The sequence below is a fragment of the Pinus tabuliformis genome, chromosome 8 (assembly GCF_031772625.1).
Source record: "Pinus tabuliformis cultivar Carrire ecotype Pingquan chromosome 8, CPIR1, whole genome shotgun sequence".
Classification (NCBI taxonomy): Eukaryota; Viridiplantae; Streptophyta; class Pinopsida; order Pinales; family Pinaceae; genus Pinus; species Pinus tabuliformis.
In genome coordinates, this window is record NC_142294.1 from 1,298,313,332 (window position 1) to 1,298,890,047 (window position 576,716).

Here is a 576,716-nt window from a genome sequence, read left to right on the forward strand (position 1 = left end):
TTTAAACCACCGCATTATTTATCCTCGGGCCCTGCCAACCACACCCCAACTCAGCCCTTGCAACTCCGTCGCGCGATAACCCTCCGATCTCCCACCTCTAGATCTGACGACCCATATCCATATCGCGCGCTCCCATCATCCGACAATTAAAATCCCAAAAGCACGCGAGATTCATGGTTTTGCCCGAGCGCCCTTTTTCTACGTGGCAGCCCCACGTTATATCACGTGCTCTCAAAAAATACCGCCCTCCACTCAAAAGCGGTGCGATATGCCACAAAACCACCTCTCATTCCACGGTAGCCCCCTTAGAAGACCGACCTCCAACTGTCTCCTCCTGCCTGAAAGCCTCCTCCGACTGCTTCACTGTGTATCCCCGGAAGCCCTATCATCCATTGTTGTGTGGTAAACCATCTAACCACACCTGCACAATGTGAAAAATCACAGAGTTTTTACAATATGAAATTTCACCATTCCCTTACCTCTGTTTAAAATGAATAAATGAAAAGCCTTTTCCAAATAGAATTGAGCCATCCACAGTCCGGACTCTGTCCACAGACATCTCAGTTCAATAAAGCCATTGATTGCCTTCCCCGCAGACCTATGCTTTATTAATGATTGTTTTATTTTGCATGTGATTAACAGAACGAGAGCTTGTTCAATAAAGCCATTGATTGCCTTCCCCGCAGACCTATGCTTTATTAATGATTGTTTTATTTTGCATGTGATTAACAGAACGAGAGCTTGGACAAACAGATTTGATACTAGTTCCAAAACCTGTTTACTCTGTTAGCGCTTGAGATTTCACCCTAGGCTGAGGAAGGTAAACCTTCAAGGCTACATCAAACCATTTCACCTCGTAGCTAGCCCTACGAGGTATGAGAAGGCTCTCTCGGGTCAGATTCGATAGATCTTTCAATATGATTAGGCTGACCAATTAATAATAAAGATTTTAGGCTAGTAAATTGATAAGGGGGTTGATTTAATGATTTTTGTGGTTTTTGGTGGCAATTGGTGGAAGTGCAATTCAAGGTGCGGGGATTGAGCACAGTTTTCACAGGGGGATCTAAGGGGCAAGGTAGGAATGAGTGCTGATGTCTTAATCTGAGATGGATGATCAGAGATGATAAAGGAGAAGCTAAAGAGGGCAAACACACAATTCGAATCCTCTCTAGACAGTAGAAAACATTAAAATTGAACAAACTAAAAAGCTGAGCATGTCAAAACATGAGTTCAAACTTTACCACTTCATCTGTCCAATTTAGAAGCATAAGATAGATGTGAAACACATAAACAAACTTACAAGAACATGTAGAGAACACACCATCAACAATCAGATCCACAAGAATCCTCAAAGATGTCTGTAAAACCCTGGCTTTCCTTGCCTTCAATTGCAGAAATAGATGCACAATATACAATAAAGCTTCCTTACACAAGAGTCCAACCATCAAAATGAGAAGGAGAGAGCATAATATAGACCATCTAGACCATCTAACTCCTTTCCCCACCTCTAGGGGTCGAGCTCAGCTTTCTAGGAGCAGTTTGAACAAATTCTAAACTAAGAACTAGAAAATAGGCAGCCAAACAACTTGCCTCTATTACTTAGCTAACTCATCCATGCATTAATTTTTCACTTTTTACATCATGGAAGCTTCTAGAAGAGTAAAGAAAGATAAAATCTACCAAAGTGCCATGAACATATTACATTTATCCATCATCTACAAGTAAAAATAGTCAACCATAGTCAAAACAGTGTTTTTTTGACCAAAAATGTGAATTCTGGCAAATCTGGAAGTTCTGGTCGCGCCCCTTCACAGCTGTTTTTGAGTGGGTTCCACTGGTCCAAATCAGGTGCAAGATGGCTCATTGGAAAGCTTGGCCTGTCTACTTTCCATCCCAAGTGGAATTTCTGAATTTGGTGTTGATTTGACCCCTAAAAAACCATTTCTCCCAAGGTCACTTTCTGCAACTCAAAAAGTGGGCAGAAAGTCATTTTTTTGATGTATTTTGAGCTTTTGGAGGCTCAAAACTCAAAACCAGGCTTCTCCCAAGCATTGGTAATTTTTCTTTTTGCATGCCCTTTCCAAAAATGCCAAGTTTTCAAAATTCCGAGCAGTCCTCCAAAATGGTCTCACCCGGGGTGAGACCAAACCGTGGGCAAAACCTGTAATTTTACCAAAAATTTGCAAAATGCTCCAAAATTCTCAAAATTTTCAGATTTTGATGCTAGATCAAGGCTAATGAGTACCATGATGAGTGAGGGATGCCTCAGCCAAGATGCGGAGTGGATTTGTCCTTTTCTTCTTCTTCGGGGCCTCTGACAGCTTCCTTTGGAGAATTTTCATTTTTGCCTTGCGAACATGTAACCACTATGATGACCACCTTTGCCACCCTTACGAGGCCTCTGCTGTGTCTCAACCTCCGTTGAAGAAGACCGGTCATCACCTTGCTCATTAGTCTCATTGGTTGACCTGATGTTATTGAGCAAGGTGGAATCAACAAGTCAAAATGACCGCTGCCCTGCCTGCAAAATGCTGTGAAGTATGTTGTTTTCAAGGGGAAACATCATGAGGGATATGTTAGGGGAGGGAATTTACATATAGGAAAGGGAAAAATATATATAAGCAGGGAATTTTGAAGGAAAACATCACATAATGCTAAACATGTCATTCCATCTCTCACCATTTGCAAATCAATACTTTATTTAGGGAAACTGTGTTATGATCACCAAGGGAAAGGACAATATAAATTTTCATGATGGAGGGAATGATGTCATGGGCATAGGGGAATAGGGAAGCATCATTTATATACAAGTAACAGGCAGCTCATTTCATTTTGCCTTTGCATGTCCTTGAGGAGCATACTCTGTTTTTCATAACCTTTGGAATGGCCATCTGATGCTAATAGAAAACAGGGGTTTAGGGTATTAGATTGCAAGAAAAAGGGAAGGAGATTGCTGTGATTATGTTACAATGGAAGGGAGAGGGAATTGGTAACTTGGGAATTAGGGAAAAGAGAGGATATTAGGAATTAGGTTTAGGGGGACAATGAAACCCTTTTAATAATCACTGCCAACTAATTTTCGTAACAGCAATTCATTTAGGACAGTGGCAGCTTCATCATGCTTTTACCATGGGGAATTAGGGTTTCACTGTGTGCTTTGATCATAGGGAGGGACATTCAATTTGCATAAGGAGTTTTACATGAAGGGAAATGCAATTGAATTAGGGTTTTAATATAGGGAATAGATAGGGAAAAACAGAGTTCTAGGAAAGGGAGATGATACCATGTCACTTTGCAAACCCTAGCACAGCAAAACTGCTCTTTTTGACAACATGTATAGCTGTATATTGTTAACTTTGTCATGACAGCCACCTAGTTACCTTGCCTCTGATTTTTACACAGCAATATGTCTCTTTTGCTCTTGTCTTGTCTAGGCTATGCATAGTGATATTACTCTGTTTTTTGTGATATTCATATGCATGCATTTGCCATCATATTCCTTTTTCTTTTCACAATGTTTCTTTTTCATTTTGCTGTGTTTTTTCTATACATAAATTTGCTGTGTGACAAAGTGTTAGGGTTTGAGTAGGATGCATGGGAGAAATTAGGATTTGAAATAGGGTTTAGGAGGGGTTAGGGTTTTTAGGAAATTGGGATGGGGTCTAGCATTAATTTGCAAATGAGATTAATGAAAATGACATGTTAACATATGTAATTTAACTTTGGGAAAATGAATGGAGGGACTAGGAAAAAGTTGCCTTGAAAAACAACAAACAGTCAAACATATGCATGCAAAACATCAAGTCAATTCAACCTATCTTCTATGGATTCTTGGCATAAAATCATCATCATAATCTTCTTTTGTAACCTCAACACCATCACACAACACGTGGAATAGGCATACCTTTAAAAATTTGAGTGAATTTGAGCGTTTGGGAGAGTTTCAAGGCGGGCAGACTTTTTGGTCGCGCACGCCCTCAGAATGGTCGCGCCCCTTCGTTTGGTCGCGCCCGTGTTATTTAACACTGCGCTTTGGCCTCCGTTTGGTCGCGCGCACCCAGGTGGTCGCGCACCTGTCCAGAATGGTCGCGCACCACTTCTAACCTTGAAACTTGCAGAAACTTGCCCGAATTGCCTCCTTTTGCCTCTAACACAAATTTTTTGACTTTCAAATGCACAATAAGAGTGAATTGAGAGGGAAATTAGCTTTTATAGGGTCACTTTAAAAAAAAATTAACTTTAGAACCCACTTTCTAATGTTTTCAACTTGCTTTGCTTTTTAACACTGTTTAGAGTCTTTTTGTCCTGAAATGAGCTCTCTTGATGCGTTTGACTCCGTTCTTTTTGCAGGTTGACCGCCTGAGGGACTGTAGTGAAGGAACCAGGGTTATTGCCGGCACTTTTACAAATTTTTGAGAATTTCTTTATTTTTTCAAATTCCACATGGCCTTGGACTTAAAAACAGGGTTTTTAAATCCAAGGCATAAAATGAACTGTAGCTGAAGAAAATGATAATGAAACATATGTACAAAACTCCTTCCGGCTTGCTGGGCACTTGCTGACCATGACTCATGACCTTGAAAAGATTTTGACTCAAAACCCTAGACCTAAGACCATGGGATCTCAAGACAAAAAATAAGAACAAGCATGACTCAATTACATTGTTGTATGACCTGATCCAGCAAAGCCAAGAAGGGAACAAAGACCAGCTCCTCCATTCAGTGTTATGGCATGCCTAATGAGATGCAAAATTGACACTGAATGAGACACCTAACTATGCATATGCAAAGAGCTATTGATCACTGATGGAGGGCTCAAGACCGACACTAACATACTCCAAGATTCACAAGGAAATGTATTCAAAGGCTTTATTAAGAAGGAAAAGACAATTATCACAAAGCAAGAAGAAATCATTTACATAGAGGCAGTAATGGTTAAAACAGAGATAAATCCCATAAAGTAAAAAAGAAATATATATATATATATATATATATATATATATATATATATTTATTTATTTATTTATTTATTTACATATTTATTTATTTATATATAATCCCTCTTTTTACCCCTTACTTCACCAAACCCTATTAATATAAAGTTTTGGACTTTATATTAATTTCTCCCCGCAAGCCTATACTACCTCTTCCCCTTGCAAAGTCAACCAATGGCCCACCCTGCATTGAGAATTAAACCCCCTTCATTTTTATTTGCCTCGAGATTAGTAAAAACAAATGAACGGTTAAAATTCCATATCGCGTGCTCAGCTCATCCAACACTTAACACTCAAAAAGCACACGAGATTAGTGGTTTTCCCAGCCCATGTTTTTACTACGTGGCAACCCCACGTTATATCACATCCTTTGAAAAAATACCACCTACCACTCAAAAGCGGTGTGATAAACCATTAAATGGTTTTACAGCAACGGAAATTTATCAGAGGAAATAAAAGGGAAAATTTCACATGAAATTAATGTACACGAGAGAAAAGATAGCATTCATGTAAATTCATTTCACGATAAAAGATTAAGGTGAAATCAATTTACAAGCATGGTGAAATCAATTTATAGGTGTAAAAACATGTTGCAAGTAAAAGTAAAAGAGTAAAGTGAGAATACTCTTCCAACCATACAAATCAACACATGGTTTTGCAAAACCATCCAGGTATTCTACAAGGGTAAAAGGATTTTACATACAGATATAATGAATTTACAGAGGAAGGAGTTATAAGAACAAAACTACACATGGTTTTGTGAATTCATGGAAAGAGAAAACAAAACCACAGATTGGAAGCAACACATGGTTTTGTAGAAATTTAATTATAAGTTTCATTTAGAATATTTTGCAAATATTATTCAAATATATATATTATTATTTATTTTCCAAAATATTTTATGACACTAATGGATGATAAAACAGTAGGGCAGTCATGGGATCAGCCATCAGTGAGCGAAGTCCCAGATTATCAAGTCACGGGATCAACCATCAATGAAGGAAAGTCTCAGATTATCAAGTCACAGGATCAACCATCACTGAGGGAAAATCTCAGATTATCAAGCCAGAGGATCAGCAAGCAGTTGAGTGAATTACTGAGAAAAAGAGAGATATATCTACATTTGCTAGTTCATCTGTTAGCACAACAACAAATTTGGGTCCACATCCTACCTACTCCCACTTCCACAGCAACATCATTTGCACAGAACATTCCACCAGAACTATTAATCTGTAACAGTTATAGCTTTTTAGTTCATCTATAGTCTAAAAATGTCCTGTCTGTAAGAGACAACATTTATTGTAAACAGTTTGTAAATTTTGTATAAATACTTCTCCTTTTGAAGTATTAAGGGGGATTTCTGAACATTTCTATAGGTGAACTCATCTACAACCTAAGGGTTTACTGTACTTTTTCAGTTAACAGACAGGGCAAATAATAGAAGCATTTCTTTGCAAGATTCATGTGTTGAGCCACTTTAGTGAAGTATATTTCAATTGTTCATGTTCTTTTCTAAAGTATTCCATAAACTTGAATGTTTTCTAAATTTGAATGGTATAACAGAAATGTTATTGCATAAATTGTTTAAGTACACTCTGCTCTTATTGTTATACATTTCTATGTTTTCTTCTGATATCCAGATCTGAGAATCCTTAATTGCTCTCTCATCCCGGTTGACCTCTTTCACTTCCTTCATTATCCGGTTTAAGGAATCCTTAATTGCTGCTTAATCTCAATTGAAAATCGTTTGAGATCTGATATTGCTCCGCTACCTTTCCCTATGACACTGCTTTTATAATTTGTTTCTATTCTGTTTTCTTGATATATTGACTCGATAGCCCAATGGAAAATAGACAGCCATCTATCCATCTAAATCAATAATTCCACCAACAAATCAAATCAAAACCAAATCAAGCTTACATAACTAGCCTAAAATAAATTAAAGCAACAAAGTTAAATCATTAAGAGAGAGCCCTATATGAACATTAGGAAGGCTAGATCCTAATCTCCAAAGTAGGTTTGTGGTTACCTCTATCATTTCTTTAAACACAACATGACAACCCTAGGGAAATTTTAGAGTGATAACATAACTTACAGATCCTTATTTTTTCCTTTAAACTTCTCAGTGTGTCTTCCAAATCAGAAGAGTTCCCAACACCACGCTTCTCATCTGATCCATAGGGAGAGTCTCGAGAGTTGTAGTCTACCATCTTTCTAGTCATCTTTGATATTCTCCCTGCAAGGTATATCATGTCGGCTAAACCAAGTCACGATAAACCAATGTACCTTAGCATAATTTAGGAGGATACCTCATCTGCAAGATCAACAAATCAACACAATACATGTATAACATAATCATGTCATCATATAGAAATATAACACATAAGCATATAAGCATATAACTATCATTATAGCTAGAGTCCAATCATCAATGCATGACCATATCAACTACACATACCATGACCTCATGCATGACAATAACCACCATATCATTGTACTCTTGACAACATTTAAGCACTGTCACGCATATTAATGCATAACCAATCATACACTCATGATGACGCTCTTCACAACAACAACATCCTCTTTCACATGGCGACATCACTACAACCATGACCGACACCATGCATATGCAACAAGCATATAGACCACAAGGATGATTAACTCACGTGCAACCGACATGAATGCATGACCAACACACATACGATCGAGTCTTAGGGGTGAACCATGCTCTGATGCCACTCTGTAACACCCTCCTCCCACATCTACCCAAGTAACAGGCCAACCGAGGTAAACATGTGACGAGAATTTACTATAATATGATTCAACTCCCTATGTGTCAGTTAAGGAAGTGGAATCAACAACACACTATACCATACCTTCTACACCTGCTACAAGACTCCCAAAATGCATCCCATTCATTCCCTTGACTAGCCCCTAGATCCTACTAATCTTTTAGACCACTAAACCCCCGTATGCTCCCTTGATATAGACAAGGGTGCGCCTGAAAACCTCCGGACACATGCACAACATGGGTATGCATGCGTTTGAGGATTTTTCTCCTTAGACATGTGCCCACGACTCCGATATTTATGCCACTTTTCAAGCCCAGAATCCAGGTCACTGCCCAAAAATCTATGTATCTTTCAGAATCCATAAATTACATGACAACAAGACTTACAAATAAAAAACAGGCTTCGAGACTAGGCTTGACCTTCCCCAACTGGGACTAACATTCTGTCAAACACTTGGCATTAATGCAATCTACAGGAAATGAATACAAGAAAGAGCATAAATGATTGATAACTCATATGAGACTTGACAAGAAGGATCATCACCCTCTTCCCTTAATTGTTTTGACATCAGTTATGTCTTGCATCCATTATCCTATGATATGATTCAACTCCATATGTGTTAGTTAAGGAAGTGGAATTGATGGAAACACACTATACCATACCTTCTGCACCTGCTACAGGACTCCCAAAATGCATCCCATTCATTCCCTTGACTAGCCTCTGGGTCCTATTGAGATTTTATACCACTAAACCCCCAGACGCTCCCTTGATATGGATAAGGGTGTGCCTGAAAACCTCTGGACGCATGCACAACATGGGTATGCATGTGTTTGATGACTTTTCTCCTTAGACTTGTGCTCGCGACTATGATATTTATGCCACTTTTCAAGCCCAGAATCCAGGTCACTTCCCAGAAATCCATGTATCTTTCGAAATCCATAAATTACATGACAACAAGACTTACAAATAAAAAACTGGCTCTGAGACTAGGCCTGACCTTCCCCAACTTTGACTGACATTCTGTCAAACACTTGGCATCAATGCAATCTACAGGAAATGAATATAAGACGGAGCATAAATGACTAATAACTCATATGAGACTTGACAAGAAGGATCATCACCCTCTTCCCTTAATTGTTTTGACATCAATTATGTCATGCATCCATTATCCTTCCAGTTACAAGTAAATACATGAAATAACCATGACTATAACCATCATTAAACCATGTAAATAACAATGAAATAACAACCATTAAAGCTACATATTAACAAGTACAAAAGCAAGAGAACTTAGCTTTTATTAAACATAGGCAAAACCAACCAGGTTCAAGACTTCCACGTACCACTCGACCGTAGACATGGCTGAACCAAATCTTTCTTTCATCCAATCACCCCCATTCCATATTCCAAGCATGAATGTGGGATCTCATGGATAAACCAATCCAAATAAAACCAAGGGAATCCAGAGGTTACACCACCTCCACCCTCACTAAACCGTGATCTCACCAAAAACGACACCAAGATCACAAAACCAAACAGAGTTTGGAATGCCTCTGGACTCCATCATTATCCTTGAGGACTTTTCTGTCTCCTTATCTCTCGGGCTTTACCGCAATCCATACTGGATCACTATGCCCTAAACTGAGACACTATTCTCTCAAAATTTACCACAATCCACACTAGATCACTAGGCCCTAAATCGATACTCCACCCTCAGGCTTTACCGTGTATCCTGCCAAAATTGGTCAAGGGATTCCTAGGCCTTTGGGAATTTTTGTGAGACCACCTCCACCTTGGATTCTGAAATGATCTAGCAATTCCAAAGCTCAAAACCGAGAAAACAATCCCATCAAACCATGGCTATCCAGAAAAAGGAAAGGCAAGGCTAAAAATCATTGTCATAACCCGACAAAACCATGCCTTCGACATCCAAAAAGCCATATGCCAACATACAAAGCCATGCATGTCAAAACCAGCTAGGAAATCACGCATGTAATATATTACTTGCAAGTATTCCTGCTGAAGTTTCTCAATCCTGCTTCTCCTTGCTTGATATTTGCTTTCCTTTCCTTTCCTTATCCTTCCTTTGCTTTCTTTTTCTTTTCTTGCTCCAAAGCTAGAAAGCTCCAAGAAAACTCTAAGTGTCCAAGAGTGTGTGTGAGATAGAGAGAGAATAATGAGAGAGCTCCAAAATTGAACTGACCAAAAGCCACGAACTAATCCTGAGAAACCTTTTTATTAATAAGGCCTTTATTTTCTTCATTTTCCATCATTTTCCTTCAATTTCCTCCTCACATGCAACCTGTGACCTTTCACCTTCCTTTTCTCCTATTTTCCTCTATTTTCATAAATAAATGTGCCAAAATACATTTTTACCTTTTTAATGCCTTTGTCAATTTCCCTTAGCCATAAACACATTCAATGATGCTCGTTAGGATATCTTTGCCCATCATTCAACTTGGAATAAATGTCCCTTAATTGTGGTCTTATTTTGCCTTTATTAACTTTTATTACATGAACTTTTAACCAGGGGCTGTTACATATAGTCTCACTTAGTCTTTAAAGCTTGAGAGGACTCACTAATTATAGTCCCACTAACTAACTAATTTTTAAACCTTAAGAAGACTCACTACTTATAGTCCCACTGACTAGTTTTTCAAATAGATAAATGTTTGGTTTATTCTAGCAAAAGCACATGAGTTATAAATGCATAATTCCTTTATTTATGTAATGATCACTGGTTTCATGCTCTTAGAAAGTCATGGTTTACACAAGTGAACTTTATAATGAATCGATGCACCCACTTCAAAGACCTGTAAACCCACTCAAATTCTTTTATAATGTTTGAGTGGGTTTACCAGTGTTTGAAGTGGGTGCATTGATTTAGTATAAAGTGCACTTGTGTAATCCATGACTTTCTAAGAGCACGAAACTAGTGATCATTACATAAATAAATGAATTATGCATTTATAACTCATGTGCTTTTGCTAGAATAAACTAAACATTTATCTATTTGAAAAACTAGTCAGTGGGACTATAAGTGGTGAGTCTTCTTAAGGTTTAAAAATAGTGGGACTATAATTAGTGAGTCCTCTCAAGCTTTAAAGACTAAGTGGGACTATATGTAACATCATCTAAGTGGATCACAACTTGGATGTTGCATAGATAATGATGAGCATGTTGATGTTTAATGGATAATTATTATTATTATTCTTTTAAGAGAGGCTCATCTTTTTTTCTTTCCAGTTTAACGATGCTACTTTTTGGTAGTTTGTTTTGTTGATTTTATAAGAAAATTGTAACTTTAATTTGAATTTAATTATTTAATTTGTTAAATATAAATGTACTTTTTGGTAGTTTGTTTTGTTGATTTTATAAGAAAATTGTAACTTTAATTTGAATTTAATTATTTAATTTGCTAAATATAAATGTCTTAAAAAATTTCGAGGATGTGAATCCAATTTTATATTTATAAATGCAATTTAAATAATAGAACATTGTCATTTCATTAAAAATCGTGTCATCGAGTGTATGGTTTGAGGAAGACTAAGAAAAAAAAAACCTAGTCGCGCGCGGCTCTGCTGAACGGATTGCAACAGCCACAGCCGCCATCGATCGACGCCATGAGCGGACCAGGGGGCGGGGAGGCCGCTCCCACCCCTCCAATCTCACCTGCAGAAGCCTTCAGCAGCTTATTAAAACAGCAAAGGAAGAAATGCAAAACATCAGAAGCGCCGAAGTTCATTAAGAAACTTGAAGAGATACCTGAGATTGCTCTCCCAGAGGAACAATCGATCAAAATCGCCCTAGCTCTGGCTGACAGAGGCCTAGTAGGGCAGTTTATGGGCCGCTGGCCATCCACAAAAATCACGGACGAATGGATTCAGAGGAACTGGAGACCTCAGCTAAAAAACAATGTGATCTGTTATGCAGTGGGACGAGGCTACTTCATTTTTGAATTCACAACCAAAGAAGATCGGGATTTGGTGTTCAGAAACGGGCCGTATTTTATGGGAAATCAAGGCCTGTACCTAAATAAATGGAGCCCCGACTTCGACCCCTCCGTAGATGTCCCCAAGGAGGCGCCGGTCTGGGTTCGCCTCCCGAATCTCCCGATACATTGCTGGAGCTATCAATCCCTGCAGAAGATCGGAAATGGGCTGGGTCGTTTCATTGATAAAGCTGATCACAAGGGCCAATATACCTGCGCCAGAATCTGTGTGGAAGTCGATCTGGAGGCCGGTCTACCCGAAGCGGTAGAGCTATCAGTTGGAGAATGGCAGCATTATCAGAAGCTGGATTACGAGCAGTTGCCATTCAAATGCCGAACCTGTCATGAGCACGGACATTTCCAGCGGGACTGCCCAAAAGCTTCAGCAGGGACCACGGCTGAAGAGGAAGGATGGAAAGAAATTAAAAAGGGAAAGGCTGTCCCAAAACCCCCGGGGCAGAATACCTCTGCATCGCTGGGGAAATCCCAATCTAATCCAAAGTCCAATGCTGAAATCAAAGATGGCTCCTCCTCAGGAGAACAGGTGGAACCCATGGAGACACAAGAGGAAACTGGAAATAAGTCGAAGCAAGTGAAAGATACTGAAGGAGAATCATCGGCTCCTCCGGTTGATGATGGTCAGCAGGGGAAAGAAGGTAATGAAGAGCACATCAGCCTTGCCTCCGAATCTGAGGAGGACTCGGAAGAGAGAGATTCTGAAACAGATAACTCGCAAGTCACTCCTATTAAATCGAAAAGGGGCCGGAAATCCAAGAAGAAACAGCGTGAGGAAAAAACTTACCTAGATGTTCTCCAAGGTTCTCAAAAAACCCTCAAAGGAATGATGAATACGAGATCTGGGCGCAAGAGTAACAGGGCTCCAAAAGGAGCCTCAATCCCCCAAACCAGTAAATAATGAAATACGTCTCCTGGAATTGTAGAGGATTAGGCAGCAGGTTGAAAGAGGAAGCCGTCAAAGACATAGTGAGAATATATTCGCCTGAAATCCTTCTCATCCAGGAGACTAAGCTGGAGGAACCCCTTCTCCTCCAATCCAGTAAAGTATTTTGGCAAAAAGGTCCAGGAAGAGCAATTAGCGCAAGAGGTGCTTCTGGTGGAATAGCCACCTTCTAGAACAGCTCCATTTATGATCTCATTCAAGAAAAAAGCAATCCCCATTGGCTTTTCACTCAGCTCCTTCACAAAGATTCTGGTCAACAGGTAAGTATGTTTAATGTATATGCTCCTGTTTTGCCAGGGGAAAAAAAATTTTGTTGGAACTCGATTCAATCTTTTCTTTCAGAACAAAATCCAGGGAATATTATCATTGCAGGGGATCTGAATGTCACCCTTGCTTCTGGTGAGAAAAAGGGAGGCTCCATTGTAAGGGACCCTGCTAGAGAATGGGTTGAAGATATTATGTTGGGCTGGGACCTGGAGGATATAAAACCTACTTCAGGCAAATTCACCTGGTCCAACAAAAGATTAGCCCCAAATCATATAGCTGCCCGTTTGGACAGATTCCTTGTCCATTCATCCTTCCTGACTTGCGGTCTAATGGCCACTTCTAAAATTCTTCTAAACCTCATTTCTGATCATAAGCCTATCCTACTTGAGCTTTCACTGGATGGTAATTTAGGCCCCATTCCATTCAGGTTCAGCCCTCTGTGGATTCAGCAAGAAGGATTTCAAGATGTAGTTTCGGATGCCTGGAATAGGCCTGTCCGTGGTTCCCCTTTCTTTGTGTGGGAAGAGAAAATTAGAGTTTTAAAAAGAAGTCTTAAGGAGTGGGCAAAAAGATTGGAAACACCCACTGCCAAAAGAAAAGAATCTCTCAACAAACTTGCAGCCCATCAAACAGCAATGGAGAACAGTCCTGTAACGCAAAATCTCCTTCAAAAAGAAGTCGAGCTGCAAAAAATGGTTCACAAATCTAGCAGGGAGGAGGAAGAATTTTGGAGACAGAAATCTAGAAACTTATGGTTAAAGTCCGGAGACAGGAACACCAGCTTCTTTCACAAGCAAGCCGAAGCCAGAAAGCACTTCAAAACAGTTTCTGAGATACAATACCAAAACACAGTTATAAAGGATTTTGATGGCATTAAGAGAGCTGCTTATTCTTTCTTCAAAGATCTTTATTCGGCTCCTGAAGAAAACCCTATAGACCCCCAGGCCTATCCGATGGATTTAATTCCCAATAGCGTTAAGGACTCGGACAACGCCATGCTAACTGCTCCGATCAGCTTGGATGAAATTAAGCATATTCTGGATTCTATGGAGCCTGATAAAGCCCCAGGACCTGATGGGTTCACTGTCAGGTTTTACTTGGCCTGCTGGTCGACAATCAACAAAGATTTACTAAGAATGGTCAGAAAATCCCAGAACTGTGCAAAGCTGGGCGGTGGCATCAATTCGGCATTTCTAGCACTGATTCCAAAGGAGAAAGGCGCCACTGACTTTAACAGATTTAGGCCCATATCATTGTGCAACTCTAGCTACAAGCTGGTCTCCAAAATAATTGCCAACAGGTTAAAGAATATTTTGCCAACCATCATCCCTGAAAATCAAGGCAGATTCATAAAAGGAAGAAAGATTTTGGACAACATTGTGCTGGTGCAAGAAGCTATCCATTCAAGTTGCCAAAGAAAAGAGAAAGGTATGGTTATTAAGCTCGATCTGTCTAATGCTTTTGATAGGGTAAGACATGATTTTTTGTTCAATGTAATGAAGAATCTAGGTTTCTCATCCGACTTTATAAGCTGGGTGAATGCCTGTATTGCCTCGCCATGGATCGCTCCGTTGGTCAATGGCCGCTCAACTGACTTCTTCCAAGCCTCTAGAGGCCTCAGACAAGGCTGTCCCCTATCTCCTCTCCTTTATGCTATTCAGGCCTCGGTCCTCAGTTTCCAGCTTGACCACAACCAGAAGATTCAAATTTTACCGGGCCTTAGAACGACTCAGAGAGTGAAGGATATCAACCATGCACAGTTTGCAGATGACACTTTGCTGCTTGGAGGAGCCAGCCTAATCTCTGCCAGATCTTTCAAGAAGGAGCTGGACATTTACAAATCGATTTCAGGAAGTAAAATTAACTATCGGAAATGTTCAATCTATGGCTGGAACTGCACGATCAAGGAGCTGTCTGACATTGCAAGGCTTTTAGAAATGGATGGAAATCGTAATTGGGAGTCTTTTAAATATCTCGGGATCCCCATATTCAAAATCAAACCCAAACTTGCCCATTGGATGCCGCTGCTCGATAAGTTAAAGAACAGAATTCAAGCTTGGGGTGCCTCATGGCTGAATAATGCAGGGAAAGTCATCCTGATGAAGTCAGTCCTTATAAGTATGCCGCTTTACCAAAACTTAATTCTCCTCGCCCCCAAATCCTTTCTCAGCAAAATGGACAGTTTGTTGAGAAGATTTCTTTTGCTCAGGTAGTTTGGAGGGGAGTACTGAGGTTAAACCATGCAGATTTTGTTCTTCCAGAAAGCATCTCTAATCTTTTCCGAACCTGGGTCATTCTATCTCCCTTTTGCCTTAAAAAAAAAAGTCTTCTCAAAATAAGCTGGATGTGGATCCCTAAATTTATATGCTGGAAGCTGTGGTTGGAGAGAAATAATAGGATCTTCAGAGGAGAAAGCTGCAATCCTACAAGAGTAATTTCTAAAATCAAAGCTCTGCTAAGCGAGGTTTTGGAAGTCAACTCTACTGCCAGGAATGAACTGAAGTTGCTCAAAGAAGAGGAGCAATGGCTCCAAGAACTGGCACCGAATCTGAACGAAAGACCCACACCTTCTGCTCCTATCCATGCCAACTGGGAGATCAGGCTGGAGGAACAGGAGTTTATAAAGTGGAGATCAGCCTTAGATGAATACTGTTTGTTCTTCGATGGGGCTTCTAAAGGAAACCCTGGGGCGGCAGGCAGTGGCGGGGTGCTCTTGAAACCAGGAGGATCAACAGAACTGCGATTCCATTGGGGCCTGGGCACCGAAACCAACAATAGAGCAGAGGCTCTAGCACTGTGGCAAGGACTGAACCTGGCGATTAATCGAAACATTCTCTCTCTCTGTGTATTTGGAGACTCTAGGCTCATTATCCAAGCAATGTCCTCTCATAAGGCTCCTCATCAGGTCCATTTAGCCACTGTTATCCAAAAAATTCACCTCTTACTGCCCAAGTTCAGGAAAATCTCCTTCTATCACATACTAAGGGGGCTCAATTCTCAAGCAGATTTGGAGGCCAATCTTGGCTCCCTCTGCAACCGAAGAGCTCTGGTGGTTAATTCGAGGGAATCCTTCTGTCCTATTCCATAAGGTTCATTCTGTTCGATCAGCTGCTCCTTTCTAAGCCTCTGGTTTTTTCGCTGCTCCGCCATACTCTGTTCCATGGGTCCTTCCCTCAAGGTAATTGCAAAGCTTATAGTCTTGATCTCAGGATGCTCTCAGACAATTCCTTTATTAACACCCTCTCTCCTGTCAAATCTCCTCTCGCGAACCCTATCTCCTCTAAAATCATCTCAGATCCTGTCCAGAATCTCCACTGTTCTCACATCCGAACAATGACTTCCATTCATATCTGAATACCATCAAAGCTTTTCATTCCCCAATGGAATCAATCGTTCTGCAGTTTCAAGAATGGCAACTTGTGCGTTGAAGATCCTTATGCCGCCTGTATATCCTCCAAAGAAATCGAGGTCTCATTCAAGCTCGACTCTCCATTGCGCGCTGCTTCAGGGTTTGTCCAAAGAAGGCCGTCGAACTCAGTCGTTATAGCGATCAAAGCTGGGCACATCCTTCACTAGGCGGATTCTCTGTTAGTCTGTTGAGAGATTTCCTGTTCTTGGCGTGAGTTGGACAGAACAGATTATGAATTCACTGAATTGTAAATGCTGAACAGTTTGGACAAACTGAAATGTAAACGCTAGCGGCAGGCAGTTTGCCGCCATAAATAAAAGCTATAACCGTTAATGTCAAAAAAAAAAAAATCGTGTCATCAAATTCCAACAAAAAAGAAAAAAGAAATAAAAAAATCACCTTGTTAAATATAATCTAGGATGGATTTTTTTGGCTTAAAATTCATTTAATGAAATGTCACTGGTTCCACTGGTGATGGCCGTGTGAGTGAGGACTTTGGTCCCTGAGGTTCCGAATTCAAGTCCTCCCTTGTTAAACAATGAAATCATATGTAAATGTTATATCAACCTACAAAAAAATGTCTTCGGCTCTATAAAAATCTAGATTGTGTTTGATGAAATATTTTAACTTGAAGTTATTTGATTAGAACTTTGATGACATATTTAAACTTGAAAATTAAGGAAAATAACATGAAAAGGGTGATAGAGGTTTGTAATTGAAACCTATTGTGGTTTTAAAATTATGTGTGACCTCACTTTCAATTAATGACACGTCATACTTTAAATTCTCAGTGTAACTTAGTTACCCACAAACATATTTGGTCTATATCATAGAGGAAACATTTTTGGCTCTAACTATCGCTTCCAACACCATGTCGGTGGATACTCTCTTATAATTATCGACTAAATAGCTTCATACATTAAAATGATAGACAAATGATATTATTACTTGAAATCATATCTCAATTAAAAAAAACCTAATAGGTAAAGAAATATCTATAACATTGATTTAAATTCTATCTATAGATATAAATTTAAATTAATATTTTATAAATTAATAAAAATTATCTATAAAAATTATACTAATATTTTAATTAAATTATGATAAATTATTTTACTTTAGAAAACATGAATCTATATAAATAAGAGTTCCTTTTAAATATAAGTTAAAATACAATTGTTTTTTTCCTCTGGAAAAATCCTTAATAATTTCATTAATATGCTCAAAGATTTACATGAGAGTATCAGTTTTACAAAATATAACAGTTTTTGCTGTTGTTGCATTACCACGCAGGGTATGCTGACTGTTCTATTACAGTAGCCCGTTTATACATTACAAAATATTTGCCAAAAATTTCAGAAGTATGTCTAAATATGTACTGCTGTCATGAATTGTTGTTCCTATTGTGTTATCTGTTGACCCGAGGTGGGATATCCCGGGTCTATATACGGACGGTGGAAAAAAATTTGTTCCTGCTGTTCTTTAGCCTCTGTAATCTCCCAAAAGCCTCTGTCCATCAGCGCTGCCTCCTTGGATAATTTATCGGCCCCTTTGTTGTGTTCCCTGTAGATGTGAGAGATAGTAATATTGTTAAATGCAAATTTGAGTGCAAGAGCTTCATGTAAAATAATACTGAGTGAATGCATGTGACAAGTAGCTGTGCCATTTATCCAATTTATGATGATCTGTGAATCCCCAAATATATTGATGCTAGTGCACTGGTGTCTCAAGGCAAAGTGTAGTAAATGGCGAAGGGTGATGAGTTCTGCGAAGTTGTTGGTACCAGCTCCCAAACCGGCCTTGATACGGAAATGATGATTTTCTGATAAATGAAGGATGATGCCACCTCCACAGCTTTGCAGGTTTGTTGCGCCATCGAAGAATGCCCAGGGCGTACTCGGGTCGATGGGAGGAGGCGGGGCAGGCTACTGAGTAGATGGAGGGGGTGGATCAGGCAGTTCCCTCATGGTAGCAACGATGCTAGCCTCGAGTAAAGGCCAGTGTATAGGCTTGTTTTCGAAAATCAAGCTGTTCCTGGCTTTCCAAATAGCCCAATTTGCGATGATGGGGAGGTTGATTGATTTTGTTCCTCTATTTTTCTTTTCCCATTCTGTCCATGCGTTAATGAGATCGGTGCCCACCCATTCTCCCGCGAAATTTATGTATGGCTTGAGGTTTGTCCACAGGTTCATAGTCGAGCGACATTTCAAGAATATATGTTCTGTGGATTCGGAGTCCTCTTTACATAGGACGCACCACGAGGGTCCGTGCTGGGCTCTTTTCATAAGGTGATCACCTGTGGGAATCTTATTTCGCAGAATGCACCAATTGAACAGCTTTGAACGAGGGGAAGCGGATAGTTTCCATATATTCTGCCACCAGTTTGCATTGACCTCGGGTTTTTTATGAGCGATGAGCTGTATGTATCCATCCTTGGGGGTGTATACTCCATGATCCGCCTGGATCCATACAAGTTCGTCCGGGCCTTCCGTAATACGAATATGCGATTCGATTAAGGCATCTCTAAATTCATTCCATGCTGTATGCCATCTTCTGGGGATGTTTAGTTGGAGTGCGGATTTCCATGCTTGGTGGAAAAGATCGGAATGATCCTGGTCCGCAATCTGAGAGATTACCTTAATGTTCCAAGCTGTGAGGTAAGTCACCAATTCTTGTGGAAGTGCATGTCTTCCCCCGCTTCCCGACCAAGGATCAACACCCACCCTTGCGTTGTTACCATCTCTGATGCGCCACACCAGGTTGTCCCTAATGAGAGGTAGAGAGTGTAATAGGGCTTTCCATATTGAAGATATACCAGTTCTATTCCATGCAGGGAGTCTAACCCAGTCACTGATGCTGAGTGGCCAGATGTATTTATGGAATGTAATGCTGGTCCATAAACTTTGGGTCGTCAGTAGGGCCCATCCCATTTTTCCTGCTAGCGCTTTAGCGAAGATGGGGAGCTCCTTCAACCCCCAACCTCCCCATTTCTTAGGTAAGGTGATCTTGTTCCAGCCAATCCAGGCGAAGGTACGCTTGTCTTGATTGCCCGCCCATAAGTATCTGTTGCAAAGCTGCTGAAGTTTTGCCAGAATGTTCCGAGGTATCCATGCCAGTGCCATCCAGAATACTGGAGTAGCTTCAAGGACAGATTTGATCAGGGTAAGTCTCCCAGCCCTTGAGAGATATCTGTGGCTCCAACAAGTTAGCCTTTTTTCAATTTTTGTTACTAGCCATACCCAGTCAACGATCTTTTGATTTGTTGGTTTCAGCCAGTATCCCAGATATTTTAGGCCCCTGTCCAGTGGCTGTGTGGTGTAAGGGAAAGCCTGTCTGGCTACATGCGCTTCATTGACCGAAGTACCAGTCAAGGTGATAGAGGACTTTGATCTGTTCACTTCCATGCCTGTAGCTTTGGAGAAGAGGTCAAGTATACGGATGAAGGAGGTTGAGTCCTGTACACTGCCATCCAGGAGAATCAGGACATCGTCTACAAATAGGAGGTGAGTGAGGAAGCATGCATCCGAGATTCTGAGGCCTCTGATAGTCCCCTCCCTTTTTGCAGAGATGAGAAGCCTGCTCAGCGCTTCGATAACCAAAAGAAAGAGTAGTGGCGAGAGGGGACAGCCCTGTCGCAGCCCTCTTTCAGAATGAAAGAAGTGAGAGGTTGATCCATTGATCAAGATGCTGAAAGTGGGAGAGGTGATGCAAGCGATGATCCAGTTAATTAAGGTAGGGGGGAAGCCAGTATGAATCAGGATCATCTTTATGTATAGCCAACTCACACGGTCAAATGCCTTGGATAGATCTATCTTCAGCAGAATACACTTGAGATGTTTGGTCCAGATGGAATGTATCGCCTCTTGTGCCGAGCCAATGGCTTCATGGATCTGCCTGTTTTCCAGGAATGCGAATTGTTGAGGGGATATATGTCTGGATAGAATGGGCTTGATCTGATTGGCTATGGTCTTAGAGATGATCTTATAGAGGACATTACAGAGGGATATGGGGCGAAAGTCATCAAAAGAGGATGGGTTGTCAGATTTAGGAATAAGGGCGATGAAAGTAGAGTTAATGGCATTGTAGAGACTGCTCGAGGTCCTGCTTTCCTCCACAACCTTTAGAATATCCTCACCCAGAAGTTCAAAGAAGGCAATGTAGAATTCTATAGTCCATCCATCCGGTCCTGGGCTCTTTTCCTTCTGGAACCATTTGATAGTACTCTCCAGTTCTGCCATAGTGACGGGGGCTTCAAGGTCCTCTGATTCCTCCGCCTCAACGAATCCGGGAAAGTGAGTGGCAACATTGATGATCTCCGCCAGATTTGTGCCTTCAAGGTTCTTGTATAGGCCCCTAAAGTGAGAGGTACCCAGATATGAGAGCTTGTTGAAGGAATTCGCTAGACCCCCCTCGGGGAGGGGAAGGTTCCATATGGTATTCGCCGCTTTCCTTCCTTTGGCAAAGTTGTGGAAGAATCTGGTGTTCTCATCTCCGGCTTTTAGCCAAGTGGCTCGGCTGCGAAGTCTGATAGATTCCTCCCTACCCTTGAGTATCAAATTCTTCTGGTTCTCCAGCTCCACGAGGCGAGCCTTGTCGGCCTGAGATATGAATCCTAAGTTTCTTTCGTCCAGTAGTACATTTAGGTCCTCTTCCACCTTGATGAGCTGCTCATCCTCTCTTTTCTTCTTCTCCTTTGCCTAGTTGATCGCTATATGCTTGAGCCCAATAAGGTTTTTAACGAATCCCCTTGCCATCGAGGATTCACGATCAATGGGGTGTGCTCTCCAGTATGCAGTGATCAGGTTTGAGAAGCAGGGGTCTTGAAGCCACGTATGATTGAACTTAAAAGGAGCTTTGGGTTTTTGATGTGGACCCAGGAATTCCATGGCAATAGGGGAGTGATCAGAGATACCTCCAGTGCTTACCCACTATTTGTATGAGTGCAGATGATGAACCAGGGGTCCCTTTAGCAAGAATCTATCCAATCTGCGGGCCAGAGCAGCCAAACCTATCCTTCTATTTCTCCACGTAGGTTGTGGCTTCTGCAAGGGAATGTCAATGAAGTCATGCTGCTCCAGTAACCTTCTCATGAAGTTTGTAATGGGGTCGATCTGGGCCGATGAGCCCCATGACTCACTGAATCCTAGGGAGAAATTCAAGTCCCCTCCAATGATGGTGTGGTCCAATGTTAGTAGGTTGCAGCTGAGAAGGTGACTCCAAAATTTTTCCCTCTGATGGCAAGGCCCGTAAATGTTGACAATACGAAGGGATAGGCCAAGTTCAATAGAGAATATATCAGCTCCTAGGTATCCATGACCGCCCCAAGATGTGTCCAGCCTGATAGTTCTGGGGTCGTATCCTAACGCCAGGCCACCCGATCTGCCCATGGCATCAGAAGCGATGAAGTTCCATCGGGCCCCTACTGAGGCTAGGGCTCGAGTAGCAGACTCTGCAGATCCCAGGGTTTCTTGTAGGAGAATGATATCGGGAAGTTCGACCTCGAAAAGTCGTTTGAGAGCTAGCTTTTTTGGGGAGCTAGCTAGACCCCTACAGTTGAAAGATAGGCACTTCATGGGGGGCCAATCTTAGGGGGTTTTGTTGCTCTAAGGACCTCGTCAATAGTGGCTTGACGCCCAGCTGCCACTTCCGCGCCAGCATGCCTAATGGCCTTGTTGAGATATGATTTGCAACCCCGGGTAGAGAGGAACCCAGGGCCAAGAGGGACAATACCCAGCCCAGAAAGGGATTCAGAAGTCTCCGGATGTGAAGGACGAGGGCGAAGGGAGTATGGATGGGATGGGCCCGATCTGGATGATGATGGCGAAGAGGGCGAGGATGAAAAGGGCAGTGAGGGTGGAGCGGTGGAATTAGGTGGAGGGGGAGGGGGGATATCACACTGAACCATCGAGCATGCCACAGAATTTTCAAGAACAAAAGAGATATCAGATGAGATTGTAAGAGGGATAGGAGAGCTTTCCGACAATTGCGCGGCCGCTGCTGCTGCTCGTGCCTTGGTCAGCGGAGGCGAAGGTGGGGCAATCTTTCGCTTATCCAATTTTGCAGGTTCACCGCGAGGTCCCGCGCTGCTCTGGGGCGAATGGGATGTGATGTGGGGGGCGCTGCCGGAGACAATTGGAGAAGGTTTTGGAGATCCTTCCTGAGAGTTGTTCAGAGGGCAGTCCTTATACAAATGATCGACTTGGTGGCAACGGTTGCATCTGAAGGGGACTCCTTCGTAATCCAATATCTGAGTTCTGCTAAATTTTCCCCATCGCAGAGTCATTTTTGCTTCTAATCCCTCCCTGGTGTCCAGATGAACCAGGATTCTAGCAAGGATTCGTTTGTTGGTCTCCTTATAGGATCGATCGTGATCCAAATACGTACCCAGCGCATTCCCAATCTTAACAAATGCTTCCTCATTCCAGTATTGCAGGGGTAAACCCGGCAATCTCACCCATAGGGGGCCAGCTCCAATCTGTTCACGCTCCGGATCAAATAGGGGGCTCCACCTCTTCAGAAGCACTGGTGCCATTTCTATGTGCCAGTACTGTGCCAGTACAGTATTCGTGTGGTCTTCTTTTGCGAAGTGGAGGGAGAACCATCCCCTTGGGAGTTCTTGTACGTCCGGCAATTCAGTGAATAGCGTGCCCCAAATTTCTTTCACCCAAAGTTTCAATCTGTCCGCCGAGAATGTGCGTCCCCGCACATGACCTACCAGAACCGTGCGAGCCAGAGCCATAGATTCTTCGAAATTTGAGGGATCTCCAAATGTTACAGAAATGTCTTTAACTGTTTCCCTTATGCACCTCGATTTCTTCTTCGAGCGCGGAGCCGTCGGATGATCTTCAAGTGGGTTTGTGACCCCGACCCCAAATGAGAATTTTGAGGGCTGTGCGCTGAGGGCCGGCGAGCTGAAGCTGCCCGAGGGCCTTAATCCTTCTTCATTCAAGGGTTTTTCTGCTACAGCCCTTGACGCGCCCGGTGCGGGAGGGTTTTCGGCGGATGCCCTATTCTCTGCAGGTGCGATGGGGATGTCCGCTGATGCCCTAATTTCAATAGGTGCAGAGAGAGGTTCGATTCGAGGCGGGGATAGCAGATCGAATGCTAAGGCGTCGGAGGATAGTGAGGATAGGAGGTGGGCAGTCCCTGGAGAAAGGGGCGGGGCTTCCAGAGCAGGGGATGAGGAAGGAGATGGCAGAGAAACCACAGGTAGGGTGTCCTGGGCGGCTGAATATTCAACAGCTGGATCGGGCGAGGCGGTAGGGTTTCCAAAGATGGCGATCCCCTCTAGTGGATCCGCGGAGTAATCCACAAGCTCCGTAGCTTCGCAGTCCTCCATACCGGTCAACTCTAGATAACCGCAGTCGCTGTCTGTCCGACGGGGAACCAACCCCGATCCCTGTTCTGCGCTAATCGTTCCGGCGAGTCTCCCGATTTCCTGCAGCTCCTGCGGCTAGGTTATCCTAGCCCCTTGCGAACGCGACGCGAGAAACCCATCAGAGCCCCCGCGTAGTATCGAGCAGTTAAAATACAATTGTATTTTAGTATCGTCTATAATATATAATATATGTATGTATGTCGGGTAATTTTAGTGATAATTGGATGAGATTTTTGGTATTTAGTAAATAGTTAAAATCTCATTTTAGTTTTAAATTGACTAAAATTTTATTTATTTTTTAAATATAATGAAATATATTAGATTAAAAAATAATAAAATTATATATATCGAGGATGAAAACCACTTCCTCTTAGAGTGTGCCGCATACAACCACATTAGACCTCAGTTTCATAATCTTTGTCGCAACACTGACCTTCCTAGCCTTTTACGATGTCAAAATTATAGTGAGCTCGGGAGGCTTCTTTCCAAGCTTTTTGAGCATAAGAATAAAATCTTAAATCAAACTAAATAATTTGTTTCTTTAGGTTCGATAGACCAAAGTTTAGTCTCAGTGAAACCATCATCATCATCATATATATATATTAAATGAGAAAATTTATTATAATTTTGTTGTGAAATTAATAACGGGACAATCATTACTCACTGATATTTATGAATATAAGTTAATTCATCACCATCATTCAAGGAAAATTATGCAACCTAAAATTAATTACTAGTAATTCATAAAGAATCGACTTTCACTCTTACCAAATATCTCCAGATCTTAAACCATTAACTTTCTTACTTTCAAAAAAAACTACTACTTAACCGAATGAAAACATCTTCTGGCACAATCTGTTACTATATATTAAAAATATTTTAGAAATAGCCATACCGAAAAGATACGGTCATAACTTTTCGTTAATGTACGTTATTAAGTTTTCATCTTCCCAATTCAAATCAGAATATATTTTATAGATGCTTGTTTGAATAGGATAATGTTTTTTTAATAGTACAAAAAGGTGAATTATAACTTTTTATCATAAATTTATTATCATAAATTTATTTTTGAAAATTGGTAACCTGAAAGGTGCTTTAAGTCAATATCATAATAACTTTACGAACAAAATTATGAATACAAGAATTAAATAATATAAAATTGACAAATAATTTATAGTGTTTTAAGTCAATATCATAATAACTTTCGAACAAAATTATGAATACAAAAATTAAATAATATAAAATTGACAAATAATTTATACACAATTACGATAAGAGTATTGTTATAAAATTAATATTAATATATTTTAATATATCTTTATGGAATAAAATAAAATAAAGATAATTAATCTCACCTAACATAATAAAATTTATTAAATTTTAAAGACTAATTGTCTTGTAAATATGGACAAATATACTGATTCGAAAATGTTGTCATAAGATTGTGACATGTAAAAGTTTAATCTTGTCATTATCATACCTTATTTATCTTTGTCATAACATTTTGCTTTATAACAATATTTATATTTGTGGATTTATGGTTGTCATTATCATACCTTAGTTATCTTTGTCATAATATTTTGTTTTATAACAATATTTATATTTATGGATTTATGGTTGGAACGGGTCACAAGGGAGAAAGGGTTAAGGAGTAGGGTGAGGTTACAACGATTCATGAGTTGAATAATGGGTTCTGCATTTCTGTAGGGCAACATTCAATCCTGCATCTTTTGGGGTTGTTGAATAGGCTAGAGTTTCCAAATAAATTATTTTAATTGATTTCTGGTCAAAGTAGATCGCGAGGTTTTGCTTTAAGAATGGTTTAGGCCTACAAGGATATGGAGGTACAAGATCCTTAGTAACGGTTTAGGCTTATAAGGAAAAACCAAGTTGAACCTACCTATGTTAATGCTCTAGAGTTTGTATACTAATTCAACCTCTTTAGATATAGTTGGCAAGCATGCTAAATTTTTCTGTGTTGATTCTACCCAGTAAAGCGGAGGTTCGACCTCATCTTCGGGCATGAGGATATTCTTGGAACTTTTTTCTTGCTCAATATTTGCATGAGAATTTGGGCAAATATTTAGCAAAGAAAGTAGCTACATGCCAGAGGTCAATGAAAAACACAACTAAAAAAAAACATATTAAAGGAACTTTTTTCTTGCTCAATATTTGCATGAGATTTGGGCAAATATTCAAATATTCAGCAACGAAAGTATTTGCATGAAGCATATTAAAGGAGGTATTCAAGGAAACAATGCTAAACTTAGCACATATGAGCGAGTTTCTTGCTCAATATTTGCATGAGAGTTTGGGCAAATATTTGGCAAGGAAAGTATCTGCATGTTAGAGGTCAACGAAAACACAATTCAAAAGAGCAGCATATTAGAGGAGGTATTCATGGAAACAATGCTAAACTTAGCACAGATCAACGAGTTCCTGTGGGGAGTATGTTAGAAAACTTGGCATGCTTGCCACACAAGAACAATTTTAATTAGTATTTCTTGACAAGTCCATTGGATGTTCAACAATTAAAAGGCGAACAACCCTAATGTTGACATCATTCGTGAGTTGAGCGGATTCCGACCCTTCCGAATGTGAATCCCTCTTGTCAAACAATACTCATAAGCACATATACATTGAATATTAAGCTAGTGCAAAATAAGAATAGTGCATGGTAATAAAGATGTAGTACAGATTGTAGAACATAATGGAGTGTTCTAATATTAAAATGTATTTAACTAATTCCATTTGAACAACTACTGGATTCAAATCTATGGATCAAAGGGTTTTCTTTAAGAATAAAATAGGGAGACATTGAAAGGTGTAAAGCCTTTAATAAGCATGAAAGGTGTGCCCTGATTTAGGTGCTAGATAATTAAAATAGTTTGAGCCATCAGATTAATTCGACCGGTATTAATTTAGTTACAAATTATAAGACTCACGACGTAGCAGGTCAACCTCACCCTTGCTCGGCACTAATTCCAGGTGTTTCCTTAACCATGGTAAACTAGTGGAGTGGAATTGATCATCTGCGCTTAGACAAATTCAATCTCATTCGTGTAAAGTTTGCATTGGGCACAACTCGAGTTTTAGAGTAAGTTGTATTTTAAATTGGAGTTCCCATAAAACATGGGTTCATTGAATTTGTCACAGTTGCATTTGACAGTAACCGTACTCGAAGCAACGTGACTGGTTTCTGTATAGACGTATTTGAGGCGGTTGTGAATAGACTGGATTATGCACTGCCTTATGATCTCATTCCCTACTGGGAGTACAACCATACACACTACTATGATGACCTTGTCTATCAAGTTCATCTCAAGGTACCTTCTATAGCCCGTTGAATTATTAGATTTCAAATTCTTCTGATTACCAAGAATTCAACTCATGTCGATATTGATTTCAAGATTGGTTGACAAAAATTTGATGCAGTTGTGGGTGATATCACAATTTTAGCTAACTGAAGTAACTATGCCAATTTCTCGCAACCATTCATCTAGTGATGGTAGTTCATGTTAAGGCAGATGAAGCAAATAATGCTTGGCCCTTCCTATTGCCTTTTACAATAGGTATGTGGTGCATAATAACAACATTTTTATATTCACAAGATGCGTAATATGGCTATTCTAGCATAGGGTAAATCCCGAGTTCAGAGGAAAACCCAGAGACCAAGTGGTGACTCTACTATGGTATTCTACCCACGATAATTTACTCTTAATACTCAATTCATCATTTGCGCATAGTTTTATTTATGTTTGTGGCGTTAGTCTCCAGTAAGCTGACTTTTCCTCTTTTCTGTTTGCCCTGTTGTTCCAAGTTTTCTTTCTCAATGTTGGTTTTCTCTCACAGTAAGAGAGATTTGCTTTGTTTTATTCTATTGTTTGAAATATATAAAAGCACAATGTCACTATTTAGATGGCTTTAGATGAAGTTTTTTGTCCCTGTTTATAAATTGTACTACAGGGGTGAAGTTAGTGAGCAGTTTGTCTCGATCGATGCTTGTAATCTGGCTATTCATAGTTCTGATTCTAACATCAAGCTATACGGCCAATTTGACATCTATTCTTACAGTACAAAAGTTGAATCCTGCTACTAAAGATGTTGAATCTCTTTGCGTCAGTGGAGCACTAATAAGGTATCAGGAAGGCACTTTTGTAGGTGAATACCTACAAGAGCAGTTGCACATAGCCAACGAAAATCTTAAAAAAATTTCAACAGTAGAGGAAGCTGGAGAGGCTCTCTCAAAAGGCACAATTGCTACCATTTTCGATGAGATTCCTTATATTTGCATTTTTCTAGCTTCACAATGCAACTATGCAATGGTTGGACCTATTTATAGGACTCGGGGTTTTGGCTTTGTAAGTTGCATTAGATATTCAATTATTTGTTTGAATTCCTATATATAAATGACTTCTTCCATATATGGTTAGTCTCTCATGAATCAACACTTTTGCATAAGTATTTCCCAAGGGTGATTCCCTCATCTCTTATATTTCTAGGGTCGTTCAGTCTCTTTCAAAGGACAAACAAATGCAACAGATTAAAAACAAATAGTTAAATAACACAACCTGCACGTATTCAGGAGCAAAAGTATGTTCCAATAGGTTGAGCATGGGCAGTTTCTGAGGTCTCTATCTTATCACTGGATCAGTGTCATTTGTAGCTCTGAATATATTACTTTCCATGTATTTTTTCAAAATATGTCAAATATTTGCTATTGAAACTTGAAAGCCCATCTTTGAAGATTAAGAGGCAATCTATTTTGGAAATGTTATAAAATCGATCAATTTGGCATAATGTAAGTGTTTTCTCTTTATCTTCTACTTTTGAAAGGCATTTTGTTTACTGATTTTTATCTTCAATGATTCTTTATATGTCACAATGCTTCTCAAATTTATGCCTTACAACGTTTAATTAAACTTAAAACCAAAATCACTTCTAAACAAATTACGTAAACTTTACTTTACTCTTTTATATGGAAATGTTTTTAATTCATCTATATAAAGTTATAGAATTAAACTCTATAATAATCAAATATACGCATTAATTTTAAATTATTTATATTTTAATTTATTATTCTAAATAAAAATTTTCATTTAAGAATATATTATTTTTATTATAATAATAACCATTTATAAACCATTAAGAATTTAAGAATCTATTAAGAAATAAAATAGTTTTATTGAATATATTATAAAATATAATAATAATCTATAAAATATTTTTATTGAATGTATTAGGTTTATAATAGTAATAATAATATATAAAATAGTTTTATTAAATGCATTATTTTTATAATAGTAATAATAATTTATAAAATAGATTTATGTTAATATTTAATTCTGGAAAAAATTATAATACTTTTAAATATATATTTTAAAATTATTTTAAATGGTTAAATGATAATAATTCAATTGGAATGGTAGGTAGTTAGTTTAATTTTTTCTTCATGTTAATTTGTCTGGCAAAACATTGAACAAGTTGAAAATTATGATTAACAAATCTTATAAAAATGAAATGGCAAGAAAAAATTGAGTATCTCGATATTGGAATAAATAATGATAATCACTATAATTTGGTCTTAGATTTTACCAAAAACAATTCTTCTATTAATTCAACAATTATTTTAAAAAATATATTTAAAATAAATATAATAATAATATATAAACAAATAATTTTAAAATTTTAAATTTTTTATATTTACATCATTATTATATATATAAATTAGAAACATATTTGAAAACATATTATTTTTTTTGAATAATCATCTCGACAAAGATTTCAAATTGACAAACAAACAACTTGTTTTCCAAAAATACCCACAATATAGATTACCTAAAATTACATATCACTTATGACAAATACAACTGGTTCCCTCTTCTTGTCCTACATCTCAATGAGGAAAGCTTTGACATTCAATTCCATTAGGCAGCTAAGTTAGTGGATTGTTTTCCTTTGGCATAAATTGGAGCATTCCCCTATTTTTAATGGCTAGTTTCCATATGCTACATTTCATGTAAAACTTTGCAGATCGTTACATTCAATTTTTCTGGGACGTGGTCTTTGCTTTTGCAAAGCAATATACTCACTAGGCTTGAATTTTGAGTAGTACAAGCTTGTTCGAGTTTTGAGATTTTTGAAGAGATTATTAACAAGACTTTATTAGTTTGAATAACTGGCTAATCATGATACATGAATTTTTAATGTAGTTTTGGGCATCAACATGTACAAACATCTTAATGGAGAGATAAGAAGATATGTATTCAATTACAACTTAGGTATTAAACCCAAACTAATGACATGTCAGATGATTTAAAAATTAAGTTAAAATTTAATATCCAAGTTTAAAGATGTTATAGATTATAAACTTGGGTCAAGAGAGAGAAAAATTAGCTGTAATTTAAAAATGATGATAATTAAGAAAATAATTACATGTGATTAACAATTGATCATTCTTCTGTTGGGTGGCAACAATTCATATTTACATATGGATTGTTGTATTAAAAGGTGTTTTATATAACTCATTATGATGGAGATATATAATTTATGGAGGAAGCGAAGGTTATACTTCTTGTACTCGATATTTCAATATAAATAGATGGATAGTCTGCCGCACACGGTGTTATGGGATAAACAAGTGGAAAACTATAAGCTCTTTGTTGGCCAAGAGGAAATGAAAGGATAATGAGTGACATCTGATATGACATAGACGACATGACAGTGTGCTTGAATAAAATAGAGCGCTACATCACCAGATACTCGGATACAAATTCCACTGCACCTTAGAATGGAGAAGCGGTTATCAACACTACCCCCATCAACATGGTCAATGCAGATTCCTCTCTAAAACAACTAATGATCATTCTAGATGAATGACTCTCTATTTGACTTACTGCTATGTGGAACTGCTCTCGTGTTGTCTTAATTCTTATGCCTCAATCTGTTATATCATCTTTGTTTTTTGTCTTTACTTTCATGGAGATCAACAATCTAGTGGTTATACAAACCTGTCAGAATTTGTTTTTTTGTAAGATTGGTCAGTTCTTGAGGCTACCTATTCACTCTAGCATAATTGTTTGTCATTTTTTTGCCAAATTAGTAGTCATTTTTGGGTTTGCGATGCTGGCAAGTCTTGGTATGGTGGACAAGGTCCACAAACTGTTTCAAAAAATATCAGTTGTAATCTGATTTTATATTGAATACCAATAGAAATTTTAGTTAGATTTTCTAAAAAAAAAGATTGAGATATATAATTCTTTTCAAGGTTAACCTAGAGTTGAGATTTGATATTTAAAAATATTATTAATAACAAAAAGAAAAATTCAATGTTACCTATGAATCAAATATTTCAATGTTCACTTTCATAAAATCATTTCATATTAGCTTTATATAGAGAGAAGGGTTAAGTACGTGAAAGTAAAAAAATATATTACTGAGTGCATATATTCTTTCTACTTTTCAACGGGAGGGACAAAGAAAGAAAGAGAGAAATTATTTTGAACGTCACAAGGCTAAAGATTCTTTCTACTTTTCAACGGGAGGGACAAAGAAAGAAAGAGAGAAATTATTTTGAACGTCACAAGGCTAAAGATAGCCTATGGGACATATTGCTTCTTCATCTGATTGATGTATTCGGCCCTTTTTCTGTGAAACTTCAAAATAAATGCTCCTAGCTTCTCGACAAACCCCTCGCTAAATAGATTATCCCAAGAGCTAGCTGCCAGCCTCTCAATCATTCTAATTATTGTCTTTAACATTTATTAGTATAATGATTAAAACTTATATACTACTTGATCTCATATTTATAACTAATATAAATAAATAAATGATAAACACATTTTTATGAAAAATAAAAATTACTGTATAAATAATTTTAATTGTAAGGAGTTACACACAATGATAAACAAATGAGCCTAGAGTATGGCTTAAAGCTGTTTTTGTTTGGCTAAAAGTTTGTCTTCCTAGGACATAAGGAAACATGTTAATGACCCAAGACTTATAAGAGTGAAAGCTTGACCCAAGACCTATAAGAGTGAAAATTTGTCTCCTTACTACTATTAGCAAGAAATTCCAAGTAGTGTGGTTTTCCTTGAATAACAATAATGAATCAACTTACATTTATAGATAACAGCTACTAATAAATACCCCACTACTAATTTAACCACTAAATCATGATAATTTTTTTTACGGTTTATATTTAAACTAATTTTACAAAAAAAGGTAAATATAAATTATTCACCTTTTAATTTGAAATTAAAAAAAAAAACAAACCAAAAAAACACACGAAACACCCAACTATCACCAGTCCGAATATCATAAGGATCATGTTACTTTTCCTACGCTGACATAAGGATCATGTCACTTTTCGGAATGTAAAGGGAATGGAAATCATGTTGATAGGGAGCCTTGAAAGAGAACCTCCGGTTATATACTAATTTTAAAGTCATAACAAGTATATTTGTACGGGCAGAGGCGGGCTCCAGTGGCTCCGCCAGTTATACTTGACTCATGGCACAGTACGGCCGATGAATGAGGCGGTTGCCTTCTGATGTGACAGCTGTGTACTATGTTCCAGAATCACAGAAGCTTATGGCTGATAGTGAGTGCCAGAGTGGGGAATGTTTTGATACGTATTTAGATAGCAGCCCGTTGTTCGTCATTCTGAGAGCGAACCCCTTCATCTCAATTCCTACGCAGGTGTTTTCCTGATTCCGTTTTCGTCATTTTCGTTCTTATATCCAAAAGATTCGTTAAATCACCGTGTTGGAACCAGATTTTCAGACTTCTCATCGTTTCATGCGGGACTGCCTTTTTGCAATTCAGAGCTGAATATCAATGGAAGCTGAGCACCTCGAGTCCTCCGCAAGTTCAAGATAAATAAGGATACCGTTGAGCTGAGAAGAATCCAGCTCGAGACTTACTGCAGAGCTTTGCTTCAAGAATGGGGACGGTTATTGACAGTGGATCATTTCAGTCGCTTCTGATTAGGGCGGGATTTTCGAACGACACCGATCATCTTCATGTGGTGGCCATTTCGTTATTCGTCACAATTCTGTGCTTGTGTATCATACTGGGACATTTGCTGGAGGAGAACAGATGGGTCAATGAATCCATTACGGCCCTTGCCATAGTAAGTATCGCTTATTCTTCAGCTCCTCCCCGTTTATTTCTCAGTAACGCCGCAATCTGCGGACTTGATTGAGCTACATCAAAGTTAAGTCCATTGATAATAAACAGCTCGCTGTTTGAATAATGTGAAGGTTAGTTTAAATTTAATTCCAGCATCTGGAACTCGAAACCTTAATCGGAATTGTAGAGTAAAATCTTTATCATCGGACATATTTGTGGTAAATGCCTGAAACTAGGTTAAGGCGAAACTCAGTACTAGCATGGAAAGTAGTTATAAGTAACAGCACAGCGATAGCAATAATGTGAAGGTTGGTTTAAATTTAATTTCAGCATCTCGAACTCTAAACCTTAATCGGAATTGTAGTTATCATCCGAAATATTTGTGGTGAATCTCTGAAGCTAGGTTGAGGCGAAACTCAGTACTAGCATGAAAATTAGTTATCAGTAACAGCATAGCGATAGCAAAAGGATGAGGAACAGTAAACTTGTAAGGCAGTTAGCTGCCTAATCTGCATATTAGGTTAACAGTAATATAATTGAGTAGTTTTTAGAGGACTGCCAATAATACTGCAGGGTACTTGTGAAATGATGAATGCAACTTTTAGCGGGTAGTCTTGTGTGCGATCAGCCACGAAACATTGCTGGATATGACTGGCAGTGATCCATTTTAACCCGGATCTATTAGGTACGGAAGAGATAAAAACGCACAAGTCCAAATATATCTCCTTAAAAGATCAGGATATCAGGGCTATAACAGGGCTTAAGATTTATATATGCTTTTTTATTTATTTATTATGCTAAATATTTATTTTTTATGTTAATTAATTAATTAATCTATTTATACTTCTTGTCATGTCTTTTTGACATTAAACTTCATTTTTTTAACCATTTTATTTTATCCGCATAAGAGTTGACGTGCCTTCAGCCTTGGCCTGTAAGAGCACTTCACTTCTTTTGGTGCAACAAGTTATTTTGTTTTGAGAAAATCCAACAAGTTATTTTGTTTTGAGAAAATCACTAACACTTTACTCTGGAGCATGCAGTTGTGTATTTGAAGGTGAATTTTTATTCAAGATTAACATAGTATAGCAGTGTTACATGTGGATACATTCCCGAGTGTTGGAGGCACACTGCCCTTGCTCCTTGCATGGATGGGACACCAAAACTTCAACTGAATGTTTCCCAGCGTCCTCATTTTTTAAAGCTTGACAAAATTCAAGGCGAAATGTTTCTGTGGATTTCAAGGACGTTTCACATTTGGGGAACGTGTGGGGGACATCAAGACGTCACCCCCTGCCCCCACCAAGAAATTTGACTTTCTGAAAAGTTTTTTTTTTTTGAAAACGTAAAACCTGAAGTGCCCAAATAAAATTGGCTTGCCTTATAAACCTCCCACCTAAAGTGCCTAAACAAAATGGGCTTACCTTATAAACGTCCCCCAAAAGTGACTTTTCATTTGCATGGGAGCATTTGAGCGATTATGAGCATTGGAGCCATGCGTTGCACGAGGACTGGATTTGGTAGAGATTATTTATTGGTCGTCGGAGCTCGAGGAGGATTGCCATTCATCTATTGGAGCTAGAAATTGTTCATTGTTTGCCAATCACATTCAAACCTTAAATCGTAAATGACATTGTTTTTCACAAAACATGTCAAATACGTTCTAGTTAAGTTTTAACTTTTAAGTAAATGTAAGAGTAAAGATCAGGGGTAATCCAACACATTTATTTGCGTTTTAACATGATTGCCACCAATGGGAATTCACCATAAAGAGACAAAACATTGATAGCTATAGGGGACTTTATAGATGGGAAAGATAGGTGACAAACATCTTTTTGTTTCAGCCGTTCGACTAAAAGATTAGCATGTACCACAGGTATCTTTGTCAAATTTTTTCCTTGACATGCTTCTAAAACCTTTGAAGTTCAGTTCATAAATTTTCTGTTATCACTTGAAACTAGGAGTCGAACGGGCATTGGTGAGAGTGCCAATGTCACTTCATACAGAATGTGTTGTTTTGATGTCTGGATTAGTTCTTGCTTAGTCTTGGGGCAAATTTCTAGTGATGTGAAGCCAAAAACCTTTCAGTGTACCTTGCAAAAGACTTCAGATCTGCAAAATGTACTCATTGGAGTTATTCAAGTTTGTGGCTTTAAGGTTTTAAATACTTGAGAACAGAGAGTAAACTTCAGATTTACCTGTTAAAATCTTAAATCAGCATTGACCCTTCGTAATCCTGGTATAATCTACTTCAGAACTGCGACAAAAACTTACATATCTGCAAGTAAAATAATCAAAACCAGTGAAGTAAATTGTTCTTTTGATTCTTACCTTTTATCCAATAGGCATGGAGAGAAAAGAGAAGAAATTTGATAGAGAAAAGTGTTACTTGAAGCTCATCAATTAAAAAAAATCCACATCAAACCATTAAATCCATTCATAACAAATGATTGGCCAGCAAAAGAGTGTCTTCCTCAATTCAGTGATATGAATAGAAGGCCCACAAATATCAAATTGACACTCAAAAGGGTGCAAGGGCACATGAAATCACTATTGAAGTGCATTACTCTAATACAGGGCTGTGGGGGAGCGGCCCCGCCTCTTGAATCTGCTCCCGAAGAGCGCTCTGAGCGAGGGCGCATTGGGAGCGACCAGGGATCGTGTACCCGCTAAAAAAAATTCATTCCTTGCTTTTCTTCATGAAAAAAATTGCACAGATGTTCTAAACACATTTTTTTTTTTCAAAGAAACAAGAATTTTGAGTGGGACAACCTAATATTCAAGCCTACGGCCCTAGTATTGATATGCAATTCATGGTAATGTTAAATTCATAAAGTAAAAGTCATAATTTTACTTAAATTTTTAACATTACCATGAAATGACTCAGGATGTTTGTGAGTGATTCCAACCTCATTGGATTTCATATGGAGAAAGTAGAATTTTGTATCTCACTCAAAATCCAACAGACTTATCAGTTTTTCAGGATTTTAGGATTGGGGGAATTGCAATGTTTCCATTGGATTTTGTCATGTACTAAGGTATGGAACTCGTATTGAATCAAGGGCACCAAGAAAAATCTTGACTTGACACGCTATGGTTTTTCTATATTATGTTAATGCTTAGAGGGTGATATTATTAACAAAGATCCCAATATAGGCAATGATTTTGATGATATGTAGGTATTTGTTGTAGCATGATTTTTTTGGATGCTAGAGGCCATCTGCCTATTTGTTGATGTATTTTCTGTTCAGAGATAGATTGCACTCGATGCTATTTTGGTTTTGTGCACCCTTACATGCTATATAAATGAAACTTGTAATTTGTGGACCTATGGTTGATGAAGATTATAACTACAAGATGAAAGATGCTATATGGTTTAAAACTTTAATCCATGTTTTTGTGTTTTTTATAACCAATTCATCATTCTACATGCTATTGTTGACATATATGCATCAAATATATAAAATATATATTATATAAAATTCGCTCCCAAAATCGCTCCCGACCCAAGAGCTTTTGAAAATGTTCCCCTCCGCTCCCACTCCCAAGCAACCATGATCTAACAATACTCAAGGACAATGTCACATGATTATTATTTAAGTAGCACCAACACTCAATCACAAACTAACTCAAATATTTGACATGAAAGCACTAAAAAAGTGAATTATGGGATTGGAAGAATGAGAAATGGAGGACTAGGAAATTATAGATCAATTCTCTATCTAAAATCCATCTCTTATACATGATATTGGATTCATATGAAGAAGTTATTCCAGAATATCTCAAGTCTTATATAGGGTATATGTAAGGTTACCTCAAAATCCTAACAACATGCTAAATTTGTTTGGAAGATGGAACCTAGCTTTAGGTAGTCTGATCCTCAACCAAGGACAAGGAGTCAATGCAAAGGAGGCACTCAACATATGCATGAAATTTGTCTCAAAGAAACACTAAGAAGCTCCAAGTGGTGTGCATCATGGTTTTGGGCCTTATATGACCTTTTAATTGCACCTCTCATCCATTTATTGTAACAAAAAACGCTTGTGTTAGCCCTCAGTGCCTCGCTAATAGATAGATGCGCTTCACCTCTTTTGTAGTAAATACCCCCTATGCTAGGTCCTTCTAAAGTTTATGAAATTAATTTCTACATAAAAATATCTTGCTTTTCTCTTTAATCTACATTTATTGAGTTGGGTTTTGTCTTACTTACATCTCTAGTTACCAACATGAGTCATAGCCTAGGATGGAATGGATGAAGAGTACAACGAATCTTTTAAAAAGACATTGGAAATTAATGTATGGAAGTCTAATAGGAGGGTGCATGAGTCAATTGAAAGATAAAGGATAAACTTGTCGAGATAACCACCAAAACTTGCCAATAATAATACCCGAGTGAGGTGTACAAGTTAGTTTGGAGTTAGAAACCAAAAACAATGATAAATATTTGTCGAAACAAACTCAAGTGATGTAGTGTACTTTTCCAACAATAGATTGCAAGAATCTTGGATAAGATATATCAAATTAACTCCAAAAATTGAGCAACCTCTTTGGCTAATAATAGAAACCAAACCTGCTTGAAATAAACCTCAAAAAAGTTATGATTGTATTCTCACATTTAACTCTTGAGTGGAATCTCCTTCAACAAGTCAACCTCCATATCTTGGATGATGAATGGTCCTCGAGCAAGATGGAACAAAATGCATAACTTCCAAGTGTGACCCACAACCTATCATTGCCATTGAATTGCAAGGATCTTTTGTTGTGTTGGCGATAGAGGAAAATCCATGAAAATGCAAAATGGCTCTAGTATTTTCAAGAGGTAACAATTGGCTTGATAAGCAGATTGCACTCCTTAGTGGGTTGCAGTAGAACTCTATAATCTCCATTGTAATTGTAAGGTGAATCGAAGAACTATATATGATGGGATGGATCCAAAACTTCACATCTTCACCACACAATACAAATGTTTTCAATACCAATATAGTACTAAAGGCTTGAGAATGCTTATCTAACTACTCATCTTCAAGGGCATCTATGAATAAAAATAGGGGCCTAAAATGCCAAAGAGAACATATAAATGAAGCCTATTGCATGTGACCATTGAGCTTATTCTTCCTACCCTACTCTGCAACAAGAAGATGCAATGCCAGGTAAATCAAAAAGTCAATGTAACCACCATATCATTGATCCAGGTGAATATTGGTGGCTATCCGCCTATTCCACTTGGACCCCCAACACTATTTCCTTTTAGTTTCCTAATTTCTAGCACAATTTACTATTTTTGGTAGTTTTTCGGGTTCTGAACTTCCAAAGCCGTTTTGATGCTAGCCTACTGCATAGGTTTGCATTCAAAAGTTGTTGTCCTTGATAGATATTTCTAACGAGGTATCGTACGTGTCAAATGGAGATCGTATGCCAAAGTTACGACCTTGGGAAGTTGATGTACCAACTAACTCTAATGGGGCCCACAAACTTTTTGGCGCTTCATCTCCTAGGGTTAGGTTTTTGGATGTTTAGGGTTTTCCATTATTTATCAATAATAAAAAGACCTCTGAGCCTCATTGTAACACAATTCAGAAGGTACGTAGCCATGACATCTCTTAGCAGAGATAAGCTACCATCGCCCGAGCTAGTTTGTTTCTATTTTGCATGTAAACAGTTTTCAGTATTTGTTATTAATTAATTGAAGTTCAGTTTTCGCTGTAGCTCTGTGTTTTGGTTTCAATTTGTATTTCATTTCATTCCTACATAAATCCATATTAGTGGTATCAGAGCGATCTGCTCTTTCTTTGTTTTTTTGTGCATGTCCCCAACGAGGTTGGGGTATAAGGAGTTAGGACTTGAACTTGTTGACCCTTACAAGAACGGCCTCGCTAATCCCGATAGCCTCCCATGGTAGAAGAAAAGAAAGATGAGGGAGCAAGAGATCCTTTCAAAATGTTGCTCGAAGAGGCCCTTGAGTGACAAAGGAACGAGATGATGGATAACTTTTCCCAGATCCTTCGGCGGGTATTAGCGGGCGAAGCATCTTCATCCAACAGTGACTTCAGAGGCGTTGCCCTCTTTAAGGTACAAGTTAACTTTGATATTCCTATATTTGAAGGCCATATAGACGCAGGTGTCATAGATAGATGGTTAAATCTGTTGGAAGGATATTTTTTGGTCCATAATATTTCCAATAGCGAAAATATTACTTTTGCACTCATCAAAGTTGTTCCCCACGTCAGGGATTGGTGGGAAACCTACTGTGAGTAGAGGGACGAGAAGGAACCCTCACTATTTTTAGCCGCACCCATTTGGAATTCTTTTCGAGACCCTGTCAAGGAAAAATATTACCCTGTCAAGAGCTATGAAGATAAGTACATAAAATGGACCACACTACAGCAGGAAAGGGAACAAGATGTGTTGGAGTTCACAAATATTTTTCATACTCTTCGCACAAATTTGGATATCAAGGATTCTGAGCAGTATCTGGTACTCAAGTACCGCGACTGTTTGCACAAATAAATTTAGGCAGAGCCTGGACATCTCCTCGCTTGGCGCCACATACCAATATGCTGTAAAGATCGAGCATAAAATTTAAATAGAAGAAGTGAGACTCCAGATCTGCTAATACGAAGTAGGGAAAAGGCACCCCCAAACTGCAAAACAAAGGATAAAGCCAAGGTGGGGTGACCCAAGACAACCCATCAAAACCACTAGCAAAGAATAACACCACGAAGATGAAGAAGGACACAAGAAAATGGTGTGAGTTTGACAAGAGCTCCACTCACAACACAAATGAGTGTCGCGCCAAGCAGTCATTGGTGGCCGAGCTGAAAGCCTCAAAGACAGGTGCATTTTCCGATTCTGAGTTTGAACCCGACAAGGGGAATTGATGTAGAGCCCAACGCCACCGTTGCCACCACCAAGGTCCAAAAGATTGAGCCTGAAAATCTCAAGGAGGGGGAGCATCTCTTCCAATGTTGTGAAAATCGTGATTGGGATAAAATCAGAAAGGGTCCAAAAAAGGAAAAAATCGAAAAATCAGGAAAAAATCAGTAAAAATCGGCAAAACATCGGCAACATTAAAAAAATATAAAAAAAATCATTTTTTTTCAATTTTTTTAAGTATCTAAAGCATCCATAATTTTTTGATGATTTTTTGGCAATTTTTACGATTTTATTGCGATTTTTATCGCGATTTTTTGGCGATTTTTATGATTTTATCTAAAAATTAAATCACCATGCTGAAAAAATCACGATTTTTGCAACATTGGTCTCTTCCACTCATAGATGTGGGTGAAGCATTCTCTGCTAGAGTTCATTGTCGACAGTGGGAGCCAAAAGAACCTCATCTCAAGGTCGTGAAGCGGTTAGGCCTACCGACGACACCACCCCTGCAGTCGTACACCATCGGATGGCTCCACTAAGGGCGGGATCTCCGCGTCAGCCAATAGTGTCGCCTGCCCTACAACATCAAGTCCTTCACGAATGCGGTATTGTGTGATGTTGCTCCCCTTGAAGTTTGTGATGTATTATTAGGCCAGCCATACTTGTGGAATCGTCATGTTGCGTATGAGTCCAGGCCTCGCACTTTTATTACTTTGGGTAGTAAGCTATATAGGATACTAGAGGTAGTTTTGCCTATCACCATTTCTTTGATCTCTGCTAAGAAATGCAGTAAGATCACCTCCCAGACCGAGAAATTTGTTTTCTTTTTGATTCACTCTCAAAGTAAGGGGAAGATCGTGGTCACATCCATGGCCCCTGGGAAGGGTTCGTCCACACAGTGTTGATTCATGGTAGTATCGGATGTGTTCTAAGCCTCAAAATTTGCAGGTAGGCTAGGGCACACGTATTCCACAAAACCTAGAAATCATTTTGGGAAATTCCACCCGAAGACAGTTTTATTAAAATAATTAATTATTTTTAATGTGTGCCTAAGTCTAAATTTAGGAAATTAATATAATTAAAGGCTATTAATTAAACTGTGGGTGAAACTTCTAGAAGAAGACAAATCAATTTGATCTGAGCCATTGATTAGAATCTAATTTGGGCCATTGATTACTGAACTGGAGGATTATAAGGACTTCGATGGGCATTTGGAAAACACACCAGGCAAGTACTCAGTTACCCAAGCAAGATCGATTTTCTCATTTGTCGAAGTTCGGCAAGAGGAAATCGGATCAAAGGAAGAGTTGCAGGTGAGAAGGAGAGAGGGTATCAACATCAGTCAGGAATGCAGGAGTAGAAGGAAGATGTAGAGCAGAGGAGGGACAATGCAGAGGCTGTGACGCTCAGACTACGCAGTCCCTACGCAGAAGCTGATGCAGTGACGCAGAGGGCTGACGCAGTGAGATGCAGAGGGGGCAACAGGTCCTCTCCAAAGTCAGAATCTCACTGAGAAGCGTGAGAATATTGGTTGTAAAATTTCTCATAGAAATTCCTCTTCTATTCTGCTAGTAGTATCTTTTACATGAGATTTTTGCTGGAGACCAATAAAGAAACCCTCATCTGCTGCTTCGGTTTTCCCACATTGGGTTTTTCTGGGGACAATGGTCCAAAAATAACTGTCATTGTGATTATACTTGTGCTAGTATTTTTCCTTGCATTTACTTTTCGCAGTATTTTAATTGTGAAGACTGCAATAGAATTGATTTCGATATTTGTTGTAGAAACACTGTGAATAACTTATTTATGAATTAATAAGTAGAAGACATAATATTAGTCACTGCAGTTGGATTTCTATTAAGAAATTTTCACATGGTATCGGAGTTGAGTGCAGACTAGAAGAGCTAGCATTGAAGAGGAGGGAATTCGAAATTGCTTCATAGGCAAAAAATCAAATTCCCAGAAGAATTGCGCAGTCTAGTCTAGGAGGGAAAAATTTTCATGGGAAAATCTCTCTTTGAGAGAGTTGACAGAGAGAGATTTCTAGATCGAAGTTTGCCAGTGACAAAGGGAGTAGCGTAGAAGCTTCAAAGGGAGTAGCGTAGAAGCTTCAGCAAAGAGGAGGTTTCTGGTGTGACGCAGTTTTTCTGCAGCAGTTGCTGGGGCAGAAAAGAGTCAAAAATCGATAGGAAAAATAGCACAAAGAAGGATGGAAAATCAAGATGTCTCTGAATTATCTTCCAAATTGGAAGAAGAATTCGCATGCTTGTCAAGTTCAACGTCAACAGATGTTTGGTATATTGATAGTAGGGCTTCAGCGCATATGACTGGAGTACAAGAATATTTCTCAAGCTATCAAGAAGAGCAAATGGACTTCCAGATTACTATGGGAAATAGAACGAAGTGTACTCTAGTAGGGAGAGGCACCATAGCATTTCATACGGAATCAGGAACCAACATCTGAGCCACTAATGTTTTTCATGTGCCCGGGTTAGGAATGAATCTGATTTCAGTGTCCCAGTTATAGGACAAGGGATACGATGGATACTTCATTGGAAGGAAAGTATACGTCAAACATCCAAGCTGGAAGAAGAAAAGACAAATTGGAGCTCGAAGCAACATACTATATAGATTGCAACTCAAGTCTCCAATGGCACTAATAGCCAGCAATCATAATGGTGAAAAGGAACTAAATGAATTGTGGCACAGGTGAATGGGACACTTGCACCATGGAGCATTGAGGATGCTCAGAGAGATTTTTATAGGAGTTCCAGTCCCAAGCACTAAGCATGATGATGTATGCAGAGGATGCGTACTAGAGAAGTACGCTAAAACAACTTTTTCCAGAAGTAACAATAGAGCAGAAGGCGTATTGGGATTGATACACTCAAATATTTGTGGTCCAATGTCCACAAGAGTTGTTAGTGGTGGCGAATACTTCATCACCTTTATTGATGGTCACTCTAGAAAAATTTGGATCTATTTCTTAAAGACCAAGGATGAGGTCTTTGATCGATTCAGAGAGTTTAAGGCTCTCGTAGAGAATATGACAGGGAAAAAGATAAAGGTGTTGCGTTCAAATAATGGTGGAGAGTACACGGAAAAAAACTTCATAGATTTCTGCATAAAGGAGGGCATCAAAAGACAATGGACAACTCCATATAATCTAGAGTAGAATGGAATAATAGAGTGAAAGAATAGAACTATCATTGGGGCAACAAAAGCTATGTTGTATGACCAGGAGTTGCCTAAATTCTTATGCACAGAGGCTTGCAACACAACAATGTATATCCAGAATAGAACTCCTCACAGAGCATTGGGGAAGAAAATGCTTGAAGTGTCTTCACCAGGAAGAAGCCGGAGGTGAGTCATCTCAAGATATTCGGAAGTGTGGCATATTGTTAATTCCAAACGAGAAGCGTAGTAAACTGGATCAGATTGCAAAAAAGGGGTACCTCGTAGGATATAGTGAGACCTCAAAGGCATACAAAATATACATTCCTAGCAGTAAGAAGATTGTAGTAAGACTGGGTGCAATGTTCATGGAGGATAGAGCTTTCAAGAAATCTCAAGAGATGCTAGCAAAAGGTTAGTCAATGGATGTTCCATTAGTCCAACAGCAACAGGGGCAGCAAGGAGGACAAGCAGGAGGAGAAACACCTGGATCTAGCACAGTGACCAGCACTAGTATTTCCTCAAAAATAGGAAACCCAGGTAGTTCTCAGTAGATGGAACAACATGAACAGGAGGGGGACTTGATTGAGCCTCCCACCACCAGTGTTAGAACCAGCTGGAAAGTACGACCAACGCTGAGGGATGCAGAGGAGTTTGTTGGAGCTCCTAGAACCGAGAAGAGGTAGCGTAGACAGGCTGACAGATACCAAGCCTTGGTTGCACAGGTTGAAGAACCCTCCAGTTTTCAAGAAGCCGTACAACACCAAGTTTGGGTGGATGCCATGGTAGAAGAATATGTTGGTTGTGGAGCTTGATTATCTTCTGTATTCAAAGGTATCGCCGCATTGGACCCTAGTTCGTAATGGGGTGGCAATGTCGCCCGTAAAATGTTCGCTGCAGGAGGGGTCCAGGGGGGGGCTGCAACCTTTGGGAGCCCTCCCTGGCGGGGGGATCGGGGGCAGACCCCGAAGCTAAGAAAAGATGTAAAATTGCCTTGTAAAATGTTGTAATTTCGTAGTCAATCTGGGCCGTTCATTAGGCAGAGATCTGACGATAGAAGTTATGTTTAATTTAGGGTTTTTTGCTCTAGAAGGCAAACCCTCGCTATATATGAGGGAATTGTATTGCGTTTATGTAGATCTGTATTCTGAGTGAGGAAGAGAGAGGAGATTGAGAGCGAAGAGGGAATTACAACGAATCTGCTGTAGGTTGTATCTCTTCAGTTTGCTGGATAATATAAAAGGAAGGACTGACTGTTTCTCTGTGGACGTAGCCCAAACTGGGTGAACCACGTATATCTGTGTCTCTTTTGTTTTATGCGTTTTCTATGTTTATATTTCTGCAATATTTTATGTGTTCCATTGCTCTGTAATATATAATTTTCTAACAGAGTATAAGTCTATCATGACGAATGATGTCTGGGAAGTGTTAACTAGACCAGAGTATAGATCAGTTGTAGGATCAAGGTGGATCTACAAGATCAAGTATGTTGTAGATGGCAGTATAGAGAAGTACAAGGCTAGGTTCGTGGCAAAGGGGTACGCACAAAAGGAAGGAATAGACTATGAGGAGACCTTCACCCCAGTAGCCAGATATACCTCTATTAGATCCGTTATATCCCTAGCAGCTCAAATGGGATGGGAGATTCACCAGATGGATGTCAAGACAACATTCTTGAACGGGGTGATAGAAGAAGAGGTGTATATAGAACAACCTGAAGGCTTCAAAACTCATGAAAAGAGAACTCATGTATGCAGGTTAAAGAAAGCCCTGTATGGGCTCAAGCAAGCACCCAGAGCATGGTATGGTCGGATTGATAGTTACTTGCAGCAGTTGGGATTCGTCAAGAGTGATGCTGATCCCAATCTCAACTATCTAATGATGGAGAATGAGCCACTTATTTTGGTATTCTATGTGGATGACTTATTTCTAACTAGGTCATCTAGGCTCATAAAGGACTGCGAGAAGAATCTTGAAGCAAAATTCGACATGAAGGATATGTGGTTGATGCATTATTTTCTAGGGTTGGAAGTTTGGCAGAAGAATGGGGAGATCTTCCTTGGGCAAGGAAGATATCCTACAGAGATTCTAAAGAGATTCAGAATGCAGGATTGCCAACCCATGGCTACGCCTATCATCACCAACTAGAAGAAAATAGATGCATTAGGAGGCAAGGAGGTGGACCCCACCTTGTACATACAACTCATCAGGTCGCTCATGCATCTGGTCAACACTAGGCCAGACATTTGCTTCGCTGTCAACACCCTTGGTCAGTTCATGGTGGAACGAAAAGGGTGCATTGGGCAGCAACTAGGCACATTCTTAGATATGTGTGTGGAACAATTGGATATGGGTTGAAATACACCCGGGGAGATGACTTTAGAGTGAATGGATTCATAGTTGCAAATTGGGCAGGTAGTTCAGTAGACTGGAAAAGTACCTCCAAGTATTGCTTTAGTGTTGGATCATGAATGATCTCTTGGTGCAGCAGGAAACAGAAGTCGGTAGCTCTGAGCTCAACAGAAGCAAAATATATGGCAGCCAGCACAACTATGTGCGAAGCTATATGGCTTAGAAAATTGCTTGTGAGTTTGTTCAAGGAGAGGATGGAAGCGACTAGTGTTTTCAACGATAATCAAAGTTGTATTAAACTTTCTGAGAATCCAATATTTCATGATCAGTTGAAAAACATTGATATTGTTGATTTGGGGTAGCATCGGATGTGCTCTAGCCACAAAAATTGGTGGAGAGGCTAAAGCACATAAGATCTCCAAGACCCATAAATGGTTTGGGCAGAATCTAACTAGTTTGGGAGATATTAAAATAATTAATATTTTTAATGGAGTTCCTAAGTCTAAACTTAGGAAAAATAAAATATTAATGGGTATTAATATAAAACTGGGTTAGAAGGGTCCAAAAGTCATGGATCAAGCCAAATCTAATCTTAGTCGTTGATTAGAGATTTAATCTCGGCCGTTGATGGACCAATGAGAAAAGTATAAGAGGAGGCTTGAGGGTCAGTTGAAGAACACACCGAGAGGGATCAAGAACTCGATTTTCTGGGGCAGGGTTTGCCGAGGAAATTGAGTGAATGATCAGAGTTGCAGCTGAGGGGCAGTGAATACATAGCAGAGAGGCAGAGTTAGTACTGGGAGGATCAGTGCGGAAGCCAGGAGAGGTTGACGCAGAGCCACCTAGAGGCCGCGCAGAGGCAGCCAGAGGCCACACAGAGGCAGCCAGAGGCCACGCAGAGCTAGAGAGGGCTAGCCTGTGAGACACAGATGCTCCAAAGGCTGACGCAGAGCCCAGAGAGACTAACGCTGGGCGAAAGAGGCTAATGCAAGGCCTAGAGGCAGTGCTGGGAGATTTTTCATGGGACAGACTGGAGCTGGAGAGCTGGATAGGGTGATGCAGTCTCTATCAGAGTGACGCAGAGCAACAGAAGCTACATTGTTGCTATGGGATCGTTCATCCGGTGATTTAGCCGGAATATCTGTCTCTGAATGAGAGGTACTATTGTTGAGGGCATTCTCTGTTGGGTAAGCCATTTCTGGCATTCAGGTTGTATTTTGAAATTGCATAATAATAAAACCCTTTGAACAACTGCACCGGTTTTCCCGCATTGGGTTTTTGGGGGACATTAGTCCAAAAACAATGGTGTCACTTGTGTGCTTGTTTACTTTCAGTTGATGATCTGTATGTGTTGATACTGTACTTGTATTTATTTTCAGTATTTACATGGTAAATAACTTGTTAAGTAATTGAACAAGTAGGAAGAAATAAATCAAATAGTACAGGAAGAATTTCTAATGAGTTAAACTTAGAAATTCCAACAGATATCAAATCTCACTTTATCAAACCCTGTGTTCAACGTGGGGCAGTACAGTTGTAGTATGTCTCCACAGGAAATCAGGTGGTAGACGTACTCACAAAAGCTATAGGAAGAGCTAAATTCATCCAGTTGAGGGAACATATGGGTATGGTAGAGAATCCGTTTCAGTAGCAGGAACAAGAGGTTTCTCAGTTGCAGTGGTAGGAAATGAGAGGGAGTTGTAGTACAAATGCAATGTTCGCATTAGCAGGGCTAGTAGCAGTACAGATGCAACATTTGCGCAATAGTTGGTTGGCAGCAATGTTCACGCAGAGGGAGATGTTACAAAGAAGGGTGATGCTTTAGCAGGTTGCATTACTAGAGCACGTCCCTCACTAAAAGGGAGTGTTGATTTATGGTAGCATTAGATGTGCTCTAAGCCTCAAAATTTGCAGGGAGGCTAGGACACATGTATTCCACAGTACCCAGAAATCGTTTCAGGAAATTCCACCCAGAGACAGTTTTATTAAAATAATTAATTATTTTTAATGGGTGCCTAAGTCTAAACTTAGGAAATTAAAATAATTAAAGGGTATTAATTAAAATGTGGGGTAAACTTCTAGAAGAAGACAACGATCAAGTCAATATGATCTGAACCATTGATTAGAATCTAATCTGGGCCGTTGATTAATCCTCTGGAGGATTATAAGAAGGACTTTGATGGACATTTGGAAAACACACCAGGCAGGTACTCAGTTACCAAAGTAAGATCGATTTTCTCATTGGTTGAAGTTTGGCAAGAGGAAATCAGATCAGAGGGAGAGTTGCAAGTGAGAAGGAGAGAGGGTATCAGTATCAGTTAGGAGTATAGGAGCAGAAGGAAGACATAGAGAAGAGGAGGGACAACGCAGAGGCTGTGATGCTGGGACTGCACAATCCCTACGCAGAAGCTTACGCAATGATGCAGAGGGCTGGCGCATTGAGACGTAGAGGGGGCAACAGGTCCTCTCTAGAGTTAGAATCTTGCTAAGAAGCGTGAGAATATTGGTTGTAAAATTTCTCATAGAAATTCCTCGTCTATTCTACTAGTTGTATCTTGTACATGAGGCTTTTGCTGAAGATCAATAAAGAAACCCTCATTTGATGCATTGATTTTCCCACATTGGGTTTTTCAAGGACAATTGTCCAAAAATAATTGTCATTGTGATTATACTTGTGCTAGTATTTTTCCTTGCATTTACTTTCCGCAGTGTTTTAATTGTGAAGGTTCCAATAGAAGTTATTTCGATATTTGTTGTAGAAACACTGTGAATAACTTATTTATGAATTAATAAGTAGAACTGTAGAAGAAATAATATCAGTCGCTGCAATTGGATTTCTATTAAGAAATTTTCACACGCAACAGAATCAGGTGGATAAGGTCGTGGAAGAATACAAGGACATCTTCTCCTCACCCACAGGGGTACCTTTGCATTGTCAGGTCAAACATTCGATCGATCTGACTCCCGGAGCACCTCTACCCAATGGGCCGTTATATTGTTGCTCTCTTTTGGAAAACGAAGAAATTAAGCAGCAAATCTAGTAGTTGCTACAAAAAGGGCACATTTGACCAAGTTCCTCACCTTGTGGGAGCCCAAATATACTCATACCGAATAAGGATGTGACCTGGAGACTTTGCATTGTTTATCGGGCACTAAATAAAATCACTGTCAGGAACAGGTATCCAATCCCACAAATTGATGACCTTCTTGACCAACTCAAGGGGGCCAAGTACTTCAGCAAGATTGATTTGAAGTTTGGCTATCACTAGGTTCCAATAGAACCCATAGATGTATGGAAGACTGCCTTCAAATCCAAGGAGGGCCTTTTTGAGTGGTTGGTCATGCCTTTCGAGTTGACAAATGCCCCTGCAACTTTTATGAGTCTGATGGATAACATCTTGGGGTATTTCACCAACTTGTTCGTGGTTGTATATCTAGACGAAATCCTCATATTCAGCGAGAGTTGGGAAGAACAATTGCAACATATTCGGTAGGTCCTTCAAGCCCTGCGACAACACAAACTATGTGCCCGTTGTCGCACAAAGTGTCTAGGCACCGCGACAATGCTCATAGTAAGGGCTATCACTCTAATCCTTACTGACTCTGTTTAGACTCTCTCCTAGACAAGTCAAGGGGGTAGTCCCTAAGGTGAATGAATGAGAATAGCTTGTGGAACACAGGCTCTAGGAGACTTAAAGATGGACAACCTGATGAATTTAGAACAAATCTTGGTCAACTGAGATGAATAGATTAAACACAAGACACAACCACATGATAGAAATGATTATAGACCAGTGCCTTAGTATTCGATTAACCATAGACTGAACAGAAACAAGATATCCCAAGTAATTTATATATGTGGCAAAGCGACGATCATGAACAAGTAAGTGTGAATGCTCAAAACTGCAATATATCTAGCAATTAAATCCCATGAAAACTTATGAAAATTAAATGCTAAATAATGATTCTAGATTAAAAATGATTTTTTTCAATAACCCAGATCTACAATTAATTATCTTTCTCCTATCGCCAATATAATTTTTAAGACATTTATCGCATTTGACAATAGGGAGATCCTACCACAAAATTTAAGATCTTACGATTAATGCAAAAGACAACAAGGAACTTGAGATTATAATTTTAATTGTTCTTTATGAAATTAATTTAATGCGGTGAATGAAGAGATTATGTTTTTAACGTGACCAAAAATAATAAAATCAAAAGGACTTTAATAAATTAAAATTTTTAATGGGCCATAGGCCACTTAAAAATTTTAGTTTTTAAAATGCAAAAGTGTAGGTCCTCTTATGATTTAATTCCTTAGTAATCTCATAGTCACAAAAATGATTTTTTTTTAAACTTCTTAGATTTTTAAATGTTTTTAAATTTTAACAATTTTTTTTTTTTTAACAAATTTCCAGTCTAACCAATGTTCCACCAAGTCTCCGGGATAGGGAGACGCGGGTGCGGGGAGATGCACAAAGGGGACGTGTGGGGGTACCCTCAAATTTTAGGGAAATTTAGGGGGGATGGGGGGACGTCGAGGTATATATAATGTAATTTTTAATTATATATATTATTTATATGTATATAATTTTGAAATTTTCATGTTCATATTCATTGTTCAATAATGAAAGCATATTAAATAGACTAATTAGTAATAGTAATACCAATACATTGAAATTTCAAATTTGATCCATACATAAAATTTAAATTCATAATTGAATCAAATAATGACATATTGTAATTGAATCTTGGTCCGTCCTCATCATTCATTTTGATACATACATCATTCATATGACATACTCATTATAATGTTCTAAATGATAATTCATCAAGATTCAATACCATAAGATTCAATATGAAATATTCAAATACAATGTACATTGATCCATATCATTCATCATTCATCATTCTAGATTCTAAATTGAACACTAAATTAAAATTTTCAATTTATATAACTCAAAGTTTCAAACTCAAAAATAGTTAAGAGTGAAGAGTCGGTCATCAATATCTAGTGTCACAACTCAAATGTTAAAACTTAAAAGTAAAACTGAAAAGTAGAAATGGAAAATGAACACTGAAAATAAAATCAACTTCAAGGACTCAATCTCAATGATTGGTCCTCTACATCCATCTGCTGCATGAAGTCATCAGGAACATCAATGGGAATGTCATTATCTGAGTCAGAGTCACTCTCTTGAGTAACCAATGGAACTCTAACCAAACCATGCTGCAATGCATCTGGTCCATCCTCATCATCTATCTGTGCACTATCCTCTGGATCCACATCCCATTGTGTTGCTGGTCCCCTCCAATACTCTGGTGTCTTCCTATGTGCAAGACATAGAGAACTGTGCACTGCAACTAGCTTCTCTGCTCTCCTAGAGGAAAGTCTATTCCTCTTGATAGAGTGGATGAAGCTATATGTGGACCAATTCCTCTCTGTTGCAGAGGAACTAGCAATCTGAGACAATAAGCGAATAGCAAGTTGTTGGATCTCTGGAGCCTCATCCCCATGCATGGTCCACCAACCAATGGGGTCAGTCTGGCCTAAATCATTGCGATCTTCCCTTGCATCAGGCTTGTTGAAGGGACCACTGAGACTTGCAAATTGCATCCACTGTCTCCTAATGGTTCTCCCTTCTTCTGAACTATACATCTTTGTAATGGCTGCTCGAAATCCCTTTTTGACCTCTGGATCTTCAATGGGAAGAATTCTACCAGTTCTTGCCACATACCATTTTGGGTTGAGTGCATATGCCGCCATGTGCAAAGGTGTATTCATTCGATCCCACCTACGCTGAATAATGGGTCGAATCTGAGTCGTATAGAACTCTAAGGAAGGATCTTTCTCACGAATGGCCACCCTTACTTGATCCAACATACTATCAAAAGTCTCATAGATTTCTCCAAGAGTAGGAGAATCTGTGTCAGTATAGCGAATGACCTTAAGAGTGACACCAAATAACCACAATCTGTCCACCAATCATTATCCAATATCTAAATCCTGATTTTCTTCGCTTCCTCTATAGCCAACCTCTTCTAGAGTCAACCTCCTCTATAGCATCACGAAGAAGCTCAATTGGAAAGCTGCATCTTTGCGCTTTCTATAACAATCAATAACTCTAAGAAAGAAAGGCCCCTCTCGGCAAGTAACTATGATGTTGATAAGTGGACGTTTGGCAATGTCTGTCCACCCATCCATAACAATAGAACAACCTTCCCTCACCCATGTTTGCCTCAAAGTTTCCTTTTGCACATTAATATTGGCCACTTGCCTTTCTAATATCACTGTCCTCAACTTATGTTCACCTGGGGGCACATATGAGGGTCCTGCTGCTGCAATTGCCTTGACCATCTCCTTGTAGTAAGGAGAACGACTAACATGGAAAGGAATTCCATTGGCAAAAAGAAATTTGCCAATGGCATCATCTGTATCATCACGGTTCAACTTACTATACATCCCTGCAAGAGTTGGTCCCACTGCACAAGAGCGGGAACCCTTAGTCCCAATAGGAGATGGTGGAGGCATATTTTTCTTTGATTTTCTTTTTGAGCTTGTGGCTTCATTAAAATTTTCTTGAGGTTGGGCCATGACATTTTTGCTTGAGAACATGCCCTTTGCATCTGCTGCCATTTGCATTCTCAAGAGCTCTGATTTTTGCAACATGGTTAAATGTGAACATATGCTAACCCCTTTGCCACCTACACCCAAAAGATGCATCCTGAGACGACTATAACTCCCAGCCCAAGAATGGGCACAAACGTTGCATTTCCAATGGTGTGTCCCACCTCTTGTGCTTCCTGATTTTGGTTGGGTTGAAGAGCCAGTGATTTTGGTAGCATATAGCAAAAGAGGTTTGCTTGGATTGAATGTCCCCTTTGACTTTGACTTTGATGGGGTTGGAGTCGTTGAAATGACATTAGCACTAGCTGTACTATTGACATGGGTTTCATTCCTTGTTGATGGCGTTTTAGTTTGAAGAGGACTTGTTGTTTCAGTTTAAGGATCATATTCACTTTCAGTTTGACTGTCATTGCCACTTTGGTCGTTGTCACTCATTTTGCAGATTTTGTATTATTTAATGCCTTGCAAGAAGGGTTTCAAAATCTAAAATTTAAAACTATTGATAATTTATAAAAGTTTAAAACTGAATCACTGATAATTTATAACACTGAGTAACCAATTTATAAAACTGATAATTTAATAAATTATAATTTTAAATTTATAAAACAGAATACTTCTAAGTTCACAGCAATTAAAATTCTTAATTTTTATTTTTTATTACTACTGATATTGCTTCAAAAAAATTTAAACGGTGAATTTGACAAACAATTTACAGTTCTGAGTTAAAAAAAATAAAATTAAACAGTGAATTTGACAAACAATTTACAGTTTTGAGTTTTTTAATGCCATGTAAATGATAAAACTTTAACAATGAAACATGAAAAAAATTAAAAAAATTGCAGCGAAACTTACTGTACAGTCTGGAGCAACTGCGTGGAGTCTGGACGGGTCCTGAGCAGCTGCGTGGAGTCTGGACGGGTCCTAAGCAGCTGCATGGAGTCTGGACGAGTCCTGAGCAGCTGCGTGGAGTTTGGAGACTGGAGCAACAACTGCCTAGAGCTTCGTGGAGCAATCTGCCGCGTCCGACGAGTTGTGCTGCAAGCCTGCAATCTGCTTCGTGGACGCCGGGGCGGGTAGTCGACTCCGTCGAGCTGCCAGCAGTATCACTCTGCAGATGCGTGAGCAGCAATGCTGCCGGCTGCGTGGAGCGCTAGTGGACGTCGGGACGGGTAGTCGAGCTGCTAGCGGCCCAACACTCTGCAAATGCGTGGAACAGCGTTACAACAAAGCTATCGGCTGCGTGGGGGGCTGGTATAGCAGCAATGCTGCCGACTGCGTGGAGGGTTTGGTGGAACCGTGGAGTTGCTGGCTGCGTGGACGGCTGGTGGAACCGTGGAGTAGCAATGTTTCCGGCTGTGTGGAGCAGCAAGGTAACGAGTAACCACTGCAACGTAACTACTAACAGCGAGCCGCTGCGTGGAGAAGAGGGAGGATAAGGCGTGCGCTGAAGCTTTGAGGCTCTCGTGGGAACAGTGGGAGCAGATTCACACTGAAACGATGGAAGAAAAAAATGCGCTCAGCTGATTTAACAGAGATAAGAGCATAATGAAATGGCGGCAGAATGAAAAGTAAAGTTAAACCTAACTTTTCATGTAATTTTTTATTTGTTAGTTTAGTTTTTTTTTAATAAATTAATTTTCAATTTTTTTTGTTTGTTTATGTATATATAAAGGGTAATTAGACAAAAATGAAGGGGGGACGCCCAGAAGAACCCCATTTTTGGGGGGACGCCCAAAAGAACCCCATTTTTGGGCGGGATGCCTAGAAGTACCCCTTTCAGGGAGTCGAGTCTCCCACACTGGGGAAACGCACCCCCTTGTGTCTCCTCGAGTCTCCCAAAAGGGGGACGTGGGGAAACGCACCCCCAAGAGTCTCCCTTAACCACCTCCATGCAAAACTTAACCACCTCCATGCAGATCAAACTAGGGAGTGCGTATTTCCCTAATGTGGGTGGCCCCCATGTGTAACTTAACCACAACAAAAATAACTTTTCCTAAGTCTAATCTTGTAATAAAATCAAATGGGACCCACTATCTCCAAAATTGGCCCCATTATATAATAATTAAGCTTGTTCCAAATTAATTTAGGAAGGGACATGACAATCCTCCCCTCCTAAATGTCGCTTGTCCCCAGGCAACTTCAATGCTGGATGCTCATGATGTTCTCCCCTTCCCAAGTGGCATCCTCATTTGGTAAACTCTTCCAACACACCAAATACTCTCTGATGACCTTGCTTTGGAGTTTCCTCTCCCTGGTCTCCAAGATGGCCTCTGGCTCTAAAATTAGATGCCCCTCATCATCAAGTGGAGGCAACTCCACAACTGCTGTAACCTGTTGCCCCAACATCCTCTTGAGGCACGACACATGAAAAATGTTATGGATCCTGTGCCCTGGTGGTAGCTCCAACTCATAAGCCACCTTTCCAACCCCCCTGATCACCCTGTAAGGCCCAAAGAATCTCGGCTGCAGCTTCTTGGCCCCCTTCTACTTCAACGTGGATTGACGGTAAGGCTGCAATTGAAGGTAGACCAAGTCCCCCTCCTCGAAATGCCTCTCTACACGATGCTGGTCAGCATACATCTTCTGCTGGTTCTGGGCTGTCTGTAAGTTATCCTTAAGAGCCTTGAGGATATCTTGGCTCTCTAGGATCCAATCCTTGGCCTTTGGGGCCCTGCTGTCTCCATAAACAATGTCAGCAAAAGACAAAGCATCATAACCAAATAAAGCACAGAAAGGAGTCATGCGAATAGACATGTGATGGGTGGTGTTGTAACAATACTCTCTCAGATGCAACCATCGAATCCAAGCCCTCTATTGCCCTGTCACATAGTTCCTGAGATATCCCTCTAACCACTGGTTCACCCTCTCTGTCTAGCCATTAGTCTGTGGATGATAGTTGGTGCTCGGGGTGAGCTCGATGCCGACTAGCCTGAAAAGCTCCTGTCAAAATCCTCCCATGAATCGACTGTCTCGATCACTGACTATAGTCTTAGGAAGTTCGTGCAGACGAAAGACCTCCCTGAAGAACAACTCTGCCACTTGTGAGGTTGAATATTGTGTCGGTAGGGCAAAGAAGTGTGCATACTTGGTTAGCCAGTTGACCACTACAAAAAGTCAATCCTTCCCTTACACCGAGGGAAGTCTGGTGATGAAATCCATAGAGATACTCTCCCATTTCCCCTCAGGGTTGGGAAGAGGCTGTAATAATCCTGCTGGATGGGTCAATTCTCCTTTGTTCCTATGGCAAGATTCGCACTCCTACCCATGCCTCAACACGTCTCCTTTGAGGCCCTTCCAAGTGAAGCGCTCTCTCACTGCCATATAAGTCTTCCTAAACCCTTGGTGCCCAGACAAAGGAGAATCATGAGCTGCTCGAAGGACGCACTCTCTCAACTGGGATCCCAAAACCAAAAATATGCGCCCTTTATAATAAATAACCTCATCCATCACCCTGTAGCGCTCATTTGCATAGCTTCCCTCCAAGATCTCGCACGCCCGATGATCCTTGGAGTACTCTACTAATAGCCGAGCCTTCCAATCATGACAAATGCTCATGAGTGAAAGCCCTGCAGGTCTCCTAGATAGTGCATCTGCCACCACGTTGTGCTTTCCCTGCACATACTCAATATGAAAATCGTAGGCCTGCACCTTGTTGACCTATCCCTGCGTTTTGTCTTTGAGGCTTTGTTGCCCCATGAAATGACGAAGACTGTTGTGATCCGTCTTCACCCAAAATCGGTTCCCCACCAAGTACTGTCTAAACATGGCCAATGCATGCATTCTAGCCAACATCTCCTTGTCATAAATGGAATACGACATCTCATGAGGTAGAAGCTTCCGGCTCTTGAAAACAATGGGGTGCTCTCCTTGGGACAAGACTGCCCGATCCCCACACTCGATGCATTGCACTCCAATGTGAAAGGCTGAGTAAAATCCGGAAGTTCCAATACCGGGCAACAACTCATCATCTCCTTGAGGCGGTCAAATGTTGCCTGAGCTCCCTTTGTCCACGCAAAAGCCCCCTTCTTAGTCATATCAGTAAGGGGTGCTGCCAACTATGAGAAGCCATTCACAAACTTCCGATAATAGGTACAGATGCCCAAAAATCCTCTCAACGGTGTCACACCTCAAGGCTTGGGTCAATCCTGAATGGCTTGAATCTTCTCCTCGTCCACCTTGACCCCATCTGCACCTATATGATGTGTCCCAAGTAAAGCATCTATGTCAACCCAAGCTCACACGTGGACATCTTGGCGTAGAGTTGCTGCTCCTCCAATATACGCAAGACTGTCTCTAAGTGCTGCAGGTGCTTCTCCCATGTCCTGCTGTAGATCAAGATGTCATCAAAGAATATTAGTACAAATCTCCTCAACTGGCCTCTAAACACATGGTTCATGCATGACTGAAAAGTAGCCGATGCATTGGTCAACTCAAAAGGCATGACCAAGAACTTGAAATGCCCATAATGACATCTGAAAGCTGTCTTCGGGATGTCCTGCTCCCTCACTAGAGTCTGATGATACCCTGACCGCAAATGTATCTTAGAGAAGTACTTGGCTCCTCTAACCTTGTCCATCAACTCATCAATGCGCAGAATGGGATACCTGTTCTTCAACGTCTTCTTGTTGAGGGCCCTGTAGTCAATACACATAGGGAGAGTCCCGTCCTTCTTCTTCACCAACACAATCGAAGAAGCAAACGGACTGGGACCTGGTCTGATGTGACCCAACTCCAACAACTCCTTGATGGCCCTCTCGATCTCGTCCTTATATGCCTTGGGATGCCTATAGGGTGTAGTAATGTCTGCCTGCACACTAGGCTCCAGCTCTATAGTGTGCTCGAACCCCTTGTTAGGTGGTTGTCCTGACGATATATCTCCAAAGACTATCGGATATCTATCCAATACTGCCTGTATGTCTGGATGTGGTGGCATGGTCTTTCCCTCGGCCTTTGAAATCCACAGCTCTACTGCCCACGCTATGTTTCCATGCCTCAGATCGGCCTCCATTCTGTGGGTCGAAACTGCCTAAGGGGGTACGAATGCATGCCGCAAAGAACCACCGGCTTGCCATCCCGTCTAGCAAACTCCATCAGAAGCTGCTTCCAATCGGTGGTAACCCGGCCAACCATTGGACACTCAACACAATATTGGTGTCCGGTACATCCACCAGGAAAAAGTGGTCTATCATCGAATATTTCCCATAGTCAATGTCAGAGTGGGAACATATCGAGTGCACTGCATAGTCCTGTCTCTTGGTATTAGGACTGAAAACCCCTCAAACTCTGCAGTGGTGATGCCCCTCCTCTAGACCATCTGAGCATCAATAAAATTGTGGGTGGCCCCACTGTCTATTAAAACTAAGACACGATGCCCTTGCACCGTACCTCTGATCCTCATGGTAAAAAATTTGGGAATCTCGCACAAAGAAGCTAGGACTCCCCCGGCTGGTGCGAAAGATGCTCCTCCATGTGGTGGTGGTGGTGGTCCCCTCCCTACTGGATCCTCACTATCTCCTCCACCAAAATCCAACTCCTCATCATCCTCCTGATCATTGTCTGAGAAGACCTCAATGTAATGGGATTTGTCCGTTGTGAATCGATGGCCTGGTGCCCAAGGCTCTCGACATGTAAAACAAAACTTCCTCCTCCTGAGGTCTCTCCTGGTCTCGTCATCCAACTGACCCTACCCTTGGGCTGCTCTTTGTGCTGTGGGCGCTCTAGTGTCATTTCCCTTTTGAGGGTAGGGAGTGTGTGAAGGAAATGGAGCTCGGGTCTTGGGAATACCCCCTTGCAAATCTCAAGTGCAAGATACTGCCTCCAGAAGAGTAGATGGTTTGCGAGACTTCACCAGTCCCTGCAATGGCTCTATCAGCCCCTCCAAAAATGTGTATACTCTCCTCGCATCTGACAAATCAGGTACCATGACTGAGACCCTCAAAAACTCTGAGATATAATGCTCTGGATGCCTTGTCTGTCTGAGCTGGGTCAACTTAGTGAAGTGAGCCTCTGGATCCCTCCGATCAAAGCGCTCCACAATGCTCCGCGTGAAGGCTGACATGCCTCAGAGTGGACAGACCATCAAACCACCAATTGTGTGCCTCCCCCTCAAGGTGCAATGTGGCCATCTTGATGGCCTCTACCTCTGTCATTCGGTTCAATTGGAAGTATGTGTCCAACATCTCTACCCAAGCACATACTGTGCACTTGGTAGTGCCATCATAGGTAGGAAAATACATTTTCCTAATAGAACGATGCAACTCATAGTTTTCTGTGCCATATCCCTTCCCCTTTTCATTTTGTTTGAGCTTGCAAAAGTCTCTGAAAGTTAGAGCCTCTCTGAAGTTTGCCCCCATGGACTGTCGCTCCTGGAAATGCTCCCCCATCAACGATAAATCCTCTCCTCCACCAATTTCACCCTGCGCCAAAGGTATGAAAGAGGGTAAGGTAGCTCGAGTTGGCTCACTCGAGGATGGCCGCTGCGCAGTAGATGAAACGTGATCGAACTGTTGAGAGGTCCCTGAAGTCTCTCCAAATACAAACTCCTGGTGAGTGCTTCGCTCCCGGTTCTGCATCTTGATCTCGTCTAGCATCTCCTTCTGCCCTTTTGCCAAATCACTCAAAGCCTTCAAGAGACTATGGAAGGCTTTCTCTTCCCTACTCTTTGGCTCACCCATGTCTTCTGCTACCATAGTCTTCCCATGATCCTCCGTGTCTAGAGTAATCTCCAACTCCCTTTCCCAGCTCCAGTACCTCTGCCTCCTGTAAGTAATATTCTGTCTGTCCTCCTCACTCATAGAAAAGTTTTCCCATGGCTGAGCCAAAATCTAAGCTCTAATACCACTGTAATGTTACAAAGTTATATAAACAGTGATATGCAAAGAAAAATAGATTTTTATCACAGAAAAATTAAACAATCAGTATCAACAAATACTCAATATACTCCAGAAATGAGAAACAACTGAGCCATTTTATTAATGAAATGGAGCAAGTACAGTAGTATGGAGAATGCAACTAGGCTTGCCTCAAGGGCAAGCTTGATAGAACCCAGGAGATAAACAATAATCTCAAAGCTGGAAAATGACTGCTCCTCTAATGCTTTGCGCTGTCTCCCAGAAACTAGATTGCTAACTGGAAAGGAACGGCAAGAAAGCTCGTCTTCGGTGCTAAGAAAATGTTGAAACTTTAGCCCCAAGCTCGTTGGCCAAAACTCTCAAAAACTCATAACGGGTTTGCCCTGAATCCAACCTCCCAAATTCGGCCTCCAATATGCCCTACGCCAAACTGCTTAAGAAATACAACCTGCAAGGAACAGTAATGAAAACCTCCTCCACTTCTCCAAAAATGAAGTAATCTCCTCTCCAAATGTTCCCCTTTGTTAGGTTCCTATACCAATAAGAATCATAATTTTGATTGACTGAGATTAAGCCTTGTAATATTGTACATACCTTTGCTTTCTACAAATGTTTTCCATATTAAAAAAATTAAAAAATGTAAAGAGGGTATGTCCTAAAAGAATAATCAAAGGACAAAAAGAATGAAAATAGGTCAAAAAAATGAAATATATGAACCCCAAAAGACAAAAGAGACCATGGAAAGTGTGCAAGTCAAAATGCCACTCCTATTTAATTTTATGCATAATAAATGATTGTGTGCAGCTTGTAATCCTTGCCACAATCCATGATAGTCAAAATGTTTAAACTTGGCTATTTCATGTTTTCAATTTTATGTTTATAGATAGAGAATAAAATCTGACCAAACAGTGTAATCTTGGCAGATAATTAGATAGGTAGAGTAAATAAAAGGAGCTCAACTGTTTAATCTGAGCCCTTGGATGATATAAGGTTTGATTTAGATAGTTTGCTATGCAAAGAAAAGAAAATATTGATAAGGGTTTGCTAGCTTAAATGCACCCTAATAAAGTGAAGAAAAAATGGTAGGATAAGTAGATGGGTAAGTAGAAGAAAGGTTGCAGAAGTATGATGATTGATTAGACAAAAAGCATATTTATCATCTTTCATCATATGTTCCAAATATGAATGGACAATCAAGCATGCAAATGGATTTCAAAGTCAACTAATTAATTTCCCCCATTCATTTCATCTCTGTACTTAACTAATTCCCCATAATAAAGTTCAAAGTACTTAAAACCTTTAAGTTAAAGAGGCTCAGAGCATTTCTCTGACTTTTGGAGGGACCGGACCCTCTGCTCAGTGACTTATGGTTATCAAGCACTAGGTTCCCCTCATAAAAGTTCGTCTCCCCTTCAGTTCATTCATTTTCCTAATAATACTCCTTTTCCTAAGGTTAAAACACTTTTTGCCTAGGAAAAAGCAATTTTCCCCCATATAAAACACTTTTCATACCAAAAATCGACAAAAATGCTTTACCCTAAGTATTAATGTAAATATGTGAAAAACTTGTCATTCACAAAAAAGCATTTTGCTTAGTGTTTTTCCCTTTTCCGCCCATTTTCCCTATTAATTACTAACTTTATTATATTAAATCCCAACAAACTCAATTTCTCGTATATATTTAACTCCTATGTATAAATTAACCCTACACACTAGTTTAATTATAAACTATGATTTTCACCTAAAACCCAACAAAAACCTTTAACTGGTTGATTTGCGATCAAGTTAATAAAGCCCCCTTTAATCCTATGTTAATTACCTCGATAGCCTAATCTCACTTTAAGCCATTATTAAACCCTGATACCGCCGTAATTAAGTGCCCGCCGGGCCCCCCACTAGCCTCCGCGCAGCTTCTCCACCCGATCACCGTGCGATCATCCCCCTCATCCGACGACCTTCATCCATATCGGGCCAACCCGAAGTCCGTCCTTTACCCACCTGATAAAGTGGGTTTCCCCCTGGCCCCCGATGCTACGTGTCATTCGATGAGTGGAATCGGGTGGCCCCTCCCAAATACCACCGAGCGCCCAAAAGCAGTGCGAAATGAACCGCTTACTGCCATCCTGCTACATGACAAATTAACCACTATTCACTCCATATCCACCAAAAAATAACTTTTTGTGTATAAAAGCCAAAAGCTCCAAAATTGTTTGTTTTCACTGAATTTTCATCTGCAAGCCTCTGTACGCATGCATGACACCTGCAAACGTCGAAGCCGTCAACCCACGTACAATTTCACTCCAAAGACGCCGCAGACAACCCAGTCGGCCTTGTAGCCTATACAAAGCCCATTCGACCACTTGCAGTCGCCAGCCACCCTGCTTAGAGCCAATTCACCTCAATTCCATGTGTTTAAACTAGAATTCACCAAATCCTTGTCAATTTCAAAGTAACCAGTTGTTGAGCGTTTTTAGTTAAGTTAAAAATTAATTAAAAATGCTCAAGAGCTCAATCCTACTCCTTGCAGAACACTGTTTCCCTAAAAAACTTGAAATTACCCCCCATACTCAAATCCACAAGAACTGAGTATGGTTGTCCCAATTGCTATGGATGTGAGACCCATCTCTACACCCCATTTAGACCTGGACCACCTTCCCCTAGCTGATAAAGATTTCCAGATAAAAGATACCACTGTCATAAAGCTCTTTCTCAAAATACATTGCCAAAGTAGGGACAAGTTCCTGAACTAGGCTGATGAAATTGGCCTTTGGGAGTCAAATTTTCCCAAGTACCAGTTCCCCCAAGTCCACATTTTTCTTGAAATTGTGCATATGTGCTATGCTTGTTATGTCCCAAGTCACAAAACCATCATGTCTCATGACCAGAAGGTCCTTTTCACCATCACTGCTGAGTCTATAAATGAAATGCTACAGCTCCAACCAGGGCCAAACCTAACTCCCCTCTCAATTGGAGATTTGTTGGACTTATATCCCAAACTCAGCTTTGCAAAATTGGCCCAATTGCTCCAAACCTTCATTAGAGAAGAGAAGCACATCCCTAAAGACCCCCCTCCATATGTAGCAACTATATTTTCCCCTTGGGGCCGAAATATTGTACCCATGATATCTTGTGTTTTGGGTTACTACACAAGTGAGTATATCGATGAAATTATCCCGGCTTTCATGTCCATCTATACCCCAGGATAGCCTCCTGCAACCATTTATGACTCTGTCACATTCATAGCTGACAGGATGCATGAGTAGTTCACAAGAATGGGGAATGAAAGGGTCTTCAAATACTCCTCAGTTTTATACCATATGTTCTTATATTATCAATCAGAGAAATTCCTATTCACCCTCCAAAAACTGGACACCAAGGGTCAAACCAGGTCAGTGATTTTTTGGACCCCATTAATCCACGAGTATCATTCTGCATACTCTTATTCATACTTCATTGACTTATTCGTACATCTAATTATGACAATGTTGACTGGAAACCCTCCTCCAAGAATCAGTGTAGAAATAAAGAGAGTCCTTCAATTGTCAAAGCAGACCAAAGTGGGTAACTGGTACCTTTACCAAAACCACACAGAAATCAGGATATATGGTTGCATGCTTGCACCATATAAATTGCCAAGATACCTCCCTATGAGGTTGTTTGCATTAGAATACTATAGGCAAATTATCAATGTAGATGAGGTAAACTTTGTCAATGCCAAGAAGAAGGCCAAATTCAAAATAAAAGACCAACTAGGCCCCTTCATATGTAACTCTAGGGAGGCTGGGAAAGAGGCAAATTTGATACTACAGAATATGAAGTTCCAGAGAAGTTTTGTTTGGAGATATGACCCTTTGGAATTCATTACCAAGAAGAGGCAAAAGGTCAAGCTAGGACTTTTTATTCACCATCCCATACCTGAGATTGAAGCCTATGCCAACCAAGCAAAATGGGTGGAAGGAACCCTAGTTGATCAAGACAACACCAAAATAGACATAGAGAATGCTCTAATTGATCTGGAAAACAACTCGAAGAGGTTATTTCCTGCAGGTGCCAGAACAATCAAGTAGGTCAGAACAATCAAGCAGGCTAGAATAGTCAGACAGGCCCGAACAGTCAAACAGGCCAGAACAGTCAGACAGGCCAACGCAGTAGAGTAGACCAGAGACAACCATGAGTACCCCCTCAGTTGTGCAGACTCCTCTAAATGAGGAAAAGAGCCTAAAAAGAAGTAGGGAGGAGGCCACCACATCAGCAAGGGCCACTTCACAGACTTATGCAGATACAAGCCAAGCAAAAAGACAGAGAGTGAATCTTGTCTCTGAACAGGAATACATAGAGGAAACAACAAAAGTCACTAGCATAGAAGGAAACAGGAGTAGGCCCATCACCCCATCGGAAGGCACACCCTCCACATCACAAACTCAGGTGTTGGAAAGGCAGCTCAGTCTTGAAGTATCTTCCTTCAGAATGCCTGCTGACAAAGACCAAGACATCAAGGAAAGGTACAGGGAAATAAAAGCAAGGAATGAGAAGCTTAAGGTCCAAACTTATGCCCAGTACCTGAAGATGACCCCTACCAATCAAACCAGGCTAATGTTGGCCTTTGATATCAAAGGGGGGGAAATGCAGATGACTTTTATCAAGCCTAGAACTCAACAACCAAAATCAACCTCAGATTTCAAGAAAGTATATTTTGAAGTACTAGCAAAGAGTATCCATCCCATAGACCAGATTGAGCTACACAAGCAAACAGGGGAGATGATATACTCCACCTTGACTGGAAAGGCCATAGCTGCTCACCAACTACAGAATTCCTTAAACAACATATCTACACAATTCCAGTTGGAGAAGGCCTCCTCACAGGTCAAGGATACAAGGATCAAATCCTTAGAGGACTTAGTAATTGAATTGGGACACGATCCCAACGATATAAAAGCCACAGAGCAGCTAATTAAGAAGAAAAATGATGATATCGCTGCACTCAAGAAGCAACTAAAGATACCCCAGCTGCATCATCCACAAACATTAGAGGTCCTAGAAGCCCAGCAAGGACATGAAGAGCTCATGGACTTGGTCCTGAAGCTGAATGATCAACTCAAGGAGACAGAGAAGGAGTTGGACACTTTAATTCAATCGAAGCAAAGTGACTTGGCCACAACTTCCAGAACTGTCATCCCCACGGTATCCACAATAGTTCCTTCTACACTAGCAGCATCACTGGCACCCACAGCTCCACCTGCAACAACATTGCCAGTAACAACAGAATCTACTACAACAGTAGGTGCATCAGGGGACAAAGTAGCTGAACTTGTGAAAGCCATGGAAGATATGTCTATCAAGGCTACATAGATGAAAAGATTGAAGGAAAAGGTGGCAAGTTTGGAAATTGACTTCAAACTTGCCCAACTCAAGTAGAAAGAAGAAACACAAAGGGCCCAAAGAATGGGTGAGAGGATCAAAATCCTAGAAAAGGATTTAACCTTGGAAAAGCCACTTGGACAAACCAAGGAAACGCTGTGGGCTAATATCATTGACTCTGTCAATGATATTTGGCCATCAATCCAAGTTATTTTTGAGCAAACAGAGCTAGTAAAGGTAGCTAATGAAGCTATCTAGAAAGTAAGGGAGGAGTTGGGAAATAAGCCAGAGGATGCAAATAGACTCATCCACTTCCTCAACAGCATGAATAGATATGAGCTCCAATAGCTAAATATAGAAGATAGGACTGCTTCCATTTTAGAAATAAGGAAGGTCCTTTCCAAAAGGAACCTTATGCTTAATTTGGAAGAAAAGTGCCACAATATGCAGATAGCCATTGATAGGTTCATGACCAAATTTCAGATTTTGAGGGAGAAAGGTTTGCCCAATCCTATGGTCATCCATGATAAACTAATGACAGTTGGACTATGGGGATAGACTTAGAAAATTGGCTAAGGAACAAGCCAGTGCTTCATCCATTAAAGCCTGCCAACAGGCAAAGTATTATATGACACATTTGAGAATTTGTTTTTTTCCTTCAGCATGAGGTAAAACATTTGTTCCTCCCCAAGCCAAATTTTGCTAAATATACCGAGGCTGATGAGATTTACAGGAGGATGATAAATGTGAAATTACCAGATGCAGAATGGTGGGAAACTATGATTGACTTATTGTGATGAATTGACAGTTAAAAGTTCCCACACAATAAATATGAAGTAAGCCTGGTAAACAGATGAAAACAAGGCAGTAGGGTCAAAGAGTAGCATGGTCAAAGAGTATCATATGAAAGATCAAAGTAAAGAAGACTCCAGTGTAAAAATGCCACAACTATCAACCAACTTAAAAGGTTCTAATTCAACTATAAAAGCCAGCACAACCACAATAAAGGGGACAACAAGAAACAGTTCATTAGCTGTCTCTATCTTCTTGCTAGAAGATATTTGTATTTCCTAGAATAAATCTCAAGTTGTTTTGAGATATTTTGTAATAATTTTTTGTATATATATTTCACAATTCAAAGTATGTGGGGTGGATTCCAAAACATTTCTGTAGACTTTTTCTCTCAAATTAGAAATTCTATTGTATCAATGACTGGATTGGCTTGCTGGATCAAGGAATAAAGATCAGATATTTTATAGGATTCTTGTGTAAAGCGAAATACAAATAAGTATTCTCTCATGTTCAATGTTGTTTTTCTTCAAGTTTTTTCCATAATCTTTTATGTATTTCTAAAATCTAAATGTTATAACATGGAATGATATTTCAGAAATTGCTTAAATGCACTTCGCCTTGATTGTTATGCATTATTATATGTTTTCTTCACAAATCTAAGTTAAGGAATTCTTGATTGCTCCTTAGTTTAGGTGACTTCTTGTGATCTATAGCAAAGGATTCTTAATTGCCCTTTGTTCATGATTATCCTCTGTTCTTCATTCTGATCCCAGTCTAAGGATTCTTGAGTGCCCTTTCACCCTGGTTAGAATTACTTCACCCATTAGGCCTAAAGATTTGCATTTTGCTCTGCTAGCCTGCCCTGTGAACATTCCCTTTAATGAATTGGTCTAGTCTTGCTATCCATTTTTTGACTCCATAGCCCAATGGCTTGAAGACCTAGCTCTATCCATCTGCTCTAAGAATTCCACCACCCAACCTTCAAATCAAAACCAAAACCCCAAGGAACACTAAGAACTAGCCTAAAATCCCATAAGAAACAAAGCTAAATTATATAGAGAGAGCCCTCTCTGAGTCATAGGTTGGCTAGAGCCTATACTTAAAAGATTGGTTTGTGGTTACCTCGGTTTCTTCCTTCTTCTGATAACTTCTAAGGAAAATTCTGAGTGATAACACCCTTAACCTCCCCAGTAAAGTTTAGCCTCAAAGACTGATACTCTACCCTCCACGTGAGCACCAAGTGTCGCCTTTGTGTTGGCCCAAGGAGTGCGAAAGTCACCCTGCAAAGTAGCACACTCCTCTAGCTCCCAAACTCTCCAAAATGACAACAATCCTCCTATGCCTCCTCTCCGGAAAATCTCTCACCCAAATTCCACTGCAAGACACCACAAGCAAATTTGACCTCCTCTTCACTGCTTCCTCTAGTAATACGCACCACCTGGAGATGAATGCAACTGGTGGAAATCACAATGAGATCCTCCTCCTGAAAAATGAAGAAAAACCTTCCTAGGGTGGCACTCGAAGTCCCCCGAAGAAAGGGTGAGCTCTTCACTTGAAGAACTCGTGTTGAACAAGAAGTGACTCGACTAAGGAGCTCGAGCAACCAAAGAGCAATCGATATGCCAAAAAGATGAATGCAATGAGGAGAGTTGCCTTCCTTATATAGCTTTCATGGAGCACTTTTCCCTCCAATACTACCTCCATCGTGGGCCCTCACTTAACTATCTCCATGCAAAACTTAACCACCTCCATGCAAATCGAACTAGGGAGTCCGTATTTCCCTAGTGTGGGTGGCCCCCATTTGTAACTTAACCATGTGTAACTTTTCCTAAGTCTAATCTCCTAATAAAATCGAATGGGACCCACTATCTCCAAAATTGGCCCCATAATATAATAATTAAGTTTGTTCCAAATTAATTTAGGAAGGGACATGACAAACCCATAGTTTTTGCTTACCAGCCATGGTTTTCAAAGGAGGAAAATATTATAAAATAGAGAAGGAAGCTCAAGGGGAGACATGCGAAGAATTATTTGTGACTTTGACAGAAGCTCGAGTAGCTTGCGAGAGGGAAACCTCAAGTATTCCCAGTTTTGGTGTTGAAATACACACCCTAGCTAGTGGCAGTTGGTTTCGATGGTTGTAACGCCACCCCAGCTGATCATTTGCGATCTTTGTAGGGAGACCAAATTGATCCATTAAAAAGACCGATTTATTCATCTAGTAAAAAGGTCAAATTGCACATTCCTTGGTGGACCAAATTATTATATTGCCCGGGCTAAAGTTGTATTCTCAAGCAAGCTGAGAATTATCATGTTCCTAGAGTGCTGAAGGGTAAAACTAAAGGGGCCGAATTCCAGTCTTGAAGGGGTGGAGTTGCATATTTGAAGCCAAGCCAAATGAATTGTGTTGTAGGGACGAATCACTCCTGAAGGAGGTTGAGCTATGGGTTGAAGGGCTTGATTTTAAAGAGGTCGATTATCCATAATCCAAAGGCCAATACCTATCCAGTGCATGCCAAATGAAGAATTGTTAATTGGGCAAAAATTCTGTGCATGTGTGACATTGGTTAACTTAATTTTCTTCCGCTGAATATTTTTTATGTTAAGATCGTAGTTGTGTTTTTATTCAGTAGATTAGAGATAATTTATTGGGTTAATAAATTGCCAGGGTTCAGAATTTAACAATGACCAATGCGTTGTTCACGAAATTTTGTTGTAAGATTCTTAGCCACATCTAGACTTACACATCTGAGAATCCTAGATTCCTCCATCTAAGAACCTGATCTATAAAACAATACTGAGGCTTTGAGCCTCAAAGTTCTCCTGTTGTGCTCTGGAAAGTGTATAGGACTAGTCATATGCTTAAGGTAATAAATGATGTCTATCTGCCAGTCTTCTTGTTCTAGCTGCTCTGTCACTGCATTAACCATGGTACCAAGTTGATCCTTAAGCCCCAAGGCTTCCTCATTACCTTCTGTAATGTCCCACATGAGAAAAATTTGGAACAAGCTCTAATTTTTAACACAAAAACTCCAGATACAAATTCGATTCATAAAGAGAAGATTGCCATGTAAAAATAAACAAATAGAGCACTGCAATCTCACAACACAATGAATAAGAAAATTCTCAGCTTTATTATATTAGATAACTGAGGCTTTACATGCACATACAACCCATACAACTGAGATAATCTGGCCTCAAACGAATCTACAACAATGTCACAAATCGATCTCTAAAAAACTGAAAAACAATACATTGCAACCTGTGAACCCTGAATGGATTCACCAAGGGAAGAGATGGGTGCTCGCCCACTCTCACTAAATCACTTGAGGGTTTCCGTCCGGGGGCTACTGCTGGAGTAGAGAACTAGGTTCTCAACCTCACATACAAGAAACAATGTCAAAACCAAGATTTCCTCCAATGACCTCCTCCTCCTCTTTTATAGATTTGATGGACCCCTCTAGAATCTTCTATTTTATTATTATTTTAATCATGGAGCACTTTTCCCTCTTTTATTTTAATTAAAATATTCTTTTTAATGCAGGAAAAGGGTAAATTGGCCACCATGTCTTCTCATGTCATTGAAACTTCCATCAAAAGGTCCCATCATGTAGATCTTCTCATTCCGGTTCCAACAAGCTATTACACTGAGGTGTTCCATCAATTAATCTCCCTGGAATGCCACCTCGAGCATAATTAATTAAGTTATGCCCAATAATAATGCTGATTTTTGAAATTTGTCGGAATGCAACGGAACGAAAGGCAAACTGTGCTGATGATGGAATATGCCAAGTGAATGCCATCAAATCCCATAAAAACTCTTCAAAACTCCATCGGGACCCCTAATGACATAAACCTGCTCCACTAACCTGGCCATCCCCTGTCCTGGAAATCCACCCTGGTTGTACTATGAAGAAGAATAAAAATGGGGACATGATAGTCCTCCTGCCCCAAGATTGCTTGCCCTCAAGTAATCCAAATATGTGGACCAATCTGGTGGCCCAACGCCACTGAGACCCAATGCCTGGATCCCATACGAACCATTGGTCCATGTCACGTCTCCAAGCTATCGAAACATGACTGGATCCTCCAATACCTGGATCCCATGTCCATCTCTGACTCAACCTGCTGCTTGTAGATCCTCCCGAATCCCAATGCCACCAAGAAGCAGCGTTAATGCTACATGGCTCCTATTATGTTGTAGCTCTGGCTGTGAATGCTGCCCTACCAACTGTGTACCAGCTCATCACCTCTCTCCAATCCAATCCTTGGCATACCCCAAGGTCAGTCTCACCATACTGATGTTGCACTGAGATACTGATGAGTGGCCAACCCACATTTTGTTGTCGACTAGAGCATGTAATTCCCCCCACCTCTAAGGGATCCTGCAGTACACTGCTCCTGACTAAGAATGATACTCCATCAATAGGATACCAACTCATGATCTCCCGCCAATCTAAGTCATGGACTCCTGTGTAAGGAACAAGTCTACTATGATGATGCTGGTCCATGCTCAACTCATGCTGCCCTATTTGGTTGGTCAACAATATCCATCGAGAAAGTCTTGTCTCTCTCCTTGTAATGGGTACAAGTAGCCAAACTGTGCTGCAAGCCCTGTCTATGTACTCCTGGAGTGGGTTGATGCCTAAAAATTTTGCAGCTTAGCTAGCTACCACTACACTTGTTGGCACCTCATCAGTGGGTAGACCCAAAGATGTATGCACTGCCATCTCCCTCGCCTGATAGGAAACTCCATGCACTTCCAGTCCACCAATCTCTTGCCAAATTGTCCTGTCATATTCAAGCATCCCCTGAGGACAAGTGTCAGCGAACATCGTCACCCTACCAACTGTCTGCACATCTATCTGCTCCTCATCAACGATTGACCCCAAGGGTGGCTGCTCATCCTCCATCATCACAGGTTCAATATGAACCTCCAACTAGTTCTCCCAAAAAGGCTCATCATGCATATTGTGCGCTCCATCCTCTTCAACTGACTCACACTCCATCATATGATGAATCATCATTGGTGACACACTATCCTGAATGTCTCTCCTAGGACCCACAGACTGCTCATCATATGAATTTGGCTTGATGTCAATGATCCGCCATCACTCATGCTCCTCTATGTGCTCTCTATGTTGAATCATCAGCCGCTCATCTACTCCCTGATCTCTTTCCCACATGGGAACAATCAACTGCTCCTCGTACCCCTCTACCACACATGGATACATATTTGGGCTACTGTCATCAACTCCATATGACTGCTTGCGCTCCTCTAAGGTGTCATTGTATGAACCCATGGACTCATCCAACGAAGAGTCCTCATCCTGACAGACATAAAGAATATCTCCCTGCTCTACTGCTGTCATCTCCTCAGTGTCACTCAAGCATGAGTGGTCAGGTCCCCATGGTCCCTTCCAGATGAAGCAAAGTCCCTTCCTCCTCATCTCACTCTTGCTGCATGAATCCCCAAACCTAAGCTGCTCCTCCTTGGTCAATTGTCTCCTGAACAACCCATGTTCTGCTCAACCAACCTCTCGACTAGACCATAAATAACAGGTGAGACCAACTGCTCTCTCCTCCAAATAGACAACAATAGAGACTGCAACACCTGACAGATGGCATCACAGCTTCTCATACACGATGATAAGATCGACTGCATGTGCGCTAGGACTATGTCAGAATGATGTTTCCTAATGCTGAAGAAGCATTGGAACATTTGCAGGATCAAACCATCGCACTCAAGATCAAACATGATTTCATAAGCCCTAGTCATGGCCATAACTCCTAAAATCTCAAGCTTCTTCCCAAAGGTAGGACCTGCACTAGGGAAAATTTTAAGGATGGACATTTATCTAAAAGTTTAGAAACCTTGGCGAATCTTATTAGTACCTAATATGAAAACTATAAAATGTTTAGCAATATTTTTGTGAAAATATTCAACTTTATAAGGATTTTATATAGTCTATATAAAATTTTGGCAATTTGTAAGGTAAAATAATTTTATACTATAAAATTTGGGTGAATCATTTGTAGAAAAAATGGAAATTAGCGAAACTTTTTTTTGGAGAAAACATGAAATATTAGCCCACCTGTGAATATTAGCCCCTAAAATTTTCCATGACCTGCACTGTTGTGTAAGTCCTGAAAAGTATCTGCTATCAACTTGAAAACTCTCCTCATAACATCATCATTGTGAGGAACTCTAGGGGCAGTTAGTATCATGATGTGACTGAGACAAGATGCAACTGGAAGTTTAACCCCTTCACAAGGCCCCCCCAAGAACTTGGGTTGTATGAGAGCAAGCATAGTTGGTTTTAGCGCCCAAATCAGTTTTCTCCCTTCTAACTGGTTCACTTCAGCAAGGAGTGCATCTATTTCATCCAGTTTGAAAAGAACTTTCCGTGTGACCCTCATGCACTTCAAATCTGTCCCAAGCGCAAGGATCTTGTGTCCAATCTTTGGCTCCTTCTGCAAATCTCTTGGCTGCTCATGGGTAAGAATGCCATGGATCTCTTTTGAGAAAGGCCTGTTAGTTAGATTTGTTTTTTGGTCTATCTTGCAGCCCATGGAGGTATTACTTTGCTGGTTCATGAGGTGTTTCAAAAACTCCATCATTTCACAACATATACAAGGCTATGGAATATAACAATTTTGCATATCAACTCTAATTAACACAGGGCAACATACATCACCCATACAACATCACACCCAGGTTTCTGCAACATATAAACTAGCAGCCACACTACAATGGACAATGCATCAAGCTACTCTCAATACCTTGACCAGTGTCAGAATGCACTCAACAATTGATAATGACGTTGACTTTAAAGGACTAAAAAACATGACAGAAGTGGATAACCCTTGAACCTCACTTCAAATCTGAGTTTAATGGAATTTTAAGTGATAAGTGTGGAGGGTTTTGTTGTAGCGGTAATTTTGATGTTTGAATATGTGCTTCAAGTTGACACTATAAATACTCTGAATATTACAAATCTCATGCCCAAAATTTACACAATATTGACACAAGTCTGCATAGCAAAGGACTTTAGACAAACACATATTTCATGAACTAGGTACAGAGGCAGAAGAACCTGGAACAAACCCATTATGCAGACTTCAACATCCAGACTTTGTAATGAGAGATCCCATAGTGTAATCTTCAGGCTTGAAGGCTGAAAGCTCACCCTCCTTTTATTTGGCACACAATCCTCGTTGGCTCTCAGCTTCTGATGAATATATCGATTGGACACTTATGAGTCCCGTCCTCTTGGGATGATAGCACTTTCCAGATGTAAATTAAATCTGAGAAATGGCTTTTGACTGTCGAAAATGGCTTTGCATTCAAGGTGTCGATGACCTATGAAATGTGACCACTTTGAGAAAGCATCCAAATGGAAATATATACTTCTTTAGAATTTGGCCCAGCTTCTTGTGTACTTTCTAGAATCAATTAATAGACTGAGCGAGTGCCTTCATGGAAAGACCCCAACTCGGCCCTTCTTTAAATTTGAATCAACAATGATGCAACTTCTGCTACAGGTGTATATAGCGTACATTGTCTTCCCCTTCATAAGTGGCCACTAATTCTTTATGTTGGCTGCTTCCTCCAGACAAATAGTCACGCGGTCACAAGCATATTAAATTTCTCCCAAAAAAAAATAGTATCTCTGTTACCAGGCTCGATACACTCAACTACTCCAGTCAATGAGTGTCAATGCTGCCACCCGAAGAAAGTCGACTCCAGTCAGTGATAACTCCACTGAAACTTGGAACACGACTTTTATGGCGTGGTGCAATTGCCCCAGAAGAACTACATCAGCCTCAATCTCTTCTCCAGAGTTCGATTCATTAGAGAGAACTCAACTTCGCTGGTGATATTAGGCTCACGACTTGTCTTCCTAGCGTATGGCAATTTCGTGCTGGTGTTGATTTGACCGAGACTTAAGATTGGTCTTGTCTGGAAGCTGGAGCTACTCGTTTACAATGTAAATTGAGCCACTAACACTTACAACTAGACACCATATGTGAGCAGATCCTTAAAACACAAATTCGAGCTGCTGAAATAATGTCGGCCTCTTGAATGAATGATGATTTTGGCCCTTGAGAAAAATCGTGGTGGTCTGGTAATCCACCCTCGGTCCTGCTGGAGCAAGATCACGTCCAAAAATTGGAGCGATTGGTTTCTGAGCTTACGGCTTTTTCCTGGGTAGGAAGACTTGGCCTCTATTTTCCCTGCAATCGATCCCTTTCTCTGGCTCGAAAATGAACTCCGGTCAAGATTTGTTATATTGCGCTGCTGCAACAAGAAATAATTTGGTATACATGAGAGCCCCCAAATAATCGATGAGGTTTGGCATAATGGAATTTGCCGTCAAATTACTTTGCATTATGCTTGGCTTTCACATAATAAAATTGTCTACCCTTCTATATATATATATATATATATATATCTATATATATATATATATTTTTTTTTATATATCTTCACAGCCCCCTCTCACGACCCCATTCAGAAATACGACCCACATGGAGAAATTAGACCAAGCTTAATTTGGCCCCACTTTCAATTTGATCCTCGGCCTCTTTTAAATAAATCAGAATGATTTGGTCCTTCAAACTTTGATGATATTTCATGGCGCACTTTCATTGAATTTTTATTCTGCATGCAACAATTTGTCAATTTGTCGCATATTCACAAATAAAATTGCCGAGCTCCTTTTAACAAATTCTCATTTTGTTGCAGAAGGTGGGTTTTCGATTTCTCTAGAAAACCCCTTCAATAGTAGCTGTAGTTGAAAAACTGAAAACCTGCAAGTTGAGCCAAGACCAAGGCTCTGATACCACTGTAATGTCCCACATGAGAAAAATTTGGAACAAGCTCGAATTTTTAACACAGAAAAACTCCAGATACAAATTCTATTCATAAACAGAAGATTGCCATGTAAAAATAAACAAATAGAGCACTGCAATCTCACAACACAATGAATAAGAAAACTCTCAGCTTTATTATATTAGATAACTGGGGTTTTACATGCACATACAACCCATACAGCTGAGATAATTTGGCCTCAAACAGATCTACAACAATGCCACAAATTGGCCTCCAAACAACTGAAAAACAATACACTGCAACCTGTGAACCCTAAATGGATTCACCAAGGGAAGAGATGGGTGCTCGCCCACTCTCACTGAATCACCCGAGGGTTTATGGGCTGGGGCTACTACTGGAGTAGAGAACTGGGTTCTCAACCTCACATACAAGAAACAATGTCAAAACCAAGATGTCCTCCAATGGCATCCTCCTCCTCTTTTATAGATCTGATGGACTCCTCTAGAATATTTTATTTTATTATTATTTTAATCCTGGAACACTTTTCCATCTTTTATTTTAATTAAAATATTCTTTTTAATGCAGGAAAAGGGTAAATTGTCCACCATGTCTCCTTAGGTCACTGATACTCCCATCAAAAGGTCCCATCATGTAGATCTTCTCGTTCTGGTTCCAACGAGCTATTAGACTGAGGTGTTCCATCAATAAATCTCACTGGAATGCCACTCGAGCACAATTAATTAAGTTATGCTCAATAATAATGCTGATTTCTGAAATTTGTTGGAATGCAACAGAATGGAAGGCAAACCGCGCTGATGATGGAATATGCCAAGCGAATGCCATCAAATCCCATAAAAACTCCTCAAAACTCCATCGAGACCCCTGATGGCATAAACCTGTTCCACTGACCTGGTCATCCACTATCCTGGAAATCCACCCTGGATGTACTATGAAGAAGAATAAAAATGGGGACATGACACCTTCTGCTAATAATTTAATTTTTTTTTCTTTTCTTGGCTGGTTTGATCTGTTTACATATCATGTTACGTGTAATTTATGGAGCTTGCCACATGGTCAGGTCCCTGGTAGTTTTTGTGTTGATGGCAAAAATTATCCACTTAGAGATCATGAGCTATAATTCATTTATTATGGGTTGCATGATTAAATAGAGCTGGTACTATTTATTTATTTTTTATTTAGTTTATAAAAAAATTGAAGTTCACAAGGCCCTGGGCTGAGAGCCATTTAACTTTGTATGATGGAGCTTTTGGGGGTAGCAGTTTGCTAGTCCTTGCCCACTTATTCAACTTGTTCTAGTCTTTGTGTTGTAAACAATAGTATGTATGTGCATTCAACAAATTGAGCTATCAAGCTCCATATTACTAATCAAAATGCATTTTAGATTACTGGTAATTAATAATTGTATGTCTTCTTCCGCAACAATTCAACAAAGTTAATTCTATAAGCTAAATGCACATGGATAGCTGGCAGTAGAGGCTGTTATTATACCGCAGCTATGAGTGAGTGTGCTTGTGTAAACCAGTACATCAAATACAAAAGGGCTTGAGAGTTCCACGGGGGTTGCCACTATCCAAATCTTCTACTCCTCTAATCTCCTCCTCCTTTTTGTTCATCCACTGCATGTATGGTTCCTACTTGATTTTAGTGGGTAAAGCACATCAAGCTAAGTAAGATTATGTTTCATAAATATATTAAAATAATAGAATAATAATAATCTAATTTTAAGGTTATGGCCAATCCAAACATCAAAATGGTGTATGAGACTCCCTTGTTTGTGGGATGAGGGACCCACCTCCGTGCATCGATTTGACTCCTAAAGTCTATGGAGGTGTACATACGACATACTCTACCTCCTCTGAATTTGAAACTGTAACCTCTTAGGAGGAAATACATTTTCTTAACCATTAGGCCCACTTGGTGTAAAATAATACTCACCTTAATCTCAGCGTCATCCCATGCAAACCCAATCTCTTGGAAAACACCTCTTCCTTTTCCTATGTTTCACCTAATTGCCAGGACAGAGAGATTGCATGTGAATGCATCTCAGAAATGCCCCCTGTTCTGCCTCAATTGTCTGTAAACAGTATCCCAGTATGCAGCTGTTGTACATGACAATTATAGGCTCTAGATTTTGTATATAAATTTGATCTTTGCGTGCTGAATCATGGTGTACTATTGTTTTCTCAGTGATAAACATAATTGTTTGACTAGAATCTTGTATGGTGGCCAGTAAGGTCCTTTCTGTATCCAACAAAGTGATCTATAAAAAACTGAAAAATCCATTTCATTGGCAAATGAATATAGATCTCCAGTAATTAAGGCCAGCAATTCATTTAAAGTTACTTGTCTTCATAGTTGCATTATGTACATCCTGTAGTCATGTACAAGATACATCCCTGAGAACTCTAACTGGCTTTCAACTGGGAAAGTGATTTTTCTGAAAATTTGAACCATTAGGGATGCCCACCAGAATTCTGATTGCATATTTTTTATAATTGTGTTTGAAGGCAATGCACGGTGTTTTTGCAAGTTTATGAAGAAACTAAATCTACATGTTTTATTTTCTCTTGGCCACTCATTTGTTTGTTCGTTTTGTATATTTAAGGATTCTATTGAAATATGTTGCAGAGACATTTACAAGTTTTATGTGCAAATACTTATTTTGACATTCAAGTGGTTACTTGTCTTGACAATTTTCTCCGCAATCCATTGAATTCATATGCAGTTTTGCTTTGTTTTCTTGTGTAGGGGTGTTGTGCGGGGTTTATAGTTCTTCTATTTAGTGGAGGCACGAGTTCTCATATTTTGCGTTTTAATGAAGAACTCTTTTTCATATATCTTCTTCCACCTATAATCTTCAATGCTGGGTAAGCTTGCTAATTCTCACACATATAAGTCCATACTTTTTGATGTTGTGGTCCAGTTAATAATATGTGTAAAGTGCTTTAATACTCACAAAATTGTCCTGAGCATTTTCCTACATTAGTGTTTTTGTTTAAAGATTGGGTATTGAAATTTGAGATCAAACAATCTAGGTAGACCATGTTACTTCTAATGAATAAGAATTACAATATTAGTTGGCATATTTTCTCTTTTCTATATTTAATAAGACGTTCTAATGATCTTTTGCACCATCTTAATAGGTTTCAAGTTAAAAAGAAACAGTTTTTTCACAACTTTGTCACTATTATGTTGTTTGGAGTGGTGGGAGTGTTTATCTCATTTGCTATTATCTCAGCTGGTAAGATTTTACTCTCTCTGATTTTTTCATCAATACACATGCTTGTATATTTGAATGAATCATCTTGTTGTCATATTTTGTCGTTAGAGAGACGCACTACCTCTTTATCAAGTAAAGGTTAATTCAGATCTAGTTTGACATCATGACGCGTTAAATTATAAAGGAAGAATGTCCATGATAAAAATGTTGTGGAAATACTTTTTTTTTCCTAAATTTGTGATAAATGGGAACCTGTCTTGTTACGGATGTAAACCTGGAATGAAGCTCGACCCTCCCCCATGCACTAGAGTATCAGTCATGTTCCTCTACCAAAATGCTGAAATGTGGCTGAAACACGCTTGAAACACTTGGGGGAACGTGTTTCAGTGTCCATAAAGCACATTTCCAAAAAAAAATGTTTGTTTTTTCTTTATTTGATTGTTGGGACCCAACTTTTTGGTTTAATACCTAATTAGCAGTTAACTATGAATTAATGAGACTTCGAGAAGCCTCTAAGACTTTTTTTTAAATTTAATTTTTTTTAATTTTAAATATGGTTTCACCATCAATTTGCACCATAGATGCTAGCAATTAATGGTAATGTTTCATCCTTTTACTTAAATTTTTGATATTACCTTTAATTGTTTGAGGATGTTTTGTAATATTCCAACTAGGAAATAATAGTGAAAATCAAAGTCATGTACAAGGGTACATAAACAAAATTTAAAACATGCAAGTAAAATCAGTAAACAATAAAATCTGGGCAAGAAATCTGAGCCATTTTTATTAATACTGCTGGGATTTGGGTACAATAGAGTAAGAACAATAAAACCTGGGTTTGCTTCTGCAAGCAATGCAAAATCCAGTTGAGAATGTGAAGACCGAAGTGCTAGAAATGACTCAAATAGGAAGCACACACTGTCCATAATATTATGCTACTGCTGCTGAAGAAGAACTGGAGTTTCTGCCCTCAAATCTGCTCAGAAAATTTTGAAAAATTAGCCTGGAGCTCCCACACCGAATCCACCAAAACCAAAAAAGATCTTGGCCTAATTCCAACTGCCCTGAAGAGCCCCAAAAGGTGCGAGTTGCCCAGACTGACTAGCTCTATATACTACTGAAGATGCTCTGCTCAAATCTGCCCCAAACCACTGCTGGAATGCCACCAAAACTCCACACAAAGTCTCCTTTGGACGCTGGCTTTCTGTCTAGCCAAAACTCTCTCGGAGCTAGTTGATCTTCTCTTCTGCGCAAGCTTCAGCCAGTGAGCCTTGCACACTGCAAAATGAGAGAAATTTGGCCCAGAAAATCTACCTACTCAATCTCAGCCCTATAAATCTCCCTAAAACTCTGGCCTCAACAATGACAAATGACTCCGCAAAATCCCATAACCTTACACCCTTTATAGCTGCTCCAAATGAGTGGTGCAAATTGCATTCTGTGCCCAACCAGCTTGCAGAACTAAGTGAATATGCCTGCAATAGTCCCTGTGGAAGCCCTGAAGTAGACTCCCCAATCTCCTCACTAGGGAGACATTCAAAGTTCTCTAAAATGAGGTTGAAGCTTTGCCTGAAATTTCTGTGCTATGTAGTGTTGTCACCCAAACTGTACAAGTAAGATGCGACAATGCTCAGGACGTGCGCTGTCACTCTGATCCCCGCTCTCTCCATTCTAGCTCTCTGCCTATAGCAAGCTATGGGCGGTGGTCCCTATGAAATGTGAAGATGGGAGACTTGTTGGCAACCAACAAGTCCGGGAGACACAATTGAATGGCCTAGCAACTCGGTTGAAATAACAAGTTAAATGATTTAATCAGATTATTGTGGAAGACCAGTGCCTTAAATGGAGTCAATTACTTGCTCAAGACAAATTATTTACCAAGTTACTGGATGGACAATGGTCACTTGACGATGCTTCACTATCCTAAATGAGATGCAAATCCTACAATCTAGATGAGATGCAAAATCTTGATTTATTTTAAGTTTTATGCCTATTCTAAACGTATCCTTCTTCTTAACTGTTTTGAAGCTAGTCTCTATAGTAGGTTGTGAGAGTGAAGCCAATTCAATAATGATCAATGTATCCAATTATCCAACAATGTTAATTAGAGCAATCAACCAATCTTATTAAACATTTATCAACTTGATTAGAGCACTTGTGTGTGTTGATGCAAGAATGCAAATAGATGCCAATGGTGCAGAGAAGAAAAATGGATCAGCAAATAAACATATGATTGCAGCAATAAAAAAATCACCCAATCACTCAATTAAACACTTATCCAAGATCTACTAGATGTAAGAAACAAGAGCTAAGTGAGATTAGATGACTTCCAACCACTTTTTATTGATTTGGGGTAGCATCGGATGTGCTCTAGGCCTCAAATTTTGTAGGGAAGCTTGAGCACATGTATTCCAAAGAATCCAAAAAGTGTTTTGGGAAATTCCACCTACAAACAATTTTATTAAAATAATTAATATTTTTTAATGGGACCGTAAGTCTAATTTTGGAAATTAAAAATATTAATGGGTATTAATCTAATTGTGAGTGTAACTTCTAGAAGAAGACGATGATCAAGCTAAAATGATCTTAGCCGTTGATTAGCTTTTAATCTGGGCTGTTGAATGTCAAGGAGAAGATTATTTAAGGAAGCTTGAGGGTCATTTGGAAAACACACCGAGAGATTAAGAGATCGAATTTCTGAAGTGAAGTTCTCAGGAGGAAATTCTAGTCGAGTAGATTTCTTGCAGTTGAGGGGCAGAGATAACATCTGGAGAGAGATTTTCTTAGCCGGATAATCATCAACGGAGAGAGGCAGAGAGTGATCCAATAGCTCTCATGCAAAGGCTGATGCAGGGCCACGCAGAGGTAGCACAGAGGGTGAGAGAGAGTCCGAAATTTTGCAGCAGAGTCAGTTTCAGAAGCCGGGAGCCGAGATGTGAGATCGGGAGGCTGAGAGTAGTGACTCCGGGCAACAAATCGATCAGTGGGATGGGTGATGCAGTGCCTATAGGGGCTGACGTAGGGATTGCGTGAGGACAGCGTAGGGTTGCCAAAGGCACCTCATCCAGTGAACGGATCGGCGAAGATTTTTCTCAAGTGATTGTGTGAGGTAATCTCACAAATATTTTTGCCAACATTTCGCTCTTTGTAACTGAATAACCCGTGAGGTATCTAGAATTTGCTACTGCTTAATAATAATAAACCCTCAGAATTGTTGCACCGGTTTTCCCGCATTGGATATTTTCCGGGCATTTGTCCAAAAATAATGGTGTCATTTGTGTTGTATTTTCTTTCTTGCTTAGTCTTCTTTTTTTTCCCATGGAAAAATCATAGTTTTCATTATAAAAAGGAAAATTACATGCTGAAGATGCTAGGTAGCATATGAGTTATAAGTGGTCTAGCCACTATCTGTGCTGTTGTCTCAAAAAATATGTCGATCCCATCGAAGGGAGACTGCTATGAATAATTACATATGAAAGTTCAGTAATATATAGACATAAATATGCTATAATTCAAATATATACATCAAAATTGTGTCATAAAATACTAAAAAATCAGGGCCCTTGGCCCCATCAAAATTGCCCATCCATGAATGGGTGATGATAGTAGCTGTATGATTCCATATCTTGTTGCTCTTGGATCAACTAGATGCCCCTTGGCAGGTGCGTGGCTTCCTTGGATAGGAAATCAGAAATATTGTTGCGTTCCCTGTAAATATGATGACAAGAAGATATGTCAAAATGTGTTCTCAGTCTCAAAGCATCATCTAGTATGTGTCGTAGTGTGTGTGTGTGACAAATAATTTGTTGATTAAACCATTTAATAATGATCTGCGAGTCACCAAAAATCTGCAAATTTCGACATCCTTTGACAAGTGCAAAATATAGTAAATGCCAGAGAGATATAAGTTCAGCAAAATTATTTGCCCCCCCCCCCCCCAATCCCATTTGAATCATGTAGGAGTGTGTATGATTGATATGAAGGAGTATGCCTCCCCCACATCCATGTTGTTGTGTCGATCCATCAAAATAAGCCCATGGCATATCATAATCAATGATTTCAGCTATGATGTTGCGTGCAGGAGGGTCACGGGTTTCCTCTAGTAAACTTAGATAATCAGTGGTGAGTGAAGCTATGATATTGGCCCAACATGGTACAGTATCAGTGAATATTATCTTGTTCCGTTGTAGCCAAATATACCAGCAAACCATTACAGGTAGGTTCCGACACTTGTGTGTATGAGCAGTTGTCCACCATCGGTGCCATGCCTCCCGAGTATCCAGTCCTGTCCAATTGTTCTGAATCTGTAATTGTGCAGTAACCTCGGACCAGATGGATGTAGTGGTTGTGCAATTTAGGAATAAATGATCACATGTTTCCATTTCCTTCTTGCACAATACGCACTAGGTCGGACCATGAAATGTGCGTTTAAGTAGGATGTCTGCTGTAGGAACCTTATTATGAAGGATGCACCACATGAACAGTTTTTCCCTAGGGGTCGTCTTCAACTTCCAAAGAACAACCCACCACCACTTTGATGCAATGGGTCTATGTTCAACATTTATAAGCAGGTATCCATGTTTGGGGGAGTATTTCCCATTTGGTGAGTGAGACCAATTTAGTTCATCCTCCCACTCTGTAATCTGGACATGCGCTTCCATCAATGTTGTTATATAATTTTGCCAATTAACCAGCCAGCATGGTGGGATATTCAGTGTGATAGTGTTTTTCCATGCCTGCCGGAACATATTAATGTGCTCTGGATCTGCAATTTGTGCCAAATTGGTGTGTCCCGAGTCCGATAGATGTTGTATCAGTCCCAGTGGGAGTAAATGAGCATTCCCACAACCAATCTAGGGGTCCATGCCAATCCGAACAGAGCGACCATTGCCAATTCTCCAAGTCAATCCATCCTGTACATGATTCAAAGTGTTGAGTACTGCTCGCCAGACCATAGATATGTTGTTCCTGTCCCATGTAGGTAGCCTAATCCAATGATGTAGATGTAATGGGGAAATGTACTTTTGATAGATAACCTCTGTCCAAAGGTTCTTGGATGATAGGACCTTCCAACCCATTTTTGCAGCCAGAGCACTTGCAAAATAATCTAGATTCTTTAAGCCCCATCCCCCAATTTCTTTGGAAGTGTGATTTTGTCCCATCGGACCTAGGCAGAGGTGTGATCCGCTTGTTTACCCCTCTAGAGAAATCTGCAGCATAAATGTTGTATTCTTTTAATGATGCCCTTTGGTATCCATGCTAAGGACATCCAGTAAATCGGGGTGGCCTCTAGGACAAATTTGATGAGAATCAGTCTCCCCGTTCTAGACAGCCACCTATGATGCTAGATATTTAGTCTTCTTTCAATTTTCACAACCAACCATACCCAATCAACAATCCGATAGTTTGATGGTTTTGAATGGATCTCATTTTGGTTGCACCGAAAGGCCGATAGGGTGGATTTATGATTGCATTGCATGCCTGTAGTGAAGCAGGATAATCGAAATGCGGCCGCAAATGCTCTAGAATCCCCTAATGATCCATTCAGAAATATGAGAATGTCGCCCACAAATTGGAGATGTGTGAGAATGCAATTGTTTGCGATCTTGATACCCCTCTGTCTACCCTGTGTTTGGTCCACCGAGATGAGTCTACTCATACCTTCCATGATCATTAGAAAAAGTAGAGGGGAAAGTGGGCATCCTTGTCTCAATCCTCTTTCTGCATGGAAGAAGGAGGATGATGATCCATTGATCAAAACACTATATGATACATTGGATATGTAGCACATAATCCATTGGATGAATGGTAGAGGAAATCCAAGATGGGTTAATAGCATTCGAATGTATAGCCAGTAGGTGCGATCAAATGCTTTTGCCAAATCAATCTTAAGTATCATGCCTTTGAGGTTCTTTGTTTTGATGGAGTGAAGGGCTTCTTGTGCTGTGCCCACTTCTTCGTGAATTTGTCGATGGTCAAGGAATGCAAATTGCTCCAAAGATATATGCTCAAATAATATGGGCTTGAGGCGATTTGCAATGATCTTGGCAATTATCTTGTATATGCAATTGCAAAGGGATATGGGCCTATATTCTTCAAAGCTCTGTGGGTCATCAGACTTGGGGATGAGAGCGATAAATGTAGAGTTGAAAGCATCATACATTCGCCCACTAGTTCGGCATTCTTCTATGATTTGAAGTAGCTCCTGTCCAATCATGTCAAAAAATGCAATGTAAAATTCGATCGACCATCCATCTGGTCTAGGGCTCTTATCCTTCTTAAACCACTTTATAGTAGCCTCTAATTCCCCCATGGATACTGGAGTAAGTAGTTCTTCACCTGTATCTTGGTCCACATATCTGGGGAAAAGACCAACTACCCTAATGATCTCTGCAAGATTTGCTTCTGGGGGAGCTTTGAATAATCGCCCAAAATGCAATATACCAAGATTGGCCAGTTCATGGAAGGTCTTTGTAGGGGTTCCTTCCTCATCCGCAAGTTGCCAGATGGTATTAATGGCCTGACACCCATTTGCAACACGATGATAGAACTTGGTGTTCTCATACCCCTCCTTTAACCAGATGGCCCTGCTTCGGAGTCGCCAAGTTTCCTCCCTATCTTTCAAGATCCTATTCCGCTCGATCTCAAGTCGGATCAAATTTTCTTTAGCATTAGCAGAGATGAACCCTCGACTCTCCGATCCACTCAATTGTTCAATTTCCAGTTCAATGTCTCTCAGGCTCTGCTCGTCTTTGATCCTCTTACTCTTTGCCCATTTAATAGATTTCTGTTTTAGGATTGCCATTTTATTTGCAAATATCTCGGAGGCTGATAGACCTTGCTGAGCAGCAATGGATTTCCAGTTCTGTGTGATCATCTGTATATAGCTATCATCTTTAAGCCAGGTTGAATTGAACTTGAAAGGTGCATTGGGTTTTCTTACACCGCCAGCAATCTCCAGATATATGGGATGGTGATTCGATAACCCCCTGATCCCACCCATTGTCAATAAAGGGGCAATTGATCCATTAAAGTCTCCTTAACCAGAAAACGATCCAATCTTCTGGCTAGTGTTGCATCCTCGGTCCTTTGATTTCTCCAGGTGGGCTTTAAGCAGGGCATGGGTATATCAATCAACTGGTGATCCTCCAGTAGGGGCAAGATCCCATCCGATAGCGAGTCCATTTGAGCATTCATGCCCTAGGATTCAACATGTCCCAGTGAGAAATTGAGATCCCCCCTATAATGATGTTCTCTGCTTGAAAATATTCAAAATCGAGTAACTGCTGCCAGAAAATGAGCCTGTTGTTACAAGGTCCGTAGACATTGATAATCCTCAGCTCCCTACCAAGCTCTGCTGAGTATACATCAGCTCCGATGAATCCCATCCCCCCCAGGAGTTTAATAGTCTAATGGATCTGGGGTCAATACCCAATAACAAACCACCAGATTGCCCACGGGCATCCAGTGCAGTGAAGTGCCATCCAGGTAAAATAGCCTCAAGAATGGGTGTAATTTGTGTTCCGAACGCAAGGGTCTCCTGTAAGAATATGATTTCCACCGTTTCCAATTCCATCAATCGACGGAAGGCTAATTTCTTTGCAAGGCTAGCCAACCCCCGATAGTTGTAGGAAAGCCACTTCATGGAGAACCAGGGGGGGGGAGGTCAATGCTCTAAGGACCTTATCAATGGGTTTTTGTCGCCCTTTTGCCACATCCAGTCCAGCTTGGAGGATGGCTTTAGAGATGTTGGATTGTCGACCACGGGCAGTCTTAGAGTGCGAAAGAAGGGGAGTAATGCCAATTCCACTACCGTCCCCCGGGGGTATACGAGATAATGACCGAAGGTTATAACAATGACCCATATTAGAGTCAATGGATGGCTTCGCATGGGAGAGAGAATCCGGTATCCTAGTGATGGTAGGAGTGGGGGAGAAAATAGGTGTAGATGGAAACAATGTACATACAACAAAGGGTGAATAATGCACAATACTAGCATTACAAAATGAAGTGCAAGGAGAGTAAGCAGATGACAACAATTGGAGGGATGGAGGGTTAGAGATGGTACTCGCTTCAGAGGCAGCCATCGCCACAGTCGCACACGATTTGGTGATACGTGGGGATGGGGGACAAAGCTGCTCCTTGCGAGTGCTAGTGCCACGAGCTACCTTAGTGTCCATCGGTTGTTCATCTTCATAACTAACAGGTGCCTTCCCACGACAATCAGGAACCGGGGTTGCAGTGGCATGTTTAGGCTGTGCAATCGAAGCAGAGCTAGATGCAAGTAGGGGACAATCTTTATAAAGATGTCCAATTTTGTGACATCTCCTACATCGATATGGAACTCCCTCATAGTCCAATATTTGTACCCTGCATGTATCCCTCCAATGCAACTGCATACTTTCCTCCAGACCTTCCCTGTTATCAAGAAAAGCTAAGATGCGATCCATGGACATATTCCCACTCAACATGTAAGATTTGTCGTAATCCATGTATCTGCCGAGAGCATTCCCAATCCACTTGAATATATCTTCCGACCAAAAATGTAGTGGGAGGCCAGGCAATCTGACCCAGATGGGTCCAGCCCCAAGGCGTTCACTCAGGATCAAAATGGGGGCTTCATCGTTTGAGGAGAACCGGAGCCAATTCAATGAAGCAGTGTTTTGATAATACCTAAGGAATAAACTCGAGCCTCTGAAATCGCAATGTGAACCATCCATGAGAGAGGGTAACCATTGACGACAGTTTGGTGAGGACCTGTACCCATATCTCCAGCACCCACTGCTTCAATCACGCAGCTGAGTATGCCCCACCCGAACACGACCAACCAAAACCTGGTCAGAGGTATCCAATACTTCCCCCATTTGAATGTTGATACCAAATGTGAGGGATATTCTAATTTCCCGCCTTTGCCCTTTGAAACGCTTTGCAGGACGCCCCGACCGATTTAGTGGTGTTCTATTCTCTTGTGAGTGAGATGGATTCACTTCGGCCTCCGAGTGAGGGTTCCTGGTCAAACTTTGAAGGGGAGGAGATGAGTCTGCAAAGCAGCCGAAGGTGGGAGGGTCGGGGATGGGGGGAGGGGGAAGGGGACCGCAGGGTCTAGTGGAGGGGGCAGATGAATATGCGGAGCCTGTGGAGGAGGGATGTGGGAATATTCTGGGGGAAAGGATGGTGGGGGGTTCAAAGGGTATGGGGGTGCAGGCAGGTTTAGACAGGAAGAGATAAACTATAAAGAGGTCGGGGATAGCGGGGGGAGGTCAGAGTCAGGTGGGAAGTCCATCGCTTCAGGGCATCCAGGAAATGACAAGGTAGATGATGACGACCCAGGTAATGGATGAGACTACTAAGCCGAGATGGTGAAAGCAGGGTATTCCAGCACCGAGTAAACCCCAGGTGCCCTGGCTAGGGTTGTGGGATGTCCAACGAGATGTTCGAGGAGGTGACTGGCAGATGCAGAGGAAAAACAGTCTAGTAGGGGTCCAGTGCGAATGGGTCCTCGGAATAATCCACAATGTCATCCTCCATGTTAACCGACAACAGATAAATAACCGTCCCAAGAAATACCCCAGCTGACAAATGCCGGGTCAGTGAGGTGTACAGAGCAGGTTGCCGCGAATGGACCGGATGGTCTATAAATGGAGGTGGCCAGCCAGAATGCGTGAGGGTAATAGTCCATGAAGGTAAAAACACGCGGTTAACGTAGCCAGTCCAGGCTGATGGGTAGGCCTCCATCGCTGAAGCTCTCAAACCCTAAGCCATGGTTCGAATTTCATCGCCCGTCGTGTTTTGCGCTCCCCCATCTACCATCTCAAATTTAAAGTTAATAAGGAATCTATCAGTAAAGTAATAGCTTTGCCTCTTTCCGGTGAATAGTTCTTCAAGAGAGGGTCAGTTGACTTATCAGACTGTGTGAAGTTCGTTAAACCTCATTCTTGCTTAGTCTCTTGTTTCCGCGTAATATTTAATTAAGTGAAGGCTACAGTGTATGTATTTCAGTATTTGCTGTAGGAAATTGCAAATAACTTGCTTATGTAAATCTAACAAGTAGGAGAAATATCATCAGTCGCTGCAGTAGGGATTCCGGTTTAGGAATTTTCACATGGTATTAGAGGTGCAGGTGAAGCAAGAAGAGCAGAGCCAATAGATCCAGTGCTGAGCAGAAGAGGGAGATCAAAAAGTTGTAGGAGGCAGCAGTTCGAAACCCCAGAGGGTTTGTGCAGTTCTTAGCTGGAGGGCCAAAATTTCAAGGTAGTCTCTCTCTGTGTGAGTCGACGGAGAGGACTCCCAGTTCAAATTTTTCCCAGGGCACAGGGAGTAGCACTGAGGCCTCAGCGTGAGGAGCGCTGATGGGATGCAAAATTTTCTCTAGGCAGTTTGTTGGGCAGAAAATTGTCAGAAGAGAGAGGAGAAGCACGATTGAGGGAATTTCTTCCTTAGAGAATTCCTAGCCAAGGAATTTGAATTATCTAGAGCTGAGCAACAGTAAGGGGCAGTAGTTTTACTAGCTCCAGCAGGGAGTGCGTAGCCTAGCCCAACAACAACACAAAGGAGAGAGGAGGTCATTCGACTTTCTATTTTTGGCAGAAATGGCAACCAGTGGGTTGAGGGATCAGGATAGGTTGGACGAAGCATCCTACTATGTCATTTGGAAGGCTAGAATGTCATTCCTTCTCAATGAGCATGCCCTCAAGACATATGTTGACAGCGTGGTGGTTGTGCCTACAAATGTAGATCCGTTGAAGAAGTACTGATCTGAAATGGCAGAGGCCAAGAGGATGATCCTTGATGCAGTAAAGGATCACGTAGTGTGTCATGTCACTAGCAGAGGCACTGCTAAGGAGATGTGGGTGCCTTGGCTACGTTATATCAGGGATCTTCCGATCAGCAGAAGATGTACTTGGAGCAGAAGCTGAGATTTGCTTAGATGCAGAAGGGGGAGTGTGTCAATCCATTCCTCACGAAGCTTAAGGAGACCTGTGATGAGTTGTCTGTTGTGGGGGCATACAACTCAGGATTCAGAGTTGGTTAGAATGGCCCTCAATTCTGTTTCAGATGAGTGGCAAGTATTTGTCTAGAGTATTTTGGGCAGAGCAACATTGCCGAATTGGGATGAAATGTGGGTAGCTCTAAAAGGAGAGGAGCTGAGGAGAGACTTAGTCAAGGTTAAACTTGACGGAAGCAGCAGCAGTGGGTCGAAGCCCAAGGAGGAGGAGGTTAATGCAGCCCTTGCATCGAAGGGACAACAGGCGTAGAGGAGATGTAAGAAGGATGCCTCAAAGATCAAGTGTTTCAGGTGTGGTGAGATGGGTCACTACGCTACTCAGTGTCCTATCAAGAAGAAGGACAAGGATGAGAAGCACGATCCAAAGGTTGTGCTCACAAATATTGAAGAGGAGGAGTTTGCCATGACAGTCGAGATACGTCCAGGGGGGAGGTGGGATGATCTGGAGCTATAGTTCGAAAGAGCTACAGATGGGTAGGATCCTTGAGGAGTCCACCTCTTGGATCAATACCTTGCTATGGGAGCCCAGATCAGAAGTAGCAAGATAGACTAGTGTCAGATGGTGCCGAGGAATGTCAGGGAGACAATTGCAGTGGCTAGGAGCGCCAAAGTCTGAGCAGCGCAAAGCAAAGTTGGCAGCAATGCAGATGGAACGGAGCAGAGGTCAGCAACAACGCAATAGACTCATAGGGTCAGTGCAGAGACTAGCAGCAGTCAGGGTTCAACATTCACGTGGTATCATACTGAACACAGTTAGTTCAGTAATTTTGGATGTTTTTCCGTTGCTAATGGAGTAGCAGCAACAATTTGCAGTGCAGTGGCAGTTGGCAGTGGCAGTGCCAACAATAGCATAGATGCAACATTTGAGAGGGAGCTATAGTACGGATGCAGTTTTGACAGTGGCAGTGTCAGCAACAGTAAGTACAGTTGCAGCAGCGGTGCAGTAGTTGGTGGACAACATGTCAGACATCAACAACGCAGAGGACGATGCTTCAGAGTCAGATTAGTATGTAACAACGTATATTGCTAGAGCACATTCCTCGCTAAGAGGGAGTGTTGATTTGGGGTAGCATTGGATGTGCTCTAGGCCTCACATTTTGCAGGGAGGCTTGGGCACATGTATTCCAAAGAACCCAGAAAGCGTTTTCGGAAATTCCACTCAGAAACAATTTTATTAAAATAATTTGTTGATCTAGATTGTCATTGATGTCAATATGGCAATAATCGGGATGGCAATATTCTAGGATACTAAATGACATGTTGTTAAAATTGGCAACTAGGGCCAAACTCCATATGAGTCATCTTATTTATGGCAGCTGATATTTTTCTTGGACTCCTCTCGTCGAGAGGTGTAGGATTGATCTAATGATCATCTGATTCTGACAAATATTTATGGAGATATGAATTTATTTGTCTTTACTTGACAAATTGTCAAGGTCGACCAGTAGCTAAATGTGTGGCACACATGCTCAACGTTTCATATAAATACAAGAGAGGATGAGGCATTGTTCACTCATCTCATCTCATCTTACATTCTTATCTCTCTCTCATAACTTGATTGGGTAAACAAGGAGCAACATCTCTCATGTGGGAGAAGGAGGACGCAACAAGGAAGATAGATGCAACTAGGAGGACGCAGGTCTGTTCCAGCGTTGACTATGGTTGACCTAGGTGCAGCAAGCAAGGGATGACTGCGTTGACCAACGAGGGAGATGTTTTGACTACGACCTAGTGTGGGGAGTCTCCTTCAAGCAAGCCGCAATTCTGATCTGCTGTTCGTTGACCTGATTTGACCATCAAATTGACCAGCACTGACTGGTTAGGGTTGACCGCAGGGCTGCCAATGCGTTGACTTGTTTTGACCATCTCTTTTGGGTTGACCTTCATTGCTGTTGAAGGCCAAGTTGACCAAGGTTGATTCAAGGTCATTTGTGGATTGTTTGACCAACATTACAAGTGTTGGTTAGGGTTTTTATTACTGCTGTCATAAATTACAGAACTGTACATTTGTACTATTTCTCTCTCTGCTGAACTATTGAAGATTATAGAAGAATTGATCAAAGGGTTTCCCCGCATTGGGGTTTGTCCTTGGCTAGTTGCCACATCTGGTGTCTCTTGTCTTGGCTTGTTTTCTGTCGATCTATTAATGTTCTATCCGCATTTTACTGAATGTTAATGTGATTTCTAAACAGTGGCTAATAAGAAGAAATTGAAGTAAACTGCTCTAAGCATAGAACATACCATAAATTAACATGGTATCGGAGCTGAGGTGAAGACAAAGCCCAAGCAAGAGCAATCACCGAAGGCTGTTGAAGCAATCTTAAAGACTTCATGGGGTCCTCGTCACACTTCGCCACTGAAGACAAGCTTCGTGAGAAGTCTGACTATCACAGATGGAAGATGTCTCTCGATTTGACATTGGAAGAGCAGGAAGTGTTGGACCATGTGAGCGGCAGAATCATTGAGCCTCCATCAAATGCATCTATTGTTGCTAGGAACAAGTGGACCAGGGGTGAAGTCAAAGCAAAGAAGATCATCCGGGACTCTATTGACAAGCGCCTGGTGGCCTACGTTTTCGAGCTCACCACCTTCAAGGAAATCTACGATAGATTGGTAAGCTTATTTAAAGTTAGTGATGCAAATCAAGTTTTGTTCCTTAAGAATCTGCTAAAGGAATTAAGAAGGGCAAAGATGAGAGTATGCAAGCCTACTTCTTAAGGATCACCAAGATCAAGAATGATCTCCTATCAATTGGGGAAATCATTCCTGATAGGGAACTAACCATCACAACTCTTGGAGGGCTCCCATTTGAATGGTATGTATTCAGAACCACTCTTCTCAACAATAATGTAATCCAGGATTTGAGGAATTGATGGTGAGATGCATTCAAGAAGATACAAGGATGGAAGAGTAGGAAATGCCTGCATTTAGAGGCAATCCTGCTGCTTTCTCCTCCCATGCTAAAAGAAGAAATAATTCTAGGGCAAAATCTAAGGGAAAGGCCGAATCGAAAGGTGGAAGGAAAGGAAGATGTTTCATTTGCAACAAAATTGGCCACTATGCGAGGGAGTGTCCTGATAGAAAGGACACATCTCATGGCGATGATCAAAATCACTCCAAGGACAATTCCAACAACAATCAAAGGAAGGGCAGGTTCAATGGCAAAGAAAAGAGGAATGCCGGAAATCAAGGAAGTGGTCAACCCTCCAAGAAGGCAAGAAACTCCAGGTATGAATCTAATGTTGTTAACAATAAGCAAGATGAATATTATCTGATATCGACCCTCTCTACTACTTCTCCTCCGAACTCGTTGGGTAATTGGATTATTGATAGTGGTGCCTCACTTCATTGGTTATAAAGAAGCTCTCTCTAATATGATAGAGAAAGAGACCAACATGGAAATTATTCTTGGGGACAACTCCAAATATCCCGTGAAAGGCGTAGGAAATGTTATTCTACAATTGAATCAGGGTAATACAATTCATTTGTAAGAAGTCCTATATGTACCTGATCTCAAAAAGAACCTGGTGTCCATTTCGACAATGGAAGACAAAGGCTACAAGGTGGCCTTCATCGATGGCAAGGTACGTGTATGGAAAAAGAATTTCAAAGATGCTTTCACTCTTGGGTTTCGGGTTGACTCTCTATATCAAGTCGGAGGAAGTTTGTTGGGTGTCATGTCTTGTGACACATCTCTTCCATCCGAACAATGGCACCGGAGGTTTGCCCACCTTCATTATAAAGCTATACCGATGTGAGACAAATGGTAACAGGGATGCCCGAGTTTAAAGTAGAGCAAGAAGGTGTATGTCTGGGATGTGCCGAAAGAAAGCTCAAAAGGGGACCATTCCCCTCAAGCCATAGCAAGACCTCTGGTATATTACAATTGGTTCACTCTGACATATCTGGTATGATGCCTGTGAACTCCTTGGGAGGGTATTTATATTACCTCACTTTTACAGATGATTATTCTCGCAAGACTTGGATATACTTCTTGAAAAAGAAGGATGAAGTGTTCTCCTGGTTCCATCACTTCAAAGCCTTGATCGAGAATCAAACTGAGAAGAAGATCAAGATCTTAAGGACTGATAATGGGACCGAGTATGAATCCAGTGAGTTCCATGACTTTTGTCAGGAAGCTGACATTAAGAGGGAGATCACAACACCATACACTCTTGAGTAGAATGGTGTGGTGGAAAGGAAGAATCGTATGATTATGGAAGTTGTTCGTTCCATGCTCCATGATCAAAGGCTTCCGAAGTTTCTATGGGCCGAAGCTGCAAATACCGCCATATATGTTCAAAAACGATACCCTCATCAAGCATTGGATTCCAAGACTCCCGAAGAGATGTTCCCTGGTAAGAAACCTGATGTATCTCATTTTAGGATTTTTGGAAGTCCTATTTATTTTCATGTGCCAAAAAGAAAAGGAATAAATTGGGTGCATCTAGAAAGAAGGGAATCTTCGTGGGCTATAGAGAAAATACTAAGGGCTATAGAATCTATGTGGCTGGTCAAAGGGGATTTGAGATTAGTCAAGATGTCACCTTTGACAAAGATATGGCTCTTAGCAAAGTTGACAATCTCCTTATACTACGGAAATTTGGAGAAGCTGACACTAGCAGATCGGAGGAAAAGCAAGATGAAACGATGCCGGAAGTGGAAGAACCCATGGACCCTATTGACCCCCCTCCACAAGAGCCTTCCTCTTCTAGGAAGAGGCCCTCATGGCTTACAGGGACACTTGATGACACTGAAGGACACTTTGCACCCAAAGGGACTTTTCGGGAAAGCAAGAAACCGACCAGGTATCATGGATACTTGACCATTATGAGCACGTTCATTCAAAATGAGCCCTCATTGTTCGTTGAAGCTGTGAAGCATCAAGTATGGATGGATGCTATGACTGAGGAAGATGAGTCCATCATGAAGAATGATGTTTGGGATGTGGTCCCCACACCCCAGGACAAAACTGTTGTCACTTCGAAATGGCTTTACAAGATAAAGCATGGCGTTGATGGAAGTGCTGAAAAGTATAAAGCTCGTTTTGTCGCTTGTGGCTTCTCTCAAAAGGAAGGTATAGACTCTGACAAGATATTTGCACTTGTTGCCCGATATACCACCATCCGCTCGATCATAGCCCTTGCCACTTCGCAAGGATGGAACCTACATCAGATGGATGTCAAGATTGCGTTCTTGCATGGTTCGATCAAAGAAGAAGTCTATGTGGAACAACACGAAGGATTTGAGATTCATGATCGAGAATCTCACGTATGTAGGTTGAAGAAAACCCTCTATGGACTGAAGCAAGCACCCCAAGCTTGGTATGAGAGAATCAATAGCTACTTGATGACGCTGGGATTCACTAGGAGTGAATCCGACCCTAACCTTTACTTTAAGGTTGAAGATGATAAAGCTCTCATACTGGTGATGTACGTTGACGACCTCTTTCTGACAGGTGCAGACTCTCTCATTCACAAATGTAAGAGGGAGTTGGCTTCCGAGTTTGAAATGAAGGACCTAGGACTGATGCACTATTTCCTAGCACTGGAAGTATGGCAGAAGCCAGGCGAGATTTTCCTATCTCAAGGAAAATATGTGGTGAAGATATTGGAGAGATTCGGTATGGTGGACTGCAAGCCTGTGACTACCCTGATGGATCTTGACTTCAAGAAGTTAAGCGGTAGTGGTGCCGGACCTGTTTTGCAAAATGTTATCGAGTATCGTCAACTCATCGAAGCGTTGATGTTCTTGGTGAACTCCCGTCCGGATATATGTTTTGCAGTCAACACGTTGAGTCAACATATGGTTGAGCCTCACCACTCACATAGGATTGGTGCCAAGAATCTGTTGAGATACCTTTGTGGCACAATCACTCATGGGTTGAGATACACTGTCGGAGATGTGAGACTGCATGGATATATCGATGCTGATTGGGCAGGTAGTGTGGTGGACTGAAAGAGCACTTCCAGGTGTTGTTTCTCTTTGGGATTTGCCTCAATATCTTGGATGAGCAGGAAGCAGAAGTTGTTGGCTTTGAGCACCGCTGAGGTAGAGTACGTTGTTGCGAGTATGGCCTCTTGTGAGGTTGTCTGGTTGCGGAAGCTCTGCAGTGAGCTGTTTGGATTTACATTGGATACTACCGTGATTCTGTGTGACAACCAGAGCGGGATTCCTTTATCAGAGAATCCTGTATTTCATGATCGCTCCAAGCATATCGATATCAGGTACCACTATATCCACGATATGGTACAACGGGGAGCAATAAGGCTCCAACATATCGGTGCAGATGAGCAGGTTGCCGACATTCTGACAAAGGCCCTAGGAAAGGTCAAATTCTTGACTTCTCGAGAACGACTTTGAGTCGTTGAGAGACCCTCTTATGAGGGTCCTGCATGATGGATGCATTGAGCTTTGGGAGCTCTACGGGGCGTGGGGTACTTCTTGGAGCGACATGTGACCACAGGGCGACTCACCCTCCCCTAGTGGTGCGCTATGTACAGGGTGAAAAGTTCAACCTTCCCCTGTGATACCCCATGGCGACTTAAGGACATGATGATTGGTTCTCCTGTCGAGGCATCCTACCCATGCAGTTTGGGACTCATGGGAAGTACCTCTCATCTAGCCAATGAGTAGGGAAATGGGGTTAGGGACCATAGTAGTACTATCAATGGATGCATCGTTGTATCTACCGTACTCCCTATGCTTGGATGACCTCCATTGATCTGGGATCAGTAACAATGTTATGACACACTCTCTGGGACTGACTTCGGGTCAGTGGAGGATGGTATGATACATTCTCGATCATTTCTTCTTCTTCATAGTTCAAAAAAGGAGAGTAGAGCCGAGCAGTGCATTTGATCAGAGATAGTACCGACGGTTTGATGGATTAGCAGATGGAGTTCTCCCTAGTTGAGAGGGAGTGTTAAAATTGGCAACTAGCAAACTCCATGTGGGTCATCTTATTTATGGTAGCTGATATTTTTCATGGATTCCTCTCGTCGAGAGGTGTAATATTGATCTAACGATCATCCGATTCCGACAAGTATTTATGAAGATATGAATTTATTTGTATTTACTTGACAAATTGTCAAGGTTGGCCAACATCTAAATGTGTGGCACACATGTTCAACGTTTCATATAAACACAAGAGAGGATGAGGCATTATTCACTTATCTCATCTCATCTTACATTCTTATCTCTCTCTCATAACTTGATTGGGTAAACAAGGAGCAACATCTCTCACGTGGGAGAAGGAGGACGCAACAAGGAAGATAGACGCAGCTAGGAGAAGGACGCAGGTCTGTTCCAACGTTGACTGTGGTTGACCTAGGTGCAGCAAGCAAGGGATGACTGCATTGACCAGCGAGGGAGATGTTTTGACTATGACCTAGTGTGGCGAGTCTCCTTCAAGCAAGCCACAATTTTGATTTGCTGTTTGTTGCCCTGATTTGACCACCGAATTGACCAGCGTTGACTGGTTAGGGTTGACTGCAGGGCTGCCAATGTGTTGACCTGTTTTGACCATCTCTTTTGGGTTGACCTTCATTGCTGTTGAAGACCAAGTTGACCAAGGTTGATTTAAGGTCATTTGTGGACTGTTTGACCAACATTACAAGTGTTGGTTAGGGTTTTTATTACTACTGTCCTAAATTACAGAACTGTGCATTTGTACTATTTCTCTCTTTGCTGAACTATTGAAGATTATAGAAGAATTGATCAAAGGGTTTCCCCGCATTGGGGTTTGTCCCTGGCTAGCCGCCACATCTGGTGTCTCTTGTCTTGGCTTGTTTTCTGTTGATCTATTAATGTTCTATCTGCATTTTACTGAATATTAATGTGATTGCTAAATAGTGGCTAATAAGAAGAAATTGAAGTAAACTGCTCTAAGCATAGAACATACCATAAATTAACATGGTATCAGAGCTTAGGTGAAGACAAAGCCCAAGTAAGAGAAAGAGCAAGAGCAATCATTGAAGGATGTTGAAGCAATCTTAAAGACTTCATGGGGTCCTCATCACACTTCCCCACTGAAGACAAACTCCATGAGAAGTCTGACTATCACGGATGGAAGATGTCTCTCGATTTGACAGTGGAAGAGTAGGAAGTGTTGGACCATGTGAGAGGTAGAATCATTGAGCCTCCATCAAATGCATCTTTTGCTGCTAGGAACAAGTGGACCAAGGGTGAAGTCAAAGCAAAGAAAATCATTCAGGACTCTATCGACAAGCGCCTGGTGGCCTACGTTTCCAAGCTAACCACCTCCAAGGAATTCTACTATTGACTGGTAAGCTTATTTAAAGTTAGTGATGCAAATCTAGTTTTGTTCCTTAAGAATAACTCGAAGGAAATTAAGAAGGGCAAAGATGAGAGTATGCAAGCCTACTTCTTAAGGATCACCGAGATCAAGAATGATCTCCTATCAACTGAGGAAGTCATTCCTGACAGGGAACTGACCATCACAACTCTTGGAGGGCTCCCATCCGAATGGTATGTATTCAGAACCACTCTTCTCGAGAATTGTACAATTATGGACGCTGTTCGTTCCATGCTCCATGATCAAAGGCTTTCGAAGTTTCTATGGGCCAAAGTTGCAAATACTGCCGTATATGTTCAAAACCGATGCCCTCATCAAGCATTGGATTCCAAGACTCCCAAAGAGATGTTCACTGGTAAGAAACCTGATGTATCTCATTTTATGTTAAGTTATGGTATGTTCTATGCTTATAACAATATACTTCTCTTTCTCATTATATTCCACAGATTAGTAATCACATGTACATAAAGTAAAGTGCAGATAGAGCATTAAATGATCGACAGAAAACAAGCCAAGACAAGAGACACAAGATGTGGCAGCTAGCCAGGGACAAACCCCACAATGTTTGGGGAAACCCTTTGATCAAATCTTCTTTTATCTTCAATAATTCAGCAGAGAGAAATAGTACAATAAATCTGATTTATATTAGTAGTAGCAAACCCTAGATCAACAACATCAGTGTTAGCGGCTTCATCATCAAACTAGGGTAGACGATATCTCACAAACCAACCGTCAGATCGGCTTGATTCCACCACCAAAAGTTGCGGCTTCCATAGGAGGTTTAGATGAACCTACAATGCAGTTCAGATGAGAAGATCTTCTGGTCCACGCAGGTCAAACTTCATTTCTGCAGTTGCAAGCTTCAGTTTCAGCAACTTCCTTCAAACTAGGGCAATTGATATCTTGTAAACCGTCTGTCGGATTGACTTGATTCCACCACCAAAAGTTGCGGCTTTTAGAGGAGGTTCAGCTGAACCTACAACACAGTGCAGATGAGGAGATCTTCTGGTCCACGCAGGTCAAACTTTACTTCTGTAGTTGCAGCTTCAGTTTCAACAGCGTCCTTCAAACTAGGGCAATCGATATCTTGCAAACCGTCCGTCGGATTGACTTGATTCCACCACCAAAAGTTGCGGCTTTCAAAGGAGATTCAGATGAACCTACAACGCAGTCCAGATGAGGAGATCTTTTGGTCCACGCAGGTCAAACTTTACTTTCCTACAGTTGCAGCTTCAGTTTCGGTAGCTTCCGGCTTCACATGTGTGAGGGAGAGACCCTTTTCTGTGCAGTAGAGAAGAGACTCTTTTCTGCGCAGTAGAGAGAGAGATGTGATGAGATGAGTGAGTGCAAATGAGGAAATGTCCTCCTTTATTTATACACAACTGGTGATGTTTGAATAGATGTGATTGTTGGGCTTCTCATCCTACATGAGTTGTAGGTCGGCTTGATAATAATTCCATAATCAAAATAAATTCATATCTCCATGAATACTTATCGGAATCGGATGATCTTTAGATCAATCCTACACCTCTCGACGAGAGGAATCTAATGAACATATTATCAGCCATGAATAAGATGACCCACATGAAGTTTGGCCCTAGTTGCCAATTTTAACACTCCCTCTCAACTAGGGAGAATTTCATCTACAATCTGTCTGTCGGTCACTACTATTCATCCATCAAATGCATTGCCCTATATAGCCTGACCCTTGGGCTGCTCTGCTCTATTCTGCCTGATCTGCTTTGTCTTGTTCTGCCCTATACTGATCTGTACGACTCTACACTGTTATGCTCTGCTCTGCTTTTGTCCGAATTATGAAGAAGAAGAAATGATCGAGGATGTATCATACTGACTCAAACTCAGTCTTAGAGTATGTACCACTGGTCCCAGACCAGTCTCAACCAACCCGAAGTCAGCGTCATAGTGAGTACAACTCCTACCACTGGTCCAAGACCAGTAACATCCTCCACTGACTCAAAATCAGTCTCAGAGTGCGTACCATTGGTCCCAGACCAGTAACAACCGACCCGAAGTCAGTGTCATAGAATGTACCACTCCTACCACTGGTCCTAGACCAATATCATTGATCCCAGATCAATGGAGGTCATCCTAGCGTAGGGAGTACAGTAGATATAACGATGCGTCCATCGGTACTACTATGGTCCCTAACTTCATTTCCCTGCTCATTGATTAGATGAGAGGTACTTCCCATGAGTCCCAGACTACATGGGTAGGATGTCTCGACACAAGAACTTAATCAATCCCGTCCTCATAGGAGAACACATCAATCCTGCTACAATCGCCATGGAGAACACATCAATCTAGGCCGCCATGGAGAACACATAAATCCAGGCCTCACAGGAGAACAAATCAATCCTGCTACAATCGACATCGAAACACATCAATCCAGGCCTCACAGGAGAACACATCAATCCTGCTACAATTGACATGGAGAACACATCAATCCAGGCCTCACAGGGGAACACATCAATCCTGCTACAATCGCCATGGAGAACACATCAATACAGTTCTCACAGGAGAACACATCAATCCTACTACAATCGCCATGGAGAACACATCAATCCAGGCCTCACAGGAGAACACATCAATCCTGCTACAATCGCCATGGAGAACACATCAATCCAAGCCTCACATGAGAACTAATCATCTTGCTACATAGGAGAGCGAATCATCCTGTTCCACAAGAGAGCGAATCATCTTGCCCCACAAGAGAGCGAATCATCTAGTTCCAGTGCGCACCACCAAGGGAGGGTGAGTCACCCTGTGATCGTATGTTGCTCCGGTAAGAACCGCAAGCCCTCAGAGCTCCCAGAGCTCAATGTATGCAAGATGCAGGACCCTTGTACAAGGGTTTCTTGATGACTCCAAGTCGTTTGGGAAAATCACAGATTAGATCTTTCCTTGGGGCTTTGACAAGGTGTATCGACCTGTACATCATCTTAATGCAATGGAGCCTCCTTGCTCATCGACTTACCATATCCCAGATGATATCTATTTGTTGGAGCAGTCGACGAATACGGGATTCCTCAATAATCGAATCCCACCTCTGGTTGTTACAGAGAATCACAGTGGTATGTGTTCAAACAACTCACTGAAGAGCTTCCCCAACTAGGCATCTTCATATGAGATTATACTCATAGATATGTATCTGGTCTCGGCGGTGCTTATGGCAACCGACTTCTGCTTCCTGCTCATCCATCATATCGAAGCAGAATCCAAAGAGAAACAACACTAAAAAGTGCTCTAGTGATCCTCCACACTACCTTCCTAATCAGCATTCGAATAATCATGCAATTTCATATTTCCGACAATGTATCTCAATCCATGAGAGATTGTGTCCTGAAGACATCTTAGAAGATTCTTGGCACCAATCTAGTGAGGCTCAACCAAATATGAGCTCACAATGCTAACTGCAAAACATATGTTCGGATGGAGGTTCACCAAGAACATCAACGCGAATGAGTTTTTGAAACTCAGAAGCATTTCCCAAATCCGGTATGACATCACTACCATATAACTTCTGAAAGTTAAGATTCTCGAGGTAGTCACAGGCTTGCAGTCCACCATACCAAATCTTTTCAGAATCTTCACCACATATTTTCCTTGAGATAGGAAAATTTCCCTTGGCTTCTGCCAAACTTCAAGTCCTTGGTTCTTCATTTCAAATTCAGAAGCCAACTCCCTCTTACATTTGTGAGTGAGAGGGTATGCACCTGTTAGAAAGAGGTCATACACATACAACACCAGTATGAGAGGGTTGTCATATTCAACCTTAAGTAAAGGTTAGGATCGGCTTCACTCCTAGTGAATCCTAGCTTCATCAAGTAGCTATTGATCCTCTCATACCATGCTTGGGGTGCTTGCTTCAGCCCATAGAGAGCCTTCTTCATCCTGCATACATGAGATTTTCAATCATAAATCTCAAATCCTTCGGGTTGTTCCACATAGACCTCTTCTTTGATCGAACCGTGTAAGAACGCGGTCTTGACATCCATCTGATGTAGGTTCCATCCTTGTGAAGCCACAAGGGCTATGATCAAACGGATGGTCATATATCTGGCAACAAGTGCAAATATCACATCATAGTCTATACCTTCCTTTTGGGAGAAACCATGAGCAACAAAACGAGCCTTATACTATTCCATTCTTCCATCTGCTGCAACTTTATCTTGTAAAGACATTTTGAAGTAACAATTGTCTTGTCCTGGGGTCTGGGAACTACTTCCCAAACATCATTCTCCATAATGGTCATAGCATCCTTCCATACTTGATGCTTGACGGCATCTGAGAATGATGAAGGCTTATTTTGTATGATTGTGCTCATACTGGTCAGGTATCCCTGATACCTGTTGGGTTTCTTACTTTCACGGAAGGTTCCTCGGGGTGCAACATGTCTTTCATTATCATCAAGTATCCCCCTAAGCCATGAAGGCCTCTTCTTGGAAGAGGAAGGCTCAGGTGGATAAATAGGATCCATCAGTTCTTCCACATCAGGCATTGTTACATCATCTACCCATAGAGACAACTTCCACAATCGTACGGTGCCACACCATTCTGCTCTGGAGTATGTGGTGTAGTAGTCTCCCTCTTAATGCCAACCTTAGGTATGCCTGAGTGAACCAACTGTAATATATCAGAGGTCTTGCTTAGGCTTGAGGGGAATGGTCCCCTTTTGAGCTTTCCTTCGACACATCCCGAACATACACCTTTTTTTTCTACTCGGAATTCGGGCATCCCTGTTACCATATGTCTTACATCGGGTAGATCTTTGTAATGAAGGTGGGCAAACCTCCAATGCCAAAGTTCGGACTGAAGAGATGTGTCATAAGACATGACAACTACTTGACTTTCATCGACCTGATATAATGAATCAGCACGAAACCCAAGAGTAAAGGCATCTTTAACATTATTTTTCGATACACGTACCTTGCCATTCCTGAAGGTTACCTTGTAGCCTTTGTCTTCCATTGCTGAGATGGACACCAGGTTCTTTCGAAGGTCAGGTGCATTTAATACATCCTGGAATTTCTAGCCTTCTTGAATGGTTGTCCTCTTCCTTGATTTCTAGCATTCCTTTTACCTTTGCTTATTGAATTTTCCATCCCTTTGATTACCATGAGAGGGATTTTGATCATTGTTACGGTGAGAGTCCTTTCTATAAGGGCATTCCCTTGCATAGTGACCTGCTTTATTGCAAATGTAACATCGTCCTTTTCTTCCACCCTTAGGTCCAGCCATTCTTTTCGATTTAGACCCGGAATTATTTCTTTTCTTAGCATGAGAAGAAAAAGCAGCAAGAGGACCTTTAGGCAAGGGCATTTCTTGCTCTTCTACCCTTGTTTCTTCTTGAATGCATCTAGCCATTAATTCCTCGAAACCAGGGATTACATTATTGTTGAGAAGAGTAAACCTGAACACGTACCATTCAGATGGTAATCCTCCAAGAGTCGTGAGTGCCATTTCTCTGTTAGTAATAGTGTCCCCAATAGATAGGAGATCGTTCTTGATCTCGGTGATTCTTAAGAAGTATGCTTGCATACTCTCATCTTTACCCTTCTTGATTTCCCTCAGCTTATTTCTAAGAAACAAAACTTGATTTGCATCATTAAATTTAAATAAACTCACCAGTCTATCGTAGATTTCCTTGGAGGTGTCCAGTTCAAAGATGTAGGCCACCAAGTGCTTGTCAATAGAGTCCCGGATGATCTTCTTTGTTTTGACTTCTTCGTTTTTCCATTTGTGCCAGGCAACAACAGATGCATTTGATGGAGGCTCAACAATATTGCCTCTTACATGGTCCAGCGCTCCTTGATCTTCTAGGGTTAGATCGATAGACATCTTCCATCCGTGATAGTCAGATTTCTCACGGAGCTTGTCTTTGGCAGGAAAGAGTGTTGAGGACCCCATAGTTCTTTTAGGATAGCCTTGCCAATCTTCTCTTCGGTGATTGCTCTTGCTCTTGCTCGGGCTTTGTCTTCACCTCAGGTTTGATACCATGTTAAGTTATCGTATGTTCTATGCTTATAACAGTATACTTCTTTTTCTCATTATATTCCACAGATTAGCAATCACATGTACATAAAGTAAAGTGCAGATAGAACATTAAACGATCGACAAAAAACAAGCCAAGACAAGAGACACAAGATGTGGCAGCTAGCCAGGGACAAACCCCACAATGTGTGGGGAAACCCTTTGAACAAATCTTCTTTTATCTTCAATAATTCAGCAGAGAGAAATAGTACAATAAATCTGATTTATATCAGTAGTAGCAAACCCTAGATCAGCAGCATTAGCATTAGCGACTTCATCATCAAATTAGGGCAGACGATATCTCACAAACCGACCATCGGATCGGCTTGATTCCACCACCAAAAGTTGCGGCTCCCAGAGGAGGTTCAGATGAACCTACAGCACAGTTCAGATGAGCAGATCTTCTGGTCCACGCAGGTCAAACTTCACTTTTGCAGTTGCAGCTTCAGTTTTAGCAGCTTCCTTCAAACTAGGGCAGTCGATATCTTGCAAACCGTCTATCGGATTGACTTGATTCCACCACCAAAAGTTGCGGCTTTCAGAGGAGGTTCAGATGAACCTACAACGCAGTTCAGATGAGGAGATCTTCTGGTCCACGCAGGTCAAAATTTACTTTTGCAGTTGTAGCGTCAGTTTCAACAGCTTCCTTTAAACTAGGGCAGTCGATATCTTGCAAACCGTTTGTCGGATTGACTTGATTCCACCACCAAAAGTTGCGGCTTTCAGAGGAGGTTCAGATGAACCTACAACACAGTTTAGATGAGAAGATCTTTTGGTCCATGCAGTTCAAACTTTACTTCTGCAGTGGCAACTTCAGTTTCGGTAGCTTCCGGCTTCACATGTGTGAGGGAGAGACCCTTTTCTGCGCAGTAGAGAAGAGACTCTTTTCTGCGCAGTAGAGAGAGAGAGATGTGATGAGATGAGTGAGTGAAAATGAGGAAAAGTCCTCCTGTATTTATACACAATTGTTGATGTTTGAATAGATGCCACTGTTGGGCTTCTGAGCTTACATGAGTTGTAGGTCGGCTTGATAATAATTCCATAATCAAAATAAATTCATATCTCCATGAATACTTATCGGAATCGAATGATCTTTAGATCAATCCTACACCTCTCGACGAGAGGAATCTAATGAACATATTATCAACCATGAATAAGATGACCCACATGAAGTTTGGCCCTAGTTGCCAATTTTAACATTTTAGAATTTTTGGAAGTCCTGTTTATTTTCATGTGCCAAAAGAGAAAAGGAATAAATTGGGTGCATCTGGAAAGAAGGGAATCTTCGTGGGCTATAGCGAAAATACTAAGGGCTATAGAATCTATGTGGCTGGTTAAAGGGAAGTTGAGATTAGCCATGAAGTCACCTTTGACGAAGATATGACTCTTAGCAAAGTTGACAATCTTCCTATACTATGGAAATCTGGAGAAGCTGACATCAGCAAACCAGAGGAAAAGCAAGATGAAACGATGCCCGAAGTGGAAGAACCCATGGACCCTATTGATCCCCATCCGCAAGAGCCTTCCTCTTCTAGGAAGAGGTCCTCATGGCTTACGGGGACACTTGATGATGTTGAAGGACACATTGCACCCAGAGGGACTTTCCAGGAAAGCAAGAAGCCGACCAGGTATCATGGATACTTGACCATTATGAGCATGATCATTCAAAATGAGCCCTCATCGTTCGCTGAAGCTGTGAAGCATCAAGTATGGAAGGATGCTATGATTGAGGAATACGAGTCCATCATGAAGAATGATGTATGGGATGTGGTCCCCAGACCCCAGACACTTTGAAATGGCTTTACAAGATAAAGCATGGAGCTGATGGAAGTGCTGAAAAGTATAAGGCTCGTTTTGTCGCTCGTGGCTTCTCTCAAAAGGAAGGTATAGACTTTGATGAGATATTTGCACCTATTTCCCAATATACCACCATCCGCTCGATCATACCCGTTGCCGCTTCACAAGGATGGAACCTACATCAAATGGATGTCAAGACCGCGTTCTTGCATGGTTCGATCACAGAAGAAGTCTATGTGGAACAACCGAAGGATTTGAGATTCATGATCGAGAATCTCACATATGCAGGTTGAAGAAAGCCCTATGTTGGCTGAAGCAAGCACCCCAAGCTTGGTATGAGAGACTCATAGCTACTTGATGAAGCTGAGATTCACTAGGAGTGAAGTCGACCCTAACCTTTACTTTAAGGTTGAAGATGATAAACCTCTCATACAGGTGCTGTACGTTGACGACCTCTTTCTGACAGGTGCAGACCCTCTCATTCACAAATGTAAGAGGGAGTTGGCTTCCGAGTTTGAAATGAAGGACCTAGCACTGATGCACTATTTCCTAGGATTGGAAGTATGGCAAAAGCCAGGGGAGATTTTCCTATCTCAAGGAAAATATGTGCTAAAGATATTGGAGAGATTCGGTATGGTGGACTGCAAGCCCGTGACTACCCCGTTGGAGCTTGACTTCAAGAAGTTAAGCGGTGGTGTTGCCGGAGATGTTTTGCAAAATGCTATCGAGTTTCGTCAACTCATCAGAGCATTGATGTTCTTGGTGAAATCCTGTCCAGATATATGTTTTGCATTGAACATGTTGAGTCAACATATGGTTGAGCCTCATCACTCACATTGGATTGGGGCCAAGAATCTGTTGAGATACTTTCGTGGCACAATCACTCATGGGTTGAGATACACTCCGGAGATGTGAGACTACTTGGATATATCGATGCTGATTGGGTAGGCAGTGTGGTGGACTGAAAGAGCACTTCCGGTGCTGTTTCTCTTTGGGATCTGCCTCGATATCATGGATGAGTAGGAAGCAAAAGTCTGTGGCTTTGAGCACCGCTGAGGCAAAGTACATTGCTGCGAGTATGGCCTCTTGTGAGACTGTCTGGTTGCAGAAGCTCTTCAGTGAGCAGTTTGGATTTACATTGGATACTACTGTGATCCTGTGTGACAACTAGAGCGTGATTCGTTTATCAGAGAATCCCGTATTTCATGATCGCTCCAAACATATCGATATCAGGAACCACTATATCCGGGATATGGTATAGCGAGGAGCAATAAGGCTCCAACATATTGGTACAGATGAACAGGTCACCGACATTTTAACGAAACCCCTAAGAAAGGTCAAATTCTTGACTTTCCGAGAACGACTTTGAGTCGTTGAGAGATCCTCTTATGAGGGTCCTTCATGATGGATGCATTGAGCTTTGGGAGCTCTGGGGGGCATGGGGTACTTCTTGGAGCGACATGCGACCACAGGGCGACTCACCCTCCCCTAGTGGTGCGCTATGTACAGGATGAAAGGTTCAGCCTTCCCCTATGATACCCCATGGCGACTTAGTGATAGGATGACTGGTTCTCCTGTCGAGGCATCCTACCCATGCAGTCTGGGACTCATGGGAAGTACCTTTCATCTGGGCAATGAGTAGGGAAATGCGGTTAGGGACCATAGTAGTATTATCGATGGACGCATCGTTGTATTTACCATACTCCCTATGCTAGGATGACCTCCATTGATCTGGGATCAATGAAACTGATCTGGGATCAGTAACAGTGTTATGACACTCTCTTTGGGATTGACTTCTGGTCAGTGGAGGATGGTATGATACATCCTCGATCATTTCTTCTTCTTCGTAGTTCAACAGAGTAGAGTAGAGCCGAGCAGTGCAGGGCAGCGCATTTGATGGCAGAGATAGTATCGACGGGCAGATGGATTAGCAGATGGAGTACTCCCTAGTTGAGAGGGAGTGTTAAAATTGGAAACTAGGGCCAAACTCCATGTCGGTCATCTTATTCATGGCAGCTGATATTTTTCTTGGATTCCTCTCGTCGAAAGGTCTAGGATTGATCTAACGATCATCTGATTCCAACAAGTAATTATGGAGATATGAATTTATTTGTATTTACTTGACAAATTGTTAAGGTCGGCCAGCAGCTAAATGTGTGGCACACATGCTTAACGTTTCATATAAATACAAGAGAGGATGAGGCATTATTCATTCATCTCATCTCATCTTACATTCTTACCTCTCTCTCATAACTTGATTGGGTAAACAAGGAGCAACATCTCTCACATGGGAGAAGGAGGACGTAGCAAGGAAGATAGACGCAACTAGGAGGACACAGGTTTGTTCCAGTGTTGACTGTGGTTGACCTAGGTGCAGCAAGCAAGGGATGACTGTGTTGACCAGTGAGGGAGATGTTTTGACTACGACCTAGTTTGGGGAGTCTCCTTCAACCAAGCCGAAATTCTGATCTACTATTCGTTGACCTGATTTGACCACCGAATTGACGAGTGTTAACTGGTTAGGGTTGACTGCAGGGCTGCCAATGCGTTGACCTATTTTGACCATCTCTTTTGGGTTGACCTTCATTACTGTTGAAGGCCAAGTTGACCAAGGTTGATTTAATCTCATTTGTGGACTGTTTGACCAACATTACAAGTGTTGGTTAGGGTTTTATTACTGCTGTCATAAATTACAGAACTGCACATTTGTACTATTTCTCTCTGCTGAACTATTGAAGATTATAGAAGAATTGATCAAAGGGTTTCCCCGCATTGGGGTTTGTCCCTGGCTAGCCGCCACATCTGGTGTCTCTTTTCTTGGCTTGTTTTCTATCGATCTATTAATGTTCTATCTGCATTTTACTGAATGTTAATGTGATTGCTAAACAGTGGCTAGTAAGAGGAAATTGAAGTAAACTGCTCTAAGCATAGAACATACCATAAATTACATGTCTTACACCCAGTGATTAAATGATGATGTGAAGCCAAGGAGAAGCAGAACCGTGAAGTAACATGAGCAAGAAGCCAAGGAGAAGTAGATTTGTGAAGTAACATGAGTGAGAGAAGCAGTTTATCCGAAGCCATCAAAGAAGAGCTATCGGAAGTCATAGGAGTGAAACCACAGGAGCGACAAACCAAGAAAAAGAAGACCTATCGCATATGCCCAAGAGTAAGAGCCGAAAGGAATAAAACAGTGTTGTTAGAGGAGCTAAGAACCCAATCAGAGTAATAAACCGTGGAAACCTTTAACAAAAGCTCACAACACATGTAATAAAACCAAATAGGAGAAATCATATCGACAATATACAATATCTGCGGTTTTATTATGTGTCACCGCTTGAAATCCCCGATTGCGATATGAGCATTACAAACTCGATGGTTCCGTTACAATACATCTTAATATAACATCACATCCGCCTTAATATAACATCGCATACGCTTTAATATAACAGCGATATTGGAGGAGCATTGCGGCCCTGATGGTTCCATTACAACGCCTTAATAGAATGTCGCATCCGTCGATGGTTAGTGCTTGATGTGGACCCGATTGAAAGTATCAAAAGGAGCTTATTGGAATATCACATCCGCTGCGTTGGAGGTTTCATATTGCAAGTCTTAAAGGGATGTCATGATAAAATCCCCGATTGCGATTTATGTATTACGGACCTGACTGCACCATTTAACATGACTAAATGTAATATCGCATCCGCAGTATCGCAAGTTTCAAAGGGATGTTAAAACCTTCGATTGCGATAGAGTTGTGGACCCGATTGACTTATCAAAAACAATTTATTAAATATCGCATCTGCTACGGGGTGATATGTGAATATTGATGATGTTGATATTGGAAGACAGAGCATGTGCACACTTGTAAAACCTCCAATTTTCATGAAAGTTGCGATTGCGGGATTAAGGAATGACGTGGCATGTGGGATCTCCAATATGGGTATAGCCTCTCATATGATGTGAGTTTCGTAAATAACAAGGCTATGTTATAATTGGTTGAATATTAACAAAAGGCCCTCCGATATATTTTAATGTGCCACATCATGCACAAGTCGGCCTCTCCACCAATGAATGTGTCTTTTCTTTTATTGGCAAAACTCATATATATACAAGTTAAAATGCTTCACTTCAAGAAGGCGAATTGGGCATCTATCACAGATAAGAAGAGACAGTTCACAACTCGTGAACTTGAAGGAACAAAGGAAAGGAAGCCGAAGGTCGAGCGGGAAAAGAAGGAAGCCGAAGGTCGAGCGGGAAAAGAAATTCTTTTGACTGGGTTAATCTTTGAAAGGCTCGGACCTGTAATGAATTTGTAGAAGTGCAGACCATGACCTGTTGCAAAGATTACATAGACAAGGTTCAATAGTGGCGAGAACTTCTGTTTGAACAACCATTATATACGAACTTGTGGTCAGACACAGAAATCAATATTCCAGATCAAAGCTTATACATTGGATAGGTTGTCATTGATGATGTAGCGTGGAGATTACAGTGAAGTTGAAGATTGACAGGGCTTAGTGAAGAAGAATTTGGGAGCCGTGAAATGCAACCAAACATACCTTAACAAAGTAAAGCTATAGGGTTGGAGCCCTTGGGGTTGGTGCCTTGTAAAGTCCAAGTTGGTGCTTGGCAAATATAGGATTGGTGTCCTTCGAGTTGGTGCTCCTAAACTCAAGGTTGGTGCTTTGATAAGATAGGGTCGAAGCCCTAGAGATCGGAGCCTCATCAAAGTCTAAGTTGGTGCTTGGCAAGGTTGATTAGTTATTGTATTCAATCATTTTCTATATTTGATAAAATCATTTCTTTGATTAAATTATGAAGAATCTAAATTGGTAATAATAACAATTGAAAAGAAATACTGATTCACTGTGAGGTTGAGACCAGTGGGGCAGCAAATTGATCAGTTGGTTGGGTGACACAGTGCCTAGAGGGGCTGATGCAGGGATAGGACTGTGCAAAGGCATTACAGGGCCTGCCAGAGGCACCTCATCCATTAATTGGATCAGCTAGGATTTTTCTTAGTGATTGTGTGAGGTAATCTCACAAATCTTTCTGCCAGTATTTTGCTCTATAACTGAATAACTTGTGAGGTATTTAGAGATGTATTCAGAATTTGCTACTGCTCAATAATAATAAACCCTCAGAACTGTTGCATCGATTTTCCCGCATTGTGTTTTTCCGAGGACCTTTGTCCAAAAATAACAGTGTCATTTGTGTTGTATTTTCTTTCTTTCTCAGTCTCTTGTTTCTGCATAATATTTAATTAAGTGAAGGTTGCAGTTTATGTATTTCAAGATTTGCTGTAGGACACTGCAAATAACTTGTTTATGTAAATCTAACAAGTAGGAGAAATATCATCAGTTGTTGTAGTAGGGATTCCGGTTTAGGAATTTTCACAATTTTATCACAACTGTAAATTTTATTTCAGACCTTATGTAGTAAATTTCAGACCTCAAAATATTATTACAACCCTAAAAAAATGACCAAATATGCATAAAGATGCAAGCCTAATGAGTGTTAGTGACAATGTAATGACAAAATATGATCACCAATGAGTTATTATGCCACTGCTATAAAATCTAATCACTGCTGCAAGTGTTTTAATGTGGTTGTAGCAAACACATCAGATCCGAAACTAATCAATCAGTCCACAAGAAGACCACTTATATACACTCAAATTGACTTAGGCCTACTTCTTAATGCATTAGGCAAATTTTTAATGAATTTAGGCTTATCAAAAATGTGTTAGGCCTTCAAATATACTGCTGTCATGTAATGCTTCAGAATTTAACTTAATGATAGTGATGGAATTAGAGGATTAGAGGCCTTGTGGCCTTGTAGGTGTGGCTAAGGAGGCTTCCAATGGTCTTTAGAACTGGCAAACACCAAATTAATTCAAATAAATGCTGCAAAACCAAATGTTGGAGATAAAAATCAAATCAATGACTGAATAATGGCTGAACGAGGGTTAGGAAGGGAAGCTAGGGCTAGGGAAAACCCTAAACCAGGGCTAGAGGAGGCAAACAAGGGCAGAAAAGTGGGAAAAGAGGCCTTAGAAGGCCATGGCAAGGGGGAGGAAGCTCCTTAAGGATGACGTCAAGCCTAGAAAGGTTGACGCTGGGGCTGAAAAGGCTCTAGAAGGGCAAGCAGCCAAGGGAACGACCTTTAAAGGGTTGCGGCTAGGGCTTAAAAGGGGGCCGATGGGTAGAAAAGGCTCCCCAAGCCCATGACAAGGGGAGGGAGGCTTTGGCCCTTGGAGGCCTGGGCTAGGCCAAGGAAGGGGGGGCGAGGGCCTCTAGAGGCCACGACTAGCCCTAAAAGGGCTACGACCAAAGGAAAGAGGACGGCTGAGGGCCCTAGGAGGCCACCAGGGGTCACAACCAAGCCAAAATGGAGGACGACTGTGCTCAAAGGCCTAAAAAAAATTCGAACTTCTGCAAACAAAATTTCTTCCACAAATTTACCGTAAAAACGCTGGATGACTTCTTCTTTGGGCTAGACGTTGAGTTTGAAGGCTAGATCTTGCCTTCCTTGTTGATTTTGGGTAGCAATGGATGTGCTCTAACCATGAAATTTGGTGGAGAGGCTAAGGCACATGAGATCTCCAAGACCCAGAATGGTTTGGAGAAATTCCACCCAGATGAGGAGTTATAAAAATATTAATGTGTATTAATACAATATGGGTGAGAAAGTTCTAAGTGACGAGGATCAAGCCAGTTCTTATATTAGCCGTTGATTAGGGACTTAATCTCGGTCGTTGAAGACTCAATAGGGAAAGTATAAGAGGAGGCTTGAGGGTCAGTTGGAGACACACCAAGAGATCATAGAAGTCGATTTTCTGGGGCGAGTTTTGTTGAGGAAATTGAGTTAGTGATTACAATTATAGTGAGGGGCAGTTCAACAAAGGATTTTCATTCAAAGTTGAAGAAAACATAACAGAGAGGCAGTGTAGTGCCGGGAGAGACAGCGCAGGCCCTATAAGGGCTGACGCAGAGACCGTAAAGCTAACGCAGTGAGACGTAGAAGCCGTACAGGCTGACACTGGGCCTCAGAGGCAGCGCCGGGGAGATTCTGTGGGGCAGACTGGGAGAAAATCAACAGAATTTGAACCTGGAGAGGGTGACGCAGCTCTTGGAGGAGTAAAGCAGTTCTTGGAGCAGCTTTCGTTGTCCAACATAGGGAACAACCGGAGTCGCTCTAGGGTTTGATCATTCGGTTGCTGATCTGTCGGAATATCTGTCTTCGGATAGAGGTACTATTGCCAAGGATATTCTCTGTTGGGTGAGCCATTTTTGGTACCCTAGTTGTATTCACAAATCTGCTTAATGATACAAACCCTCTATATGCTGCACTGGTTTTCTCGAATTGGGGTTTTTACGGGGACAATTATCCAAAAATAACGGTGTCCCTTGTGTTATTGTCTTTGTTTATTTTAGTGCATGATTTGTATATTTGTGAAGGTTGCAATAGTGTTTACTTCGATGTTTATGCAATTAAATAACTTGTTAAGAACAAGTAGGAGATTGTAAACCAGTAATTGCAGTAGGGATTTCTGATGTGTTAGATTCAGGAATTTTCACATGGTATCAGAGCGATTGCAGATCATAGACGACTGAAGACATCGACTGAGAAATTTGAGAATTTGCAGCAAAGAAGCAGCTGTCCCGAGAGACAACGCTATTCTAGAGCCGGAGAGGTAGAAGGAGGAGTGACGCAGTGCAGAAGAGGTGATGCAGAGGCTCACGAGGTGCTTGTGTCAACATTCTGAGCTAGGAGAGGAAGACCCAGTAGCTGGGAGGAGCCCACGCAGTAGCTGCGTCAGCCATCAGGGCCATCGCAGAGGCAGAGGAGGGTAGATCAGGCTTACTCAGAGCCACATCATCTTTCTAAGCCAGGAAGGATTGACGCAGTTGGCCAAGAGGAGCAGATTCAGCGCACGCAGAGATTGTGCAGAGCCTAAAGGGCTCAGATTCTTCGAGTTGCCGGGCTAAGGGAGCTGTGCAGATTGTGATTTGTGGAGCTGGTGGGATGCTATTTCTGTTGGTGTAGAACAGTGTCTAAGGAGACTGAACCAAGGTAGAGGGAAGCACTACCTAGACAGATTTCTAGCCAAGAAATCTAGATCCAGGTTGCAACGGCAAAGGAGGATTGGAGAGGAGTGGTTTGCGGTTGGTTGAAGGATTTCCGAGAGGGAAATCAGGACTCAGATGAAGTCTAGAGAAGAGGAGCAGAGATGACAATGAACGGATTGAGGGATCAAGACAGATTGGATAGGGCTTCCAATTTTGTCATTTGGAAGGCCAGGATCCTGACAATTTTGGATAAACATCGCATCAAGGACTATGCCTTGAAAGTAGTAGCTGTCCCAGTTGACGCTAATGCAGCTGAGAAGTATGAGGAGGCCCAGGCGAAGGCGAAATGCGTGATCCTAGACGGGGTCAAGGATCATGTCATACCACATATTGCTGAGAAACAGACAACAAGGGAGATGCGAGACACCTTGACCACCTTATAACAGGGCTCCTCCGTGCAACAAAAGATGTTATTGGAGAATCAACTGAGGTCATATCAGATGCATGAAGGAGAGGAGATGGATGCCTTCCTTCTCAGGTTGTAGGGGATTCGCGACCAGCTTACTTCCGTGGGGTGTACTCCAGATCCAAAGTTCTTAGACAGGACTGCCCTGAATGCAGCATCTGAGGAGTGGGAGATGTTTGTCCAAAGCATTTTGGGCAAAGCAACTCTCCCCAGTTGGGAGGAAAAGGGGGCAACTCTTCGATAGGAGCTCAGGAGATTGACCAAGGCGGGGAGTAGCGGTAAGGGAGTTCGAATCAAGGAGGAGGAGGAGGATGCAGCTCTCACATCAGCGGGACAATAGGGGCTACAGAAGAGGAAGAAGAAAGGCATCTCCAAGATCAAGTGCTTCAACTGTGGGGAGCTGGGACAGTATGCCTCTCAGTGCCCCAGGAAGAAAGGCAAGGGAGAAGCTTTCAACTCAAAGGCTGCTCTAGCAAAGGCGGAGAAGGATGTCGATATTGACGATTGTGCCATGAGTCCTCATGCGCCTCTAGAGAAGAGGTGGGGTGACATGGAGTTGTAGTCGAGAGGACTGCATGACAGGGGCAGGATCCTTGAGGTGCCCAAACTCTTCGATCACATATGGCTATGGGAGGCCTTAACGACAATAGCAAGATGATGGGTGTCGATTGGAGCGAGGTGTGATGGAACGATATTGGCATTGCTAGAGTGCTAAAGTCTGAGGCAACACAGTGGATGTTGTAGCAGTGTGAGAGGCACTTAGCAGTAGCAGCAGAGGGTTAGCACATTGGATGTTGTAGCAGTGCGAGAGGCACAAAGTAGTAGCAGCAGAGGGTCAGCACAATGGATGTTGTAGCAGTGTGAGAGGCACAGAGCAGTAGCAGCAGAGGGTCAGCACATATTAACAATAGAGGTTGCTTCAACATCACGAGGCATCCATATTGACCAACATGTCAGTGTTTGGTTGAGTTTTCAGTTACTTACTTCTCGGTAACTAAGTTACAGTGCAGCAATTAGCAGTCGCAGTGCTATGGGCAACATGATGCAACATGTTGAGAGGGAGTTGCAGTACAGATGTAGCAGTGGCAGTGTCATGGGCAACAGTATAGGAAGCAACAGTGTAGTGGATGTAGGGCAACAAGCCAAACATCAACATAAAGGACCGATGCAGAGGATCAATGCGATGCTTCTATGGTGAAGCATTGCTAGAAGACATTCCTCGCTAAGAGGGAGTGTTGATTTTGGGTAGCATCGGATGTGCTCTAGCCATGAAATTTGGTGGAGAGGCCAAGGCACATGAGGTCACTAAGACCTAGAAATCATTTGGAGAAATGCCACTCAGATGAAGAGTTATTAAAATAATTAATATTTTTAATGAGTTCCTTAGTCTAAACTTAGGAAAATAAAAATATTAATGTGTATTAATACAATATGGGTGAGAAAGTTCTAAGTGACAAGGATCAAGCAAATTCGAATCTTAGTTGTTGATTAGGGACTTAATCTCGGCCGTTGAAGATTCAACAGGAAAAGTATAAGAGGAGGCTTGAGGGTCAGTTGGAGACACACCAAGAGATTATAGAATTCGATTTTTTGGGGTGAGGTTTGCTGAGGCAATCGAGTTAGTGATCAGAGTTGCAGTGAGAGGCAGTTCAACAAGGGATTTTCATCCGAGGCTGAAGAATACATAGCAGAGAGGAAACACAATGTCGGGAGAGACAACGTAGGCCCTAGAAGGGCTGACGTAGAGGCCGTAAAGCTGACACAGAGTGTTGACACAGTGAGATGTAGAAGCCATAGAGGCTGACGCTGGGGAGGTTTTGTACGGCAGAGTGAGAGCAAATCAACAGATTCTGAGCTCGAAGAGGGTGACATAGCTCTTGGGGGAGTGATGTAGTTCCAGAGCAGTGCTTGGAGTAGTTTTCATTGTCCATCATAGGGAACAATCAAAGTCGTTGTGGGGTTTGATCATTCAGTTGCTGATTTGCCGGAATATGTCTTCGGATAGAGGTACTACTGCCAAGGATATTCTCTGTTGGGTGAGCCATTTTTGACACCCTAGTTGTATTCACGAATCTGATTAATAATACAAACCCTCTATATGCTGCATCGATTTTCCCGAATTGGGTTTTTTTGGGGACGATTGTCCAAAAATAACAGTGTCCCTTGTGTTATTGTCTCCGTTTATTTCAATGCATGATCTGTATATTTGTGAAGGCTACAATAGTGTTCACTTCGATGTTTATGCAATTAAATAACTTGTTAAGAACAAGTAGGAGATTGTAAACCAGTGATTGCAGTACGAGTTTCTGATGTGTTAGATTCAGGAATTTTCACATTCCTAGGCCTAGATCTGCCTCAAAGCTCCAACAAAAATTCTCTTGATCAACTTGAAGTCCACTAGCACAAATGAATCAAAGAATGCCAAACACCAAATATATATGAAACCCCAAAAAATATAAAACCCCAAGAGTTGCAAAACAAATGGGTTCGAAATAATTTACAAATCATGTGCAAATTATTTACAAATATACAATATTTACAAATTTAATTTTTTTTGGAGAAATAATTTTGGATAAATAACAATGGATGAATATATTTCGAAAAATAGATATTGACCAAAACCCTCCCGCAAAATCAAATACCATAAAGAAATCTTAGAGCCAAACATAGTCAGCTCTTCCCCATAGTCTGTGAACTTGGAGCCCAAGTGTTAGCGTACCTGTAAATCTCTATAATATTCTCAAAGAAAATTGTTAGATCATATGGTGAATCAAATCACCTAAGATAGCATGTACCAATAGAATGTTCTTATCACCGACAAATGAAATAACAATTATTTAGCAATATTCAACACAATATAGGATCACACATAGCTAACAAATACTACAGATCAATAGAAGAAGAACACTATGAACTGAACCCCAATGTTTTTCTATTATGATACAAAATGTTCCCAACAAAACAACAGCTCAATACCAGCGTTTAAGAATTATATCATCCAAAGATATTCAATAGAAGCAAAATTACTTCTTTATATAGAGAAACCCCTCCAAGTGGAAAATAACGGCTAGTTGGTTTGATTCCCATCAAAATAATCTTGGCTGTTGAAAATAGCTCGATCATCATTTAATCTCCATCATTGAATTTTTAATTTTGAGGAAAAATTCGATTTTTTTTCAAAACCCACTTTTAATTAGTCCAAAAATTAATATTTTGGATTAATTTTCTCAAAAGTTTGACTTTGACTTAACCACCAAGGTTCAAGGACCTCCAAAAATTGACTTTCCTTTGACCCACGAATTCTTTCATTATTTTCCACTTGGAGAGAAATTAATTTCTTTATAATTATTTTTTTGACTCAAAATTAATTAATTTTTTGGCTTGGGATTTTTATTTATTTTAGCTAGAAAAATTAATTAATTGACACTAAAGGGGATTAATAATTTTTCCACCCTCCACTAAAATATTTTTTACATCAAATTATTGCAATATCAATCCTTGAAAGGGGAAAACATATTTAGACTCATACCCTCAGTTATTTACCCAATTCTGCAGCGCAATATGATCTAATATAGACCAAGTGTGTTTGTAATAAAATAATTTAGCCAAATGTGCTTAAACCATTCCCAAACACACTTTTACAAAGACTCAATATAACACTGGGACTCACTTAAGACCTTGTCAATGAATTCCACCCTAGCTTTGGGGTTTACGATGGAAGAAAAACTCTGCCGATTATCCGTGTTTAGAAATACACATAATTCAGTGAGGTTAAAAAACTTCTTAGGATGAAATTTTTAGCCAAATTAAGAGGCTTACCTAGGTGTTGTTACATAATTAAATGGTCATACTAACATCATTTACAATACAACTTGTAGAAATTAGGTTTACAATGATACAATGTGTTGGTTAATGACTTTGAACTTTGAAAAAATCTCTCCATGTCTTTGGATTCTGCTTCCTTGGACTGTTGACAGAGTGTGGTCAACAAGTAACACCTCTTTGCTTGTGCTCAACAACTCCAAGAGAGTTCGATATGCATGTGATAGATAGACAAAAGATGCAAAAATGGAGCTCCCTTGTGATATTTGGAGATGTTGGTCCCTTCTCCCTTGGTGGGCTCCCAACTCTACTAGTTTGAACCTCCTTTCTGTCTCTCCTCTCTCTTCTAGTGCGAATTCTCCGTGTGGTTCGATTTCCCTTCCTTGTGGGCCCCACTTTCCACCAGAAAACTAATTTCACTTTTTCTCTAATGAGCATAGCCTTCTTTCCTCCAAACAATGAAGTGGGGTCTACACACCCACTTTTCCCAAGTCAACAAAACACCAAAATGTCAAAAATGCAAAATTGATAATTGCTCAGCAAAATTTATTTAGTGGGGATATGACATGTTTGAGAGTGGTTCCATCCTCGTCGGATTTCATACAGAGAAAGTAGAATTTCATATCCCATTTAAAATTCAATAGACTTAACAGTTTTCTGGATTTCAGGATTGGTATTAACTTTTATTGCATATGAGGGTATGGGATTGACAATTAATCAGGAGCACCAAGCCCTTTATGTACCTTGATATTGGCGATATTGATTGTTGGACTCCTCTATTGCGGACTTAGCAAAAATGTACTGTTCATTCAAGCCAAAATCATTGATTAGGCATGTTATGATTTTTCTACCACATTTTAAGTTTTAGATTAGGTAGTTTCATCAAAATTGGGTGGTGATTACTGATGTCCCTAGAGGATTGAGGTAGAGGCAAAGGTTGATACTAATAATGAGAATCCCAATATAAGTGATGGTGGAAAATTGGTTGACATTTATGCTTGTCAATTAAATGTTCTTGCTCTTTTTTTTTATAATGTTTCTTTCCAAGTTTCAATATAATGCACTATTTATAAAATACTACATTGTGTGTGTATGCGTGTGTATTGTGTTTCCTTGTTTCCAAATATTTCTCAGGGTCATGTTTCTAGTGCATTTCTGTCTTGGAAATGTGTGTCCGTTTCCCTGTATCATGCAAGTGAGCACTAGAGTGAAGAATAGGGTTTGCTGGTACCTGGCCAGTGCCATATGATAATCCGCCTGAATGCTACATCAGTAATATTCAATATAATCAATAGCCACATCTAGTAATCTCCACCCTGGGGAGGATCATGCCTGCCAGGATATGAACCTGGGTCATTGTCACAACAATTGCTCTAAGTTTCCATTAGACAGTAGCCCAATGGACTGGGAAATATGTTTATTTGTGGTGGGTTCTGTTAGTTTTTTATTACAGTGAAATTTCTGCAGTTTCAAAGGCAACCATATTGCCAAGCTTGTGGTCGAAATGGCTTTCCTAAATATGTTTTAAAATACAAATTTCATGGAGAAAATGTTAATTACTTGAAATGTATAGTGGAAGTTACTAGTACAGTCAATGTACTTGAGCTGTGTATATCTTTATTCAGAGGTAAATCACACATCACAATATGGATTGGATATGCAATCCTTACCATATAGAGGTGACGTTTGCCTAAAACTATTTGAAGCCAGAAATGTTAATAAGTTGTTGTATTAGTTTCCCATAATGAAGTTACTAGTACAGTCAATGTACTTGAGCTGTGTATATCTTTCTTTAGAGGTAAATCACACTTCACAATAGGGATTGGATATGCAAGTCTTAGCATATAGAGGTGACATTTTCCTAAAAATATTTAGAGTGAGAAATGTTAAAAAGTTGTTTTATGAGTTTCCCATAATGAAATATTTGGGTCTGCTAAACATGTTTGATATGCTAGGAAATTGGTAATGATAAATGAGTGAGGTTGTTATCTGCTTCTCTTGGTTGAAATTTGACAAGGGATAATTTATAGATACTTGTGAGTTGGAATAAGAGTTAAGGAAGGTTGATGAACATTAGGGTTTTATGGTTCTTAGCATTGGATTTACTGTTGTCCTTATTATCATTATTGGTTATACCGTATTCCTAATTGACCTTAGCTATCCTTGCTAACCTTGTTGACCTTGCCATAAGGTCTTTGGGTGCCTTCCATGGCTAACCTTGTGTCCAAACTCGAGTTTGTTGATTTGTTAACTACTAGAGGAATTAGTGAAATTGCAGTATTTGGTCATATAAAATAGTGTTTGTTGTATTGTTACCTCACAAACTAGCACCTTTCGATTAAATTCTAAAAGATTGGTACTAGCCTATGGGAAACTAAGAGGGAGGCTAATGTCACCTCATCAACCATCTTCATAGTTTAGGTTGGCTCTTCTCCAACTCAAGTGGGTTTTCCTTAAGGTAGGATTGCTAAAGCTTATGCAACTAAGGCTTAAGGTGAAATGAAGAATGTCTCTAACAAAACAAGTGTTGTAGAATAGGTTTAGATAAAGTGATGGGAGGATCAATACTAGTGTCAAGTACATTGGGTAATTGGAATCAAGAATTGTTTACCTAGGGCAATAGCTATGGGATTGAAAGTGAACATAGTCCTAACAAAATATCTACAAACCATTTATCTTGCTGCCCATGAATGTAGTGAATTACTTGTAGGAATTCCTGATGAGGAAGATAAACGACGAATGTATGAAGGTATGTATACAAATGAAGATTGTATATGTTAACCCACCAAAATGGGTAACCCCATAGGAGAAAAATTTTCTCCTACATTTGATAGGCAACTGGTCATCCAAATAGCGAGCAACCCCTCCCAGACACCATTAGATGATGATATGCCATGTGCCTTCGCCACTTTTGCATTAGCCATGTGCTTCTCACCCATCTAGCATTAACACTTGGATGAAGGTGGGTTGCCACTCAAAAGGTACTTTGATCATTTTGCAATTGGGTGCTTATATTTGTTTGTTTTTGGGTATTTAGTATGCATAATGGAGTGATTTGGAAGATTGACAAACCTTGAACATATTCTTGTTCTCTCGCCTTACTAGGGGGGTTAATCCATGACCCTAGTCCAGTGGGAACTCCCTTAAGGACCTTTGGGTTATGGGAGGGGCACTACCTAGAAAGCCATGATTGAGATAGCGTGTTCCATCTTCCCTTCATCATACTTAACACCTTTCATCCCACATTACAAGACCTATATCTCATCTCTATTCTTCGGCTACAACGTGTCATTGGTTCTTGGGGATTTGGCACTCACATGTTCACGTACCTCGAAAAGGGCTCAAGAACTTTGCCTTGGGAGGTTGATGCAGCTAAAAGAAAAGGAAAAATCACATCATGGCCACAATAAAACAAGGAAAGAAAAATCAAAATGAGAAAGATGGTCGGGACATAAGAATTAGCATGTGGGCAAAAGCCTAGCATGAGCTCTTCCTACCTTGTATGACCATCACCTAGTTCCTGAGTACATGTTGTTCAATTTCATCATAAAGGAACCCTTGCATGTCCCTGTTGTCGCACAAATTGCCACAACAACGCTCAGATCGGGGGCTGTCACCTTGATCCCCGATCCCTCCATTTAAGCCGTCTCTTGAGGCTAAGGGGGTAGACCCTATGGGATGAATGAAGACCAACTGTGAACCAGTTGGGTTGGGAGACACAACAAGGCAATTTAGCACCTGATTGATTTTAGAGATTAATGTACCAGTGCCTTATGAATTTAATGATTATTTATTAAATGTTGCAGAAATATGAACCTTGTAAAACAATCATTTATCATCGAATATCCCAAGCGATATAAGCTATTCAATAAACTCAACGCTTTAACAATGATCCAACAATTAAACTTCAAGAAAAATCAAATGCTTTAAATGATCATAAAATTTAAATGCTGACCAGTGATCACTTTCACATAGCTAACTTCAAATAAACATTTAAGTGCATTTAACTATAGAAAAGTGGAACATAGATACCACGAAAGACGCCGAAAAATGAATTTTCAAGCTTTTTCAAATTTTTTTTATATTTAAAAAAAACAAAATTAAACTAAACTAAACTAAATGAAACTGAAAATGATTAAAATTAAATCCTAAAGTCAAATAAATCTAAAAAATTAAAACAAAATATGAAAAACTTTTTATGATTTTTTTATTTTTATGATTTTAAAATTTTTAATTTAAAATGAAACAAAACTTAAAATCTAAATAAAGTCTAATCTAAAACTAACACATAATCTATATACAGAAAATGAAACAATATAAATTCTAAATTCTAAATAAAACTTAAATCTAAGACCTGAAAAAGAAACCTTTTATGCCCTTTATATATATATATATATTTTTAGGTTTTAATAAAATAAAAAAATAAGCAAAATCAAAATCAAACCCAAAAATAAAATGAAAACAAAAATGATTTTTGTTTTTTTAATTTATTATTATTATTTAAAGGATTTTTATTTTATTTCACGAGACAAAACTAAATCAAAATCTAAACGAAAATAGAAAAAATCGAAAATTCCTGTGTAACCTAACAAATCCTAAATAAAAGTTAAAAAGTGAACTAAACTAACGTATAGTATATAAAATAAAAATGAAATAAAAAAGAAGGAAAAAAAGAACTAACCGTAGCCCATGGATACACAAATAAATTTTATTATTTTACTGTGTGTATGTGTAGGTGATGGTCGACAGAGGAAGCAGGCTACGGAGGAGAGCCAATGCAACGATGCTTTTTAGGTATAATGGCGAGGAGGGAGGAAACACAGGAGAGATCTTTGCAGGTGCCGCGTGAAGGAACCTGGCGACAGCAACAAAGCCCGAAAAATGTTGAGCGATGGGTTAGCAAGCGTTAGAGGAGGCTGCGATGGCAGAGGAAAGAGAAAAAATTTGATGCGTACAGGTTCGATGGCAGAATGGAGGCAACGAAACTGCATTTGGATGGATACGGATTCGCTTGAAGGGAGCTGCGTGGATTTGGACAGCGTTTTGCACGCAGGGCTTGGTGAAGAATGCAGATGTGTGTTTTTTTTAGCTGGTGATCGATGAGAAAGGGAAGAGCAGCGAGTGTAATTTGAGGGAGCAGAAAAGCGTGGATACGCAGGTGAAGGAATGGTGAATGGATCAATGCGTGGAAATGGACGTGGATAGCTCAGGCTTGAAGGAGCTGCGTGAGGCTTGGGAGCTGCGTGGATGAGCAAGTAGCGTGTAAAGGCAGCTACAGATTGAGGCAGAGAGAGCGAATGGATTGCTTGTTGATGAGAAGAGTTGGGCAGATGGTTTGGCAGCGTGGGGAGATGAGATGAAGAAATAGCCAGAAGCTAGGGATAAATCGCAAGGCATTAAACGCTTAAAATAAACTCGAAAATAACTATGCCTGAACAGATCCCAGAAAGCAAACAAATATATATTTTTTTTTTAAATTTTCCAAAGAAATATAACACGTAGCCAGAAACTGGTAAACCCTTTAAAATTTCTCAGGAATTTGCAATTGAAGTGATACCCCTCTGCTTCAGAATTTCCAGTTAAAAATCCCACAAATTTTTTCCAGATTTGAAATAAGTATTCCTGCAATAGTCGATTCTAAGGCCAGATCTTACCCTCCAGGGCCTAGATCTGGCTTCAAAATCCAATTTCGACTTCAGATCTGCAACCTGCAACCTGTTCCTGAAAACAATGAAAACAAACAGCTAGAACCTGAAAATGCAAAAGATAAATGAAACCCTAAAAACCCTAAGAAGCAGCTAAATAATTATAGTATTTACAAACTGAAGGCTGTAGGTAACCAGATTTATTGTTATGCCACATAAATATTTTCAGAATTTTAAACTTAATGTGAGGTGCTTCAGAAAACCCTTCATGCATTTGCAACAAAAATTCTAATGATAAGTCTGGGATTAAAACCGGCTGGGCTCTTTCAAAAAACGCAATCCAGGAGTTGGCTGGTTCAGCCGAGAATTTCCTCTAACGCCCGGTTATCTAAAAAAAGGATTTCTTGCACAGCTTAAATCAACCATTAACATAGAAGGAGAAAACAACAGTGAAATTCAGATCAAATGGAGATACCTACCATTATATTTCAGAAATTAAACTATCATTCAAACCCCAGAGATCAGACAAGATACCTGTGCCTAGATCAATCTTCATCAAGCTATTATCAATGGCTGAAAATAAAATTATGCAGAAAAATAAAACATCTTACAGCATTTCCAGAAGAGTAACACCAGCAAGATTTTCAACCCCAAAGTCTTTCTTTATTGCACAAAAAATGACTACAAGAGAGCTTTCTTTAGCACCAGAATTTAAGATCGAATTTGATCTCAAATGACCCATGACACCCTATTTAAAGGAAAATTTCCCAACGGCTAGTTCGAGTGATCCATGTCAAAATTATCTCAACCATCGATGAGGATCAAAATCCCTTTTAATCTCATCTGTTGAAATTTTTAAATGCATTTTAATATATTAAAAAATTAAAACTTTGCATTTATTTTCTCAAAACTTTGACTTATTATTATTTTATTTTATTTCTTTAAATTTTTATGTATCTTTTTTAATTTTATTTTATTTTAAATTTTTATTTTTTAGTTATTTTTAATTATTTATATCTTTTATTTTTTATTGTCTTTATTATTATTATTATTATTATTATTTTTTCAATTTTTGAATCCTCGAACTTAGCCTTTGGAAAAATCACCTAGGACCTAGGATTTAGGACTTATGAGGGGATAAAACATTTTCTAACCCTCAAGACACTTTACATCATGACCTTTACAATTTTACATCTCAAGGGGGAAAACCCATTTGACATAGACCCTCATAGACCATCCAGTTCTGCGACACAAATATAATCTAGCAGATCAAGTAATTTTGTAATAACCTAACCAAATAATTAGGATTATTTCCAAATTACTTTTACATAGACTCAAAGCACACTAGGATTCCCCTAAGATTCTAATGACAAAATCCATTTCGGCTTTGGAGTTAGGTTGAAGGAAAACTTTGCCTATCATGGATCGGTGAGACAAAAAACCTTCCGGAACATAGATTATCACTAGAAAGTTAGGTTTGCCTAGGCAATTTATGTACATGACCCAGATCTGCTAAGCTTATTTACAATTTACACATGCAGACTGGGTTTACAACATGACATGATCGGGTTGATGATGACAGTTGAATGGCACGGACACGTCGATCAAGTGCTATCCCTTTTGTGAAAAAGGGGGTGTACTGCTATGGGTAGATGACACGTAGTGGTCAACATCTGGCTCTACTTGGGGACACGTTGCTGCATTGTAGGAATGTGAGAATCCAGAATCTGCATCCACGCAACACAACCAAAAATAAGTAGCGTCCATCCAAAAATCATCATATAACATTAAGTACATGATCGATATAAGCTCTTCATTTATTAACTAGTCTAACAACATGAAAAAGTAAATCTAATCCTAAAACAGAAAGGAAAATGCTGAAAAAACAAGTAGGGTTAGAAATACAGAAGATGACCCATGGCATCAGATGTGTTCAATATAGTGTATACTGAGCATTTGCCTGCTTTCAGGGAAATCTGTCGACCGCTTCTCGGATGTGCCATGTCCAATTTTGCATACGGTAGGACATTTTCCTATTCGAAAATCAAGCTGCTCGCGCCCGTTTGATGCATCAAATCTTTTTCTCATTTTCTTTTTCTTGCGCTTTTTCTTCGTGGCAGGCTGTATCACTGATGACGTGGAACTTTCTGCTTCAAAGCTCTCAGATGAAGTATGTAAGATATGCGTGACATGTCTTTCTTCATTCTGCATCTGCCCTGCCAAGGATGATGGATCAATCTCACAGGTGCCATGAGTTATAACTTGATCTTCTATGACTGGTGGATTAACTGTGTGAGCATCAACCTTATTATTAATTTCCCTTTTATCCAGGTCACCTTCAATTATCCACTTTTCAATGGAACAAAGGACCTCATAATAAGATGGAGCTTGTTGCAACAGATAAGGAGGCTCCTGATCTATTGACGTTTCTTGGTTTCCTTCATCCTCTGACCATTGTTGAAATTTCTGAACCTGTATTTTAATGGCATCTATTTGATTAGAGTGTTCAACCTTCATAGCAGTGATTTCCCTGGCATGGTCTTCTTCCATGGTCAATAACTTATTTTGAAGACATATTTGATTAGCTTCCATATCTTTTATTACTTTATCGTCCTTTTCCTTTATGGTCATCAAGCAATGCTGCATAGATTTTATCTCTTTCTTATGATTTGCTTGCATGGTAGCTAACTGATTATTATAATCGAATGTCATGATAGTAATTTCTTCATCCATAGTTAATAACTTGTTTTGCATAGAATTAATTTCCCTATCATGATTAGCTTTCATGGTCATCATATTTTCCTCTAAGCGCGATAACTTGCTTTGCATAAAACTAATTTCTGTGTCATGATTAGTTTTCATGGCCTCAATTTCCTTAGCATGTTGATTTTGCATGTCAGTTATGTAATCAGACTGTTTAATTTTCATGATCTCTATCTCCTTATTACGTTTTTCCAGGTGGGTGCATAAAGTTCTCACATCATTGGCATAATTAGTTTGATTGATCTCCATATTTTTTACCAGCCGCATTAGTTCTTGTATAATTTGATTCTGATCTTCCTTTTCATTGTCAACACTGTTTTTACAATTTGTCCCTACTTTTCCACTATCATGAATTTGATCTGCAATGGTCCAGGTGGATGGCACATTCTGATATGAAGAATTGTCTTGAAATCTTTCATCGACAGCTAGACCTTTTATAAGATTACTTTCATTCTATTGCACAATTTTAGGGGCACAAGGCGAGCTATCTGGATAACCATATCTATCTTTAAAAGCATTGAAAATGTCTTCTAAAGAAGTGAAAGAGTCTTCAGGACAATTATTAAACCAATTCAAAGCATCACCCTCTAAAGAAAGGACAAATAGATGCATTTTGACATCTTCATGATTATATTGAGGAAGTCTACAATACATGAACATTATACGATAAAAACTCCATAAATGCCTTCTAACAGCGACTGAACCACCACCCGAGAACAAAGGTAATTTAGAAATGGCCACTTCCGGAATATCATGGAGATACCCAGTAAGATGACATGGTTTAAACGAATAATCCATGATGAATAATGAAGGACCAAATGGATGATAGAAAGATATCTCTGCTCAAGAAAATTAAGAGATGAAAGAAGTGGAGTCACCACTTGAACAATGAATCTAATTCGAGGATCCAAAAAGCAAACAACAAGCAGGTATGAGGGAGGCTTCTTGTCTGGGAAAAAATAAATGAAAAGAAATGGAGTCTCCACCCAAACAAGAAACGAACTGAAGAGCAGTTGCTGATATGACGAAAGATAAGGCGATGAAAAGATCCAAATGATGCCAAAAAAAATGTTGACTTTGCCAGCTCAAATGAGAGATGAGAAAGAAGAAAGAATGATGAATGAGAAGATGAATGTCGTTGAAAAGCCGAGAATAAAATGTCCCTGGCAACGGCACCAAAAAATGTTGTCGCACAGATTGCCACGACAACGCTCAGACTGGGGGCTGTCACCTTGATCCCCGATCCCTCTGTTTAAGCTGTCTTCCGAGGCTAAGGGGGCTAGACCGTATGGGATGAATGAAGACCAACTGTGAACCAGTTGGGTTGGGAGACACAGCAAGGCAATTTAGCACTTAATTGATTTTAGAGATTAATGTACCAGTGCCTTATGAGTTTAATGATTAAATGATTATTTATTAAATGTTGCAGAAATATGAACCTCGTAAAACAATCATTTATCCTTGAATATCCCTAGCGATATAAGCTATTCAATAAACTCAACGCTTTAACAATGATCCAGCAATTAAACTTCAAGAAAAATCAAATGCTTTAAATGATCATAAAATTTAACTGCTGACCAGTGATCACTTTCACATAGCTAACTTCAAATAAACATTTAAGTGCATTTAACTATAAAAGTGGAACATCGATACCACGAAAGACGTCGAAAAAACGAATTTTCAAGCTTTTTAAATTTTTTTTTTTTTTTAAATATTTTTATATTTAAAAAAAACAAAAGTAAACTAAACTAAACTAAATGAAACTGAAAATTATTAAAATTAAATCCTAAAGTCAAATAAATCTAAAAAATTAAAACAAAATATGAAAAACTTTTTTTGATTTTTTGATTTTAAAATTTTTAATTTAAAATGAAACAAAACTTAAAATCTAAATATAAAGTCTAATCTAAAACTAACACATAATCTATATACATAAAATGAAACAATATAAAATCTAAATTCTAAATAAAACTTAAATCTAAGACCTGAGAAAGAAACCTTTTATGCCCTTTCTATATATATATATATATTTTATCTTTTATATTTTATATTTTATAGGTTTTAATAAAATAAAAAAGAAGCAAAATCAAAATCAAACCCAAAAATAAAATGAAAACAAAAATGATTTTTTTTTGTTTTTAAATTTATTATTATTATTATTATTTTTTAAAGGATTTTTATTTTATTTCATGAGACAAAACTAAATTAAAATCTAAACGAAAATAGACAAAATCGAAAATCCCTGCGTAACCTAACGAATCCTAAATAAAAGGCTAATATAAAAGTTAAAAAGTGAACTAAACTAACGTATAGTATATACAATAAAAATGAAATATAAAAAAAGAAAAAAAGAACTAACCGTAGCCCATGGATACACAAATAAATTTTATTATTTTACTGTGTGTATGTGCAGGTGATGGCCGACGGAGGAAGCAGGCTATGGAGGAGAGCCAATGCAACGATGCCTTTAAGGTATAATGGCGAGGAGGGAGGAAATGCAGGAGAGATCTTTGCAGGTGCTAAGTGAAGGAACTTGGCGACAGCGACAGAGCCCGAAAAATGCTGAGCGATGGGTTAGCAAGTGTTAGAGGAGGCTGCGATGGCAGAGGAAAGAGAAAAAATTCGACGTGTACAGGTTCGATGGCAGAATGGAGGCAACGAAACTGCGTTTGGACGGATACAGATTCGCTTGAACGGAGCTGCGTGGATTTGGACAATGTTTTGCACGTAGGGGCTGGTGAAGAATGCAGATGTGTGTGTTTTTTTTTGCTGGTGATCGATGAGAAAGGAAAGAGCAGCAAGTGTAATTTGAGGGAGCAGAAAAGCGTGGATATGTAGGTGAAGGAATGGTGAATGGATCAATGCGTGGAAATGGACGTGGATAGCTCAGGCTTGAAGGAGTTGCATGAGGCTTGGGAGCTGCGTGGATGAGCAGGTAGCGTGTAAAGGCAGCTACAAATTGAGGGAGAGAGAGCGTATGGACTGCTTGTTGATGAGGAGAGCTGGGCAAATGCTTTGGCAGCGTGGGGAGATGAGATGAAGAAATGGCCAGAAGCTAGGGATAAATCGCAAGGCATCAAACGCTTAAAATAAACTCGAAAATAACTATCCCTGAACAGATCCCAGAGAGCAAACAAATATATATTTTTTAAATTTTCCAGAGAAATATAACACGCAGCCAGAAACTGGTAAACCCTTTAAAATTTCTCAGGAATTTGCAATTGAAGTGATACCCCTCTGCTTTAGAATTTCCAGTTAAAAACCCCACAAAAATTTTCCAGATCTGAAATAAATATTCCTGCAATAGCCGATTCTAAGGCCAGATCTTACCCTCCAGGGCCTAGATCTGGCTTCAAAATCCAATTTTGACTTCAGATCTGCAACTTGCAACCTGTTCCTGAAAACAATGAAAACAAACAGCCAGAACCTGAAAATGCAAAAGATAAATGAAACCCTAAAAACCCTAAGAAGCAGCTAAATAATTACAGTATTTACAAACTGAAAGCTGCAGGTAGCCAGATTTATCGTTATGCCACATAAATATTTTCAGAATTTTAAACTTAATGTGAGGTGCTTTAGAAAACCCTTCATGCAGCTGCAACAAAAATTCTAATGATAAGCCCAGGATTAAAATTGACTGGGCTCTTTCAGAAAACGCAATCCGGGAGTTGGCTGGTTCAGCTGAGAACTTCCCCTAACACCCGGTAATCTAAAAAAAAGGATTTCCTGCACAGCTTAAATCAACCATTAACATAGAGGGAGAAAACAACAGTGAAGTTCAGATCAAATGGAGATCCCTGCCATTATATTTCAGAAATTAAACTATCATTCAAACCTCAGAGATCAGACAAGATACTGGTGCCTAGATCAATCTTCATCAAGCTATTATCAATGGCTGAAAATAAAATTGTGCAGAAAAATAAAACATCTTACAACATTTCCAGAAGAGTAACACCAGCAAGATTTTCAACCCCAAAGTCTTTCTTTATTGCACAAAAAATGACTACAAGAGAGCTTTCTTTAGCACTAGACTCTAAGATCGAATTTGATCTCAAATGACCCCTGACACCCTATTTAAAGGAAAATTTCCCAATGGCTAGTTCGAGTGATCCATGTCAAAATGATCTCGACCGTCGATGAGGATCAAAATCCCTTTTAATCTCATCTGTCGAAATTTTTAAATGCATTTTAATATATTAAAAAATTAAAACTTTGCATTTATTTTCTCAAAACTTTGACTTATTATTATTTTATTCTTTTAAAATTTTATTTATCTTTTTTAGTTTATTTTTTAAATTTTATTTTTTAGTTATTTTTAATTTTTTAATTTTAATTTTTATTATTTATATCTTTTATTGTTTTATTTTTTTTATTTTTAGATCCTCAAACTTAGCCTTTGGAAAAATCACCTAGGACCTAGGACTTAGGACTTATGAGGGGATAAAACATTTTCTAACCCTCAAGACACTTTACATCATGACCTTTACAATTTTACATCTCAAGGGGGAAAACCCATTTGACATAGACCCTCATAGACCACCCAGTGCTGCGACACAAATATAATCTAGCAGATCAAGTAATTTTGTAATAACCTAACCAAATAATTAAGATTATTTCCAAATTACTTTTACGTAGACTCGAAGCACACTAGGACTCCCTTAAGATTCTAATGACAAAATCCATTCCGGCTTTGGGGTTAGGCTGAAGGAAAACTCTGCTGATCATGGATCGGTGAGACAAAAAACCTTCTGGAACGTAGATTATCACTAGAAAATTAGGTTTGCTTAGGCAATTTACATACATGATTCAGATCTGCTAAGATTATTTACAATTTACACATGCAGATTGGGTTTACAACATAACATGATTAGGTCGACGATGACTGTCGAATGGCACGGACATGTCTATTAAGCGCTATCCCTTTTGCGAAAAAAAAGGGGGTGTACTGCTATGGGTAGTTGACACGTAGTGGTCAACAGTTCCAACCTCGATGAGCGATAAACTGATTGATCTTAAAGGGGTGATAAAATTGCTACATCATACAAAAGCAAGCTCTAACCCTTGAGCTATGAGTAGTAATACAGGGAATAATCATGAAGAAGTAAAAGGCACACAAGGGGGGTGGAAAAACCAAGGACGAACTATTAATGCTTGCATCCATGAATGTTCTCTCCTCACATCTATGCACTCAAGATGTGGACACCCCCATCAATTGGTCCCTTTGACCATGAAGCTTTCTCTCCTTCATTACCACATTACCGTTCACTAACACCTATCAATTGAAGGGTGGACCAGGGAACTGTTACTTCCCCTTAGTCATTGGAAGCAGCTAATATGGTTGAAGTTTAGCGACCCCTACCTAGGGAGGAAGCACCTTTCCGAGATCTTGGCCCTGATTTTGGAAAATGATCCTTGTATGAAGTATTAAATTGCCCTTAACATTCAAGCTTGGTTCACTTAGATGCATTATTGATCTTGGTCCATAATGATTGGTTGCTTTCACTAGAATCCATGTTGTTCTTGTTAGGTGGTTGAACAATCTAGGCTTAAGGCACCCACTCCGCAGGTACCTAGGCCCTTCAGAGGTGTATGTCGGCCAAAACAAGTGCAACAATGAGAGTTTCAATCCTCCTAACATCATTAGCAAATGACACATGTCCCATAGCATCTCCAGGACCCACGACATTGGTTAACTTTAATCTGGTTTTGAGGATTCATCATGATGGCACCACTTGACCCAACATGCCCCTAGACTTGCCTTGCACAACTTGATGGGTAGGAGCTGATTCAAAGCCCAGATGAGGATGGTGTCACACTTAGAGACTAGGGGGGCTTGTTGCACTAAGTGAAGCACTAACCCTGGAGAGAAGGAGGCCTCTTTTAGCAGTTGGAGACCCATCGAGACCACTTTGTGGCACCCCGGCTAGATTGCGAGACCTGTAGGAGATTTTGAGGAAAGTTTGAGACCAAACCTCAAATTTTGGATCTACCATGCTTATACATTCTTACCCACCATTTTGTGGGTGATATCCTTAGGAGAATTTTTTTCTCCGTGATTGTCCTCAGCCGACAGCCCCTTGCAGCTTCCAACTAGCTCATTGTGCCATTTCTCCCCCACCTGAGCAAGCCATGTGGTCCTTCACCCATCTATCATGATCATATGTTTTAAGGTGGACCTCCCAAACCTAAAGGTATGCCTTGTCATTTGGTGATTGAGTATTTTAGTTTACTTATCATGGAAACCCTTGGGCATGGATTAATGGGGAGATTTGGCGGAAAGAGTGGACTATGTTTGTGCTCTTGTCCCCTAGGTCTTTTTATATGCTAACCTTGGACCCTAGTACCGTGGGATCTCTTGTACTGACCTTTGGGCTTTAAGGATGGTACTACATGGGAAACCTTGATTTTGGTTGCGTGGTCCCTCTCCTCGATCCAAATATCACCCCCATTTCGCTCATTATAATCCCATTCATCACTCCTCCCACCTGGGTCCACATTCCACCACTAGGTAAATATTTACGAAATCCCTTCAGTAAATATTAAAATAAATTCTACTACAGACATCGCACCATTAAACATAAACAAATACATGCACAAGAATCAAACACATCAACACAGTTATTTTTGGACAATTGTCCCTGGAAAAACCCAATGTGGGAAAACTGGTGCAGCAGAGGAGGATTTTATTAATCAACTTTTCTCTAGTACAACTAGGGTGCCAAACTGGCTCACCCAACAGAGATAAATTCTCCGGCACCTCCCCTAGGCTCAGCGTCAATCCAACTAGCCTCTGCGTAGCTCCCAAACCCTCTGCGTCAACACTCTACCTCAATGTGTCAGCACTTGGCCTCTCTGCGTCACTCACGCAGGCCCTCCAGTGATTGCGTCTTCCTGAGTGGCTCTGTCTCTGCCTCTCTGATCTCTGCGCTGATCCTCCGACATTGTCCCAACCTCTTTGTTACGTACTCGCTACCTCTCGCTGCAATCTAGTCTAGTTCGAATTTCTCAGCAAACCCCACTCTAGAAATCGAACTGACTAGTCTCCCTCGGTGTATTTCCAACTAACGCTCAAGCCTTCTCTTATACTTTTCCCGTTGATGAATCAACGACTGAGATTAAGTCCCTAATCAATGGATAAGATTAAAATAGACTTGATCTTCATCTCTTAGAAGCTTCTCATCCTCATCTTTATTAATACCCATTAATATTTTTATTTTCCTAAGTTTAGACTTAGGAACTCATTAAAAATATTAATTATTTTAATAACTCTTCATCCAGATGGAATTTCCAAAACGATTTTTGGGTCTTGGAGATCTCATGTGCTTTAGCCTCTGCACCAATTTTCATGGCTAGAGCATATCTGATGCTACCCCAAATCAACACTTCCTCTTAGCGAGGAATGTGCTCTAGTAATACTCCACAACTGAGCATCACCCGGATCATCCGACACCGATACCTGTGTTGATGTTTGGCCTTCCTGCCCAACATCCTCTGCAATGCTGCATCATGTACTGCTGCCCATGGCTCTACTACTGCCATTGCTACATCTGTACTGTAGCTCCCTCTGCATCCATGCTGCTCTTGGTCCCTCTTCCCAACACTACATTTGCATTGCAACTTCCTCTGCATCTGTGCTGCTGTTGGTCCTTTCCTCCCAACACTGCATTTGCACTGCAATATCGTACCCATTTCTGCTACTGAAATGGATTCTTTATCATCCCCATCTTCTCCCTGAAATAAGCAAACTTTGTTTTCCCAAGGGCTTTAGTAAGGATGTTTGCCACCTGTTCTCCTGTAGGAGTGTATCTCAACTGTACAGCTCCTCGTTGGACACAGTCTATGACAAAGTGACACTGAATATCAATGTGCTTTGATTGATCATGAAATACTGGACTCTCAAAGAGCTTGATGCAACTCTGATTATCACACATGATCCTGGTCGCTTCCATCCTTCTTCTGAATAGGTTCACAAGCAGTTTTCTAAGCCATATGGCTTCGCATGAAGCTGTGCTAGCGGCCATATATTCTGCTTCAGCTGAGCTTAGAGCTACGGATTTTTGTTTCCTATTGCACCAGGAGGTCATTCCTGATCCAATGTTGAAGTAGTACCCAAAGGTACTTTTCCGATCCACTGAACTTCTAGCCCAATCTGCATCAGTAAATCCATTCAACCTGATATCCTTACTCCTAGTGTACAAGAGTCCATAATCGTCTTTTCCCTGTAAATTTCTGAGAACATGTTTGGCTGCTACCCAGTGCGCCCTCTTCAGTTCCACCATGAACTGACTGAGGGTGTTGATAGCGTAACAAATGTCTGGCCTGGTATTGACTAGATACATTAGGGACCCTACAAGCTATTTGTATAAGGTGGGATCAACATCCTTGTCTTCTGATGCATCAACTTTCTTCCAGTTGGTGATCATTGGAGTAGCCATAGGCTTATAGTCAAAATTCCAACCCTAGGAAATAATGCATCTGTCCCAAATCCTTCATTTCGAATTCTGTGGTTAGATTCTTCTTGCAGTCCTCGATGACCCTGGATGATCCTGTCAGGAAGAGATCATCCACATATAATACTAGGATTAGAGGCTCATTCTCTATAGCTAGATAGTAGAGATTTGGATCTGCGTCACTCTTGACAAACCCCATCTTCTGTAAGTAGCCATCAACTCGACCATACCACGCTCTAGGTGCTTGTTTGAGCCAATATAAGGCTTTCTTCCATTTGCATACATGAGACTTCTTCTCATGTGTCTCAAAGCCTTTTCGCTGTTCAATGTATACTTCCTCTTCTATTACCCCATTCAAGAATGCCATTTTGACCTCCATCTGATGAATCTCCCATCCCATCTGTGCTGCAAAAGCTATCACGGTTCTTATAGATGTATACTTGTCTACTAAGGCTAAGGTCTTTTCGTAGTCAATTCCTTCCTTTTGAGCATACCCCTTAGCCACAAACCTGGCTTTGTATTTTTCCACACTGCCGTCTGCAACGTATTTAATCTTTTAGATCCAACTCAAACCTACCACCGATTTGTCTTGAGGCTTAGGTACTACTTCCTAGACATCATTCACCATTATAGAGTTGTATTCCTCTACCATCACATCCATCCAAACTTGATGTTGAGCGGCCTCCTGAAAACTGGAAGGCTCCCCATCCTGAGCTACTAAGGCCTAATATCTATCTGGCTATTTTTGCTCCCTTTTATTGTTTCTCGGTGCATTGATGAGATCTTCTGCATCCTGCAAAATCTATTTAAGTTCCCGATTCATTCTTCCTCTGGTAGCAGGTGCATCTGTTATCTCTGCCTCTTCCTGTGATTCCTCCTGTTCTGAGGGAGAATTCTTGGCTTTCGCTGGTTGAAGTGGTTTGACCAACGACTCATCTTTTGACTGCTCCTTGGAAGGCATTTCTCGAGATTTTCTGAAGGCCCTATCTTCCATGAACTTCACATCTCGTCGAACTACTACCTTCCTGCTCCCTGGAAGATAGATTCTATATGCCTTAGCGTTCTTGCTATATCCCACTAGATATCCTTTCTCTGCAGTTTGATCTAACTTCTTCCTTTTCTCCTCGAGTATACGACAATATGCTAAACTCCCAAATATCCTGAAATGGCTGACTTCAGGTGTCTTCCTGGTGAAGACTTTCTCTAGAGTAATCTTGCCCAATGCCCTATGAGGAGTTCTATTCTGGACATAGACTATCATGTTGCATGCTTCTGCCCACAAGAATTTTGGCATATCCTGATCATACATCATGGCCCTAGCTGCTTCCATGATAGTCTCGTTCTTCCTTTCTGCTACTCCATTCTGCTCCGGATTGTAAGGAGCTGTCCACTCTCTTCTGATGTCTCCCGTAGCGCAAAAATTAGTGAAGTCCTTATCGACATATTCTCCACCATTGTCTGAGCACAAAAAAATTATTTTCTTCCCTATCATATTCTCCACTAGAGCCTTGAACTCTTTGAATCGACAGAAAACCTCGTCCTTGGTTTTCAGAAAATAAATCCAAGTTTTCCTGGAGTGGTCATCAATGAAGTTGACGAAGTATTCGACACCACTAAGAGCTTTAGTGGACATTGGTCCGCAGATATCTGAGTGTATTAATCCTAGCACACTCTTGGCCTTGTTTTTACTTCTAGGAAATGATGCTTTGGCATACTTGCCCAAAGAACATCCTCTGCATACATCATCTCGTTCTGTACTAAGGTCTGGAACTCCTGTTACAGTTTTCTTGAGAATTCTCAGAGCCCCATGGTGCAAATGTCCCATTCTTCTGTGCCATAGTTCATTCAAATCCTTGTCTCCATTACTGCCTATCGGTGCCATTAGTGATTCTAGTTGTAACTTGTACAGCCTGTTACTTCTGATTTCGATCTGCACTTTCTTCTTCCAACTCGAGTGTTTGACGTATACTTTCTCCTTAATGAAGAAAACGTCATTGCCCTTGCTTTGAAGTTGTGATACGGAAAATAAGTTCATCCCCAGTCCTGGCACATGCAACACATTGGTAGCACGGAACCACTCTCCCGTTTCTATTTGAAAAACTATGGTACCCTTCCCCACTGGAGTACACTTTGCCTTATTCCCCATGGTGATCTGAAAATTCATCCTTTCCTCTTGATAATCTGAGAAACATTTCCGGATCCTTGTCATATGCCAGGAGGCTTGACTGTCTATATACCATACCTCTGATGATGCAGAGCTTGTCACACAAGCAACTTCTTCTTCCAATCTGGAAGCCAGCGTAGAGAAATCGAAATTACTATCTCTTGTGCAATTGTCTGAAAATCTGCACGAGTCTCCCAACGTAGATGCCTTTGCATCATGATCTCGACAATTAATTGATTTTCCCTTCCTGTCTCTGATTCCTGGCTCTGATACCATGTGAAAATTATATTATTGCGACAACTGATTTATTTTACCTATTTATTCTTCAATAAGTTATTTACGAAATCCCTTCAGTAAATATTAAAATAAATTCTACTGCATACGTCACACCATTAAACAAAAACAAATACATGCACAACATGCAAAAACCCAATGTGGGAAAACCGGTGCAATAGAGGAGGATTTTATTAATCAACTTTTCTTCAGTACAACTAGGGTGCCAAATTGGCGCACCCAACAGAGATAAAGTCTCCGGCACCTCCCTTAGGCTCAATGTCAGTCCATGTAGCCTCTGCACAACTCCCAGACCCTCTGCCTCACTGCACCAGCACTTGGCCTCTTTGCATCACCCATGCGGGCCCTCCAGTGATTGCGTAGTCCTATTGCCTCTGCGTCTTCCTGAGTGGCTCTGTGTCTGCCTCTCTGATCTCTGTGCTGATCCTCCGGCATTGTCCTTGCCTCTCTATTACGTACTCACTACCTCTTGCTGCAATCCAGTCATCGAACTGACTAGTCTCCCTCAATGTATTTCCAACTGACCCTCAAGCCTTCCCTTATACTTTCCCTGTTGATGAATCAATGACCGAGATTAAGTCCCTTATCAACAGCTAAGATTAAAATAGACTTGATCTTCGTCTCTTAGAAGCTTCTTATCCTTATCTTTATTAATAGCCATTAATATTTTTATTTTCCTAAGTGTAGACTTAGGAACTCATTAAAAATATTAATTATTTTAATAACTCTTCATCCGGATGGAATTTTCCAAAAAGATTTCTGGGTCTTTGAGATCTCATGTGCTTTAGCCTCTGCGCCAATTTTCATGGCTAGAGCACATCTGATGCTACCCCAAATCAACAGTGCCCACCTGTTTTCCATGGTTTGTAAACTCTTTTACTTGTTTTATTTAATGACTTGGTTTACTGGAGGGTAAGGGGACACATTAGATCTTATGCAGGATTACAGATGGTCTCCATTTTGGGTTTGGTCTCCCTATATAGGGTCCTAACCCTTAAAAGGGCTACATTGGCACATGTAGGGTGTGTGTAGAGAGCCATGGGCCGCCACAACTCCAGATATCATTCCATGGATCCTGAGAGTCATCTAGAAATTGCTTGTGGTTCACCTATTGGACAAGGAAGATGCACCTGGTTCACCATGCCCAGCCGGCGCCACAATTGCACCATACACTTGGCAGATGGTCTAGGATCTATATGATGATGTGGCATCACTTATATCATCATCCTAGCTGTTGCAGTTGGTCTACAAGCGTCTTCGATCTGTTTGGAGACTCATGAGGACATTTGTATGCCCCCCGCATCCATTTGGGAGCACCACAGGTTTATTACTTGGGGAACAAGGGGCCAACCCCTTGTCCACTATTTTTGGAGTCTTATTTCACATTATGGCACCTATGGACTTCATTAGGCCCCTTCTAAGGCCCAACGACACATGTTATTGATCATTTTACCCTCTTGAGAGGCTTACTCCTTTATTATTGAGTTATTTGGTGGGCTTGTCACCAAAAGTACTTGTTATTTTGCACATTATATTATTCTAGGGGCTAAATTACGCCAAAATAAGCTAAATTGAATTCATTAGACATTGTATAAATAGATGAGTTGATTCATTCTCTCATCATCACTTGGATTGATCATTCTCTCTTAAAAGATTTTTGCTATTCCTTTTGGAGGATGGAATTGGATGGATGGATGAATTTTGATGTTTGGATCTCTTCATTTTTGTCTTGGAGCTTCTATATTGGCATATGATGATGATTGGATATACTTGTTTTCACATGTAAGTGCTCTTTTAATGCTACTTTATCATTTTCTTATGTCACATGCATGTTGCTGGGGAATTTAACTATACTAGGCTGAAATTCACTGCTTTTCTTGCGCGAAAGAGTGGAAATTTGTCTTTTATTAGCGTTGCATCATGTCATGGGTCATGTTGGAATAAGTAAATGTTCCTATAGATATTTTGTTGAAATTTTATCTTGATAAGTCATCGCATATTGTTCATCAAGTATAAAGACCTTGAAGCAATTGTCCCATGCCCTAATTGACATGCAAAATTATTCTAAAGAACTCCTTGATGAAGTGAACCCATCCCAAACATTTTAAATCATTTAGACTCCATTTCTTCCAAAGGATTAGGCACTAGTCCTCCATAGGTGATCATCTTAAAGCATATTATTCTCACCTTTCTCTCTTTCTTTCTAGGTCTAGCCTACATAGGTTACCCAGGCATCAATTATCTCATAATATAGCCCTCCAAAAACTTCGATTTTTGGTCCACAACTGCGCTGGAGTTTGCTTTAGAGGCCCTCCAAATTTGAAGCAAATTCGACAGTGGGATCTCGAGATATTGAAGGCCTAGCTCGAGGACCATTTCCTGCCCTAGGTTTCCCTTGTTTACTGACTTCATTTGGATCATTGCATTCTATTCCAAGAAGATTTGTCCATTGATCCTCCTAGCCCCTCCTTGAGTGACCAATCCCTCTTACTTGACCTAATTTTGGGTCCACTTGGTCCCGTGTGATCCTACAACTTTTGGAAGGTAATTCTACAAGGACCATTTGGAAACCAAGTCTTAATAAGGGTTTTTAGGGCTAGGTCCCTCAAGAAGTCTCATTTGTGAAAATTAGGATGCCCAAATTCTTACTGCAGCAACTGATTAATTTTCTCCTACTTGTTAATTTCTTAATCAAGTTACTTACTGTTTCTTACAATAAAAATCGAAACTAATACAGTGCAGCCCACACCATTTAAATTTATAATTGGAAACAAGAAATTGAACAGTAAATAGGTACAACACAATGACACTGTTATTTTTGGACGAAAGCCCCCAGGAAAACCTAATGCGGGAAAACCAGTGTAGCAACTCTGAGGGTTTTATTATTATGTAGTAGTAATTTCCGGATAGAACTTCTGGATGCCTTCCCGACAATCTAGTTACAGAGAATATCACTGATAGAGAGATCTGTGAGATTACCTCACACTATCACTGGAAATCCTAGTTGATCCAACCCTTAAATGAACAACCCCTCGTTGCCTCTGTGCTGCCTTTGTGTCAGCCAAACTTCACACAATCTAGGACTTCTGTCACTCTTCCTGGCTGATCGATTTGTCTTTTGAGATTCAAACTTCCGCTCTCCCGGTCTCAAACCCCGCTTCCAGCTACAAAAATTGAACCCTTTAGCAAATTTTCGGACTTCCTCTCGGCTTCCGCGTTGCCTTTGCGTGGCCCTGCGTCAACCCCTCTGGCTCTGTGTTGCCACTACTGGATCTCCCTTTGCCTTCTTTGCTATGTATTCTCCGACGGGGAAAGATTTCCCTTCAGATACTATCCCTGCCCCTCATTGCAAAAGATCACTTCGAATTTCTCACCGACAACTGATCTACAAATTCGATCTTTTGAACTCTTTCTGTGTGTTCTCCAAGTGCCCATCAAGCCTTCTCTTATAATCCTCTTGTTGATCAATCAACGACCCATATTATATTCTAATCAATGTCTAGGATCATATTGACTTGATCTTCGCCTTCTTCTAGAAGTGTCACCCACATTTTAGATTAATACTCTTTAATTATTTTAATTTCTTAGGTTTTGTTAAGTTATGGTATGGTCTATGCTTATAACAGTTTACTTCTTTTTCTTATTATATTCCACCGATTAGCAATCACATGTACATAAAGTAAAGTGCAGATAGAACATTAAACGATTGACAGAAAACAAGCCAAGACAAGAGACACAAGATGTGGCGGCTAGCCAGGGACAAACCCCACAATGTGTGGGGAAACCCTTTGATCAAATCTTCTTTTATCTTCAATAATTCAGCATAGAGAAATATTACAATAAATCTGATTCATATCAGCAGTAGCAAACTTTAGATCAGTAGCATCAACATTAGCGGCTTCATTATCAAACTAGGGTAGACGATATCTTGCAAACCGTTCGTCGGATTGACTTCATTCCACCACCAAAAGTTTCGGCTTCCAGAGGAGGTTCAGATGAACCTACAGCGCAGTTCAGATGAGGAGATCTTCTAGGCCACGTAAGTCAATCTTTACTTCTGCAGTTGCAGCTTCAGTTTTAGCAGTTTCCGGCTTCAAACTAGGGCAGTCGATATCTTGCAAACCGTTCGTCGGATTGACTTCATTCCACCACCAAAAGTTGCGGCTTTCAAAGGAGGTTCAGATGAACCTACAACGCAGTTCCAAAGAGGAGATCTTCTAGGCCACGCAAGTCAATCTTTACTTCTTCAGTTGCAGCTTCAGTTTCAGCAGTTTCCGGCTTCAAACTAGGGCAGTCAATATCTTGCAAACCGTTCGTCGGATTGAATTCATTCCACCACCAAAAGTTGCGGCTTTCAAAGGAGATTCAGATGAACCTACAACGCAGTTCCAAAGAGGAGATCTTCTAGGCCACGCAAGTCAATCTTTACTTCTGCAGTTGCAGCTTCAAATTCAACAGCTTCCGGCTTCACATGTGTGAGAGAGAGAGACCCATTTCAGCGCAGTAGAGAAGAGACTCATATCTGCGCAGTAGAGAGAGAGAGATGTGATGAGATGAGTGAGTCCAAATGAGGAAAAGTCCTCTTATATTTATACACAACGTTGGTGGGTGAATAGATGCGATTGTTGGGCTTCTGAGCCTACATGAGTTGTAGGTCGGCTTGATAATAATTCCATAATCAAAATAAATTCATATCTCCATGAATACTTATCGGAATTGGATGATCTTTATATCAATCCTACACCTCTCGACGAGAGGAATCTAATAAAAATATTATTAGCCATGAATAAGATGACCCACATGAAGTTTTGCCCTGGTTGCCAATTTTAACACTCCCTCTCAACCATGGAGAACTTCATCTGCAATTTGTCTATCGGTCGTTACTATTCATCCATCAAATGCACTGCCTTGTACAGCCTGACCCTTGCCCTGCTCTGCTCTATTTTGCCTATTCTGCTTTGTCTTGTTCTGCCCTGCACTGATCTGTACTGTTTTGTTCTGTTCTGCTCTGCTCTTGCATTGTTCCGTTCTACTCTGCTTTTGTCCGAATTATGAAGAAGAAGAAATGATCGAGGATGTATCATACTGACTCAAAGTCAGTATCAGAGTATGTACCACTGGTCCCAGACCAGTCTCAACCAACCCAAAGTCAGCGTCATAGTGAGTACAACTCCAATGGTCCCAGACCAATATCATCCTCCACTGACTCAAAGTCAGTCTCAGAGTATGTACCACTGATCGCAGACCAGTCTCAACCGACTCGAAGTCAGCATCATAGTATGGTACAACTCCTACCACTGGTCCCAGACTAGTATCATTGATCCCAGATCAATGGAGGTCATCCTAGCGTAGGGAGTACGGTAGTTACAACGATGCGTCCATCGGTACTACTATGGTCCCTAACTTCATTTCCCTGCTCATTGATCAGATGAGAGGTACTTCCCATGAGTCCCAGACTGCATGGGTAGGATGCCTCGACAGGAGAACTAATCAATCCTGTCCTCACAGGAGAACACATCAATCCTGCTACAATCGCCATGGAGAACACATCAATCCAGGCCGCCATGGAGAACACATCAATCCAGGCCTCACAGGCGAACACATCAATCCTGCTACAATCGCCATGGAGAACACATCAATCCAGGCCTCACAGGAGAACTAATCATCCTGCTACACAGGAGAGCGAATCATCCTGTTCCACAAGAGAGCGAATCATCTTGTCCCACAAGAGAGCGAATCATCTTGTTCCAGTGCGCACCACCAGGGGAGGGTGAGTCACCTTGTGGTCGTATGTTGCTCCAGTAAGAACCACAAGTCCTCTGAGCTCCTAGAGCTCAATGTATGCAACATGCAGGACCCTTGTACAAGGGTTTCTTGATGACTCCAAGTCGTTTGGGAAAATCACAAATTAGATCTTTCCTCAGGGCTTTGACAAGGTGTATCAACCTGTACATCATCTTAATGCGATGGAGCCTCCTTGCTCATCAACTTACCATATCCCAGATGATGTCTATCTGCTGGAGCAATCGACGAATACGGGATTCCTCAATAATCGAATCCCACCTCTGGTTGTTATAGAGAATCACAATGGTATCCAATGTAAATCCAAACAACTCACTGAAGAGCTTTCGCAACCAGACTGCCTCACACGAGGTCATGCTAGCAATAGTATATCCTGCTTCAGCGGTGCTCAAAGTCACTGACTTCTGCTTCCTGCTCATCCAGGATATCGAAGCAGATCCCAAGGTGAAACAACACTCGGAAGTGCTCTTACGGTCCACCACACTGCCTGCCCAATCAGCATCAGTATATCCAAGTAGTCTCACATCTTCGACAGTGTATCTTAACCCATTGTGCCACGAAGATATCTCAGAAGATTCTTGGCATCAATCCAGTGAGGCTCAACCAAATATGAGCTCACAATGCTAACTGCAAAACATATGTTCGGATGGAGGTTCACCAAGAACATCAATGCGAATGAGTTTATGAAACTCAGAGGCATTTCCCAAATCTGGTCCGACATCACTACCATATAACTTTTAAAAGTTAAGATCCTCGAGGTAGTCACAGGCTTGCAGTCCATCATACCAAATCTTTCCAATATCTTTACCACATATTTTCCTTGAGATAGGAAAATTTCCCTTGGCTTTTGCCACACTTCAAGTCCTTGGTCCTTCATTTCAAATTCAGAAGCCATCTCCCTCTTACATTTGTGAATGAGAGGGTTTGCACCTGTAGAAAGAGGTCATCCACATGCAACACCAGTATGATAGGCTTTTCATCTTCAACCTTAAAGTAAAGGCTAGGATCGGCTTCACTCCTAGTGAATCCCAACTTCATCAAGTAGCTATCGATCCTCTCATACCATGCTCGGGGTGCTTGCTTCAGCCCATAGAGAGCCTTCTTCAACCTGCATACATGAGATTTTCAATCATAAATCTCAAATCCTTCGGGTTGCTCCACGTAGACCTCTTCTTTGATCAAACCGTGCAAGAACGCAGTCTTGACATCCATCTGATGTAGGTTCCATTCTTGTGAAGTCACAAGGGCTATGATCAAGCAGATGGTCGTATATCTGGCAACAGGTGCAAATATCATAGTCTATACCTTCCTTCTGGGATAAACCACGAGCAACAAGATGAACCTTATACTTTTCCATACTTCCATTTGCTGCATGCTTTATCTTGTAAAGCCATTTTGAAGTAACAATTGTCTTGTCCCCAAGGTCTAGGAACTACTTCCCAGACATCATTCTCCATAATAGACTCATATTCTATGGTCATAGCACCCTTCCATAGTTAATGCTTGACGACATCTGAGAATGATGAAGGCTCATTTTGTATGATCGTGCTCATGATGGTCAGGTATCCCTGATACTTGTTAAGTTTCTTAATTTGACGGAAGGTTCCTCAGGGTGCAGCATGTCCTTCAGAATCATCAAGTATCCCCCTAAGCCATGAAGGCCTCTTCCTAGAAGAGGAAGGCTCATGTGGATGAGAATCAATCAGATGCATGGGTTCTTCTACATCAGGCATTGATTCATCATCTTTTCTTTCAGTTCCCTGGAGTCGGCTTCTTGAGAGCTCCTCAAAGTCAGAAGATTGTTCACCTTGCGGTGAACTTTTCTTCAAGAGTCTTGGAACCCAATGCTTGATGAGGGCATTGATTTTGTACATATACGGCAGTGATTGTAGTTTCAGCCCATAGAAACTTCAGAAGTCTTTGATCATGTAGCATGGCCCGGACAACTTCCATCATCGTGCAGTTCTTCCTTCCCACCACACCATTCTGCTTAGGAGGATGTGGTGTAGTAGTCTCCCTCTTAATGCCAACCTCAGGTATGCCTGAGTGAACCAACTGTAGTATATCGGAGGTCTTGCTTTGGCTTGAGGGGAATGGTCCCCTTTTGAGCTTTCCTTCGGCACATCCCGGACATACACCTTCTTTCTCTACTTGGAATTCGGGCATCCCTGTTACCATCTGTCTTACATCGGGTAGAGCTTTGTAATGAAGGTGGGAAAACCTTCGATGCCAAAGTTCAGACTAAAGAGTTGTGTCACAAGACATGACACCTAGCGGACTTCCATCGACCTGATATAATGAATCAACACTAAACCCAAGAGTAAAGGAATCTTTATCATTATTTTTCCATATACATACCTTGCCATTGCTGAAGGTTACCTTGTAGCCTTTGACTTCCATTGCCAAGATGCACACTAGGTTCCTTTTGAGGTCAGGTGCATTTAATACATCCTGGACTTTCTAGCCTTCCTAAATGGTTGTCCTCTTCCTCGATCTCCAGCGCTCCTCTTACCTTTGCTGTTGAATTTGTCATTCCTTTGATTTTCCATCAGAGGGATTTTGATCATCGTCCCGGTGTGAGTCCTTTCTTCTCTTTGCATGAGAAGAAAAGGCAGCAGGAGGACCTTTAGGCATGGGCATTTCTTGCACTTCTACCCTTGTTTGTTCTTGAATGCATCTAGCCATTAATTCCTCGAAACTAGGAATTACATTATTGTTCAAAAGAGTAGTCCTGAACACATACCATTCAGATGGTAATCCTCCGAGAGTTGTGAGTGCCATTTCTCTGTCAGTAATGGTTTCCCCAATAGATAGGAGATCGTTCTTGATCTCGGTGATTCTTAAGAAGTATGCTTGCATACTTTCATCTTTACCCTTCTTGATTTCCCTCAACTTATTTCTAAGAAACAAAACTTGATTTGCATAATTAACTTTAAATAAACTCACCAGTTTGTCGTAGATTCCCTTGGAGGTGTCTAGATCAGAGATGTAGGCCACCAAGCGCTTGTCGATAGAGTCCCGGATGATCTTCTTTGTTTTGACTTCTCCATTTTTCCATTTGTTCCAGGCAACAACAGATGCATTTGATGAAGGCTCAACAATATTGCCTCTTACATGGTCCAGCACTCCTTGATCTTCAAGGGTTAGATCGATAGACATCTTCCAGCCGTGATAGTCAGCTTTCTCACGGAGCTTGTCTTCGGCAGGAAAGAGTGTTGAGGACCCCATAGTTCTTTTAGGATAGCCTTGCCAATCTTCTCTTTAATGATTGCTCTTGCTCTTGTTTGGGCTTTGTCTTCACCTCAGCTCTGATACCATGTTAAGTTATGGTATGTTCTATGCTTATAACAGTTTACTTCTTTTTCTTATTATATTCCACCGATTAGCAATCACATGCACATAAAGTAAAGTGCAGATAGAACATTAAACGATCGACAGAAAACAAGCCAAGATAAGAGACACAAGATGTGGCGGCTAGCCAGGGACAAACCCCACAATGTGTGGGGAAACCCTTTGATCAAATCTTCTTTTATCTTCAATAATTCAGCAGAGAGAAATAGTACAATAAATCTGATTCATATCAGCAGTAGCAAACCCTAGATCAGTAGCATCAGCGTTAGCGGCTTCATTACCAAACTAGGGCAGACGATATCTTGCAAACTGTTCGTCGGATTGACTTCATTCCACCACCAAAAGTTTCGGCTTCCAGAGGAGGTTCAGATGAACCTACAACGCAGTTCAGATGAGGAGATCTTCTAGGCCACGCAAGTCAATCTTTACTTCTGCAGTTGCAGCTTCAGTTTTAGCAGTTTCCGGCTTCAAACTAGCGCAGTCGATATCTTGCAAACCGTTCGTCGGATTGACTTCATTCCACCACCAAAAGTTGCGGCTTTCAAAGGAGGTTCAGATGAACCTACAACGCAGTTCCAAAGAGGAGATCTTCTAGGCCACACAAGTCAATCTTTACTTCTTCAGTTGCAACTTCAGTTTCAGCAGTTTCCGGCTTCAAACTAGGGTAGTCGATATCTTGCAAACCGTTCTTCGGATTGACTTCATTCCACCACCAAAAGTTGCGGCTTTCAAAGGAGGTTCAGATGAACGTACAACGCAGTTCCAAAGAGGAGATCTTCTAGGCCACACAAGTCAATCTTTACTTCTGCAGTTGCAGCTTCAAATTCAACAGCTTCCGGCTTCACATGTGTGAGAGAGAGAGACCCATTTCAGCGCAGTAGAGAAGAGACTCATATCTGCGCAGTAGAGAGAGAGAGAGATGTGATGAGATGAGTGAGTCCAGATGAGGAAAAGTCCTCTTATATTTATACACAACGTTGGTGGGTGAATAGATGCGACTGTTGGGCTTCTGAGCCTACATGAGTTGTAGGTCGGCTTGATAATAATTCCATAATCAAAATAAATTGATATCTCCATGAATACTTATCGGAATTGGATGATCTTTATATCAATCCTACACCTATCGACGAGAGGAATCTAATAAAAATATTATTAGCCATGAATAAGATGACCCACATGAAGTTTTGCCCTGGTTGCCAATTTTAACAGGTTTAGACTTAGGGAACCATTAAAAATAATTAATTATTTTAATAAAATTGTCTGCAGGTGGAATTTTCCAAAACGATTTCTGAGTATTGGAGAATACATGTGTCTAAGCCTCCCTGCAAAATTTGAGACTTAGAGCACATCTGATGCTACCAGAAATCAACACTCCCTCTTAGCGAGAAATGTGCTCTATCAATGCAACCTGCTGAAGTGTCACTCTATTTTGTAACATCTCCCCATGCGTTGGTGATGTCTGACATTCTATCCACCAACTATTGCACAAACGCTGCATTTGTACTTCTGCTGATCGTGCCACTGTCAACACAGCATCCGTACTGCAACTACCTTTGAAATTCTGCATCCGTGCTACTACTGGTACTGCCACTACCAACTGCATCTACACTGCAATCTCCTCAAATTACTGCTACTATTGCGTCAACAACGAAAAAACATCCAAAATCATTGAACTATTGTTCAACACAATACATTTGCTGTTGAAATTCTAACTGCTGCTAGTATCTGCACTGGCCCTCTGAAGCTTCTGCGTTGTTGTTGACCTCTGCTCTGTGCCAACTGCACTACTGCCAATTCTACTCTGCGCTGCTCAGTGTTTGGTGCTCCTAGCCACTGCAATTGTCACTTCAACCTCCTCTGCATCATTTGAAACTTAGTCCATCCTGCTACTATTGATCTGGGCTCTCATAGCAAGGTATTGATCCGAGAGGTGGACTCCTCAAGGATCCTGCCCATCTGTAGTTCTTTTCAAACTACAGCTCTAAATCAGCCCACCTTCGTCCTGGAGGTATCTCGACTGTCCTGGAAAACTCCTCCACCTCGATCTTCGCGGATGCATCTTTCAGATCATGCTTCTCATCTTTGTCCTTCTTCCTGAGAGGACACTGTGTTGAGTAGTGAGCCATTTCACCACACCTGAAGCATTTAATCTTTGAAACGTCCTTCTTCTGCTTCGACTGCTACTGCTGCCCCTTGGATGCAAGGGCTGCATTCTTATCCTTCTCCTTGGGCTTCGACCCACTGCTATTGCTTCTATCAAGTTGACACTTGACTAAGTCTCTCCTCAACTCCTCTTGCTTAAGAGCCGCTTATTGATTTTGGGCAGCATCTGATGTGCTCTAGCTCCGAAATTTTGTGGAGGGGCTAGAATAAATGAGATCTCCAAAACCCAGAAATCGTTTGGAGAAATTCCACCTGGATGAGGAGTTATTAAAATAATTAATATTTTTAATGGGGTTCCTAAGTCTAAACTTAGGAAAATAAAAATATTAATGGGTATTAATAAAAATATGGGTGAAAAGCTTTTAAGAGGCGAGGATCAAGTTTGTTTTAATCTTAGTCGTTGATTAGGGACTTAATCTTGGCAGTTGATTCATCAATAGGAAAAGTATAGAAGGAGGCTTGAGGGTCAGTTGGAGATACACTTGAGAGATCAGTCAGTTCAATTTTTTCTGGGGCGAGGTTTGCTGAGAAAATTGAACAAGTGATCTGTTGCAGTGAGAGGCGCAATTTGGTAGAGGGACTTCAGTCCAAGGCGAAGAATACATAGCTGAGAGGTAGAGAAGCACCAGGAGAGCTCTGACACAGTAACGTAGAGGGAGAGCTCTGACGCAGAGGGAGAGCTTTGGCGCAGTGATGCATTGTTGCAGACGTCGCAGAGGGAGAGATTTGACGCAGTGACTCAGAGGGAGAGCTCTGATGCAGTGACGCAGTGTCGCATATGTCACTGAGGGAGAGCTCTGACGCAATGACGCAGCTCCTAGAGGTGACGCAGTTCCAACACAAAGCTTGGAGCAGCGATCACTGCCCAACACTAGGAACAATGCAGTCACCTATGGGGTCTGTTCATTTGTCTCTGGATATGTACTTTTGCTAGGTTTATTCTCTGTTGGGTGAGCTGGATTTGGCACCCTAGTTGTATTCAGAAATCTACTTAATAATACAAACCCTATATATGTTGCACTGATTTTCCTGAATTGGGTTTTTTCGAGGATGATTGTCTAAAAATAATGGTGTCCCTTGTGTAGCTATCTCATTTTATATTAGTTCATGATCTGTATGTATGTGTAGTTTTCAATAGTGTTTTCATCGCTTTTTAAATAATTAAATAACTTGTTGAATGTGAAAAACAAGTAGGAGATGGTAAACTAGTGATTGCATTAAGATTTTTGATGTGTAGATTCAGAAATTCTCACATGGTATCAGAGCATTGCAGATTATAGGAGACTGAAGACACCAGCCGAGAGATCCACAAAATTTGCTGTAGAAAGGCAGCTGTCCCGAGTGACAACATTGTTCCAGAGCTAGAGACGCAGAGGGAGAGTGACGCAGTGCATAAGTGGTGACGCAGAGGCTCACGTAGTGCCTGCATCAGCATTCTGAGCCAGGTGAGGATGACGTAGTTGGGAGTCCACGTAGTAACTGCGTCAGCTGTCTAGGCCAACACAGAAGGAGAGGGGCAGATTAGACTCAGAGCCACGTCATATTTTTGAATCAGGAAGGAGGGACGCAATGGCTAGGAGTAGCTGTTCTAGCTCACACAGTGATTGCGTAGAGCCAGAGGAGCTCAGATTCTTCAGTTGTTGGGGTTGGGGGAGTAGAGAAGATTCGATCTAAGGAGCTGGTGGGACGTTGTTGTTGTTGGTGATAGAGCCGAGGTAGAGGGAGTCAATGCCTTGACATATTTCTAGCCAAAGGAATCTAGATCCGGGTTGCAGTAGCAAAGGAGGATTGGAGAGGAGTGATTCGACATTTGGTTGGAGGATTTCTGTGAAGGAAATCAGGACTCAGAGGGAGTCTAGAGGAGCTTGTTCCTTAGAGGATTTCTGGCGCCAAAGAAATCCAAATCCGAGTCTTGCTAGATTAACAACAGGAGAGGGAGAAGAGAACCAGTCCTATTTTTTGAGCAGAGATGGCGGTCAATGGATTGAGGGATCAAGACAGATTGGATGGAGCAACCTATTTTGTCATTTGGAAAGCCAGGATCTTGGTAATACTAGACAAATATCGCATCAAGGACTACGCCTTGAAAGTAGTTGCTGTTCCGGTCGACGCTGATCCATTGAAGAAGTACGAGGAGGCCCAGGCGAAGGCCAAGTGCATGATACTAGACAGGGTCAAAGATCATGTAGTACCACACATTGCCGAGAAGGACACAACAAAGGAGATGTGGGAGACTCTGAACACCTTGTACCAGGGCATTTCCATCCAACAGAAGATGCTATTAGAAAATCAACTGAGATAGTACCAGATGCATAAGGGAGAAGGGATCGATCCATTCCTCCTTAGGTTGCAAGGGATTAGAGACCAATTGACTTCCGTGGGGTCTACACCAGATCCCGAGTTCATGGTCAGGACTACCCTGAATGCAATCACTGAGGACTGGGAGACATTTTTTCAAAGTATCTTGGGCAGAGCGACTCTTCCCAATTGGGCGGAGATGTGGGCATCTCTTCGACAAGAAGAAATCAAGAGGTTGACCAAGGTGGGGGGTAGCTGCAAAGGAGCCTGGGTCAAGAAGGAGGAGGAGGATGATGCAACTCCCTTATCATTGGGACAACAAGGGTAGTAAAAGTGGAAGAAGAAGGATATTTCCAAGGTCAGATGCTTCAAGTGTGGGGAACTTGGACATTATGCCACTCAATGCCCCTGGAAGAAGGGCAAGGAGGAAGCTTCTGAATCGAAGTCTGCTCCAGCGAAAGCTGACAGGGAAGGCGAGGATGACGATTGTGCCATGAGTGCTCACGCGCCTCTAGAGAAGAGGTGGGGCGACATGGAGTTGTAGTCGAGAGGAATGCATGACATAGGCAAGATCCTTGAGGTGCCCAAACTCTTGGATCACATACGACTACGAGAGCCCTTAACGATAGTAGCAAAATGCCAAAATGACGGGTGTCAGTTGGAGCGAGGTGTGATGGAGCGACAGTGGCAGAGCTAGAGTGCCAAAGTCTGAGGTTGCGCAGTGGATGTTGTAGCAGTGCGAGAGGCACAAGCAGTTTGCAGCAGCGCAGTAGCAGCAGAGGGTTAGGATAGATTAGCAGCAGAGGTAGCTTCAGCATCACGAGGCATCCATATTGACCAACATGTCAGTTTTTGGGTGAAGTTTCAGTTGCTTACTTCTCAGCAACTGAGTTGTAGTGCAACAATTAGCAGTGGCAGTGCTATGGGCATCATGAGACAACATTTTGGGAGGGAGCTGTAGTACAAATGTAGCAGTGGCAGTGGCAGAGTCATGGGCAGTAGTACTGGAAGCAGCGGTGCAATAGACGAAGGGCATCAGGCCAAGCATCAACAGCACAAAGGACCGATGCAGTGGATCAGTGTAGTACTTCTGTTGAGAAGTGTTACTAGAGCACATTCCTCGCTAAGAGGTAGTGTTGATTTTGGGTAGCATCAGATGTGCTCTAGCTCCAAAATTTTGTAGAGGGGCTAGAATACATGAGATCTCCAGAACCAGAAATCGTTTGGAGAAATTCCACTCGGATGAGGAGTTATTAAAATAATTAATATTTTTAATGGGGTTCCTAAGTCTAAACTTAGGAAAATAAAAATATTAATGTGTATTAATAAAAATATGGGTGAGAAGCTTCTAAGAGGCGAGGATCAAGTCTGTTTTAATTTTAGCCGTTGTTTAGGGACTTAATCTCGGCCGTTGATTCATCGACAGGAAAAGTATAAGAGGAGGCTTGAGGGTCAGTTGGAGATACACTTGAGAGGTCAGTTAGTTCAATTTTTTTGGGGCGAGGTTTGCTGAGAAAATCGAACAAGTGATCTATTGCAGTGAGGAGAAGTTCAGCAAAGGGACTTCAGTCCAAGGTCAAGAATACATCGCAGAGAGGCAGAGAAGCACTAGGAGAGTTCTAAGGCAGTGACGCAGTTTCACAGACATCATAGAGTGAGAGCTCTGAAGCAGTGACACAGAGGGAGAGCTTTGATGCAGTGATGCAGTGTCGCAGTGACGCAGCTCCGAGAGGAGGTGACGCAGTTTCGACACAGAGCTTGGAGCAGCCATCGCTGCGCGGCACTGGAAACAACATAGTCACCTGTGGGGTTTGTTCATTTGTCTCTGGATAGAGGTACTTCTGCCGGGTTTATTCTCTGTTGGGTGAGCCAGATTTGGAACCCTAGTTGTATTCATAAATCTGCTTAATAATACAAACCCTCTATACGCTGCAATGGTTTTCCCGAATTGGGGGTTTTCGGGGACGATTGTCCAAAAATAATGGTGTCCCTTGTGTATTTATCTCATTTTATTTCAATTCATGATTTGTATGTATGTGTAGTTTGCAATAGTGTTTTCATCGCTATTTAAATAATTAAATAACTTGTTGAATGTAAAAAACAATTAGGAGATGGTAAACCAGTGGTTGCAGTAGGATTTCTGATGTGTAGATTCAAAAATTCTCACATCGCCCACATTTCATCCCAATTTAGCAAAGTTGCTCTGCGTAGGATACTCTGGACAAAGACTTGCCAATCTTCTGAAACAAAATTTAGGGCTAGTCTTACCATCTCGAACCCTTGAGGTGGAGACCCCACAACTGCTAACTCATCTCTGGTCTCCTGAAGCTTTGTGAGGAACGGATCAATGCGTTCCCCCTTCTGCATCTGTATGGATCTCATCTTCTGCTCTAGGTACATCTTCCGCTGCTCGAAAGATCCCTGATACAACGTAGACAACGCATCCCACATCTCCTTAGTAGTCCCTCTGCTAACGATGTGACAGACTACATGATCCTTCACTCTGTCGAGGATCATTCTCTTTGTCTTTGCCAGTGTTGCGGGGGAGCGCCCCCCCCCCCCCCTCGCTCCCGCTCCCGATCCGCGCTCCGGGCGGGAGCGCGCTCCCTAAAAAAAATTTCGCTCCCTGCCTTTTCGGGAGCGTTTTCGGGAGCGTTTTGCCTTTTTTGCATTTTTTTTTTTGTAGTAATGTTCGAAATGCAATTTTTTTTAAAGAAACAAATAGTTTTTGAGTGGGGCAACTTAATGATCAAGTCTAGGCCCTAGTATTGATATGCTATTCATGGTAATGTTAAATTCTTAAAGTAAAAGTGACATTTTCTTTAATTTTCATTTTCATCCTTTTACTTAAATTTTTAACATTACCATGAAATGACTCAGGATGTTTGAGAGTGGTTTCGTCCTCATTGGATTTCATATGGAGAAAGTAGAATTTTAGATTTCATTCAAAATCCAGCAGACTTATCAGTTTTTTAGGATTTCAGGATTGGGGGATTGCAATGTTTCCATTGAATTTTGTCATGTATTAGGGTATGGAACTCATATTTAATCAAGAGTACCAATCCCTCTATGTACCTTGATGTTAGTGACATTGGTTGTCGAACTCCTCTATCATGACCCTTCTAAAAATGTACGCATCACTCAAACAAAATCTTGACTTGACATGCTATGGTTTTTCTATCTTATGTTAATGCTTAGAGGGTGATATTAATGACAAAGATCCCTATACAGATACAAAGGTAATGACAAAGATACCTCTGGATATTAATGCTTGGAGGGTGATATTAATGACAAAGATCCTGATTTTGCAACAAGACTAAAAAATTAGACATTTCTCGTGGTGCAAGAGGCCCAAGCATAAGAAATAGATAATAGATTTACTTCTCTTCTCTAGTTTCTAGTAGCTTTTATAACTATTGACTCTTTCATATTTATTATGATATTTTTTTAAACAATATATGACAATTTAAGTTTGAAGTTGGCAATTATAACTCATTAGTAATGAATTATGAATATGATGCTTCATGAAAGTTGAAAGTTGTTTCATTTCGTTTCATTTTATAACATTTCATTTCATGTTAGATATTATTTGTTGTAATGGTTACACTTAGCTTACAAGTACAACTTTGGTGATCAATGATGATAAATGTTATATATTGAATTTTGAAAGCTTGAAACTTTAAGATTGATGAATCATGAGACTCAATATGTTGTATGTTACTATGTTACTAACTTGCGGACGTGGTTGATGAAGATTATAACTTCTAGATGATTGTTGTTATATGGTTCAATCTATGCTTTTTTATGTTTTTTATATCTAATTCATCATTCTACATGTTTTTGTTGACATATATGTATCAAAAATTAAAAAATATAAAAAATATACATATTTTTAAAAAATCGCTCCGGGATTCGCTCCCAAACTGGGAGCTTCTGAAAATGGTCGCTCCCGCTCCCGCTTCCGCTCCCGCTCCCCGCTTCCGCTCCCGCTCCCAAGTAACATTGGTCTTTGCCATTTCTCCTCTGTACTTCTTGAGTGGATCTGGATCTGCGGGCACAACCACCATGTTGTCGACGTAGGCTTTGAGAAAATGCTCATCCAGAAGTCACGACATCCTTGCCTTCCAGATTACATAGTTGGATGCCCCGTACAACTTGTCCTGATCTCTCAGTCCACTGGCTACCATCTCTGCCAAATAGAAAGTTGAATGACCTCTCTCCTTTGCGCAACACTAGATTGGCCTACACACTCCCTTCTGGAGCTTGCAGCTCTGCCCCTCTGCTACTGCTTAGCTAGTGAGAATTCAGATTCCTTGGTTGGAAGTCCTCTGAGGAAGAATTCCCTCAACCATGTCTCTCTCTTCCCTCTGACATCTTTTTACCCAGCAATTGCATGCAAAAAACTGCGTCATACCAGAAAAACCCCTCTTCGCTGAAGCTTCTGCTGCACTACTCCCTTTGCCGTTGACAGATTTTGATCTGGAAATCTTACCTCTTTGTTGATTCACTTCAAGAGAGATTTACCACGAAAATCTAGCCCTCCTGGCCTGAACTGCGCAAACCCTTTGGGGATTCAAATTGCTGCCTTTTCAGGAATATCAAGGTAAAGGTGCACAAACCAACCTCGAGGAATGTTCGTTCTTCTTGTCAGATGAATAACATATGCAATGTATCAAGATTACAAGTGTTTTATGAATTCACATTAATTTAGGGCACAAGTAAAATCATGACATAACCATTCCATACATTAGACATGTATCAATAAGAAATTTGCATGAAAGAGCACTTACATGACAAAAGAGTATCCATGCATCACATTTGCAAAAGCGAAGCTCCAAGATAAGATAGCAATAATCCAAACATCAAAATGCATCAAGAAAGTTCCAATTCATCCATCAATAGCAGGTCCTAATTTTTTACAAGAGAAGAAATCCAATCCAAGTGATGATGAATGATACAATGAGGCTCTCTTGTATTTATATGAGCCTTAGGAGTTCGAATTACATCTAATTAGCCTAATGATGCCCCTAGAATAAAATAATGTGCAAAATAACACTACTTTGGTGACAAGCCCACCAAATAGCTCCAAAAGTAAATGACAAGCCTCTCAAGAGGGCCGAAATGATAGAGCAATAGTCAATAGGGTTGTTGGAAGGCCAAATTGAGTCCCTCATGCGCCATAATGAATAGGAGGGCTCCAACAACCATGATAAAGGAGGTGGCCCCTTAATCTCCAAGGCCAAATTGAGTCCCTCATGCGCCATAATGAATAGGAGGGCTCCAACAACCATGATAAAGGAGGTGGCCCCTTAATCTCCAAGCAAATAACCTCTGATGCTCCCAAGTGGTTGTGGGGGCACAAAGAATGGCCTCATGGGTCTCCAAATAGATCAAGCAAGTTTGTGCTCCATTATAAGGGTTGGAACGATGATACACGCCCTTCCTTGTCTCCCTAGGTGAGACAAATCCCCATCTGGGCCTTGGATCCACTTCCAAGTGTGATGTGAAAGTGCGTAGCTAGTTGGTCAATGTGGTCCAAGTGCATCATCATCATCGAATAACTAGGACACAAGCAAACAATCGCTGGTGCTGAAGCATCCCATGGTGTGGCTATCTGCTCTCTATTGTGGTGGAGGCCCATGGCTCTCAACGCTCACCCTACAAATGCCATCATGACCCTCTGGAGGGCATGGATCTCGTATGGGGAGGCGCAGCCCAAGATGAAGACCCACCCGCATATGAAAATTCCTTAAACCCTGAATCCCTGTTGCAGCAACTGATGATATTTCCCCTACTTGTTAATTTACATGAACAAGTTATTTGCAATTTTCTACGACAAACATTGAAATACATACACTGCAGCCTACACCATTTAAAATAATATGGCAAAACGAGAAACTGAATAATAGAAGGATACAACACAAATGACAGTTATTTTTGGACAAATCCGAAAAAACCCAATGCGGAAAACTAGTGCAACAAATCTGAGGGTTTTCATTATTACGCAGAAGTTATTTCTGAATACAACCTCTGGATGCCTTGCTGGTAATCCAGTACAGAGAATATCACTCTGCAGAAGAAATTAGTGAGATTACCTCACTCTACACTGCAAGTCTTGGTTGATCTGGCAGCTAAACCAACGAGTCCTCGACGACTTCTGCGCTGCCCCTACGTAATCACTACGTGGGCCTGCATCATAGCTTCTATGGCACTACGTCACCTCTTTGCTGAATCAATTTTCTCTCAAGAGCTGACTCCAGCTCTCCCGGCTCAGAATGTCAAACCCTCCAGCAAATTTCGGACCTCTGTGTGAGCCCTTCTTGGCTCTGCGTCATCTTCTTTGGGCACTGCACTGCCTCCTTTGTGTGTCTCTCTGCCTCTCTGCTGAGTATTCTTGGCTCCAGAGAAGATACTCCAGCCAAAACTCTCTTTACCCCTCTTTGCGTGATCACTACGAAATCACTGTGCTGCTTTAGCTTCAACAATTCGATTTACTTGATCAACTCTTCGTGTGTTTTCCAAATGACCCTCAAGCCTCCTTAAATAATCTTCTCGTTGACATTCAACAACCCAGATTAGAAGCTAATAAATGACTAAGATCATTTATGCTTGATCCACGTCTTCTTCTAGAAGTCACACCCACAGTTAGATTAATACCCATTAATTATTTTAATTTCCTAAGTTTAGACTTAGGGTCCCAGTGAACATAATTAATTATTTTAATAAAGCTGTCATTGGGTGGAATTTCCCAATACGCTTTTTGGGTTCTTTGGAATACATGTGCCTAAGCCTCCTTGCAAAATTTGAGACTTAGAGCACATCTGATGCTACTAGAAATCAACACTCCCTCTTAGTGAGGAATGTGCTCTAGCAATGCCTCCCATTGGAGCATCACCTTGACTTCATAACATCGTCCTCTACGCTGCTAATGTTTGACATGTTTTCCACCAACTACTGCGCTGTTGCTGCAACTGTATTGCTGCTGACACTATCACTGTCAACATTGCAATTGTACTACAACTCCCTCTCAAGTGATGCATTTGTGTTGCTGCTAGCACTGCCACTGCTAACTACCTCTGCACTACAAATTGTTGCTGCTATTGCATCAGCAACGAAAAAACATCCCAAATTTCTGAACAAGTGTTCAGCATAAATGCATCTCAATGTTGAAGATTTGATTGCTGCTAGTCCCATGCTATCCCTCTAAAGCCATTGCACTACTGCTGCTACTGCATTGTGCCTCCCTGTACTGCTGCAACTCTGCACTATGCTGTTCAGACTTGGCGTTCTAGCCATTGCATTTGTCGCTCCAACACTCCTCTGCATCCACTGATACTCGTCCATGCTGCTACTTCTGATTTGGGCTCTCGTAGCAAGGAATTGATCCGAGAGGTGGGCTCCTCAAGCATCCTGCCCATCTGTAGCTCTTTCGAACTACAATTCTAAACAACCCACCTCCCTCTTGGAGGTATCTCGGCTGTCATGGCAAACTCCTCCTCGATCTTCGCGGGTGTAGCCTTCAGATCGTGCTTCTCATCTTTGTCCTTCTTCTTGAGAGGACACTGTGTTGCGCTGTGACCCATTTCACCACACTTGAAGCATTTGATCTTCGAGACGTCTTTCTTTTGCCTCCACTGCTCCTGCTACGCCTTGGATGCAAGGGTTGCATTCTCTTCTTCCTCCTTGGGCTTCGACCCACTACTGCTGCTTCCGACAAGCTTACACTTGACTAGATCTCTCCTCAGCTCTTCTTGCTTGAAAGCTGCCTACATACTATCCCAGTCTAGCAAAGATGCCCTCCCCAGGATGCTCTGGACAAAGATTTTCCATGCTTCTGAGACTGATGCTAGGGCCAGTCTCACCATCTCGGAACCTTGAGGTGTAGGCCCCACAGCTGCCAACTCGTCCTGGGTCTCCTGAAGCTTCGTGAGGAACAGATCTATGCACTCCCCCTTCTACATCTGTGCAGATCTCAGTTTCTTCTCTAAGTACATCTTCTGTTGCTCGGAAGATCCTTGATACAATGTCGCCAAGGCATCCCACATCTCCTTAGCAGTCCCTCTGCTAGCGATGTGACAGACTATATGATCCTTTACTCCAGCAAGGATCATCATCTTGGCCTTCGCTATTTTTCCCTTGGTACTTCTTTCGCTGATCTGGATCCGCATGCTCAACCACCACGCTGTCGACATAGACCTTGACAAAATGCTCATCTAGAAGGCACAACATCCTTGTGTTCCAGATCACATTGTAACAACCCATCTAAACTAATTAACTAATATAAAGTTTAAACTTTATAGTAAAACTGATAACATTAAACTTCATATTAAAAATAAATATGAGTTAAACTTTAAAAATAAATATGAATTAAACTTTATAATAAATATAAATTTAAAACTTTATAAATATATAAAATTAAACTTCATAAAATTAAAGTTTATAATCAAAAAATAAAATTTGAAATCTTATGTAAAAGGTAACGCATCAGCCAAACGTGGAATATAAACAAAGTACATAGATCAGATGGATAAATATCTGAGAGTGAAATGCATGCGGAGGCGAGCTTCTGCGAGAAGCTCACTAGATTGAGCAGCTAGGCTCTGCTCAGTCTGGCTGGGTGGAATTGGTTTAACGGTAATTGGATCAAAGTAACCACAACGCCATCAACTACACTAGAGCAACACCAGAGCAGGCATCAGTTCAAGTAGGTGTTCAAAATTCCTTACGGTTATTGCATTTCAGTTTTGGTTCTTACTGTATTTCAGTTCTGATTCTTACCGTATTTCAGTTCTTGGTCTTTACATATGGTATCAGAGGGCGTGTTCAAACCCTTTCAACCTCATAGGCCCTTATAGTTTTCAAACCTTGGTAATTTTCCTGCTTTTCTGTCAATCTTTTGCCGTGTGTCTGCATTTATTCTGTTGCATAGGTTCGACAGAGCAAAATATAATACCGAGTACCGACCCGTCTGAACGCGGCATGAAATCCCCTTAGTTGATACGGAATCGTCATTCGGTCATTCCTGAATTGGTAAATAATTAACTCCGAATATGTAAACAATTCACGATTTTGATGACTCTGGAAGCGATTAAGACTTTTTGCCTTTTCGATTTCTGACTGAGCGAATCATCTAGACGCACATTTTGTTCATCTCTTTCATCCTCTGTTTAGATAATCCCTGCGGTTTGTTTTGTTGCAATATGTTCCATGATTTTGGAATTCCTGTGAGAAGGGCGTTTATTTTTTTTTTTGTTGTATGACTATTCGGATGATTCTTAAAGTGATAAATATGTACAGAATGGTTGTCGTGTGGTCGATAATGATTATTCATAGAGCCCTAGGAGCCGTTTTATGATGTTATTGCAACTTCATGGAGAGCCCTAAAACTTGGTAGTGTTTTAACTTATTGAAAGAAATTTCGGCAGAAGAAGAATTAGATAACAGGAGAAGACTCACGAATTCAGGTTCGTTCTGAGTTATTCGAGAGTTGTTCTTTTTTTTGTTTTTTGTTTTGTTCCGCTCACAAATGTGTGTAGTCTCCCTCTCACGAATGGTGTGCAGGGAACGGACGAAGAATGTGTTGACTACTCTTTTAAACAACCCGCTAACACAGACACCATAGAAAATGGGGTGAACCCGGTAAATTATCTTTTACTAATTGGGCATAAAAATACTGCTTCGGAATATGTGTTCATCAAAATTCACTAAAGTGATTAAGCCTGGTGTAAGATGCCTTATTTCGTGTCGGACGGTTAACTTTTAGTTTCTAGTTATCCTTTTTGCAACAAAGCAGACTCATCCAAGGGCGGCTTGACACTCGTCTCGTTGATACCACCTCGTCTCGTTGATGCAAACTCGTCATTCTGTCGTTTTTTATTTAACTGAACCTGTCTCACTAATTTCTGAGCTATGTTGAAGTCTTTGAGAGTTGACCTGTTCGATGATAAAGGAAGTTAGATGCTGGAGCCTTCGAATGATGGTCCTATAGTCTAACTTGGCCAGTTGAAACCTCAGGAATTAATTCCTGGGTTCTTACAATCTTGGTTTGATGAAGATTATACAAGATCATACAAGACCCTGTTTCAAATATCATTTAGAAGAGCGTAGTTCTGGGCACATAATATGAGGTCTGAGATTACCAAATCCACTAATCTACCTCAGAATTCGATGTACTTGAATGGGTAATCAAACTCTTGACAAAGTCAACAAAGGGTCCCATCATTTAAGGAGTTTTTCAAGCAATCTGAATTCTGTACCACCTATGGGATCCAAGCACCGTATACGTCTGTGGGTGACTGAACTTATGATCTCACAGGAGTAGCCCTTCTGATAAAGAATTCGAATTGATTTAAAGCCCTTCTAAGACCTTGTTGGGTGCCTCATAGTGAAGTTACAAAAGGAGCCGAGACCCCTCAAGCTCATGGCTTTAGTATATTTCAAAGGCTTGACTTAATGCTTATGCATCCAAGAAAAGAATCCGAGATTCCTACTTCAGGTATATCCTTGACCGAGTCAATCAAAGGTACAAAATCTAGCTGGAAAGAGTTGGACTTGTTGCCTATCATCTTGCCCTGCCACCTCACCTGCATAGAATTCATAATGTATTTCATGTTTCTGTATTAAGGCATTATATAGCTGATCTATCTCATAACCTTCAATGGAAGGAATTGCAGGTATCAGACAAGGGAGTCGTAATGGTTGAACCGTTACGTATACTGTAACGTAGGGTTCGACAGCTGAGGAACTGCCTAGTGGACCAAGTTAAGGTCCAATGGGACAAGTATAGTCTTGGATCAGCAACTTGGGAAAATGCAGAGGACATATGCCAAAGATACCCTAATCTATGTCAATTTTGAAGAACTTTAAACTATGTTTAGTATATATTTACTTCACTGCAATCAGAGACTCAGAAACATTTTGAATGATTATAGATATACGTGAGATTTTGTGACATAATATATGTTTAATTTTTGCTGGTACATGGATACCAAAACGATATATGTGGTTCATTTTTATAGTTGTCAAGGTAAAGTTAAAGACCGTAAATGATTTTATTTCTGATAGAAATTAAGATATTATAAATCTGTTTTATTTGTGCATGTCAACATGAACAATGGAATAGAAGGCAGGAAGTGAATATATACTAAACATAGTTTAAAGTTCTTCAAAATTGACATAGATTAGGGTATCTTTGGCATATGTCCTCTGCATTTTCCCAAGTTGCTAATCCAGGACTATACTTGTCCCATTGGACCTTAACTTGGTCCACCAGGCGGTTCCTCAGCTGTCGAACCCTACGTTCCAGTATACGTAACGGTTCGACCATTAACCGTTACGACTCCCTCGTCCGATACCTGCAATTCTGGCATGTAGCCGCTAGTTCAGCGGAACCAAATAATTTTGAGCCCAGAAGATCGAAAGAAGACATTTCTAGGGAGCTTCAGAAAATTAGACTCCCAGAATTCTCAGGAGGTCGAGCAGGTGAACGCGCTGAAGCATGGTTAGAAGGAATGAACAGATGCTTTAGGTTAAGAGAATATTCTTTTTCGGCAAAAACAAAAATTGCCATGTTTCAATTAAAGGAAAGTGCCTTGATTTGGTGGGGAAATCTGGAGAAGCAGCTGCACCTTACATCGGATAATGTCCCTTGGGAACTATTTGAGGAAAGGTTCCGCGCAAAGTATTTACCTCCATACTTTCAACAACAGCAAGCCAGAGCCTTTCATACATTAATTCAGGGAAATAAAACGGTGGAAGAGTACGAGATAAGGTTTATGGAGCTTGTAAAATACATTCACTACTTAGACTCTGATGAACGTCAAGCTGAACGCTTCATATTTGGGTTAAATCCTCGCATCGGAGCCTTGGTAAGCATGTGGAAACCATCATCAGTAGCCGAGGCAGTTGAATGTGGTCGTTATGCAGAAGAGCACCTTGGAATCAAAAAAGATATGGGGCCAACAGGGCCTATCCAATCAGGATTTCCAAGAAAGACTCCTTGAAACTTCTTCAGAGGAGGTAGCTCGAGGCCACCTTAGGGTAATAGGTTTACCCCAAGAAATGTGGGGACAAGAGCTCCCATGGCAGTAAACACTATAGTCGCGGAATCATCAAACACCAGTCCATGGACATCTCGAGGGACTGCTAGTAGAGGAAGAAATTTGAGAGGAATCAACATGAGAGGATGAAACTCGTTCTCTAGAAATTCACCTCCTGATTCAAGAGGATCAACGCAGCTTAATTGTTGGGGATGTGGGGGACCACATTTTCAACGTGACTGCCCAGAAGCTTCGTCGAATATATTGCATAGGACTGGAAAGGAACCGATATCAAACAATCGAGGTAATCATAGAATTCACGCAGTAGTCAGCAACGACCAAGCAGCACATCAATCCACTGTAGTGGAATCTTCAGGTATTATCAATGGTATAAAACTCAAAATCTTATTTGACACTGGTGCCACAGATAGTTTCATTTCGTCATATGCATTAAACAAATGTGGGTTGGCAGCTCGTAGACAAAATGATTTCCATCAAGTGGAAATGGCCTCAGGAGAACTCCAAACCGTGGGCTTGAGTGTGGATCAATGCAAAATTGACCTAGGGGTCTGTTCGACTAAACTGAAAGTTTATGTCACAGCCTTAGGAACGTATGATCTTATCATAGGTATGGATTGGCTAGAAGCTCACCAAGCTTGGGTAGACTGTTACGGTAAAAGGATTCTAGGCATAAATGATGAAGGAGAAGTAATCCAAATTCAAGGAATCAAGAGGGAAGTTTCTTTACGCTACATTTCAGCAATGCAGATGAAGCGTTGTTTAAGGAAAGGTTGTCAGGCTTATGTAATTCAAGAAGTAAGCCAAGGAAAAGGGCCATCCTTAGAACAATATCCGGTGTTAGCCGAATTCCCGGATGTATTTCCAAAAGAACTACCTGGATTACCCCCGGTAAGAGAATTGGATCTCACTATTGAATTAAAACCAGGTACCCAACCGATCTCTAAAACGCCTTATAGAATGACAGCTCCAGAACTTCAGGAATTGCAAATTCAATTAAAGGAACTACTGAATATACGGCATATTCGGCCCAGTACATCACCTTGGGGCACTCCTATAGTTTTTGTGAAGAAGAAAGATGGATCTTTAAGATTATGCATAGATTATCGAGACTTGAATCAAGCTACAGTAAAGAATCAATACCCTATGCTTCGAATCGATTATCTTTTCGATCAAATGAAAGGAGCTGCTGTCTTTTCAAAAATTGATCTTCGATCAGGATATCATCAGCTAAGGATTTCTAAAAATTATATTTCTAAGACTGCATTCCGGACATGTTTTGGACATTATGAATTTACTGTGGTACCATTTGGATTAACAAATGCGCCAGCGGTATTTATGAATCTTATGAACAGTGTTTTCCGTGAATATCTTGATCAATTTGTGCAAGTCTTTTTAGATGATATTCTCATCTATTCCAAGAATGAGAAAGAGCATGAAGATCATTTGCGGATAGTATTGTCCTGCCTTAGAGAACATCAGTTGTATGGAAAACTATCCAAGTGTTCATTCTTTCAGGAAAAGATTCATTATTTGGGTCACATCATATCAGGTGAAGGGATTTCAGTAGATCCTGAGAAGGTAAAAGCGATCATGGATTGGCCAATACCGAAAAATGCACATGAGATACGAAGCTTTATGGGTTTAGCCGATTATTACCGAAGATTTGTGGAGGGATTCTCCAAAATTGCAAAGCCAATTACCACCCTTCAGCGTAAAGGTGTTAAGTATGAATGGACCGAGGAATGTAATAAAGCATTCTCTAAACTCAAAAGACTACTCACTAGTGCACCAATCCTAAGAGTCCCAGACATGGACAAAGATTTTACTGTATGTACTGATGCATCCAAACAAGGGCTGGGTGCAGTGTTGATGCAGGATAGAGGAGTGATAGCATATGCTTCCAGAAAGTTAAAACCTCATGAAGAACTCTATGCTACTCACGATTTAGAATTAGCTGCTGTAGTGCTAGCTTTAAAGATTTGGAGACACTATCTAGTGGGACGAAGTTTTACACTTAAAAGCGACCATCAAAGTCTACAATATTTGTTCACCCAAAGAGACTTAAATGCCAGGCAAAGGCACTGGAGTGAATTCCTAAGTGAATATGACTTCGAAATATCATACATTAAGGGAAAAGAAAATGTAGTAGCAGATGCTTTAAGCAGAAGACCTCGGATATTTTCTCTCATACCCATTAAAGTAGACTTAAGACAACGAGTACTGGATCATCTTATAAAAGACAGTTGGTATTTAAAGGTAAGACCAAGTCTTGAAGGTAATAGGGGAAAATAATCTAAATTTGAGGGATATGAATTAGAAATGGGATCTTACGATTCCATGGAAGGATGTATATTCCTGATGATAAAGATCTTCGAGATACCATCCTTGGCGAAGCCCACAGAGCAGTGTATTGTGCTCATCCCGGAGTAGGGAAAATGTATGCGGATACCAAGAAACTCTTCTTTTGGGCAGGCATGAAGCGTGATATCACTCAATTTGTTGCAAAATGTTTGGAATGTCAGCAAGTAAATGCAGATCATTGTCACCCAGCGGGCCTCTTACAACCTCACGACATTCCTATGTCTAAATGGGAGACCATTTCGATGGATTTTATCACTGGACTACCTCTTACTTCCCAAAGACACAATGCCATTTTGGTAGTGGTGGATAAGTTAACAAAAAGCGCCCATTTCATTCCCGTAAGAGATACTTACGATGTTGCTGACGTAGCTCGAGTATTCATAAATGAAGTTATTAGATTTCATGGAGTACCTAAGAAGATTATATCCGATAGAGATTCGCGATTCACTTCTAGATTCTGGACTTGCATGCAAACAGCCTTAGGTACTCAGCTAAATTTAAGCACTGCTTACCATCCTGAGACTGATGGGCAAACTGAAAGAGTAAATCAAGTACTTGAAGACATGTTGCGAATGTATGTGATGGATCAACAATCACATTGGGAAAAGTACTTACGCTTAGTCGAATTTGCATACAACAACAGTTACCACAGTTCGATTGGGATGCCTCCATTTGAAGCTTTATATGGCAGACCTTGCAGAACACCGTTAAGTTGGGACAGGGTAGAAGATCGAGTGATAATAGGACCAGAATTAATCCATGAGATGGAAGCGTAGGTAAGACAAATTAGACAATGATTAAAGGAAGCACAGGATAGACAAAAGAGTTATGCTGATGCTCACCAAATTGATAGGAGGTATGAAGTAGGGGATCAGGTCTTCATCCACATCAAACCAAATAAAAGTACTATTCGATTCGGAAAAGGGACAAAGTTGTCACCCCGATTTATTGGACCGTTTAAAGTCATGGAAAGAGTTGGACTTGTTGCCTATCGTCTTGCCCTGCCACCTCACCTACATAGAATTCATAATGTATTTCATGTTTCTGTATTAAGGCATTATATAGCTGATCTATCTCATAACCTTAAATGGAAGGAATTGCAGGTATCGGACGAGGGAGTCGTAACGGTCGAACCGTTACGTATACTGGAACGTAGGGTTCGACAGCTTAGGAACCGCCTGGTGGACCAAGTTAAGGTCCAATGGGACAAGTATAGTCCTGGATTAGCAACTTGGGAAAATGCAGAGGACATATGCCAAAGATACCCTAATCTATGTCAATTTTGAAGAACTTTAAACTATGTTTAGTATATATTTACTTCACTGCAATCAGAGACTCAGAAACATTTTGAATGATTATAGATATACGTGAAATTTTGTGACATAATATATGTTTAATTTCTGCTGGTACATGGATACCAAAACGATATATGTGGTTCATTTTTAACCGTAAATGATTTTATTTCTGATAGAAATTAAGATATTATAAATCTCTTTTATTTGTGCATGTCAACATGAACAATGGAATAGAAGGCAGGAAGTGAATACATTCTAGATGAAAGTCAAAAGACATGCATGGAATATGGCAAAATATGTTATACTGTAATGTCATATGTGAATAATACATGAAGTTATTTTGAATATGCTAAATGCACATTTTACAAATGTATGGGTAAGTGTATGATTGCAGATAATGAACAGTTACCGGGATAACCACGTGATGACAGAACCTCAGAACCATTAAAGCTCAAAGTGATTCTATGATAAAGTATTAGCCCTAATTCTACTGGGAGGGGTGGAGGTGTTACCCACCGTTTATCCTCCGAACCCTGGAGTCATGGGAGGACTGTGTGAATCACGCTCCCCTAGACGTGTGATGATGACTGCCGGATGCCTACTGGGAATCAGGTCGGTATAACCAACGCTGTCACCTTAGAGTTTATGAATGGTTAGGTCAGTAAAACTGACGCCATGGCATACTCCAGTAGAGGACGGATAGGATGGGAGCGGAAGAGATTAGGAAGGATAGGATGATTTTAGAATAGCTTGGGAACCTGGGTAGGGTAAGAATTATCCATTTAAAATCATAAACCTAAAACTCTAATTTTATAGTCTCTTGATATTAAAACAAAAATTTTGAAATCTAAGAAGGAGGTACCAATTACTATCGTAAGTAATCAGATAAGATAAAAAACTCTAACTTCGGGACGAAGTTTTTTGAAGGGGGAGTGTATGTAACGACCCATCTAAACTAATTAACTAATATAAAGTTTAAACTTTATATTAAAACTGATATGATAAACTTCATATTAAAAATAAATATGAGTTAAACTTTAAAAATAAATATGAATTAAACTTTATAATAAATATAAATTTAAAACTTTATAAATATATAAAATTAAACTTCATAAAATTAAAGTTTATAATAAAAAAATAAAATTTGAAACCTTATGTAAAAGGTAACGCATAAGCCAAACGTGGAATATAAACAAAGTACATAGATCAGATGGATAAATATCTGAGAGTGAAATGCATGCGGAGGCGTGTCGGGAGGAGGAAGAGCGGTGGCCGTAGGCGGGAGGGCGGCCACCGCCAAGCCTGCAATTATAAAACCACTGATCTGAGCCGATCACGGGGGAGGAACGCAGAAAAGGAGGAGGAGAAAATCAGAAGAGAAGGGAGGGCAAACCAGAGGAAGACAATTGACCAAGGGAAGAGCTTTAGGCATTCTGAGGTTCTGGGCACGGGGGACAGTGAGCTTCTGCGAGAAGCTTACTGGATTGAGCAGCCAGGCTCTGCTCAGTCTGGCTGGGTGGAATTGGTTTCCCGGTAATTGGATCAGAGTAACCACAACGCCATCAACTACACCAGAGCAACACCAGAGCAGGCAGCAGTTCAGGTAGGTGTTCAAAATTCCTTACGGTTACTGCATTTCAGTTTTGGTTCTTACTGTATTTCAGTTTTGATTCTTACTGTATTTCAGTTCTTGGTCTTTACACACATAGTTGGATGCCCCATCCAACCTGTCCTAATCTCTCAGTCCACTGGCTACCATCTCTGCCACGAAAATGTCGAATTGCTCCTCTCTGTTTCTTACTGCTGCTCCTCAGCCAATAAGAAAACAAACTTCTTGGCAGGAAGTCTACTGAGGAAAAATTCCCTCACTGTGCTTCTCTCTCTTTTGAGGATGCTGAGGCTGCTGCGCTACTCTCTTTGCCACGACAAGATTTCGATCTGGGAGCCCTTCCTCTTTGTCGAGTCACTCAGAGAGAGACTTTCGTCGAAAATTCAACCGTCTTGGCCTAGACTGCGCAATCCCTTAGAGATTCAAACTGCTGCCTCTTGCAACTATTCGATCTCCTTCTCTGCTCAGCACTGGGTTCTCTAGCACTGCGCTTCTTGTTTCACCTGCATTGCTCTGATACCATGTGAAAATTCCTTAAACCCGGAATCCCTGCTGCAGAAATTGATGATATTTCTCCTACTTGTTAATTTATATGAACAAGTTATTTACAGTTTCTACAACAAACATTGAAATACATACACTGCAACCTACACCATTTAAAATAATATGCCAAAACAAGAAACCGAACAATAGAAGGATACAACACAAATGGCACAATTATTTTTGGAGAAATGTCCCCAGTAAAACCCAATGCGAGAAAACCGGTGCAACAAATCTGAGGGTTTTTATTACTAAGCAGAAGTTATTTGTGAATACAACCTTTGGATGCCTTGTTGGCAATCCAGTACAAAGAATATCAGAGGTAGAACAAATTAGTGAGATTACCTCACTCGACACTGCAAGTCTCGGCTGATCTGGCAGCTGAACTAGCGAGTCCCCAACTGATTTTGCGCTGCCCCTACGCAGTCACCGCGTGGGCTTATGTCACAACCTCTATGGCATTGCATCACCTCTTTGCTGAATAGATTTTCTCTCAGGCGCTGACTCCAACCCTCCTGGTTCAGAACGTCAAACCCTCCAGCAAATTTCAAACCTCTGCGTGGAAGGTTCTGCGTGAGCCCTTCCTGGCTTTGCATCACCCTCTTTGGGCACTGCACTGCCTCCTCTGTGTGTCTCTTTGCTAAGTATTCTTGGCTCCGAAGAAGATACTTCGGCCAAAACTCTCTCTTCCCCTCTCTATGTGATCACTACGAAATCACTGTGCTGCACTAGCTTCAGCAATTCAATCTATCTGATCAACTCTCTATGTGTTTTCCAAATGACACTCAAGCCTCCTTAAATAATCTTCTCGTTGACATTCAACGGCCCAGATTAGAAGCTAATCAATGGCTAAGATCCTTTTTTCTTGATCCACATCTTTTTCTAGAAGTTAGACCCACAATTAGATTAATACCCATTAATTATTTTAATTTCTTAAGTTTAGACTTAGGGTCCCATTACAAATAATTAATTATTTTAATAAAACTGTCTCTGGGTGGAATTTCCCAAAACGCTTTCTGGGTTCTTTGGAATATATGTGCCCAAGCCTCCCTGCAAAATTTGAGACTTAGAGCACATCCGATGCTACTAGAAATCAACACTGCAATCTTGTATAAGATCTAATGCATCTCCTCACCTTCCAGTACAACAATTCATTAGTGCAATTGAGTAAATGAGCTTGCAAATTAGGGAATCAAGTGGACACTTCATAGTGGCATGCCCTATTAGTTTTCATAGCATCAGATATGTTCTAGCCATAAAATTTGGTGGAGAGGCTAGAATACATGAGATCTCCAAAACCTAGAAATTGTTTCTGGAAATTCCACTTAGAGGTGGCCTAATTAGATTATTAACCAGTTTTTAAATATTTCCTAAGTCTAAACGTAGGGAATATAGTTAATTAATCAAAATTAATTGTCAATGTGCGAATCATCTAGAAACTCACATGGATCAACTCCAAGATGATCATAGTCATTGATTAAGTTTTAATCTTGGTCGTTGGTGCTCCAACAGTGGATTATAAAAGGAAGTCGATGGGCATTGGTGAAGATACACCAGAAAACCAGATGTTCAATTTTCTTGGTAGATCGATTTCCAGAGAGTAGTGGTAGTTGCCGGAGAGCCAGAGATCGAAAGAGTGAGGGGCAGGGATAGTGAGGATGGAGGAAGTTTTCTAGATCCAGCGAGTGCATTTGCAGAGAGACAAAAGTACCACAGTGAGGCTGATGTAGGGGCTGCGCAGAAGCCTCTAGAGGGCAGTTCGATTTTGTTGGAGAGAAGTCGAGTTTCAGTTCCAGATGCCAGGAAAGGGTTTTAGAAGGCCGGAGAGACAATTTCTCAGCCAGTGGCAAATAGGACGGCTACAAGAGGAGCTAATTCAGGATGTGCGTGGGAAGGGACTACGTTAAGGTGATGCAGGCTTGCGCAAAGGTAGTTTGGACGACTCACTTGGAGCTGCAGTCAGAGCCCGGATTTGCCTGTGGGGTGAGGAAAATTCCTCATTAGAATTTTGCCAGTGTTTTTTTCTGTAGGATTGCCAGATTCGACATCTAGATCACTGTACTCAGAATTTCTCATTGCTGCATAATAATAAAACCCTCAACTGTTGCACTGGTTTTCCCAAGTTGGGTTTTTCCGGGGACATTCGTCCAAAAATAACAATGTCATCTTTATTATGTGTGTGTTAGAATTTTCTTAGTTTCTAGCACTATTATTTCTACAGTATTTTATTTGTGAAGTTTGCAATGTGATAAATGTGGTATTTTCTGTAGCAAATAAATTGTTAAATTAATGAACAATTAGAGGAATTAATTCCAATTGCTACAATAAGGTTTCAGTTTTGCGATTTTCACATGCCCTTCCATAATGGGCTTTAGAAAGTACAGGCGTACCCAGGCTCAAGAAGGAAGTTAGTAAAGGACCCTATTAAGTGGTTTCAACCTCTAAGGGAATGATAGGTCCATGGTACATCCGTCAAATGGTAGGTGTCATGTGAAATAATGGGGAGAGGGAGTGGGGCAACAAGGAAGGTTCCAAACCATATTCCACGGTACAAGGGTAGCTATAATGAGGGAAGCCCACACATGGGTGTATAGATGTAGGAGGGAGCAATCGCGGTACATGAGTTACCCTGGCCTTTGTATTTTCACACTTCTTTATATGCCTTTTGCCTTTTATTGATTTTTCTTCTTATAATTGCTTGGGGCTTCAGGGAATGAGAGCATGATGTGAACGATGTAGCGGTGAATACTCACTTAAGGTTGGGCAGTTCATCGCCCACCGGGGGTTGGGACAATCATGGGTTCCATAATGATGCTGGAGCTCATAAAAGGGCCCTAGGAATCAAGGTGATGGACATGATAAGGGGTGGAGCTCATGTTTGGCTTTTGCCAATGTACTAAATTTTCATGTGCCAACCATTTTCTATATTTTATGCTACATTTCTTGTTGTATGTGGCCAAATTATGTTTTTAACTTTCTTTTCTTTTTAGCTGCATCAACCTCCGGGGCATCGCTCCAGGCTCGACCCAAAGTGTGAACAAGGGGAGGGGGAGAATAACTCCTTGCGGACCCAATGGAAAAATGTGGACCTGGATGGGAAATATGAGAAAAGGGGTTATAATGAGCAGAGGGAAAAGATGAATGTGATGTTGGGAAGCGGGACCCCGCAACCAAAATCAGGGTCTCCCATGTAGTCTCACTCCTAAAGCTAGTAGCCAATAAAGGAGATCCCATGGGACTAGGATACAAGACTAACCACCAAATTGGACAAGGGGAGAAGAGTATAGACCAAGTTCATTCTTTTTGCTGAATGCCCCCACTAATTCATGCCTAGATTTGTCCATGATAAGTAAGCAGAAATAGCCAATTACATAATGAAAAGACATACTTTCGGGGTTGGAAGGCACACCTTCAAACATGCGATCATAACACATGGGCGAGGGCGCATAATGGCTGGCTCAGGGGGCGAATAATGGTGGCACATCAAGCTATCTGGTGTTGGTAGTAATGCTTCCATTTGTTGTTATGAGTTATCGTTGTGAGTTCCCAAGCATCAATCTAGAAGTTGTTGTTTCGTATGTATGAGTTGTAGTCGTGATCTAAATGTGTCGAAGTCAGTGTTTTATGTCCTATATATGTGTAGCTGTTGTGATCAATAAAGATATAACAATGTGTTTGGTGTTGTGTGTAATCACTCTCTAATCTATTTATTTTCTAACTGTGAAAATTCCTAGACCGAAATCCCTACTGCAGCAAACTGATGTTACTTCTATTTGTTAATCCATTCAAGTTATTTATGGTGTTCTACTGTAAATATCGAAGTAAATACATTGCAACCTTCACTCTTTAATTATTATGTGCGAAAACAAGAAATAGAACAAGAAAGAAATACACAACACATCTTACACAATTATTTTTGGACAAATGTCCCCGGAAAAACCCAATGTGGGAAAACCAGTGCAGCTGCTGAGGGTTTTATTATTATGCAGTAGTAATTTCTGAATACAATCTCTGGCTGCCTTCCTGGCTATCCAGTTTAGAGAATATCACTGACAGAGAGATGTTTGAGATTACCTCACACTATCACTGGAGATCTGACTGATCCACCCATTGAATGGCCAGCCCTTGGTTGCCGCTACGCAGTCTCTACGCACTCACTGCGTAGGCCTTGCGTCACAGCTACTGGGGTCTACGTTACACAGTTATTTTTGGACAAATGTCCCTAGAAAAACCCAATGTGGGAAAACCGGCGCAACAGCTGAGGGTTTTATTATATGCAGTAGTAATTTTTGAATACAATCTCTGATTGCCTTCTTGGCTATCCAGTTTAGAGAATATCACTGACAAAGAGATGTTTGAGATTACCTCACACTATCACTGGAGATTTGACTGATCCAACCACTGAATGGCTAGCCCCTAGCTGCCGTTACGCAGTCTCTACGCACTCACTGCATAGGCCCTGCATCATAGCTACTGGGGTCTATGTCACTCCTCCTGGCTGATCGATTTGCCTCTGAGATTCTGACTTCTGCTCTCCTGGTCTCACACCCCGACTTCCAGCTACAAAAATAGATCCCTCTAGCAAATTTCGGATCTCCTCAAGGCTATGTGCTGCATCTATGTCAGCCTATGCTACCTCTACGTGGCCCTGTGTTAGCCTCTTCTAGCTCTGCATTGCCTCTTCCAGATTTGTCTCTACCTCCTCTATTGAGTATTCTCGGATCAGGAGAAATCTCCAACCGAAATTATCCTTGCGCCTCACTGTAAAATATCACTTCGAAATTCTTTCTGGTAGTTGCTCTGCTTCAAAAAATCAATCCTCTGATCTTCACTCAATGTGTCCTCCAAGTGCCCATTGATGTCCTTCTTATAATCCTCTAGTTGAGAACCAATGACCCAGATTAGATTCTAATCAATGGCTCAAATCATTTGGACTCAATCTCCGTCTTCTTCTAGAAGTTTCACCCACAGTTTAGATTAATACCCATTAATTATTTTAATTTCCTAAGTTTAGAGTCTTAGACCGAGTGACCCATTAAAAATAAATAATTATTTTAATAAAACTGTCTTGGGTGGAATTTCCCAAAATGATTTCTGGTATCGGAGAATGCATGTGTCTAAGCCTCCTTGCAAAATTTGAGACTTAGAGCAGATTTGATGCTACCAGAAATCAACACTCCCTCTTAGCCAGGAATGTGCTCTAGCAATGCAACCTGCTAAAGCATCACTTTGTTCTGTAACATCTCCTTCTGCGACGTTGATGTCTGACATCATTGCCCACCAACTATAGCGCAAATGCTACATCTGTACTACCGCTGACCTTGCCACTGTCAACATTGAATCCGTACTGCAACTCCCTCTGAAATTCTGCATCTATGCTGCGTCTGGCCATGCCAATGCCAACACTGCAACCTCTTCCAACTGTCGCTGCTATTGCATCTGTGCATCAGCAACGGGAAAGCATCCTAAATTATGAACAAGTGTTCACTATGTTGCATTTGATTGCTGGAGTTCTGACTACTACTAGTCTGTGCGCTGACCCACTAAAGCCTTTGCACTGCTACTGACCTCTGCTCTATGCCAATTGCACTGTTGCCAACACTGCTCTGTGCTACTCAGTCTCTAGCCCTCCTAGCCACTGCAACTGTCTCTCCTAGCACTCCTCTGCATCCATTGGTATTGGTCCATCCTGCTACTTCTGATATGGGCTCTCGTAGCAAGCAATTGATACAAGAGGTGGCTTGCTCAAAGATCCTGCCGATGTGCAGTTCTTTCGAACTACAACTCTAAATCAACCCACCTCCCTCTTGGAGGTATCTCAGCTGTCATGACAAACTCCTCCTTGATCTTCGCGAGTGCAACCTTCAGATCATGCTTCTCATCTTTGTCCTTCTTTTTGAGAGGACACTGTGTTGCATAGTGACTGAGTTCACCACACCTGAAGCATTTAATCTTCGAGACATCCTTCTTTTGCCTCCGCTGCTCCTGCTGCCGCTTGGATGCGAGGGATGCATTCTCTTCCTCTTCCTTGGGCTTCGACCCATTGCTGCTGCTTCCGTGAAGTTTACACTTGAATAAGTCTCTCCTCAGCTCCTATTGCTTAAGAGCTGCCCACATACCTTCCCAGTCCGGCAAGTTCTCCCTGCCTAGGATGCTCTAGACAAATACTTGCCACTCCTCTGAAACTGAGTTGAGGGCCAGTCTTACCATCTCAGAAGACTGAGGTGTAGACCCCACAACTGCTAGCTCATCTCGGGTCTCCTGAAGCTTTGCAAGGAATGAATCAATGCGTTCCCCCTTCTACATCTGTGTGGATCTCATCTTCTGCTCCAAGTACATCTTCTGCTGCTCGGAAGATCCTTGATACAACGTCGACAATGCATCCCACATCTCCTTGGCAGTCCCTTTGCCAACAATGTGACAGACCACATGATCCTTCACTCCGTCGAGGATCATTCTCTTTGTCTTTGCCATCTCTCCCTTGTACTTTTTGAGCGGATCTAGATCCGCGGGCACAACTACCACACTGTCGACGTAGGTCTTGAGAAAATGTTCATCTAGAAGGCATGACATCCTTGCCTTCCAGATCACATAGTTGGATGTGCCGTCTGTTAAAATCGGCAACTAGGGCCAAACTCCATGTGGGTCATCTTATTTATGGCACTTGATATTTTTCTTGGATCCCTCTCATTGAGAGGTGTAAGATTGATCTAAAGATCATCCGATTCCGATAAGTATTCATGGAGTTATGAATCTATTTGTGTTATAAGACAATTCGTAAAGGTCGGCCAACAACCAAATAAACCCCACACATGCTCAACATTTTAGTATAAAAGGAGATGACTTGAGAGTCATTTCACACACACACTTCTATCTTGATTTCTCTCCACTTGTCTTGGGTTTTAGTGGAAGAGAAATCTAGGAGTGGAAGCCCTAGACGTTGAAGGAAAGAAGACTAAGGGAGATGCCCTAGAGGAGATGTCGTAGCCCTAGACGCTGTCATAGAAGAAGTAAAAAATGCTATCTAGGAAGCATGCCCTAGCCGCAGTCTTGGAAGAATCTTATCACCTCAAAGAGAGGCCCTAACGCTATCCAAAAGGAAGCCCTAAACGCAGTCTAAGAGCAGCCCTAAGCACTGTCAAAAGGTAGCCCTAGATGCAGTCTAAGAGAGGCCCTAAATGTTGTCAAGAGGCAGCCCTAAACGCAGTCTAAAGAGCAGCCCTAAACGCTGTCTAAAGGCAGCCCTAACACTAACCTACGGTGCCCTAGTGCAGGCCTTATACGGCTGAAAAGGTGGGCTGTAGGTGACCCTCAAAATAGGGAAAACATGAAAGTTTGAGGACTCAAACATGCCTAGGACAACAATGCTAATAAATGGGAAAACTGGGCTACATAGTGCTGCTAAGACACATGGGACAACAACAGGTATGGCACGGCTAAGGGGACAACAACAAGGGGTCATCAACAAGGTATAGCATGATTGTTAGAGACAACAACTACAACTATATATCTAGGTAGCAGTGGCAAGGGACAACTGTATAGTAAACGGGAGAACAAAGGAATGCTAACGCAAGCAGGCTACATAGTGTTGCAAAGTCACATAGGACAGCAGCAAGGTATAACAACTATGTTGGGACAACCCTATGACATAAGACAACAGACATTGTGTAACAACAACAAAGTGGGACAACAGCTGTGACATGACAACAACAAGCATGGACAACAGCCAACATGGTGCAGCATGGCAAGTGTGGACAACATGGATAGCAGTGGCAAGCATGGTGCTACAAACACATGAGACACGTAGTATGACAACATGATTCAACCATGGCACATGGGACTGCAGTACAATATTAGGTGCAACAGTCCTGAGGTCCAGCATTGTGATGGTGGGTGTAGCATGGTGCAGCACAGTGAGGTGCAGCATGATGATGAGATGCAATACGATGATGGGTGAAGGAGTTACCTTGGAGAATTAGTTGAAGCAGCATGTCTTCAACTGATCTCATCTTCTTAGATATGTTCTTATTTAGATAAGTCAAAGTGTTGACTTTTGTTGTAAATGTACTATCTCTCTCTCTCTCTCTCTCTCTTCGCTGAACTATTGAAGAACATATAAGAAGAATTGGTCAAGGGTTTCCCCACATTGGGTTTTGTCCCTGGCTAGCACCACATCTCGTGTCCTCTTGTCTTCTGCGATTTATGTTTATGTTCTGTTTGTAGTTTACTTTAATGCTGATGTGATTGTTAATCTGGAAAAGATATTGAGCTAACTATGAAAATTGAAATAAATTGCTCTAAGCATAGAACATACCCAAAATTAACATCGTATCAAAGCTGAGGTGAAGACAAATCCCAAGCAAGAGTGAAAGAACAATCACCGAAGACAGTTGGGACAGGACAAAATGATCAATGGATTCCTCATCCCTCTTCAAATTCACCAAGGGTGAAGTCGATGCAGAGAATATTATCATAATAAGTTTGGCCATTATGCGAAGGAGTGTCCGAATGGCAGGGACACATCTCTTGATGAAGATAACAATCATTCCAGGGACATCTTCAATGATCGAAGGAATGACAGGTAATGTAGGTCATCAAGGAAATGACCGACTCTTCAAAGAAAGCAAGAAACCCTAGGTATGAAGAATCAAATGTTGTTTCTGATAAGATAAAGAAGAGTTATTTTATATTGGCCCTCTCCTTTAGATTCTGTTTGGCTTGTTGATTGTAGTGCTTCAAGGCACTTCATCGAATAGAAGGGTGATCTCTATAATTTAGTAGAGATGGAAACAATCGTGGGATTATACTTGGAGCCGATGTCACCTATTCCGGAGAGGGTGTAGGGAATGTTACCCCTCAATTGAATGAGGGTAACTCAATTCATTTACGAGAATCTCTTTATGTACCTGATCGTAAGAAGAACCTGGTGTCCATTTCGGCAATGGAAGTCAAAGGTTTCAGGGTGGCATTCATCAATGGAAAGGTACATGTTTGAAAATAGAATTTTCAAAGATTCTTTTTGTCATGGGTTCAGGGTTGGCAATTTGTATCAAGTTGCAGGATGGTCCATTGGGGATCATGCCAATTGACATATCTCATCTATAACACCGGAGGTACATGTCTGAGATGTACCGAAGGAAAATCTTACAAGGGGACCATTCTCCTCATGTAGCAGCTCCACAGGTTTGGAACAACCCGAGGAGTTTGAGATTCATTATCGGGAATCTCATGTATACAGGTGGAAGAAAGCCTTATATGGCTTGAAGCAAAACACCCCAGGCATAGTATGAGAGGATTGATAGCTGTTTGATGAAGCTGAGATTCACTAGGATTGAAACCAATCCAAACCTGTTAAGTTATGGTATGTTCTATGCTTAGAGCAGTTTCTTTTTATTATAATTTTCCACAGATCAACAATCACATGTACATTAAGTAAAGTGCAGATAGAACATTAAACGATCAACAGAAAACAGGCCAAGACAAGAGACACAAGATGTGGTGGCTATTCAGGGACAAACCCCAATATAGGGAAACCCTTTGGTCAAATCTTCCTTTATCTTCAATACTTCAGCAGAGAGAAATAGTACATAAATAAGATTTACATCAGCAGCAACAAACCCTAGATCAGCCCTAAACTAGGGTAGACAATATCTCGCAAACCGACTGTCGGATTGGCTAGATTTCTTCACCAAAAAATGTGGTCTTCCACAAAAATTTAGATTCTCCTACAGCGCAGTTCTGAGAGGGAGATTGATGGTCAACGCTGGTCAAACTTTGGATATGCTGTTGCAGCCCTAAATCTATGTCTTCCTTCCACACGTGTGAGAGAAGTCTCTTTTTGCGCAGTAGGAGAAGAGCCTTTTTTTGCGTAGGAGAGGGAGAGATGTGATGGGATGAGTGAGTCCAAATGAGGAAAAGACCTCCTGTATTGATACACAATTGTTGATGATTGAATAGATGCGACTGTTGGGCTTCTGAGCCTACATGAGTTGCTAGTCGGCTTGACAATTATTCCATAATCAAAATAAATTCATATCTCCATAAATACTTATCGGAATTGGATAATCTTTATATCAATGCTACACCTCTCGACGAGAGGAATCTAATACAAATATTATCAGCCATGAATAAGATGACCCACATGGAGTTTGACCCTAGTTGCCAATTTTAACACTCCCTCTCAACTAGGGAGAACTCCATCTGCAATTCGTCTGTCGGTCGCTACTATTCATCGATCAAATGCACTGCCCTGTACAGTTTGACCCCTGCTCTGCTCTGCTCTATTCTGCCTGCTCTGCTCTGTTCTGTTCTGCCCTGTTCTGATCTACTTTGTTCTGCTCTGTTTTGCTCTGCTCTGTTTTATTCGAATTATGAAGGGGAAGAAATGATCGAGGATGTATCATACCATCCTCCACTGACTCAAAGTCAGTCTCAGAGTGTGTACCACTGTTCCCGGACCAGTGCTCAACCAAACCGAAGTCAGTGTCATAGTGGGTACAACTCCTACCATTGGTCCCTGACCAGTATCATCCTTCACTGACTCAAAGTCAGTTTCAGAGTGTGTACCACTAGTCCCAGACCAGTCCTTAACTGACCCGAAGTCAGTGTCATAGTGGGTACAACTCCTACCACTGGTCCCAGACCAGCATCATTGATCCCAGATCAATGAAGATCATCCTAGCATAGGGAGTACGTTAGATACAACGATGTGTCCATCGATACTGCTATGGTCCCTGTCCTCATTTCCCTGCTCATTGATCAGATGAGAGGTACTTACCATGAGTCCTAGACTACATGGGTAGGATGCCTCGACAGGAGAACTAATCAATCATGTCCACCAGAGAGTGAATCATCCTGTCCCACAAGAGAGTGAATCATCTTGTCCCACAAGAGAGCAAATCATCTTGTCCATAGGAGAGCGAATCATCCTGTACACAAGAGAGCGAATCACCCTGTCCACAATCGCCATGGAGAACACATCATCCAGGCCTCACAGGAGAACTAATCATCCTGCTACACAATCGTCATGGAAAACACATCATCCAGACCTCACAGGAGAACGAATCATCCTGCTACACAATCGTCATGGAGAACACATCATCCAGACCTCACAGGAGAACTAATCATCCTGCTACATAGTTGCCACGGGGTGTCACGTACACCACCAGGGGATGGTGAGTCACCCTGTGGTCATATGTCGCTCCAAGAAGTACCACGCGCCCCCCCGGAGCTCCCATAGCTCAATACATCATATAGGACCCTCATTAGAGGTCCTTTGAACGACACCAAGTCGTTCTCAGAAAGTCAGGAATTTGACCTTTGCTAGGGGCTTTGTCAAAATGTTGGCGACCTGTTCATCTGTACTGATATGTTGGAGCCTTATTGGTCCTCGTTGCACCATATCTCGAATACAGTGGTACTTGATATCAATATGCTTGGAGCGATTATGAAATACGGGATTCTCTGACAAACGAATCCCACTCTAGTTGTCACATAGGATCACGGTGGTATCCAATGTAAATCCAAACAGCTCACTGAAGAGCTTTGGCAACCAGACTGCCTCACAAGAGGCCATGCTAGCAGCAATATACTCTGCTTTGGCGGTGCTCAAAGCCACCGACTTCTGCTTCCTGCTCATCTAGAATATCGAAGCAGATCCTAAGGAGAAACAACACCCGGAAGTGCTCTTACGATCCACCACACTACTTGTCCAATCAACATCAGTGTATCCAAGTAGTCTCACATCTCCGGCAGTGTATCTTAACCCATGTGTAATTGTGCCACGAAGATATCTTAACAGATTCTTGGCACCAATCTAATGTGTGTGGTGAGGTTCAACCATATGTTGACTTAATGTGTTGACTGCAAAACATATGTTAGGACAGGAGTTCACTAAGAACATTAATGCTCTGACGAGTTGCCGATACTCAGTGGCATTTCGTAAAACAGGACCAGCAGCACTACCGCTTAACTTCTTGAAGTCAAGCTCCATCGGGGTAGTAATAGGCTTGCAGTCCACCATACCGAATCTTTCCAATATCTTCACCACATATTTTCCTTGAGATAGGAAAATTTCCCCTGGCTTCTGCCACACTTCAAGTTCAAGGAAATAGTGCATTAGTCCTAGGTCCTTCATTTCAAATTCAGAAGCCAACTCCCTCTTACATTTGTGAATGAGAGGGTTTGCACCAAGGTTGCACGAAACGGGGAAACAGTACGAGTTTCCGAAACAGGCACGGGTACGAAACGTGACCCCCCCAAATTTTGGAAACGGGGAAACAAGAATATATATCTATATCTATATATATATATATATATATATATATATATATATATATATATATTAGGACATTTAAGAAATATGTGCAATCATAAAGCATATATGATACATTCTAATTTATTACATTATGATAAAATTGTCAATTGTCAATCCATAAACTATAAGTCTTTAAATTTACATCACATTTACTCATGAATGATCACATAATGAAAATAGAAATATCCAAAATCAGCTATGAGAAATTTCTAATTTCTTGTCTCGTGCTTGATTGGGAGTCTCTTCCTACATAGTCAAACGATCTTAGTGCTATTGATTGAATACAAGTTTCATACCCTAGTACCCTACATGCTCTTGATTATTGGGAGTCTCCCCTGCATAGAGGGCGTGGTTCTCTTGATTAAATACAATTTCCATACCCTAGTACATGATAAAATCCAATGGAAACATTGCAATCCCCCCAATCCTGAATTCTTGAAAAACAGATAAGTCTGTTGGATTTTGAGTGAGATCTAAAATTCTACTTTCTCCATATGAAATCCAATGAAGGCAAAACCACTCTCAAACATCCTGAGTCATTTCATGGTAATGTTAAAAATTTAAGTAAAATGATGAAAATGAAAAAAAATGAGAATATCACTTTTACTTTAAGAATTTAACATTACCATGAACTGCATATGCCTCAAACTTCCTGATGAACTGCATATCAACACTAGGGCAAAAGTTCACTTTTATAACTTTAGACAGGGATATAGAAGCAACTAGAAGGCATTAGAAAAACCTAATTAAAAATTAGAAGACAAATTAATCAAAACAAATTTAAAAATTAGTCAAGTTGCATGTGGAAATGGCGTCGTACGGCCCAGAAACGCGTTTCCCGCCGTACTGGCCACGTTTCCACCTCGAGAAACGTGCCAGTATGACCTTAAATGCGTTTCTGGGCCATACCGTATGCGTTATCGTGTTTCGTTTCCATTTCCGTACGGAAACTCCTCCCCTGCCAGCGTTTCCTGCAACTTAGGTTTGCACCTCTTAGAAAGAGGTCATCCACATACAGCACCAGTGTGAGAGGTTTGTCATCTTCAACCTTAAAGTAAAGGTTGGGATCGGCTTCACTCCTAGTGAATCCCAGCTTCATCAAGTAACTATCGATCCTATCATACCATGCTCGGGGTGCTTGCTTCAGCCCATAGAGAGCCTTCTTCAACCTGCATGCATGAGATTTTCGATCATATATCTCAAATCCTTCGGGTTGCTTCACGTAGACCTCTTCTTTGATCGAACCATGCAAGAACGCTGTCTTGACATCCATCTGATGTAGATTCCATCCTTGTGAAGCCGCAAGGGCTATGATCGAGCGGATGGTGGTATATCTGACAATAGGTGCAAATATCTCGACATAGTCTATACCTTCCTTTTGGGAGAAGCCACAAGCGACAAAACGAGCTTTATACTTTTTCGTACTTCCATCTGCTGCATGCTTTATCTTGTAAAGCGATTTGGAAGTGAGAACTGTCTTGTCCTGGGGTCTAGGAACTACTTCCCAGACATCATTCTTCATAATAGACTCATATTCTTCGGTCATAGCATCCTTCCATACTTGATGCTTGACGACATCTGAGAATGATGAAGGCTCATTTTGTATGATCGTGCTCATGATGGTCAGATATCCCTGATACCTGTTAGATTTCTTACTTTCACGGAAGGTTCCTCGGGGTGTAGTGTGTCCATTAGCATCATCGAGTAGCCCCCTAAGCGAAGAGGGCCTCTTCCTAGAAGAGGAAGGCTCAAGTGGATCAATAGGATCCATGGGTTCATTGGGCATTGTTACATCATCTTTTTCTTTCGGTTCCCTGGTGTCAGCTTCTTGAGAGCTCCTTAAAGTAGGAAGATTGTTCACCTTGCTGAGAGCCATATCTTCGTCAAACGTAACATCATGAATAATCACAACTTCCCTTTGACCGGCTACATAGATTCTATAGCCCTTAGTATTTTCACCATAGCCCACGAAGATTTCTTTCTTTCCAGGTGCACCCAATTTAGTCCTTTTCTCTTTTGGCACATGAAAATATATAGGGCTTCCAAAAATTCTAAAATGAGATACGTCAGATTTCTTACTGGTGAACATTTCTTCAGGACTCTTGGAACCCAATGCTTGATGAGGGCATCGATTTTGTACATATATGACAGTGCTTGTAGCTTCGACCCATAGAAACTTTGGAAGTTTTTGATCATGGAGCATGGCACGGACGGCTTCCACAATCGTATGGTTCTTCCTTTCCGCCACACCATTCTGTTCAGGAGTATATGGTGTAGTAGTCTCCCTCTTAATACCAGCCTCTTTACAGAAGTCATGAAACTCGTTAGATTCATATTCAGTCCCATTATCAGTCCTTAAGATCTTGATCTTCTTTTCTGATTTCACGATCAAGGCTTGAGATGTGTCACAAGACATGACACCTAGTGGACTTCCTCCGACCTGATATAATGAATCAACTCGAAACCCAAGAGTGAAGGCATCTTTAACATTGTTTTTCCATACACGTACCTTGCCATCGCTGAAGGTCACCTTGTAGCCTTTATCTTCCATTGCCGAGATGGACACTAAGTTCTTTTTGAGGTCAGGTACATATAATACATCTTGTAAGTGGATCGTATTACCTTGATTCAATTTAAGAGAGACATTGCCTTCACCTTTCACGGGATATTTCATATTATCTCCAAGGACAATTTCCAAGTTAGTTTCTTTCTCTATCAGATTATGAAGAGCCTCTTTGTAACCAGTGAAGTGCCTTGAGGCACCACTATCAATAAGCCAAATTCCCAGCGAGTCCGAGGGAGCAGAGGTAGATAGAACAGTTGGTAGATAATATTTATCCTTCTTATTGTCAACAGTGTTAGATTCATACCTGGAATTTCTAGCCTTCTTGAATGATTGTTCTCTTCGTTGATTTCCAACACTCCTTTTACCTCTGCTATTAAATTTGCCATTCCTTTGATTGCCATGAGAGGGATTTTGATCATCGTCCCGGTGTGAGTCCCTTCTATCAGGGCACTCCCTTACATAGTGACCTGCTTTATCGCAAATTTAACATCGTCCTTTTCCTCCACCCTTAGGTCCAACGTTTGATTTAGCCTCGGAATTATTTCTTTTCTTAGCATGAGAAGAAAAGGCAGCAGGAGGACCTTTAGGCATGGGCATTTCTTGCTCTTCTATCCTTGTCTCTTCTTGAATGCGTCTTGCCATTAATTCCTCGAAACCAGGAATTACATTATTGTTGAAACGAGTAGTCTTGAACTCGTACCATTTGGATGGTAATCCTCTAAGAGTCGTGAGTGCCATTTCCCTAACAGTAATGATTTCCCCAATAGATAGGAGATCGTTCTTGATCTCGGTGATTCTTAAGAAGTATGCTTGCATGCTCTCATCTTTGCCCTTCTTAATTTCCTTCAGCTTATTTCTAAGAAACAAGACTTGATTTGCATCATTAACTTTAAATAAACTCACCAGTCTATCATGGATTTCCTTGGAGGTGTTCAGGTCGGAGATGTAGGCCACCAAGCGCTTGTCGATAAAGTCCCGAATGATCTTCTTTGTTTTGACTTCGCTGGTTTTCCATTTGTTCCTAGCAGTAGTGGGTGCATTTGATGGAGGCTCAATAATATTGCCTCTCACATGGTCCAACACTCCTTGATCTTCTAAGGTTAGATCGAGAGACATCTTCCATCCATGATAGTCAGCGTTCTCACGGAGCTTGTCTTCGGCAGGGAAGAGTGTTGAGGACCCCATAGTTCTTTTAGGATAGCCTTGCCAATCTTCTCTTCGGTGATTGCTCTTGCTCTTGCTCGGGCTTTGTCTTCACCTCAGCTTTGATACCATGTTAAGTTATGGTATGTTCTATGCTTAGAGCAGTTTACTTCTTTTTATTATTATTATCCAAGATTAGGAATCACAGGTACATTGAGTAAAGTGCAGATAGAACATTAAACGATCGATAGAAAACAAGCCAAGAAAGGAGACACAAGATGTGGTGGCTAGCCAGGGACAAACCCTAATATGGGGAAACCCTTTGATCAAATCTTCCTTTATCTTCAATAATTCAGCAGAGAGAAATAGTACATAAATCAGATTTACATCAGCAGCAGCAAACCCTAGATCAACCCTAAACTAGGGCAGACAATATCTCGCAAACCGACCGTCGGATTGGCTTGATTCCTTCACCAAAAAATGCGGCCTTCCACAGAGATTCAGATTCTTCTACATCGCAGTTCTGATAGGGAGAATGATGGTCAATGCTGATCAAACTTTGGATTTGAAGTTGCAGAACTAAATCTGCGTCTTCCTTCCACACGTGTGAGAGAAGAGTCTCTTTCGGCGCAGTAGGAGAAGAGCCGCTTTTCTGCACAGGAGAGAGAAAGAGATGTGATGAGATGAGTGAGTCCAAATGAGGAAAAGACCTCCTGTATGTATACACAACTGTTGATGATTGAATAGATGCGACTGTTGGGCTTTTGGGCCTACATGAGTTGCTAGTCGGCTTGATAATTATTCCATAATCAAAATAAATTCATATCTCCATAAATACTTGTCGGAATTGGATGATCTTTAGATCAATCCTACACCTCTCGACGAGAGGAATCTAATAAAAATATTATCAGCCATGAATAAGATGACCTAGATGGAGTTTGGCCCTAGTTGCCAATTTTAAAAAAACCATTGCTCGAAGGTTGTGGATGATAGACCTCTCATATCGGCACCTTCTAAGGACAACCTATTTCTGACAGGTGCAGACCCTCTCATTTGTAGAAGTAAGAGGGAGTTGGATTTCGGATGTGGAACGATAAACTGTAAGCCCGGGACTACCTCGAGGATCTTAACTTTCAGAAGTTATATGGTAGTGATGCTAGACCAGATTTGGGAAATGCCTCTGAGTTTCATAAACTCATTCGCGTTGATGTTCTTGGTGAACTTCCGTCTGGACATATGTTTTGTAGTTAGCATGATGAGCTCATATATGGTTGAGTGTCACTGGATTGGTGGCAAGAATCTTCTGAGATATCTTGGGGGCACATTCTCTCGTGAATTGAGATACACTGTTGGAAATGTGAAGCTGCATGATTATTCGAATGTTGACTAGGCAGGTAGTGTGGAGGATCACAAGAGCACTTTTAAGTGTTGGTTCTCTTTGGATTCTGCTTCGATATCATGGATGAGACTGAATACATAGGTACGAGTATGATCTCGTATGAAGCTGCCTGGTTGTGGAAGCTCTTCAGTGCGCTGTTTGTACACATGATGGATACCACCGTGATCTTTTGTGTTAACCAGGGGGGATTCGATTATTGAGGAAACCTGTATTCTATGATTGCTCCAGGAGATAGACATCAGATACTACCTTATCAGGGATATGGTACGTCTGTTATAGCTCTGATACCACTTGTTATAGATCTGATCCAAAAATATAAGATAATGCAAATATACCCAGAAACAATAAGAGAGAAATAGATAGAAATGATTCTTTATTGATATCAAACCCTTAAGGTAGGGCAACACCATACATTCACTCCTTAAGGAAGGAGAACACTCCACAAGCCATATGCTTGTTCATACAATAATCCTTCACTCATTTCCTTGACATGGAGTCTTTAGCCTCTATATATGTCTCATACATACAATACCATGGGTCATTACCATGGTTCCCTCATACCATCAACTAATACCATGGGCCCATTACATTATTATTAACTACTTGTGGTTCCTTACATGATATGGGTTAACTACCTTATTTATTACTATGGCCCATCCTATTATTACATTATTACCTTGGGTACCTCCCTTGGTACCCCATATTATCCCCCCTAGGTATATAACATTCCACCCCCTAAGCATGTTTCATCCCCGAAACTTGGGAAGAACACAAATAATAAGATATACTCAAAAGAGTAGTCCATTGGTACCATGAACGTGCATCTAGCTATCCAAGAGAAAGGTGAACCCTCGATCTCGCTAGTGCCTCGCTCGCTTGATATGGAAGTTGACCGTGGCAGCTCTTCTGTGTGTAGTAGGTGGATCGTCGCTCCTCGCTATCCGTCATACGAGGGTTGTTGTCCTTGTGGCTAATTGGTTGCCATCTTGTTGGTTGTTGTCTTGCGGGGTGATGTGGGTGATGATATGTTGAAGTTTTAACCCACGGTGTCTTTTTCTTTAATTCACCCTGCTGTGGTGCCCGTTGTGGTGTCTTCTTTTCCAATATGACTTCAACCACTGAACCCTCATCAAATGTGTCAGCACCTGTTACCTTTTCGGCTTCAGCCTCTGTTTGTGTTTGATTGTCGACCATCAGTTGCTCATCATCTGATATGTCAGTCCCTGGAACATCTTCTGCGTCAACCTCTGTGGACTCTACCTGTTTATTGATGGAAATATCCTGTAATGTAATTTTCTTCTTTTTATACCAGAGCTTCATGAATTTCTTCTGGACATTAATATTGATAGTACCCACAGATTCCATCCAAGGATATCCCAAAACAACATCCATATTATCTGTCTCTGAAGCATAAAAATCACCATGCAACACATACTTATCCATAGAAATCTTCAAATCCTTATACACTTGAACATCCTCATTATCAATCTGTGCAGTTTCAATGTGTTTTGCTGGAACTTGCAATCTTTTTGCCAAATTAATACTTATAAGATTTTGCTTGCAACTAGGATTTATAGACACAACGATTTTCTCTTTCTGAATCAATCCATGAACCTGCAGTAAGGAGACACCCATAGCAATTAACCTCTTATGTGTCTCATTCTCCTTTTTTCTAGCCCGAGACCATTTGTCCAAAAAGACTTTTTCAAATTCTGCATCTGAAAGTTTGAGCAACTGCTTTAAGTCAAGTGATAAATTCCACTTTCGAGCCTCATCTCTCATATTAAGCATCATTGGAATCTTCCAATATGTCCCATGTGTGGACTTGTATCTTTGTATGAATTCTACAATAGTAGGACCATCATCTTTGCCTGTAAAATATAGAACCTTGCTAGAAGCCATGAAAAGAGTTTTGAAAAAATTCACTTACTTGGCGAAAATTTGAAATTGTCATAGTTTAGTCAATATTGCTCAGAATCCCTATTATGACATATTTTTGGAAATGGAACAACCATTTTGCATCTGCCCATGTGATAGAAATTTTGATATCGGCTATTTTTCACAAAGAATACAGATCTACAATTAGATTTTGCAGATCTTGCACCAAAACATACATATCTGATCTGCAAACTCGCCGCTCCCGAAATCCTGCAAAAAATTAAAAAAAATTTCTCCCCTTGTGCCCAAGAAAGTGCTCTGATACCACTTGTTATAGCTCTGATCCCAAAATATAAGATAATGCAAATATACCCAGAAACAATAAGAGAGAAATAGATAGAAATGATTCTTTATTGATATCAAACCCTTAAGGTAGGGCAACACCATACGTTCACTCCTTAAGGAAGGAGAACACTCCACAAGCCATATGCTTGTTCATACAATAATCCTTCACTCATTTCCTTGACATGGAGTCTCTAGCCTCTATATATGCCTCATTCATACAATACCATGGGTCATTACCATGGTTCCCTCATACCATCAACTAATACCATGGGCCCATTACATTATTATTAACTACTTGTGGTCCCTTACATGATATGGGTTAACTACCTTATTTATTACTATGGCCTATCCCATTATTACATTATTACCTTGGGTACCTCCCTTGGTACCCCATATTATCCCCCCTAGGTATATAACAACGTCGATGAGCGAGGAGTCTCCATTGCATTGAGACTAATGTACAGGTCACAGACATTTTTTCAAAGCCCCGGGGAAAGGTCAAATTTGTGACTTTCCCGAACGACTTGGAGTCGTTGAGAGACCCTCTTATGAGGGTCCTGCATGTTGCATGCACTGAGCTCTGGGAGCTCCGGGGGGCTTGGGGTACTTACTGAAGCAACATGCGACCATAGGACGACTGACCCTCCCCTAATGGTGCGCTGTGTACAACGTGAATGGCTCAGTCTTCCCTTGTGATACCCCGAGGCAACTTAGGGACAGGATGAATTGTTCTTCTATCGAGGCATCCTACCCATGCAGTCTGGGATTCATGGGAAGTACCTTTCATCTGGCCAATGAACAGGGAAATGGGGTTAGGACCATAGTAGTACTATCGATGGACGCATTGTTGTATCTACCATACTCCCTATGCTAGGATGACCTCCATTGATGTAACTGATATGGGATTAGTGTGAGTGGTTTGAGACACTCTCTTGTGATATTATTCTGGGATCAATAAAACTTATTTCAGGTCAATAGAGAATGCTATGAGACATTCTCGATCAATTCTTCTTCTTCATGGTTCAGCAGAATAGAGTAGAGCAGTGCAGGGCACTAATGCTAGAGATAGTACAGGCAGACTTATGGATCAACGGATGGAGTTCTCCCTAGTTGAGAGGGAGTGTTAAAATTGGCAACTAGGGCCAAACTCCATGTGGGTCATCTTATTTATGGCAGCGGATATTTTTCTTGGATCCCTCTCATCGAGAAGTGTAGGATTGATCTAAAGATCATCCTATTCCGATAAGTATTCATGGAGCTATGAATTTATTTGTGTTATAAGACAATTTGTCAAAGTTGGCCAACAACCAAATAAACCCCACATGTGCTCAACGTTTTAGTATAAAAGGAGATGACTTGAGAGTCATTTCACACACACACTTCTATCTTGATTTCACTCCACTTGTCTTGGGTTTTAGTGGAAGAGAAATCTAGGAGTAGAAGCTCTAGACGTTGGAGGAAAGAAGACTAAGCGAACTGCCCTAGAGGAGATGTCGTAGCCCTAGACGCTGTCATAGAAGAAGTCAAAAACGTTGTCTAGGAAGCATGCCCTAGCTGCAATCTTGGAGGAATCTTTTCACCTCAAAGAGAGGCCCTAACACTGTCCAAAAGGCAACCCTAAATGCAGTCTAAGAGCAGCCCTAAACACTGTCAAAATGCAGCCCTAGACGCAATCTAAGAGAGGCCCTAAACGTTGTCAAGAGGCAGCCCTAAACGCAGTCTAAAGGGCAGCCCTAAATGCTATCTAAAGGCAGCCCTAATACTAAGCTATGGTGCCCTAGATGCAGGCCTTATACGGCTGAAAAGGTGGGCTGTAGGTGACCCTCAAAACAGGGATAGCATGAGAGTTTGAGTACTCAAACGTGCCAAGGACAGTAATGCTAATAAATGGGACCACTGGGCTACATGGTGCTGCTAAGACACATGGGACAGCAACATGTATTGAAAAGCTAAGGGGACAACATCAAGGGGAGAACAGCTACACCTATATATCTAGGCAACAATCACTGTTAGGGACATTAACTACACGTATAGATCTAGGCAGCAATGGCATGGGACCACTGTATAGTAAATGGGACATCAAAGGAATGCTAAGGCAAGCAAGCTACATAGTGCTGCAAAGTCACATAGGTCAGCAACAAGGTATAGCAACTGTGTTGGGGCAACCCTATGACAAGGACAACATACATTGTGCAACAGCAGCAAAGTGGGACAACAGCTATGACATGACAACAACAAGCATGGACAACAGCCAGCATGGTGCAGCATGGCAAGTGTGGACAACATGGATAGCAGTGGTAAGCATGGTGCTACAAGCACATGAGACATGCAGTATGACAACATGATTCAACCATACACAGGGGACCACAGTACATCAATAGGTGCAACAGTCATGAGGTCCAACATTGCAGCACGATGAAGAGATGCAGCACGATGATGGGTGAAGGAGTCACCTCGGAGAATCAGTTGAAGCAACATGTCTTCAACTGATCTCATCTTCTTAGAGATGATCTATGTTCTTATCTAGATAAGTCAAAGTGTTGACTTCTGTTGTAAATGTACTATCTCTCTCTCTCTTTGCTGAACTATTGAAGAACATATAAGAAGAATTCATCAAGGGTTTCCCCACATTGAAGTTTATCCCTGGTTAGCGCCACATCTTGTGTCCTCTTGTTTTCTGCGATTTATGTTTATGTTCTATCTGTAGTTTACTTTAATGCTGATGTGATTGCTACTCTGGAAAAGATATTGAGCTAACTATGAAAATTTAAATAAATTGCTCTAAGCATAGAACATACCTAAAATTAACGCCATCCAACCGATCCTAATCTCTCAACCCACTGCATGCCACTTCTGCCACTCGAAAAAGTCAAATGACCTCCTCTCTCCTGCTGCTGCTCAACAAATGAGAATTCAAATTCCTTGGCTAGGAATTCTCTAAGGAAGAAATTCCTTCATGTGTCTCTTCTTTCTTGTGATGTCTTTCTGCCTAAGAATTCCCTACAGAAAACTGCGTCACACTGGGAACCCCTCTTCGCTAAAGCTTTTGCTGCGCTGCTCCGTTTGTGGCTGAAATATCTCAATCTGGAAATCCTACCTCTTTGTCGACATACTTAGAGAGAGATTTACCACGAAAATCTTGCTCTCCTGGCTTGAATTGCGCAGTCCCTCTTGGGATTTGGTTTGCTGCCTATGCAACACTTAGACTTCCCTTCGTCCTTCAACACTGGGTTCTTTCGACACTGCTCTCTTGTTTCCCCTGCAACTCTGATACCATGTGAAAATTCCTAGACTGGAATCCCTAATGCAATAAATTGATGTTACTTCTCCTACTTGTTTATCCATTCAAGTTATTTACGATGTTCTACAGTAAATATCGAAGTAAATACACTGCAACCTTCACTCTTTAATTATTATATGCGAAAACAAGAAACTGAACAATAAAGAAATACACAACGCATCTACACAGTTATTTTTGGACAAATGTCTCCGGAAAAACCCAATGTGGGAAAATTGGTGCAACAACTGAGGGTTTTATTATAATCCAGTAGTAATTTTTGAATACAAGCTTTGGATGCCTTTCTGGTTATCCAATACAAAGAATATCATTGATAGAGAGATGTGTAAGATTACCTCATACTATCACTGGAGATTTCACTGATCCAACCACTGAATGGCTAGCCCTTGGCTGCCTCTCCGCAGTCTCTACACACTCACTGCGTTGGCCCTGTGTCACAGCTAATGGGGCCTGCGTCACTCCTCCCAGCTGATTGATTTGCCTCTGAGATTCTGACTTCTGCTCTCTTGGTCTCACACCTCTGCTTCTAGCTACAGAAATCGATCCCTCCAGCAAATTTCAGATGTCCTCAAGGCTCTGCGCTGTCTATGCGTGGCCCTGTGTCAGCCTCTTCTGGCTCTGCATTGCCTCTCCTGGATCTCTCTTTGCCTCCTTTGCTGAGTATTCCGGGATCAGGAGAAATGTCCAACCAGAACTATCCCTGCCCCTCATTGTAAAAGATCACTTTGAAATTCTTTCCATCAGCTGCTCTGTGTCAAAAAACCGCTTCTTATCTTCACTCAATGTGTCCTCCAATTGCCCATCGATGTCCTTCTTATAATCCTCCAGTAGAGAACCAACGACCCAGATTAGATTCTAATCAATGGCTCAAATCATTTGGACTTAATCTCCATCTTCTTCTAGAAGTTTCACCCACAATTTAGATTAATACCCATTAATTATTTTAATTTCCTAAGTTTAGACTTAGGGACCGATTAAAAACAATTAATTATTTTAATAAAACTCTCTGGGTGGAATTTCTCAAAACGATTTTTGGGTATTGGAGAATGCATGTTTTTAAGTCTCTTTGCAAATTTTAAGACTTAGAGCATGTTGACCACTACCGGTCAACTACCCATAGCAGTACCCCCCCTTTTTCTTTGCAAAAAGGGTAGCGCTTGATCGACATGTCTGTGCCATTCTACAGTCATCGACAGCTTGATCAATTTATGTTGTGAACCCAGTCTGCATGTATAAATTGTAAATAATCTTAGCAGATATGAGTCATGTCTGTAAGTTGCCTAGGTGGACCTAATTTTCTAAGTGATAATCTACGTCCCGGAAGGTTTTTCGTCTCACCGATCTATGATCGACAGAGTTTTCCTTCAGCCTAACCCCAAAGCCGGGATGGATTTTGTCATTAGAATTTTAGGAGAATCCTCGTGTGTTAATCTGCTAGATTATAGTTGTGTCACAGAACTGGGTGGTTTATGAGGGTCTATGTCAAAAGGGGTTTTCCCTCTTAAGATGTAAAGTTGTAAAAGTCTTGATGTAAAGTGTCTTGAGGGTTAGAAAATGTTTTAATCCCCTCATAAGTCCTACGTCCTAGGTCCTAGGTGTTTTTTCCAAAAGCTAAATTCAAGGATCCATTTAAAAATAAATTAAAAATTAAAAAAAAAAAAAAAAAAAAAAAAAAAAAAATAATAAAAAGCAAAAACCCTAAAAATAATAAAATAATAATATTTTTGAGTAAATAAATGCAAATTTTCATTTTTTTGAATTAACTAATTCGACGGATGAGATTAAGAGATATCTTGATTCTCATCGACGGTCGAGATCATTTCAACATGGATCACTCGAACTAGCCGTTGGGTTTTTTTTTTTTTTTCCTTTAAATATGGTCCTAGGGGGTCATTTGAGAAGATAAGATCTGTGAGTCTTGTGCTGAAGAAGCTCTCTTGTAGTTCATTTTTTTTGTGCAATAAAGAAGACTTTGGGGTTAAAAATCTTGCTGGTGTTACTCTTCTGAAAATGCTGTAAGATTGTTCTATTTTTCTGCATAATTTTATTTTCAGCCATTAATGATAGCTTAATGAAGATTGATCTAGGCACAGGTATCTTGTCTGATCTTTGGGGTTTGAATGATAGTTTAGATTCTGAAATATATTGGCAGGTATCTCCATTTGATCAGGTTTTCACTATAGTTTTCTCCTTCTATGTTGATGGTTGAGTTTAAGCTGTGTAGGAAATCCTTTTTTTCAGATTACCGGGCGTTAGGGGAAGTTCTCCGCTGAACCAGCCAACTCCCGGGTTGTGTTTTCTGAAAGAGCCCAGCCAGTTCTTGATCCCGGGCCTATCATTCGAAATATTTTTTTTATAAATGCATGCAGGGTTTTCTGTTATTGCTAAGTCTGGCTGTTCAAGAGTCAAAAGCTGTAAACTACTTAATTGATCTAGGGTTTCATTTTTGTTTTATGCATATATTAGGTTTTTTTTCTTTTTTCTTGCAGGTTACAGGTGCATTTTGTTTGAGAAATATTTCAGGGTTTCTTCAGCAGTTGATTCAAAATCTTAAAATTTCTGGCTGCCAAAACCGCTGATCTCTTCCTTCCTCTCTAAAACGCATTTTTGTTGGTCTTTGCTGCCGTCAAGCATTGTGGGTAACAATTTCAAGTTCTGAGCATTGGTTAAAAAAATTTTAGACCCACGCTGCTGCACTGTAGCCACCATCAGGCTGCTGAAGAACTCCATGTATCTGCAAGCCTGGCCCGAAAGGAGATATCAAAGAAGTTTTTTCACACACCACAGCGCAGTCACATTCTTTTTTTGTTTTCTCCTACCGCCGTCAGGCTAACAAGCATAAAAAAAGAGAGCAGTAAATCGCAGGCGTGGGTGATTTGGCCTCCTCCGCCTGCAACTCTTCAGCAATCCAAGCGGTCAAGGGTGCCACGAGCCTGCTGTGTGAGGGTCCTCGTGACTGTGCGTGCGGGTTTCAGGTGGCTTTCTCCCACGCTGTTGGCATTGAAAACACCTGCAAATCGATTTATCTTGACGGGCCAGTCATATCCCACCCCAAAACGTTGCATAGCTGCCTGTATACCTGTTTTCGCTGCCGTCAAAGCCTGCTGCGACCATCCGTGGATTCCTCTGCCCATCAATCACGCCACATCTGCGTACAAACAAGGGTGAATGCTGTAGAATGAAACATTAAACGCAGCTGCTACTCATCGCTTTGAAGCTGCGCAGAAATCCGCTGTCACCTGTAACGCATTGCAGGAAATCGTGTTTTGTTTTTATGAGCCAGGTAAATTACGGGTCAGGTAAGTGGGTCTTGTTTCACTTTGATTTTTTTTTTTTTTTAATTTTTTTATTTATTTAGATTATAGTATATGGTATGCGTGAGTTGATTTTCTTTTAGTTTGTTTTGTTTAGGTTTTATATAAAAAGAAAAAATTTTAAATCGATTTCCATTCTTTTTTAATTTGTTTTGTTTAGGTTTTATATAAAAAGAAAAATTTTAAATCGATTTCCATTCTTTTTTTTAGTTTAGATTTGGTATAGTGTTTAGATTATTTAAATGTTCTTTTAAATAAAAAATATATTAAAAAAGAAAGGGGTATCATTTTTATTTTCAATAGATTTCTTTTTAGGTTTAGATTTAGTTTAAGTTCTTAGCTTTATTTTTATATTTTTTAATTCTGAATCTTTAAAAAATATCAAAATCGACTTTCGTTTTAAATTAGATTTTAATTAGATGGTAAGTGTTTTTGGTTTCATTTTAAATTTAATTTTTTTTTTTTTAAAGGGAGAAACAGAAACTTTAAAATTAAAAAAAAAAAAAAAAATCATAAAAATAAAAAAATCATAAAATATATATATATATATATATATATATATATATATATATATAAAGACATAAATTTTTTTTTTTTTTTTTTTTTTATTACATTTTAGATTTAATTTTATTTTAGGATTAGATAGGATTTTATTTTTAGGTTTTAAGTTTTAAGTTTTAAAAAATCAAATAAAAAATTATAAAAATTATAAAAAAAAAGGATTTTCTTTTAAGGTATAGATTTGGATTTAAGCTTTAAATTTTTGCCATAATTCGAAAAGCATAAAAAGGCATTTTTTGAATTTTTTTTGTCAGTTTTAGTCTCAGCTCGTCGCATTTTATTTTTCCTGCTGAGATTCAAATTTATTGATGTGGAATAAATGTTCATCATTTTAGACAAATCTGCACCTGAATGATCATCTTAAAGATTAGCTGCATATGATATCTGGTTAATGATTCTTGCATGGTTGTTTAAAGCATTTGATCTTTTTTTCGAAATTTTTAATAGCTGGATATCGTTATTGAGATTTGAATATTACAAGAATTGTGTGGTTTTAACAGATATCTTACGCCGTTCTAGTCGTTTGATGATAAATGATTGCTGTTCATGGTTTGTATTTCTATATCATCTAGCAAGTAATCGTATAAACATAAATCTTATAAGGCACTGGTCCGCTAAATTAATAAAATCATTTTAGTGCTTCGTGTCTCCCAAAACCAACTGATCAACAGTTGGTCTCCTTCACCTCATAGGGTCTACCCCCCTTAGCCGCGGGAGACAGGCTTAAACGGAGAGATCGGGGATCAGAGTGACAGCCCCCGGTCTGAGCGTTGTCGTGTCAATCTGCGCGACAACAGAGCACATCTGATGTTACCAAAAATCAACACTAACATGGTATCAGAGTTGGTTCAACCTTGACACTCTCACGAGAGGGGCTGAGATCATGCAATTTCAGCCATGACAATCTTTTGTACATAGATTCGTTTAATAAAGTGTTTGATCTATTGTTTGTATGAATATTTGATATGTGTGTGGATTGTGGATAGTTGCATGTAAAGGAGAATTGCGAAGATCCAGTGTTGCTGATGTTGTGTGAAGTTCCATTGTGGGAAAATCTTTGTAAAAGAAGAAGAGATCTGCTTGAGAAGAAGTTGGATCAACATAGATTTGGTTTGATCTAGTGTGTATCTACAATTGAGAGCAATGTCTACATGTTTTATATGGTGGTTCTCGAGATTATCAGATGGTTCAAGATGTACAATTGTGGCATGCAGGTGTTGGCATTTCTCATTCTAGATCTAAACTAATAAAATATTGTGGTATTGTTTATCCAAAGATCGAGATCCAAATGCTGCAGATCTGATGGCAAATACCAATATGCAAAGTTATTATTATATTTGATTGGATCTACACAGATTGATAAAGAGCAGTCATTGATTTTGTCTGCATACATTTTGGTGGTTGATGTTTGTGTTTTTATTGGTTATAAAAAGGGTTGGTTGTTCTTAAACTGGAAGCCCCGGTGTCTGAAACAAGGTTACTTGAGAGCGAGAGCGACATTTTCAGAAGCTCCTGGTTCGGGAGCGAATTTCTATATATATATATATATATATATTGATGCATATATGTCAACAAAAGCATGTAGAATGATGAATTAGATATAAAAAACATAAACGCATAGATTGAACCATATACCATCAATCATCTAGAAGTTATAATCTTCATCAACCACGTCCACAAGTTAGTAACATACAACATATTGAGTCTCATGATTCATCAATCTTAAAGTTTCAAGTCTTCAAACTTCAATATATAACATTCATCATCATTGATCACCAAAGTCGTACTTGTAAGCTAAGTGTAATAATTACAACAAATAATATCTAACATGAAATGAAATGTTATCTAGCATGTCAAGTCAAGAATTTGTTTGAGTGATGGGAACATTTTTAGTAGGGTCATGATAGAGGAGTTCGACAACAAATGTTAGTAACATCAAGGTACATAAAGGGATTGGTGCTCTTGATTAAATACGAGTTCCATACCCTAATACATGACAAAATCCAATGGAAACATTGCAATTCCCCCAATCGTGAAAAATTGACAAGTCTGCTGGATTTTGAATGAGATCTAAAATTCTACTTTCTCCATATGAAATCCAATGAGGTCGGAATTACTCTCAAACATCTTGAGTCATTTCATGGTAATGTTAAAAATTTAAGTAAAATGATGAAAATGAAGATTAAGGATAATATAACATTACCATGAATCACATATCAATACTAGGGCCATATTCTTGATCATTAGACTGCCCCACTCAACAATTATTTGTTTATTTGAAAAAAAATTGCATTTGGAATGTTACTGCAAAATTTTTTTACAAAAAAGGCTAGGGAGCGAAAATTCTGCTCCCGAGGTGACTCTTGAAGGGAGCGTGCTCCGGGAGCGGGTTCGAGGGGTTGGGGGGAGCCACTCCCCCGCAACCCTGGTCCGAAACATCAATTATTGTGTGTTTTTATTGGTTATAAAAGGGTTGGTGGTTCTTATGGCTGCAGATTTGATGGCAAATACGAATATGCAAAGTTATTATTATTATATTTGATCTGATCTGCACAGATCAATAAAGAGCAGTAATTGATTTTGTCTTTGTATGTTTTGGTGGTTGATTTTTGTGTGTTTATTGGTTATAAAAAGGGTTGGTGGTTCTTAAACTGGAAGCCCCAGTGTTCGAAACATCAATTCTTGTGTGTTTTTATTGGTTATAAAAAGGGTTGGTGGTTCTTAAACTGGAAGCCTTGTTGTCTGAAACATCAATTCTTGTGGTCAAGTTGTTTGATCAACTTTTGAACACATCCAGTATCTAGACCTCCATCCTAGCAACTGACGGATAGCCGAAAGCGAAATATTTGACAAATGGTGGTTGGTCCATAGGATGGTTCATTACTTGACGACTCTTATCATGGAAGCCCCAATGAGCTGAGGTGTCAATATTGTTGATCTTGCAAAGTTCATCAACGATGGTTAGAGGCAGTTACATTTTAAATTGAGGTCAAGTGAAAGCTCGAAGGTGGTGGTGAAAGAGCGGTGTTTGAGAGATTCTAGAGTGGATGTGAGTGCCGATGAAGACCAGTCAGACATAAATTATCCTTGTTGTTGTAATATGTGTTTTCAATGCTTTTCATGTAAGCATTTAGGGGGGGGGTGTTGGAAGTAATGCTTCCATGTGTTGTTAGGAGTTATCATTGTGAGTTCCCAAGTGTCAATTTATAAGTTGTTGTTTCCTATGTATGAGTTGTAGTCGTGATCTAAATGTGTCGAAGTCAATGTTTTATGTCCTATATGTGTGTAACTGTTGTGATCAATAAAGATATAACAGCGTGTTTGGTGTTGTGTGTAATCACTCTCTAATCTCTCTATTTTCTAACATCTGGTGGTTGCAAGGGGCTGCTTGCTGCCGGTTGAAGACAAATCTATGAGAAAATTTCTCCTATAGGTGTCACCCAAGGGTGGTGGGTAACAAGTACCATTCCACATTACACGATCTATCCTTATGGCATCAAACCCTCGAGCTCATCAATATTCTTGAAAACAAGAGCATGCCCCAACTGTCCAAAACTAAAAAATACAAGGGCTAGTGAAGATATTCACTAGGGTTACCCTTTGCCAAAATCAGGGGTTGCAAGGTCCAATAAGAAAGAAATGCATCTAGTGTTGAAAAATAAAGTTCAATTTCCTTGCAAATGCTAAGGGAGATAAAACAATTTTAAGTGGCTATTACAAAAAAAATGTAAATCTGTAGGTGTCAAGGATGAAGAAGCTTGTAGCAATAAATTGAAAATAGCTCTAAAAATCTTCCAGAGGTGTGGAAGTTTTACAATGGAGACGAAAACTACAAAGCAATTTTAAGTGGATATTACAACAAAAATCTAAACCTGTACTTTTCAAGGATGAAGAAGCTAATTGCAATAAATTGGAAATAGCTCTACAAAAACTTGAGGAAGTGTGGAAGTTTTACGATGGAGATGGCAGCCACATATATGAAGATCCTTTTACTTGTGCAAGTGATAAAAAGAGTGGAATAATCGAATCTTTTGGGTCATTTTCCATTTTTAAAGGGGGAATCATGAAAACTGCAACTTCTTCAATCAGTGAGAAGCTGCATGGAAACAAATATAGATCTCTTGGATTTTTTGAAAAGTCAGGATCTGGATATGGGGGAATGACATATGCAAGAAAAACTATAAAATATATATAAAAGACCATGAACCACAAACAGAAAATTCAGACCCCTAATTATATTCACTCCAAATTGCTCTAAAAAAATAAGAGATGCAGATTGCTACAAGAAACATAGATTTGTGTGTTCAAGGATGGGTGAGGGGCTATTTTCTAGGCAAAAGTTATGATTTTAGTGCCCTGCATTTTGATTAATTTTTTTGTTCTATGTTTTCTAATGTTTTTTTAACAAAATGTTTTTTGTTGGAAGATCTGCTAGCTTGATGTTTCTGGTAATGCCAAAAACAGATGTTGAGCAGATCTTTCAGCACTTCCAAATTGGAAACACATCCTAAGCTGATCCGGATCTGTGAAAGTGCAGATCCTAGGTCCTCCCTGGGTGGATCCAGTTAGATAGGTGAGCAGGAACGTTCTTTATATTAGTGAAATAAGAAGTTAGAATCCATGTATCATTGGTCCCATGTGCACATACTGTGTAATGAGACTGATATGTGACATATATATGATGATATCACTTACTAATTTCTTACATATCTCAGCACCTTCCTTTACTGAGAATATTATGAAGGCTGCAACTTACTGAAGTTCTTTTGGTCAGGTTGCTGGTTGTTATTTCCAAGATTGGATGTTTCAGGACTCAAAATCAGGGACTATCTTGGTATGTTAGCAATGCATAGCTATTCAACTGAATATGTCATGTTATGTCTTGTATTTACCTCTGTCATATGTTTTTTCTTGATTAAGCATGCTAATGATTTTGTTATTGATCCATGATTGCTTATAGCACTTGGAACAATATTTTCATCCACTGATACAGTTTGTACATTACAGGTTAGCAAAAAGTATCTTGTGTGTTAACTTCATTTGTTCTGTTCTGCTTTTGTAATATTAACTGGAAGAACACATTTATCAGTACTTTCATTCGATCTAAAAAATCCCTTTGAGAAATGTCCATCTTGATGTTTTTTTTCTTTTCCATACAGGTTTTGCATCAGGATGAAACTCCCTTACTTTACAGTTTGGTCTTTGGAGAGGGAGTTGTGAACGATGCAACATCTGTAGTGCTTTTCAGAGCTGTCCAGAAGTTCGATTTTTCAAGACTTGATGGCGTGACAGTGATATACATAATAGCTGATTTTCTATACCTTTTTTTCACAAGTACAGTACTTGGAGTTGCGGTACATCTGATCTCTTATAGAATCTTTTACTTGAATTAGAGCCAGAGAAATATCTTACTTTTCTTAGGTTCTCTTATTCAATATCTCTGTGTACATATCTTCAGCTTTATTGTGTCTATCTGGTTAATAAATATGGAGGGCTGTTTATATCATGTCTGATACTGATTGTTTTTAGAGATGTGGTATAATGTTTGGTTTGTTAGATAATGGACATAAAAAATAACAGAAAATTGCAGATAAATGTGAGAGAGAACCGAACGGAAATCATTAACTTCATCTTAAAAAGTATAATAAGTGGGAATACATGATAATAGTGATATCACTAATTTTATTGCAGATATCTCTTATGCAAAATTTTTATTTGTATTAGAGACACAAATATCTGTTGAAATTTGGTACCTTGGAAAGTGTGCGAGCCCACTTTAAAGTAAGGCCTGGCATTTGTAATATCCCATTTGGATATTTTCATGAAATACTTGGAAATAATCTTAAGAAAATTATGCCATTAATTTTATTCAACAATACCATGAAAATTCTCGAATTCGCACTATTGCCCACGAAAAGCAGGTACCCCTAGGAGAACTTTTCTCCTATTCATCTTCTTCCAGCTGACAGCTGACAACCGCTGATAGCCACTTCGTAGCCAATGTGATGTGCCACTTTATCTCTGCCACCTGTGCCAGTGGTATTTTTCTCACCCATTGTCAAGAGCATATGTTAGAAGGTGGGCAATCCAACAAAAGATGTATGCTTTTCATTGTGCAATCAGGTGCTTATGCTTGCTTTTCATTTGGGCATTTTGGGCATGAATTATTGGGTGACTTGTAAGAAGGAAGGGTTTAACCGTGGTTTTGTTCCCTCACCTTAAATGGGGGATTAATTCTCAATCCTAGTTACGTGGGATCTCCCCTATTGGCCTATGGATTTAGGAAGGGCATTATTTGGAAAACCTTGATTTTGGTAGCGTGGCCTTGTTTTCCTTTTCCATATTTGTCACTCCCCTCTATACGCATTATTACAAGCCCTATTTCACTTTTTTCCCTTATGTTGGTCCACATGACCATTGGGTCCACAAGGCACTGACACACCTTGTTGAAATTTCCAAGTATTACCCGTTAGAAATTTTATCTCTATTCTTTGGTTTATTTCTCCTACTTGTTAATTACGAACAAGTTATTTAACCATATAAATACTGAAATAAACACAATACAGTCTCAAAGATCTACAGATCAATAGTTGAAAGAAATAACAAACACATAAGTGACATCGTTATTTTTGGACAACTCGTCCTTGGAAAAACCCAATTTGGGAAAACCGGTGCAACAATTATGAGGGTTATTTTATTATGCCGTCTTTCAGAGTACTATTGGGTGCCAAACTGGCTCACCTGACAGAGTAAATAATCTGGCAGTAATACCTCTCTATTCGGAAGCAAATATTCAGAAAGTCTGCCCCATGAGACCCTCTCCAGCACAATCTGAAGCTCAACATCAGCCCTCTTGGCCTCTGCGTCAGCCTGAAATCCTCTGCGTCAACCCTCTGAGGCATTGCGCAACCTCTATGGCCCTTTGCGTCACTCCTGCAACCTCTGCGTGGATGACGCAGGCCCTTCTGGCCTTTGTGTAGTCTCTTTTGCCTCTGCGTGCCTCCCTCTGGCTCAGCGTCTGCCTCTCTCTGCTTCTGCGCTGGTCTCTCGACACTATCTATGCCTCTCCCTCTCGTACTCACTACCTCTTGTTGCAACTGATCACTGATTCGATTTCTCTTAGCAAACCCCGCTCTAGAAAATCGAATCACTGATCACTCTGGTGTGTTCTTCAACTGACCCTCAAGCCTCCTCTTATACTTTTCCTGTTGGTCCTTCAACGACTGAGGTTACATCTCTAATCAATGACCAAGATTAGATTTGGCTTGATCCATGTCATTTAAAACCTTCTAACCCAGTTTTATTTTAATACTCATTAATATTTTATTTTTCCTAAGTTTAGACTTAGGAACTCCATTAAAAATATTAATTATTTTAATATCTCCTTAACTGGGTAGAATTTGCCCAAACCATTTCTGGGTCTTGGAGATGTCATGTGCTTTAGCCTCTTCACCAATTTTCATGGTTAGAGCAAATACGATGCTACCCCAAATCAACACACCCCCTCCCTTTGTCCATATATCTGGTTTAGGCTTGGAAATGATGCCCCAAAGGTTGATGTAGCTAAAAGAAAGTTAAAAGTATATCTTGGCCACAAGCAAGAAATAAAAGAAAAAGAAAATCATAAAATGCAAAAGATGGCTAGAACATTAAATAATAGCACATGGGATCAAGCTTAAGCATGAGCTCTAGCCCTTATCATTATGGCCATCACCCTGGTTCGTGGGGCCTATGATTGCCATATCACATCATGAAAGGAACCCATGCACGTCCCAACCCCTGGTGGGCAATGAACTTCTCCATCTTTAAGGGGTAATAATTGCTATACATCATTCACAACATGTTGTCATGTCCTAGAGCTTCAAGCAGTAATACAAAAAATTCAAGAAAAAATAAAAGACAAATAATGAGGGGTGGAAAAGAAAAGCTTGGTGTAACTCATGTAAACACGATTGGTCCCTCCCCACATTTGTACACACAATATGTGAACTTCCTCATTATTTCTATCCTCGTACCCATGTCATTTGACCCTGAGACCCCTTCATTCCCATCCATTTCATCATTATTCACATGCCACCTATTGACAAAAGGATGTATCGATGACATGTCTTTCCCCTTAGGGGTTTGGAACACCTAATATGATCGTTTATTAGCCATTCCTACATAGGGAAATGTTGCACCCATTTTGTCACAGTGCCAAGGAAGCAGTTGTGCCAAATTTTTTAAAGTTCATAATCATCACCCAGCCAGTTCCTATGACATTGTAAACCCAATTTTTGCAAATTGTAATGTAAATGATGCTAGTATGACCATTTAATTATGTAACAACCTAGTTAATCCTATGATTTTGGCGACGAATTTCATCCTAGGAGGTTTTCGTCTCACCCCATTATGCGTGTTTCTAAACACGGATAATTGGCAAAGTTTTTCCCTGTAGCTTAAGCCCCAAATCTAGCGTGGAATTTATTGTCAAGATCTTAGATGAGTCCTAGTGTTCTTAGTCGAGTCTATTGTAAAAGTGATTTGGAAATAATTTAAGCTATTTGGCTAAATTATTTTATTACAGATCACTTGGTTTACTAGATCGTATTGTGTCGCAGAAATGGGTAAAAAATTAAAATTATGAGGGTCTATAACGAATGGGTATCTGCTCTTTGAGGGTTGAAATTGTAATTATCTGATGTAAACATATTTTAGTGCATTGTCCTTCGCTATTAGACACCATGGCTAAAGTGTTTGAGGGTGGAAAATTAATTAATCCCCCCTTGTGTCAATTCTGGCAAAAATAAAATTAAATCTTAAGCCAAAAAATTAATTAATTTAGAGTCAAAAAATAATTTCTAGAGAAATTAATTTCTCCAAGTGGAAAATGACCAAAAAATCAGGGGTCAAAAATAAACTAACTTTTAGAGGTCCCCTACCAAGTCAAAAATGGATATTTTAAGAAAAATTGAGCCCTTGGACCTTGGTGGTTAAGTGATAGTCAAATTTTTGAGGAAATTAATCCAAAATAATTATTTTTGGATTAATAAAAAATGGTTTTTTAGGAGAAATTCCAAAATTCTTAAAAAATAAATATTCTCGATGATAGAGATTAAAAGATGATCAATTATTTATCAACGGTCAAGATTACTTTTGATGGGGATCAAACCAATTAGCCATTATTTTCCACTTGGAGGGATTTCTCTATAAATAGAAGGCATTTTGCTTCTATTCGATATCTTTCGCTGATATAATTTTGTAAACGCTGGTGTGAAGCCACTGTTCTACTGGGAACGTTTGAAATTCATAATAAAAGACTTTGGGGTTTAGTTCATGTTGTCTTTGTCCCATTGATCTGTGGTATGTGCTGGGTATGTGTTTCCCTATATTGTGCTTGTTGTCGCACAGACTGTCTAGGCAGGGCGACAACGCTCAGATCGGGGGTTGTCACCCTGATCCCCGATCCCTCCGTTTAAGCTGTCTCCCGAGGCTAAGGGGGGTAGACCCTATGGGATAAAGGAGGACCAACTGTGGACCAGTTGGGTTGGGAGACATAGCAAGAAAGATTAGCACCTAATTGATTTTAGAAGTTAATGTATCAGTGCCTTATGGAGTTATTGATTAAATGATTATTTATTATATGTTGCAGAAATATGAACCTTGTAAAACAATCATTTATCATCGAATATCCCAAGCGATACAAGCTATTCAATAAACGCAACGCTTTAATAACAATCCAGCAATTAAATTTCTAAAGATTGAATGTTTTAAACAACCATCCAATTTAAATGCTAACCAATTACCACTTTCATATAGTTAACTTTAGATAAACACTTAAGCACATTTAACTATAGAGAAGTGGAACAAAAGACACCAAAAATGAATTTTTCATTAGTCCTTTTCAATTTTTTTTTTAATTTTAATAAAATTTTGTTTAAAAATAAAACAAAGCTAAAATCTAATCTAAACTTAAATCTAAATTAAAAATAACCTAAAGACTAACCCTTTTAAACTTTTTAAATTTTTATGATATTTTTTTATTTTTCATGAATGAAATAAAAAATAAAACAAAACTATTCTAAGAAGAAACTAAACTAAACTAAATCCTAAAAGAACTTTTCTACTTTTTATGATTTAAAAAAAAGAAACAAAAACCAAATTTTTAATTTTTAATTTATTTTTAATTTTTAATTTTATTTCTTGATTTATTTTAAAACCAAGAATAAAACAAAACAAAACTAAATTAAAAATAAAGATTAAACTAAACTAAACTAAAAGCTAAACCAAAAATAAAACTACTCTAAAAATCAAATATTTAAACTAATCTAAATCTAAATAAGAAAAATTCAAAACTAAAATAAACTAAAGATTAAATCCTAATTAAATGAAAGTGAAATTCAACAAAACTAATAAAATTTTAGAATCTAAACTATATATATATATATATATATATAAACATAAAATAAAATCTAAATCTAAAACTAAAATCTAACCTAATAAAATCAAAGTCTAATTAATTTATGAAAATTGATTTTTTTTTGAAGTTTCATATATTAACCCACTTCATAAAAAAAAGAAAATGAATGCTAACCTAAGTCACAGATATACAAAAAGATAACTAATATCTAACCTAATGTATATACTTGCATAAAATCAAAAGTTTGAAACCTACGTATAGAAAATTTCTTTTCTTGTTTTATTGTGGGCGTGTGTACAGGTGAGGCCGATGGAGGAACGCAGGTATGGCAGGGGCAGCACGTCGGTTGGACGCAGAGAAGATTGATGAGAATGAAGCTTGCAGCAGCGTGAGGTGAAATGAAAGGCAGAGGAAGGAAATGGTCAGTTTGCAGCAGCGTGAAGGAGAGCGATTGAGGAAGAAGTGCGGGTTTCTTTGCAGGTTTGCGTGAAGGATGAGAGGACGAACGCAGGTCATGAGGGATGGCAGAAATACGTTGAGGCTGACAACGTATAAGATGGAGTGACAAATGTAAGCAGAGAGCTGCGTGAAGATGGCTGGAGTTTGCAGGTTTGATGGAGGCTGCGTGGGGATGCTTTTGCTGCAGGAATACGTGGAAAGGGGCAGCGTATGGAGCAACAGAGATGCAGCCTGGAGAATGGATTAAATGGCTGTGGGATGGCAGACGATGAAGAAGCTGGAGTAGGAATGAGAATGCTGGCTACGAAATGGAAGAGCGAGGGTGAGGAGTAAGGAGTGTATAGCTGGAATGACGCAGAGAAAAAAAATGATGCCAGTGTGTTGCAAATGGGAGAAAACTACTTGGAGGTGAAGCAGCAAACCCACAACTTGTTCTAAAAAAATTTCGAAAATTTTCTATGAAATGAAAACCCCAGGTAGCAGAACTGTACACTTGTGAAAAACTGAACTGGTTTTGAGGCCAGATCTTATCCTCCAGGGCCTAGATATGGCTTCAAGATTGAAGCTCACCTTCATATCTGCAACCTGTAACCAACAACCTGAAAACAATGAAAACCAACAGCCAGAACCTGGAAATGCAAAAAATAAATGAAACCCTAAAAGCCCTAAGAACCAGTTAAATAATTACAATATTTACAAACTGAAGGCTCTAGGTAGCCAGATTTATCAATATGCCACGGAAATATTTTCAGAATTTTAAATTTAATGTGGGATGCTTCAGAAAACCCTTCATGCATTTGAAACAAAAATTCTAATGATAAGCCTGGGATTAAAATTGGTTGGGCTCTTTCAGGAAACGCAATTCGGGAGTTGGCTGGTTCAGCTGAGAACTTCCCCGAATGCCTGGTAATCTAAAAAAAAGGATTTCCTGCACAGCTTAAAATCAACCATTAACATAGAGGGAGAAAACAACAGTGAAATTCAGATCAAATGGAGATACCTGCCATTATATTTCAGAAATTAAACTATCATTCAAACCCCAGAGATCAGACAAGATACCTGTGCCTAAATCAATCTTCATCAAGCTATCATCAATGGCTGAAAATAAAATTATGCAGAAAAATAAAACATCTTATAGCATTTCCAGAAGAGTAACACCAGCAAGATTTTCAACCCCAAAGTCTTTCTTTATTGCACAAAAAATGACTACAAGAGAGCTTTCTTTAGCACAAGACTCACAAATCGAATGATCCCTGTTGACCCCTACTAGTCAACTACCCATGCAGTGCACCCCGTTTTTCTTGACAGAAGGAACAGCACCTGATCAGCATGTCCGTGCCACGCCATCATCAGCAGTTTGATATTTCAATTGTAAACCCAGTCTGCATATATGAATTGTAAATAATCTAAGCAGACATGAGTCAATGTATGTAATTTGCCTAGGTGGACCTGACTTTCTGTTGATAATCTACGTCCCGGAAGGTTTTTTGTCTCACCGATCCACGGATCGGCAGAGTTTTCCTTCAAACCTGACCCCAAAGCCGGGATGGATTTCGTCATCAGAAAGTTTGGGAGAGTCTTATATGTTAGTCTGCTAGATTATAGTTGTGTCGCAGAGCTGGGTGTTCTATGAGGGTCTGTGTTAAGTGGGTTCATCCCTTTAAGATGTAATTTTGTAAAAGTCATGATGTAATGTGTCCTGAGGGTTGAGAAATGTTTTAAATCCCCTCGTGAGTCCTAAGTCCTAGGTCCTAGGTGATGTTTCCAATGGCTTAGTTCGATGATCCATTTAAAAAATGAAATAAAATAATAAACATTTAAAAATTTAATAAAGAATAATAATAAAAGATTAAAAATTTAAAAATTTAAAATGAAATAAATAAAAAATAATAAAAATTCAAAAATTCAAAAAATAATAATAAAAAACAATTTTTAAATTTTTAAAAATAATAATAAAAAATTAATTGAATAAATCGACGGATGAGATCAAGAGATGTCTTGATCCTCATCAACGGTCGAGATCATTTTTACATGGATCAATCGAACTAGCCGTTGGAGCATTTCCTTTAAATAGGGTGCTAGGAGTCATTTTCAGATCATTGGATCTGTGAGTCTAAGGCTAAAGAAGCTCTCTTGTAAATCTGTTTCTGGTTAATAAAGGAAGACTTTGGGGTCCATATCTTGCTGGTGTTACTCTCTTGGAATGCTGTGAGATCATTTCATTTTCTGCATATGTTATTTTCAGCTGTTAATAATAGCTTTTCTAGAGTATTGTGGGTACAGGTATCTTGCTCACTTGCTAGGGTTTGGGTGCTGCTAGGGTTTCAGGAGTAATGGCAGGTATCTCCATTACTGTTTGAGATCTAGCAGCATTTTGCCCTCTTTATTGACGATTGTTTTGAGCTGTGCAGAATAACATTTTCTGAAGGAATTTGTGGGCGTTCGGGGAAGTTCTCGGCTGAACCAGCCAACTCCCGCAAGCATTTTCTGCTGAGCCCAGTGGATTTGATCCTGGGTTTATCATTCGGTTTTATCTTTCTGATCTGCATGAGAAAATTTCTGAAGCTTTTTCACAGTGACAATCTGAAATTTCTGATATATTGAAAAATATTTCTGCTCTTATTGTTAAATCTGGCTGTGTAGGGGCCAAAATCTGTACATTAATTAGCTGATCTAGGGTTTCAAATTTTTTACAGTTTTTTATTAGGGTTTCATTTTTTTCTTAAACTGCAGGTACAGGGTTCTGAGAATTTCTTCAGGGTTTTCGGAGCAAGAAAGATTGACAATTTCGTGGTCAAGCTGCTGGATTTCAGACACTATCATTCTATTCTGCAGCCACATAAGCGGTCCTATCTATCCAAGCAGCCATACGCTGATCTCTATGTTTTCTTTTGCTCCCATACGCCCCCAACGCAAACCCTTTCAAAGTTTGATCAGCAACTGCATAATTTTACTCGATTGTCATTGGTCCATTAGCCCTGCCGTTGAAGTTTCCTGGAACTACGTCTAAATTCGTGGCTTTGTCAGCACAAATATGCCCTTCTTCACCTGCATTTCCACTTCGTGTCTTTCCATTCTTTGTCAACGGAGCAAACTGCTGAGCAAATTGGCATTATGGCTAAGGCATTTTCCCGTGGGCTGGCACACAGCGTTTCGTGTTGCCTCTGGTCACGTCTGCGAAGTTTTCCTTTTGCAATCGATCCACTGTTGCCGCCTTTCTCTACCTGCAACTCGGGCTGAAAGGAATTATCAGAGAAATAAAACCGCAGGCGTGGGTGAGTCAGAGCTTTCTCTGTCCGCCGTCGAAGTTTTCAGCCGGCTCGTTGTCACGTAGCCCAGTTCCCTTCATCACGCCGGCAGCAGAGGCAATCTCGTGGTCATATAACGCAGGTAACAACGTACATCACTTTCGTTTCTGTTGAGAGAGGATCGATTGCCAGGTAAAACCCTAAAGCATTACCGAGAACGATTTGATTTGCTGAGGGATAGGCGTAGATCGATTTTGATACGCAGAGGTAACGTAGGTATAGCTTAGATTTTTATTTAGTTTTTTTTTACGATTTGAATTTTAGTTTTATTTACATAAAAAATTTGAAAAATCATGTTTTGACTTTCAGCTTTGGTTTATCCGTCGGTTCTTAAATTTTGTATAGTTTTGTTTTAAAATAGATTCTAATTTTAGTCCTTAGTTTTATAATCTTTAGAGTTTTATAATTTTTAGATTGTTTTTATTTGTATAATATAAAAAATAAATAAAAAATAAAAAAAGATTCATTTTATAATAGGGTTTGGTCTAGCTTTTATTTAGATTTAATTTTTTTTATTTTTTTTTTAGTTAGATTTAAATGTTATGTTAGAATTTATGTTTTAGATATTAGTTAGATCTTTTAGTTTAGATTTAGGATTTTCTTTTTTGTATAAAAAAAAAAAAAAAAAAAAAAAAATTTGAAAAATATAAAAACTTTGTGGAAATTTTTTTCCGTCAGATCCAGTGATTTTTGGGATTTATCATCTTTCATGCTGAGATCTAAAATTTTCAAGTCGAGATGCGAAATTGATATCTGGTTAATGGTTTATGATTCGTGGTGGTTTAAAGCATTCATCTCTTTAAAATTCTCGGTTGCTGGATATCGTTTTGATCGTTCTATGAGCATTGTGATGATAGATGATTGCTGTTCATGGTCCATATTTTTTATATCATTTAACAAGTAATTGTCTTGACCACAATATCTTAAGGCACTGGTCTGTTAAATTAATCAAATCATTTTAGTGCTTATCTTAATCGTATCTCGTGTCTCCTAGCCAACTGGTCGACAGTTGGCCTCATCATCTTACAGGGACTACCCCCCTTAGCCGCGGGAGACAGGCTCAAACGGAGAGACCGGGGATCAGAGTGACAGCCCCCGGTCTGAGCGTTGTCGTGTCAATCTGCGCGACAACAATCCCAAATGACCCCTTGACACCCTATTTAAAGGAAAAATTCCCAACGGCTAGTTCGAGTGGTCCATGTCAAACTAATCTCGACCGTCGATGAGGATCAAAATTCCTTTCAATCTCTTTCGTCGAAATTTTAAATGCATTTTAATATATTAAAAAATTAAAACTTTGCCTTTATTTTCTCAAAACTTTGACTTATTATTATTTTATTTTATTTTTCAATTTTTTATTATTTGTTAATTTATTTTTCAATTTAATTTAATTTAATTTATTATTATTATTATTATTATTATTATTTTTAGTTATTTTTTAATTTTATTATTTTTTATTATTTTTTTATTTCTGAATCCTCGAACTTAGCCTTTGGAAAACCACTTAGGACTTATGAGGGGATAAAACATTTTCTAACCCTCAAGACACTTTACATAATGACTTTTACAATTTTACATGTCAAGGGGGAAAACCCATTTGACATAGACCCTCATAGACCACCTAGTGTTGCGACACAAATATAATCTAGCAGATCAAGCAATTTGTAATAACCTAACCAAATAGTTAGAATTATTTCCAAATTATTTTTACATAAACTCAACCTAGCACACTAGGATTCCCCTAAGATTCTAATGACAAAATCCATTCTGGCTTTGGGGTTAGGCTGAAGGAAAACTCTGCCGATCATGGATTAGTGAGACAAAAAACCTCCCGGAACGTAGATTATCACTAGAAAATTAGGTTTGCCTAGGCAATTTACGTACATGACCCAGATCTGCTAAGCTTATTTACAATTTACACATGCAGACTGGGTTTACAACATGACATGATCGGGTTGATGATGACAGTCGAATGGCACGGACACGTCGATCAAGTGCTATCCCTTTTGTGAAGAAGGGGGTGTACTGCTATGGGTAGTTGACACGTAGTGGTCAACATCTGGCTCTACTTGGGGACACGTTGCTGCACTGCAGGAAGGTGAGAATCCAGAATCTGCATCCACGAAACACACATTAAAACATAAGTAGCATCCATCCCAAAATCATCATATAACATTAAGCATAGGAAAGATATAAGCTCTTCATTTATTAACTATCTAGTAAAAAGTAAATCTAATCCTAAAACAGAAATGTAAATGCTGAAAAAACAAAGAGTAGGGTTAGAAATACAGAGGATGCCCCATGGCATCAGATGTGTTCAATATAGTGTATACTGAGCATTTGCCTGCTTTCAGGTAAATTTGTCGGCTGCTTATCGGATGTGCCATGTCCAATTTTGCATACGGTAGGACTTTTCCCTATCCGAAAATCAAGTTGCTCGCGACCGTCTGATGCATCAAATCTTTTTCTCATTTTCTTTTTCTTGCGCTTTTTCTTCATGGCACGCTGTATCACTGATGACGTGGAATTTTCTGCTTCAAAGCTCTCGGATGAAGTATGTAAGATATGCGTGACATGTCTTTCGTCATTCTTCATCTGCCATGCCAAGGATGATGGATCAATCTCACAGGTGCCATGAGTTATAACTTGATCTTCTATCACTGGTGGATTAACCGTGTGAGCATCAACCTGACTATTAATTTCTCTTTTATCTAGGTCACCTGCAATTATCCACTTTTCAATGGAACAAAGGACCTCATAATAAGATGGAGCTTGTTGCAACAGATAAGGAGGCTTCTAATCTATTGACGTTCCCTGGTTTCTTTCATCCTCTGACTGCTGTTGAAATTTCTGAACCTGTATTTTAATGGCATCCATCTGATTAGAGTGTTCAACCTTCATAGCAGTGATTTCCCGAGCATGGTCTTCTTCCATGGTCAGTAACTTACTCTAAAGACATATTTGACTGGCTTCCATATCTTTTATTACTTTATCGTTCTTTTCCTTTATGGTCATCAAGCAATGCTGCATATAGTTTATCTCTTTCTTATGATTTTCTTGCATGGTAGCCAACTGATTATTATGATCAAATGTCATGATAGTCATTTCTTCATCCATAGTTAATAACTTGTTTTGCATAGAATTAATTTCCCTATCATGATTAGCTTTCATGGTCTCAATTTCCTTAGCATGCTGACTTTGCATGTCGGTTACGTGATCAAAGTGTTTAATTTTCATGATTTCCATCTCCTTATCACGTTTTTCCAGGTGGGTGCATAAAGTTCTCATATCATTGGCGTAACTGGTTTGATTGATCTCCATATTTTTTACCAACCGCATTAGTTCTTCTATAATATGCTTCTGATTTTCCCTTTCATTGTCGACGCTGATTTTACAATGTCCCTGCTTTTCCATTATCATGGATTTGATCTGCAACGGTACAGGTGGATGGCACATTTTGATATGAAGAATTGTCTTGAAAACTTTCATCGACAACTGTACCCTTCATAAGATTACTTTCATTCTATTGCACAATTTTAGGGGCACAAGGCGAGCTATCTGGATAACCATATCTATCTTTAAAAGCATTGACAATGTCTTGTAAAGAAGTGAAAGAGTCTTCAGGACAATTATTAAACCAATTCAAGGCATCACCCTCTAAAGAAAAGACAAATAGATGCATTTTGACATCTTCATGATCATACTGAGGAGATCTACATTATATGAACATTATACGAGTAAAACTTGCATAAATGCTTTCTAACAACAATTGAATCACCACCCAAGAACAAAGGTAATTTAGAAATGGCCACTTCCAGAACATCATGGAGAACATCAGTAAAATGACAGGGGGTAAACGAATAATCCATGATGAATAATGGGGACCAAATGGATGATAGAAAGAGATCTCTGCTCAAGAAAATCAAGAGATGAAAGGAGTGGAGTCGCCACTTGAATAATGAAATTTCTAATTCTAGGATCCAAAAAGCAACAAACAAGCAGATATGAGGGAGGCTTATTGTCTTGGAAAAATAAAAGGAATGGAGTCGCCACCCAAACAAGAAACGAACTGAAGGGTAGTTGCTGATATGATGAAAGATAAGGTGATAAAAAGATCAAATGACACTAAAGAATGTTGGCCATTTGATAGGCTAATGAATGGCAGAAAAGATGAGATGATGCCAAAAAATGTTGACCCCGCCAGCTCAAATGAAAAGATTCCAGATTCTAGATGAGAGAGAAGAATGAGGATGAAATGTTGTTGAAGCACTAGGGACAAAAAATCTTTATCCTCGGCAATGATGCCAAAAAATGTTGTCGCACAGACGCTTTGGGCAGCGCGACAACGCTCAGACCGGGGGCTGTCACCCTAATCCCTGATCCCTCTGTTTAAGCCATCTCCCGAGGCTAAGGGGGTAGACCCTAGGGGGTAAAGGAAGACCAACTGTGGACCAGTTGGGTTGGGAGACACAACAAGGAAGATTAGCACCTGATTGATTTTAGAAGTTAATGTACCAGTGCCTTATGGAGTTATTGATTAAATGATTATTTATTATATGTTGCAGAAATATGAACCTTGTAAAACAATCATTTATCATCGAATATCCCAAGTAATACAAGCTATTCAATAAACGCAACGCTTTAATAATGATCCAGCAATTAAATTTCTAAAGATTGAATGCTTTAAACAACCATACAATTTAAATGCTAACCAATTACCACTTTCATATAGTTAACTTTAGATAAACATTTAAGCACATTTAACTATAGAGAAGTGGAACAAAAGACACCAAAAATGAATTTTTCATTAGTCTTTTTGAATTTTTTTTATTTTTATATATATTTTTTTTATAAAATTTTAAGTCTAAAAATAAAACAAAGCTAAAATCTAATCTAAACTTAAATCTAAATTAAAAATAACTTAAAGACTAACCCTTTTAAACTTTTTTAAATTTTATGAAATTTTTTATTTTTCATGAATGAAATGAAAAATAAAACAAAACTATTCTACGCAGAAACTAAACAAAACTTAAAGACTAAGCCTTTTAAACTTTTTTAAATTTTATGAAATTTTTTATTTTTCATGAATGAAATGAAAAATAAAACAAAACTATTCTACGCAGAAACTAAACTAAACTAAATCCTAAAAGAACTTTTTTACTTTTTATGATTTAAAAAAAAAGAAACAAAAACCAAATCGAAATTTTTTAATTAATTAATTTATTTTTGATTTTTTGATTTATTTTAAAACCAAGAATAAAACTAAACTAAACTAAATTAAAAATAAAGATTAAACTAAACTAAACTAAAAGCTGAACCAAAAATAAAACTTAACTCTAAAAATCAAATATTTAAACTAATCTAAATCTAAACAAGAAAAAATCAAAACTAAAATAAACTAAAAGTTAAATCCTAATTAAATGAAAGTGAAATTTAACAAAACTAATAAAATTTTAGAATCTAAACTATATTAAAAAAAAAAAAAACATAAAATAAGATCTAAATCTAAAACTAAAATCTAATTTAATAAAATCAAAGTCTAATCTAATTTATGAAAATTGAAGTTTTTGAATTTTTTTTTTTGTTTTTTGTTTTTTGTTTTTTTTTTTAATTTTATTTATTTTTTATTTAAAGTTTCATATATTAACCCACTTCATAAAAAAAAAGAAAATGAATGCTAACCTAAGTCACGGATATACAAAAAGATAACAAAAAAAAATAAAAACCTAACCTAATGTATATACTTGCATAAAATTAAAAGTTTGAAACCTATGTATAAAAAATTTCTTTCCTTGTTTTGTTGTGGGTGTGTGTACATGTGAGGCCGACGGAGGAACGCAGGTATGGCAGGGGCAACATGCCGGTTGGACGCAGAGAAGATTGATGAGAATGAAGCTTGCAGCAGCGTGAGGTGAAATGAAAGGCATAGGAAGGAAATGGTCAGTTTGCAGCAGCGTGAGGTGAAATGAAAGGCATAGGAAGGAAATGGTCAGTTTGCAGCAACGTGAAGGAGAGCGATTTAGGAAGAAGTGTGGGTTTCTTTGCAGGTTTGCGTGAAGGATGAGAGGACGAACGCAGATCATGAAGGATGGCAGAAATACGTTGAGGTTGACAATGTATAAGATGGAGTGACAAATGTAAGCAGAGAGTTGCGTGAAGATGGCTGGAGTTTGCAGGTTCGATGGAGGCTGCGTGGGGATGATTTTGCTGCAGGAATACGTGGAAAGGCACAGCGTACGGAGAAGCAGAGATGCGGCATGCAGAATGGATTAAATGGCTGCGGGATGGCAGGCGATGAAGAAGCTGGAGCAGGAATTAGAATGTTGGCTGCGAAATGGAAGAGCGAGGGTGAGGAGTTAGGAGCGTATAGCTAGAATGACGCAGAGAAAAAAATGCTGCCAGTGTGCTGCTGTTAAATTGGCAACTAGGGCCAAACTCCATGTGGGTCAGCTTATTTATGGCAGCTGATATTTTTATTGGATCCCTCTCGTCGAGAGGTATAGGATTGATCCAAAGATCATCCGATTCCGATAAGTATTTATGGAGATATGAATTTATTTTGTTTATGTAATTATTATCAAGCCGACCAGCACTTATGTAGGCTCTAGAAGCCCAACCGACGTGTCTATTCAACCTCTACATTTTTAGTATAAATTGGTGAGGATTCGAAGTCATTTTGGACATGTATTCTTGAGGTGATCTCCTCTCCACGTCTGGGTTTTTGGAAGGAGAGAACCAAAAGATACACTTGCCCAAGGTTGATGCCCTAACCGCAGGAAGCCGTAGGCATATGAGGATGAGCAACAGACAGAGTTGGATAGGAGGCACACATGCCCTAATCTATAATGAATCCGACAACACAACTCTTATACCCACAGCGATGAATGTTGAACGTTGGCATGGAAGCAATCCGCATGGCTCTTTTTCGGTTATGAGATTTGGGTAATTGTTTGCAAGGGTTAAGGTACGAGACATCAAGATTATGTTTCGTATGGGTTAGGGTGTCTCATATCTAAATGGATTTCTCACGGACTCTCTCGAAGGACTACTATGCTCTATGTACAGGACTTTTACTCCACAAGACTCGCTTGCTCAATCCACGGGACTCCTCTCGCATACCTGATCTGAACATGATCTCGAATAGGTATAATTGGCACTTGGATAATCATTATAATGCTATGATCTCATATAACATAACGTCATGATCTCATATGACATCTTTATATTATCCCTGGTCTCGACTTTGTGATATATAGTCTCTGCAATGTATGGTGTTAATCCTTCTGCATCTATATATTGTCTATTAATGATCTCGCTTTGTATGCTCTCCCTCTTATGTTCCAAGGTGGAACTGAGACTTTTCGGAAGGTTCCTCTCTGTATTCCACAAAAGTTAAGTCTCAGATTGATCTTATACGTCTGTAACAACTACAGTCTCAGATTACATAGATCTCTGGGCATCAGGTCATTGCATTAAGGGCATCGCACCGACACTACATCCATGGCACATTACTATGTGTTGATTAATAATAAGTACACACATTATAAATGGCGTTCGATTTATGGCTTAATGATTTGATCTCCTTTGCTCTTCAGTAACATCACTCATGTAGTATTGAATCTTGAAGACATTCATTCACCGTCAGTGTGATGCCCTAATTTGTTTCGTTGTCATAAAAGAGCCGCAGACATAACAACAGTCAAGCATGGAAGAAGCTGCAGTCGTTATAATGTCAAGGAGATCTGGCCACAGTTAAAAGGAGACCTGTATCTGCCAAACGCAGTGTGAAGGTGTCACCATTACGCAACCCTAAACTACAGCTACGTGGCCCTAAACATTGTAATCATACGCAGCCATGGTTGCCTTTATACTTTGTTCATAAAGACATTTATACACAGAATACAGAGATATTTATATGCAGTCATAACTGCACTCAAGCATAGCCGCAGACTCAGCATACCTGTGTAGCAGAGAAGAATGTATGTGATCTGGGCACATCTATCTTCACGTTGGTAGTCTACATGACCCTCGGCCTACTTGTAGCAGTCTCGATGTGCTATGATCACAATAGATTTTGGTTTTGGTTGGATAAAGAAGATCTCGGTGACATACATCTTGTACAACGGTAACTTGAAGTATTAGATGATGTTCCTATATGCAGTGATAGTGATCACTTTGCAAAGAGTGTCAGTCTCATCGAAGGTAAGAGACAGGATCATAATCTTACCTCTCATCAAATCAGTGATGAATGATGATCTCAGTATATCTATGAGCAGCATCTATGATATGGACAATAACGTTGTATGATCTGGGCACATATATATAATGCAGTCTTGGGCAGCAACATGATATACTGTAGATGGGCTGTGCAACGAATACATGAAGCATGGGCAACAGCATGATGGGCAGCACTATGAAATCATGTGCATGGGCAGCAACATGATAATGATGCACATTAGTCTGAGAAAGATCATGGACCTGGACAACAGCATGGGGCAATATGCAGTAGTGCAACTAGAGGATGAGATGTGTTAAAATTGGCAACCAGGGCAAAACTTCATGTGGGTCATCTTATTCATGGCCAATAATATTTTTATTAGATTCCTCTCGTCGAGAGGTGTAGGATTGATATAAAGATCATCCAATTCCGATAAGTATTCATGGAGATATGAATTTATTTTGATTATGGAATTATTATCAAGCCGACCTACAACTCATGTAGGCTCAGAAGCCCAACAGTCGCATCTATTCACCCACCAACGTTGTGTATAAATATAAGAGGACTTTTCCTCATTTGGACTCACTCATCTCATCACATCTCTCTCTCTCTACTGCGTAGATGTGAGTCTCTTCTCTACTGCGCTGAAATGGGTCTCTCTCTCTCACGCATGTGAAGCCGGAAGCTGTTGAATTTGAAGCTGCAACTGCAGAAGTAAAGATTGACTTGCGTGGCCTAGAAGATCTCCTCTTTGGAACTGCGCTGTAGGTTCATCTGAACCTCCTCTGGAAGCCGAAACTTTTGGTGGTGGAATGAAGTCAATCCGACTATCGGTTTGTGAGATATGGTCTGCCCTAGTTTGATAATGAAGCCGCTAATGCTGATGCTACTGATCTAGGGTTTGCTACCGCTGATATGAATTAGATTTATTGTACTATTTCTCTCTGCTGAATTATTGAAGATGAAAGAAGATTTGATCAAAGGGTTTCCCCACACATTGTGGGGTTTGTCCATGGCTAGCCGTCACATTTTATGTCTCTTGTCTTGGCTTGTTTTCTGTCGATCGTTTAATGTTCTATCTGCACTTTACTTTATGTACATGTGATTGCTAATCGGTGGAATATAATAAGAAAAAGAAGTAAATTGTTATAAGCATAGAACATACCATAACTTAACATGGTATCAGAGCTGAGGTGAAGACAAAGCCCGAGTAAGAGTAAGAGCAAGAGCAATCATCGAAGAGAAGATTGGCAAGGCTATCCTAAAAGAACTATGGGGTCCTCAACACTCTTTCCTGCCGAAGACAAGCTCCATGAGAAAGCTGACTATCACGGATGGAAGATGTCTATCGATCTAACCCTTGAAGATCAAGGAGTGCTGGACCATGTAAGAGGCAATATTGTTGAGCCTTCATCAAATGCATCTGCTATTGCCTGGAACAAATGGAAAAATGGAGAAGTCAAAACAAAGAAGATCATCCGGGACTCTATCAACAAGCGCTTGGTGGCCTACATCTCTGATCTAGACACCTCCAAGGGAATCTACGACAAACTGGTGAGTTTATTTAAAGTTAATGATGCAAATCAAGTTTTGTTTCTTAGAAATAAGTTGAGGGAAATCAAGAAGGGTAAAGATGAAAGTATGCAAGCATACTTCTTAAGAATCACCGAGATCAAGAACGATCTCCTATCTATTGGGGAAACCATTACTGACAGAGAAATGGCACTCACAACTCTCGGAGGATTACCATCTGAATGGTATGTGTTCAGGACTACTCTTCTGAACAATAATGTAATTCCTAGTTTCGAGGAATTAATGGCTAGATGCATTCAAGAACAAACAAGGGTGGAAGAGCAGGAAATGCCCATGCCTAAAGGTCCTCCTGCTGCCTTTTCTTCTCATGCAAAGAAAAGAAATAATTCCGGGACTAAATCAAAAGGAAAGGTTGGACCTAAGGCCAGAAGAAAATGACGATGTTACATTTGCGATAAAGCAAGTCACTATGCAAGGGAGTGCCCTGATAGAAAGGACTCAGTCTAGGACGATGATCAAAATCCCTCTGATGGCAATCAAAGGAATGACAAATTCAACAACAAAGGTAAGAGGAGAGCTGGGAATCAAGGAAGAGGACAAGCATTCAAGAAGGCCAGAAATTCCAGGATGTATTAAATGCACCTGACCTCAAAAAGAACCTAGTGTCCATCTCAGGAACGAAAGACAAAGGCTACAAGGTAACCTTCAGCGATGGCAAGGTATGTATATGGAAAAATAATGTTAAAGATGCCTTTACTCTTGGGTTTAGTGTTGATTCATTATATCAGGTCGATGGAAGTCTGCTAGGTGTCATGTCTTATGACACATCTCTTCAGTCTGAACTGTGGCATTAGAGGTTTTCCCCCCTTCATTATAAAGCTATACTCGGTGTAAGACAAATGGTGATAGGGATGCCCGAATTCTAAATAGAGAATGAAGGTGTATGTCCAGGATGTGCTAAAGGAAAGCTCAAAAGGGGACCATTCCCCTCAAGCCAAAGCAAGACCTCTGATATATTACAATTGGTTCACTCAGGCATACCTGAGGTTGGCATCAAGAGGGAGACTACTACACCATATACTCCTGAACAAAATGGTGTGGCAGAAAGGAAGAACCGCACAATTATGGAAGCTGTCCAAGCCATGCTACATGATCAAAGTCTTCCTAAGTTTCTATGGGCTGAAGCTGCAAATACTGCTGTATATGTACAAAATCGATGCCCTCATCAAGCATTGGGTTCCAAGACTCCTGAAGAAAAATTCACCGGTAAGAAACCTGATGTTTCTCATTTTAAAATTTTTGGAAGCCCTGTATACTTTCATGTGCCGAAAGAGAAAAGAAATAAATTGGGAGCATCTGGAAAGAAGGGAATTTTCGTGGGCTATGGTGAAAATACTAAAGGCTATAGAATCTATGTAGCCGGTCAAAGGGAAGTCATAATTAGTCATGATGTCACCTTTGACGAAGATATGGCTCTCAGCAAGGTGATCAATCTTCCGACTTTGAGGAGCTCTCAAGAAGCCGACACCAGGGAACCAAAAGAAAAGGATGATGATTCAATGCCTGATGTAGAAGAACCCATGGATCCGATTGATCCTCCTCCAAATGAGCCTTCCTCTTCTAGGAAGAGGCCTTCACGGCTTAAGGGGTTACTTGATGATGCTGAAGGACACACTGCACCCCGAGGAACCTTTCGTGAAAGTAAGAAACCTAATAGGTATCAAGGATACCTGACCATCATGAGCACGATCATACAAAATAAGCCTTCGTCATTCTCAGATGTCGTCAAGCATCAAGTATGGAAGGATGCTATGACCGAAGAATATGAGTCTATCATAAAGAATGATGTTTGGGAAGTAGTTCCTAGACCACAGGACAAGACTGTTGTTACTTCCAAATGGCTTTACAAGATAAAGCATGGAGCAGATGGAAGCACGGAAAAGTATAAGGCTCGTTTTGTTGCTCGAGGTTTCTCCCAAAAGGAAGGTATAGACTATGATGAGATATTTGCACCTGTTGCCAGATATACGACCATCTGCTCGATCATAGCCCTTGCCGCTTCACAAGGATGGAACCTACATCAGATGGATGTCAAGACTGCGTTCTTGCATGGCTCGATCAAAGAAGAGGTCTACGTGGAGCAACTCGAAGGATTTGACATTTATGATCGAAAATCTCATGTATGCAGGTTGAAGAAAGCTCTCTATGTGCTGAAGCAAGCACCCCGAGCATGGTATGAGAGGATCGATAGCTACTTGATGAAGCTGGGATTCACTAGGAATGAAGCCGATCCTAAACTTTACTTTAAGGTTGAAGATGACAAGCCTCTCATATTGGTGTTGTATGTGGATGACCTCTTTCTAACAGGTGCAGACCCTCTCATTCACAAATGTAAGAGGGAGCTGGCCTCTGAATTTGAAATGAAAGACCTAGGACTGATGCACTACTTCCTAGGACTTGAAGTGTGGCAAAAGCCAGGAGAAATTTTCCTATCTCAAGGAAAATATGTGGTGAAGATATTGGAAAGATTCGGTATGATGGACTGCAAGCCTGTGACTACCTTGAGGATCTTAACTTTTAGAAGTTATATGGTAGTGATTTCGGACCAGACTTGGGAAATGCCTTTGAGTTTCAAAAACTCATTCGCATTGATGTTCTTGGTGAACCTCCGTCCGAACATATGTTTTGCAGTTAGCATTGTGAGCTCATATTTGGTTGAGCCTCATTGGATTGATGCCAGGAATCTTCTGAGATGTCTTCAGGACACAATCTCTCATGGATTAAGATACACTGCCGGAGATGCGAGACTACTTGGATATACTGATATTGATTGGGCAGGCAGTGTGGTGGACCGTAAGAGCACTTCCAGGTACTGTTTCACCTTGGGATCTGCTTCGATATCCTGGATGAGCAGGAAGCAGAATTCGGTGGCTTTGAGCACCGCCGAAGCAGGATATATTGTTGCTAGCATAACCTCGTGTGAGGCAGTCTGGTTGCGAAAGCTCTTCAGTGAGCTGTTTGGATTTACATTGGATACCACTGTGATTCTCTGTAACAACCAGAGGTGGGATTCGATTATTGAGGAATCCCGTATTCATCAATTGCTCCAGCAGATAGACATCATCTGGGATATGGTAAGTTGATGAGCAAGGAAGCTCCATCACATTAAGATGATGTACAGGTTGATACACCTTGTCAAAGCCCCGAGGAAAGATCTAATCTGTGATTTTCCCATACGACTTGGAGTCGGCAAGAAACCCTTGTATAAGGGTCCTGCATGTTGCATACATTGAGCTCTGGGAGCTCTGAGGGCTTGCGGTTCCTACTGGAGCATCATATGACCACAGGGTGACTCACCCTCCCCTGGTGGTGCACGCTGGAACAAGATGATTCGCTCTCTTGTGGGACAAGATGATTCACTCTCTTGTGGAACAGGATGATTCGCTCTCCTATGTAGCAGGATGATTAGTTCTCTTGTGAGGCCTGGATTGACGAGTTCTCCATGGCAGCCTGGATTGATGTGTTCTCCATGGCAATTGTAGCAGGATTGATGTGTTCTCCTGTGAGGCCTGGATTGATGTGTTCTCCTGTCCAGGCATCCTACCCATGCAGTCTGGGACTCATGGTAAGTACCTCTCATCTGATCAATGAGCAGGGAAATGAAGTTAGGGACCATAGTAGTACCGATGGACGCATCGTTGTAACTACCGTACTCCCTACGCTAGGATGACCTACATTGATCTGGGATCAATGATACTGGTTTGGGACCAGTGGTAGGAGTTGTAGGATACTATGACGCTGACTTCGGGTCGATTGAGACTGGTCTGGGATCAGTGGTACATACTCTGAGACTGACTTTGAGTCAGTGGAGGATGATATTGGTCTGGGACCATTGGAGTTGTACTCACTATGACGCTGACTTTGGGTTGGTTGAGACTGGTCTGGGACCAGTGGTACATACTCTGAGACTGACTTTGAGTTGGTATGATACATCCTCGATCATTTCTTCTTCTTCATAATTCAGACAAAAGCAGAGTAGAATAGAACAATGCAAGAGCAGAGCAGAACAGAACAAAACAGTACAGATCAGTGCAGGGCAGAACAAGACAAAGTAGAACAGGCAAAATAGAGCAGAGCAGGGCAAGGGTCAGGCTGTACAAGGCAATGCATTTGATGGATGAATAGTAACGACCGATAGACAGATTGCAGATGAAGTTCTCCATGGTTGAGAGGGAGTGTTAAAATTGGCAACCAGGGCAAAACTTCATGTGGGTCATCTTATTCATGGCTAATAATATTTTTATTAGATTCCTCTCGTTGAGACGTGTAGGATTGATATAAAGATCATCCAATTCCGATAAGTATTCATGGAGATATGAATTTATTTTGATTATGGAATTATTATCAAGCCGACCTACAACTCATGTAGGCTCAGAAGCCCAACAGTCGCATCTATTCACCCACCAACATTGTGTATAAATATAAGAGGACTTTTCCTCATTTGGACTCACTCATCTCATCACATCTCCCTCTCTCTACTGCGCAGATATGAGTCTCTTCTCTACTGCGCTGAAATCAATGTTTTTAAAACCGGAACCGGTGACCGGACCGGTTCACCTAATGAACCGGTTTACCGACCGGAACCGGTCTAACCGGGACTGGTTTGGTCTAAACGAACCGGTTTTAGAAAAATACATTAAATAATTATTTTTTAATGAAAAAAACTATTTTTAAGATTTAAAAGCATGATTCCAAGCCAATAGAGACAAAATATGCAAAGATTGCTCATTTATATACCATGTAAAGGTGAATATATCAAAATGGCACCGAGTGCAATACATATCATCGACAAAATACATAAGCAATGAGGCTCTAAACCACTAAGAAGATACTAATATCACAAGTAAATTTCATCTAAGGAAAATGTTAGGTTTAATATGTTGCCCTAACCATTTTCCAACATGGTATCAAAGCTATGGTTTGTATCCTTGGTAGCTGGAAATATCACTATTTCATCTGTAGCTTGATCATTTGGAGATCAAGTATAACAAGACTAGCAAGAAGCTTATACAAAAGAAGAGAACCAAATGACAGACAAAAAGTCTGCCCCTAAATTAAAATAGGTCTGCATAGAGGTCCAAAGTCTGAGGTGTTTCAGAGACACGAGAATCATAGAGGTTCAAAGTCTGGTGTATTTCAGAGACCCAAGAATCACAAAGATCCAAAGTCCGGAGTATTACAGAAACCCAAGAATCACAGTAACTTCGTATAGAAGTCCGAAGATTGTAGGCCTAATAACATTGCAGAGGTACAAAATCTTCCTTGGTTAATAGAGGTCCGAAACTATAATGATACTAAAGAAGGTCTGAAGATTTCAGTGGATTACAAAGCTCTGAATTACAATGGTATTTCAATTTTCCCGAATTGCAGTGATATTTTAAGAACTTAGAAAATTGTAGTAAGGATTGAGAGATGAAGTATCTAGAACATGTATCATTCCTATTGATAAAGTCATGAAAATCATAACCCCTAAACCCCTAAACCACTAAACAACTGCGTTTTTTGTCATGTTTCAGTGGGCTGTCCATAAACCGGCCGGTTTAGGACGGAACCGGCCGGTTTGATACAAACCGGCCGGTTCCGTCCTAAACCGGCCGGTTTTGACCGGTTAGGGCCATATTTTGGGCACAGGACAGAGCTGACCGAGTTTATTAGGCCGGTTCGGACCGGCCAGCTATCTAACCGGCCGGTTTGACCGGTAACCGGTTTTTGTGGCCGGTTTTTAAAACTATGGCTGAAATGGGTCTCTCTCTCTCACACATGTGAAGCCGGAAGCTGTTGAATTTGAAGCTGCAACTGCAGAAGTAAAGATTGACTTGCGTGGCCTAGAAGATCTCCTCTTTGGAACTGCGCTGTAGGTTCATCTGAACCTCCTCTGGAAGCCGAAACTTTTGGTGGTGGAATGAAGTCAATCCGACTATCGGTTTGTGAGATATGGTCTGCCCTAGTTTGATAATGAAGCCGCTAATGCTGATGCCACTGATCTAGGGTTTGCTACTGCTGATATGAATCAGATTTATTGTACTATTTCTCTCTGCTGAATTATTGAAAATAAAAGAAGATTTGATCAAAGGGTTTCCCCACACATTGTGGGGTTTGTCCCTGGCTAGCCGCCACATCTTGTGTCTCTTGTCTTGGCTTGTTTTCTGTCGATCGTTTAATGTTCTATCTGCACTTTACTTTATGTACATGTGATTGCTAATCGGTGGAATATAATAAGAAAAAGAAGTAAACTGTTATAAGCATAGAACATACCATAACTTAACAAGATGCAGCGCGATGATAGGTATCAGTTGAAGCAGAATGTCTTCAACTGATCTCGTCGTTATAGGAGATGATCTATGCTTAGATCTAGACAAGTCAAAGTGTTGACTTCTGTTGTAATTGTACTATCTCTCTCTCTCTCTTTCTCTGCTGAACTTTGAAAATAAAAGAAGATTTGATCAAAGGGTTTCCCCACACATTGTGGGGTTTGTCCCTGGCTCGCGCCATATCTTGTGTCCTCTTGCCTTGGTTTGTCTTCTGCGTTTTATATTTATGTTCTATCTGCAGTTTATCGTAATGCTGATGTGATTGCTAACTGTGAAAATTTAAATAAATTGCTCTAGCATAGAACATACCAAAAATTAACATGGTATCAGAGCTGAGGTGAAGACAATGCCCAAGAAAGAGTGAAAGAGCAATCACCGAAGACAGTTGGGACAAGACAAAAGGATCAATGGGTTCCTCATAATTCACTTAGGTTGAAGTCAAAGCAGAGAATGTTATCAGAATGGTGTAGCGGAAGATTATGATGGTCCATCTTAAGATCACTTCATCGGGAAGTTCGGATCTAAGGGTGGAAGGAAAGGCGGATGCCTTGTTGAAATAAGTTCGGCCGTTATGCGAAGGAGTGTTCGAATGGCAGAGACACATCTCTTGATGAAGATAACAATCATTCTTGGGACATCTTCAATGATCAAAAGAATGACTGGTAATGCAGGTCATCAAGGAAATGGTCGACTCTTCCAGGAAAGCAAGGAACCCCAAAATCTCTTTTATGTACCTAATCGAACCTGATGTCCATCTCGGAAATGGGAGTCAAAGGTTACAGGGTGGCACTTATCGATGGAAATGTACGTAGATCTTTTAAAGATACTTTTGAGTTCAGGGTTGTATCAAGTTGCAGGAAGTCCACTGGGGACCATGTCCATTGACTCAGCACCGAAGGTCTGTGAGTCAGATGGGGACTAGGATGCCTGAATTCAAAAGAAGCATGAAGGTACATGTCTGAAATGTACCGAAGGAAAATATTATAAGGGGACCATTCCCCTCATGCAGCTGGTTCACAGGTTTGGAACAACCCGAGGAGTTTGAGAATCATGATCAAGGAATCTCATGTATACAGGTGGAAGAAAGCCCTCTATGGCTTGAAGAAAAACACCTCGGGCATAGTATGAGAGGATTGATAGCTGTCCAATGCAGCTGAGATTCACTAGGAGTGAAATCGATCCAAACCATTACTCGAAGGTTGTGGATGATGAACCTCTCGTACCGGCACCTATGTCTGATAGGTGCAGACCCTCTCATTTATAGGAGACAGAGGGAGTTGGATTCTGAATGCGAGAAGATAAGCTGCAAGCTTGTGACTGCCTCGAGGATCCTAACTTTCAGAAGTTATATGGTAATGATGTCGGACCAGATTTGGGAAATGCCTCTGAGTTTCATAAACTCATTCGCATTGATGTTCTTGGAGAACCTCCGTTCGGACATCTGTGTTGTAGTTAGCATGGTGAGCTCATATTTGGTTGAGCCTCACTAGATTGGTGCCAAGAATCTTCTAAGATATCTTCAGGGCACAATCTCTCATGAATTGAGATACACTGCTGGAAATATGAAACCACATGATTATTCGAATGATGAGTGGGCAGGCAGTATGGAGGATCACTAGAGCACTTCTCAGTGCTGTCTGCCTCGATATCCTGGAAGAGCAGAGGAAGCAGAAGTTGGTGACTCTGAGCACCACCAAGGCAGAATACATTGCTGATAGTATGGCCTTCTGTGAGGCAGTCTGGTTGCTGAAGCTCTTCAGTGAGCTGTTTGTACACATGATGAATACCACTGTGAATCTCTGTGACAACCAGAGATGGGATTCGATTATTGAGGAATCCCGTATTTGACAATTGCTCCCGCAGATAGACATCGATTACTGCCTTATCTGGGATATGGTAAGTCGATGATCAAGGAGGCTCCATCACACTGAGATGATGTACAGGACAGAGCCCTGAGGAAAGATCAAATTTGTGATTTTCCCGACCGACTTGGAGTTGTCGAGAGACCTTTGTAAAAGGGTCTTGCATGCTGCATACATTGAGCTCTAGGAGCTTTGGGGGGCTTGCTGTTCTATTGGAGCAACATACGACCACAGGGTGACTCACCCTCCTCTGGTGGTGCGCACTGAAACAAGATGATTCGCTCTCTTGTGGGACAAGATGATTCGCTCTCTTGTGTAGCAGGATGATTAGTTCTCTTGTGAGGCCTGGATTGATGTGTTCTCCATGGCGATTGTAGCAGGATTGATGTGTTCTCCTGTGAGGCCTGGATTGATGTGTTCTCCATGGCGGCCTAGATTGATGTGTTCTCCATGGCGATTGTAGCAGGATTGATGTGTTCTCCTGTGAGGACAGCATTGATTAAGTTCTCCTGTCGAGGCATCCTACCCATGCAGTCTGGGACTCATGGGAAGTACCTCTCATCTGATCAATGAGCAGGGAAATGAAGTTAGGGACCATAGTAGTACCGATGGACGCATCGTTGTATCTACCATACTCCCTACGCTAGGATGTCCTCCATTGATCTGGGATCAATGATACTGGTCTGGGACCAGTGGTAGGAGTTGTACATACTATGACGCTGACTTCGGGTCGGCTGAGACTGGTCTGGGACCAGTGGTACATACCCCGAGACTGACTTTGTGTCAGTGCAGGACTGGTCTGGGACCAGTGAGAGTCATACATACTATGACGTTGACTTCGGGTCGGTTGAGACTGGTCTGGGACCAGTGTTACGCACTCTGAGTCTGACTTCGGGTCAGTGGAGAATGGTATGAGACATTCTCGATCAATTCTTCTTCTTCATAGTTCAGTAGAGCTGAGCAGAGCAGAGCTAGCAGAGCCAGTAGAGCTGAGCAGAGTAGAGCTAGCAGAGCGAGAAGAGCTAGCAAAGCCAGCAGAGCTGAGCAGAGCAGAGCAAGCAAATCCAGCAAAGCTGAGCAGAGTAGAGCAGAGCCAGCAGAACTGAGCAAAGATGGGCAAAGCAGTGCAGGGCATTGATGGCAGAGATAGTACAGTCGGACATATGGATCAACAGATGGAGTTCCCCCTAGTTGAGAGGGAGTGTTAAATTTGCAACTAGGGCCAAACTCCATGTGGGTCATCTTATTTATGGTAGCTGGCATTTTTATTGGATCTCTCTCGTCGAGAGGTGTAGGATTGATCCAAAGATCATCCGATTCCGATAAGTATTTATGGACATATGAATTTATTTTGTTTATGTAATTATTATCAAGCCGACAAGCACTTATGTAGGCTCTAGAAGCCCAACCGACGTGTCTATTCAACCTCTACATTTTTAGTATAAATTGGTGAGGATTCGAAGTCATTTTGGACATGTATTCTTGAGGTGATCTCCTCTCCACGTCTGGGTTTTTGGAAGGAGAGAACCAAAAGATACACTTGCCCAAGGTTGATGCCCTAACCGCAGGAAGCCGCAGGCATATGAGGATGAGCAGCAGACAGAGTTGGATACGAGGCACGCAGGCCCTAATCTATAATGAATCTGACAACACAACTCTTATACGCACAGCGATGAATGTTGAACGTTGGCATGGAAGCAATCCGCATGGCTCTTTTTCGGTTCTGAGATTTGGGTAATTGTTTGCAAGGGTTAAGGTACGAGACATCAAGATTATGTTTCGTATGGGTTAGGGTGTCTCATATCTAAATGGATTTCTCACGGACTCTCTCGAAGGACTACTATGCTCTGTCTATAGGACTTTTACTCCACAAGACTCGCTTGCTCAATCCACGGGACTCCTCTCGCATACCTGATCTGAACATGATCTCGAATAGGTATAATTGGCACTTGGATAATCATTATAATGCTATGATCTCATATAACATAACGTCATGATCTCATATGACATCTTTATATTATCCCTGGTCTCGACTTTGTGATATATAGTCTCTGCAATGTATGGTGTTAATCCTTCTGCATCTATATATTGTCTATTAATGATCTCGCTTTGTATGCTCTCCCTCTTATGTTCCAAGGTGGAACTGAGACTTTTCGGAAGGTTCCTCTCTGTATTCCACAAAAGTTAAGTCTCAGATTGATCTTATACATCTATAACAACTACAGTCTCAAATTACATAGATCTCTGGGCATCATGTCATTGCATTAAGGGCATCGCACCGACACTACATCCATGGCACATTACTATGTGTTGATTAATAATAAGTATACACATTATAAATGGCGTTCGATTTATGGCTCAATGATTTGATCTCCTTTGCTCTTCAGTAACATCACTCATGTAGTATTGAATCTTGAAGACATTCATTCACCGTTAGTGTGATGCCCTAATCTGCTCCGTTGTCATAAAAGAGCCGCAGACATAACAACAGTCAAGCATGGAAGAAGCTGCAGTCATTATAATGTCAAGGAGATCTGGCCACAGTTAAAAGGAGACCTGTAGCTGCCAAACGCAGTGTGAAGGTGTCACCATTACGCAACCCTAAACTACAGCTACGTGGCCCTAAACACTGTAATCATACGCAGTCATGGTTGCCTTTATACTTTGTTCATAAAGACATTTATACACAGAATACAGAGATATTTATATGCAGTCATAACTGCACTCAAGCATAGCCGCAGACTCAACATACCTGTGTAGCAGAGAAGAATGTATGTGATCTGGGCACATCTATCTTCACGTTGGTAGTCTACATGACCCTCGGCCTACTTGTAGCAGTCTCGATGTGCTATGATCACAACAGATTTTGGTTTTGGTTGGATAAAGAAGATCTCGGTGACATACATCTTGTACAGCGGTAACTTGAAGTATTAGATGATGTTCCTATATGCAGTGATAGTGATCACTCTGCAAAGAGTGTCAGTCTCATCGAAGGTAAGAGACAGGATCATAATCTTACCTCTCATCAAAGCAGTGATGAATGATGATCTCAGTATATCTATGAGCAGCATCTATGATCTGGACAATAACGTTGTATGATCTGGGCACATATATATAATGCAGTCTTGGGCAGCAACATGATATACTGTAGATGGGCTGTGCAACGAATACATGAAGCATGGGCAGCAGCATGATGGGCAGCACTATGAAATCATGTGCATGGGCAGCCCAATGATACATTAGCAGGGGCAGCAGCATGATAATGATGCACATTAGTCTGAGAAAGATCATGGACCTGGACAGCAGCATGGGGCAATATGCAGTAGTGCAACTAGAGGACGAGATGCAGCGCGATGATAGGTATCAGTTGAAGCAGAATGTCTTCAACTGATCTCGTCGTTATAGGAGATGATCTATGCTTAGATCTAGACAAGTCAAAGTGTTGACTTCTGTTGTAATTGTACTATCTCTCTCTCTCTTTCTCTGCTGAACTTTGAAGATAAAAGAAGATTTGATCAAAGGGTTTCCCCACACATTGTGGGGTTTGTCCCTGGCTCGCGCCATATCTTGTGTCCTCTTGCCTTGGCTTGTCTTCTGCGTTTTATATTTATGTTCTATCTGCAGTTTATCGTAATGCTGATGTGATTGCTAACTGTGAAAATTTAAATAAATTGCTCTAGCATAGAACATACCAAAAATTAACAGCTGCAAGTTGGAGAAAACTGCTTGGAGGTGAAGCAGCAAACCCACAACTTGTTCTAAAAAAAAATTCGAAAATTTTCTATGAAATGAAAACCCCAAGCAGCAGAACTGTACACTTGTAAAAAACTGAACTGGTTCCGAGGCCAGATCTTACCCTCTAGGGCCTAGATCTAGCTTCAAGATTGAAGCTCACTTTCAAAACTGCAACCTGTAACGAGCAACCTGTAAACAATGAAAAAAACAGGCAGAACCTGAAAATGCAAAAAATAAATGAAACCCTAAAAACCCTAAGAACCAGTTAAATAATTACTGTATTTACAAACTGAAGGCTCTAGGTAGCCAGATTTATCAATATCACGAAATATTTTCAGAATTTTAAATATAATGTGAGATGCTTCAGAAAACCCTTTATGCATTTGGAACAAAAATTCTAATGATAAGCCCAAGATTAAAACTAGTTGGGCTCTTTCAGGAAACGCAATCCGGGAGTTGGCTGATTCAGCCGAGAACTTCCTCGAACGCCCGGTAATCTAAAAAAAAGGATTTCCTGCACAGCTTAAAATCAACCATTAACATAGAGGGAGAAAGAAACAGTGAAATTCAGATCAAATGGAGATACCTACCAATATATTTCAGAAATTAAACTATCATTCAAACCCCAAAGATCATACAAGATACTTGTGCCTAAATCAATCTTCATCAAGCTATCATCAATGGCTGCAAATAAAATTAGGCAGAAAAATAAAACATCTTACAGCATTTCCAAAAGAGTAACACCAGCAAGATTTTGAACCCCAAAGTCTTTCTTTATTGCACAAAAAATGACTACAAGAGAGCTTTCTTTAGCACAAGACTCACAGATCGAATGATCTCAAATGACCCCTTAACACCCTATTTAAAGGAAAAATTCCCAACAGCTAGTTCAAGTGATCCATGTCAAACTAATGTCGACCGTCGATGAGGATCAAAATCCCTTTTAATCTCTTCCGTCGAAATTTTAAATGCATTTTAATATATTAAAAAAATGAAAACTTTGCATTTATTTTTTGAAAACTTTGACTTATTATTATTTTATTTTATTTTTCAAATATTTATTTATTTTTTAAAATTTATTTTATTTTATTTATTATTATTATTATTATTTTAGTTATTTTTTAATTTTATTATGTTTTATTATTCTTATTTTATTATTTTTTATTTTTGGATCCTCGAACTTAGCCTTTGGAAAAATCACCTAGGACCTAAGACTTAGGACTTATGAGGGGATAAAACATTTTCTAACCCTCAAGACACTTTACATCATGACTTTTACAATTTTACATGTCAAGGGGGAAAACCCATTTGACATAGACCCTCATAGACCACCCTGTCTTGCGACACAAATATAATCTAGCAAATCAAGCAATTTGTAATAACCTAACCAAAATGTTAGAATTATCTCCAAATTACTTTTACATAAACTCAACCTAGCACAGTAGGATTCCCCTAAGATTCTAATGACAAAATCCATTCCGGCTTTGGGGTTAGGCTGAAGGAAAACTCTGCCGATCATGGATTGGTGAGACAAAAAATCTTCTGGAACGTAGATTATCACTAGAAAATTAGGTTTGCCTTGGCAATTTACATACATGACTCAGATCTGCTAAGATTATTTACAATTTACACATGTAGACTGGGTTTACAACATGACATGATTGGGCTGATGATGACAGTCGAATGGCACGGACACGTCGATCAAGTGCTATCCCTTTTGTGAAAAAGGGGGTGTACTGCTATGGGTAGTTGACACGTAGTGGTCAACAGTGCTTAAAATTTTATAGACTTGTTTATTCATTAGATGGTGATAAGAGCATTCTATTGGTAGATTTGAGCATATCTTAGGTGATCTGATTTTCCATATGTCTAACAAGTTTTCTTGAAGAAAATATATAGAGTTTGCGGGTTCCTCGACCCTTAGGCTCCAAGTTCATAGACTGTGGGCACAAGCTGAACTTGTTTGGGCTTCGGGTAATTTATGTGATTTTCTTACTTTGCTAAGACTGTGGTTAATAGCTATCTTTTGAAATACATCAAGCCATTGTCATTGTTATAAAAAATTATTCTTCAAAAAATCTTTCAAGCATTGTGTATTTGTATATATTTTATAAATTAGTTTTGTAAAATAACTTTGTGTAGAATAATTTTTTTTTAACCCTTGTTTTGCAGCGATTTGGTGTTTGTTTGAATTTTTTGTATATATTGGTGTTTTGGGTATTTTTTTTTTCATTTGTGCAGGGGAGACAAGCTATTTCAAGATGATTTGCTGGGGGTTTGAGCTAGATCTAGGCCCTTGAGGGTAAGGTCTAGTCTACAAATTTTTGCAAAGCCAACATCAAGGAATTTTGCAGTGATTTGGTTGATTATTGAAGATCTAAAGCAAGTTCACAATTCTGGCAAGGGTTTCAAAATTTTTTAGGGCCTCCAAGCCCAATGTCCACCTTAAGCCTAGACGCAACCCTAAAAGGGCTGCGACCTCCTTATTGAGCCCTGTCGTGAGCCAAGAGAGGCCTCAACTTCCCTTAGGGCTAGACGACAACCCTTTAGGTCTTGTTGCAAGCCTTTTTAGGCTTGTTAGGCTTGGCTGCAGGCTTTCATAGCCCTTTGTTCCTCCCATCTCTCCTCATCCTCCCTCCTCCAGCTCTCCGTCCTCTTCCTAGCCCTCAGCCTGCCTTCCCTTGCCTCCGCTCAACCTTCCTCCCTCTAGGCAGCCCTTATGCCTCCTCCCTCACCTTGCCGCAGTCCCCAAGGGACTGCCCTCTCTAGGCCATAGCCCTCTTGGAGTTGGTACCAGGCCTTTAAGGCCTCCTTTACCTTTGCCGAATGCCTACAAAGTCTTCTTCCCCTAGCAGCTATCCTCATTAGGCTAGGCGTTGCCTTGCCTTGCCTTGGCTTCTAACCCTCTTCCTTGGCCCTAACCTTGCCTCATTTGCCCTCATTTGGTGATCACTTGATTTTTGAAGCTAATTTGTGGTGTGTTTTGCCGAGAAATTAGGTAAAAGTTTGTGGTTTCAGGCGACATAGCTATTAGAGAAAATTTAGGCTATAAGACTAGCCCTCTCCTAGGCGTAGAGGCCTAAGGGTTTGATCTAAACCCTCTTCTTCTGACTGTTTACCTACAGCAAGATAATCAATTCATGAAAGTCGTTAAAAATCCATAGAAGTGTCAAATAACTCATCCATAAGTCATCTAAACAAATCTGCAAAACATTGCATGAGTTGGGCATTCATCATTTGGCATGAGTTTACAAATTTTAGTGACTGTTATCTCTGCATCATAAGTCTGATATAACAGTGGCAATTGCATCATCAAAGGGGTTAATTCATTTAAAATCTTATGTTAGCAAAGTTGGTTTGACATTTGGCAAGCATATCCGTCTTGCACTCTGCATCTAAATTGCTCTAAAATGATCTAATTCTCTGTTGTCATAACACTCTCACTGCTGTCGTAAGTTCATTTATTGCTCATTTGGATGATATTGGGGCATAAGTAATATAAGGTTTCTATTGCTCATGCTCTAATAAATCATTGTGGAAAAGACTTGTTTCATCATTTAAAGTGCTATTATTGTCTAGTATTTGTGGCATTGGATAAGAACACTAACATTTGTTGTCTTGAGAAAGTTCCATAATCTTAATTGTGCACATAAGATCACTCTCTAAAAGCACTTGACATTGATATCTTGGGTTACATTGTCTCTATTAGCTTAATTGGCATTGAAGTAACTTGTTCTAATTGTGTTTGAAAGAGCATTAAATCATCTAAAATCCAAGTGTTCTTAACTTGAGGACTTGTGGAATATCTCTTGAATCATTGACATTGAGGAATCTAATTGGCATTTTCTTGAAGGTATTCTAATGGTCTAAAGAGCATTGCTAATCTTATTTGTGTAATTGTTCTAAGTGGATAAGTGCTCCAATTATCTTTCTTGCCATTAATGTCATTATTGTTTCATGATTAGTATCTTTCATGGATGATATCTTCATCTTGAGCATATTGGTGATCTATATTTTTGAGCAATTGTATTGTGGATGTCTCTTGTATCTTGTTGGCACTTGTTAAATTTGGCACATACTCTCGTGGTTAAGATTGTCTCTTATTTTCCATTGATAAGTACTCGTTGATATAATTTAAGATTAATCATAACGAAAGTACTTGAACAATCTCAACTCAAGAAGCACCCAATAATCTTGCATTAAGCATCCTAAGAATATTCTTGCATTATTAACTTACCTCAAAGCGTAAGCTTGGTTGATAGAAAAATAGGAACACCTTTCTCACCTAGCTTGAGGATTTGAGCACCTCTTTAGTGGTTAACATGGTGACCTTGCAGTGGTCAGAGCTATAGTCTCCACAAAGCTAGAGGCACTGGGTGGTTAGTACCTAGGGGGAGGTATTGTTAATCAAGCCTCTGCTTGGTTCCCCACCTACTCTAGAGACTAGCTTCAAAATAGTTAAGAGGAAGGATACACCTAGAATATGCATCTAATTAAAAGCAATCAAGATCCTTGCATTGCACCTAAGTCATAGGATTTGCATAGCATATAAGGTAGATAAGCATTCAAGCAACGGTTGTTCATCCAGTCACCTGGTTCATAATTTTTCTAAAGCAAGTTGACTCCATTGTTAGTTTTTGTAGCATCAGATGTGTTCTAGCTTTGAAATTTCGTAGAGAGGCTAGAATGCATGAGATCTCCAAAACCTAGAAATTGTTTTTGGAAACTCCACCTAGAAATGACTTAATTAGATTATTAGTCAATTTTTAAATATTTCCTAAGTCTAAACTTAGGGAATACGATTAACTAATCAAAACTAATTAAGTTGAGGTGTGAATGTTCTAGAAACTCACACGGATCGACTTCAAGTTAATCCTAGCCATTGATTAAGATCTAATCTTGGCCGTTGAAGTCTAAATAGAGGATTATAAGAAGAAGTCAATGGGGCTTGGAGAAATCATTTGAGAAGTTCGATTTCATGAGCAGATCGATTTCCAGAGTAGCAATAGTCAGTTACCAGAGAGAGAGCCAGTGAGATCGATGCAGTGAGTGAGGGGCAGAGACAGTGATCCAGAGGAAAGATTTTCCAGATTCGGGGAGATAACAACAAGTGAGTCGAATTATTACAGAGAGGCAATGTTGAGGGGCAGCGCAGTTGCTTCAGTCAGACAGAATGATTTGGAGAGAAGGAAATTCTTTCTTAGTTCCAGAGGCTAGGAAGGAGTCCCAGAGGTCTAGAGAGATGATTTTCTCAGTTTCCAGAGGCACAACGACTTCATTTGAGCCCATTCAGGAGCAAGTCGTCGAACCAGCTACGCAGAGGTTGATGCAATGCTCCAGGAGGCCGAGTTTTTTGATAGGGAAAGTCCAGCCAGAGATTGCATGTGGGAGAAGGGTAATTCACTTTAGTATTTAGCTCAGACTTTCTTGCTGTTTGGATTGCCAGTTGGGCATCCATAGATGTACTCAGATTTCACTGCTGCATAATAAATAAAATTCTCATTGCTACACCAGTTTTCCCAAGTTGGGTTTTTCTAGGGACATTGGTCCAAAAATAACTGTGTCATTTTATGTGTGTGTTAGTATTTCTTCCAACATTTATTCTTCCGCAATTTATTTGTGTAGATTGCAGTGTGAGTTATTCAATATTTTCTATAGGAAACAGTAAATAAATTGTTAAAATTAATTAACAATTAGGAGAATAATTTCCAGTTGCTGCTATAGGATTTGGGTTTCTGAATTTTCACATGGTATTAGAGCGCAGATTATCAACTGGAGAGCTCAGTAGCGAAAAAAGAGGGAGTTTCGTTGTTCAGTGTGGGCAACAGATTGAAACCCCAGAGGCAGTGTAGTCACCTTGGCCAAGAGGTCAAATTTCATGAGGAGAATCGCTTTTTTCCGAGGGAGGGACAAAATGTTTGATCTCTCTAGATCAAGGGATTCCAGGGGCAGAGGGAGTAGCCAATATTTTTTTTGCAGAATAGATCTCTAGTTGGACGCAGTAGTTTTGTAGTAGTTTGCTAGAGCATAACTAGCGTCGGGTGGAAGAAGAGCACACACTAAGGGAAAGTTTCCCTCAGGGAACTTCTAATTTCAAGAAGTTCGATTTCCCTTGCAGATCAATAGTAGTTGTGAGCAAATTTTCTCACTCCAGAAGGGAGTGCGAATAACCTATCAGCAACTAAGCAGAAGGGAAGAGGAGATTTTCGACATTGTTTGAGATGGCCACTATTGGACATCGAGATTAGGACAGGTTGGATGGTGCTTCCAACGATGTCATTTGGAAGGCAAGGATGTTCTTCCTTCTAGATGAATACAACCTGAAGACATATATAGATGTAGTGGTAGCTATCCACACGGATGCAGATCAATTGAAGGAGTATAGAAAGAAAATGGCCTGGGTGAAGAGGTTGATCCTTGATGGTGTTCGGGATCACATTGTTTCACACATAGCTAGCAAAGGGTCTGCTAGAGAAATATGGGAGACTCTCACCATGCTATACCAGGGCATTTCCGAGTAGCGGAAGATGTACTTAGAGGAGAAGTTGAGATGCACCAGGATGCAGAAGGGGGAAGGCATAGACCCCTTCCTCACATGGATTCAGGAGATCAGGGACCAACTTGCAGTTGTTGGGGTAGCGCCTCAACCCACAAAGCTAGTGCGATTGGCACTAAACAGTGTCTTCGAGGAGTGGCAGGCATTTGTCCAAAGTATTTTAGGTAGAGATACCTTGCCAAGGTGGGACAGGATGTGGGCCGATTTGCAGTAGGAGGAGTTGCGACGGGAGCTAGTGAAGAGCTCCATCAGTGGCAACAATAGCAAATCAAAGTAGGTGAAGGAGGAGGAGAATGTGGCCCTCGCATCGAAGGGTCCTAATCATGGACAGGGGGAGCAACGAAAGGACCTGTCAAAGGTCAAGTGCTTTAGATGTGGTGATCTTGGTCATTACAACACTCAGTGTCCTCTCAGGAAGAAGGAAAAAGAGGAGAAGCAGGACCAACATGCAACATCAACAGATATCGAGAGGCTGTCCTCTAGGCTAGAGGAAGACTTTGCCATGTTTGCTGACATACCCCCAGGATAAAGTGGGGTGGCTTGGTGTTGTACCCCCAGAGTGCTACAGATGGGCAAGATTCTTGAGGAGGTCCACCTCTTGAATTAGTTCCTTGCTATGGGAGCTCGCAGTATTTAGTAGCGGGGTGGATTAGTGACAACGGATGCAGTCAGATGCCAGAGTGACAGATGCAAAGTTTAGTTGCAGTTAGATACTGGGGAGCACAGTGTAGAGTTGGCAGCAGTGCAGAGTCGGCAGCAATGTAGATTCTTTAGTGACAACGCAGATACTAGCAACAGTTAGAGACCCAGGAGATAGATGCATCATACTGATAACAGTTGATTCAATATTTAGGATGCTTTTCAGCTGTAGATGTTGCAGCAACAACAGATGTAGAGGGAGTTGTAGTGCAGATGTAGTGTTGGCAGTAGTTCAGCAGAGTCAACCGCCGCACAGATGCAACACATATCAGAGTTGCACAATGGTTGGTGGGCAGCAACAGCTAGACATCAACAACGTGACAGGGGATGATGCAGAGACAGGGTGTTGCTAGAGGGGGAAGCAACACTAAAACACATTCCTCGCTAAGAGGGAGCATTAGTTTTTGTAGCATCGGATGTGTTCTAGCCTTGAAATTTTGTGGAGAGGCTAGAATGCATGAGATCTCCAAAACCCATAAATCATTTTTGGAAATTTCGTCTAGAAATGACTTAATTAGATTATTAGTCAATTTTTAAATGTTTCCCAAGTCTAAAATTAGGGAATATGACTAATTAATTAACTTAAGGTGTGAATGTTCTAGAAACTCACACGGATCGACTTCAAGTTAATGCTAGCCATCGATTAAGATCTAATCTTGGTTGTTGAAGTCTCAACAGAGGATTATAAGAAGTCGATGGGGCTTGGATAAATCACTTGAGAAGTTCTATTTCATGAGCAGATCGATTTCCAGAGTAGCAGCAGTCAGTTTTGGCAGAGAGAGCCAGTGAGATCGAAGCAGTGAGTGAGGGGCAGAGGCAGTGATCTGGAGGAAAGATTTTCTAGATTCAAGGAGGCAACAGTAAGTGAGCTGGATTATGCCTGAGAGGCAACGTTGAGGGGCAATGCAGTTGCTTCACTCAAGAAGATCGATTTGGAGAGTAGGAAATTCGTTCTCAGTTCCAGAGGCTGGGAAGGAGTCCCATAGTGTCGGAGAGACGATTTGGTCAGTTCCCAGAGGCAGAATGACTTCATCTAAGTCCAGTCTGAAGCAAGCTGTCCAGCCAGCTATGCAGAGCAACGCAAAGGCTGACGCAGTGTTGTAGGAGGCTGAGTTTTTTGATAGGGAAAGTCCAGCCAGAGATTGCATGTGGGAGAAGGGTAATTCCCTTCAGTGTTTTGCTCAAATTTTCTTGCTGTTTGGATTGCCAGTTGGGCATCAATAGATGTTCTCAGATTTCATTGCTGCATAATAAATAAAACCGGTCTCACTGCTGCACCGGTTTTCCCAAGTTGGATTTTTCTGGGGACATGGGTCCAAAAATAACCATGTCATTTTATGTGTGTGTGCTAGTATTTCTTCCAACATTTATTCTTTCACGGTTTATTTGTGTAGATTGCAGTGTGAGTTATTGAGTATTTGTTGTAGGAAACAGTAAATAAATTGTTAAAATTGATTAACAATTGGGAGAATAATTGTTAAGTTTTGGTATGTTCTATGCTAGAGCAATTTATTTAAATTTTCACAGTTAGCAATCACATCAGCATTACGATAAACTGCAGATAGAACATAAATATAATATGCAGAAGACAAGCCAAGACAAGAGGACACAAGATATGGCGCAAGCCAGGGACAAACCCCACAATGTGTGGGGAAACCCTTTGATCAATTCTTCTTTTATCTTCAAAGTTCAGCAGAGAAAGAGAGAGAGAGAGATAGTACAATTACAACAGAAGTCAACACTTTGACTTGTCTAGATCTAAGCATAGATCATCTCCTATAACGACGAGATCAGTTGAAGACATTCTGCTTCAACTGATACCTATCATCATGCTGCATCTCGTCCTCTAGTTGCACTACTGCATATTGCACCATGCTGCACTAATCATGATAATCATCATGCTGCCCATGTCCATGATCTTATCATGCTGCCCTTCATGTTCATGATCTTATCATGCTGCCCATACTAATGTGCATCATCATCATCATGATGCTGTCCATGCTCCATGTCATCATCCATCATTATACATCATTCAGGTCATTCATACATCATGCTGCCAACAGACCTAATTTGTCATGCTGTTACCTACAGCAATCCTTCCTCTGCCTGCGTATAAGGTGTTACTATTTACAGCGGAATAGGTGACTATATATATCAGCGTATATGTCTCCATTTACAGCTACATATATCTGCGTGTCTGTCTCTATTTATATTGGAATATCCTTATGATGAACAGCATATATGTGTCTTCAAGAACAGCGTGTAAGATAGCTTCATGACTGCGTATGGACCCTTTATTAACTGCGTGTTATGACTTTATGACTGTGGCTGTTCCAGGCATCATGTTGACTGTCCATGAACTGCGTGTAATGATTCCATATGACAATGGATCCAAATTAGGGCATTACGTTGAATGATCTGCGTGTTATGACTTTATGACTGCGGCTGTTCCAGGCATCATGTTGACTGTCCATGAACTGCGTGTAATGATTCCATATGACAATGGATCCAAATTAGGGCATTACGTTGAATGATCTGCGTGTTATGACTTTATGACTGCGGCTGTTCCAGGGATCACATTGACTGCATTTTACTTCTGGACAGCGTAGTGTATAAGGCTTCTTGACAGCGTGTTAGGGCCTGTTCTTCTCAGCAATAATTCTTTTCTTAGCTGCGTTATAGAGGCTTCCTAGACAGCGTAGATTAGGCCTCACTTTAACCACATAGGAGCTCCCTTGACTGCGGCTAGGGCATGACTAGGAGTCTCTGTTTGCTGCGTAGATCAACCTGCGGCTAGGGCATCACCATAAGGCCAGCGTATTCTTTTGGTTCTCTCCTTCTCCAAAAACCCAGACGTGGAGAGGAGATCACCTCAAGAATACGTGTGTGCAAATGATATCAAATCCTCATCTATTTATACCAAAATGAGGATGATGAATAGACACGTCGGTTGGGCTTCTAGAGCCTACATAAGAGCTGGTCGGCTTGACTATAATTACATAAACAAAATAAATTCATATCTCCATAAATACTTATCGGAATCGGATGATCTTTGGATCAATCCTACACCTCTCGACGAGAGGGATCCAATAAAAATATCAGCTGCCAGAAATAAGATAACCCACATGGAGTTTGGCCCTAGTTGCCAATTTAACAATAATTTCCAGTTGCTGCGATAGCATTCGGGTTTCCGAATTTTCACATCCTTAAGGCACTGGTTTCATTAATAATTAAATCTAATCCTTTAACTTGCTAAAATTAACCAAGTGGCTAGGCATTCAACCATGTCTCCCGAACTTGTTGGTTTCCATCAATCTTGCATTTCTATCTTCCATAGGGACTACCCCCAATAGGTTGCTATTGGGAGACAACTAGAACGGAGAGGTCGGGGATCAAAGTGACAGCCCCCAACCTGAGTTGTTGTCGTATCGTGCTTGTACAATTCGAGCGACATCAGGAGGTAACACTATTATGTGATCAAAGCCTTAAATTTAGAAGAAAATCCCCATATGAAGTCTCAATTTTCCCTTGACTAACAAACTTGGTTCACTTATATGCACTAATGATTAATTGCACCTAATGGTGAAGATGTAGCACTGAACATTGTGTGTGATTGGCAGGTGATTTTCACCATGGGCTGGGCAACTTAACCGGGGCCGAAGTCCACTAGAGGAGCATATGACACCCTATAGGTGAACCGTTGAGAGCCATGGGACTCCTATTACTTGTAGAGCATCGTATCACTCCATGGGCACGTACATCACCCCTAGTAGTTTGCACTTTGCCCTACATTAGTCATGAGATGATGCACTTGGACCATTGTGCCCCAATTGGCCTGGTAGTGATCACATGGTTTGGCAGCTGATTCGAGGCCCAGATGAGGTTTGTTTCACCCCTTGAGACATGGGAGCGCTAGCGCACCATTCTCTGAGCCCTCAATGTTGGAGCAGATCTAGGCTATTCTACCACCAGGAGACCCATGAGACCCATTTTTTTCCCCAAACACAGAACTGGGGTCCACATGACGATTTGCATAGAGATCTAGGGGCCAACACCTAGAGGATGATGTTTGGAGCCCTCTTCACTCAACTTGGCACCAAGAGAACTCAACACGTGCCTCCAAGAGGCTCACGCATGGATAGTGTCATCATTTCGACCCTCCTATGGGTGTTTTCTTATGTTATTACATTGACTATGAGGTTGGCTTGTAACCTCAATTAGCTTTTGTCCATCATTTGGCAACTAAGAGGGCTTTAGGTTAAAACTAAACTTGATTGGACCTATATAAATAGAAGAGACATTATTTGAGCCTCTCACCATCATCTCTTGAACAATTCGACCTTACTAGAGAAACTCGCATTGGTTCCTTCTTGGCTACTAGAGATCTATTGGATGTATTTTGAATTTTTGATATTTGGAAGCTATTTTTGATTGTCTTTGGAGCTACTTCTTTGGATAATGGATTGATATACTACACGCTGTCTTGTAAGTGCTTATTGTTGAAGATCTTCTGTCTTGAAATTGTCTAATGTATGGAATTGCTGTTTCTAGTTGTACTATTCAGTCCCATTGACCTACTTTTGTGGTAACTCCTTGGAAATTAATTAAATTATCCTATCTTCTCGTGAATTTTTCAGACTGGGCTTTTGACTGCATACGTCATAAAGAGCTTGTACTTTGGAAGGTGAGTTAGCTGTCTCTGGAATCCTTTTTTGTGGTTCATTTTGTTTTCTGCATTTCCTTTTTTTCATGTGAAACTGTGCACCAATAATATGGTTAATTTGATCATATTCTTCAGATTTATCAATTCTGAAACTTTATACTAATCAATCATTTTTGTATAGGCATTCAACAGATCGTGAAATTGCGCTCATGGCACTAATGGCTTATTTGTCATATATGTTAGCCGAGGTGAGATTAGCTGAAGTGTTAACAACTTTTGCACGATCCGAATTTGTGTACTTTTCTACTCAGAGTTGGATCTAAATTCTAATATTTTTCTCTTCCGAACTATCTTTGTCTGCAGCTTTTTTACCTAAGTGGGATTCTTACAGTTTTCTTCTGTGGAATTGTCATGTCGCATTATACATGGCACAATGTGACAGAGAAATCACGAATCACTACTAAGTAAGCTACAGGTTTTAAATTTTCAACACATGCATTTGGACCACATACTATGTAGATTGTTTGAAATTTACGTTCTCTGTTCGGCATATTTGGAAGTATTTTCATGTGTTCATGCATTGTATTATGTATATTAACTTGTGTGTTTGCACTTGAATTATTGATATTCATGTTTTTTTGTTTTAAACATTTATTTCTAAGTTTATTTTGGCATTCGTTTATGTTGAATCTACACATATATATGCATGATGAGACAAATAAACACAATCTTCTTTTCCCTGGATACAATATATTCTACAATGATAATACACTTACTAATATGCACTTAATCTTGCTTCTGCAACTTAGTTGTAGCTGTATATTATCATGTCTCTTTTTAAGAGGCTTCAATTAGAAAACCTCTCTAGCTCTAGGTTATATATAAATAACTTTTTTTCATTGTGGTCCATTCAGTTGACCTTTTTAAATGTTCTTAACAGGCAATATTTATATGTTTCCACTATGATGCTCAACTGGATCTTCTCAATAGTTTTCTCTTTCCCTTAGGAACATTCTTTTTTTATGGGGATGGCATTGTAGAGATGACTTGAATCAATAGACTTAGTCTTATGAAAAGATCATTGGAACTGTAAAGGATGAACTAAATGTAATTGGGGCACTATAGATAAATACATATTACATATCATAAAATGGTATTTGCCTCAGATAAAATACCAAGGTTTCTGGTTGTTATACCATGATGATTGTCATGTATAAGCAACAACTTGCAGTGTGCATGGAAGTCTGAATGCAAAAGTTTATTTTACATAATAATTGGAGTCAGAGAGGGAATCTTTCTCTGGTCTATTTATTAGAAACAATAATAGAAGTCAAGCAGAAAGAACATATACATGAAATTCACCCATTAAATGGAAAATGCCAAGTTGTAGGAAGTTGTTCGTCATAGAAATGGATGGTATCCTTGAGCACATAAAGAAATTGCCACTAAAAAACAACTGTATTGGTATCCTTTCTTGTGGATGCACAGAATATAAATGATAGGAGTCCAGCACAGAGGAGGTTATCATAGAACATGCCACCCCTCATTTTACATGAAGCTTCACTTTTAATTTTCATCAAACACACACTTATGCTTTTTATCACAAAGCAAGTTAGCAGGATGATAGAGCTTTCGGTGGCCTAGGGGCATCTATATGTGCTTGCTTGGACATGTGTATTTGATAATGTTGATGCATTGGTGCTTCCTTCGTAATGATGTAGGTGGATAGTTGATGAGATGATATTTGATGCTACAGTCTATCATTGATGATGTGACATACTCCTAATCATTATGTTGTTTACATTCATCACTTGACATGGTTTGCCCCAGCAGCTTTGAGCTTGTTTGGATTTTCTTTGGCATTGATCGTTGGAGCCTTGGTGTGAGAACACCTTGGCATGGATGAAGATATTTGGCATTGTTCTGTAGATGGATGTTATCCCCACAAGGGAGGCTTCCCCGATAGATCTCAGAGATTAAGTAACCCAAGAATTCTCAGGCTAAATACTCTCCAAGGATTTTGCTAAATAAACAAGCATGGAAATATTAAATAAGATAGGGCTCTCTCAAGCATGGATAATATAATATATTAAATAAGGTAAGGCTCTGGATGACATGGGGTAATGAGTACAAAGAATCTATGGCTAAGTCTAGAGGGCTAAGATAAGTCCTACAGATGCTCAAATAGATTCCAAAAACATGCCATGTTAAATTTAATGATTTCTTTTATAGATTAGGGTTTAAAATAAGAAGAATTTACAACATGCAAAATTTATCAATGTTCCACCAAGTCTCTGGGACAGGGAGATGCGGGTGCAGGGAGACACACAAAGGGGACGTGTGGGAGTACCCTCAAATTCTAGGGAAATTTAGGGGGGACGGGGGGGCGTCGGGGTATATAATTTTTTTCCTTTTTAATATATCTATATATCTATATATATATATATATATTTCAAATTCATATTCAATAATGAAAGCATAAATAGAATGATACATACATAATTGAATTAAATAATGAAATACATTGATCCATACTCATCATCCTTACTAATACATACATGATTCATCCATAAACCATGAGATTCAAAAATGAAATACTCTGATCCATATTCAGTATTCATTATTCACCATTCTCGAATCTACATTGATTTAAAAATTAAATTCATCATTCTAGATTCTAAATTGATTTAAAATAAAAATTCGTCATTTATCATTCTAGAATCTAATTAGTACTAAGCAAAATAGACTATAATAGATACTGAAATCTAAAGACTGGAATAGTAAATTGATATAACTAAAACTCAAAAACAATGGAGTGATGAGTCTAAAAGTCACTCTAAAGTACACAGAGGGCTTGGTGCTCTTGATTAAATGCTAATTCCATACCCTTGTACATGACAAAATGCAATGGAAACATTGCACTCCATCAAATCCTGAATTCTTGAGAAATTGATCTAAAGACTAGAATAGTAAATTGATATAATTAAAACTCAAAAACAATGGAGTGATGAGTCTAAAATTCACTCTAAAGTACACAGAGGGCTTGGTGCTCTTGATTAAATACCAATTCCATACCCTTGTACATGACAAAATGCAATGGAAACATTGCACTCCATTGAATCCTGAATTCCTGAAAAACTATTAAGTCTGCTGGATTTTGAGTGAGATCTAAAATTTTACTTTCTCCATATGAAATCCATTGAGGTCAGAACCACTCTCAAACATCCTGAGTCATTTCATGGTAATGTTAAAAATTTAAGTAAAAGGATAAAAATGAAAGATAAAGGAGAATGTCACTTCTACTTTAAGAATTTAACATTACCATGAATAGCATAGCATTAGTAGGGAAATATGGTCAAATACTACGTTTTCCCTATCATAAATCATTGTTTACAAGCAAATTTAAGGGGGGACGCTTAACCCATTTTGAGGGGGGATGCCTGGGAAGTTGCGTCCCCCACACTGGGGAAACGTCCCCCCTTGCGTCTCCCTACGTCTCCCCAAAAGGGGGACGTGGGGAAACGTTTCCCCGTACGTGCCCCCGTCCCGGGTGCGTGGGGTGCGAGGGGTGCGCGCACCCGACCTTGGGGGACGCGTCCCCATGGAACACTAAAATTTATGACAACAATAGAAAAAACAGCCCACAGTTAATGATAATAAATAAGTAATCAAAGGCTATTTAATGGGAAAACAAGGGAAAATATTACAAATTTTTAGTGGATGAAAATGCAAGAAACAAATACTAAACCCTAGATATCAGCCCCAGAAATATGACTGAAAATGCATAAAATGATATTTTTCTTTTTCAATTTAAGAGATGCAAAGCCTCACACTAGGACCATGATGTTTAGGATATTTTATGCTATTAAATGCAGATTTTTCCATAACCTAACCCTAATTTATCAATGAAAGAGGAAAAGGATTAATTTTTTTAAAGGATTGACACGCAAGGACTAGTTCTTTATCAACCTTGGTATATGGAGTCAAAAAGGAGTGAGGTCAAAGGCAAAAGACCTTGATTGGACTGAGTAAGAGAGAGGAAAGCTTCTCAATCAAACCCTAGCAATTGTCAATCAATTGGAAATTTAAGGTCAAGGAATGCTATTCTAAGTTTCATTGATGGATAATTGGTGACAAATCTTGTAAAGCATATTTAAGAGCCGTGAAATATTCAATATATCATAAGAACTTCATAGAAATGCTAATTCTACAACATTGGAAAATGGAAGAAGATATTCACAATAAAATAACACAATTTACCATAGCATCACTTCATCAATTCAAGAGAGAATCCCTCCAAGCAATTTTATCCTCCCGAAGGAAATTCACTATCTTTAGTAATCCATTGCATCCATGGGACAAGAGCAACTAGTGCACACTCTCACAAGAGAAATAATGAGTGCGTGTGATAGTGATCCTCCTAAATTGACTTCGCTTGATTTATGTGAGGGCAGCCAAGTTGATTTAGGGAAAAATTAGACTAAAATCCCTAAGAATAATATTTTAAGCGTTTACAAGTTAACTCACAAGCTGACCTAAAATATTACTTTCTCAATGAAAAAACATAACAAAATGCCTCCTTTTAGCCCAAATGTTGAGCAAAAGGTTCTCCAAGGTTGACGTCATTCTCAAGTGGTGAAGATCTCCATGAAAAGGGTGTTGAGAATGGGTCAAAAAAGTGCTTCTCACTCCAAGCCTTTTCCTCATCAACAAACCTGCATCATCAAGAAAAACCCTCCTCCATTGTCATGTCATCATCAATCAATCCTACCCCATAACTCTGTTGATTTTTGGGTAGCATCAGATGTGCTTTAGCACCGAAATTTTGTGGAGGGGCTAGAACACATGAGATCTCCAAGACCTAGAAATCATTTGGAGAAATTCCACTCGGATTGTATTTTATTAAAATAATTAATATTTTTAATGGGATTCCTAAGTCTAAACTTAGGAAAATTAAAATATTAATGGGTATTAATGAAGATATGGGTGAGAAGCTTCTAAGAGACGAGGATTAAGTCTAATTTAATCTTAGCCATTGATTAGAGATTAGATCACGATCGTGGATATATCAATAGGAAAAGTATAAATGAAGACTTGAGAGTCATTTGGAGACACACAAGGCAAATACCCAGTAACCTGAGGGAAATCGATTCTCAAGAAGTAAGAGTTCGATTTAAGAGGGAGAGTTACAGGGTTGAGGAAGAGGAGGGTATCAACATCAGTCGAACACTGAGGAGGGAACACAGTGCATCAGAGGGACAGCGCAGAAGGACAACTCAGAGAGGCAGCGCAGCAAGGGACACAATTCTCACACAGAGATGACGCAAAGGTGACGCAGTGGAGGTTGGAGGGTCTCTTGGGTGTCAGAATTTCTACAAAGGGTGGTGGAAAATTATCTCAAGTGTTTTCACAAAGGTTTCTCTATGTTCTGCAAATCATTCCTTGTAAAGAGATTGTTGCTGAAGAATAATAAATAAACCCTCATCTGTTGCACCGGTTTTCCCGCATTGGGTTTTTCCGGGGACTATTGTCCAAAAACAACTGCATTGTTGTGATTGATTCTTGTGCTTGTATTTTACTGTTCTTTTCTCTATGCTATTATGTGACAATTGCAGTAGAATTTACTTTGATGTTTACTGAAGGGTTTAATAAATAACTTATTGTGGAAAATAAGTAGGAGAAATAAATCAGTTACTGCTGTAGAATTTCATGTTAGAATTTTTCACACTCTAGGCCTTGTGAGGATGATGACATACGGATAGGTTATGACATCATCACCCAGAAAGGTGTACCATCCCTTCTAGAGGCATGCCAAATCATCATCATCATCAAATTGGTCTAGCAATAGGGTAGTGTCCATCAAAAAGGTGTAATGTTAGCCTAGTGGTGTCTGATGGTATCTGGGGTACATCGTCTTTCTAAGAAATTTCCTAGCTTCAATGAATCGCGTGTCAAGTTCTGGAGGGATAAGAGGAGACCATCATTAGTGTTGGATCCATCCCAAGGTCAACCCTCTTCTCTAGGTGGTCAATGTCTTGGTTATGGTGCCTTGAAGGGTATTTCAGTGGGGGTTGGAAGTCCTTTCTGATGTGCTAGAGAAGTATCAATCAATATCTCAAGGGATAACAACTGTACCTACAAGAAGACCTCTGAAACATACCCTCAAAATGAAGTGAGATCATCATCATAGTTTAAGTATGTGAAAATTCCAAAATCGGAATCCTATTGTAGCAACTGGAAATTGTCTTCTAATTGTTAATTTTAATTTAACAATTTATCTATTGTTTGTTACAACAAAGACTGAATAAATCACACTAAGACCTACACAAATAAAACTGTGGAAGAATAAAGGCTGGAAGGAATGCTAGCACACACATAAAATAACACAGTTATTTTTGGATCAATGTCCTCGGAAAAGACCAACGTGGGAAAATTGGTGCAACAACTGAGGGTTTTATTATTAAGCAGCAGTGAAATAATCCGAGAACAACTGGATGCCGAAACTGGCAATCCTACAGAGAAATACTGGCAAAAATCTGGAGAGGAATTTTCCTCACCCCACAGGCAATTTCCCGGAACCACTTGCCTTCAAAACTTCAGCCTTCTAAGGCACTGCGTCAGCCTCTGCGCTGCTTTGCATAGCTGGCTAGATAACATGCCTTCTGCTGGATTCTGATGAAGTCGTTCTGCCTTCTGCTGACTAGAAAGACACTTCTCCGACACTCTAGGACTCCTTACCGGCCTCTGGAACTAAAAATGTCAATCTTCCTCAGCAAATTGACTTTGCCTCTAGAGGCTACTGTGGAGCTCTGCGTCAGCCTTTCTGTGGCCCCTCTGCCTCTCTGCAAATGCACTCATCGGATCTGGAATCCTTCCTCCGGCTTCATTGTCTTTGCCCCTCTCTTACTGCTTTGATCTCACTGGCTCTCTCTCCAGTAACTAACTGATGCTACTCTGGAAATCGATTTGCTCATTAAATCGAACTGCTGAAGTGTCTTCTCCAAGTGCCCAATGACTTCTTCTTAATAATCCTCTGTTGGGACTCCAACGACGAAGATTAAATCTTAATCGATGGCTAGGATTAACTTAATGTCGATCTATGCGAGTTCTTAGAACATTCACGCCTTGAATTAATTAATTATGATTCATTAACCATATTTCCTAAGTTTGGACTTAGGAAATATTTTAAAACTAGCTAATAATCTAATTAAGTCATTTCTAGGTGGAATTTCTAGAAACAATTTCTGGGTTTTGGAGATCTCTTGTATTCTAGTCTCTCCACAAAATTTCAAGGCTAGAGCACATCCCATGCTACAAAACTAACGCTCCCTCTTAGCGAGGAATGTGTTCTAATGCTCTACTACACATCCTATGTCAGCACCTTGTCTCTGCATCATCTCCTGTCATGCTGCTAATGTCTGGCTAAACTGCCCACCAACCAATGCACAACTCTGATATACGTTGCATCTGTTCTGCTGCTGAGCCTGCTGCTAACACTGCATTTGCACTGCAACTCCCTCTCATCTGTTGTTGTTGCAACTGCAACTGAGAAGCATCCTAAATACTGAATCAATTGTGATCAACATGATGCATCTGTCTTTCAAGTCCTGACTGCTGCTAGTTTCTGCACTTTCACTGAAGAATTTGCAATGCTGTTGGCCCTACACTATGCCAACCGCATTGCTACCAACTTTGCACTGCGCTCCTCTGCATCTGGCTACCACTAGTCTCTGCATCTGTTACTCTGGCATTTGACTGCACCAACTGTCACTGATCCATCCTGCTACAAAATACTACGGGCCCCCGTAGCAAGGTGTTGATCCATGTGGTGGAGTCCTCAAGGATCCTGCCCATCTGTAGCACTTTGGGGCTACAACATCAAATCTCCCCACCTCACTCCTAGAGGTATGTTAGCAAACATGGCGAAGTCTTTGTCCAGCCTGGAGGAAAGCTTATTGATCTCTGCTGATTCTCCTTGTTGGTCTTGCTTCTCCTCCTTGCCCTTCTTCCTAAGAGGACACTGGGTACTATAGTGACCGATCTCACCACACCTGAAGCACTTGACCTTCTATTCCCCATGTCCCTGACTGGACCCTCCAATGTAAGGGCCACAATCTCCTCCTCCTTCACCTACTTCAATCCGCTGCTGCCACTAATGGAGCTCTTCAATAGAGCTCATCTCAACTCCTGCTGCTGCAAATCAACCTACATCCTATCCCACCTTGGCAAGGTATCTCTGCCTAAGATACTTTGGACGAATACCTGCCACTCCTCGGAGACATTGTTTAGGCCAATTGCAGTAGCTCTGTGGGTTGAGGCACTGCCCCAACAACTGACAACTGGTCTCAAACTTCCTGAATCCTAGTGAGGAAAGAGTCTCTGCCTTCCCCCTTCTACATCCGGATGAACCTTAACTTCTCCTCTACGTACATCTTCTGCTGCTCGGAAGTTCCCTGGTACAACGTGGAAAGTGTATCCCACCTCTTTGGTCCTTCCCTTGGCCGCTATGTGTGATACAACATGATCCCAGACACCATCTAGGATCAATCTCTTCGCCCGTGCCATCTCCCTTCTGTACTCCTTTAGCTGATCTGCATCCTGGGGTACTACTACCACTGCATCTCGATACATCTTTAGGCCAAATTCATCCATGAGGAAGGATATGCTTGCCTTCCAGATGACATAGTTGGAAGCTCCATCCAACTTGTCGTGATCACGAAGCCCAATAGTGGCCATCTCAATAAATGTCGAAAATCTCCTCTTCCCTTCTGCTCAACTGCTGCTCAACTATTCACACTCCCTTTTGGAGTGAGAAACTTTGCTCACAATGACTGTTGATCTACAAGGAAAAATGGACATCTTGAGACTAGAAGTTCCCTGAGGAAAATTTTTCCTCAGTGTGTGCTATTCTTCCTTCTACTCGACGCTAGATCTGCTTTAGCAAATTGCTGCAAAACCACTACATCTAGCGAGAGATTTTCTCTGCGAAAAGACTGGGCTGCTCCCTTTGCCTCTGGAATCACTTGATCTGGAGAGATCGAATTTTTCCATCCCTCTCTCAGAAAAATTGAATCTCCTCAAGTAACTCGACCTTCTGGCAAGGTGTCTGCGCTACCTCTAGGAATTTCGATCTGCTGCTCACACTGAACAATGAAACTCCTTCTATCTTCGCCTTTGAGCTCTCCGACTTATCAATTGCGCTTTGATACCATGTGAAAATTCCAAAACCGAAATCCTATTGCAGCAACTGGAAATTATTCTTCTAATTGTTAATTTTAGTTTAACAATTTATCTACTGTTTGCTACAACAAATACAGAATAACTGATGCTGCAACTTACACAAATAAAATTGCAGAAGAATAAATGCTGGAAGAAATGCTAGCACACACATATAAAATAATACAGTTATTTTGGACCAATGTCCCTTGAAAAACCCAACTTGGGAGAACCGGTGCAACAACTGAGGGTTTATTATTAAGCAGCAGTGAAATAATCTGAGAACAACTGGATGCCGAACTTGGCAATCCTACTGAGAAATAATGGCAAAAATCTGGAGAGGAATTTTCCTCACCCCACAGGGAATTTCCCTGCACCACTTGCCTTTAGAATTTCAACCTTTCGAGGCACTGTGTTAGCCTCTACACTGCTCTGTGTAGCTGGCTGGATGACCTGCCTTCTGCTGGATTTTGATGAAGTCGTTCTGCCTTTTGCTGACTAGAAAGACGCTTCTATGGCACTCTCATACTCCTTCCCGGTCTCTGGAACGGAAAACGTCAATCTTCCTCAGAAAATTGCTTTGCCTCTAGAGGCTACTGCGCAACTCTACGTTAGCCTCTCTGTGGCTCCTCTGCCTCTTTGCAAATGCACTCACCAGATTTGGAATCCTTCCACCAGTTTCACTGCCTCTGCCCCTCTCTTACTGCTTCAATCTCACTAGCTCTCTCTCCGGCACTGATTGCTGCTACTCTGGAAATCGATCTGCTTATGAAATTGAATTGCTGAAGTGTCTTCTCTAAGTGCCCATTGACTTCTTCTTATAATCCTCTGTTGGGACTCCAATGACCAAGATTAAATCTTCATCTATGGTTAGGATTAACTTGAAGTCGATCTGTGTGAGTTTCTAGAACATTCACGCCTTGACTTAATTATTTGTGATTAATTAACCATATTCGCTAAGTTTGGACTTAGGAAATTTTTAAAAATTGGCTAAAATCTAATTAAGTCATTTCTAGGCGGAACTTCCAGAAATGATTTATGGGTTCTGGAGATCTCCTCTATTTTAGCCTCTCCACAAACTTTCAAGGCTAGAACACATCTGATGCTACAGAAACTAGCAAAGTAACCTTAAGAGTATCATAGTGGAACTTTTTTTGGTTTTCCTTATGGCATGGACATGATGGATTTCCAGGGTTAGAGGCAACTAGCTCACAGGAGCAGGTTTACTCCATCCGTGGGCCTAAGGTCTTCTGGAGGCATTTCATGGTGTTTTGAGGAGTTTCTATGGGATTTGATGGAATTCGCTTGGCATATTCCATCATCCGCACAATTTTCCTTTTGTTCCGTTGCATTCCGACAACTTTCAGAAAATAGGGTTATTATTGGGCCTAACTCAATTAATTACACTTAAGGTGACATTTTGGGAGGATTATTTGACATAACACCTTAGTGTAATAGTTCGTTGGAATCAGAATGAGAAGATATATATGATGAGATGGTGGGAAGTGACTTTCAGTGGCCTGAGGGGGGATGGTGGCTGATTTACCATTTTCCTAAATTTAAAGGGTATTTTAATTAAAATTAAAAGAGGGAAAAAGCACCAAGTGAGTAAAATATTAATAAAATAAGGCTTCTAGAGGGGTCCATTAGATCTATAAAAGAGGAGGAGGAGAGCATTTGGGGACATCTTGGATTTATGTATGTTGTCTTTGGTGAGGTCTAGAGGACCTAGTTCCCAACGTCTATAGCCCCAAGAAGGACACCCTTGGGTTTGCTATTGTGTGTTGGACCTAAACCCAACTCTCTTGAGGAGGTTTCGCCCAAGAATCTCACATTACAGAATTCTTTCTCCGCATGTGTGAACAAAAGATAAAATTTGCTTGAGAGAAGTCGAGTTGATGAAGCCAAATGGGGAGGTCTCTTTGTCAATTTATATGTGTCTTATTGAGTGGGTTTTGTCCATGGGGTCATTCCCCTTCTCTTAGTGGGGCCAACCTGTCCTGTTTGAAGGCTACATGAAGAATAAAATATCGATTTAATTCCTTTTGATTTTGTTGACTTAAATACCAACCGCAACTACAATATTTCAAAATTCCCTCTTATTAGCTAGGGAGGTATTTCTCCTTGACTTCCATAGATGTACATATGATGAATAAAATTTATCCATTCTAAGAAAAGATCTGAAAGCATCCCTGCATCAACATCAATAAAGGAACTAGTCACCCACTAGTCGTAGGGTCTCCAATCTACTAAGTGACTTGGAGTCTTGTTAGGAACCCCCCTAACCCATGGTGAAACTCGGGGCCCATTTACAATTGAATGGTAAAAATACTTGCCTGATGCCATATGGCACCAGCGCAACCCACTAGCGAAACCCCATGGAAATATGGTTAGAACCCCATTGAGTGGGGAGCAATCCAGGCCTTCGTAATAGTATTCTTGTGCCTTTTGCATTAAATATGGTTCAGTGTGATACTGTTATGGTTTATTTAACTGTGATGATGATCTCACTTGATTTTGAGGGTATGTTTCAAATGTTTTGTCCTAGGTACTGTTGTTGTCCTTTGAGGGATTGATTTAGACCTCTCCACACATTAGAGAGGAAGTCCAACCCTAGTTAACGACACTTTAGGGCACTGTAGCTAGGATGTTGACCACTTAGAGAAGAGCATTGACCTTGGGATTTATCCAACATTGATCATAATCAATGAATGAATTGAATTGATTTACATGAGCAAATGAAGCTCAATAAGTAATACAGAGATATTTACAGAAATAGAAACATCAAGTTTCTATTAGGAAATAGAAACAACCAGTTTCTTCTAAGAAATTGCTAAAAAGATAAAAACAGAAACAGCTAATAAGAATGAGCATTAATCACTAAATAACATTATTCTAATACCCTCCCTTAATGCTCAATCTATTTACAACACCGATAGACCCTCTGAATTTTACAAACTTATTAGGACCAAGAGGCTTAGTGAAGATGTCGGAGGGCTGCTCCGTTGTGGGAACATATTGCAACTGAACGAATCCGTCTTCAACAAGCTGGTGAATGTAGTGACAATGGGTTTCTACATGCTTTGTTCTAACAGAAAATTTAGACTACGGCGAAGAAAAAAATAAACAATATTTGATGCGTAGCGTCCACAAGCATGCTTTTATGGGCATTCACAAACACGCTTTTATGGTCACTGTCAGACAGCAGCTACGCACTCACCATGGACGTTTAAATAATAAACATGCACGACATTTTTCTTACTGGCCACTCGCAGTCCGCAGCATTTGGGGTTTAATAAATATTGATACGACCTTTAGTCTGTAGCTCGAGTATTAAAAAAAAAAAAATCCAGACAGGTTCGTTACCAAGTCGACGCAAGGGAGAAATCCACATTCAATACTCCTCGACGACAAACAGGATCGGCCCTTAATATGAGAACTTTGACTGCGATGACATCTGCAGATAGCTCGGAAGTCGACCGACAGAAAGACCCCGCGGAAGCAGTTAGCAACGAAGGCTACTCGGAAATCTGCCCCAGCGACGACTTTGCTTCGTATTCCCTGCGCAAAATTTCGGTGGTTCTTTAAACCCAAAGCCTGATTCCACACAACTCAGAATTGCTACGCAGCCTCGATAGAGCTTCGAACTGCTTCTTGAACGTCGCGTTGCCAACGCCGGGACAATAAGGACAGTTACGGGAATTCAAAAGACTTTTCTTGTTGATTTGCGACAGGCTCACTGCCCCTCTTTGACCTGTTTGTTTTCTTAGATCATCTACCTGAATGTCAATTACCCTTTGAGCACTAACTTCTGCTTCCACAATCAAGGTATCATCCACCAGATATCCTTTTGTCAGGGCATGAACATTACGTAGAGATATGAATGATGGGAAGCCCCAACGACTCTCTTGAGTATTAAACAGATGACTTGAGAAATGTTGAACTGTGCAATATCGAAGTCGCTCGAAATTGCACGGTCCGCATTGAATTTTTTCTCTGCACAATATGACAGATCTATTTTCTCTCTCCACAAAAAAAAGAATGAGGAACTCTGTGAATTGATGGAGAAACCCTCTAGAAACGCCCGGCAACAGTGGATTCTCTGTTGCTATGTCAGTAGAGAGCAATTTCGAAATGAAGGACAAAATTTTTCAAACAATGAAAAATTATTTCGAAAAAGTACCCGTGCTCTGATACCATAATCAATGAATGAATTGAATTGATTTACATGAGCAAATGAAGCTCAATAGGTAATACGTAGATATTTATAGAAATAGAAACATCAAGTTTCTATTAGGAAATAGAAACAACCAGTTTCTTCTAAGAAACTGCTAAAAAGATAAAAACAGAAACAGTTAATAAGAATGAGCATAATCACTAAATAGCATTATTCTAATAGATCATGACCACCTCCTGTCCCTCTAGAGCTTGGAACGCTGATCATTCATCCTAGAGTGTTTCCAAGGAAGATGATGCGCCCCAAAGACCAAAGGATGTTAGATTTTGGTAGCATCGATCATGTGTTCTAGTCTCAATTTGTGTCTAAGAGACTAAGGAACACGAGATCTCCAAAGCCTAGAAAAAAGTTTCACAAGATAAGCTTGTGAAACACCTTAATTAAATTAACTGATCAATAATTAAAAAAACGCCTAGCTTGGAAAATTGATTAATTAATGGGAATTAATTAAGGATGATTGAGAATGCTCTAGAGGCTCACACATATCGAGTCTAAGTTGTTGATGAGGATCATGTTGATTTGGGATAGCATCGGATGTGCTCTAGCCATGAAAATTGGCATAGAGACTAAAGAGCATGAGATCTCCAAGACCCAGAAATCGTTTTGGAAAATTCCATCCGGATGAAAAATTATTAAAATAATTAATATTTTTAATGAGGTCCTAAGTCTAAACTTAGGAAAATAAAAATATTAATGGATATTAATAAAGATAAGGATGAGAAGCTTCTAAGAGACGAAGATCAAGTCTACTTTAATCTTAGCCATTGATTAGGGACTTAATCTCGGCCGTTGATTCATCAACAGGAAAAGTATAAGAGAAGACTTGAGGGTCAGTTGGAAATACATTGAGGGAGACCAGTCAGTTCGATTTTTGGAGCGGGGTTTGCTGAGAAATTCGAACTAGAGGTCTGGAGTGCAACATGAGGTAGTGAGTACGGAACAGAGAGGCAGGAACAGTACTAGAAGATCAGCGCAAGGATCATAGAGGCAGACGCAAAGCCTCCCACGCAGATGCAGAGGTAGCAGGACTGCGCAGTCAATGGAAGGCCTGCATGGGTGACGCAAAGAGGCCCAATGTTGACGCAGAGAGGGTTTGGGAGTTGCGTAGAGGCCAACAAGTCTGACGCTCAGTCTAGAAGAGGCGCTGGAGAATTTATCTTTGTTGGGTAAGCCAGTTTGGCACGCAGTTGTACTCAATAATAGCTGATTAATAAATCCTCCTCTGGTGCACCGATTTTCCCGCATTGGGTTTTATCGGGGACATTTGTCCAAAAATAACTGTGTTGATGTGTTTGGTTTTTGTGCATGTATTTGTTTCTATTCTATGGTGTGATATCTGTAGTAGAGTTTATTTTAATATTTACTAAAGTGATTTCGTAAATAGCTTATTGAAGAATAAGTAGGAAAAATAAATCAGTTGTCGCAGTAATAAATTTTTCACATGGTATCAGAGCGAGGTTTCAGAGACATGAAGGGAAAATCATTATGGGTCAAGATCATGATGCAGAGACATCAACATCAGGAGACTCATGCAGATTTTTGGAAAATTGCACAAGGGATAGAAATCTTGATTTCTTTATGTTGGCTTCCAGATTGGAAGAAGTTGCTGGTGTAACAAGCTTGGCATCATCTGAGGTATGGTATATAGACAATGGAGCCTCCTGGCATATGACAGGAATCCGGGAATGTTTTTCTGAGTATCAGGAGGAGAGGATGAATTTTCAGATCACCATGGGAAATAAGGCAAAGTGTAATCTAGTAGGAAAGGGGACCATAGTGTTTCAAACAGAAATGGGAGAGCAATTCTGGGCCACCAATGTGCTGCATGTGCCAGGACTGGGGATGAACTTACTATCCATATCACAACTTCAAAGCAAGGGCTACGATGTTTTCTTCATCAAGGAGAATGTGTATGTCAAACACCCAAGATGGAAAAAGAAAGTGCAAATCGGAATCAGGAGTAACAGGTTGTACATGTTACAGCTAGAATCACTAGTGGCACTGATAGGCAGTCATGGGGACAAGGATCTGAATGAACTATGGCATAGACGAATGGGACATTTGCACCATGGGGCTCTGAGAATCCTTAGGAAAATTGTAACAGGGGTTCCAGATCTTAGTACAGAGAGAGATGATGTATGCAGAGGATGTGCTGTGGGCAAGTATGCCAAAGCAACATTTCCTATAAGTAAAAACAAGGACAAGAGTTTACTAGGATTGATACACTCAGATATTTGCAGACCAATGTCCACTAAATCTCTTAGTGGTGCCGAATACTTCATCACCTTCATCGATGACCACTCCAGGAAAACTTGGATTTATTTTCTGAAAACCAAGGATAAGGTCTTCTGTCGATTCAAAGAGTTCAAGGCTCTGGTGGACAGTTTGACTAAAAAGAAAATAAAAGTTTTGCGCTCAGATAATGGTGGAGAATACGTTGACAAGGACTTCACAAACTTTTGCGTCAGGGAGGGGATTAGAAGAGAGTGGACAACGCCGTACAATCCCGAGCAGAATGGAGTAGCAAAAAGGAAGAACCAGACTATCGTGGAAGCAACCAGGGCCATGATGTATGATTAGGATATGCCAAAATCCCTGTGGGTAGAAGCATGCAACGCGAAAATCTATGTTCAGAATAGGACTCCTCATCAGGCATTGGGCAAGATTACTCCAGAGAAAGTCTTCATAGGGAAGACTCCTGAAGTTAATCGTTTTAGGATATTTGGGAGCATAGCATATTGTCGCATACTCGAGGAAAAGTGGAAGAAGCTGGATCAAATTGCAGAGAAAGGATATCTAGTGGGAAATAATGAGAACGCTAAGGCATACAGAATCTATCTTCCAGGGAGCAGGAAGGTAGTAGTTCGACGAGATGTGAAGTTCATGGAGGATAGGGCCTTCAGAATATCTCAAGAAATTCCTTTTGAGGAGCAGTCAAAAGATGAGCCATTGGTCAAACCACTTCAACCAACAGAAGACAAGAATTCTTCCTCGGATCAGGAAGAATCACAAGAGGAGGAGGAGCTAACAGAAGCACCTCTTACCAGATAGAAAGATATCAAAGCATTAGTAGCTCAGGATGGGGAGCCTGCCAGTTTTCAGGAGGTTGCTCAACATCAGGTTTGGTTGGATGCAATGGTGGAGGAATACAACTCTATAATGGTGAACAATGTATGGGAGGTAGTGCTGAGGCCTCAAGAGAGATTGGTGGTAGGTTCGAGATGGATCTACGAGATTAAATATGCTGCAGACAACAGTGTGGAAAAATACAAAGCCAGGTTTGTGGCTAAGGGGTATGCTCAGAAGGAAGGAATTGACTACGAAGAGAGCTTCGCCCCAGTAGCTAGGTATACATCTATTAGAACCTAATATCTCTTGCAGCACAGATGGAATGGGAGATTTATCAGATGGATGTCAAAACAACATTCCTGAACGGGGTGATAGAAGAGGAGGTATACATTGAACAACTAGAAGGCTTTGAGACACATGAGAAGAAGTCTCATGTATGTAGATTGAAGAAAGCCTTGTATGGGCTGAAACATGCACTTAGAGCATGGTATGGTCGAATGGATGGCTAGTTGCAGAAGATGGGGTTTGTCACGAGTGACGCAGATCCAAATCTCTACTATCTAGTTGTAGAGAATGAGCCTCTAATCCTAGTATTATATGTGGATGATCTCTTCTTGATATGATCATCCAAGCTCATTGGGGACTGCAAGAAGAATCTAGCCATAGAATTTGACATGAAGGATTTGGGACAGATGCATTATTTCCTGGGGTTGGAAGTTTGGCAACAAAAGAGGGAGATCTTCCTTGGACAAGGGAAATATGCTACAGAAATTTTGAAGAGATTCAGGATGCAGGATTGTAGACCCATGACCACTCCAATGATCACCAAATGGAAGAAAATTGATGCATCAGAATACAACGATGTTTATCCCACCTTATACAGGGAACTCATAGGGTCCCTAATGTATCTAGTCAATATCAGGCCAAACATTTGTTACGCTGTCAATACCCTCAGTCAGTGCATGGTGGAACCAATGAGGGCACATTGGGCAGTGCTAAATAGGGAACAATTGATTATGGGCTCTTGTACACTAGGAGTAAGGATATCAAATTAGTGGATTTATGGATGTAGATTGGGCTGGAAGTTCAATGGATCAGAAAAGTACCTCTGGGTACTGTTTCAACATTGGATCGGGAATGACCTCCGGTGCAGTAGGAAGTAGAAGTCCGTAGCTCTGAGCTTTAGTTGAAGCATAATATATGGCTGCAAGCACAACTTTGTGCGAAGCCATATGGCTTAGAAAATTGCTTGTTAACCTATTAAGAAGAAAGATGGAGGCGACGAGGGTCATGTGTGATATTCAGAGTTGCATCAAGCTCTCTGAGAATTCAGTATTTCACGATCAGTCAAAGCACATTGATATTCGGTGTCACTTTGTCAGACATTGTGTCCAACGAGGAGCTGTACAATTGAGCTACACTCCTACAGGGGAACAGGTGGCAGACATCCTTACCAAGGCCCTTGGAAGAACCAAGTTTGATTATTTCAGGGAGAAGATGGGGATGATAAAGAATCCATTTCAGTCGCAGAAATGGGTATGTTGTTGCAATGCAGTAGCAGTTAGTAGTAGCACGATGCAACGTGATGAGAAGGGGTTGCAGTGCAGATGCAGTGTTGGGAAGGACCAGCAGTAGCAACAGATGCTGAGGGAGTTGCAGTGCAGATGCAGTGTTAGGAAGGAGGACCAGCAGTAGCATAGATGCAGAGGGAGCTGCAGTACATAAGTAGTAGTGGTAGTGATAGAGCCATTGGCAGTAGTGCAGAGAATGATGGGTGGGGAGGCCTAACATCAGCACAGGTATTGGTGCCGTATAATCAGAGTGATGCTCAGTGTGGAGTATTACTATGTTAAAATCGGCAACGAGGGCCAAACTCCATGTGGGTCATCTTATATATGGTAGCTGATATTTTTCTTGGATCCCTTTCATCGAAAGGTGTAGGATTGATCTAAAGATCATCTAATTCCGATAAGTATTTATGAAGATATGAATTTATTTTGATTATGGACAAATTGTCAAGTCGGCCAGCAACTTATGTAGGTTCAGAAGCCCAACAGTCATGTCTATTCAACCTCTATGTTTTAGTATAAATAGAAGAGGACTTGAAGTCATTTGTCACACACACACTCACTTTTGTGATCTCACTTCATCCTGTTTTGGGTTTGATGAAGATGAGAGCTAGAGGGAGTGCCCTAGGGTATACGCTGCCCTAGATAACATGCCCTAGATCTAAATGCAGTCATGGGAGAATAAGATCTACGTTGCTCGAAAAGCCAAAAAAGCCGGAACTGTTGGAAAAGTCGGAAAAGTCGGAAGCATCGGAAAAGCCGGAAGTGCCGGAAAAGTCGGAAAAGCCGGAAACGCTGGAATAGCCGAGAAATCCAGGAAAGGCGGAACTGTCAGAAAAGCCGGACCTGTCGAAAAACCCAGACCTGTCGAAAACGCCGGAACTCCCTTAAAAGCTGGAAAAGTCGAAAAAGCCTAGAAAGCCAGAAAAGCTGGAACTGTCAGAAAAGCTGGAACTGCAGGAAAAGCCAGAAAAGCGAGAATTACCGAAAGTCAGAACTGCTGGAAAAGCCGGAACTGCCAGAAAGTCGGAACTGTCAGAAAAGCTGGAACTGCCTGAAAAGCCGGAAAAGCTAGAACTGCCGGAAAAAGTCGAAACTACTTGAAAAGCCGGAAAAGCCAGAACTGCCGGAAAAGTTGGAACTGTCGGAAAAGCCGGAACTACCGGGATTTCCAGAACTGCCGAGAACTGCCGGAACAGCTGGAGCATCTGTCTCCGAAGGAGGGCAGCATGCAAGGGATAGCTAACTAACATCGGGACAGTTGTATGATTCTTAGTAGCAAATACACCAAGCATGCAATGTTACAGCGAGCATGCAAGGGATAGCTAGCATGCAACAACAAGCATGCTAAGGACAACAAGCAAGCTAGGGACAACAAGCAAGCAAGGTGCAGCCAACACATAGGTCAGGATGGCAACATGGTGCAGCAATGGCACATAATGCAGTACAGTGATAGGTACAGTCATGATTAATGAAGCATGATGAAATGCAGCATAACAGTCATTGAGTGCAGATCAGCGATGAGTACAACATTGGGTGCAGATCCGTGATAAGAGCAGCTCAATGATTGAAGCAGCACAGTAACAGGAGCAGCAACATGAAGTGCATAGCATGGTCATTAAGGTCTAGCACTATGATGATAAGTACAACATGGTGCAGCACGGTGAGGTGCAACAAGTGGACGAGATGCAACACTGTGATGGGTGAAGGAGTCACCTTGGAGAATCAGTTGAAGCAACATGTCTTCAACTGATCTCATGTAGATATAGAAAGTCAAAATGTTGACTTCTGTTGTAAATGTACTATCTCTCTCTCTCTCTGCTAAACTATTGAAGAACATAGAAGAAGAATTTATCAAGGGTTTCCCCACATTGGGGTTTGTCCCTGGCTAGCACCACATATTGTGTCCTCTTGTCTTGGCTTTTCTTCTGTGATTTATATTTATGTTCTATCTGTAGTTTACTTTAATGCTGATGTGATTGCTAATCTGGAAAAAATATTGAGCTAACTATGAAAATTGAAATAAATTGCTCTAGCATAGAACATACCTAAAATTAACTTGGTATCAAAACTGAGGTGAAGACAATGCCCAAGCAAGAGTGAAAGAGCAATCACTAAAGACAGTTGGGAAAGGACAAAAGGATCAGTGGATTCCTCATCCCTCTTCAAATTCACCGAGGGTGAAGTCGAAGCAGAGAATATTATCAGAATGGTGCAGCAGAAGTTTCTGATGGCCTACCTAAAGATCACTTCATTGGGACGTTTGGATCTAAGGCTGGAAGGAAAGGCGGATGCCTTGATTGCAATAAGTTCAGCCGTTATGTGAAGGAGTGTCCGAATGGTAGAGACACATCTCTTCATGAAGATAACAATCATTCCAGGGACATGTTCAATGATCAAAAGAATGACAGGTAATGCAGGTCATCAAGGAAATGGTCAACTCTTCAAAGAAAGCAAGGAACCCCAAGTATGAAGAATCAAATGTTGTTTATGATAAGATAAAGAAGCGTTATCTTGTATTGGCCCTCTCCTTCAGATTCTTTGGGAATCTGGCTTTTTGATTGTAGTGCTTCAAGGCAGTTCATCAGATAGATGGGTGCACTCTCTAATTTGGTAGAGATGGAAACAATCGTGGGATTATACTTGGAGCCGATGCCACCTATCCCGAAAGGGTGTAGGGATTGTTATCCTTCAAATGAATGAGGGTAATTCAATTCATTTACAGAATCTCTTTTATGTACCTGATCGCAAGAAGAACCAAGTGTCCATTTCAGCAATGGAAGTCAAAGGTTTTAGGGTGGCACTCATCGATGGAAAGGTATGTGTTTGAAATTAGAATTTTTTGAGTTAAGGGTTGTATCAAGTTGTAGGAAGTCCACTGGGGACCATGTCCATTGACACATAGCACCGAAGGTCTGTGAGTCAGATGGTGACAGGGATGCCTGAATTCAAAAAGAGCATGAAAATACATGTCTGAGATGTACCAAAGGAAAATATTACAAGGGGACCATTCCCCTCATGTAGCAGGTCCACAGGTTTTGAACAACCCGAGGAGTTTGAGATTCATGATCGGGATTCTCATGTATATAGGTGGAACAAAGCCCTCTATGGTTTGAAGCAAAACTCCCCTGGCATAGTACGAGAGGATTGATAGCTGTCAGATGAAGGTGAGAATCACTAGGAGTGAAACAAATCCAAACCATTAACCGAAGATTGTGGATGATAGACCTCTCATATTGACACCTTATGAGGACGACCTATTTCTGACAGGTGCAGACCCTCTCATTTGCAAAAGTAAGAGGGATTTGGATTCCGAATGTGGAATGATAAACTGCAAGCCAGTGACTACCTCGAGGATATTAACTTTCAGAAGTTATATGGTAGTGATGTTGGACCAAATTTGGGAAATGCCTTTGAGTTTCATAAACTCATTCGCGTTGATGTTGTTGGTGAACTTCCGTCCGGACGTATGTTTTGCAGTTAGAATGGTGAGCTTATATTTGGTTGAGCCTCACTGGATTGGTTCCAAGAATCTTCTGAGATATCTTTGGGGCACAATCTCTCATGGATTGAGTTACACTGCTGGAAATATGAAACTGCATGATTATTCGAATGTTGTGTGGGCAGGCAGTGTGGAGGATCACTAGAGCACTTCTCAGTGCTGGTTCTCTTTGGATTCTGCTTTGATATCATGGATAAGCAGGAAACATAAATCGGTTGCTATAAGCACCGCTGAGACCGAATACACATCTACGAGTATGATCTCATGTGAAGTTGCATGGTTGTAGGAGCTCTTAAGTGAGTTGTTTGTACACATGATGAATACCACTGTGATTCTCTGTGACAACCAGAGGTGGGATTCGATTATTGAGGAATCCCGTATTTGATGATTGCTCCAACAGATAGACATCAAATAATGCCTTATCTGTGATATGGTAAGTCGATGAGCGAGGAGGCTCCATCACATTGACACTGATGTAGAGGTCGCAAACATTTTGTCAAAGCCCTGGGGAAAGGTCAAATCTGTGACTTTCTCGAACGACTTGGAGTCTTTGATAGACCTTCTTATAAGGGTCCTGCATGTTGCATGCATTGAGCTCTGGGAGCTTTGGGGGGCTTGGGGTACTTACTGGAGCAACATACGACCACAGGGCGACTTACCCTCCCCTGGTGGTGCACTATGAACAGGGTGATTAGTTCTCCTGTGGGCTAGGATGATTTGTTCTCCATGGTGACTGTGGAACAAGATGATTCTTTCTCTTGTGGGCCAGGATGATTTGTTCTCCGTGGTGACTGTGGAACAAGATGATTCGTTCTCCGTGGTGACTGTGGAACATGATGATTCGTTCTCTGTGGCGACTGTGGAACAGGATGATTCGTTCTCCTGTGGGCCAAGATGATTCGTTCTTTGTGGCGACTGTGGAATAGGATGATTCATTCTCTTGTGGGCTAGGATGATTCGTTCTCTGTGGCGACTGTGGAACAAGATGATTCGTTCTCCTGTGGGCCAGGATGATTCGTTCTCTGTGGCGACTGTGGAACAAGATGATTCGTTCTCCTGTGGGCCAGGATGATTCGTTCTCCATGGCGACTGTGGAACAAGATGATTCGTTCTCTTGTGGGCCAGGATGATTCGTTCTCCGTGGCATCCACTAACAGGATGATTCGTTCTCCTATGGACAAGATGATTCGTTCTCCTGTCGAGGCATCCTACCCATGTAGTCTGGGACTCATGGGAAGTACCTCTCATTTGATCAATGAGCAGGGAAATGAGGATAGGGACCATAGTAGTTCTATCGATGGACGCATCATTGTATCTACCGTACTCCCTATGCTAGGATGACCTCCATTGATTTGGGATCAATGAAACTGATTTGGGATCAGTATGAGTGGTTTGAGACACTCTCTTGTGATATTGATCTGGGATCAGTATGAGTGGTTTGAGACACTCTCTTGTGATATTGATCTGGGATCAATGAAACTAATCTCGGATCAGTATGAGTGGTTTGACCCACTCTCTTGTGATATTGATCTACGATCAATGAAACTGATCTGTGATCAGTATGAGTGGTTTGAGACACTCTCTTGTGATATTGATTTGGGATCATGAAACTGATCTGGGATCAGTATGGGTGGTTTGAGACACTCTCTTGTGATATTGATCTGGGATCAATAAAATTGAGTCTAGGTCAGTAAGAGTGATGTGACACACTGTCTTCAGATGAAACTGACTTCGGGTTAGTAGAGAATGGTATGAGACATTCTCGATCAATTCTTCTTCTTCATGGTTCAGCAGAGCAGAACAAATCAGAGCAGAGCAGAGCAAAGCAGTGCTCAACAGAGCAGAGCAGTGCAGGGCACTGATGGCAGAGATAGTACAGTCAGACACATGGATCAGCGGATGGAGTTCTCCCTAGTTGAGAGGGAGTGTTAAAATTGGCAACTAGGGCCAAACTCCATGTGGGTCATCTTATTTATGGCAGCTGATATTTTTCTTGGATCCCTCTCATTGAGAGGTGTAGGATTGATCTAAAGATCATCCAATTCCGATAAGTATTTATGAAGATATGAATTTATTTTGATTATGGACAAATTGTTAAGTCGGCCAGCAACTTATGTAGGCTCAGAAGCCCAACAGTCATGTCTATTCAACCTCTACGTTTTAGTATAAATAGAAGAGGACTTGAAGTCATTTGTCACACACACACTCACTCTTGTGATCTCACTTCATCCTGTTTTGGGTTTGATGAAGATGAGAGCTAGAGGGAGTGCCCTAGGGTGTACGCTGCCCTAGATAACATGCCCTAGATCTAAATGAAGTCATGGGCGAATAAGATCTACGTTGCTCGAAAAGCTGGAAAAGCCGGAACTGTTGGAAAAGTTAGAACTGTCAGAAAAGCTAGAAAAGCCGGAACTGTTGGAAAAGCCGGAAAAGCCGGGAAAGCTAGGAAAGCCGAAATTGTCGAAAAAGCTAGAATTGCCGAAAAAGCCGGAACTACTTGAAAAGCCGGAAAAGCTGGAATTGCCGAAAAAATCGGGAAAGCTAGGAAAGCTGGAGCTGTCGGAAAGGCCGAAACTGCCGGAAAAGCTTGAAAAGCCAGAACTGTCGAAAAAAGCCGGAACTCTCAGAAAATATGGAAAAGCCGGAACTGCCGGAACAGCTAGAACAACTGTCTCCAAAGGAGGGTAGCATGTAAGGGATAGCTAAATAACATTGGGACAGTTGTATGGTACTTAGTAGCAAATACACCAGGCATGCAATGTCACAGCTAGAATGCAAGGGACAACTAGCATGCAACAACAAGCATGCTAAGGACAACAAGCAAGCTAGGGACAACAAACAAGCAAGGTGCAGCGAACACATAGGTCAGGATGGCAACATGGTGCAACAATGGCACATAATGCAATATAGTGATAGGTACAGTCATGATTAATGAAGCATGATGAAATGCAGCATAGCAGTCATTGAGTGCAAATCAGCGATGAGTACAACATTGGGTGCAGATCCGTGATAAGAGCAGCTCAATGATTGAAGCAACATAGTAACAGGAGCAGCAACATGAAGTGCATAGCATGGTCATTAAGGTCCAGCACTGTGATGATAAGTACAACATGGTGCAGCGCGGTGAGGTGCAGCAAGTGGACGAGATGCAGCACTGTGATGGGTGAAGGAGTCACCTTGGAGAATCAGTTGAAGCAACATGTCTTCAACTGATCTCATGTAGATATAGAAAGTCAAAATGTTGACTTCTATTGTAAATGTACTATCTCTCTCTCTCTCTGCTAAACTATTGAAGAACATAGAAGAAGAATTTATCAAGGGTTTCCCCACATTGGGGTTTGTCCCTTGCTAGCACCACATCTTGTGTCCTCTTGTCTTGGCTTGTTTTCTGCGATTTATATTTATGTTCTATCTGTAGTTTACTTTAATGTTGATGTGATTGCTAATCTAGAAAAGGTATTGAGCTAACTGTGAAAATTGAAATAAATTGCTCTAGCATAGAACATACCTAAAATTAACATACTAGAGCACATTCCTCACTAAGAGGGTGTGTTCATTTGGGGTAGCATTGGATGTGCTCTAGCCATGAAAATTGGTGGAGATACTAAAGAGCATGAGATCTCCAAGACCCAAAAATAATTTTGGAAAATTCCATCGGGATGAAAAGCTATTAAAAATAATTAATATTTTTAACGAGGTCCTAAGTTTAAACATAGGAAAATAAAAATATTAATGGGTATTAATAAAGATAAGGATGAAAAGCTTCTAAGAGACGAAGATCAAGTCTATTTTAATCTTAGCCGTTGATTAGGGACTTAATCTCGGTCGTGGATTCATCAACAGGAAATGTATAAGAGAAGACTTGAGGGTCAGTTTGAAATACACTGAGGGAGACTAGTCAGTTCGATTTCAAGAGTGGGGTTCGTTGAGAAATTCGAACTAGAGGTCTGGAGTGCAGCATGAGGTAGCAAGTACAGAACAGAGAGGCAGGAACAGTACCAGAAGATCAATGCAGGGATCAGAGAGGCAGACGAAGAGCCTCTCAGGCAGACGCAGAGGTAGCAAGACTGCGCAGGCACTGGAGGGCCTGCGTGGGTGACGCATAGAGGTTTAGTGTTGACACAGAGAGGCAGGAGTTGACGTAGAGGGTCTGGGAGCTGCGCAGAGGCCAACAAGTTTGACGCTGAGTCTGGAAGAGGTGCTGGAGAATTTATCTCTGTTGGGTAAGCTAGTTTGGCACCCAGTTGTACTCAAGAATAGCTGATTAATAAAATCCTCCTCTGTTGCACTGGTTTTCCCGCATTGGGTTTTTCCGGGGACATTTGTCCAAAAATAACTGTGTTGATGTGTTTGGTTTTTGTGCATGTATTTGTTTCTGTTCTATGGTGTGATATTTGCAGTAGAGTTTATTTTAATATTTACTGAAGCGATTTCATAAATAACTTATTGAAGAATAAGTAGGAAAATTAAATCAGTTGCTGTAGTGATAGAATTTTCACAGATCTAATCATGGTTGTTAAAGCTCCAACAAGAGATAATAAGAGCAACTTGATGGGATGGAGATAGACACAGTGGTGAGAGCCAGAGCAAGGTTGATCGAGCTACCCAGTGCATAGAGATTTAGTGAGGGGAGACTTCAAGCCAAAGGGAGAGTATCAGAGAAAGGGAGCAACAGAGAAAATTTCAGAGGAGTTTCCAAGTATTTTTCCTGTGTCGGAGAGGCAGGAAAAGGGAAGCCAGAATCTTCTGCAGAGAAAGTCGTCCGGGATGTGCGAGTTAGCCAGTCTAGTTGAGGGAATTGTCGGGAAGGGATTTTTTCAGTGGTTGAAGGCCGAAAAGAACACCCCGAAGGCAAAGCGAATTTTTCCAGAAGCGCGAGGAGGCTAGACAACCCAGTTTAAGGTTGATTCAAGGGTCGTATTACTTGCCCACGCCAATAGTGTGAGCAACCAGATAGGCAGTGTGAGCAAGCCAGAGGGAGGCCGAGTTATTTTGTAGAGGGAGAATTTTTCTCCAAATTATTTTGGCCAGATTATTTGTCGAAGGATTGCTAGTTGGGCATCGAAATATTGTACTCAGATTTTTATTGTTGCATAATAATAAAATAAACCGTCGTCTACTGCACTAGTTTTCCTTTAAGGGTTTTTTAGGGACATTAGTCCAAAAATATTGGTGTCATTTTTATTGTGTGCGCATATTTTCTCAGGTTCCAGTTTATTTTTCCCCAGCGTATTTTTTGTTTTTGTTTTGAAGATTGCAATTGTGAGTTTATCAATATTTGTCGTAATAACAAATAAACTGCTAAATAGTTAGGAGATAAATTTCTAGTAATTACAATCGAGGAATTTTCAAATGGTGTCAGTGCATGGAAGATTAGATTGGAGGCTTAGAATCGAAAGATCAGGAGATTGTGCAGTTTCAGAGGTAGATTTGAAGCACAAATTTCTAATCTGCACAGGCTAGCGAAGCAATGTGAATTGTTGGGTAGGAAAATCGATTTCTAGAGTAGTGCAAGAAAAGTTCGATTTTCCTAGATCAAAATTCCAGTAGATAGTGGATTGCCAGATAGAGGGTTGTTGTGAGTCGATCAGATAACTCGTTGAGCCAATTTGGGCGCAAAAGTTTTAGAGCAAGGATTACAGCTTCAGATCTGTGCAGGGCAAGAAGAGAAAAGCACACCGAGGAATTTCGAGAATTTCTCAGAGGCTTTCCGGTATCTAGGAGGAGATCTGAGATTTCGAGTTGCATCAAGCTATGCAAGTTTGCTAGAATAGCTAGTTCGAGTTGCGGAGATTGCAATTTGTGTGCCAATTGTCGGAGAAGGACATACGGAAGGTAGAACAAATAGTCTCTCTGAGCAGTTGAATGCAGTGTATTAGTCGGAGAAGGACATCCGGAGGCAGATCTGTGCATTCCTGAAGGAGTGCAAGTAGTAGAAGTAGGGCCGCACGAAAGTGGAGATTTCAGTTTATTTACTAGTTTTGAGTTTGCGCTGTGATGGCCACAACAGGTCTTATAGATCAGGATAGACTTGATGGAGCTTCAAATTTTGGCATCTGGAAGGCCAAGATGTAGTGTCTATTAGATGAGCATGGTTTGAAGGAGTTCGTGAAAAATTTCATGGAAGAGCCAACATATGTGCAGTAGTTGGCTAACTTCAAGAAAGAGATGGCCAAGATGAAGAGGATGGTTTTGGATGGGGTCTGAGATCATATCATTCCACATATTGTAGAGAAGGCAACAACAAAGGACATGTCAGATGTCGTAGTAAAACTATACCAGGATCCATCAGAGAATTGTAAAATGATTCTCAAAGAGAAGCTGATGACCACAAAGATGCAGGAGGGTAAAGGCATGAGTCCCTATGTCACCAAAATTCAGAATGTTCGTGATGAGCTAGCAGCTATGGGAGAGAAGCCTGATGACAAAGAACTTGTGCAGGTTGCTATAAATGGATTTTCCAAAAAATGGAGGACCTTTGTTCATGGGATCCTTGGATGAGATCAACTACCAGATTGGGAACGCGTTTGGAGTGATTTCACACAAGAGGAGCTAAGGCTTAGTCTAGTCGAAGGTACTATCAATAGTAACAACAAAGGACCGAAAGCTGAGAAGGAGGACGAGGAGAATGTATCCCTTACGAGTAAAGGGAGATTGAAGAAGGGTCTCGCTCAGGGACAAAGCTCAAAGGGAGGTGAAAAGTGTGAATAATCGGTGACCCGATTCCTACTTCAGCAAATTGATGATATTTCTCCTATTTTTTAAATTCCTTTAAACAAATTACTTGCAGTTTTCTACAACAAATATCGAAATACATACACTACAACCTACACAAAATAAATACTGTGGAAACTAAATACTGCACTGGAGAGAAATAAACACACACATTTACACAATTGTTTTTGGACAATGTCCCCGGAAAAACCCAACTTGGGAAAACCGGTGCAACAGTTGAGGGTTTTATTATTATGCAGTAGTTTCTAAGTACAAATTGTTAGATGCCCAAACTGGCAATCTGATACAGAGAATAAACTGGCAAAGAGTTAGTGAGAAAAATCTCACACTGTTTCTGGAGATCCGACATTGGTCAGGCTCTAGAAGGCTAGCAGTTGTGGGAGAGAAGCCTGATGACAACGAACTTGTGCAGGTTGCTATAAATGGATTTTCCAAAGAATGGAGTACCTTTGTTCAGGGGATCATTGGATGAGATTAGCTACTAGACGAGGAACGTGGTTGGAGTCATTTCACACAAGAGGAGCTAAGGTTTAGTCTAGTCGAAGGTACTATTAGCAGCAACAACAGAGGACCGAAAGCTGAGAGGGAGGAAGAGGAGAATGTATCCCTTGCGAGTAAAGGGAGATTGAAGAAGGGTCCCACTCAGGGACAAAGCTCAAAGGGAGGTGAAAAGTGTGAAAAATTGGTGACCTGATTCCTACTGCAACAAACTGATGATATTTATCCTATTTGTTTAATTCCTTTAAACAAATTACTCACAGTTTTCTACAACAAATATTGAAATACATACACTGCAACCTACACAAAATAAATACCGCTGAAACTAAATACTACACTGGAGAGAAATAAACACACACATTTACACAGTTGTTTTTGGACAATGTCCCCAGAAAAACCCAACTTGGGAAAACCGGTGCAGCATGTGAGGGAAAATTGACAATCTGATACAAAGAATAAATTGGCAAAGAGTTAGTGAGAAAAATCTCACAATGTTTCTGAAGTCCCGACACTGATCAGGCTTTGGAAGGCTAGCCCCATGTTGCCTCTACGTCAACCTACACAGATCTGCGTCACAATCTTTGGGCTTTGCGTCACCTCCTCCTTTGATCTCCTGCTGTCTGGAAATTCGACCCTCTGGCCCTTTGGTCTCACACCCCGGTTTCTGGCATTTGATCTCAACTCTCCCAATTGAATTTTGAACTCACTCTGAAGCTTTGCACTGCCTCTGCGTGGCACTGTGCTGCCTCTCTGAACCTTTCTATGCCTTCTCTGCCTTGCACTCTCCAGATCTGGAAAATTCTCCTCCAGACTACTATCCCTGCCCCTCACTGCAAGAAGATCACTCGATCTCACTCCAAAAAATCAACGCTGCTACTCTTGAGAAATTCAATCTCTTAATCTCTCTCACTTGATATGTTTTCCAAAGTGCCCATAAAGATCCTTCTTATAATCTCTCATTGAAGCACCGACGACCAGTATTAAATCATAATCAAAGGCTAAGATTAACTGAGAGTTGAACCTCATCTTCTTCCAGAAGATTCACACCAAATTTAATTAATACCCTTTAATTAACTAGATTTTCTAAGTTTAGACTTAGGGAACTATTTATAAAAAAGCTAATTATTTTAATTAAATCATCTCTGGGCGGAATTTTCCTAATCATTTTCTGGGTATTGGAGAATGCATGTGTCTTAGCCTCTCTGTAAAATCTCGAGGCTAGAGCACATCCGATTCTACAAAAATCAACTAGGGCCAAACTTCATGTGGGCCATCTTATTCATGGCTGATAATATTTTTATTAGATTCGTCTCGTTGAGAGGTGTAGGATTGATCTAAAGATCATCCGATTCCGATAAGTATTTATGGAGATATGAATTTATTTTGATTATGGAATAATTATTAAGCCGACCTACAACTCATGTAGGTTTAGAAGCCCAACAGTCGCATCTATTCAAACATCAACGGTTGTGTATAAATACAAGATGACTTTTCCTTATTTGCACTCACTCATCTCATCACATCTCTCTCTCTCTCTCTTGTGCAGAAAAGAGGCTCTTCTCTACTGCGCAAAAAAGAGACTCTCTCACACGTGGAAGGAAGCTGCTGAACCTGAAGCTGCAACTGCAGATCGAAACTTTGACCATCGTTGACCATCAAACCTCCTCCTCTGAACTACGCTGTAGGTCCATCTGGACCTCCTCTGAAGGCCGCATTTTTTGGTGGTGGAATCAAGCCGATCCGACGGTCGGTTTGCAGGATATCGTCTGCCATAGTTTTGATGATGAAGCTGCTAATGCTGATATTGCTGATCTAGGGTTTGCTACTGCTAATAAATCAGATTTATTGTACTATTTCTCTTTGCTAAATTATTGAAGGTAAAAGAAGATTTGATCAAAGGGTTTCCTCACACATTGTGGGGTTTGTCCTTAGCTAACCGCCATATCTTGTGTCTCTTGTCTTGGCTTGTTTTCTGTTGATCGTTTAATGTTCTATCTGCACTTTACTTATGCACATGTGTTTGCTAATCTATGAATAAGAATAAGAAAGAAAAGTAAATTGCTCTAAGCATAGAACATACCATAACTTAACATGGTATCGGAGCTGAGGTGAAGGCAAAGCCCGAGCAAGAGCAAGAGCAATCACCGAAGAGAAGATTGGCAAGGCTATCCTAAAAGAACTATGGGGTCCTCATCACTGTTTCCTGCCGAGGACAAGCTCCATGAGAAAGTTGACTATCACAAATGAAAGATGTCTATTGATCTAACCCTGGAAGAACAAGGAGTGTTGGACCATGTGAGAGGCAATATTGTTGAGCCTCTGTCAAATGCATCCGCTGCTGCCAGGAACAAATGGAAAACCGGAGAAGTCAAAACAAAGAAGATCATCCGGGACTCTATGGACAGGTGCTTGGTGGCCTACATCTCCGATTGGCACACCTCCAAGGAAATCTACGATAGACTGGTAAGTTTAATTAAAGTTAATGATGCATATCAAGTTTTGTTTCTGAAAAATAAGCAGGATGAATATTATCTACCAGCTGCTCTATCTACCTCTGCTCCTTCAGACTCAATGGGAATTTGGCTCATTGATAGTGGTGCCTCAAGGCACTTCACTGGTTACAAAGAAGTTCTCCATAATCTAATAGAGAAAGAAACTAACTTGGAAATTGTCCTCGGAGATAATATGAAATATCTTGTGAAAGGTGTAGGCAATTTCTTTCTCAAATTGAATCAACGTAATACGATCCACTTACAGGATGTATTATATGTACCTGACCTCAAAAAGAACTTGGTGTCTATCTTGGCAATGGAAGACAAAGGTTACAAGGTAACCTTCAGCAATGGCAAGTTACGTATATGGAAAAACCTTCACTCTTGGGTTTCGAGTTGATTCATTATATCAGGTCGGTGGAAGTCCGTTGGGTGTCATGTCTTGTGACACATCTCTTCAGTCCGAACTTTGGCAACGGAGGTTTGCTCACCTTCATTACAAAGCTCTACCCGATGTAAGACAAATGGTAACAAGGATGCCCAAATTCCGAGTAGAGAAAGAAGGTGTATGTCCGGGATGTGGCGAAGGAAAGCTTAAAAAGGGACCATTCCCTTCAAGCCAAAGCAAGACCTCTGATATATGCCTGTGAACTCCTTGGGAGGATATTCATATTACCTTACTTTTACAGATGACTATTCTTGAAAGACGTGGATATACTTCTTGAAAAAGAAGGACGAAGTGTTCTCTTGGTTTCGACACTTCAAAGCCTTGATCAAGAATCAAACCGAAAAGAAGATCAAAATCTTAAGGATTGATAATGGGATTGAATATGAATCTAACGAGTTCCATGATTTTTGTAAGGAGGCTGGCATCAAGAGGGAGACTACTACACCATATACTCCTGAGCAAAATGGTGTGGCGGAAAGGAAGAACCATACGATTGTGGAAGCGGTCTGGGCCATGCTCCATGATCAAAGACTTCCAAAGTTTCTATGGGCCGAAGTTGAAAATTCCACCGTATATGTACAAACCGATGCCCTCATCAAGCATTGGGTTCCAAGACTCCTGAAGAAATGTTCACTGGTAAGAAACTTGATGTATCTCATTTTAGAATTTTTGGAAGCCCTATATATTTTCATGCGCCGAAAGAGAAAAGGAATAAATTGGGTGCATCTGGAAAGAAAGGAATCTTTGTGGGCTATGGAGAAAATACTTAGGGCTATAGAATCTATGTAGCCGGTCAAAGGGAAGTCGTGATTAGTCATGATGTCACCTTTGACGAAGATATTGCTCTCAGGAAGGTGGACAATCTTCTGACTTTGAGGAGCTCTCAAGAAGCCGACACCAGGGAAGTGAAAGAAAAGGATGATGAAACAATGCTTGATGTGGAAGAACCCATGGATCCAATTGATCGTCCTCCACACGAGCCTTCCTCGTCTAGGAAGAGGCCTTCATGGCTTAGGGGGCTAATTGATGATGCTGAAGGACATGCTGCACCCCGAGGAACCTTCCGTGAAAGTAAGAAACCTAACAGGTATCAGGGATACCTGACCATCATGAGCACGATCATACAAAATGAGCCTTCATCATTCTCAGATGCCGTCAAGCATCAAATATGGAAGGATGCTATGACCGAAGAATATGAGTCTATTATGAATAATGATGTCTGGGAAGTAGTTCCCAGACCCCAGGACAAGATAGTTGTCACTTTTAAATGGCTTTACAAGATAAAGCGTGCAGCAGATGGAAGTACGAAAAAGTGTAAGGCTCGTTTTGTTGCTCGTGGCTTCTCCCAGAAGGAAGGTATAGACTATGATGAGATATTTGCACCTATTGCCAGATATACGACCATCCACTCGATCATAGCCCTTGCGGCTTCACAAGGATGGAACCTACATCAGATGGATGCCAAGACTGCGTTCTTGCATGGTTCGATCAAAGAAGAGGTCTACATGGAGCAACTTGAAGGGTTTGAGATTTATGATCAAAAATCTCATGTATGCAGGTTGAAGAAGGCTCTCTATGGGCTGAAGCAAGCACCCCGAGCATGGTATGAGAGGAACGATAGCTACTTGATGAAGCTGGGATTCACTAGGAGTGAAGCCGATCCTAACCTTTATTTTAAGGTTGAAGATGACAAACCTCTCATACTGGTGTTGTATGTGGATGACCTCTTTCTAACAGGTGCAGACCCTCTCATTCACAAATGTAAGAGGGAGTTGGCTTCTGAATTTGAAATGAAGGACCTAGGACCGATGCACTATTTCCTAGGACTTGAAGTGTGGCAGAAGCCAGGGGAAATTTTCCTATCTCAAGGAAAATATGTGGTGAAGATATTGGAAAGATTTGGTATGGTGGACTGCAAGCCTGTAACTACCCCGATGGGGCTTGACTTCAAGAAGTTAAGCGATAGTGCTGCTGGACCTGTTTTACGAAATGCTATTGAGTATCAGCAACTCTTTAGAGCATTAAGGTTCTTAGTGAACTCCCGTCCAGATATATGCTTCGTAGTCAACACGGTAAGTCAACATATGGTTGAACCTCACCACATACATTGGATTGGTGCCAAGAATCTGTTGAGATATCTTCGTGGCACAATTACTTATAGGTTAAGATACACTGTCGGAGATGTGAGACTACTTGGATACACTGATGCTGATTGGGTAGGCAATGTGGAGGATCATAAGAGCACTTTTGGGTGTTGTTTCTCCTTTGGATTTGCTTCGATATCTTGGATGAGCAGGAAGAAGAAGTCAGTGGCTTTGAGTACCGTCGAAGCAGAGTATATTGCTGCTAGCATGGCCTCCTGTGAGGCAGTCTGGTTGCGAAAGCTCTTCAGTGAGTTGTTTGGATTTACATTGGATACCACCGTGATCCTATGTGACAACCAGAGTGGGATTCATTTGTCAAAGAATCCTATATTTCATGATCGCTCCAAGCATATCGATACTAGGTATCACTATATTCGAGATATGGTGCAACGGGGAGCTATCAGGCTCCAACATATCGGTACAGATGAAGAGGTCACCGACATTCTGACAAAGGCCCTAGGGAAAGTCAAATTCCTGACTTTCCGAGAACAACTTGGTGTTGTTCAAAGACCCTCTGATGAGGGACCTGTATGATGCATTGAGCTTTGGGAGCTCTTGGGGGGTGCGGGGTACTTCTTAGAGCGACATATGACCACAGGGTGATTCACTATCCCCTGGTGGTGTACATGTACACCCTGTGGCAACTATGTAGCAGGATGATTGGTTCTCCTGTGAGGTCTGGATGATGTTTTCTCCATGACGACTATGTAGCAGGATGATTGGTTCTCCTGTGAGGTCTGGATAATGTGTTCTCCATGACGATTATGTAGCAGGATGATTAGTTCTCCTGTGAGGCCTGGATGATGTATTCTCCATGGAAATTTTGTAGCAAGATGATTAGTTCTCCTGTAAGGACGGGATTGATTATGTTCTCCTGTCAAGGCATCCTACCCATGCAGTGAGGGACTCATCGAAAGTTCCTCTCATCTGATCAATGAGCAGGGAAATGAAGTTAGGGACCATAGTAGTACCGATGGACGCATCACTGTATCTAATGTACTCCCTACGCTAGGATGACCTTCATTGATCTGGGATGAATGATACTGGTCTGGGACCAGTGGTAGAAGTTGTACCCACTATGACGCTGACTTCGGGTCGGTTGACACTGGTCTGGGACCAATGGTACATACTCTGAGACTGACTTCGGGTTAGTGCAGTACTGGTCTGGGACCAGTGAGAGTGGTACATACTATGACACTGAGTTTTGGTTGGTTGAGACTGGTTTGGGACCAGTGGTACATTCTCTGAAACTGCGATACTGGTCTGGGAACAGTGGTAGGAGTGGTACCTACTATGACGCTGACTTTGGGTTGGTTGACACTGGTCTGAGACCAGTGGTAGGCACTCTGAGATTGACTTTGGGTCAATGGAGGATGATACTAGTCTAGGACCAGTGGTAGGAGTTGTACTCACTATGACGCTGACTTCGGGTTGGTTGAGACTAGTGGTACATACTCTGGGACTGACTTTGAGTTAGTATGATACATCCTCGATCATTTCTTCTTCTTCATAATTCGGACAAAAGCAGAGCAGTGCAAAACAAAGTAGAGCAGAGCAGAACAGAGCAGAGCAGTACAGATCAGTACAGGGCAGAACAAGACAGAGCACAACAGGCAGAATAGAGCAGAGCAGTGCAAGGGTCAGGCTGTATAGGGCAGTGCATTTGATGGATGAATAGTAGCAACCGACAAACAGATTGCAGATGAAGTTCTCCCTAGTTGAGAGGGAGTGTTAAAATTGGCAATTAGGCAAACTTCATGTGGGTCATCTTTTTCATGGATGATAATATTTTTATTAGATTCTTCTCATCGAGAGGTGTAGGATTGATCTAAAGATCATCCGATTTTGATAAGTATTTATGGAGATATGAATTTATTTTGATTATGGAATAATTATCAAGCCGACCTACAACTCATGTAGGCTCGGAAGCCCAATAGTTGCATCTATTCAAACATCAACAATTGTGTATAAATACAGGAGGACTTTTCCTCATTTGCACTCACTCATCTCATCACATCTCTCTCTCTTTCTCTTGCCCAGAAAAGAGGCTTTTCTCTATTGTAGAAAAGAGACTCTCTCTTACACTTTTGGAAGGAAGCTGTTGAACCTGAAGCTGCAACTGCAGATCCAAACTTTGACCAGCATTGACCATCAAACCTCCTCTTCTGAACTGCGCTATAGGTCCATCTAGACCTTCTCTGAAGGCCGCATTTTTTGGTGGTGGAATCAAGCCGATCCGACGGTCGGTTTGCGAGATATCGTTTTCCCTAGTTTTGATGATGAAGTCGCTAACGCTGATATTGCTGATCTAGGGTTTGCTATTGCTGATATAAATCAGATTTATAGTACTATTTCTCTCTGCTGAATTATTGAAGATAAAAGAAGATTTGATCAAAGGTTTTACCCACACATTGTGGGGTTTGTCGCTGGCCAGCCGCCACATCTTGCGTCTCTTGTCTTGGCTTGTCTTCTGTTGATTGTTTAATGCTCTATCTGCACTTTACTTATGCACATGTGATTGCTAATCTATGAATAATAATAAGAAAGAAAAGTAAATTGCTCTAAGCATAAAACATACCATAACTTAACACTTCTCTGCCTTGCACTCTCCAGATCTGGAAAACTCTCCTCTAGACTACTATCATTGCCCCTCACTGCAAGAGGATCACTCAATCTCACTCCAAAAAATCAATGCTGCTACTCTTGAGAAATTCGATCTCTTGATCTCTCTCACTCGATATGTTCTCCAAGTGCCCATAAGGATCCTTCTTATAATCTCTCATTGGAGCATCGATGACCAATATTAAATCATAATCAAAGGCTCAGATTAACTGAGAGGTGAACCTCATCTTCTTCCAGAAGATTCACACCAAATTTAATTAATACCTTTTAATTAACCAGATTTCCTAAGTTTAGACTTAGGGAACCATTTAAGAAAAAGTTAATTATTTTAATTAAATCATCTCTAGGCAGAATTTTCCCAAACGTTTTCTGGGTATTGGAGAATGCATGTGTCTTAGCCTCTCAGCAAAATCTCAAGGCTAGAGCACATCCGATTCTACAAAAATCAACAAAAAGGAGGAGTTGTTGAAGGTCAAATGCTTCTCATGTGGTGAGTTTGGTCACTACATCACCTAATGTTCATAAAGGAAGAAGGACAAGAAAGGACAACAACAGACAACAACTTCAACAAAGATAGATGAGTTGACCTCCAGGTTGGAGGACTTTGCATTGATAGCGGCTATCCCTCCAGATGGAGGAGTGTGCGGCTTCAGAGTTGCAAAATCAAGCAGGATCCATGGAAGAGTAGCAGTTGTTGTAGTTTGGTGGACAACGACAGGTTGTTATAGATGTTAGACACCAACAACGTGGTCCAACTACATAGGGGAAATGTTTATGAGAGAACACCTTCCTCGCTAAGAGGGAGTGTTAGATTTTGGTAGCATCGTACAATTGTTCTAGTCTCAAATTTGTGTCTAAGAGACTAAGGAACATTATATCTCTGAAACTCAGAAAGGGTTTCGTGAGATAAGCTTGTGAAACACCTTAATTACATTAATTGATCAATAATTAAAAAAATATTTTACTTAGGAAAATTGATAAATTAATGGGAATTAATTAAGGATGATTGAGAATGCTCTAGAGACTCACATGGATAGAGTCTAAGATGATCTTAGATATTGATGAGGATCTAATAATGGTTATTGAAGCTCCAGTGGGAGATTATAAGAGCAAGTCGATGGGATGGAGATAGACACAATAGTGAGAGCCAGAGCAAGGCAGATTGAGCTACCGAGTGCACAAAGTTTTAGCGAGGGAAGAGTTCAAGCCAGAGGGAGAGCATTAGAGAGAGGGAGCAACAAAGAAAATTTCAAAGGAGTTTCCCAACAGTTTTCCAGTGTTGAAGAGGCAGGAAAAGGAAGGCCGAAATATTCTGTAGAGAAAGTCGTTCAGGTTGTGCGAGTTAGCTAGTCCAATTAATCGAATTGTCGGGAAGGATTTGTTTAAGTTTTTGGAGGCCAAAAATATCATCTGGAAGACAGGTCAAATTTTTCTAGAGGCAGGAGGAGTCTAGATGACCTAGTTTGAGGTTGATTAAGGGATTGTACGATTTGCCCAGGGCAGCAGTGCGAGCAGGCTAGAGGGATGTTGTGTTATTTTGTAGAGGGAGAATTTTTCTCCAAATTATCTTTGGCTAGTTTATTTGTCGGAGGATTGCTAGTTCGACATCCAAATATTTTACATAGATTTTTGTTGCTGCATAATAATAAAATAAACCCTCATCTGCTGCACCGGTTTTCCCTTCAGGGTTTTTCTGGGGACTATAGTCCAAAAATATTGGTTGTTATTTTTACTTTGTGCGCATATTTTTTAGCTTCTAGTTTATATTTCCACAACGTATTTTATTTTTGGTGAAGATTGCAATTGTGAGTTTATCGATATTTGCTGTAATAACAATTAAAATGCTAAACAGTTAGGAGATAAATTTCCAGTAATTGCAATCGGGGAATTTTTACAAATGTTAAAATTGGCAACTAGGGCCAAACTCCACATGGGTCGTCTTATTTATGACAACTGATATTTTTCTTGGATTCCTCTCTTTGAGAGGTGTAGGATTGATCTAAAGATCATCCGATTCTGACATTTACAAATGAAGTTATGAATTTATTTTGATTATGGTCAAATTGTCAAGGTTGGCCAACAAACTTATGTAGGCTCAAATGCCCAACAATTACGTCTATTCATCCTCAACTTTGCATATAAATAGAAGGTGACTTAGCCTCATTCGATACAATCATCTTCACACTTCTCTCTCTCTCCTCATTGATTGGGTATGGATTTTTAGGCCTCTCTCTTTCCACACGTCTGAAATTTCAGGAGAGTGAAATTTCAAGAGGTCGAACTTTCAATAGACCGAATTTTTGGACAGTTTGAACAAGCATTGACCAGCATGCATTGACCTCCTTTGATTGCGTTTTTGGGTGAGGTATTCTGTTTGGGCAAGCTACATTTCTGGGCACAGAAATCGAGGTCAAATGTTGACTTTGACCAGTGTTGACTGCAGCTAGGTCTGGCCGCAGGTTGGCTGTTTGACTAGATTTGACTGGGCTGTTTTTGGGCTATTTTGAGTGCTAATTCATCTTGCTGTTTGGAGGCTGAAGTTGACTGAAGTTGACCAATTTGTTGAATGTCAAATTTGCCTTGTTGACCAACGTTGTCTTTTCTGGTTAGGGCTCTTTTGCTGCTGTTATAAATTATCAGATTTGTAAATTGTACTGTCTCTCTCTGCTGAACTATTGAAGACTATAAGAAGAATTGATCAAGGGTTTCCCCACATTGGGGTTTGTCCTTGGTTGGTGCCACATCTTGTATCCTCTTGTCTTCGCTTGCCTTCTACTGTTTATGTTTATGTTCTATCTACATTTTACTATCATGTTGATGTGATTGCTGAAGTGGATGTTGATATTGGGCTAATTAAGAAATTGAAGTAAAATTGCTCTAAAGCATAGAACATACCATTGTTGAGGTGAAGACAAAGTCCAAGTAAGAGTGAAAGAGCAATCACCAAAAACAGTTGGATAAGGACAAAAGGTTCAATGGGTTCCTCATCCTACTTCTCGGTTGAAGACAAGCTCCATGATAAATCTGACTATCATGGATGGAAGATGTCTCTTGATTTGACCTTGGAAGAAAAAGAAGTGATGGATTATGTGCATGGTAAAATCCCTGAACCCCCTTCAAATGCACTGGTTGCTGCGAAGACCAAGTACAATAGGGCTGAAGTTAAAGCGAAGAAGATTATCAGGGATTCCATTTGACAAGCACCTGGTAGCCTATATCTCCGAATTGAAGACCTCTTAGGAAATCTACGATAGATTAATGCTGATCAAATTTTATTTCTCAAGAATAAGTTGAAGGATATTAAGAAGGGCAAGGACAAGAACATTCAATCCTATTTCTTGAGGATTATTGAGATCAAGAATGATCTACTCTCGATTGGAGAAGTCATTCCTGATTGGGAACTTACTCTCACCACCCTTGGAGGATGCCCACTTGAGTGGTATGTATTTAGAACTACTGTCCTTAACAATGATCGAATTCCAGGGTTTGAAGAAGAAACAAGAATGGTGGAGCAAGAATTGCCTTCTAATAGAAGCAACCCCACTGCATTCTCTGCTTGTGCCAAAAGGAGAAATAATGCAGGGTCTAATGGTCTTTTCCATGGAATGCTTGGATCTAAGGGAGGAAGGAAGGGTAGGTGCTTTGTTTGCAATAAGTTTGGCCACTATGCAAGGGAGTGTCAAAATAGAAGGGACACATCACATGATGATGATCACAATCATTCCAGGGGCATCTTCATCAACAACGATTAAAGGAATGGTATGCCCAATGGAAAAAGAAAAAGGAATGTGGGACATCAAGGAAATGGTCGACACTCCAAGAAATCAAGGAACTCCAGGTATGAAGAATCAAATGTTGTTAACAGTAAGCAAAAAGAGTACTATCTTATATCGATCCTCTCCACTGCCTCTCCTCTGGACACTTTGGGAAATTGGCTGATTGATAGTGGTGCCTCAAGGCACTTCATCAGATACAAGGAAGCCCTCTCTAATCTAATAGAAAAGGAGACAAACTTGGAGATCATCCTTGGAGACGATGCCACCTATCCCATGAAGGGAGTGGGGAGTGTTACCCTTCAATTCAATCAAGGTAACACTATTCATTTACAAGAAGTACTATATGTACCTGATCTCAAGAAGAACCTAGTGTCCACTTCAACCATGGAGGACAAAGGATTCAAGCTGGCATTCATTGATGGAAAGGCGTGTGTTTGGAAAAGAAATTTTAAAGATGCTTTTACTCTTGGGTTCATGGTTGACACTTTATATCAAGTTGGAGGAAGTCATTGGGAGCCATGTCTTGCGACACATCTCTACAATTTGAACTATGGCACCGAAGGTTTTCCCATCTTCATTATAAAGCCCTACTCGATGTGAGACAGATGGTGACAGGTATGCTCGAGGTCAAAGTAGAGCATGAAAGTGTATGTATGTGCCGAAGGAAAACTTACAAGGGGACCATTCCCCTCGAGCAATAGCAAGACCACAAACATATTGCAATTGATCCACTCCGACATATCTGGTACGATGCCCATAAACTCACTGGGAGGATACTTGTGAAGATTCTTGAATGTAACACATTAGAAACCCCTACTGCAATTACTGGTTTACAATCTCCTACTTGTTCTTTACATTAATAAGTTATTTAATTGCATAAACATTGAAGTAAATACTATTGTATCCTTCACAGATATACAGATGATGCACTGAAGTAGACAAAAACAATAACACAAGGGACACTGTTATTTTTGGACAATCATCCCTGGAGAAGCCCAATTCGAGAAAACCGTTGCAACATATAGAGGGTTTGTATTATTAAGCAGATTCGTGAATACAACTAGGGTGCCAGAAATGGCTCACCCAACAGAGAATATCCTCGGCAGTAGTACCTCTATGCAAAGAAAGATATTCCATCAAATCAACAACCGAATGATCAACCCCCACAATGACTTCGACTGTTCCTTGTGCTGGACAGTGAAAGTTGCTCCAAGCACTGCTTTGGAACTGTGTCACTCCTTTAGGATCTGCGCCTTCCTCTCCTGGCTCAAGATCTGCTGATTAGCTCTCAGTCTGCCCGACATAATCTCCCAGCGCTGCCTCTGAGGCCCTCTGCGTCCTCCGTGTCAGCCTCTACGGCTTCTGCATCAGCCTCTACGGCTTCTGCGTCAGTGTCTACGACCCTTTGTGTCCTCTGTGTCAGCTCCTATGGCCTCTACGTCAGCCCTTCTAGGTCCTGCATGGTCTCTCTCGACACTTCACTACCTCTTTGCTATGTATTCTTCAGCCTTAGACGGAAATCCCTTGCTAAACTTCCCCTCACTGCAACTGATCACTAACTTGATTTCCTCAGCAAACCTTGCCCCAGAAAATCGAATTCTTGATCTCTCTTGGTGTATCTCCAACTGGCCCTCAAGCCTTCCATTATACTTTTCCAGTTGACGATTCAATGACTGAGATTAAGTCCCTACTCAATGGCTAAGATTAGAAGTGGCTTGATCCTCGTCACTTAGAATCTTCTCACCCATATTATATAAATACACATTAATATTTTTATTTTCCTAAGTTTAGGCTTACGCACTCATTAAAATTATTAATTATTTTAATATCTCTTCATCCGGGTGGAATTTCTCCAAACGATTTCTGGGTCATGGAGATCTCATGTACCTTAGCCTCTCCACCAAATTTCAAGGCTAGATCACATCTGATGCTACTCAAAATCTACACGCCCTCTTAGTGAGGAATGTGCTCTAGCAATGCTTCACCATAGAAGCATCACACTGATTCTGCACATCGGTACTACAACTCCCTCTCAACATGCTGCATCATGTTGCCCATAGCACTGCCACTGCTAACTACTGCACTGCAACTCAGTTACCGAGAAGTAAGTAACTGACTTCACCCTAACATTGACGTCCTGGTCAGTCTGGAAGCCTCGTGATGCTAAAGCTACCTCTGCTGCTATCTTAAGCTCCCTCTGCTGCCATTGTGCTGCTACAACCTCTTCTATGCCTCTCACATTACTGCAACCTCCATTACGCTGCTACAGGCTTTTGCATTCTAGCACTGCCTTGCTGCTCCATCACACCTTGCTCCACTCGACACCTGTCATCATGCTACTATCTTTAAGGGCTCCTGTAGCCGGATGTGATCCAAGAGTTTGGGCACCTCAAGGATCCCGTGCCACATCTGTAGTCCTCTTGACTACAGTCTATGTCTCCTCACCTCTTCTCTAAAGGTGCATGAGCACTCATGGCACAATCGTCATCATTCTCAACATCCTTCTCCGCCTTTACTGGAGCAACCTTTGAGTCGGAAGCTTCTCCCTTGCCTTTCTTCCTGGGGCACTAAGATGCATAATGTCCCATCTCTCCACAGTTGAAGTAATTGACCTTGGAGATGTCTTTCTTCTTCCTCTTTTGAACCCCTTGTTGTCCTGCTGATGCTAGAGCTGCATCCTCCTCCTCCTCTTTCTTGATTCGAACTCCCTTACTGCTACTCCTCGCCTTGGTCAATCTCCTGAGCTCTTCCTGTCGAAGAGCTGGCCACATCTCCTCCCATTTGGGGAGAGTTGCTCTGCCCAAAATGCTTTGGACAAACGTCTCCCAGTCCTTGGTGACTGCATTCAGAGCAGTCCTAACCATGAACTCTGGATCCGGTGTAGACCTCACGTAAGTAAGTTGGCTGCGAATTCCTTGCAACCTAAGGAGGAACGGATCTATCTCTTCTCCTTTTTGCATCTGATATGACCTCAGCTGATTTTCTAATAACATCTTCTGCTACACGGAAGAGCCCTGGTACAAGGTGGTCAACATCTGCCACATCTCCCTTGATGTGTTCTTCTCAACAATATGTGGTATGACATGATCTTTGACCCCGTCTAGGATCATGCATTTTGCCTTCGCCTCGGCCTCCTCATACTTCTCATTTGCATTAGGGTCAACTGGGACAAATATAGTTTTCAGGGCATAGTCCTTGATGCGATGTTTATCTAGGATTGCCATGATCCTGGCCTTCTTGATGACAAAATTGGAAGCCCCGTCCAATCTGTCTTGATCCCACAATTCGTTCACTGCCATCTCTGCTCCTCTTCTCTAGACTCCTCTAAGTCCTGATTTCCCTCTCGGAAATCCTCTGGCCAACTGTTGAATCACTCCTCTTCCAATCCTCCTTTGCCGCTGCAACTCAAATCTAGATTTCTTGGCTAGAAATCTGTTGAGGTAGTGCTTCCCTCTACCTTGGTTCAGTCACCTTAGACACTGTTTTGCACCGACAGAAACAACGTCTCACCAGCTCCTCAAATCAAAATCTGCACAACTCCCTTAGCCCAGGCAACTCGAAGAATCTGAGCCCTTCTGGCTTTGACTAATCACAGTGAGAGTTGGATCAGCTATGCTTCGCCACTGCGTTAATCCTTCCTAGCTAAGAAAGATGACTTGGCGCTATGTAGGCGTGATCTTCCCCCCTCTGCCTTTGCGTTGGCCTGGATAGCTGATGCAGCTACTGCGTGGGCTCTTCCCAACTATTGCGTCACCTTCACCTGGCTCAGAGTGCTGACACAGGCATTGCAAGAGCCTTTGCGTCACCTTCTCTGAACTGCGTCACTCCTCCTTCTGCGTCTCTAGCTCTGGAACAATGTTGTTTCTCAGGATAACTACTTCTCTGCTGCAAACTCTTAGATTTCTTGGCTAGTGTCTTTAGTCCCCTATGATCTGCAATTGCTCTGATGCCATGTAAAAATTCCTGAAATTAACAAATTAGAAACCCCTACTACAATTACTGGTTTACAATCTCCTACTTGTTCTTTACATTAACAAGTTATTTAATTGCATAAACATCGAAGTGAACAATATTCCAACCTTCACAGATATACAGATCATGCACTGAAGTAAACAGAAACTATAACAGAAGGGACATCGTTATTTTTGGACAATCGTCCCTGGAAAAACCCAATTCGGGAAAACCGGTGCAGCATATAGAGGGTTTGTATTATTACGCAGATTCATGAATACAACTAGGGTTCCCGAAATGGCTCACCCAAAAGAGAATATCCTCGGCAGTAGTACCTTTATCTAGAGACAGATATTCCAGCAAATCCACAACCAGATGATCAAACCCCATAGCGACTCCGGTTGTTCCTTGCGTTGGACAACGAAAGCTACTCCAAGCACTGCTTTGGAACTGCGTCACTCCTTTAGGATCTGCGTCTTCCTCTTTCGCTCAGGATCTGCCAATCAGTTCCCAGGCTGCCCATAGAATCTCCCAGCACTGCCTCTGAGGTCCTCTGCATCAGCCTCTACGGCTTCTGTGTCAGCCTCTATGACCCTCTGCATCTTCTGCGTCAGCTCCTACGACGTCTGCATCACCCCTTCGAGGCCTTGTGCTGTCTCTCCCGACACTTCACTCCCTCTCTGCTATGTATTCTTCAAACTTGGATGGAAATCCCTTACTGAACTGCCCCTCACTGCAACTGATCACTAACTCGATTTCCTCAGCAAACCTCGCCCCATAAAATCGAATTCTTGATCTCTCCTGGTGTATCTCCAATTGACCCTCAAGCCTTCTCTTATACTTTTTCTATTGACGATTCAACAGTCGAGATTAAATCCCTAATCAATGGCTAAGATTAGAATTGGCTTGACCCTCATCACTTTTTGTGACAACAAAAGCTATCCCATCAAAGGAATTGGATCAACATCAATTGCGTTGGAAGGTGGAGGTAACATTCATCTCAACAACATATTATATGTTCTAGGTTTGTACAAAAATCTAATTTCTGTTGCTTTTATTGATGGTAAAGTAGTAGTTTGGGCCAAAGATTCAAGCATTGAAAAAGCTAGAGTCATTGGAGTTAGAGAAGGCAGACTATACAAACCCTCATCCCCTCAAAATCAAGCACTTGTCCACATTGAAATAAGCCCATGTGAATTATGTCAGAGAAGACTGGGCCATCTCCATTACAAAATTCTACCAACCCTAATATCCATTTTTAATGGTATTCCAAATCTTAAAGAAGAGCATGAAGGAGTCTGCAAAGGCTGTGCCCTAGGAAAGAGTACAAAGAAACCTTTTGCAAACAACACATCTAGAGCTCAAGAGATATTGGATCTCATTCACTCTGATGTATGTGGACCTATGTCCAAATCTCTTGGAGGTCATCTATACTATGTTACATTCATTGATGACCATTCAAGAAAAACTTGGTTGTATCTACTTAAAACAAAGGATGAAGTATTTGTAAAATTCTAAGAATTCAAGACAGAGGTAGAAAAGCTTACAGAAAGAAAGATAAAGATCCTAAGATATGATAATGGAGGTGAATACACTTCCAAAGAACTTATTGCTTTCTGTAAAGAGTTTGGGATTAAGAGGGAGCTCATTGTTCCCTATAATCCTGAATAAAATGGAGTAGCTGAACGAAAGAATAGAGCTATAGAGGAAAGTGTCAAGGCTATGCTCCATGATCAAGACCTACCAAAATTCTTGTGGGGAGAAGCAACAAAAACTCAGTATATATTCAAAATAGAAGTCCCCACAGGTCTCTTGGCAATATAACTCCTGAAGAAGTCTTTACTGGAAAGAAGCCTAATATTGATCATCTCTGGATATTTGGATGTCCAATATATATCCACATTCCCAAGGACAAAAGGAAGAAGCTAGATCCCACAAGCAAGAAGGGAATCTTTGTTGGATATATCAACTCTTCCAAAGCCTACAGAATCTACATAAAGGAAGGACACCAAATAGAAGTAAGTAGAGATGCAATCTTTGATGAAAGCATTGCCTTCAAGAAATCCAAGGATCTCCCATCTGATTCTGATGAAGAGGATCTTCCTATGTTTGAAGAGGAAGCTTCTAATGAAGAAGAAATCTCTCACCATGAAGAAGAAGGTCCCAGTGAACCTATCACCATCCCTGAAGGAAGGAAAATACCTTATTGGTTAACATCCACTCTTCAAGAAGCAGAAGGTCACATGGCAAACCAAACTTTCAGGGAAAGCAAGAAACCAAAAAGATACTCAGGATATGCAACATACATATCAAAGCTCATTGAAGAAGAACCTTCTACCTTTGAAGAAGCAACCAAACATCAAGAATGGAAAGATGCAATGAATGAGGAATACCAATCTATCATGAAGAATGGAGTTTGGGAAATTGTCCCAAGACCAGATGACAAGTCAGTGGTAACCTCTAAATGGTTATATAAAATCAAGCACGCTGTCGATGGAAGCATTGACAAACTCAAGGCAAGATTCGTGGCTCGAGGCTTCTCTCAGGAAGAAGGCATTGACTATGAAGAAACCTTTGCTCCCACAACAAGGTACACCACAATCCGATCTCTGATATCTCTGGCAGCATCCATGAAATGGAAGGTACATCAAATGGATGTCAAAACAACATTTTTGAATGGCACCATAGATGAAGAAGTCTACATCGAACAACCATTAGGATATGAAGTAAAGGAAAGGGAAACTCATGTTTGCAGATTAAAGAAAGCACTCTATGGCCTCAAGCAAGCTCCTAGGGCATGGTATGCCAGAATGGATGCTTACTTGCAAAGGTTGGGTTTCAAGAAAAGTACAGTTGATCCAAACCTTTACATTAAAATAGAAAATGATGAACTTTTCATCATACTTCTATATGTAGACTATCTTCTAATCACTGGGATCGAAGAAAGAATTCAAGAATGTAAGAAATTGCTAACAACAGAATTTGACATGAAGGATTTAGGACTCATGCACTACTATTTGGGTCTAGAAGTTTGGCAAGAGCCAAATGAAATCTACTTGGGACAAGGAAAGTATGTGATCAAATTACTAAAGAAATTTGATATGATGGAATGCAAACCCATGACTACTCCGATGGTCATAAACTTGGAGATGCTAAGAGACTCTGAATCCAGTCTAGTAAATCCTACCAAGTATAGACAACTAGTAGGATCTTCGATGTATCTTGTAAATACTCGGGTAGATATATGATTTACAGTAAACATTCTCAGTCAATTTCAAATAAAACCGAGACATGATCATTGGATAGATGCAAAACACATATTAAGATATCTACAAGGAACCATCCATTATTGCCTGAAATATGAAAAAGGAAGAAGTGTAAATCTAGAAGGATTCACTGATTCCGACTAGAGAGGAAGCGAAAAGGATGGAAGAAGCACTACAGGAGGATGTTTTAACCTAGGATCCTCTATGGTCTCTTGGATGAGAAAAAAGCAAGAGACAGTGGCCTTAAGTAGTGCTGAAGCCGAGTACGTTGCAGCTTGTGAAGTAAGAAGGGAAGCATTTTGGTTGAGAAAGATGCTATCTGATTTGTTTGCAGGACCATTGGACCCTACCGTCATACATTGTGCTAATACTAGTTGCATAAGACTATCTGAGGACCCAATATTCCATGGGAAAACAAAGCACATAAACAACAAATACCACTACATTTGAAAGTTGGTACAGGATGGTGTGCTGAAGCTAGAGTATATCCCCATAGATGATCAATCTGTAGACATTCTGACGAAGTCTTTACCCAATAAAAAGCTTATGTATTTCAGAAATAAGCTTGGCTTGGTTGACATAGACACATCATCCTTGTCTTCATTTTGGAAGAAAGGATGGAGGATTGAGTAATCATCTGGCATCTGATGCTCTTTGAGGATGTGTAGGGAATCCAAGATAAGAGTAGGCAAGAGGACCGATATTCTTTGAGGGCTGGGGACCCAAGATAAGAATAGCCCTAGAAGGTCATACTCGGTGAACACCTGGGTGGGTATGTACCTTGAGAGACAATGATGAAGGTGTCTATCATCACTAGTCTCGCCAACATTGTGCTCTGATTTATTAAGAAATAGAGCTGTTAGTCAAGGCCTTGCTATGTGACAATGTTGGTTATCATGATGCTATACAGATGGATTACTAGTCTGACTCTTTTTATGAGATCTCTTTAGTGATGAATAGCCTTGTACCATTTAATGAATACCTCCCTAGTTAAGAGGGAGTGTTGAAGAAAATGTAACTAGGTTCGGTTTTCATTATGACTTGTAAATATAATATTATGAAAAGAAACATTTATTATTCCTTGCATCATGGGTTTCATGAGGAAGATGTGTGTACCATAGGTCAAGGACATCTTCTTGATGTCTTTAGGATTTTGTGTCTTAACATAAATATTATGGAAGTCATGTCAAAAAGATCTACACTTCAAATGAATAAGTGTCACTATCCCTTGCAAGTCGGCCTAAATGAAAAAGAGTGATCTTCTTAAGTCGGCCCAACTCATGGCTCACATGTCGGCCTAATATATGTCAACGTTGACCCATATACATAACACATGATGTGTCATTACAAGCTCAAAACTTCGGATCATCTCTGAAGAAGAAACAACGAAGAAGACACAAAACTACAGTAACTCGGAGAAGCTCGGATAACAAGTTTCTCTCTCAGTGAAGGCCATCTCTCGGTGAAGTGCAAAACATGATCTATCCAACGAAGAAATCATCACAATAAGGACTGTCTCTTGGTGAAGTCTGTCTCACAAACATTGATGATCAATACTCTCTAGGTGTAAGACTGTTGTATCACTCCTAGCATATTGAATATCTCAACATACTGTCAAGTGAAGAATTGTGGTAGCCGAGAAGCAAAGAACTGGGTTAAGGAGACGAATGTATAAGGAGGCCGAAATTTGAAGGAATGCAATAAAAGCTAAAGACTGTGAAACAAAGGTCAGACGGTGCAAGGGATAGTGAAAACTATATTGAAGGTAATCTTTAGTCAAAGATTTGTCAAGGGTCTTGGTATTCATACACTAAACACCTATAAGAAGAGATTCAAGGGTTTTAATCTCAAGAGGAGAGGTTTCGCCTTGGCTTGGAGCCAACATACTGTGTACATGTTCTACTGTTGATCTTCTAGTTTGAAGAACACACTAACATAACGAAGATAAGCATATAGAAGAGAAAAACAACACAACGGTTATCAATAAGTTAGAAGAAGAATCACTAAGCCATTATTTGCCCTAGATTCTTCAACACTTTAGACATCATGAATGATCCTTTGTTCTTGTTGTTGATTTTGGGTAGCATTGGATGTGCTCTAGCTCCGAAATTTTGTGGAGGGGCTAGAACACATGAAATACCCAAGACCCATAAATCATTTGGAGAAATTCCACTTGGATGAAGAGTTATTAAAATAATTAATATTTTTAATGGGTTCCTAAGTCTAAACTTAGGAAAATAAAAATATTAATGGGTATTAATAAAGATATGGTTGAGAAGCTTTTAAGAGATGAGGATCAAGTTTGTTTTAATCTTAGTTGTTGATTAGAGACTTAATCTCGGCTGTTGATTCATCCACTAGAAAAGTATAAGACAAGACTTGAGAGTCATTTGAAGACACATCGGACAAATACTCAGTAACTCGAGGGAAATCGATTCTCAAGGAGTACGATTTTAGAGAGAGAATTGCAGGGTGAAGGAAGAGGAGGGTTTCAGCATCAGTCAGAGACTGAGGATGAAGTGACGCAGTGCCTCAAAGAGACATCGTAGAGGGAGAGCTTTGAGAGACAACGCAGGCAGGGACGAGATCTCACGTAGTCCTCACACAGATGATGCAGGGGTGACGTAGTGAAGGATAAAGGGTCTTTGTGGTGTCAAAATTTCTCCTAGTTGAGGAGGAAAATTATCTCAGGTGTTTTCTTGAAGGTTTCTCTATGTACTGCAAAATTATTCCTTGTAAAGAGATTGTTGCCGAAGAATAATAAATAAACCCTCATCTGCTGCATCGGTTTTCCCACATTGGGTTTTTCTGGGGGGAATTGTCTAAAAATAACTGTGTTGATGGGATTGATTCTTGTGCTTGTATATGACTGTTATTTTTTTCTCTATGCTATTATGTGATAACTGCAATATAATTTATTTTAATGTTTGCTGAAGGGTTTTGTAAACAACTTATTGTGAGAAATAAGTAGGAGAAATAAATCAGTTACTGCAGTAGAATTTCGTGTCAGAAATTTTCACATGGTATCATAGCAGAGATCAGGCAACAGGAGTAAAGAATCTGCTATGAGTCAGGAGCATGATGTCGGGGCATCAACTCAGAAGGACCCACGCAGATCTCCAGAGGGAGAAGAGAGCACGAGGAACATGGATCATGATTATTCTATGTTAGCTTCCAGACTAGAAGAAGAAGTCGCTTGCTTAGTGAGTTCTGCCTCCTCTGAGGTTTGGTATATAGATAGTGGAGCTTCCTGGCACATGACAGGAATACGATAATGTTTTTTGAATTATCAGGAAGAAAGGATGAACTTCTAGATCACCATGGGAAATAAGTGAAAATGTACTCCCATAGGAAGAGGTACTGTAGTATTTCAAACAGAAGTAGGGGATCGGCTTCGAGCAACCAATGTGCTACATGTGCCTGGATTGGGGATGAACTTACTATCTGTATATCAGCTTCAAAACAAGGGCTATGATGTTTTCTTAATTGAGGAGAGAAAGTATATGTCAAACACCCGAGTTGGAAAAAGAAGGCTCAGGTTGGAGTCAGAAGTAACAGGTTGTATAGATTACAGCTAGAATCTCCAATGGCACTGATAGGCAGTAGTTGGGTAAAATATTTGAATGAACTATGGCACAAGAGGATGGGACACTTACACCATTGGGCTCTAAGAATTCTCGGGAGAACAATATCAAGAGTTCTAGAGTTCAGTGCTGAATGAAATGATGTATGGAAAGGATGTGCACTAAGCAAGTACGCCAAAGTTGCATTTTCCAAAAGCAACAATAGGGCTAAGAGTGTTCTGGAATTAATACACTCAGATATCTGCGGACCCATGTCTACAAGAGCTCTTAGTGGTGCTGAGTACTTTGTCACCTTCATTGACGACCATTCGAGAAAGACTTGGATCTACTTTCTAAAAACCAAGGATGAGGGTTTTGGTCGATTCAAAGAGTTCAAGGCTCTAGTTGAGAATCTGACAGGAAAGAATATAAAGATATTGCGCTTAGACAATGGTGGAAAATACATCGACAAGGACTTCACTGATTTTTGCCAAGGGAAGGTGTTAGAAAAGAGTGGGCAACCCCCTATAATCCGGAGCAGAATGGAGTAGTAAAAAGGAAGAATAGGACTATTGTTGAAGCAGCCAGGGCGATGCTGTATGATGAGGATATGCCCAAGTTTCTATGGGCAGAAGTATGAAACATGACAGTGTATGTCCAGAACATGACTCCTCATAGGGCATTAGGTAAGATTACTTCGGAGAGTGTCTTCACTGGTAAGAAGCCTGAGGTGAGTCATTTCAGGATATTTGGGAGTTTGGCATATTGCCATGTACCCAAATAAAAGAGGAATAAATTGGATCAGAGTGTGGAGAAAGGATATCTGCGAGAATGCTAAGGCATATAGAGTCTATCTTCCGGGGGAATACGAAGATCGTTATTCGATGGGATGTAAATTTCATGGAGGATAGAGCTTTCAGGAAATTCTGAGAAATGCCTTCCGAAGAGAAGACAAAGAATGATCCGTTGGTCTAGCCATTTCGTCCAACAGAAACTAGCACCAATATTTCTCCTAAAGGCAAAACTCCAGAGGCATCACAACAGGTGGAGTCTTAGGAAGAGGAGTAGATAGATATACCCACTACCAGTGGTAGAACGAGCCGAGAACTTCGACAGATACTATGAGATGCAGAGAATTTCGTCGGTGCACCCAAGAATGAGAAAAGGGAGCGTAGACAGCCAGACATATACTAAACCTTGGTGGCTCAGGTTGGAGAACCCTCAAGTTTTCAGGAGGCCGTTTAGCATCAAGTATGGGTTGATGCTATGGTGGAGGAATACAATTCCATAATGGTCAATGATGTCTGGGAAGTGGTACCTAGGCCTCAAGACAAGTCAGTGGTAGGTTCAAGATGGCTCTACAAAGTCAAATACATTGTACATGGTAGTGTGGAAAAATACAAAGCTAGGTTTGTGGCTAAAGGGTATGCTTCTATTAGATCCTTGGTATCCCTTGCAACACAGATGGGGTGGAAGATTCACTAGATGGATGTTAAGAGTCAAGGCGACATTCTTGAACGGGGTGGTAGAAGAAGTATACATTGAACAACCAGAGGCTTTTGAGAAAGCCTTGTATGGTCTTAAACAGACACCTAGAGCATGGTTTGATCGAATGGAGGTTTACTTGTAGAAGATGGGATTCATCAAGAGTGACGCAGATCCTAATCTCTACTATCTTATTGTAGAGAATGAGCCTCTAATTGTGGTGTTATATGTGGATGATCTTTTCCTGACAGGCTCGTCCAGGGTCATCAAAGATTGCAACGAGAACCTAGCCCCAAAATTCGACATGAAGGATTTGGGATGGATGGATTATTTCCTGGGGTTGGAAGTTTGGCAGCAGAATGGTGAAATTTTGCTTTGACAAGGGGGATACGCTACAAAGATTTTGAAAAGATTCAGAATGTAGGACTATAGACCTATGGCTACTTCAATTATCACCCACTGGAAGAAGATTGATGCATCTGAAGATAAAGAAGTCGATCCCACCTTGTACAGGTAGCTCACAGGGTCCCTGATGTATCTGGTCAATACCAAGCCAAACATTTGTTACGCTGTCAACACCCTCAGTTAGTTCATGGTGGAACCAAAGAGGGCGCACTAGGCAATAGCCAAGCACTTTCTCAGATATATTCGAGGAACAGTCGAGCATGGACTAATGTTCACCCAGGGTAATGACGTCAGGCTGAGTGGGTTCACTGATGCAGATTGGGCTGGAAGTTCAGTAGATTGGAAAAGTACCACTGGGTATTGTTTCAACATTGGATCAGGAATGACCTCCTGGTGTAGTAGGAAACAGAAATCCGTGGCTCTGAGCTCAGCTAAAGCTGAATATATGGCAGCTAGCACAGCTTCGTGTGAAGCCATATGGCTTAGGAAATTGCTTGTGAATCTATTCAGGAGAAATATGGAAGCGACCAGTATTTTGTGTGATAATCAGAGTTGCATCAAGCTCTCTGAGAATCCAATCTTTCATGATTAGTCGAAGCACATTGATATCAGGTGTCACTTCGTTAGTGACTGTGTCCAACGAGGGGCAGTACAGTTAAGGTACACCCCAATAGGAGAACAGGTGGTAGACATCCTCATCAAGGCTCTAGGAGAAACAAAGTTTGTTTATATAAGGGAGAAGATGGGGATGGTGAAGAATCCGTTTCAGTAGCAGAAGTGGATAGTATAAGGAGTTGCAGTGCAACAGTTAGCAGTGGCAGTGCTATGGGCAGCATGATGCAACACATTCAGAGGGAGCTACAGAATAGATGTAGCAGTGACAATGTAGTGTCATGGGAAGCAATACAGGTTGCAACAGCGCCGTAGATGAGGGGTAGTAGGCTGAGCGTCAACAACGTAGAGGACCGATACTAGCGATCAGTGTGATGCTTCTATTAGGAAGTATTGCTAGAGCACATTTCTTGCTAAGAGAGAGTGTTTATTTCGGGTAGCATCAGATGTGCTCTAGCTCTGAAATTTTGTGGAGGGGCTTGAACACATGAGATATCCAAGACCCAGAAATCGTTTGGAGAAATTCCACCCGGATGAGGACTTATTAAAATAATTAATATTGAGAGGTGTTTAGGTGAAAATCACATCATCATACATTTGTCGATGCGTTTCGAACCAACAAGTGTGGTTCATCGTGAGGACAAGTTGAAGAACCAGATCATGGCTGCATGTTAAATAGAGAGAGCAGATCATCCAACGGCTATATTTGACTGGGAAACTAGACTGGACCAAGGGATAGGGATAGGGACAGGGACAGGGAAAAATCAATTAACTAATTTATAAGTTAGTTAAATTTATTACCATATATGAGTAAAAGTAATTTTTTGTTTTTAACTGCCAAGAGTATGAATCAATAATCAATTAAAATTATATAGATAAATAAAAACTTATAATCTTAATAGTATATGAAATAATAAAAATTAATAAAATTTTATTAAAAGTATATGTTATCTAGTTAGTTAAATAATTGAATATGCAACAATTTTTTTAATTAAAACCATTAGGAAAATAGACTCAAGTCCATGCAAAAATATTGAGAAAGAATATAGTTGTTACAAATTAGTTCGTTAATTCATTGTTTTAACTTTATTTAATTATATTTAAAGGTGCAAGGGGATAAATTAGTTCCAAACTTTGAAAATCCTACATCAATGTTTTGGTAAAAAGATTTATATTTATTAATACATTATGTTATTTAAAAAGATCTTTATTACACAGAACCATTACGTTCTTATTTTCAACCTAGAAGAGAACCAGTGAAATTAAAATAAAATACCAAAAATTGGATAAAAACAAAGAGCAAAAAAGGAGAACAAACGATCCAAAAGACGACGGGGGGAAACAGAGAAGATCACACTGAAAATAACAACACAAGGGGCGGGGGCGGGTGGCTAGGATGAAAGGCAAGGATCCAACGACTGCTAATTTTCTAGCTGTCATCCCTATGGAGATTTCTCAGCCTTTTTTCAATTTCTATGGCCTCCCTAAACTTTCGGTGATGAAAAGGCGCAATCTTGGCAATAACACGGGCCTCTTCAATACATATGTGATGCTTAGTCTTTTCTACGGTGGAAGACCGGGTCCTCCCATGTTTTACGTCAGCTAAGTGCTCATGAATCCTTTGATTAATAGAGCACCCTATCTCACCAACATAGGGGGTCCCACAGGAACAAGGAATAACATAGACACCTTTCATGTCCTTTGGGTCAATAGGGTCTTTAACTGATCTAAGGGAGCTACGAATGGTGTTAAGGGGTATAAAGGTAGAGGGAACATTATGCCTTCTGAGGATCCTCGCAATCTTATCAGTGGTCCCCTAGATGAAAGGGAGATGAACCTGACACTCGATCCTTAGTGTCTTTCTTAACCCTAGGACCTTTGCTGGCTTTAAGGAAAGCTTTCAGACCTTGGTGCCTACTATAACCATCATTAACAAAAACGTCAAGGAGATGGGCTTTCTCTTTATCAAGGTTCTTTTCCGTGATCCCAACGGTTCATGTCTGTGCGACCTCAGCCCGTCTTCTATGCAGGATAACAGTGTCGCTGTCAGCGTCAGTACCTCGTTTAGATCTCCAGGCCATCGTCCGTTCCCTATTATTTTCCTACATTCCTTTGAGTCGGGTTCTTGTAATATTATTGATGGTAATATGCATTTAGGTAGGTTTAATAATAATAGTTGACGTGATTATTATTTCAATAAAATTGTTGATAATAATAACAATAATAACAATAATGAGAATAATAATAATAATAACAATAACAGTAACAATAATAATTTGGGTGAGTGCAATATAAATGTTAGTTATAATAATAATAATAATAATAATAGTAATAGGTTAATTAGTAAGAATAATAATAGTGAGTTATCCTATAATAATAGTAGTATTAGTAGCGGAAAGTATCATATTGATGAGATTTCGAAAGAAATAATAATAATAACAACGATGATGAGGGTTATGACGATGATAATAATAATAATAATAATAATAATAATAATAAGCTTCCTCTTCTTTCCTCTTTTTCTTTTCCCCCTTCCGTCTTTAGCCTCCTTGAGAAAGGTTTAAATTTTTCCCTCGCCCCTAAGAAGATCCACTAGAAGACATTATGTGTGACGTAGAGTTTGGGATTAGGAGCTTGCCTGATAATATTAAGGACACTATAAGGCAAGACTACATTATTGTCCTTAGGAAGGCAAAGCCCCCTAGAAGCAATATTAGCAAGGCTGAGTTTGAGGCCCTCAAATCCTTGAACCACAACAAGGACATCGTGGTTCTTAAAGCCGACAAAGGAGGGGCTGCTGTCATCCTTGATAAGGAGGATTATCGCTAGAAGATGTTGGATCATCTTTGTAACAGTGGCAGCTATAAAAAGCTTAGCAAGAATCCCTTGAAAAAATTCTCCAGAGTTGTCGCTCTTGCTATTAAATCCAGTAATTCTGTGGGTTCCTTTTGCCATAAACTTATTGAGAGTAGCCCCATCACTCCACGAATCTATGGGCTTCCAAAGATTCACAAAGAAGGGGCTCCCCTAAGACCCATTGTCAACACCATAGGTGGTCCAACCTACCTCCTAGCTAAATACCTTGCCTTGAAGCTTAGACCCCTTGTTGGCCTCACAAAGTCGTTCGTCAAAGACTCTTCGTCATTTTTCAATGAGCTTAAAGGCATAAAGTTCGACCCTGGGGACATTCTTGTGAGTTTCGATGTGGTCTCCCTTTACACTTGCATTCCTATAAAGGAGGCCATTGAGGTCATCAACCGCCTAACCGATCCTGATACCGCTCATTTAGTTGAAATTTGTCTCACGTCTACTTTTTTCAGCTTCGAAGGTGAATTCTATGAATATACCCACGGGGTTGCTATGGGCTCCCCCCTGTCCCCGGTTGTTGCTAATCTTTTTATGGAAGACTTTGAATCTAGAGCTTTGGCCTCAACCCGTCTCTTGCCCAAGCTGTGGAAGAGATTTGTTGACGACACTGGTGTCATCTGGTCTCATGGCCAGAAAGAGTTGGATCTATTTTTCTAGCATCTCAACAATCAATCCCCATCCATAAAGTTCACTATGGAGCAAGAAGTTGATGGGTGTTTGCCTTTCCTTGATGTTCTCATTTCAAAGAATGATGACGGTTCTTTCTCCCACCAAGTGTTTAGGAAGAAAACTCATACTGAGCAGTATCTTCATGCCAGCTCCCATCATTTCCTTGCTCAAAAGTTGGGTGTTCTCAACACGCTTGTGACTCGTGCGCTAAGAATCTCTGATGAAAAGAACCTTGATAAAGAGAAAGCCCATCTCCTTAACGTTTTTGTTAATAATGGTTATAGTAGGCACCAAGGTCTGAAAGCTTTCCTTAAAGCCAACAAAGGTCCCAGGGTTAAGAAAGACCCTAAGGATCGAGTGTCAAGGGTTCATCTCCCTTTCATCAAGGGGCCACTGATAAGATTGCGAGGATCCTCAGGAGGCATAATGTTCCCTCTACCTTTAGACCCCTTAACACCATCCATAGCTCCCTTAGATCGGTAAAAGACCCTATTGACCCCAAGGACATGAAAGGTGTCTATGTTATTCCTTGTTCCTGTGGGACCCCCTATGTTGGTGAGACAGGGCACTCTATTAATCAAAGGATTCATGAGCACTCAGCCGACATAAAACATGGGAGGACCCGGTCTTCTGCCTTGGCAGAACACGCGGAAAAGACTAAGTATCACATATGTATTGAAGAGGCTCGTGTTATTGCGAAGATTGCGCATTTTCATCACTGGAAGAAAAGGGAGGCCATAGAAATTGAAAAAAGGTCGAGAAATCTCCATAGGGATGACGACTGGAAAATTAGTGTATATGTGTGTACTTCAACAAACTGCTACCAAAAATAACAAGAACACAAAGTTTGGCTCTCTACTAGGGACAAAACCTCTCCACTCTTGAGAGGAAAACCCTTGGTAAGTTTTCTGTTATTGAAGCTTCTTATTTGAACAACTGCCAAACCCTAGACCCTTGACTAGGATATCCTCCAAGCACAAGTCAAATCCTTCCTCTTTCTGCTCTATAACTTCTGGCACATGGACCTCTGTCCTCCGACACTTTTCTCCTTAGCACTTCGTACTTCTTCTGCTGCTTGTCTAAGTTAGGAAACCCTAGAACATTAGGGCTTCTTTACTTTGTTATAGAGAGAGTCTTCTTCATTTTCCTTTGGATACCTTGTAGACCTAGATACACATCGAATGTTGCCGCCTTCTTCTGCTGTCAAATTTGCAAGGGTTTACTTGTTGCATGTGTGGACAGAAACCCTAAAATAGTCTCCTTCTCGCTGTCTTTTCCTTCTTCTTTGTTGGTTGGGGAGGCCTTATGGTCCTTGTTTCTTAACCCAAAACTAAAACACTTGTGACTGAGATTTACCGCTGTAATGACTGCAAGAAGCCTCCTCTATCTTCGGACGTGTGGCTGCGGAAACCCTAGAAAACATCTTCTTACCTTTGTTGTCTGTCTCCTTACCACGCTGCCCTTGTAACTCTTTTCCTTGGCTTTTCTTTGTTCTTCTTCGTGCTCTCTTGCTTGCGGATTTTAGTGTGAAGAAGATGTGTTGTATGAGGAGTGGACAACCTCTATAGATAGAGGTCTGTCCCTCCTTTTTAGGCCGACTTGACTGTCCATTAGGCTGACATGATAATTTCATCATTTATTCGTTATGCAGCTGCTTGGAGACTTCGTTGATGCTAGGAGAGGATTTGACTTGCTTTGGAGGTGTTCCCATGACCTTGTATGTTGACATACATGATATAACATGCCCTCAAAGGCTCTCATCATAGTTACATTTTGAATTTGATTCTGTAGAAGCACTTCAAAATGTGCTTGACCTATTTTCAATGAGCAAGAAACTCATTGACAAATAATACCAAAATAATTTCTTTTTTTTCTTGAATAAATACAAATATCAAAAGTACATTTATGAAGATCGAACCTAGTTACATTTCCTTCAATGCTTAAGACTTTCTATTTGACCAAGATTCATGATAGTGAATAATTTGGATAATGCCTCATAAATTTCTTGAGCAGAGTGTATGTTGGATATATAGGGATGAGGTTATCATTTATTCCATCCACCATTAGAGTCATGGCCAATATTTCTATTTCCATGAAATTTTCCTTTTCGGCATCACTTAACTCATTAGAAGGCTTTTTTAGCTTTCCTTTGACTAGACCCAAAACATTATTCTTTTCGAGGATGAGGTCTATCCTCTTCTTCCAAGCCCTGTAGTTAGATGCTCCTTCTACTTTGTTTTCTCCCTTCATTGAGTTATACATTGTCCTTGAAGATGATAGATTTGACTTCTTATATGATCCTTTTCATGACCCTTTTTCAAAGCTTCTTAGAACTCCTTATTCTCCTTTCAATAGATCTTTGAGCTGCCTTTTTCCCTTCTTCACCTTAGCTCTGATACCATGTTAGAAAATCAGAAAGGCAGAAAGATTTTCTTTATGTTGATAATTACTTGTGATAATCTTATGTTTTCTTATGTTCTTCTTTTATCTTTAGTTCATCAAGCAATTACCAAGACAATAACACAAAGATCACAAACACCAGATGTAGGCGGACAACCAAGGCAAAACCCCTATCTAGGGGAAAACCTAGTCAACAACTCTTCCTTAATAACTTCACGAGATAATCCAAGACTCTTGACCTAGACACAGACTTCCTCCACACCAAGTCAACCTTTTCTTCCTTCTGTAGATGATAACCCTTTCAACAATAACTTTGACCTAGCAGCAATAGAACTTCGATCCAGCAACAACTTCGACCCAATAGTCAACCCAACAACGACTTTGACCCAACAGTTAGCCCAACAACAACTTCGGCCCAATAGTTAGCCCAAAAACAACTTCGACATAATAGTTAAATTTCGACACAGCAGCAACACTTCGACCCTCCAGTAGTAGACCAGAAAATCCACACGTGTCAGAGAGAGATGACCCAAAAACTTCGAACTTGATCTTTCCATCACTTCTCCTTCTCTTCTTGGAATTTCGCACTTTTTCTGCCTCCTCCTTGAATATCAAACTTTTGTGTGTGAGTATATTCCAAATGAATTCGAACTGGTTCAATATATAGGCTTCTGGTGAGGTTGAATTACTCTCTTTAAGGCCGACTTTGTGTGGAGGTGACAAATGACTTATTTGACTCAATAATAAATCTTTTTACTTGATTGAAAAGCCCAAGAAGGGTCTCTTTAAATGGAAAATGATTCTAATGACAAAATAAATCCTAGAAGTCCTCAATGGGGACTTTGACCTAAAACATGATGAACCAAGCATGAAACCCATGCTTTAATAAGTCATATTAATAATAATAAAAATTTCTTTTTCATTCTTTTGATAAATACATTTCAGTGTGACTCAAATACAATCTATGAAGACCGAACCTAGTTACATTCTTCAACAATATGTGTGTTAAAACCACCTAAATAAGCTAGGGCATTCACATAAGGAAACTACAACCATATCAATACCATATCAATTACACCAATAAACCATGTTGAAACAATGTAAAAAAGGGGATCTATGTGCTAGGCACTCTCCAAGTAAGTGTGCAGTGCTCATTTAGAATAGACCTCCAAAGTGATAGGGTAATCCCAACATATAAACCATTTCTAACCACCTAGCCTAGTTGAACATAAGAAAGGAACCACGTGGAACACCCCCTCATAGTGATATCAATAATATAACATGCTCAATCACTAGGACACTTGAAAAGTCTTGTCACTACATCACATCATCATTATGCAACATCATTTAGCAACCACCCAAGCACCAATAAAACCAAAGAATATGATCATCTATAAGCCAAAGCACACATGCACCACTAGTCCAAATGTTCCAAGAACATCATCTTGCAAGTTCATTCCTTGTTATAAAAGCCACTAGTGTTGTGATGGAAATCGCAAGTGCAAACATCATCCGATATGAGGGGTAACAATACCAAATGCTATTTATTACAAGCTTGAATGAATATTTTCGCAATTTTGTACTAGAATATTGAGTAATAAATGATTAATATAAATTTATGATTATAGTGAGCATCATGATAGTGTATAAATATACACAAATTAGTCACGAGGTGAACTAGTTTTATTATTATCTTTTTCACACATTTATGAATAGTATTTTTGACACAAGTAATCATTAGCACTATGTCTAATACAAATTCAAGGTAAACATAGGAATACAAGTGTGCTTATTCATAGGTGTTGACTTTCTTTGTTTTCCCTTTTGCCATAGATTGATACTTATGTTGAAATGCATTTTTGTGAACTCTAACTATTTTCTTGAAAAATATAACTTAAGTTGATACTTGCCTTGCCTCCATACTAATGTGAAAATAATACATCATGTGAATCTCATTGTATAAGTGTTAATGCGTTGAGGTGAATGTGGGACATATGCATAGAAAGGGGATGGTATGAATATCAACATGCCTAGCGAAACAACTCACAAATAAGAACAAGACTAAATGATTGTTGAAGCGCTACACGATGAAACTAGCATTATATAAATATTGTTATACAAGTATTGATGTGTTGAGTTGTATGAGTTCCAGATCGCTCTCGACTTTTCACTTAAAACGGGAATGAGCAATGATAAACTTTCAAGTTGGTGGGAACTAGATTATTGATAACTGACCATGTGTAATGTTTGTTGCAATGGATAATGATGATGAATGCAAACTAGTGCTAGTTATGTTGGTTTATGCTAGAATCAAAGGTTTAGTGTTCGACATACCTTGGTGTCTAACAGTTAACTCACGATACCCATTATGAAACATGTGTTGCCAATTTGTCTTAGGAGTCTCATTAGGTGCATTGCATGCTAACTTGCTTTGTCTTTAACACACATATGAAGCCATGGTTGGAGGTAATACAACATGGGAGAAGTTTATTCCATGCACAAGTGTAATTCATTTAACTTTTATTCTATACTTTTAGCTTAAGAAAACTATAATATTAGATGTCTTGTATAATATTTCCTCATGTTGTGACTTTTACATTACATATCCAAAGTCAATTTTTTTTTGCATTGAATTTGTTGGTAAGTATTTATTCTCGTCTTCTTGTGCAGGCATTCCTTTGCCACCATGTCTTTCATTGCAGAAACATTCATATTTCTCTATGTGGGGATGGATGCATTGGATATGCAAAAATGGAGAATGACAAAGTCAAGGTGTGCACTACTTTAATGCAATAACTTAATCCTCATGTTGTTATGTTTCTAAAAATGCTAGATTCCATCGTTAAAAATTCAATTTACATGACCAAACTGGTCCATGATGAATGAGAATCCTTGATTGGGTTTCACTTACCTTGATTTTATTTTGAAGATGCACTTAAATGCTATAGTATGGTTACTTTCGTTAGCTTCAAATTGATATGAATTGGATCATTATATTGTTTGTCATCCATCTTGATGCTTGAAGGGTTGAAGAATCAAAGAAATCAACTTATAGGAGTAGTTTTAGTGGCGAGACCTAGTTTGGAGAAATGTGGTTTGAAAGCTTTTAGGGCTAGCTTGAAGCCTTAAATGACATTTTTTGATGGTAAAACTTTGCCACTCAAGTGCCACACCTAGTAACATTATTGCACACTCAAATACCTTTCAATTGTACAACAATCACATCAATACGAGATTGAATGTAAAAGTTATGCCTCCCAAAACTTGACTAATTATGATTCACCTGTTGGACACAGATTGTCATTGATGTCAATATGGAAATATTCAAGGAGTAGACAGAGCCAAGAGGAGGAGACAGAGCCACCAGAGGAGAAAATAGCGCAAAGAGCAGATAGAGCCAATGGAGGCATGCAAATAAGTAATCAGAGAGCTTATATGCATGCAGGTAACAACTATAAACAACCATTGGAGCAACAAAGGTGTAGACAAAGCAAATAGACGACGTAGAGAGCCATCGTAGCAACAGAGGAACAAGTAGAGCCATCAGAGCAACAGAGGACGCAAACAACCATCGGAGGAAGCAGACAGAGCCATTAGAGGAGCAATATATATATATATATACATAGGGTTAAAGGAAACAGCGGAGCAATATTTATATTTAGGGTTAAAGGAGTGGAGAATATATATGAATAGGCAAATGCACTATCGGAGGAGAAAACCATATATATATGCGTAACCTTATATATATGCGTTTAACGCAAACAGAGGCCATAGCATACATATTACAAATACACTATCATAGGCAGAGCAGTATATTATATCGGCGGGTTCATTAAGTGTCACACCCGAAACCTCCGATTGCGATAAGGTATGTGGACCCGATGGTCCTATTATATCACACCCTATTGTTATGTTGCATCCGCGGTAATCGCAATGAATAAAGAGTGGTCACCCCCGAACATGCGATTGCGATTATAACACGGACCCGATGGTCCGACTGTAACACAACTTAATGCTAGATCGCATCTGCTGGAGGATTGGCCCATCGGCCATCGACGATGTCATGGGGTCGATGTATAAAGGATCCCCAGAAGTCTTGAACGCTGATTGCGATTGCAAGTGCGGACCCGCTGCGGAATTGTATTATGGTTGAATCGCATCTGCCCATCGCAACAATACACAAAGGAATTACACTCTCCCGAGCACTGATTGCGATGTAAGTCATGGACTTGTTGGTCCAATTGCAACATGGTCCAATGTAATATCGCATCCGCTGTGTCGCTAGTCTTGAAGGGATGTTAAATCCGTCGATTGCAATGGAGCTATGGACCCGATACAAGAATAGAAGCGGGTAAACTAAATTTGAAATCCGCCATTAGTGTTTCTCGCCTGTTTTTTCATATATTTTCCTGTGTAACCATGTTTTTGCTTGCGGGGTGGTTTTAAGCCGAAAGGCTTACGATGGCTGTGTCCGATGGTTTTTAGAAGGTTGAACGTCAGGTAAATGGGGTGATTCATGGCGAAATTGATTGCGATTGGACGTGGCTATCCGTTAAATGAAGTTGAACTCTGTGCATGCCCACAATCATTGTTAAAGGAGCGCTGTTATAGTCGTAACCAGTGAGATGTGTTCTCCGTGGATTATTTGGCACTCTCTTATGAATTAACGTGTCCTGTGAGCACGATGAGACAAAGGAAGCTACAACGACAGACAAGCCAGTGGTGAGGAAGCTGAAGTAGGCGAGGAGGAAGCCAAAGAGCCAGCGAGTAAGCGGAAACGAATGGACAAAGGCATGAGAATGTATAAAACAGTAAAAACAGAGAACTGTTGGTGCTGTTGTTGTGGTGAAGGACCAGAGTGTGAGGTAGTAGAAGCAGCAGAGGCAAAAGAGGCTGCAGAAGCAGCGGAGGCTGTAGTTGCACCAGAAGCAGCAGAGGCAGGAGAGTAGGAGTGAGAGAACCTCAGCTGAATAGAGTGTAGCAGCATACCAGTTTATACCAAGGTTGGGTTGGAGCCCAAGAGGTTGGAGCCTCAGAATTGAACAGGACTAAAGTCATTAGGGGTAGGTGCTCCTAAGTGCAGATCCATTGCAAAACAGAGTTGGTGCTCTGGAGGTTGGAGCCTCATTGAAGTCCAAGTTGGAGATGGGCAACTATTCACAATCAGATATATACTTATATTGTATTTATTTTATTACACTATCTTGAGTTTTTAATAAAAGCATTAATTCCAGTTGTTGATTTCTGTGTTCTGTGTATACATATACATATCTATATATGCTTATGGCAATCACTAGGAAAATTTAAAAAAGAAGAAGGAAGAAACACTGATTCACCCCCCTCTCAGTATTTCCAACATCACCACCATAATTCGAGAGGATGCCATGCTAGCCCCCATTACATATGGAAAAGGGGCTATCCACGTGGACATTATTGCCTCAAACAAGAACTAGAGTAAGTGCCAACACTTGAGGTGGGGCCCACTATCATAACAACCACTACCTCCTGCTCTTTATTGGACTCCACCACAAGGGAGGCTTCTCTATATTAGGTCACCTAAAGGATATATGAAGTCCAAGTGGTAACGGTGACAAAATTGGCAAAGGAGGGATCCTCTTCTTAGAAGCAAAGCTCAACTAGCATAATCAGGGCAATGCGGATTCTCTAAGAGGCCAAATTAGGGCAAAAAGACCTAGCTTCAAGGATAAGCAAGGTCAAAAAGCTTATCTAGGACCATAAGGCCAAGAAAAGACTTGTAATACAATCAATTTATGGTACAACAAGCCTTCAACAAGCCCCAAGTTGAAGCTTGCGACAAAACTAGGGTTTCGTTACGGAACAATTTATCCAGGGCAAAGGATATCGGCCCAAAAAGGGAGAAATTAGCCATGAGAAGAGGTTGATTTTGAGGAAAATACTCACAACCAAGTGTTGAATCCCTCCACTTGGAAACATAGGCAACCCTAGTTGAAATAAATGCCCTAACCCTAGCTAGTGGCTTTCCTTAAGAGGTCAAAGTTTAGGTTTGGGGAAGAAAAGTATAAATTCAAGAATGTTTTTGGTGTGATCAACAATGTGAACAAGGCCAGTGCCTTGACCTTGGGTGATGGAGTCTATGGAATACCTACTTAGGAGAAAATACTAAACCCTAACAAGAAGTAAGGGAATATGAAATCCTAGGCTTCAAACCCTAGGAACCATTTTTGTGAGGGAGCAAAGTCAATGAGGAGAGCTAGTTTAAAGACTCACTCATGGGATTTTCATACAAATTCTAAGATGAGTAAGGCATACACTACCATTTCCAAGATTCTGTAGAAAGCTTTTCAATAATTAGTAGCACATAGAAATTCTAGACAGTAACCATTCCATGCAATAGTCATAAAATAAAATCCAACATGAAAGAACTTACAAGATAGATGCACATATCAACCCTTTATTGCACAAATTTCCGCTAGGCCGAAATCTCTAAGAGGGCTGAATTGATCCACAAGTGATGATTCAAATGAAATGAAGGTAACCTCTACTTATGAGGTTTACCTCAACTATTTTAGCCTAATGAAGCCTAATGAAGTTTCTTTTCTATCTTCTACGGCGATGCTTGAATTGCTAGCAATGGAGATTCTTGCAACACTGGTCATTCATATTCAAGGTGTGATGCTTTCAACTCTTTTGTAGGATGGAAAATTTTTGGAGCAATACATACCTTTGATATTTTGAATGGGACAAATGGGGAGAGTTTCTTAGGAATCCTAGATGTTGGTAGTGGAACTAAATTACCAAACAAGAAAGCTCCAAGTGTTCCTATATGGGCATAGACAACTTTATCTGCTTCTAAGCTAGGCAAAGCGGCCCTACATACATATTTGACCATCATCAGCAAAGAATTCACTGATGATAAAGATGCTCTAGTATCCTTGAAGGCTTCATGGATTGTAGCTGTCGGTGTTTCATTGAGTGTAAAACAAGTAGGGGATGGAATTTCCTTTGGGGAACACAAGTTTGATGTAGATCCTATTGTCGCTCAGATTGTACAGGCACTGTGACAACGACTCAGGGTGGGGGTTGTCACTCTGATCCTTGCCCACTCCGTTCTAGCTATCTCCCAACAATAGGCTATGGGGAGTAGTTCCTATGGAAGTGAGATGATGGAAAGCAAGTTGGGAACCAATTTTCCCGAGAGACACAGTTGAGTGGCCTAGCTACTTGATAAAAAATATCAAGACTCAAGGATCTAATTAGATTTGAAGTTGAGACCAATGCCTTGTGGAGTCAAAATTCTTTCTTATTATAAATTATTACCAAGTAACCGGATGGACAATTGTTGCTGAAATGAATAACTAACCTATATGAAGTGCTAGTCCTAAAATTTAAGTGTGATGCAAGGATCTTGGTTAGTTTTAGATTATATGCCTAGTTTAAATGGAACCTTTCCGCTCACTGTTTTGAGAACAATCTTTAGAGTAGGTTGTGGGATGGAAGCCAACGAGAAGCAAACAAAGGTTTGATTAACGATACCTGCTCCTGTGTTCCAACCACCCAGTGCTTCAGGTGCTGCAGAGACTGTGGCTATGAGGACTACAAGGTCACTGTGTTAACCATTAAGAAGGGATGAATCCCTCAAGCTAAATGAGAAAGGGTTGTCTTAAGAGTCTATCAACCAAGCTTATGCTTGGAGGTAAAGTTTTAATGCAAACTAAGCCTATAATGCTTATGATTGATGATAATGAATGAAATTCTTAGTTTTGAGATTAGCTTAATGTTTTAAGTACTTTAAGTTATGATGTATCCTTAACAACAAGAGTACTTATCAATGAGTTATGTGCAATCTCACAACCAAGAAAGTGCCAATTTGCTTTGTGCCAAAAATAGATCAATCCACAAGATATTTAACCAATGACAAAAATGAAAGGAACTTAGAACACTTATCCACTTATCAATTAGCCAATGGTTATCAACACAAGATGCCAATCACAATAGCTCAAGATATTCCAATAATGATTCTATAACAAGATTACCATTGATCTTATGTCAATGTTATAATGCCAATTGGATGTCCAAAACACATATAAGAGAGAGATACTTCAATTTAGATTTCAAATGCCCAAAGTAACTCAAACCATTAACAAGATTAGAACTTAGATGTGTGAGTGATTTTAGTGCCAAGTTAACAAATTCTCAAAATCAATCACAAGACAAGCAATTGTTAGAGCCTAACACATAAACCATTATAAACCAAGTAAATGATGAAGAGCTACTTATGATGCAATACGGGACAACAATAAATATCTCACTTTAAATCAAGGAAATTGCCAAACATATGAATCATAAGATGACCAATGAGTAATCTAATGACTTTCCAATATAACTTAGTGAATTTTAAACCACCTATGATTAATTACTCACTGTTATATAAGATCTGAAACACTTATTACAGTAGTAAGTAAATGTGTAAACAATTAGTTATTTGTGCTACAAGTACCAAAATATGCTCAAAACTTAGAGTGAACTTGCGAAACTAAAAATATAGATTTTTAGGACTTTTAAGATGTGATATTCAGAAAATATTAGATCTGATTTCACAATTATGTAGAGATATTCTAGCAAGCTAAGAACTAGATCTAGGCTATATATGTAATGCTCAAGTGGCCAAAATTTAGGAAAATTGTACCATATAAATTTTGAAGTAGTTTGACCAATTATATGTGTTTTTAGGGCATTTAGTTCACTGTTATATATCAAAATTTAAAGCATGAGGGTTTAGAGAACAAACCCTAGGCCCAAGGCCTTGTAGATAAACTTGCCCAAGTTTGTCAAAATTTTGCAATGAAGTTGCCACCTGAAGCACAAGCTTCTGAGCAAAATTTTCTGCAAAATACACCAAGCTTCAGTCCCAAATAAATTTCAGAAATAGATAAATGTCAAATTAGGGGCAAGATGGCAACGCTAGGCCCAGTAGGGCTAGCGTTGGGCAAGAGAAGGCTTAGGAGGTGAAGGAAGAGGCAAAGGAGGCACAAGAAGGCCAAGAAGGCTTGACACTGGAGGGAGAAGGCCTTCTAAGGGCTAGCGGCTAGGGCTTAGGGCTGAATGAGGGCCAAAAAGGGTTAAAGGAAGCAAAGAAGGGAGAGCGAAGGTTGGAGAAGAGGACACAGAGGATGGAGGAGGAAGAGGGGAGGAAAGGGTCGGAAAAGCTCACGGCTAGCCCTAAGGGCAACTGTCTAAGGTCAAGGAGGGAGGCCGAGGAATCTTAAGGCCATGGCTAGGCCAAAAATGGCGTGAAACCCTCAACGCAGGGCCAAGGAGGGAGAACCGAGAGGCCTAAGGGCTGAGGCAGGGCTCTAGGAGGCCAGAAAGGATGACGCATAGGCTTCTAGGGATGATGCAGGGCCTTAGGAGGCTAACGCTAGCCGTGGAGGGGCTAGATCCGGGTTTGATATTGATTTCTGGTAGCATCGGATGTGCTCTAAGCCTCAAAATTTGCAGGGAGGCTAGGACACATATATTCCACAATACCCAGAAATCGTTTTGGGAAATTCCACCTGGAGAGAGTTTTATTAAAATAATTAATTATTTTTAATGGGTGCCTAAGTCTAAAATTAGGAAATTAAAATAATTAAAGGGTATTAATCAAACTGAGGGTGAAACTTCTAGGAGAAGACGAAGATCGAGTCTAGATGATCTAAGCCATTGATTTGAATCTAATATTGGCCATTGATTACTCAATTGGAGGATTATAAGGAGTTTGATGGGCATTTGGAAACACATCGGAGAGAGATCAAGAGATCGAATTTCTCAGAGAGGGCAGCGCAACAGTTGCTAGAGAATCGATCAAGGTGATTTCTTGTAGTGAGGGGTAGGGATAGTAGACCGGTGGAAGCTTTCCAGATTCGGGGAGTGCAAGGCAATGAAGGCAGAGAGCAGTTCAATGAGGTAACGCAGAGCTTCAGAGAGAGTTCGAATTCCAGGTAGGAGAGACGAGATTCAATGCAGGAAGCCGGGGTGTGAGACCGGAAGGCTTGGAGATCGAATTTCCAGTCAGTAGGAGGTCAGCAGAGGGATTGACACAGAGCCCAACAATAGTGACACAGTTCTGCGTAGGGTTGACGCAGAAGCTGCATAGAGGCAACATGGGGCCAGTGTGCAAGCCTCTGATTAGAATCGAATCTCCCAGAAAAGTGTGAGATTTCTCTCACTAACTGCTTTTCCAGTTCCTCTCTATATCGGAGAGCCAGTTGGGCATCCAATGAATTGTACTCGGATTTACTACTGCATAATAATTAAAATCCTTAGTTGCTGCACCAGTTTTCCCACATTGGATTTTTCTGGGGACATTTGTCCAAAAATAATGGTGTCATGTGTTGTGTATTTCTTTCTTTCTCAGTTTCTTGTTTCCGCATTTAATTTAATTGGTGAAGGCTACAGTGTATTAGTTTCGGTATTTGCTGTAGGATGCAGTAAATAATTTGTTCAATAATTTAACAAATAGAAGAAGCTTAATCAGTTGTTGTAATAGAAATTTGGGTCTTCCAAATTTTCACATGGTATCAGAGCACCGGTGAAGCAAGAGAGCAAAACTGGAAGAGGCCAACGCTGAAGAGAGGGAGGGAAGTCGAAGTGTTGCGTAGGCAGCAAATCAAATCCTAGAGGGATTGCGTAGTCCAGGCCAAGAGGGCAAAATTTTTAAGGAAAGTCTCTCTGAGTGAGTTGAAAGAGAGAAAGATTTCCAGATCAAAGTTTGTCAGTGTTAGAGGGAGCAGCTTAGAAGCATCACATCAACGCAAAGTAGTTTTCTGATGAGACGCAGTTTTCTACAGCAGTTGCTGGGGTAGAAAAACGTCAGAAGAGGGAAGGAGACACTATTGAGGGAATTCGATTTCTTCAGTGCTGAGAAGAAGCAAATCTACTAATTCCAGCAGGGAGTGCATAGGCTAGCCTAGTGCCACGCAAAGGAGAGAGAAGGCAGTTCGACATTTCATTGGTAGAGATGGCAGCTAGTGGGTTACGAGATCAGGATCGGTTGGATGGTGCATCCAACTATGTGATCTGGAAGGCAAGGATCTCATGCCTTCTGGATGAGCACGATCTCAAAACCTATGTCGACATTGTGGTAGTTGTACCTGTGGATCCAGATTCGCTCAAGAAGTACAACGGTGAGATGGCAAAGGCCTATTGATTTTTGGTAGCATCAGATGTGCTCTAGCCATGAAAATTTGTGGAGAGGTTAAGGCACATGAGATCTCCAAGACCCAGAAATCGTTTGGGGAAATTCCACCCGGATGGAGAGATATTAAAATAATTAATATTTTTAATGAGACCCTAAGTCTAAATTTAGGAAAATTAAAATATTAATGTGTATTAATAAAGATAAGGATGAGAAGCTTCTAAGAGACGAAAGCTAAGCCAGATCAAACCAGATCTAATCTGAGGCATTGATTAGGGACTTAATCTCTGCCGTTGAATCGTCAACAGGAAAAGTATAAGAGGAGGCTTGAGGGTCAGTTGGAGATACACCAAGAAACATGAGAGTTCAGTCAGTTCGATTTTCTGGAGCATGGTTTGTTGAGGAAATCGAACAAGTGATCAGTTGCAGTGAGGGGCAACTTGGCAGGAGGCCAAGGAATACATATCAGGGAGGCAACAGAGTGTCGGAAGAGGCAGCGCAGACCCTAGGAAGGCTGACACAGAGGCAGCAAGGGCTGACGTAGAAGCTGAGGGGTCCAACACAAAGGACACAGGAGGGCCAAGAGGCTGACGCAGAGGACTTCAGAAGCTGCATTGAAGTGATCCAGTGGGACAGATTCAAAGCTGATTGGCTGACGTTGAGCCAGAGTGGGTAACGTAGTCCCTAAGAGGGTGACGCAGTTCCAGAGAGTGTGTGGAGCAGCTTTCGCTGTCCAACACAAGGAACAATAGGAGCTGTTGTGGGATCGTTCATTCGATTGCTAATCAACTGGAATATCTGTCTCCGGATAGAGGTATTGCTGCCAAGGCAATTCTTTGAAGGGTGAGCCATTTCTAGCACCCTAGTTGTATTCAGAATCTGTTTAATAATAAAACCCTCTATGCTGCACCGGTTTTCCTGCATTGGAGTTTTTTGCGGAGACGATTGTCCAAAAATAACGGTGTCCCTTGTGTTGTCTCAGTTTATTTCAGTTGTTGATCTGTATGTTTGTGAAGGCTGCAATTCAGTTTATTTCAAAGTTTATATTATTAAATAACTTGTTAATGTAAGTAACAAGTATGAGATAATAAACCAGATATTGTAGTAGGGGTTTTTGATGTATTAGATTCAGAAATTTTCACATGGTATCAGAGCGATTGCAGATCACAGGAGGACTGAAGACGCCAGTAGAAGAAATCTGAAAAATTTGCAGCAGAAGCAATTGTCCCAAGAGACAACGCTGTTCTAGAGTTGAAGCAGCAAGAGAAGAGGTGACACAGTTCTTAGAGGGTGATGCAGAGGCTCACACAGAGCCTATGTCAGCGTTTCGAGCCAAGGGAAGGGCCAACGTAGAGTTAGAAGATGTTCACGTAGAGCGACGTCATCCTTCTCATCCAGGTGGGATTGACGCAATTGGCCGAAGGAGCAGATTCAACCTTCGCTATGATTACCCAGAGCTTGAAGTGCTCAGATTCTTTAGTTGCCGAGGCTAAGGGAGCTGTGCAGATTGTTATTTGAGGAGTTGGTGGGACGTTGTTTCTGTCGGTGCAAAATAGTGTCTAAGGAGACGGAACCAAGGTAGAGGGAAGAACTACCTCGATGAATTTCTAGCCAAGAAATTCAGATCCGAGTTGCAGCAACAAAGGGGGATTGGAGATGAATGATTCGACAGTTGGCCGATTTCCAGGAGGGAAGTCAAGACTCAAAGGGAGTCTAGAAGGGGAGCAGAGATGGCAGTTAATTCGATTTCAGCGGCATGGTTTGCCGAGGAAATCAAACAAGTGATTAGTTGCAGTGAGGGGCAGCTCGGCGGAAGGCCAAGGAATACATATTAGAGAGGCAGTGGAGTGCTGGAAGAGGCAGCGTAGAGCCCAGGAAGGCTGACTCAGAGGCAACAAGTTTTGACGCAGAAGCTGAGGGTGCCAGCGCAGAGGATGTAGGAGGGCCATGAGGTTGACTCATAAGTCGTAGAGGATGACGTAGTTGACGCAGAGGACTTTAGAAGTTGCGTTGAGGTGATCCAGTGGGACAGACTGAGAGTTGATTGGTTGACGCTGAGCCAAAGAGGGTGACACAGTTCCAGAGAGTGCGTGGAGCAGCTTTCGCTGTCTAGCACAAGGAACAACAAGAGTTACTGTGGGATCGTTCATCTGGTTGCTAATCAACCGAAATATCTGTCTCTGGATAGAGGTATTGCTGCCAAGGAAATTCTCTGAAGGGTGAGCCATTTCTGGCACCCTAGTTGTATTCAGAATCTGCTTAATAATAAAACCCTCTATATGTTGCACCGGTTTTCCCGCATTGGGTTTTTTTCCGGGGACGATTGTCCAAAAATAACGGTGTCCCTTGTGTTGTCTCAGTTTATTTCAGTTGTTGATCTGTATGTTTGTGAAGGTTGCAATTGTGTTTATTTCGATGTTTATATTATTAAATAACTTGTTAATGTAAATAACAAGTAGGAAATAATAAACCAGATATTGCAATACGGGTTTCTGATGTATTAGATTCAGAATTTTTCACAAGGCCAAACGATTGATCCTCAACGCAGTGAGAGATCACGTAGTGTGTCACATTGCGGGCAAGGATACTACCCGACAGATGTGGGAAGCATTGGCTACACTATGTGAAGGATCTTCAGAGCAATGAAAGATGTACTTGGAGCAGAAGATGAGATCCACGCAAATGCAGAAGGGGAACGCATTGATTTGTTCCTAACGAAGCTTTAGGAAATCCGAGACTTGTTGGCAGTTGTGGGGTCAACACCTCAACCTACCGAAATGGTGAGGCTGGCCCTAAATTCAGTCTTTGAAGAATGGAAAGTGTTTGTCCAGAGTATCTTGGGCAGAGAGAGATTGCCAGATTGGGAAGGGATGTGGGCTGCTCTTCAACAGGAAGAGATGAGGAGAGACTTAGTCAAGTGTAAACCTGATGGCAGCAACAACAGTGGGACGAAGCCCAAGGAGGAGGAAGAGAATGCAGCCCTTGCATCTATAAGGGGCAACAAGAACAGTGGAGAAAGAAGAAGGATGTCTCAAAGATCAAATGTTTCCGGTCTCGTGAACTTGGTCACTATGCTTTGTAGTGTCCTCTCAAGAAGAAGGACAAGGATGTGAAAGATGATTTGCAGGTTGCATCGGTAAACATCGAGGAGGATTAGTTTGCCATGGTTGCACATATACCTGCAGAGGAGAGGTGGGGTGATCTAGTACTGTACTTCGAAAGAACTGCAGATGGGCAGGATCCTTGAGGAGTCCACCTCTTGGATCAATACCTTGCTACGGGAGCCCATATCAAAAGTAGCAGGATGGATCGGGTCAATCGATGCAAAGGAGTGTCAGAGTGATAGCCGCAGTGACTAGGAGTGCCAAAGACTGAGCAACGCGTAGTAGAGTTGGTAGCAGTGCAGTTGGCATAGTGCAGAGTCAACAGCGATGTTGTAGATCTAACCCAGAAATATTATGATAATAGAAATAACCCGAGAATAACAAGATAGAACTAGATAGTAAATCTTCTTTATTGATCAAACCCTTACGGTAGGGCAACACCATACATTCACTCCTTAAGGAAGGATAACACTCCACAAGCCATATGCTTGTTCATACAATAATCCTTCACTTCATCTTCATATGGAGTCTCTAGCCTCTATATAGGCCTCATACATACAATACCATGCATCATTACCATGGTTTCCTCATACCATCAACTAATACCATGGGCCCATTACATTATTATTAACTACTTGTGGTCCCTTACATGACATGGGTTAACCACCTTATTTATTACTATGGCCCATCCCATTATTACATTATTACCTTGGGTACCTCCCTTGGTACCCCATATTATCCCCCCTAGGTATATAACATTCCACCCCCCTAAGCATGTTTCGTCCCCGAAACATGGGAAGAACACAAATGATAAGATCTACTCAAAAGAGTAGTCCACTGATACCATGCACGTGCATCTAGCCATCCAAGAGAAAGGTGAACCCTCGATCTCGCTGGTGCCTCGCTCGCTTGAGATGGAAGTTGACCGTGGTAGCTCTTCTGTGTGTAGTAGGTGGATCGTCGCTCCTCGCTATCCGTCATACGGGGGTTGTTGTCCTTGTGGCTAATTGGTTGCCATCTTGTTGGTTGTTGTCTGGCGGGGTGATGTGGGTGATGATATGTTGAAGTTTTAACCCACGATGGCTTTTGCTTGACTTCACCCTGCTGTGGTGCCTGTTGTGGTGTCTTCTTTTTCAATATGACTTCAACCACTGAGCCCTCCTCTGATGTATCATCACCTGTAACCTTTTCTTCTGCAGCCTCTGTTTGTGTTTGAGTGTCGATCATCAAAGGCTCATCATCTGATATGTCAGTCCCTTGAACATCTACTGCTTCAGCCTCCATGTGCTCTACCTGTTTATGGATGGAAATATCCTGTAATGTAATTTTCTTCTTTTTATACCATAGCTTCAGGAATTTCTTCTGCACATTAATATTGATAGTACCCACGGATTCCATCCAAGGATATCCCAAAACAACATCGATATTATCCATCTCTGAAGCATAAAAATCACCATGAAACACATACTTATCCATAGAAAGCTTCAAATCCTTATAGATTTGAACATCCTTATCATCATCCTGTGTATGTGCAATTTGTTTTGCTGGGACTTGCAATTTTTTTGCCAAATTGACATTTATGAGATTTTGCTTGCAACTTGGATTTATAGACACAATGATTTTCTCCTTCTGAATCAATCCATGAACCTGCAATAAGAAAGCATCAGTAGAAAATAACCCCTTACGTGTCTCATTCTCCTTTTTTCTAGCCCGAGACCATTTGTCCAGAAAGACTTTTTCATATTCTGCATCTGAAAGTTTGGTCATCTGCTGGTGGTCAAGTGATAACCACCAATTTTTAGCCTCATCTCTCATACTACATATTATTGGAAGCCTCCAATATTTCCCATGTGAGGACTTGTATCTTTGTATAAATTCTTCAATAGTAGGACCATCATCTGTTCCTGTAAAATATAGAACCTTGCTAGAAGCCATGAAGAGGGTTTTGAAAAAACTTGGCGAAAATTTGAAATGGCCACAAATCCGTCAATATTGCTCAGAATCTCTATTATAACCTATTTTTGGAAATGGAACAATCATTCTGCATCTGCCCATGTGATAGAAATTTTGATCCAGGCACTAGAATTCCAGATCTGCGCTGCAACTTTCCCGCCGTCACCCAAAATTTCTGAAAAAAGAGCTGATTTTAAATCAGCGATATCTTCCTCATCCGGACTCCGATTCGCCTGATTTTTTTTTTGAAATCAGGTGTTTTGTCACAAGGATTCCAGATCTACAGTTAGATCTTACAGATCTGGCACCAGGACGTCCAGATCTGCGCCGCAAATTCGCTGGCCCTAAAAATTCTCTGCAACCCCACTGATTTTTAGATCAGCGATATCTCCTTCATCCGGACTCCGATTCGACCGATTTTTTTTTGAAATCGGGTATTTTTTCACATAGAATCCAGATCTGCAATTAGAATTTACAGATCTTGCACCAAAACTTACAGATCTGATCTGCAAACTCGCCGCCCAAAAAATCCTTGCAAAAATAATAATAAAAAAAATTCCACGGTTTGCCCAAGAAAGTGCTCTGATACCAATTGTTGTAGATCTGATACCAAAATATAAATATACCCAAGAATATTATAGATCAGATATGAAAATATAAGATAATGCAAATAAACCCAGAAATAATATGAAATGATTCCAGGCACTAGAATTCCAGATCTGCGCTGCAACTTTCCCGCCGTCACCCAAAATTTCTGAAAAAAGCGCTGATTTTAAATCAGCGATATCTTCCTCATCCCGACTCCGATTCGCCTGATTTTTTTTTGAAATCAGGTGTTTTGTCACAAGGATTCCAGATCTACAGTTAGATCTTACAGATCTGGCACCAGGACGTCCAGATCTGCGCCGCAAATTCGCTGGCCCTAAAAATTCTCTGCAACCCCACTGATTTTTAGATCAGCGATATCTCCTTCATCTGGACTCCGATTCGACCAATTTTTTTTTTTGAAATCGGGTATTTTTTCACATAGAATCCAGATCTGCAATTAGAATTTAGAGATCTTGCATCGAAACTTACAGATCTGATCTGCAAACTCGCCGCCCAAAATATCCCTGCAAAAATAATAAAAAAAAAATTCCACGGTTTGCCCAAGAAAGTGCTCCGATACCAATTGTTGTAGATCTAACCCAGAAATATTATGATAATAGAAATAACCCGAGAATAACAAGATAGAACTAGATAGTAAATCTTCTTTATTGATCAAACCCTTACGGTAGGGCAACACCATACATTCACTCCTTAAGGAAGGAGAACACTCCACAAGCTATATGCCTGTTCATACAATAATCGTTCACTTCATCTTCATATGGAGTCTCTAGCCTCTATATAGGCCTCATACATACAATACCATGCATCATTACCATGGTTTCCTCATACCATCAACTAATACCATGGGCCCATTACATTATTATTAACTACTTGTGGTCCCTTACATGACATGGGTTAACCACCTTATTTATTACTATGGCCCATCCCATTATTACATTATTACCTTGGGTACCTCCCTTGGTACCCCATATTATCCCCCCTAGGTATATAACAAGCGATGCAGAGGCTTTAGAGGGTCAGCGCAGAGACTAGCAACAGTCATAACTTCAGCAACAGATCCATCATATTGAACACCTGTTCAGTAATTTTGGATGCTTTTCCGTTGCTAAAGCAGTAGCAACAACAGTTGGAGAAAGTTGCAGTGCAGATGCAGTGTTGGCAATGGCAGTGCCAACAACGACACAGATGTAGAACTTATGAGGGTTGCAGTAGAGATTCAGTGTTCACAGTGGCATGGTCAACAACAGTACAGATGCAACATTTGCATAGTGGTTGATGGGCAGTGATGTTAGACATCAACAACGCAGAGTGAGATGTTATAGAGAAGGGTGATGTTTCACAAGTTACATTACTAGAGCACATTCCTCTCTAAGAGGGAGTGTTGATTTATGGTAGCATCAGATGTGCTCTAAGCCTCAAAATTTGCAGGGAGGCTAGGACACATGTATTCCATAATATCTAGAAATCATTTTGGGAAATTCCACTTGGAGACAACTTTATTAAAATAATTCATTATTTTTTATGGGTACTTAAGTCTAAACTTAGGAAATTAAAATAATTAAAGGGTATTGATCAAATTGAGGGTGAAACTTATAGAAGAAGACGAAGATCGAGTCCAGATGATATGAGCCATTGATTAGAATCTAATCTGCGCTGTTGATTATTGAACTGTAGGATTGTAAGGACTTCGATGGGCATTTGGAAACACATCGGAGAGAGATCAAGAGATTGAATTTCTCAGAGGGTAGCACAGCAGAAAAACGGATCTCCTCAAGGCTCTGCGCTGCCTCTGCCTCAGCCTACGTTGCCTAGCGTAGCCTCTGCGCTGCCTCTCCCGGATCTCTCTCTGCCTCCTCTGCTGAGTATTCCCGGATTAGGAGAAACCTCCAACCGAAACTATCCTTGCCCCTCATTGCAAGAAATCACTTCGAACTTCTCTCTAGCAACTGTTGCACTGCTCTCTTCAGAAATTCGATCTCTGATCTCCCATTCAATGTGTTTTCCAAATGCTCATCTCGCCTCTTATAGTCCTCTAGTTGAGAACCAACGGCCCATATTAGATTCTAATCAATGGCTCCGATCATTTTGGCTTGATCCTTGTCTTCTTCTAGAAGTTTCACCCACAGTTAGATTAATACCCTTTAATTATTTTAATTCCCTAAGTTTAGGCTTAAGCCTCCATTCAAAATAATTAATTATTTTAATAAAGCTGTCTTCTGGTGAAATTTCCCAAAACGATTTCTCGTTATTGTGGAATACATGTGTCCAAGCCTCCTGACAAATTTCGAGGCTTAGAGCACATCCGATGCTACCAAAAATCAACAACGATAACAGCAACAATCCTCTGGGACCGAAGCTTGTTATGTGCACATCATAGACAAGAAAACTGTGATATTCGCACTTAACAACATTGCTAAGGGGAAATATCAAATTTTCCCAATCTTGGATAAATTTGCACTTGCACTGAGGGAATGTGGGTTTAGAGGTCCCACATGCATTTTTGAGTAAAGTGAAGCCCAAACATTAGAGGACAGAGGAGGAAAATCGAGCCACTAGTGGTACGTGGGGCCCACCCATAGAGAAATGCGTCCCACAAGGGAAACCTGCACTCATTCGAACAAGTTTAGTGGGGGAAAGGCGAGTTGGGCCCACATGGGAATTTTGGAGGCTCTTTGATAAAAATAGGAAGAGGCACTCATTTTGGTCATTCATGATTATCTGAGAATTGTCTTAGACTAGCACGCTTTCGCTGAAGCCAAGCCTACAAGTGTTGTTTAGCACAAGAGTGATTCCGAGCAGAAATCTCAACCCTTGCTTCGATGGACTTCAAGTGCCAGCCCAAGGAGGGAGTCTCATCCATTCCAGTTTGATCCAGGAGCAGTGAAATGCGAGTTTGAGGGAGGTTCCAGGAGCAGCAGAGCAGACACTGCATAGTGCTTGGAGGACTCACACTTGGGGGTTGAGGAGAGAAGGGGGTTTGGGGCTAAAAGTTGAGGAGGAGTCCTGTGAGGAGTTTTTTTGGTGCTTGCAACCATTTTGGGGGCTTTTAGCAATAGGATTGTCAGGTGGGTCGAATTTCCTAGCCGTAGTGCCATTGAGGGAAATTGGGCTGAAATTCCTAGGTCAACAATCGAAAAATTCCTTTCTTGGGTTATTCTAGGTATTTGGTGGAGAGCCCGGGGTTAATTTCCTAGAATTTTCTAAGCACTAGAGGATGCCCTAACAACTATTCTACACAACCAACAACTAATTTTTTGGGCATTTCAGCGTAGAGCCAAAGGAAGATCAACTAGTACGCTTGGGGGGCTTCATATTTATCACTTGGGCTTGGGCTTAGCTCGCTTGACTTGGGCAAGCCCAGGTGCATACTTTCCAAGCACCCACTGTAACTTCATGCTTTATCAATAAAATGGCTCAACAACGCAGTTTTTCGCTTTATTTGGTGTTCTGATGTTTGAGTAAATTTTCTATGTTTATGTCTATGCATGCTTTGTTTATTATTGTAAATTTTCCTTAAGGATATTACAATGGTATCATAGCTCATAGTCTTGACTTAGCCTGTGGGGAGCAACATCAGTTTATGACACCAAAAGACCAACAAAATGTAACTTACAGGAGGCACAGGTACAAAAGAAGAGAGAGGCAACTACAAATCACCCCAGAACCAGAGGTTGTTGAACTAGGGGTCGAAAGGCCAAACATGAGGGATAACTTGGGTGGCACAGGGAGTAAAGAGGAGGAGTTTGCCCTAACTTTTGTCAAGGCCGTGCAGGATTTGTCTGAAGGTATTAAGGAGCCGAGGCAAAAAAATTGCAGTAACAACAAGGGCAAAGCGATTCAAGGAGAATTCCAAATTGGTGAGGGCTCCAGTATTTTGCATCACCAAGGGGGTCATGGCCCGAACGCACCCCTCATTACCAGCACATCAACTTGGTCCACGATTCCTACATTTATAGCATCTGACACTAGAGGGCCGCAAGGGCAAGAGGAGATGCCCATGGGGACTATTTTGTAGAGTATCAATCATATGGGCTTGAATTTAAAGAGGCCATTAACTTCAAGGACTTTTGTCAGCTGAAAGGTAATAACAGGGGAAAGGGACAAGGTGGAGGAAGCGACACTCATGGCACCAATTTACAGTGCATTGTCAAAATTTCGAAAGCTGGAATCCTATTGCAGCAATTGGAAATTATTTTGCTAATTGTTAATTGAATTTAACAATTTATTTACTGTTTCCTACAGCGAATACTGAACGACTCACATTGCAATCTACACAAATAAAACCGCGGAAGAATAAACGCTGGAAGAAATGCTAGCACACATAAATTTACACAACTATTATTGGACAAATGTCCCCAGAAAAAGCCAACTTGGGAAAGTTGGTGCAGCAATGAGGGTTTTATTTTATTATGCATTAGTGAAATCTAAGTACAGCTATGGATGCCCAACTAACAATCTGTTAAATTATGGTATGTTCTATGATTAGAGCAATTTACTTCAATTCTTCTTATTAGACCAATGTCAATTCTCACATTAACATATAAGTAAAACGTTGATAGAACATAATGTTGGAAATAATACTGAGAGAGGGGGGGGGGGGTGAATCAGTATTTACAAATCAATAACTTTTTCATTTCCATAATCAGATTTATATATGCTACTTCAGTGAAGGGAACTTGCGTGTGCATGCAATTGTTTTTAAGGTAACCAACATATATCCAGTGAACTTATGATTCAGTTAATTCATCATATTTTGATCTTTAATCAGTGGATTAATACTTTATTAAACATTAAATAGTAACCATGCACAGTAATAACAGAATAAACCATCACACATAAGTGATACACATGAACACCAAGATTTAAGGTGGAAACCCAATGTGGGTGAAAACCACCTGCTGCTGTCGTCTCTGTCTTCTTCTAATAATAAGAAAATCTGTTTACAATCTTGTACTAGTGCAGACTCATACTAGTACGCAGACACCCACCTGCAGAAGGCTGCAACCTTCTCTCATTCTCCAACTTTTTTTGGAAGGGAGATGCAACCCCCTAGTTCTTGTACTAGCCGATATATTTACTAGTACGTAGGTTTCAACTTACAGAAGGCTACAACCTTCACTCGTTCTCCAGCTGCTACTGGAAGGGAGCTACAACCCCTTACTTCTTGCACTAGCTGATATATTTACTAGTACGTAGGCTTCAACCTACAAAAGGCTACAACCTTCACTCGTTCTCCAAGTGCTACTGGAAGGGAGCTCCAACCCCCTGATCAAATCACCAGCCACTATTGGCAGGAAGCCTCGACTTCCTCACTGAAGGCTCCAACCCTTAGTATCCTCCAGGGACCATGTTTCATAAATTTTCACGTTGGATGCTCCTAGTACACAACAACACTATATGTAGGCCACATTTCATCAAATGTTCACACTGGACCCATTAGTAACATTGAAGCTCGAATTCAATCACCACTGCAATACATCCATCAAATACATCTGCATCAACCAATCGCTGAAACTCAATCATCAATCTCTGATATAACTGAAATCCAATCATCAATCTTTGAATCAATCAATCGCTGAAACCTCTGACATAAAACAATCATTGAACAACTAAATCAAACAATCACTGAACCTCTGACACAATTGAATCAACCATTCATTCAAACATAATCAAATTAAACCAATCAACTGGAACAAACAGATTACTGTAACTCGTACACAGATCTGAATCCAGAACACGGCATCATCATTCAGAACCAACAGTAACCTCAAAAACCATGCATCAGAATGTATACGCTACTTGGCTGAACCCAAAATGTGTGTATACGCTACTTCCATTAATAAAACCTGCATATATCTTCGAAACTTTTGCAAATATAAACTTTTGAATCAAGTCTGTACCAACCAGCAATATACTGAACATCGACTGTCAACTTACAGAGCTTTACACAGGCAACAACAGAGATCACTTCTTCTCACTTATAAAATCAATCAATCAAATACCAGCCTCCTTATGCATTTAGTTTTATGCTCAGATCTAAGAAAACTTCATTGACAGACAATAGTAAAACAACATCACTGATTTGATAGATCAGTCATCCTTGAACATCAAGCTTTTCTTTTGCATACGCTACTTGGAAGAGCCGAACCAGCATGTATACGCATCTTCACCAAAGCGAACCAGCGTATAGATCTGCAAATACTTACTTATAACTTCGCTGCAATTCCCGACTTCAGACATACCCAGATCATCACATATAAAGGATAAAACATGTGTTAGCAATCAGATCTAGCCCATCCATTATCAGATCACATAATGATAAGTCATTATGATCTTGATCCATCATTAGATCTCATCCATCATCAAATGCTCAGGTGCATATTTAGTCTAGATCAAGCAAAGCATCAGAAACCCATAACATGCATATTTGATTTTGATATAACACTTCATAAGATATTCATTACTTGTGCACTTATCCCTTTGATCTTCTCCTCCTTATATACTTAGATCTTTTGTCAATACCTCAGACCAAAACCACTTAGGACCAATACCTTGGACCAAATACTTAGGGTCAATACCTCAGACCAAATACCTTGGACTAAATACCTCAGACCAAAACCTTGGTTTTCCAACATGTATGCGCTTTTCCTCCTGAGAGAGTGTGTGTATACGTATACGCTCTTTTTGTTTTGTGGACCAGCGTGTATACACTGTTTTGACTAAGTGGACCTGCGTATACTTCTTAAACTGTTTTACATCAACCTTTTCATTTACATTTTTTATTCTGATTAGTAGACCTAAGTTCTATCTTCCTGTTCTTCTGTACCAATGTCCTGTTACTCTTGAATAGACCTGTTACACTGTAATTTGCCATATTACTTCTGAAATGATTCCTTTGAACTACCATGCATTTTGTCACATCTGATGTCTCTCCTATAGATTCATCTAGTTACGTAGATTCATCTAGTTACTCTATACAAGTGAGTTGTTCTACTACAAGTGGGTTGCCATCAAGTACAACGCGTATCATAATGCCAACAATCTTCCCTTTGGACTTGATTTCAACCATGTTGGTGTTGATTATTGCACGTTGTAGAAACTGTTAGAGATAACAAGCAACACCAAAATACTTTCCCCCTTTGACATCAAGGGCAAAGGGTGGACCAAGATATTCTCCCCCTTTGATATGAAGATTGTCATATTTGAATTGCTGAATATAAACATTGATCATGCTCCCGCTAGGCACATGTTGAATTCTCTGATTAAACTCTTCCTTTGTACATGATGCAATGCACTAAATCGTCCATGCTCCCTTTGAGCACATGCAGAGTCTACAAAAACATTTTCCAAAAGAATAACATGACTCTATAACTCAACTATGTGAGTTTGACCTTCCTATCACCAATGACTCATACATACATAAATCTCCCAACCAAGTGGGGATATACCAAATTTGACTCATCCACCCAACCAAGTGGGGATATGCCAATTGTTTATACATGACTGAAATATAACAATTATTACATCATCCTTCTCATGCATAGTGGGGGTACAAATTACATCCTATGACCAAAAAGGACTCATTAAAAAGACTACGACAGACATAGACATATTATTACATCATGGGCCTTTATATGACCTTTTCATCGAGTGATATACATGACATTTATAACAAAGACCAAAGATCTAAACAAGACCATGATAGTCATCAGCAACTATCATACACCATATATGATCTGCACCATAAGCATCTGTCAACAACATCCAGACCCGCAACCTGTATATGTCCATCATCAGTTTCGAAGATATGACAAAGTAAATATCATCAAACTGTGACAAAGTATGTCGTATATAGATATTAACTCATCCTCTTGATCTCATCAAGATCAACTTGCTTCTTTTCCTTTGTAGAAAGAGCCTTATCATAACCTTCCATGAATCAACTAAGCATATGTCATATCTCCAAGCAGTAACACAAAAACATTCACATCGTATCAAATGTATGTGAAAACACCATAGTCATAATCTATGATCATAACATCATCATCAAAAACTACATGATATTTCCACAAGAACCCTCAATATATCAACCATGTATCATCACTAGGAAACATCCCATATCTGATAAGCATCAACCATGATAATCAACATATTTGAGTATCAAACCTGTGATCATAAAGTAAGAAGTAATCATCATTATATGACTAAGTAAGCCATGTCACCAAATAGATATGTCTTCAGGGAACCTGTAACAACACCATTCTCTTGGCCAACCAGCAATATTTATCAATATGCAACTTAAGTAATCATCCATGTATCTAGGATAATGTGTATCCATCAAAGGGATAGCAATATGTAGCTAGCAAACCATTACCTCATAGTTATTTGTCAAGATTTCTTGATACTAACAACAACAACAATCCTCAACCTCGTGAGAGCCAAGAACTATAGGAATCTTGCATCATAACTGCACCATATGAACTTTATGCATCTTTGAAGGCATGATGACAACAACATAAAAGAAATGAGTGACTCATCGTCAAATAATGAAGTTGTGTACTCAAGCTTTGTACTTCTCCTTGTCCTTATGAAGATCACCATGTAAGCAACATATATGTAGTGTATGCATTATCAAAAAGGTTATCCACAATCATCCATAAATCTGATCTGAATAACAATTATGTGGCTCAAGCAATATAAGTATCATCTGAGATTTCATCATAGGAAACTCATGACTGCAGCGTAGCATGATGTATCATTTAAATTCTTCAATAACATAAGTACCAAAGACTTCTAATCATAATGCCAACAATGCATTATTAGAAGCATAGCATATTCTCCCCTTGAACCTGTGCCAACTGTTCACTATCAGATCTAATCATTGCATATATCGATAAGGATCATCAAGGCATCATCATCAACAACTTATGAGGGTCAAAATCACTTCTACATATTATCAACAGACTGTAATCATCATCAATCAGAACAGAAAAGATAATTGATAATTGACTGAACCATATCAGACCCCTTTTCCTGAGTTTGTCCCACTGCTTCTTCATCAAACCAACATATACGTGACTATGTAGCTTCTAACTCGCATATATACGCAACTTGTCTTCATTATAACTGCGTATGAAAATTAGAGCACTGAAATTTTATACTGCTAGTTCCTTCTAAGTTTGATCTATATGTATACTGAGCTATGCCACATATTTATCACTGTACTTCCTTCTTCTTCCATACCTTGGAGTGTGATGTTGTTTGTTCCTTTTGGTATGTTGGCCGAAATTTGCTCCTGCATTTTTTTGCTATATGCCCAAACTTGTTACAAGCATAACATCTTATATGTTTCATATTTCGTGTAAAGCAGTCAATGGCTTTGTGACCAAACATATTGCAAGAAAAACAATATCCCTTAAAGTACCTGGAAGCTGATGATCTTTTTGTGTGATGGTTATTAGCTTGAACCATTCTACTTCTGCATCTTGCTGCAACATGTCCAAAATTATGACATACAAAACATTCAACATTATTCATCAGAGGAAAGAACTGATTATCACTTCCATAGTTAGGAGTAAATGATTTTCTTTGAAATCTTTCTTTCCTTGGTTGTTGATGGGGTTGACCTCTTATCTCTTTGTTGAGCATTTCAAATTTTGCATTGGAGTTCCCTGCCTCATCTTGTAAACTGGATTCACCTTCAACAGTTTCATGAAAACCAAGACCAGATTTGATGATAGGAGACCTTTGACTACTAAGAATATTATCCAAAATCTTAGTACTATTTTGAAATCGTAAAAGTTTATCCTTTTTTTCTAATCTACCTTTTAGGATATTTACCTCAACCTGATATTTCTCTTCCTTTTCAAGATAATGCTTCTTCATGATTTCTTCAACTTTTCTTCCTTCATCCACTTGTTGCCTTAATTCGAGAACTTCATTTTCTTGTTCTTCAGATGCTCGGAGTAGTTCTTCACTCTGCTTATTTGAATTTTTGAGATCTTCTTTTTGAGATTTTTGAGAAACGACCATAGCTTCAAGACCTTTACAGTAGTTGGTTCTTTCTATAAGTTCCTTGGTTGTTGTGTCCTTTTCATTCACCTCATTTCTCAAAGATGTCACTTCATCTTGCAGCCTTTGACTTTGATCTTCCTTTTCTTTGTACTGCTTCTTTATTTTGTTTCCTTCCTCCAATTGGGCTTTTAACTTGGTAACTTCTTCTTTGTAGGCACATTCCCTTTTATCAATTAGATCTTTTTGATCTCTAATTGTGTTTGTGAGCTTTTTAAATTCTGACTCTATTTGATTTCTTTCTCTTTCACCCATAAGAGCAAATTCAGTTGTTTCACTCACTTTCATTATCTTCAAATGAACAGAGAAATGTATCACCGGAGGACAACAAATTCGTACCTGATTGTTCTTTTGCTTGTTCATCATCATTCTGAGGTGATTCTGAATCTGAAGAGTTGCTTCCACATAAAGGCCAATCGTCTCTCCCACTGTCATAGTTTCTTTAAGATGTCTTCTTCTTTTGAGGTTCTTTCTTCTTTAGCTTCTTTCCCATTGTTACTACGGATCTCCTTCAAGCGACCAAGCTTTTGTCAAAGGACCTACTCTAATACCAATTGTTGGAAATAATACTGAGAGGGGGGGTGAATCAGTGTTTACAAATCAATAACTTTTTCATTTCCATAATCAAATTTATATACGCTACTTTAGTGAAGGGAACTTGCGTGTGCACACAATTGTTCTTAAGGTAACTAGCGTATATCCATTGAACTTATGATTCAGTTAATTCATCATATGTTGATCTTTAATTAGTGCATCAATACTTTATTAAACATTAAACATTAACCATGCACAGTAATAATAGAATAAACCATCACACATAAGCGACACATGAACACCAAGATTTAAGGTGGAAACATAATGTGGGTGAAAACCATTTGCTGCTGTCGTCTCTGTCTTCTTTTAATAATAAGAAATTATGTTTACAATCTTGTACTGGTGCAGACTCATACCAGTACGCAGGCACCCACCTGTAGAAGGCTACAACCTTCTCTCGTTCTCCAGCTTCTTCTGGAAGGGAGCTACCGGAAGGGAGCTCCAACCCCCTGATCAAATCACCGGCGACTATTGGCAGGAAGCTTCGACTTCCTCACTGAAGGCTCCAACCCTCAGTGTCGTCCAGGGACCACGTTTCATAAATTTTCACACTGGATGCTCTTGGTACATAACAACACTATATGTAGGCCACATTTCATCAAATTTTCACATTGGACCCATTAGTAACATTGAAGCTCAAATTCAATCACCACTGCAATACATCCATCAAATACATCTGCATCAACCAATCACTGAAACTCAATCATCAATCTCTGATATAACTGAAACCCAATCATCAATATCTGAATCAATCAATCACTGAAACCTCTGACATAAAACAATCACTGAACAACTAAATCAAACAATCACTGAACCTCTGACACAACTGAATCAACCATTCATTCAAACTTAATCAAATTCAACCAATCAACTGGAACAGACAGATCACTGTAACCAGTACATAGATCTGAACCTAGAACACTGCATCATCATTCAGAACCAGCTGTAACCTCAAAAACCATGCATCAGAATGTATACGCTACTTGGTTGAACCCAAACTGCGTGTATACGCTACTTCCATTAATAAAACCTGCGTATACCTTCAAAACTACTGCAAATATAAACTTTTGAATCAAGTCTGTACCAACCAGCAATACACTGAACATCTACTGTCAACTTACAGAGCTTTACACAGGGAACAACAGAGATCACTTCTTCTCATTTATAAAATCAATCAATCAAATACCAGTGTTCTTATGCATTCAGTTTTACGTTCGGATTTAAGAAGACTTCATTGACAGACAACAATAAAACAACATCACTGATCTGATAGATCAGTCATACTTGAACATCAAGCTTTTCTTTTGCTTATGCTACTTGGAAGAGCCGAACCAACGTGTATACGCATCTTCACCAAAGCGATCAGCGGATAGATCTGCAAATACTTACTTATAACTTCGCTGCAATTCCCGACTTCAGACATATCCAGATCATCACATATAAAGGATAAAACATGTGTTAGCAATCGGATCTAGCCCATCCATTATCAAATCACATAATGATAAGTCATTATGATCTTGATCCATCATTAGATCTCATCCATCATCAAATTCTCAGGTGCATATTTAGTCTAGATCAAGCAAAGCATCAGAAACCCATAACATGCATATTTGCTTTTGATATATCACTTCATAAGATATTCATTACTTTTGCACTTAGCACTTTGATCTTCTCCTCCTTATATACTTAGATCCTTTGTCAATACCTCAGATCAAAACCACTTACGACCAATACCTTGGACCAAATACTTAGGGTCAATACCACAGACCAAAACCTTGGTTTTCCAACATGTACGCGCTTTTCCTCCTGAGAGAGTGCGTGTATACGTATACGCTCTTTTGTTCTGTGGACCAACGTGTATATGCTGTTTTGACTAAGTGGACATGCGTATACTTCTTAAATTGCTTTACATCAAACTTTTCCTTTACATTCTTTATTCTGATCAGTAGGCTGTAGACCTAAGTTCCATCTTCCTGTTCTTTTGTACTAATGTCCTGTTACTTCTGAATAGCCCTGTTACATTGTAATTTTCCATATTACTTCTGAAGTGATTCCTTTGAACTGCCATGCATTCTGTCACATCTGATATTTCTCTTGTAGATTCATCTAGTTACGTAGATTCATCTAGTTACCATATACAAGTTAGTTGTTCTGCTACAAGTGGGTCGCCATAAAGTACAACACATGTATCATAATGTCAACTCATAAATAAAATCGATAGAAGACAAGCCAGGACAAGAGACACAAGATGTGGCAGCTAGCCAGGACAAACCCCAATGTGGGGAAACCCTTTGATAAATTCTTCTATATTCTTCAATAATTCAGCAGAGAGAGAGAGATAGTACAATATCACAAATCTGTGATTTATAACAACAACAACATAAATCAAATCAGCAAGGTCAAAGCTGGTAAAACAGCTCACCAATGACCTTAAGATATCCTAGGAGAACCCGACCTCCAACGACAAGTATGTGCAGCCCAAAATAGTTAAAGAAAGATGGTCAAATCAGCAATGAATGCTACAACAAACTGCAGCCAGCCCTAACCAGTCAATGTTGTCCCAAATCAGCTCTCCAAAAGTCAACGCAACACTTCGTCTAGCCTAGGAGAGGCTGCCCATGCAAAGTCATAGTCAAAGAAGGTAAGACACTGGTCAAAGCAGGCCTAAAGCACCCCAAGCAAGATTTCTGTACCTTTCTGCGTCCTCATTGCCCTAATTGCATCCTCTCACAATGATGGCCTAGCTGCGTCCTCTTTCCCACTTGAGAGCTACGTCCTCTTTTCTTCGTATACCCAAGAGACAAGGAGAGAGAAAATATGTGAGGATGAGATGCGTGATCTAATGCCTCAAGGTCTCCTCTATTTATATCCCATGTTGACGTTTCGCTGGGGGTGTGCAACACTATTTTACATGTTGGCCGACCTTGACAAATTGTCAAGAAATACAAATAAATTGATATCTCCATGAATACATGTCGGAGTCGGATGATCGTTAGATCAATCCTACACCTCTCAACAAGAGAAATCCAAGAAAAATATCAGCTACCATAAATAAGATGACCCACATGGAGTTTGGCCCTAGTTTCCGATCTTAACACTCCCTCTCAACTAGGGAGAACTCCATCTGCTAATCCATCTATCTGTCGGTACTATCTCAGCCATCAAATGCACTGCCCCACACTACTTGGCAATAATTGTTTGTAGAAAGTTGTCAAAAAGAAAATTTTGAAATTTGTTGAAGAAAATCGGCACAAATTAGCTTGGTATATTACAACACCCATGGAGATGACGTAGTGTCCCTTCTTAAAATTGATGGTTGATCATGATGATTAGAGACTCATTTAGCCATTCTAGTGCACCTTTGGAGCATTTTCATGCCCTAAAAGGCATGACTTCATGCTTACTAGGAGCTTGCAACTCACACGTGTGGGCATTGGCTTTATTTTATTTTTGAGCTATTACATTGGCCTAACCCATTTTACTTTGTGTCTACTGAAAATTAAACTTGCTTTAGGGGATTGTAGTTGATTGTTAGAGGTTTAGACCTCATATAGAAGAAGATCACCTCTTTTCATTTGTCATCATCACGCTTGTGGATTTCGGTCTCACTAGAAGAGCTCAATTTAACCTATTATACTTTGTTGCTTGGGGAGATGTGATATTATGTGGATTTTTTCTATTAGAGACTAGTTTTTGTGTTGGAGACATCTTTCTGGGATTAATGAAGGCATATTCTTGGATAATATGTGGGTATTTTATTGCATATCTTTTATGAACTTATATGTGATGAAATATTGCTAGGGTTTCTATTTTGTTCCTTGTCTAAATGCAAATGTTCGTTGGAAATTCTTGGTAAGATGTTGCATGTTTAATCTGTAATCCTTGAACTCCCTAGAAAACATCCTAGTGAGCATTTTTCTAGTTAATTTCTACACTTATAGAAAGATAGGTTGGTTTAAAAAGTGAAAACTAGTGTTTTCCCCCTTACTCCATGCAAACATTTCATAAGACTCCTTCACCCAAGTAGGGAAAAGGCATTGGGATCCTTTTTGATGATCAAATATCTTGAAAACTCTTATCTTTTCCTCTTCCTTACTTTTTTCGGCCCTTCAAGGAAAACCGCTAGTGCAACGTTAAGCTAATGTGGCACCTTTTCACCTTGTTTGACCTTACCATCTCAAAATCTAGCATCTACCTTGGTGATAATTGCCTCATTAGGGCTGATGTCACCAACCCTAGGCAATTTAGGGCCTCGTAAAACCATAGTTTTGCAAAATGGCTTCTACTTACGACTTGTTGAAGGTTTGTCATTCCATATTGTTGATTACACCCTTAAAGTAAACCCTAGGTCTGAAGTATTCTTTTCAAGGCCTATTTCATGGTACATTGTTCCTAAGCATAAAGAATTGTGCCCTAATCCAAGTGAGAAGTACCTTAACTAAGCCTTTTCTCATAGATCACCTTCAACCAAGGTTGCACGAAACGGGGAAACGGGTACGAGTTTCCGAAACGGGAAGCGATACGAAACGCGACCTCCCCAAATTTTGGAAACGGGGAAACGCAAATATATATATATATATATATTAGGACATTTAAGAAATATGTGCAATCATAAAGCATATATGATACATTTTAATTTATTACATTATGATAAAATTGTCAATTGTCAATGCATAAACTATAAGTATCTAAATTTACATCACATTTACTCATGAATAATCACATAATGAAAATAGAAATATCCAAAATCAGCCACGAGAAATTTCTAATTTTTTGTCTCGTGCTTGATTGGGAGTCTCCTCCTACATAGTCGAATGACCTTAGTGTTCTTGATTAAATACAAGTTTCAGACCCTAGTACCCTACATTCTCTTGATTATTGGGAGTCTCCCCTGCATAGAGGGCTTTGTTCTCTCGATTAAATACAAGTTCCATACCCTAGTACATGATAAAATCCAATGGAAACATTGCAATCCCCCCAATCCTAAAATCCTGAAAAACAGATAAGTCTGCTGGATTTTGAGTGAGATCTAAAATTCTACTTTCTCCATATGAAATCCAATGAGGGCGAAACCACTCTCAAACATCCCGAGTCATTTCATGGTAATGTTAAAAATTTAAGTAAAAGGATGAAAATGAAAAATAAAGGAGAATATCACTTTTACTTTAATAATTTAACATTACCATGAACTGCATATCAACACTAGGGCAAAAGTTCACTTTTATAACTTTAGACAGGCATCTGGAAACAACTAGAAGTCACTAGGCTAACGTAAGAATAGATTGGTACTGGCCACGTTTCAGTTTTGTGAAATGTGGCAGTACGGCCTGAAACGCGTTTCAGGGCCATACCAAGCACGTTTCAGCTTTTCATACTCGTTTCCGTACGGAAACGCCCTCCTACCCCATGTTTCCTGCAACATAGCCTTCAACCTATTGATTTATAATACCCTTTAGGTGATATATGCTGGGAAGGCTCCCGTGTGGAGAAATTTCACTAAAAGGCAGGAGATGGAGAACTAAGATGACAACGATAGCCACATGTTGTTATATGTTAGTCTAGTTCTTGCCTTGTGACGCATCTGACAAAGCATGCTAGATTTTGAGGCAACAATGCCTTTTACTTCATTTTGATAATGCTTTGATATTGGGCATAGCTTAGGTGTCTAAGCGTGCATTTCATAATATATAATTTATTTACCCCTTAAAGATGAGTCAGTTTCAGGCTCATCGGGTTTGCGACATGCAAGCTTTCCTCATCATGTGATGGAGCATCCAGTGCTCAAGAATCAAGCGATGGCTAATCATGTGATGAAGTAGGCCCATTTCATGGTACATTGTTCCTAAGCATAAAGAATTGTGCCCTAATCCAAGTGAGAAATCCAAATGAGAAGTACCTTAACTAAGCCTTTTCTCATACATCACCTTCAACCTATTGATTTAGAATACCCTTTAGGTGATATACACTGGGAAGGCTCCCATGTGGTGAAATTTCACTAAAAAGCAAGAGATGGAGTGCTAAGGTGGCAATGGCAGCCACCTGTTGTTGTATCTTAGTCAAGTTCTTGCCTTGTGAGGCGTCTCATAGAGCATGCTAGATTTTGAGGCAACAATGCCTTTTACTTCTTTTTGATAATGCTTTGATATGTGGCATAGCTTAGGTGTCTAAGCTTGCATTTTACGATATAGAATTTATTTACCCCTTAAAGATGAGTCAGTTTCATGCTCATCGGGTTTGCGACATTGTAATATTCCTAATTAGACATGGCTAATTGGAATATTCGATTTTGCCCAATTTTTGCCTTCTATGGTTATTTATAAATAAAAAGTGAGGACGGGGGACATAACTCACTTTAAGAATAAAAAGTCACTTCCTAGTAGCACAACGTTGTGACTTAAGGAGGAGCCAAGGGGGCCAAAGGGGGACACAGAAATGGGGCCCACGCAAACACATGGAGGGACTGCACAGGAGGGAAGAACACATGGCAAGAGGGGAATCACGCAGGAGGAGGTGAGCCTAGGGATTGTGAAGGGCAGAGGCTATAAAATAGAGAGGAGCCCCCTCATTTTGGATCATTCAGTTATGTGCATTTGGAGCTAGTCGTTTAGACTTCTGAGCACGCTCGCTGTTTAGCTAGTCTGCAAACTGTTTAGTGCATTGAGTGTCTCTGTTCGGAGATATCACCCTTAGCCCTAGGGGACTTTGAGTGCCTGCTCCGGCAAGGTATTTCCTTTGGCATTTCAGTAGTAGTTTTATCAGCATTCCAGCAGCAGTTTCAGCAGCATTTTGGAGGACTACGCAGCACTGGGAGAGGGACACATTTCTTTCTGGTAGCAGTGTTGGATTGGGGTTTTTGCAAGAGGATTCATGCTGGGTGATTGAGCAGGGGACCAACCTTTGCCTATTGGAGGATTTTTGGCAGAGTTTCAGGCAGAGTTTAGAGGGGTTTCCTCCAGTGGTAGCGCAGAGCACTGAGGAACTGCGTAGAACCCCAAGGGGGTGATTTTCGGGGGTCGGCTATTCCAGGAGAGCTTTTTGGGTTTTTCTGGGTTTTTGGAGTAGAGCCCGATTCCAGAGTTTCAGCATTTTCCGAGGAGGGGAGCAACCCCAAATCATTATTTGTTTTCTAGCAGCAACAACATACACGTAGAGAGGCCATTCCTTGTTATTCTGAGAGTATTTCTTCACTTGCCTTGTGCAAGTCGAGGTTCCATCTGTCTGATCACCTCTTGTACTCATTTTATTGCTCAGTATAATAAAATGGCTTAGCATTTCCCACTGCATTTTTTGAGTTTCTGCTTATAATTCCTATTTACATTATTATATGTTGTGCCATTGTTATTTTGTCATTTCTGAGTTATTATATCATTTGCACATATTTGTTGGAGTTTTCTGGGGTTTGAGGATTATTCTGGGTTAGGGATATTACAGTGGTATCAGAGCATAGATCTGTCTTAGCCTATGGAACTAGCAATCTATGACACCAGGGGAAAAAGCCTACATTTGTTACAGAGGTAGGAGGTACAGAGGCACTGGACGTAGGTTGGAGAATACCTACGGGGAGGGAGACTGTGTTCCTGTGGTGGACGCAGAACAGGAGGAGCCTGTGGTAGACGCAGAACAGAGAGAGCCAGTAGTGGATGCAGAACAGATGACCAACGAGGACGGGAAGAAATTTGCGGATATGCTCCTCAAATTAGTACAGGATCTGTCGAGGCAGATTGAGGCTATGGGGCAGAGATTCACGGCAGTAGAGGCCAGCCACCAGACAGTGTGAGAGGCCAGACAGCGTGAGAGCCCATGAGTTTTTCAGATTGGTGAGGGATCAGGTGCATCCCATCACTTGCCAGAGTAGCGTGATACTGCGCAGCAGGTGGCCTCACATGCCCCTACACGCTCTACCATGTCCACTTTCTTAGGAGCAGACACGGGGGTCGTAGCCCAGCAGGAGGTAAAGCCTGGACATATGGGCGATTATTTTGCAGAGTACCAGGCCTATGGGCAGGAGTTCAGGGAAGCCCTCTTAGTCAGGGATTTTGTTCAGCTCCAGCGAGATAGCAAACCTCGCGACCATCACAGAGGGTACCGGCATTACCATGATGGCGACACTCACCGTGCAGCGAGTAGATTCCACTTGCCTACGTTTGATGGTTCATCAAACAGTTTGGCAAAGTCTTGGGTGGAAAAGATGGACATTTATTTCCAGCTTAACTAGATGTTGGAGACATAGGCCATCAAGGTGGCAACATTGCATTTGGATGGTGAGGCCAAGGATTGGTGGTTTCATGGGATGGTTACACTGGGGCACTCCACAGTGACGACATATGCCGAGTTTACCAGGAGACTGATGAAGCAATTTGATCAGAGGGATCCACAGCATCATTTTGTTGAGCTGACGAGGCTCAATCAGACAGGGAGCCCAGAGACCTACATTGCAGATTTCTTGAGGATCTCCGTGATGGTGCCAGACCTATCCACGACACAGAGGGTCTATATGTATGTTGAGGGGTTAGCAGAGTCACTTCAGGGTTTAGTCCGATCCACTAAACCAGCCACACTCCAGGACGCTATTAGCAGGACCCGGGACTTACAGGATGTCTTACCCATGACCCGGACACCTTACCCCCAGAGACAGACTTTTTAGTCTAAGGGGAAGGATGTGAGGTTTCCTCCTCCAAAGGGGAATCCAGGACGAGTACAGCTTGATGACGATGCCAGGAGGGAGCTGAAGAAGAAGCGGTTGTGCTTCATCTGTCAGGAGCCATGTGCACCAGGACATAGATGTGCAGCTGGCAAAGCACATTTTATTGAGGTCTTCTCCAAGAGCAGTGGAGAAGAGGATGACGAGGAGGATGTGGAGGCAGGAGATAGCCATGCCATAGAGGGACCTTTGCCACCTCCACCACTAGCGGCAGGTGGTGCATCTTTTTCACCCACCGGAGGGGCCCTTGCAACATTGCGAGGAGTTCCCAAGTATCTGACGCTACGCATATGAGGGACAGTACATGGCCAGCACGTATCGGTTTTGGTTGACAGTGGGGCAACCAACAACTTCATCAATGCACAGATGGTTGAGCGGAAAGGTATTCAGATAGAGAGCTTCGATGGGTTTTCAGTATTGGTCCCGGGAGATCAGACCATGACGTGTGCTCGTTATGTTCCAGAGCTCTCAATGATGATGGGCACCTACACATTGACTGACCACTTTTTCGTGGTCGATATTGTAACAACCCATCTAATTGACCCATTAATAAAAATGTTAAACTTTATAATATATGAAGATATCCATATATATACATTAAACTTTATGACATATAGTTAGACTTTACAATTATAATTTAAAAAGATATATATATATATATATATATATATATATCATTAAATGATTATAACATATTTTGAAATGTTATAAGTATATATATAACATTAAATATTTATAACATATATTTGATAAAATGATCATTTAATATTTATAAAATATATTAAATAAAGGTTATAAGAAATATCAGTAAAGTCATACCATGTATTAAAGGAAGGTCACGAATATATATAAGAAAGTTATGAACTTATGCAAAATAGCGTGCCAGCATGGATATCGATCAACTATATATATATATCACATATAATATCTAAACTCATAAAGACTACCCATCTACTGAAAATTTATTGCAAGAAATATCGCAGAGAGACTTCAATGCTGAGAGGCGGTGGCTGCAAGTGGGAGGGCGGCCACCGCCAGGCGAGGGGGATATATAGCAGAAGCCTGACCCGGGAGGAAGGGGGGAGAAAGCAGAGAAGGAAAGACTCATTAGCAGGAAACCCGGAGAAGAGATTTTACAGTAGAAGAGCTTTGAGTGATCTGAGTTCTGGGCACGGAGGGATAGAGAGCCTCGGTGGAGAGCTTCTCTGGACTGAGCAACCAGTTGCTCTGTCTGGTCGGGTGGAATTGGCCGTCTCAAAATTGAATCAAATCAGCCAGCAGTTCAGGATTACCAGTTCAGCAGCGGAATCGGGAGTCAGCCAGCAGCTCAGGTAGGTACAGCTTACAGTTTTATGTATTACTGTTTTCAAATTTCATATGAGTGTTATCTGGTTACTGTAAATTCGAATGTAGGGCACTACACATGGTATCAGAGCTAGTTTTAAACTCTGCGGCACCTTATTGGCCTACACCTGTAAAAACACGCTCCTGAAATCTCAAATTCTTACAATTTCTCATCACGGCCCTTACAAATCTGTATCTGGCATCGATTCTGTAATTAACTCAATTATATCAAACTGGGTTTATCAAATTTTAAAGGTCTCAGGTTCGAACTTCACAAATAGTTCCTGAAAATATCAGTCAGTTTCGACCCCAAGAGCCGTAGTTTATTATCGGGAGAATAGTTCCGTGAAAGCAATATCCATTGCCGGATGATTGTTTCGATTCACAGCATAAATGATCGTTTTCAAGTAAATTTGGTGAATTTTGCGACCGAGACCTGTGCATCATTTAAATTGCCTGTGCGTCAGGTTTTGAATTCCACAGAGATCGATTTTCAATACGATAATCTCTCAATTTAATTGCTTTACGTGGTAAATACACGAACTAGGGCTCTGGTCCAAAGAGGCCTGTGTTCAAATCCCTCAGCTGTCACTCTGAATTAACGCAGTAATCGCACGCACTGCGGTTTGATTTCCACGGCCATCGTTTGCATTTCTCACAATAGATGGCCACGACATTCTCGCAGATTGCATTTGGTCTGCCGCGAATTTCCGCGGGGAGTTTTCTGTCATGAATTCTGTCGATAATGGCGGAAATCCGGTCAAAAAAAAAAGTGGTTTCCTTTTCTTGGTATTTGGCTCCTCTTTCTCGAGAAATTTAGGTTCAGCGAACGAAGAGTAGAACACGAATCGAGCTGGGCAACTCCAAGCCCTGGACGAGGCAAGGAATTGTTCGAATCCAAATGAATTCGACTCATAGTCTCTGCACGGGACTTCAATATCTTTCAAATCCAGTCAAAGCTTTTGTTACTTTTACGGTGGAGTCGTGTAGTGCGATCCTAATCTTCATGAAATTTTACGTTAACGAAGGCTCTACGAATCACAACACACCAGTCTATTCGCGCGGAGAGCATTGCTGGGTCAACAGGATTAGGGTTACGAATTAAAAATTTATAATACTCAGGGTTTGAATCTAAATTAACTTGGACTTGAATCGAATATAAAAGCGTCTCAATCTTTGACTAATTGACTCAATAATGTGCGTTCAAGGATCGATCTCTCCAGTCTCAACCGAGGGACATCTAGACTGAGGTGCTGGTGGCCTTTGTTAGTCGCTACACATCCAAAAGATAAGCTTGGAAATGTCAACGAAGGGTAAGTTGCCTGTGAATTTTAATAAAGCACCAACGGTATAGAAATGTTGAGAATATCCAAACTGGATTCTACAATGAACGAATAAATTCATCCCCCTTATATAAGGATATACACTACTGTTTCTTTGATTTCGTAAAAACGTGGATATACAAAGCCCATTATATATAAACATTGTTTCTTTTCTACCATTGCATTTTCATTTCTATAAAAGTTCTCAATAACTTCTGCTGCTGTATCACTAGCTTGAGCTATGCCTGTCTCTTCATAATTTTCTTTCAAACACTGAAAATGAATCATGTGATATAGACATGCCCAGTCATGATAATTATGATTTAAACTCAATATTTCAATAGGCAATATTATTTTAGTTACTAAGTTAGGAGTTAGTAGTGCAAAAACTCTGTTCATTGTTGGAAAATCATAGTCAATAGCCTGCAAAACAATTAACAAACAATAAGAGTTGACTCAAGCCAGAAATATTACTTCCATGTAACTAGAAATATTACTTCCAGCAAGAATGTCCAGCTTTGTCAAAATATATAACTTTGCGATAGCTACTAGCATGGCAAACGTAAAATTTGGTAAACAACTATATGAAATGTCTGGAAAATGTCAAGTAGTCAAAACTATCCACGAGAAGAGATGTAATAAATATAATCTGCCATTGATTTGGTTGTGTTCTGCAGAACATGTTAGTAAGGCTTCTTGAGATTGCCATGCTTAGTGTAAAATTTCAAAGCAACAGAAAAGGGTTCTGGTAGGTCCAAAATTTCCATGTTAATTCCCTCCTTTGAACCAAATTCGGAATGTATAGGGCATGTGTGTGCACTGCAGAGACAAATGCAATATCTGAAGGGGAAATACAATTACACTGCACTAATATCAGGGTAGCATCATGTTATAAACACTAGAAATACAATTTACAGAATAATGTATAATGTATAGGTCTGTTAACACCCAAAACCTATCAGTTCGGAAAATTGCACATTAAAACAACCAACCTCATCAATAAACAAAGACTTGTCATGAACAGACTTGTCAAGATCTTGACTGTGTCTAGAATGCCAAAATGTATAACGGTGAGGTCACAATCATGCCGAGATTGTGACTGTGTAATGCTAAGAATGTCATATACTTAAATAAATTAAGTTCAGCAATTAAATTGAGTATGCATAATGGTAGCCATTAAAAAAATTATATGTTATAATAGTGGTTCATGTTTTAATCCATGGCCAGCTCATATCACTCATTAGGCGTTTAATATTAAAATAGCAAACTGTTGGGAAATAATATATATTGTAAATGTGCAGGCATTAAAATCAGTGCTCACCTGTATAAGGGTGTGACATTCTGCCCTTAGGTTTTGTCATGGCAGGAACCCATAATTTAGCACACTTCCATCACCCGAAGGAAGAACTACTTCTGAGTTGATTACTTCTGACTTTTAGAAATTCAATTAGCTAATTCATGCGCCAATCAGTGGAGGCACCAACATGTTAGAACCAATAGCAAACTGCTTGCAATTTATTGCCAAAGTTGTCAATGCTGGTAATCATTCAAAGCTAAAGATTTAATCCATACCCTTGTAATTTATTCGGGGTATGGATACGGATGACCCCCTTAAATGTTATAGTCAGGTCGAGGTATGACAGTTATGTTACCAATGTACATTGTAAACGAAAAGCTAACGTTTTCGTTCTGGGGATGTTATTAGGTAAATAAACTTTGGATGTCTTACCTTAGGGGCTAATAACCATACACTTCTGCATTATTCATTTTTAGAAAACCCTGCATTAGGACAAGGAGGTCGCGTGACCACCCTCCTTGACCTCGGTACCAGTAAGATCCGCCTAGCGGGTAAAAATAGCAAAACTATACCCGTTTTTAAATGTGAAGTTGCAAAGAAATTGGTGTGTTAAAATTCGGTTATCTGCCTCAAAATTATTTTTTTATATATATACATTTTATTTGTGTTCAGGGACCATTACTATGGTAAAGACGTATGAGCGACGACGGCGTGACCAGGCAGCATCATCGCCATTAATGCCGCCACCGTCGCCATCGCCATCCCCCTCACCCTCGTCACCACCAAGGCAGCCGTCAACATCAAACGCTCAAGCGCCAGAGTTGGCTGTGATAATGAACTCTTTGGAGGCCTTGTTGGAAACATTAAAGGAATCAACTAGGGCTAAAAACAGAGAGGAATCTCAGCATGTAGCCACCAGTTCAGCGGAACCACATAATTTGGAGCCCAGAGGATCGAGAGAAGACATCTCTAGAGAGCTTCAGAAAATTAGACTCCCAGAATTTTCGGGAGGTCGAGCTGGTGAACGCGCTGAGGCATGGCTGGAAGGGATGAACCGGTGCTTTAGGTTAAGAGAATATTCGCCTTCAGCAAAGACAAAAATTGCCGTGTTTCAACTAAAGGAAAGTGCCCTGATTTGGTGGGGAAACCTGGAAAAGCAGCTACACCTTACATCAGACAACGTTCCTTGGGATCTGTTCGAGGAAAGGTTCCGCGCAAAGTATTTACCTCCATATTTTCAACAGCAGCAAGCCAGAGCCTTTCATACACTAATTCAGGGAAGTAAAACGGTGGAAGAGTATGAAATAAGGTTTATGGAGCTGGTAAAATACATTCCCTACTTAGACTCTGATGAACGGCAAGCTGAACGCTTCATATTTGGGTTAAACCCTCGCATCAGAGCCTTGGTAAGTATGTGGAAACCATCATCGGTAGCCGAGGCAGTCGAATGTAGCCGTTATGCAGAAGAACACCTTGGAATCAAAAAGGATATAGGGCCAGCAGGGCCTTTACAATCAGGACTCCCAGGGAAGGCTCCCCGGAACTTTTTCAGAGGAGGTAGCTCGAGGCCACCTTACGGTAACAGGTATACCCCAGGTATGGGGACAAGAGTTCCCATGGCGGTAAACACTATAGCTGCAGAATCGTCCAGCACCAGACCATGGGCATCGCGAGGGACTACCGGTAGAGGAAGGGGTGTGAGAGGAACCAGCATGGGAGGACGCGGCTCGTTCTCTAGAAACTCACACCTTAATTCAAGAGGACCAGCGCAGCTAAATTGTTGGGGATGTGGGGGGCCGCATTTCCAGCGTAACTGCCCAGAAGCGTCATCGGACATATTGCAAAGCACCGGGAGGGAGCCGATATCAGCCAAGCGAAGTAATCATAGAATTCATGCAGTAGTCAACCACGACCAAGCAGCCCATCAATCCACTGTAGTGGAATCATCAAGTATTATCAATGGTGTAAAACTCAAAATCTTATTTGATACTGGTGCCACAGATAGTTTCATTTCGTCATATGCATTAAACAAATGTGGGCTGGCAGCTCGTAGACAAAATGATTTCCACCAAGTGGAAATGGCCTCAGGAGAACTCCAAACCATGGGCTTGAGTGTGGATCAATGCAAAATTGACCTAGGGGTCTGTTCGACTAAACTAAAAGTGTACGTTACCGCCCTAGGGACGTATGATCTTATCATAGGTATGGATTGGCTGGAAGCTCACCAAGCGTGGGTAGATTGTTATGGAGAAAGGATTTTGGGCTTAAATGATGAGGGAGAAGTAATCCAAATTCAAGGAATTAAGAGAGAAATTACTTTGCGCTACATTTCGGCAATGCAGGTGAAGCGTTGTTTAAGGAAGGGTTGTCAGGCTTATGCAATTCACGAAGTAAGCCAGGAAAAGGGACCATCCTTAGAACAATATCTGGTGTTAGCCGAGTTCCCGGATGTATTTCCAAAAGAACTACCTGGACTACCCCCGGTCAGAGAATTGGATCTCACTATTGAATTAAAGCCAGGTACCCAACCGATCTCTAAAACACCTTATAGAATGACAGCTCCAGAACTTCAGGAATTGCAAATCCAGTTGAAGGAACTACTCGATATAGGGCTTATTCGAGCCAGTACCTCACCTTGGGGCGCTCCTGTAATTTTTGTGAAGAAGAAAGATGGATCTTTAAGATTATGCATAGACTATCGGGACTTGAATCGAGCTACAGTAAAGAATCAATACCCTATGCCGCGAATCGATGATCTTTTCGATCAAATGAAAGGAGCTTCTGTCTTTTCAAAAATTGATCTTCGATCAGGGTATCATCAGCTAAGGATTTCTGAAAATGATATCTCTAAGACAGCATTCCGAACACGTTTTGGGCACTATGAATTTACTGTGGTACCATTTGGGTTAACAAATGCGCCAGCCGTATTCATGAATCTTATGAACAGTGTTTTCCGTCAGTATCTTGATAAATTTGTACAAGTCTTTTTAGATGATATTCTCATCTATTCCAAGAATGAAGAAGAGCATAAGGAGCATTTGCGGTTAGTATTGTCCTGCCTTAGGGAACGTCAGTTATATGGAAAACTGTCCAAGTGTTCCTTCTTTCAGGAAAAGATTCATTATTTGGGTCACATCATATCAGGTGAAGGAATCTCAGTAGATCCTGAGAAGGTAAAAGCGATCATGGATTGGCCAATACCGAGAAATGCACATGAGATACGAAGCTTTATGGGCTTAGCAGGTTATTACCGGAGATTTGTGGAAGGGTTCTCCAAAATCGCGAAGCCAATCACAACCCTCCAGCGTAAAGGTGTTAAGTATGAGTGGACCGAGGAATGTAATAATGCATTCTCTGAACTCAAAAGACTACTCACCAGCGCACCAATCCTAAGAGTCCCTGATATGGGCAAAGACTTTACAGTATGTACTGATGCATCCAAGCAAGGGCTGGGTGCAGTATTGATGCAGGATAGGGGAGTGATAGCTTATGCTTCCAGAAAGCTAAAACCTCATGAAGAACTCTATGCTACTCACGATCTAGAATTGGCCGCTGTAATGCTAGCTTTAAAGATCTGGAGACACTATTTGGTAGGACGAAAGTTTACACTTAAAAGCGACCATCAAAGTCTACAATATTTGTTCACCCAAAGAGACTTAAATGCCAGGCAAAGGCGATGGAGTGAATTCCTAAGTGAGTATGACTTCGGAATATCATATATTAAGGGAAAGGAAAATGTGGTAGCCGATGCCTTAAGCAGGAGACCCCGGATATTTTCTCTCATACCCATTAAGGTGGACTTAAGACAGCGAGTGCTGGATCGCCTTATAAAAGACAGCTGGTATTTAAAAGTGAGGGCAAGTCTTGAGGGGATTAAGGCGAAAGAATCTAAGTTCGAGGGTTATGAATTAGAAAGCGATGGGATTTTGCGATTCCATGGAAGGATGTACATTCCTGATGATAAAGATCTTCGAAAGACCATCCTCAGGGAAGCTCACAAAGCCGTATATTGTGCTCATCCTGGAGTAGGGAAAATGTATGCGGATACCAAGAAACTCTTCTTTTGGGCAGGCATGAAGCGGGATATCACTCAATTTGTTGCAAAATGTTTGGAATGTCAGCAGGTAAAGGCAGATCATTGTCACCCAGCGGGTCTCTTACAACCCCACGACATACCTATGTCCAAATGGGAGACCATTTCTATGGATTTTATCACTGGACTACCTCTTACTTCTCAAAGACACAATGCCATTCTGGTAGTGGTGGATAAATTAACAAAAAGCGCCCATTTTATTCCGGTAAGAGATACTTATGATGTTGCTGACGTGGCTCGAGTATTCATAAACGAGATTATCAGATATCATGGAGTACTTAAGAAGATTATATCCGATAGAGATTCGCGATTCACTTCCAGATTCTGGACGTGCATGCAGACAGCCTTAGGTACTCAGCTAAATTTAAGCACGGCTTACCATCCTGAAACTGATGGCCAGACTGAAAGAGTAAATCAAGTACTTGAAGACATGTTGCGGATGTATGTAATGGATCAGCAATCCCACTGGGAAAAGTATTTACCCTTGGTTGAATTCGCATACAACAACAGTTACCACAGTTCGATTGGGATGCCTCCATTTGAAGCTCTATATGGCAGACCGTGCAGAACACCGTTAAGTTGGGACAGGTTAGAAGATCGAGTGATAATAGGACCAGAATTAATCCATGAAATGGAAGCACAGGTCAGACAGATTAGACAGCAATTAAAGGAAGCACAGGATAGACAAAAGAGTTATGCTGATGCTCACCGATCTGATAGGAGGTATGAAGTAGGGGACCAGGTCTTCGTCCGCATCAAACCAAACAAAAGTACTATTCGATTCGGGAAAGGGACAAAGTTATCACCCCGATTTATAGGACCGTTTAAAATCGTGGAAAGAGTTGGACCTGTTGCCTATCGTCTTGCCCTGCCATCCCACCTGCATAGAATTCATAATGTATTTCATGTTTCTGTATTAAGACATTATGTAGCTGATCTATCTCATAACATCCAGTGGAAAGAATTGCAGGTTTCGGACGAGGGAGTCATAACGGTCGAACCGTTACGTATACTGGAACGTAGAGTTCGACAGCTGAGGAACCGCCTGGTGGACCAAGTTAAGGTCCAGTGGGACAAGTATAGTCCTGGATCAGCGACTTGGGAGGATACAGAGGACATATGTCAGAGATACCCTAGTTTATGTCCATTTTGAAGAACTTTACACTATGTTTAGTATATATATTTACTTCACCTCTGTTAGAGAACCAAAAACATTTGAATGATTAGTGATAAACATGAAACTTTGCGGCATAATATATGTTTAAATTCCTGCTGGTACATGGATACCAAAATAATATGTGTTCAATTCCTGCTGGTACGTGGATACCAAAATAATATGTGTTCAATTCCTGCTGGTACATGGACACCAAAGCAATATATGTGATTATATTACTAAATTATAAATGTTGAAGTAAAGTTAAGACCGTCAAATGATTTTACTTCCGGTAGAAATTGAAACAATATAAATCTGTTTTATTTTATGCATGTCAAGAAATGAACAACTGAAATAAAAGATAGGAAGTGAATACATCCTATAGAAAAGTCAGAAAACATGCATAGAAAATAACAAAATTCTGTTATGCTATAGTATCATATGCAGATAATACACGAGTTATTTCGAATACGCTGATGCACATTTTACAAATGCTGGGTAAGTGTAAGATTGCAGATAAACTTGCAGATAAACTATGATTGCAGATAATTGATCCAATTTTCGAGATGACCACGTGATGATAGAACTCAGATCAGTTAAAGCTCAAAGTGATTCTATGAAAGGGTAGTAGCCCTGATACTACTGGAGGGGTGGAGGTGTTACCCACCGTTTATCCTCCGAAACCTGGAGTCATGGGAGGACTGTGCAAGTCACGCTCCCCTAGACGTGTGATGATGACTGCCGGATGCCTACTGGTAATCAGGTCGGTATAGTCGACGCTGTTACCTTTGTGTTATGAATGGTTAGGTCAGTAAATTGACGCCATGGCATACTCTAGTAGAGGACGGATAGGATGGGAGCAGAAGAGATTAGGAAGGATAGGATGAGTTTGAATAGCTTGAGAACCTGGATAGGAAAGGGCATGTCCGTTAAAACCTTGAACCTGAGGCTCTAACTTCGGGACGAAGTTTTCAGAAGGGGGAATGTATGTAACAACCCATCTAATTGACCCATTAATAAAAATGTTAAACTTTATAATATATGAAGATATCTATATATATACATTAAACTTTATGACAAATAGTTAGACTTTACAATTATAATTTAAAAAGATATATATATATATATATATCATTAAATGATTATAACATATTTTGAAATGTTATAAGTATATATATATAACATTAAATATTTATAACATATATTTGATAAAATGATCATTTAATATTTATAAAATATATTAAATAAAGGTTATAAGAAATATCAGTAAAGTCATACCATGTATTAAAGGAAGGTCACGAATATATATAAGAAAGTTATGAACTTATGCAAAATAGCGTGCCAGCATGGATATCGATCAACTATATATATATCACATATAATATCTAAACTCATAAAGACTACCCATCTACTGAAAATTTATTGCAAGAAATATCGCAGAGAGACTTCAATGCTGAGAGGCGGTGGCTGCAAGTGGGAGGGCGGCCACCGCCAGGCGAGGGGGATATATAGCAGAAGCCTGACCCGGGAGGAAGGGGGGAGAAAGCAGAGAAGGAAAGACTCATTAGCAGGAAACCCGGGGAAGAGATTTTACAGTAGAAGAGCTTTGAGTGATCTGAGTTCTGGGCACGGAGGGACAGAGAGCCTCGGTGGAGAGCTTCTCTGGACTGAGCAACCAGTTGCTCTGTCTGGTCGGGTGGAATTGGCCGTCTCGAAATTGAATCAAATCAGCCAGCAGTTCAGGATTACCAGTTCAGCAGCGGAATCGGGAGTCAGCCAGCAGCTCAGGTAGGTACAGCTTACAGTTTTATGTATTACTGTTTTCAAATTTCATATGAGTGTTATCTGGTTACTGTAAATTCGAATGTAGGGCACTACAGATATCCCGAACACCAACATGATACTGGGTGTTCAGTGGCTTATTACTCTAGGGAAGGTCACGACAGATTGGAAGACCCTATAGATAGAGTGGGATGATGAGAAGACAGGTAGGCATGAGAAGATACAGGGACAACACACATATCCGCCTCAAACTGTGTCGGCTCATCGGATGGAGGCAGTCTTCTGGAAGGGAGACATAGAGTGGGCAGTGGAGCTGCGTGCATCAGAGGCAGGGACTACAGGGCAAACGGTACATCCAAAGATCCAGTCCATCCTTTATCGGTATGCCATAGTGTTTGGAGAGATTCCACCAGGATAGCCACCAGATCGGGGGTTTGAGCACACTATCGAGCTTGAGCAGGGCATCCAGGCAGTGATCACCACCCCCTATAGGCACCCCAAGGCCTATCGGGACGAGATTGAGCGAGCTATCCAGGAGTTGTTGGCTCTTGGGCACATTCGACCAAGCACGAGTCCTTTTGCTTCTTCTGTGGTGTTGGTGAAGAAGAAGGACGGTACATTGAGGATGTGCATTGACTACAGGGCTCTGAATAAGAAGACCCTGAAGAACAGGTACCCCATACGCAGGATCGATGAGTTGATGGACGAGTTGAGGGGAGCACGATTCTTCTCAAAGATTGATTTCAGATCTGGGCACCATCAGTTTCGCGTGAGGGAGCAGGACATTCCCAAGACCGCCTTCAGGTGTCACTATGGGCACTTTGAGTTCTTGGTGATGCCTTTTGGGCTAACCAACGCCCCCACTACATTTCAGTCTTGCATGAATCACATCTTCCGTAGTCACCTGAGGAAGTTTGTGTTGGTATTCTTTGATGGCATTCTCATTTACAGCAGGACTTGGGAGGAGCATCTCCAACACATTGAGACGGTATTGCATATCTTACAGGAGCAGCAGTTCTATGCCAAACTCTCCAAGTATGAGTTTGGGTTGATGGAGATGTTGTATCTGGGACACATCATAGGAGTGGACGGAGTGAGAGTCCACGGGGAGAAGATCAGGGCCATCAGAGAATGGCCGGAGTCGAGAAATGTGACAGAACTTCGAGGATTCATTGGCATTTGTACTTACTATCGGAAATTCGTCAAAGGTTTCTCACAGCTTGCTGCACCCCTGACAGATTTGATGAGGAAGGGGGCATTCAGTTGGTCAGATACAGCACAGCGAGCCTTTGACAGGCTCAAGGAGGTTATGAGTAGCTGCCCAGTGCTTGCGTTGCCAGATTTTATGCAGCCTTTTGTTTTGGAGTGTGATGCGTCAGGAGGGGATCGACACAGTGTTGATGCAGGGAGGTCACCCTATAGCCTTTGAGAGCCGGAAGCTCCTTCTGCACAAGAGGTTGTATTTTATATACGACAAGGAGATGCTGGCCATCATGCATGCACTAGCTAAGTACCGGCAGTATCTGGTGGGTAACAGGTTCAGGGTAAGGATTGATCACAACAGCCTCAAGTTCTTTTTGGAGCAAAAGCAGCTACAGGAGAGGCAGCAAAAGTGGATCAGCAAGATCCAAACATATGACTTTGACATTGAGTATGTCAAGGGTAAGAACAACGTGGTAGTAGATGCCCTTTCACGTAGACCAGCCACGTTGTCTCTTATGAGCTTGGATACAGACTGGAGGGCTCGACTCTTAGTAGAGTACTCCAAGGGCAGGTTTGCATGCGAGGTTCTGGATGGGCAGGTGGCAGATGACAAGTACAAGGTGGTCGATGAGATCATCTATTACAGGGATCAGATCTTCTTGACTGAGGGGTCTCAGCTCAAGAAGAAGATACTCCAGGTATCACATGATTCACCGTTGGCAGGACATCAGGGGTTTACCAAAACCTACAGGGCCATTATGGAGAGGTTCTCATGGAAGGGCCTCAAGGAGGACGTACTCCAGCACATCTGGGAGTGCGATGTTTTCCAGAGAAACAAGGGATAGATGAGCCATCTCGCCGGATTATTGCAGCCTCTTCCCATTCCGGAGGTGAAATGGGGAGTATTTCGATGGAGTTCATCACAGGGTTGCCCATGGTACAGGGCAAGGATTGCATCTTTGTCGTCGTTGACCAACTGACGAAGTACGCACACTTTTTTGCCATATCCGCACACTATATAGCAGCACAAGTGGCCGAGCTGTTCTTTAGAGAGATCTTCAGGCTACATGGTCTTCCTAAGACCATTGTTAGTGATAGGGACAGTCGTTTCATGGGCGGGTTTTGGCAGGAGATTTTTCGGTTGGTGGGGACGGAGTTGACACCTAGTACCAGTTATCACTCATAGACGAATGGGCAGACTAAGATAGTTAACAAGTGGCTAGAGGGCTACTTGCGTAACTATGTTAGTGGGCAGCAGCGAGCATGGTTGAGGTGGCTGCATCTAGGGGAGTACTGCTACAATACTTCACATCACATGTCCATTGGTATGTCACCATTCTATGCCTTATATGGGTATCATCCTTTATCTTTTGCTGACGTGATGTTTGGTGATAGCAAGGCTCCCAGAGCCAAGATATGAATCCAAGAGAGTCAGGATATTCTCCGAGCTCTCAAGGATAACATGACTACAACACAGAACCAGCAGACGCTGTACGCCGACAGGGGTCAGGTGGAGAGACAGTTCGAGGTAGGGGACATGGTATACCTACGGTTACAGCCATAACGACAGTCGTCACTAAAGCAGAAGGGGGTTGAGAAGCTCAAGCCCCGCTTTTATGGGCCGTACAGGGTGATACGTAGGGTTGGACTGGTTGCATATGAGTTGGCGTTGCCCCAAGGCAGCAAGATTCATAACGTTTTCCATGTATCATGCTTGAAAAAGGCATTGGGGCAGCAGGTGACAATGACAGATGAGCTACCACCCATGGATGACGAGGGGCATTTGGTATTGCAGCCGGAGGCTATCATTGATACCAGGGAGAGGCAGCTGCGGAGTAGAACGGTCTGGGAATTTTTGGTGAGGTGGAAGAATTTGCCGGATGAGGATGCCACTTGGGAGAGTGAAAAGATCTTGCAGCATCCATCACTTCAGTTGCTTGAGCACAAGCAACATTTTGTCGGGGGAGACTGTAATATTCCTAATTAGCCATGGATAATTGGAATATTCGATTTTGCCCAATTTTTGCCTTCTATAGTTATTTATAAATAAAAAGCGAGGACGGGGGACATAACTCACTTTAAGAATAAAAAGTCACTTCCTAGTAGCACAACGTTGTGACTTAAGGAGGAGCCAAGGGGGCCAAAGGGGGACGCAGAAATGGGACCCACACAGACACATGGAGGGACTGCGCAGGAGGGAAGAACACATGGCAAGAGGGGAATCACGAAGGAGGAGGTGAGCCTAGGATTGTGAGAGGCAGAGGTTATAAAATAGAGAGGAGCCCCCTCATTTTGGATCATTCAGTTATGTGCATTTGGAGCTAGTCGTTTAGACTTCTGAGCATGCTGGTTGTTTAGCTAGTCTGCAACACTGTTTAGTGCATTGAGTGTCTCCGTTCGGAGATCTCACCCTTAGCCCTGGGGGACTTCGAGTGCCTGCTCAGGCAAGGTATTTCCTTTGGAATTTCAACAGTAGTTTTATTAGCATTCCATCAACAGTTTCAACAGCGTTTTGGAGGACTGCGCAACACTGGGAGAGGGACATAGTTCTTTCTTGCAGCAGTGTTGGATTGGGGTTTTTGCTGGAGGATTCATGCTGGGTGATTGAGCAGGGGACCAGTCTTTGCCTATTGGAGGATTTTTGGCAGAGTTTCAGGTAGAGGTTAGAGGGGTTTCCTCCATTGGCAACACAGAGCACTGAGGAACTGCGCAGAACCCCAAGGGGGTGATTTTCGGGGGCCAACTATTCCAGGAGATCTTTTTGGGTTTTTGGAATAGAGACCGATTCCAGAGTTTCAACATTTTTCGAGGAGGGGAGCAGCCCCAAATCATTATTTGTTTTTTAGTAGCAACAACAGCACGACAGTTCTCCAGTAGCATACATGCAGAGAGGCCATTCCTTGTTATTCTGAGAGTATTTCTTCACTTGCCTTGTGCAAGTCGAGGTGCCATTTGTCTGATCACCTCTTGTACTCATTTTATTGCTCAGTATAATAAAATGGCTTAGCATTTCCCGCTGCATTTCTTGAGTTTCTACTTATAATTCCTGTTTACATTATTATATGTTGTGCCACTGTTATTTTGTCATTTCTGGGTTATTATATCATTTGCACATATTTGTTGGAGTTTTGCTGGGGTTTGAGGATTATTCCGAGTTAGGGATATTACAGACATGCAAGCTTTCCTCATCATGTGATGGAGCATCTAGTGCTCAAGAATCAAGCAATGGCTAATCATGTGATGGAGCATCCAATACTCAAGAATCAAATGATGGCTAATGAGGGGTGTAGAGATCAAGCTAGGATTTTTCCCACGTGCCAATTATGATCCAGCCATCTTTTTCATTTTAATTTTTGTTGTCGCCATCTTATGATTTTAACTTTTTCGTAGTTACATCAACCTCTAGGGAAAGGTTTTCCGGTCCTAACTCAAGGATGTGGATATATGAGTGCCAAATCCCAATGAACAAATGTCAACAAACTGGAAGAATGGATGTGAGATCAAGGGAATTATGAAAGGTGTTAAGCGTGGAATGGTTATGGACACTCTACTTCAATCTAAGTTTTCCTAGTGCTCCTCATATAACCCTAAGGCCTTAGAGGAGGTCCACTATACTAGGGTTAAAGATTAACCCCCCTAGTAAGGTGAGAGAACATGTTTACAGTGAAAATTGGTCAATCATTCAGATCATCCCTGTATCCATGTTAGAATGCCTGAAACATGTAAAAGCACTTGATTGCAAAACAAATGATCGTGGTGATTGTGGGTGGTTCTCTTTTGCTGCCCTTGACCTAGGTTTCGCAGTGAGGTCTTTCACAATGCCTGTTAGATTTAGAGGAAACAGTCCCAAGGAAGTCTTTCCCAAAATCTTTTTAATTGCATATTTATGACTTTAGTTATACTGATTAACATAATAAAAGAGACAGTGTAAAAAATATTTTGTCCAACACAAGTTCATCCCTCACTTAATGGAGACTATAGTCTCAACAATTGATATCCTATTTTACAAAATTGTGATATTCCCCCCAAAATGCTTTTATCATGTCATTTGTTTATTAACGTTATGATATGTGTTGTAATATTAAAATGCGGTGTTATAATATTTTTACAAGATAGTTCAGGTGTTGTGTGTTTTGGGTCTGGGCAAGCTCATTATAAACATCTTGTTAAATGTTGGAAGTAAGATTACATTAGTCCAGGTTGGCCATCCTATTCATGGCTCAAGTTTCTTCAAATGTGGACTATTGTTGTTTCTTTCTGAATTCTGCATCCCATTTATGTGAGTAATGAATTTTATTATTGCACTTTCTTAAGTCAGTGCTTGCAAGGATAATTGACCAGATTCAGATTTTTATTCGTTTGAACTTTGATCTGTGTTAATGTATAATGTTTTTTATGAATTTATAAAATTTCTTACTATTAATTACCTTTTGGTTGCAGCCCTAGGACAATCATTGGGATCTTTTCTTCAGTTATGTCATTGATTCTACTTGGACGAGCTGCTTTTGTGTTCCCTCTTTCTGCTTTATCAAATTATATGCGAAGGGATTCTGAGATCAGACGGATTTCATTTAGGAATCAGGTATTTATCCTTGAAATGTTCTGTTTCTTTTCATGTTTAAAGCAGAAGATGTACTCAGTACAAGATAATATCTTCTGAATTTAATTTGAATGCCATTCACTATGCTGTCTGAACTGCCATGCCTTCTGCTAATAATCGTTTCTTACTTTAAAAGGCAAGTTTTTATGCATTTAGACATTCCAAAATGAAATTCAATGCCAGACCATTTATTAGTGATGAAGCAAACATGAGTGTGACATGGATGGACATCTCAATAAACAATTACATGTGGAAGCTCAAGAGCCATAATACATTGCTGCCTTGTTCCCCTTTCTCTCTTCGTCTTATCAATAACGGTACTTAGTGTATTTTAAATATGAACAAAGGGGCTATCGAGTGATTTTTATTCCTTTCAGCGATATTATTAATACCCATTCATAGATAAACAAATAGATAGATAGTTTTATTGTAAAGATCCATGCTATTCATATCATACTATACAAACTTATTCTTTTAATGAAATTTCGAAGTTAAAAAAGGTGTTGTCCAATTTATTGCATCGATGTGTATGGATGTTTTGTGATTTCATTTATGTTCCTATATGGCCACCATCATTTAATTTCTAGCCATAATCAGACCACTTTATGCAAGCTAAATTTATCATTGTTGTTCTAATTTCTCTAGGTTCAAGTTTGGAACCACTTGATATTAGAGAATCATTTTGCACATAGATGTTGAGTTCCTACATAGTTTATTGTAGTGACTTCGTTCTCAAACAAAGAAGGCAATGGAGGATGAATAAGAGAGTCATGTTGAACTACTCAAAGCCAAATTCAAGGACAAGTCTATACATAGATAGTTGATGAATTTTCCACATTTGCTACAGCTCATGACATATTTTGTTGCAACCTTGTAGGCTATTAACCAAAAGAAGGCCCTAGGAAGTAGTTCCAACACAGAAATTAGGAGTACTAGAGAATAATTGCAAATCTAGGTTCCTCTCTTAAAGTGGAAATCAAGGTGGCAATTTTACCTTGTGATGTTTAGATGGATGCCTTCCAAATTCCAACTAGATCATTGGTTGAGGTAGCTAGATTCCTTTTATGAAGAACAAAAGCTCACAAATGAAGACAAAGTTAGAATCTTCTTAATTGTGGGAGTATTTATATGAGTGCAACGAGATCCTTGGTTCAAGTTATCGCCCAATTTTTTCATTTTGATAAGGTCCTTTAAGGCACTATGGTTATGTTACCATTCTTTTTAGCAGATTGTTGAAGATTCTTGTACAACGCGCTATGGTCGGGACACATAGGATAGGGGCCCACTGTCACCTTGGCCTAAGTCCCCACTCTTTAAGCCCACCCCTTATGAAAAGGGCTTTTGGAGGCTTCCTATGATTTAACTCCAACCAAGTTACGCCATGACCAGTGCCTGGTAATGGAGTCAAGTGATTGAATGGAGGAGTTCTTCATGGTGATCTGTTAGCTTGATATAAAATCCTGCAAATGAAAGAGAATTAAACCAGCACACAAATACTGAATATGAACAAGAGGCAATATAAGTAGTCTAATTTAATGTACTCAAAATATGCTAACCAGAAATACAATTATACCTATGATTCATCACTTGGTTAGATGAGTTACTATAGAAAGTTGCTTGTTGTCCTATTTAACAGGTCTGAAAATATGTAAATAAATTACTAACAACAAGCCAAGACACTCAAAATTTCATTAAATATAGTATGTAAATAGTCAATTTTGGTGTATTAAAAATATCCTAATATCTAAGTGTTTCTATGATTAGACACTTGGCTAGGGGGGTTGTTGTGTAACATTGCTTGCTGCCCTGATTTTACATGTCTGTAGTTTTTGCGGAAAATGCATAAATAAAAAAAGTCAACCCCTTGAAGAGCCACCCAAATGTGCAGGAACATAACTAGATCTTGGATCTAGGGTGGGGTGGCTAAAATATCAATATTGGTCAATTTCGACCACCTTTAAGCTTCAATCTTGCAATAAAATGAATTTTCAGCATGCTAGACATCCAAATTATGAGGGCTTTGGGGTCAAAACCCACTAGTTACACAATGCAAAAAATTATTTAAGCTTGTAATAAAAATTTAGAGGTCTAGACTCTAAAATAAACAATTATAATCTATAGATTTGAAGTAGAAGCTATAAAAATGAATTTGAGCTAAAAGAAGACAAGAAGAATGTACTTGTAATATAGTGTCTTGTTGAGTGCTTGATGTTAAAATTGGCAACTAGGGCCAAACTTCATGTGGATCATCTTATTCATGGCTGATAATATTTTTATTAGATTCCTCTCGTCGAGAGGTGTAGGATTGATATAAAGATCAACCGATTCCGATAAGTATTCATGGAGATATGAATTTATTTTGATTATGGAATTATTATCAAGCCGACCTACAACTCATGTAGGATCAGAAGCCCAACAGTGGCATCTATTCAAACACCAACGTTGTGTCTAAATACAGGAGGACTTTTCTTCATTTGGACTTACTCATCTCATCACATCTCTCTCTCTCTACTGCGCAGAAAAGAGTCTCTTCTCTACTGCGCAGAAAAGGGTCTCTCCCTCACACATGTGAAGTCGGAAGCTGCAACTGCAGAAGTAAAGTTTGACTTGCGTGGAGCAGAATATCTCCTCATCTGAATTTTGTTGTAGGTTCATCTGAACTTCTTTTGAAAGCTGCAACTTTTGGTGGTGGAATCAAGTCAATCTGACAGACAGTTTGCAAGATATTGACTGCCCTAGTTTGAAGGAAGTCGCTGAAACTGAAGTTGCAACTGCAGAAGTGAAGTTTGATCTGCGTGGACCAGAAGATCTCCTCATCTGAACTGCGCTGTAGGTTCATCTAAACCTCCTCTGAAAGCCGAAACTTTTGGTGGTGGAATCAAGTCAATCCGACGGACGGTTTGCAAGATATCGACTGACCTAGTTTGAAGGAAGCTGCTGAAACTGAAGCTGCAACTGTAGAAGTGAAGTTTGACCTGCGTGGACCAGAAGATCTCCTCATTTGAACTGCGCTATAGGTTCATCTGAACCTCCTCTAGAAGCCACAACTTTTGGTGGTGGAATCAAGCCGATCTGACGGTCAGTTCGTGAGATATCGTCTACCCTAGTTTTGATGATGAAGCTGTTAATGCTGATGCTGCTGATCTAGGGTTTGCTACTGCTAATATAAATAAGATTTATTGTACTATTTCTCTCTGCTGAATTATTGAAGATAAAAGAAGATTTGATCAAAGAGTTTCCCCACACATTGTGGGGTTTGTCCCTGGCTAGCCACCACATCTTGTGCCTCTTGTCTTGGCTTGTTTTCTGTCGATCGTTTAATGTTCTATTTGCACTTTACTTTATGTACATGTGATTGCTAATCTATGGAATATAATAAGAAAAAGAAGTAAACTGTTATAAGCATAGAACATACCATGACTTAACATGGTATCATGGTTGAGGTGAAGACAAAGCCCGAGCAAGAGCAAGAGAAATCACCGAAGAGAAGATTGGCAAGGCTATTCTAAAAGAACTATGGGGTCCTCAACACTCTTTCCTATCGAAAACAAGCTCCGTGAGAAAGCTGACTATCACGGATGGAAGATGTCTGTCAATCTAACCCTAGAAGATCAAGGAGTGCTGGACCATGTAAGAGACAATATTGTTGAGCCTCCATCAAATGCATCCGCTACTGCCAGGTACAAATGGAAAACCTGAGAAGTCAAAACAAAGAAGATTATCCAGGACTCTATCGACAAGCACTTGGTGGCCTACATCTCTGACTTGAACACCTCCAAGGAAATCTACGATAACTGGTGAGTTTATTTAAAGTTAATGATGAAAATCAAGTTTTGTTTCTTAGAAATAAGCTGAGGGAAATCAAGAAGGGTAAAGATGAAAATATGCAAGCATACTTCTTAAGAATCACCGAGATCAAGAATGATCTCCTATCTATTCGGGAAACTATTACTGATAGGGAAATGGCACTCACTACTCTTGGAGGATTACCATCCGAATGGTACGTGTTCAGGACTACTCTTTTGAAAAATAATGTAATTCCTGGTTTCAAGGAATTAATGGCTAGATGCATTCAAGAAGAAACAAGGGTAGAAGAGAAAGAAATGCCCATGCCTAAAGGTCCTCCTGTTCCCTTTTCTTCTCATGCTAAGAAAAAAAATAATTCTGGGACTAAATCAAAAGAAAAGGCTAGGCCTAAGAGTGGAAGAAAAGGATGATGTTACATCAATGATAAAGCAGGTCACTATGCATGGGAGTGCCCTCATAGAAAGGACTCACACCGGGACGATGATCAAAATCCCTCTGATGGAAATCAAAGGAATGACAAATTCATTAGCAAAAGTAAGAGGAGAGCTAGGAATCAAGGAAGAGGACAACCATTCAAGAAGGGTAGAAATTCCAGGATGTATTAAATGCACCTGACCTCCGAAAGAACCTGGTGTCCATCTTGGCAATGGAAGACAAAGGCTACAAGGTAACCTTCAGCAGACAAGGTACGTGTATCGAAAAATAATGTTAAAGATGCCTTTACTCTTGGGTTTCGTGTTGATTCATTATATCAGGTTGATGAAAGTCAAGTAGGTGTCATGTCTTATGACACATCTCTTCAGTCTGAACTTTGGCATTGGAGGTTTGCCCACCTTCATTACAAAGATCTACCCGATGTAAAACATATGGTAACAGGGATGCCCGAATTCCGAGTAGAAAAAGAAGGTGCATGTTCGAGATGTGCCGAAGGAAAGCTCAAAAGAGGACCATTCCTCTCAAGTCTAAGCAAGACCTTCGATATATTACAGTTGGTTCACTCAGGCATTCCTGAGGTTGGCATTAAGAGGGAGACTACTACACCACATACTCCAGACCAGAATGGTGTGGCACCGTACGATTGTGGAAGTTGTCTCTTTGGGTAGATGATGTAACAATGCCTGATGTGGAAGTACCGATGGATCATATTTATCCACCTGAACCTTCCTCTTCCAGGAAGAGGCCTTCATGGCTTAGGGGGATACTTGATGATGCTGAAAGACATGCTGAAAGTAAGAAACCCAATAGGTATCAGGGATACTTGACCAGTATGAGCACAATCATACAAAATGAGCCTTCATCATTCTCAGATGCCGTCAACGGTCAATCATAAAGTATTGAAGGATGCTATGACCATTATGGAGAATGATGTCTGGGAAGTAGTTCCCAGACCCCAGGACAAGACAATTGTTACTTCAAAATGGCTTTACAAGATAAAGCTGCAGCAGATGGAAGTACAGAATAGTATAAGGCTCGTTTTGTTGCTCGTGGTTTCTCCCAGAAGGAAGGTATAGACTATGATGTGATATTTGCACTTGTTGCCAGATATACGACCATCCGCTTGATCATAGCCCTTGTGGCTTCACAAGGATGGAACCTACATCAGATGGATGTCAAGACCACGTTCTTGCACGGTTCGATCAAAGAAGAGGTCTATGTGGAGCAACCCGAAGGATTTGAGATTTATGATTGAAAATCTCATGTATGCAGGTTGAAGAAGGCTCTCTATGGGCTAAAGCAAGCACCCCGAGCATGGTATGGGAGGATCTATAGCTACTTGATGAAGCTGGGATTCACTAGGAGTGAAGCCGATCCCAACCTTTACTATAAGGTTGAAGATGACAAGCCTCTCATATTGGTGTTGTATGTGGATGACCTCTTTCTAATAGGTGCATACCCTCTCATTCACAAATGTAAGAGGGAGTTGGCTTCTGAATTTAAAATAAAGAACCAAGGACTTGAAGTGTGGCAGAAGCCAAGGGAAATTTGAAATGAAGAACCAAGGAATTGAAGTGTGGCAGAAGCCAAGGGAAATTTTCCTATCTCAAGGAAAATATGTGGTAAAGATTCTGAAAAGATTTGGTATGATGGACTGCAAGCCTGTGACTACCTCGAGGATCTTAACTTTTAGAAGTTATATGGTATTGATGTTGGACCAGATTTGGGAAATGCCTTTGAGTTTCAAAAACTCATTCGCGTTGATGTTCTTGGTGAACCTCCATCAAAACATATGTTTTGCAGTTAGCATTGTGAGCTCATATTTGGTTGAGTCTCACTAGATTGGTGCCAAGAATGTTTTGAGATGTCTTCAGCACACAATCTCTCATGGATTGAGATACACTGCGGAAAATATGAAACTGCATGATTATTCGAATGCTAATTAGGCAGGTAGTGTGGAGGATCACTGGAGCACTTTTAGTGATGTTTCTCTTTGGATTCTGCTTCAATATAATGGATGAGCAGGAAGCATAAGTCGGTTGCCATAAGCACCGCCGAGACTAGGTACATATCTACGAGTATGATCTCATATGAAGCTGCCTGGTTGGGGAAGCTCTTCAGTGAGCTGTTTGAACACATATCACTGTGATTCTCTGTAACAACTAGAGGTGGGATTCGATTATTGAGGAATCCCGTATTCGTCGATTGCTCCAGCAGATAGACATCATCTGGGATATGGTAAGTCGATGAGCAAGGAGGCTCCATCGCATTAAGATGATGTACAGGTCAATACACCTTGTCAAAGCCCCGAGGAAAGATCTAATCTATGATTTTCCCAAACGACTTGGAGTCGTCAAGAAACCCTTATACAAGGGTCCTGCATGTTGCGTACATTGAGCTCTGGGAGCTCTGAGGGCTTGCAGTTCTTACTGGAGCAACATACGACCACAGGGTGACTCACCCTCCCTTGGTGGTGCACATTGGAACATGATGATTCGCTCTGGGACAAGATGATTCGCTCTCTTATGGAACAGGATGATTTGCTTTCCTGTGTAGCAGGATGATTAGTTCTCCTGTGAGGCCTGGATTGATGTGTTCTCCATGGCGATTGTAGCAGGATTGATGTGTTCTCCTATGAGGCCTGGATTGATGTGTTCTCCATGTCGATTGTAGCAGGATTGATGTGTTCTCCTGTGAGGCCTGGATTGATGTGTTCTCCATGGCGATTGTAGCAGGATTGATGTGTTCTCCTGTGAGGCCTGGATTGATGTGTTCTCCATGGCAATTGTAGCAGGATTGATGTGTTCTCCTGTGAGGCCTGGATTGATGTGTTCTCCATGGCGATTGTAGTAGGATTGATGTGTTCTCCTGTGAGGCCTGGATTGATGTGTTCTCCATGGCGATTGTAGCAGGATTGATGTGTTCTCCTGTGAGGACGGGATTGACTAAGTTCTCCTGTTGAGACATCCTACCCATGCAGTCTGGGACTCATGGGAAGTACCTCTCATCTGATCAAAGAGCAAGGAAATGAAGTTAGGGACCATAGTAGTACCGATGGACGCATCGTTGTATCTACCGTACTCCCTATGCTAGGATGACCTCCATTGATCTGGGATCAATGATACTAGTCTGGGACCAGTGGTAGGAGTGGTACATTCTATGACACTGACTTCGGGTCGGTTGTTACTGGTCTGGGACCAGTGGTATGCACTCTGTGACTGACTTTGAGTTAGTGGAGGATGTTACTTGTCTGGGACTAGTGGTAGGAGTTGTACATACTATGACGTTGACTTCGGGTCGGTTGAGACTGGTTTGGGACCAGTGGCACATACTCTGAGGCTGAATTTAAGTCAATATGATACATCCTCGATCATTTCTTCTTCTTCATAATTCAGACAAAAGCAGAGCAGAGCAGTACAAATCAGTATAGGGCAGAACAAGACAAAGCAGAACAGACAGAATAGAGCAGAGCAGGACAAGGGTCAGGCTATACAGGGCAGTGCATTCGATGGATGTATAGTAACGACCGATAGACAATTGCAGATGAAGTTCTCCCTAGTTGAGAGGGAGTGTTAAAATTGGCAACTAGGGCCAAACTTCATGTGGGTCATCTTATTCATGGCTGATAATATTTTTATTATATTCCTCTCGTCAAGAGGTGTAGAATTGATATAAAGATCATCTGATTCTGATAAGTATTCATGGAGATATGAATTTATTTTGATTATGGAATTATTATCAAGCCGACCTACAACTCATGTAGGCTCAAAAGCCCAATAATTGCATCTATTCAAACACCAACGTTGTGTATAAATACAGGAGGACTTTTCCTCATTTAGACTCACTCATCTCATCACATCTCTCTCTCTCTACTGCGCAGAAAAGTGTCTCTTCTCTACTACGCAGAAAAGTGTCTCTCCCTCACACATGTGAAGCTGGAAGCTGCTGAAACTGAAGCTGCAACTGCAGAAGTAATGTTTGACCTGCGTGGACCAGAAGATCTCCTCATCTGAACTGCGTTGTAGGTTCATCTAAACCTCCTCTGAAAGCCACAACTTTTGGTGGTGGAATCAAGTCAATCCAACAGATGGTTTGCAAGATATCGACTGCCCTAGTTTGAAGGAAGCTGTTGAAACTGAAGCTGCAACTGCAGAAGTGAAGTTTGACCTGCGTGGACCAGAAGATCTCCTCATCTAAACTGTGCTATAGGTTCATCTAAACCTCCTTTGAAAGCCGCAACTTTTGGTGGTGGAATCAAGTCAATCCGACGGACGGTTTGCAAGATATCGACTGCCCTAGTTTGAAGCTGCTGAAATTGAAGCTGCAACTGTAGAAGTGAAGTTTGACCTACGTGGACCAGAAGATCTCCTCATCTGAACTGCGATGTAGGTTCATCTGAACCTCCTCTGGAAGCTGCAACTTTTGATGGTGGAATCAAGCCGATTCAACGGTCGGTTTGTGAGATATCGTCTGCCCTAGTTTTGATGATGAAGCCGCTAATGCTGATGCTGCTGATCTAGGGTTTGCTACTGCTGATATAAATCAGATTTATTGTACTATTTCTCTCTACTGAATTATTGAAGATAAAAGAAGATTTGATCAAAGGGTTTCCCCACACATTGTGGGGTTTGTCCCTGGCTAGCCGCCACATCTTGTGCCTCTTGTCTTGGCTTGTTTTCTGTCGATCGTTTAATGTTCTATCTGCACTTTACTTTATGTACATGTGATTGCTAATCTGTGGAATATAATAAGAAAAAGAAGTAAATTGTTATAAGCATAGAACATACCATGACTTAACACTTGATGATGAAATTTTGCAATCTGAAAGTTTCCTACAACAAAGTTTTTTTGCAGATTTGTATACACAAACTAGATTTACCTGTGTAAAATATGCAAATACAACTCAAAAAACTAGATATATCTATTCCATGGTTAAAATAAAAATTAGAAGCTCTTTTCTTCAAAGGTTTTTAGTATTTACTAGCTAGAATTATATGAAATTTTCAGCAAACCAGTAAATAAATAAAAAGGATTTTTTTTTTGGAATTTTTAACTAAATAGATAGTTGAGATGGGGGGCTTTACCTTTGCCTTTTAAAAATTTTTACCTTTCAAAATTTTAGAGTTTCTATCACAAGCCTTCCATTGTCATTTTTCCGTTTAGAGGCAAGAAAGGAGTGAAGAGTTGGGGTCAAAAAATCCCACACTCTTTGCCTTGAATTGCCCGCATCAAAATTCTACTCACTAGGAGGATCTTCTCATTTGAGATGCCCCAAACAAGGTAGAAACAACATCATTAATAAGTAATAACCCACAATTTTGGATGGAGATTCCCCCCTAGAGGGTTTGTCCAGCACTTGGAAGAGTGTATTCTTAGTGACTAGCAAAGGGAAAGATAAAAATATTCCCTCAATGTGATCATTTGTCTCTCTATGGATCACTACCTTGATTTTGTGATGAAGGACATGTTACCACACAGACTAGCAGGCCCTAAGGAGGGAAACCGTATAGGACAAAGAACTAGACCAAGTGATAACAATGGGACAAAGGTCCATTGTCACCACAGCCAATACCCCCTACTCTTTATGGAATTTCCCTGATTGGAGGAGTCTTGATAAATATGCAATCACCTTTGATCAATGCTCTAGGGTTTATGGTACTAGGTGATGAGGTAGGAGCTCTCAAGGGAGACACTATGTGGTGATAAGAGGCTTTAAAAGGTATTTCCCTCCCTCTAAGAGACCTAGAAGAAACTTGCACAAGACCTAGGGTTTTATGAATAATGGTGTGAAGAAGTACTTCTAAGGTCAAGGCAAGGAGGAGAAAGGGTTTCTTAAGATTTATTCCAATGAATATTGTTACCACACATTCTAGCAAGGTTCCTAGGAGGGAGGGGTACCTAAGGGACGACTACTAGACCAAATCGCAAAAGCAGGACAATGATCCATTGTCACCTCAGTTGATGTCCCCTACTGTTTATGGACTTTCACTGATGGGAGGAGTCCAGGTATGAAGGAAATCACTATAATGATAGGATCAATTTGGAGGAGTGGAGTGATTTCCAAAGCCTATTCAAAGGAGAGGCTCAAATAATAGCACAATTGCTTCAAAGAGAAACGAATGGCTCTCCAAGAAGGGCTTATGTAGAGACCTAGAGCTAGGAGGCAAGGTTACTCAATGCCAGGAGGTACTCCTAGATCCAAAGAAGCTAGGTCTTTCTAGGGTTTTGTTGGAATATGACCATATATAATGTGTTTGGGACCACACGAGTGACCTAGTGTTAATTTGGTAGCTTAGTGACAAATTCTAACCATGGGACTAGATTCCTCTTTTTGAGAGGACCAATTTTGACTTTTGAAGCGATCAATTTGGATAAAGGAAAGTATATTTTTGAAGAAAAGCCCACATGTGCACAAAAGGACAGGTCGGCCCTAAAAGGAAATTGGACACCCTTGGAAGCCTATAAATACAAGTGACCCCAAGCTCATTTGGACATCACCAAGCATCTTCTTCTTCTCGTCTTCATTGATTGGTTCGCACAAGTTTGAGGCCGGGTCAAGGAGATTGGTTTTTACAGGTCCGAGAGTGTAGGGTCCGAACCTCGTACATGTTAGGGTTTTGGTTTCCAGCCATAGGCTTGACACATGCAATTTCTGGCTATAACCGCAAGCATAGAGGCTCCTCCGTGCGGTTGGAAGCTCTCAACCGCACACATACTTCTTCCTCCTTGTGGTTGCGACCTAGGGTTACAATTCGACATTTGACTGCAGTTGACTGCAAACAAGAAAAGTTGTCTCAGATCTCGATTAGATGCTGGGAACATATTTTTGAATATTGTTGGGTTAATTTTACTGGATGATTTTTGTATTGGCACATTGTACTCTTTGTTGAACATTTTATGACAATCTAATAGAAGAAGAATTTCAAAGGGTTTTCCCCATAGAGGATTTTTCCTTAGTCATTTACTGAAAATTTGGTGTCTCTTGTTGATGTGTTGATTATCTCCTGTGTCATTGCACTTACTGTTCTATCGTCAATTATTGTTGATGATTGGAATATTAAATATTGATGAAAGATTGCTAATTGAAGAATTGAATTGGGCTTAAGGTAATTGAAACAACGTAGAGCACTCTCAAATTTAACATGGTACCAGAGCTACGGTGAAGGACAAGTCCAAAAGGAGACAAGAATTGAAGCAATCATCTTTGGAAAGTTGAAGGAGCCTATCTAATAAAATCAAGATGTCTTCCTCTTTCTTCAAGGAACATGAGAAGTTGGGTGACTCATCTAACTTTGCCGCTTGGAATATTAGTTTGAGATCATAACTGATAACAATGATGTTTTGGAATTTATTCAAGGAAATGTACCTGAGCCTTCGGAGAATGCTTTCGCTACTACCAAGAATAAGCACAAGAAAGGTGAGTTAAAAGGAAAGCAAGTTATAGTTGATGGTCTACAAGATAATTTACTTGCAAATGTTGGAACTTTGAAGAAGTCTAAGGGTATGTATGATAAGATAGATGGCATGTATGAAGTCAACAATTTGAATGAAATCCTCTCCTTGAAAGATCAACTCAAAGATATGAAGATGAATAAAGGAGAGTTCGTGCAATTCTACATAATGAGGATATCAGGTCTTAAAGATCAATTGCAAAGAGTTGGGGAAACTGTGCCTGACAAGGAATTGGTGATTGTAACTCTTAGAGGTCTCCCTCCCATTTGGGAAACCTTTGTTATTGATATAAGCAACTGTTGGAAATAACACTGAGAGGGGGGGTGAATCAGTATTTACAAATCAATAACTTTTTCATTTCCATAATCAGATTTATATATGCTACTTCAGTGAAGGGAACTTGCATGTGCACGCAATTGTTCTTAAGGTAACCAACGTATATCCAATGAACTTATGATTCAGTTAATTCATCATATGCTGATCTTTAATCAATGCATCAGTACATTATTAAACATTAAACAGTAACCATGCGCAGTAATAATAGAATAAACCATCACACATAAGCGACACACATGAACACCAAGATTTAAGGTGGAAACACATTGTGGGTGAAAACCACTTGCTGTTGTCATCTCTGTTTTCTTTTAATAATAAGAAAATCTGTTTACAATCTTGTACTAGTGCAGACTCATATCAATACGCAGGCACCCACCTGCAGAAGGCTACAACCTTCTCTCGTTCTCTAGCTTCTTCTGGAAGGGAGCTACAACCCCTAGTTCTTGTACTAGCCTATATATTTACTAGTACATAGGCTTCAACCTACAGAAGGCTACAACCTTCACTCGTTCTCTAGCTGCTACTGGAAGGGAGCTCCAACCCCTTGATCAAATCACCAGTCACTATTGGCAGGAAACTTCGACTTCCTCACTGAAGGCTCCAACCCTCAGTATCCTCCAAGGACCACATTTCATAAATTTTCACACTGGATGCTCCTGGTACACAACAACACTATATGTAGGCCACATTTCATCAAATTTTCACACTGGACCCATTAGTAACATTGAAGCTCAAATTCAATCACCACTGCAATACGTCCATCAAATACATCTCCATCAGCGAATCACTGAAACTCAATCATCAATCTCTAATATAACTAAAACCCAATCATCAATCTCTGAATCAATTTATCACTGAAACCTTTGACATAAAAAATCACTGAACAACTGAATCAAACAATCACCAAACCTCTGACACAACTGAATCAACCATTCATTCAAACTTAATTAAATTCAACCAATCAACTGGAATAGACAGATCACTATAACCAGTACACAGATCTGAACCCAGAACACTGCATCATCATTCAGAACTAGTTGTAACCTAAAAAACCATGCATTAAAATGTATATGCTACTTGGCTAAACCCAAATTGCGTGTATATGCTACTTCCATTAATAAAACCTGCATATACCTTCAAAACTACTGCAAATATAAACTTTTGAATCAAGTCTGTGCCAACCAGCGATATACTAAACATCTATTGTCCACTTACAGAGCTTCACACAGGCAACAACAGAGATCACTTCTTCTCACTTATAAAATCAATCAATCAAATACGAGCCTCCTTATGCATTTAGTTTTACGTTCATATCTAAGAAGACTTCATTGACAGACAATAGTAAAACAACATCACTGATTTGATAGATCAGTGATCCTTGAACATCAAGCTTTTCTTTTGCATATGCTACTTGGAAGAGCCGAACCAGCATGTATACGCATCTTCACCAAAGCGAACCAGTGTATAGATCTGCAAATACTTACTTATAACTTCGCTGCAATTCCCGACTTCAGACATACCCAGATCGTCACATATAAAGGATAAAACATGTGTTACCAATCAGATCTAGCCTATCCATTATCAGATCACATAATGATAAGTCATTATGATCTTGATCTATCGTTTGATCTCATCCATCATCAAATGCTAAGGTGCATATTTAGTCTAGATCAAGCAAAGCATTAGAAACCCATAACATGCATATTTGCTTTTGATATAACACTTCATAAGATATTCATTACTTGTGCACTTAGCCCTTTGATCTTCTCCTCCTTGTATACTTAGATTTTTTGTCAATACCTCAGACCAAAACCACTTAGGACCAAATACTTAGGGTCAATACCTTGGACCAAAACCTTGGTTTTCCAACATGTACGCGCTTTTCCTCTTGAGAGAGTCCGTGTATACATATACGCTCTTTTTGTTTTGTGGACCAGCGTGTATACGATGTTTTGACTAAGTAGATCTGCGTATACTTCTTAAACTGCTTTACATCAACCTTTTCCTTTAAATTCTTTATTCTGATCAGTAGACCTAAGTTCCATGTTCCCGTTCTTTTGTACCAATGTTTTGTTACTTCTAAATAGACCTATTACACTATAATTTGCCATATTACTTCTAAAATGATTCCTTTGAACTGCCATGCATTCTGTCACATTTGATATCTCTCCTGTAGATTCATCTAGTTACGTAGATTCATCTAGTCACCATCTACAAGTAAGTTGCTCTGCTACAAGTGGGTTGCCATCAAGTATAACACATGTATCATAATGCCAACAACAACAACAATACCTTCCTACCATCTGATAAGATTGTTGGAAATCTCACTAAAAAAGAATCAAGGATGATATTAAGGGGCAGGATTCAAAAGCATGAAGAAGGAGAGCCCGCTGCATTCGTCACTTAAAACAAGTAAAAGAAAGGAAAATGAGGTCCTTCCAATTCAAGGAAGCTCCTTGAAACTCAAATAGAAGGAATGATAGAGAATCATCACACATTGAATGTTTCAATTGTCACAAGAAAGGTCATTATGCTTGAGATTTCCCCAAGAAGAACAATGGTCCATGCCACAACACTAGAAGAAACAATTACATTTTTAATGATCGATGAAGAAGAGATGACCGAAGGAATGATCGTAATGGAAGAGATGAAAGAAGAAGAAGAGATGCTCCAGGTGATCATGAAGAAGATTCTCGTCCTCAAAAGAAGTCAAGATTCTCTAGGTATGAAAGTAATGTTGCCATTCAATCTGAATATATTCTTGTTTTTCTCTCACTAGTTCCTCTTCTCTGGATTCATGGGATAGTTGGTTGGTTGATAGTGAGGCCACTCATTGTTTCTTTGGGTATAAGGAAGTTCTCTCTAATTTGGAAGAGAGGGAGTCGAATTTGAAAATTATTCTTGGAGATGACTCCACTCATCTCGTTAAAGGCTTTGAGTCCGTCAAATTTCATTTGGATTATGGGGAATCTGTTTTGCTCCATGATCTGATGTATGTGCTGGGATTGAAGAAGAATTTGGTATCAATATCTGCTTTGGAAGACAAAGGGATGAGAGTTTCCTTCATCAAGAGAAAGGTTTTTACTTGGCAGGTTGGAACTCCTATGAGAGATGCATTTACATTAGGATCGAGATTTGAAGGACTCTATAGAGTCACTGGTAGACCTCTTCTAGCATTGGTCGATGATACTAAATTGCACCGAAGATTGGCCCATCTACATTATGATGCTCTTCCGAAATTGAAGAAATTGATCTCTGGAATTCCCGAAGTTCAAGCCCAACATGGATTATGTCCAAGTTGTGCTAGTGGAAAGAAGACAAGGGGATCATTCCCCTCTAGCGAGAACAAGACAAAAGACATCCTCGAATTCATTCATTCTGACATATGTGGTATTGCTACCGCTAAAAATAGTGTTAGTTTCTGTAGCGTTGGATGTGTTCTAACCACGAAATTTGGTGGAGAGGCTAGAATACATGAGATCTCCAAAACCCAGAAATCATTTTTGGAAATTCCACCTAGAGATGATTATTAACCTATTTTTTTAATGTTTCCTAAGTCTAAAATTAGGAAAATTGGTTAGTTAATAACTTAATTAGAATTAATTAAGGTGAGAATTCTCTAGAAACTCACACGGATTGATCCAAAAATGATCTAAGCCATCAATTAAGATTTAATCTTGGTTGTTGGAATCCCAACAAGGAAGATATAAGAAGGGATTGATTTGGTGATGGAGAATACGCCAGTCACATGGAGAATTCGATTTTATAAAGTAGAAGCAGTGAGTTTCTGGACAGTTCGAGCTTCAGTGAGGAAGCAGAGTCAGTGAGGGGCAGCGACAGTGAAGCTGGAGGAATATTTCAAGATCCAGTGAGTGCATTTACAAAGAGGTAGAAGAGCCACAGTGAGACTGATGTATGGACTATTCAGTAGCCCCTAAAGGAAGTTCAATTTGCAGATTCGGGAAGTTGTTTTAGTGTTCCAATGGCAGAAGAATTTTGCAGAGTTCGGGAGAAGCATTTCCAGAGTCAATGGAAATTAGAAGAAGCAACTCAGATTGAGATCTAGGTCGTATGAATCAGAGCTTGCGCAGTGGGTGATGCAAGGCAATTCATAGAGGGTTTCAGAGGTCAGTCTTCAGAGACAGATTTGCTTGTGGGGTGAGGAAAATTCCTCCCTAGATTTTTGCCTATATTTTTCGTTGTAGGTTTGTCAGATTCAGCATCCAGATTATTGTACTTAGATTTCACTGCTGCTTAATAATATAAAACCCTCAGCTGCTGCACCGGTTTTCCCAAGTTGGGTTTTTTCGGGGACATTTGTCCAAAAATAACGGTGTCATATTTTTATGCGTGTGCTAGATTTTCTCAGTTTCTAGCACTATGTTTCTTCCGCAGTTTATTTGTGAAAATTGCAGTAGTGAATTATTCGTTGTTTGTGGGAGCAAATAAATTGTTAAATTAAATTAACAATTAGAAGAATAATTTCCAGTTGCTACAATAGTTTAAATTTTCACAACTAGCAGGGGTCCTAGGAGGGGATCCTATAGAGAAACTACTAGGTCAAGGGGCGACAATGAAGCGATAGCCCATTGTCACCTCAGCTAAGGCTCCTTGCTCGTTATGGACTTTGACCAATGGGAGGAGATTCAATATAAGAGGAATCACAATGATGAATAGGTCAATGATCAGATAAGGAGTGATTCCTAAAACCTATTCATGAGAGAGACTCAAATAAATGGCTTGCTTGAGAAGGAAGCTGTTGGGCTCTCTAGGAAGGGCTAAGAGGACATTTGAGCCTAGGTTTGAGTGATATCTCTTGATAATAAGTTTCCTAGACCTAAGAATCCTTGTGGAGGAATAGCTTCTATGTGATCCTTGTGAAATTTGAGTTATAAAGTTGCGGGACCACAAAGAACCCAAGTGGACCCAAGCTAGGTGAAGGGTATGGAGTTGATCACCAATTGAGGGGCTTGACCTGACTAGGGAGGAGAATAGAATCAAAGGACTAATTTTCTTTGAAATACCAATGCAATGACCCAATTGAGGACACTAACCCAAAATCAACCTAGGGAAAGAAATGGTCTTGCTGATAGGGCTTTCTATATGTTGGGATTCCACTGGCGAATTTGCCTCAAATTTGGAGAACCTCTTGAGAAAACCCCAGCGCAGTAGTGGACCAAAATTCAAGGGTTTTGAATGGCTAGAATGAATTTCACTTGATGCCCTAGGTGACCCTCTAGGGTTAGGCCTAGAATTTGGAAAAGTGAAGAAAAGAGAGGTAAATTTGACCACCAAAGGGATATGAGGATCAATGCCTTATTGCTTGGGCTTAATGGAGTCAAGATACACATAGATCGAGAATTTTCGTGAGCTAAGGAGCCCTAATTGATCTTCGCTAGCCTCTCCAAGGGAAACAACTAGGTCAATAGGGATTTATACTTCAAATTTGCGAAGGAGACAAAGTTTCGAGGTCTTCAACCTAAGAGGTGCCTCTAGGAACATTCACCCAATCCCTCAAAGATCAATGCATGCATTTAATCACTTATTCAAGGTCCCAGAAGAATTTCGCATTACATTAACCCATACAAGAATAATGATAACAAGATACATGCATTTGACAAGTAAGATAACAAGAATAACATAAAAAATTTGACTTACATGAGAAAGAGAGTATATCCATTTACCATTTCACATTAGAAAGAAGTTCCAAAGACAAAATAGAAAATCCAAACATCATAGTGCATCAAGAAATCTCCAAGAAGTTCATCCCAACAAAAAGTGTGAAAATCTATCAAGAGATACTAATCCAATCCAAGTGATGATGAGAGGTTAGAATGAGCCTCTCTCATATTTATACAACTCTAAAGGGGATTCGATTTTCCTAATTGGCCTAATTTAGCCCCAAATAATAAAATAATACATAATAATGACATGACTTGGTGACAATCCCACCAAGATAGCTCAATAATATAAAGAATAGCCTCTCAAGTGGGCAACATAATGAATATGATGAGTCGTTGGGCCATTGAGGAGGCCTGATGGAGTCCAAACGTGCCAAGTTGAGTGAAAAGGCTCTAAACATAGTGGACAAGGGGTTGGCCCCTTATTTTCCAAACAAGTCACATGTGGTGCTCTCAAGTGGGTGTGGGGGCACAATGACATCCTCATGGGTCTCCAAGTGGATTGATAATGCCTGTAAACCATTTGCAAGGGCTAGGATGATGACATAAGACCTCCCTTTGTCTCCTGCAGTGAGAATCGAGATACATCCTCATCTGGACCCTGGAACATTTGTTAAGTGTATGGTGCAAGTGTGGAGTTGTTTGGGCACAGTGAACTAGGTGCATCATCCTCATCGAAAAGGTGGAACACGAGTAATCACTAAATGGTATTGGGGATCCATGAAGTGTTGTCTGCTATGGTGGAGGCCCATGGCTCTCTACACTCACCCTACAAGTGCCACTGTGACCCTCTGGAGGGCTTGGACCCCGTATAGGGAGACCAAACCCCAAATGGAGACCCACCTACAATCTTGCATAAGATCCAATGCGTCCCCTTGCCCTCCAATACAACAAATCATTAGAGTAATCAAGTAAAAGAGCTTACAAATCATGGAATCAATTGGGCACTTCATGGTGGCATGCCCTTCCATAGTGGGCTTTGGCATGTACAGGTATCTCCAAGCTCAATAAGGAGATTAACCAAAGACCCTATTAGGTGGTTTCAACCTTTAAAGGGGGTGACATGTCCATGGTACATCCATCAATGGGTAAGTGGCATGTGATATAGTGATGGAATAGAGTGGGGATCAGGGGAAGGCTCCAGGCCACATGTCATGGTACAAGGGTAGCTTATCATTAGAGAAGCCCACACTTGGGTATATGAGTGTAGGAGGGAGAAAATCGTGGTACATGAGTTACCCCAGCTTTGTTTCTGCACCCTTATTCATATGCCTTTGATTGATTTCTTTTTGTAACTGCTTGGGGCTCCAGGGGATGAGAGCATGAAGTGTAGGATATAGTAGTAGATACCCCCTTTTAAGGTGGGGCAGCTCATTGCCCACCAGGGGTTGGGACAATCATGGGTTCCTTAGTGTGAAGGTGGCTCATCTAGGACCCATAGGAACCAGGGTGATGGCCATGAATCAGGGGTAGAGCTCATGTTTGGCTTTTTTCCCACATGCTAAATTTGTATGTCCCAACCATCTTTTGCATTTTGTGGTACATTTCCTATTGTAAGTGACCAAATTATGCTTTCTCTTTTATTTTTAGCTGCATCAACCTCCAGGGATCGTTCTAGGCCCGACCTAAAGTGTGGACAAGGGGGGGGGGAGGCTAACCCTATGTGGACCCAGTGGACACATGTGGACCCAAATGGGAAAAGTGATGAATGGGGTTAAAATGAGTGGAAAAGGGAGTAATATATATGGTGCCAACCCTAAAGTTAATGGCCATTAAAGGAGATCCCACGGGACTAGGATACAATGCTAACCACCAAATCAGGCATAGGAGACAAGTGTACAAACCTAACCCTCTCTTTCCGCCAAATTCCCCCACCAATCCATGCCCAAAAGTATCCATGGTAAATAAACAAAGTTACTCCACTAAACTAATGAAAAGTGATACCGTTGGGGTCGGGAGTGTTAGTTTTTGTATCATCGGATGTGTTCTAGCCACGAGATTTGGTGGAGAAGCTAGAATACATGTATTCTCCAATACCCAGAAATCATTTCTGGAAATTTCACCTAGAGACGACTTAATTAGATTTATTAGTCAGTTTTTAATATTTCCTAAGTCTAAACTTAGGTAATATGATTAATTAATCAGAATTAATTAAGTCATGGTGAAAATGTTCTAGAAAGGTACATGGCTCGATTTCTAGTTAATTCTAGCCATCGATTAAAATTTAATTGTGGTCGTTGAAGTCTCAACGGAGGATTATAAGAAGAAGTCGATGGGGCTTGGAGAAGATACACCAAATCAGTTGAGCATTCGATTTGGCTAGGAAATCGATCTCCAGAATAGCAACATTTAGTTGCTGGAGGTGATTCACTAAGATCGAAGTAGTGAGAGGGGCAGAGATATTGAGGCCGAAGGAAGCTTTTCCAATTCTGGCGAGTACATTGCAAAGAGGTAGTGATTGCCATAGAGGCAGCGTAGAGGCAACTCAGAGCCCTCTAGAGGAGATTTTGTTTTGCTGGGGAGAAGTCGACACCCAGTGCCAGAAGTGTGAAAATTTTGCTGCAGTGATTGATTTATTTCTCCTACTTATTTACAATAATAAGTTATTTACCAATGCTTCAGTAAATATCAAAATAAATTCAGTTGTAGACTTCACAAATTATGAACTGAAAATAAAAGGCAAGAGAAACACCAACATATGAACAAACACATTGACACACTTGTTTTTGGACAATAATCCTTAGAAAAACCCAATGTGGGAAAACCGGTGCAACGGAACTGAGGGTTTCTATTATTGGCAGTAAATTTCTAAATACAATCTGGATGCCCCAGAGAAATGGCAATCCACTCAGAGAAGATAAGTGATGGAAAAATAGTGAGAATTTTCTCACACTGAATCGAAAGATTTTGCATTGGCCCTAGCTCTTGGATGACCCACTACGCAATTTTTGCGTGAGCCTACATAGTCACTGCGTGGCTTCTGCTTGGAGACTCCCTCTGACTGCGTCACCCTAACTGATGCTGCTTCTGTTGCTGAGAAATTGAGATCTCCTGCCAATCACCTAGAGTGGTTCCTGGCATTGATCTCTGCTATCCCCCAGCAATTATGTGTCATCCTCCTCCAGTTGTTGCATTGTCCCTCCTTGGCACTGTGTTGGCTCTTTGATCCTTCACTGTCTTCTTTGAAGTATATATATTCACTAGAACTGGAAATCACTTCCTTCCAGTACTGCCTTTGATCCTCACTACTTGATCACTTGTTCAAATTCCTTAGCCAACCCTGCCCTAGGAATATCGAACTGACTGATCAACTCTCTATGTGTCTTCAAATGAACCCCAAGCCTCCTTATACTTTTCTCGTTGAGACTTCAACGGACGAGATTAAAACTCTAATCAACGACTAAGATTAAATCTTCACTGGATCCGCTTTCTAGAACATTCTCACCCATATTTTGATTAATACCCATTAATACTTTAATTTTACTAAGTTTTGACTTAGGAACCCCATTAATAATATTAATTATTTTAATAGAATACAATCCGGGTGGAATTTCACCAAATGGTTTCTGGGTTCTTTAGAACTCATATGCCTTATCCTCTCCACCAATTTTCATGACTAGAGCACATCTGATGCTACCAAAAACTAACAAGAAGCTAGATAGAGGTTCTAGAGGCCAAGAGAATTAGTTTCCCAGACAACAGCTGACGAGACAGTAAGAGGTGATGCAGTTCTGAGCTAGAGGGACACAGTGACTACCTAGGCTAACGTAGAGACTATGCAGAGGTAGCAAGGGACGACTCAATTTCGAGCTGAGTTCAGTGTCGGATCGCTTGTGGAATGAGAAATTTTTCTCACTAGTTATTATTGCCAGTTATTTCTCTATTTGGATTGCTAGTTTAAGCATCCATAGATTGTACTCATATTTTCACTACTACATAATATTAAAACCCTCACCTGTTGCACTGGTTTTCCCGAGTTGGGTTTTTCCGGGGACTTAGTCCAAAAATAACAGTGTAATATTGTGTGTGTGCGCATCTATTTCTTCCAACGTTTTTATTTCTTCCGCAATATTTGTTTTGTGAAGGTTGCAGTGTATTTGTTTCGATATTTTCCATAGCACACAACAAATAATTTGTTCAGTTTATTTAACAAATAGAAGAAACTTAATCAGTTGTTGTAGTAGGATTCCGGGTTTCCGAATTTTCACATGGTATCAGAGCGTAGTTGATCAGCTGGAGAGCTCAGTAGAAAAGATAGAAGGAGATTCGTTGCTCAGTGTGGGCTGCAAATCGAAACCCTAGAGGCAGTGCAATCACTTTGCCGAGAGGCCGAGTTTCTTGAGGATATTCAATTTTTTTTGAGTGAGGGACAGAAAAATCGATCTCTCCAGATTGAGTGATTCTAGAGGCAGAGGGAGAAACCCAGTACTTTCACAGTGAAGATCTCTAGCTGAACACAATAGTTTTGCAGCAGTTTGCTAGTGAAGAGCTATCATCGGGTGGAAGAAGAGTACACACAGAGGAAAATTTTCTTTTAGGGGATCTCGAGCTTTATAGATCTTATTTTTCTAGGAAGATTGGTGTTTAAGAAAAGTGTAACTAGGTTCAGTGTTTGTCAATGTAATTTTGATATTTGTACTTGTCAAGAAAAAGAAATATTATTTTTATATAATTATATGAATGACAATCGCAATCGGCGCTTCTAGTCGGACAGGCGATGGGCGGATGCGATATGGTATTACACCATAACATAATTCCGCATCGGGTTCGCGTTCATTATCGTAATCAGTCAAAAAAACACGTGAAGTTAATCCTGCCATCTGATCATTCAACAGGCGATCTGACGACGTTCGCTCCTCCTGATGCCGTAACTAAACTGCATGTTAACGCGCGATAAAGCGGTTTTTCGCCACATCCCGTCATCCACGTGTCGTATAATGAATGGTATCGCACGCCATGGTACATTTACCACCCACCTTCGAAAGCGATGCGGGGAATATCGCTTACCGCCCATCCGCTCGTCCCTGCCGGTTAACCTCCACACATCTTTATCGCTCGGTAGCCGTTGGATCTTTTTGCTGGAAATCTGACGGCTCATGTTTGTTTGTTGTTGATGGTGTATTTGCATATATCCAAGTATTCCGCCTCTGTTTACGTTAATGCATATTTATATGGTTTCTGCTCCGATAATGTATTAAACGCATATATGGGTTTTACAGGCTTGATAAGCTTCTGATAGTGTAATCGCTAGCATATAACGCTTTTGTGGCCTATATGGCTCCCAATGGCTCCCGATAGCATTATCTGTGGCATATTTGCTCCTGTCGTCTCCATCTGCTCCGATGGCTCTGTGTGCTCCTCTTCTTTGGCTCTGTCTGCTCCTCTCATCTCCATCTGCTCCTCTGGTGGCTCTGTTCTGTTGTTCCTCTTGGCTTCGTCTGCTCCTCTTGGCTCCGTTCCGTCTGCTCCTCAAATATTGCCATATTAACATCATTGACAATCTATGTCCAACAGAGCAAGGACTGTAATCTGCATTATAGGAGAATAGTCTCTCGGACCTTTGAAATCTCAGACAAGGTATACAGGAGCAGACATCTCGGATAAATTGCAGTGGGAAGGTATTTCGGATAAATGAAGTGGCTTAGAATCTTAGATGAGGACAGAAGTCCTATGTTTCTCGGATGGACATCATTATCTCTGTCTCGGCATACCTAACACAGTCATGTGTGATGTGGAGTATCCATGTGATCACACAGTTACATAGTTAGTCTCATGAGGAGGATCTCGATGTGGCGTACATCCTAAACATAGTCATAACCTCGGCATAGTTGCAGTCATGATGAAAAACTCAGTTCAGCTATCATATATATACCTCGGAATGGAGATCTCATTGTTATAACAAAGACCTTGGTGAAGATGTAGCATTGGTGCAGTAGTGATGAAGATCTCAATGAAGGTGCAGTCATGGTGCAGCAGTAATGAAGATCTTTGTGGTGTAGTAGTGATGACCTCAATGGTGGAGCAATGATGATGATCTCAATAGTGACAAATAAGAGGATTGGTGTCTTGGTCTTGGAGTGGCATAATAGGTCAAGGGTCAAGGTCTTGGTGTTCGTCAATTAGAATCTCTATAAGAAGAATTTTGTGTGGGTTTTCCTCTCCAAGAGGGAGAGGTTTTGGCCCTGGCAGAAAGCCAAACATCTTGTGTTCTTGTCTCTTTGTTTTGGTAGCAGTTTGATTAAGCAAACACACACACTAATAATAAGAAGAAGATCAAGCTAAGATAAATTGTAAAAGCACTTCATAAATTGTTATCAAGTCTAGAAGGATCACATTAATCCCACTTTTCCCTAGATTCTTCAACATGGTATCAGAGCTAAGGTGTAGAAGTCAAAGGAAGGGTAGCAAAAGAGACATACAATGATCGGTCCTCAAGAAGGGCATCAAAGTAAGGTTAAGGGTTTTATCAAGAGTAAAGGATCAAGTCTACAACAAGCAGTCTACATCAGCAAAGAACCTTTTCTCCACAGTCATCATCAAAAAGGTCACCAAGAACCTTATCAATATGACCACAAAGCATGATAACTCAAAGCCAAAGATTATCATCTCGGAGAAGGTTGAAAATCTGAGAAGTAGTCCTAATCTACACTAAAACAAAAGGAAAACACAGTACCTTTCACAGTCTTGGTGCTAGCCTCAAAATTTGGGTGTCATTACAACCCATGTCATACCACAACAATCTTAATGACAGTGCTCTCAAAATTCTTGATTTTGATTCCATACCCTCACAGTCAAGGAATCAAATAACCTCAACATATCATAAAAGGCAGTAGTGCTTGGTGTTGAACAATGCAAGGAAGTCTCAAGAAAGGTTTTGGAACTCTAGTGTACCAGGTAGCTCAAGCAAGAATCTCATTGAAGGAGATCATTCAAGAAAGCATCAAGGTGAAGATTTCATCTTCACATGACAAGTATCTTTTCATTCTATATTCAAGTTTGGTTAAATGACTTCATGATTGCAAGGACATATATGAATTGGATGAGTTATCAAGATTCCTTGCATGAAAAAGGAGAATAGACATAGTCCTCTAAGTAGTTGAAGTCATCAAAAGGTCTCCTTTGAATTTATGAAAAGGGATATTTATTGAAGATTCCCTCACATAGCAAATTGGAGACATCAAAGTGATGTAGATGATAAACGCATTCTCTTAAGGTGCATTAAAGAAGGTCAAATGAAATTTGATCTATGAATGAAGACAACCATCATTGATGCATTGGCAAGGTAACAAATATCAATGAACAAGAAGGTTACCTCATTGAGCAACTTGTAGTCTCTAGTGTGGGTTGCAAAGGAAGGGCCCCAACCAAGTTCTAGGCTCAAAAGGAGATAGTTGGGCACTAGATCCAGGAGGTGGAGGAGTATGAGACTTCAATGTGCCAGATGGGCGAGATCCTTGATGAGTCCACCTCATGGATCAACACCTTACTACGGGGCCCCACAATTTTTAGTAGCGGGATGGATTAGTGGCAGTAGATGCAGTTAGAGGATGAGTGACAGTTGCAGACTAGCAGTAGTCAGATGCTGGGGAGCGCAGTGAAGAGTTGGCAGCAGTGCAGTTGGCACTGTGCAGAGTCAGTAGCAACGCAAAGTCTTCAGTAGACAAAGAAATTCTAGTAGCAGTCAGTTCTCAAGAGACAGATGCATCATACTGATCATAGTTGATTCAATATTTAGGATGCTTCTCAATTGCAGTTGCAACAACAACATATGAGAGGGAGTTGCAGTGTCAGCAACAACACAGATGCAACATATATCGGAGTTCCACAATGATTAGTGGGCAATATGGCCAGACATCAGTAGCATGACAAGAGATGACACAGAGACAGGATGTTGTTTCAGTGGTTTGCAACACTAGAACACATTCCTCGCTAAGAGGGAGTGTCAGTTTTTGTAGCGTCGGATGTGTTCTAGCCACAAGATTTTGTGGAGAGACTAGAATACATGTATTCCTCAATGCCCAGAAATTGTTTCTGGAAATTCCACCTAGAGATGACTTAATTAGATTTATTAGTCAGTTTTTAATATTTCCCAAGTCCAAACTTAGGAAATATGATTAATTAATCATAATTAATTAAGTCATGGTGAGAATGTTCTAGAAAATTACATGGATTGATTTCTAGTTAATCCTAGCCATCGATTAAGATTTAATCGTGGCCGTTGAAGTCTCAACGGAGGATTATAAGAAAAAGTTGATGGGGCTTGGAGAAGAAACACCAAATCAGTTGAGCATTCGATTTTGCTGGGAAATCGATCTCTAGAGTAGCAACATTCAGTTGCGAGAGGTGATTGATTGAGATCAAAATAGTGAGGGGCATAGATAAATAGGCCAAGGAAGCTTTTCTAGTTCTGGCGAGTACATTGCAGAGAGGCAGTGATTTCCATAGAGAGGCAATGCAAAGCCCTCTAGAGGAGATTTCGTTTTGCAGGGGAGAAGTCGAGACAAGGTGCCAAAAGTTGGATAGAGTTTCCAGAGGTCGCGAGAATCAGTGTCCCAGACAACAACTGGCGAGATAGTAAGAGGTGACACAGTTCAGAGCTAGAGGGATGCAATGACTACGTAGGCTAACGCAGAGACTGCACATAGGTAGTAAGGGATGACTCAATTTCGAGCTAAGGTCAGTGTCAGATTGCCTGTGGAGTGAGAAATTTTTCTCACTTATTATTATTGCTAGTTATTTCTCTGTTTGGATTGCTAGTTTAAGCATCCATAGATTGTACTAAGATTTTCACTACTGTATAATATTAAAACCCTCAGCTGTTGCATCGGTTTTCCCGAGTTGGGTTTTTCTAGGGACTTAGTCCAAAAATAACGGTGTCATATTGTGTGTGCGCATCTATTTCTTCCAGCGTTTTTATTTCTTCCGCAGTATTTGTTTTGTGAAGGTTGCAGTGTATTTGTTTCGATATTTGCCATAGCACAAAACAAATAATTTGTTTAGTTAAATTAACAAATAGAAGAAATAACATCAGTTGTTGCAATAAGATTCGGGGTTAGCCGAATTTTCACAGGGAGGCCCACCTTCAAACATACGTTCATAACAAATGGGCGAGGGACCACATGGCTGGCTCAGGTGGCGGAGAAAGTGGCACATCGAGCAATCTGGTGGCTGCAAGGGGCTATTGATTGTTGACTGAGGACCACCTAGGAGAAATTTGTTCTCCTAGGAATATCACACACAAATTGGTGGGTAACAGGTTTGATGTCTGTACATTCTATTAGTGGCCATCTCTACTACATCACCTTCATTGATGACTTTTCAAGAAAGACGTGGATATATTATTTGAAGCACAAGGATGAAGCCTTCGAAATATTCAAGGAGTTCAAAGCTTTGGTCAAAAATAAAATATGGAAGAAAATTAAGATCTTCAGGTTCGACAATGGTGGAGAGTACATTTCGAATGAGTTCATTGATTTTTGCAAGAAGGAAGGTATCAAGAAAGAGACAATTGTGCCCTATAATCCTGAACAAAATGGAGTAGCTGAAAGAAATAACATGTCTATTGTAGAAGTCGCTCGTGCCATGCTCCATGATCAAAAGTTGCAGAAGTTCATTTGGTGAGAAGTAACGAATGTTTCCATATATTTTCAAAACAGGGTGCCTCATCAAGCATTGGACAACATGACCCCCGAAGATGTCAAGCCTGATGTTGGCCATCTCTGTATCTTTAGTTGCCTTGCATATTTTCATGTGCCAAAGGACAAAAGAAACAAGCTCGAAGCCACGAGAAGAAAATGTGCGTTTGTTGGATATTGTGAAAATTCTAAAGCATTTAGAATATATATTCCTGGTCAAAGTAAGGTTGAAATTAGTAGGGATGTAATGTTCGATGAAGACGCTGCCCTTGGGAAAGTAAGGGACCTTCCTCCACCTACTAAGAAGATGAATGATGATATGGATATTTTAGATGGTCCTTCCATGCCTGGATCCGAGAGAGACATTGTTGATGATCCCATGGAGCCCATGGATCCATGTGATCCTCCTGCCAAGAAGAGGCAACTTTAGCTTCGTGACACATTACAGGATGATGAGAGACGTCTTCCTGTTCGAAGATCATTGAGAGAATGCAAGAAGCCATGCAAGTACCAGGGATATGTTGCAGCTATGAGCACTATGATTCAAGTCAAACCTCCCACCTTTGAAGAAGTCGTGAAAGAACAAGTTTGGAAGGATGCTATGGCCGAAGAATATGAATCAATTATGAAGAATGGCGTATGGAATGTTGTGCTGAGACCAAAGGGGGAATCTGTGGTGACATCAAAGTTCCTATTCAAGATCAAGCATGGAGACGATGGAAGCATTGAGAAATATAAGGCAAGGTTCGTGGCTCGAGGTTCTCCCAGAAAGAGGGAGAAGATTATGACGATATATTTGCACCTATGGCTCAATATACAACCATTCGTTCAATATTTTCTCGATGGACCCTTCATCAGATGGACGTGAAGACAACATTCCTTCATGGCATGTTACAAGAAGTTTACGTTGAGCATCCACAGAGATTTGAAGTAGAAGATCGAAAGACACATGTTTGCAGGTTGAAGAAGGCATTGTATGGTTTGAAGCAAGGCCCCAAAGCATGGTACGCTCGCATAGACAGTTATTTGGTGAAGCTGGGATTCACAAGAATCAATTTTATCCCAACCTCTACTTCAAGGTAGTCCACGGTATGTCGCTGATTTTGGTTTTATATGTTGACGATCTATTCTTAACAGGTAGTGAGCCCCTGATGATCGAGTGTAAGAGGGAGTTAGCCTTTGAATTTGAGATGGACCTTAGACTCATGCACTACTTTCCAGGCCTTGAGATGTAGTAAAGGCTCGGTGAGATTTTCCGTTCACAAGGAAAATATGTCGTGAAGTTGTTGGAGGGATTTGGAATGGCAAGATGCAAGTCCTTGCCCACACCAATGGAAATGAATTTCAAAAAGTTATGCGGAGAAGCTGCAAGACCTAATTTGGCGAATTCAACCGAGTATAGACAATTGATTGGGGTTCTAATATTCTTAGTGAACACCCGTCTGGACATATGCTATGTAGTGAACACGTTGAGTCAATTCATGACTGAGCCTCTCCATTCCCATTGGATTACTGCCAAATACATTTTGAGATATTTGCTTGGGACGATCACCCTTGTTTTGAGATATTCTACGGGAGATGGTCGACTTCATGGATATACTAATGTTTACTGGGAAGGAAATGTTGTCGACATGCAGAGTATGTCTGGATGTTGTTTTAGCCTTGTATTTTCCATCATATCTTGGATGAGCAAGAAGCAGAAGTCCATAGCACTGAGTACCGCCGAGGTAGAGTACATTGTCGCTAGCATGGCTAGCTGCGAAGTAGTTTGGTTGAGGAAGCTCTTTGGAGAGCTATTTGAGCAGGTCCTAGACACTACAGTGATATATTGCGACAACAAGATTGGGATCCGTCTGGCAGAGAATCTCGTATTCCATTACAAGTCCAAACACATAGAGATCCGATATCATTATATTCGAGACATGGTGCAGAGAGTCATTAGACTCCATCATATATCAACAGATGAGCAGATTGCAGATATTCTCACCAAGGCTTTGCCGAAAGGGAAGTTCTTGGTCTTCAGAGAGCGGCTTGGATTGATGGATGTGAACCCTCCTGACAAGGGGCATCATTGATCAAGAACATGTTGACAGTGTTGGACTCACCAACATTCAGGGGATCTCCCCGGTATGAAGTCCCAGCTAGACCTCACACCATTTGGTGTAGGAGTCCCATCCGGTATGATGGCCCAGTTGCCATTATCTTAAAGATTTGCCTTAGCTCTTGCTTGTCAGCACATGAGAGTGGTTTGCTTTGTCTTTGAATAGTGAGGTTCACGTGCCTGATGAGTGCTTTGTCTTTGTCTTTCACTGCAGAGGGGGAGGATGAGAGTGAGTCTAAAGTCGAAAGAGAATAGTCCCAACTCTGTTAGAGACACACAACACAATAGGACATGCGTAGCTTCCGGCAGAGTAGTCCACACAGATGCGGCAGTCGCAAACACACAGTGAACAGATAACACGTACAACACCCAGCGGAATAGTCCACACGAGTGCGATGGTCGTTATAACAAGTTTATGAGAATGAATTTGTCGAGTGTCCGGCGGAATAGTCCACACAGGCGAGACAACGTTAACAACTGATACAACACATTTCCAATAGCATATGTACTAAAACAACCGAAATAGTTCAACTGTCTTAATACAGGTTAAAGCAACATGCATTATAGGCGTCCAAAGAATAGTCTTACAAACGAATACAATACATGTGTGAAAATGTGTTGGCCTATTATCAGGCTTCTAAATTAAGCGAAAGTTCCAAGACACATCATTACACCATATATCACTTACCCCGATAGTGGAGCGTTGGAGCTACTACTCATTCCTCAAAGAAAAGACTATAGACTCTTAGGGCTATGTGGGAGGAGCCAAGGCGAAAAGTCGTTTGTGTGTACAAATGAGGGTTATATATAGCCAAGCGTGAAACTGACCCTTGTGACTGTTCAACTTCCCTCATGACTGTTTCACTTACATGACTCTTGAACTTTACATGTGGGTCTCTTGGACTTCCACGTTACATTACATTGATTACAACAGTATGGCCCACAGTAGTGATGTGGCTGAGATGACTTATGACATGACTCGACACGACAGTGCTGGTATGCTCATGCTGATGGTGGTGTCCATGTCGAGCCACAGCGTTGTTGAGTGATGAGTGTGCTCTTGGTGTATCATAGCTTCACCTCCGCATGGCAAGGTGTGCGGAGTTTCCAATGGTCTTGGTGTTCGCTTGATGTCGCGCGTGCATGTATCTCCTTCGCTGGTGCTTGGCATGCTTCATGTGTTCATTCGTTCGCGAACAAGTCTCCTAGCATGCGCTCCTTGTTCATCCCGTTCGTCGTCGTGCCATGTCTCATCCATGTACCTGTATCTGCAATCACTCATGACGAGACGACATCAAATCCAAAAATCTCCTAGTCTACCATGATGCATCATCTTTTATTTTCGAGTGTAGGTGACCAGGAGAGAGGACAAGGCTTTGAAACTGCGCAGAGCACATTTCAGGTTGGGATGCGAGCTCCAGGGCACTGTCAAGGAAAATTGCGTAGAGGTCACTGGGAGGCTAGGATGAGCAGTTCCAAACAACATTGACCATTTGCGGGATTTGGCTTGTCTAAAGGGTAGAACTACACAAATTTTCCAGGGAGGCAGTGCAGGCAACAGGGAGGACACTGGTAGTGAAAACTGTGCAGATTCTCCGAGGAGGCTGGATGCGGGAGCTTGCTGGCCAAAACTGCACAGAAATGGGAGCCTGGCCTGCAAGGCATCCTGCACAGTCTCTGGGCTGAGTGGGGTGTCGGGTAGCTAGAGGACAACCCAAGAAAACTGCGCAGTTTTCAGGAGGAGCAGCAGGCCGACTGACTGACAGAACTGCACGAATTTCGGGGACAATGCATTGACACGCATCGGGTGCTTGCCCTTCATGTCTGTGCAATTTCTTTAGTCGGCGGATGTGGGCAAGCTGGCAACTTCTGCGCATTTACTGTAGTGGAGCCTGGGGTCACTGCTCAGTCAAACTCTCTGGTTGACCAACGGGAAGCTTGATAGATTTGCTTGCGGGAAGCGCAGATTGAGATGGCTTGCTGAGCAACTTTTGCATTGTTCTGGGTGACAGTCAATCGGGTTGATTCTAGGATTGTGCAGTGCAGACTGCCTGGGAGGAAGCCTCAAGCTCTGCACAATTTTGGGTAGCAGTACATGATCATTGAGGGATTGAGACTGCGCGGTGCAGCTCAGTGGATGTCCGACTGGTGGAGGGTGGTCTGGTCGATAGTACTTCAGCAAAATGACTAAGTGTGTGAACGAGTGAACGAGTGCATGTATGACCTTGTGAACCACACACTCAACACGACTCGATGACAAGATACCTCCAACCAATAAGACAACTTGCTCAGTGTGACTAACCAATGGGTGCGAGCAACAAGTGCAGCACTTGAGATAGATCGTTGAACGACCACGACAACACTCGCGCGACGTTGCATACAACTTCGTGTGTGAGTGCGACAAATGCTTACATAGCGAACACAACTTGTACACACGAAGACAGACCTTCAACATAGCCAGAACATGATTGCAAGCATGACATTGTGATCAACATACTAAAAGATGTCTGGTGAACAGTCAAGCGAGGAGGGTGCAAAGACTCGACATGAGCTCATGGGATGAGCCTGAGTGTATGCAAAAATCAAGGAAAAAACCAAGGAAGGCTCCGAAATCGGATGCAGACCAAAATTTTGGAGGGTGTTGCAGCCCCTACAACACTTGGCAACACACTGGTTGAATAGCAGCTTCTCTGTTTTGTTCCATTGACAGTACAGGACCTTGGTCTATAAAGGAGTATTGAATCGCTGTGCGGGTTACTTCGGCTTCCCCATTCACCCCATGGACAAACATGGTTCACCTTTTTCCAACTCAATTAAACACAACAACAAGTTTCAACTTGATCACAGTGATTCGAAATCAGGAAGTGTAGTTTGGCTCGCGAGTCAAAAATTTTCAGAGTAAGTTTTCATCTCCGGTGTTGCTCCGCTGCCAGCAGGCCTGGATAGTACCTCGGTGGAGTCACGCAGGAACAAACACATTGCTCCATTGCCAGCTAGCCTAATCAGTGCCTCGATGGAGTTGCATGGTTCACCTCTCTGCGCAAGAAGCCTTTCTCTTCTTTTTCCTTTGTATTTTTTAAAAGAGGACTGTGCATAGGCACTTATTTATTTTTGGGCAGAAGAGGGATTCCGACTTATTGAGAGCAGGAGAGGTTGTTCCTTCAGAGAAGCATGTAAGACCTCTGACATAAGTTTGCTCGTTTAGATTTTCCACTTCTCCGTTTCTACTAGTTGGATGAGCTTGAACACATAGAGCAGAAGACTGAGTACAGGCGTGGGGCTTCCCAATGTGGACACAAGTTCATGGTTGGACCCAATATTTGCTTACAGATGGCTCGTATTTTCCATCAGGACTTCATCGGCCGAAGGTTATAACCAAGCATAAAGAAGATGGACACAGGATTGGCCAAGTGTTGCAGTGTTACAAGACTCTTTGGATCTCAGCCACATACTCATTCAAAAGCCAGAGGTCAGTAGAGGGCAACACTTATTTACAAAACCAAAAATAACATGATATTAAGCAAACCAAACAAAACAAAACAAAAATAGTAAGGAAAAACCAAAAGACAAGAAACAGTAAACAGACTATGTACATGGCGCGGGGCGCAGCCCCGGCTTACTGAAAATAGTGTTTGAGATCTTGGCCATTGAAAGGAAGGTTGTCAATCCAACCGTCAGTGATTGTAGGCAGTATGTGTGTGGGCCAAGCTTCTCTTGGACAGTATACAAACCAATCCACAAGGACTGGAACTTCATATGTTTGCCTTTGTCTTCATGGGGTTTGTCCCACTTCAAGACTAAGTCACCCACATTGAAGTTAGCGTTCCCTGCAGACTTCTTGTTGAACCATCTCTTGATATGGTTTTGGTGGAGTGTGAATTTTTCTTTTGCTTTCATCCTTTCTTCTTGCAACTTGTGAAGTGTATCCATCCTACGCTGAACTAGCAGACAAGGCTTGCCTTGGGATTCTTGGGACAATTGGAGTGCAAGCAAGTAGATGTTTGGCGGAAGGATGGCTTCTTTCCCATAAACTAGGAAGTATGGCGAAGTGTTCAGAGAGGGTTTGGGTGTTACGTGGTCAACCCATAAGGCATTCGTCAAAGCAGAGTGCCAGTTATGTTGTTTAGAGTAAATGGTCTTCTTGATAATGCAGATAAGATTTTTATTTGTGGATTCTGCGAGACCATTTCCCTGCAGGTAGTAGTTAGATGTGTTTAAGCACAATACCATACTGCAATGCAAAATCATAAAGCTTTAAAGACGAAAAGTAAGTTGCATTGTCAAACACAAGTGATACTGGAAAACCAAAGTGTGAGGTGATGTTCTGTTGGAGGAAGCTGATGACTTCTTGGTCATTCACTTGCTTAAGAGGAATTGCTTCTGTCCACCACATGAAGTAATCTGTAGCTGTCAAGATGTAGAGGTGTTGTTTTGACGAATGTGGGAAAATTTCCCCAATGATGTCGAGGCCCCATTGTTGGAACGGTTCAGTTACTGCAACAGAGTGCAGTGGGGCTGTTGACCTTCGTGTTCTGCCGACGCATCATTGACAGATCAAGCACTTGCAGGCGTAGGTGTGTGCATCCTTGAACAATGTGGGCCAGTAGAAACCGGCTCGCATAACTTTGTGCGCAGTGGTATTTCCCGCGAAGTGGCCCCCGACTGGTCTGCCATGCAGATCATGCAAGACCTTCTCTAAATCATGTGCCTCCAGTCACTTCAGCAAAATCTCATTACTGTGCTTTCTATAAAGCACTTTGTACACCCACTGATACGATAAGGCTTTGAGGCGCAATGCCCTCTTTTGTCTCACAAAGAAGTGAGAGGGTATGGTGCCATGCTCGAGGTACTGGCGCACATCTTCATACCAAGAGTTTCCGCATGAAGTGGGTGGTGCTCTCTCTACATCATACATCTCTATTTCTTGCTCCCAACCAGCAAGCTCTTCTTCTTCCTTCTGTTGAAATTTCTAAGTCTAACCCGTTAGAAATTTTCCTGCACTATCTGGTTTATTTCACCTACTTGTTTATTTTCTTAACAAGTTATTTAACCATATAAATACTGAAACTAAACACAAGTACAGTCTCAACCATCTACAAATCATCAACTAAAAGAATAGACAAACACACAAGGTACACCGTTATTTTTGGACAATCGTCCCTGGAAAAACCCAACTTGGGAAAATAGGTGCAATAGTTCTGAGGGTTTTATTATTAAACAACTTTTCTTGAGTACAACTAGGTGCCAAACTGGCTCACCCAATGGAGAAATCAATCTAGAAATAATACCTCTTCTCAGAAGCAAATATTCAGAAAGTCTACTCCACGAAAATCTTTCCAACGCCTCTTTGAGGCTCTGCATCAACCCTCCTGGCCTCTGCGTCGGCCTACTGATGCTTTGCGTTGGCTCTCTGGCCCTCTTCTTCACCCATGTAGGTCCTCTGGCCCTCTGCGCAGTCACTTTGGTCCTCTGCGTGGCTCCTGTTGGCTCTGCGTAGCCTTCTTTGCCTCTATACTAGTCTTCCGGCACTATCTCTGCCTCTCTGCTATGCACTCACTGCCCCTCGCTGTAACTCTGATCACTGGTTCAATTTCTCTTAGCAAACCTCACTCCAGAAAGTCGAACTGATCAATTAATCTTGGTGTATCTCCAATTGACCCTCAAGCCTCCCCTTATACTTTTTCTGTTGAGTCTTCAACATGGTATCAGAGCGTTAAAAATCACAGGAAAGGACTGCGTTAGTTGCGAGTCTGCAGAGACCATGACCCTTGATAGTGTGAACTGGCTTGATGTCAAGATCATACTCTTGCAAGCCGGTCATCCAGTTCACACATCTTTCACCTAGCTCTTGATGTACAAGCAATGATCACATTGCTCGGTTAGGCACATAGACTGTGCAATGGTTCTTCAACAAGTAGGGTCTGAAGTGTTTCACTGCCTTGCATACTGCATATGCTTGTTTGTCAAAGGCGGGGTAGTTCAGTTCGAGTCTCTGCATGCTTGCGCTCATGAAGGAGATGGGACGTTCATCGTTCAACTCATTCTTCTGAGTGAGTACTACAACAAGCGAGTTGTCGGAGGTGAAGGTGTATAACAAGAAATCTTTGTTAAAATCTGGGCTATAAAGTGCAGGCCCATCTGCTATAGCGTACTTGATACGGGGAATGCATTCTTTTCCCTCTTACCCCAGTTATAGACTGCATCCTTTTTTTATCATGTCTTGCATCAGTTTCACTATTTGCGCATAATCTAAGATGAACTTCTGGAGGAAGTTTATCTTTCCCAAGAAGGATTGCATTGCTTTCTTGTTGGCTGGGTGAGGAATCTGTGTAATGATCTGAACTCGGTCTGGATCAACCTTGATCCCACTTCTGGCAATGATGTGCCCAAGGAGGTTCCCCTCAAACACTGCAAATACGCTCTTTTGGGATTCAAGGAAATCTCGTATTTCTGGCATTGCTCGAATATCTTCTTCAGATGGCATATGTGGTCTGACCATTTTCTGGAAAATACAGTCACGTCATCAAGGTACAACACTATGCTTTGTCCAATGAGTCCACAAAAGGCAATGTTCATGGCGCACTGAAAGGTTACGCCTACATTCACGAGCCCAAATGGCATTCTCTTGTATGCAAACGTACCCCACTTGGTACAGAAAGTAGTTTTTAGTCTATCAGGTTCTGCTACCAGAACCTGGTTATATCCTGAAAAATCGTCGAGTAAGGAAAACATCTCTGCCCCAAATATTGTCTGTAAAATATGCTCCATCGACGGCACGAGGTAGTTATCTTTGTCTGAGGCGCTGTTAAAGTTTCGGAAATCAACGCAAAAGTGAATCTCCCCAGACTTCTTTCGTACAGGAACTAGGTTAGAAAGCCACGTGGAATGACGAACTTTGTAAATGATTCATGCATCCAACAACTTAGTCAAGTCTTTCTGTATGAGGGGTTCAATTGACGAATGTACTTTCCTCAGCTTTTAATAAAATGGCTTGACCCCTTGATTGGAATCACATGTTGGATTATTCGTGTGTAGTATGTTTTCTGATCATAATATGTCCACTGTGAAAATTCCTAGACTCGAAGGAACCCTTACGACAACAAATTTGAATCTAATTCACCTACTTGATTTTTTAAATTACGTTCATCAAGTTATTCTTCTGAATACTGAAGTAGATTACTTCTACAGCCTACACTTAATTAAATATTTGATCTCATGAAACAGAAAACAAATCAAAGACAAGATACATAGGACACACTTAGTTTTGGACACAATAGTCCCCGGAAAAACCCAATGCGGGAAAACTGGTGCAATAGTTCTGAGGGTTTATAATTATGCATGAGAAATATCTTACTACAAATCTAGGGTGGTCATCTAGCAATCCTTTACAGAAAAAACACTGGCAGAAAATCTGAGTGAGTTTTACCTCACTTCACCTGACAGAATTACAGTGGATCTGGCACAAAATTGGCTAATCTCGACTGTTTCTGTGTTGGCTCTGCGTCAGCCCTGCGTCACCTTCTCTACCCTCTGCGTCAGCGCTCTCGGCGGTTCTGGTAGTTTCGACAGTTCCCGACAGTTTTGGCTGTTCTTGCAGTTTTGGAATCTATGTGACAGACAACTTTTCTGCGTTAGTTCTCCTGGCTACTGTGTTGCCTCTGCGTTAGCTCTCCCAGTTGTTTCGACAATTCTAGATTCTACATGACAAGCAACTTTTCAGTGTCAGCTCTGGTGGCTACCGCGCTGCCTCTCTGCAGTGCTCTCTGCCTCTTTGTTCTGTATTTTCCGAAAAGCACTTCTTCCAGATTCTCTCTGCTCCTCAGTTGCAAGATCTCCCCAATAGATTTTCCTCCTGAAAACTTCTCATCTTAGAAAATCGATTTCCTCAATCTCTCTGTGTTTCTTTCCAAATGAACGCCAAGCCTCCATTTTATACTTTTCCTATTGAGTCTAAAATGGTCGAGATAAAGTCTCTAATGAATGACTAAGATTAAAATATGACTTGATCCGCCTTTTAGATCATTCTCACCCATATTTTGATTAATACCCATTAATATTTTAGTTTCCCTAAGTTTAGACTTAGGACCCCGATTAAAAATATTAATTATTTTAATAAAATACAATCTGGGTGGAATTTCACCAAATGGTTTTTGGGTTCTTTAGAACGCATGTGTCTTAGCCTCTCCACCAATTTTCAAGGCTAGAGCATTTTTGATGCTACCAAAAACTAACACTCCCTCTTAGCGAGGAAAGTGCTCTAGCAACAATGTCCATCTACATGCTGCTCTGTTTCGAAAGCACCTCCTTTCTGCACTATTGTTGCCACCAACACTTTGCTACTGCTTCTACTGTACTACTGCCCATGACACTACCACTGCCACTGCTGCATCTAAACTATAGCTCCCTCTCAAACGCTGCATTTGCTATGTTGCTAGCACTGCCACAACTAACACTGCATCCATACTACAACTCAATTGTTGAGAGAAGCAACTGAAAAACATGCAAAATTAGCTGAACTTAATTGTGTTCAGCATAATACAATGAATGTTGGAATCTGACTGCTACTAGTCTCTGACCCTCTGAATCTTCTGCGATGCTGCTAACTTCTTCACTGTGCCAACTGCACTGTTGCCAACGTTGCTATGCGTTGATCAGTCTCTGGTCTCAAGCTACTGCATCTGTCCTCCAAACACTCCACTGCATTATCTGACACTAAGAACATCTCGCTACTGCTAAATCTTGGGCTCCCGTAGCAAGGAATTGATCCAAGGGGTGGACTCCTCAAGGATCCTGCCCATCTGTAGCTCTTTTGAACTACAACTCTAAATCTCCCCATCTCCATCCTGGAGATGCTGCCGCCATCTTTGCGAAATGTCGAATGACCTCCTCTCTCCTCTGCAAAGCACTAGAACGGCCTACGCACTCCTTGCTGGAGCTTGTAGATCTGCCCCTCTGCTGCTGTTCAACAAGTGAAGATTCAGACTCCTTGGTTGGAAGTCCTTTGAGGAGAAAATTCCCCTTCTATGTGTCTTCACTCTTTTTCGACGAATTTCTGCCACGACAGAAACTGCGCCCTTCAAGCACTGCGCTGAGGCTTTGCGTGACTCCCTCTGCCTCTGCAAGCTCATGATTCTGAAATCATACCTCTCTGTCGACTCTCTTAGAGAGAGATTTCCTCAGAACCTCTCCTTCTAGGGAAGGACTACGTAATCCCTTCAAGGGGATTCGAATTGCTGCCAAATGCAGCTATTGGCCTCTCTGCTCAGTGTTGGATCTTCTTTTTCTGTTTCAAAATCAATGCTTAGATACCATGTGAAAATTCATAGACTCGAAGGAACCCCTACTGCATCAAATCTAAATCACTTCACCTACTTGATTTTTTAAATTACATCATCAAGTTATTCTTTTGAATACTGAAGCAAATTACTTCTGCAGCCTACACTTAATTAAATATTTGATCTCATGAAACATAAAACAGAGCAAAGAACAAGATACATAGGACACACTTATTTTTGGACATAATAGTCCCCAGAAAAACCCAATGCGGGAAAACCGGTGCAACAACTCTGAGGGTTTTATTATTATGCAGGAGAAATATCTGAATACAAATCTAGGATGCTCATCTAGCAATCCTTTATAGAGAAAATACTGGTGGAAAATCTAAGTGAGTTTTACCTCACTTCACCCGGTAGAATTCCGGCTGATCCGGTACAACACTGGCTAAACCCAACGATTTCTGCGTCACCTCTTCTGCCCTCTGCATCATCTTTCCTGGTTGTTCTGGCTTCTTCCCTCTGTGTTTGCTTTTCCGACAGTTCCTGGCCGTTCTGGCTTTTGCGTGACAAGCAATTTTTCTACTCTGTTGGCTCTCTCCGCCTCTCTATCTATATTCTCTGGAAATTCCTCCCGAATTCTCACTGCCCCTCTATGGCAAAATGATCACTTAATTTGAAATCCTTAGCAAACCCTACCCTAGGAATCGAATTCTTGATCAATTTGTTTTCTCCGTGTGTGTTTCCAAATGAACCCCAAGCCTCCATTTTATACTTTTCCCGTTGAGTCTTCAACGACCGAGATTAAGTCTCTAATCAATGGTTAAGATTAAAACACAACTTGAACCACCTTCTAGATCATTCTCACCCATATTTTGATTAATACCCATTAATATTTTAATTTCCCTAAGTTTAGACATAGGAACCTATTAAAAATATTAATTATTTTAATAAAATACAATCTAGGTGGAATTTAACCAAACGGTTTCTGGGTTCTTTAGAACTCATGTGCCTTAGCCTGTCCACCAATTTTCAAGGCTAGAGCACTTCCGATGCTACCAAAAACTAACACTCCCTCCTGGCGAGGAAAGTGCTCTAGCAAAAACGTTCACCTGCATGCTACTCTGTTTCTAAAGCACCTCCTTTCTTCACTATTGCTGCCACCAACACTGTGTTGTTGCTGCTATTGTACTACTGCCCATGACACTGCCACTGCCACTGCTGCATCTGTACTACAACTCCCTCTCAAAGGTTGCATATGCTATGCTGCTAGCACTGCCACTGCTAACACTGCAACTCAGTGGTTGAGAGAAGCAACTGAAAACATCCAAAATTAGCTAAACTTAATTGTGTTCAGCGTAATACAATGAATGCTGGAATCTCACTGCTACTAGTCTCTGACCCTCTGAATCTTCTGTGCTGTCGCTGACTTCTACACTGTGCCAACTGCACTGTTGCCAACCTTGCTTTGCGCTGATCAGTCTCTGGTCTCAAGCTACTGCTCTTTCCTCCAAACACTCCATTGCATTATCTGACACTAAGTCCATCTCACTACTGCTGAATCTTGGGCCCTCGTAGCAAGGAATTGATCCAAGAGGTGGACTACTGAAGGATCCTGCCCACATGTAGTTCTCCCGACTACAGCTCAATATCGCCCCATCTCCCTCCGAGAGATGCGTGGACATTCATGGCAAACTCATCCTTGTTAATCTTTGTTGAAGCAGCATTAGGATCATGTTTCTCATCCTTATTCTTTTTCTTCAAAGGACGCTGGGATGCATAGTGGCCCAACTCGCCACAACTAAAACATTTCACCTTCGAAATGTCCTCCTTTCGCTTCGGCTTTTGCTGTCCCTTCGATGCAGGAGCTATACTCTCCTCCTCCCCCCCTTCGTCTTTGTGTCACTCCCACTGCTGCCATTGAGGTTGACCTTTTCTAGGTCCCTCCTTAAGTCCTCCTATTGAAGAGCTGCCCACATCTGCTCTCATGAAGGTAGTTTCTCTCTGCCCAATATGCTTTGGACGAAAACTTGTCATTCATCTGAGACTCCATTCAAGGCTATCCTCACCATCGCGGTTGCCTGAGGAGTGGACCCCATTGCAGCAAGCTAGTCTCTAGTGTCCTGAAGACGTTGAAGATTGAGGTTAACCCTTTCTCCTTTCTGCATCAAAGTCTGTTGCAACTTCTGCTCCAAATACATCTTCCGCTGTTCAGAAGAGCCTTCATAGAGAGAAGACAAGGCTTCCCACATCTCTTGCGTTGTATCCTTATCCTACAAGTGTGAGACCTCATGATCTCGAACTCCATTGAGAATGAACCTCTTTTCCTTCCCCTGCTCGGCCTCGTATTTCTTCTTTTGATCGTTGTCAGCAGGAACATCTATAACACTATTGACGTAGGTCTCGAGATCATGTTCCTCCATAACAGCTAAGATCTGGTCTTCCATATGACATAGTTGGAAGCACCTTCCAGCATGTCCTAATCTCTGAGCCCATGTGATGCCATCTCACCCAATTGTTGAACTGACTCCTCTAGTCACTGCTTAGCACTGCTCAGTTGCTCAGCGAGTGAGAAATTCGAACATTCTGGCGGAAAGTTCTTTGAGGAGAAAATTCCCCTTCTACGTGCCTTTGTTCTTTTCCAACGGATTTCTGCGCTAGCAGAAACTACGCCCTTCAAGAACTGCGTTGAGGCTCTGCAAACTCACGAACTGGAAATTGTACCACTTTGTCGTCTCACTCAGAGAGAGATTTCCTTGGATCTGCTTCCCGACAAGGATTGCACAATCCCTTCAAAGGGATTCAAATTGCTGCGAAGTGCAACTTTCAGCCTCACTGCTCAATATTGGATCTGCTCTTTCTATTTCAAAATCAATGCTCTGATACCATGTGAAAATTCCTAGACTCGAAGGAACCCCTACTGCAGCAAATCTGAATCTACTTCACCTACTTGGTTTTTAATTTATATTCATCAAGTTGTTCTTCTGAATACTGAAGCAAATTACTTTTGCAGCCTACACTAATTAAATATTTGATCCCATGAAACAAAAACAGAGCAAAGAACAAGATACATAGGACACACTTATTTTTGGACACAAAAGTCCCCGGAAAAACCCAATGCAGGAAAACCAGGGAAACAGTTCTGAGGGTTGATTATTATGCAGGGGAAATATTTGAATACAATTATAGGATGCTCATCTAGCAATCCTTTACAGAGAAAATACTGGCGAAAAATCTGAGTGAGTTTTACCTCACTTCACCCGGAAAAAATTTGACTAATCCGGCACAAGACTGGCTAACCCCAACTATTTTTGCGTTGGCTCTGTGTCTGCCTTGCATCACCTTCTCTGTCCTCTGTGTCAGATCTCCCGGTTGTTTCAGTAGTTTCCGTTAGTTTCACCTGTTCCGACAGTTCTGGATTTTGCGTGACAGGTAACTTTTCTGTGTCAGCTCTCCCGGCTACTGCACTGCCTCTGTGTCATCTCTCCCCACTGTTCCGGTAGTTCTCGGCGATTCTGGCAGTGCCCAACAGTTTCAGTTGTTCCGACAATTCTGGATTTTGTGTGACAGACAACTTTTCTTTGTCAGCTCTCCTGGCTACTGAGTTACCTCTCTGCAAGCTCTCTCCGCCTCTCTGTTAGTATTCTCCAGAAAGTCCTTCTCCCGGATTCTCATTGCCCCTCTACTGCAAGATCTGCCCAATCAATTTTTCTCCTGAGAACTTCTCACCTCAGAAAATCGATTTCCTTAATCTCTCTATGTGTATTTCCAAATGAACCCCAAGTCTCCATTTTATACTTTTCCTTTTGAGTCTTCAACGACCAAGATTAAGCCTCTAACCAATGGATAAAATATGACTTGATCTGCCTTCTAGATCATTCTCACACATATTTTGATTAATACCCATTAATATTTTAATTTCCCTAAGTTTAGACTTACGAACCCCATTAAAAATATTAATTATTTTAATAAAATACAATCCGGGCGGAATTTCACCAAACGGTTTCTGGGTTTTTTAGAACTCATGTGCCTTAGCCTCTCCACCAATTTTCAAGGCTAGAGCACTTCTAATGCTACCAAAAACTAACATGTTGCACCCATTTTTTCACAATTCCAAGGAAACAGTTGTGCCAATTTTTTCAAAAATCAAAATCATCAGCCAACACTCTGTCATGTCATTGTAAACCCATTCTGCAAATTTTGTAATGTAAATGATGTTAGTACAACCGTTAATTTTGTAACAACCTAGGTAAGCCTATGATTTTAGCGATGAATTTCATCCTGGGAGGTTCTTCATCTCACTAATTACTTGTGTTTCTAAACACGGATGATCGATAGAGTTTTTCCCTCCAATCTCACCCCAAAGCTAAGGTGGAATTTATTGTCGAAGTGTTAGGTGAGTTCTAGCGTCTTAATCAAGTCTATTGTCAAAGTGATTTGGGAATAATTTAAGCTATTTGGCTAAATTGTTTTATTACAAATTGTTGCAATTTTTAAGTATTACTTGTTAGAAATTTTATCTATATTCTCTGGTGTATTTCGCCTACTTGTTTAATTACTAACAAGTTATTTAACCATATAAACACTGAAATAAACACAATATAGTCTTCAACAATCTATAGATCAATCGCTGAAAGAAATAGACAAACACACAAGGGACACCGTTATTTTTGGACAATCATCCCCGGAAAAACCCAACTTGGGAAAACCGATGCAATAGTTCTGAGGGTTTTATTATTATGCAGTTTTTCTAAGTACAATTGGGTGCCAAACTGGCTCACCCGACAGAGATAAAAATTCTGGCAATAATACTTCTCTTCGGAAGCAAATATTTTGTAAGTTTGCCCCACAAAACCCTCTCCAGCACACTCTGAAGCACTGAGTCAGCGCTCTTGGCCTCTGCGTCAGCCCTATGAGGCTCTACGTAGCCTCTCTGGACCTCTCTGGACATCTGCGTCACTTTTGCAGCCTTTGTGTGGATGACGCAGGCCCTTCTGGCCTCTGCACAGTCACTGTTGGCCTCTGTATGGCTCCCTTTGGCTCTGCGTCTGCTTTTGCGTTGGTCTTCCGGCACTATCTTTGCCTCTCTACGTCGCAGTCACTGCCCCTCGGTGCAACTTTGATCACTGATTCGATTTCTCTTAGCAAACCTCGCTCTAGAAAATCGAATCATTGATCACTCTGGTGTATCTCCAACTGACTCTCAAACCTCCTATTATACTTTTTCTGTTGAGTCTTCAACGATCTAGATTACATCTCTAATCAATGGCTAAGATTAGATTGTGCTTGATCCATGTCTTTTAGAACCTTCTAACACAGTTTTATATTAATACCCATTAATATTTTATTTTTCCTAAGTTTAGACGTAGCAACTCCATTAAAAATATTAATTATTTTAATATCTCTTTAACCAAGTAGAATCTGCCCAAACCATTTATGGGTCTTGGAGATCTCATGTGCTTTAGCCTCTCCACCAATTTTCATGGCTAGAGCACATCCGATGATACCCCAAATCAACACTCCCTCTTAGCAAAGAATGTGCTCTAGTAATACACCACCACTGACAATGACCCTGATTATACGGCACCGGTACCTATGCTAATGCTAGGCCTCCCCGCCCAACATCCTTTGCAATGCTGCATCCCATACTGCTGCCCATGGCCCTACAACTGCCACTGCTACATATGTATGGCAACTCCCTCTGCATCTGCGCTGTTGCTGGTCCTTTCTCCCAACACACTGCATCTGAACTGTAGTTCTTTCTCATCATGCTACATCGTGCTACTACACTGCAACTCAGTTATTGAGAAGTAAGTAACTGATCCACCCAACTACTGACATCCTTGTCAGGCTAGATGCCCTCCTGATGTTGAAGCTCTCTCTGTCGTTATCCTATGCTCCCTTTGCTGTCTCTGCACTGTTGCAACAACTCTGTCCCTCTCGCATCACTGCAAACCTCTCTGTGCCATCTTGCACTTCTGCAACCTCCTCTGTGCCTCTCGCATTGCTACAACCCTCTCTGCGCTTCCTGGGACTACTGCACTCTAGCACTTTCTGCCGCTTCATCCGCATCCACTTCTACCGACATCTGCCATCCTGCTACTGTAACTTCGGGGCTCTCGTAGCTAGGTATGATCCAAGAGTTTGGGTACCTCAAGGATCCCGCCCCTCATTGCCTCTAGTCTTCCTGACTACAACTCGATGTCTCCCCACCTCTTCTTTAGAGGTACATGAGCACTCATGGTACAATCGTCATCATCCTCTACCTCCTTTTCCGCCTTCGCTGGCGCTCGATGCAAGAAGAAAATCACAGTCTTGGTATAATGAGAAGGGGAAGTGACCATCACAGTCTCGGCATAATACGCAGTGACTATTACAGTGTCGGCATAATAAGAAGGAAGGATCATGACAATGATAATGAAAGAATCTCATAGTGACACTCTTACATTCTAGATACAGTCATGATCTCAACATAGATGCAATCATGGTTTCAATAGTGTTCCAATAAAGATATCAGTGATATAACAGTGATGTAATAGTGACTTCAGTACAGCTCTTTTTCATGCCTAAGGAGAGCTCGTTGCTATGTTGAAGACCTAGGTGAAGGTGCAGCAATAGTGTTGCAGCAGTAATGAAAGTCTTGGTGGTGCAATAGTGATGATCTCAGAGGTGTAGCAAAGATGATGATCTCGGCAGTGACGAAGAAGAGGATTAGTGTCTTGGTCTTGGAGTGGCGTAGCAGGTCAAGGGTCATGGTCTTGGTATTTGTCAATTGGAATCTCTATAAGAAGAATTTTGTGCGGGTTCTCCTCTCCAAGAGGGAGAGATTTTGGCTCTGGCAGAAAGCCAAATATCTTGTGTTCTTGTCTCTTTGTTTCTTGGTAGCAGTTTGATGAAGTAAACACACACACCAATAATAAAAAGAAGATCAAGCTAAGATAAATTGTAAAATCACTTCTCAAATTGTTATCATGTTAAGAAGAATCTCTTTAATTATGTTTGCCCTACATTCTTCAACAAGATATTGGTTCAATATAACAATCTAAGAATTATATGCTTTGGACTTAATGCCGATGTTTATTTCCATTGGCTTTAGTGTTTTCTGTTCCCTTGGAAACACAATGCACGTTTACCAATCGCAAACTGAAGTTGACTTTCCTATTTAAAGAAAAATCATCCAATCTTTCTCATAATAGGGATTTAATTATGTTTTATTCATTTGTTGTGTTTTTAGGTGGTTATCTGGTGGGCTGGTTTGATGCGAGGAGCTGTTTCAATTGCCTTGGCATTCAATCAGGTTAGTAAAAGCAAAATCTCAAGCCTTATGCACATAGATTTGTATGTTTTCCAAACATATTGTATACCTTTTGGTGTTTCTATCTGGAATTTTCTTTCTGATATAGTTTAATCAAGAGTTTCTCATATCTTTTCACACATGCATGTATTCTGGCTTTCTCTTGCAGTTCACAGTTTCTGGAATTACCTGGAATCCCGTGGAAGCCACTATGATCACAAATACCATAATTTTGGTCCTCTTTAGTACAACGGTAATGTAAAATCATTTATTTACATTAATATAGTGAAATATTTTACCGTTAATGTAAGTTTTTGGTCTTATATTAATGGGGTTACCAAGAATATAGTGGCAGAATTTGGTCACAGCTTATGAGTATTACAGTAGTGTATGCTTTATTAAATTATTTCTAATTTTTTGAGTTTTACTGCTTTCAAAGTTTAAATCTGAGATTCTGGTGTACTGTGGGCTCATCAGTAAGTTTTTGGTCTTATATTGATGGGGTTACCAAGAATATAGTGGCAGAATTTGGTCACAGCTTATGAGTATTACAGTAGTGTATGCTTTATTAAATTATTTCTATTTTTTTGAGTTTTACTTCTTTCAGAGTTTAAATCTGAGATTCTGGTGTACTGTGGGCTCATCAATCTTTCAGGTTTTTGGTATTTTGACCAAACCATTGATAAAGTGGATCATTCCTCATCATATGAGGCGCAGTGATGTATCGGATCCATCTTCTCCCAAGGAGAGAGCTTTTGAAGCGGAGTGGGGACTTCCACTTCTTTCACAAAATGAACCTAATCAGGGTAATGTGCTTAGACGAAGAAGCAGTCTATCAATGCTCCTACATAGACCGACTTACACCATTCATTATTTTTGGCGGAAATTCGATGATTCATACATGCGACCAATCTTTGGTGGACGAGGATTTGTTCCATGTGTTTCCGGATCAGTGAAAGAAGGTGACTCCTCTGATTGTAACAATCATTGAAAATTTACACGTCTAAAACTGTTTAACCCTTAATGTAGTCAAACTGGCAGCTGTGTCAATGTTATATAAAGTATGGTCAAGAAAATACTTTGATCAACCCTGTAGTTGTGACTTGTGGCTGTCTTGCTTTCCACTATGGATTGGCTACTACAGTGAGAAATGAGATCATGCCATATGCTTTTTGTCCTTTACTTCCGATGCTTCGTTTGTAGAAGCATTATGAATAAGCTTTATAGGTTGGTCGGTCAAATTGATTAGAGTGTCCTGTTTCCCATTCTTTGATCTTTTACCCAGTCCAGTATTAAGATAGCTGCCAACTGACGGAATGTTAGTTTTGTGCACCGGCATTGTAAGTGGGTTGTATTATAGGTTGTTTGAGATATAATCATTATGACCTCTTCAAGTACATTATAATGCTCAAGTTTTGAATTACAAAACCTATGTGGAAAATTGGCTCTTGTACAGGACATACATGTTGATGTTCTTTTATCATCTCAATTTGTAGTGTCCTCATACAGAGTGGATGCATGATCTACTTGTTTTGTATTTTGGTACGTGGATAAAGCCACGAGGCAAATACCATTGAACTTCGAAATGGTTAGCAGGTGACATAAGTGTCACTTGAGCCCTAATTTAACATAAAAATATTGATTTCAAGATTGTGGCATTATATGAACAATTTAATATTTCTCATTTTTCTTTGATACACACTATCATTGTAAATTCCCGTTTATTCCTTTCTCACATGCTTATGTTAGATGCTTTTGCGTGCAACTTGTGTGGCTTGTGGGTTGTTATACTTCTAACTTATGTGGGTAGTTTCTGTTGGGCATGCAAGGTCTTACCAATGTTTATCTTTCACTTTGCATCAACCAAACCTTGATGTATAATTTTACATATTGCTGGTTCTTCGATCTTTAGATTCTCAGAGCTTGTTACTTTAATGTTGTTGAAAGACCATGTATAATTTAGAAGAATATTCTCAAGGATCAAGGATCTGGTAACTGTATTAATACCTAGTAACATGGCGGATATTCCAAAAAATTATGGAAGGGTTTTTCTTATGTAAAAAGAATACATCCAAAGAAAAATGGTACAAGGCTAGGCAAAAGCTTTAAACATGTGAAATTTTTGCAATGGACATTCAATCTCAGGAAATGTTTATGGTACTTAGAAAAATTTAGCTTATATGTATATATTCACATCATACATATATATAATCTCCTCTACAGTTATATTAAAAGACCGTCTCGTTTTGACTGTTGCTTTGTATAACTTGCAATCATCACAGTCCATGAAACAGAGTCTGCTTCAGCATCTCGTCCATCACACTGCATTCAACCTTCTACTCTCCAGATTGGCAATTGCAGGCTCTACGAGGTGCGTTATTTTCCTCCAGGCTAACTGTGGCCTGCTACAGTCCGATTCCAGTCTACCATTTCACTGGGTTTTCGTTTTTGCTGTGGGCCGTGGCCAACCGAGTGCCTTCGCACTGTGCAAATGGGCCCTGGTTACGTTGTAGGATTACCCATTCTTCTTGGCACAGATGCCCGATCATGGTGGGCCACACGTTCGCGAAGTTGTATGCTATTGTTCTACATAGGAATCTCTCCTGTGATCTTGAGCAGAGACAATGATCATGGTGGGCCACACGTTCACAAGGTTGTATGCTATTGTTCTACATAGGAATCTCTCTTGTGATCTTGAGCAGAGACAACTCAGAGCAAGGGGACAAACAGGTTTTCAACCAACTCATGAGACCATTGACCACATCTTCACCCTTTGCGCCATGCTTGACAAGGCACGACACTGTTCTTCGAAAGTCTATTGTTGTTTCGTAGATTTTCAGAAAGCTTTTGACTCTGTTCCGAAGGAGACCTTGCTCCAGAGACACAAAGATATTGGCATCTCTGCAACCCTATTGACTGCTATTATGTGCCTAGCCCTATATGAGTCTGTTCTTGGTCATCTTCACGTGGCTCATGGGATGTCTGGTTTCATCCGAAGCACTATTGGGGTTAAATAGGGTTGTCCACTGCCCCCTACACTGTTTGGGATCTATATTGATGAGTTGGAGGCATTTCTATAGGAACATATCCAAGACACTGGTGGTTGCCTTCTTCATCAGGTTATGATATCTATTCTACTCTTTGCTGACGACATTGTCCTCCTCTCCTCATCTCCAAAAGGATTACAGAGGCAATTGGATGCCTTAGCTCTATTTTGTGATCATTGACAATTTATGATAAACCTGGGTAAAACCAAGGTTATGATCTTCAACGGGGTGAAGAAAACCTCAGACCTTCACTTCTATTGAAATGTTCTTCAAATTGGTTTCATTCTTGCATCGTGTCCAAGGCTTTGCAGACTCGATAAAGAGTAGGGACTAATTTCCTTACTTGGCATATTGTTGTTCTGAGACTATTCCCTACTCTACTCCCTCAGGCCGAGCCAGATGTTGATTTGCAGGAGTTTTAGATCTCTTAGATTCAGTGGGAATTCAGTTGGATCGTCTCCTTCCTTTCTGATATTTCTTAGATGCTCCTAGTCACCTTTTACCTACTAGACAAAAGCTAAATTAGGGAGGACATCTACAGGAAGTTCGTCCAGGTCACCTGGGTCAATCCTCTGAGAGGGTTGCGCCCAAAGATGGCCTTCTACGCTGAGCACTTCTTGGAGTTGAGAGACGAGCTCATTGTTTCGACCCCAGGATATGTTTCACCATTGGATGCATGGTCTTCGTATTCCTCTGGGTCAGTTCAGAGTAGGTTCTCATAGACTTCGGGTAGAGACAGACCACCAGGTGGATAGACCAGACAAAATCTGCCAGGTATGTCATTTACAGGAAGTGGAGACCGAGGTGCACTTCATGCTTGGATGCCATGTCTACTACGAGGTGCACTTCATTGCTTGTTCAAAGATTCTCGGACCATCGCCGACTTTTTCAGGTATCCCAATTAGGGATGTTTGGCCCTATATATGCAGGAGGCTCTCAGGTTCCGAGTGCATATTCTTCAACCTCCCATCAAACCAGACCCCACACAGAGGATCACAACATTTTTCAGGGTACTAACTTCAAAAAGGGGCACCAAGAGACCGGTTGAAACCAGTACATATTCAAAGTCTAGATCAGTGAGGATCTGTGGGACCTCACCCCGCTACATGAGATCTCAACAACAAATCTATCTCAGATCCGTTCCTTGGAGACAGACAAGGTACTCCAAACCTCAGCGACGCGCGAACCCCCCCAGGGAATGATTTAGTGGACAGTCCGCACTTTCCACCGGCTCTTCATTAGGCCAGCGGACTTTGTTGAGTTTCTTTAGTGTTCTTCATTTAGTCTCGGATGTTAGGAGAGATGGGTTTGATCCTCAGACCTATTAGCTCCTGGGTCTTTTCCACTAGAGCCAGATGTTGATTTACTTCATGCATTGTCTCTTTTATAGGAGACCATTTGGTTCTCCCGCTTTGTATGGACATCATTGTATTCAATAGCCCCTTTGACCTACTTTGTGGTCATTAGTTGGACATAAATATAATTATCTTATCTTATCATATCTACATGCATCTGATTTGCGGTGTTTATCCATATATAAATTCATCTCAACCCCAGATTTATTAAGCAGCAAGCTGGATCAGACGAGAAGAAACCCAAGTGCAATCTTTTGGTACTTGGAACAATTTCTTTTCATTGTAAAAACATATCAAATTGTTTTTTATTTTATTTTATTAATGTTAACGACCTATGCATGTTCACAGGTCTCTCCCGTTTCAAACTATAAGAACACCTCACTGTCCATGCAAACATATTTTTAGTAAAGACAAAATAAGTCTTCACATTAAATGAACCATTCATCACATACCATCTCTGCTCTTGTTGAAGCATAAGTTTCCTGCTATTGTGCGGCTTGTAGGCTGTTGCACGTAGCCTAGGTTTATAGTGGCAGCCACTTAGATTTGATCCTGGGTCTGTTCAGGATAACTCTCACCAGTTACTGATTATCCTAGATTTAAAAATAAAAAAAATAAAAGAAAAAAGAAGAACACCTCACTGTCCATGCAAACATATTTTTAGTAAGACAAAATAAGTCTTCACATTAAATGAACCATTCATCACATACCATATTTTCTTACATTTATAAATGTCCTTCCTTTGTGTAGCTTATGCTATTTCTCCCGCTTACATCATAATCTTTTGCATAATCTCTCTGATTTTCCATACTTAAAAGGCTGAACTTGGTGACCATTCAATTAACGACTGGATTCCCCTTGAAGCCTAAGCTGGGCCAGAATCTTCGTGAAGTTTATTTGTTCGCTGCGTGCATCGTTTATCTTGCATCATGTCTTGCATGCTCCCGTTTGCACCGCTTGCCAAATCTTCATTTTTCTACAACACACCCACGTCGAAGAATTGTGTCAAGCATCTTGTGACTTCTGGATTTATCTGCACGTGAAGATGTAAGCAAAGTCACTGCTGAAGTTTTCACTGAAACCAAGAATGGTGTGTAGACTACCCAAATTCTCAAATTCTCATTATCACTGCTTGCTACAATCGGTATGTGGGAAATCTTTCATCGGCATGGTGTTGCTCCTTGTGTCTGGGAAACTGATAAGATGGCAAATGCTCACCATTTAAGAAATTAACCATAAGGGAAACATACAAACCTAAGTTGTGCAGTACGATGGCCAGGAGGGCTGATTTGCATTCTTGTTTATGGTCCGATCCATCTTCGTGTATGATAAATTTATACGAATAAGTGTTTCGTAATATTACAAAATTATGCATGATTTTAGCAAATTTTGCCGTTTAGCTTGGTACATAAAACTAGTGCCAAAGCATGATGCGAGTAACAAAATGGAAACTTGATGTTCAACCTATTCTAATTTAAAATCTCTCTTTATTCCTAGAGCCTGGGCTACTAAAGTCTACAGATAAAAAACAAACTTAAAAAAAAAGAGATTTGTAATGGATTCGGAGAAATGTTTGTGGGAATAGGGGCAGATATTAGGGAAAAGATCAGTCGGTGGATGATGAATTCATTTGTTTTCAGTTTTAGTGCGAGGATCTACATGAAAAACAGTTCCAAGGAGGATCTAACATATATACTTCATAGGAGGTTTATTGCATGTAGGAATGTACTGTGCTAAATTTGGAGGGAGGCATGTTTGTGGGATGGGGACATAAATTTGGAGGGAGGTATGTTTGTGGGATGGGGGCAGATATTAAGGAATACATAGGTCAATAAATGGATCCATTTGTCTTTGCTTTTAGTATGAAAATCTACATGAAAAAACAGCTCAATAAATCATCGCAAGTAGGAATCCCATGAGAGGCTTCATTCTAGTATCCTATACGGTAGAAGCTTATTTCTTGAACAATACATAGTGAGGCTGACAAACCTTATGATCAAAACTCAAACCTAGATTCGAACATATAATGAAGCTAGAATAATAATAAAATGATATCTTCAACAAAGGGAAAAAATTATATTTGTCTCCACCAACAAAAAAAGCACGAGGAACAAAGAACATTGTTGTTGAAAACCTTCTCTCTCAAAAATTAGAATAACCCAGTAATTTCAAAACAAAGTCAAAAGGTAATAAGATCACTTATGAAACAAAGGCATGAACAAAGACTATTGTCTTTGAAAATCTTTTGTCCCCGTAAGGAGGGAAAGGGTAATGTAGTCACTTTCAAAATGAAGAAAAAAGTATTCTATAAGCGTCCCAAACCATAGTCATTTTTTAGCATGTCATGGTTTCAAAACCCAAGAATAAACTTATGTTGAGATATGCAATTTTTGCCTTTTTTTATGATACTTGTGTGATGAACTTATGTTTTCCTTAGGTTGTTTAGTTTTATGATACTTGTGTGATGAACTTATGTTTTCCTTAGGTTGCCTAAACATGTCATAGGGCAAAACAATAAGTTTCTTACTAAGCTAATGAACTAGATTTTTCAAAAGGGGTTGGATCCATTGGTGAGGAGCAAGGAGTTTTTCACCAACAAACAATGTTTAATTATTGCGAGGGCTTTCCCTAGAGCCATGCAATCATCTTGAGGTAGTGGTTGAATGTGTAGTTATAACCAAAGAGATTATATTAAATGGTGTTGATCCAAAGGAGTTGTATTAAAAGCCATTCAAATTTTAAAGTCCAAAGGAGTTGGATCCATTGTTGAGAAGCTTTTCACCAGCAGATAAGGTTAATACCCCAAAGGACTTTCCCTAGATCCATGGGCTCCTCTTGAAGTAGTGGTCAATTATATGGCTGTTCCTTCAAAAATTATCCTTAATGGTCTTGTGTCGTGCATACGTAAGTGGATCAAAGCCCATCATAGTCTTCTTCAATATTAAAAATCCTTAAGGGTTAGCTTAATTAGTGAGAACAATTATCGAAGCTTCGTTGTCAATGGGGAAACTAGAGGTATGGGGAGACTAGAGGTCACAAAGTTAATTCTAGTTGAGTTCCTTGAGGCTACTTGCTACTCTTGTAGTTGGCATTTAACATTGTCTTTCATCGAGATATTTGAGAGAAGGGAAATCTCAGAAAGTGTTCTTTGAAAAAATAATGAATTGGAACCTTGTTTGTTGAAACATATATTTGTCTTCCTAATATAAAGAGGTTCAATTATTATTCTATAATTTTTTCCCAAATTTTTTCCCTGGTGAAAAAAGTCTCCTCATTATATTTATAGTACTCATATACAACATAATGTTTATAAACATGATGTTTCAAATATAAAATAATTGAGTTTTAGAGCACAACTTTTATAAAAAAGCTAGAAGATGTCATACAATAACTAGTGAGGACAATGTATAGAAAAGTATACACTTCTTTTGAGGGTCAACAATATATTACTTTCGGTCCTCATAAGAAGAGGAGGGTCACTTTGTCAAAGGACATATGTTTTAGCTGCTTCAGTTCTTCGTGATGATACCAGCTAGAAAAAATAAACCCTAGCACCAAATTTCCCATAATCAAGAGTCGCCAAGCTTACCAAAACTTAAGGAGCCCACAACCTTGGGGTGCATACTACTAGGTTTTGAGGTAATTTCTACTCAATCTACAAATACCATCAAATGTACCTCCCCACTTTGAGTAGCCACCTAAATGAAGCATTGAATGGGGTTGCCACCAAACAAGATACCTTCTTCATTGTGTAGAAACAACACTATCAAACAAAGCCCACCCACACTGAGCAAAATTATAAGTGTTGAATGTTGCTTTCTGGTAGCATTGGATGTGCTCTAAGTCTCAAATTTTGCAGGGAGGCTTGGGCACATTTATTCCAAAGAACCCAAAAAGCGTTTTGGGAAATTCCACTCGAAGGTAGTTTTATTAAAATAATTAATTATTTTTAATGGGTCCCTAAGTCTAAACTTAAGAAATCAAAATAATTAATGGGTATTAATCTAACTGTGGGTGTAACTTCTAGAAGAAGACGAGGATCAAGCATAAATGATCTTAGCCATTGATTAGCTTCTAATATGGGTCGTTCAATGTCAACGAGAAGATTATTTAAGGAAGCTTGAGGGTCATTTGGAAAACACATATAGAGTTGATTAGTCAGATCGAATTGTTGAACGTAGAGGCAACGCAGTGATTAGTAGTGATCATGTAGTGAGGGGCAGAGGGAATTTTCGCTGGAGGATCTTCTTCGGAGCAAGGATACTCTGTAGAGAGGCAGAGAGACACACAAAGGAGGCAGCGCAAAGGCCAGAGAGGGTGACGTAGAGCCAGGAAGGGCTCACACAAGCCCCACGCAAAGAAGCGCAAAGCCTCTTATGCAGAAGTTCGAATTTTGTTGGGGAGTTGGATATTTTGAGCCAGTAGGGTTGGAATCAGCTCTAGAGGGAAAATCGATTCCCAATAGAGGTGACGTAGTGCCTTAGAGGCTAACGTAGGGCCCACGCAGGGGCAATGCAAAGTAGTCGGGGACTTTTTGGTTCAACTACCAGATCGGCACAGACTTGCAGTGTAGAGTGAGATAATCTCACTAATTTTTTTTGCCGAGTGATATTCTCTGTAACTGGATTGCCAGGAAGGAATCCAGTAGTTGTATTCATAAACACTTCAGCTTAATAATAAAAGCCTTTAGATCTATTGCACCAGTGTTCCCACATTGGGTTTTTCTGGGGATGTTTGTCTAAAAAACAACTGTGTCATTTGTGTGTATCTTTCTCTATTGTTCAGTTTCTTGTTTCGGCATATTATTTAATTGGTGTAGGTTGCAATGTATGTATTTCGATGTTTGCTGTAGAAAATTGAAAATAACTTGTCCATGTAAATCTAACAAGTAGAAGAAATATCATCACTTGTTGCAATAGGGATTCCAGTTTAAGGAATTTTCACATGGTATCAGAGTAATGCAGGTGAAGCAAGAAGAACAATGCCAAAGATCCCAGCACTAAGTAGAAAAGGAGATCGAAATAGTTGTAGGAGGTCGCAGTTCAAATCCTTAGAGGGGTTTGCGCATTCCAAGTTAGGAGCATTGCATTTCGAGGTAGTCTCTCTCTGAGTGAGTCAACAGATAGAAGGGCTTCCAGATCAAAATCTTTCCATGGTAGAGGGAGCAGCGCTGAAACCTCAGTGTGAGGAAGAGCTGGTGGGACGCAGTTTTTCTGCAGGTCGATGTTGTTGGGAAGAAAGATGTCAGAAGCGAGAAGAGAAGCACAGTGAGGGAATTTTTCCTCATTAGACTTTCCGCTGAGAAGTTCGTCTTCTTATTGGTTGAGCAACAGTAGTAAGAGCAGAGATGAGCAGTTTGACATTTTCGTGACAGAGATGGCAACCAGTGGGATGAGGGATTAGGACAGGTTGGATGGGGCATCTAACTACGTCATCTAGAAGGCAAGGATGTCATTCCTTCTAGATGAACATTCTCTCAAGACCTATGTCAACAGTGTGGTCGCTGAGCCAGCAGATCTGGATCCACGAAAGAAGTATCGAGCAAAAATGGCAAAGGCAAAGAGAATGATCCTTGACGGAGTGAAGGATCATGTAGTCGGCCACATCGCTATCAGAGGCACTGCTAAGGAGATGTGGGATGTGTTGTCTACGCTGTATCAAGGATCTTCCGAGCAGCAAAAGATGTTCTTAGAGAAGAAATTGAGATATGCACAGATGCAGAAGGGGGATCACGTAGATTTGTTCCTCGCGATGCTTTAGGAGACTCGAGACGAGTTAGAAATTGTGGGCTCTACACCTCAAGGGTCCAATTTGGTAAGACTGGCCCTAAATTTTGTTTCTAAAGATTGGCAAGTCTTTGTACAGAGTATCCTGGGCAAGGCGACTTTGCCGAATTGGGATGAGATGTGGGCAACTCTCAAGCAAGAGGAGCTAAGGAGAAACTTCGTCAAGTGTAAACTTGACGGAAGTAGCAGCAGTGGGTTGAAACCCAAGGAGGAGGATGATAATGCAACCCTTGCATCGAAGGGGCAGCAGGAGGAGCAGAGGTAGAAGGACTTCTCGAAGATCAAATCCTTTAGGTGTGATGAAATGGGTCCCTACATAGCACAATGTCCTCTCAGGAAGAAGGACAAAGATGAGAAGCACGATCTGAAGGCTCTACCCGCGAAGATCGAGGAGGACTTCGCCGTGACAGACAAGATACCTGCAGGCGGGAGGTGGGTTGATTTAGAGTTGTAGTTCGAAAGAGCTACAAATGGGCAGGATCTTTGAGTAGCCCACCTCTAGGATCAATACCTTGCTACGGAAGCCCAGATTAGTAGTAGCATGATGGACTAAGTATCATATGGTGCAGAAGAGTGTTGGAGCAACAGATGCAATGGCTAGAACGCCAAGTCTGAGTAGCATAGTGTAGAGTTCCAGCGGTGTAGGGAGGAACAATGAAGTAGCAGCAACAATGTAGTGGCTTTAGAGGGATGGCGTGGGACTAGTACTAGTTATATCTTCAGCACTGAGATGCATCTATACTTAACACTTGTTCAGTAATTTGGGATGTTTTTTCGTTCCTGATGCAGTAGCAGCAGCAATTTGCAATGTAGAGGCAGTTGGCAATGCCAGTGCCAGTGCCAACAATAGCACGAATGTAATAATTCAAAGGGAGTTGTAGTTCGGATGCAGTGTTGACAGTGGAAGGGTCAACAATAGTATAGTTACAACAGCAACACAATAGTTCGCTAACAGCATGTCAAACATCAACAACGCAGAGAATGATGTTATGAAGTCAGGGTGATGCTTCAGTGGGAGACATTGTTAGAGCAAATTCCTCGCTAAGGGGGAGTGTTGATTTCTGGTAACATTAGATGTGCTTTAAGTCTCAAATTTTGTAGGGAAGCTTGGGCACATGTATTCAAAAGAACCCAGAAAGTTTTTTGGGAAATTCCACCCGGAGACAGTTTTATTAAAATAATTAATTATTTTTAATGGTTCCCTAAGTCTAAACTTAGGAAATTAAAATAATTAATGGGTATTAATCTAACTATGGGTGTAACTTCTAAAAGAAGACGAGGATCAAGCATAAATGATCTTAGCCATTGATTAGCTTCTAATCTGGGTTGTTGAATGTCAACAAAAAGATTATTTAAGGAAGCTTGAGGGTCATTTGGAAAACACATAGAGAGTTGGTCAGTCAGATTGAATTGTTGAAGCTAGACGCAATGCAGTGATTTGTAGTGATGATGCAGTGAGGGGCAGAGGGAGTTTTGGCTAGAGGATCTTCTCTGGAGCCAAGGATACTCAACAGAGAGGCAGAGAACAGGGAAGGCAGCGCAAAGGCTAGAGAGAGTGACGCAGAGCCAAGAAGGGATCACGCAGGCCCCATGCAGAGCGGCATAGAGTCTCCTATGTAGAAGTTCGAAATTTGTTGGGGAGTTGGATATTCTGAGTCGGGAGGCCTGGAATCAGCTCTAGAGGGAAAATTGATTCCCAGCAGAGGTGACGTAGTGCCTTAGAGGCTGACACAAGGCCCACGCAGGGGCAGGGTAGAAGTAACCGTGGACTCGTTGGTTCAGTCGCAGGATTAGTCAGGACTTGCAGTGTAGAGTGATGTAATCTCACTAATTTCTTTTGCCGAGTGATATTCTCTGTAATTGAATTGTTGGGAAGGCATCCAATACTTGTATTCAGAAATATTAAGCTTAATAATAAAAACCCTTAGATCTATTGCATCGGTTTTCCCACATTAGTTTTTTCTGGGGATGTTTGTCTAAAAACAATTGTTATTTATGTGTATATTTCTCTATTGTTCAGTTTCTTGTTTCGACATATTATGTAATTGGTGTAGGCTGCAGTGTATGTATTTCGATGTTTGTCATAGGAAACTGCAAATAACGTGTCCATGTAAATCTAACAAGTAGAAGAAATATCATTAGTTGTTGCAGTAGGGATTCTGGTTTAAGGAATTTTCACACTAAATAATGACTTAATTATCAAAAAGTCCCCATGGTTGTAAAGTAGAAGCATCAAACCTTAACATCAAAACTCCACTTTGCATCACCACCATGGGGATATGTTGGATCTCATGCAATATAAACTATGCATCCTCTACCCTCTTGTGAAAACACCATCATCTTCCTTTCTTAAAATTTAAACTACACCACTCTCCAAAACTACCATTACACTGCTAAAGCTATTTTCGAAAAAAATTACTTATCGTTATTCTATAAGCACAATGAATATATTACTTTCTATAAATTGATCCTCCCATTACTAATGATATATAATGGGGTTCAAACATTATTCTGTAACTACAATAAATATATTTTATACTTCTTTTCACACACATATATACACCCCTTTTTTAAATTAATACTTGTATATTTTCAATAGAATTCTTTTGTGTTGATTTTGGAAATTCATTTCAAATATTTTTATAAATGGGACAAAGACTCACAAAACAAGCACATAAAAAAAACATTCAACCAATGTCAAAAATAAAAACATGCACATTTACAATTTTATATTTTTTAGAATCTCTCGCAGTGTATATACAGAGAGATTGGCATCTCTTACTTTTTCCTTTTCATATATGAAACAATGATAATGCTAAAATTAACTAATATTTCTAGGATTATGGGATATTTTTTTGTTATTCAAAGTTAAAAGAGGGAAAGAGAATACTTATTTATTTTATATCTGATAATATTAGATTTATGTATTATTTTATGTGATTATTTTAGTGACTAATGCTTTTTTACTAAAAACTTATGCTAGAAAGAGAAAATAAACAAAAGATGGATTGAGAAAATAAACAAAAGATGGATTTTATTGCAAAGATGATTGGATCATGTGCATCCTCTCCTTAATTTTATTACATTATGTGATCTCTTACCATTTGAATGGTGTCCTAATAACCTCATTGAATATTTTAGCTTGTATAGGGAAAATTTTTCCATTGAATACAAAGCATATAAGAAATTTAGATTCATGTCTATTATTTTGAAAGTGTATCTATTATGTGTGTTTTTAATACTAACATGTTTTAATACCATCACGTATGAAGGGACTTATAATCAAAATTAATCTTCCTACTCTTTATATGATTATATAATTGTCTTTTTATTAGTACCACCTCTACAACAAATTTAATGTTGATGGCCACATATTACATGGATGATCATGAAGGAATTTCATGCACCCAACTCTATCAGATCAAGAATTGGTTACCTTTCACCATTATGGATAATAGTAGCCAAAAGAAACTAGTATCCTGCTAGTGTTTTACTTTATCCTTCTCTCTTTTGAGTCACTTGGTCTAAGTTCATCACTCACCCACTTTATCATCTTTTATTAGACGATGAAACTTGATTTCTTATATATATATATATATATATATATATATATATATATATATATATATATATATATATATATATATATATAAGAAATCAAGTTTCATTGTCTAATATATATATATATATATATATATAGGTCGAACATCCTCTTAATATATATATATATATATATAGGTTGAAAATCCTCTTATCATATTTACATACTTGGTTCCTTATTAATTCTTATGTGTAAGTATCTTCTTGCATTGTTGATATCATGATCATATCAAAGCTTCAAATAAATTGCACACATGCACACCCTGGCCTCTGTAGGGGATGAAGGTGCTTGTACCCTACATGCGTTGACCTTACTTGGTTGACCCTTCAATAGTGATTAGAACCCAAAAATATCTACCAAATCTAGTGGTTGGATGGAGGCTCGCAACACTTGGAAGATGACATTGTGTGGGCCTATTGAATTGAACCTTGAGTGGTTAGGCATTATTGAAACCCAAAAGCATTTATCAAATTCGATGGTTATATAGAGGCTCACTACTCTTGGGGGCAGAGGTTGATGACCATGTTGGCATTATCCAAGAGGCACATTTGAAATCTCCAATAGTTCTTACTCTTTCACTTTTGCATCATTTATGGGTTGTCCTTATGTTGTTAATTGTCATGTATGCTGGTGTTTTGTTCCTCTGGCATTTTACATCACCTAAGGCTCTATCTTTATTGTGCTAATTGATTTCTATGCTAATTTATTTGGATTCTGATGAGGTGGGGAAGGGATTCAAGTGGAAGATGGAGATAGAGTGATAGGATGCTTGGTAAATCGATATTGATTAGCCCCTTATCAATCAAAACCTAGATCAATTAGGGGTAGATTATGATAGATTATGCAAAGGTATATTTGGTCTTGTTGATGTTGTGTATCTTGTAATGGGAGCCCTCAATAGGCCCTCATCTTAGAAACAATTGTAGGTTCCAATAATGCTAATTGGAACTGTCCCTTCTCTATATCAAGTGCGGACAACAACCTGTGCTAAGTAGTAGAAGTTTGCTTCCAAAATTATGTATATGTAGTAGCCTTCGATGTTTCATTCTTCTTCTTAATCTCCCTGTATCTGGCAAAAATGTTGTGTTGTGTTGCAATTTGAGATGTAGAAGACACATGTGACATTATTGTCTCCTCAACATATGGGAATGAAGTGGTGGGAATACTTGTTAAAACAACTGTGGCTTTCTCATGTGAGTCCTTTTCTTCTAACGATTCTTGAATATTTATTGTCAGATCAAGAACTGGTTACCTTTCACAATTATGGATAATAGTAGCCAAAAGAAACTAGTATCCTGCTGGTGTTTTACTTTATCCTTCTCTCTTTTGATTCACTTGGTCTAAGTTCATCACTCACCCACTTTATCATCTTTTATTAGACAGTGAAACTTGATTGCTTATATATATATATATATATATATATATATATATATATATATATATATATATATATATATATATATATAGGTCGAAAATCCTCTTCATATTTACATACATGGTTCCTTATTAATTCTTATGTGTGAGTATCTTCTTACATTGTTGATATTGTGCTCATATCAAAGCTTCAAATAAATTGCAAACATGCACACCCTGACCTCTATAGGGGATGAAGGTGCTTGTACCCTACATGCGTCGACCTTACTTGGTTGACCCTTCCCGTCCATCCCTCAATATATTTATTGTATTACTCATATAATTGGGATCTCACTCTGATGACTGAGATCCCAATTATATATGTCATTTCAGGCAATGAAAGAAAATGCTTTCAATCGAGAAATGGAAGAAGCCATACAAGGGTTTGCCTGTTCTGAACACCCAAATAAATCACTACCAGAATCATTTGCAGATCCAGACCCATTAGTTGTTTCCCGATAGCATCTCCCCCAGCAGCTATTTCTCTCTCTTTAAATGTTAAAGCATAGCGAAGGGTTATCCCTTTCCCGTAGCGAAAGGTTCTCCTTATCTTTCGTAAGGCCGGCGACAAAATAAGGCCGGCGCAGGACCGGCGCAGGACCAAACCAACCAAATAAGGCCGGCGCAGGCCATTTCTTCCCCTAGGGCCGCCATCATCGGCAGGGTGCGTAAGCACACTCGACTGTCAAGGCCGCCATCGACAGAGTCACTCACTCATTCCGATGGGTGAGGGGCTCGACTGATAAGGAGAGGAAGGTCCTGATCTGATAATATTAACACCTACATGTACCTCTAGTATCTTGCAAGAGGATTTAAAAAACTTTGTGGATAGAGCATCCATAATCTCCGATTGCAACGTCACTCATTCATATATGATGAGGGGGCCCTTTTAACTCAGCGGTAGAGTAACGCCAACCCAAAAATATCTATCAAATCTAATGGTTGGATGGAGGCTCACAACACTTGGAAGATGACATTGTGTGGGCTTATTGAATTGACCCTTCAGTGATTAGGTATTATTGAAGCCCAAAAGCATTTATCAAATTTGATGGTTATATAGAGGCTCACTACTCTTGGCGCAGAGGTTGATGATGACGTTGGTGTTATCCAAGAGGCACATTTAAGATCTCTAATAATTCTTACTCTTTCACTTTTGCATCATTTATGGGTTGTCCTTATGTTGTTAATTGTCATGTATGTTGGTGTTTTGTTTCTCTAGCATTTTACATCACCTAAGGGTCTATGTTTTATTGTGCTAATTGATTTCTATGCTAATTTCTTTGGATTCTAATGAGGTGGGGAAGGGATTCAAGTGGAAGATCAAGATAGAGTGGTAGGATGCTTGGTAAATCGATATTGATTAGCCCCTTATTAATCAAAACCTAGATCAATTAGGGGTTTAGGGTTTTGTGAGATGAAAAACTCTTTTAATTTCTGGTGAAATCCTTTGTATAATTTTGTTGCTAAAAAGACACAAGGATGTATGCAAAAACTGATCTATAAAATTGCTAAATGAATATTCTTCTGAGCTCTCTCTGACTAAGGAAGTCTAGTGAATAACTGATAATGGTCTTCCCTGTTCATTCATCTTCTACAACTGAAATTTAAACCTGTCTGTGTGATAGAACAACATCAAATATATGAGGACTAACTAGTGTTTGAATGCACATTTAGCTTTAAAATTAAGAAATTGATCATGAATAACACTTGATAGGTATTGAATGTAATTAAAAATAATTGATGGCTTCTGAACAATTGAAAACACTGACGAAAATCCTAACACTACTTCATCTACCCATTGATCTGTGTAAAACCTAATAGGCAGGTAACCATAGAAATAACTTGCCTTGACATTTTAGGAAAATAGAAGTAGAAGATGGGGGATTATGTCGGGGCAATTCAAAATTCTCAGACAGAAAAGACACGAAGATATGGGATCGTTGAGAGAAGGTAAGTTTCTAGTATATTTCCATGAGTGAATCAGTGGAAAATGAATGTAAGGAAGCTTAGGGATTAACTTGAAGAGCTCAATAGATGGCTTCTGTGTAATTGAGAATAGAATTTGATTACTTTGGGATATTAAAACTTGTTGTCTAGGGAGATACCTAAGATGACAACATGTAACGAATTCCTGGAAAACATGAGTCTGGGGAAAAATAAACTGAGGCAAGAATGATTCCCAGATACTCAATTCATCACTATTATCTAAATAGTTTTGATTTTCCCAGTTATGAAGTTCATATAAATTGAACTCACATTGGGTTTTTGTTATGTACTATGTGTTGACCAAAGGGAATTCATTTAAATTATGAACAAGAGGCAAAATGGGACTCTCGAAAACCATTTTTCCTTTCCTTTATGAGAATACATCTTGAACTGTAATGGAGGCTCGGGAAAACAATATTACTAGGCTGCAATTGACCGGTTACAGGAGAAGAAATGCTACTGCATAGAGCACTCGTAGACTTGGAAACCTTCAAGTCTTAACCTGCATTAATCAAACAAATGGTGAAAGGAAATAATGCAGGGTGATACAGGATTTTTAAAGCGAGAAATGGGGGTGATTAACGGAAATATTACCGTTTTGGAGCGTGGCAATAAAGGAATTATATGTTGGCAGGAGAATTTAATGGCCAACGTCCATATGATTGTTGGCGCGAGAATTTAATGGCCAAGGGTAGGGTGATGTGGATGGCTAGGAGGATGACGAGTGGCGTGTCGTGGATGGTGTGGGAGCAGGGGGACACGGGAGGTAGCAAACGGTGGTTTTCAGGGGGGTTAGAGACGGTAAGTGGTAAAGGGGGGAAGGCCCTTGAAATTACTGCGGAGCTTCCACGCCGCTTTCGGCGTTTTTTAATAATCCAATTTTCTAATCGGGCCACCCCCTCCCCCCCATTAAGTCTCGAAAGCTCGGTGGGGGGCCCGAACATCGTCCCCCACCATTGGTCCGAGCGGGGATGATCTCAACCTTTCAATGGTGCTAATGCTTTATGGAAAGCGATAAAACATCACATCGTGTCTTATTTTTAACTTTAAATATAGTCCATTGATAATTAATCAATCTTAAACATAATCAAAACTTATGGCGGCGTTTAAATTGGCACATCCCTTTGGGAATTTTATTTTTATTCATTTATTTTTATATATTTTCTTTTAAAAAAATCCCCTGGAAAAATCCGTAATTTTTCATTAATATAGAAAAATTACATATTGTAGATGTTGTTGCATATGCTGTAAACTGAGTCAACCATGGACTAACATGAGGGACTCTGAGCTGTCCAGATACACCACGCAAGGCGATCTGCCCAAAAAAAACACAGTTGTATAAAACTATTATATGTCTGTATAAGCCTGTACATAGGCCACGCAGGGCCCTTTCAGTATAATATCTCAAAAATATATGTCAAAAAGATTTCAAAAATTTGAGTTTTAACAGTACTTAACAAAATACATTTGTAGTTCAAGGACCGAGGTCCCCCTGATAGTGCTGGTCTATATAAGGCTGATGATAATAGCGGAATTCATTAATCCCCCTCTGCTCTTGTATCACCCATTCTCCTCTGGGTAATGACGCGGCCTCCTTGGATAGTTGGTCAGCACTGCAGTTATGCTCCCTGTAAATATGATTGCAAGAGATATTGTTAAATTCTGCCTTGAAAATATTTACTTTGTTTAATATGTTGCTGAGTGTGTGTATGTGACAAACAGATATGCTATTGAACCAGTTAATAATAATCTTTGAGTCCCCAAAAATATTTAGGTTGAAGCACTGATGTCCCAAGGAGAAATGCAATAAGTGATGGAGGGTAATGAGTTCCGCAAAATTATTGGTGCCAGCTCCTAATCCCATCTTGACTTTGTAGAAATGATGTTCATTTATGTATAAAATGAAGCCACCTCCACAGCCCTGTTGATTTGCAGCCCCATCAAAGAAAGCCTAGGGAGTAGTTTTGTCAATGCTGGGAGGTGGGTGTGTGCGGCGTTCTCTAGGAGGTATAGGTTCTGGCAATTCATTATATGCAGAGATTATGCCAGCCTCTATGTGCGGCCAACACACAGCTTTGTTATCAAATATGAATCGGTTTCGAGCCTGCCAGATATACCAGCTAACAAGCAAGGGGAGGCTCTGAAGTTTAGATCCCTTGTGTCTGCCAGACCAGTCATCCCAAGCGCTGCTTAGATCATTGCCAGCCCATAACCCAGCGAAACAGATAGATGAGGATAAGCTCCGCCAAAGAGATTGCAATGCGGTGCAGAGTAGAAAAAGGTGTTCCGTTGATTCTGATTCACATTTGCACAAAATACACCAGGTAGGCCCGTAAAAAGCTCTGTGAGCTAGATGCTCCCCCGTGGGCACTATGTCTCTAAGAATGCACCAGAAGAATAGTCTGGTGCGCGGAGGTGCAGTAAGCTTCCAAATGTATCTCCACCAATTCAATGTCTGTTCTAGTCTTTTGTGCTGTATCAGGGAATTGTAACCTGACTTTGGGGAATATATACCATTTTCTGCCAGGCACCAAACTAATTCATCAGGTCCCTCTTTTATCCTTATGTGAGATTCAGATAATGCTGTGATATATTCATGCCATTCCTGGTGCCATCGAGGGGGAAGGTCGAGTTGTCGAGCAGATTTCCATGCTTGTGAAAAAATATCCGTATTTTTTTGATCTGCAATGTGCGAGAAAACCCTAATCTCATGTGCATGAAGATACATGATGAGGTCTCTAGAAAGTAAGTGTCTTCCTCCACTACCAATCCACGGATCCAGCCCGATCCGACCCAGGGAACCATCATTGATTCTCCACACCAGATTGTCTCTTATATGGGGAAGGGAGTGTAGCAATGCCTTCCATATGGATGAGCTGCCAGTCGACGGCCAAGTAGGTAGTCGAACCCAATCCAACATGTTCTGTGGCCAGATATATTTATGATATGAGATATGAGTCCATAGATTCTGACCAGTCAACAAGGTCCAGCCCATTTTTGCAGCTAGGGCTTGTGCGAAAAGGGGAAGGTCTTTCAGTCCCCATCCTCCCCATTTCTTTGGCATTGCAATCTTTTGCCAGCTGATCCAGGCAAATAATTTTTTATCCTGATTCCCGTTCCAGAGATATCTATTGCATAATTGTTTCAGACGAGATAGGATATTCCTGGGGATCCATGCAAGAGCCATCCAAAAAACTGGAGTAGCTTCCAGGACCATTTGATAAGCACCAACCTGCCCGCCCTCGATAAATATCTATAACTCCAGATGGACAGTCTCTTCTCCAATTTTGTAACAAGCTAGACCCAATCTGCAATCCTCTGACAGTAGGTTTGAGCCAAAAACCCAGATATTTGAGACCTCTGTCCAAAGGGTGGATACTGTAGGGAAAGACCTGATGAGCAAATTGGGATTCATGAACAGAGGTGTGGGTAAAGGTGATGGTGGATTTGGATTGGTTAGCAAGAATCCCAGTTGCAGACAAGAAGAGGAGGAGTATCTTGGAAAAATATCTGGAATCTCGAATGCTGCCATCTAGCAGAATAAGCACGTCATCCACAAATAGGAGGTGGGTGAGAAAGCAGTCCTCCGTAATCTTGAGGCCACAAATATCTCCATCCCTCTTAGCCGATGCAATTAAGCGACTTAGACCTTCCATGACAATAAGAAAGAGGAGGGGAGATAGAGGGCAGCCCTGCCTTAGCCCCCTTTCAGAGTGAAAGAAGTGGGATGCCGAGACATTTATGAGCACACTAAAGGTGGGTGTGGTAATGCAGGCCATAATCCATGTAATGTAATTGTGAGGAAAACCCAAGTGGATAAGAAGCATCTTGATATAAAGCCAGCTAACCCGATCGAAAGCTTTGGACAGGTCAGTCTTGAGAATAATGCTTTTTAGATGTTTGGTCTAGATAGAGTGGATGGCTTCCTGAGCCGATCCAATGGCTTCGTGGATCTGTCTAGATTCGAGGAAGGAAAATTGTTGAGGGGCTATATGCCGAGAGAGAATCGGCCTAAGATGGTTGGAAATAATCTTAGATATAATCTTATATAGATAATTGCACAAGGATATAGGTCTATAATCATCAAAAGAGGATGGAGAATCGGACTTTGGGATGAGGGCAATGAAGGTCGAATTGATGGCATGGTATAGGGATCCTGTAGTTCTGCTCTCCTCCACCACTTTCAATAGGTCCTACCCCAGGATCTCATAAAAAGCCAGATAGAATTCGATGGTCCAGCCATCTAGGCCTGGACTCTTGTCCTTTTTGAACCATTTTAACGTGCCTTCAAGTTCACCAGAAGTGACCGGTGCGAAGAGCTCTTCTGCATCGTCCTCATTGACAAATCTTGGAAAATGTCCGGCCACATTTAGAATATCAGCAAGATTTGTATCATGAGGGCATTTGTAGAGGTTCCTGAAGTGAGTAGTGCCAAGGTGGGATAGCTTGTTGAAAGTGTCAGCAAAGCCTCCCTCAGGCAAAGGAAGATTCCAAATGGTATTAGATACCTTTCGTCCCTTGGCATAGTTTTGAAAGAACCTAGTGTTATCGTCCCCAGCTTTTAACCACATGGCTCTACTCCTCAGCCTCAGGGATTCCTCGCGCTCCTTTAGAATGTGGGCCTTCTAATTTTCCAGCTCAATCAAGTGGGTCTTATCTTCCGCAGAGATGAATCCCAAACTTTGATCATCAAGTAAAGAGCTCAGCTCAGATTCAATATGAGTAAGCTGTGAGGTTTCCCGAGAGCGTTTCTCCCTGGCCCAATTAATAGAGAGATGTTTAAGCTTAGAGAGGTTATTGCAAAAACCCTTTGCAAAGGACTCTGCTCGATGAATGGGATTTGCAATCCAAAAATTAGAGACCATCTTGATGTAAGCAGGGTCTCTCAGCCAGACGTGGTTGAATTTGAAAGGGGCTTTCGGCTTTTTGAATGGCCCCTGGATTTCCAGATATATGGGAGAATGATCCGATATGCCCCCCGTACCCACCCATTGCTTGTAGTGATGCAGCTGCTGTAAGAGCGGACCTTTCATTAAAAATCTGTCGAGCCTACGAGCCAGTGCTGCATCGCCCACCCTTCTGTTTCTCCAGGTGGGTAGAGGTTTGTGCATGGGAACATCAATAAAATTGGTCTGTTCCAGCAGATTTGTCATATGATCAGTGATAGCATCTATCTGAGCCGCAGACCCCCATGATTCTCTGAACCCCAAAGAAAAGTTTAGATCCCCTCCAATAATAGTATGATCAGAAGCCAGAAGTGAGAGGTTTAATAAATGTTGCCAAAATTGTACCCTCTATTGACAGGGTCCATATACATTCACAATCCAAAAATTCTTGCCGAGATCAATAGAGAAAATATCTAATCCCGAACCCCCCATGATGCATCAACCCTGATGGATCAAGGGTTATATCCTATAGCCAGTCCCCCCGATCTCCCTGCAGCATCTAAAGCGACAAATGTCCAGCTCAGGACCATAGATTGTAGGGAGTGGGAGATATGATCAGCCATACCATGAGTTTCTTGAAGCAGGATAATGTCAATTGGTTCAACCTCAATAAGTCTCCTCAGGGCTAGCTTCTTGGAGGCACTAGCCAAGCCCCTGCTATTGAAAGACAAACACTTCATGGAGGAACTCCACGCTGGGTATTTCTTGCTCTAAGGACCCCAATAATAGTGGATTGACGACCAGAGGCGACTTCCGCCCCAGCTCGCTTAATAGCCTTGGAGAGATCTGACTTCCTACCCCTGGATGACAGGGGAATAGCACTAGGCAGAGTGAGACCAAGACCAGTATGACGGACCGGGATATCCTTGGAGTGGGATCTAGAGCGAAGGAAGTATTGATGAGTGAGTGAAGCCCCGGAGGATGACGACGAGACAGATGATGTAGAAGGTGAGAGCAGAGAGGGGGCAGTAGTGACAATAAGGGGTGGGGTAGACATGATGCATTGAGCCATGGAGGTCTGAACCGATGAGACAACCACAGATGAGGTAAAATCAAAAGATGAGAGAGGAGGGTTCAGAGAAATACCCGAAGCTATCACGGCTTCAGCAGCAGAACGAGCCCTGGTCAGCGGCGACGAAGATTGTCTGTGCCCTGCATCCACTGTCTTGGAGATAGGAGAGATTGCCGCTAGTGAAGGACCCGAGGGAGAGGGGCGCAAGCCAACCGGAGAATTTACCCTGGATGGTGCAGGCGTAATCTTTGGGGAGTCCTCTGATTTCCAGTTGAGAGGGCAGTCTTTGAAGAGATGTCCCACCTTGTGACATCGTCTACAGTGAAACGGAACCCCTTCGTAGTCCAAGATCTGGACCCTGATGTACTTCCCCCACTGAAGAGTAATCTTTTCCTCCAGGCCCTCACGAGTATCCAAGTGGACCAAAATGTGTGCAAGGGTTCTATTTTTCGATTCCACAAAAGTACGGTCATGGTCTAAATATGTGCCCAGAGCATTTCCAATCCTGATAAAAACTTCCTCACACCAGAACTGTAATGGGAGCCCTGGCAAGCGCACCCAAAGTGGTCCAGCCCCAATTTGTTCACGTTCAGGGTCGAATAATGGGCTCCACCGCTTGAGAAGGACCGGAGCCATCTCGATGTGCCAGTACCTGGCCAGTACCAAATCCGTGTAGTTTTCCTTTGCAAAATGTAGGGAGAACCATCCTCTAGGTAAGACATGTACTTCAGGTAGTTCTTTCAGTAACCCACCCCAAATCTCCTTAACCCATTGAGTCAGCCTGTTAGCTGAATATGCCCGACCACGCACATGTCCAACCAGCATAGTGCATGCCATGATAGCAAATTCACCAATAGCCGAGGTCTCGCCGAATCTGATGGTGATATCCTTTGAGGTCGCCTTGATGCACTTAGTCTTCCTTTTGCTGGTGCGAGGAGCCGATGGGTGGTCCACCAAAGGGTTTGGGACGCCTTCCAGTGGGTTTTGTTTTGCAGGTCTAACCTTAATCGTCGGGGTCTCGAAGCAACCAGACGATCGGGTACCCGAGGGAGGGGGATGTGCCACAGTGGAAACCGGGATGTCCACAGGGGGAATAGAGAAAAATGATGAATGGGGATCAAAGGAGGGCGAACGAAGGGTATTCGAAGATAAAATTTGAAGGGGACAGGTGAAAGAGGAGGAACTTAGAAACTCGGTGAATCAACAGAAAGCGACCCGGAGAGAGGGGGTACAGAGCAACGTCGGGGTAAAGAGACGACAGGCGAGGAAATGGGCGGATCTGGATCAGACAACGGATAAGAGGTATCAACCAACAAAGTGAAGCGAGGGTTCCCAAAAATAACACGGTCCAGGAAGGGCTCCTCAGAGTAATCCACCTCTTCTACCTCCATATTGTCCCCCATATTCCAGCCAGAAGTCGGTAGTCGAAAGTGACGCGTGTGAGAACAAAAATGGCAGGGAACAGTGAGCAGCGACGGCACAGGAAGGGCAGTCTGCAGTAAATTTGTAGAAACCTAGGGTTTTACCCTAGACCCACACGGACGACCTCCATCCTGCCGATAGATCTCCCTATATATTTTCTTTTATTCCCCCTTATTTTTTTATTTTTATTTTTCTTTCTTTTTGTATTTTCATAATTTCTTTCTTTTTTCTACTTTTTATTCTTTTTATTTTTCTATTTTTCTTATTTTTTATTTTCTTTTCTTTTAAAAAACTAAAACAACTTAAAATGAAAAAATAATTTACAACATCCTATTGAAATAAATAGCTAGATAATCATACCTTGATCATTATATTTATAGGACCTTAACAAACAATCTCTCAAATGGTAGCAAATAATAAAATAAGAATTACTATTGCTAGTTGGTGCACACTTTGATGATGACATGCTACCTCAACCAAGACTAATTACATTATAAAAACAATGCTAACTTGAAACAACATTGAGGAAAATTATATTGATATGAAACTATTCTCAACATTATGGCACTTAAACTATTCTTTGTCATTGATGTTTCACTGAACACTATATGGGTATATTAAGTGTTAGAATCTTAGTGAAGCTATAAAATTACAACATCATGCTAATTAACACTATATGGGTGTATCAAGTGTTGGAATCTTTGTTATAGGCCATTTTGTCACATTTGGTCAACAGGCCTTCAAATGGGACCAATTCACATCCTTTCACATATTGTCATTATCCCTACACAGAGCCCTAAGCATGACTTTGTTGAATCCTTGAGTTTCTGCTCTTGACTACTAAGCTTCCAAGATTTTAGGGACCAGCGTTGACTACCAGGTGGACCCTCTCTGCACCTGCACTGATCACCAACAGGTTGCCCAGTCTTGGGGGTGAGTTGATTCTAGAAATTCAGGAAAAATAAAAAGAATCTTGAAGCTTCATCTTCCAGAAGCTTCCTGATATTGTTTCAACTATTTAGCTTGGATAATAGTCTCAAATCCTATTTGATCCTACCTTGAAGTTTTCACCTCTTATCCCTTGATTTCATCCTCCCATCTCAAGTGGATCTCAAGCCTATATTGGTAAATGTATAAAAATTCATGAACTACCACCTTCATCTATATATTTACAGTTGTCGTCCTCTAAGATGATTCTAGGTTAGTTAATCATGCCAGAGCATCTAAAATGTTTTGTTTGTTCTTAAATTTTTTGGATGACCAATGTTATGAACAGTTTGAAAACAGGTGCTTAAACCTTAACACTTACCAAATAAAATGAAAGGGATGTTTGTTTGTCTAAAATAGTTAATTGATTTAAATTGAGTGAATAGCAGAGTCTTAAGGAATTACAATTTACTAAATATTCAAATAGAATATTTAATTGATTATAAGAAAGAAAGCAGGTAAACAATGTTTGCATGTTCAACAAAATATATTTAATCTAATGTAGATGGGTGTGACAATTTATTGATATAGAGGAGTTTATAATAATAGATAGTTTTATAAACTATTCTCTAGTTATTGTTTATAACTTCACCGGGGATTTAAGACTGACTGAAAATCGGTTTCATATTACCTATATTTCTACATAAAGGCTTAAATACATGAAGAAAATCATAATGAAATGAACACATAAGAAAAACTTACAAGAAGACAAACTCTAGGAGGCAAATTCAGAATCCTTTCATTAATTTGAAGAAAATCTTTAGCACGATTACAATTCTGCTTTTAAAGCTCATCCAAGGGTTCAACCCTTAATAACTCGAAGGAGGAGTTATTTATACAAAAATAAAAGAAATCTTCTAAAGACATTTTAATAAAAAATATAAAAATAGTACAAAACTATAGGAATCTTAAAATTGCTAAGTGCTGGCACCATCTTTCAGGAATTTGTTGATGATCTGGTCCCCAAAAAGTGCTTCCCAGTTGTCTATAAGTTGGTGATGAAAGTTACTCGATAGTTTCACATAAGTGATCCCACCTGTCTTGACTTGGTATAGAAAGATTAACCAATTTCCTGTAAACTTCATCAACCTCGGTATACTTTTCAAAAGTGGGCTTATTAACAAAAATGTGTTTAATTTCATGCTTGATTGTTAAATCAAAATCTAAAGCCTCTAACATTTGTTTCCCTATAAGATGACCCTTTATACCTGCAAAACTAGCTTTATTAGTTGCAATTGAATAAAGCTTTTGACAATATTCCTCCAAACTGATCAACTTGTCATTTGGTGCCACTAATCCTGGTATTCCTCTCTGGTTGAGTAAGTTGAACTTGAAATGAAACCTTTGGAAAACAATTTTCAAGGCTTGGCACTTGGTCTCCAATTGAGTCATGAGATTCTTTTTCTACAAAACCTTCTTAATCTCCAAAATAGTTTCAGTCCTATCCACAATCTGTATCTACTGCAACTCGGCCCTGGTTTTTTAATTTAGAACTTTGATCATGTTTGTGGCTTCACTTGGTTTATCCTTAAGAAGTTCTCTAACTTATTCTATAGTTGTTTGGCACCTATCTATCAGCTCTTCTTGTTCAAAAATAATTTGTATGGAAGGCCAAACTTCAGTTATAGCTTAACTGATATATGCCTAAATACTTTCCTTAGCTTGGGCCAAGTACTGAGCCATTAATGACTCACTTTCCAACTCTTCTATCCTTCTGGTCAATATATGGGTCTTCTACATCTCTTCAACATAAAGAGTGTCATTTTTAATCTTTTGAGTCTCCAGATTCTTAAATTTCTTGTGAAGCCTTTCATTCTCTTGTTTCTGGTGAGTCAGCTCTTGTATGACTTTGTTCAAATCTCTTGTTGTTGATGTAGACTCTGTTGTTGCTAATGTCGATTCCCCTACTGTCCTTGACACTGTAATAGGTATAGCTTTAATTGGAGCTATGGCTCGTTGAGTAGATTACTCTTTTTCTTTAAGAAATTTCTCAATTTTCTCTTCCATTGTCCTTATCTATACATTTTGTTGAATGATCAGCTTGAGCATCTCTTATTTGTGTTTCTCACTTTCTGTTATCTCCTTGGTTTGAGGATCCTTTGTAGAAGGTAGGTTAAGTTGCTTCCTTAATGTTGAAATGTTTATATTCTTCTTTCTAATAATGTCCTCTGTAGCTTTAACATCAATGGGATCATACCCAATTTTAATCACTAAATCTTCGATTGATTTTACCTTGTTATCCTTTGCCAAAGAGGATATATTTTCTATCTTCGATTGTGACTGTACATTTGAAACTGTTGTCTTAAGTTTTGATAATGCCATAGCAGTGTTGGTCATGGTAGAGAAATCATCTCACCAAACTGCCTATGCATATCCATCTGATCGATTGGATGTATCTGGTTGGCATCAAAAGAAAATACAGTCTTCTTATAATCTAAAGAAGCCTTTGGAAAAGGCACTTGGGCTCGTAGGAATGCCATTTGCATCCTACCTTTTTCACTGTCAAAAGTTGTCAATAACCTGAGTTGTTGTTATGAAACCAGCTCAAGAAAAGATAGAAAAGATAGATCAACGCCTTAGAATTCAGCCTCTTCGAGGGGGAAACCTCCTTTACATTACAGAAATGAACAATTCTTGGATGATACAAATGACAAAACCTCCTTTCTATATATAGGAGTCTAAGGAGTCACAATATAATCCATCCGACCTAACAATAATAATATAAAGCCACAAAAATAACAATAGAGGGATTATATGGGCACATTAATAACAATATGGGGGCAATGGGGGCACAACAATATAAATAAGGGGTATAACTACAATAGTAATGGGGTAATCACTAGTATTATAGGGACCCAACATGCCCCTCTCCTTCAAAAAAGTGTTGTCCTCAACGCTTGAGTAGTTTTGGATACTTCTGCATAAAATTCTCATCCTCCCATGTGGAATCTTCAGCGGATAAGTTCTTCCACTTGATAAGATACTCTAAAATTGATCGATTTCGTAGCTGTCGAGTTCTTGTTTCTATAGCTGCTTCCGGTTCCAATATAATTTTTCCTTCCTCGTCAAGTTCTAGCAATATTGTTTGAACTGGGAGCTTGTCGCCTATAACCTTCTTTAAGCATGAAACATGGAAAACTGGGTGCAATCGAGAAGCTGCAGGAAGCTCCAATTTGTATGCCATAGTACCAATCTTTTGCAACACCTTGTACGGACCATAATACTTTGGTGATAATTTATTATCCTTCTTAGCTTGCTTGAGGGACATTTGCTTATATGGTTGTAGCCGTAGGAATACCCAATCACCTACATCAAAACTTCTTTCACTGCGATGTTGATCTGCCTGTTGTTTCATTCTATTCTGTGCCAACACGAGGTTATCCTTTAAGAGTTGGAGGACTTGTTGTTGATGTTCGATGTGATGTTCCACTGCCTGAACCTTAAAATTTTCTCTTAAATATGATGTGATGGATGGTGGTTGATACCCATAAAGTGCCATAAATGGGGTCATTTTTGTTGCTGTATGAAAGGAAGTGTTATACCACCATTCAGCCAGAGGCAACCATTTGACCCATTGTGTCTGTTTATCAGATACAAAGCAACGAAGATATCCTTCCAAACATTTGTTTACTATCTCAGTTTTCCCATCAGATTGAGGATGATAAGATGAGCTATGAGCTAACTGAGTACCAAGACAAAAAAATAATTATGTCCAAAAATTTCCAGTGAAAATGGGATCTCTGTCACTTACAATAATCTTTGGGTTTCCATGTAGCTTTTGAATTGTTTCCATAAATGCAGTAGAAACTGTACTGGCTTTAAATGGATGTGATAATGCACAAAAGTGTGCATACTTGGTAAGTCTGTCAACTACCACCATGATGACACTCTTTCCCTCAGACTTGGGTAAACCTGTGATAAAATCCATTGAAACCTCCTCCCAACGTTGGCTTGGAATGGATAAAGGTTGTAATAGACCCGGTGTCTTAATTGTTTCAACTTTATTTTGTTGGCAAACCAAACATTCTGCCACAAACTTTTGAATATCTGATTTAAGGCCATCCCAAAAAAATTCCTTCTTAACCCTGTGGTAAGTTTTTAAAAATCCTGAGTGCCCTCCTAAGGGAGAAGTGTGCAATTCCATAAGAATCTTTTGTTTTAGCTGGGAATTCTTACAGAGGTATAAGCGATCTTTGTACCATAACGAATCATTTTCCAGCTAAATGTATCAGATGTACTGGAATCTTGTTGTAGCTTTCGAATAAGTGCCCACACTTCTTCGTCATTCTTCCATTCCTCCCTTGCTTCATTTATCCAATCTGGTTGGATAATAGAAATAGCGCACAACAATGCTTCCACATCCTCATCCTTCTTGAGAGTGCATCTGCCACCACATTTTGCTTCCCTTTTTTGTAGATGATTTCAAAGTCATAACCCAACATCTTTGTGACCCACTTTTGTTGCTCTTCAGAGGATAATCTTTGTTCTAAAAAGTATTTAAGGCTATCATGATCCGTTTTTACCTTGAAGTGTCTTCCCATTAGGTAGGGTCGCCATTTCTTAAGTGCATGGAGTATTGCCAACATTTCCTTCTCATAAATAGCTTTGCTTAAAAACTTTCCCTTGATTGGACGACTTTCAAAAGCAATGGGTCTTCATCTTGCATTAGAACAGCACCAATTCCATTTCCTGAAGCATCACATTCCACAATAAAGGTTTTTGTGAAGTCCGGTGTAGCTAAGACCGGTGCTTGGCACATTGCCTCTTTAAGATGTTCAAAGGCCTTTGTTGCTTCCGAAGTCCATGAAAATGCATCTTTCTTCAATAATGTTGTTAGAGGTGCTGCTATTCTCCCATAATTCTTAACAAACTTGCGATAATACCCTGTCAACCCAAGAAATCCGTGCAAATGCTTTATGGATGTGGGGATTTTCCATTCCTTAATGGCTTTAATTTTGCTAGGGTCTACCTTAACTCCTTCATGAGATACAATATGACCCAAATATTCCACCTCCTGGACTCCAAAGAAACATTTGGATCTTTTGGCATATAATTGTTTCTCCTCCAATAGTTGTAGCACCCTGTCAACATGTTCAACATGATCCTTCCAAGACTTGCTGTAGATAGTATATCATCAAAAAATACTAACACAAATTTTCTAAGGAATGGTTTGAAAATTGAATTCATCAAACCTTGAAATGTTGAAGGTGCATTGGTAAGGCCAAAAGGCATGACCAAAAATTCATAATGACCCTCATGAGTTCTAAATGCCATTTTTGGAATGTCTTCAATCTTCATTCTGATTTGATGATATCCTGAACGAAGATCCAACTTGGTGAAGTAAATTGATCCATGCAATTCATCCAGTAATTCATCAATGACAGGAATGGGGAACTTATCTTTAATAGTGAGCTTGTTGAGCTCCCTATAATCCGGACACATGCGCCATGATCCATCCTTCTTGTGCACCAATACTACTGGAGCAGAGAAAGAACTTTGACTTGGTTGAATTATACCAGCCTCTAGCATTTCTGCAACCATACGTTCAATTTCACTTTTTTGGACATAGGGATATCTGTACGGCCTGATGTTTGGAGGAACACTTCCTGGAATCAGATGAATAGCATGATCATGATCACGCATAGGTGGGAGACCTTTGGGAGTCTCAAATACCTTGGAATGATTGTCCAGGACTTTTTGGAGATCTGGAGAAATAGATGATTCTAATGTGGAAACATCTAGCGAACATAATTGTGCAATTACACCTCTTTGCTCCTTTTTTAGAAGCTTTGTCATACCATTAGAGCTGATTATCTTTCCTGGTTTCCCTGCAATACCCCTTAATTCAACTTCCTTTCCTTCCATAGAAAATTTAATGAAAAGTTCTTGAAAATTAAAAGCTATTGTACCCAAGGATTGTAGCCATTGGACTCCTAGTACAACATCAGCACCTCCCATTGGAATGGAAAGCATTGGGCTAGTCAATACATATTCTCCCATGGATAGCTTGATATTATGGCACTTTCCAGAGCAATTTATTGTTCCTCCATTTGCAATCATCACTTGACACTCTGGTGCTGGATATAGGAAGCAATTCAATTCTTTTGCTACCCTACAATGAATAAAATTGTGGGTGCTTCCTGAATCAATCAACACTATTACCTTTTTCTTCTTGATTTGTCCTTCTATCTTGATGGTTTGAGGAGTGGTAATTCCTGCCAATGCATTACAAGATATGGTCGGATTTATTTGTTCTTCATCTAGGCTTTGTTCCTGGAGTATATCCTCTTCTTTTGACCTTTCTTGCTCCTTTTCTTCTTCCTCTTCACAATCTATGTAGAATAATTTCTTCTCAGCACACTTATGACCTTTAGTGTATTTGCTATCACAACTGTAACAAAGCCCTTTTGCTCTTTTTTCTTCCAATTTTTGTGGTGTCAACCTTATAGGTTGTGGAAGACTAGGGGCAACAACACTTCCGTCTTTATAGTTGTGAGTGGTATGCTTCCTGGTTGCCATAATTTTGCTTTCCATTTTTCTTGCTAACCTGAATGCCTTCTCTAATGAATCAGGTTCCAAAAGTCGAACATCATGTTGGATATTATCCTTTAAAGACCCTATGAACACATCAATCCTATGCTCCTCTGGAATATCTTTTACCCTTATGTTCAATTTTTGGAACTCCTCAATGTGCTCCATTATTGAACCCTTTTGTTTGAGACTTATCAATTGGCTAAAAAAAGTGTTGCTTTTTGTATCCTCATAATGTGCTATCAATTCTTCCGTAAAAATTGCCCAAGTGATAAATTGTTTACGAGAGCAAAGCCATTGATACCATACAAACTGATTTGGTTCCAAATATAAAGTTGCCATACGTACCTTTTGTGTGTTTTGCACATTATTGAGATCGAAGAACTGCTCCATCTGTAATATCCATGTGGCGGGATCCTTGCCATCAAACTTCCTCATATCGATTTTTGGAATATGGTGGGTCTTCGATCCAACATTAGAGTCTATGGAATCATGATTAACATTTCTTTTGTTCACATCATGAGTTTCCTTTACAACCTTTTCACCATTAGTAAGTATTTCTTGTAGAAAATTTGTCAAATCTATCTTCAAATCTGCCATGTCTGTCTTCAAATCTGTCCTCAATTTTGTCTTCAGATCATCCATCTTAGCTTCCATGCCCTTTATCTTAGATTCCACGCCATTTATCTTAGCATCTGTTAGCTTTTGTGAGCGTGACATTTGTTGCACTTGTTCTTGTAATTTTGATATATCATGTAGCATTTCTTCCTCTTCTTCATGAGTCATGCTAGAGCTTTCAGGTTCCTTACTAGGTGTTTGCATTTTCTTTCCTCGGGGCATCAGTTACCGATAATAATGCTTTACTATGCCCTTTGAATTCCTTCAAACCAAGCTTATGCAAAAATTAAAAAAAAAAAACTACACACCTTTTTCTACTTTGTAGAAGCCTGATATTGAATCTGATGTATTTCTGTAATTTCGAATCATCCAGTTCTGAAATTGTGACCTGTAGTATCCTTCTATGTCCTCTTTCAAATGCCACTAGTCTGATCCAAATTGGATTCTCCAAGAAAGAGTTATGAACAATCTCCCGCAGTGACCTGATTATAGACTAGTTCAGTAGAGCGAACTTGTATGAAGTGCCACGTGTCACGGTTTCAACCTTTGACTCTGAAAAATATATAAAAGAAAACTACAGTCCGTCCTCTTTCTGTACCTTCTTACGAAATTTCAATCTGATGCTCAGAAAGAAAGTTATGGCGATTTTCCCCAGGTCACCTGTTTTGAGTGTAATTCAGGAGTCTGCAAAAAGACCAACTTCCTCAGATCATATCTCCGAAACTATCACGCGAAAAGCTCTGAAATTCGGACCCAAGGTTCAGCGCGATTTCTTCTCAAATGGGTTTGTTTTGCGACTTCTGAAACGTCACAGAAAAAAAAGTTATAGCGAAAATGCCACGATGACCTGTTTGGAGCAGCGAAACCCTAGAATCCAAAGCTCCGATACCAAATGTTATGAAACCAGCTCAAGAAAAGATAGAAAAGATAGATCAACGCCTTAGAATTCAGCCTCTTCGAGGGAGAAACCTCCTTTACATTACATAAATGAACAATTCTTGTATGATACAAATGACAAAACCTCCTTTCTATATATAGGAGTCTAAGGAGTCACAATATAATCCAGCCGACCTAACAATAATAATATAAAGCCACACAATTAACAATAGAGGGATTCTATGGGCACATTAATAACAATATGGGGGCAATGGGGGCACAACAATATAAATAAGGGGTATAACTACAATAGTAATGGGGTAATCACTAGTATTGTAGGGACCCAACAGTTGTGAAGTTGATGTTTGTTTCCAAAACTGAGCATATACATTTGCGTTCAAAGATTCATTCTTCTGTTTAATTTCAAGGAAATTAGTGAAGATGTTTGGCTCCTCTTGCTCACTTACTCCTACAAACTGGGTGATCTCCAACAAATTTTGTGAAACTGAAGAGAAAGATGGAGGAGTGATTACAGTTTCTTCTATCCTTGTAGAAACCTGTGAATCATCCAAATTGATGATTATAGGCTCTTTCTGACCTAGAGTAGTAATGCCTTTGGAGTCATTCCTTGATTTCTTCTGGTAATGAATAATATTTTTTCACCTTTTGTTGATGATGAATATTCTTCTCTGGATCTCTTGTCCTAACTACTTTGAGAAGTGGGAGTCTGGAGCGTAGGAGGTAAAAAAAATTCTTCTTCTTCTTGAAGTGTATTTTCCTCCCACTGTTCTTGATTTTCGTACTTCTCAATCTTTTGTCTTGGAGTATGATTGTAAGGTGTGGTTTTGAGTTCCACCCTTAAGTTGGAGATTATACTGAATGGGTCATAAGACCAGGTGAAACTTGGTTGAAATCCCATTTGTTTGAGGATTGAATCTACTTCAATACCTGTTGATCTGGCATTGCAAATAAATGATCCTACGTGTGACTTGATTTTGAACTGAGACTTTATTTTCCCTAAAATGAAATGTATTTCATCCATATTAATCATTTTCCTGATACATTCCAGAGAGAAAATTCTCATTGGAACATATTTGGGCAATCTGTATGGATCTAGTTCATAGCCATACACTCTAATCTCTGTATAATTCTAGTAAAGATACCAGTCTCTTGTCTTGGCTTGGTCACTCAGGGGCAGGATCCTTTTGATTTCTGGACTGATCCTAGGCTCACTGTGGCTGCTGAGAAGTTGTGCAACTGGATGAATAAAACAGTCAATGAAGTCTGAAAACTTGAACTCAGTTGAGTTCCTCCTGATCAATGAAGTCCATTGTGTGACTGCTTGAATCACTTGCTGATCATCCTGCTTGTGTAAAACAATAGGTAACATGTCTCCCTATTGAAAAATAATCATATGCACTAACACAGAGGAATATTTAAACACTCCTTTAGTAGTAATTTTCATCAGTTGTTCATGCATACTTTCAGCAAAAAATTGACTATAATTATACATGAAAGCAGGTTTGTTTTCTTTAGAGAAAATGGATAGATAACCTAGGATATATTCATCTACCCATTGATCTGTTTGGTAGCCTAACAAGCAAGAAACTAGGGAAATGATGTGTTTAGCTCTCTCAGGGAACATGGATGCTAGATAGGGAGGGTTCTTTTTAGGAAGTTCAACATCTTCTGGGAGGAAGATCTCAAAAATTTGAGCTCTTTGGGGGAAAGTGAGCTTATGGTATAGGTCCATTAAAACAACAGTGGAGAAAAAGCTAAGGGAATTGTTTTCAGGGATCAGAAGCATATTGTTGATAGTTTCAGGGGTGATAGATATCAAAATGTCTCCATTCTGAGCTACCACAGTTCTCTGTAAGGGATTATACTTAGCTTGACACCACATGACTAAGTCAGGAAAAATATGGGTATGAGGAAACATATACATGGGCAATAGGGATTCCCATAAGTTGATTTCATCTTCAGAGTCCTGATAAGTCTGCTTTAGCCAATGGTGCAATTCGAACATGTCAAATTTGCATTTTGTATCTGAAATTTTGAAGAACTGTCCAGCCAATGGAATGTGATCAAGTTCTAAGGCATCAGAGGCTTTGGGGTTTTCCTGTGATGAAGATTGACTAGCAGAGGGATGATCTTTTCTTTTAGGAGTCATAATTCACAAAATTAGGATGAAGAGATAACAGAGGATCAAGATGAAGATACCTAAAGGTCTGTCGCTCCGATGTTAAGTTCAGTTGTGAAGAAAAACATAAACAAGAAATAATGGAACTTAGAAAACCAGTGAATTGAGATATAAGACGAGTTAGGGAAAATCATGTAACAGGGGTGATGGGATTATTTATAACCAGGAATGGATCACTGTTATGGGAAACGTGTTGCTGAACGAAAAGATTTTCATTAATGGAAGAAGAAAGAACAGTGATGGAAGGAAAAATGGATTGCGGATCAGCGACAACGGATAGGGACACACGACATGTAATGATTGGGAATGGAAGGCATGGGAAGGGAGTTACTATTGGCACGATAACAGAACGCACAGGAAAGAATAATTGGATTTCAGAGGGGAGGGGATGGTGGTAATGAGCGGGGGGGTGCGAAGTGCAGAGGAGTTTCCAGGTTGCAAGGGGCCCGCGTAGGATGAAACCACTTTTCGAACCACCTCCTTATTGTTATCATGCAACGATGGGAGGGGGTGTGAAATGGATTCCTCGCCATTGATCTGGGCGAGGAAGCGGATCACCGTACAATTTTGTTTGACACTTAGCGCTCCACGACAAAATCCTTTTGTCTTTTGTGACTTTGACTTAAAACTTTACAACATTTATTTGTACAAAAATTAATCACCCATAAAAGGTAATTAAGTCCTAATCTAATCTTAATCTAACTTTTGGCGCATTTGGACTAGCAACCATTATTTTTCCTAATTTATTTTTAACCCTAATCTAATACATCTTTGGCCAAATTTTGAGCATATTAGGCCATCATTTATTCTATTCTATCCTATCTAATAATGTTCTGCCAAGATTAAACAGTTTGGTGAACTTATTCACTAATCTAAACCATAAATTTAAATGATTTGATCATAATTAAACAATATGATTTAAATCAACAAAAGCATTTAAACACGTTGCACACAAAACCTTAATTTATTACAATGCAATTTATTTATTTGAAGTGGCATTTAAAAAGGCTCACTTATACAAATTTTTATTTTCTTTTGATGGGGTTTTATTTCATCTCTTTTTTTTTTTTTTTTTTTCAAATTTTCATTTTTATTCTTTATTTTTTCATACCCTCTTTTATAAATAAAAACTAACATATCAAAAATAAAGCATGTTACAACAACAACCATCCATGGGCAAGGGGTTAGCTTTTGGAGATTGATTCTACCGTCATGTTGTTGCTTTTAGAATCATTATTCCATGCATTAAGGTGACATAGAGGCATACTTTGTGGCAAGGAAGGACAACTTGGGGAGCTCTTCTACAAGATTAACCCCTATTTTTCGTTGTAACTCTCTCCAATTCTATTAATACAAAGAGTAGATTGTTTTCCAATATATGATGTTATGATTTCATTTATTTCAATACCATGTTGATCTATTGCATGAAGTGATTGGATTATGCTACATAGATGTCGTAGAGATTTGGATTGTCTTGTTTGATTGTGCAGGTTTTAATTGTAGCAATCGGAGCTAGGATTGGAGCGTACAAGTCGAGGAAGGAGCAAATCTTACGATAGATTCGAGGTAGGTCTCATCCCATCATTCAATTACTTTAAGGAAGACATTGTGTCCTTTGCTTTTTGTTGTTCTAGGTCATTCCACCAGGCCTAGGGAAGACATTTCTGTCTGCAATAGTAGATTATGTATAACAAATTGGCGACCATACTGGGGATCGATTCAATCCCTTGGTGGTTTTTTCTTGCCCTTAGTGTCTATTTTTCCTCTTGTTTTGATCTTTATAGTTTCACTCAGTCCTGATTAGACATAGGAAGACCTGTCATTGAGATTCCATTGCATTTTTTGTGTCGAAACTTGAGATTCCTTGATTAGTGCACCCTCTAGTTTGGAGATAGTGCACCCTAGCCTTCCTTGTACCTACATTGTACTGCACCCCAACCCTCTTTGTGCCTATGTTGTAGAGCACTGGTGCCCCTTAAGCATCTACACTGAGCCCTGTTTCATGCCAAAATTTGCCTTGTTTTGGTTTTCTCTCTATCCAACCTTCTTCCAGCTGCTCTTCCTTGTGTCCCTTAATGTCTTAGTGTTTCTCAAAAGCCTCCATATGGTTTTCTTGTGGTTTTGATTGCCTTTGATGAGAATTTTTTTAGATTTTCCTTTGTTCTTGTCATTAGGTCATTAGAAAACTAATTTGTTTAGTCATTGAGTACTTGAAAGAATTGGTGTTCTAGTCATTGTTCTGAAAAGTTTTCTTTTATCAGTGATTAGACGTGCATCTTAGTTTTCTCTCATTTTGAAAATTAAGAGAAAATTGAAAATAAAAATCTCCTTGCATTAGCATCTAGTGTTTTGTGAGTAAAATTTGAATTGGAATAGTTACTTTTTAGGGAATTGCACTTACTTATTGTTTGTTGCATATTCTTTGTCTCTTCCCTCCTTTATATAGATTCTCATTGAAAGTGAAAGTTTCCATTTCTTCATGTTAGCTCGCGTTTTAGGATATTTAGGTGAAATTTGCGGTGAGCCATGAAATTGAAACTTAATCAAAGATAAACTTTAAAATCTTTTGAATCAACCTAAGGAGCATTTGTCATATTAACGCAAAAATCTAGAGGTCTAGGCTAGAGATGTGTTCTGGCATCGTTAAACGTAGGAGTTGTCATTGCTTGCCAACGTTGTATCCCGGGGGTGATATCTCATTCCATGTACGTAAGTGTATCAGATTGTACTTCATGTACCTTTGGTTATATTGGATGGCGCTCCATGCATGAAAATTACATGGTAACGCTTTCATCGAACGATTATGCCTTAGATAACACTACAACGGACTGCACTTCCTTGTACCATCGACTATATTTTGGAAATTCCACCATGGGTTGATATCCTCACCATAGGTAACAGAGTCGGTCGCCTTGTATACCATGATACACTGAACACAACATTCAGGGAGATTTCCTGCACTTAAGTCCTTGGTTCGCCTAGGTGTATATTGCAGTTCATTGTTGTTTGGTAAACCTTTATGCCTAGTATTACCCTCTTTTTTATTTTTATTTTGTTAATTATTAAAAATTATTAATCCAGCGTGGAAGAACACACCCCTCCTCTCCGTCGTTCTCGTAGAATGAAAAATAAGCCTCCTCTTCCACCAAAGGCTACTCCTGGCCATCGTTAGAAGCATAAGAAGACATAAAATACTGAATTAGGAACTTCAGGAACTACTTCTGGTCCTCATGAATCTTATCTACAAAAATCATATTTCCTTTTAGTACTAAGCCTAACATCACTTCATCACTTGCTAGTGAATCTGACACAGTTGAAACTGAAACATGTGAGACTTTGTTTCTTGAGGTCATCTTGAAAGGCCCAAAAATTGGGTCTACAACAAGGGGGATAACTGCCCGGTCTAGACCTTGAAAGCAGCTCCTTTTCTGTTTGGAATAGTGGCTTCGACTGGGGATGATGGGGCTATTTTCCCAATCTATTTATGATGATGAACTAACGGGAATGATGTTTTTCTTTTTTAAGGTTTTATGAGGTGAATGCTTATTCTAAATCTAATCTATCTTTAACTAGCACATGCAATTTATTCTAATGAAAGAAACATCTAATTTTAAACTATCCCGGGAGTAACACTTCACTTACGCGATCTAAAATAATTTCCACCAGCAATTGATAATAAAGATAATTCAATTACTATGAGAAAGGAATCCATTAAAAATGATTGTTTCGTATAAGAAATTAGCTAAAACAATTATGATAAACATATCGCATAAGAGTTATTTATATACTTAGCATAAAAAGAATAGTTATCACCGTACAAAAGTGCAATAATGACAACTGAACATTCAGACTTTCATATATCAATAACTGAAAATAATTTATCACTTGGCACATAAGTAAAAAGTATTAGGAGATAAAAGTGCCATTGGTAATAGGTTCTACTCATGAGCTTCAACAATATAGATTTATTTTCACATAATTCAGTATCCACTAAGAGTACAGAAGTGCATTTCAGTAGTAGACATCAAACTCAGATATAAATAAATCATGTTCCATTCATTTATCAAAACCTCCTCAATTGGGAGCAAACTACACATTTTGAAGAATTGTTTTTGATAAAATTATGGACCCTTCTCCAATGCAATGAGAAGGGTTAAAATACTACTATCTAAAACCTAAAAATAGTTATTACAAAAATAGATGAGGAAGTTCAAACGACTATCCTCATTTTAAGAAAAAATTAACTAAAATCAAACTAAAACTGTATCGATACTAAATCATGCATCTGTTCTTTTAAGTTGCAAATATCCAGCATGGGCTTCAAGAGCGTCGGTTGGCCGACCTTAAATTTTAATTGACCTGCGAATACGGAATTGGCAAGAGCTAGCACTATCTTCTCGGCGGACGTTATGAGGCATTTCAGAATCATGCATTGGCTATGTGGCTTTACCAGGTATTGCCAGTAAATGTCCCAGTTTAACTTGCTTAGTTGTTTAATTGACTCTACTTTTTTCTCTATCGTTTGATTCCATCTTGCTTGGAGCTACTCTGCCTTTGGGAGGAATCATGGAGTAGTCTCTGATATTAAATTTACTTTATGCATATTTTCATTGATGTAGTCAATGATATTGTTTGTTTTTGTTGCTGCTTCCTCCATCGCCTGCTCTACTTCCTTGAGTTGTGCATCCTGTTAGAGCCTAGATTTGTCTCAGGCTGAAAAGACAAGGTTCTAGGTCCACATCAAACCACGCTCAGCCTCGTAGCTAGCCCTATGAGGACAGGAGAGGGCTCTCTCCAGGTCAATCTCGACAAAAGGTGATCAATGAGGCTCGAGATGACTAAATTGGCAATTGATCTTAGGCTAGGTATGAAGTACAAGGAGTTTGAGGTTGATTTTTGAGGTTTTTGTTGAATCAAAGGAAAAGGCAATTTTGGGTGCGGGGATGAGACACAGTTTTTGCAGAGGTCTACTTGGGGCGAGGTAGGCGATTGTCTTGATGCTTTAAAGATAATGAATGGCTAGATCTGACTGGTGAGAAGCTAAGGAGAGCAAGAAACTTTCAAGGATTCTCCTTAAACAGACGAAAACATGGAAAATCAAACAAACTTAAAGGCAGAGCATAACAATCTATGGATTCTACCTTAACACTTCATTTGTTCAATTGCAGAAGATGAAAGAAGGAAAATGATACACATTAACAACTTACAATTACAGAAATAAGCACACCATCAACACACAAAGCCACAAGGATCCCAAACAGTGCTGCAAAACCCTGGTCTTTCCTTTGCCAAAAATGCAGAAGTGAATGTACAATAGAGTGTTAAGCTTTTCCCAAGAGTCCAACCTGTGCTACTGACTGAAAATTTACATATATAGATCAAGCCAACTCATTCCCTAACCTCTAGGGGTCGAGCTCCTCCTTCTAGGAGCAGTTTGAACAAATTCTAAACATGGAGCAAGAATCTAAGTGACCAAAACAACCTGCCTCTAAAAAGGAGGAAATTGATTCATTACATTAATTTTTTGCTATTTTGTGAATGAATCATCTAGAATAAGGTAAATAGGTGCCAAGCTACCTCATACACATCAAATTACATCATTATAGTTCAAAAATCACATCAAGGAGTGAAACTGGTAAAAACTGGCCGAATTCCTGAGCTGGAGGGTGAAAACTGGACCAAAAACCTCTATGCGTAGCGCCCTGATATCTATGCGTAGCGCACCTTTTAGCCTGTTTTTGGGGCACTTCCAGACATTAAAATCAAGCTCACAATAGTTGGTTGGAAAGCTCTGGATGTCTACTATCCAGCCTAAGTGGAATTTCCCAATTTGGAGCTCATTTGCCCCCTCAAAATTGCATTATCCCATAAGTACTTCCTGCTGTTGCAAAAGGTGGCAGCAAGGTGGTTTTCATGGTGTTTTTAGGCCTTTTGATCATCTAGAACTTGATGAAATGCTTCGGCAATAACTGAGCATGCAAAAATTACCATGAAAAACCCAAAAATACAAAGTTTTCCTCCAGCAAGTGTCCCAATCAAAAGCGAGCGTGCCGACGCGCTACTCATAGAGCGGAAAAAACTGTTTTTGGGATTAAAAATTTCAAAATGACAAACATTTCTCTGAATTTGCTCAAATTCGGAGCGAAGACCCTCCATCATGTGTCATTCTTAGCCAATGAAGCCTCGACCAAAACTCGAAGTGGATCTAGCCTCTTTCGCCGTTTTAGTGCTTTGCTCAACCTCCTTTTCAAAATCTTCATTTTTGCTTTGTCGACATGCATGCGAGCCCAATAATGACTTTTCATGTGATGAAGCATGTCCTTGTCTCTATTGGCCTTTTCCAACAACTCCTCTAGATGTCGATTGACTTTCTCAAGCCAAAATTGCCGCTCAACAGGTGTCAAATCACCAGGTCTTTTTCGGGCTAGCCTTCGGTCTTCACGGATTTGTCGCAGCTCTATAAGTGTATGCTCATCCTCTAGCTGTTTATTGTGCTACTCCAAGTATTTGATCAGACATTCTGCCTTCAGTAGCTTCTCCTTCAAGCTGTCAATCTCGACCTTCTGCTCTTGGATGATCTCTTCCAGCTTCGAGCTAGGAGAGCTCCTATCCACATCACTCAATGCAACATCAACATCATGACCACCTGAATGGCCCTCCTCATAAATTGATCTCTTGCCTCTGTCCTGAACCTGTACCTGTACTGAAGAAGAAGGCGAGACCCCTTCCACACCATGTGGAGATAGTACTCATCGTGTAGCTGCAAATAAGGCCGTGTGGCCTCGCTGATATGTCACATATGCTGGAGCATTGACATGCTCGGTCTCAAGAATGTCAAACTGATGTGAAGGCTCTCCCTCATCATGAACTATCTCTGGAGGTGGCTGTGGCGTTGTGAAAAAGTCACGAGAAATAAAATCCTCCCAAGTAATGCCCTGTTGTGCCAACTGATGAACCACTATGATCTTGATCAGCACGTAATGATAAATACTTCTATGTTGTTGTGCTGGGGTCTTCTTTTGTACTAAGACAACCATCCTCTCTATGTTGCGAAACATGAAGTATGGAATGTTCATCAAACGTAGCCTTGTGAAATGCATCAACAAACGGACATGGTACGTATAAAGACGCGAGAATCTGCCCTCACAACTGAAATACCAAATGATGAGTTTCATCAAAGGTGCAAACTGATCACTCAGGTATTGGAAAGGAAATACCCTGCTCAAATGCCTCATATACCTGGGTTTGATGTATGGCTCATAGTAAAATTTCTCTAACTGCTAACGCTTATTCCACTGCTCTTCAATATTTGGTATCCCAGTGGCCTCTGCAATAGTCTCTGGTGACAAAATGAAATCAACTCCGGCGAGGTTTACATGGCCATCATGTAAATGTAGAACAAACAAGCGAGCTAGTTCACGATGATGCTGGATTTGTGAAATTAGCTCACAATAGTGATAGCATGACTAATAGCGAAAACAATCCATTGCAAGCGGGCAAGCCTGCAATTGAACCAAAGAAGTGGGCTCTTCTCTGAGATGCTTACCACCTTTGCCACCTCTGCGAGGCCTCCGTGGCACATTACCCTCTGTTGTGGAATCACTGTCATTCTCCTGCTCATAAACTGAATCTGTGTCTGACATGGCTTTGAAAACACAATGTCTGCAATATGTATGTTGATATAGGGGTGGTGAAATCAGAATTTCAATGCATACTCAAAACCCAAATATGTTTACCGAAGCATCATAAGAATTAAGCCATAATGGTAATAACTCTGTTTCAGTGTATTGGCATGAAACAGTCACTGTTTTGATCACAAGGACAATTTTGACAAATGAACAAAAGTGTGAAGTGCACCCTTTGTGATGTTGGCTAAAACTTGACAAATGAGTTATTTCACCAATGGAGAATGGGAAAATCTTCACAAAGCCACCCACATGTCTTTTTAAAAACCCTAAGGAATGATTTTGGTATGAGCATAGGGTTTCATTTTTCTACACCCAATACATCAAATTTCCCACCTCAAACATACTACGAACAATTTAAAATTGACTGAGCAGCCATGAAACACCTACTTGCAAGTTTTGGAGTCGATTTGGCAAGATCTGGACGCATTAACAAAATTTTTTTGGTGTTGTGACTGAGTGCGTAGCGCCCAAACCAACGTGTAGCGCACACCTGTGTGCGTAGCGCCTGTGTATTTTTACACTGGCCAGTGAGGCCTGTGTGCGTAGCGCGCAGATCCAACACGTAGCGCACACCTCCAAACGTTGTCCACAAGTATGCAAACAGGGTTTCGGACTTCACAAATTCAAACATGATTTTGCCTTGGAAATTTTTGAACAAATGGACTTGTTTCCCCTTTTATATGTGAACAAAATATCTTACCAAATCAGATTTGATTTAAATTGATTCAATAACCCACTTTATAATGTTTGGTACTTTGACATCTTTGGTATTTTAATACAATGTTGCTTTTTGACTTTCTCTTTCTTTTTCTGAGGTTTGGACTGATAATATTTTGTTGATTTTTGCAGGGATCCGACATTTTGGCTTTGGAGAAGATCAGAGGCTTGCTCTGAAGCTTTTTGAAATGAAACAAGTACAATTATTTACAATAACAATTTTTAGTTCCAAAACAGAGTTTTGGACTAAAAATGTTTTAAATGCTTTCTGAGAAAAATATTAAATGAGTTGAAACCAACCTCATGGCCTGCGGGCTTTTATTATGTGTATGCAAAGGACTGACAACCCTAGACTCTAGGACTAAAGACTTTTTAACGAAACTAATCTTTTATGACGATGAATGAAATGATCATGTACTTTGGTGATTTTTGAGAAATTTTTGACTAACCCTGCAAGGACAAGCATGAGGAAACACAAGACAACCAGACCCCCTTGTCAGTCAATGGCATGCCCCTAGCAAAATGCAACGAAGTGGAACGAGCGAGACACCTAAAAATGATATGCAAAAGCGAAAAGATCTCTTAAGGAGGATTGTAAGGACCGAATCTAACATTGGCTCCAATGGGGATGGTGGCTCCTTGGAGATGCCAAGAACGGCAGATCTTTGGGAGAGTAGACCAGTGCCTTCATGCATTGGGCGATGGAATCATTATTTTGAACGGATAACACAAACATTTGACACATTTATTGAATGAAAACTTGACTGAAAACTGACTGAAACTTGACTCAAACCGACTCGATGGCAAACTAAAATAACTTGAAAAAACTGACTCAACAGACCAAACACAAATGACTCATGACTGACTTAAAACAAGACTTTACAAAGCTTTTTGGAAAAATGGCAGCAATCCATCAATACTTGGAATCATGATGACAACCACCTGCATACTAATGAAATATGTACAATCATGTATAATTGGCTTTCCAATGTAACCAATCAAGCAGATGGCTTCTTGACTGATTTCCCAGATCAGATCTGCTGGTCAACAATACAAACTGATAACTTGGCATCCAAAAACATAGCTGACCATGATCTCCTTCATCACTGAACACTGCAATAATCACTTTCACTGCTGACTGTAACAAATCTGCCATTGGATCCTGAAAAACATGAAGATTTACCTCCTGTTGAAGAAACAAGTCTTTCTCTTCTGATTCTGATCTGTCTTTATCATGTACTTCAGTAAAAGTATGCTCCTGGGCTTCCAAAAACTCTGAACAAGTAGATGAGCAGATCTCCTCTTGTAAAAACATTTCAACACATGAAACATATGAAGAATCTGAAAGGTAATCATGTATGCTCTGATCTTCTGTAGTCTGAAAATATGGTAGGTCATCTTCATATGATATCACAACCAAATTATCAAGTTCCTTATTACATTCTTCAATCATAAGGAAAGAAACTTCAGCTGATTCTTGAAGTGCAAAAATGACATTTCTATCATCTACCATAAATTCATCCAAAGGAACTGTTTCACTTACTTGAATGAAGATCTCATCTTGCTTTTCATGAACTGACTGAATTACCTCCTCATGCAGGCTCTGTTCTGATGGCATGAGAACATTTGGATCAAAAACTCTGTCTATGATCTCAACAACAAAACCCTCCTTTTCAGGATTCAGCACAAGGTATGCTTGGTCATCACAATCTGAATCTAGAACTGAAGTAGCTGTCCTAACATTATCACATTTTGCAATCTGCATGTTGTCTTCTTCTGTGGGCAGATCTGAAACAAGCTCTTCTCTTTCATCAATTTCAGCCATATAGAAAATTTCAACCTGCTGATCTATAAAGATGCTTGCAGGACTGTCATCCTTTTCAGAAGAGTAAGAAGGTCCACCATCACCTTCTTGACCATGTGCACACTGTAGATCTGCGTTAACTTGAGCTGGAACAAGACCTCTCAAAAGTAGATCTATCTCATCTTCAGATAGAGGAGATAATACCTTTTGTTTTCTTTTGTTCAAATAGTGATTGTCTTCATTGATTTCAAGTGAAGGAGTATACAGATTTTCCTCATACTGCTGATCCATTTCATGCAATTCCTATTGACTGTCAAGATGCGAAATCGTTTCATTTTCCACCGTACTAAGATCTTGGTCCTGCTGCAAATTTTCATGATCGTCTCTATGGGAATCCTCTATGTTCTCTTCATGTTGCTGAAATGGATTCTCGTACAGAGCCTCCATGATTTCTCCGTCCATCAATTCATTATCCCCATAAAAATTCTCAATATTTTCAATAAAACTAAGAACATGGCTACAACAGTTCTGAACTAATATCAAGGATGGATAAGATTCTTTATACTTTTCAAAGAACATGATATGAAAATCCTTTAAACAGTAAATAGAAGCAGATGGAAAACTTTCATACCAAGATCGGGCTTCATCTTCCAGAGTAGCCATAAACATTTTCATCAAACAGTCCTCAGGAAAATTGATCTTTAATCGATGCACATGAATGTGAAATTTCACCAGATGAAGAGCAGCGTCATTACCTTCCACATTTCTGAACACAGGCAAATTCTTTGACCAATCTACCTTGGGCATTTTATTTGGAAAGCCTGGAATGTGATCCCGGCTCATGGGAGCGTATCTTCTTGCAACCCGATCCATCTTGAAAAGCTCAAAGCAATTGATCTCTCTGCAGTGAAATCACCATGAAGCACTGATTGCTGGATTCTTCAGTGAATGGAGTCGCCAGGTGAATGATTTCAGCCTTTTGATGCATGATCGTTGTTCACCATCAACAATCAGATCTGAACTTGATTACACGTACTGGGGTAATTAACAAGTTAAATGTCACGTTTACAAGCTAGACCGGAGATTGACTGAAGCAACGTTTATCTACTTCCGCTAATGCAAAGCAAAAGCGTTTCGAAGGCTACCTGGCATAAATTCAGGCTCCGTCTGTAGCTTATAAAACAAATGACATCAACAAGAAAACCATTTGCTTTTCCCAGTATGGTCGCCACTATGTTAGAGCCTAGATTTGTCTCAGGCTGAAAAGACAAGGTTCTAGGTCCACATCAAACCACGCTCAGCCTCGTAGCTAGCCCTACGAGGATAGGAGAGGGCTCTCTCCGGGTCAATCTCGGCAAAAGGTGATCAATGAGGCTCGAGATGACTAAATTGGCAATTGATCTTAGGCTAGGTATGAAGTACAAGGAGTTTGAGGTTGATTTTTGAGGTTTTTGTTGAATCAAAGGAAAAGGCAATTTTGGGTGCGGGGATGAGACACAGTTTTTGCAGAGGTCTACTTGGGGCGAGGTAGGCGATTGTCTTGATGCTTTAAAGATAATGAATGGCTAGATCTGACTGATGAGAAGCTAAGGAGAGCAAGAAACTTTCAAGGATTCTCCTTAAACAAACAAAAACATGGAAAATCAAACAAACTTAAAGGCAGAGCATAACAATCTATGGATTCTACCTTAACACTTCATTTGTTCAATTGCAGAAGATGAAAGAAGGAAAATGATACACATTAACAACTTAAAATTATAGAAATAAGCACACCATCAACACACAAAGCCACAAGGATCCCAAACACTTGTTATCGGGAAAAGTGTCTATTTAGAACTGCTCTATCCCACTAAGGTGTGACAGCTACCTTAGAAACAAACAGAGAAAACTACTTTTGTATTCTTCTTTATGAACTATAAACAAAGAGGAATAGGATGAACCAACCTGTGTCTTGTGCTAGTCTTTCGATCCAGTCTCTCTCCTCTTTGACAGCTTCCAGCGACCTGCTCCCTTACTTGCCCAACTTCACCAAGTACCTGTAAGATCACAGAAGAAGGAAACTATACAAAGACATGGGTTTATATTCATAAATAACTTAGGATCAGATTTAAGTTAACCATACAAATGTAACAAGCATCAATGAAACACAAGCATGGAGAAGAAACTCAAATAGTTTTATTGATATACAAGAAGATCCAGGAGGAGTTACAACCGATGATTCCTGACCCAGCATCAACCTCCCAGCAAAGAAGTCCCTTCTTCACCCCCAACAAAGCATAGATCACCCAATTCTCTGATATGTATCTCAAAACCAACAACAATTCCTTACAATGTGCAAAATTCCAGCCTCTGGATCTCTGGGATGAGGGATCCATATATAGATGTATGCAAGGAGGATGAGTCAGCTCATGATTTGATTAGTGGCTTCTCTCTGTCAGTTCTTGCTTCCACTTGGAGACTGAAAGCCTCTTACTCATCCTTGGTCGAATTCAGTGAGGCAAGTGTCATTGGAGAAGATTCTGGGAGCTTCCATTGTCTCTCCACCTCGCGAAATGACACTGCCATTTGTCATTTCCCGCTCAACGCACCCTGGTAGTGCATTTAGGTGCGTTGCAACGCACCTAGCTAGTGGACTTAGGTGCTATGCAACGCACTTGGCTAGTGGAGCAGCTGAAATGATCCTGATTTGACTTATTCTGAGCAGTTTCTGGTGGAGAAATTCTGGGAGAAGCTGTAATTTGTTGACCTTGTTCCTTTAGGGGTTGGAACAACACTTTTAGGGACTTAGGAGCCCTTGGTTTATGGACATTTCATTCTTAGAGCTGTAAGGCACAAAAATGTCTATAACAGTTGCCCCCTAAAGTATGAGGCCGTTTATCGGGTGAAATGCTTTATTAGGAGGATCCGAAGTTCTTTCAATGCTGGGAGGAGACCTGTAATAAGATACAATACAATACATTATCTTCATACTGTTTTCATGATCTAGCTGAGGCGGGCATTCCCATGCTCAGCTTTATAAATTCATTTTTATGTACATAGGACAGACAATTGTCTGATGATAGACTGATGATTCTGATAGAGCCATCATCCTTTTGGTAGGATGATTATCTGTGCTGCAATGTTGTACATTTCAATGTCTTTATTTTCCTGAATATATATCGCAGCCCGGATGGATGAAACTAGATCCGGGGTCTTCAATATCGTCCGATCTTCACTCGAAGTACAAGTCGATCCATGTGAGAAATGTTTTGAAGTCAAACATGGAAAGACATCGCTTGATTACCAGTCAATGATGTAAACTGTTAACAAGCGCGAGAGGAATCACCAATAATGATAATGACCCTCAAGGTACTGCAGTACAATTCACGTGGTGTGAATAAAGGACTTGGCATCGAACACCACGCAAAATCTTTCGGTCGAAGGTCATTGATGTAAACCTGTCGCCGGAAGTGAGAAACTTGCCATTGAGGCATGCAAGCTTCAAAGTACTGAATGGGGTGTTCCTAGATCAACTTCTTGGATAATGAGCTGATGTCGACAAGAAGTGATCCGTCATAGGAGGGCCTTAATGAATCCCACATCAATGACACGGAACGGAGCAAATGATTTTGATGGAGGTGAAAACGATCTGATGATATATGGTTCAGGGTGGCGGTTATGAAAGAGTGGAGTATAATGTATGGTAGTGGGCGGGACACATGTGGCCTTTCTGGATGACTTCTCTTGAACATGTCAGCGACACTTATGTGATGGATTGGTAGCATTAACCCCAAATGTGAATGGTATGGCGAGACCATGGCGATGTGACCGGTGAATGAAACAACCCAACCCGACTCGGGCACGGAGTGGAAGTGTCATGTTCAAGAGCGACTTGCTACCAATAAAGATTCTTTGAGTTTTCTTCCCAATTTTTCCCCAGTCATTGCTGACCAGTACCTCTTTATTTTTGTCAAGCTTGAGGAGGATAACATATGCTTGTTCTATAATTTTCCCTTCGGGCAAACCCATCGCTATGTTTTAACGAGCCTGGCGATAGTGAAACTCGTTCTCGTCTAAAGACAAGTTTGTCGCTATTAATCTTTTTAACGAGTCTAATGACAAAGATAACTCGGTCCTTTTCATTTTTAAAGAGTCTGAAAAGGTACATAAAGGTAACTCCAAAATTCCTTTTTCGTCATCTAATCCCTTAAGTCCGAAAAAGTATAAAACAATACAGAAGGGATGAATTTTCGATCGCTTTAACGAGCCGAACAAAACAAGCACTCGATCTTTTTGTGCAATAATCCCTCAGGTCCAAAAAGATTAAAATTTAGAGGAGGGATAGCACTTCATGTTGCTTTAACGAGCTAAAAGGCCAGAACTCGGCAATATTTTCATATTTTACGAGTCAGAAAAGAGCTTAAAGAAGACTCGTCTTTTGAGGAACGAGTGATAAAACGGGTAGCAGCTGATTCCAGGTAAGGTTTGGAATTTTCCAATCACGGCAGTGTCACGAGGATGGCTAGTGAAATCACTCTTCGCAGCTATTCCTCAAAATGGGTAAACAATCAAATGGAGGTGAATGATCGACCAATGGAAAAGTGGAGGTGACGGTGCAAACACGACCAAGGCTTTAATGGCTGAAATGCTACATTCACGATGGTTATTTACCAGGGGATAGTTCATTTTTTAACGAGCTTAAACGCGGGTGGAAACATTTGCTCGGTGCAGGTTTATTTTTTAACGAGCTTGAACCTTGCGGTAACACTGCTCGATTAATCCAGTCATATAATAAGAATGTCTCATATAAAAATGGCAACTTTTTGAGTGTTGCCCCACATCCTTTCTTTATGCAAGTTAGGAAACGACTAATCCAAAAAACAGATAAATAATCGCTCTTTGCTTACACTCCAAAAGGTTTGCATGCCCCCAGGTATAAAACAGAGTTTCAAGGTTACCTCTACTTCTTTCCGCCAAAACATTTGTTTTACCGAGAGAGGTCTACCTGTTACAGGTTACCCAAAGATTGTTCTATTTACGGCGTAAACAAAACACTTCTTCGGCAATGTTTCTCGAAATAAACAAAGGTGAGTGACGATGCCCGCCAACTCACATAACTTTGACAAGAGAATCTTATTCCAGAATAACCCCTCTTCCAATCACGGATGGGGTACAGACTAGTCATATTCTCCCGCGGAAACCTACCCTATACCCGAAGTTTTCCTGCCGGAGCAGACCAGGATGCATGCCCCCTGGGTTTCAGTCATATCCCTCCGAATTACTCGCTCTCATTGGGAGGACGGACTGGGGGTTGAGACATTTCTTGCGTGAAAAGACCATTTAGGGACGGTATATGACTATTTGCTATGTGTGATCCGGGAAATGAAAGCTGGTCCACGAGCTTGACCACTCTTCCTTCGTGCGGAAAACACATTACTCTAAAGAGTGAGGAGACAATCGCTCCCATGCAATAAATATAGTCTCGTCCAAGGAGTAGATTGTACTCCAAGGGTCCTTGAACTACCATTACGTTCATGCGAACTGTCTTCCTTCTCAATGTTATGGGCACATCAGGAAGGATCCCTAAAGGTCGACTGGTTCCTTTATCAAAGCTTGTCAGATTTCTCATTTCAGGCAAAAGCGATGGCGAACCAAGCGCTTTCCAAGCAGTTGAGGAAAGGATACTCACAGAAGCCCCCTCATCTATGATGGTACCAGCCATAACCATTCTATATATTTGAATGATAATTTGGAATGGTACACTTGCTGGTAAACAGGGTCTAACACGCTTTGACACAAAGATGACTCTAGTCTCCTTCGATTTTTAATGAGCCTGAAGTGACAAGTGCTCAGATGGACCTTTTCCGTTAAAGAGTCTGAAAAGGAACGAAAGGGACTGCTCTGGAGGTCTAGGTCGAGGGAGTACCAAACCAATAACAAAACTGCAGAATACTTTTTACGGTACGGCAGTCAATCTTCCCGAATGTTGTGTTCGGTGCATTGCGATCAGTAGGGCGGCCGACATGGCTTCCTATGGATAAAGGTTTTAAGCCTATAGGGGTCTCCCAATATATACTCGACGGTATGTGGGAGCACAAGTCCGTACTGGCACTTATCGTCTCAAAGTGGAGGAATCACCCAACCATCAATGAGGACAACAGTTACCAGGCTTTACGACGCCAGAATATGTCTCTAGCCTAGACCTCTAAATGTTGTGCGTTAAGTTCCAAAGCGTTGTTAGGTTCATTGAATTTATTTTAAGTTGATCTTTCTTATGAAGTTTGCCTTTTGGGATCACCACGAGATGTAGATGTAATTCCTAAAATGCAATCTAAAGATGATAAACAAACTTTTATCTCTTTTCAACAATGAAAATCCTAGCTACTAGGGGAAAAGAAAAACACAATCTTTTCGCAAAGAGCAAAGAGCACACTGTAAATGCACTTTCCTAAATCAAGCCAAACAGACTATCAATATGCAAATACACATGCATGTATTTGTTTTTCACTTTCTTAATATTGATGCCTAAAAAGAAAGTTGATGTACAAATCTGAATTTGCTTTCAAGTGACAAACACAAACAAGATTCTTTTCGAAATCAAAAGGTAGAGATGATTACGACAATTTATGATTTTGAAATAAATACTCGTTTCGACACTAGAAAGTCACAAATTCAAACCAAAGGCAAAAGTAAAAGCATAATCAACCATCAACAGCAAATAAACTTTATCCTATGATCAAAATCGACACTTGCGACAGATCTAAATCAAAGGATGACAGTACGACTATTATACTTTTGCAATGGAAAACTGTAAACGACTCAACAAACACATAAAAACATCTACAGTTCTTTTGTACAACTGAGGCGGAATATCAGTAAGGAAAAGGGGTCTGAAACAGTTAAGTACTGATCACAGGCTGCAAAAATCAGAGACAAAACTGAAAAAATGAAGCAAAGAACCTCAGCTGCACAGGGCTAGGCTGATCAGCGCACCTGTTACACAGAGAAACTGCATTGCAGCGCAGGTAACCCTCTCGGGAAGTGCGTTGAAATGCAGAACCTCTTCACAGAGCCTGCGCTAGGGCAGAAACGAGAATTCTATCCGGGTTTTGGGTCACGGTTTGCAGTTTAATCTATGGTTTTTTGGCCGAATAAAAACAATCAGTAATGCACAATCAGAGGTGGATCTAAGGGGGTTCTAAGAGCTATCACAAGGGCAATCAGTTGGTCTATGAATCAGCTGTTCAGATCATAAACAGATCCACTGAATGGATTGAAGCAGCAGATGTCTACTTTGCATTTGTTAATGGCAAATGCAGTTCGATTGCTACTTCTAAGTTTATGAAATAAACAACAAGAGAAACACAAACAAACTAACTAGACACGATCCCCAGTGGAGTCGCCATTTTGTTATCGGGAAAAGTGTCTATTTAGAACTGCTCTATCCCACTAAGGTGTGACAGCTACCTTAGAAACAAACAGAGAAAACTAATTTTGTATTATTCTTTATGAACTATAAACAAAGAGGAATAGGATGAACCAACCTGTGTCTTGCACTAGTCTTTCGATCCAATCTCTCTCCTCTTTGACAGCTTCCAGCTACCTGCTCCCTTACTTGCCCAGCTTCACCAAGTACCTGTAAGATCACAGAAGAAGGAAACTATACAAAGACATGGGTTTATATTCATAAATAACTTAGGATCAGATTTAAGTTAACCATACAAATGTAACAAGCATCAATGAAACACAAGCATGGAGAAGAAACTCAAATAATTTTATTGATATACAAGAAGATCCAGGAGGAGTTACAACCAATGATTCCTGACCCAGCATCAACCTCCCAGCAAAGAAGTCCCTTCTTCACCCCCAACAAAGCATAGATCACCCAATTCTCTGATATGTATCTCAAAACCAACAACAATTCCTTACAATGTGCAAAATTCCAGCCTCTGGATCTCTGGGATGAGGGATCCATATATAGATGTATGCAAGGAGGATGAGTCAGCTCATGATTTGATTAGTGGCTTCTCTCTATCAGTTCTTGCTTCCACTAGAGACTGAAAGCCTCTTACTCATCCTTGGTCGAATTCAATGAGGCAAGTGTCATTGGAGAAGATTCTGGGAGCTTCCATTGTCTCTCCACCTCGCGGAATGACACTGCCATTTGTCATTTCCCGCTCAACGCACCCTGGTAGTGCATTTAGGTGCGTTGCAACGCACCTAGCTAGTGGACTTAGGTGCTATGCAACGCACTTGGCTAGTGGAGCAGCTGAAATGATCCTGATTTGACTTATTCTGAGCAGTTTCTGGTGGAGAACTTCTGGGAGAAGCTGTAATTTGTTGACCTTGTTCCTTTAGGGGTTGGAACAACACTTTTAGGGACTTAGGAGCCCTTGGTTTATGGACATTTCATGCTTAGAGCTGTAAGGCACAAAAATGTCTATAACACCAGCGCTGCAAAACCTTGGTCTTTCCTTTGCCAAAAATGCAGAAGTGAATGTACAATAGAGTGTTAAGCTTTTCCCAAGAGTCCAACCTGTGATACTGACTGAAAATTTACATATATAGATCAAGCCAACTCATTCCCTAACCTCTAGGGGTTGAGCTCCTCATTCTAGGAGCAATTTGAACAAATTCTAAACATGGAGAAAGAATCTAGGTGACCAAAACAACCTGCCTCTAAAAAGAAGGAAACTGATTCATTACATTAATTTTTTGCTATTTTGTGAATGAATCATCTAGAATAAGGTAAATAGGTGCCAATTTACCGCATACACATCAAATTACATCATGCTAGGTCAAAAATCACATCAAGGAGTGAAACTGGTAAAAACTGGCCGAATTCCTGAGCTAGAGGATGAAAATTGGACCAAAAACCTCTATGCGTAGCGCCTTGATCTCTATGCGTAGTACACCTTTCAGCCTGTTTTTGGGGCACTTCCCAACATCGAAATAAATCTCACAATAGCTGGTTGGAAAGCTCTAGATTTCTACTATCTAGTCCAAGTGGAATTTCCCAATTTGGAGCTCATTTTCCCCCTCAGAATTGCATTCTCCCAGAAGTACTTCCTGCTGTTGCAAAAGGTGGCAACAAGGTGGTTTTCATGGTGTTTTTAGGCCTTTTGATCATCCAGAACTTGATGAAATGCTTCGGCAATAACTAAGTATGCATAACTTACCATGACAAATCCAAAAATACAAAGTTTTCCTCCAGCACGTGTCCCAATCAAAAGTGAGCACGCCGACGCGCTACTCATAGAGCGGAAAAAACTGTTTTTGGGACCAAAAATTTCAAAATGACAAGAATTTCTCCGAATTTGCTTAAATTCGGAGCGAAGACCCTCCATCATGTGTCATGCTCAGCCAGCAAAGCCTCAGCGAAAACTCGAAGTGGATCTAGCCTCTTTCGCCGTTTTAGTGCTTTGCTCAACCTCCTTTTCAAAATCTTCATTTTTGCTTTGCCGACATGCATGCGAGCCCAATAATGATTTTTCATGTGACGAAGCATGTCTTTGTCTCTATTGGCCTTTGCCAACAACTCCTCCAGATGTCGATTGACTTTCTCAAGCCAAAATTGCCGCTCAACAGGTGTCAAATCACCAGGTCTTTTTCGGGCTAGCCTTCGGTCTTCACGGATTTGTCGCAGCTCTATAAGTGTATGCTCATCCTCTAGCTGTTTATTGCGCTGCTCCAAGTATTTGATCAGACATTCTACCTTCAGTAGCTTCTCATTCAAGCTGTCAATCTCGACCTTCTGCTCTTGGATGATCTCTTTCAGCTTCGAGCTAGGAGAGCTCCTATCCACATCACTCAATGCAACATCAACATCATGACCACCTGAATGGCCCTCCTCATAAATTGACCTCTTGCCTCTGTCTTGAACCTGTACCTGTACTGAAGAAGAAGGAGAGACCCCTTCCACACCATGTGGAGATAGTACTCGTCGTGTAGCTGCAAATAAGGCCCTGTGGCCTTGCTGATATGTCACATATGCTGGAGCATTGACATGCTCAGTCTCAAGAATGTCAAATTGATGTGAAGGATCTCCCTCATCATGAACTATATCTGGAGGTGGTTGTGGCACTGTGAAAAAGTCACGAGAAATAAAATCCTCCCAAGTAATGCCCTGTTGTGCCAACTGATGAACCACTATGATCTTGATCAGCGTGTAATGATAAATACTTCTATGTTGCTATGCTGGGGTCTTCTTTTGTACTAAGACAACCATCCTCTCTATGTTGCGAAACATGAAGTATGGAATGTTCATCAAATGTACCCTTGTGAAATGCATCAACAAACGGACATGGTATGCATAAAGACGCGAGAATCTGCCCTCACAACTGAAATACCGAATGATGAGTTTCATCAAAGGTGCAAACTGATCACTCAGGTATTGGAAAGGAAATACCCTGCTCAAATGCCTCATATACCCGGGTTTGATGTATGGCTCATAGTAGGATTTCTCTAACTGCTGACGCTTATTCCACTGCTCTCCAATATTTGGTATCCCAGTGGCCTCTGCAATAGTCTCTGGTGACAAAATGAAATCAACTCTGGCGAGGTTTACATGGCCATCATGTAAATGTAGAACAAACAAGCGAGCTAGTTCACGATGATGTTGGATTTGTGAAATTAGCTCACAATAGTGATAGCATGACTGATAGTGAAAACAATCCATTGCAAGCGGGCAAGCTTGCAATTGAACCAAAGAAGTGGGCTCTTCTCTGAGATGCTTACCACCTTTACCACCTCTGCGAGGCCTCCGTGGCACATTACCCTCTGTTGTGGAATCACTGTCATTCTCCTGCTCATAAACTGAATCTGTGTCTGACATGGCTTTCAAAACACAATGTCTGCAATATGTATTTTGATATAGGGGTGGTGAAATAAGAATTTCAATGCATACCCAAAACCCAAATATGTTTACCGAAGCATCATAAGAATTAAGCCATAATGGTAATAACTCTGTTTCAGTATATTGGCACGAAACAATCACTGTTTTGATCACAAGGAAAATTTTGACAAATGAACAAAAGTGTGAAGTGCACCCTTTGTGATGTTGGCTAAAACTTGACAAATGAGTTATTTCACCAATGGAGAATGGGAAAATATTCACAAAGCCACTCACATGTCTTTTTAAAAACCCTAAGGAATGATTTTGGTATGAGCATAGGGTTTCATTTTTCTACACGCAATACATCAAATTTCCCACCTCAAACATACTAAGAACAATTTAAAATTGACTGAGCAGCCATGAAACACCTACTTGCAAGTTTTGGAGTCGATTTGGCAAGATCTGGACGCATTAAAAAATTTTTTTTGGTGCTGTGACTGAGTGCGTAGCGCACACCTGTGTGCGTAGCGCCTGTGTATTTTTACACTGGCTAGTAAGGCCCAGTGCGTAGTGCACGCTTGTGTGCGTAGCACACAGATCCAACGCGTAGCGCACACCGCCAAACTCTGTCCACAAGTATGCAAACACGGTTTCGGCTTTCACAAATTCAAACACGATTTTGCCTTGGGAATTTTTGAACAAATGGACTTGTTTCCCCTTTTATATGTGAACAAAATATCTTACCAAATCAGATTTGATTTAAATTGATTCAATAACCCACTTTATAATGTTTGGCACTTTGACATCTTTGGTCTTTTAATACAATGCTGCTTTTTGACTTTCTCTTGCTTTTTCTGAGGTTTGGACTGATAATATTTTGTTGATTTTTGCAAGGATCCGGCATTTTGGCTTTGGATAAGATCAGAGGCTTGCTCTGAAGCTTTTTGAAATGAAACAAGTACAATTATTTACAATAACAATTTTTAGTTCCAAAACCTAGTTTTGAACTAAAAATGTTTTAAATGCTTTCTAAGAAAAATATTAAATGAGTTGAAACCAACCTCATGGCCTGCGGGATTTTATTATGTGTATGCAAAGGACTGACAACCCTAGACTCTAGGACTAAAGACTTTTTAACGAAACTAATCTTTTATGACGATGAATGCAATGATCATGTACTTTGGTGATTTTTGAGAAATTTTTGACTAACCCTGCAGGGACAGGCATGAGGAAACACAAGACAACCAGACCCCCTCGTCAGTCAATGGCATGCCCCTAGCAAAATGCAACGAAGTGGAACGAGCAAGACACCTAAAAATGATATGCAAAAGCGAAAATATCTCTGACGGAGGGCTATAAGGATCGGCTCTAACACATCCCATTTCGCAAATAACATTTCCTTATGAGATTCATCGATCTTGGGAAATTCCGTTCTTCTTCCTTCCTCTGATTTATGCCAATTCAAAAAGTCAAAAACTTTCTTAAAAACTGAATCATAATCAAGTCGTAAATCTACAACTTTTTTAGGTCCCTACAATACTAGTGATTACCCCATTACTATCGTAGATGTATCCCTTATTAATATTGTTGTGCCCCTATTGTCCCCATATTGTTATTACCGTGCCCTATAGAATCCCTCTATTTTTATTTTTGTGCCTTTATATTATTATTGTTAGGTCAGTTGGGTTATATTGTGACTCCTTAGACGCCTATATATAGAAAGGAGGTTTTTTCATTTGAATCATCAAAGAATCATTCATTTGTGTAATATAAAGGAGGTTTCCCCCTCAAAGAGGCTAAATTCTAAGGCGTTGATCTATCTTTTCTATCTTTTTGTGAGCTGGTTTCATAACATTTGGTATCAGAGCTTTGGATTCTAAGGTTTCACTGCTCCAAATAGGTCATTGTGGAATTTTCGCTATAACGTTTTTTTTTTTTTTTTTTCTGCGACATTTTAGAAGTGAAAAAAAAAACCCATTTGAGATGAAATCGCACTGAACCTTGGATCCAAATTTCAAAGCTTTTCACACTATATTTGCGGAGATATGATATGAGGAAGTTGGTCTTTTTGCAGACTCCTGAATTAAATTCCAAACAAGTGACCTGGGGAAAATCGTCATAACTTCCTCTCTAAGGATCGGATTGAAATTTTGTAAGAAGGTATATAAAGAGGACAGACTGTAGTTTCTTGTTTATATTTTTTAGAGCCAAAGTTAGAAACAACGATACGTGGCATGTCATACAAGTTCGCTCTACTGAACTAGTATATAATTAGGTCATTGTGGGAGATTTGGCATAACTCTTCCTTGGAGAATCCAATTTGGATCAGACTAGTGGAATTGGAAAGAGGACATAGAGGGCTACTGCAGTTCACAATTTTAGAACTGGACGATTCGAAATTACAGAGATACATTAGAGGCAATATCGATCTCCTACAAAGTGAAAAAAGATGTGTAGATTTTTTAAAATTTTTGCTTAAGCTTGGTTTGAAAAATTATTTTGAAGGAATTCAAAGGGCATAGTAGAGAATTATTATCGGTAACTGATGCCCCGAGGAAAGAAAATGAAAACACCTAGTAAGCAACCTGAAAGCTCTAGCATGACTCATGAAGAAGAGGAAGAAATTCTACATGATATATCAAAATTACAAGACCAAGTGCAACAAATGTCACTCTCACAAAAGCTAATAGAAGCTAAGATAAATGGCGTGAAATCTAAGATAAAGGGTGTGGAAGCTAAGATTAATGACGTGGAAGCTAAAATGGATGATTTGAAGAGAGTTTTGAAGACAGACATGGCAGATTTGAAGATAGATTTGACAAATTTTCTACAAGAAATAATTACTAATGGTGAAAGGGTAGTAAAGGAACCATGATGTGAACAAAAGAAATGTTAATCATGATTTCATAGACTCTAATGTTGGATCGAAGATCCACCATATTCCAAAAATCGATATGAGGAAGTTTGATGGCAAGGATCCCGCAAGATGGATATTACAGATGGAGCAATTTTTTGATCTCAATAATGTGCAAAACACACAAAAGGTATGTATTGCAACTTTATATTTGGAACCAAATTAGTTTTTATGGTATCAATGGCTTTTATCTCGTAAAAAATTATCACTTGGGCAATTTTTACGTAAGAATTGACAACACATTATGAGGATACAAAAAGCAACACTTTTTTTAGCCAATTGATAAGTCTCAAACAAAAGGGTTCAATAATGGAGCACATTGAGGAGTTCCAAAAATTGAACATAAGGGTAAAATATATTCCAGAGTAGCATAGGATTGATGTGTTCATAGGGACTTTAAAAGATAATATCCAACATGATGTTCGCCTTTGAGAACCTGATTCATTAGAGAAGGAATTCAGGTTAGCAAGAAAAATGGAAAGCAAAATTATGGCAACCAGGAAGCATACCACTCACAACTATAAAGATGGAAGTGTTTTTGCCCCTAGTCTTACACAACCTATAAGGTTGATACCACAACAATTGGAAGAAAAAAGAGCAAAAGGGCTTCGTTACAATTGTGCTAGCAAATACACTAAAGGTCATAAGTGTGCTGAGAAGAAATTTTTCTACATAGATTGTGAAGAGGAAGAAGAAAAGGAGCAAGAAAGGTCAAAATAAGAGGATATACTCCAGGAACAAAGGCTAGATAAAGAAAAAATGAATCCAACCATATCTTGTAATGCATTGGTGGGAATTACCACTCCTCAAACCATCAAGATAGAAGGACAAATCAAGAAGAAAAAGGTAATAGTGTTGATTGATTCAGGAAGTACCCACAATTTTATTCATTGTAAGGTAGCAAAAGAATTGAATTGCTTCCTATATCTAGCACCAGAGTGTCAAGTGATGGTTGCAAATGGAGGAACAATAAATTGCTCTGAAAAGTGCCATAATATCAAGCTATCCATGGGAGAATATGTATTGACTAGCCCAATGCTTTCCATTCCAATGGGAGGTGCTGATGTTGTACTAGGAGTCCAATGGCTACAATCCTTGGGTACAATAGCTTTTAATTTTCAAGAAATTTTCATGAAATTTTCTGCGGAAGGAAAGGAAGTTGAATTAAGGGGTATTACAGGGAAACCGGGAAAGATAATCATCTCTAACGGTATGAAAAAGCTTCTAAAAAAGGAACAAAGAGGTGTAATTGCACAATTATGTTCGCTAGATGTTTCCACATCAAAATCATCTATTTCTCCAGATCTCCAACTTGAAAAATCATTCCAAGGTATTTGAGACTCCCAAAGGTCTCCCACCTATTCGTGATCATGATCATGATATTCATCTAATTCCAGGAAGTGTTCCTCCAAACATTAGGCCGTACAGATATCCCTATGCCCAAAAGAGTGAAATTGAACGTATGGTTGCAGAAATGATAGAGGCTGGTATAATTCAACCTAGTCAAAGTTCTTTCTCTGTTCCAGTAGTATTGGTGCACAAGAAGGATGGATCATGGCGCATGTGTCCGGATTATAGGGAGCTCAACAAGCTCACTATTAAAGATAAGTTTCCCATTCCTGTCATTGATGAATTACTGGATGAATTGCATGGATCAATTTACTTCACCAAGTTGGATCTTCGTTAAGGGTATCATCAAATCAGAATGAAGGCTAAAGAAATTCTGAAAATAGCATTTAGAACTCGTGAGGGTCATTATGAATTTTTGGTCATGCCTTTTGGCCTTACCAATGCACCTTCTACATTTCAAGGTTTGATGAATTCCATTTTCAAACCCTTCCTTAGAAAATTTGTGTTAGTATTTTTTGATGATATACTAATCTATAGCAAGTCTTGGAAGGATCATGTTGAATATGTTGACAAGGTGCTACAACTATTGGAGGAGAAACAACTATATGAAAAAAGATCCAAATGTTTCTCTGGAGTACAAGAGGTGGAATATCTGGGTCATATTGTATCTCATGAAGGAGTTAAGGTAGACCCTAGCAAAATTAAAGCCATTAAGGAATGGAAAATCCCCAAATCCAGAAAGAATCTACGAGGATTTCTCGGGTTGACAAGGTATTATCGCAAGTTTGTTAAGAATTATGGGAGAATAGCAGCACCTCTAACAACATTATTGAAGAAAGATGCATTTTCATGGACTCCAAAAGCAACAAAGGCCTTCGAACATCTTAAAGAGGCAATGTGCCAAGCACCGATCTTAGCTACACCTGACTTCACAAAAACCTTTATTGTGGAATGTGATGCTTCAAGAAATGGAATTGGTGCTATTTTAATGCAAGAAGAAAGACCCATTTCTTTTGAAAGTTGTCCAATCAAGGGAAAGTTTTTACACAAAGCTATTTATGAGAATAGAATGAAACAACAGGCAGATCGATTGGGCATTCCTACGGCTACAACCATATAAACAAATGTCCCTCAAGCAAGCTAAGAAGGATAATAAATTATCACCAAAGTATTATGGTTCGTACAAGGTGTTGCAAAAGATTGGTACTATGGCATACAAATTGGAGCTTCCTACAGCTTCTCGAGTGCACCTAGTTTTCCATGTTTCATGTTTAAAGAAGGTTATAGGCGACAAGATCCCAGTTCAAACAATATTCCCAAAACTTGATGAGGAAGGAAAAATTATATTGGAACCGGAAGTAGTCACAGAAACAAGAACTCGACAGCTACGAAATCGATCAATTTCGGAGTATCTCATCAAGTGGAAGAACTTATCCGCTGAATATTCCACATGGGAGGATGAAAATTTTATATAGAAGCATCCAAAACTACTCAAGCATTGACGACAACACTTTTTTGAAGGAGAGGGGCATGTTAGGTCCCTACAATACTAGTGATTACCCCATTACTATTGTAGTTGTATCCCGTATTAATATTGTTGTGCCCCTATTGTCCCCATATTGTTATTATTGTGCCCCATAGAATCCCTCTATTGTTATTTTTGTGTCTTTATATTATTATTGTTAGGTCGGTTGGGTTATATTGTGACTCCTTAAACTCCTATACATAGAAAGGTGGTTTTGTCATTTGAATCATCAAAGAATCATTCATTTGTGTAATGTAAAGGAGGTTGCCCCCTCGAAGAGGCTGAATTCTAAGGCGTTGATCTATCTTTTCTATCTTTTTGTGAGCTGGTTTCATAACAGACTTGATTTGTAATGTTATCGTTTTTTTTTGCAATGGGAATTCCATTGCGAGATCCTTTGGCAGAGTGTTTCTTCCTGTTGCAAGAGTTGGTCATTGAGGGCAAGGGCTTCTATGACAAATTCCTCAATTTTAGGGTCTTCCTTATGTAGTCCTATTAAGGTCTGTAACTGCTCTTTTTTATTTGCTAGGCTACTTTGATAATCTAACTGCATCCACTAGACGTCCTGCTGGAGCTTTGCCAATTGTTCCTTTGCTTCTTGGCTAACACTAGCCTATTGTAGTTGCTATTTCAAAAACAAAATTTTAACCTCCCTTTCTTTCAATAGTATTTGAACTTCAGTCGCTTTATCAATTGTGGTAGAATCATATGCCCATGCGATCTAAGAGAGCCTAGCTAGGTTTTCCATTGGATCGGTATCCGGGTCTTGCCAAAGAACATCCAAAGGTTCAGCTTCTAGAGAGAGTACAATATCTATTTCTCATTTCTTCCTTTGTCTCCTGACAACAGCCTTATGTTGTGGGCTATACAATACATCCAATGGAGGATCTCCTCTATTTTCAATACAATTTCGGATGACGGAGCAACAGGAATGTGCTCTGTCTCCTCAGTATTAATAATCTCTTCTATTATCATTGTTGTGGTTTCCCCCCCTGGGTTTATCGGTGGCTCTGCACTCTGTTCCTCAGTGTTGATTGTCTCATTAAAATTCTCCCACTCCTTTTCTAGATCTACTATAATTGGCTTTGCGAGGGGAGCAGGAGTCTCGACCTATTTTGGGGACAAAACTTGTTGATCAGGATTTTCTCTAGACTGGGCTGTATCTTTAATTGACCCTTCACTTCTGATGTGTTAACTCTTTGACTGCTTACCCGATTTTTTAGTTGATTCCCTTTCGAATTTAGATTTAGATTTCTCTTCTCCTGAACTTCCACTTATGCTGATACTGGGAGTGGGCTCCCTTATTGGTTCAATGCGCAATTTGTCCAACGGGACATTTGCCAACCTCTGTTATCTATAATGGTTAAACTCTTGAAGTTTTCCTTGGTCAAACTGAATTTGTGCCATATGTAGAAACTCTCTGAGAGTGCTCTTCCACTGAAAGACATCATCGAAGAGATCGTCTTCTTTAGTAAACACTTTTTATTTTAACCATCGTTGTAAAATTCTTTATAGTATCAAAGGGATTGTACTACCTCCCTGGTAAATTTGGTAGCTGTAGACATAGCATATTATCAACCTCTTTAATCAAATAATGCAAAAGCCCTGCAGACTACCGGGAATTGAGGCCAGATGGCCTTCATAGAATTCTTGAGTTCTCTGCTCATTCCTCCAACACCACAGGTCTGGTAAGCTATTTCTCGGCCCATTAGTTTGTTGGGGACATACAAAGGAAGTACGTGAGGTGAAGCAATGCTCCCAAATACCCTAATGTATGTGAAAAATTCTTCCCCGAACCACCTTCCCATAGGGAGAATGTCAATTTTAGCTTCTGGGGAGAATATTGGGGCATATTTGTTATATAGCATTTTATGAAAAGGGACCATCACTCCATGACAAATCTTGTAGAAATGTGGGATGAAATTGGATTCCCACAGTTCTTTGTGATAAACTTGAATAGGAAGAGGGTTCTGTACTGTCCATTTCCACCCCATGATAGGAAAATCGGAGTCAAAATAAATGGCATCCATGACATAGGCACTTAAAAAGAAAGGAGGGTAAAACCTCTGAGCAAAAATTCTTTTAGTTCGATAACATAAAATAGCAGAAGCTAAATTATCTGATAAAATTTAAGCCCAATCCATTATGGTGGCATTAGTGGCCGCATCCAATAAAGGCAACCATTATGATGAAACTTATTGATATCTGGCTTCCCAAATGTCCTACACAACATTGTAGTGGCAAAACAATAGGGAGAAGAGAGGGAGCCATTGGCGTACATACCATTTTTATCCTTCTTTAATGGTTCCTCCTTCGTGGACCAACTTTTTGTGCAGTCTGCCAAATCCTCGTTCTCTTTGGTGAATTTTTCCACAAATTGTTTGTTATAACTAGCCTGAGGTTCTGGCAGGTGATACATACGCCTCAAATTACTTAGGGTAAATGACCCCATGACCTCCTGGTTCTGTGTCTTGAATTTCTTGTCGGATATATCAGCATGGTCTATAATCCATTTTACTATATCCGTATAGGGGAGTATCTTCAGCCTCGTGGCGATACGATGTAGAAATGAGCATGCAAGCTTAGTTAGGCATGCTTAGAAGGAGCCGCGTCCATCTGTTGTAACTGTAACCTTCATAATTCTCAGGATTTCTTCTTGTAACAGTCAATACATGGATTCCCAGGTAGATATCCCTGCTTCCTTAGTATAAGTGGTGTCTATAAATAATGGAGCCATCTCTGATTTTTCAGCTACAGGAGCCTTGCTTTTCTTCCCCATTACGCTCTGCGTCTTGCTTTTCATACTGCTCCTGAAAATAGTAAGCAGAGAACAAATATACAATAAGGATGATGGTGAATAATAATGAACAATAATAAGGTGACGTGAAAGCTTTTAATTTTTAAAATCATATCAAAGATATCACCTTGTGTGAGATGGTCCTTTGAACCAGATCTGAATCGTTTTTTAATAAATAACCATCAATGGAATGTTAATCTAAATTTTAATGCTCATAACTTTGCATCGAATGACAGAAAGTATTGTCATTTAACTCTAAGCCCTTAGATCTGCGATAAAGCAATTTTGCAATTTGCTTCGCAATATCGCAGATCGCAATATCGCAAAAACCTATTATCATTAACAACCATCGTTTCATCGGTCGGGTGCGATGTGTGATTTGCAAGAAGTTTATCGCATTTCACAATATTTGGGCGCTTTTATATTAAGTGGCGATACGAAATTTGAAATCTGTGATATGCGATGAGGTCGTAAGGCTCATGGTTTCAAATTCTTGCATTCTCGCATATTGCGATTTCAGGAAGTTACCTATATAAGGGATGTGCTCTCAATGACGTTTTTTGCGATGCGATGCTAACATTTAAAATAACGGGCTTATTAAAGTTTTACTTAGTACTCGGGACATTCCAAAATTTTTCCTAGCTTTTGAGGTTATGTGGTGCTTTCCATAAGGAGGCTTAATATTTGCAATGTTTTTATGTGCATGAAGCATGAAAAGGTAGGAATTCTTAGTTTTTTGGAAGTTTTGCTCTGATAACATGTTTTATTGAAAATAAAAGGCAATCTTAAATTCTAAGATTCATTTTTTTAGAAGGGTCCCCATTCATTGGTCTTATTGCTAATACTAATGAAAAAGGGGGGTTGTTGATGGTCACAACAGGTCATTGAACCTGACTTCACTGATCAGAGACCTTATTACCTGAGGTACCTCATCCATATTCACCTGTTATTTCAGGACTTCCCTCTTCTCTTCCTCTATTTCGGACACATCTGCAAACTTTATATCTTCGACCTGACAATGAACCTATTCCACCTGGTCTTATGAGTATCAAAGAGACCCCACAGGAAGAACCTCGTCCCTCTACTCCTCTTCATTGGCGTGGACACCATTTTTATCACGTTCGTCGTCTTCCTCCTCTTCAAACTCCAACAAAAAATCCTTTACTTGATTCTTCCCGCTCACCTTTGAGTTTCTCGCGACAATATTCTTTGGGACAGTTAACCATGATTGAATCCACTATTATTTCCCATCCTGTGTCCACCTTTATGGCTGAGACAACTAGTATTTCTTATTCATCCATGTTTGCAACATCACTAGAGGCACATCTATATGGTGGCTCGTTCATCCCGCCTAGTTATCAGTGATTATATGGTCCCTTCTTAGTTGGACATCCAGTCCATGGACCTCTCCCTTATTACTTATTTATGGAATTCCATCCAACACTTTGTTAATGAGCACTATACAACCTGCTCCTTCTCCTCCACCTACACCTACAATTGAACAACAGGTTGTCCCTTATGTTAGTGGGCTTGGTTACCTTCAAAAGCCTAACTCTCCTAATGTTGGGTACCCTCCGCAAGGGGGGAAGTTTCCTCCATCATCCCCTCCTCCTTTAGCGGGGGGAAACCTATTGTTGGTATACCTCAAATTGGTGCTCAACCTTATCTAAATCCTCCATATCCTAGAATGGTTGCTAATGTTTCACAACCTACTTTTCCCGTACAACTTGGTTCGATTGTGGATCCATTTTTGAATTCTCAACCTGTGTCGTCCACATCTCAAATTCCTACTTATCAATTTGTACCTCTATAAGATCAAATTCATGTAAGCCAATCTTTACAAGATGTAACTGTGACTCAATATATTCCATCGTTATCTGGAACCCCTAGGTTTTGCTTACTCATCCTTTGCAAGGTACCTTACGGTCTCAACTGATTGGACAAGGTATCCCTCAAATTCTAGTAGGACAGATTGCTTATAGTATGACACAACCTCCACTAAATCTACCTTATGTTGGGATGATGCAAAATCCCACGAGGCAACTGTATCAACCTTATCAGGGTATTCCTCAAGTTCTCTATCAGGGCCAACAAGTCCAAACCCAGCCTCTCCAGCATTTGCAAGGTTATCATGGAGTTGGAAAACAACGTTATGCATATGTTGGTTATAAGAACCCTCACTATCATGGAGCGCAAATACCTATTACTCAGGCTATTCCCTCTTATCTAGGTTATCCTCCATCGGATTTTAACAAACAATTGTCGTTTGGGGAAACTCTCGAGTTGCCCGATTTGATTCAGCTTACCAATGATCCTATTGCTCATTTTCCTTGGTGGCTGATTATTCCTACAAAATTTCCTCATGATATCCCAAAATTCAATGGGAATCTTGGAGAATACCCATCGACGCATGTCATGACTTATCATCTGTGGTGTTCATTAAACTCCCTTAATGATGATTCGATTCGATTATGTATTTTCTAGCATACTCTTACCGGTACGACAACTAAATGGTATATTGAATTACCGAGAGATTCATTTAACAATTTCAATGCCTTGGCTACCACCTTCCTCACACATTTCCAGTTGCCCATCAGATACAAAACTGGAATGGAACTTCTGACCAACTTCAAACAATTTGATTCCACTCACATCTCTGATCATATTCATGAGTGGAGACGTCGTCATCGGTTGGTTAAGACATATGTTCTAGATCAATTGTTAGCGGAATGGTTTACTAAGTCTTTGTTGGCCCCTATAATAGAAGACGTGGCTAAGGGTGGAGTTGTGACTAAAGAGAAATTAATTGCTTGTGCCCAATATGGCATGCTTTATGATAAGATACCGAATGCTATGTGACCTTCATACATTTTTCCTCAAGCTCCTAGTAAAGAATCTCATGTTGCTAATGGCATGGTTGGTTCTGCGAGTTTGCAGTCGGTGAGTAAACCATCTAGTACTACTCTTACTGCAACTGCCCAAAAGCCCTCCATCCAATCCTCCTGTGGCTTCTACTTCCAATATCATTGTCATTTATTTCAATAAAGGTAAATCTCAACAACAACTAGGAAGTAATAAGAAAGGAAAAGGTAAGAAGAAGAAAGATTCTCCTCTATAGGATAAATAGAACAATCAATCTTATGACCAGAAATGAAATCCTCATTACCCATGTCTGATTTGTAATGAGGAAGACTTCACTCATGACTGTCCCCACCAGGCAGAATTGAACCAATTTATGAAATCCTCTACTTCACCCGTCGTGCTGACAGATTCATTTCCAAATCAATAAGTTCATTTGGTTGCTCGAGACCCTACTTCCTCTAACTCAGTTTTTATTCTTTCTTTTGCTAAATAAAAAACTAATATTATGATGGCTACCCGTAATAAAGACTATGGCAATGTGAATCCACCGAACGGCCAGGCTACTAATCAACCTACCATTTCAGCTGCATCTGCTTCGGATCTTGCTCCTCTTACGATTCCCATAAAATTGACTATTAAGCCTCCAATGGGCGTTATCCATAAATCTTCTTTCAAGCCTCAGGCGAGAGCCACTCAGAATTACAACATAGTTGAGGACTTGGCTCAATCTCCATCAGCCATGTCTACTCTCGAGGTGTCACAGAGTTGTCCCGCCCAAAAAAAGGATTTGCTTTCCACAATAGGGTGCATCGATCCTTCAAATTCCAACCTAGTCGTTCTCAATCATGAGAACTATACACCTAGACTTCCAGCTCAATTAAAATTTATGATCCAAATTTTCGTCTACGGTAAGAACATTCATCATTCTATTTGGATGAGGGATCCTCAACCTGCGTCATGTCCTTGTCTTGATAGAAGGCCATTGATTCTCCTCAATTGAGTCAATCACCGACCACCTTGAAAGATTTTGACGGAAGAACGTATAAACCTTGTGGGATTTTGAATTCCTTATAATTAGAATTGGGAGGTAAATCTGTATCCATAGAAATCAAAGTTATTGATGGACCACTCGATTATAATATTCTATTAGGTCGCACCTAGGTTTACGCCATGGTTGTTGTCGTTTCGACTTATTTCCAGATGATCACCTTTCCTCATAAAGGTGACATAGTAGCCATCGATCAACTCATGTTTTTCGCCTCTAATTCTCCAGTTACTGGAAGTGTCCCTCTCATAGGGGAAACTCTACACCCATATCAGCATGTCAGGGTTGGATTTCTTAAGGATTCCTCTCTCATGGGAACCTTTTCGCTTCCTCCTCCTTCACTTCCCAACAAATCCCCTTTGGTTGCCTATATCAATATGATATCCTCTTCTACTATTCCAACTGATCCTTGGGTAGTACCAGATGAAACTAACATTGATAGTTTTGGCAACCATATGCCTCTTAGCCCCATCGAGCTTGATTATGAAGCCATTCATTTAGCTTGTGCGACTCATTCCAATTTAGTCTCTTCGATTAATTGGGTCGATCACTCATTGGATTATGGCACGTCTTCTGATCCTTTCTCTCGCAAATTCCCTACCGATGAGAGCATCATGGAGATCATGATGCTAGATGATGCACCATGGGACGATCATCACCATTGTTCCTCCTTGTCAGATTCCATCAAGGATAATTCTAATGACCTTTATCAACCCAATATTGTTGAGCTCTCTACGAATTTTGTTTCCATTCATGAATTCGATTCGAAGAAAAACCTATCAAATGTTGAAGAGACCATCCCTCTCGATATCTCAATTAAACCTGACATTGTCGAGAATTTACATATCGGTGTGTCTTGCTCTCTATATGAGATTAAGACTTATAAAGCTCTATTTCAGGAGTTTCAAGATGTCTTTGCCTAGTCTTATGAAGAAATGTCAGGGATTGATCCAAACATTGTGGTTCATGAAATAAAAATGTATCCCGATGCTAAGCCAGTCCAGTAGCACCTTCATCTGGTACATCCCAAGAAGGTTGTCGTGAGTAAATCTGAGGTTGAAAAAATTCTACGTGCTAGTCTCATCTATTCGTTTCCTTTCACTGATTGGGTGTCAAATATTGTTCCTGTCATGAAGAAACAAGGAACAATTTGTGTATGTGTCGATTATCGGGACATAAATCGTGCTTGTCTGAAGGATAATTATCCCACCCCGTTCATTAACTAGATTGTTGATGACTGTGCTGGTTGTGAAATCTATTCATTCATGGATGGATTTTCTGGCTATAATTAGATCAACATTCTCCCAAAGTATCAACCTAAAACTACATTTATTTTTCCTTGGGGCACGTTTGCATACCGGAAACTCCCTTTCGGGTTGAAGAATGTTGGGGCTACATTTCAGAGGGCGATGAATTATGCCTTTCATGATATAAAACACATCATGCAACCTTATTTGGACAATGTCCCTGCTCACTCAAAACATCAGGTTGATCACTCGATGCATCTTAGAGCCATTATCTTACAATGTAGGCATTAAGATATTTTATTAAACCCTCACAAATGTGTGTTTTGCGTTAGATATGGCTGACTTCTCGGTTTTGTGGTTTCAAAACATAGGATTCATATCAATCCTTTGAAAGTTTAGGCGATCATAGATCTGCCTGCGCCTTCTTCCCTTCTTCAACTCCAAGGGAAGGCTAACTTTCTATGGAGGTTTGTCCCTAACTACGCTGAGTTGACTAAAGGATTCATTCGCTTGTTAAAGAAAGGGGTTCCCATCCATTGGGATGATGTTGCTTAAACGACGTTTGATGCCTTGAAAGATGTATTGATTTGGGCATTTCTGTTATATCTCCCAAATTACCAACATGATTATTTACCATATCTCGTCATTTCAGTTACTACCATCACAACGGTTTAGGTCCAAGGGGACGAGGTAGGGACTAAGAATCCCATTTACTACTTTAGTCAAAATCTAAATGATATCAAATTCAAGTACACTCATGTTGATAAGTTAGCTTTGGCGGTTGTTCAAGTTGTCCAAAGGTTCCACCATTATATATTTCTCTAGAAAACTATGGTTATTTTGGATTGCAACCCTATGACATACATTTTGTCACGTCAATTGCTTGGGGGAAAGTACTCCAAATGGATCGTCATCTTGTAGGAGTTTGACCTAGAATTCATCAAATCAAATTCAAATAAATCCTTATTTTTTGTTGAGCTGATCTTTGACCTTCCCATTGGTGGTTCTGAATCCACGTCTGAAAATTCAATCCCAGATGAGTCATTGTTTCTGATTTTATCATTTGACCCTTGGTATGGAGACATCCTTATATATCTCTAGACCCAAACTTTCTGGTCTAATACCTCTCACTCTGAGCAACAACGTATTCAATATCAAGCGAATGATTATATAAGCATTGGTGACACCCTCTATTGCTGTGGTATCGATACGGTTTTGTAGAAGTGCCTCACCCATGAGGAGGTAGAGAAAGTCCTTAATGAGTACCACTATGAGGCATGTGGTAGTCATTTATCTGGTTATGCTACTGCACAGAAGATCCTACGTGTTGGTTACTTTTGGCCTACTATTTTTCGCGATTGTATTCTCGTTGTCCAAAAGTGTCATTCATGCTAGATTTTTTATCGTAAGACCCATGCTCCACCCACACCTATGCATCATGTTACCGCTATAGGTCCTTTTGCGAAATGGGGTATTGATTTCATGACATGTAACCCTCACTCGGCCAGGGGGCATGGTTATATCATTGTAGTGGTTGATTACTTTACCAAATGGGCCACGACAATGCCTACATTTAACAATACCAGTGAAACAACTACATATTTCTTTTTCAACCATGTCATCGCACAGTTTGATTACTTTACCAAATGGGCCAAGGAAATGCCTACATTTAACAATACCAGCGAAATGATTGCATATTTCTTTTTCAACCATGTCAGTGCACAGCTTGGTGTTCCACAAGATATAGTTATGGTTCACGGAAAGCATTTTTGGAATCATATGATGACCGAATTGACTGCCAAGTTGGGACTTTCCCATTAAAGTTCCACTCCCTACTATCCACAAGAGAATGGACAAGTTGAGGCTATCAATAAGGTTCTTAAAACTATGCTTCAAAGTATGATATGGGTCCATAAATCAGACTGTCATTTGCTTCTTTTTTCTTCCTTGTGGGCTTATCGAACCTCTGTTAGGACTGCTACTGGATTTACACCATTTCAGTTGGTTTATGGAATGGAAGTTATCCTTCCAATAGAATGTGAGATTCTGCCATTGAAACTGGATATAAAACTTCTTCCTATGACTTTTGTAGAAGAATAACATATTTTACATATCACGTGCTTAGATGAGGCATGATGTGATGTCTCTTTAGCTAATGAATCTCATAAGAGACGTATCAAGGCGCAGTATGACAAGAGTGTCAAGCCTCGCGTCATCTCAGAAGGAGACCTTATTCTACTTTATGATCGAGAGTCTGATAAATTAGGATCAAGAAAGTTCAAGCTAATGTGGCTAGGTCCATGTATTGTCAAATGTGTTATTGCAAAAGAGGCTTATGACCTAGTAAATTTTTATGGAGTTCCACTAGTGCAACCTAGAAATGGGTTGTACCTTAAAAAATAATATGCTTGATTTTGCATGGTACATTGTGTACATGATGTATATAGGTGTGTTGAGTGTGTTAGCAATGTGTTCCTTCAAAATTTCCTTCAGTTTCTATTAATCTCGTTTACATTTTGTTTGTAGATGTTGGCATCCTTGGAAGAATTTATTGGTTATGCTAATGGTGCTAATCGTAGTACTCAAAACCTATCTTCCTCAACATGGGCCATATTCACTCCAAATGGTAAGTTGGTGAGTCTACAAGGTATTTGTCTCGGTCACTCTATTAATAACATCGATGAGTATAGCGTAGTGATCGAATTACTATCTAATGTTATTTCACATGGTATCCATCGTATAGTAATCAGATTAGACTCACAGAGCATAGTAGTATAGTTGACTAATATCTACTTAGTTAGAAGCCCAACTATCCTTCACATGATCTTAAGGGTTCGGCTTCTAGAAAGAGACTTGATTACATCCAATATCAACACATTTCTAGAAATCTAGATACATTGATAGATGTGTTGGCTAATCATGTTTTAGATAGATATTTGCAACACATGTAAATAATTTCAATACACATCACATCATTTGAAAGCGGTAATAGAAACATAGAAACACTGAACATAGTTATATATAAATGTTTGGTTTTACAAAATTTGTGCCCAAGACACATATGGCCACGCAACCTATAATATCCAAAAATATACATGCAAATATGGAAGTTTGCCTCCTAGTAGACTAATCATAATGCTCATGATAACATGCCACTGCACGAGCTATCTTGCACAGTAGCTGACTGATATGCCCTGATACTCCAATAGTACATTGTTTTAATTGCATAAGAAGTTGGTCGACCATGGTATCATCTATGCCATGTCTCAACCCCTCCATATGATGATCTACCTTTGCGAGGGTCTCTACTATGTCGAGATCTTGTAGTACTTCACAGCCTATTGCAGCAACCTGTACTGGTGTTGGTGCTAGTTATGGTTCTCCGGCTCGTTGGAGATATTAGACACCCATAGGTTGAATGGGTCCAATATCTACATGTACAAATTGATATTTTAGTCCTGTAAAAATCAAAAACACAAAAAATGTAAAACTAAAAATAAAAAATGGTCAAATTATCTTACCTATAGCATCCCATTGCTCTCCCTTCGGAAGTGCGAGCTCTGGGTCTCTACGGAAATGCACCCCTGTGTATGGATAATCATCTACCATAATAAACTACATGTAAAACCATATGAAGAAAACATGTGTGAAGCTCATGGATGATGGCCCTACATTGTGGGACATCAAATCTATCCACCTCCTCATCTATGGAACTCTCGCATCAATAGGCTCAAGTGAGATATGTTGAGGCTGAATCAATGGAATCCTTTCTAGAGAAAAGGAGATGAAGATTGTTCTAGAGCAAAAATTCTTTAGTCTCCCATCTTTTTCTTTAGTAAATTGTTCTTTCATGTTGACCAACAATCCCTTGCTCCAATTGAAGATGGTTGGTTCTATACATTCTAGAGCATACCACATGTATGACCTATTGGCCACATGTAGTGTAGAGTTACCTACCAATTTGGCGATAATGAACATGATCGTTCATAGAGGTAGTGGGACCACGTCTTTATGTTGAATTTACCATCTTTGGTCAGTTGGGCTTGAGGTCTGTAATGAGTGGCGACATAATCCTTTATTGTTTCTCCTCCCCTTCTCATACATGTGAAAGAGACGAGGGAACCTCGTCTAGATAGAACTATCAAGAAATATATTTCTTATACCTTTATCTTGAGAAGATGTGCTCCTAGCCTCACTCCCTGTTCTTGAAAATCCCATGCATGTACAAGATATTCATGTAATTCCACCTATTGCCTCATTCCAAGAAGGTAGAATAATTTTAGAAATCTACAATTTCTTAGTGCCTGGATGGTAGCAGGGTGATTTGATGCATTCATATCTTGTCCTTCTTGTTCTGTTTACCGCTATATTAGAGATATTTTGTAGCAATGAAGTCTTGAAACATCACAAAGACTCATTATGATCAATTTCATGCAAAAAACTTGACAAATTTTGAGAGAAACTAGTGGAAAAAATTTGGGTTTTGCTCCCAACGCACCCTCGTAAGGGAGGATAGTGCATTGCAGTGCCCCCTTCAATGTTAAGTCTCCAGGATCAACGCACCTTCGACCTTCTGGGGGTGCGTTGATCCAGAGGCACAATATTTGTGCCCTAGGGCCTCTAAAAATCCAAAAATGTGCATAAAACTACAAAATGACATCATGAAAAGAAAGAGAAAGGTCTTAGAGCCTACCTAGAAGTGATGGTGCCTAAAATGATCCTCCAGATTGACCATAATCCATTGCAGAAGATCAAGGGTAAGAAGAAATCAGAGCTCCAATGTCAAATAGTGAATGTGAAATGGTAAAAATGAATTGTCATTTTAGATATTTATGGTCATTTCTCCACTATTTTATTTGTATTTAATGTTTTAACGTAGTTACAGTTCAATTTGATCATGAAACAAGTATTTTTAATCCATTTGATGGTGTTTTGAATAAGTCGACAAATTTTTAATGTATTCTATCATCTTTTGAATGGAATAAGATCATTTTGACCAAGAGTAAACTTTTATCACTTTTTCAGGATCTATAAAATTATGAAAAAGGAACCCCCCCTGGAGTTCTCTTTCGACTCTTTTCAGACTCCCAAAATATGAAAATATTTCAATCACATGTCTTTTCAAACTCGTTAAAGTAAATGAACGTCTACTCAGTATAAGTTTAACCCTTTTCCAGACTAAGATAGCCTACTTATGAAAAAGGAATACGATAGTTAAGCATGGCTAACAGGTTCTCATGAGTATTATTTTCTACCATTTCAGACTCAAGAGACTATCTACAAAAAGGAACCTTTGGAGTTTTATTTTTCGCCTCTTTTTCAAATTCTCTAAACATGAAAAATATTTTGAATTTTCACCTTCGTTAGACTCGTTAAAACATCAAACAATGATGGACTCATTGAACATGATGGGACCGAACCACTCCTTGTCTAGGTTCATTAAACATACTAAGAGGGATTCATCCAAAGGATGAACTTATAGATCAAGCATATGTTATCCTCCTCAATCTTGTCAAAAATAAAGATGTACTGAGCAGCAATGGTTGGGGAAATTGGGAAAACAAGATACTCCACTTGTTAATGGCAGGGAGTCGCTCTTAAACAAGACACTCTTCCACTTCATTTATGTGGCTGTTGGGTTGGGAGATCTGCTTGTCTTTTGGTTTATCATACATTTTCAAAGCTTTTGTTTTGGTTTTGGATCAATGTTACCAACTTCATTTGTCATTGTTGTGTTCAAGAGAAGTCATCTAGTCAATATCTGCTACAATACTCTTAAGCATTCATTCCATGTCTGCCTTTCCTAGTCCAATTCTATATCAACATCATTTTGATCATTGTTGCTCAAATCATCATACCCATTTCATGTCGTTGATGGGGGATACATCAAGGCCCTCCTGCGACGGGTCGCTTCCTATCGACACCATCTCATCATCCAGGAAGTTGACTTAGAAACAACCCTTTAGTACCTTGGTGCTTGCATACATCAATGCAAATTTTCCTTGCTCTCGGTGATAGGTTTACATCATGGCCTTCAACCAAAATATTTTGTGTGGTGTTCGACATCAACTCATTCATTTACACCATATAGATTGTACTAGGGTACCTTGAGATCCATTAACATCATCGGTAGTTTCTCTCGCGTCTATTAACAACTTACATCATTGGCTAGTAATCAGATGGTGTTTACCATGTTTGACTTCAACTCATTTATTCGCATGGTTAGACTCGTACATTGGTTGGTCATGTGAATGAGATAGAAGACCTCATATCTAGTTTCATCCTTCCAAAATTTGTTTTCAGGAGTAATACAATATCACAATGTATGATGGCTATGATCATACCAACAATCATCTAATCATGGGTTCACCATCAGTCATTCGTGGACATGTCTTTTGGTTATTGTACATGTAATGATATCTTATGTGTTGAGTTGGGTATGCCTCCCTCAACAAATATATCATGATGTAAGTGTATTATAACAGATGATGTTCTCGCCGGTTGTTCTTGATCTTGACTTGTCACAAGGTAAAGCACTTCAGTCATCAATTGTCATTTCTAAATTTTCGCTTTAGGGGGAAATATGTTATTGTCCATTTTGTCACACCTCGTTAATATGACTTCAAAGGGGACCAACTTACATCCTTTCACATATTTTCATCATCCCTACACATAGCCCTAAGCATGACCCTGCTGAATCCCTGAGTTTCTTCTCTTGACTACTAAGTTTCCAAGCTTTTAAGGCCAAGCACACCCTGGCCTTTTAGGGACCAGTGTTGACTACTAGGTTGACCTTCTCTACACCTGCATTGATCATCAACAGGTTGCTCAATATTGGGGGTGCGCCGATTCTAGAAAGTCAAGAAAAATAAAAAGAATCTTGAAGCTTCCTCTTCTAGAATATTCCTCAGGCTGTTTCAACCATTTAACTTGGATAAGGTTCTCAAATCCTATTTGATAATACCTTGAAGTTTTCACCTCTTATCCCTTGAGCTCATCCTCCCATCTCAAGTGGATATCAAGCTTAGATTGGTAAATGGATAAGAATTCATGAACTACCTCCCTCATCTATATATTTATATCCATCCATGGGCAAGGAGTTGGATTTTGGAGATTGATTCTACCCTCATGTTGTTTCTTTCAGAGTCATTATTCCATGCATTAGGGTGACATAGAGGCATACTTTGTGGCAAGGAAACGAAAAGTCAACTTCGGGAGATCTACAATATCAACTCCTATTTTTGGTTGTAACTCTCTCCATTTATATTAATACAAAGAGTAGACTATTTTCCTATATATGATATTATGATTTCATGTATTCAATACCATATTGATCTATTGAATGAAGTGATCGGATTATGCTACATAAATGTTGTAGATCTTTGGCTTGTCTTGTTTGATTGTGTAGGTTCTAATTATAGCAATCGAAGCTAGGATTAGAGCATACAAGCCAAGGAAGGAGAGAAGCGTATGAAAAATTATAGGTAGGCCTCATCCCATCATTCAATTACTTTAAGGAAGACATTGTGCCCTTTGCTTTTTGTTGTTTTAGGTCAGTCTACCAGGCTTAGGGAAGAAAATTTTGTCTGCAGTCATAGATTCTGTATAGGAATCTTAGTGAAGGAATAGATGTACAACAATGCAAAATTACCTAAGGGCATAGTTGCACTATGAACTATAGGAAATGCAAGACAAGTCTAGGCATTGGTCACAAGGGAAAACCAAATCATGGGCAACTATAGTAGGTATTTAGTTTGAGGAATATGAGCACTTTAACCAAAATGATTGAACCCTCATTGACAATAGAGAATGAAGAGAAGGTGGTGGCATATGTAATAAATATTTGATGAAATAAGGTGGTGAAACATCCTATTGGAATAGGATTTTCATTTAATATTCTCTTAGAGTATTCTGGGTGGATATTGGTGGACATTCACCTCCTCCACAGTCTCAATATTCCTTTATCTTCTTGGTAGATTTTCTACGATTTTTGGGTTCCAACCTTCTAAGGTTGTTTTGGTTCCCTAAACAATATATTTGGAAATTTAGGGGCCCAAGGATTGTTATGGCATGACCTAGCCCCAATTGAAATTTGTAGTCCTCGGATAGCTCTTTCTAACGAGGTATTATGCACCCCAAACAGATATTGTATGCAAAAGTTACATCACTAAAAAGTTGATGTGCCAACTAACCACCTTGGGGCCATCAAACATTTTGGTGTTTCATATTATAGGCTTATGATTTTTGACCTCTAAGGTTCTTTATTTATGTTAAAAGGCTATTCTTTCACCCTCTTGTAATAGTTTTTTTAAATGCGTGTAGTTGGAATCTCTCTCTATTCAAAGATAACTACCACCATTCTAGCCAATTTTTGTTCTATAATATTATGTTGTTTCATCTATTATAGAAGTTGGGTTTTCACCACATGATTGTGCTTTATGTTATATTTCTTTGTGTGTGTTCCTTTCTTGCCTTTACGTTCATTCCTTGTACAACTTCAATCAATGGTATAAGAGAAATCTACTCCTCATCCACTACAATAGAATCCTAGAAAAGGAAGCACATACTCACAAAACAAGGGACAAATAAAGGAGATCAAACCTCAAGAAAACCAACCTAAGCCACAAACAAAGAAAGGTAATGGGAAGTTGAAAAAGGACACTAGAAAGTGGTGCAAAACCACAAAATCCTTGGCACAACAATGATGAATTTCACTTGAAACAATCATTGTTGGTAGAGATTAAAGAAAAGGAAATAGACTCTAGATTTGATTCTAATTTAGTGCAAGATAAAGGAATGCATATCATTTATGTAAAACCCATTGCTACCATCATGACCACGAATATCCAACTAGAAGAGCCAAAGGATCCTGAAGAGGGGGAACGCCTCTTCCATTCATGGATGTGGGTGATTATATCATTGAAAGAAGGAGCCAAAAAAACTTGATATAAGTTGACTGCATCAAGAGATTGAAGTTATCAACAATGCCACACTCCCAGTCATACCCCATTGGTTGGTTGAGCCATGGACAAGAGATCTATGTCATCCAACAATGTCACTTTTCCTATGACATCAATCACTTCAAAGATGAGATATTTTATGAGGTTGTTCCACTTCGAGTTTGTGATGGTCATTGCGGATAACCTTATATGTGGAAGTGACATGCTATTTATGAGTCTCATCCCTATATTGTCATTGTTATTCTTAGAGTTCAACTAGACATGGTACCAAAGGCATTTCCAACTACTGCAATTTCCTTGATCTCAGAAAAATGGCCCTAATGGTGATATCTAAGATTACAAAGATTAGCCTCTTCATGGTTTGGTCAGAAAGTGAAAGGAAGGTCATTGCAACCACCACAACCTCAACACAAGGCCTCTCTACACAACAAAATCAAGTGGAAAATATTGTAGAGACATGCAGAGTTATCTTCACCCCATCTGTGGGGGTACCCTTACATTGTCGAGTCAAACATTCAATTGACTTGATACATACCTAATGGCCCAATATATAGATGCTCTATCTTGGAAAATGAGGGAATAAAATTTTGGATTCGTGAACTAATCCAAAAGGGGAACATTCAACCAAGCTTCTCACCTTGTGGGATTCCAATTATGTTGGTGCAAAAAGATGTGGCATGGAGACTTTGTACTAACTGCAGAGCCCTAAATAAAATCAACGTCAAGAACATATACCCAACCCCTAGGATTGATGATCTTCTTGACCAGCTTAAAGGTTACAAGTTCTTTAGTAAGATTTATTTGAACTAGGTTCCAATTGAAAAAACTAATGTATGGAAGATAACCTTCAAATCTAAAGAAGGCCTTTTTGGGTGGTTGGTCATGCCCTTTGGTTTGAATAATGATCTAACAAAATTCATTAGGATGATGGATGATATCCTATGGTCGTTCACAATCTCTTTTGTGATTTTATATTTGGATGAAATCTTCATCTTCAATAGAACTTTAGTGAAACATTTGTAGCACATTCAAGAGGTCTTGAGAACCCTTTAGCAACATAAGTTGTTTGCCATTTTGGAGAAATGCTCATTTGGCATGCAAAGAATTCAATATTTGGTATACGTTGTGGATGAACATGGGCTGCATGTGGACACAACCAATATCCATGTAATTTAGGATTGACTAGCCCAAAAAAACTCTAATAGAGATCCATAGCTTCTTATACCTTGGTAACTTCTACCAAAGGTTCATGTTGAGCTTCTTTCATATCACTTTGTCCCTTAAGTCAAGTGACCAAGGTTGAAGCAAAAGCAAAGTCTTCCTGGCTTGAATCACAACAAAAAGCATTCTAAAACACAACCTTTGTTCTACACTAATCCTCACCTTACCAGATCCACAAAAACCATTTGAGATTGAGATAGATACCTCTAACTATGCTACCAGTTATCGAGCCGTAAAAAGGGTCTTTTTCACCTCTATTTACCCCGCATTAACTTATCAATCTAGGAACGATTTGTTATCTCAAAGAGTGTACTCAGTTTGAGGTGGTCATTTGTTAGAGTAATGCTAGTAGTATAGTGCTCAAAATACAAGAGTAAACGGATGCTTAAAACAAGATCTACTTACAGCAAAGCACTTTAAGACTTAAATCATGCATTTAGAAAACTAAGCGAATTATCAGTCAAGGGTACAGTAACAATAACTCATCCCTCTGTAAACTGATGTAACTAAAGATAATCAAGGAACAAATCATCAACCTGGGAACTAGACAACAAATTTCAACGCTCACTACAGTCTCAGATCGTTCAAAGCAATGACAACGCAAATAACAGGAAATGGAACAACAACTAGGAAATGGAACAGCAACTAGTTCTTATAAACAACGAAACCTTATTCTAAGGAAATAAAGGCAGCAATCGTATCCTACAGAAATCAGATAGCAATCTTTACTCTAAGAATAAATCGGACAGCAAATGGAAATAGAACGACAACTGATTAGCAATGAAATATAGAACAACACTTAGAGCCAAATGTGAATGTACAGTAAACCAAAATAAATAACACACATAGCATGCCTTGATATTGAGAGAAACAGTAATCTGACTTTGATACCACAAATATTAATCTCAGTTACAAAGAATAACGATTTCAATTCGTAATGGAACAACAATGTTAGTTGAACAACAATCGCGATTAAGTGTAAACCATAGATGAATACAGTAATACCAACTTATGAATGTTATAGCCCGGTTACTCTGTAATTGAATAGCAATAGAATTCTGTGAGGAATAGTAATGTTATATCAATGATTAAAGAAACATCAATGTGTTACAAAGTCAGAATGAACAATACGACATTCCTGTCACAGAGAACGATATTGTAAATATAACAGAACCGTGATGTAAAATAACAAAACACATCAGATTACCGAACAAAGCTGTTAATGAAAACCACACACAAATTAAAGATAATGGTATAGGAGCAAGTGTTCCACCAGGGCCGGGCCCTTAGCCTCTAGGGACACACTACTTGAGATTATTCTAGGATCAAAGATGGAACAGCAACCAGATTTATATTAAAGCATCAAAGCAGAGTTACAGTGAATCACTTCTCAATGAGAGTCGATGATCAAAGTTTTAAATACAAAGAGAAATTACATAAGAATAACAACAGGTTGTCCTCCCCGGGCTAGTAGTGCTACCCCTTTTTATACAACCGAGCGGAGATATCAATGATGCAAAAATAGTTAAAATAGTGATCCCTCAGGATCAAAGGATCCTGAGGGATTCGCCAAACGATTAATTCCCAGTTATCCATTTGTTCTCTTCGCCAATTCGATATCTCCTTTTCCTTTCCTTGGCTGATACGCTTCAATTTGGATCAGCTTGTCTACATGTGGTTCCCTGCCAAAGGGACAACAATTAACTTTGCCCTGTCTTTTTCTTTGGGACGACAATCTTTCATTTTTCCCTTTTTCTGCATAATAATTTACAAATCCCATATATTTTGCCATAATTTCTTATTATCTACCTAGTTCATGATGCAAAGGGGTTATGAGTTTTAAAGAAAAGATGAAAACATAATCAATAAAAACATACCTTCTTCAGTACTCCACACACCCCCCTACTTACCCATTTTCATGCCCTCATGAAAAAATTGTAGTTGACATGTAAGGCAGTGAGAGAGTAAGCTAGAGATGGGATCTCATGTGGTGGTCTACAGCCATGATGCCTAACTGGGTGTTCAAAAATATGGCCCGTCTGACCCTCAGGCATCTCATACAGGGCTTGGTACCCAGGTGCAGGGTGCCAAATAATCGGACTCTTGAACCTATATCCTAACCAAGATGGCCCTGCCCTCAAGATAAGTTCACCATAGAGGCTCAAGCGATCAGCGACTAACTTAAAGTTCTCATAATTAAATGGTTCCCTGAGTTGGATATTCAGATTAGAGGTCTGATATCGAAATTTAGCAGCTGCAATGGCAAGGTCCTTGATGGTAAAGAAGTATTCTATCCCTTGCCGATTGATTGTTGTATGAATGGGTCCTAATGCTTCAATCACGCCCGAAGTCCTCATGAGATTCCTATGTTTATTCCACAACTGTAATGGATCTCTAGGCTCAGCTCTTACCCATAAGTCTAATTCGTTTTCTTGTCTTTGGAAGGCATTATAGGCTTTAAGCCATTTGATTTGATTAACTCCAAACGAAATAAATGCTTGCAGTTGGATATCCCCAACGAAAGGGCCAGGGTTCTGCTCTATCTCTTGATCTAACACAAGGTTATGCAGATAAAATTCACACAATAATCTTTGAACCTTTACTCCATAGTGCTTACAACAATTTATAAAATCATCAATAGTATTAATTTGTATAGGGGCTCCTGCTTTGACAACATTAATTTTCAATTGCAAATATCGTTCCATTAAAAACAAGGCATAATTCTTAGTAGGGGCTTTACATGCTAGGACGTCAGTGACAAAGAGCATAAGGTATCCATCTTCTTGATAACTACATCTAACCTATGAGTTACCTTTGCGACTTTTTCTTATTCCTTTCGCCATCCTTAAAAAGCCTGGCTTTCGGATAAATTGACATTCCTTAGCTGTTGTTGTAATTCTTCATACTTTTCTTGAGAAACCGTTTGTTCTGTGAGTTTTTCTACTGCTTGTTGAGCTTGCATCAAACCCTCTCGTAGGGTTACTGTCCTCGGATCACTGTCCCACATGGTAGTGGTAAGCGGAAGGTTCACTTGAATCTTCTTATTGCATCATCTCGTGTTTGTGGTTTGCATTCCTTCAGAGGGTTGTGCCTCTGTCTGAACTTCTTTGTCACAGGCCAATATATCATCTGTTTGTACTTCAACATGGGCAACAGCTGAATGTTGTTCCTTTTGGTTTTGAATGGCAGATTGCACTTCAACAGGGTTTTGAATGGTAGACTGCTCTTCAATAGGGTTTTGAACAGCAAACTGCTCTTCAACAGGGTTTTGAACAGCAGGCTGGACTTGAGTCCTTCGAACCTTTTTCTTGAGGGGTCTCGCCGGAGTGGTTGCATGTCTTACCCCCGAAGTCCTTTTTCTCTCTTTCTCATTTTCAAAACCCTGATTTTTTGTCGAATTCGTGCTATCACATTCAACAATCTTTGCTGTTATTTTCGTAGTCTTTTAATTTCTTATGTTTTCTCAGAAAGAATAGTTGTTTGTTTACTCGGACCTGGACCATTACCTTGGCCAATTCCCTGGTTTTCTTCTTGGGGTGCTCCTTCGTTGTTCTATTCGGGTTTCTTAGGAGTAAAAACCATAGATGGTTATGTTATTTCCTGGGTGACTTCTTTTTCCACCCCTTCTTCTCCCTGAAATTCTTCCGGTGTAGTCTGGCTGGGAACAGATTGTTCCTCTTCTGTATCACTTTTCTCTCCTGTCATACTTTCATCATGAACAAAATGATTCTCTTCTTTTTCTTCCTCGTCGCGTAATTCTTCGGGTGCATTTTTGTCTTGAGCAGAACGCTCTTTTGGTTCTTCTTCAATATGGAGGCCTAGTGGGCTGAGAGGTTGGGCATATTTGCCCATATTGGCCAGAATTTGGGCCAATTCGTCCTCTTGTAATGGGCTTTCTTTGCGTTGCTCTATCTCTTCCTCCGCTTGCCCAGGCTGCTCAGTCTCTTCCTCCGTTTCTCCTTCCTCATTTCCTTCCAATCCTTTCTCATTCTCTTCTCCTTCCAATTGCGGGGGTTGCTCATCCCCTGAATCATCTAGCTCCACTGGTTGGCTGAGATTCCCCTGGGATTTTTCCAACCTCCCTCTAATCCATGCCAACCTAACTAATTTCCTCTATTTCAATGGTCTATTCGGTGTACTGGTAGCATGTTTTCGCTTTGGGGCTGGCATAGTCAGTCCCTTGTTTATCATGGCAATTAGCTCTTCCCAGCTACTCTATTGCTGAGCAAGACTGTGACGAACTATCAGTCGTATCAGCCCATGGTGACTTATTACCGATTCTACATGTTGTGATTTTTTCATATTTCGGGAAACATCATGAAGTAATGAATTTAAAAATGCAGGTAAGTTCACAGAGCATTTTTGTTTTAATATGGCTAGGAGTTTAAGGTGTCGTGGTCTTACCACGTCTTTCCTACCTTCACAGGTGATGTAGCTCTAGATGATCTTCGCCAATTCTGCCCACGGTTCCCCCAATGCTGCTGGTAGGACTCCCTTTCCTCTGACTATCAGGTTATGGCCTTCATCTTGGAAGATTTTTATGATCTTTCGCAGTCTCTCCTTCTTTAGAGTCCACATAGGTCCAGTGGCTGGCAATCCCGAGACCTCTGCAATTATGTCATCAGTGACTGCTATGTGTTTCCCCCTTACTGTGGAGTGATATTATTGCAAGTTTTGCAAGAATTCTATTGCTACGGTCTCGTTGGATTGTAAACGATTAAGATAAACTAACCATCCTGCCCTTGCCAGGATTTCCCGTGCAGCATCAGAAATTGTCAATACATGTGGTTCTCTTTGAATTGATCTTCCTCCCATGCTTTAGCTCACTGTAAAAACGTAGAGACGGCAATGGAAAAGCAAGCTATTCAAACTGTTAGAAATACAGAGAAAATAATGAAACAACAAGGCTTGTTCAAATCCCGAGTCACTTACTAATTGTTTCAGAGCATAATACGGAAATAGCTTAGGAACAACAAGCCATGCAAATTGAAAAACAATATACCATTAAGCCTTGCTATTCCCAAGTAAAAAAATTTCCGAATAATAGTCTGACATGTATACCAACAAATTATGAGGTCACCTGCCTCCCCCCTGCAATGTGATAGGCCGTCCTCGGTCGTCAAATGAGGGAGCGGCGTGCTGAACTGCCATGGTACAGAGTCATAAAGGAACAACGTATACCGAAATTCCATGTTTACAAAAGGAGTATATTGCCAAAATTGAGGTGTATAGTAGGATCGCTTAACAAGTAAGAGAATGCTTGTGATATGATGCGAGGCTGGGAGGATAGGACAGCTGACGTGCACAAAAATTCCGATGCGGTCATTATCAACTTTTTCCATCATGATTGGTTGTAATATATTTTCATGTGTTTAATGGTTCAGGGAAATGATATACATAATCTTATTTGACGTATTACAAAGGTATAAGACAAAGAAGGGTGTTGATGATTGCTATTGGTGTGTAAGGAATGTGACTTCAATACCATTAACAAAGCTCTGCTACCGACAGGTGTCCATAACCTTGACAGAGTTGTTTGTTTCACCCATGGAACCATGATCCTTTGTGTATGCTTAGGAAGTGCTGTGCAATGTCAAAATGGAGGTCATTATGCTGGCTTGGTAACCAGTTATACCATAATGCCATTCACCAGGAAGGAGCAAAAGGTGGGCAGGCCGGCTCGTGATGGGACCTCCTGTTCCAAGGACTCTTTATTTTCTCTGATGTGACTCTTGGATCATATCCCTAGTGTGGTGGCCATAGTGGGAATGCCACTTCAATTTCTTCCTTATGATCATGGTAGGATGGCTCTCGATGAAACCCCCTATCCTACATTTGACAACCCATAAGTCATATAAACATTTTTCTCTTTTTTTTTTCTTTTATAAAGTACTTTCCTATTTATACACAAAGGGTGGTTCAACACTCCTTAAGAGTAGGAATGGTGGAAGAGGTCTTAACATCTCAATAGAAAAATATACCTTTTGTTCTTATTCCTTAATAATGAAAGAAGATTATGGGAATTTAAAAAAAGAACCACCATGATAAAGATAACCAATCATATCAGTATTAGTAGGATAATGACAGCGAAAGTGATGAATAATTGTGTCCTTTCCTCTTATCAATTCAAAGCAATTTCTTGTAAAAATAGCGATTTTATATAATTTTGTTGATTTCAGTATGATCTAGTTTTGTATCCATTGCATAAGTGTATAGCTGTGCTCCAAAAGACTCGAAAATATTATATATTAAGAAGAATAACAACTGTCCTTTAATTGGAACAGCAAGGAGAACAAGCGTAAATAAAAGGAATACGAGAATGTTGTCATTTCAAAAAGGAAGAGCAAAAAAATACAAGTGTTATTCCTTTGGAAAAGGAACAGCAGAAAACGCAAATGTCGTTCCTTTGGATAGCAGAAACCAAAAGTGTTGTTCCTTTGGAAAAGGAATAGCAGAAAACGCAAGTGCCGTTCCTTTGGAAAAGGAATAGCAAAAACCAAAAGTGTTGTTCCTTTGGAAAAGGAACAGCAGAAAACGCAAATGTCGTTCCTTTGGAAAAGGAACAGCAAAAACCAAAAGTCTTGTTCCTTCAGAAAATGAACAGCAGAAAATGCAAATGTTGTTCCTTTGGAAAAGGAACAACAAAAACCAAAAGTGTTGTTCCTTTGGAAAATGAACAACAGAAAATGCAAATGTCGTTCCTTTGGAAAAGGAATAACAAAATGAAAGTAAAAAAAGGAATGGCTAATACAAAAAGTGTTGTTCCTTCAGAAGAGGAACAACAAAATGAAAGTGTTGTTCCTTTGGAAAAGGAACAACAAGAAAACAAAAGTGCACACAAATGTTGTTCCTTCAGAAAAGGAACAACAAAAACGATAGTGCTATTCTTTCTGAAAAAGGAACAGCAGAAAAATGCAAGTGTTGTTGTTTTCAAAAAAGGAACAACAAAATGGTAAAGGTGTTGTTCCTTCTAAAAGGAATAGCAAAAACGATAGAATTGTTGATTCTTTGAAAAGGAACAACAAAGTGCAAATACCAAAAAATATGTACAGAGAATAATTTATCCTAACAAAACAAAGGAATTATGTACAAAATGTAAGAACAGTTGAACCACTTTAATGAACTGGAGGTGAGGAAGATTTCTCTTCTTCCTCCAAAATTTACATGTCGGAGTCTTCATGGAGTTGCTGGTAGAAGGCTTCATGAGTAAGTGGTTTACGGTATAGTCGAAATCAGTGGCCGTTTGCCTTAAAGGTATGTCCAGATCCGTCAATGGTGATTAGAGTAAGGGTACCATTATCATGTACCTTCTGGATTTCATATGGCCCCAGCCAACGAGTCTGAAACTTCCTGGGAAAATCCTGAAACCTGGAATTGTATAAGAGTGCCCAATCTCCTTCATGGAAGACTTTATTTTTAATGAGAGCGTCATGCCATTTAGCTCGCTGCTGTTGGATCAATGCAGTGTGTTGAAAGGCAGAGAGCCTGATTTCATCTAGCTCATTGATCTGCTGTAATCTATTAATATGTGCCTCGTTTAGATCTAGACCAACTTCTTGTGCTGTTCGTAGTGTTTGGATTTTGAATTCTATGGGAAAAATGGGTTCCTTTCCAAACACCAATTGGTATGGTGAATAGCCGATAGTGCTTCTCCATGTTTTTCTGTAAGCCCACAAGGCTTCTGGTAATCTTGCAGCCCAATCGCGTCTATGTGACGCAATGGTTTTTGTTAAGATTGCTTCTATTATTTTATTGCTACTTTCTACTTGACCATTTGCCTGTGGGTGGTATGGAGTGGTAATTTTATGTTGGATATGATAGTTTTTTAGTGTTGAAGCAATCTTGTTACCAGCAAACTATGGTCCACCATCTGTAATTATATCTCTTGGAAGTCCATATCGCACAAATATATGAAACAGGAACTGTATGATGGAATCCTTTGTAGCTCTCGGCAATGCCTCTACTTCAACCCATTTGGTGACATATTCTGTTGCTACCAAAATATATGTTTTCTGGTTCGAGGATGGGTTAATTGAACCAACGAAATCGAGGACCCATTTCTCGAATGGTTCAATAACTAGCTGTGGATTCAGGGGCATTTCGTCAGACTGACTAGGGCGTCCTGCTCTTTGGCAACTGTCAAAAGCTTGAACGAACTTCTTTGTATCTTTGAAGATTGTGGGCCAATAATACCATGTTTGTAGCACCTTATGTCTAGTTCTCCGATCGGTGAAATGTCCACCACATGGTCCATCGTGACAAGCTTTCAAAATGTCAAAAATTTCATCCTCCCAGACGCATCTCCTGATGTGCATATCTGCCCCTGTATGGAACAGGTAGCCCCCAATCTAAGAAAATCGAGCACTTCTCTGGACAATCTGTTTTCGTTCATTGGGGATCAGATGTTTCGGTAATTTTCCTACTGCTAAGTAATTCGCAACATCAGCATACCAGGGTGTTTTAACAGTGACAGCAAAAAAATGCTCATCTGGAAATTGATCTTCAACTGCTGCTGCATCCACTAGTTTTGGCATTCACGAGAGAAATTCAGCTACAAGATTTTCTTTTCCGGGTCAGTCCTTGATTGTGATATCAAATTCCTGCAATAAAATCAGCCATCTAGTTATTCTACCATTTGTGATTGGTTTATTTTCTAAATATTTTATGGCAAAGTGATCTGTATACAAGATAACAGGATATCCAGTAATGTAATGCCTGAACTTATTGACAGCATGTATTATAGCTGGAAATTCCTTTTCAGTAACAGTATAATTCAATTCAGTAGGAGATAAATTATTGCTAATATAATAAATTTCATATGGTTTTTTATCTTCTTCCTACCCAAGGACTGCTCCAATAGCTATATCTGAATCATCTGATGAAATTTGAAATGGCAGGTCCCAATTTGGACCTCAAAGGACTGGGGCTATTAACACAAGCTTCTTCAGATCCTAAAAAGCACAGTCACATTTTTCTGTCCAAAGAAAGTCAACATTACCTGTCAATGCATATAGAGGTGCAACAATATGCAAAAAATGTTCTATAAATCTTCTATAGTAACCAGAAAATCCAAGAAAACTGCGTACCTATGTTTGAGTGGTAGGAGTGGGAATTAGCAAATTATTTGAATGTTGGCTGGGTTTACCTGTATGCCAGCTGCTAAGATATAATGGCCTAGAATAAGTCCTTCAGTCATCATCATATAGCATTTTTCATGGCTCAAACAGAGCCTAGTGGCAATGCAGCGCTGCAGGACTTTTTCTAGTGTGTCCAATGCTGGGTCAAAATCGTCTCCGTATGGTGTAAAATCATCCATGTATACTTCGAGTCCTTCATTTATTAAATCTGAAAAGATGCTAAGGATAGCCCTTTGAAATGTGGCAGGAGCATTGCATAAGCCAAAAGGTAGAACTGTATAGGCAAATGTTCACCAAGGAGTATCCACTGAAGCCATCTAAGAAAGAAAAGAATTTCTTTCCTACCAAAGTGTCTAATACTTGGTCAATGAATGGAAGGGGAAAGTGGTCTTTTTGTGTTGCTTTATTTAGTTCTCTATAATCTACACAAATGCTCCACTTTCCATTCTTCCTTGGTACCACAACAAGTGGAGAGACCCATTTACTATCGGAGATAGGGTAGATGAAGTTCACATCTAAAAGTTTTTGAAGTTCAGCTTTTACAATGTCTTTTAGATGAGGGTTAAGTCTCCTTTGTGGTTGGCGAATAGGTCTCACATCTTTTTCTATGTAAATGTGGTGTGTACATAACTGGGGATCAATTCCTTTCATATCAAGATAGTCCCGTGCAAATGCGTCTTTGTATTTCCTCAGTAGTTGGATGAGCTTCTTTTCTTGTTCAAAAGTCAGGTTAGCATTAATGTTTAAAGTCTTTCCTGGCTCAATTTCTACAATTTTGCTATTTGAGATAGAGGTAGTAGGTATTGTTTGATCGTGTGTATCTTTAAGAGGATCTTCTTCTAATTCATTATCAAATGCTGCTTCTATCATGTGACATTGTATGTGGGATCTGGGTTCAGCTTGGCTAATAAAATTGTTAATGGCATCGTCTTTTGTTTGGTCTTTGAAGTCGAGGGCCTCTTCTATGGTTAATGGAGATCTAATATTTTTGGTGAGGTATGATACAGGATGCTTGTTAGTTTTTATTATTGTGACACTTGGCTGCACTGGGGGATATAAAGCTAGATTCTTGATATTTTCCCCCCTAGTTATGGTCACACTGCCTTGCCGGCAGCCAATATAAGCATCAGCAGTTTCAAGCTAAGGTCTGCCTAAAATCAATGGATGTTCATGAAGTCAGTTTTTGGGGTTTATTATCAGAAAATCAGCCGGATACTCCCAGGAGTCAACGGATACCATGACATCATGTAGTGTGCCTTCTGGCCTAACCACAGATCGGTTAGCCAGTTCTAGTAAAGTGGAGGTCGGTTCTACTGATGTAATGCCCAGTTTTTGGCAAGTGGTGGTTGTTAAGATATTAATTGCAGCTCCTAGATCAACTAAGGCATTTGAGAAGGTTTGTCCATTGATTTGTACGGTTACTATTGGATTTCCTGGGTCTTCGTATTTAACGGGTGTTTCTTTCCCTGATAATAAGTCGGATAGAGTGCCAACTACTTGGACTTTTGGGTTATTTGTTATTTTCCTCCTTGGTTTCTTTATACATAGCTCTTTGATAGTCTTTGCATATATTGGGATGTCTTGAATGGCTTGGAGGAGTGGGATTTTTATGTACAGATTTTGTAGTTCTCCTAGAATGTCAAAATCAAGATATTGTATAGGTCAAGGTATAATTAATCATTCTGGGAATGGGGGAGAGGATGTGGTTGCTAGATCATGAATTTGTTGTCTGGTCACGTCCTCTTCTTGTAGCGGTTGTTCTATAGGTAATTGATTTTCAACTTGAGCTGTTTTATCTCCCTTTGTTTCAATGATATGCCCAGATCTTAATTGAAGGTCATTACACTCCCTTAGATCGGTTCCTATCTTTGGTGTTTCAATTATTTGAATGGATTGGACCGGTCTGTTATTCGGATTAGGGTTGGGTTGGGTTGGGAGTTGCAGTCTTAAGTTAGACTAGGGGTTTTGTTGTAATGCAGGCAGTGTAGGTTGAGGGAGCGGGATGGTTCCTACTCGTTGATTCATCGATCTTTGCCAATTTGTCTGCCAGGCTTGACTCTGTGAAGTAGGAGGGGTCCATTGTGCTGGATATACATTGTTTTGCCAATATGGTGGGGTATAGGGAAAATTTGGCCAATTGGGTTGGCTTGCTTGATTCGGCCATGGAGATGATGAAGGAAATGATTGTTTGACCAATTCAGGAAGGGAGGTTGATTTTGCCACATTGTATTATATTGTTAAGCATGATATTGTGGAGGTTGAAAAGAAGCAGTTGGGTTTGAGAACATACCTGATTGTTGCGGCTGTCATTGATGGAGCTGATTAAGTAGATACACCGATTCTGGCTCTTCTTCTGCTTCCTTGTATACTGCTTTCAATCTAGGAAGTGAGGGACAACTTTTTGTAGAGTGGTCTTTTGTACAAATGGCGCAAACTTGGACTGCATCTAATGGACACTCCTTATGGCTGTGTTTCTTTCTGCATCTGGGACAAAATATTGCCAAATTTTGTTCTTCCTCTGCTTGCTTTTATTTGGCCTGCATAATATCAAGTTGTGTTGTCAGTGTCCCCAATATGTCAGTTTTAAAATTTTCTAATAAATTTCCAATTTCTGCACGAGTTACTCCTTCTACCGAAGTTCTGCTATCTCTTGCAAATCGATCATGTTCTATTGGTTTTAATCTTATGCTGCCTCTCGAGCTCCTGATACATAGATTAATAATGTCAGCAAAATTTTCTTGATAAATATCTCCTTTTCCCATAATATTTAGTGTTTCAATCCATTGTTTCTTCATTCCCTTAATTAATGTTGTTTTTAATACATTATCCGGTAAGGGTAATGATGCATAAGGAGATCTTTGAAGATTATACTGGAAACGTTCAACATACTCTTCTAATGTTTCATTTGGTCTAGCTACCATCTGAAATATTTTATCTTTTAACTCTCTAGACCTATAATAATCCTGATATTTTTTTAGAAAAGACTCTTTCATTTGGTCCTAGTTATTTATAACACCACCACCCAATCCCATAAACCATCTTAGAGCAGCCCCTTTTAATGTAGAGGGAAATAATTTCAGTTTCTGGGGATCGGTGGTATAGTCATATCCTCTACACAGCACATCGAATTCGAATAAAAATGCATCAGGGTCTTCTAATGTAAGGCCATGGAATATAGGGATATGCTGGAGAGGAATTGCTTTCATAGGTGCATTAGCTGCAATATCCACAATGGGGTATTGCAGTGTATAGGTTTGGGTGTTTGGCTGGTTCTGGGCCATTTGGTCAAATATATGCCAATAACCTTCTGGGATATCTAGGAGGGTATTCCTAGGTTGTCGAGAGGGAATGGATCTAACAGGAATGGCCTTAACAACACTTCCTTTATCTAAGATGATGAGAGTGCCTAATGTCTGGGAGGGTTCAGGTTCTCGAGTTTCCTCAAATTCGTTATAAATGATTTTTGCAACACTTCCCTTATATGGGCTACTTAGTGGCTGAATTACCCCAAGAGGAGATCTTGGTTCTTCAGTCTCTCCTGTTTCTCCTCTTCCTTCACAGAGGTTACTAAATTTCCCTTCTTGCAATGATTTTGGGCTAGAATTTTCAATTTCTTGAAAATCTTGCTCTTCGGTTTGACTATGCACCTTAGCAAAGGCTACAGATGGTGATCCTGTGGCCTGAAGGGAACTAGTAGGCTGTCTAGAAATAACTTTTCTAGGTCCTACTGAAGGTTGAGATTCTGCTTTCTTAAGGATTTCGTCTATAAAGGTTGATCGGCCAAGGGTCATCGACCCCTTAGCTTTATCAGGCTTGGGTAGAGTTTTGGGATGCTTTTCAGGCTTTTTCTGCTTAGTCATGCACTCAAATAAACTGCTAAGTTCTAACCAAATAAAATAGCAACAAATCTGCAGGAAAGCGGGCAAGGGATCAAGTCTATTACATACTCCACACACAGGTTCTTACCTTTCGTTTTTAAAACCAAGTTCTTTCCTAACAAGTTCTTACACTACTCTTAAAAAGAAACAAATGGCTACACTCTTCCCCGGAAACGACGCTAAAATGTCGAGCCGTAAAAAGGGTCTTTTTCACCTCTATTTACCCCACATTAACTTATCAATCCAGGAACGATTTGTTATGTCAAAGAGTGTACTCAGTTTGAGGCAGTCATTTGTCAGAGTAATGCTAGTAGTATAGTGCTCAAAATACAAGAGTAAGCAGATGCTTAAAACAAGATCTACTTACAACAAAGCACTTTAAGACTTAAATCATGCATTCAAAAAACTAAGTGAACTATCAGTTAAGGGTATAGTAACAGTAACTCATCCCTCTACAAACTGATGTAACTAAAGATAATCAAGGAACAGATCACCAACCTGGGAACTAGACAACAAATGTCAATGCTCACTACAGTCTCAGATCATTCAAAGCAATGACAATGCAAATAACAGGAAATGGAACAACAACTAGGAAATGGAACAACAACTAGTTCTTATAAACAACGAAACCTTATTCTAAGGAAATAAAGGCAGCAATCGTATCCTACAGAAATCAGATAGCAATCTTTACTCTAAGAATAAATCAGATAGCAAATGGAAATAGAACGGCAATTGATTAGCAATGAAATATAGAACAACACTTAGAGCCAAATGTGAATGTACAGTAAACCAAAATAAATAACACACACAACACGCCTTGATATTGAGAGAAACAATAATCTGACTTCGATACCACAAATATTAATCTCAGTTACAAAGAATAACGATTGCAATTCATAATGGAACAACAATGTCAGTTGAACAACAATCGCGATTAAGTGTAAACCATAGATGAATACAGTAATACCAACTTATGAATGTTACAGCCCGGTTACTCTGTAATTGAACAACAATAGCATTCTGTGAGGAACAATAATGTTATATCAATGATTAAAGGAACAACAATGCGTTACAAAGTCAGAATGAACAATACGACATTCCTGTCACAGAGAACAATATTGTAAATATAACAGAACCATGATGTAAAATAACAAAACACATCAGATTATCGAACAAAGCTAATAATGAAAACCACGCACGAATTAAAGATAATGGTACAGGAGCAAGTGTTCCACCAGGGCCGAGCCCTTAGCCTCCAGGGACACACCGCTTGAGATTATTCCAGGATCAAAGATGGAACAACAACTAGATTTATATTAAAGCATCAAAGCAGAGTTACAGTGGATCACTTCTCAACGAGAGTCGATGATCAAAGTTTTAAATACAAAGAGAAATTACATAAGAATAACAACAGGTCGTCCTCCCCAGGCTAGCAGTGCTGCCCCTTTTTATAACAGCCGAGCGGAGATATCAATGATGCAAAAATAGTTAAGATATTGATCCCTCAAGATCAAAGGATCCTGAGGGATTCACCAAACTATTAATTCCCAGTTATCCATTTGTTCTCTTGCGCTGATTCGATATCTCCTTTTCCTTTCCTTGGCTGATACACTTCAATTTGGATCGCCTTGTCTGCATGTGGTTCCCTGCCAAAGGGACAGTAGTTAACTTTGCCCTGTCTTTTTTTTGAGACGGTAATCTTTCGTTTTTCCCTTTTTCTGCATAAGAAAATGGCAATTATTAGTTTTTTTGTGTCACATACAAATCCCATAGATTTTTCCATAATTTCTTATTATCTACCTAGTTCATGATGCAAAGGGTTATGAGTTTTAAAGAAAAGATGACAAAATAATCAATAAAAACATACCTTCTTCAGTACTCCACACCAGTGTAGTCCTCACTCAGCAAGGACATTTGATCACCTATCATAGTTAAACACTTTTTAATATTATTCAAAGATACCCCACCTATGACAAAGATATGTACTCCATCATGCAAACATGTCGACAATGGAAGCATTATATTCTATGGAAGGAGATGACCATCCATATTGATCACAGGCCTCTACAATTCATAGAAACATAGGGAAAGTTATAAAATGACTTCCATAAAATATGGTTTAGGCACCTACAAAATTCTACTTGAACATCAAATACAAGAAGGGTATCACCAATCATTTCATAGACTGCCTTAGTCGACCCCTAGTTGTGGCGCTAACCACAACTATTATCTCCTGTTGGCACAAGACCTCTGGGTGGCCACAATTATACAACAATGACTCTGAATTCATTCCCACATAATAGATGTTGAGCATTCGTCTAGAATTCCATCTTTAGGATGTGTTCTTGTGCTACTTGGACCATGTTTGAGTTCCTTCAAGCAAGTGTGCCAAGTTGATCTAAGAGGCACATTACAGTTGGGTGGCATGGTGCCTTGGCTTAGAGAAGAAAGTAGAAATACTTCATAAGTATTTCTACTGGCCAAAGCTTCCATATGATGTCCAGCAGTATATCTAGTTGTAGATTGTTTGTGCCATATCTGAATGAGCCATCAAGAAGTAGGGGTTGTACACTTTTCTACTTACTGCAAACAAGCCTTAGGAGTTAGTCTGCATGGATTACATGTTAGGTTTTCCATCCACAAAGCATAGTAATGATTGTGTGTTTGAATTTGTTAACTGATTATCTAAGATGGCCTTTTTTTCACCATGCAAGAAGAGTGTCACAACTAAATCCACTGCCAAAATCTTATTTAAGCATGTTTGGGTTTTGAGCTACCTTCGACCATTATTTTAAATAGGGATAGTAGGTTCCTCAACACCTTTTGCTCTAGCCTATGGTCTTTGATGGATACCAAGTTTACTAAACCATTCTCCTTTCATCCCCAATCAAATGGAAAATTATTAAAAATAGCAAAGAGCCACATGGAAAGTATAAGTTGAGCCACATGCTGATGGATGTTGAGAAAAGATAAAAAATATTTTTCATCACCAGCATTTCCTATAAGCTCATTTTTACAAATAAATTACTTTATGAAATGGTCCGGTATTTTAAAAAGTGAGAATTAATGTTACAATTAAGTTACTTTATAAATGAAAGTTGCATGCAAAAGTGAAATACACTTTACAATAAAATTATGAAATAACTTAACTCTGCATGAACATTTTCAAAAGGTAACTTAAAAAATGATGTGAACTCAAGACCTCTTAGTAGATAAAGTAACTTTTAGCGTAGTTAGTAAGAAAGACATAACGATAATAGTGATGGGGGGTGGGGGTTTTGGTGGTGTTGCTGTTGTTGGAGCTCTGCCTTGAACTATGTGCTTGCTACAAAATATGTGTTCATCCAAAAGTAAACAATAGTTCAAAAAAAAATCCAAAGCTCAACAACAAAGGGGTTAATTCTTGGTTAACTTATGCGAAAAACACAAGTTTTCTTACGTAGTCATGAAAACACTTTCCGCTCTATTTATTATTTTCCAATATCATGTAGAGCATAAGGAAAAAACATACACATACAAAAAAGAGTAGAAAAGTTCGAATATAAAAAGAAAAACTGAAATATGAGATTTGCAAAAAATAATTTATAAAAAAGGCGTAATTGGACTATATACCTCTAAATATGACGAAAAATGTTGTATTTTTGGAAAATGAACACATTTTTGGATGAAAAGACAGAAATTATTAGTTGAAAATAGTGTTTTGGACTAAATGTAATTGTAACACCCTCCTCCCACATCTACCTAAGTAACCCCCCAACTAGGCTAAATATGGATGAGAGGTCATTATGATATGATTCGACCTCCTAAGTCACGTTAAGGAAGTGGAATTGACATAAACACACCATACAGACCTTCAACATCAGCATTAGGACCCTCAAGAACCATCCCAACCTTTATGCCAACCATCCCATGGGTCCCATTGAGATTTTGGACCACTTGACCCCCGGACGCTCCCATGCTATAGGCCTGCTAACATCCAGGAGGCTCTAGACACTCTCATGACAAGGCATGCCAGCATTCAAGGACCATTTTGCTCAGTGATGTGCTAGCATCCTCAGGATTTGAGCCACTTTTTCAGGCCTAGAGCCCAGGTCATTGCCCAAAATTGAATGAAACTCTCAGAACAACAAGATAAAGAGTAAATGGCAATACAAATGCAATTACTTGAATAAGACCTTTACTAGACCCCTACTAGCCATGACAAACATTTCGTCAAACATATCACAAATATGTAATCTACAGGTGTAAATAACATATATAAGTATAGGGGTCTCATACTTATCTAGGAATCGCTAAGAAGCATTGATGTCTCCACACATTAGCGACAGTTTCATCCATTAGGTCAGATACATTGTCCATTCATTTACAAATAAAAACATGATGAGAGTCATACATAGCCACTTTCATAATACATATTCATAACCAGCACAATAACAATAGAAATACTAAGGAAACAACAGTGATATGATCCACATATAAACCAGTATAATACTCACGAATTAACAAGGAAAGATAACCTCATATTAATGATGCAAAAGCCAACCTGGTATGGGACTACCATGTTCCACTAGACTATAGATTGGCTAAGCCAAGTCTCTCTTCAATCAATCACCCCCATGCCATATTCCAAGCATGAATGTGGGATCTCATAAAACACATCAATCCAAAACCATCCAGGGCTTCTAGAGTCCAACCACCTCAACCCATTAAACAATAATTCCACCTCACTGTCAGACATCACAAAATCATCATCAGATTGGTCTCTACCCAAGCCTTCTAGGGCTCTAGAGCATTTGTTCCAACCTAGCTTCTAGGACTAGTAACTCAACCCACAGCTGCTGCCGAGCTTCTAGAGCATTTGTCCAACCAAGGGTTCTAGGACTAGTAACTCAACCCACAACTATCGTCGGTCTTCCAGAGCATTTTTCCGACCAAGGGTTCGAGTACTAGTAACTCAACCCACCAAGTTCTTCCAGACTGTTTGTTCAACCAAGGCTTCCAATACTATTAACTCAGCCCAAGTTGTTACAGGGTTTCCAAAGCAATTTTCTAACCAAGGTTTCTAGGACTAGTAACTCAACCCAAGTTATTACTGGGCTTCCAAAATGTTTGTCCAACCAAGGCTTCTAGGACTAGTAACTCAACCCAAGTTGTTATAGGGCTTCAAGAGCTTTTGTCCAACCAAGGCTCCAAGAACTAATAACTCAACCCAAGCTAAAGGAAACATAAGAACCAAGCAAAAAAACAAATAAATAAATCCACAACACCATGGCTATCCAGGAAATGGCAAAGCTTGTCAAATCCATTGTCAATCCAGGCAATCCTCCACACCCATGATAGATCATGACCAAGAAACTACATGCATGTTCCATGCATACAAAAACTAGTGAGGAAAACATACATGCAACTCGATACCTACAAGAAAAACCTATTGTAGTTGTTGATATCAATGTCCTCTCGCACTTTTCTGATATTCCTTTGCCTTCTTGATCCAAAACTCCAAGTATTCCACACTCTCCAATAGTGCTCCAAGAAAACTCCAAGTGCCCAAGAGTATGAGAGAGAGAGAGAGAATAAAGAGAGAGAGATCCAAAACTAAACTGACCAAGCTTACCCACTGATCCTTAGAAACCTTTTTATTAATGAGGCCTCTATTTTCTTCAATTTTTGTTATTTTCCTTCAATTTCCTCCTCACATGCAACTTGTGACCTTTCACCTTCCTTTTCTCCTAATTTCCTTTATTTTCATAAATAAAATGCCAATAAATGCCTCATGCCTTTCCAAAACCTTTGCCATTGCCTTCGCTAATTTCCTTAGCCATAATAACCGAAATGAACAATCAGATGTTTTCCCACCACCCATCTTGGAATACGTGTCCCATGACCGTGGTCTTATATATGTTTACATGAATTTTTAACCAGGGTTGTTATAGAACGCTCCCCGTTGGGGGAACACCGTCCTCGGTGTTCAGTGACACCTATAACCAAAAAGACTGCTGAAAACAAAACATAATGCCTTGGGATCTTTATAACACAACCCATTGCAATATTTACAATTACCATCTACTAAAACATGATAAACATATTGTATACTAGGCTTTTATAACACAACTCATTATGGTATTTACAATAATAACCACATATACACACATACATATTTTTTCACCCAGCAAATAATCATATTGTCTATGGAACTTTATAAATGTATCTCAATATAGTATTTACAATAATACACATATGCATATTTTCTCAACCAACATATAAAATAATACGATGCTTGCATTCGCAACAAGGGAATCCAAAGGGCCACACTATTGATTTACGGTAGCATCGGATGTGCTCTAAGTCTCAAATTTTGCAGGGAGGCTTAGAAATGAATTTTCCAATACCCAGAAATCATTTTGGGAAATTCCACATGTAGACATTTCTATTAAAATAATTAATTAATTTTAATGGGACCCTAAGTCTAAACTTAGGAAATTAAAATAATTAATGGATATTAATCTAAATTGTGCATGAAACTTCTAGAAGAAGGCAGAGATCAAGTCAATAGGATCCTAGCCATTGATTAGAATATAATTTAGGTTGTTGATTGATCAACGAGAGGATTATAAGAGGAGGCTTGATTGGCACTTGCAGAACACACCAGAGGTAAATACTCGGTTACCTAAGCAAGATCAATTTTCTCACCTGTCGAAGTTCGGTAAGAGAAAATTGAATCAAAGGGAGAGTTGCAGGTGAGAAATAGAGAGAGGTCATCAACATTAGTCAGGGGTACAAGAAAAGAAGACGTAGAGAAGGGAGAGCAAGCGTAAAAGTGTGATGCAGAAAGAGGCAGCGCAGGGCAACTTGACATTGGGATTGTGTGAGCAGTCTGATGTTGGGCTAGCGTGAGTAAAAGTGACGCAGATGGACGCTGTTAGTGTCAGTCTTTCCAACCTTCCTCCAGTGATCAAATATGCTCTTACAGAGTGGTCTCAGAGTGTCAAGGTCAAATGGGTCATTTTAAACCTTGTTCATGCTTCAGTTGCACCTAGGCAAGGTCATTTCCTTCTCCTAGGGTTTTGAAAGCTAATTTCTCTTGGATGGTAAAATCATTAGCAAAACTTGTATCTAGATGTTCATACACCTTCCCCTATCATTAATGTATCTTATTAAACACTTCCCATCCTTTAGATCCGCCAAATTCCTCATTTTCACACAAACCCTAGTTTCTTGCTACAACTTGGCAATTTTCTAGGTTGGACCTGTGTTTTGCCCGTTTGGACCCCTTCCCCTCACTCGATCTCTGAGATTCCACTTTCCCGTGCTTCCTAACATCCCTCCCTACTTCCAAAAATTTCCCCAAGAATTTAGAAGCCCCTTATCCCCTTCATTTCGCATCATTTCCACAAAATTCCTTGTTTCACACATCGGGATAAGTTTCACTCAAAAGATGTTTCAGAGCAATAAAAGATGAATTTTGGAAAACTGAGAGAGGTTTTTGTTCACAACAGGCCAAGGAAGAAAAAACTCCTTCACTTTTTACACAGGTGTCATGGTTTTAGAGAAATGTCAAAAATATCGTTGCCTCAGGAGAATCGAATGCACCTCTGGAGTGACCTTGGGAAAATCAAATTTTCTCCTAGCTTGGTTGGTCAAATGAATTTATTGATGAGTCAAATGATAACTAGACACAAATATCTTTCCAATTAGCTATCATGAGCTCAATTTGAAGTTGAGGAAGGCATTCAAAAGTTGACTGCAACAGCACTCTGCCTTGAGGCAGCCTCATTTGGCACATTTTGACCAGTCTTGGGAGATTTGATTTTTAACAAGGCAAATTAACTCCAAATTGAAAAATTCTAGTTGCGTTGGAAATTAGACTCAAAGACCTTTCCAACGAGCTATCCTGTGCCTGATTTCGACACCGTGAAGGCCTCCAAAAGCCTCCTGCAAAATGCACTATGTAGCTGGGGGCGCGCTACGCGCCAGGAAGGGCGCGCTACGCGTCAGGGAGCTTTTCTCAGTGTTATTTTGCACGTGCACTACACGTCAGAGGGGTGCTACATGTTGGGCAAGGCACGCTACGTGTTGGTTTTTCTGCTCAACAAACTGCCAGCAGGCCATCAAATCGATTTTTCTCTCAAGCACATTGCAGGTAGACCTCTCCTTCATGGTTAGATTTGGTTTTGCAAGATGAAAGTGAAAATTAATATGTTCAAATGCTATGAAAATGATAAATCAAAACCCTACATTGTTGTGGAAAATTTAAAGTCTCAATGGTACTAGGGTTTCAAATTTCTCTTGTTGTCCAAGGTTGCCCATTTGTAATCCCTTTTTCCCTCATTTTCATCACCTTTCTCCTTCAAATTTTCCCATGAAATTTCATAATTCTCCTCTCTAAAATTCCTAAAACATACTTAAATTCCCAAACTCTACTTCACTTTAAAATCCCATAATTTTGTGATTTCCCATGCTTGCCTTCCCTAAATTCCTTCTTTATGTTTATCGTCCCTAATTCCCTCATGTTCCCCTATCCCTAACAATTCCCTTGTATTTATGTCCCCTTGGTAACAACATTTGAAAAGTCAAACAGCAGTTAATTTGGTGCAAAGTCAGCAAAACATTTCAGCCATCTTGCCTTCAAAACCATGTCAAAAACCGAATCAGATTATGAGCAGAGTTATGACAGTGATTCAACACTAGAGGTAGAAGTGCCAAGGTGGCATCACAAGGGTGGTAAGGGTGGTCGGCACGTCAGGGAAGAGCCCACTTCTTTGACTCAATTGCAAGCCTGTCCACTTGCAATGTCATGTTTTCAGTATCAATCATGCTTTGGATATTCTGAGAGGATCTCACAAATTCAACACCATAGAGAACTGGTCCGCTTGTTTGTCCTACATTTTCACAATGGCCATGTGAACCTTGCAGGAGTGGATTTCACCCTATCACCTGAAATTGTTGCTCAAGCCACCGGGATACCAAATGTTGGGGAAGAGTGGACCAGGCGCAAACTGCTAGACAAATTTCATTATCAACCATACATCAAACCCGAATGCATGAGACACCTAACTGCTGTTTTTACTTTTAGATTCCTAAGGGATGAGTATGCACCCTTGATGAGGCTCATTATGCGCTATTTCACTTGTGAGGGCAGATTTTCACGTTTATATTCGTACCATATCCGTTTGTTGATGCATTTCACCCGGGTACGAATGATGAACATTCCATTTTTCATGTGCCGAAATATAGAGAAGATGGTGCCCGTAGTGCAAAGGAAGAACCCCGCACAACAACACAAGAGTATATATCATTATGCACTGATCGAGATCATAGTGATGCATCAGTTAGCACAACAGGGTATGACTTGGGAGGATTTCATTTCTCGCGACTTCTTCATGGTGCCACAGCCACCTCCTGAGATTTTCCATGATGAGGGAGGGCCTTCACAGCAGTTTCATATTCCATAGCCCGAGCATGTCAGCACTCCAGCATATGTTACATATCAGAGAGGCCACAGGGTCTTATTTGCATTTGTACGGTGAGTATTATCTCCACATCAGGTGGAAGGGGTCTCGCCTTCTTCATCAGCACAACGAGTGTTATCTCCACATCAGGTGGAAGGGGCCTCGCTTTCGACAGCAGCACAGGTACAAGAGAGAGGCAAGCAACCCAAGATTGATGAGGGGCCATTAGGTGATCCAGACATAGATATTTTTGACCTTGATATCAGTTCTCCTAGCTTAGAGCCAAAGGAGATCATTCAGCAACTAAGGGCTGAAAATGACTTGTTGCAGCAAAAGTTGGAAATGGAAAATTGGACAATTACATACTTAGAGCAGCGCAACAAGCAATTAGAAGATGAACACACTCTTGATTAGTTGTGGAGGATCCGAGAAGACCGGAATTTGGCTCGCAAGAGACCCGGTGATTTGACACCTATTGAGCAAGGGTCTATGCTCATTCGGGTGAACACTCATTTAGAGAGGTTGATAGCCAAGGAAAACAGGGACAAAGACATGCTCTGCCACATGAAGAATCACTATTGGGCCCACATGCATGTGTGCAAAGCAAAAATTAAGGTGCTCAAAGCACGCTTGGCTAAGGCACTAAAACGGAGGAAAAGGCCTGATCCGCTTCAGATTTTGGCTGAAGCCACCTTGAGGGAGCATGGTGCTCAATGATACACCTCCAGCTCAAAATTTAGGAAATTTGGAGCAATTTTGGTCAATTTTGAATTTTTTGTGCCAAAAACAGGTTTTTGCCCTCAACGCGTAGCGCGCCGCGCGCTACCCTTAAGTTGGGGAGGTCCATTTCACGAAAACTCAGAATTTTTGGAATTTTCATGACAAAATACACTTGCTCAGCCACTGCCAACACATTTCATGGAGATTTGAGCCCCCAAAAGGTCAAAAAACAAGCAAAAAATGACCTTCTGCCACTTTTTGGACACACAGGAAGCAGCCTTGGGAGATTGCATTTTTGGAGGGGCAAATGGCCACCAAATTGAGAAATTCCACTTGGGCTGGAGAGTATACATCCAAAGCTTTCCAACAAGCCCACTTGTGCCTCATTTGGATGCAAGGAAGTGCCCCAAAAGTGGGTTGAAAGGTGCACTACGCGTTGAGAAATGGCGCGCTACGCGTTGGGAAAATTTGCCAGTTTTGCACCTTCAGCTCAATAATTCGCCCAGTTTTGACCAGTTTTGACTTGTGATGGGATTTTTCACCCTCCTCGATGTAATTAATGTATTTTCATGTTGGCATGACACTTATTTACCTATTCTAGAAGATTCATTCATAAAATAGCAAAAAATTAATGAATGAATTGGTTTCCTAGCTTATAGAGGCAAGTTGTTTTGACTGCCTAGATTGTAGTGCTTTGTTTAGAATTGGTTGAAACAGCTCCTAGGATGATGAGCTCGACCCCTAGAGGCTAGGGAATGGGTTGGCATGCTCTATATTATGTATTTTCTAAATCATTTTCATGGTTGGAGAGGTTGGACCCTTGAGGGGTAAGCTTAGACTGTTTTACACTTTGTATCTCTGCAATTTTGGCAAAGGAAAGACCAGGGTTTTGCAGCACTATTTGGGATTCCTGTGGTGATTTGTGTTGATGGTGTGTTTCTCTCATGTACTTGTAAGTTTGTTATGTTTATCATTTTCCTACTCTTCTCTTCTGCAAATTAAGTAAATGAAGTGTTAAGGTAGAATTCATGGTTTCTATGCTCTGCCTTTAAGTTTGCTTAATATCTATGTTTTCATCTGTTTAAGGAGAACTCTCGATGGTTTCTTGCTCTCCTTAGCTCCTCACCAGTCATATCTATCCATTCACTTATTTCAAAGGCATCAAGAAAATCTCCTACCTTGCCCCAGAAAGACCTCTGCAAAAACTGTGTCTCATCCCCACACCCAAAATTGCTGTACTCAGTTTTCCAACAAAACCCTAAAAATGTAAAATCAAACTTTCCCTATCAGATTACTAGCCTAGAATCAGTGTTCTTTATTGGTCATCTCAGCCCTTTGAAGACCTTTTGCCGAGATAGACCCGGAGAGATCCCTCTCCTTTCCCCGTAGGGCTAGCTACAAGGCTAAGTGGTTTGATGTTGCCTTGAGTTTCGCCTTCCTCAGCCTAAGGCAGATTCGAGCGCTAACATATTGGCGACCATACTGGGGAGAACAAATGGTTGCTGGTTGATGTCATTTGTTTTATAAGCTACATAAGGAGCCTGAATTTATGCCAGGTAGCCTTCGAAACGCTTTTGCTTTGCATTAGCGGAAGTAGATAAACGCTGCTTCAGTCAATCTCCGGTCTAGCTTGTAAACGTGACATCTAACTTGTTAATTTCCCCAGTACATGTATCAATTTCAGATCTGATTGTTGATGGTGGACAACGATCAGACACTGGCAAGGCTGAAATCATTCACTTGGCGACTCTAAATCAGTTTCAAGATCAGATCCAAAGACTCCACTGGAGGATGATCCCGACCAGCAAAAACATGAAAGGACAACATGGACAGATCAGGTACTCAAGTTGGAATTGCATCCAAGACGTTTTATTCTTTGTCATAAATTATTTCTTCTCTTTTCCCAAGAATGTAAAGAAGGCTTTGCAAAGTATACTATGCTTGAGAAAAGATCCTCGGCCTGTAGTTGATTCTTTCCCTTTGAAGATTGTGAATACCAAAGATTTTCATACCTTTGCGCTTGATCAAGGCCTTTCTTCTAAATTTTGTGATGACCATCTTCAGATTGATGAACCTCAAAAGACCAAGACCAATTCTATACCTGCTGTACATACCCCTACACCTTGTAAAATTCCAGATCGGTATAAACCTTTTGTTTTACCTTCTGTTCTTCATGCTTTCCCCAAAAACTATGATCTATACTTGCCGAGGTTTGATGATGAATGTAAGAATGTCAACGCTGAGCAACATGTGCAGAATGTTGAGAATTTTCTAGACCTTTTTGAAGTTGATGAAGAAGATGTCAGTATAAGGCTTTTTGCTCTTTCTTTGCAAGGCAAAGTGAAGAGTTGGTTCAAAACCTTGCCTGATGCAAGCATCTCAGATTTCCAACAGTTCGTCAAAGTTTTTCTCGACAGGTGGATGATCGGGCAGAACCTTTTCTTGATTGTAGAAGAGTATAACCAGCTGAAAAGATTGCCAGGGGAGACAGTACAATAGTTTTCAGCCAGATTTAACCAAGTTTATTATTCAATGCCAGTTGATATAAGGCCTCCTCCTAGATCTGCTCTCTTGCACTATCTGGGTGCCTTTGATCTGGAGATGGAGTTTCAGCTGAGAGAAAGGGATATTGCAACACTTCACGAGATGCAAAACAGTGCAATAAATGTAGAGTCGCATCTGCTGATCTGACGGGCAAGGTTGAAAGAAGAAGAGATGAAAAACATAGATCCGGAAGAATCAACATCTCTAGAGGTGAAACTTGACATTTTGGTAAGTGTCGTGGAAAAGATGATGGACAAGATCAACACAAGGAATGATTATGATGTTCAAGGCTCGCTGATTGAAAAAGAACAAGTTGCTGATCCAAAACATTTTGTTTCTTATCCTAGTTGTCATAGATCTGATAATGATTGTTTTGTAGATCACCTTGGAGAAGAGAGATCTGTTGATATGACATGTATGCTTGATGATGTCTTTTATACTGATGATTTGCCTCAGTTTGATCAGTATGATGATGATTATGTTCTCCAAATAGAAGCTAATATTGCAAACAAATCAGCAGCTAGTTTGTGGGAGGAGGAAGAAGTTCACTTACAACAGCTCGAGTACAATGATCAACCGATGCATATCAGCTATGACATTAACGAGGAAAGTGCAGCAAAGTTTGAAGTAAGTGAAGAATCTTTGCCTTTTTGTTTTGATTCGTTTCATTTCATCAGAGATAACTACCATGCAATCAAAAATCAAATGTCAACAAGTCTTGATTTGAATCATCTTAAGAGCAATGAAAATTTTGTTCAAGACTTCTCATATTCAGATTTGCAACCCCCGAAAGCCATTGATTGTCAAGTTGCAGCTGAAGACTTGGAAGTGGACACACATGATTTAATGATTCAAGGTGACTCCGTACCATTCTGTTTTGAATCATTTCAGTTTTTGAAGGGCAGATTGCATAGTAAATCTTCAAATGAACAGCCTATAACAAATCATCATTCTCTCAATGTTAATGTTGAGGATGAGATAGATAACAAAATTCTTGAGTAGCCTGTAGCATCAGATTTGCAGCCACCAAATGAAATTGAAGGGCAGATTACAGATGAAGTTGTGGAAGACGAAATACATGATTTGATGATGCAGGAAGATTTTATACCCTTTTGTTTTGAAGCATTTCAGTTTATAAGGCAGAATCTTTGTAAAATCTCTCAAGGAAAAGATGAATAGTTAGAAGGATGTCATACATTTTCAATGGATACATTACAACAGTCTTTTCAAGTTTTTCATAATCCAATAGCTGATGTTTTGGATGAGGTTTGCAGTTAAAGTCTTTCTCCATTGACTACATGTGAGCTGGAAACATGTGCTGATATGAATTTGATCCGGCAGCCGGTTTCTTTGTCATTTTCAGCAGGGGTCTCATCACAAGGCTCAGATCAAAGTTTGCATTTATGGTATGAGGAAAAGAGAAGTAATCCATTGGATGAGCTAAGTTCCAGTGTGCTTGAATTTCAAGATCCTTATGCAGTGTTTTTGGAGGTGGATAGAGAATTCATATCATTCAACGGATTTGTTTCTAAGTTATCATGGGAGTTGTCATTCATTAGTTCTCTCTTGTTGTTCATAAGTGAGCACTTGCAGAAAATTCGAACAGCAGATGGAATACTTACTTGGTTGCATTGGTTGTTTCATTTCACTTGATCAGGTGATGAATGAAACTGTTAGAGTAGGTTTTGATGAATAAGATCCACTTTGAGCATCATTTCCAGTTTTTTGGTTGTGTTTAAGTATTGAGTCAGTTTTTAGTTGAGTGAGAGTCAATTTGTGTTTTCAAGTCATCATTCTTCAGTCATGCATTTTAGTTTGAGTTTTTTGACTCCATTGCCCAATGGATAAGGCACTGGTCTGCTCTCCCAAAGATCTGCCGTTCTTGGCACCTCCAAGGAGCTACCATCCCCATTGGAGCCAATGTTAGTGTCAGTCTTTCCAGCCTTCCTCCAGTGATCAAATATGCTCTTACAGAGTGGTCTTAGAGTGTCAAGGTCAAATAGGTCATTTTACACCTTGTTCATGCTTCAGTTGCACCTAGGCAAGGTCATTTCCTTCTCCTAGGGTTTTGAAAGCTAATTTCTCTTGGATGCTCAAATCATTAGCAAAACTTGTATCCAGATGTTCATACACCTTCCCCTATCATTAATGTATCTTATTAAACACTTCCCATCCTTTAGATCCGCCAAATTCCTCATTTTCACACAAACCCTAGTTTCTTGCTACAACTTGGCAATTTTCTAGGTTGGACCTGTGTTTTTCCCGTTTGGACCCCTTCCCCTTGCTCGATCTCTGATATTCCACTTTCCCCTGATTCCTAACATCCCTCCCTACTTCCAAAAATTTCCCCAAGAATTTAGAAGCCCCTTATCCCCTTCATTTCGCATCATTTCCACAAAATTCCTTGTTTCACACATCGGGATAAGTTTCACTCAAAAGATGTTTCAGAGCAATCAAAGATGCATTTTGGAAGACTGAGAGAGGTTTTTGTTCACAACAGGCCAAGGAAGAAAAAAATCCTTCACTTTTTACACAGGTGTCATGGTTTTAGAGAAATGTCAAAAATACCGTTGCCTCAGGAGAATCGAATGCACCTCTGGAGTGACCTTGGGAAAATCAAATTTTCTCCTAGCTTGGTTGGTCAAATGAATTTATTTATGAGTCAAATGATAACTAGACACAAAGAGATTTCCAATGAGCTATCATGAGCTCAATTTGAAGTTGAGGAAGACATTCAAAAGTTGACTGCAACAGCACTCTGCCTTGAGGCAGCCTAATTTGGCACATTTTGACCAGTCTTGGGAGATTTGATTTTTAACAAGGCAAATGAACTCAAAATTGAAAAATTCTAGTTGTGTTGGAAGGTAGGCTCAAAGACCTTTTCAACAAGCTATCCTGCGCCCAATTTTGACACCCAGAAGGCCTCCAAAAGCCTCCTGCAAAATGAAATATGTAGCTGGGTGCGCGCTACGCGTCAGGGAGGGCGCGCTACGCGTCAGGGAGCTTTTCTCAGTGTTATTTTGCACGTGCGCTATGCGTCAAAGGGGTGCTACGCATTGGGCAAGGTGCGCTACACGTTGGTTTTTCTGCTCAACAAACTGCCAGCAAGCCATCAAATCAATTTTTCTCTCAAGCACATTGCAGGTAGGCCTCTCCTTCATGGTTAGATTTGGTTTTGCAAGATGAAAGAGAAAATTAATATGTTCAAATGCTATGAAAATGATAAATCAAAACCCTACATTGTTGTGGAAAATTTAAAGTCTCAATGGTACTAGGGTTTCAAATTTCTCTTGCTGTCCAAGGTTGCCCATTTGTAATCCCTTTTTCCCTCATTTTCATCACCTTTCTCCTTCAAATTTTCCCATGAAATTTCATAATTCTCCTCTCTAAAATTCCTAAAACATACTTAAATTCCCAAACTCTACTTCACTTTAAAATCCCATAATTTTGTGATTTCCGATGCTTGCCTTCCCTAAATTCCTTCTTTATGTTTATTGTCCCTAATTCCCTCATGTTCCCATATCCCTAACAATTCCCTTGTATTTACGTCCCCTTGGTAACAACATTTGAAAAGTCAAACAACAGTTAATTGGGTGCAAAGTCAACAATACATTTCAGCCATCTTGCCTTCAAAACCATGTCAAAAACCGAATCAGATTATGAGCAGAATTATGAGAGTGATTCAACACCAGAGGTAGAAGTGCTAAGGAGGCATCACAAGGGTGGTAAGGGTGGTCGGCACATCAGGGAAGAGCCCACTTCTTTGACTCAATTGCAAGCCTGTCCACTTGCAATGTCATGTTTTCAGTATCAATCATGCTTTGGATATTGTGAGAGGATCTCACAAATTCAACACCATAGAGAACTGGTCTGCTTGTTTGTCCTACATTTGCACAATGGCCATGTGAACCTTGCAGGAGTGGATTTCACCCTATCACCTGAAATTGTTGCTCAAGCCACCGGGATACCAAATGTTGGGGAAGAGTGGACCAAGCGCAGGCTGCTAGACAAATTTCATTATCAACCATACATCAAACCCGGATGCATGAGACACCTAACTGCTGTTTTTACTTTCAGATTCCTAAGGGATGAGTATGCACCCTTGATGAGGCTCATTATGCGCTATTTCACTTGTGAGGGCAGATTTTCACGTTTATATTCGTACCATATCCGTTTGTTGATGCATTTCACCCGGGTATGAATGATGAACATTCCATTTTTCATGTGCCGAAATATAGAGAAGATGGTGCCCGTAGTGCAAAGGAAGAACCCCACACAACAACACAAGAGTATATATCATTATGCACTGATCAAGATCATAGTGATGCATCAGTTGGCACAACAGGGTATTGCTTGGGAGGATTTCATTTCTCGCGACTTCTTCATGGTGCCACAGCCACCTCCTAAGATTTTCCATGATGAGGGAGGGCCTTCACAACAGTTTCATATTCCAGAGCCCGAGCATGTCAGCACTCCAGCATATGTTACATATCAGAGAGGCCACAGGGTCTTATTTGCATCTGCACGACGAGTATTATCTCCACATCAGGTGGAAGGGGTCTCACCTTCTTCATCAGCACAACGAGTGTTATCTCCACATCAGGTGGAAGGGGCCTCACTTTCGACAGCAGCACAGGTACAAGAGAGAGGCAAGTAGCCCAAGATTGATGAAGGGCCATCAGGTGATCCAGACATAGATATTGTTGACCTTGATATCAGTTCTCCTAGCTTAGAGCCAAAGGAGATCATTCAGCAACTAAGGGTTGAAAATGACTTGTTGCAGCAAAAGTTGGAAATGGAAAATTGGACAATTACATACTTAGAGCAGCGCAACAATCAATTAGAAGATGAACACACTCTTGATGAGTTGCGGAGGATCCGAGAAGACCGGAATTTGGCTCGCAAGAGACCCGGTGATTTGACACCTATTGAGCAAGGGTATATGCTCATTCGGGTGAACACTCATTTAGAGAGGTTGATAGCCAAGGAAAACAGGGACAAAGACATGCTCTGCCACATGAAGAATCACTATTGGGCCCGCATGCATGTGTGCAAAGCAAAAATGAAGATGCTTAAAGCACGCTTGGCTAAGGCATTAAAACGGAGGAAAAGGCCCGATCCGCTTCAGATTTTGGCTGAAGCCACCTTGAGGGAGCATGGTGCTCAATGATACACCTCCAGCTCAAAATTCAGGAAATTTGGAACAATTTTGGTCAATTTTGAATTTTTTGTGCCAAAAACAGGTTTTTGCCCTCAACGCGTAGAGCGCTACCCTTAAGTTGGGGAGGTCCATTTCACGAAAACTCAGCATTTTTGGATTTTTCATGACAAAATACACTTTCTCAGCCACTGCCAAGACATTTCATGGATATTTGAGCCCCCAAAAGGTCAAAAAACAAGCAAAAAATGACCTTCTGCCACTTTTTGGACACACAGGAAGCAGTCTTGGGCGATTGCATTTTTGGAGGGGCAAATGGTCACAAAATTGAGAAATTCCACTTGGGCTGGAGAGTAGACATCCAGAACTTTTCAACAAGCCCACTTGTGCCTCATTTGGATGCCAGAAAGTGCCCCAAAAGTGGGCTGAAAGGCGCGCTACGCGTTGGGAAAATTTGCCAGTTTTGCACCTTCAGCTCAAGAATTCGCCCAGTTTTGACTTGTGATGGGATTTTTCACCCTCCTTGATGTAATTAATGTATTTTCATGTTGGCATGACACTTATTTACCTATTCTAGAAGATTCATTCATAAAATAGCAAAAAATTAATGAATGAATTGGTTTCCTAGCTTATAGAGGCAAGTTGTTTTGATTGCTTAGATTGTAGTGCTTTGTTTAGAATTTGTTGAAATAGCTCCTAGGATGATGAGCTCGATCCCTAGAGGCTAGGGAATGGGTTGGCATGCTCTATATTATGTATTTTCTAAATCATTTTCATGGTTGGAGAGGTTGGACCCTTGAGGGGTAAGCTTAGACTATTTTACACTTTGTATCTCTGCAATTTTGGCAAAGGAAAGACCAGGGTTTTGCAACACTATTTGGGATTCCTGTGGTGATTTGTGTTGATGGTGTATTTCTCTCATGTACTTGTAAGTTTGTTTTGTGTATCATTTTCCTACTCTTCTCTTCTGCAAATTAAGTAAATGAAGTGTTAAGGTAGAATTCATGGTTTCTATGCTCTGCCTTTAAGTTTGCTTAATATCTATGTTTTCATCTGTTTAAGGAGAACTCTCGATGGTTTCTTGCTCTCCTTAGCTCCTCACCGGTCATATCTATCCATTCACTTATTTCAAAGGCATCAAGACAATCTCCTACCTTGCCCCAAAAATACCTCTGCTTAAACTGTGTCTCATCCCCACACCCAAAATTGTTGTACTCAGTTTTCCAACAAAACCATAAAAATCTAAAATCAAACTTTCCCTATTAGTTTACTAGCCTAGAATCAGTGTTCTTTATTGGTCATCTCAGCCCTTTGAAGACCTTTTGCCGAGATAGACCCGGAGAGAGCCCTCTCCTGTCCCTGTAGGGCTAGCTACAAGGCTAAGTGGTTTGATGTTGCCTTGAGTTTCGCCTTCCTCAGCCTGAGGCAGATTCAAGCGCTAACGGACGCAAAGGGATTCAGAGGGTCGAGGAGCACTTCTCTTGGATAAGAGATTTGTCAAAAAGTGTATGTAAATTTTCTCACTCTTGTTATGTTGGTTGTATATTGTATAAGAAATTTTTGCTAAAGAATAATAAAGAAACCCTCATCTGCTGCATCGGTTTTCCCATTTTGGGTTTTTCCAAGGACGATTGTCCAAAAATAATTGTGTCATCATGGTTATTCTTCTGTTGTTATTGCATTCAATTTCATAATTTTATTTATGAAGACTGCATTTGAATTTATTTTGATATTCACCATAAGTACATTGTGAATAACTTATTTCTGAGTTAATAAGTAGAAGAAATAATATTATCACTGCAATGGGATTTCTATTTTGAAATTTTCACATGGTATCAAAGAAAGGTTAAGCTGGAGTGTAGACCAGAAGAACCTACGTTGAGGAAAGGAAGGAAGTTCGAAATTACTGCAAAGGCAGAAAATCGAAACCCCAGAGAATTGTGTAGTTCTAAGGAAAGGACGTAGTTTATTCTACATCAGTTGCCAGGGTAGGATAGCGTCAAAAAATAACACAAATATGGACACTCAAAGTAACTCAAAATTGGCTTCTAGACTAGAAGAATAATTCTCATGCCTAGCAAGCTCTATGTTTGCAAATGTTTGGTATATTGATAACGGGGCTTCAGCTCATATGACTGGAGTACGAGAATATTTCTCGAGCTATTAGGAAGAACAAATGGATTTCTATATTACTATGGGAAATCGGACAAAGTGTACTCTAGTAGGGAGGGGCACCATATCATTTCAGACAGAATGGAAAAATAGAACTATTGTTGAGACAACCAAAGCTATGTTGTATGATCATGATCTACCTAAGTATTTATGGGTAGAATCTTGCAACACAACCATGTATATCCAGAATAGAACTCCTCATAGAGCATTGGGGAAGAAAACGCCTGAAGGAGTCTTCACAGGGAAGAAAATGGAAGTCAATCATCTCAAGATATTTAGAAGCATGGCTTATTGTCACATTCCAGATGAAAAACGCAGTAAACTAGATCACATTATAGAAAAGGGGTAGCTCGTAGGATACAACAAGACCTCAAAGGCATACAAAATCTACATTCCTAGCAGCATGAAGATTGTAGTGAGATGAGATGCAAATTGCATGGAGGATATATTCTTTAGGAAATATCGTGAGATGCCTATAGAATATCAGTCAGGAGATGTTTTTCTAGTCTAGGGGCAACAAGGAGGACATGAAGGAGACCGGACACTTGGATTGAGTACAGTGACCAGTACCAATATCTCCTCAGAAGGAAGAAATCCAGATATTTCTCAGCGAATGGGACAATAGGATCGGGAGGAGGAGTTGATTGAGCCTCCCACCACTAGTGGTAGAACCATCAAAGAAGTATGACAGACACTGAGGGATGCATAGGAGTTTTTTGGAGCTCCTAGAGCCGAGAAAAGGAAACGTAGACAACCTGAAAAATACCTGGCATTGGTAGCTCAAGTTGAAGAACCCTCTAGCTTTCAAGAAGTTGTTCAACACTAAGTATGGGTAGATTCCATGGTAGAATAATACAACTCTATCATGACGAATGATGTTTGGGAAGTAGTACTTAGACCAGAAGATAGATCAGTTATAGGATCACAATGGATCTACAAGATCAAGTATGTTGCAGATGGCATTATAGAGAAGTACAAGGCTAGGTTCTTAGCAAAGGGGTATGCTCAGAAAGAAGGAATAGACTATGAAGAGACCTTCACCCCAGTTATTTGATACACCTCTATCAGATCCATTATATCCCTAGCAGCTCAAATGGGATGGGAGTTTGACTAGATAGATGTCAAGAAAACATTCTTGAACAGGGTGATAGAAGAGGAGGTGTATATAGAACAACCCGAAGGCTTCGAAAACCATGAGAAGAGAAATCATGTTTGTAGAATAAAGAAGGCCATGTATGGGCTCAAGCAGGCACCCAGAGCATGATATGGTCAGATTGATAGTTACTTGCAGCAGTTGGGATTTGTGGAGAGTAATGTTGATCCCAATCTCTACTATTTGATGGTAGAGAATGATCCACTTATTTTGTTATTATATGTAGATGAATTGTTCCTAATAGGGTCATCCAGGCTCATAGAGGATTGCAAGAAGAATTTTGAAGTTGAATTCGACATGAAGGACATGGGGTTGATGCATTATTTTCTAGGATTGGGAGTTTGGCAGAAGAATGGGGAGATCTTCCTTAGAGGAAGATATGTTATAGAAATTCTGAAGAGATTAAGCATGTAGGATTGTCGACCCATGGCTACTCCCATGATCACCAACTAGAATAAAATAGATGCATCAGGAGACAAGGAAGTTTACCCCACCTTGTATAAACAACTCATTGGGTCACTCATGTATCTGGTCAACACTAGGCTAGACATTTGCTTTGTCGTCAACACTCTTAGTCAGTTCATGATGGAACCAAAAATGGTGCATTGGGTGGTATCTAGACACATTCTTAGGTATGTGCATGGAACAGTTGGATATGGGTTGAAATACTCCCAAGGGGAGGATGTTAGATTGAATGGGTTTACAGATGCCTATTGGGTAGGTAGTTCAGTAGACCAAAAAAGTACCTTGGGGTACTGCTTCAGTGTTGGATCAGGGATGATATCTTGGTGCAGTAGGAAGCAAAAATCGGTAGCTCTGAGCTCAGCAGAAGAAGAATATATGGCAGCCAGCACAACTATGTGTGAAGCTATATGGCTCAGAAAATTGCTTGTGAGTTTCTTTAGAAAAAGGATGGAAGTGACCAGGGTTTACTGTGATAATCATAGTTGTATCAAACTCTCTGAGGATCTAGTATTTCATGATCGGTCGAAACACATCACTATCAGATGTCACTTTATTAGAGACTATGTTCAGTGTGGGGCAGTACAACTATAGTATGTCCCCACAAGATATCAAGTAGAATACATACTCACAGAGGCTCTCGGAAGGGCTAAGTTCATTCAATTCAGAGAGAATATGGGTATGATAGAGAATTTGTTTCAGTAGCATAAACATGTGATTTCTCAGTTACCATGGCAAGTGGCAGGGTCAGCAGCAGTACAGATGCAACATTTGTGCAGTAGTTGGTGGGCAAGATGTTAGACATCAGCAAGCACGAAGGGTGATGTTACAGAACATGATGATGCTTTAGCAAGTTGCATTACTAGAGCACATTCCTTGCTAGGAGGGAGTGTTTATCTATGGTAGCATCATATGTGCTCTAAGTCTTAAATTTTTCAGGGAGATTTAGACATGTGCATTCTCTAATACCCAGAAACCGTTTTGGGAAATTCCACCCGTAGACAATTTGATTAAAATAATTGATTATTTTTAATGAGACCCTAAGTCTAAACTTAGGAAATTAAAATAATTAATGGATATTAATCTAAACTGTGGGTGAAAATTCTAGAAGAAGGCAAAGATCAAGTCAATATGATCCTAGCCATTGATTAGGATCTAATCTGGGTCATTGATTAGTCAACTAGAGGATTATAAGAGGAAGCATGATGGGAACTTCGATAACACACTAGAGGAAGATACTCAGTTACCGAGTAAGATCGATTTTCTCACTGGTCAAAGTTCGACAAGAGAAAATTGAATTAGAGGGAGATTTGCAGGTGAGAAAGAGAGAGAGGACCTTAGCAGCAGTCGGGAGAACAAGACAAGAAGACGCAGAGCAGGGAGAGCTAGTGTAGAAGTGTGATGCAAAAAGAGGTAGCGTAGGGCAGATTGACATTGGGACTGCATGAGCAGACTGACGCTGGGCCAATGTGAGTAAAAGTGACATAGAGGGACATAGAGTGATTCAGAGGGCTAAGGAGCACTTCTCCTGGATCAGATATTTGTTAGGAAGTGTCTGTAAATTTTCTCACTTTTTTAATGTTGGTTGTACATTGTACAAGAGATTTTTGCTGAAGAATAATAAAGAAACCCTTATCTTCCAGATTGGTTTTCCCATATTGGGTTTTTCTGGGGATGACTGTCCAAAAATAACTGTGTCATCATAGTTATTCTTGTGTTTTTATTGCAATCGCTTTTAGAATTTTATTTGTGATGACTGCAGTAGAATTTATTTTGATATTCACCGTAAGTACACTGTGACTAACTTATTTATGAGTGAATAAGTAGAAGAAATAATATTATCACTGTAGTAGGATTTCTATTTTGAAATTTTCACACACACCTCCACCCTCAAAGTAGTACTAGGATTCACCTCCTTCCCGTGAATTCCAGAATCCACTGCAACGTCAAATATGCATCCAATGTCTAGTGCTATAATCCCGTGCCACTTGTCCTCTCAGTGAACAGTTACTGGCTCATTGTTCCAGGGAACAATCCCAATGTGAATTTGATTCCATATGGAAATTCTAATGACCAAAACAAGTCCATGTTCAACCTTCCCTTCTCTGCTACACAATCCCTTGGGCAATCTGGTCACCTCTTCCGTCCAGTCACACACCTTCCAAGTTCCATTGGCACCTCCATCTTAGGCATTCCATCCCTTGGAAAGGTTTCCTCGCATCGGAAGATACAAAAACCAAGGTATAGCCTTGCCTCAAACCATCATACCAGTCATAGCATGCTCATGGAAATCAATAGACACTATTGGGTACCAGTGTCCCACAATGGCCCTGCTCCTAAAGTGCTTTACCAACATATTGTTGCATGTTCCAATTTCTTTCACTGCTGCTTATAATTTTTGCAATCAGTTTCAACCACCCAACCAGGCATTTCTTTCTTTCCTGTACCAAGCACATAATTTCCATTAGATTCAAAATAGTTTGCAATAACTTCAAATCATACCTTATTGGTGGCCCATCAATAAGGTACACTTGCAATTCCGTTTGCTTCCTATCACAACAAGTCAAACTAAAATCTTTGACCAAATCATCATGTATAAACATATCACATCAGATTAGCTCAAAACACAACCATCATAAATCAAAATCATAAATCACATGTAACCATCCTAAACCAAAATCATAGATCACATGTAATCATCATAGAAATAATCATAGGTCACATGCATAATAAAACTGAAATAAAACATAAAACACTGACACTTATCCTTTAATAAATCCTTAACTTCTACCTTTGTCTTTATTCCGTTCACACATTGGATCGGTTTCCACACCTAAAAAACACCCAGTGCCTTCTCCTCAACCATGTGCACATACACATAGTGAGCATCACACACATACAACCACACATGACATACAACACCATGCAATACATGCACCTACACCTGACATACCACACATACACCTACACCCAGGGTACAACAAAACACATGCATACACTTGCACCCAGGGTACAACACAACACATACATACACCTATACCTGATGTACGAGACAACACATATGTACACATATACTTGATGTGCAACACAATACATCCATCTATACTTGATGTAAAATGCCACAAAATACATGTACCTACACCTAGCATACACCAGAACACAATACATCTATACCAATGTACAACACCACAAAATACATGTCAGATACCCCAACTACACAATGCACATACATACTACTGCATGCCCTCAATACAACATGTATGACATGCACACAATACCACACGTACACCAGTACCATATGTACAACATGTACGCAGTACCACCTGTACACTGCACCACTTGCACAACGTGTGCACAACATCACATGTACACGGCACCACCTGCACAATGTGTACACAATGCCACATGTACACTACACCACCTATACAACATGTACATAATACCACATGTACATAGTACCACATGCACGACATGTACACAACACCACATGTACACAACATCACATGCACGACATGTACACAACACCACTTGCACACCGCACCACATTTACAACATCTACACAACACCACATGCTCACAACACCACTTGTACAACATGCATACAACACCATATGTACATAGCACCATATGTATAACATGTACACAACATCGTATGTACATGGCACTACATATACAACATGTACATAGGACCCCATGTACACAACACTGCATATCCAACATGCACACAACAACATATGCACACAACACCACATATCCATTGTGTGCTCAATACAATACATACATAGCACCACATATTCAACATGTACATAACACCATCTATACCCAACACTGCATATGCAATATTCACACAACACTATCTGTACCACCCAAGAACTATGTACATAACATTTCATAAACAACATGTAAACACACTATATATACACCACACCGCATGTGTACAACATCACAGATGCAACATCTACAACATATACAACATAAGCACAACAATAGTACCACACATCCAAAACCGCACTATCTCTACTAAGAAACCTTGCTTTCAGTATCTTATCCATGCTTGTCCCAGCATGTCACAGGCCACACTTCTTTCATTTCAATGATGTATCCCTCAAAGTTACCTGTCATAACATAAACATAATATCAACTCATAACCACATGATATTGACCTCATATATTTGTCGGGACTACTCTCCCACTTGATTCCCCATAAGACCAGGAACCTATTCATGCCATTTACCTACATAAACAATCATTCTTCCACAAGAATTATTCTTGATGACCTTGTCAGAAAATGATATAGATACATGGGTACATACATACATATACATAAACATTATCATAAAAAATCATGATCCTATCAGACAATGATATGCATACATACACATACATACATATAAACATCAACATAAAATAATAATGATCTAGTCAATCAACAACATACATACATATAAAAATTAGCATAAAATAATCATGATCCATGATGACCCTGTCAGAAATGACATACATACATGCATACATGTATACACATATATACATCAGTATAATCATGATCACAACTTAATTACTAGATATCGTAAGGTTAAGGTTAAGAGAACTCCCTTTATCCATGCACATCATGCACAACATTGAGAAGAAGCGTTCCCAACATAGCCAAGGCATCTGATGCCTCAGATCCATTTATTTCACCTTTCCTGTTACCTTTCTCGTGACTATACTGCCAGTGTCCATTTACACCAATGGACCAAACCAGTCCAACTAATTGTCATATTCTTACCTTCCACTTCACTTACTCATGCATCGAGCTTCATTTAGGTATTACATTACTTGTTTAGTTTCATTCTGCTCTCCATGAGCTCCATTAACTTTCCTCTTTCCCAACCAATTCCCAAGACTCAAAACTTAAAAGGCAAGGCCAAGAAATAAAAAAAAAAAAGAAGACCATCAAAACCAATAACAACACAACACCATAGCAAAGTGGCAAGGCCTTGCACCAGACAAAAAAGAAAAAAAAACCGAAAATAAAGCACAAAAATCACAAAAGACCAAAAGCACAAGACTAGCAACAAACACCATTACTCAATCCCATGGTTTCCAAGGAAAGCTCAACCTAAGAATTCTTCAAGATTTCATGGCAGTTTCTTTTCCATGCAATCCCTTGCATCATACTTCCGTTAACACATAATTGTCAGTGCATAAATAAACACAACAATACATAGGTTACCTTACCTTGTTGTGCCAAATACGTTGCTTGCAACTGAACACATCCACACCATCTCTCAAGGGACTCCAATTCCATAGACATATCCACCTGTAACTAGAGACTAGCTAATATATTTTTCAAGTACATGTTCATGAATCTAGCACATATCCACATAATGTTAGACAATATTAAGATTAAAAATACTTCCTGTATGCAAAGCACTCATTCGTTTGGAATTAGGGTTTCCAAACATAGCAGAAGGAATTATCACTCAATTCCTTTCTTTTACCTTTTTACCTTGTTGTAATAAGGGCTTATTATGTATTGTCATATCACCCAACTATTAATTATATAAACAAATCAACTATTACCTTGTGAAGCTAATACCAAAGATGTTTCCCTACTACTTCTCACACATGTCAACCACATGTTCCAAATATAAAAACAATCATATCTATCAATTTGAAATCCTTTACCAAATCTAACAACCATGTCATAATCCATAGTTAACTCATAATCATTAGACATAATGCTACAATTGTCACCTATTACTCTCAAGTACATATCAACTGTCTCAACACATATGTGTTAGTACAATCATCTTAAAACAAGATCATTTGAACACATACTCATATTATGCAATTCATCAAACATTCAACCAACTTGTGAACATACCATGTTAAATAAATCGATTAGACGACATAAGAGACACCAAACACTCAAACACCAAATAGATGACATAAGTAATTTCATCCCTTAAGGTATGTTAGGGGAGGCTATCTTATCTGCACAATCAATCTAGTTAGCACAATATAACTTTACAACACATCAACTCAAACAAAAATAAGATTCTAATATCCATAACATTAACTAGCTAACATGTTCACATCATAAACTCATAAACCATTTTCATTCATGCATAACAATCACATCTGCATAGTCAGTCTAGATTAGTATGACATAATATCACGACATATTAACTCATATATGAATTTCATAACCCTAACCATTTGCATAGACCAATCCAATTTAGCATGATACATATAACATCACGATCTTAATGTAATAACCCTAATCATCAATCTATCTATCATATAACAACAACAAGTTAACCTATAACATACTCACCAACAACATATAACCTAATCATCAAGTTATCTAACCTAAAACAACAATAGAAATGCATACCACTAAAGGTTACTATCGTTCATGACTATCCAACACATGTTCTTATGACTACACTAATCAACTAACATCTATCATGAATGTAACCATAACATCAATAGAATGAAAGACATACACATTACCATAATGCATATAACAATCCTTAGCCTACATACATGCATGCCCATTGTACAAACATGTATGACAACATGCTCTTGCCTCGAGGTCCAATGTTGCAACTTCACTTTGATGGTCTGCATCTCCTGCTCTATCTCAATTAACACATTAGCATCATAACATACCAATAGCATCATGATGACCTAATTGCATACAATGACCTCATGCATAACAACCATGCCCATAATAATGCATGCATAACAAAATATAGACCCTGACATGCATAACAAATACATATACAACCATACATTCATGACGACACATCCCACAACAACACCATCAACCTTCACATGGCGATATCACTACAACCATGATCAACACCATACAAATGCAAAAAGCACATGGACTACAAGCATAAGAAACACCTATGCAACCGACATAACTGCATGATCGACACACAACCCATCTAGTCCGAGGGGTGAACCATGCTCTGATACCACTATGTAACACCATCCTCCCACATCTACCCAAGTAAACAACCAACTGGGGTAAACATGCGATAAGAGGCCACTATGGTATGATTCGGCCTCCTAAGCATTAAGGGAATTTTGAGGTCTAAAATGGGCCTCCTAAGAAAAATGTACAACCCAAATAAACTTATAAGAACCAATAGGATTCAAATGATGATGTCAACCATGGGAGATGATTCACCATTTTTGGAGTAAAAAAGTAAAAAGATTAAATAATAATAAAATAATAAAACTATTTTTTCAACTCGTATTTTCAACTTATCTCCCTAAGTTTTTACTCAAATTTCAAGCGAGAGTATTCATTTGATGAAAAATTTAATTCCTCATCCAAGAAGTACCCATGTTACATACTTTTGATGGAACCTATTACACAAAAAATGAGAAATACATGAAAAAGTGTGATTACAATTACGTTTTTCATGTATTTCTCATTTTTCATGTAGCATGATCTATCGAAAGTATGCAACATGGGTACTCCTTAGATGAGGAATCAAAATTTTCATCCAATGAGTGTTGCCATTCAAAATTTTAGTAAACACATAGGGAGATAAGTTGAAAATACGAGTTGAAAAAATAGTTTTTTATTTTTTCCCTCTAAAATTTGATGATGCAATCTAATCTTATTTCATTATTTTCACTATTATTTTATAGTTTTCTTAGGAGGCCCATTTTAGACCTAAAAATTCCCCTACTGTCACATTAAGGAACTGAAACTGATGGAAACACACCATACAGACCTTCAGCATCAGCATTAGGACCCTCAAGAGCTATCACAACCTTTCTGCCAACCAACCCTTGATCCCACTGAGATTTTGGACCACTTGACCCTTGGATGCTCCGATGTTATAGGCCTGCCAACTTCTAGGAGGCTCTGGACACTCTCATGACAAGGCATGCCAACATCCAGGGACTATTTTTCTCAGTGTTGTGCCAGTGTCCTCGAGATTTGAGCCACTTTTTCAGGCTCGAAGCTCGGGTCACTGTCCAAAATTGAATGAAACTCTAAAAAAAAACAAGATAACAAGGAAATGGAAATACAAATACAATTACTTGAATAAGACCTTGATTGGACCCCTACTAGCCATGACAGACATTTCGTCAAACATATCGTGAATATGTAATCTATAGGTGTAAATAAAAAATCTAAGCATAAGGGTCTCATACTTATCTGAGAATTGCTAAGAAGCATTGATGCATCAACACATTAGATGCAATTTCATCCATTAGGTCATAGATACATTGTCCATTCATTTAAAAATAAAAACATGATGAGAGTCAAACATAGCCACTGTCATAATACATATTCATAATCAACATAATAACAACAGAAATACTAAGGAAAAAACAACCATATGATCCACATATAAACCAATATAATACTCATGAATTAATAAGGAGAGATAACCTCATATTTATGATGCAAAAACCAACTCGCTATGAGACTACCATGTTCCACCCAACTGTAGATTGGCTGAGCCAAGTCTCTCTTCAGCTAATCACCTCCATGCCATATTCCAAGCACGAATGTGGGATCTCATAAAACACATGAATCCAAAAGCATCCAGAGCTTCCAGAGGCCAACCATTAGAGGAATTTTGAGGTATAGAATGGGACTCCTAAAGAAATTATAAAATAATAGTGGAAATAATAAAATAAGATTAGATTACATCATCAAATTTTAGAGGGAATATATATATATATATATATATATATATATATATATATATATATATGTTCAACTCATATTTTCAACTTATCTCCCTATGGGTTTAGTCAAATTTCGAGTGGAAACACTCGTTGGATACATAATTTGATTCCTCATCCAAAGAGTAAGCATGTTGCGTACTTTCAATGGACCCTACTCCACGAAAAATGAGAAATACATAAAAAAAAGTGATTGCAATCACGTTTTTTCATGTATTTCTCATTTTTCATGTAATAGGGTCCATCAAACATATTCAATATGGGTACTCCTTGGATGAGGAATTCAATTTTTCATCCAACGAGTACTCCCACTCAAAATTTGAATAAAACCTTAGGGAGATAAGTTGAAAATACGAGTTGAAAAAGAAGTTTAATTATTTTATTATTTTTTAATCTTTTTACCCTTTTATTCCCAAAACAGTGAATCATCCCCCATGGTTGACATCATCATCTTGAATCCTATTGGTTCTTATAAAGTTTATTTTGGTTGTACATTTTTCTTATGAGGCCCATTTTAGACCTCAAAATTCCCCTAATTGGCGTCTCAATCCATCAAACAGTGATTCCACCTCACGATCAGACATCACAAAACCATCATCATATTGGTCTCTACCAAATCCTTCCAGGGCTCTAGAGCATTTGTTCCAACCTAGCTTCCAGGACTAGTAACCCAACCTATAGATGTCACTGGGCTTCAAGAGTGTTTGTCCAACTAAGGCTTCCACGACTAGTGACTCAACCCACAACTGTCGCCAACCTTACAGAGCATTTTTCCAACCAAGGCTTTTAGGACTAGTAACTCAACCCACCAAGGGCTTCCAAAGCATTTTTCCAACCAAGACTTCCAGGACTAGTAATTCAACCCAAGCTGTTACAGGAATTCCATAGTGTTTGTCCAACCAAGGTTTCCAGGACTAATAACTCAACCTAAGATGTTACAGGGCTTCAAGAGTGTTTGTCCAACCAAGGCCCCAGGGACTACTAACTCAAACCAAGCTAAAGGAAACACGAGAATCAACAAAAGAAAAATAAATAAATAAACCCACAACACTATGGCTATCTCGGAAATGGCAAGGCTAGGCAAATCCACTATCAATCTAGGCAATCCTCCATGCCAATGACAGATCATGACCAAGAAACCACATGCATGTGCCATGCATGCCAATACTAGTGAGGAAAACATACATGCAACTTGGTAACTGTAAGAAAAACCTGATGTAGTTGTTGATCCTGATGTCCTCACGTGATTTTATTCTCTTCCTTTGCCTTCTTTCTCCAAAACTCCAAGTAAGCCACACTCTCCAAGGGTATGAGAGAGAGAGAATAGAGAGAGAGAGCTCCAAAATTGAACTGACCAAGCTTACCCACTGATCCTCAAAAGCATTTTTATTAATAAGGCCTCTATTTTCTTCAATTTCCATTATTTTCCTTCAATTTTCTCCTCACATTCAACCTGTGATCTTTCACCTTAATTCTCTCCTAATTTCCTTTATTTTCAAAAATAAAATGCCAATAAATGTCTCATGCCTTTCCAAACCTTTTCCATTGCCTTTTCCAATTTCCTTAGCCATAATAACTGAAATGAACACCCACACTCAGATGTGTTTCCAACCACTCAACTTGGAATACGTGTCCCATGGCCGTGGTCTTATATATTTTTACATGAATTTTTAACTAGGGCTATTACAGGAATAGTTTGTTAGGGAAAAAAAAATACATAAATAGTATATTTTAGAAATGGGGCAACATAAGCTTCAAGATATCAATGACCAATAGGAGCAGTTCTTCAAACGGTTTTTGATAACATGTTTAGGTAAATAAAGTATTCCATATAGGATGAACACCTTTAATAACCACTCACACAGGCAAATCAAATCACAACACCAATATTTTTATGTGGTTAAAACTCTGAGAGACAAAAACAATCCATTGTCCCATCCAATGCTGCCAGTTGAGGTAATTTCATTAGTGCAAAAGAAAATAATTTACATAAGAGAGTTATTACAACCAACCATCAACTATGACCCTCCATCCCCCTCAAATAGATATCAAGGACCAATTTGGTGTTAAGTCAGGGATCAATAGTTGTTAGTGTCAAGAAGGATATGAGTCATCATATCACTTTATGTCTAGAACATATCATTACAACTAGATTACAATGCAACTAATGCATACTAAGAAAACACACTAACAATGTTAGGTCCCTATAATACTAGTGATTCCCCACTACTATTGTCATTGTATCCCTTATTATTATTGTTGTGCCCCTATTGTCCCCATATTGTTATTAGTGTTGCCCATAGAATCCCACTATTGTTACTGTTTTGCCCTTATATTATTATTGTTATGTCAGCTTTGATTATATTGTGACCCCTTAGACTCCTATACATAGGAAGGAGGTTTTGTCATTTGTATCATGCAAGAATTGTTCATTTTTGTAATGTAAAGGAGGTTACCCCCTCGAAGAGGCTGATTTTGAAGTCGTTGATCTATCATTTCTTCTATTTTATGAGTTGGTTGCATAACGTTTGGTATCAGAGCTTTGGATTCTAGGGTTTCGCCACTCCAAACAGGTCATCGTGGCATTGTCACTATAAAAAAATTTCTACGATGTTTCGGAAGATGAAATTAAAATCCATTTGAGTCGAAATATTGATGAACCTCGGGTCTAAATTTTAGATCTCTTCTCACAACATTTTCAGAGATATGATCCAAGGAAGTTAGGGTTTTTGCATGCTCCCGAATTACATTCCAAATATGTGACCTTGGTAAAATCGCCATAACTTTCTCTCTAAGCATCAGATTGAAATTTCGTAAGAAGTTACAGAAATATGACAGATGGTAGTTATTTGTGTATCATTTTAGGTTTGAAAGTTGAAACAGTGACATGTGCCACTTCGTACAAGTTCGGTCTACTAAAAAAGTATATAATCAGGTCATCTTAGGAGATTGGGAATAACTCTTTCTTGGAGAATCCAATTTTGATCATACTGGTGGCATTGGAAAGAGAACACAAAGGGCTACCATAAATTGCAATTTCAGACCTTGGAGATCCGAAATTTCAGAGATACAACAGATGCAATATTGATCTCCTACAAAGAAAAACAAAAGGTGTGTATTTTTTTTATTTAATTTGCATAAGTTTGGTTTGAAAAATTAGTTTGAATTTATTCAAAGGGCATAATGTGGCATAATTAGCATTAATTATACCCAAAAGAAAGAAAATGGAAAAACTTAGTAAGAAACCTGAAAGTTATACCATAATTCATGAATAAGAGGAAGAAATGCAACATGATATATCAAAATTACGAGACCAAGTGCAACAATTTTCACTCTCACAAAAAGTAACAAAAGCTAAGATGGATGGATTAAAGAAAGGCATGGAATGTAAGATGAATGACATGGAAGCTAAGATGGATGGCATGGAAGCGAAGATGAATGGCGTGGAAGCTAAGATGGATGGTATAGAAGAAAATCTTAAAGGCAACATGGAAGATTTGAACATAGATTTGACAAAATTGCTACAAGAAAATGATTACTAATGGCGAAAGGGTAGTAAAGGAAACTCATGATGAGAACAAAAGAAATTTTAATCATGATTTCATAGACTCTAACGTTGGATTGAAGACCCACCATGTTTGAAAGATCGATATGAGGAAGTTTGATAGAAATGATCTTGTAACATGGATACTATATATGGAGAAATATTTCGATCTCCATAATGTGCAAAACACACAAAAGGTACGCATTGAAAATTTATATTTGGAACCAAAACAGTTTATATGGTATGATGGCTTTTCTCTCATAAACAAATTGCCACTTGGGAAATTTTTATGGAATAAATGATAGCACATTATGAGGATACAAAAAGCAACACCTTTTTTAGCCAATTGATAAATCTCAAACAAAAGGGTTCAATGATGGAGCACATTGAGGACTTCCAAAAATTGAATATAAGGGTAAAATATAGTCCAGAGGAGCATAGGATTAATGTGTTCATAGGGAATTTAAATGATAATATCCAACATGAGTTTCGCCTTTGGGAACCTAATTCATTGGAGAAAGCATTCAGGTTGGCAAGAAAAATTGAAAGAAAAATTATAGCAACAAGAAAGCCTACCACTCACAACTATAAAGATGGAAGTGTTATTTCCCTTAGCCTTCCACAACCTACAAGGTTGACACCACAATAATTGTAAGGAAAAAGAGAAAAATGGTTTTGTTATAGTTGTGATAGAAAACACACTAAAGGTCATAAGTGTATTGAGAACAAATTATTTTACATAGATTGTGAAGAGGAGGAAGAAAAGGAACAAGAAAAGTCAAAAGAAGAGGATATACACTAGGAAAAAACCCTAGAGAAAGTAGAAATGAATCCGAACATATCTTGTAATGCATTGGCTAGAATTACCACTCCTCAAACTCTCAAGATAGAAGGACATATCAAGGAAAAATAGGTAATAGTGTCGATTGATTTGGGCAGTACCCATAGTTTTATTCATTGTAAGATAGCTATGTTGGCATTATGATACAGGTGTTGTCCTTGATGGCAACTCACTTAGATGACAAATCATAGTGCAGCAGGTCAAGAGAGAGGTATACACAGGTTAACCTTGATGAAAGTGCGTATACACGCGGGTTAACAGAACAAAAGGGGCGTATATGTACACACGCAAGTTCACATAAGGAAAGGTATGTACACGTTGGGAAAACTAAGTTTTGGTCCATGGTATTTGGTCTAAAGTGTTAGAAATTCCATTTCAATGTTTCCCGCTAAGCATTAGATTCGCGAGCTTGACGTGGGGGCTCTTAAATGCATGCATATAAACCTCCTACTTATAAAAAGTCATTGTCGTCTATATTTTAGGCCTTGAGAATTCTACGTATAGCACCCCGGGTCTTGAACTGAAAGGAAGTAGGGCTTTGGTATCCAAAGTGACGAGGATACGCCTTTTCGATCATTCACCTGTATCCTCTATTGGGTCCAAGGTATTGGTTATATGTGGTTTTGGACCATGGTATTGAGAGAGGCCTAAACCTATATAAGGAAAAGATAATTAGGCCAGGGGGGGCAAGAGTGCAAGTGATGAATATCTAATGAAGTATGAGATCTAGTATGCTAGTTATGGGTTTGTGATGCTTTGTTTGATATGAACCAAGGAGGCACCTATGTGGTTGATAAAGGTTGATGGATCGAGATCTTGAAGACTAAAATGTATTATCATTATATGGTATGATCATGAATAGATCTGAATACTGACACGTGTTTTATCCTTTATATCTTATGGTCTGGGTATATCTGAAGTTGGAAATTGCAGTGAAGGTATAAGTAATTATTTTCAGATCTATATGCGGGTTCTCTTTGGTGAAAGGGCGTATACATGCTGATTTGACATAGTCAAGTAGCGTATACATTATGCGATTTTATATTTCAGGTTGTTGTTGATTCTAGTGGTCGTTGCAGAGTTCTGGGCTCTGGTCTGTGTTCTGGTGACTGTGTTTTGATGACAAGGTTTCAGTGATTCAGTTGTTGGGTGATTTAGAGTTAATGATTGTATTACAGTAGTGATTGTTTTGTACTTATGGATCCAGTCTGAAAATTTATGAAACGTGGTCCCTGGAAGAAAAGAGAAGGTTGTAGCCTTTTGCAGGTAGTAGCCTGCATACTGGTATAAGATTGCACCCGTATAGAAATATTGTAAAAAGAAGTTTCTTATTAAAAGAAGATAGAGATGAATTACAGCAGGTGGTTTTCACCCACATTGGGTTTCCACCTTATATCATGGTGTTCATGTGTGATGATCTATTCTATTTTACTACTCTTGTTTATTGTTCATATGGTTAATAATGTTCTGATGCACTCATTGAAGATCAACTAACTAAATCATAAGTTTACTGGATATACGCTAGTTGCATTAAACACAGTTGCGTATATACGCGGGTATTCTTAACTAAAGTAGCCTATATATATCTGAGTATGAAAACGAAAAAGTGTTTGATTTTCTAATACTAATTCACCCCCCCAAGTATTATTTCCAACAATTAGAATCAGAGCAAGTCCTTCAGAAGAAGCTTGATCGCTTGAAGGAAGATCCATCAGGATGAGTAATCACGAAAGAGAAGGATGCATCAGACCACCAATCTTCGATGGGAGAAATTTTGTCTACTGGAAGATAAGAACCACAACATATCTACAATCGCTTGGAACAGATGTTTGGGGAATCGTGGAAGGAGGATATACATATCCACCAACAACTCCTCTAGATACAGTAGATAGAAAGCAATATGAACTCAATGCCAAAGTTGTTACTATCTTATTGGGAAGTTTGTCACAATCAGAATTTTTCAAGGTCATGTAGTTTCAAATCAGCCAAATAAATATGGGACAAAATCATTTTGAGCTACGAAGGAGATGATCAGGTAAAACGGGCTAAGCTTCAAACTCTTAGAATACGGTATGAAACTCTTAAGATGCATAGTAATGAAAGCATATCTAATTACTTCTTGCGTATAGATGAGATTGTCAATTGTATGAGGAATCTGGGTGAAGAAATTAAGGAAGTTGTCTTAGTTGAAAAAGTTTTGAGATCCTTGTCTGCTAAATTTGAATCCAAAGTGTCTGCCATAGAAGAAAAGGAGGATTTGCAGAAAATCACTATGACGCAGCTACACGGAATCTTAACTGCTTTTGAGATGAGAAAAGGAGGACCATCAAATATGAGAGAAGTCGCATTTAAAGTATCAGCAAATGGAAAAGAAAAACTCAGTGAATCAGGATACATTTCAGAAGAAGAATATGAGGTAAATTTTGTCAAGAATATTGAACGAGCATCTGGAAGGTTCAAAGGTAAGCTACCTTTCAAATGCTTTTCATGTGGTAGAGTTGGTCACTACACTGCTAGATGCCCTCATAACAAAGAAAAGATGTCTGAAGAAGGTAATAGAAGTTATTATACTCATGATAAAAGTAACGACTCATCCAATAGTGATGAAGACAGTAGACTTATCATGGCATATGAAAATAAGGACGTAGAAATAGAAGAAGTTACCAGATTAAAAGAACCGCTGGAGACAGTAACCAGAGTAAGGGAGCAGCTGCAGGATGTAGTAAAAGATCAGAGCATAACAATTCAGAGACTTGAATCTAAGATCCTCTCTCTACAAGAAGATCTTGAAGAACAAGAACATGAAGTGCTCGAATTAAGGCAACAAGTGGAAGAAGGAAGAAAAGCTGAAGAAAACATAAGGAAGCAATATCTGGAAAAGGAAGAACAACATCAGGTTGAGGTAAATATCTTAAAAGGTAAATTAGAAGAAAAGGATAAACTATTACGATTTCAAGATAATACTAAGATTTTGGATGATATTCTTAGTAGTCAAAGATCCCCTGCTATCAAAACTGGTCTTGGTTTTTATGAAACTGTTGAAGGTGAATCTAGCTCACAGGGTGAGGAAAGGAATTCTAATGCAAAATCTGAAATGATCAACGAAGAGATAAATGGTCAACCCCAGCAACAACCAAGGAAAGAAATGCTTCAAATAAGATCTTTTTCTCCTAACTATGGAAGTGATAGTCGGTTATTTCCTCAAATGAATAATGTTGAATGTTATGTATGTCATAACTTTGGACATATTGCAGCTAGATGCAGAAGAAAAATGGGTCAAGACCATCACACAAAAAGATCATCACACTCCAGGTACTTCAAGGGATATTGTTTTGCTTGCAATATGTTTGGTCACAAAGCCATTGACTGCTATAGGAGGAATATGAAACATGTAAGATGTTATGCATGTAACAAGTTTGGACATAAAGTAAGGGAATGCAGGAGAAAAATTCGAACTCCAAAGCAAGAGGATCATACATCATCGCAATTCTAGGTATTGAAGAAGACAGAATTAGAGACAGAAAGATGTGTCATAACTCAGTTAGCTAACATAACAGACACAGGGGAAATTGAAAGTGTAGACATTCAGTATTCCAATTTGCATACACAAATATTATGAAGATAAGTCACGTATATACGCAAGTTATAGGCTACAGAGTCGCGTATATGGAGCTCTGAAGAAAAAGCAGTAGAACAGACTCAAGAAATGGTTTTGTCATGGTATATGATGGTTGGCACGGGCTCAGGGGGAGCATATGCTTCGAATAATGCATTGTTGGCATTATGGTTAGAAGTCTTTGGTGATGATGCTTATTGACACATCTTTCTTGACCAAGAGAATGGATTGCAGGTTACAGGTCTGGATGCTAGTGACAGATGCTTATGGTGTATGATAGTTGCTAATAACTATCATGGTCTTGTTTAGGTCCTTGGTCTTTGTGAGTCATATGATGTATTTTGTTACCCCACTATGCATGGGATGGATGATGTAATGTTTCTTGTTTTTAAGTCATGTATAAACAAATGGTGTATTCCCACTTGGTTGGGAGATTGATGTATGTATAGAGTCATGTTATGCTTTTGCAGACCTTGCATGTGCTCAGGGGGAGCATGGACGGATTGGTACATCTTGGCATATACAAAGGGGGAGCTCAATCAGAGATTTCAGCAGGTACTCAGGGGGAGTATGGATAGCAGAAGATATACCAAGGGAGAGAACTTCTTGGTCTGCCCTTTGCCCTTGATGTCAAAGGGGGAGAGTGACTTGGTGTGGTGGTTGCCATCAAGTCCAAAGGGGGAGATTGTTGGCATTATGATACAGGTGTTTTCCTTGATGGAAACTCACTCAGAGGTATGATACATGTGTTGTCCTTGATGGAAACTCACTAAGATGACAGATCATAGTGTAGCAGGTCAAGAGAGATGTATACGCAGGTTAACCTTGATGAAAGTGCGTATACATGCGGCTTAGCAGAACAAAAGGGGTGTATATGTACACATGCAGGGTCACAGAAGGAAAGGCGCGTACACATTGGAAAACTAAATTTTGGTCCGTGGTATTTGGTCCATGGTATTTTGGTATTGGTCCATGGTATTTGGTCCGAAGTGTTGACCCCAAGTATTAGGTACAAGGTATTGGTTCTACGTGGTTTTGGACCATGGTATTGAGAGAGGCCTAAACCTATATAAGGAAAAGATCATTAGGCCAAGGGGGGTAAGAGTGCAAGTGATGGTTATCTGATGAGGTATGAGATCTAGTATGTTGGTTATGGGTTTGTGATGCTTTGCTTGATCTGAACCAAGGAGGCACCTATGCGGTTGATAAAGGTTGATGGATCAGGATCTTGAAGACTAAAATGTATTATCATTATATGGTATGATCATGAATAGATATGAATATTGACACATGTTTTATCCTTTATATCTTATGGTCTGGGTATATCTGAAGTTGGAAATTGCAGCGAAGGTATAAGTAATTATTTTCATATCTGTACGTGGGTTCTCTCTGGTGAAAGGGCGTATACATGCTGGTTTGACATAGTCAAGTAGTGTATACATTATGAGATTTGATATTTCAGGTTGTTGTTGGTTCTAGTGGTTGTTGCAGAGTTCTGGGCTCTGGTCTGTGTTTTGATGACAGGGTTTCAGTGATTCAGTTGTTGGGTGATTCAGAGTTAATGATTGTATTGCAGTAGTGATTGTTTTGTATTTATGGATCCAGTCTGAAAATTTATGAAACGTGGTCCCTGGAAGAAAAGAGAAGGTTGTAGCCTTCTTTAGGTCAGCACCTACGTACTAGGACATTAGCTAGTACAAGAGCTAAGGGGGTTGTAGCTCCTTTCCAGGAGAAGCTGGAGAATGAGAGAAGGTTGTAGCCTTTTGCAGGTAGTAGCATGAGTACTGATATAAGGCTACACCCGTATAGAAATATTGTAAAAAGAAGTTTCTTATTAAAAGAAGATAGAGACGAATTATAGCAGGTGGTTTTCATACACATTGGGTTTCCACCTTATATCATGGCATTCATTTGTGCTTCTTATGTGTGATGATTTGTTCTATTTTTCTGCTCCTATTTACTATTCATATGGTTAATAATGTTCTGATGCACTCATTGAATATCAACTAACTGAATCATAAGTTTACTGGATATACGCTAGTTGCATTAAACACAGTTGCGTATATACACAGGTATCCTTAACTGAAGTAGCATATATAAATCTGAGTACGAAAATGAAAAAGTGTTTGATTTGTTAATACTGATTCACCCCCCCGGCGCCCCTCTCAGTATTATTTCCAACAAGCTAAGGAATTGAATTGCTTCCTATATCCAACACCAGAGTGTCAAGTGATGGTTTCAAATGGAGGAACCATAAATTTCTCTAGAAAGTGCCATGATATCAAGCTATCCATGGGGTAATATGTATTGAATAGCCCAATGATTTCCATTCCAATGGGTGGTACTGATGTTGTACTAGGAGTCCAATGGCTACAATCTTTTGGCATCATAACTTTTATTTTTCAAGAACTTTTCTTGAATTTTTTTCGGAAGGAAAGGAAGTTGAATTAAGGGGTATCATAGGGAAACCAGGAAAGATAATAAGCTCTAATGGCATGACAAATCTTCTAAAGAAATAACAACGAGGCGTAATTGCATAATTATGTTCGCTAGAGTTTCCCACATAGAAATAATCTATTTCTCTAGATCTCCATAAATTCTTGGACAATCAGTCCAAGGTATTTGAGACTCTCAAAGGCCTCCCACCTATTTGTTATCATGATCATGCTATTCATTTGATTCTAGGAATTGTTCCTCCAAACATCAGGCCTTACAGATATCCCTATTCCCAAAAGATTGAAATTAAATGTATGGTTGCAGAAATGCTAGAGGCTGGTATAATTCAACCTAGTCAAAGTTTCTGATGGGAAAAATGAGATAGTAAACAAATGTTTGGAAGGATATCTTCGTTGCTTTGTATATGATAAACATACACAATGGGTCAAATGGTTTCCTCTGGATGAATGGTGGTATAACACTTCCTTCCATATTGCAGCAAAAATGACCCCATTTATGGCACTTTATGGATATCATCCACCGTCCATCACATCGTATTTAAGAGGAAATTCTAAGGTTCAAGAAGTGGAAGATCACATCGAGCATCAAAAACAAGTTCTCAAACTCTTAAAGGATAACCTCACTTTGGCACATAATAGAATGAAACAACACGTAGATCAACATCACAATGAGAGAATTTTTGATGTAGGTGACTGGGTATTTCTACGGCTACAACCATATAAACAAATGTGCCTCAAGCAAGTTAAGAAGGATAATAAATTATCACCAAAAGTATTATGGTCTGTACAAGGTGTTGCAAAATATTGGTACTATGGCATACAAATTAGAGCTTCCTACATCTTCCCAAGTGCACCCACTTTTCCATGTTTCATACTTAAAGAAGGTTATAGGTGACAAGCTCCCAGTTCAAACAATATTGCCAAAAATTGACGAGGAAGGAAAAATCATATTGGAACCTGAAGAAGTCACAGAAACAAGAACTTGGAAGCTACGAAATTGATCAATTTCAAAGTATCTCATCAAGTGGAATAACTTACCCTCTGAAGATTCCCCATGTGAGGATGATAATTTTATACAAAAGCATCCAGAACTACTCAAGCATTGAGAAAGACACTTTTTTGAAGGAGAGGGGCATGTTAGGCCCCTATAATACTAGTGATTCCCCCATTACTATTGTCATTGTATCCCTTATTATTATTGGTGTGCCCCTATTTTCCCCATATTGTTATTAGTGTGCCCCATAGAAGCCCACTATTATTATTGTTGTGCCCTTATATTATTATTGTTATGTCAACTTTGATTATATTGTGAACCCTTAGACTCCTATATAGAAAGGAGGTTTTTTCATTTGTCTCATCCAAGAATTGTTCATTTGTTTAATGTAAAACAGGTTTCCCCCTCGAAGACGCTGATTTTGAAGTCGTTGATCTATCTTTTCTTCTATTTTATGAGTTGTTTGCATAACAAAGAAACACGCTTTACCTAATAAATGCATTAGTACAAGTTGAACTTAACTAATCTCCTAAGTTTTTAAATAAAATAACAAGAACAACTCAAGGTGATCATGAACTCAAATGGAGTTCAGGTTAATGGTAGCAACCATCCCATAGAAACATGTTTAGGACAACAACATCCTATTTCACATAAATATAAAACTAATGGTCTCAAACAACTTGGAAGACTTCATATTTTAAAAATCATATTAAAATTATCATGTAACTATAGTATGGATCATAACAACCAAAAATAAAAATGCTGGGAGGAAGAAATCTTCCGAAAAGAAAAAATGGAATATTTACAAATGGTTTTCATATGGTGTATTTTTTACATATTTCTTTAATACAATTTGATTCAATGAGAAGTTAGTAATGGTCAGGAGCTCTTCACTCAACATGTGGAAAGGAACATTTTCCCCTTTGCCTTAATAAAATATTACTACATTTAAGCCTCATGTTGCTTACAAACATTAGAGAAATTTTGAGGTAAAAAATGGGTCTGAAACAAAAATTGTATTTTCAAAATACACTTTCAAAGAATCAATAGGATTGAAGACGATGATTTCAACCATAAGGTAAAACAATTTAGGAATGAAAGAAAGAAAACTACCTTTTTAATTGTATTTTCAACTTATCTACTTAGAGGATTACTAAAATTTCTAGTGTAAGAACTTATTGGATGTGGAATTAATCCACATATAATGAGTACCCACTTTTAATAGATCCATGTTGAGATTAAATGGAAATACATGAAAAAATGTATTTCTTGAAAAGAAATGTGTTTTTCTCATGTATTTCCATTTTATCTCACTGTCTTTCATGTATTTCTAGTTTATCCCACTTTGGGTTTATTATAGTATGCAAAGTGGGCATTTGTTAGATGAAAAATTAAATTCTACATCCAACCAATGCCAACACTTCAAATTTGAGTAAACCTATAAGGAGAGAAGTATAAAATATGATTAAAAAAACTTGTAGTTCTCTTTCTTTCCCTTTGAAAAATCATGAGTCTTATTTTATTATTTTAACTATTATTTTATTTTTTTTCCTTTGGAGGCCCATTTTGAACCTCAAAATTATCTAATGCAAGTCATTCTACATTCAATTAATATTATCTTTTTCATTTCCATACATCATAGCGATTGTATACACTTTAATATTGTTTGGTGGTGGAGCCTGATTATCTTTTGTATTCAAAGGTTTCAGCCGGATGTATACCCCAAGAAGACTGTACACCCCTCCATGCGAGGGGGTGCGGGGGGAACTTGTCCCCCCTATGGGGGTTCGGGGGGGGGGGTAAACCACCCCCCCCCAGCTGGGGGGTTCGGGGACCAACGGTCCCCCGGTGGGGGTTTGGGGGCAGCGCCCCTGAAGCTAAAAATAGATGTAAAATTGCCTATAAAAGTCTAGTAATCTCTAGTCAATCTGGGCCGTTCATTAGGCAGATGATCTGACGGTAGAAGTTATGTTTAATTTAGGGTTTTTTGCCCTAGAAAGCAACCCCTCACTATATATGAGGGAATTGTATTGCGTCTATATATCTCTGTATTCTGAGTGAGGAAGAGAGAGGAGATTGAGAGCGAAGAGGGTGTTACAGCAGATCTGTTGTAGGTTGTATCTCTTCAGTTTGCTAGATAATATAAAAGGAAGGACTGGTTGTTTCTCCGCGGATATAGCCCAAATTGGGTGAACCATGTGTATCTATGTCTCTCTTGTTTTATGTGTTTTCAGTGTTTATATTTCTGCAATATTTTATGTGTTCCATTGCTTTGTAATATATAATTTTCTAATAACTGGTATCAGAGCCGAAGGTCTATTTGGTTGATAAACTCGCAGGAGAGAAAGATTCCTGGTTCGAGTGGGAGCAATGGCGTAAGATGGTAGGTTTAGGGTCGAAAAATTCAAGGGCCAAAACTACCAGCTATGGAAGATGCAGATGGAATATTAGCTGTATCAGAGAGATCTATACCTACCATTGAACGGAAAGACAAAGAAGCCGACGAGTATGATAGACACAGAATGGGATATTCTTGACAGATTGGCACTTGGAACAATACGGCTGTGCCTAGAGGCATCGGTAGCGTTTAATATTTCAAATGAAACGACAACATAGGGTTTAATGTCGGTATTGGCCAAACTATATGAAAAACCCTCGGCCTCAAATAAGGTATTTCTTATGAAGTGTTTATTTAATATGAAGATGTCAGAAGATGGATCTATTGCAGACCATTTAAATGATTTTAATACAGTTATAAGTTAGTTAAGTTCTGTAGGGGTAAATTTTGATGATGAAGTTAGGCCTCTGTTATTTCTGTGCTCATTGCTAGAAAGTTGGAATGGTTTAGTTATGGCCATTAGTAACTTTGTCTCTGGATCTAGTACTTTAAAGTTTGATGATGTTTTCGGTGCAATCCTTAGTGAGGAAATGCGACGGAAAAGCTCCGGCGAGACATCAGGTAATGCTTTGACTGTAGAGACTAGGCGAAGAAAAATGGAAAGAGGAAAGAGCTCTGGATATTGCAGTAAGTCAAGAAAAGGTAGATCCAAGTCCAGATCGGGGATAGTGTGCTAGAAATGCGGGAATAAAGGACACCTGAAGAAAGATTGCAAGTCTCGGTAGGGAAAAGAAGGAGACGCGCAACAAGAAACTAATCATGAAGTGAATGTAACAGGTGATGTGTTGCAAGATGCTTTGATTCTTTCATTAAAAAGTATTATTGACACCTGGGTGGTAGATTCAAGGCCTCATTCCATGCCACACCTGATAAGAAACATTTTCATGATTATGTTCAAGGAGATTTTGGACAGATTCGATTGGGTGATGATAAACCCTGTAAAATCGTTAGAATGGGTACAATTTTCATCAAACAACAAAATGGAAATCAGTGGCTATTGAAGAAGGTAAGGCATGTTCCAGATCTAAAGAAAAATCTGATTTCAACAGGGTAGTTGGGAGGTGAAGGTTGCGTGAGTACTTTCATAGATAAACCCTGGAAGGTCACTAAAGGATCCCTGGTAATAGCAAAAGGAGAAAAGGTTGGTACATTGTATTTATGCAATGGTATTTCTAATTATTTTAATGCTTTAACCTCTACAGGAGAAGATACGACATTGTGGCATCATAGGCTCGGGAACATGAGTGAGAAGGGGATGCAGATTCTTCATTCAAGAAATTTTTTGCCAGGTTTGAAGCATGTTGATTTAAAATTCTGTGAGAATTGTGTTTATGGAAAATAGAAGAGAGTCAGATTCCTTAGAGTTGGGAAAGAAAAGAAGAGCGAAAAATTAGAGTTTGTGCATACAGATGTATGGGAACCTGCTCAGGTATCATCTCTTGGTGGCTCTCGTTATTATGTTACTTTTATTGATGATGCAACCAAAAAAACCTAGGTTTATTGTATTCGAAATAAATATGATGTATTTGATACTTTCAAGAAATGGAAAGCTTTGGTTGAAAAGGAGACAGGGAAAAGGCTGCAGTGTCTTAGATCAGATAATGGAGGTGAATATTGCAGTAAATAGTTTGATAGGTACTGTTCAGAGAATGGAATTTGCATAGAGAAGACAGTTACAGGAACACCACAAGAAAATGGTGTGTCAGAAAGGATGAACAAGACAATCATGGAGCGTGCAAGGTGCATGAGATTGCATGAAGGATTGCCTTTACAAATTTAGGCAGATGTTGTAGACACTGTTGTCTTTCTAATAAACAGAGGGCCTTCAAGTTCCTTGAATGGTGGTATTCTAGAGGAGCCATGGATAGGTAAAAAGGCAAACTACTCTTTTTTAAAGACTTTAGGTTGTGAAGCTTTTGTCCACATTAACAAAGAGAATAGAACAAAGCTTGAGACAAAATCAAAGAAATGTACCTTTATTGGATATGGTGTTAATGATTTTGGTTATCGCTTATATGATTATGAAAATCACAAAATCATTAGGAGCAGAGATTTAATATTCAATGAAAAGGTTTTGTATAAGGATCAGCTGCAGGAAAAGAAGTAGGAAAAAGAAAACAAAGAATACACAATGCTTGACGATATCACAGGAAAAGTGATGGTGCATGAAAATCATAATGATCAATGGCTAGAACAACAACCACAACAGCAACAAGTACTTCAAACACCTGAAAGTGGTGTCAGAAGATCTACTAGGATAAGTAGACCCCTTGAACAATTATGTATTGTTCACTGATTTTGGTGAACCAGAATGTTATGAAGAAGCAGTGCAAATAGAAACCAGAAAGAAGTGGGAGCAAGCCATGAAAGAAGAGATGGACTCCTTAGCACATAACTAGACTTGGGACTTAGTCAGGTTGCCTGCAGGTAAAACAACATTGCAGAATAAATGGGTTTACAAGTTGAAGGAAGAAGATGGAGGTAGAAAAGGATATAAAGCTAGACTTGTAGTGAATGGGTTTGCACAGAAGAAAGGTATTGATTTTGATGAAATATTTTCTCCTGTTGTTAAAATGACTTCAATCAAAACTATTTTAAGTCTTGTAGCAGTTGAAGATTTGCATCTTGAGTAGTTAGATGTAAAGACAACCTTTCTCCATGGGGATTTGGAGTAAGAGATATATATGCAGCAGCCACAAGGATATCAGGTAAAAGGGAAGGAGAAACTAGTGTTCAGGTTGAAGAAGAGCTTGTATGGCTTAAAACAGGCTCCAAGGCAGTGGTATCTAAAATTTGACAGGTTTATGTTTGAACAAGGTTATACTAGATGTCACTCTGACCATTGTGTTTATCTCAAAAGGCAAAATGATGGTGGCTATATTATATTGTTATTATATGTAGATGACATGCTTGTTACAGGTCTTAACATGCAGGAAATAAATGTGCTCAAAAGGAAATTCGAAAACTCATTTGCAATGAAGGATTTGGGTGCTGCAAAACAAATCCTTGGTATGAGAATAACTAGAGACAGGAAGAATCGCAAATTAACATTGTCTCAAAGTGAGTACATAGAAAAGGTGTTGAAAAGGTTTAATATGCAGAATGCAAAACCAGTTAGTATACCTTTGGCTATCCATTTCAAATTAATTAAGGAGGCATGTCCAAAGACTCAGGAAGAAATGGCTCATATGTCTAAAGTTCCATATGCATCAATAGTTGGAAGCTTAATGTATACAATGGTATGCACAACGCCTGATATTGCACATGTATTGGGATTTGTAAGAAGGTACATGAACAATCTAGGAAAAGAACATTGGATGGTAGTGAAGTGGATTCTCAAGTATTTGAGAGGTACCACAAATAAAGAATTATGCTTTGGTGGTTCAAACATTGCTCTACAAGGATATGTTGATGCATATATGGCAAGTGATAGAGATAACAGGAGGAGCACTACAGGATATGTATTTACTGTAGGTGGAACAACTGTCAGTTGGGTTTCAAAAATCCAAAGTGTTGTTGCACTTTCAACAACAAAGGCAGAGTATGTTGCTGCTACGGAGGCTAGTAAAGAAATGATTTGGTTATAAAGGTTTCTGGATGAATTGGGTAAGAAGAAAGAGTTGGGTAGGTTATACAGTGACAACCAGAGTGCCATACATATTGCAAAGAACTCTGCATTTCATTCCAAGACTAAACATATACAACTCAAGTACCATTTCATATGGTCAGCATTGGAAGATGGACTGTTGAAGCTGGAAAAGATACACACTAGCCAAAATCCTGCAGATATGCTAACAAAAGTTGTAACCAGGGAGAAACTGAGAATCTGCTCAGTTTCAATTCGTCTTCAAGTATGATGAAGAAGATGAGAAACCGCCAGGTCCAAAGTGGAGTCATTGTCTAGCAAATGAAGCAGCAGTGGAGTTGCTATAATTAGTCTCCAAGTGGGATATTTTTGGGTGTGGAGCCTGATTATCTTCTGTATTCAAAGGTTTCAGCCGGATGTATACCCCAGGAAGACTGTACACCCCTCCAAGTGGGGGGAACTTGTCCCCCCAGTGGGGTTTCAAGGGCCAGTAGTCCCCCGGTGAGGGTTCGGGGGCAGTGCCCCCGAAGCTAAAAATAGATGTAAAATTGCCTTGTAAAAGTCTACTAATTTCTAGTCAATTTGGGTCGTTCATTAGGCGGATGATCAGACAGTAGAAGTTATGTTTAATTTAGGGTTTTTCCCTAGAAGGTAGCCCCTCACTATATATGAGGGAATTGTATTGCGTCTATATATATCTGTATTTTGAGTGAGGAAGAGAGAGAGAATTGAGAGCGAAGAGGGTGTTACAACGGATCTGCTGTAGGTTGTATCTCTTCAGTTTGCTGGATAATATAAAAGGAAGGACTGGTTGTTTCTCCGTGGACGTAGCTCAAATTGGGTGAACCACGTATATCTGTGTCTCTCTTGTTTTATGTGTTTTCTGTGTGTATATTTTTGCAATATTTTATGTGTTCCATTGCTCTGTAATATATAATTTTCTAACAAATATTACAACTAAAGAAATATTAAAATTCAAAGGTTTCCAATATTGACTTATAGATTCAGATTAGGAATATATAATCATATGTATAATTTTATACCACATATGCTTTTATATAAGTCCCACATGGTTGAATATCTAAGAATATGTCCATGTATAATCATTATTGAATAGGTGATTATTATTGAGCCTTGATTTTAACATGTTTTATCATATTCCCCCAAGGAGGGTGCCTAGGAGCGTGTGTTTCCTCTCCACCTTGTAATAATGACAATGCAATTGAAATGGGTTGTGGCTCTTATTGTACTTAGCACAATGCATGTGCTATGATCATGTTATTGGTGATGGCAAGAAGTTGGTATCAAGAGAGATGTCATGTGGGCCCTGTGGGAAGAAAAGGAGAGTACAAGAGATATCAATTGGTGATTACAGTGGTTTCTCTCAATGCTCGAATGATAATTGGGATTGAATTTTATCTGGATTCATGATATCATTGTGCATGCATGAATCCCACTATGGGAACTTCCACTGAACAATTAAATTTCTCTTAGGGTTCATAATTTCAATTCTTATGGAATTTTAGGCTCCAATTCTCATTTCGACATCTCTATGACAAGTGTAATTATTATTTTCATCTTTAAATCATTGGCTTGTTAGTGCTCATTTTCTTTTCATTCGAAATAATCCACTATCAGAAGCATGCACTACTCTCAAAACTGGCCCTACCATGAATTTTTGGAGCTATCCTTATATACACAAGATTCTACTCACCAAACTCCATTAGAGCACTCAGACTCAACCTCTCCATGGATTTCTCTCCGCATCTGAAACTCAATAATAGAATGTAATCAAACTAGTAGAGCTAGAGGAAAAAATCAACTGCGTTAATCACAAATTGACTATTCTAGCCAAGAGAAACATCTATTTTTCCTTGGATGAGGATGGTGAATAGTAGGCATAGATGCCTAAAGGTTCTGACTACTAGTTGTCACATGATTTAATGGTTTTTTATTTAAATTTTTAACAATTTTTTTTGTTTTTCCATGTTGAAACATGTAAAGGTCTGGCACATCCAAACTTTTTATATCAATTTTTGTTTACAAGATGTTCTAGTTAGACAAGGTCTTAGTAACCTCAAAAATTTGAACCTATGTGATTGGTATACTTTTCCTTTGAGAATACCAGTAAAAAATAATATTATTTTGATGTAATGTAAAGTGCCTAAATTAAAGAAAAAAGAAAAAGAAAAAACAAACAAACAAACATGTTTTAGTATGTTATTATTTTTGTGTTTACCCTTCATGCATTTATCATTTACATTGTCATATATTGCCCATATTATCAACTTTTAGTCTAAACAAGCTCCATGAGATATGTGATTGTTTATTTTATTAATTTCCCATATCTTAGTGATTATTTAGAATAAATATTGTGATTCCTAACTACTTTTGGACTTTCAGCAAGACTTCATGACAATTTCTATAAATTCGATAGTGAAGTTGCTTCTAGAATTCATGTAGCGTCCTATTTCCATAGACCATTTTGCCACGTCATTTCATGATGCTAAATTTAGAAATTCCAAGCCATGGGGCATAGGAATATTTCAAAAAGAATGTATTCACAGACACACTTTCCAAGGGGGAATTTTATGATAATTTTCAGTAAATACATGTGGCGGTCATTTTCAAAATTATTCATTGGTATGCCTGTTGCACCTATAAAATACAAAATTTTTCACATGGGTTTTCTTATATCAGCATCAATATGGTTTCCTTGCTATTAATTCATCCCTAACCTCATCAAATGATTTGTGGATATTTAGTCAAATTTCTAAACAACACTTGTACACAAATAGCTTTGAGCATACTTGGATTGGATACCATAGATCCCTTCATGATATTCACTAAGAAAAGACAACTAAATTGATCATTTCTAGAAATATGCAAACCATCTTTGTCTTAATAAAGATAAATCATAGATGTGTTAGTTGTGAGATCCACATATTGAGGAATTGATCTCATCTTGTTATAGCCTATTTTCTTCCATGAAATGTAAGTTGTATGTATAAATATAAGGGCGAGATATCATATCAAGAATTCAAGGGGGAGATCCATCCATCTTAACATATCAATGTAGAGAGGAAGTGAGTTAGATGTAGATAAAGCTATATAAAGTGTTGGTGTGATTTATTAAAGGAATGAAGTCCATGCTCTATAATTTATGGGTGATGAAATAAAAGTTATTTTTCGCAAAATGTGAACAAAGTTATATAGCATTCCTTCAAGGTGTATGCCAAGGGAAGCACGACTCCTCTTTGGTATACAATTTCAAAGTAGTTTATTTTCATAGGTGCACTTGATTTGTGCATTTTCTATTTTCAATCATGTGATGCCGTTCATAGTTTACTATTCTTGTTTAATTTATTGATTTGATTACTTTCTTGTATTGTTAATCTATTTATACTTTGTTGTTCATTTCCTTATTTTATTTAATTTTTGCTTATGTTTTATTGAGTGAACTGTTGTGCAACAAGATATATGAATGGCATAAATCTTGGGAAACTTGAGAAAATGGAAAAGTTCCAAAACCTGAATCTATGACCATAAAGATATTTTGGATTTGATTTATGATTGTATATTGATTTAGTTTCATTATTAGTAGAGCTACAGAAGTTGTTTAAAGCATTGAGTGAACTAGATGATATTAGCTTCAATATTTAATCTTGACACCTAGAAATGATCTATTAATCTAATCCACTTTTGAATTTAATATAAGTAGTCTAGGTACTTTAGTCTTGTACATACAGTGCCTACATCTCATAAGCTTACAAACTCTTGAATTGATAATTCTATATATCCAATTTAAAAAATTAAACTGCCCAACCTTTTTTTGCGCCATTGTTGGATATATTCTAAAAGGATTTGACCTTTGGTGGTTTGGTTATTTTCTTTCTATAATTAGGTTTTCATTCATGGAAAAAGAGACTCCCATTTAGAATACATAACTTGGTGAAATTAGGGTCTTAGTAACATGAGGATTCCAAGTACATGAAAGTCTAGTGCGATGTCATTTTTGCATATTTCATTTATTTCTCTAAACCTGGAGGTAGAGACTTTTTTCTTTTTGGGACTGTAAAACACCCCTCCCCCCATACACTTATCCATGTAACTAAAAGAAGAATTTCAGAATTCTTAAGACTTTGTTGGACAACAAGGATTCGACTTCAAGAATATCGACAACAATCAAAAGCATATCTGCATATCGAGAGAAGAAAATCCTGATAGAAATCAGAAGCATAAATACATATCAAGGAGTATAGAAGAGAAAAGTATCCATGAGCAACATCAAGAAGCAAATATATAATATTTCTTCAGTCATCCTTGCCAATATACACAGGGGACTAAAGAGCAATGGGAAATATTCAATGGAGAGAAAGCATTGGAACTTGAGATTGAAAATTTTCCTACATGTTTGTGTTTAGATCATGTGTGCAAGATACAAATCTTTGAATATCTATAAGATATGAAAAAGGAGGACATGAAAACTAGTGTTAATAAACAAGAGAACCAAGGGAATAATTACTACATTGGATTATGGTCCCATATTATCATCAGCCCACAACATTATTTCCTTATTCAACATTTTTTTCCACTACATCAATATGAGTAGTTGGTTCCCTATATTTTGGTATTTTTTAAAGCATATTATTCAAACATGAATATGAACACATTTGTGATCTTATTACGAACATGGATTCATTGGAAATATTCCTACACTTGAAGAAAAGGGTTTCCATTTCCAAATAGGCTATATTATTTTAGAGAAATAATAAAATAGATAAATATATAAAAAGTAAAATAAAAAATAAGTCTAGTTGTGAAGGTATTAGCACAACTAGACATGAGTTTCGCTTCAAAACCAGGTACTGAATCATAAAATTCACTATAAATTTTTGCATGATGGGTTTTGTGTAGCTTAAAGTCCTTATATCGATGGATATGAAAATTATTATTCAAGAAATGGAGATCTCCTATTCCTGTAGCTGAATTTAAAATCATGTACCAACATTTCAAAGCACTAATAATTCTTCCAAGCAACAACTTAGTAGTGGGAGATAAAACCATAGTACATCATGATTATATGGTATTCAAGGTTAATCAAGAGGAAATATGGTATTTAGGCCCCTATAGCAACGCTTTTTGAAGGAGAGGGGCATGTTAGGCCCCTATAATACTAGTGTAACCCCTTATTGTTATTAGTATAACCCACTTATTATATTGATGTACCCTTGTAGTGCCCATATTGTTACTAATGTGCCCCATAGAAGCCCACTATTGTTATTATTGTGCCCTTACATTATTATTGTTATGTCGGCTCTGGTTATGTTATGACCCCTTAGACTCCTATATATAGAAAGGAGGTCTTTTCATTTGTATCATCCAAGAATTGTTCATTTATGTAATGTAAAGGAGGTTGCCCCCTCGAAGAAGCTGAATTATAAGGCGTTTATCTATCTTTTCTATCTTTTCTTGAGCTGGTTTCATAACATTTGGTATTAGAGCTTTGGATTCTAGGGTTTCCCTGCTCCAAACAGGTCATCGTGGCATTTTCGCTATAACTTTTTTCTGTGACATTTCAGAAGTCGCAAAAAAAACCCATTTGAGAAGAAATTGCACTGAACCGTGGATCTAAATTTCAGAGCTTTTGGCGCAATATTTGCGGAGATATGATCTGAGGAAGTTCGTATTTTTGCAGACTCGTGAATTACATTCAAAACAGGTGACCTAGGGAAAATAGTCATAACTTTCTCTCTGAGCATTGGATTGAAATTTCGTAAGAAGGTACAAAAATAAGACGGACTATAGTTTCTTGTATATCGTTTTCAGAACCAAATATTGAAAATTGTAGACGTGGAACTTCATACAACTTCAATCTTCTGGAAAGGTCTATAATCCGGTCATCTTGCGAGATTGTGCATAACTCTTCCTTGGAGAATCCAATTTGGATCAGACTGGTGGCATTGGAAGGAGGACACAGAGGGCTACTATAGGTAACAATTTCAGAACTTAAATATCCACAAGTACAGAGTTACAGTCGTTTCAAGTTTGAGGTCCTAAAATCAAGAAAAAGCAAGATGAGGAAGTTTGATGGCAAGGATCCGGTAAATTGGATACTTCAGATGGAGAAATATTTTGGTCTACATGGTGTACCACTGTTACAAAAGGTATGTATTGCATCTTCATATTTAGAAACAGATCAATTTTTATGGTATAAAGGGCTTTGTTCTCGTAAAAAACTTGTTACGTGGTCAATTCTCACGGAGGAAATGATAGCACATTATGAGGATACAAAGAGCAACACCTTCTTTAGAGCAACACCACAACAATTGGAAAGAGTAAAAGGGCTTTGTGACATATTTGAAAGTAAAATTATGGAAACAAGGAAGTCTACCCCTCACAACTATAAAGATGGACATGTTGTTCCTCCTAGCCTTCCACAACCTACAAGGGTTACACCACAACAATTGAAAGAAAAAAGAGAAAAAGGGCTTTGTTACAATTGTGATAGCAAATGCACTAAAGGTCATAAGTGTGCTGAGAAGAAATTATTTTACATAGAGTATGAAGAGGAGGAAGAAAAGGATCAAGAAACATCAAAAGAAGAGGATATATGCCAGGACCCGACCCCAGAGAAAGAAGAAATGAATTAGAACATATCTTGTAAACTATTGGCAAGAATGACCACTCCTCAAACTCTCAAGATAGAAGGAAATATCAAGAAGAAAAAGGTGCAAGAAGTGAAAGATCACATCAATAAAGAAGAAATTAATCCAACCATATCTTGTAATTCACTGGTCGGAATTACCACTCCTCAAACTAGCGAGACAGAAGGACATATCAAGCAGAAAAATATTCAAGAAGTGAAAGATCACATCGAGCGTCAAGAAATGAATCCGGACATATCTTGTAAAGGATTGGAAGAAATTACCACTCCTCAAAATCTAAAGATAGAAGGACATATCAAGAAGAAAAAGGTTCAAGCAATGAAAGATCACATCGAGCATCAATAACAAGTCCTCCAACTTTTAAAGGATAGTGCCACTTCGGTGCAAAATCAAAAGAAACAACAGGTAGATCAACATCATAGTGAAAAATGTTTTGATGTAGGCAATTGGGTATTTTTACTGCTACATCTAAAGCAAGCTATTTATGAGAAGGAAACGTTGGCAATACTACATGCACTTAAAAAATGGCGACCTTACCGAATGGGAAGACTCTTCAAGGATGAGGATGTGGAAGCATTGTTTTGTGCTATTTCTATTATCCAACTAGATTGGATAAATGAGGTAAGGGATGAATGGAAGAAGGACAAAGAAGTATGGCCACTTATTCAAAACTTGAAAAAGATCCCAATTCAAACAATATTGCCAGATATTGAAAAGGAAGGAAAAATCATATTGGAACCTGGAGCAGTCACAAAAACAAGAACCCGACAGCTACAAAATCGATCAATTTCAGAGTATCTCATCAAGTGGAAGAACTTACCCGCTGAAGATTCCACATGGGAGGACAAGAATTTTATATAGAAGCATCAAGAACTACTCAAGCGTTGAGGACAATGCTTTTTGAAGGAGAGGGGCATGTTAGGCCCCTATACTACTAGTGTAACCCCTTATTTTTATTAGTACAACCCACTTATTATATTGATGTACCCATGTAGTGCCCATATTGTTACTAATGTGCCCCATAGAAGCCCACTATTGTTATTATTGTGCCCTTACATTATTATTGTTATGTCGGATCTGGTTATGTTATGACCCCTTAGACTCCTATATATAGAAAGGAGGTCTTTTCATTTGTATCATCCAAGAATTGTTCATTTATGTAATGTAAAGGAGGTTGGCCCCTCGAAGAGGCTGAATTCTAAGGCGTTTATCTATCTTTTCTATCTTTCTTGAGCTAGTTTCATAATAGACCACCACTTTTCCTATGCAATTCCTCTTGAGCTTGGGTCCCAGCTGCCATCTTATCCAACTGCTTGGTCATCCTGAAACTTTGGGCTTCAGTGCCCTCGGTAACTAGCCGCTGCAGTCATGGGCCAGTCAAAAAACTTACAGGATTACCTATACCTGCCAATGTGTCCCATTACTCATTCTGAAATCAGTGGGGTGACTTTGGTGCCACGATATCAACCACATGTACCAAAATTTCCACATGTCATTCGTCGATAAGTGTTATGTGTCACTTGATTTTGGCCCACTTGACCACATGAAAATTCCAAATCCATATGCCACGTGTCATCATCTTATAGTTCCATGTGTCTTGGGACTTTCATATGTTGACATCATCCCATACATTTGAACTGTTTATTGTGCACTACTACCGTGGCTCCACGTCATCTTTGTCTACCAATCAGATTATGTTACTAATTGTCTTCATCTAATCGACCCATGCTATCAAACATCCAAGTCATCGTACAGTGGAAGGGGGGTCCTAGACTTTGGGTTTTTCATGAATTTACATCATAAAAGTTTTAGGCTTGGATGGTAAGTCTGGTGATAGTAGACGAGAAAATTCTCGTTTCCCCAATCCCATTTCCCGAGAAATAAAACTTGTGCCTCCTTTGGAAATTTTCAGGGTCAAATCGTCGGGGTGATATGTCCCCTAGTGGGACCACGTCTTTCCCTCCTGAGCTTATGATTCGTGCCCATGTGGGTTCTTCTTACCACCTGTATGCTGACTATACTGTGGGGCCCATGGCTAAAACACCACATTTGACTTTTGACATTAGTACTTTGACCTGCAATATCTTTTGGTCCAGGAAGTATTTTTTAGAATTCAACATACTGTTGGAAATATATTTCCGAGCACTATCAAAATAAACCATTTCCAAGAGCTTTTAGGTTAATATCCTAAGTTAGAAATTGATTTGAATATGTTGCTAAAAAAACACTATTTCATTGAGATGCTTGCACGCAAATGATCTTGACCAATCCATGACTTCCTTTGACATCAATGAAAACACATTTCTAACACAAAAAACTCTCTAGCATACATACACATCAATGATTGCCAAGCTGAGACAAAGGAAAAATGTGAGTCGTGTAATAAATTTCTATCTGTAGGTAGTGTTGTGGTATTCAACAACCCCCATTTTGTTAATAATAGTAGTTAACGTTACATTAACTAAATGGTGACCCTTTAAAAACATTTATTCAAAAAACAAAACTTAGCATTTAGTCATTGCTTTTATATTTTGAATAAAGCAAAAGTAACAATCAAAACCTTTTTGGGAACTACTAAAGACTTACCTTTTCATATATATAGCACGTCTAAACAGCCACGGAAGGATCTTTCTAAAAACCTCCAAAAATCAAGAAAAGCTTTTAAAATAAGGGCTCAATGGTCTAAATTATCATAAAATCCAATGAAAACGGAAGTCCTTAAAATTTTTAGGCTTAAGTCTTTCATCACATAACACGGCCCATAGAGAGTTATCTCTTAAATACGATATAGCAAGGTTTGCGAGTTGCAAAATCGCGATGGTGTTTTGGCTTTTATCGCATCGCATTTCAGGTATCCAAGCAAACACTTTTCACTTACCATAAGTGTTATAGACATTTTTGTGCCTTACAGCATAGGGCATGAAATGTCAATAATCTAAGGGATCCAAAGTCCCTAAACATGTTGTTCTTACCCTTAGAGGAACAAGGTCAGCAAACCACAGCACTGCAAACCAGTTCTCCACTGAAAAACACTCAAAAACAGGTCAATTTTGGATCAAAGCAGCTGCTCCACTAGGCATCTGCGCTGCATAGCAGGTACAACAAAGGCTACCTGCTATGCATAGCAGGTAGAACAAAGGCTACCTGCGTTGGGCGTACTTGGACATGTGGAGGAATATTTTTCTCAAAGTGCCAGTGCCCAGGAAGCTTCTAAAAAGACACTTGATCATAAGATTTGCCTAATGATGAGTTAAGAGCTTCTAAAACTCCAAGTGGAAGGCAGAAACTCTGAGTGAAGGACTGAAGAACAACTGGAGTTGAAGAGGACAACAAGTCACACATCAAGATGACTTACCTTCACTCCAAAACTCTATATAAGGATCTCATCCCATGGGATCTGGAGGCCGGAATTTAGCGCGAAGAATTGCTGTTGGTTTACAGTTGTGAGCATTGGGTGATTGCTTGAGGGAGGTGAAGAAGAGATTTCTCTCCGTCGGGAAGGTGATGCTGGATTGGACCTCTCATGGTTGTATCACCGCCTGAACCTTACTTCCATATATTAATAAAGCATTTGAGGTTCTTCTATTCGCATGTGTTTCAATGATGTGTTGTCTTACTTGCGTCTTTGATTTATGCTAATCCTTGAATCATTTATGAATGCATGCTTCTTGTAGTTTCCTTTCTTTGTCTTGTTTATAGGATCTCATGTAGCTGGGCCCGTGAAAAGACTTGGAGCTGGGAGCAAGCGGCGAACAAAGGAGATTGGATCGACCATTTGCGCAAGACATCGGTAAGTGGATCTCATCCTTCTTATCTCTTGCATGTCATAAAGAAGAAACTTTAGATAGCTTTGCTTTCAGCTGTTGCTAAGGAATTGTCACCCTTAGAGTGGGTTAGGGTCATTCCGAGTTGGATACTTTCCCCCACAACAGACTGGCGACTCCACTGGGGATCGTGTCTTGTTGGTAGCTTGTGTTTCTTGCTATTCATTTCTTAAACAAAGGAGTACCGAATCGAACTGCATTCGAGTCCTTCGAATGCAAAGTAGAGGGCAGCTACTCTAGCCCAGTGCTGGGCATGTTTATGATTTGAAGAGCTGATCCACAAGGACTCTTTTTAGCTCTTTGTGATAGTGTTCATCTTCCTTTAATCATCCTCTAGTGTATACTTGACTGATAGCCTCTGATTTGGCCAGCGTTTTTACCTGCCCCAATAGAATTCCCCTTTCGAGGGCTCATTCCACCCTTCCATTTGATGATCCCAGCCCTATAAACCTTCTTTGGCTCATTATTGCCGAGACAACGGCCTACTTCTTCACATTCACCGCGCGATGCATGCAGTTATTGACAGACAAAGAAATCATGGTATGCATTTCCGGGTACTGGCTAAAGCATTGCGTATGTCCGGTGGAGATCATATTCACGCCGGTGAAAATAGCAGTTTACGGGAAAAGCGGAATCGGTAAATCAACAACTAGTTGTAATATCTTAGTCGCTCTAGCGAGACGAAAACCGTTGATTTTTGAGCAAACTGTGAGCCGGAATCTGAGAGAGACGAGAGTTGTCTCATCAGTGCAGCTGCAACAAAGGCTACCTGCACTGCAACGCAGGTCCCGAAGGGGCTACCTGTGCTGCATCGCAGATTGACAGTGCAGCACCTGCGCTGATCCAGTTTTGCCTTGTGCAGCTGGGATTCCCCACTGTCTGTTGCCCAGCTTTCAGTATTGTTTCTGCAGCCTGTTGTCAACCTGTATACCCAACTGAAACCACTTCTCTTTGCCTTCATTCCGCCTCAGTTGTATGAAGAAACCGTGATTGTTCTTATTGTATTTCTTGCTGTCATTCACAGTTTCCCATAGCGAAAGTGAACTAGTCTTGCTATGACCTCTTGGATCTAGACCTGTGAGAAAGTGTCGTTGTGATTCTAAGAGCTAGTTTATTGCTGTTCATAGCTGCTTGAGCATTTGCTTTCGTTATATGGTTCGAATTTCAGTATTTCTTGTGTTGAAACGAGTGAATCTTAAGGTGTTCTTTTGATTATTGGACAAACACTTGTTTGCTTTCACTTGAAATTGAATTCGAAATCGTACAACAGCTTTCTTTTTTGTCATACACCAACATTAAGAGAGAAGAAAAGAAATACTTGCATTGTGCATGTGCATTTTGACAGTTTGCATGTCGATTTAGGAAAGTGCATCAGTGTGTGCTCTATGATCTGTTTGAAAAGATGATGTCTTTCTTTTCCTTTAGTAGTTAAGATTTTCATAAGTTGAAAGAATTGAAAAAGCCTGCTTATCATTCTTAGACTGCATTTAGGAGTTGTATCATACATCACGTGGTGATCCGTAAAGGCAAACTGCTAAGCAAGATCAACCTAAAAAGAACTGAATTTATCTAACAACGCTTTGAAACATAACGAAACACAGTAGAGGTCTAGGTAGAGACGTGAACCGGCGTCGTTAAACATAGTGACTGTCGATCTCTACGAAGGTGGGTGATTCCTCCTGAGGGACGATAGCACTAATACAGATTTTTGCTCCCGCGTACCGTCGCGTATATTGGGAGACCCCTATAGGAACAAAGCCTTTATCCATAGGAAGCCGTGTCGGCCACCCTACTGATCGCGATGCAGTGAACACAGCATTCACGAAGATCGACCACTCGTACCGTAAAACGTATTCTGTGGTTTCGCGAAAGGTTTGGCACACCCTCTGCCTAGAACTCCAGAGTAGTTTCTTTTGGCCTTTTTCAAACTCTATAACTGAAAAAGTCCATCCGAGCATTTGTCACTTCGGGCTCGTTAATACATCGAAGGAGACTAGAGTCATCTTTAGCTTTTTCTCGACTCTTAAAAAGTGAAAAAGCAAGTTGTGTCTAAAAGCGTCGTCATAATAAAATTCATTTTAAACGGAACATAATCACCTCCTATTCCTGTGTTGATCTTCAAAGTTAGTCTTTTGGCATCGTAAGTTCTTGTAGAATCGCTAAGAAATCTTTTGGATAGACTAGATATGTCTGAACAACCGTCGACATCTAGGACTGTGTCGTCTGACACAGCAGCAGCAGAACCTCCTGCTGCTACTCCAACGATGTTTGCTGGTATACCATCTGTCCCGACAAATTGTCAACAACAAGCCGGAGTCCAATCGGGGGCGACAATATGGTTAGTTCCTATTTCTTCATCCGGATTATCATCTGGTACTTCTTATGTTGAAACTCAACAAACTGATCCAATGTGTCTTCAAAGGCCAATTTACCCTTTAAGTACTGGATTTCCACCATATGGAGGGCAGTATGCTCTTTCATTGTTCCCTCCCGGAGAACAACCATATGGGAGTTTACAACAAGGTTCAGGTCAAACTGGAATTACATCCAGCGGTTGGGTACCAATACTGCCCCAACAACCAGGAGTTGTATATTCAATGCAACCAGTACACCCTGCGTCGAATATTACCACCACACTTGCTATGGCGAATGTGTCGCAAGTACAAGCGCTACCTGTTGTAATACAACAACCTCTTGTCTCAGCGGCTCAATCACAATCTCAGGGTAGTGCCTCCTTATCTGGAGCGACTCAGGCTCAAACAAGTACTGTGACCCCTCATCCTGGTCAATCATCCAGTATTGGTCAACAGCAAATGGTCCAACAACCAGAGCTGGTTCAATCTCAACAACCGTCATTCCAGCAATCATATCAAGGACCTGAGCAACAAGTCTTTGTAAGTAATGGGCAACCATGCTATAATGGTTATGCCCATCAACCTTGTCAAAGTTGTCAGCATTATGCTGGTCGGCAAAGACCCATTGCTCAGGCGATACCATCTTATCCCAGATATGCTTCGCCTAACCTGAACCAACAGTTGCCCTTTATAGAAACTCTAGAATTACCAGATCTAAACCAGCTGACTAATGATCCAATTGCTTATGCCTCTTGGTGGCCAGCGATTCCGCATAAACTTCCATCGGACATTCCTAAATTCAATGGAAATCCAGGTGAAGACCCGTCGAATCACGTCATGACTTTTCATCTGTGGTGTTCATCGAACACTCTAAACGATGATTCGATAAGACTTCGCCTCTTCCAGAGGACATTGACAGGTCCAGCGGCTAAATGGTACATTGAATTGCCAAGAGCCTCTTTCGACAATTTCAGCTCCTTAGCCACGACTTCCTTAACCCATTTTCAATTACCGATAAGGTATGAAATGGGAACAGAACTCCTTACCAACTTCAAATAGACAACGGCCACTCACATATCTGATCATATACATGAGTGGCGACGTCGTCGTAGGATGGTGAAAACTTACGTTCCCGATCAGCTGTTAGCTGAATGGTTTATAAAGTTGTTACTTCCGGCTATAACGGAAGATGTGGCCAAGGGGGGAGTCATAACAGAGGAGCAGGTCATTGCTCGTGCTCAATATCTGGACTTAGTATATACTCAGTCTGGCACGCTCTACGACAAAATACCTGACGCCCCCAGACCTGAATTTTCAATTCCTCCCCCTCCTAAATCGAATACTGACTCTCACGCCAGCAATGGCGTGACTGGCAAACACAAAATTTCTAGTCAAAGTGCAAATGAGGAACTTCTTGCCTCAGAAGTAAATGCCATGTCGACCGACAAGGGCAAACAACTGAAGCAACCAGGGGGCAAGAAGAAAAAGAAAAGGAAAGGGAAACCCCCGACAGGGTGTCATATATGCGATGAGGATCATTGGACGAAAGATTGTCCACATATAGCTGAAGTTAAGAAACTCTTCAAGAGTTCAAAAACCCCAGCAGTATTGACTAATCCGTTTCCTAATCCAAGGCAAAATCTGGTTGCGAATCAAAATGCTTCCCGATCCCAAGTGCTTATGTTGTCCACCTCAAAGCAACAGAATAATGCTTTGACAAGGAATAAAGGTTACCGGAATCCACAGCGGTCGAATAACAAGGCTGATAAACAACCTAGTAGTTCGACAACGACTTTGAACGAAGTTGTGCCACCCATCGTTCCTAAGCCAATAATAAACTCGCCAAAGGGAGTAGTACACAAATCGACATTTAATCCTCGTGCAAAAGTAGCACAGAATTACAATATAGCAGAGGACCTGGCCCAATCGCCGTCCGCTATGTCGACGCCTGAGGTACAGCAAAATTGCCCCTCCCAAGAGCAAACTTTATTATCAACACTAGGTGGGATTGGCCCAATGGATTCCAATCTTGTGGCCTTTGATCATAAAGGATATGACCCTCAGATACCAGCTCAACTAGCTTTCCTTATTCAAGTGAAAGCCCTCAACAAAACTGTTCATCGAACAATTATTGATGAGGGGGCATCTACATGTCTTATGTCGATGAGTTGCTGGAAAAATTTAGGCTCACCACCCTTGTCGAAATCGTCAACGACATTAAAAGCATTTGATGGACGATCATACACTCCATACGGGATTTTAAGTAACTTGCAAGTTGAACTGGGGGGCAAAACAGTAGAAGTTGATGTTGAAGTAATCGACGGAAACCCCGATTACAACATCCTACTGGGAAGGCCTTGGATATATGCCATGGCTGCAGTTGTGTCGACCTACTTTAGGAGGATTGTATTTCCTTTTCAAGGAAAAATTACAATCGTCGACCAACAAACATTTCTCCCCAACAGTTCTCAAGTTACGGGAAGCAGCACAATGATCCATGAAAGTAATCATTCGCTTCAAAATATTGGAGTAGGTATCCTAAAAGACCCTGCCTTAATGGGTACTTTTTCCCTACCACCGGCAACTAATCTGGCGGAAGTAGCCACAGTGGAAACCTACAATATGAAATCTTCTATATCTAACGGATTCAGAAGATTCCTAAACATTTTGTCAGCATGGATCATCGCCCTAATGGAAATACTGTAAATACAGTAGGCGCCGAGGACGGTTCTTATCTCATGTCAACCTCGTTAAAAAATGAAACAAGGAGACATGAGGATAGTTCTTTTACTATGTCAACCTCATTAAAAAATGAAACAAATCCCCTTTTCAAAATTCAAAGGTAAACCTTCATTCCAACCACCAAGTTGAATGCAATGAAGCTTGGGGGGCACCCTCCTTTGACATGCGTTATTATGATGCTGGGGGCATGCAAAAAAAAAAAAACGAGCAGTTTTGGCAAAGTTCATGCTCGTTAAAAAATAAATGCAAGAACCGAGCAGTTTTAGCGCATAGTTCATGCTCGTTAAAAAATAAACATAAGATTGAGCAGTGTTTTGGCGTATTCAAGCTCTTTAAAAAATGAACCCAGTACCGGTAAATAACCATTTGAGACCGCAAATTCATCAGCCATAAAAGCCTTGGTCGTGTTTGTGCACCGTCACCTCCACTTTTCATTTGGCCGATCATTCACATCCACTTGATTGTTTACCTATCTTGAGGAACAACTGTGAAGAGTGATTTCACCTAGCCATCCTTGTAATACTGCCGTGATTGGAAAATTCCAACCTGTACCTGGAATCTGCTGCTATCCCTGTTTATCACTCGTTCCTCAAAAGACGAGTCTTCTTTGAGCTCTTTTCACTGACTCGTAAAATATGAAAAGTTTGCCGAGTTTTGGCCTTCCAGCTCGTTAAAAGGACCAGAAGAGCTATCCCTCCTCTAGATTTTAATCTTTTTGGACATGAGGGATTATTGCACAAAAAGATCGAGCACTTGTCTGGTTCGGCTCGATAAAGATATCGAACATTCATCCCTTCTGTATTGTTTTATACTTTTTCGGACTTAAGGGATTAGATGACGAAAAAGGACCCCTGGAGTCCACTTTATGTACCCTTTTCAGACTCTCTAAAAATGAAAAGGACCGAGTTGTCTTTGTCGCTGGGCTCGTTAAAAATATTAGATAGCGACAAACTTGTCTTTAGATGAGAACGAGTTTCCCTATCGCTAAGCTCATTAAAAACATAGCGATGGGCTTGCCCGAAGGGCAGGTTATAGATCAAGCATATGTTATCCTCCTCAAGCTTGACAAAAATAAAGAGGTACTGGTCAGAAATGACTGGGGAAAAATTGGGAAGAACCTCAAAGCTTAAATGGTAGCAAGTCGCTCTTGAACATGACACTTTTGCCTCCGTAAGTATCGGGTTGGGTTATTATCATTCACCGGTCCCTTCACCATGGTTTCGCCACACCATCCATACATGGGGTAGTGCTACCGATCCATCACATCAGTGTCGTTATATGTTCAAGAGATGTCATTCAGAAAGTGTCAACCGGGTCCCATCCACTACCGTACATCATCTTTCATCCTTCCATGACCGCCACCCTGAATCATATTTCACAGATCGTTTTCACCATCATCACTAGCTCCGTTCCGTGTCACTGATGTGGGATTCATTAAGGCCCTCCTTTGATGGATCACTTCTTGTCGACATTAGCTCACTATCCAAGAAGTTGATCTAGGAACACCCCCTCAGTACTTTGAAGCTTGCATGCCTCAATGGCAAGTTTCTCACTCCCGATGATAGGTATACATTAATGACCTTCGACCAGGAGACTTTGCGTGGTGTTCGATGTCAAATCCTATATTCACACCACGTGAATTGTGCTGCAGTACCTTGAGGGTCATCATCATTATCGGTGATTCCTCTTGCGCTTGTTAACAGTTTACATTATTGACTGGAAATCAAGCGATGTCTTTCCATGTTCGACTTCAAGAAATTCTCACATGGATCGACTTGTACTAAAGTGAAGATCGGATAAGTTTGAAGACCCCGGATCTAGTTTCATCCATCCGGGCTGCGATATATATTTAGGAGATAAAAACATAGACATGTGCAGCAGATGATCATCCTACTAAAAAAGGATGATAATTAAAAGCAGAGAATTATCAGTCTATTATCAGACGATCGTCTGTTTATGTACAGCAAATGTATTTATAAAGCTGAGCATGGGAAATGCCCGCCTCAGCTAGATCATGAAAAGAAAGTATGAAAAGATAATGTATTGTATTGTATTTTGTTACAGGTCACCTCCCGACGATTGAATGAACTTCGGATCCTCCTAATAAAGCATTTCACCCGATAAACGACCTCATACTTTAGGGGGCAACTGTTATAGACATTTTTGTGCCTTACAGCATAGGGCATGAAATGTCAATAATCTAAGGGATCCAAAGTCCCTAAACATGTTGTTCTTACCCTTAGAGGAACAAGGTCAGCAAACCACAGCACTGCAAACCAGTTCTCCACTGAAAAACACTCAAAAACAGGTCAATTTTGGATCAAAGCAGCTGCTCCACTAGGCATCTGCGCTGCATAGCAGGTACAACAAAGGCTACCTGCTATGCATAGCAGGTAGAACAAAGGCTACCTGCGTTGGGCGTACTTAGACATGTGGAGGAATCTTTTTCTCAAAGTGCCAGTGCCCAGGAAGCTTCTAAAAAGACACTTGATCATAAGATTCGCCTAATGATGAGTTAAGAGCTTCTAAAAATCCAAGTGGAAGGCAGAAACTCTGAGTGAAGGACTGAAGAACAACTAGAGTTGAAGAGGACAACAAGTCACACATCAAGATGACTTACCTTCACTCCAAAACTCTATATAAGGATCTCATCCCATGGGATCTGGAGGCCGGAATTTAGCGCGAAGAATTGTTGTTGGTTTACAGTTGTGAGCATTGGGTGATTGCTTGAGGGAGGTGAAGAAGAGATTTCTCTCCGTCGGGAAGGTGATGCTGGATTGGACCTCTCATGGTTGTATCACCGCCTGAACCTTACTTCCATATATTAATAAAGCATTTGAGGTTCTTCTATTCGCATGTGTTTCAATGATGTGTTGTCTTACTTGCGTCTTTGATTTATGCTAATCCTTGAATCATTTATGAATGCATGCTTCTTGTAGTTTCCTTTCTTTGTCTTTTTTACAGGATCTCGTGTAGCTGGGCCCGTGAAAAAACTTGGAGCTGGGAGCAAGCGGCGAACAAAGGAGATTGGATCGACCATTTGCGCAAGACATCGGTAAGTGGATCTCATCCTTCTTATCTCTTGCATGTCATAAAGAAGAAACTTTAGATAGCTTTGCTTTCAGCTGTTGCTAAGGAACTGTCACCCTTAGAGTGGGTTAGGGTCATTCCGAGTTGGATAGTTTCCCCCACAACAATAAGTCGATATTGCAATATGCGATTCGCGCCCAAACCCACACCATAGAGTATTAAAAGCAAATATTTCGAGTCCGTCAAGTCTATTGCCTAGGATGAGCCTAACAATTAACCATACATGAAATAGCTAATGGACAACTCGCATATCGCATCTCGCAGAAACACAACAAGAGGTAAGAATGTTAAAAGGAACACTTTGCGATATTGCGATATTGCTTCGCAAATCACACAATCGCTATCATTGCAGTATAATGGCTCTCCACCCTAGAAACTTTCATCCCGTTTTTCAACACAAACATTTATGAGCAATAAAGCTAAGGGATAATGAATCATTAGTGGGCATTAGTGGGAAATAATTGCATTTATGTGTTAAAAGCCATTTAGCTTGATACGGTATCTTGTTATGTGCGTTCAAATAATGCTTCTTTTACCACCTTTACAAGCTATATTCATTATTTCATTTTTACGTTCATCTTTGAGTGTTCGATAGCTTTTGTTCTTCATTTCAAGAAAAACCAGTAGAGCAGAGCATTGACAACAATGGGGAAGAAAGGCAAGGCTGTAGCCTCTGAGAAGACAGAGATGATTCCCCTGTTCACAAACACCACATGCAGCAGAGAGGGAGGAACCTCTACATGGGAGACTATGTACAACATATTGGAGGAGGAATAACCGAGGATTATGGAAACAAATGTTACAGTTGACAGCCGAGATTCCTTAGACGCTTCCATGCTAGAGACGGCTTGCTCATTTTTGCACCGCATAGCTGCTCGGTCGAAGATAATCCCTTATACTGATATGGTAAAATGGGTTATCGATGAAGCAAATATTTTAGACAAACAATTCAGGATGAGAAGCCAAGGGATCATCAGATCTTTTACCCTGGACAATTTATGGCTTATGTACCACCTACAAGAGCCACAGGTCATCTACAACAGGCAATTCGTAGAAAATTTTGTTAAAGAGAACAACGACCTAGTGGATTGCACCTGTGCCTAGTCGAATAATGTAGAGAAAATCAAGAAAGACAAAAATGGTATGTAAACTACTACATCTATTTGTCCCCCTTATAGTTTGCTACGACTATGTTATGTCGAATGTTTGGTAGACCTGATAGTACCAAGTTCTCCCCGGAGTGGTTGTCATTAATAGAAGCAATTTTTAATGCAACTATCATGAATTGGGCCCAAATATTGTCAGATAATTGAGAAAAAAATAATTATCGATTATAGAAGGAGAAGAAGCATTGCTTCAAGGGTTTACCCTCCATTTTTATAATCACCTATGTTATGGATGCTATTTTTTTCAGTTCAAAGTTCCCCATCATGGGATCAAAATGGACTGTTCAGATTCCACTTCCCATTCACGTGTACCATAAGGTCATGTGGGAATCCAATTTTCAACCACATTTTTTCAAGATTTTCCATGGAGTTATGATCGCTATTTACAAGCGGTTGTATAATCGAGACACCCCCAGATTTTCTGAAGATGCTGAAGTTGACATCCTCTTAGTGGCCAGATGGTTTGGGGAGGAGACATTTACATACATCAGAGGTTTTAGCAGCATCACCCCCCCCCCCCACATCTTCCCATACTATGTTCCATATAAATTGATGGCTAGGGAGATATCCTACCAGACATCTAGTGAGGGAGGAATGAGCCATACATTGAAAGAGTCAAAGAAGGCCATTTGGCCTGCATTCCCTATATAGTGCAGAGAATTTGCACTACACAACCTGGGACACGTGTTCAAAGAAGCAGAGAACATGCTATCTCTATAATTACCCAAATTCCCTGGACGACAATATGACCCATTTGGAACAATCAAGAATTTCACCACCATGGTGAAAATAAAAGTATTCACCAATGAGGAGGATGATTTTGATGATATATTTTTGCAGAAAAACACCTTTTCAGAGGTGAAACATATGGCCCAACTACTTTTTGACCATGAAGATCTGGAAAATTTTTACAGTTACAGAGAAAGAAGGCTCGCAATGGTCCCATTGGACCAATTGTTAATTGAACCAACAAGGGATCCTTGATGGCCTTAACAAGGGCGTAGATTGTGACTCCAAAGAAAACTCCAAATCTGATTCTAGAGTAGAGTCTCAAGAAAAACCTATCGGGGAATCACGACATTCATCACAGAACGGAAAAAGTAGTAGCATCGAGGATACGACCCAATCTACGCAGAAGATAGCTGAACAAGCTTCAGCTAGCAAGTAGGTTGAAATCTATACTACCTATGCACAACCAATAAAACCCACAATAATTGACTTAGAGGAAGAGTGGGATAATTTTAATAAAAGTCTTAATATAGAGGAATAGGTGTCAGAGCTACAAATGTTACAACACAAGATAGATCTAGAAATTACAGTGGAAGAAACTGCAAATGAACTAGAAGTAGAGCATATCCCTGTTATCCCCACCTCCGAGATAATTCTCAAGATTGAAGAAATACCCCCTCTGGATGTATTCTATAGGCCATAGCATAAGGCTGTGGTGAAAAGGAAAAGAAAGAAAATAAAATTGGACTCTATAGTTTTTACTACCCCTGAAAATGAACTAATGGATGTTCTATGGAAGGACTCGCCTATTGATCCATTCGCCAACTTAACTAGACTCTCGTAGTTTGCAGTGGCTTATGCTACAACAACCATAAACAAATAAAAATAAGTCCAAACGTTGCTTAGAGAAAATGAAATAAAATAACGTCGCTCTAACAACAGTTACAGCAAGTCAAGTCTGACCAGCAGGCAAGATACAGTTGGCCAAGCTTCAACAAGAATTTTAAAAGATGCAAATAGAACATTGAATCAGCTTAGCCGAGAAGGAAGCACAGGTGTAGGCAATAAATGATCTCCATAAAGTCGATACAAAAATCGATCAGTTTATCACTGAAACACTCGGGCTTAATTCCCAGTTGACACATTAGAAAGAATTACTGTGCGAAAAGATTTCACATTGGAAATATTATTGTGAAACAAGTGATAAACTGACAAGTCAAGTCGTAGAAATGCGACTTGAATATGATGATATCTTTAAATAGGTCTCTGATCACATCGCCTAGCAAAATACAGAGGAGGGGAGAAAAGCTGACATGCCCAAGCTAGAAGAATCACATAAGGAAATTATGTTTGCAAGCTGGGATTCTCGGCTAAAAGAAGCAGAAAAGGCAACAATGGACGCGGCGGCAACAACAAAAATTATCATAGAAAATATAAATGAGAATTTGCATGGTGCCAATCTAGTAGCAGAGTCCATTCCAAGGTTCCTTCCAGATGCAAAACAACTCGAACAACAATGGAAACAGGTAGCGGAAAACAAAGCGGAAGTGATAAGGCAAACAACTAGGCTAGACTGGGAGGCATATTGGCAACATTTGGTCAAGCCTCATAGGAAATGGATGACCCTGCGATGCCTAACCACCTATGCCAAGAAAATGGTGCCAGCACTAACCGAATTGGTATTCGATGGAAAATTGAAAGCTGAAGTCGGCAGGCCTACATAGCTGAAGCCTATGGTGGATATCTACGATCTGAAGGATCAAATGCAACATAGTTAGTCACCCTGTTTACTTTAATTTTGATTTTATTTTTGCATAAATTGAGGTAGGTCATTTAAACCTCCTCAACTATTTTTGTAATAATCTATTTTTATCTTTATAGTTTTAGTATTTAAACCCTTCTCATGCATTTAGAGAGGGGTCCAGAATTTTATCAAAAACTCTCTTCAAAACATGCACTTCTATCCCTTTGAGGAACTTCTGGTGAAATATATGGAACAAGATTTATTTTTATTTGACTTAGCATCTTCTACTGAAATTGCACTTTTGTGCTCTTAGACGATGTTGAATGGATTGAAGATAGATCAATATTGCTGAAACACATGAGTATGACGTATTATAAATGGTACTTTTATCTTGTAATCCTTTTTACTTTTGTATTAAGCAATCTTTTCTTTTCAAATTATGTATGTATGAAACTTTGAATTTCGATTATCGTTATTGCACTTCTATATGATGATGATCTTTATTTTATGTTGAATATATGAATAACTCTTTATGCGATATATTTCTCACAATCGTTTCGGCTAACCTTTTATACGAAACGATTATTGTTAAAATGGATTCACTTCTAATTGTAATTGAATGATCTTTATTACCAATTACTTTTAGAAATTATTGTATATCACATACATCAATTTTATCATGGGTATATTATGATTAGATAGCTTTTTAGAAATTAGAAGTTAAATGCATTTGTGATAGATTAGTTTAGACTAGATTACCGTTAGCTTAAAGAGTTATTCCAAACACATCACACATCATCCCATTTAGCACAAGAATTAAACAAATTGGGAAACTGGTCCCATTATCCCCAGTCGGAGTCACTATTCCAAACGGAAAAGGAGCTACTTTAAGGTCTAGACCGGGTGGTTTTCCCCCATGTTGAGGCAACAATTTTTGAGGCTTCAATAGGTATTGATCTAACTTGGGAATTCATAAACATGGAACTCTTGAATCTATTTTCCTTCATTCTTTTAGATTTCACTCCCTATCATTTTCCATATGATTCCTTTGTCCATGTTTTCCACCACCATTTTCCTTTTATTCCCTTAATCTTGTTAAAATTTAAAGAAGGATAAGGGTGAGGCAAACTTCATCCACTTAAAGTCTGGAAAATATTGCAGTAAAACACCATTTCAATCCTTTGTCCTACATTTGAAGTATATTTTTGACCTAGTTAGATTTCATACCCCTCAATCCTACTCCCTCTTTCCTTGAAACAAAAGAAGTATATAAATATAAAAATGGACTATATATACAAATGAAATAAAATATAACTAAAGAACTAGAAAGAAGGAGAAAAACAATAATGATATGCAAAGGATTAAAGACTACAGGAACATTTTATAATAGGTAACATTCCACATATATCCTTATTGCATGAGAGCATGCGAAGATTCATGTGTGGGGGATATGTTGAGCATTGGATTTAACATATTTTTAATGACCATTTAGTGTAATATATTTAATTCCTTATTTATCCTTTACGCATTTATCGTTCACATTGTCAAATATCACCCATATTATCCACTTTCACTATACAGAAGGTCCATGAGACATGTGATCTCCAATTTTATTAATTTATCATGTTTTGGTGATTATTTAGAATATATATTTCAATTCCAAACTATTTTTTTAGTTTCAGTAGCCTTCATGACAATTTCTAGAAATTTGATAACGAAGGCGCCATTGAAATTCTTGTAGCAGCCCGTTTTCAATACCATTTTTCCATGTCATTTACAAATTAAAGAGGCCAAATTAATAAATTTAAAGACATGGGTTTTGTGTATAATATCATAATATGACTAAAATAAGGGTATACTTAAAAAATAATGTATGTGCAAACACATTTCCAAGGAGGGGTTTTATGATAATTTTCAAAAAAATCATATGGTGGTCATTTTCAAAATTATGCATTGATCTGCTAGGTTTCACCTAGTACAAGAAAAAATGGGCACATGGGTTTTGTTAATATTGGAATCAATATGGTTACTTAATATTAATTCATAACCAATTTCATCAAATGTTTTTTGTATCTTTGGCCAAATTTTTGGACAGCGCTGGTACATAAATAGGTTTGAGCATACTTGGCTTGGATACCCTAGATTTCTCCATGATATTCACCAACAATAGAGAACTAAATTGATCCTTTCCAAAATTGTTAAAACCATATGTTAGCGCTTGAAATTTCACCTCAGGCTGAGAAAGGTAAACTTCAAGGCAACATCAAACCACTTAGCCTCGTAGCTAGCCCTACGGGGCAGGAGAGCGCTCTCTCCGGTCTATCTCAGTAAAGATCTTCAATGGGTGAGATAACCAATGAGGAAACATTGATTTTAGGCTAGTAAACTGATAAAAGGTTTGATTTGAGATTTTTAGGATTTCGGTGGAAAATCGGGGAAAGGCAATTTTGGGTGCGGGGATTGGACACAGTTTTTGCAGGGGGTTCTTTGGGGCAAGATAGGAGACTGTATTGATGCCTTTGAAAGATTTGGATGGATGAGAATGACTGGTGAGGAGCTAAGGAGAGCAAACAATTCACCTTGAGTTCTCAAACAGATGAAAACATTGATATTAAGCAAACTTAAAAGCAGAGCATGGCAATCATGAATTCTACTTTAACACTTCATTTGCCTAATTTGCAGAAGGAAAAGTAAGAAGATGTTTCACATAACAAACTTACAAGTACAAAGAGAAACACACCATCAATACATGTAACCACAGGAATCCCAAAAAGGACTGCAAAACCCTGGTCTTTCTTCCTTTGCCAAAATTGAAGAGATACAATGAGTAATACAATAAAATCTTCTCCCTCAAGAGTCCAACCATGAAAATGACCAAGAAAGTACATAATATAGGCAATCTAACATCTTTCCTTGCCTCTAGGGGTCAAACTCACTATCCTAGGAGCTGTTTCAACCAATTCTAAACTGAGCACTGAAAACTAGGCAGTCAAAACAACTTGCCTCTATAAGCTAGGAAACCAATTCATTCATTAAATTTTTGCCTATCTCATGAATGAATCATCTAGAAGAGATAAATGAGTGTCAAAATATCATAAAATTATATCATTTACAACAAGGAGGATCAAAATCCACTCCAAAAAGTCAAATCTAGTCAAAACTGCGTTTTGCTGAGCTGTAGATGCATTTCTGTGAAAATTGCCCAACGCGTAGCGCCCTGATTCTGAACGCGTAGCGCGCCTTTGGAGAAACGTTTGAGGCACTTCCAGGTGTCCAAATGAGGAAAAAGTGGGCTTGTTGGAAAGGCCTCAATGTCTACTTTCCAGCCCAAGTGGGATTTCTGAATTTGGTATCCATTTGCCCCTCCAAAATTGCAATCTCCCAAGACTGCTTCCTGTGTGTCAAAAAAGTGGCAGAAAGTCATTTTTTGCTTGTTTTTTGACCTTCTGGAGGCTCAAAACTTGATGAAATCTCTTGGTAATTGCCGAGCAGGTGTATTTTTGCATGACAAATCCAAAAATACTGAGTTTTCCAGAAATGGAGTTGCCCATCTAAAGGGTCGCGCGCGGCGCGCTACGCGTTGGTGAAGAAAACCTGTTTTTAGCCCAAAAATTCACAAGTGACCAAAAATGCTCAATTTTTTTTGAAATTTGTGCTGGAGAGTCATTTAGCACCATGCTCCTTCAAGGAAACCTCAGCCAAGATGTGGAGGGGATCGGGCCCTTTTCTTCGTTTTAGTGCCTTGGCCAACCGTCTTTTGAGCACCTTCATTCTCGCCTTGCATACGTGCATTCGGGCCCAATAGTGGTTCTTCATGTTCCGGAGCAGGTCCTTATCTTTGTTGGCCTTGGCCAGCAGCCTCTCCAAATGAGCATTGACCTGGAGGAGCATAGCCTCTCGCTCAACGAGTATCAAATCACCGGGTCTCTTGCACGCCAAGTTGCGGTCTTCATGGATCCTCCGCAACTCATCAAGAGTGTGTTCATCTTCCAATTGCTTGTTGCGCTGCTCTAAGTAGGTGATTGTCCAATTTGCCGTTTCCAACCTTTGTTGCAACGAGTCATTTTCAGCCCTTAGTTGCTGGATGATATCCTTTGGCTCTAAGCTAGGAGAACTGATATCAAGGTCAACAACATCTATGCCTGGATCACCTGATGGCCCCACATCAATTTTGGGCTGCTTGCCTCTCTCTTGTACCTGTGCTGCTGTCGAAAACGAGGCCCCTTCCACCTGGTGTGGAGATAACACTCGCGGTGCTGATGAAGAAGGCGAGACCCTTTCCACCTGATGTGGAGAAAATACTCGCCGAGCTGATGCAAATAAGGCCCTGTGGCCTTTCTGATATGTGACCAATGGAGGGGGCTGACATGTCTGGCCTCGGGGATATCATGTTGTTGTGAAGGTCCTCCCTCCTCATGAACAACCTCAGGAGGTGGTGGTGCTGTGAAAAAATCTCGAGAGATAAAATCCTCCCATGGGATACCCTGCTGAGCCAACTGATGCATGACCACAAGCTTGATCAAACCATAATGAAAGATGCTCCAATGTTGCTGTGCTGGGCTCTTTCTCTGCACCAAGGGCACCATCCTCTCACTATTCCGGCACATGAAAAATGGTATGTTCATCATCCGTACCCGTGTGAAATGCATCAACAAGCGGATATGGTACAAATACAATCGTGAAAATTTGCCCTCACAGGTGAAATAGCGAATGATGAGCCTCATCAAGGGAGCATACTCATCCCTAAAAAATCTGAAAGGAAATACACCAGTCATGTACCTCATGTACACAGGTTTAATGTAGGGCTCATACTGAAATCTTTCCAATAGTTTGCGCTTGTTCCACTCTTCTCCAACATTGGGTATCCCTGTTGCTTGAGCAACAATCTCAGGTGACAATATAAAATCCACCCCTGCAATATTTACATGCCCGTCATGCAAATGAAAAACAAAAAAGCGGACCAATTCCCTATGGTGCTGAATTTGAGAAATCCTCTCGCAAAATTCATAACATGACTGATGGCGGAAACATGTGACTGCAAGTGGACAAGCCTGCAAATAGGTCAAAGAGGTGGGCTCCTCTCTCACATGGTGACCACCCTTACCACCCCTGTGAGGCCTCCTTTGTACCTCAACCTCTGGTGTTGACTCACGGTCATCACTTTGTGTTGGCATTATGATTCAAGTGTTGTCCTTGATGGCAACTCACTCAGAGGTTGGTACAGGTGCTCAGAGACTGGTACAGGTGATGACAACTTAACTAATGGACAGATCTCAGTACAGCAGGACAAGAAAGAGATATACGCAGGTTCAGCAAGGAGAATCAGCGTGTACACGCAGGTTGGCTTCAGCAAAAGCGCGTGTATGTGGAAACGTACCTTTGGTCCATGGCGGTTAGTCCTTGGAAGTTGTGCCTATGGTTTCGGACCATTGTGTCTCGACGGGCGTGTCGATCCCTAGTATTGAAGTTGATGGTATTGTGTTACTATGGTTTTGGCTCTTGGCATTGAGCAAGGCCTAGGGCTATATAAGGAAAAGATCACTAGGCCAAAGTGAGGAAAAGAGTGTGCAAGTGTGAGTGATGAAGATCTGAGAAAGTGTGTGATCCAAGTGCTGGTTATGGGTTGGTGATCTGAACCAAGGTTTCACCCATGTGGAGGATGATGAATGATGGAACGAGATCTCAAGGCTTGGAATGATTATCTTCATATGGTTTGACTCTGGATAGACTAGATCTACTGACGCATGTTTATTATTATGATCTGGGTATGCTTTGATGTCTGATATAGCTGCAGAGTTTTAAGGTTGAATTTATAGATCTGTACGCGAGTTGGTTTTGGTAAAAGAGCGTATACACGCAGGTTGGGGTCATCCAAGTAGCGTATACAATGTGAAGTATGATATTTGAATATGGAGCTGGATCTGGTTGTTGCTATGATTGTCTGGTTATTGTTGACAGGGTTACAGTGATTCAGAATTGGGTGTTTCAGTGATTGATGATGCAGGTTGTACTACAATGATGATTGTCTTATGGATCTAGTATGAAAATGTATGAAACATGGTCCCGGGAAGATCGTAGGCCGGCACCTACGTACTGGTAAACATATCAGCCAGTACAAGAGCCAAGGGGGGTTGTAGCTCCCTTCCAGGAGCAGCTGGAAAACGAGTGAAGGTTGTAGCCTTCTGTAGGGTTGGCACCTACGTACTAGTAAATGGATCGGCTAGTACAAAAGCTATGAGGGTTGTAGCCCTCTGCAGGTTGCAGCCTGCGTGCTGGTAAATGACTGCACCAGTGCATTGTAAAAGAAGTTTCTTATTAAAGAAGAAAGAGACGAATTGCAGCAGGTGGTTTTCACCCACATTGGGTTTCCACCTTATATCATGGTGTTCATGTGTGTGGCTCTTGTGTGATGTTCTGTTCTGTTATTCTGCACCTGTTTACTGTTAATATGCTTAATAATGATCTGATGCATTTACTGAAGATTAAGATAACTGAATTATAAGATCTCTGGATATACGCGAGTTTCATTAGACACAGTAGCGTGTACACGCGGGTTCACTTAATTGAAGTAGCGTATATGTTTCTGAGTATGAAATAGAAAAAGTTTGATTGATCTGATAATACTGATTCACCCCCCCTCTCAGTATTATTTCCAACAATTTGTATCAGAGCAGGTCCTTCAGAGAAGCTTGATCGCTTGAAGGAGATTCGTAGAACAATGGGGAAGAAAGCACGTCAGAAGAAGAAGACAGCTCAAAAGAACAATGACAACCTGTCGTTGTGTGGAAGCAAGTATTCAGATCCAGAAGCACCTCAGATTGAAGATGGACAAGCAAATGAAGTGTCAGATCAAATCATAGATCAACAAGATCTACCTAGCAAAAGGGAGAATGCCCTCAAAGAAGAAATCATCAGATTAGAAGAACAGTTGGAATGTGCCTTCAAAGTTCGAGAAATGCTGCTAGCACTGAATAAAGAGCAAGAAAACGAGATCCTCAAACTAAGGCATCAGTTGGATGAAGAAAGGAAAGTTGAAGAGACCTTGAAGAAGCAATGTCTTGAAAAAGAAGAACAACATCAAGTTGAGGTAAATATCTTGAAAAGCAAATTAGAAGAAAAGGATAAGCTTTTACGATTTCAAGATAGCTCTAAAGTCTTGGATGATATTCTTAGTAGTCAAAGATCTCCTGCTATCAAGACTGGTCTTGGTTTTCATGAATATGTTGAAGGTGAATCTAGTTCACAAGGTGAGGCAAGAAACTCTAATGAGAAATCTGAAATGCCCAAAAAGGAACAACCAAGGAAAGAAATTCCTCAAGGAAGATTCTTTACTCCTATCTATGGACGTGATAGACGATTATTTCCTCCACTGAATAATGTTGAATGTTATGTATGTCATAATCTTGGACATGTTGCAGCCATATGTAGAAGAAGACGGTTTCAAGACCATCATGCAGAAAGATCATCACATTCAAGATACTTTAATGGATATTGCTTTTCTTGCAATATGTTTGGCCACAAAGCTGCTGATTGCTACAAGAGGAATATGAAACATATAAGATGCTATGCATGTAACAAGTTTGGACATAAAGCAAGAGATTGCAGGAACAAAGCTCATGATAAGAAGAAATCATCAACATGCGTGAAGATATGGAAGAAGAAGGAAGTTCAGTCAGAAAGATGTGGCACAGCACAGGGTACTCAGCACAGCACAGACATAACAGACTCAGGGGGAGCTGAAGGTATAGAACTTCAGTGTTCTGATTCTCATACGCAAGTTTCATGAAGACAAGTCGCGTATATACGCGAGTTACAGGCTGCAAAGTCGCGTATATGAAGAAAGGGCAGCAGAACAGACCCAGGTTCAGTCATGGTTGGCTCAGGCTCAGGGGGAGCAGAACAGACTCAGGAAATGGTTCAGACATGGTTGGCTTACACTCAGGGGGAGAATATTCTTCGAATAATGCATTGTTGGCATTATAGTTAGAAGGTGTTGATAAAGTCTATGAAGCTAAATGATACATCTTACTGTTTAGGAATGGTATTGCAGGCTGATGGTACAGATCATGATGCTGTTGGTGGCTTTCATAAGTCTTGGTCTAGATATTTCATCACTATGTCATGTATCTCTTTTATGATGTCAAGGTCATGTAACGGCCTATGTTGGTTTCCCCACTATGCCTGGGATGAATGATGAAATGTTCATGTATTATCATGTATCTTCACATGGTTAGGTGAATGAGTCAATATTGGGATATCCCCACTAGGTTGGGTGATGAATGTATGTTGAGTCTTTTGGTGATAGGAAGGTCTTCTATGATGTATAAGTCTTTGTTCTTCTTGTAGAACATCTTTTACAGATCTTGCCTACAGTCAAGGGGAGCATGAACAGCACAATTCAGCAAGAGCAGGATGGATAGATTGGTACACTTTGGCATACACAAAGGGGGAGCACATTTGGAGATTTCAGCATGTACTCAGGGGGAGTATGGACAGCAGTATGGACAGCAGAAGGTATACCAAGGAAGAGAATATCTTGGTCCACCCTTTGCCCTTGATGTCAAAGGGGGAGAGTGACTTGGTGTGGTGGTTGCCATCAAGTCCAAAGGGGGAGATTGTTGGCATTATGATTCAAGTGTTGTCCTTGATGGCAACTCACTCAGAGGTTGGTACAGGTGCTCAGAGACTGGTACAGGTGATGACAACTTAACTAATGGACAGATCTCAGTACAGCAGGACAAGAAAGAGATATACGCAGGTTCAGCAAGGAGAATCAGCGTGTACACGCAGGTTGGCTTCAGCAAAAGCGCGTGTATGTGGAAACGTACCTTTGGTCCATGGCGGTTAGTCCTTGGAAGTTGTGCCTATGGTTTCGGACCATTGTGTCTCGACGGGCGTGTCGATCCCTAGTATTGAAGTTGATGGTATTGTGTTACTATGGTTTTGGCTCTTGGCATTGAGCAAGGCCTAGGGCTATATAAGGAAAAGATCACTAGGCCAAAGTGAGGAAAAGAGTGTGCAAGTGTGAGTGATGAAGATCTGAGAAAGTGTGTGATCCAAGTGCTGGTTATGGGTTGGTGATCTGAACCAAGGTTTCACCCATGTGGAGGATGATGAATGATGGAACGAGATCTCAAGGCTTGGAATGATTATCTTCATATGGTTTGACTCTGGATAGACTAGATCTACTGATGCATGTTTATTATTATGATCTGGGTATGCTTTGATGTCTGATATAGCTGTAGAGTTTTAAGGTTGAATTTATAGATCTGTATGCGAGTTGGTTTTGGTAAAAGAGCGTATACACGCAGGTTGGGGTCATCCAAGTAGCGTATACAATGTGAAGTATGATATTTGAATATGGAGCTGGATCTGGTTGTTGCTATGATTGTCTGGTTATTGTTGACAGGGTTACAGTGATTCAGAATTGGGTGTTTCAGTGATTGATGATGCAGGTTGTACTACAATGATGATTGTCTTATGGATCTAGTATGAAAATGTATGAAACATGGTCCCGGGAAGATCGTAGGCCGGCACCTACGTACTGGTAAACATATCAGCCAGTACAAGAGCCAAGGGGGGTTGTAGCTCCCTTCCAGGAGCAGCTGGAAAACGAGTGAAGGTTGTAGCCTTCTGTAGGGTTGGCACCTACGTACTAGTAAATGGATCGGCTAGTACAAAAGCTATGAGGGTTGTAGCCCTCTGCAGGTTGCAGCCTGCGTGCTGGTAAATGACTGCACCAGTGCATTGTAAAAGAAGTTTCTTATTAAAGAAGAAAGAGACGAATTGCAGCAGGTGGTTTTCACCCACATTGGGTTTCCACCTTATATCATGGTGTTCATGTGTGTGGCTCTTGTGTGATGTTCTGTTCTGTTATTCTGCACCTGTTTACTGTTAATATGCTTAATAATGATCTGATGCATTTACTGAAGATTAAGATAACTGAATTATAAGATCTCTGGATATACGCGAGTTTCATTAGACACAGTAGCGTGTACACGCGGGTTCACTTAATTGAAGTAGCGTATATGTTTCTGAGTATGAAATAGAAAAAGTTTGATTGATCTGATAATACTGATTCACCCCCCCTCTCAGTATTATTTCCAACACTTTGCTCATAGTCGGTTTCGGTTTCTGACATGGTTTCAAGAGAAAAGTGGCTGAAATGTACTGCTGCTTCTGCTCAAATGACCTATTGTTTTTACTGTTGAAATGCTGCTTCAAGGGGACAAATAACACAAGGGATATGTTAGGGAAGGGAGACTTTTAAGGGGAATTAGGGAAAATATATGAAAAAGGGAATTAAGGGAAGGAATCATGACATATACAACATGATACAATTATAATTTGCCAGGGTTTTATGGGAAGTAGGGTTTAGGGTTATGTTATTGAATTTTAGGGATAGGGGTAGGGTTTTGGGCCTTTGATATTTTTGGTAGGGAGATTAGGTAAAAATGATAAGGGAGGTGGCTGGGATGTGGGGAAAAAATGGGAGTGAAAGAGATGACCTTGAGAGCAGCAAAACAAAACCCTAGCTTTACTTGCACTTTGACATTTTTAAGCAAATACACATGAACTTCTCATTTCAAATTGATGGCATTAAAACACATTTCCCATGCTCATTTTTCTTTATCAAGAAAAATACTTTGATGATCAGAGGCCTACCTGCAACCTTGAAGAAATTTGGGGTCGTTTGAAGCTTGTAGGCAAATTTTTTGTGTGTTATACCCCAACCCGTAGCGCGCGGGTCCTGACGCGTAGCGCACACCCAACGCGTAGCGCCCGTGTCTTTTTCCCACTGTGCTGACCGCCCCGACGCGTAGCGCCTGCCCAACGCATAGCGCGTAGGTCCTGATGCATAGTGCGCGGGCTCTGTCCACCAACTTGCACAGTTTTCACACTAAATCGCCTTTTTCTCTTGATTTTGGAGTCTTGGAAGCAAATAATGATAAAATGAAGGGAGGGGAGCTTTTATAAACTTGATTTGAATTAATTTCCCCTCAAACCCACTTTCTAATGTTTATAAAATGACACTTTTCAAAATTTAAATGCTGCTGACTTATGGTTCCCTTTTTGTCCTGAAATTGGTTGAAATGATGTTTTTTCTTGAAAAATTTTGCAGAGATAGCTTCTAAAGAGTCTTGGCAAAGGAGACCAGGGCTGCATGCCAACTTCTGGAGAGTTTGAATTTTTACAAATTTTTACAAAACATGAGAAAATGACCTTGCCTTCAAAAACAGGGTTTTTGAACTCAAGGTAGAAAAAATAGTTGTACAATATGAAATCCTTTGAAGTGATGCTTAGATAGACATCCCTCTGGCCTGCTGGGCATTTATTGACCTTTAAAGACATGACCTCAAAGACAAATTGGACCTAAACCCTAGACCTAGGACCTTGACTTAAAAACAAGACCAATGACCCTGTAAGAATTTTATTGACTGAAACAACTTGAATCAGCAGTGCCAAGAGGGGAACATAAAGACACAAGCTCCTCCATCAGGGTTATGGCATGCCTAATGGAATGCAATAAGATGACACTGATGAGACACCTACTAATGAAATGCAAAGTGTTACACTAAAAAATGTCACCATGACTATTTACAGTTAGTATGGCTTTATCAACAGTCATGCTATCCTCCTGGGCAAGTCTTATGCCTCTGCTCTCCATGTCAAACTCCAAAAAGAGAGAAAGTCTTTATAAATGTATTTATCTTTGGGTACGCAGGTTCTCTCAACCTTACCTGCGGATACGCACCTAATGTTCACAAAATCTGCGGACTTATACGCTCTGTATGTAAAGGGGCAGGTGCGTACCCCTGTAAAGGTCAAAATGCACAAGTTTCATCTTTAAAAAGTTACTTGTGGTCATTTCTAGAGGCTTCTAGAAGTATGTTTGACGTGTATGAAGCGCCTCCAGATGGTTCATGTACCCCTACCAAAGAGGAACTTATCCCATCAATGAGGGAGCTATCCCATCCAAAGAGGGGATTATCCCATTGATGGTGGACCTGATTAACTTCCTATTGAGCACTATAAATACAGGCATTGGGCCAGAAGGAGGGGAGGTTGAAAGCTAAACATTTCTAAGGGTAGATGCTGCTGGAATTTGGACTCCCATTTAGAAGCTTGTGAGGAGAGATTGCCATCTTTGCTTGTTCTATTTGGAAGTGGGTGAGCTTTGTCAAAGTAAAGGAGAACTCTTGATGGACCCTGGGAGGGACTTGCACAACACCAAGGCTCAGGTTGTAATTGTTCCTTTTGTTTCCTATTAATGCAAATGAGTCCATTCTTCTCAATAACTTGTTATTTATGAGTTGTTTCATGTACTCCTTGGTCTATGTGTTAAA

General features: G+C 40.1%; 1 protein-coding gene across 1 annotated transcript; it reads left to right on the plus strand.

Annotated features, from left to right (window-relative positions):
• The first annotated feature begins 32,275 nt into the window (after window positions 1-32,275).
• On the plus strand, window positions 32,276-402,194 carry LOC149240215 (sodium/hydrogen exchanger 4-like). Its single transcript, XM_089373646.1, has 15 exons — window positions 32,276-32,494; window positions 32,621-32,927; window positions 76,563-76,681; window positions 76,958-77,055; window positions 198,959-199,018; window positions 199,145-199,191; window positions 199,344-199,538; window positions 241,962-242,008; window positions 242,169-242,235; window positions 242,351-242,451; window positions 304,184-304,285; window positions 354,338-354,479; window positions 400,451-400,513; window positions 400,680-400,763; window positions 401,166-402,194. The coding sequence occupies exons 2-15, from the start codon at window positions 32,739-32,741 to the stop codon at window positions 401,499-401,501; spliced, it is 1,650 nt and encodes a 549-aa protein (XP_089229772.1). The 5' UTR covers window positions 32,276-32,494; window positions 32,621-32,738; the 3' UTR covers window positions 401,502-402,194.
• Window positions 402,195-576,716: the final 174,522 nt, after the last annotated feature.

Coding starts and splice junctions, on each gene's coding strand:
- LOC149240215 (XM_089373646.1), top strand. CDS start 32,739: ATGGGGACGGTTATTGACAGTGGATCATTTCAGTCGCTTCTGATTAGG. Junction 76,682..76,957: donor CCTATAATCTTCAATGCTGG/GTAAGCTTGCTA, acceptor CCATCTTAATAG/GTTTCAAGTTAAAAAGAAAC. Junction 400,764..401,165: donor TGGTCCTCTTTAGTACAACG/GTAATGTAAAAT, acceptor TCAATCTTTCAG/GTTTTTGGTATTTTGACCAA.